The sequence below is a fragment of the Carcharodon carcharias genome, chromosome 7 (genome assembly GCF_017639515.1).
Source record: "Carcharodon carcharias isolate sCarCar2 chromosome 7, sCarCar2.pri, whole genome shotgun sequence".
In the NCBI taxonomy this organism is placed as follows: Eukaryota; Metazoa; Chordata; class Chondrichthyes; order Lamniformes; family Lamnidae; genus Carcharodon; species Carcharodon carcharias.
The window spans coordinates 49,829,807-50,406,522 of NC_054473.1; the positions used below are offsets into that span (position 1 = coordinate 49,829,807).

Below are 576,716 nucleotides of genomic sequence, written 5' to 3' on the forward strand. Positions count from 1 at the left end.
TTCACTCTGGCAGCGTGAGTGCAATGTCAGACCCTGATGACAGGCCTCTAGGTATTCAACCTCGAGCGCACTCCAGCTGAGGGGACTAAGAGTTCATTCTTCCTCCAGATCATTATGTAGTAATGTGTGCTCAGGGTATTTCCTGATCACCCAGCAATGTCCAGAGCCCTAATGCTGTTGAGGACTTCCTAGCAGTGATACTTTCTTCTGACTGTGTGCCAATGGCATTGCTCAGAAAGGCCGGCAGTGCCTTAACTCTCTCTCTCCCTCTTTCTCTCTTGTGATTGCAGGAGAAAAAGTGTGCACAATGTCAAGGAGGGGACTTTGACAGGAGGACAAGAGACAAGGAACATTGTCACTGCCATAGTGAAAAGAAAGGTTGGAGAAGGAGAGATGGAGATGGTGAAAAAAGATTGCAATTTGACAGCATGCCAAAGGCTCAGCTGGAACCACCATGATGAGGACGATCTCTACATGCCACAAGCAGAGACAACTGGGTAGACTGCCTCCATTTCATCCAAGACCTCAAGGGGAGAAATGCATAGAAGCAGCTGATTGCAGAGGCTACCAAGTTGGGCAGAGTGATTCACTGGAGCTTCCTTCGCTTGTAAATGTTGTTACAGACAGGGAAGTGGGAGAACTGAAACCCTCATTCGTTTCCCTTACTATCTGTAATCAGTATGTTTTGGTAAGGAAAGTGTGTACATTTCTCAACCTCTGATCTGTGATCAATTTTTTAAATAACCAGCAGCAAGATGTTGTGGGTTTAAATAAAGAGGATTATTTATTCACACCTTCACCCTGACAGTCTAAATCTATGTCAGTCAGTCAGCATTCGCTCACAAGCTCAAGAAAAAATAGTTAGAGAGGATTGTGCACACTTACAACTTGTAAACAAAAGAACAGGTCATAGTTCACATGTTTGGCTCATCTTATGAAAATGCAGTTGTTGTGGGCCCATTGAAGAAGGTGTTTTCACCCCTAAAGGGTTAGTCTAGGCAGATTCAAATACCTGGGGTTGTATGTCAGAGTTGTTGTAGGATTCCCTCAAAGAGATGGATTTTTCCAGTAAGTCTCATAGTTTTCTTACCAGGAGGTCAAGTTTCCATACCGGTGAACTCGGAATATGAACCAGACTAAGAAACTTTTAAGATTTAAATGTCTCCAGGATTAAAAAGGTGTGGGTCTATTGCTTTTTTTTTGCTGCTGATGCCCTGCAGCTGGAGTTCTGGTAGGCTGATTAGTTTTTCCCTGGCTTTTGGAATAATAGCTTTGTTATCTGAAGGCACAAATGTTTCTTTTGTCCACCCAGAATGGTTTAAAGCTAGCAGCCATTGCTATACAAGGGAGAATCGATGGGGATTCTGGTCACACTTACTTATGAAAAACTGGCCTCTGCAGCTTTCTGCTGTTGAGTATCAAACTCAGATCGAGGGAATCTCAGGACCTATAGATTTTGAGTTTTGGGTGAGCCCAAGAACAGTGGCAGGTTTAATCCCACAGATGGGTTTTGTCTTGGTCTGTGCATTCAAGAGTGAGGCGGCTCCCATCCAAGGTTATTCAATCAGGAACTTTCCATGGACTTGAGGCAGAAATTTCAAAAGTCATCTGACCTTCAGTAGCCATCTTAGCAGTCTTGTTAGTATCCATTTTTAAATAAAAGACAGTTCCAGAAATTATTTACTGAATGCAGTCCGTGTTTAAAGTTATGAACAGGACATGTTTTCACTGGGCATGATAATGTGCATTTGTAACCTTTGGAAGACACTATAAACATTGACACACGATGTCAGCTATGTGAGCTTACATTCTTTAATGACAAAACTGGAAAAGGGGGAAGAGGCAGTGAAAGGAATCAAAGGCCTTTGAAGGAGGATAGTGAGACCACTGGACATACCGCAGTATTTATTGCCAGTAAGAATGGATCCTTCCAAGGTTGCATCTTCAATGGAAGTATTCTTATAGGCAGCTGAAAGTGACTTCCAGAGCACGCCTGTATCAGATGGTTTCCCATGTTGATGGCACCTTGATGAGAATCTTGAGTCTGGCCCCAGCCACCTTCCCATCTAACTACCATACCTCTGTGCTCTGCATCTTCCTCCTCTCCCTCCTCTTCCACCTCATGGTCCTCCTCTTTCTCTGATAAGCTTGTTATTCCAGGGCCTCACCCTCTTCAATGTTCACACCTCTCTGGAGGGCCCTGTCATGGAGAGCGCAGCAGACTACCACAACGCACAAGATCCTTGCAGGAGGGTAATGCAGGGCTTCGTCCAACCGGTCCAGGCACCAGAACTATTTCTTCAGAAGCCTGATCACCTGCTCAGTGAAGGTACTTGTGAGAAGATGGCTTCAGCCATTGTGCCTCTATGGCTCCATCTTGGGGTCACATAAAGGGGTGAGCAGCTATCTCTTCAAATGAGATCCCTTTCCCTCTAGAATCCACCCATGGTTTGTGGGGCGGAGGGTGGGAGGATGGTGGTGTGTAGAATGAAGAGCTGCTGTAGCCTGGACTGCTGAAGGAGTCATGGCAGCTGCCAGAAAAGTGAGTTCACACATACAGGAAGCTCTTGATGTGGCTGCAGAGGGAGTGGAAGCTCTTCCTGTTGATGAACCTGGTTGGCTGGACACTGGGCTCTGTGATGGCCACATGGATGTAATCGATGATGCCCTGTACCTGCAGGGATCCAGTAATGGAAACAAAACCCATTGTCCTTTGTGCCTGCGAGGCCCCAGCTGTTTGAAACTGTATGTATTGCCCAGCTCTCACAAATAGGGATCAGTAGCCAGCAAGATGCAGTGATGTGCTACCACTTTAGAGGCAGCACCAAGGTCTACTACTAATCCTTAGGAGCCAGTGGGCATGATGTTCAAGGCCACAGTGACTTTAATGACTACTGGCAGGGCATAGTGAGGTGCGCTGCGAAGTGTGAGGTCTTCCATGGTGATTACACAAAGTCTCTGTGACCATCAGCCTGCTGTCCTCTCCTCTGTGGTGCTGGTTCTCTGACCTATCCATCTGCAGCAATTCATCCTTGTCCCTCTCTCTAGCCCTCCACATGCCCAGTGTTTGGCCTCTGCTCCTGAGGCTTTGATTCTCATCACCGCTGGCCCCAATATCTGAGAACCATAATCCCATCACCAGCTATTGTCTTACTGGAATAAGCTATACAAATCTCTGGAACCATAAGCCCTCATCTTACACCCCCACAATGCCAGAAGGATGACCACCTGCACTATCTGAGCGTGTACAGACCATTCTCCCCTCAACTTGTCCACACCCAATAGCTGAATGTCCTTCTCAAACATACATCAGTTTATGGTCCTACTTAATATGATGGCATGGCCATGATTGGATCCCTGCTCTGTAGCTGCCTCCATGTACCTGGTCTGTCCCTGACCCGGGGTGCAACCTGTGCATCCCAACCAAAGTTCTAAACTGCCCTTTAATGAGCTGACAATGAGATTGTTAACAGCACTAATTGACCTCATTCCAAATTGGGCAGATTCCCAGAACTCACCTACCCCCATCCAAAGGAAAGCCATTGGCAGCAGAAACATTGACGTAAAACTGCTATGCCAGTCAGCAGCACTGCTTTTAGTGCATCTTGCTTCCATTCCCCACCCTCAGCAGGACTTAAACATCCCTCCCCGCCAACAACTTCAAGGCTTTGGCTGTAAGTGTCAAGTAACATTCGTGTCATTCAAGTGCTAAACAATGAATGTCTCCTTCAAAAGAATCTAATTAGCTCCCCTTGACATTCAATGGGATTGCCATCATTAAATCTGCTCACCACTACTTCCTTAGGGGTAATCAAGGGTGGGCATTAAATGTTCGCCTAGTTTTGCTCTATTACATCAATGCTTGATGTAATACTTCTGCTGAGTAACCTCATAATCACGCTTTTGGTCTTTTTAGGACTTTTGTTTGCTTGTAGCTTATATGATTACTTCTGAAATATGGGCAGCTATTTAGAATGTAAGGCTCCAAGTTGGAAGTGAAAGCCTGAAAAAAAAACATTGTTGTCCCTGATGAACTTTTGGAAGTATTTATAGCTTAAAGCTCTCAAGAGACTGTAGAAGAAAAAAATGAGTGCCAGATCTCTTTAAATAGTCTTGTAAATTGATGCCTCCCAACGTATACTGTCCATGGTAAAGGAGGTAGCAGAGGCAGCTTTAACTGAGATAAGAATGGGGTAAGGCGAGGTGGGGTATTGACAATGTCAATTTATCCTATTTGAATATCCTAATTAACAGCCCCATTTCCAATGAAAACACTGGCTGCCGATATAAAAGTGTACTGAGAAACTGGAACAGGGGCCTCCTGCACTAATTCACTGGATTTTCTTTGTTTCTGATTTTCATCTGGCTACTGGTCCATTGACATGAGCAAGTGGGGAGGTAGAGAGTGACAAGCAATCCCAATGAGTTTTAGCAGGGGCATCACAGCTGAGCCCAATTCTGTCCTTACCTAATAACCATAGACATGCATTTCTAGCAAATAAGAATCTCAACTACAGCTGACTTTTTCCTTCCATGCCCCAGTTGACATCCCAATGGAGATCAGATAATTCAGCACACATCAGGGATCAAACATTGTATTGCTCTGTGTGCCTTAGTTTCATACTAGAAAGTGAATAAACATTTTTAAACAATAAAAATGACATAAACACTTCATTCAAAATCATTCACAGAGCCTAATAGGTAGCAGCTACCATTCAGTATTTATTATATTTTATTTTAATACTCATGAAGGAGTATTCTGAAAATCAACCAGATTTCTTACCCTATATCTGATATTTGTTATGTTTTCTCACTGCTGATATTCTTACCATAACCTTTACTGCCATTTTTGAATGAAAAAACCTGCAACTTTTTAAAAATAAGTTTTGCCACCAATAAGTTTATCCTCATAAAATATTAGCCTTGTAAAGGAATGGTAACATGGAGCATTTTTGATATTATCCCTGGGCATCACACTGGCCTCTTACCTTTTGGTCTCTTATTTGAATCAAGCCCAGACCAATAAGGTATAACTTTCCCTTGGTATGTTAGTTGTCTGGTCCAATTGAAATTAATTTTATCAGCCTCAACTGTGTTTCCAGAAGTAATTGGCCCAAAACACAGAACCTGCTACAATCATACTTAAAATGACCAAATGATGAATGCTTTGGAAAATAGAAAATATCAAAGTGATCTTGTGTGGATCTTCTGAAATTGGGACTTGTTTGAGTGGATTTGATGGAGTTTTGTTCTGTTTGTAACTAGGACCTGGGATTATTTTTTACTGATACTAGGTGATTGAAACCTGAAAAAGTCCCACTTCTGAAACTAATATTCTTCATCAGCTGAGCCCCAAATTTACTGGATGCCAAAAAATTATAGAGCATAAGTGTTTCCAAAGAAGAACAGTTGACCTGCTTGAGAAGCTGGATCTACTTAGTTATATTAAACATACTGATTTTTGTAATATTTTGATGACTTTGCCAGCTAATTTAATACCAATATTGGTGAACTAAGAATAGTTTGCATCATCAATAAAAACAATATGCAGAGCAATGAAAATTTGAACAATCCAAATTGAGTTTTTGCACTGCACCAGAATAACTTCACAAATACAACCTCCTAGAAATAGGTAAAGATTAGAAAAGACTTACTTGTGGGCAAATGCAGAAAATAGTTTGGTGACCTGGTCCCATCACTGATGTGCCATCCACTCCAGATGGACAGATCAAATAATGCAGACTAGAATGGCAGTTCTATTACTCACAAAAGTCACTTCTCATAGCTGCTTCTGTCAGACATATGTCAAACGGGAGCTCTGTAATTATCTTTCCCTGCACCGCAAGTGAGAACTAATCAGTGACTACATATGTGTCACAACTTGAAGACTGGTGTGACAGAAAGCCAAGGACCAGGACAGAGACTGCAACCAGGAGACAGGCTGTCCACAGATTAGGTGCCTATTCTTTTGAGTAATACCGTGAAAATTTATTTCAAATGTCAACATGATGGTTGATCACTGGTCTATAAAGGAATGGTTATAATGCAAGACAGGGTGAATAAATTATTTTTGAGTTCTGAACAAGAGCGTCATTTGAAACATTAATCCATCTTTCCCTTTCAGAAGCTGGCTGACCAGAATATGCAAGATTTTCTGTTTTAATTTCAGATTTCTAGCATTTTTTTTATTAATTATCTCGACCAATGGATTGCCTTGGTGGTAAGGACAAGAATCAAGACTGCTGCTTTTAAAAGGCAAAATATCACAATTTCATTCTATTTAGAAAATTAAGTATTAGTCAATGACTGTAATAAAATCAATCAGATGTAAAGCTTTAAAATATGTCACATTTCTGAATGTTCTAAAGTTATACTTGTATTCAAGATAAATTCACAATCAAAATTGGCTAAACAATCTGAAGCTGTAATCAATTAAATATGGGGTTGGTTAGCTCAGTTGGCTAGACCACTAGAGCATGATACAAAATGACACTGATGGTGTGAGTTCAATTTCTGTGTTGACTGTGCTAGTTCACTGAGGTCTGCCTCCTTGCCTTGCCCCATGCTTGCGAAGTGGTGCCCCTCAAACTATAAATTAAAAAATCATCTCTCTCTATGAGAGAAAGGTGCCTATGGTCCTTTGTGGATTTCAGCTAATTACCATCCCTAACCAATGAAACTCATCATTCAAATACATTTTAAGGTATTTGATAATATAAGTCAAAGAAGTTATTAACACTTACATTTTCAGGATCTCTTTTCTCAGTAGCAGCTTCCATAAGTGGATCTTTGCTTGTATTAATGCAGAAACTGTATCATTTCTATACATTGCCCCCTCAGGAATGTACCTGAGAACCTAACAGCTTCCCCAACTGCAGTAATCAGGGAGGACTGACAGGGGATTCGTGGTAGTAGGGGACAGCATAGTGAGGGAGATAGACACAGTTGTCTGCAGCATAGAGCAAGAGTCCAGAAGGTTATGTTGCCTGTGCAGTGCTACGGTTTGCGACATCTGCTCTGGGCTGGAGAGAAACTTGCAGTGGGAGCGGGAAGATTCAGTGGCCATGGTCCACATAGGTACCAAAGACATAGATAGGATAACATTTCCCTTATTGCTATCCTTCACTCTAGCTGTGTCCTCTCTCTTTAGTTTATCACATCTTCCCTTACCCCCACTATTTAGTTTAAATCTCTCTCTACTGTCCTAAATGTACTCATCAGAACACTGGTCCCAGCACGGTTGAGGTGAAGACCATCCCAATGTACAACTCCAACTTTCCCCAACTTTCTTATTCAGGAATTAAAACCCACTTCTCCAACACCAATATCTGAGGCATGCGTTTAACTCTCTAATTTTATTTACTTTACCCAATTTGCCTGTGGCTCAGATAATGACTCAGAAATTATTACCTTTGATTTTTAACTTAGCCCCTAGCTGCTCATACTCTCTAAGCAGAACCTCCTCCCTAGTCCTATATATGTCTTTGGTACCTATGTGGACCATGGCCACTGGATCTTCCCGCTCCCACTGCAAGTTTCTCCAGCCCAGAGCAGATGTCGCAAACCATAGCACTGCACAGGCAACACAACCTTCTGGACTCTTGCTCTCTGCTGAAGACAACTGTGTCTATCTCCCTCACTATGCTGTCCCCAACTACCACGAATCCCCTGTCAGTCCTCCCTGCTTGAGTGGCTTTCTGTGCTATGGTGCTATGGTCAATTTGTTCATCCACCCTGCAGTCCCCACTCTCGGTCATACAGGTTGAAAGCATCTTGAACTTGGTGGAAAATTACAAGGGCTGAGGCTCCTCCACTTCTACCTTCTTAATCCCCTTACCTGCCTCACTTGCAGTCACACCCTCCAGTCCCTTACCACTGACCGAAGGAGAAGACCCTATCTAAAAAGTGTGACCACCTTCTGTAACAAATATCCAGGTAACCTTCCCCTTCCCTGATGTGTTGCAGTGTCTGCAGCTCAGCCTCCAGCTCAATGATTCTGAGCCAAAGCTCCTCAAACTGCAGAAACTTACTGCAAACACATTTGTCCTGGATCACCCTGGCTTCCAGGAGCTACCATATCCTGCAGTTGCAGCACATCACCTGCCCTGCTATCCTTATTGTATCCTAATTAAGTAACTAATTTATTATTTTCTTAACTAATTTTGAATTAAAATAATGCCCCCTCTTACCCCACTTACTGTACTAATTTAAACCATGAAATTGAACCTGTGTAGTGAATAATGTCAATTTAGACATATTAGACAAGGTATAGTTCACTGCTTCAGTGTCTTCATTGACCAGTTGAACAAACCAGCCCTTAATTTCACATGATCCTTTTCTAATTAACTCAATGAGGCCATCTGCTATTTAGATCACAGATATCATTTCAATGTTACAGTTAAAAGAGACAAACAATTCAGACTCTATCATACAAACCTTTAGATATGATTTTGTGGAGCATTTTTATGTACAAATTCACAGCTGAAGAAGTAAGTAAGCAAAGGGACTAATTTTGTCAATGGCTTAAAATGGGTGATCCAAATTAGAAAGAAAAACTGAGCAAGTTGTTAAATGGGTAACTGATCCAAAAGTGCCTGGATTATAACATCTCCGAAAGTTAAAACTAACCTCAAAGTGTCAGTCTCAATTCTAGTGATATGCAATATACTCATTCCATCATGAATAATATCTCCGCTATGAAACAAATCTCAATATATATTCAGATTCAGATAAAATACATAGTGAACCAATGAATTCTTGAAGGAAATGGAAGGTGAATAATTGTTGACAAATCCCATGGTTTGTAGGTTCTCCTAGCCTCATCTCCAACATCAAAACACCCAAAGGCACAACATTGTTTTACAATATCTTTTTATCATGTAAGTTTGTGCATGTCAACAGTGCTAAAATTGCAATACATTCATCAGTCATAACTGCGGTGACCTCTGCATATTTCATGTGAATTATTATTTCAGTTTACAATATGAATTACAATAACTGCTTCCAGCCAATACTGACAGTGAAGTGCCTGTCTGACAGGAAGGTACAAGCCTGATGCAATGTTAGCATTCTGGAAATTATTATAGTGTTCAGAAAATGACCTTATAAATCATCATTATTATACTACTCAGAGTATGCGACATTCAGAACCATAAGTATAAACTTTCGCTCTTCCATACTCTGGTTAAAAAATATATTTATAGTGCTTTGTTAGTGATGGAATTATTGTGCTTCACATTTTTACATTTTGCATATAATGTTATAAATTCACGTACATTGTAAGACGCAGCTCTGCATTTCAAAGCTATTAAACAACAAGCCATAAGAAAAGCTATTATTTATAAAACTCAAGAGATCAGATAAACTTAGCTTCATCTATTTTCACATGTCCTTTGGTATTAAAGTGAAGGAGATCTCAGAATAGGTTTATTTGTGCACTGTGTGATTTACAGATGATTGTTCATTGCATTACTGCCATTCTGCTTTCTTAAAGCATGCAGAAGCAATACATATCTTGTTCTGGACATTTCTCACGTAATACTAGAAATTACTTTACTATAGATGTATTTCCCTAGAGATCTTCAACTGTGACATGACATAAAACTTAAAGCCTTTTTTCCAGCTGGAAAAAAAGGAGGAAGTAACATTATTTTCTTTACAGCTCTGACAGATGTCAGCACTGTATGTAGTAAAGCTGCTGAATTCAGGCCAAACTTCAAGGTTACCTTGGACAGCGGGAAAATTCCATTTGAAGGTGCTCAGTGTGCCCAATTCCTGGGAAGTTTGTCGAACACATGATTAAGGTTAATTTATTGATCTTCAGGAAGAGTTTCTTATTTATTCATCAAAGCTACAATGTTCTGAAGAAAATAAATTACATAAAGCTGAACAGATTCATTAATAGTAACAACACTTGTCATTAGAGATAACAGAATTTATGAAGAAGTCATAACCAACCATGACAGAAAGCAAAGAAAAAAGGGACTATAGAAGAAAAACTTGTGGATTTGAAATTTGAAATCCTCTATCTAGTTGAAAAAGTCAATTCTGTTACACATACAAAATATTGTTCTTTTTAACACTTTTTAATATATCCTCTTTCTATCAGTATGATCTAACTTCTACATGCTCTGTAGTCACTGTCAACTAAGCCAAACGTAACAAAATTGAAAGCCTATGTAAATTCTAGGAAAGTGACTGAGTCTATTCAGTTGACGAGGAACAAGTTGAATTGAGCCTTGAGGCTGGTTTCCATGCCTTGTATTAGCAGCAGGCCGAGGAAAGGACAAGGCAAGATTTACCACTCCATTTAAATTCTGTAAACTGACTGAACCTGTCAGAAGAATGCAGGAAGGACTGCAGTACTAAGATCATAACTTACCACAGATTCTGGACTTGCCCTACCTCTAGCCATTGTGGTCTGGGACCCTGGAGGCTACAAAGCCATGACCAAGCAGAGTCCTACAATGTTGCTGAACTTGAACCCATGTCTACTTGGCTGACTTCATACCATCTGCAGGCTTGCCCACCTCTCATTCTTAGCAGCAAGCTAGCCCATCATCAGCTCTGGCATAACACAACATGCCTATCAAAAGGTTATGGACCACAAACTTGTAGGTCATTTGAAAAACAAAGCAACCGAATGCACAGATGTATTGTGCATTCCCTTCCTGCAAGCTCACTGCCCAATGCAAAGTTCCACAACAATCCAAAATGTCCTACAAGTTTGTTGTCCACAAGATATGCGATTAAGGTTGTGTAATTTCAATCCAAGCTTTCTTCTTCACTATCGACCATGTGGCCAATTTTTGTATCATCTGCAAACTTCTTAATCATGCCCCTACTTTTCATTTACTGTGGACTGTAAGGGACCTGATACTGAGCATTGTGGAATTCCAAACTAAACAACCTTCCAGTCACAAAAACATCTGTTGACCATTACCCTTTTGTAGTAATTATGGTTTTATTTAGAGTGTACTGTACCTTTAAGAATAATACTTGGTAAGGAAGATCACAGGATCTGTAGTAACCAGTAGGAGAGTAGCGCGGGCTACCTCAGCAGAGAGTCTAGAGATAGAGGTGGAGTTCAAAGCACAGGTGTAGTTGCTGATGAGTATATTGTAAATAAAAATAATGGGCAGAATTTTGCCCTTGGCAGGTGGGCTTGGCAGGGGCGGACGGGGGCGGTCGGGAAGCCAATTGCCACCTGTGGTCGGAACCACGCAGCGATTTCACACTGGTGGGCCAATTAAGACTCACCCAGTGTGAAACATGAGCAGCAGCGCTGAGTGCTGCCTGTACGGGAGGTGGGAGAAGTGTGAGCCAGCTGAGTGCTGCATAATCTCCCTAGGCACAGAGCTGTCTCAGGGAGGTGAAGAGATATAAAATAAATAAATAAAATAAAAATGTAATCAAACATGTCCTCTCACGTGACTCTGTCACATGAGCAGGGACATATTATTAATGAAAAATTAAAGTTTTTATTTTATTTTTATTTGCTTTTGTAAACCTCATCCCGCCCATGGATGAGGTTTTCAAAAAAATGCAAAGGCTGCTTGGCCTTTTCGCCTGCCCGCCAACCGTTAAGTTGGACGGGCAGTGGAAAATTTAATTTAATTGATAATTTAATGGCCTTAACAGGCCTTTTAGTTGTGGTAGATACACTGCCGGCTCCAGCATGCGCCCGCTGACTGAACTATCATGCAGCTGCACATTGACATTGGCAAGCTCAACCAATGTCATCGCGCGTTATTCCATGTTGGAGCATGTCGGGCGTGCACCCGCCTGCTGAGCAAAAAATTCAGCCCAATGTTTCCATCCAAGAAGTGCCTGCAGATCAACTCTAGCAACAATAGTAGCAAGTTGGCCACCCTTACAACAAACTGGTGACGGGGATAAAACAGGATGGGATAAAACAGAGGAATCAAGTTAAAAAGAAACCGGCACTGTACATCGCTTAGTGATTGTAAGTAGCAAGTTCCGTTAGAATCAAAGAAGTAATCACCTCTCAAAATGCCACAGTTTGGGAGAATTGATCCTTTTGAAGCAGGCACAGACGATTGGTCTCATTTTTCAAGTGAACAAGATTACGAGGGAAGAGAAGAGGTGAGTGATCCTCTTAAGCTCTTGTAGGAGCAAAGCCTACGGTTTGATTTGAAGTTTGACGGCACCCAGTGCCCCAGATACGAAAAATTTCAATGAATTGATGGACCTCGTGAAGGGTCACTTTCAACCCAAGCCCTCAGTCACGACACTCAAGGTTTAATTCGTGAAATCGAGCCCGGATGAGACAACTGCATGCTACATGGCAAATTTTAAGCAGCTAACGGAACATTGTGAGTTCAGTATGACTTTAAGTGCCATAGTCAGAGATCATTTGGTGTGTGGTGTGAAAGAAGACACTATTCAGAAAATACTTATTGTCCGAAGTGAATCTGGATTTCAGCAAGGTCCTAAAGATAGCACTGGCCATGGAAAATGCCTTAAAAGATTCAAAACCAATACAGAGTGCACACAACGGCAGTATCCTCCACATCAGGTGAAAAGTGTGCGAAAAAGCAAGGCTCTGCTGAGAAACATGAAACAGCCCCCACTAGCCAAAGGATAAAGAAAAATAACTTAGCAGCGAAATAGAAAACTAATTTTAATAGAGGTGGAAACAGTCTTAGCGATTTGCAGTTTAAAAAAATTGAATTCTACTATTGTCACTGAAATGGACATATGATGAGGCAGTGCATGGAAAGATTCAAGCAGACTTGTAAACAAAAGAAGAAGCCCAATGAAATCTACAATGTAGTAGAGACTGAAACAACAAATTCAGACATTTATTCATTGGGCCAAATTTTCTGGTTGGCGGGGGGGCGGAGCAGGAACAAGTGTGGACTCGATCACCGCTCGCGATCTGGTCCGCACTGCCATTTTATGCAGGCGGGCCAATTAAGACCTCAGTGGGAAATCGAACATCAGCTAGTGTCCCGGGGCACAGTGGTTAGGGTATTTCAAAGTCACTGGAGGAGCTGGCAGGGACAGAGAGTGCCCATGGTGCCAGCAGTTGGAGGACTGCAGAGGACCAGGCACATGCTCAGTCAGTGCCTCTGGAGTTGTCTGCGATGCAGCAAGGACAGGAAATGCGGCCGGGTGTGCAGGAGCATCTGGGGGAGATATATGAGGCTATGCTTAGCTTGGTGTCCGTGGTGGAGGAGCCCACGCAGTTGATCACCGAAGAAATGAGCAAGATGTCCGAGCGCCATGCGTCCTCCAGAATGGCAACTCTCATGTAGAGGCTCCTCCAGGAGACCCATTTAGGGCTTCCTGGGGATGCGCTCGGACCAGCAAGCCCTCACATTGGCATTGACCTCAGCTGGTCATTGCCAGTGTGGAAGATGGTCTGGGCATCAAGATTCCCAGTTCGGTGCCCATCCATCCGAGGTAAGCAGGGAGGTCCGAAGTGACCTCACATCAGCGCAGCAGCTGCCTGTCATCTCTGTGGGTACCTCTCAGGGCGCTCTGGATGGAGGTGGCAGTTCCTCCGCCCCTCTCCCAGTGACCATAGCTTTCAGTGAGGCTGCCACGACTCGGGAGATGCCAGCTGTGGAACAGGCAGCTCCCTCCCAGGCGGGGCCAGCACAGGCTCCACAGGCCAGAGGATGACTGCCAAGGTCATCGAGGCCAACAGGACAGCAGAGTCAGCAGGCTGTCTCAGATGCCACTCCCAGCGAGGGGGCAGCACCAAGACGTAGCTCCCGGAAATGAAAACATAAAGGCACCTTGGTAACACCATGGGTTTTTCACTGGTGCTTTTGTGTTGGCCCGAGATGAGGCCCTTATGGTTTGTTCTGATTTGTAATACCATTGTCTATTTTTTCTCATAGGTTTGTTTGCTTTACATATCAAATTCAGGTATGTCACCATGGCTGAGGGTGCCTCTTTTCTTCTGCATGTGGGTGAGTTCCAAAAATGTAATGAGTGCTTTGTGGGACATTGAGCTTTATTAACAAGGACCTTAGTTACTTTTCCTAACCTGGCAGAGTTTGCATGTAGGTGTTGAGTATGGAGCCTACCGCCCAGGCTTGTCCTAGAGGTCCATCCGTGGTGTTCTAGCTGAAGGTTCGTTGGACTAAAGCCTCCTGGGTGTCCCTGCCTCCCTGCAGTATGCTCAGGTCAGTGTCTGCCCCCTCACATTTCCCTGTGCATTCCCATCCTCGGAATCATCGCATGCAGCCACAACCACTGCATCGACGTCTTCATCATCCACAGTGTCCCCCCTTTCCAGCGCAAGATTGTGGAGAGTGCAGCATGCAACGACTATCAGCGATGCACGATCTGGGGGGTACTGGAGTGGGCCCCTGAATGCTCCAGGCATCGGAAGCCCATCATGAGAAGACCGAAGGTTCTCTCTACCACAGCCCTTGTGGAGGCGTGGCTCCTATTGGCTCAGCTTCTGTTCTTGGATGGCGGAGAGGCGTCATGAGTCACCTTTTGAGGGGATTGACCTTGTCACCCGTCAGCCATCCATCCAGCCGGGCTGGAGCACTGAAGAGGTCCGGCACCTCGCAGTGTCTGAGGACGTAGGCATCGTGGGAGCTGCCTGGGTACCTTGCACAGACTTGTAAAATCAGTATCCTGTGATCACACACTATCTGCACGTTCATGGAGTGAAAGCCCTTCCTGCTGGGCTCACCTGCTGCTGCCTTGATGGCCACATGTGTGCAGTCTATTGCACCCTGGGTGCGGGGGAAGCCAGCCATCGCCGCAAAGCCTCTGGCTCACTGTATCTGGTTTATCTGATCCCAACGGTAGTGGGTGAAGTTCAATGCACGGCTGAACAGAACATCTGTAACTTGCTTGACACAAGTGTGGACAACTAACTGGGAGACACCGCAAAGATCACCAACCAAGCCCTGGAAGGAGCCAGAGGCATAGAAGTTAAGGGTAGCTGTGACCTTTAAAGCCAATGGCATGGGGTGTCCACCCACACAGTTAGCGGAGATCTCAGGCCCAATCATCTGACAGATATAGTTGACTGTCTGACTGAAGGAGCCTCATTCGGCACTGCACCTCAGATATATTGAGGTAGCTGCTTCGCCGCCTGTATACCCTGGCAGCAGAATAGTGGCATCTTCTGTGGCCCCTTGCACCTTGGACAACCTCTTGGCCCTGCACCCCTTGTGCCTGCGCCTGCCCTCCCAAAGGTGGCTCCCCTGGAGGCTGAATGTTCACTCCTGGCCTCCTCCCCCTTCTAGCCCTCCCTTCCATCTCAGAGCCCTCCATTCCCAGGCTAAGGGAAGGCTTCCTGAAACTTGCAGGCCCAGAAAAGATTACTCACTGCAGTGTGCTGACCTGAAGGTTAAGAGTCCAGACAAAGCAGCTGGTGTGCATTTTGAAGTACTGCAGATCACACAGGCAAGTTTCAATAACTTTGAAAAATAAATACTTGACAGTGCACACTCGCGACCCCAGTGAGCCCTTTTATCCCGCCTGTGGATGAGGTTTATACAAATGTGTCATACCCACCTGCCCATTGTGCCCATGTGCGGACCTAAAGATTGCAAGGGCACCGAAAAATCGGCGCCAATTGGTAAGTCAAGGGCCTTAAATGGCCCATTAATTAATGGTGGGCGTGCATTGGACTTCATCATGCGCCTGCCCAACAAAATATCGCAATGGCGCACAGTGACATCGGGACGCTCGCCCGACTTCACCGTGCATCATTTTATGCGCGGATTTGCCCCCACATGCCAACGGGAAAATTCTGCCCATTGTTTAATCTGAAAGTTGGAAAGACAGAACCAATATTTGTCACAGTGAAGATAAATGGCAAACCTGTTAGAATGGAAGTGGACACGGGAGCTTCCACTACAGTAATTGGGAAACATACCTTTAGATAGCTGAATCATGGTGAACATCAATTAAGTTTAGAAGAAACAGCTGCCAGACTCAAAACATATACAGGTGAAGACATTCAAGTAAAAGGCATAAGCATTATGTCCATTATGGAAGCCAAATGGCAAAGTTACCCTTGATGGTGGTAGCAGGTGAGTGGCCAAGCCTCCTGGGGTGAAATTGGTTAAAGGAGGTTAAGTTAGAATGGGCTGAAATTTCCCAGTTGAAAGCAAGTGGGCTACCAGAGCTACTTCGAAAGTACGCCACCATCTTCAGGGGTGAACATGGGAAAATCCAAGACCTGCAGGCCAAGATTCATGTGGATCTGGAAGCAACCCCTTGCTTCATGAAGGCCAAACGCACTGGGAGAAAAAGTTGACACTGAACTGAACAGACTAGAGAAACTGGGCATTATACAACCTGTTCAGTTCTCAGAATGAGCAGCACCCATAGTCCCTGTCCTTGAACCCGACCAAAGTGTCCGAATTTATGGAGGCTACAAACTGATGGTTAATGGAGTAGCTAAGCTAGACAGGCACCCCATTCCAAAAATCAAAAGTCTGTATGCCAAGCTGGCAGGAGGAACAATGTACACAAAGCATGATGAGTCATGTTTATCAACAACTAGAATTAGATAATGCCTCACGAGAATTTGTCACAATTAATACCCACAAAGGGCTGTGCCAATATATACGATTGCCTTTTGATGTTTCTTCAGCTTGCACCATTTTTCAGAGAACAAAGGAAAGCTTATTGCAGGGATTGCCCCAGGTTGTAGTCTATTTATACGATGTATTGATGACAGGATTCACTGAAAAAGAGCATTTGGCTAACTTTGAAGTCTTAAAACGTTTCTTGCAAGCTGCAGTGTGTTTAAAAATAGAAAAGTGCATGCTCCAAGTGAGGGAGGTAATCCATTTGGGCCACTGGGTAGACTCACAGGGCCTCCACCCAGTTGAGGAGAAAGTGAGAACTATAAGAGAGGCACCTGCGCCAAAGAACACCTCAGTGCTCAAATCTTTCCTCAGAATGATCAACTATTATGGGTGTTTCTTGCCCAATTTGTCTACATTGCTGGCCCTCCTGCATTCTCTACTCAAAAAGAACCAATGTTGGTCTTGGGAGGTGCCTCAGAACGAAGCTTTCAAAAAGGTAAAACAATTGTTGCACTCATCCAATCTATTAGTGCATTATGACCAGACAAAAGAATTGGTGCTGAAATGTGATGTGTTTCCCTGCGGAGTGGGGGCAGTGCTCTCTCATTAGATGGATGATGGCACGGAATGACCAATAGGTTATATATCAAGAATGCTCACCACAGCAGTGTCAAGAAATTTCACCAGTACATACACGGCCAACATTTTTCAATTGTTTCAGACCACAACCCATTGCTAGGATTGTTTAGTGAGGGCAAGGCTATACCACCCATAGCCTCAGCAAGAATATAATGAATATAATGGTCTTTAATTCTGGCAGCATACAAATACGCTTTGATACGTAGGCTTGGCAATCAAACCGCAAATGCCGGTGCCCTTAGTCATTTGCCTTTACAAGAAAATGATGAGCACATCCCAGTTCCACAGAACTTGTTTTACTGTTAGATTTCTTAAATTCCTCACTGGTGTGTGCTTGACAAATCAGAAACCAGACAAGTCGGGACCCAGTCCCATCTCAAGTATGTCATGGTTGGTCACAGGAGCCTGTATCTGATTAAATGAAACTGTACTTCAATAGAAGACATGGAATTCCAAGCCAGGATGGCATCTTATTGTGGGGAGCACACGTGATAGTTCCTCCAAAGAGAAGGGAGCCACTTTTAATTGAGCTATACAGTACTAATCTAAGAATTTCCCGAATGAAGACCATAGCATGCAGCTATCTATGGTGGTATGCGATGGATGGCAACATAGAGATTTTAATAAAACACAGTGTGCAATGTCAGCAGCTGCAAAAGTTGCCAGTGACAGTTCCATTACACCCATGGGAGTGGCCAGTTAGACCCTGGGTGCGGTTACACATTGACTACATTGGACCTTTCCTGGGAACAATGTTTCTGCTCATTGTCTATGCCCATTCAAAATGGTTGGACATATATGAGGTAAAGTCACCAATATTGGACATTACAATTGAGAAACTATGTCAAAGTTTTGCAATTCAAAGACTACCAGAAGTTGTAGTTTCTGATAACAGCATGGTATTTACGAGTGCTGCGTTTCAATGTTTTATCAGCCTCAACGATGTCACTCATGTAAAAACTGCACCATACCGACCTTCCTCAAATGGACTGGCCGAAAGGATGGTTCAAACGTTCAAGACAGGCATGACAAAGCTAACTGGCAAATCCTTAGCAACCAAGCTAGCATGCTTTCTTTTTCATTACAGGACTACCCCTCATACAATAACAGGTGTCACACCTGCGGAGTTTTGTTGAAACATTGTCTCAGGATTAGACTGAGCTTAATAATGCCAAATTTAGAGGGGAAGGTGGAAAGAAGTCAGGGAAGCCAGAAAATTAGACATGACAGGCACAGTTGCGAGAGGAAATTTACTGTGGGAGAGCCAGTATACGTGATGAACTTCAAAGAAGGACCAAAGTGATTACCAGGTGAAATAGGTGCAGTGACTGGACCCCTATCTTACTACATGGAGGTGGAAGGCCGGATCATCCAGAAACATGTGGACCATTTAAGGAAGAGAGAGACAAATCATCTAGAATTGTTTCCATTGGTAATCATGACTAGGTCTGCGTTTCCTGTTGAGAATACTCAACCAAGGACAGACATGCCTGATGTTCCTGTAAGAGTTGAGGACACAGAAATACAAGTGCCCACCGAAGCACCTGATGTTCAGGCAACTCCAGAAAAGGAGGTTCCTGACAAAGAATCCCAAGTTGTGGAGCTGCAACGTCCCACACGTACCAGGAAACCACCTGAAAAACTGATCTTGTAAATTCCTTACGTAGTGTAAATATTATGTTATCTTGAAAAATTTGTACTTGTAATTAGGTGTATAGGCGAGTTAAAGGGAGGGTAATGTGGGTTTTATTTAGTGCGTAATGTACCTTTAAGAAAAATAACTGTTAAGGAACATCACATGATCTGTAGTAGCCAATAGGAGAGTAGCGCAGGCTACCTCAGCAGTCAGTGTAGAGATAGAGTTGGAACTGAAAGCGCACATGTAGTTGCTGCTGAGTATATTGTAAATAAACTAATGTTTCAGCCCAAGAAGTGTCTGCAGCTCAACTCTATCAACAATAGTAGCAACATGGCCATGCTTGCAACACCTTTGTTTCCTCCTGTAGTATAAGGGTCTGGTACATAAAGAGTTAATGTGAGACTGCGTACAATACCACCCACACAGTGATGTGAGGGAATACATGACCCGCACCTAGGGGTCAGTCAGTCAGTTGGACAGAGCCATGTATAGAAGCATGTGGACACCTCCTAGCTTGGACTTTTACTATACCTATGTATATAGTTTCTAGTCATTAATAAATACTTACTGTTGAACTATCTAAGACTACAAATACCTTAATAAGGCGTACCAAACTACGCCCAACACCTTACCATATCTCCCACTGAGCTAATTTTGAATTCAACTTGCCACTTGCTTTTGGACTCCTTGTTCTTACCTTTTTTGACCAGTCTGCCATATGAGACCTTCCTAAATGCCTTGCTAAATTCCATGTAGAAAGAGATAAATAAAGATACAAAAGGATCTTCAAATACATTTTATTTTGGGAATGATCAGGATGGAGTCGTTCTTAAACTTAAAGTGGCAGCTTTACAAATTGTAAGGTAGGTAACCATAAATCATGTAGAACAGTGGATATCTAAAATAATCCACCAAGCAATGTTGCACCTTGAGCTGAATGGATGAGTAATTAAGAAGGTGATTGCTTTATAAATTCTACTGCAGCAAAGTCATTTATTATGTTTCTACATTTTGCATTTGTGTATAAATATGATAAAGACTGTTGGTTTTAATTTGAAAAATATTCATGTTTTTGATCTGCCACAGGTGCACATTTTCCATTGCAGGTACACTCAACTAATCATATGAGAAGAAGTTAGTGAATTATTCCAGCTGTGATTACATTGGAAAAAATTCAAATAATATAATAAATCACACTAATTCACGGGTTACAGTTTGCATCTTCTATGAACAGAAGTAGAATAAATGTTCGAGAAGCAGTGTGGGCTAAACCACTGACCATTCATCATAGAGTCCATACTGATACTGATAGATTCTGACTTGTAAAATCTTGTTCTCAGTACATAGAAGATCATAGTGAAAAGCTATTCTGAATTTGCTAATTGTTTTGTTGCTGCAGTGATGGCTTTGACCTGTATGGTTACAGCAATTTGAAGTTAAAACAATATGAAATGGAAGTATATGATTAGATCAATATTTTGTATTCACATAATCATGGGATGGAATTTAATGGAGCGTCCTGGACTAGGCATGACAGTGAGGGGGATGGGTGGGGAAGAAGGGAGTCAGGCTGAAGTACCCACAACTGATTCCCAACGTCGGAAAAACTGTCTCTAATTTAGTGGTGTGGGGGGTTGGGCCTGACATGGGAATCCTATTCCATCCTAGGTGGCAGGGATGCCAATTAGGCTCATTAAGGAGCCACTTGAGAGCAATTATCCCAGAGGTTCCTGGAATTTAATGGTGACTCATGGGTTGCTGTAACTCGTACGAGTTGTCCTGTGCCTCTCAAAGGCTGCCAGTGGCCCACTGGGGAGGGTCACTTGTTCGCAGGCACTCCATAACTGGCATCAGGAAGGGGGGGTGGCCAGTAAAAGCCAGCCCCTTGCTCTTGCATTCGACCCCCCCATCCCCAGCGACCCCTCCCGATGAAATCCATCCGCCATACTCACCACAATCTACCAGTGAACCATGATCTTGTAAATAATTTCAACATTTTCTGCATCTGACTGCATCCACAAAACCAGCTAATTCAAATCAGCCGCAACATTTAAAAATTTACATCTCAAGGACAATCAAAAGATAGTTAACTGTATATTCTTTTAACTTTTGTTAAAAATTGGACTCTAACTTTCCTTATTTCTGATACCTGTGTGTGTGATGTCGTGTTTTATGTTTTTTCTCAGGTTTAGTAATTAATAAATTTGCTCTTTAACTTAAAAAGTCTTGTTTGATTGGCTCCTTATTGCTCATAGTTTAAATAGTTAAATACATTCTGATTTGGAAAAGGTATATCCTCGTGAAAAAGAAACTTAAACCTTTGTTGTGACCAACTGAGGAGGTTGAATAGAGGGGAGATAGTTCACTCCTTGTCTTCTGGTCATATCAGGAGCTTATACAGAGGGATTTTCTGATAAACTTACAGACTAGAAACACGAGGCAGAATTTTTCGCTGAGCGGGCGGGCGTACGCACAACCCGCTTGAGCATGAAATCGCCCAAGATGACATCAGGCGAGCATCACAATGTCATTGGGCACTCGCTCCATATTTCGGTTGGTGGGCACTGCTAAACTCGAAAGCGTGCCCGCCAACAATTAAGAGGGCAATTCAACCCATTAAAGGCACAATTAATGGAGATTTTTTGTTGCCCGGCCAACATTACAATTGGTGGGTGGGTGAATCGGCCAGGCGGCCTTTGCATTTTTCAGCAAACCTCATCCACGGGCGGGATGAGGTTTCCGTGATAACTTAAAATTAAAATAAATTTCTGTGGGCAGTATTATCATTACCTACATTTTCAGGTGACTGATTATGAAGCTTGGACAATTTGTTTCTGATTTCTGTGACCTTTATGTTAGGTTGTTCAGGCCTTCAGCTTCCTGAGGTAGCTCTCTGCCTTCAGGGAGCTACTTGTGTGCATCAAACTCCATAACTAAAATAAGAACTCTCCCCTAGAGGGTCCCCGCGCTCCTAACTTATTGGTTTACACAGATCATGTGATCTTACAACAAAGGATTATTCTTAAAGCTACAGTCCTAATGTTTTTCAAAACTATAATTACTACATTCTTCCACCTTTAACTTTTCTGTACAATTTGTATTTACAAGAATATTTATCTCACGACATTACAATATTTACACAGGTCATGAAACTACAAGTTCAGTCTTTCAGGTAGTTTCCTGATCCGTGTAGAACATTGTAGCTCCATGACTTCCGATTCTTTGACAGGAACCACATTCTCTGGAACCGCATTAATATCAGGTACCTCATCAGGCAGTTTGGTGTTGCCCACTCCGACAGAGATATCTTTGGCTGAGTAACTTCAACAGGAACCACGGATTCAGCAATGGTTACAGGTGGAACATCCTTTTTATGGGGTATCTCTCTTCTTCTTAAATGATCCACATGCTTAAGGGTGATCTGGCCCTCCACTTCCATGTGGTACGACTATGGTCAGGTCACAGGGCTTACTTTACACTTTGGTCCTCCACCGAAATTCCTTACATATACTGCTTCTCCAACAGTAAATTGTCACTCATGACTATGTAAATTATGAGCTGCGTTTCGGTCCCCTCGACTTTTCTCCACCATCCCCTCCAAATTTGGAAGTATCAGGCTTAGTCTTGTTCAAATGCGGTGCCTCATCAATAATTCTGCAGATGTTGCACCTGTTGTAGTATGGGAGGTTGTTCTGTTGTGAAATAGGAAATGAACAAGTTTAGTTTCCAACGATTCACCTTTTAACTTTTTCATTCCCGTCTTAAATGTTTGTATTACTCTTTCCGTGAATCCGTGAGATGACGGATATATATACGGTGCAGTCTTCATGTGTTTGACACCATGTTTGCTGATGAATTTTTGAAATTCAGCACTAGTAAACACAGTACCATTATCTGAGACGATTACTTCTGGCAATTCATGGATGGCAAAGCTTTGACTTAGTTTTTCTATTGTAGCGCCTGACATTGGCGACTTAACCTCATAAACGTCTAACCACTTGGAATGAGCATCTATAATCAATAGAAACATGGTTCCAAGGAAAGGACTGACGTAATCTATGTGCAATCTCACCCAGGATCTACCAAGCCACTCTCATGGGTGTAATGGGGCTGTCACCAGCAACTTTTGTAGCTGTTGGCATTGCACACAGTGTTTTACCACCTTCTCAATATCTCCATCCATTCCTGGCCACCAAAGATAACTTTGCGCTATCATCTTCATTTGTAAGATTTCCAGATGGGCACTGTGTAGCACTACTAAGTGTGGTTCCCTTCTTTGTGAAGGAACTACTATTCATTCCCCCCATAACAGAATACCATTTTGACTGCTCATTTCATGTCTTCCATAAAAATTGCTTTAATTCATCAGAGACTGATTCCTGGGACCATTCGTGTAATATTTGTTCTCTCACTCGAGAAAGGACCGGATCACGATTCGTCCAGTTTCTTATCTGCCTGACATAGACTAGTGAGGAATCCAGGAAATTCATCACTAATATGAGCTCTTGGGGAATTGGGACACGATCACTGGTCTCTTGCAAAGGAAAGCAACTTAGGGCATCGGCATTGGCTATATGAATCCCTGGTCTATGTACAAAGGTGTATTCGTATGCTGCTAAAATTAGGGCCCATCTTTGAATTTGTGCAGAAGCTATGGGAGGGATAGTCTTTTCCTCGCTAAACAGACCCAAAAGTGGTTTGTCGTCTGATACTATCGTGAAATGTCATCCATGCACATTTTGATGAAATTTTTTTACACCAAAAAAATTCGACAGACCTTTCTTTTCGATCTGACAATATCCTTTTTCAGTCGTGGTAAGTGTCCTGGATACATAGCCTAGCGGCCTCTCTGTACCATTGTCCATCCTGTGAGATAGTACTGTTCTCACTCCATAGGGAGAACATTGCAGGTTAGCACCAATTCCTTTGTCAGGTTGTAGTGCACTAACAAATTTGCAGAGTGGAAGAGCTGTTTTACATAAAGTCATAAAGGCTTTTTCTTGGGGTGACTTCCAAACCCAATGCTGGATTTTCTTTAGCAGTGAATGTAGGTAAACCGTTGATAAATTTGGTAGAAGTCGGCCATAATAATTTACCATCCCTAAAAATGATTTAAGTTCAAAACGTTCTTAGGTGCAGGTGCCTCTCTGATCGCTTTAACCTTCTCTCCAACAGGGTGTGACCCTTGGGCTTCTACCCGGTAGCCCAAATAAATGACTTAATTTGCCTGAGAAGTGTATTTTTCCTTCTTTACATGCACTCTTGCTTTTAAAAATCACTTCAGAACTTCATCTAGATTATCCAAGTGTTCCTTTTCTGTGAATCCAGATATTAGTACATCGTTCAGATGGACCACAACTTGAAGTAGTCCTTGTAGCAAGTTCTCCATTGTCCTCTGAAAAATGGCACAGGCTGAAGAAACACCGAAGGGCAGGCATGTGTATTGATATAACCCTTTGTGGGTGTTGGTGGTCACAAATTCTCAGGAGGCATCATCCAGTTCCAGTTGCTGATATGCTTGACTCATGTCAAGCTTTGTATACATTGTCCCTACTGCTAGTTTGGCGTAGCGGTCTTCAATCTTGGGAATAGGGTAGCTATCCAGTTTGGCTACTTAGTTGGCCATTAGTTTATAGCCCTACAGATCTGGATAGTCGGATCCAGTTTTAAGACAGGGACTATGGGTGCTGCCCACGCTGAGAACTGAACCACTTTTATAACACCTAGCCAGTTCAACTCAGCACCAACCTTCTCTCTCAGGGCTTATGGCACCGGTGTTGTTTTCAAGAAGTGGGGAGTTGCTTCTGGGTCCACATAAATCTTGGCCTGTAGGCCATGGATTTTTCCCTATTCATCCTTGAAGACAGTGTCATTTTTTTTAGCAGCTCTGGTAACCCTCCTGCTCACGACTGGAAGATTCCAGACCAGTTTAATTTAATCTCTTTAAACCAATCACGACCTTGAAGGCTTGGTCCTTCATCTTCTACGACCATTACTGGTAGTTCTGCTCTTTGGTGTCTATAATAAACAGGTACTCTGGTGACAAAACAAAAACAGAATTACCTGGAAAAACTCAGTAGGTCTGGCAGCATCGGCGGAGAAGAAAAAAGTTGACATTTCGAGTCCTCATGACCCTTCAACAGAACTGAGCAATATTAGGAGAGGGGTGAAATATAAGCTGGTTTAAGGTTGGAGGGGGGGTGGCAGGAGAGAACTGGGAGGGTGGTGGTGTGGTCGTAGGGACAAGCAAGCAGTGATAGGAGCAGATAATCAAAAGATGTCACAGACAAAAGAACAAGAGGTGTTGAAGGTGGTGATATTATCTAAATGAATGTGCTAATTAAGAATGGATGGCAGGACACACAAGGTACAGCTTTAGTGGGGGTGGGGTGGAATAAGACTAACCGGGCATAAAAGGTATAGATTTAAAAATAATGGAAATAGGTGGGAAAAGAAAAATCTATATAAATTGTTGGAAAAAACAAAAGGGAGGGGGAAGAAACGGAAAGGGGGTGGGGATGGAAGAGGGAGTTCAAGTTCTAAAGTTGTTGAATTCAATATTCAGTCCGGAAGGCTGTAAAGTGCCTAGTCGGAAGATGAGGTGCTGATCCTCCAGTTTGCGTTGGGCTTCACTGGAACAATGCAGCAAGCCAAGGACAAACATGTGGGCAAGGGAGCAGGGTGGAATGTTCAAATGGCAAGCAACAGGGAGGTTTGGGTCTTTCTTGCGGACAGACCGCAGGTGTTCTGCAAAGCGGTCACCCAGTTTGCGTTTGGTCTCTCCAATGTAGAGGAGACCGCATTGGGATCAATGAATGCATTAGACTAAGTTGGGGGAAATGTAAGTGAAAGGCTGCTTCACTTGAAAGGAGTGTTTGGGCCCTTGGACGGTGAGGAGAGAGAAAGTGAAGGGGCAGGTGTTGCATCTTTTGCGTTTGCATGGGAGGTGCCGTAGGTGGGGGTTGAGGTGTAGGGGGTGATGGAGGAGTGGATCAGGGTGTCCCGGAGGGAATGATCCCTACAGTATGCCGCCAGGGGGGATGAAGGGAAGATGTGTTTGGTGGTGGCGTCATACTGGAGTTGGCAGAGGATGATCCTTTGAATGTGGAGGCTGGTGGGGTGATAAGTGATGACAAGGGGGACCCTATCATGTTTCTGAGAGGGAGGAGAAGGCGTGAGGGCGGATGCACGGGAGATGGGCTGGACACGGTTGAGGGCCCTGTCAACGACCGTGGGTGGAAAACCTCAGTTAAGGAAGAAGGAGGACATGTCAGAGGAACTGTTTTTGAAGGTAGCATCATCAGAACAGATGCGATGGAGGCGAAGGAACTGAGAGAATGGGATGGAGTCCTTACAGGAAGCGGGGTGTGAGGAGCTGTAGTCGAGGTAGCTGTGGGAGTTGGTAGGCTTGTAATAGATATTGGTGGACAGTCTATCACCAGAAATTGAGGCAGAGAGTTCAAGGAAGGGAAGGGAAGTATCAGAGATGGACCATGTGAAAATGATGGAGGGGTGGAGATTGGAAGCAAAATTAATAAATTTTTCCAGGTCCAGACGAGAAAATGAAGCAGCACCGAAGTAATCATCGATGTACAGGAGGAAGAGTTGTGGGACGGGGCCGAGTAGGACTGGAACAAAGAATGTTCCACATACCCCATAAAGAGACAGGCATAGCTGGGGCCCATGCGGGTACCCATAGCCACACCTTTTATTTGGAGGAAGTGAGAGCAGTTGAAGGAGAAATTGTTCAGTGTGAGAACAAATTCAGCCAGATGGAGGAGAGTAGTGGTGGATGGGGATTGTTCAGGCCTCTGTTCGAAGAAGAAGCTAAGGGCCCTCAGACCATCCTGGTGGGGGATGGAGGTGTAGAGGGATTGGATGTCCATGGTGAAGGGGAGGTGGTTGGGATCAGGGAACTGGAAATTGTCGATGTGACGTAAGGTGTCAGAGGAATCACGGATGTAGGTGGGAAGGGACTGGACAAGGAGAGAGAGAAGGGAGTCAAGATAACGAGAAATGAGTTCCGTGGGGCAGGAATAGGCTGACACGATCGGTCTGCCGGGACAGTCCTGTTTGTGGATTTTGGGTAGGAGGGCTGTCTGAGGTTGGGCGACTATCAGGTTGGAAGATGTGGGAGGAAGATCTCCAGAGAACATGAGGTCAGTGACAGTCCTGGAAACAATGGCTTGATGTTCAGTGGTGGGGTCATGGTCCAGGGAGAGGTAGGATGAAGTGTCTGGGAGTTGACGCTCAGCCTCTGCGAGTAGAGGTCAGTGCGCCAGACAACAACTGCACCACCCTTGTCAGCGGGTTTGATGACAATATTGGGGTTGGACCTGAGAGAATGGAGTGCAGTAAGTTCAGAGAGAGACAGATTAGAATGGGTGAGAGGAGCAGAGAAATTGAGACGACTAATGTCACGCCGACAGTTCTCAATGAAAAGATCAAGAGAAGGTTAGAATCCAGAGGGAGGAGTCCAGGTGGAGGGAGAATATTGGAGCTGGGTAAAAGGATCCGTTGAACAGGGAGAGGACTCCTGCCCAAAGAAGTGAGCACGGAGACGAAGACACTCCTCTCACTTCCTCCAAATAACAGGTGTGGCTATGGGTACCCACATGGGCCCCAGCTATGCCTGTCTCTTTATGGGGTATGTGGAACATTCCTTGTTCCAGTCCTACTCCGGCCCCGTCCCACAACTCTTCCTCCTGTACATCGATGATTACTTCGGTGCTGCTTCATGCTCTCATCGAGACCTGGAAAAATTTTATTAATTTTGCTTCCAATCTCCACCCCTCCATCATTTTCACATGGTCCATCTCTGATACTTCCCTTCCTTTCCTTGAACTCTCTGTCTCAATTTCTGGTGATAGACCGTCCACCAATATCCATTACAAGCCTACTGACTCCCACAGCTATCTCGACTACAGCTCCTCACACCCCGCTTCCTGTAAGGACTCCATCCCATTCTCTCAGTTCCTTCGCCTCCGTCGCATCTGTTCTGGTGATGCTACCTGCAAAAACAGTTCCTCTGACACGTCCTCCTTCTTCCTTAACCGAAGTTTTCCACCCACGGTCGTTGACAGGGCCCTCAACCGTGTCTGGCCCATCTCCCACGCATCCACCCTCACGCCTTCTCCTCCCTCTCAGAAACATGATAGGGTCCCCCTTGTCCTCACTTATCACCCCACCAGCTTCTGCATTCAAAGGATCATCCTCCGCCATTTCCGCCAACTCCAGCATGATGCCACCACCAAACACATCTTCCCTTCACCCCCCCTGGTGTCATTCCATAGGGATCGTTCCCTCTGGGACACCCTGGTCCACTCCTCCATCACCCCCTACTCCTCAACCCCCACCTATGGCACCTCCCCCAAAAAAAATGCAAAAGATGTAACACCTGCCCCTTCACTTCCTCTCTCCTCACCGTCCAAGGGCCCAAACACTCCTTTCAATTGAAGCAGCATTTCACTTGTATTTCCCCAACTTAGTCTACTGCATTCATTGCTCCCAATGCGGTCTCCTCTACATTGGGGAGACCAAACGCGAACTGGGCGACCACTTTGCAGAACACCTGCGGTCTGTCCGCAAGAAAGACCCAAACCTCCCTGTTGCTTGCCATTTGAACACTCAATTCTGCTCCCTTGCCCACATGTTTGTCCTTGGCTTGCTGCATTGTTCCAGTGAAGCTCAACGCAAACTGGAGGAACAGCACCTCATCTTCCAACTAGGCACTTTACAGCCTTCCAGACTGAATATTGAGTTCAACAACTTTAGATCTTGAACTCCCTCTTCCATCCCCACCCCCTTTCCGTTTCTTCCCCCTCCCTTTTGTTTTTTCCAACAATTTATATAGATTTTTCTTTTCCCACCTATTTCCATTATTTTTAAATCTATACCTTTTATGCCCGGTTAGTCTTATTCCACCCCACCCCCACTAGAGCTGTACCTTGAGTGTCCTGCCATCCATTCTTAATTAGCACATTCATTTAGATAATATCACCACCTTCAACACCTCTTGTTCTTTTGTCTGTGACACCTTTTGATTATCTGCTCCTATCAGTTTGTTTGTCCCTACAAACACACCACCCCCCCCCATTTCTCTCCTGCCACCCTCCCCCCCCCAACCTTAAACCAGCTTATATTTCACTCCTCTCCTAATATTACTCAGTTCTGTTGAAGGATCATGAGGACTCAAAACGTCAACTTTTTTCTTCTCCGCCGATGCTGCCAGACCTACTGAGTTTTTCCAGGTAATTCTGTTTCAGTTTTGGATTTCCAGCATCCGCAGTTTTTTCTTTTTGTCTGGGTACTCTGGTGATATGTTTTACCTGGATTTCTTCGCCTTTGCATGTTTTCAACTTAGCAGACGTTTGTTACAAATTTAATTGTTGAGCACCTTTATTTAAATATGGGAAAGTGTGTTCTCCTACTACAGTGGTAGAAGCAATGTCTACTTCCATTTTTAACGTGACAGTAATTGGCTCCATCTTCCCAACTTTCATGTTGAATAAGGAATAAATGTCAGAATTGGTTGTTTCTGGCTCTTCCACACTACATACTTCATTGGACTTCATTTGTTGCCTGGAAACTTGTTTTAATCTCGCTTTGCAATGTTTCAATATGTGCCCACTTTTGCGACAAAAATGAGATGCCACTTTTTAAAATTGCCTATTGTTAGAAATATGATTCTTTCCATGTCAATAAAAATTAGTTTTCGAATTTGCTGCTAAACTGTTTCCTCTAAATTTTCAGTTGGCGGGGGCTGTTTCCCGCTTCACGGTGGAATCCTGGTTTTTCACACTACTTTCAGCTGACCATTCCCACCCAACTAGGAAAACGGCACCATTTTGCGCACCCTGAATCGCTTGTGAATCCCTTACAGCGCTTTCCATCACAAGCGCTATTTCTAAAGCTTTCTTAAAATCAAGATCCACTTCAATCAGCAATCTTTGCTAAATAGCATCCTCTTGCACCCCACAGACCAAACGATCCCTGAGAATATCATTCAGGGTTTCATCGAAATCACAATATACCTTGTACTGTTTTAATTTCACCATGTAGGTAGCAATGGTCTCCCCCAGGGCTCTGTTCCGTGAATTGAACCTGAACCTTTGAATTGTTGCTGAGGGCTTGGGTTGAAAATGTTGCTTAATGAGGTCTACTAATTCACTTTAGGTCTTTGAATCTGAGGCACTGGGGGCCATCAAGCTTCGAATTAAATTGTAGGTTTTTCTCCCACAAATACTCAGGAGGATTTTCCTCCCCTTTGATTTCATTGGCTTGAAAGCATAACGCAAGACATTCTATATATTGAGACCAGTCGTCTGAGGCTGGTCAATGAGATCGATTCTGCCAAACTATGGCATCTCAAATGTGTATATCTTCTTTTTATGTTAATTATCTTAGACACTCACAATCGCTGGGCGAGGGACAGCACCGGATCTTATTTATCCTCGTCGCCAGCTTGTTATAGAGTTGATTCCAGGAAACTTTTCTTGGTGGAAACATTGAACTTTATTTACAAGACAGCAGCAGCAAACTACATGTGTTCATCAAACTCTATAACTAAAGAAGAACTCTCCTCTGGAGGTTCCCCACACTGCTAACCCATTGGTTTACACAGATCATATGATCTTACAACACAGGATTATTTTTAAAGCTGCAGTCCTAACATTTTTCAAAACTATAATTGCTACAAATGGATTTGCAACCTCTGTCCCCTTTTCCTGATTATAACTAGTCTCCAACATATTTTTAGAATTACCAGCTCTCTAGAGCTTAAGAAAAATAATTTGAACTTGAACTCAAGTTATGCCCAGTGGATCAACCCTGAGGATTGCTTGAGTCTGCTGGTGTTGTTGAGGAAGGAAGTTTAAGTGCTGCTGACACATAGAACTCTCAAAGGTTTGTGCAGTAACCGGAAGATTTGACCCCGGAAGCACTGCCTCGGGGTCGGGTGAACATGGCGGCGCCCAGGAGGAGTTGAGTTTCAGTCACTCGGTTCAGCTGAGCGGAGATTTTGAAGAGACTGAGCCTGTAGTGATGGATGGCAGAGAGTTCCTAGCCTCTCTTGTGGTGAGTGCTTCTACACCGGAATTACTTCGTCAGTTTAAACACTTTTCTGCAGGAAGGGAGAGTATCAGGCGGTGTTTGATTTTACACGTTCAGTACAGACGAAATAGAAAAATAAAATAGAATTAATAATAAGGAGCGTTTTAATGATTTTTGTTCGGAGGTTTTAACTGGTAACTTGCATTTTAATCCGTTATTAAAAATTAATAATTACGACGACATTTTTACAGTAAAACCTCTCCTTGGCAACCAATGAATGAACAGCTGCGGTAAAGATCTGTCACGCATTGTATCAATCACCTTTTCCATTGGTTTAAGTGTGCTTTAAAAAATTGTGAACACTTTCCATTATGCTTGGGGCCGTGACTGGTAAATTGGGGTTTTTGCTTTGTTAATCTGGCTAATGGCACGAATTAAATGTTAATTAAATATTTGATTAAACTAAAAGTTTCTTACATTTACAATGATAACAGCATTTCAAAAGTACTTGATTGACTGTAAAGTGCCTTGGGATGTCCTGAGGTTATGAAAGGTGCTATGTTTGCAAGCCTGCCTTTCTTTTGAAAAGAAAACATATGCTAGCGATTTCAAATGAAAACTGAGTTCAAATAGTTAACGGTTTAATTAAGTAAAATAGATCAGATTAGGTTGATTGAAGGGATGACTGTCTTTGATTCTGCAGTATTGTGGGCGAAAGGGGCAATTTTATTTATTCTTTTTATTGTTGTCCATCCCTAAGTACCCTTGAGCTAAGTGACTTGCAAGGCCATTTTGGAGGGCAGTTAAGAGTCAGCCACATTGCTGTGGGTCTAGAGTTACATGTCGGCCAGACCAGTTAAGGATGGCAGATTTCCCTCCCTGAAGGACATTAATGGATCAGATGGGTTTTTGATGACAATCGTTGGTAATTTCATGGTCACCATTACTGAGTACTGAGACTAGCTTTCAATTTCAAACTTTATTAATTGAATTTAAATTCCACAGCTCTTGTGATGGAATTTGAACCTGTGCCCCCAGCAGATTAGCCTGCATCTAGATTACTTGTCCAGTGATGTTATCACAATGCCACCATCTATCCTCGCTAATATGACCAAGAAACTATCAAAAGACAGGGACCTAGAATTTCCATGTAGTGAGATGCTTTTACGCTGATAGAAAAAGATTTCAGCCTGACAGTGGCCTGGAGAGATATTTGCATGTGGGTATTCTGTCATCTTATTTGCTTATCAAATGGAGGAGCTATTGCTGTAAATCATGTTTTAAAAAAGGTGTAGAAATGAAAATACAACCTTTAAAAAGACAGTTCTGGCTGCAGTGCAGCAATACACCAGGAGACACATAGAAGATAGATGCAAAATACCTCATCACATTTAAAAAAAAAAACTTGGGTATGCTCTTGAAGTGCAGTTATCCACAGGGCTATGGACCAAATGCTGGAAAGTGGGATTCGATTGGCTGGCTCTTTTTTGACTCAGACCCAATGGGCTAAATGGCTGCTTTCTGTGCTGCATTTTTTTTAATGTTTCTATGGTAACTAATGCTTAACAGTGCACTCTAGATAAAGCTCCCACTCCACATCCTGTATGGCTTGCCTCACATCAACTGCACCTATAATTCTGAAAACTGCTTCCTTCGCTTGTACAAGCTGAGAGCATTGCATCTCTTTCTTCAGCTCTCCCATGCCTGTGAACCTTCTGCTCAACCTTGTTGCAGAGGAAGTTGTTGTGCAATTCCCATTGGTGACAAATGCTGGAAGGGGCATTTCATGCTTTATAAGGGGAAAACCTACTCTTGCCTTGGGAAATAGCAAGAAAGGGGGGCATATTTCCAGTACCAGGTTCATGACTGGTAGTTCTGCAACGTACCACACAGCCAAAAGCTTACACCCTCTTCCCTTTCCTTAATTCCCAGGAAGTAATGCTCTCCCAATCTTTGTTTTAAACTCCAACCTTGCAGGTCCATCACAGTCCTCCTTTGATTTGTAAGTTGTGTGAAGGGCTGGAAGCTAACCAATGTAACTCCTCTGCTCAAGAATAGATTGAAGAATAAATTGTAATGATAAACCAATTAATTTCACATCAATTGTAGACAAACACTTGGAATCTATAATTTGAGAGAAGATTCGTGATCTTTTGGAAATACCTAAATTAATCAGTTATAGCCAGTGTGGATTATTAACAGCAAATTGTGTTTAGGAAATTTAATAGAGTTTTTGAAGACACACCAATTGAATAAATAAGGCAAATGCAGTATATAAAGTATAAACGTGGAATTTTGAATGTGATTCGTTGAGGTGTTGCACAGGATGCTAGTTAGAATCATATGACATGAGAGAAAATTTCACAGTGTAGATAGATTGACTGAGGGATAGAAAATCAAGCATTAGGTTTATTGGGTGCTGTTCATATTGAAAATGGTTTACCCCAGGAGTCTCAGTTGAATCCATTTCTGTTTTTGACATCTATCATTCAGACTTGTGCACAGTAGCATGTCTTTGAAGTTTTGTGACATTAAAATTGACTGTAGAGGACTTAAGTAGGATGTAGACAAATTTAGTGGAAAGGGCAAACAGGGTGGCAGTTGTCATTTAAGTTGGAGAAGTGTGAAGCTATAAATGTTGCGAAGAAAGAACAGAATATAGGAGTAGACACGCCATGGAAAGATGCTGAAAGATTTGGATTAACAGGAAGTCTTTGTTGCTCAACATGTAATTTTCTGCAAGTATGAGTGCAGATAAAGCCATTTTTAAAAAAGCCTGCAGCATTTTGATTTTTGTAATAGAAACATGGAGTACAAGCGTATTAAAGTAATGCTAAAGTTGGACAAGATGATGAATAGGCCATAGATAGGGTACTGTGTAGTTTTGCGTGCCCCACCGTAAGAAAGAACATTCAAGCCATGGAGGATATGATTTACCAGGTTGGTGCCAGCCATGGGAAGCTATAGTTAGGAGGAGAGATTTGAACTATTTGCACTATTTCCATTGGAAGTTAAGGGGAGATTTAATTAATGGTAGATGGAGTTAAGGTATGTGATCCTGAAGAGTTGAGCAGTCTCTGGTCTGAATGGCTCACTCCTGTTCCGCTGAAGGGAGCAGAAGGATATTTGCTCTGCTTCAAAAATCACTCTTTTAAAGCTGGAACTTTAGGTTTGAAGATTCTTGATTTTTGGAGCCTCTAAATCTAAATATCTTGCAATTGTCATTCAGCTAGAGCAAGTCAATGGAAGGTGGATAAGAGATGACACTAATAAAGATTCAGAATAAATGGATATTGAAAATGTTTTTTAAATTTCTTTTGACAGGATATGGACATTGCTAGCTAGTCCAGTATTTATTGCCTATTTCTAATTTCCCATGAGAAGGTGGTAGTGAGCTGCCTTCTTGAACTGCTGTAGTCCATGTGATATAGATACACTACAGTGCTGTTAGGATTTTTGATATGGAATGGTGATATATTTCCAAGTCTGGATGGTGAGTGGCTTGGAGAAGAACTTGCAGGTGCTGGTGTTCTCATGCATCTGCTACCATTGTCCTTCTAGGTGGTAGTGGCCGTGGGTTTGGAAGATGCTGTTGAAGGAGCCTTGGTGAGTTGCTGCAGTGCATCTTGTAGATGGTGCACAGTGCTGCCACTGTGCGTGGGTGGTGGGGGGAATGAATGTTGAATGTTGACAGGGGTGCCAATCAAGCGGGCTGCTTTGTCCTGGACAATGTTGAGCTTCTTGAGCTGCACTCATCCAGGCAAGTGGGGAGTATTCCACTGCACTCCGGACCTGTGCCTTGTAGATGTTGGACAGGCTTTGAGGAGTCAGGAGGTGAGTTACTTGCTGCAGAATTCCCAGCCTCTGACCTGCTCTTGTAGCCACAGTATTTATATCAGAAGGGTGCAATATACTGGAGGGAGTTGAAGTCATCCAAATCTGGTGTGCCAGCTAGCAAGACAGGGGGATTTTACTGAGAAATACCATGATGTAAAAGAATAACACATTTTTGATGACTAGTTTTGGCCTTGCCTTAATTATTCTCTGTAGCATGTACATTTTTCATTCATGAATGTGCCTGAACATGGATGTACTACCAACATCTTGATTATACCAAGTGCAACCCATGGTTGTATGAATAAAACTTCCTTGTGACGCGAACTGGATATAGTGTTTTTGCACTCATTCCATGACTGCCCCTCCATCTTTTTGAATCACAGAATCACAGTGCAGAAGAGGCCCTTTGGCCCATCGAGTCTGCACTGACACTTGAGAAACACCTGACTTATCTACCTAATCCCTTTTACGAGCACTTGGCCCATAGCCTTGAATGTTATGATGTGCCAAGTGCTCATCCAGGTACTTTTTAAAGGATGTGAGGCAACCTGCCTTCACCACCCTCCCAGGAAGGTGGGCAGAAAAGATATTTGATTGGATGAGGCCAGGTGCAAATGCAGCAAGCGAATGTACAAAGCAGCAGTTATTTTTGGACTTATTTACTTCATTTAGTTCAATTTGTTTCGTGTGATAATACCAGATAATGAACAACAGTTCCCTACATCAAGGTGTCATCTTACTTAAATAAAATTGTTTGTAAATGTTGTTCAACGTCCTAACCTCTATGTCAGGATGACAATGTCCTCTAGTAGCTTGTCTGTTTTCAATCTGACTCATTGTTTATTTCTGTCCTTTTGCTCTTTCCTTTAAGTGGGAGATGTAATATCTCAGACAACCTGTGCTGAGTGCCTGGGATCAGAGATCTTTCAACACGATAGGCACAAGGGTTTATTAATTACCAAGACTGGTTAACAAATCCCTTAATCTCTTCAACGTTTGGGGAAACAACTTCAGTGTGCGGCTCATTTAACCACCTTTTCATCTCTGCTTAAAAAAACTGATGAAAGTATCCAACATTTACGTATATCTTTTTTCCAAATCTTTTCTGTTTAAAGTGATCAAAGTTCCCAAACTTCAGATACTCAGGGCTGTAAAGCATTGATTTCACTGGGTTTCTTGATGTTATAAACAGTGAAAAAGAGATGGTAACATATCATAATGTGTGTCTGCTTTTTGATGTTGTGATGTCCACATTGATTCTATTACAATCATTAACTATTCAATGCTTCTTGATCAAAATGAGGATCTATGGTTAATTACATCTTTGAGACCAATTCTTTACATGCTGTAATTTGATACTGAGCAGGATTTAGATCTTGGTGGCAGCAACACTGTGGTGATTTTTATACACTGCCCTTTCAGCAGATTGACAACCTCAGAAATGGCATAGAAAAATCATGAAAGCTCTGTGGTTTCAAAGTCTTGCTCATACAGCAGCCAACTGAGTATTTACCAAGTTTTGAGGCTGTAGTTTGCACAATTTAACAGAAGTTTGTATAGTACCATAAGTAATATTATAAAGGTTTTTGTAGCATACAATAAATTTTGGAAGTAGTCTTTGTGTAAACTTTTGTTTGATGCTTGTTGCTTTAGGCTGGTGGCATAGCAGGGATGTGTGTGGATTTGACACTCTTCCCACTGGACACCATGAAAACCAGACTACAGAGTCCTCAGGGGTTCTACAATGCTGGAGGGTTTCGTGGGATTTATGCTGGTGTTCCATCTACCGCCTTAGGATCTTTTCCCAATGGTAAATTCTTGTTTACGTAACTCTAGCTTTCATCGGATGTTCTTTGAAAAAATATAGAATATTGAAATGTTTGTAGTATGGTTAATGAGTATTTAAAGCGCTTTTTTGAAATTACTGAATATGTATTATCTTTTTATTGTGTTTGTGGACTGACCAATTTTCTGAGGGTCCCAGTTTGAAGACAGTTAAGATAAGACCACTGTACTGTTCATTTGCCACATTCTCCCCTTTCCCTTGCCTACCAAACAGACCCTCCTGCCTTAGCCCTTAGCATGCATTTCTCTGCAGCTTCACTCTTCCTATTACACTCATGGTCTCTTTGAGCTCATCTTGTCCATGGGACCCACAGCATGCACACACTACTCTATTCCCGCTAAACTACTTTGACCACCCAGCTTCCGTTCCTAGAGCCCACACTAGTTGATACTCTGGTACTGTCACCCTCCCTTTCACATCTGCTATCACCTTCCCTGCTCATCAAAAACCTATTCTTAATCCATCTGTCCTTTCAAGCCACCAACCATCATGAACCATCCCTTCCTGCCCAAAGATGCCCCGCCTCCCACATATGTGTTCTCTCCCTTTATCTTGCAACTCCATGTTCCTGTCTTGCCATGGCACTAAAATGGTCTTCCTCAAAGTCATAAATTACATCTTCTCTGACTGTTACCATGGTGCACTTCATTTTCTCATGAAGAGATTTTCTGATGAAGAGTCATAAGGATGCAAAACGTTAACTGTCTTCTTCTCTGTTGATGCTGTCAGACCCGCTGAGTTTTTCCAGCTATTTTTGTTTTTGTTTCATTTTCTCATTCCTCTGGCATAGAGGTAGATGATCAGCCTTTATGTAATTGAATGGCAGAGCAGGCTTGATGGGCCAAATGGCCTGCTCCTCCTAAGCTTCTATCTTCTCAATTGTTAAGCCTGCTCTTGTTATCAATGTGAAGGATGGTGGTGCAAGGTGTCTTTCCATATTTGGTCAGATGCTGTGCTGCATTCTTTCTAACCTATGCCAGCAATGTGTACTAATACTGAACGCCACTCTGCATTAAACTACTGTGATGCTTTTTCGCCCTAAATACAGCGAGATACTTTGATCCAGTTGATCACAACTCTATGCAACCTAGGTTTTCAAATTGAAAAATTACATGCTAATTCATTACTCTTCTGGCTTTATGTTCTGCTTTATGTCTGAATATCCTGAGATCACTGCTTTATTTCAGTGCAATGTATCTGCTGTTTTCTATGTAACTTATAGCCAGCCATTGTGCTATAGTTAAACCATGATCTTTAAATATTGCAATTTTAATACCAACTTTCCTTTATATAGGGCTTTTACCAAGATAAAACTTCCCAGGGAGTTGCACAAAAGAGTTATTTAACAAAATTCGACACCTAGCCTCATGAGCTATTAAGGCAGATGAATAAAAGCGGATAGTTAAAGAATGAGGTTTTAAGGAGCATTTTATTGGAGGAGAGAAAGATAGAGAGGCAGAGGGGCTTAGGAACGGAAGTCCAGAGCTTGGGATCAAGGCAGCTGAAGGCACGGCTGCCAATGGTGGAGCAATTTTGCAAGAAGGGATACACAAGATTTTGAGGCTCAACGTGATTTGTTAGCCTCTGAAAGATGATTTCCAAAATGTGACTTAAATGCAGAAACATTACTGTTTGCACTGTGCCATTTTAGAATGATGCATGTAGTGGCTTCCATTGTTTGACAGGGGGAGTATTTCATCTTTGCTCTATCTAAGGGTAGCATTAATATAGAGTGCATTTTGTATCAAGGAGAGACAGCTGAAGGGAGGTAGTGCTGAGAATGTAGAGATGCATATTGGCACCTTTTAGAATCAGACTTCCCAAAGCTAAATGCAAGCATTTATAAGTTCCTTTAATGTTTTTTGTTTCTTCCAAGGTTGTTGTTGTAATTAAACATGATCACATTGAATGATGGAGCAGGCTTAAAGGGCCGAATGGCCTACTCCTGCTCCTAGTTTCTATTTAAGTTATTGTCAGCATTTTTGCCATTTTGGGCAAGAAAACCTTTTTTTATCCACAGTCGATTTCCAACAGATGCTTTTTTAAAATTTTGAACTCAGGTATTTTCTCTACCTAGGGCAGTATTGTTAAATCTTTAGTGTAACCCCTTGTAATTTTAAACATGAAGCTTTGATGACAAAATATAAAAACAGAAATCCATAAGGGTAGAAAGAAGGAGGTTCTAAGCAGACTTTATAGTGGCGAGGATAAAGAGGCACAAGTGGTTAAATGTTCTGCTGATGTTGGTCATCTTGACGTGGAATAAGCATAAAGCAATTTATAACCACACTGCTTCAGTAGACTTGTAACTCAAATTCGTCAACTTAGTCCTTTCAGAACATTGATAAATACTGGCCAAATCACCTAATTTTAGTGCTCAAAAACTGATGTGTATTTCTACTTTTTAAATATGTTGCTGTTTGTTTTCAATAATTCTCTTCACTTCAGCTGTTCACAGAACTTTTGGAAGAAATGCCACAAATTGAGTGTTCTCAGCCAGGTGCTAGAAGTCCTTATGCTTAAAATTGAACCTGTTGTGCATAGCTCATCGACATCATAACCTGAAATTTAATCATTATTAATGTATGAAATTTGTGGTCGCTAAAAGATTTGGAACTAACCACTTTTTTTTTTCATTCATTCATTCATGGGTTGTGGGCGAGGCCAGCATGTATTGCCCATCCCTAATTGCCATTGAGAAGGTGGTGATGAGCTGCCTTCTTGAACCGCTGGAGTCCATGTGGTGAAGGTACACTCACAGTGCTGTTAGGGAGGGAGTTCCAGAATTTTGACCCAGTGACAGTGAAGGAACAGTGATATATTTCCAAGTCAGGATGGCGAGTGGCTTGAAGGAGAACTTCCAGGTGCTGGTGTTCCCATCTGTCTGCTGCCCTTGTCCTTCTAGATGGTAGAGGCCATGGGCTTAGAAGATGCTGTCTAAGGAACCTTGGTGAATTCTTGCAGTGCATCTTGTAGATGGTACATGCTGCTACGACTGTACGTCAGTGGTGGTGGGAATGAATGTTTGTGGATGGGGTGCCGATGAAGCAGATTACTTTGTCCTGGATGGTGTCAAGATTCTTGAATGTTGTTGGAGCTGCACTTATCTAGGCAAGTGGAGAGTATTCCATCTCACTCCTGACTTGTGCCTTGTAGATGATGGACAGGCTTTGGGGAGTCAGGAGGTGAATTACTTGCTGTAGAATTCCTAGCCTCTGACCTGTTCTTGTAGCCACAGTATTTATATGGCTAGTTCAGTTCTGTTTCTGGTCAATGGTAATCCCCAGGATGTTGATAGTGGGGGATTCTTTGATGGTAATGCCATTGAATGTCAAGGGTCGATGGTTAGATTATACCTTGTTGGAGATGGTCATTACCTGGCACTTGTGTGGTGCGAATGTTACTTGCCACTTGTCAGACCAGGCCTGGATATTGTCCGGGTCTGGCTGCGTTTGTACATGGATTACTGCTTCAGTATCCAAGGAGTTACAAATAGTGCTGAACATTGTGCTGTCATCAGAGAACATCCTTACTTCTGACTTTATCATGGAAGTAAGGTCATTGATGATGCAGCCAAAGATGTTTGGGCCGTGGACACTACCCTAAAGAGCTATCATTGCCCTATCACTGGTTAGCAATCACAGCACACAGCAATGAAGTTTAACATAAAATGTTCACTGGAACATAATTTGTCAGCCACTTTGAAATGTCTCATGTTCATTAGCTAACCGTTTGGGGAAACAATTAGATTTTCATCCCTGAAACAAAGGCAAGTTTTATGCTCCACTGTAGTGATCAGCATGGCTTAATAAACTGTAAAGGTCATTAGTTCCAGTCAACTTCTTAAATTAAAACCAAGTCATGGACAATTTTTTTTCACTTATGACCAGCTTTAAATTCAAAAATCTTTGGACCAACATGTTAGCTAATACTTAAATGAACAGATTGATGCACATTAATCATTTGAAAGGCAATTGATTACTGAACCTGCAACTGATGCAGTGCGCTGACCAAATCCAGTTTAAAATAAAAGCTGTACTTTGATGAAGGGAGGAAGTGGTGCAGTGGTATCGTCACTGGACTAGTATTCCAGATACCCAGGGGACCTGGGTTAGTATCCCGCCATGGCCGATGGTGAAATTTGAATTCAATAAAAAAATCTGATGAAACCATTGTCGATTGTTGTAAAAAACTCACCTGTTCACTACTGTCCTCTAGGGAAGGAAATCTGAAGTCCTTACCTGGTCATGTGATTCCAGACACACAGCAATGTGGTTGACTTTTAAATGCCCTTTGAAATGGCCTAGCAAGCTATTCAGTTCTCAAGGACAATTAGAGATAGGCAATTAATGCTGGCCCAGCCAGCGACGCCCATACTGTATGAACAAATAAAAAAAAAATCAGTAAGTGATGCATGACTTTATAGTGATTCCAAACTGACCCCTCCATATTTGCTGATTGCATTACTGTTGATGTGCACAATCGTAGAGGGCAGGAGAAAGAGATATAATACCCCCATTTTTACTTTTTTTCTAAGTTCAATATAAATTGGTGCAATTGTGAAAATTCCTTGTTCAAAACTACTAATGAAAGAGATTTCCCAGTTTAGAAATTCATCCTGTTAGGAGGAAAATTGTGGACCATGTCTTTAAACTGCATGAGTGAACGTCTTCTGGTCTTGCTTGTGGTTGCTTGGAGGAAATACTATGAAATAGAGTTTCTGCTCACTTGTGGTGGTTATTCGCCCAAAATTGGCCAAACCGGCACAAAAGTTTGAAGAACTCCAAGCTGGATCATCATGTCCAATTCTGGGCATCACGCTTTAGGAAAGATATGAATGCTTTGTCAATGCTGCCTAAGGGATTTATGAAAGGTGTTCCAGGAATTAGAGATTATAGTTACCTGTAATGTCCCTTTTTTTCTGTTGCACATGACCTATTAATTTAAGTGCGTGGGATCTTTTATATTTTTATATGCATGGACTCAAAGGAAGAGACTTGAAGTTGACCTTAACAAGAACTTCTGGGTTGCTGCATGGCTTATAGGGAGTACCGGTTACCTGGATAGACTGGAGAAGTTGGGGGGTGTTCTCTTTAGAGCAGAGAAGGATTTGATAGAGCTGTTGAAAAGAGAGAAGATAAAGATAAGCTGCTCCCAATAGCTGAAGGATGGATAACCAGAGGGTACAGACTTAAGGTAATTTGCAAAAGAACCAGGGTGACATGAGGAAAAACTTCTTTATGCAACAAGTGATTGGGATTTGGAATACATTGCCTCAGGAGGGTGGCAGATACAGATTTCAATCGTGGTTTTCAAAAGGGAATAGGATAAATATTTGAAGAAGAAAAAAATCCAGGGATTTGGCAAAAGAACCAGCAAATGGGACTAACCAGATTTCTGCTGTAGACTCGATGGACCAAATGGCCCTCTGTGCTGTACTATTCTATGGTTCAATAAGTTACATCCAGTGCAAATCAAGTTTGTGTGATCTTTTAAGCTGGTATAAAAACTGTTACACTGAAAGTTAATCCCCAAAAGATGCCCCCACCACCCAGATCAAAGTAAGCACTATGGCGAGTTTGTACGAATTGTGCCTGATTGCAGGCCTTCAAGGAGGCTGTAAAAAATTGTTTTTTTAGTTGCCTGGACACTATGGCACTTTTAAAAAATGCTTTTAAATGTTAAATATTTAGTAAAACTCTTAAAAAGTCACATCCAGAAATGAAAATGTCAGTATTTTGGCCAGCTGATCAGAGCTGATAAGCTACAGATATCTCTTCTAGAGAGCAAAGTGGAGGGCAGCAGAAAGCAGGGGGGGGGGGGTCAACCTAGGCATAGTTGGATGATGAACGTCACAGAGCGGTGGCAGAAGAGCTACAGTGGATGTGAGAGGATGGCGCAAAACAAACAAGCATGACATACCATGACATCAGATCTTCTAGTAGGAGTAGCTACAGGCTGCAGCAGTAAAACTTGACTACACATATAGTTTTTAAAGTCATTTCTAGATATTTAAATTCTGGTAACTTACAGGTGATGGACAAACACTGATTAAAAATGCTTATTTTTTTGTGATAAACTGTTTTCAACTGTTTTTTTTATTCATTCATGGGATGTGGACTTTGCTGGCTAAGCCAACATTTATTGCCCACTCCTAACTGCCCTTGAGAAGGTGGTGATGAGCTGCCTTCTTGAACTGCTGCTGTCCATGTGGTATAAGCACACCCACAGTGCTGTTGGGGAGGGAGTTCCAGGATTTTGACTAAGTGACAGTGAAGGAACGGCAATATATTTCCAAATCAGGATGGTGAGCACTTGGGAGGGAACTTCCAGGTGGTGGTGTTCTCATGTGTCTGCTGTCCTTGTCCTTCTAGCTGGCAGCTGTCATGGGTTTGGAAGGTGCTGTCTAAGGAGCCTTGCTGGGTTCCTGTATTAATGAAAACTGTCATTCTTAAATGTATCAAGGACTTCTTTTTAATACAAGAAGAAAAAGCGATTGTGTATTAAAATGTTGCCTGATTGCATCGGTTCATGAAAGATTTTACGTCTTGAGATTAAGCAAGAGAATTTGAGTAGAAATTTTGAACTACAATTTGATAGCTGGTACAATTTATGCTTAGATTGCCGATTGTGCCCAAAGCAGAAACTCTACCCTTGCATTTTGAAACAAAAAATGTTGTAATAGGCTTAGGGAGGTAATGGCACCACCTACGAAATGATCAGGATTCTTTGCGTTTGTTTTGAAGAGGTAACTGTGCTATCCTTTGAAGGCAATGTTAGTTATTGTGAGAGCAGTATGTATTGGATTCAATGGAGTGGAGATTTTGCTGTTTTACATTAATTCCCCTGTACTTAAGATCACACTCATGACTGACTTAAAAAAAAACTTAATATATAATATAAATATCTCATGTGGTTATAGGAAATTGTAGCCCTTCATTGCTTTGCATTAAAAGATGTGTACATTTTAATGTGAGCTACATTCACAAACAGATTTTTAATCTTAAAAAGACTTTTTGATTCAATTTGAGAGAACTCTAATTCTCAGCAGGTACTTTTACTAATAACCTGAAAATGGGTAAAAGATGCTGTAAATCTGAAACAAAAAGAGAAAATGCTGTCAAAACTCAGCAGGCCGAGTAGCATCTGTGGAGAGAAAAACAGAGTTAACGTTTTGAGTCCGTATGGCCCTTCTTCAGACTCTGAAAATGGGCTTGAAAACTAGATACAATTGAAATGATAATAAGATTTTATCGCAAATTTGCTTAAACAATTGATTAGTGCAGTGGTACAGGTATTTGGAATCATTTAGCAAATGACCTTATTACAATTTACATATTTTTCCCTTTTTTATTTGTAGGCGAGAAACTATTCTCTGACATTGCCATTTAAGGATTAGTTAATAGAATGTTTTTTAAAAATTCGCATGTGCTGAAGTTTAGTGCAAGTGCTTTGATCATCAGCTGTTCACTTTAAAATCTAGAGAACATGACTGTGTTTTCAAACTGCTTTTCAACTCTCAAAATCCCTGATTCCTCATTCACACGCCGTTAGAATATGAATATGTTATAAAATGCACACTTGCACTCTCTCTTATGCTCTTTGCCTCCCCCACCAACCCCTTTTCCCCCCCACCACTCTGCCACCATGCTGCTAATTGTCTTTTCTAAAATATATTTTGAAGGAATGAAGAGCTTTCATTTATATAGCATTGTTTATTTCTAAAGTGCCTCAGAACTTCTGAAATTTAGTCACCATTGTAATATATGGAAAACCAATTTATGCACAAGCCCCACAAACAGCAATGAGATAAATGACCACTAATCTGTTTTGAGGTGTTGGCTGAAGGATGAATGTTGACCAGGACACTAGGACAGCTCCCCTTTATTTTGATTAGTATCATGGGATTCTTTACATTCATCAAAGAGAACACCTGGACCTAAGTTTCAAGACTCATCTGCTAATACAGCACTCCTTCAGTACTGCAATGAAGTGTAAACCAAGGAATGGACTTGTGCTCACAAGCTTTTGCCTGAGAAGTAAAAGTGTTTCAGAAAGCAAGCTTGCATAAAGAAAATGTATGGTTGAGGCGATAACCTTTTAAAAAGGCATGTTCATTCCACATATCATTTATACATAAACTTGTAGGGAATCCCAGTTGGACAAATTGCTGAAAATGTCTTGGTATAAATTTCATTTCTATGATTCCATTCCATGTAGCTGTATTTCAAATTACTAACTAGAAATACATTTCAATTGATGGTATATAGTTGCTTCTGTGAAACAGTAGTGCCTAATACAGTGCTGTGATCAGAAACCTGTTATGTCGTGGCAGATGATGTGTGCCAGGTGGACCAAATCCACAAGGGAAACTTGGTCACGCTATTGTAATGGTTTTGCAATTTGTATTTATTACAAGATGTGTGTACTGAATTCAGAAGTAATGAGTCCACTGAGACCTTTAGAGATTTTAAGAATTAAATGAAAATATTTACTAACAAAATAAAAGATTTCAAGTACATACAAAAGACTACAATTACTTAATACTATAACAAATCCTAAAATTCTTAATTAACCTGACTGTCAGTTACACACCCCCTTTAAGGCAACAGTCCAAAATAGATTTTAGATTAAAAGATAAACCCAGCAAGTTAACACAGTATCCAACTTTAGTTACTGGATACAGCAGACTTATGCACAAATGGCTGAAGGGTTCTTAGAAGCTGTTTCACACACTCCTGTTAGATCCTACATGGGTCCCAACATAGCCTTTCATTTTCCCTTATATATGTTTCTCCCTGTTTAATTTGTAAATTACATTGTTCTATAAGTCTTTGAAACCGTACCTTTCACATAATATAAAAACTTTCATGTTGCCAATACTGTCAGTAATCTTTGGGAAAAATAACCACACTCCTTAGCCTTGCTTATCTGGCTAATTGTAAACATACTAACATCCCTTTGAAATCCAGACAATCCCTTCACTTATCTAAAAATGCACATTCCTTCACACCTTACATGCTAAGACAGCATCGATGTTTACTTATTAGCATTTCAAGTACATTTCTACACCTAGCTTCTTTTGATAATTTCAAGCTTGCAGTTTACCTGACTCCAAATGTAATTAAATCACACAGACAGAACCATCTGCACTCACACCCATAAACCTACCTTGCAATAAACCAGAAAAACATAATGAAAATGATTATACTTTTGTAACAGACCACTTTAAGCACCAGTGGGCCCTTGGCTTGATGGAAAATTTCTGAATGGCTCAACCTGCGGTTGTAATATAATCCATTAGAGGTACAATTATGGCTTGTAATGATGCAGCTGTGGTATTTTGTACTGTTTACCTATTGTACATCGCCTGTATTAGGGCTTTTCTTTTATCCATACCAATGTACCTGGCTGAGATCTAGCTGAATTAGTGCTCCTTGCTTCATGTATTTTTCAAGGCACATATATTAGTTAACCCTGCTCAGTTTTTAACTCTGTGATACGGCAAGAGGAAAGAAAATGTCGGAATTGATGAGCATCCTATGTTTTCTTAAATTCATATAATTCTACTTGGAATAACACTTGATTCATTTTTCATAGATATAAATGCTTTCTGTAATTTCATGCTTTGTCTTCTCTTGGATTCAATGTGATTTCTTGCCAGCTTGTTTAAAAAGTGAAGATTACATCTTTAAAATATGTTGCACAGTATGCTTGGCTGTTTGTATTTTTGCTGTTGTCTTGATTGCAAACAAAATTCTGTCAGAAACAAATTTAACATGACTACCTTATTGTCATCTGCCTTTGAACTCTTCCCTACTCCCCCCTCCCCACCCAACCATACCTTCATGTTAGCCTTTAAGAAAGTACATCTTTATAAAAGGTGATTGAACCCGGGTAATTGAAAATCAAAATACTACAAATTAAAGAACAAAATATACCATTGTCCATTAAATAAAGTCACAACTTGGCAAATATTAAACTGCTGTTTCTCAAAGTAATGTGTATGATTTGGTTGTCTTGAATTATAAAATGATCATAAAGATTTGGGTACTTGTTTGTCTATTCATTTGCCACATGGGCATGTGAAGGTTTGATTCGGTCTTTATGTAGGAACCTTACTCTGTCAGCATTTGTATTTCCAAGTTTAGCTTCTAACTGACCATATTTTGTTGGGGACCTGTAACTGGTGATTAATCAAAGAGATGCTTTCACAGAAGAGTCATACTGGACTCGAAGCGTTAACCCTGTTACTCCCTCCACAGATGCTACCAGACCGGCTGAGCTTTTTCAGTACTTTCTGTTTCTTATTAAAGAGACAGTTTCATTCTGCAAACACTTGCTTTCTATTGCTCAACTCTCGTGTGTGATTGGCAGTGGCTCTGCTTTCTCTTGCTAGTCTTCATTCTAATTTGTATGGGGCACAACCCCACATTTAAGGTAAAACAAGTACACCATTGTGTCATGAATGGTTAGTCACCATTTCTTCGTTTTCACTGGGTCAGTATCCTGAGAATTCCTATCTAACACTAAGCTCAGCACCATCATCACAAAGAATGCTATGGTTCAAGGAAAAGTCAACCACCATCATCAATGTTTGCTCCTGTTTCAGCTAAATAAAATAAATGACAACCATTTGCTGACTCATTCCTCAGGGCAATGCCTTGAGCAATCAGGGTCAAGCTGCCTGGCTTAACTTTCAAACAATGCTGGGCAGTTAACTGTTAGCCACCATCAATGGTGCATTCTCAATGGCAATGCCACTTGCCAACCAATCAGCACTCTCTTCACAGACAGTATAAATTGTTGTTTTCCCCCTTATATTGATATCCTTTTGTGTGCTCTGATGAGTGCAAGACGAAAAGCTAGACATGTCTTTATTTTCAGTGACACTCAGGAAACTTTGTTTTACTATCACTATGTGATGATGTAAATGTGCAAAGCCAGTATGCCAAAATATGTGAAGTGGTTATACTAAAATGAACAGGTCAGAACTAATATTAAGAGTGGAACTTTGCGCTATATTTCTTAAAGTAAGCTAGTCTTGTATCCCCAAGAGGTGAAACTTCCACATAGAGAGCTATAGTTGTTCAAAATTTAAATCCATTTGACTCTTGATAAATAAATATTCTGAGTAACTGGAGTTAGTGACCAAATGTTTTGCAAATTCTTTTTGGAGCAATTTACTAACACTTAACTTTTAGACTGACTAGATTTTTTTTTCTTTTGTGCTTGATTAATTTCAGCTGCTCTTTTCTTTGTTACCTATGAGTATACGAAATCTGTGCTGGACTCCTGTGTGTCTACAAAAAAGGCTCCGCTTGTTCACATGGTTGCTGCTTCTCTTGGAGAGATGGTGAGTGACTAATCTTACACTTGATCTGAAAGTTTGAAATTAGCAAGTGTAAAGACAGATTTGCTGTTTTTGATATTTTTTTACCACAATAGCATAGCATAGTAAAATGTCCCATGGTGCTTCACGTGAGTGTAGTTGAACAAATTTTTATTAAACCTTGGTCAGGGCACACTGGATTACAATGAAGAGTACTGTTCTTCATGATATAAAAAGGATATAGTTGCACTTGAAGGTGCAAAAAAAGAGCCAGAATGAGCTAACTAGGACAAGTGACCAAAAGCTTGACCAAAGTGGTAGATTTTAAGGAGCATCATAAAGAGGAGAGGGAAGTAGTGAGGCAGAAAGATTCAAGGAGGAAATTCTAGAACTGAGGTCTCAGGCAACTGGAGGCACGATCAAAATTGGGGATGTGCAAGAGGTCAGAATTGGAGAAATGCAGAGATCTGAGTTTTGCAGGGCTGGAGGAAGTTCCAGAAGTGGGAAGGGATGAAGCCTTGGAATAATTTGAAAAACAAGAACATTAAAATCATTTTGTTGCCAGACTAGGTGCCGATATAGGTCAATGAGTACAGTGGTGGACTTGCTGCAAATTAGAATATGCACAAAAATATTTTGTTTGAGTTCAGGTTTATGGAGGATGGAAGATGAGAGGCTGGCCAGGAGAGCATTTGAACAGTCAAGCCTAGCAGTAACAAAGGCTTGGATCTTTACACATTTCTTGTTAGAATTTTTTGTTGTGCTTTTGGATCAATTTTTCATGAGAGCACCTATAAAAACTTATTTTTTAACTATACAAACTGACCGCTTATGGCATAATTATCTTTGTTCAACAAATCACTTAAAATCCTTTTTAAGCATTATTAATCTGCTGTTTTTCTCAGTAACTGAAATTTCTAATGTTCAAAATAAAATTTATACAAAATAAAAATTCAAAAATTTACACTTCACACTATAATTAAATTTATTCATTAAACATTCTTTTGTGCCTCTTTTAAGTGCTTATTAGTTTTAACTCAAAGTCCTCAGTTTCTGAGTTTGATATTTTTGCCTTGAGCTATAATGCTGTGCGCCGAATTTAGATTGTGCAGTCTGAGCATGGGCAGAATACCTAATTTACCAGACAGCATAGCAGATTAAATCAGCTGTACTCATGGATTTTTTTCACTTAGATTTCAGCACTTTTCAAATGTTTTTTCTGAATTTTTGAAGAGAGGCAAGAGCCATATGGCATCTCTGGCATTTTAACTGCTTTGCTAATTGTGAAGCGTTTATCACTTTTGGACCCAGGCCACAGTACACAAAATTAAGTGACATTTTCTCCCCTTTTTTCAAAGAAGATTGTTTTGCATTTGTCATGAAATGTGATGCCTGACATGTGTTGACAGACTGTTTTTTAATATACTGGGCCTCCTGTGGTGTTGCTCAGGATGAGCTGCAAGGTGACATTATAGAGTGTAATATTCAACATATCAGTTGATTAATTTGAGTGGTGGCTGAACAAAGTCAAAGTCTGCTTTGTGGGTTTTTTTTTGCACTGGGGTTTCATGGATTGAATAATGCGGTGTGATTCATTTTTTCGTGAAACTTTTGTGTTCTTTGCATTAATTAAAGCAGAACTCTGCTATTTTTTGATTTTTTTCTCCTTATTTTCAAATTCTGCCTAGGGCATTTCTTGCATTGATCTTAAAAATATGTAGTTCAAATATTTTGGCATGCTTGACCATTTTTGAGTAAATATTATTACACCCAAATTGATTCTGGCTCCTTTCTCATAGGAGGACACTAGCAGTAGAGTACAAAACACCTAGATCCATATATAAATACTGCTTCATTAGTGCATATATCAGTTTGGTAGATCAGTGTATACAATGCAGTTTTTGGTCCTCTCAATGTCAAAACACAAGGGAAAATTTGAAATATGTAGAATTACTGAACTTTATTTGATTCGTGATGCATTCAATAAATATCTTAAAACAACTCAGTTTGTGTTTATTTTGATACAAAGGCATGTGGACCTCCAAAGGTTTATTATATTATGCTTCTGTATTTCTTAAATACAGTAGTTTTATAGATCTTATTCTGGTATAACTTCATTTGTATTCCATGTATGTATTCCTGGAGAGCTCATTTGTCAAGTTGAAGTGAATCGCTTGCTTGCATTTATAAACCTTTTCTCCCTGAGGACAGACTAGAAAATACAGTGTGACATGACAAGGCAAAGCAATTGGCAGGCATTTAACTTGGCATGTCAACTCATCCACAAATTTTGGGATGCCAAAAGCCAGTTGAAACAAAGTACATTGCATTTATAACAAAAGACAATGGCTGCCTGATTCCATTGTTTTTCCCTTTTCTTGTAAAGCAATGCTTAGATAATTTTGCAGGGCTATAAAGGAAGTTGACATTCAGGAACAATCTATTCCTTGCTAAGTGGAAAAACTACTCAAAATTTATATTTAAGTTTCATATCTTGTTCCATTAGGATTCTGTGGCAATAGAGAATGGAATACTGGAAGAGCATTTCAGCATATAAACTTAACATATAAGTGCAAACGAGAAAGTGCCTAGTTAACCCTTTTATTTCTTTATTTTAAGAAGCAGTGAAGAGTATTGAGCAGATACTTAGCACAGTGCTTAACCTACTGAAACTATTGCCACAATAATTTGACTGCCAAGCTGGAAACTATCACTTTTCTGTCCGTCCACCCCCCGCCCACCCTCGTGCAACCCTTCACAGAACTATTTGGACCATACTTTAGGACCAGGAAGTCTGAAAGTCTGGAGTTCCCTCCCTAAAGCTTGCGGTGCTTCTCATGTGCTCGTTCCCTTTCGTCAGCTTCCTGTCATGCTCTCCCAATCTTATACCCTCGAGCTTGATCCCTTTGAAATCCTGCCTAAAACCTACCTCTTTCTTCAAACTTTTAATCTCCCTTCCTGATAATTTCTTCTTTGACTTGTATCAACTTTTGGAAGATAACACTCCTCATAATGTTTTTCTATATTAAAGGTGCTACATAAATGCAAGTTGTTGTTTGCAGAGCTAGTTTTAAGGTAAACTCTCAACAGTACTTTCTGTCAGCATAGTTTTTGGATGGTAGTGAGTAGCTGTGAGCTCATAGGAATTTCAAAGGAGTTTGTGTTTACTTATTGCTTTTCAAAACAAATTTTTTTACCGAGGACTGTAAAACACAAGAATTAAAGCCATTAAATCATCAACAGTGAAGGCTGTCTCTCCCATTCTTATGGACAGTGCTTTTGATGCTAAGAAATTTAATCTTCACCGAAATGTTAAGCATGACTTCTAGTGAAGTTGTATTCTGAGCCCTTATCTGGTACTAGGATTCTTTCTGAAGATATAACAGTTTCATGCTTCTGCTGGATAAATTGACCATTCGAAATGCATTCTAAAGGTATTGCCTCAAATATGTTTGTTTGGGCTCTGTCATCTCATACGGAAGTTTCCACCTTATTGAACTGAAATTCTATCTGTTATGCAGAATGGAATACATCGTTTCATACAAAGGAAAAGCTACAAAATTAAAACAAACTGGAAGTGTGCAGCACGTCGGTCAGCATCTGTGAAGACAAAAGACAGTTTATGACATTTTGGATATAGAATCAAAGAAACTTAGAACAGAGAAAGGAGCTAGTCAGCCTGTTGTACTTGTGCTGGTTCTTTTGAAAGAGCAGTTGTACTTGGTCCCACACTCCTATTTTTTTTTATCAGTAACCCTGTAAACTCATTCTCAAGCACCTATCCCATTCCCTTTTAAAATTATTATGGAATTGGCTTCCACCACCTATTTCAGGTGAAGTGTTCCAAGTCCCAACAATTCTGAATGATAACATTTCTCCTCATCTCCCCATCAAATCATTTATCAATGACTTTAAATCTCTGACATCAGGTCATTGACTCACTCGCTGAAGAAATAGCTTTTTTCTCCCTATTTACTCTATCAAATCCTGTAATTTTGAAAACCTCTTATCTAAGGCGGAGATGAGGAGGAGAAATTTTTTTTGGGTTGTGACTCTGTGGAACTTTCTTCCCCAGAGAGTGGTAGAAGCAGGGTCATCAAATATTCTTCAGGCCGTGGTAGATAGATTTCTGACTGACAAGGGAGTCAAGGCTATCAGAGGTAGGCAGGACAGTGGCTTTGTGGCCACAATCAGATCAGCCATGATCTTGTTGCTCGTGGGTCTGAATGCCTTACTCCTGCTCCTAATTTATATGTTTGTATAGTCACCTCTTAACCTTCTTTGTTCTGAAGAGAACAGTTCTGGCTTTCCAACCTCTCCTCATATCTGAAATCTCTAATTTCATCGTAAACCTTTGTAACCTTTCTAAGGCCTTTATATCTTTCTGCACTAACAGCCTACACATTACCCTTCAATTTTTATAAAATATCTAGATTTATGAACCCAACGTTGATACCTGGAGGACACCACTGCGCACCACCACCCAATCTGAACAACATCCATCCATCACCACCTGTTTCTCCCTTGCACTGAATCAATTCTGTATCCATACCGTCTCTTTCTCCTTAATTCCATGGGTTTCCATCATCTTAACAAGCTTTCTGAGTAGAAGTTTATCCATATATACAAGCTACTGTTCTACCTTGATCAAGCTTCTCTGTTACCTCAATCAAGTTAGTTAGACATACTTTGCCTTTAACAAATCCATGCATTTCCTCTTGGGTCCTTGATAAGTCTATTTATTTTTCCTGAGCTAACCTCTTTCACTTCATATATTTATTAAATGTTTTAGGGGTTCAATTTAATGTTGCCTGTTAATCTTCTCTTGAAATCTCCCCTTGCCTTCAATGTTAACTTTTTCAATTATCTCCTGTACTTTCCATAATCTTCTAGTTACTAACTGAATCTTGCTTCTGACATTTGTTACGAACCTCCATTTTCTGTTTTGTTTTTTTCCTTTTGACGTCCAGGGTGCATTAGCCTTGGATGTGCTACATTTCCCTTTCAAAGGATATGCCTAGTTTGTATCTGAGCTATCTCTTCCCTGAATGCGCTCCATTGTTCTGTTATTGCTTTGCACTGCAGTTACCTTTGCCAATCTATCTTCCCTGGGTCCCTTCTTAATCACTGAAATTCGTTCATCACCAGATGAGCATTTTTACTTTGATATTTCCTAATTACACTAAACTGTATTATATTGTGATCACTGTTAGCTAGATGATCTACTGTAACACACTCCACTTGCCCTACTTCATTTTTCAGAAGTAGATCCAACATGTCTTTCTTCCTAGTTGGATTGGAGATGTTGATTAAGAAGGGTTCCCTGTACATATCAAAAAATCCTCTCTCTTTCTACTCTTAACACTGTTTTTCCCAGACTATTTTGGGCTAATTGAAGTCTCCTAATATTATTAGACTTTTGAAATATTAAATGATTTTGAAATTTGCCAACAGATTTTCTCAATTATTTCCTCCTCACGGTTTAGAGCACTATTTAAAATAAAAACTCAGAGCAATGTATGGCTCTCCCTCCATTTCTTAACTCAAACTAAATGGATTCCTCTAGAAACGCTTCGTATATACTTTCAGTATTAGTCTGTACTGCCACACCTCCTCCATCTCTCTTTTCTTTTCTATCACTCCTGAATACTTAGTAGCCAGGAAAATTAAGAATCCAATCTTGGCCTTGTTTGAGCCATGTGCCTCACAATGCAACCACATCACATTATAGGCATTGACATACATACAATTTCATACCTCCTTCATCGCTTTGCTAGTTTCCTCAATCTGGTGCCTGCGATCTTTGGAATATTTCTAATTTTACTCTTGTTTATAATCTCCCTTCTTGAGAACTCATTGCTGCTCCTTTCTGCTGCTTTTTTCTAGTTCCCTTCCCCCTGCCAAATTTATTTAAAACCCCCCCAACAGCACTAGTTACTTTCTGAGAAAATTGGTCCAGGTTCTGTTCAGGTTAACCCTCTCCATCTTGTACAGTTTCTCCCTCTTTCTGAAATACTCCCTCCTGTACCATTTCCCCAGCCACATACGTATCTTTCGGACTGTTTCTGTATTAACTAGCATGTGGCATTGGCACTAAGCCTGAGATTGCTACTTTTTCACAGCCTGTTTTGATATTTTTCCTAACTCCTTGGGCAGGATATTGAGGTTGGTCAGCGAAGGGCGGGGCCTCCTGACATCACCCTGCCCCATTTCAATTTTCAGGTTGGCGGGGACGCTGACAAATCAGCTATGCGCCCGCCAACCTGTTAATGGCCTATTGAGGCCATTTAGAAACTAATTGAACTAGTTAAACGACCTGCTTGTCCAAACTTAAGGTTGGTGGGCAAGCCGGGAGCCCAGGCGGGCTTCAGAAAAAGCATGAAACGCGTGGGATGAGGTTTCATGTAGGTTTTTAAAAATTTAATAAAAGTTTAATTAAAAATGAAGGACATGTCATGAGGTGACATGTCAGGGAAATTTTATTTTTCTACATTTACCATTTTTAAATTTGGCGCCAATCTTCCTGAGGCAGCACTTAGCCTCAGGGAGATGAGTGCGCTCTTCCGCGTGCGTGCCCTGCCCACACAGGGAGTGCATAGTGCTTCCTGGAGGGCATCACGCTGGGCGGGCCTTAATTGGCCCGCTCATGTAAAATGGCGGCGCACCCCCGGTCAGGGGCACCGATCAGAGGCGCGTCCACTCCTGAGCATTCCTGCCGATGGGGGGACAAGCGTGCCCTTACAATTCTGCCAGAAGGCTTTCAGCACTTATGTTCTATCTTTGTTCTGGTCCTAACATGGCCTGTGACTGCTGGCTGTTCCGCTACCCCATGTGGACTGTCCTGCACCGGCACAGTCCTTTTTATGTATCCTTTATCAGAATAATGAAATGTACACACCTGAAACACCATAACTTGCCCTTTCTGTTCACTGATGCTGACTTTCCCCCTTGTGTTTTGTCAGTATTTTCTGTGCTTTCTTGCACATTGTTTGATGCCATTTTCATAATCCCCACTGCAGCAATACTTCTAAGTGTGCTACTTGTGGCAGTAAACAATAATGGCTGTAGATATTTGTTTTGTGTCTTTATTTAACCAAAAATCTTCTTGGATTAATAAGGTGCTATTTTTCAGAGCTGAATAACAATTCTCAAAGGTATGCACATACATAAAACATCTAATTGCCAGTTATGGTGATTAACAATGTTGTAATTGAGCAATTTATTCATGGGTTCATGTGGCTGTAATTCCACCTATAACTTAGGTCGAAGCTTTTGGTTTTTTGTGGAAGACAGAAAAATTGGGTTTGACTTTTTTCAATTCTGTTCCTCCTATGGTTTGTAATTTTAAGAAACTAAAACTGATGGGACTAAATCTGGTTAGTTTTATTATTACAAGATTTTCAAATTTTTTATTTTATTTATTGTTTCAAATCTTGAATGTGAGGAAGCTTCATTTCACATTGGAAACTGACTGAGGAGACAAAGTGTTTATGTGTTGAATAGTGACAGAATACTTGGTCTTCTCAATCAGTTCTTTCATCCATGGATTAGGTGGAAAGTGTTACTTCTTTCCGCATTCAGCCAGGACAAATGCAATCAGTTGATCCACTTAATAAAACACAGTTGTCTGGTTCTGTTCTACTCTGAATGTAAAAGTTTAATTCTCCCTTGCTGCCTCCTCTCTGTCCTTTGATATGGTTCCACTGGCAGTCAGGGCTTCACCAACCAAATATTGTTCAAGCACAAACTAAATGCTGTACTGAGACATATTGACATCTAGGTACTTTGGAGTGGAAGAAATGAGATGAACCAACACATTAGCAGCACACAAATATGAATAGGACTGGTTTTCCTATGTTTCAAGGGTCAGAGCTTGGGTGCCATGTAATGAAAGGGCCACAGGTGTAACATCTCTGACTTAACACATGACACCATGTCTTTGTAAGTAAATTTTAATGTACCCATCAATTAAATTGTGAACTCAATTTAAAATGGATTGAAGTTATGAGAATTTATGACTTTACCACAGCTATCAATGCACATGGTATAGTTCCTGTTTAAGCTGCCATAACATGTGTGCTCAGTCAGTTACAGGTGTTGTGTTAAGTACCCTTTATCCCTCAGATGTTGAGAGTTTTGGGCTGAAGCAATGATGCCGACTAAAAATATACGGCCAGTCTCAAAGAACATCATTTAAAATCCATGCATATGAAATACTGAAATGCATGCAAGAACTCATCTGATCTGGAGTTTTTATAGGGTGTAGTCACCTTAGATTATATAATGTAATTTTGTTGGATTGTATGATGCAAAACATTAAATTGAGGGAGGGGAATATCCAGTTTCAGTATGTGGACTTAGCTGGTCAATTTTTAAATAATCACTATTAAATTTTTAAGTTTGGTGAAAAAAATGAATGCAATGATAACCAATTGTAATTCTTTAGATGGGGGTCAGTGGAAAAGATGACTCTCATCAACATACTCTGCCTGAGGAGGATTGTACAAGCAAAATAGCATTTCTTTACTTCAGCGTTTCTTTTTTTACCATTTGTGGGTTCTGGAACTGGTGATGAGGATTCCAGAGTGTTTTTAAGGTATATTTATAGGGAAGCCTTATCATTCAGTGATCTGCACCTTGAGGATACTGTTTCATTACAGTATTGCTTAGTATAATTTCTTATCGATTGTGTTTTTTGGTCAGATGTAGAAAGCCATGAGGTTTTGGAACATTGAACACCAAAATTCTCTATTTAAATAGAATTATTTTGAGAACATTTAATTGCTATTTTACCTTGATTGAAACATTGTTCATTTTGTTAGCCGGTAAAATAAATATTAATTAGTATGGTTCAATTGGCTTCTTATGCAAGCTAAAACTTTCCTTTGTTATGTGGCACTGACTTGTTAACTTTTTCACTTTAAAAATAACATTTTCTTTGTTTTCCTGCTTGGGATGACAAATTAAGAACAGAAATGTAAGGAATGTAATGTTAACATTGACACTTCATGCTAAAAATTACTGATAGTTTATGTGTTGAAATAATAATATGGTCAATTAATATAATACAAAAACAAAAATACCTGGAAAAACTCAGCAGGCCTGGCAGCATCTGCGGAAAGGAATGCAGTTAACGTTTCGAGTCCAAATGACCCTTCAACAGTTGAAGGGTCATTTGGACTCGAAACGTTTACTGTGTTCCTCTCCGCAGATGCTGCCAGGCCTGTTGAGTTTTTCCAGGTATTTTTGTTTTTGTTTTGGATTTCCAGCATTCGCAGTTTTTTGCTTTTAATTAATATAATGTTGTGTATTCAAACATATCGCCTCCCAAGTTCAGCACCACATGCTTTGACAAAAGCAGGATTTCACATTGTGCTGCAGCCCCTTTTAGGTAAGTGCAGACAGCTTATTGCTGGATCCATCATGTGACACTCTTCAAATCAAGCATTCTTTTAAATAATCTTTAATCTGCGACAAAGGTGCGTACATCGTTATTAGATCTTATAAGGTGTATGGTTTACAGCACTTACTGAAAACCAACCCAAAATGCCACTAGAATATTCTGTGAATCAGCTGCTGGCTTTTGAGGAATGAAATTGGAAATTGAATCTATGTTGGTAACTTGTTCTATGAAGAAATGGTTAACCCTGTTGACAATAACAAAACAACTTAACTTTTTTTGTAAATATCATTGAGTGAAATTTTCTGTTGAAATTCATCTATTTGCAAAAAGCATCTGGAGCAAAAACTACACAGTGAAAGCTACTATAAAGACAAATGGTGCAAATAACACGACAAAACAACCTGCAGAAACAGTTGGGATTCTCCAGGTTGAGTGTGCAGAAAGAACTAAGTCTTTGTTTATGTCAAATATCTGGTGTTGAGTATATATATCTGTTGTTCATTGGATTTTATTTGTCTGATCACCATTATAAATCCAGCTATTCCTGATTGAACAAGGGTTTCAAATGGCGATGTGGGCGTGGGAAAGTTGAAGTTCTTGCTGATTTCAGGATTGCTGGCTCTGGTGAGGAGCCCATGGTCCAGCCTATGTCAGAAGCCAGAGTAACAGACATAGCTTCAGATTTCCACAATAATCTGTGCATGCCCGACATCCTGAAGATGCAGTCGGTTTCAAAGCGGGAATAATGGCGAATGCTGACAGTTCACGTTAAACACCCCACCACCACCACCCTGCCATGTGTCCATTTTAAAATGTTAAAGTATCTGGTTTGCAAACTGGGGGAAAGAGATTGATTGTCTATAATAAAAACAGAAAATGCTGGAAAAGCTCAGCAGGTCTGGCAGCATCTGTGGAGAGAGAAACAGAGTTAACGTTTCGAGTCCATATGACTCTTTTTCAGAGCAGTAGCCCTTCTTCAAGGTAGGCATTCCTGGAAGAGAAGTGGCAGTGAATTAAACATTAAACATTGAAGAAGAGTCATATGGTCATCTCCCTCCACAGATGCTGGCAGACCTGCTGAATTTTTCTAGCATTTTCTGTTTTTATTTCAGATTTCCAGCATCCGCAGTATTAATTATCGATAATCCTGCTCGTTATGTATTCTCTTGAAAGGAAGACTGTCAAATGTCTCAAGTTTAACACATATGACATGAAAGGCTTCCTCACGCATTGAGGCATTCCCAATGCTGTTTATCCTCAGTTCAACATTGTTATTCAATGTCCAACTTTTAATTTCAATTCAGTGATTGATTTTCTGACTCTTTACTGGCTGAAACTATTATCTTGTATTCCTAACAGTAACTGCCCTTCAAAAAGTACAGCAGTTGTAGAAAGTTTTTGGGCTGTCCTGAGGTCATAAAAGGCACTATATAGATGCCGGACTTTCGAATTGACGTTCATGTGTCACACAAGAAAGTCCACAATGGTCTCATTTCTCCATAAATCTTGATTATTGGATTGCTTGAGAAATATATTGTGAAAAATATACTAAATTATGAGAGAATTTTTTTAATAACAGTTGTATGAGCCACTCTCCTTCGCATTGAGATGACAGATTCCAACAGTGTTGATGAGCTGGAATGCACAATACTTAATGTCTAATTTAAAAATGCTACTCATTTTATGAAACTCAAGACTAGTAAAAAAAAAGGTACGATTTATTTCCTCCTGATTTGAGCCTTTGAATGGAGTGTAGAAATCCAGAATTATGCTATCTTCTGATGTTAAGGCTCTAGTGAAATGAACTTAGGAAGCCTCTATCCATTATCATTGGGTATGACTATATTATGGCATTGCCCGTAATTTGTAACAATTTCCATGAGTTCTATTATCTGAATGAGACCATGAAGATAAAGGGCATTGAAAACAGTGGTGCTGTATAGGTGCAGTGAAGGACCCTGTTCTGAGACAGGACTTTATGCTTGTTTGGACCATGTAGTGCAACCTTAACACTGTCTCTGACCTGCAAGGCCCAACGAAAAATGCCACTTACCTCCATCATTCTCCATGCAAAATACAATTTTCTCAAATTCTGTAGCATCCTGTTTACTTTGGCGGAAAAGTGAGCAGAGGGATTGTTTTATTTCTCCCTTACTTTTTTCCCATCCACTTCAAAAATAGCTTTACTCCTTGTAACCAACTTTACCTAGCAAGTGAGGGAAAGCAGGATTGATTGTTTTCCCTCTCTCTTGGGTTTCACCTGATATTGGTACTTTTCAACTCCTGAAGTGAAAACAGTTTGTTGTGGATGAGAAAGTGGTGTCTGTTTCACCTTTTTCGGTAAAATGCTGTTGCAACATATCCCACCTGGCAGCCAGGCTGGAGGGTGACTCGTGCCATCAGACATGACTGACTGAATCAAGATTTTAGCTGTTCTGAGCTTTGAACCTGTAGCAGCTGGCTTCTTAAATATTGGATAAACTGGCTGAGCGAGCACAACTAGGTTTTATTGGTGAAACAAGAGATCAGTGAGATTCATTATATTGAAGTGCAGGTCTGGATGTTTTATTAATTAATTTGACAGTGTTCAATCAAAGTTACTGCCTATTTTACTGTGTACAGTTTTGTCTCCATATTTTAAAAAGGCTATACCTGCAGTGAAGGCAGTACAATGAAGGTTCACTCGATTTGTCCCTGGCACAAGACAGTTGTCTGTCCTATGAGGAGAGGTTGAGTAAATTGGGCCTATATTCTCTTGAGCTTAGAAACATGAGAGGTGATCTCATTGAATTTGAAGGAGATTGACAGGGTAGACGCTGTGAGGTCTCTGCTGGCTGGGGAATCTAGTACATGGGGGCATAGTCTCAGGATAAGAGGTCGATCATTGAGATGAGGAGAAAATTCTTCACTCAAAAGGTTTTGGAACTTTGGAACTACCCCAGTGGTTTGTGAAAGCTCCATCATTGACTGTATTTAAGGCTGGATTAGACAGATTTTTGGGGCCTCGGGGAATCGAGGGATATATGGAGCAGGCAAGAAAGTGCCATTGAAACCCAAGATCAGCCATGATCATATTGAATAGTGGAGCAGGCTTGACATGCCGTATGGTCCTTTCCTGCTCCCATCTTTTGTGTTCTTGTGTGTTTTCATGCACAATGGCAGATTTTACAGTTTTTGTTTATTTTGTTACACTGAGTGAGCACTTAATTTAATTCCATTTAGTTCACCTCCAATAAGTCATATATACCTTGCCCTTGAAGTTGGCCATTGCTTAAATTTGGCAGCTTGCAATCTAAGCTGGGGGCAGGGGCTTTGGTTGGTATGTGAGAGTGACTGCATTTGTTGCCCATTCCTAATTGCCCTTGAGAAAGTGCTGATTGAGTCGCTGCCTTGAACTACTGCAGTCAGTGTGGTATTAGTAGCAGTTTTGTACAACTGAATGGCTTGTTAGGGCATTTCAGAGGACCATTAACCTGTGGGTCTGGAGACCAGGTAAGAAGGGCAGATTTCCTTCCCTAAAGGATGTTGGTAAACCAGATGGCTTTATACGACAATCGAGGATAGCTTCGTGGCATTATTACTGAGACTAGTTTTCAATTCCAGATGTACTAATTGAATTTAAATTCCACCCGCTGCTGTAATGGGATTTGAACTCGTGTCAGCAGAGCATGAGCTTAGGCCTTTGGATTACTAGTCCAGTGATATTACCACTATGCCACCGTCTTTCCAATCATCTCAGTTCCAGGACATTTCTGCATGGGTCCCTCAGTTTAGTGTCCTAGGCCCAATCATCTCCAGCTGCTTCATCAATGAATTTCCATCATAAGGTCAGAATTGGGATGTTCACTGACGATTGCACAAAGTTCAGTACCATTCGCAAACCCTCAAATACTGAAGAAGTCCGTGCTAATATGCAGCAAGACCTGGGCAATACTCAGACTTGGGTTGATAAATGGCAAGTAACATTTGCGCCATGTAAGCGGCAGGCAATGACCATTTCTAACAAGGAAGAATCTAACCATTGACCAGAAACTGAAATGGAGTAGCCATATATGGCTACAAGATCAGTTTAGCGGCTGGGAATTTAGCAGCAAGTAACTCACCTCCTGACTCCCCCCCCCCCCCCCCCCTCCAAGACACACACACACACACACACACACACACACACACACAAAGCCTGTCCACCATCTACAAGGCACAAGTTTGGAGTGTGATGGAATACGTTCCACTTGCCTAGATGAATGTGGCTCCAACAGCATTAAAGAGGTTTGACACCATCCAGGGCAAAGCAGCCAGCTTGTTTGGCACCCTGGCCACCACCTTAAGCATTCGTTATTTCCACCAGAAACACACACTGGCAGCAGTGTGTACCATCTACAAGATTCACTGCAGAAACTCACCAAGGCTCCTTCGACAGCACCTCCCAAACCCATGAAGGACAAGGGCAGCAGATGCGTCGGAACTCCACCACCCACAAGTTTCCCTGTAAGCCACACACCTTCCTGACTTGGAACTATATCACTGTTCTTCCACTGCCACTGGGTCAGAATCCTGGAACACTCTTCCCAGCAGTGATGTGAGTGTACCTGCATCAGACAGATTGCAGCGGTTCAAGAAGGCAGCTCACCATCACATTCTCAAAGGCAGTTAGGAATGGGCAATAAATGGTGGACTTACCAGCGACACTCACATTTTGTGAAAGACCAAAAAATTGTTCATGCACTGCCGGAACCACTAACTTTGAAAAGTCCCATAGTGGTGAAAAGAAATATTTTTTACTTAAAATTCTATATCCTGTAACCTTGCAACTTGTGCCATTTCTCTTTTTCATCTGCCTTTGCAAAATGACATTATTCAGAAGACGAACTGTTTTCATCCATTTTAAAACACTGATTGCTTTCTTCAATGTTTCTGCAAAATGACAACTATGTCCTTTGAATTGTAGCTGTAGTTGTGCTTGGTCACCCTGAAACACCAGCCTGATTTAGCTTAACCTAATGGTTGCCCAGGAAATGAGAATGCTGCCATAAAGACCCGCTGCAAAATGCAACCGAGTTTTGTGGTCATAACAAACCAATCTCTAATTAAACCTGGAGTTGAAATTGCCTGTAAATAAGGATAAATGGAGTCTGGAACCCTCCAACACAGCAAGCAAATTCATCATACAATTAGGGGCTGAAACCTGAAAATTAGGACCTGTCAGCAACCCACACATGAGCTGCATCAAAACAACACAAGCAACAAATAAAACTGGTTTGGTTATACCTAAAAAGAAATGACATTGGGACATACTGATAACTCAGACAACTGGCAATTATCTGTTTAGCCTACTATCATAAACTATGGTAGAATATTAGCTTTAATCATCTAACTAGTAAAAATGAGGTACATTAAGTAAAAAAAATCAGAATTTTTTAATGTGCACATACAATTTCATGAAAAGTTCCAAGATTATTGATGCTCTGAAATGTTTTTCACTGGTCATTTTGAGTATTTAAATGTGATTTCACTTATGAAAAATTATTTTCACGGCCTATTTTAATGCTATAGCTATGCATTTATAATAATTGTGTTTAAATATATTAATGGTGTTTATTTCAAAACATGATAGTATAAATATGTCATAGAAGGTTTTGCAAGGTAACATTATTCACTTCCAGCCTGAAGGGGTCAGTCTTGCCACAGCAAATCGTCTTTGACTTCTGATGTGTCCTTTTCACTTTATGCTGAACTGGATAACCAGATTGTTCTTCATAAAGTTATTACTGTTTTAACTGCATGTGATCCAGAAGCATAAAAAGGCTTAAAAGATTTTCCTTGAGTTTTCTGTTTAGCAGCTGAAGTGCATGTTATTATTTAGATACTTTGGATTAAGCTGGTTTTCTATGTGCAGTGAGGCTGACTTTAATTAATTCTAGACTTAATGTCTGTAACCTTAATGATCTTTAGGTTTTTTGATCAATTAATTCTATAAACTATATTTGAATTATGAAATTAGTTTTCTTCCCTGTCAGAAATTCACCACCATTGTCAAATTGGAAGGTTCTAAATGAGTTGAGAGAACCTTTTTAACACTAGACTGCATCCAGGTGCAGGTACTTCATCCCAAGGATGTTCGACACAGTAAGCTAGGTGGTTCCTCCAGATGGGCCTATTTAAGAGACTGGCACATTAACAGCGATTTGTCATTGACTTAAGGAGACTGTGGATATTGCGATTGTGCAAGCCACTATTTGCATGGTTCCCAGTGCTTGCCTTTTAATCAGGATTCTAAATTAAATGCACTCAAGTAGCAGTCCCCTGCAGGTTCCCTTGTTTTTTTATTTGTGAACTGAGCATTAACATTGGATCTCCAATGATGAACTTGGGATGGCACCATCTTTTTGGCAGTTTCTCAATAAATTGGAATGCCAGAGTAGCTCTGGCAAGGAGATTGATTAAGATGTCAACCTGTTCCTTTGGGTGTGTCCAGCCCACTTGCATTATATTATGTAAGGTGATTATTTTGGTGTACGTTAGAGGTTTCCCTACAGATGTTTTCAATAACCTAATAAAATTGGCATGTATTGTTGCCCAGTAATCTCTTGGATAATGGTACAGGGTTGAAGGGCCAGCATGTGTTCCTGATGTGTATCCTAATCCACAGACCCTCTGGGCCCCATGGAGAACCTGATATGTGCAGCCAGTTCACAGCACATGGAAGCAAAGTATAAGTAGATGGCACATCTTTAGTATTTGATGTTTATTTCCTCTTCACAGGAAAAACCAGTGCCCTCTTGTGTCTTGTCACTGGCCTCCTCTGAGCTGGCAATTGCCTCAGGGTTATATTTCAGTAGAACTGAAGGAAAGCCAATTTTTTAGTGTAGTCAGGTGTCCATTAAATATCTTGACCTCAAAACACTGGAGTGCCTGTGCAAGATCTTCCAAATCGGTGGCAAGTAAGGCAGTCCACCAGCAGCGTCTTCTCGCAAGCCAACCTTCCCAGCATTGAGGTGCTGATCATTCAAAAACCAGGTCTGCTGGGCAGGACATGTTGTTCGTATGCCTGACACCAGACCCCCAAAGCAACTGCTCTACTGGGAACTTGGTCACGGCTGGAGACTCCCAGGAGGATTGTGAAATTGCTTCAGGGATGCCCTTGAAGCATCCCTGAAGAAGGCAAACATCCCCACTGACTCATGGGAGCCCCTAGCTTGTGGCTGGCCAAATGGAGAAGGCTCATTCAGGAGGGCACAGAACACATCAAGAAACTTCATTGAGAATTCACAGAGGTAAAGTTGAGGCATCGGAAGGAGCTCACAAACCTTCAAACAACTCATTTACTCAACCGTCCAAGCACCACCTGCCCTGCATGTGGCAGAGTCTGCAGATCGTGCATTGGACTTATCAGTCATCTCAGAACCCATCGAACCAGAGTAGAGATCCTCGAACGCAGGGGACTGCCTAAGAAGAAGAAATGTTTTGAGCCGTATATGCACTGGAATTGCAGGAAGGTTATCTCTGATACCAGATAATTTATGTCATTGATGTGTATCAGGGGACCATGAAGTAGGACTTTTTTCATTTGCTTCTTTATTTTTAATGCATGGGGCTAATTTAAATTAAAAAACACTGTTTTGCAGTTTGCACCAGTTAAGAGGCAAGAGAAGGTAAAACTGAAAAGGATAGATCCATGATAGAGTGGAGATGGGAGTAGTGAAATGAGAAAGGGATGATGGTGGAAAGCAAAATGAGGCAGTAACGGGATAAGTAAAGAAATAAAACATCTGTCCAGAGGAATTGAGAAAGGCAACAGCAAAATCATTACCAGCACTTGCTGTCCGGGGAAAAAATTGGGAACAATAGTTACGATCTGAAATTACTGAACTCAGTGTTGAGTCTGAAAGATTGCAAACCACATAGGTGAAGGAAGAGGCACTGTTCCTTGAGCTTCCATTGAACTTCATTGGAACAATGTAGAAGGCCAAGGACAATGGAGTCAGTGTGAGAGTGAGATGGAGATTTAAAATGGTAAGCTACTGGTAAGCTTGTGGCCACATTTGTAGACTGATGAGGCATGTTCAGCAAAACAATCATCCAAACTGCATTTGGTCTCCCCATTGCAGAAAAGACTATCATGAGCAGCGCATACAGCATATTAATTTGAAACAAGCACAGGTAAATTCTTGTTTTACCTGGAAGGAGTATTTGGGACCTTGAATGATAGAAGAAAGGAGGTAAAGGTGCAGTTATTTGATCTCCTGTGCTTGCCTGGGATGGTAAGCGGGTGTTGGGCTTAATGGGGACTTTGGGGAGACCAAACACAGAATGGATGATCACTTTGCTGAACATCCCTCTTCAGTCTGCATGCATGACACAGCTTACAGTAGCTTTCGTTTTAATTCTCCACCTCACTCACATATAGACCTCATTGTCCTTGGCCTCCTACACTGTTGTAGTGCAGCTCAATTGAAGCTCAAGAAGACAGCATCACATCTTTCAATGATGTGCTTTATAGTCTTTTGGACTCAATATTGAGTTCAATAGTTTCACACGGTAACCACTGCTCCCATTTTTTCTCCCAGTGCTGGTAATGGTTCTGCTGTTGCTTTTCATGCCATCTCTAGACACATCCTTTGTTTCTTCACTTACCTCACCATTGCTTCTTTTTGCCTTACAGCATTATGATGCAGAGGGAATGGTTGCTTCAGAATACTGAAAAGGGTGGGTGAAGACTGAATTGAGTTCCGCTTTGACCTCCAGAGGTCAATATTCTTGCAAATCTGCATGTCTTCATGGTTTCATAGTGTGATAGCACAGAGTGAGGCCAGTGGGCCCATCATGCCTGTGCTGGCTCTTTGGCAGAGCTATCCAAATAGTGTCTCTCACTTTGTCCAAAGTTACTATTGAATCTGCTTCCACCAACCTTTTGAGACAGTGAATTCCAGGTCATAACTTAGAGTTTTTTAAAAAGACATTTCCTCATGTTGCCTGATTCTTTAGCCAATTATGTTAAATCTGTGTCCTCCGGTTCGTAACCCTGTCATTTATTCTACCAAAGCAGTTCATGGTTTTGAACACTCTATCATATCTCCCCCTAACATTCTCTGCTGTAAGGAGAACAACCCCAGATTCTCCAATCTCTCCACATAAAATGCCTGATCCCTGATACCATTGAGTAAATCTATTTTAGAATAGCCTTGACTCCCTTCCTAAAGTCTGATGAATATGCTACTCCAGCTGAGGCTTAACCAATGTTTTATAAAGATTTAATACAACTTCATTGTTTTTATGCTTTGTAACTCTATTAATAATTAAGCCAAGGATCCCATATGCTCTTTTTTATGACTTCTCAACTTGTTGCCTTCAAGTTTGGTGTATGTACATCCTAGGACTCTCTGTTCCTGCGTCCCATTTTGTTTATATTGTCTCATTATTATTCTTAGCAAAATGTATAACTTCACATTTTTCTGTATTAAATTTCATCTGTCATATATCTATTCATTTCATAAGTCTGTCTATGTCCTCTTGAAATCTGCTACTATCCTCCTCACTGTTTACTATATTTCAACATTGTGTTATCTGCAAACTTTGAAATTATACTCAAGTCCAGGTCATTTAACATAGCTTAAAGAACAGGGGTCCTAATGATCTTTGTGGAACACCATTGTACGTTTCCCTTCAGCCTGAAAAGCAATTGTTCACCACCCTTTCCTGTTTTCTATTCCTCAGTCAATTTTGTATCCGTGCTTTTTGTATCCCAACAGTTCTGAAGAAGAGTCATATTGGACTTGAAATGTTAACCCTGTTTCTCTCTCGACAGATGCTGCTAGACCTGCTGAGTTTTTCAGCACTTTTTGTTTTTATTTCAGGTCTTCAACACCTGTAGTATTTGGCTTTTATTGCATCCATAGTGCTATGGCTTTAATTTTGCTAACAAGTTTAATTGATAATTTAAAATGCATTTTGCAAGTGCCTACACACATCAACTGCACTACCCTCATCAATCATTCGAGCACCATCCCCATATATAAGGGGCATAAGGAAGCTTGTAGCTAATTACATTGTGTGGGCAGGGGTGAGGAATTGTGACTTTTTTGTGATGTGGACAGTGGCCTCAGGACTGGATTTTCTACCAATTCTTCTGAACTCTGGAAACAGATAAAGAATGGCTACTTTGAGCTAACATTGAGTCAAAAACTTTCACAAGAAGGATAACAGATCTGGATTGCCAAGGAAATGAGCTTAGAGATAGCACGCTGGGGTGACACTGATAAATGCCCCTTTTAGCCGGTGGTGTTTTGTTCTTGTTATTGAAAGTTGAGGAATTATGGGGAATCACCAACCAGCACATGTTTCTGGCTTTGTTTTTGTAGTTAAAAGTTGAGTTATTGAAGGCTCTTTTCAGATATTTCTTTAAGGTGATCTTAAGAACTAGAGCAGGCCATTCAGTTTCTTGAGGCTGTTATGCCATTCAGTTGAATTGTGACTAATCTGTATTTTAACTCCATTTGTGCTCCTTTGTTTCATAATCTTTAATGCCCTAGCCTAACACAAATCTATCCATCTCCGTTTTGAAATTTTCTATTGATCCAACCTCAGGAAGCTTCTTTCTTCAAGGGATATGGGGTTTGGGAGGAGAGGGGGTGGGATGAGGAGCGCAGGGAACAGTGGTGGGATGGAGGGAGCAGAGAAAGAGTTCCAGATTTCAATAAAGTGCATTCTGATATCCCCTCTAAATGACCGAACTAATTTTAAGGTTATACCCTCTTGTTCTAGACTCACTTGCCAGTAGAAATCCTTTTGCTCGCTCTCTCCCCTATCAAACCCCTCAATAATTTTAAATACCTCTATTAGATCACAAGAAGTTATACCTAAGATCCACTTGGTTTTGAACTTCAGTTCTAAGTGACTGGCCAAGTCATTCCATTCCAACTGCAGTGTTGATACTAACTTGGCACAGTTTATTGAATGAATTAATTGTACAAAGATACCTTTAACCACAATAAAAGTGTTTTAAAACTGTGAAACTCATTGTCTCAGGCATCTGACACAAAGACTTCATCAATTCATTCTGAGTCACTTTGGCTCTGGCATTATTAGAAGGATCCCACTTTGGATCAGATGTGGCAATTTAGCTTTCACAATAATCCTCCACATGAAACCATATTCGTCTCCATCTATTGAACTGATTATTCTGCATTTTTTACTTGATCTTATGACATTTGGTGCACCGGTAGCATCCCATGATTTGATGATGAAACCACACAAAACATTGAGCGGGGCAGCATGCACATTTCCACGCTTTGTGATGGCTTTTCCTCCGTCAATCATTCGTCTATTTCATTTGGAACATGACGCTTGAATGGCTTGTTGAAGCATACATCCAAAGGTTGAACTACGGATGTTAGACTCCCCGGTATAACTGCAATGTGGGCGTTCTTTCTTTGTAGACATCTCTTGATGTCATTGGTTGTTTGAGATCTGAACATGCCCTATGCTAATAAGCTGCATTCTTTACGTAGGCCATTGGGACATCTAATCCACACATTATTAATCCATAACTTCACTTTACCCTCATCCATCCAACCGTTGTCATGGACATGCACAGAAACTCCTGCAGGCATCTTGATGTTCGCCATGGTTTTACTTTTGAATATTACCATATGCTTTAATTTTGTTTCGTTGGCCATGCTGGCTAGTCCCACTGTGAATATTGTCTTTTCATGTCCTGATATTTCCACTAGGTCTGTCTTGGAACCTTTCCAGTCCACGCTTGACTGCTGGGCATATCAAAATTCACGGGTGCTTCATCTATGTTGGCGATGTGACTTAATGGGTACTTGTGTTTTTGCCGCTCTCTAATGATTAATCACTGGAAACTCTTAACTTTGGCATCAAGGTCTTTTGGTAGTCCCTGATCAATCTTGGTCTTCTGCCACAACACAAGCCCGTTTCATTCCAGAAAGCAGCTATACCAACATGCTGTTGGTCTGAAGTCTTTGCTGAATTTGGGGTTTGGTTTGGCTTCTTAAGTACTGGTGATGATGTAACCATTCTGATGATTTTCTGATGAGGACCCATGCATGCTTCTCAAGATCAGGTCATGGCCTGCCTCTGTTCTTCCATTCTCCCAGCAGTGTTTCACCAGCACTGAATTTCCTTGCTGCAGCACAGTTATTTGATGAGCTAGCAATTATTACAATTTTGAATATGAAAGCAGCATTTCATTCATTTTGCTGGTGGGTCCATTTCTGTTTGCCATTCACCATGCCATACATGGTCTGCTCTGTGTGAGTATGTCTTAAGCTCCCGTGCATCTTCTTCACTACAGAGCCCGTATCGCCTGCTTGATCCCATGCTCCAGCTTATACTATAAGATAAGTAAAACATGCATTTCTGGGGTGAAAAATTGAAGCCGTCTACTAATGTGAGTATAACATTTCATAGCTGAAAGTGGGGGTGTCGACTTATACGTGGAGTGTGTGCAAAAGCATGATATTTTGGTGCTGTAAAAATGGGGTCATCTTATACACCAGGCCAACTTATATGCCATAAGCTATTGCAATATAAAATGTCCAGTGTTGCATCAGGTTCTTTGTTTAAACCATGGGGCGAAAGCCCCCCCATAAAGTTATCTGCTACATTCATGGCCTGCTATAGCCTTTGCATGTACAGCATGTTCAGAACTACTTTCCATATTTCTTTCGATTTCCCACGGCTCGTTCCATAACTCCCTCAAATATCAGCTTTGATCTTCAAGCCTACTTACAAAGACTCCATTGTTTGTATGTAATTGCCTGTTACCAGCCAGTTGTGCCCAAGGCTGTTCACAATAGTTATCCAGTATGTCATGAAGCTATTAATGTATATAATATTATTGGAAAATATTTTTCTTTCAAAATAGAGGTTTAGTCTGTGGGTGTGTCTTAATTGGGTTATAGCCAGCTAGTCCGGGTGCTTTGATGTGTACTAGCTTTGAGATGTAAGAGAGTTGGATTGCATTTGCATTTTTTTGAACTGAGCATTCAAGAAGTAGGGTGAAATCTGCCACCTAGCTAGCAGAGACCAAACAATATGTTTATGTTACTAATAAAATTGGTACTACGAAAGGGGTTTTATTGTTAGAAGAGGTAGAGTTCCAGGGGGCTCGTGATACAATGAGAATTTACATTCGATGAGCTGTGTTGAGTATAACAGACAGCAGCTTTGTGTGTGCAGGGCAGAGACAATGTAAGATCAAAGCAGCTGTAAGCCTTCAACTGTCTCCACAGGAACTAAAGTGAAAGGAACCTCATTTTGAATTTGTAGGGTGAAAATGCTTTGCCTGGTGTCTGCTGAAAGTCTATGGGTTGCTGTTGCCTTAATGCAGATTACTTTGGGAATTTGTTAAAGTTATGATAGTAATTTGTAGCCATGTGTTTATATTTAACTTGTGTAAATGAATAGGTGTCTCATGTATATTGATATAAAACCTCTCGAGAACTGGTGGTCTGATTCCTGAATTTAGAGCTGCGTCCCAAACATACAAAAATAAAAATCTAGTTTATGACAGTTGTTTAAAGTTTCCCTCTGGGATTTTTAAATAACTCAGTTTTACCAACTGCATTGGCCATAACAGGATCAGACTTCTGAAACATAGTGTTTCACTAAGGGCTACATGCGCTTTCCAGCAAGCATCTTAAAGTTTGCAGCACTCAGTAGTTTTTACTTTATTTTGAAAAAAAAAATCTCTTGGCCTTACGAAGCATGTCAGTCAAAAATCTGGTCTACTTACAGCAAAAGGCCAAGACTCCATTAATTATATTTTTGTCCACTAGCTGTTAGTGATTTCCGTACAAGGACTCCTTTATTTCTCTCCCACCTACATTTCCTACCTTCTCACTATCTAGAAAATATTCTGACCTATCTTGGACCTAACATGGGTGCCTTCATACTTTCCCACATTAAACTCCATCTGCTAAAGATTTGCATTCTCACTTAAATCTATCAATGTCCCTTTGCAATTTTCTGCTCCCATCTACACTATTTACTGTGCCACTTAATGTTGTCAGCAAACTTGGATATGTGGTGCACTTTCCCTTCATTCAAGTCATTTATAAATGTAGTGAAAAGCTGAAATCCTAGTATAGATCCTGGCAGGGGGTGGGGGGGGCACCACTAGTCACATCCTGCCAGTAGGGGTACATACCCGGTGCATCTGCTTTTTGTCTCCTCCCTCCAAATCTATTTCCTGTCCAAGCCATCAGATTGCCTCCAATGTCATATAGTCTCTTTTTTAATTAACCATTTCTTTGTGGAACTTTGTTGAATGCCTTTTGGGAGCTCAAAGAATAACATCCATAGACACTCCCTTCGCTAACATGTCAGTTACTTCCTTTGAAAAAAAGTTCAACTAGGTTTATTAGAATGACTTAACTATTACAAAACCATGCTGGTGCTCTTTGATCAGCTGATATTTTCCCAAATTCTTAGTCACTCTGTGCTTAATAACAGATTCTAGTAATTTTCAACAACTGTTGGTAGACTAATAGTGTTTCACTAAGGCTTTCCAGCAAGCATCTTAGAGTTTGCAGCACTCAGTAGTTTTTACTTTGCAAAAAAATCTCTTGGACTTACGAAGCATGCCAGTCAAAAATTCTTAATTAATCTCCCTTACCCTTCTTAAATAATGGAGTGACTTCAACAGTTTTTCAATTTAAGAGAACAATTCCTGAACCAAGTATGTAAGATTATGGGGAGAATTTTCTCCCCACTGGACGGGCACGGGTGGGGGCGTAGCTGATTGCCGCCATTTTGTGTGGGCAGGCAATGAAGGCCCGCCCAGTGTGACACGCACCCGGAAGCGCTCAGCACTACCTGTGCAGGCGGGGAGAGGAGGGAGATTCAGGGCCTGCGCTCTTTCGCGCAAGAGAGTGCAGAAATCTCTCTGAGGCACGGAACTGCCTCGGGGAGATTAAAAGTAACAAAAGTGTAAAAAATAAAAAAATAAAATTGTTCAGACATGTCCCCTCATGTGACATTGTCACATGAGTTGGGACATATTTATGAATTTACATGAAACCTTTTATTTAATTAATAAGCCCTTCATGAAACCTCATCCCGCCCATGGATGAGGTTCCATGAAAAATATGAAGGCCGCCTGGGCTCTTTGCCTCCCCTTAAGTTTGGGCGGGCAGCCTTGACAAGTACCTCAATTACTTGATTAATGGCCTTAATAGGCCTTTGCCAGTTCGGCGGGCGCGCAGCCAACTCCAGTGTGCGCCCACCGAACTGAAGATTGGAATGATGCGTGGTGACGTCAGGATGCATGCCCAATGTCATCACGCGTCATTTTACACGTCAGTGTGCGGGGCCCGCCCCTGCATGCCGATCGGAAGATTCAGGCCTATGACTAATGTATCAGCAATTTACTCACCTACGTTTTTTAAAACTCTGAGATAGAAAACATTGGGTTATAGTGATTTATTTTTATCTTCAATCTGATTAGTTTCCCCATCACCATTTTTTAACCTTTATTGAATCTAGTTAGTTCCTCCCCAGGTTTATTTTTCATTTCCCTAGTATCTTAGTTACATCTTGGGTACCTCATCATCCACAGTTATGACCGATGCAAAGAAACTGTGAAATGAGTCCATCATTTTCTGATTTCCAATTACAGTATCACTTGTGCCTGTCATTGCCCACATTACTCTAAGCTGCTCTCGTTCTTTTAATATATTTGTTAAAAAAACCCTTCATTTGTTGTCCTTGATGTCCCTCACAAGCTTTTTCCCGTAATACCTTTTTGCAGCTCTTACCACTGCCTTTGTAACCCTTTGTCCTTTATATCTCACCCAGTCAATAGGATTTCTACTGTTCTTTGCCTTTGTATGCACCCTTTATCTTTTAAGTTTTATACTTTCTCTCACTTTCCCTTGTTGACCACAGTTGTTTAATCACAGAGTTCTTGCCTTTAATGGGTATGTACAGGTCTTATATTCTTCCAAACATTTGACTGAATGTCTCACACTGTACACCTGTAGTTTAATGCATGAATATTTCTGCCCAATCAATTGTGATCAACTTCTGCCTCATTCTTCCAAAATCAGCCTTGACTAAATTTAAAATCTTCGCATCTCGCCCTTCTCCCCATCAAGCCTGATACCAAATTCTGTCACATTGTGGTCAGCATTAGCCAAATGTTCCCTTAGCGCTAGATTATTGATTCACTCAAGCTCATTACTCATTCAATAAACCAGAGATGGCCTGTTCTCTTGATGATTCAAGAGCATAATGTTGCAGAAAAATTGTTCTGAATACACTACACCCAAGAAATTCAATGCCTCTGGGACTTGGGAGGTTCTGCTTTCCCCAGTCTGTGTGAAAATTCATGTCTCCCTTATATACAATCTATTTTTGCAACAAGCTTCTTTGATATGATATCCGTGGTGATGTTGCTACTTTATCACTGCTATTTTGAGGTCTATAAACTCCCATCAAAGTTTTGCATGATATTCTATTCTATGCATATTGTTTCTCCTGCCTGCTCACCTTTGCTAATTGGCACCTTAATGGTAAATACAAGTACATGCATCATGCAGATTTCCCAATGCTCATTGAGGAAGTTTCTTTATGGAAATTAACAGTACAAAAGGTTATGATTGTAGCAACCATAAGAGAGAGAAATTTAGAGATGACCTCAGACACTTCCAGTTGAGCAGAAAGGCTCTGAAAGAGAGCCTAAAGGTCAGAGAAACGCAAGTAGATCTGAAGGAAGGTTCAAAGGTTGGGTCAGATATGGTTGAAATGTGCCATTTATGTACAAGTTTCCTTGAGAGGGGAAGAAAGGTTTGAACGACATCAATTCCAAATAATAGCTACAGATGTGAATGCTGGATCTACCTAGTCGAAGCAGATGACCTGAAAGGTAATGGATACCACATCAGTGGATGGAGCTTCAGAGCTTTGGTTGTCCAGGAGACTGATAACAGCCACCAGTGGGAACTGAGACAACCTACTATACTGTGCCGACCTAGATGAGCAATGTTATTGTCAATCCAAGAATCGATGCTAGCAATGCATTTTGTTAGCAGTAAGCTGAATGGACTAGATTGTTTATATATTTAGTATACTTTTTTGTCAAAGTTGTTAACTTGTCAGTTTTACAAGTAATATAATCTTAAATTAACCATCTAAGCTTCATGTCAACCTTGGACATTGAGTTTCCTGTTAACTCGTAGTGAGTAAAACCCAGCTGATAAATAACTGATACACTTGAACTGCCTTTGTAATCTTAAGCTTATTAATTCCATCAGTTAATTATGCCTGCTTAAGTACTTTATAGTGTTTCGTATTAAATGCTAGTGATTGTTATTATAAATATTAATGAAGAAATATTAGTTCATGATTTAATTGACTTTGATTTGGCAAGAAGAGATTAATTCTGACTCTGATGCCCTGGTCCTCTGAAAAGAGATTGACTGTATAAGGGTTAATTTAAAAGTTGGGTTAAAAACATTTGGATGGGTTAATTTAAGTGAGCCACAAAAATTTAGCAGCAAATAATTCTTTAGATGGGGATTTTAAGTCTCCAGATACTGCTTGGAAGAGTAGTTAAGGATACATCTAGTGCCAATTTTTAAAAGACAAAATATATCTTATAGAAATTATGGATTTACCAACCACTACTGTCTTACAACACTATACTTGGCTTTCATGCTTGATACTCTTTAGACATTAATGATGAATTTAGAGCTACACTGTACACTTGGAGGTTTCCAAAAACTTGTTTTTGGAATTGTCATCATAGCCTTTTTCTCCCAGTGTACTTAGGGAGAGCAGACTTAATACTAGGAAAAGGCCGGCTTTAATTTGATTGATTTTGTACACAAATAAACGATTCAGCTTCTGAGAAATGTCTTTTTAAAATTTTTGTTCCATTTTTTCTCTCCTTACTATCAACATATTTTTTCCCTCCTTACTATGAACATATTTTTTCCATTCATTAACACAGACTGTGTACCTTGCTGTCACTCATTGAGGCAATGACTTTGCTTCAGGTCTGCTAACTTCTAATTAGATAATTTATGATAATTTGGGTAGAGTTTATGTTTTTGCATTGTGCACTGATAGTTGTAATTGTATACTATCACTACTTTAATGAAAACTAAAATGTTTCAATTCTCAATAGCCTAAGATGAACAATCTTCTGCATTTTGGATCTATTATCAATGATGACACTCAGATGCATTACATACAGATTCAAGATGTACTAAACATCTGAACTTTTGACTTAATCCCAGCCTTGCAGCTGTTGCAGATTGTGGTAAAGGCTTCTCTTCAGTTTCTCTCAATGGTTATTCTTGTGTTGCACTAGGATCGCAGTTTTGTTCTTCGGATGCTTGGACACCAAGTAAATTCTGAATGCAAAACATGGAATCTTTTAACTTTACACTGAATTAAAACCAGTTTTCTGAGCTGAAGAAAAGCAATGTGGAGAGAAAGGAGTTGTCATGTTCCCATATGTTTGGAGGGGTATTTTGTCAAGATGAAAAGATGTCTGCACCTGAAATTGAACACTTCCACTTTTGTCAACATCAGGCGCTACAAGGCAGTTACGCCTATTTCATGGTCCCTTATTATTCCCCAGTAATTGTGAATATATATTAGTTATAGTTTAAGTTATTAATTTTTTACTTTTCTGGCCATATAAAGAGAGTAGTATCATGGGACATGTCCACAATTAATTCAATAAGCGAGGTACCGCAGATAAGGTTAACCCTTAATCTCACTGTCGTGCAACTCTTCAAGTGAAAATCATTGAAATATTTGAAGTTGTACACCACCTCTTTAACAAGAAACCCAGTGGTCCAGTCATGCCACCATGGCTTTTTCTGTGGTATCTTTGAAACAGGTGTCCATCCATAGTGTATATAATACCACATAATGAGAACCCTGGTAACCCTGGTTATCATTCTCTGCAATTTAGACCAGTAGGACGATGTCTCTGGAGATTTGCTCCTGTGGCAGGGATTTCTATCCACCTCCGATCCAATTTCCCACTCTGTCCTTCCTCATTCTGTCTTTCTAGTCTTCATTCTTTGACATGATTCATGCTTCATGCACCACAATCCCACTGAACTGTCTCCTCTGGTTCTTGCACTCTGATAGTGATATTTTTGTTAGGTTCGAAGCCAAACGATCCGCCATTTGACTTGGTGGCTTGAGTACAACAGTAGAATATGGGACATGGAAAATGTTGTTAGGGAGCAAGATTTGAAGTATCTATTGTCATTACAACGAGTTGAAAGCAGGGCAGGCCTTAGAGAAAACAATATATTTTGCAGCAAATAATGTATTTACTCAGCAAAGTAAACATTCACAGAGTCAATTTAAAAATAAGTCATAGGAAGCACAACCTGTGACCAAACCTGCAGCAACTTTTTTCCTGCAGGATGGAGTGAGTGGAAAATAATTACAGAACCAATGAATTATTTCTGCATCAAAACTCATTGAATGAAGAATTATTACTTCCAAGTTATGTTTGTAGAAGTCAATCGGAGTCATTTATAGCAGCGTGGTCTCCAATGCGTGAATGATGGGGTGTAGTGCCAATCTTCTCCATTCTGACTGGGAATAGGGGTGTCACTATATGCAGCTGGCAACACTTGCCTATTGTGGTTTTCACAGAATTTTGAAGCGGTTAGGTTCACCCACACGATGTGTGGCGGTTTCATTATGTTGAAGGATAATGACTTGACAAATAGATTAGCTTTTATAATGCATGATGCATTGATTCATTTCTATAATGTTGCACTGAACACTCCAAATGTAAGAGTTCTGTTTACCATAATGCAGTGTTGCCCCCACAAAATCCTTTAATATTTTGAATTAAATGTGTAAATTCATATGGCCATTTGCCCAGATATCTGAATTGAGCAGTCAAAGACATTTACAATAATTTTCATTTCAAAAATTCAAATGATTTGTTTTGTGTCCTCACTGTTTTTCCTCCACTCTGGAGGGTTTGTTGCTTCATGTGCTTTAGTAAATTGTAACTGATTGACAGTATCACATAGGCAGAACAGTATAATTAAAACATCTATGACTTTTGCTAAATTGATCAATTGCCACCATGTTACATAGAAATAAAATAAAATAATTGCAGTATAATTTTTACAGCTAATGAAATATGCAGCTAATTACTATATTCCTCAAAGACACAAAACTGGTTTGCATTTTAAATTGCTATTTGGGAACAAAGTGAGTGATCTGATGTTCATACCAAGTTGGTGCTTGCAGAGGTTAGTGTTCATCGATGGATATGCAGTTTGTACCATTCTGAATTAAGTATGAATAGTTGATTGAGGAATAAAAGTTTTGCTGATCTGCTTGAGCTTCAGTACCCCATGTTTCAATCAGTACTTTGAGGATAGAAACCAGAGGCTAATTGGACCAGAATGAAACATAATTGATTCCTTATTTTGAAGCTATAAATTCTGCCTTTTTTTTTAGATTTTCATTATACGCACTCACCTGTTACACTTAACTAAGGCTGCCTATTCTGTTTCCCTGCAACACCAAGGTTTACCTGCCATTCCATTTTGTGATACTGTTCTTTCCCCTACAAATCATTCAAAATGCACCCTGCAAAAGTTCTGCCTAACTTCAATTTCAAATGTTGAAAATAAGGTTTTAAATGAATATAAAGAATAAATGTGGCATTCATTTTAACAATTCAAAATTTGATTTAGTTGATTTTTTAAAGGAAACAAGGGCTGCAATCGTCCTTGGCCGCTGGCATCGGGCGTGTTCGGTGGCGTGAGCGGACAATATAGCAGAAAGGCCAAAAATCAGTTTCACGACGTCATGAAACCAGTTTGCAATCGTCTGCTCAACCCGTCGATGATGGCCGCATTTCTTGTCATTGGACGTTGGGAACCTCATTGTAATACATATTATAAGACTAGCCTGCCAGACTCATCTCCCGCTGCTGGATCGTCCGCCCACCACACCGACATGTTTCACAACAGCATATAAAAGGAGTGCACTTAGATGGCTGCACTTTGAGGGGAACTCTGAGGCGAGTGCAGAGTAACATAGTTTGACACACCCACTACTGCACTTAGTGCAAACCTGGGATGATTCCGCCCAAGGTTTCTTGGAGAGAAATAAAAAGTTGAATGCAAAGGGGCCTCTGGTCTTGGGATGTTTGAGTAAAAATGAAAGGCTAATGAATAGAAGGTTTTGGAAGAGATGAATAATTGATTGTGGGTTGAGGAGTGTACATTGTAAATGTAACCTGTAGTGTGGAGCCTCATGTACGGTAATGAAAGAAACTGACCTGCATTGTACTTAATGTATTGTCTGTCATAACACCGTAGGAGATCCATTAATGTATATCTTGTTTTAGAGTATGTTTTATTTGCATATTTTCTTTTAACAGTCTGCAATTTCATTTTTGCTTAAATTTTGAGCAGCAAAATTGTAATTTTTACAAGACAGCATTGCAGAGTTAGGCACAGAAGGGAGGGGTGTGGTCAGTGTTTCGGAAATTGTTTTATTTTATAGCTGGTAAATACTCCTCAGAACAGTGTCATCATTTATTTTCAGACTTGACAATGCAGAATGGAGCTGAGTGACATTACATGTTGCTGCACTTCAAATGAAGTGGGAAAGGGCGCATGTAAAATTTTTTGGAGGACAGCTAGGCAAAGAGTGCGATGGTTCACATCTTTTTACTGTTGAATTATTAATCTCTTTTTCTAGAGAGGTTGGGCTTGGATTCAACCTTAGCAGTTAATTGCAGATTTTTTGAGAGGAGCAGAGCCACAGGCTTGAAGGCAAATTTTTGGACAACTAGGAGTCCGAATTTTAACTATAGGTTTGGAGTTAAAGTTGTTATAATGAGTCAACCAGCAGGGATTGAGGCAATAAGCCTGAAGTAGTTTCTTTTTAAAGAAGGCCAGGAGAGAGTAGAAACAAGGGGAATTGGGAATTCAACGGAACCACTGGTCAGGTGGAATTGGGGTTGGTGATCTGGTGGTGGGAGCATGACAAAGGCCTGGGAGAACTGAAGGATAAAATTAGTACATGAGAAACAAGGAAGTTTAAAAAGCAATTTTACCCGAGGTGCAACTGGTCGTTGAACTTGTTTGAACCAGCCATAGCGCCTCAAGTTCATTTTGACAAGCAACCATTTGTACATGGAATAATCAATTTAGAAGTTTACTTTTTTAAATTGAAAGGAGCCATTTAAAGTTGAATTCAGGAAACACTTCTCTACATCTTTTTCTGAAGGCTGTGGATGTTGAATCAATTAAAAAATTCAAGCCTGAGATGTCTAGATTGTTGTTAGGCAAAGGTATCAGGATATGGAGTAATGGTAGATAAATGAACTTGAGGTATAGTTTGACTATGATTTTACAGAATACAACAACTTATTCCTTTGACTTTAAAAAAAGAGAAATTAATTTGTGGGCAAAAACTGTGTGTGGTCTGAAGATTTTTAATCGCCTATAGACAATATTTTCTCTTTTGTAATGTTTACCCCACTCTCAGGAAGATATTGAAAATTCCTGTGTGGCTTTGACATCTTTAACTTGTGTAGGTTTTTTCACCGCTGCACAGAAGCTTTTAAATCAATGTTACAATTTAAATGTTCTGTACTTTCGATATGTTTGCACCATCTTAATTCAGTAAATATTTACTGCGCTTTAAATAGCTGCTCAACACAAAGTGAGTACAGGTGACATATAGTGATCAGCTGCTGCTCATATTCCTGGTAATCATTGCAGCTCTCAAACATACGATTTGAGATTTGAAGTGGACAAAGTAATTTTAACGAGTCAAAATATAGTTTACTTCAATTATACTTTCATTATTTTAAATAAAGCATATCAATCTTAAAGGCAACATTGAGGCCAAATGATGAGCTCTAATAACTTCTTTACAAGTCACCCTGAATCATTACTGTTCCACTGCTATAGCTAAAATCAAGTCAATTGTGAACACATTTACTAATAGATTTCACTTGTCATATCCTTGGTGAATCTAAAAAGATAATTTCGAGAACACCCAGAATTCTTAAGGTTAAGAATAACTTATGACATATTTTAGGATAGGGAAAAATTATTTTTAGAGAAATGTATTCATCACATTCTTGCTTCTGCGAAGGTTCTGGAACAGAATTCGTATCCAAATCAGGATTGCTTAATGCTATGCCTCTTCCATTTAGGAAATAGAGAATTAACAAAGCAGGACTGAAAGAAAGCTGGAAAAGAAATGGATGTAAAATGAAACATCACAGTCCCTGTAGAATAATAAACTCCAGATTATGCTTAATAGAATTTTAAAGCTTTTCATAAATGGCAAATATTGTAAGTATTTGAATTGCCCAAATTCTCTTGTGGAGTTTAGGTATCATACAAAGTTGTTCTTCAATGCAGACCATGTAGGCTTGGTTCCACTCTAAAAAAGATCAAAGTTAATTCCAAAAAAACTGCAGAATGCTGTGGAAATCAGGAAGGCCTGCTGATCACTTTGTGCCTCATTGGATAGTGAAATTGTTGCACTGTGGAAGACAGGAGTCCCTGCTGGCTCCTTTGTACTCCTCAGTTGGAGAGGTTGCTTTTCATCACTGACTTTTTAACAGTTCACCTTGTCACCATATTAATAAGAGATAAAAAGCCAGTGTGAGGACATGCAGTGACATGAAATGTGAAGTGCTATAAATATTTATGCATACTTCAAAAGTTGACAATTCTTGTTTTCTTGGCATATTGAGGTCATAAGTTATTCTTAACCTTAAGAATTCTGGGTGTTCTCGAAATTATCTTTTTAGATTCACCAAGGATATGACAAGTGAAATCTATTAGTAAACGTGTTCACAATTGACTTGATTTTAGCTATAGCAGTGGAGCAGTAATGATTCAGGGTGACTTGTAAAGAAGTTATTAAAGCTCACTAGCAACTAAAATTTACATCATTTAGCTTCCATGTTGTCTTTAAGATTGATATGCTTTATTTAAAATAATGAAAGTATAATTGAAGTAAACTATATTTTGACTAGTTAAAATTACTTTGTCCACTTCAAATCTCAAAACGTGCATTTGAGAGCTGCAATGATTACCAGGACTATGATCAAAGTGCAGTGTGAATAGGTTAGGAACTTCGGCTGGTCTCTTGACAGGCAAGAAGATTGATGGGAATGTAATGTAATTTGTTGGTATGAATGCTAAAGTATCCCTTTATTATTTTAAACGTGTTTTTCATAATAGATGCAGTGCACAGAAAATTAATCTTTGATTCTAAGAAATTTCAAAAAACATGAAGCCAGGAATTTGAATCACTGTTTTTCTTACTTGGGTTTTGGAAAGTGTCAATAGAGTGCCCACTAAGTGTGGTACATAGGGAGCCATTGACTATTTATTGTCTATAGAATTGGACATATTTTCTTTTAGAAAGGATTTGATAGTTAAAATTTTGAGGAAAACATTAGAGAGATGAAGTCCTAGACGTATACATAGGAGACCCTGTTTATACACAATGGTATCAAACTAGAATAATGTTTAATTCCTCAGTATAAGCACAAATGAGATTACAGGATGATTTGATAGACATAAAATTATGAAGGGTTGGCACAGAGTGCATAGAAACAGACTGTTTGAAGTGGTAAAGGAGTTTCGAACAGACAGTAGGAGAAAATCTAAACATAGACGGTTGAGAGACTAAAATGCTATACCAACGTTACTGATTACAGCAGAATCAGTATTAATGTTTAAGAATATGTTCAGTTAATGGTTGAAGGAAAATGTCTAAAGGGATATGGGAACAGAGCAGGTACATGGGCTACTTTTCATGTGAAAAATAAATACCAACACAGTCTGATTGGACTGAACACCCTGTTTCCATATTGTAATTTCAATGTTAAATAATAAAATAATGAATTGACTAGTCTTTTTATTGTGCTTTTCATTGTTGTTTTCTATCATTTTACCATTCTTTCTTGTCCTTCTATTTATACTTAATTCAATCTTCATCCATTCCCTCACAGGCTTAGTTATTTTAATTATATTATCTGTAGATTATGTGTGGCGTGTTTTCCCAGCAGCCTTGAAGGCAAATACTAATTTTTTTTTAAGAAAAATTTACATTTATATAGAACCTTTCATAACCAAAGTATACCCTAAAGCACTTTTCAGCCCTTTGAATAATTTTGAAGTATCATCACTGTTGTTATAAATGAAAACATGGCAGCAAAATTGCATGCAGCAGGACCCCATAAACAGCAAAGTAATAATGACCCAATAATCTGTTACATTGTGAGATAAATATTGTCTAGGATTGCTGTTCTTTGAAATAGTAACTCTGCTGCCATGTCTTCATTCTCAGTAAGTTCCCTTATCATCTCTTTGTTCATTGACCTACATTGGCTCCTGGTCAAGCAATGTCTTGATTTTAATATTCTCATCTTGTTTTCAAATCCCTTGTGGCCTTGCCCTGCCCCCCCAACCCCCATCTGTATAATCTCAACTACAGAGCCTCTGAGATGTCTGCGCTTCTCTAATTCCAGCCTCTTGATCATTCCAAATTATAATTGCTCCACTATTGGTGGCCATGCCTTCAGTTGCCTAGGCCCTAAGCTCTGGAATTCTCTTCCTATACCCCTCCGTTCCTCTACTTCGTTTTCCTCCCATAAGACAATTTTTAAAACATACCTTCTTTGACCAAGCTTTTGGTCATCTGACCGAATATCTCCTTAGTGGCTCGGTGTCACACTTTGTTTTATAATGCTTCTGTGAAGGTTTCGGGATGTTTCATTACGTCAGAGGTGTTATATAAATATAAGTTGTGGTTATTGTTGGAAAATGACACCTCTGTGCGACATTTCCTCTGTATGACACTGAAATGTTAAGCTGGATTATATGCTCCAGTCTTTGCAGTGGGATCTGAACACACAACCTTCTGACTGAGGCGAGAGTGCTACCACTGAACCATGGCTGACAGCAGTAAAGATTAGTGTAACTCGTTTCAAAGTTCATTGGGAGAATTGATGGAGAGCATCCAGTAGTAGAAACAGACCAGTCCGTTAGTAAATGATTTTTATAGCAGGTCTTGTAGAAAATTGACTTGTGTTATGTAATGACTTGCTACTTGGTTATAGTCTTCAACTTCTGTAAAACTTAGTTATCAATACCTAAGCTTTTTATTTGAGGCTTTTTTGATTTGAGGTGGAACAGAAGTAATAAGCCAAGCAATGCAAATGAATGCATTCTTATTTTGTGTGAAGACTGGATTAAATTTGCAGATATGAATGAAACTCTTTTATAAGCGTTTTGCATTCTTGTCTATAGCTCATTTATTTTTATGTGGAAGTCTCTCATTTCTGTGTAATCATATCTGTCCCACTCACTTTTGGCTTTTGGCATGTGTACCTGGCCTCACATTCAAAAGTTTGGATATCCTTGAATTCTTGAATTACTATATTTTAAACAGATCAAGATTCGCTGCCTTATGTCATGCTAATGGAGCAAGTTTTCTTATTGTGTCAATATAATGACGCTTGGGTCATTGACCGTATAATGAATTCTGCATTTGTGTGATGTAGTTCAAAAATGAGAGGACCTGCTTTCTTTTAATGACAGCAAACTGAAAGAATTTGTTCTCTGCAAGTTGCATGTTTTGTTAGACACGTGATCACGTTGTGCAGAGTCACATCCGTTCTCTGACCCAGTTCTATATGTGTTTGATGTGTCATTTTGATTATTTACAGGTTGCATGTCTGATAAGGGTTCCTTCGGAAGTTGTGAAACAACGAGCCCAAGCTTACCCCTCACTGGGCACTTATAAGGTGTTCGTTGACACTATAAGGCATGAGGTAAGCTTAATTCTATAATGAAATAAGTGATTATTGCCCTTGATGAAGTGGCTATGTTGTTGATGGTATATTTATTAAAATTGAAAAATAAACCAGCCTGCATCTTTCTGGTTATGGCATGAGGGAAAGATAGAGAAAGACAAAATGCCACGAGCTGCATTTTCACCCTGCTTAATTTCCCATTGTTGGCTCCTGACTGTTGTTTGAGCCCTTCCTGCCTCTGCTCAGCACTGATGCAATGAAGCACGTGCTGTTGTCACACTGTGATCCGGAAGAGCCCAGGAGAGCCTGATACATGCAGCTAATAAATGACAGTTTTATCTCAGAGCTGTGCCCACAGCAAAGCCAGTCCAGCCATTACATAAGCCCATTCATTAGCTCTCCTCTACACTTATCAAGGTTCTCATTAGGAAACCTGTGTCCTGTAGACATTTCCCCGCCTTACCCTAATCATTTTGCGGTTTAGCCCGTCAATGATTTTTAAAAAACTTTCAAGGATCACAGTCACAGATTTGTGCTTTCTCCTAGTATTTTTCACCACTTTTAGTCTACTTAGTGCCCACAGTTGAGCCTGTTTTTGATGTGAATTTCCTACTTTTGCTCAGTATTCCGTCAGTGATGGGAAGGTTTCGTGTGGCTGATGTCTTGAGGTACTCAGGGACACTTTTCCTTCTCCAGTTGTGGGTCACTTTTCCCTTTGAAAAGAAAATAGGAAGTGTGAAGGCACTTTAATAACAATTTCACCACCAGCATATTTTTATGTAGTGTTTTTATCACAATAAAACGGCCCACTAAATGTCTACTTGCCATCATATGGAATGCAGCCCAAGGCCCTGAAAACACTTCTTAATGGGGATGTGAACAGATGGGGGAAATGAGTGCATCTATCTTGTGTCAATCTTAGATTGCTTTCTTTGATGCCTGAGTTTCTGTGCAGGGAAGAAGTAGTTTAAGAGAGGACATATGTGAAGGCTCTTGTGGTTCCTAGGAGAGATTTCAGGAAGGTAGTACATAGTATTGATGATATGGAGGACAAGATGGGAGAGCCTACCTACTTCCCCTTGACATTCAATGGCATTTCCCTTGCTGAATCCCCCACTATTAACATCCTCGGGGTTACCATTGAGCAGAAACTGAACTGGACTAGCGATATATAAATACTGTGGCTACAACAGCAGGTCAGAGGTGGGAATTCTACAGTGGGTGGCTCAGCTTCTAAATCCCAAAAGCCTGTCCACCAACTACAAGGCACAATTCAGGAGTGTGATGAAATACTCTCCAATTGCCTGAATGAGTACAGCTCCAACAACACTCAAGAAGCTTGACACCATCCAGGACAAAGCAGCCTGCTTGATTGACACCCCATCAACTACCTTAAACATTCACTCCCTTCACCACTGGCGCACAGTGGCAGCAGTATGTACCATCTACAAGATGCACTGTAGCAACCTAAGGCTTCTTTGACCGCACCTCCCAAACCTCCAACCTCTATCACCCAGAAGGATAAGGACAGCAAGTAGATGAGAACATCAGCACCTGCAAGTTCTCTTCCTAAGTCACACATCGTCCTGACTCAGAAATATATCGCCATTTCTTCATCAAACTCCTGAAACGCTCTACCTAACAGCATTGTGGGAATGCCTTCACCACATGGACTGCGCCAGTTCAAGAAGGTGGCTAACGACCATCACCTCCAGGGCAATTAGTGATGAACATTAACTGCCGGCCTTGCCAGTGGTGCCCGCACCCCGTGAACAAAACAGAAAATTGACCATTTTTTTCTGATTTATCTCCTTATACCTGGCTAACTTGGGGAAGCCAATACCAATTATTGCACTGAGCACCTTTATGGACATTGCTGGAGTTGGTATTCACTGCCATGGTTGTCTTCTTTTATTGGCATGCCAATGCCAAAAGTTAGCTGCTCCTTCACTGGATTTCTGACAAGATAACTTCAATTGAAAAGTCTGCAAATTCGAGGGCCCTAAAGAGACATTGCAGTGATTAAAATTTTTACTGGCCTGCATTTTTGTCCTCTCCCCCACTTCTTGCTGCGAGCAATAAGCTTCCTATAGAAGGAACAGGTAGCACTTAAATCCCTCTTCAAATATTTAATAAAGGTCCTTGAAGGGACATTTGGGTGGAGTCATGGCAGCACAGTGAGTAAAATCCAACCCTGTTCTTCTGCTGGCGACCACTGGTTATTTGCTGGTTTGTATTCTGAATATTATTTTCTTTTTTCTTAACTCAGATGTATCAAAAATGAGCCGCGTAAAGTATTTATTCATAACAACCATCTTGTGTGATATCAATAGAATTGAAGAAAAATAACTTGTCGTGGCATTGAAAGGAGCAGTGTCAGAACATGTTTTTATATTCCATTTGCCGTGGTAGTATGTATTACCAAAGACCAAGTCCTGTTTATTCTGCAAAAACTCTCATTTCTGTTGTGAATTTTGAGAGAGTAGGGAAACCTGCCAGCTGTTCACATTGGGAAGTACGTGAAATATTGATGAAAATTGTAAGGCTGGGGTAGATAGGGAGTATATGATGAATGAAAAGAAATTTGTATGAGAGAGAGAGAAAGGTAGTTTTCTGGGAAAGAGAATGAGCCAGTCTTTTGAGTGGTTTCCAGTTTTGTGTGCATTAAGAATCATATTCGTTCCAGCGACGGTAGGCAACCTTCACAGACCCCTAAAATTAACCTGATTGGCAAATCTACATGTGCATTATAAATTTGTCCGAGCTGTTGCTATTTTGTTTCTGTCAACTTGTATAAAATAAAAGTCAAAAATTTTTTAGTGCAAGTTGTAATGTGGCAAATGGTGCATTTATTTAATCTATGCACGCATCAGTCATCAAATTTGCTTCAGTGCAATCAAATGATTATAATTAAAATTTGAGGGATGGGCCTCCTCTTTTTTGGCACTTACTTTGATCTATATCTGTCTGGGTCTTTTGCCTCATAGATCATATTGACAAATTTGCTAATTGGACTGAATTTTGTGTACAGATGACTCTAATTATCAAATAGACTTGACATGATGATCATTATTGTCTGTACAGCATAGCACCATCTGGATGTGTAAATGAAGAATATTAGAGTCTAGACAGAAATGCATCTTCTGTGTTGAATTTTGCAGTGTTGGAAATTGTCTGAGAGTTTGTCAGATGATATTATGTTTTTAACTAGTGGCTTTGGTTTTGAAAGACCAGTTTACAGTAAACCCAGATAGTTGCATTTGGTTTAGTTTAATCAGCCTTATACCCTATGAATACAAGTCCATAGCTGAAAAGTTATACTGTATCACGAATTAGAAAGCTCACTGTTAAGCCACAAGAAAGATGTAGAAAGTGTAATTATCATACTAATGTACTGGGTCAACAATTATTCTAAGGTTAAAGTAATGTTGAGTATTTTCAGCCTTTTCTGTTTTTATTTAGGAAATATGTTTGTTCCATACTTTCAGAATCATTTGTGTCCATTTCACTTAGACACTGAACCTTCACCAATTGCGGGCAAGATTCTAATTGCCAGAGTACTGTTATCTGGTTGGCCAGTAACTGTGAAAACATTGCTCACATACATAATATTTCTCCCAAGAGTGGGTATTTATCAATCCAAGTCTCCCGAGGATTGTGCATTCATGTTGCAGGGTATCCTTACAGATTTATCACTTCAGAAAATTAAATATTGAGCCCTTCTGCTGACCTTTTCTTTAAAAATAAGTTCTCAAATACATAATCATCCTTACCACATCAAACATTGCCAATCCTATCTCACCAATTCATTACAAGTAGTTTATATTTTTATACTGATGAGGTAAGATTACAGTACATTTTGAAGCCAAGAAATTAGAATAAAAGTATCCATGGAAATTGTCAGGAAGATATAATAATGTTATTGGAATTTATTGTAAAATAGTGGTACCTGTGCCTCTATATGTGTGTGTGTGTGTGTGTGTGTGTGTGTGTGTGTGTGTGTAAGACTTAATCGGATTAAAGGCAGCTGGTCTGAAGGCATTGATGTAAACATGGGGAAAGTTTAGGATGTAAGGAGTTAAAGGACGTTTACATTTTTAAATAAACCAGACTAGATTGTTTTCAAAAGATGGAGTGAAATATTACACCAAGCCAGGTGGAGTTCAGAAACAGTGTGTTCATTTTTCCCAAATATTACTGGTAAAACTTAGTACTATTGAGAGATTTTTATTATCAGAAAGGTAAAGTCCAAAGACTTAGTGAAACAATGGGAATTTGCACTCAAAGGGGAAAATATTTATAAAGAAGCAAAGGCTGCGTGTAAGGGTAGGCATTTTATGATCTAACAAGTGTGAATAGCCTTCAGCATCTATGCCTCAAGCTGCTGTATTCAAAGAACTGAAGTTAGGAAAATTCACTTTGAATTCGACTGGTTCAGGGTATTGTGTGTCACCTTGCCTGGGTCTTTTAAAGCCTGTGTCTTACTGTTGCCGTAACGAAAGTGTAACCGGGAGTCAGATTAAGTAAGGGATTTAGAAGTTATTATAGTAGTAATTTGTAGACATATGTATATGCTTAAAAATCATTTTTCTTGTTACTAAATGTTTAATCTGGTTTTGTAAAAACCTATAAGACTTGGTGGTCTTATAACTACTGAATTCAAGGCATGCATCTCAAAATTTATACAAATAGCAAAACAAGTTGTGGCAGTTGTTTCAAGTTTCTCTTTGGGATTTGAGCAGCTCAGCATTCACCATCGGCTGTGCCATGAGAAAATAAATTTATGAAGAACCACCAAACCATTTTCCGTGGTACTTATTTCAGTGAGAATGATTGAACAATTTTTTAGATTGATAGCCAACGTAAGGTTCTTTCAGTTAAACCACAGTTTCATAGAATACTCCTGCTCACTGTTACTGCTTTTGTCATGTTTGAGTGGCTGAATTCTGCTACCTAAGTGGACAAATTAATATGTTCAAACCCAATTAACTATTTTTGGAGGTTAATTTTCCATAACATCATTGTTCCATAATACCATCCATATCATTGAGGACTTCATTGAATTCATTTTCAGAGAAAATGCTGTGGAAATCCTTTGGAATTATTTGCTCTACTTTGTCTCTTAATTGTTAGGACATCTTTGTTACTGCAGCCGTGTTTCAGGAATGGGGCTTGCTTCTTGTGCTCCTCTGATCTCATTAGTTCAATTTACTAGCAATAGTTACTCTGTAGTTTTTAAAAAATCGTCCTAATTCCTGCTGCAGTGCAAGTCTACCTGGCCTTCAGTACCTTGCCCTGTTCTTCATATGGGTCCAGATAGTGTGTGTCAGCAAAATACTTGAATCTGGGATTGTATCAAGACTAAACTCAATCCAACCTTACCTAATGCCCAAGTTTATTTTCAACAGTTACCGGAGGCAAAGTTCATGGATCTATTCTTGCCTTTGTTCTATCTGAAGGTTTCGAAGCAAATTGCAGCACCTATGCCACCATCTTGTTAATTCAGTGCAGAGTGAGAATTGAATCTGGGACCTCTGATCTTTATGGGTCAGTTGTGCATTGCTTTCACCAACTGAGCAATTGGAAAATGAGCAGAGAGTTTCATATATTTTTGCTCGCACCTTACATTGGTACCTGATACAGGGAAGGAAATTGATGACATGTGTTTACAATAAAGCTTGAAACGTTGCAGAACTTACAATGTTTAGGGCCCTTCACCATCTTGCTCCAGAGTCCATTACATCAGTTTTGTGTATTGTAACCAAGATCTCTGCTCCAATACTGTATTGATATCTGCATTTATCCTGATCCAGGGTGATCTTGTTTTATAAGTTTACTGTATTGCTTCCCTTGATCTGGAGCAGTCAAGATGTTGAGGATTGAATAGCACTGGCCTTGCTAAAACCCAGGTATAATCCTGCAAAGGTCCCATGTGAGGGGAAAATATTGCCAGTCTCTAATTTTATAGCCTATTTCTATTACTGTTGAGAATGAATTTAACAGTTTGTTGCATTAATGTTCCCAAGTAATTTTATCTGAATAATTATTGTTGTCTTCTCTCCTTCTTCCAGGGCATCCTAGGACTCTACAGGGGCTATGGAAGTACAGTGAAACGAGAGGTCAGAAATCCCATACACGTCTTACCTGTATCTATATTCTATATATGTGTGTGTATATATATATATATATATATAAAATATTTTTTTTGAAGTTTGACGCAACTGATTTTTCTTACTTAGAGTTCCATAGAGCAATTGTAGTAGTGATAAAATGACTGTGTCCAACATTTAAAAATACATTTCTCCCATTTATTCCTGCCCCTTCTTTCCACTCCTCCCCTCCAAATTGGAAAAACCCATCTGTGTGACTTTACAATGGTAGAAATTAGCAGCTAGCAATCTCTCTTTATGGAATATGCGTGACGGATGTTTGCTTGTATTGTTGATGAACGTGCGCTTGCATTCTCATTGTATTTGATAACTTAGTTTTGAAAAGAAACAGCTCTGTGGCTGAATGAGTCAGGTCAGTGAAGATTGTATTTTCTGGCCTTGTAGAATTTAAAAGATGATGGGATCATTTAAAGTCCATGATATTTACTGCGTACAGCATTATATTTCATAAACTTAATTTATTGCTAACTTTTTATAGAGAGGGCCACAAAGAAATGAGAGGATGAGATTTAGATTTTTTTTGCAGTCAGTATTTTTGAAAATAAGTACGTAAAACATGGTAGATATGATGATCAGGATAAAATTAATTTTGCCAGTGGTTGAACACGTCACTGTCTCGCGATATTAGCAAAAGTGGATCTCTGCGGAGTGCAGTAGGTCCCAAGGATTGCCATCAATCCAGTTGGTTCTTTCAAAATATTCAAAGAGCTATTATTTTCCTGTTGGGTGTTTTTAAATAGACTGATATTATTTATCACAATGCTCAGCGGCTGACAAACTCTGAAATAAAACAGACATTGCTGGAAATACTCAGCAGGTCAGGCAACACCTGTAGAGAGGAATGGAGTTAACATTTCAAGTTAATAATCTTTCATCAGAACAGGACTGACCAACTCTGCCTGGGTGTTATTTTGGTTGATACCAGGGTATGGCAGTTTGGTTCCTTGACCTTGTGGAAAAGCTTTTCTGCGATATATTTTGTATAATGATTTTCACAACCTCAATGAACATCCAGTGACATGCTTTTGAATCGTAATGTAGGCAAATGTGACACCCACCTTATGCAGAGTAGGATCCCAAAAAATACCAATAAGATTAATGGCCAGATATTTTACAATGTAAAATGGCAAAATAATCACTTGGAACACAGCAAGGAATAAGTACTTTACATTCCAAGCACTCATCTCCAGGGTTATATTCCTCTTTAAGTACAATAGTTCTTTGATAATGTGCCATGGTTGTGGCTAAATTTGAAGACAGTTTAAAATAATTTGATATTAGAGTAATTTATAGATAGTAGACAACTATTTTGGTTTGTGCCTATGGGATTTTCTGATCTTCTCACAATATCCTAACTAAAAAAAATCATTTGAATTAGATATTAAGTATGACAGTTTATCTTTCTACTGTATGTTTCAATATCTATTCACCTTTATTTTCACTCCCTCCGAGAACCTCATTAATTGACCATATAAAGTTAGTGGAAAATTGCATAGACAAGTAACATCTGGCTTATAATCACTATCTGGAGCCTACATTAGTCTTATGAGTAGAAGGAAATGACTTCTACACAAGTATGAATGTTACGCTATTGCGATACAAGTAATTTGCATAAAGTTACAGATGTGTGATTTCTTCATCAGAATTTAAGGCAGTACAATTATTCAGGCCGTTTGGTAACATTTTTACTCTGTTTACTTAATTTCAAAATAAATTGAAATACTTTAAGCATTTCTGAAATTAATTGTAGACAGGTGTTCTGTAGTTAAAAATGTTATTGACATTGATGAATGTTGTAGTAGTCACTGTATATGACGCGGCAGGTGTGAGCAGGTTGGTAAAGTATATTCAATATTTTCTCAAACAGCATATTACTTAGTGAGTCCTAATTGATGGTCAGTCCCTGTAGCAATTCTGTTCCATTGCTCCATTAATATTATGTTTTATCCATTTTTGAGGAACCCTGTGACTCTCGCACCCTAAAATCCTTTGTGCATTTCTTTAAGTTAAAGGTTGCCAAGCTACAATCTTGTATATGTTATTCAAGCTGTTGGTAACAAATTTTGATGAATGCTTTTGCATGTCTCGTGAGGCATGTATAAGCACAATATGGAATTTGAGTGTTGAGATACATGCATTTGAATCCATAGCAACTGATGTAACCATGCAGCTTTTAACTTCATAAAACAAAATAGTAGAAAATAGAGTAATGAGAGACCGAGTTTTTTGATATGTCCGTGTAGCATCCAAAGCCCTAGAAAAATCTACAACAGTTTCAAATGTTTAGTTTTTTTAAAATCTAGAATTGGCCCTGACCACTGCAGGATTAATGACACATGACTGCCCTAGACAAATAGTTATCTTTGTTGTACGATGGCTTTGAGTGGTTTCCTACTCCCTGGATTTTAAAGTTAGCTCACTGCACTGTAGAATCAGACCTTACTCTGTGAATGAAATGCAGTGGCTCAAAATTGGACACAACTTTTACGTATATGTGGAGGCATTGTAGAAAGATTTACTTTATGTGGATGGCTCCTGTGCATATGCTGTACATACCAGGTTGTAGCAAGTAAAAAACTTATCTGGAGGTTCTCCAGCTATTCGATCCTCTTCACACTGGTGGTCATCTGGTGGAACAGTTACAGAACAAGTCCATTCAGGGTGAAGTTTATAACCGCTGTCACAACTTGATGATATTATTGGATCCAGAGTGTTACGTTTGAATGAGCTTTGGATGGGTGGGTTAACTGCCTGTCCAGAAATAGCCATTAAAATCAGAAATGGTAGCATATGGGGGCTCTTTGGTCAATAAGCAGCCTAGACCATTTTAACTCCCCACCTGCCCTGGATCTGCTGGGATGATCAGGTTAAAATACCCTCCTATCACATGCCTGTTGGCAGTCTTAACAGAGAATTCTGGTACATAACATAAATAGCAACAGGAGTAGACCATTCATCCCCTCAAGCCTGCTCTGCCATTCAATAAGTTCATGGCTGATGAACTTGTGTTTCGATTTCCACATTGCCATCTAATCCCGATAACCTTTGATTCCCTTGCCTAACAAGAATCTATCTACTTCTGCCTTAAAAATATTCAATGACCCTGCTTCCACCACCTCCTGAGGCAGTGTTCCAAATATGCACAACCGTCAGGAAAAATTTCTCCTCACCCCTGTCCTAAAAGGACGACCCCTAATTTTAAAACAGTGCCCCCTAGTTCTCGATTCACCCACAAGAGGAAACATCCTTTCGATGTCCACCTTCGATGTCCACCTTTGCATTTTGGAAGGTCTAATACAGGCAGGAATTATACAGTAAACGGCAGAACTCTAAGTGCATTGACGGGCATAGGGATCTGGGTTTACAGGTCCACAGGTCACTGAAAGTGGCAATGCAGGTGGATAAGGTAGTCAGGAAAGCATATGGCATGCTTGCCTTCATTGGCAAGGGTATTCAGTATAAAAGCTGGGAAGTCATGGTGTAGCTGTATAGAGCCTTGGTTAGGCTACAGTTGGAATATTGCGTGCAATTCTGGTCGCTACATTACCAGAAGGATATTGAGACATTGGAGAGGGTGCAGAGGAGGTTTACCAGGTTGCTGCTTGGTCTGGAGGTTATTAGCTATGAGGAGAGGTTGGAGAAACTCGGATTGTTCTCACCAGAGCGATGGAGATTGAGGGACGCTTGATGGAAGTTTACAAAATTATGAGTGGCATGGACAGAGTAGATAGTCAGAAGCTTTTTCCCAGGGTGGAAGAGTCAATTACTAGGGGACATAGATTTAAGGTGAGAGGAGAAAACTATAGAGATGTGCGGGGCAAGTTTTTTATGCAGAGGGTAGTGAGTGTCTGGAATTCGCTGCCAGAGGAGGTGGTGGAAGCAGATACGGTAGTGGTGTTTAAGAGGCAGCTTGACAAATACATGAATAGGATGGGAATAGAGGGATACAGACCCCGGAAGTGCAAAATGTTTTAGTTGATGGGCAATATGATTGGAGCAGGCTTGGAGGGCCAAAGGGCCTGTTCCTGTGCTGTACTTTTCTTTGTTCTTTGTCAAGGCCCTTCAAACAAACCACCCCTCACTCTTCCAAACTCCAGTGGAAATAAGCCCAGGCAATGGCGTAGTGGTATTGTTGCTGGACTAATAATTGAGAGACCCAGGGTAATGCTCTGGGGATCCGGGTTCAAATGCTGCCACGCCAGATGAGTTCAATAAAAATCTGAATGACCATGAAACCATTGTCGATTGTTGTAAAAACCCATCGGGTTCATTACTGTCCTTAAGGAACCTGCTGTTCTCCAGACCACATGTAGGCCAGACTGCCCTCTGAACAAGGGCAGTTTGGGATGGGCAATAAATGTTTGCCTAGCCAGCGATGCCCACATAATGAATTAAAAAAAACCTTTCCTCATAAGACAACCCACTCATTCCAGGTATCAATCTAGTAAACCTCCTTTGAACTGTCTCCTTTGCATTTACAGCCTTCCTTAAATAAGGAGACAAAAGCTGCTACATTATTTGAGGTGCGATCTTACCAATGCCCTGTATAACTGAAGCACAACGTCCTTACTTTTATGTTCAGTCCTTCTCTTAATAAAGCTTAGCACTCCATTAGCCTTCTTAATTACTTGCTGTACCTGCATACTAACTTTTTGTGACTCATGTACCAGAACACCTGGATCCCTCTGCACCTCAGAATTATGCAGCCGTTCTCCACTTAAGTAATACTCTGCTTTTTTGTTCTTCCTGCTAAAGTGAACAACTTCACATCTTCCCACATTAAACTCCATTTGCCAGATCTTTGCCCACTCACTCAGTCTATCTGCAACCTCCTCATGTCCTCTTCGCAACATACTTTCCTACCCATCTTTGTGTCATCTACAAATTTAGCTACCATGTCTTCACTCCCCTCATCTAAGTCCCTGGTGTAAATTGTAAAAAGTTGAGGCCCCAGCACAGACCCCTGTGGGACTTCACTCGTTACATCCTGCCAATCAGAAAAAGACCAATTTATGCATAGTCTCTGCTTTCTGCCAGTCAGCCAACCTTCTATCCATGTTGATATGTTATCCCCTACACCATGTGCTTTTATTTTCCGTAATAACCCTTGATGTGGCACCTTTTCAAATGCCTTCTGGAAATAGAGTACTGTTAGGTTTGCTTAAGAATTGGCCATTTGTGTCGTTGTGGAAACTTCTCTGTTGGTGAGAAAGACACTGTACCAAGAACTAGATTCTGCTTTTAGATATAGGAATTTCATATGAGCCTTTCAATTGTCAACATCACCATTGCCTTCCAGTCCCCACAGCTTCAAATTTAGCACTTCATCTTTTTTTTAAATTATTTCATGACCTCACCCCTCCCTACCTTTGTAAATTCCTTCAGGTTAACAACCATGCACCCATACCCCTCTGAACTCTCGGTTCATCAGATCTCCTCTGTATTATATTTCCCTTCGCACCATCATTGCTGGTTGTGCCTTCAGATGTCTAGGCCCAATGATCTAGAATTTCTAACCATTGCTTTTCCACTTCCGTCTCCCTTTAGACTCTTAAAACTAACCTCCCACCCCTCCTAATATCACCTTTTTATTTATTATAATTAGCAAAGCGCTTTGAGATGCTCCTCTACATTTGGAGGCTTTGTATAAGTACAAAATATTTCTCCCCAATGGTGTTTTTATTCTCCTTGGAACAGCTTGTAGAGAAAGTCAGGATCATCAGCATTTAAGATGTCTTTATGCTTATTAAGTACACTTTTGAAGGCGTTTCCATGTTTTCTGTGAGAAAGTGACTTGCCTCCCTTCATGTGGATTTGGCTATGTTTGTGTGATGGTCAAGTGGCTGAACCATGATTCTAGCCTGTGCTAGAATTCTTTGAGATTCACTTTTCTTTATCAGAAAACAAGTTTGAATGGCACATGAAGGTTTGTTGCTCTGCTTTGCTGGAAACCAGTTCAATTTGAGTTGAGCTGCAGATTTCACTGGTCAGGATCCATTTGGGTGGGAACCTTAATGCAAATTAGCCAGTAATTTAAATTGAGGCTCAAACTGAGGGTATGTTGAATAATAAATAATTCAAAGGAAGCCAATTTGAATTAACTGTGCACTATCATTAGGGTTATGCATGCCCCTAATAGTAAATGAACGAATTTTATGTTGACATTGGAAAAATTAAAGGAGTTTCAAATACGACGATTGGTTACTTCTGGAACAATGCAAAGGACAATTCATGAAAGGTAAAAGGTTCCTTGATCTCAATAATTTCTATTACAATTACATGCAAAAACAATTACTGTGGGAAAGGTGGTGAAATACGAACAATATCTTCTTGAACAAAAACAGAATTACCTGGAAATGCTGCCAGACCTGCTGAGTTTTTCCAGGTAATTCTGTTTTTGTTTTGGATTTCCAGCATCCGCAGTTTTTTTGTTTTTATCTCTGTTGTTAATATCTTCTTGAATGTTTACTGCATGCTTGTTCACCCAGAGCTCTGTTTTTTGAGTTTAGATTCAGTGGTGAAAGGCATTTTTATTCGTCACTCCTCAGCCAGTGGCACATATAAACCTAACGAGTACCCTTTGATTGTCTCTTATAGTATTTAGGTTTATTTAGAAGATATAATATGCTGTGGCATATAGTTATTTTCAAAGCAAAAATGAATTTCATTTTTATCCTCTAATACCTAGCAGAAAGTCACATCAGCTTTTCTTTCCCCCAGCATATAAAAAGTAAAATCCTATCTAGTACTTATTTTCTGCCTCACTGAACAAGTGTTATTTAGCCTACCTCCATCTGGAAGCAGGAAAAGGGTAACAAGCTTTTTTTCTGATTTCTCTAAGGGGCTCTGAATAAATGAATAAATTTAGAGCCCAGTGAATACAGATTTTGCATACTAACAATTAGATAAAACACACAGCTACAAATGGATGCTATTCTCTTTAGAATTTGTTTTGACATATGTCACGTAGGTAATTAATTTTCAGTCTGCTATCTTCGTGTGAGATGTGACCCTGTCTAGATAACTTTGTTTACGGAAGATGGCAGAACTCCAGTGGCAATTTAATTGGGGTCTTTTCCATCATGTATATTCATTAACCAACCTTCAAAACTGTTTTCTGAAGAAATATTGCTTTTTTGTGTGTGCTTGTCGTATTGCGTAGTGGGACAAATTACTGACTAATGAAATGCTATTTCCTTTTAAAATTTAAAGAAATCACAAGTGACCTAGCATTTAGCATAAAACCTCACAAAGCTTCTTGCTGAGCAGTTATTAATATCCTCTCCCTTATCAGTAAAATTATTATGCTAGAACATTGAGAATTGAAATTTGCATTTTATGTACTGCCCTCACCAAATATCTAAATGTTCCAGTTGTCATGAGGACAGCCGAAAGATTTTCTAGTAACAAGTATTTTCATATATGGGTGCAGGATTAAAGATTGTGAAATGAATTAAAAATGGAGCTAAGGCTGAGGGACAATATTCTGTTGATCACTTAACAAGCAAGCAGCACTGCCATAAGCTGAGACATTTCTTTCACATGTTAGATTATTTGCTTTTAAACAGCGGTTAAGTCAATTGCACCACTGTTTACTTCAGCAAATGATTAGAATATTCATGCATTTGACCACCAGGCAGCTTCGTATTCCATGTTGTATGAGAAATCTGAGTTTAGAATCTTTTACCATTATCCATAAATCTCACAAGGTATTCTTCCTGAATGCCTGGAGTGCATGCATTTCTGACTTAGCAAGGTGTTTCTGATTTTTACAGTGGCTCTGCATTGAGGTCTCAGAACATTTGTTCCTGCTCTTGAGCAGCACCCTCACTGTGTCCCTGACTCAGACACAAGCAATGCTTCTTTGTGTGCTTCCTGGAACATTAACCAACGAGCAAAAAGAAAAGACGTTTGACCAATGAAGAGAAAACCACTGACAGATGTTTGTGACAGAAACTACAATGTAATGTGTAACAATCTGGGAATATTGCTCACATGTGCAGCACAGAAAGGTTGTGAACAGAGAAAACTCGAGCAAGGGAGCAAATGAAAGGATCAAAAGCAGAGGACTGTAGCGGAGACGCTGTTTCAGTCGGAGCTGCTTTAAAAAAACAGGCAGGTTGTGGAATCCCATGACAGGCATCCCTAAAATGGTAGGGTGAGGGAGAATTAAAAGAAGAGAAAATAAGAGAAACTGGAAAACTGCCGCTGTCTTAACAGTGTCTTTTGCGAGTATAATTGTGTGGGTTTTTTTGTGCAAATAGGATTTTTTTAAGAACATGAAGTTGTTTTGTGAGCATTTTGACTGGCTCGTGTCATTTATTTATTTAACCTCTGAAAAATATCATGGGTTAATAAAAAATGTATAGCAGTTCCAAGATTCAACTTTTAAAAGTTTAAAATTGAGAGTTTCTAAATTATCAAGTCAAAATTTGCTGAAAAAAATTAATTATCAAAGTGACTCAAGTGTCAGTGGTGTTGTGTGTCACAAATAGGCAACTAATCAGTATGTTAGTATCCTTCCAACATGTCTACACACAAGTTCCAAAATTTAAATTATATTTGTTATAGCTGTCAGTATTTTTATTTTAGTCCATTAAAAGCAATTACTTGTTGCACAGAACTACACAGAAGGTCTAAAAGGTATTCCTTAAAATGGGTTTTGTGAATAGTCAGAGTGGAGTCAGAAATGACAGGACTGCACTCACTAAAACTGTAAGCTGTGGGTCTCCATTTTTCTCTGTATTGCGCCACACCCTCCCCCGACCCCAACCTCCCCACCCCCAACCACCGCTAGAAAGTGACTAAGTTAGGCAAGTGCAAGTTTATTCAGAACTAAGTGCAAAACGATTAAATGGATAATGATTTTGACAAGCAATTTATTCACTTTACTGTTCAAATCTTTTATCTGTTTTAACTACTGTATCACTTAAATCAGTAAACCCAGACTTTTATTCATTTAAGTTTTCTATTGTTTAGCAATAATTAATTTAACAGGCAAATTATCATTAATATGAGAATGGAATTTGTTCATGACGATTTTATTAGTTAAGTCTCTTGAGTTTTCAATCTTAGAACTTCTGTAAATTTCTCATTAACCCCTGATAATTTTCAGTAGTTAAATACATGTCTGAAGGTTAAATTTGCCTTTTTTCCAAATTTAGATAGCACTATACTTTCAAAAGACAGTACAACTTTACTTGATTGGAACTTCACTTATGATTTCAAGAGATAAGGGCCCATAACTTCCAAGCTCTAGGGTGTCGTACGAAGGGGGTGCCCCAAAGATGCACTGGGGGACCCCCCCCCCCCCCCGAAGTTCACAGGTAAGGATTGCAAGGTAATTGCCCAGGCAGTCCAATCTTCCTTTGGGCAATTGCCCTACACTGGGAACCATCTGAAAGTACAATATAAATTGCAAACTTCAGATGGTTCTGACTGCCTTACCTTAATGGCTACCCAGAAAAAGTTAGAAGAATTAAAACCACTTCTTTCTTCTGGGTAACTATGGTACTGACTCTCCATGGGACACCCACCCGCCGCCACCGCCACTTAACCCCCCCCCACCACGACTCCCCCGGTCCTCCAATCCTACCTACCTACTTTACAAACTTACCTTCTCCCTGGCTTCTCAAAGTGGCTGGACCTTTAGACTTACCTGCTTTACGGCAGTTAGTGCTGTTAAAAAAAAGGGGTGTGTCTTCTGTACCACTGACTCTCCTGCCCTCGACACAAGGCCTTTGGAACACTGCTCTAAGTGTTCTTGCCCTGACTCTGATTGCCACTGCACAGAAGTTACAGGCCAGAGCCTTATTCACATCAGTTATGCCTCTCGGCATGACTTACTTCATGATATAATCTCAACTTTGCTCATACACAAGCAAAATACCTGCAGATACAGGAAATGGCAGTTTGGCAGTTTGATGAAAGGCCATCGACCTGAAACATTAACTCTGTTTCTCTCTCCACAGATGCTACCTGACCTGCTGACTATTTCCAGCAATTTCTGTTTTCATCTCACCTTTGCTCTTCCTTGACTTCAATTAGTTTTCACTACAAGACACAAATTGGAATTAATGTTTGCAAAGCATGTGTTGCTCTATCAGTTGAGGTAGCCAACACTCAACTCCCTGTTTGAATCTCTCCAGCTAGGTTTGTGCCCTGACCATAGCACTAACCCAAATCTCAAGTGGTGTACATTGTGGTACAGTAGCTCTCCTCAACCTCTCTGCAGTTTTTTGATGTAACTGACCAAGTTCAGCTCAGATGTACTGCACCGGTTTGGTTCCACTCTAGCTGGTCCAATTGTATCCAGAGCATGTTCATCAATGGCTTCATCAAACCGTCCACACAGCATCCCTTCTGGAATTTCTTATAGCTACTCTTGTCCTTTCCTCTACATGCTGCCCCCGGGTGACATCCGTCCACAGACACAACACCTCTCCTTGACCCCTTGACTGTCTCTGTGGTCACAAATTTCTTGTCCGAAATCTAATCTTGAATAAGCCACAGTATCTTCCAGTTGGAAAGACCAAAGCTACAAACTCCCTTCCCTCACCACCTATTCCATCTCCCACCTTGCCCATGGTTGACAGTTAATACTGCAGCTAACTAGCAGAGAAAGTAATGTTAGCTGAACAAGTTGTATTTGTATGCTAGTATTCCATAGCGTATTTCAAGGCTCAAGTTTATAGCTTTTTTCTCATTAAAATGGTTAAATAAAGCAAAAAAAAATTTTACATTTTAAAAAAATATAATCAGAAACCTATGATAGCTGCAGGATATTTGTCAATGATATTTAAATAAATTATATAATAAAACCTAAAGAAGTTTTCAAATAAATTGTCATTTTTATGAAAGACTGAATTCACAGAAGGAAATTCATATTTATCTGCTGAAATTATAGATTCAAGAAATAAACTTCTGAAAAATCTCCAGCTGGTAGAAGGTTTAACTATGAAATGTTGAATATATAACTTTCAAAAGTTAATCATTCAACCAAAACTCACCAAGCTTTTATTACAACCTGAGAAATTCAGTCCTCTTGGATTCAGGTGAAAGAAACAAGTTGGCTTGTGGCCCAAAGACAATGAATCCTTAAAAACTCTGGTACACCTTATTTTTTATTCCAAGTTTATTTGTTTTTTCTGCGCTGTCTCCATTTTCTTGTATTGATTTCTTCTGTGTTTTTCCCCACATCCATTGGAGCTACCTTAGGAACATTATGTGCTCTGGCGCACTCACTGTGTGATACTGTTAAAGTCAAAATAAGTGCCAAAATCACGCTGCACCAATGTAATTTAAAAAATGTGACTTTACAAAAACAGAAGTATTCAGCAGGACTTTATAATGTGATTCTTTGTGTTTTTTAAAGAAAACTAACATTTTGAATAACATACTTCATTATTGACAATGTATAGATTCTTCCGTCCTTTTCGAATAAAATATAAAGGAATTTGAGTTCTTCTCTGTGTGCGTGCACACGCAATGGCAATTATGTAAGACTGTTGTCCAATATGTATATCATTTAACCTTTTCATTTTCATTACGTGTAGAAGCTATAATGTGATAGCACTATGCCCTTTGCCACTATTCACCAATAAAATAACTTACAGCTTAGTTTTAATCATCTCTCAAATATATGGGAAATTGTAACCTTCAAAATCGTTTCTCGTAGGAAAAAACAGATCTTGCATTAGTATAGGACTATAGTACATGCTTGGTTGGTCCCAAAGTATTCAGTGAATTATTTGTAAATTGAAGCCAGTTATATAGTTGCACGTACCCCACAAACAGCAAATAAGATGAATGACAAGCTAATTTCTTTATTTATTCTTTAAGAAACAAGATAGGGTTTTGCAGGAAAATCCTGGCAAGTGTTTTAAATACCAGAGCATAACACTAATTTGAATAATAAAGCTGTTTCTCAAATGCAGTTGTGTTGGTTGAAAGATTTGAACACTCCTCTGTAAGCTACGTGAACTCTTCTGAAACTCCTCTGGAAGACCCGAGATCAAACATTAGGAAGGAACAATGTGCACCAGTTTACATGAAAAGATTAATCTTGGTGATTCAGGCTAAACATTGGCAATGTGTAAGAAATTGGCTGAATTGTAGAAAACAGAGAAATTAATTCTGGGTGGTGGAAGGGAGTAGTGGTGGTGGTGTCAGATTTTGGTGAGGGTTCCCCACAGATTACTGTTGAGACCACTACTCTTTTTGATTTTGATGTGTGACTTGTATTGTGAAACTAATTGCAAATTGACCATGTTTGAGCATGAGATACCAAACTAGGTGGATTTGGAGAAAGCGGTTCAGAAATTACAAAGTCAGCTGGACAAACTATATAAATAGGAAGAACAATACTGAAGTGAAATTTAATGCAAAGAACTTGAAATGTTACGCTTATGAAACTAATGATGTTGAAGCAGTTATGGGCAATGTTGACAAATGCATTAATCACATTGGATTGGCAGTCAACAGGCCCAACCAGTGCAAAACAGCAAGGTCTATGAATGCTGAAGCAGTAGAGTGCAATTGAGTGGAAGCCTGACTACTGTGTCTAGTTGAGATATAAAGTAGACATTCAGGTGCTGGAGATAGTGAAGAGAAGTGCAGCAAAGCTGATCCCTAATGCAGGAAGCCTAGTTATGATCATTCCCCATTGTGCCCAAATTTGGATCTCCACCCAAGTGTCTATATTTGTGTTTAAAGGAAAGCGAATCCCACAAGCTAGTGGGCTACATAAAAACTTGACACAAATTTACAAGATTATTATGAATGAATGCAAATTGCATTGGTTTTCCTGAAGTGAAGTTGTGGTTCAAGTTTTTGCCCAAATGTCAATTGCATAACCACAGACTTAAAATCTTCTATAAACAGGCACAGTTGGGCTGGGTAATAGAACTTAATTGTTTTCTTCCTCCATTAAAAAAGAATCACGTATTTGAGTCGTAACCTGGTGCAGTTTTATTAATGCAACTGAAAGTGAGTTCATCACAAAGAATAAGCATTTTTAACGTATCTACGCCACCTGTGAATGACTTAAAATAAAAACTGCACTGACCCATTTACTAGTTTCATTGTACACTTGTTAATTTCTCAGTAAATTCAATCCTTTTTAAGATTTAAAAACCCCTTAGAACGTGCCTTTGAAAAGAGTTCAAATAGCTACAAACACGCAATCAGCAGAAACTTTATTTGCACCTTGTTTCGATTATGGGGCGTGGGCAGGGCCAGCTTTCAACATGATGTCTTTTTCAACCAGTTTTAAAGATTACGGAAACTTAACTCGTACTCAGTGTAACTTGTGTTTAGTGTTTTGCAATCTATTATGCTGGTTTGGCTGATTTCAGGTGGATTGTGCTGATGAAACCTGGACAAACCAGTAGAAATTCTAGGCCCTAGTTCATGCAGAAATAAAAAATCATATCCAATATAGATCAATGGATTTTATGACCCAGTAAAATAATGCTGATCTTTGTTTACATTATTGTATTTCTTATGGATTTTCACTAAATATATATATCTGAGGGCTTACGGATATCAAACAAAATGCTTCAGTTCCATACAAATGTGAATTACTGCTGAAGCAGTCAGCTGTCACACTGTTAGATACTTGATAGATTTCATGATTATAGCCATAATTTTGCAATACTGTACAAGACAAGTTAATAATGGTAATGAGCCTTTTAGTTAATTTCTCAAGAGATTTGTCTTATCGATTTTCAGATTGTCAACTTGGTCTTAGAAAATTAGATAATTGCTGAAAAAGAGACATGTCAAAGCTTTTTGTCTTGCACTCATCAGGACACTTCGCAAGAATGCCAATCTAAGGGGAAAACAATTTATACTGTATGTGAAGAGAATGATGATTGGTTGGCAAGTGGACGCTGATAGAGGTGTTGCCATAGAGAATGCACCAATGATTATGACTGACAGTTAACCACCAAGCATTGTTTGAAATTTAAACCAGGCAACTTGACTATGATTGGTCAAGGCATTCCCCTGAAGAATGAGTCAACAAATGGCTGTCACTTATTTTGTTAGCTGAAACAGGCACAATGTGTTTACATGTTAGATTAAGTTATTGTCTCAATCCTTAATGTTTCATTCTTTAACAAAACAAACAGCTTTAGAAAAAGCAGTAGGTGACTGTAAATAGACAGCGGAGTGGCAGTTTGTGGAGTAATACCTTGCAGAGACCTAGAAATTTCAAAAAGTGGTCCAATTCATGTACGCCTGCAGTTGTGCTTTCTCTGGGAGCTAAATTGGACCGTTTTAATCCTGTTTTATCCTTGCACAGCTGAACATGGTGTTAAACAGAATGAAAGGTGCCCCCTCGCCCCTCACGAGTGCTGGCTAAAGGGCTTATCAACTGCTTGCAAATTAGTTGCTGGATTATTTCTTCAGGCTGCTGGTGCAATTGTATGCATTTTTCAAGGTTTTCTAAACTTGGCTGAAGTTTGAATATGTGACAGGGAATAGTCTGGATGGTCTTGGAGTATTTTTCATCTTAAAATGCTGTGCTGAATGAAGGTGCATCCAGGCATGTGTGGCCGGGTAGTGCTTCCTCTGGGAACTGTACATGACTGGAAGAACGATAAGAGGCCACGCAGAACAGGGCAAGCTATGAGAAAGTGATGGAAGAGAAAAGGAGGCTACATTGTAAACAGCCCCTTTCTACGCCGACTCTATATAAGATTATTCATGAGGGATGCCAATAACCTCAAGTGCACTTCCTCATTCACCAATAGTCGGACATTCCTCCCCTTGACTTTATCACTGGCCATCACCTTGATCTCTTTCTGACAACATCAAAATAAAAACCACCAGGAAATATAAATTCAAATCCAATTTTATAAATTCACTCATTAGTTCCTTAAATTATCTAAACACCTTTGTGCATTCCATAAGACCATAAGACATAGGGGCAGAAATTAGGCCATTCGGCCCATTGAGTCTGCTCCGCCATTCAATCATGACTGATAAGTTTCTCAACCCCATTCTCCCGCCTTCTCCCCATAACGTTTGATCCTTTACCAATCAAGAACCTATCTATCTCGGTCTTAAATACACTCATTGACCTGGCTCCACAGCCTTCTGTGACAGTAAATTCCATAGATTCACCACTCTCTGGCTAAAGAAGTTTCTCCTCATCTCTGTTCTAAAAGGTCTTCCCTTTACTCTAAGGCTGTACCCTCGGGTCCTAGTCCCTCCTACTAATGGAAACATCTTCCCCACGTCCACTCTATCCAGGCCTTTCAGTATTCTGTAAGTTTCAACCAGATCCTTCTAAACTCCATCGAGTATAGACCCAGAGTCCTCAAACGTTCCTCATATGTTAAGCCTTTCATTCCTGGGATCATTCTCACGAACCTCCTCTGGACCCTCTCCAGGGCCAGCACATCCTTCCTGAGATACGGGGCCCAAAATTGCTCACAATATTCTAAATGTGGTCTGACCAGAGCTTTATAAAGCCTCAGCAGTACATCCCTGCTTTTATATTCTAGTCCTCTCGAAATAAATGCCAACATTGCATTTGCCTTCTTAACTATCACGTCAACCTGCAAGTTAACCTTAAGAGAATCCTGGACTAGGACTCCCAAGTCCCTTTGCACTCCAGATTTCTGAATTCTCTCCCCATTTAGAAAATAGTCTATGACTCTATTCTTCCTACCAAAGTGCATGACCTCACACTTCCCCACGTTGTATTCCATCTGCCACTACTTTGCCCATTCTCCTAACCTGTCCAAATCATTCTGCAGCCTCTCCGCCTCCTCAATACTACCTGTCCCTCCACCTATCTTTGTATCATCTGCAAACTTAGCCAGGATGCCCTCGGTTCCTTCATCTAGATCATTAATGTATAAAGTGAAAAGTTGTGGTCCCAACACTAACCCCTGCGGAACTCCAGTAGTCACTGGCTGCCATCCTGAGAAGGACCCCCTTATCCTCACTCTCTGCCTCCTGCCAGACAGCCAATCTTCTATCCATGCTAATACCTTGCCTCTAACACCATGGGCTCTTATCTTACTGAGCAGCCTCCTGTGCGGCACCTTGTCAAAGGCCTTCTGGAAGTCCAAGTAGATAACAGCCATTGGCTCTCCTTTGTCTAACCTTCTCATTACCTCCTCAAAGAATTCTAACAGATTTGTCAGGCATGACCTCCCCTTGATGAAACCATGCCGACTTTGCCCAATTTTACCAAGCACTTCCAAGTATTCTGAAATCTCATCCTTAATAATGGACTCTAAAATCTTACCAACGACCGAGGTCAGGCTAATTGGCCTGTAATTTCCCATCTTTTGCCTCACTCCCTTCTTAAACAGGGGGGTTATATTAGCGATTCCTTTAGCAGCTATTTCTGTGTGTCTTTGCCTTTCCATGTTAACTGACATTAATGATGTTTTGTCCTCAGATTCTGTCCCTCTGTCTTCAATCTGTTGTCATTACCCCTCTCAGCAAAAAAAAACCATTGCCCTTGCAAACCACCACCCCATCTCTATCCTTTCTTTTCTCTCCAAGGCATTTGAATGTGTTATAGCCTGCAAATTTGTACTCATAATTCCCAGAACTCCATGTTTGAATTCCTCCAATCAGGTTTCCGCCCTGTCACAGTACCAAAACAGCTCTTATCAAGGTCACAAAATGACATCCTGTGTGATTCTGACAAAGGTAAACTATCCCTCCATGTCCTTCTCAACCTGTCTGCAACCTTTGTCACAGTTGATCGCACCATCCTCTTACATTGTTTATTCACTGCCATCCAACTTGATGAGGCTGCACTTGCTTGGTTCCATTTGTAGCAGAGAATTGTCATCAATGGCTTCTCTTCCCAAATCTGTACTCCTACACCTGGTGACCCCAGATCTAGCCTTGGCCCCTTCCTATTTCTCATCTCTGTGCTACCTAATGGCCCAGATGTTACAGTCTCTGGATCATCGGAGACTGGATGTACAATCCAAGATGCATATCGGGACCCTGCAGAAGTCCCAACGCGCTAACTCCGTCAGAATTTCCTGGGAAGTTTGGACTTCTGATGGGCAATTCCCCTGCTCTCCAGGCCCCTCCAATTCAGAGTTAGAGTTGGAGACTTTGGACAATTCCGACTTAGTTACCTGAAAATTCCTCGTCTAACTCCTGGGTAACTATACAACTGATGCCCTAATCAACACTCACTCATACCCCTAACTCTCCTCTCGACCCCCCGCCTCAACTGACAATCACACACCCGCCCCCCCACCCCCGCCCCCCCCCCCCCCCCCCCCCCCCCCCCCACCTCCAACACGACCTGTCTATCTCTTCCAACCTGACCTGGCCTGACAACTCCTCCCGACCGACCCACCCTGCCTGCTGCCACCCTGCCAATTTCTGTCACCCACCTTGCCATTCACTCATTCATCCACTCACCCAATCACTAACATTCGTCCACCATCTATTCACTAACAATTGGACTGGACATTTAAATTTACTATATGGCAGCTAGTGCCATAAGAAGTGGGTGTGCCTTCTGTGCTGATTCTCGTCGCTGCTCTCTTGCGTGGATTCCTACTCTGAGGGAGTTGTTCTGGCTGCTGCATCAGAAGTCGGGGCATTTTAAATGTAACCAGGTAAGTATGTAGTTTTCTGCCTGATCAGCATTGGATGCAGCAGTTCCAACACTGCTCGGAAAATTTGGGTCAATGTTATTTTCCAAGACTCTGATGACACCCAACTCTACCTCACCATTCACCTCTAGCTCACCATTGTTTCTCTCAACCCCTCCAATATCTTGAAATTATCAGACTGCTTGTCCAACATCCAGTACTGGATAAGCAGAAATTTCCTTCAATTAAATATTGCAAAAACTTGAAGCCGTCACTGTTTTCGGTACCCACCACAAACTCCATTCCGGAGCCACTGACTCCATCCCTCTCCCTGGCAACACCCTGGTGCTGAACCAGACTGTTTGCAGCCTCGGTGTCATATTTGACCCCAACATGAGCTTTCGGCCATATAGCTGCACAGTCACCAGGACTGCTTATTCTATCACCATAACATCACCTGATTCAGCTGTTGCTGAAACCTTTATCCATGCCTTTGTTACCACCTGACTTAACTATTCCAACACACTACTGGCTGATCTCCCACATTCTACCATAAATTTGAGGTCATCAAAAAGTCTGCCCATTTCCCATTGCATCCCAATCCTGTTCACCCATTACCCATGTGCTTACTGATCTACACTGGTTCCTGGTTAAGCAATGCCTCAATTTTAAAATTCTCACTCTTATTTTCAAATCCTTCCATGACGTGACACCTTCATATCTCTATAATCACCTCGAGCCTTACAACCCTCCAATATCTGTGCACCTCTAATTCTGGCTTCCTAAGCATCCCTAATTTTAATTGCTCCACCGTTAGTGACCGTATCTTCAACGGACTAGACCTTAAGCTCTGGAATTCCCTCCCTAAGCCTCTCTGTCTCTTTACCTTGCTTTCCTCTTACCTTTTTAATCTGGCTTTTGGTCATTTGTGCTAATGTCATGTTTTGTTGTAAAATGCCTCTCTAAAGCACCCCAAGACATTTTATTACATTTAAGACTATATATAAATACAAGTTATAGGTGCCCCTACGAGATGCCTCCCCAGTGGCTGTACCACGGATCGTGGAAGGCTGCTGACCTTCAATTGAAGAAACTGTTGCCCATGGAGGATGGCCTTGAATGGCCCTGGGCCTAGAGAACCCACCCTCAGACTGAATCATTCTGGCCTTGGCTGGAGCAGTCGGGACTGACTGGCCACAGCAAGGGCACTGGCAGATTGGAAGGGATCAAGCTGATAGAGAATGGCAGGTTTGCATTCCATGGAGCCTCTGTCGCTCTTCCACGATGGCACCTCAGCAATCCTGATGGTCTTTGAAGAAGATTGTTGTGACACCCTGAAAGCTTTTGAACAGTGACACCCAGAGCCATGGCACCAGCAGTCTGAGCTTGCAAGGCCTTTGATGGAAGCTGTGACACCAGGCACTACAACACAGTGGGATCCACGGGTGTGTCGATGGATTTGACCACCTGCTTCATATTTCCAAGCTCTGAGAAAACCCATGTGCTAAATTTGAGCTGGATACCTCCTAACATACGCAGTTTGTCCATTTTTACGTCTTTAGGCCAGGAACCGGCCCTGCACGCATGCACAGAAGAAAATGAAGCAAAGAAGTGAAACGGCATGAAAGTGGAGACAAGGTGACCTGAGCCGGAGCGCCATTAGACAGAAGGTATCCCAGAGAGCAGGACACAGAGGGGTACAGGGAGAAGGTCCCAAATCAAGAAGAAGGTCCTAAACCATAGACTGGGACATATTGAGGCCCTAGAAGGTGGCCTTAGGTAAGGAACAAAGATAGGGATCAGAAAGAAGTCCCAGGTAAGGGTCAGGACAGTGATCAGAAATGGAGAGAAAGGAGCAGAGAAATAGGCTCAGAGTTAAAGAGAGAGCTGTGGCAAACAGACTTGAAGTGAAGCAGGCTTGAGAGAAGCCCTGAAGATCAGAGGAGGCAGCCAAAGGTTGGTGACTCCTTATTGCGGACCTTTTGGAGCAGTGATGTCTTGATTGGCACAGCCGAAGATCTGAAATTGTGCTTGGAAGGTGAAGCTCGAATGTACTCTGAGATCCAGGGGAAAGGAATCTTGGAAAGTGAGATTGTAATCCTGGAGGTGGATCCGTGTCGAAACCGCCAGAGTGGGAGCGACGTTTGGCGAGAATTCCCAGATAAGTTCTTCAATGTTTGGAAACCTTTGTGAGAAAGACAGAGTTTCAGTGAGACTGGTTGGCTCATGATCTGATGAGTGTCTGGGTGGGTTGTTGAGAGATCCATAGAATCTGCTTTGGTCATATTGGTCATTTGCTTTGGAGTGTGGTTTGTCTGACCACAGTTCGCCAGTTGGTTCACATGTACTGCATATTTACCCTGAATATTAGAGTATAAGTTAGATATTTCAGATTATGTTGCCTTCATGAATTTGTGTGTGTCTGTAAAGATGTAGCTGTTCGAATCATTTCCTTGTGTTTGTGTTGAGGTCTTTCTTACCCTCTGGTGTAATATAGTTTATTTTTCTTGTTTCATAAATGTTTTATTCTTTGTGTTAAAAGTTCATCAGGCGCCTGTGAATTTGTTCAATAACTTAACTCCATGGTTCCTGCAAAAAAAAAAATTACAGTTAGGATCTTTCAAGCCAGCTTTCACTATGGAACCTGACTTGTCCAGTAGTAACATCAGCTGAGATCGTAACAAACCTGCTTGCCCCACCCTTTCGGGCAATGGCTTCCAGATCATCACAACATGGAGTAAAAAAGAGTTCTCTTCGTCTCTCCACACCTGGCTTTTTGATCATTATTTTAAATCTGTTTACTGGTTACTGGCCCACCTTCCAGTGGAAACAGATTTTTCCCCATTTACTCTTTTAAAAGCACATAATTTGAACATCTCCATTCTTAACGTTCTCTCCAAGAAAAACAGCCTCAGCATCTCTGCTCATTCCAGATAACTGAAATCCCTTATTTCTATTGTAAATCAGCAGTGTGGGTGCAATGAAGGGTTGGACAAAGTTACATGATTTCATTTTTAACCAGCTTCCATCTTTTAATTTAGTTACACACTTCGCTTCGTTTTTGGTCTTATTTGGATTTCTATTTCTAACTTGCTGACAAGTAGGTATTCCAGTGGCAGGAGGTTTCTGGCAGTATCCTCATTGTAACCAACGTCTAACACTGCACCACTGTAGGTAATGTTATGGATTTCACATGTGCCTTTTCATTTTCTGCTTTTAGATTCTTCCTCTTTCATTGGGCTGGATTCAAGTCTGATGACAGAAAGCCATGTAATTGCATTAAGTATCTTATGTAGGTTTGGCCAGTAGACAAGTAATAAGAATGAGATCACTTATTTGTTTGAAATAAATTCCTGCCATATAAGCTGTTACCTGGAAAGCAAAGCTTATATTCAATATTTTACTCTCAATCATTTTTATTCTTCAGCCCTAATCTAGTGGCACAAAAATATTTCCAGACTATCTTAACAAATGCTCTGGTGTATTTTATGTTCTGTTTTCCTTTACAGTCAACTTTCGTTATTCATTGAAATGTGTGGCTAGTTTTCACACTTTTTCTTTAAAATCAGTCTTGAAGAATCTATTGTGATTTCTCATGAACTGCATGAAGTTTTATCTTGTCTCAGGAGGCAGTTTTTCATTGCAGCACTCATGCAATTCTTTTAATCTGAAGCATCAAAATGCTACAATAATAGTATCCTGCCAGTGGTTGTGAACAGTCGTGTCTTAACAAAAAGGGGCACTATATTAGATTCAACACAATGTCCTGAACCGCATCAATTCATTTGTTGTTCTCTGCAAACTATTATCATGACTGGAAATTAAACATAAAAAATCAGAAAGTGGCAACTTTCCACTGATGGTTCACTGAGCTTATCCAGTGAGTAACTGAGCCATGTAGATAAGGTAAGTGCCGTGTCAATTGCTGGCCTGTGCACAGCTGGCTGAACTCTACTGAGGTGGTGTTGACCCCCATTTTGCCCAGAGTGCCCCTCAGAGAGGACAATATCAGTCAGTGTTTCTGGTGCTATTATCCTGCAAACACTAGTTTAAAGTGCTTGTGCGGCACATCAAGCGAAGGCTCAATAGGACTTGGCATTGATGCCTCAGTGGTTGAATAGCCTGCTGACACTGGCTGTAAATAATTACTGGCTGGAAGGGGCAATGCCAGGTTCCTAAAGAACCATGCACTGGACAGAATCCATAACATTAGGAGAAGAGGAGACAAATTGGATGGGGGTTAGAAATGAAGCCGTCTTGTTCCTTGATTACGTGACTTCACTTTTCCATGTTGTGCACCCAAGCAATTCGACCTGTAAACTTGAGTGAAAATGTTTCTGCCTGAAATAGTGTCAAGTTAACTTGTAGACTTGTTTCTGTTGTTGGTCCAGCATTTTCTAAGCATTGATTGTACAAACTTCCAAATACTGTTTTATGTTGTACCAATAAAAGAACACTGACAGATCAGTGAGTGCAAGTTAACCCAAATTTCTAATGTCCAAGTCCCCAAGGGAAAGCTGGCCAAGAAAATTATAGAAAAGCGATGCACCGTTCAAAGTGTCTCTTGATTTGAAGTTTCAGTTGGCATTTCCTGGGCTGAAGCACTTCAGCTGACAGCAAGAAAATCAATGCAACTGGCATTACCATAGCTCAGCAATATCTGTTCTATAACCATAGTATCTTGCGTCTGTGTAATGCCTTTAATGTAAAAGAAAATCCTAAGGCATTTATTTTACAGTTAAAACATATGGTAAACAGACAGCTCTTAGTCTGGCATTCCAGAGGTAAGTTTTTCTTCCTCTTGGGGTGGGAAAACACTAAAACATAATTCAACTTTTGCTAAATGTTGAAACAGATGAAATGCATAAACTATTGCAAAAAGACGGCAACACTGTTTTCGATGTTTTAGAAGCTTCGCATCAATGGGAATAATTCGCAATTCCTCTTTCTCTTCTCAAAGTATCTTGTTAAAATGGAAACTTAAACATGTGAAGCTGTTTGGATGAATCCCCAAGGCTGGGAGGACTATTATGTGGTAATGTCTGTGAAAACACAGTTTCAAGCCAACCCTGTATATAAGTAATCTAAATAAGCTTCTTATCGTCATATGGTTGTAAGATTTAGAGTTCAGAAGTCACAGATTAACCAAAATAGGCGTTTGACATTTCATAAATGATGTCATTAAGTTAATTAAGAAGCAACAGTTCAGATATGATACACAATCTAAATAGGCAGAAAATACATACAACTCATAACAGGTGAGAACAATTTACTGGCCCCGGGTCAGACAAATAGATGGGGAAAGTGGGGGATGCCGATCTCCATGGCTGACGGTGGCAGTCTACTTGGAATGGTTTACTGATCTTGGATTGGACAAAAGGATGGATGAAGCTGATCTCTATGGCTGAAAATGGCAGTTTTTTCTGTTTTCTTTAGTTTTCTTGAGATATACAAAGTGTCAGCCTGAAGCCAGCATGAATCACTTGAAAAGCTCTCCACTGTCCAAAGTGTTGTTGAGCTTATCAAAGTATTAGGCAGGAGCCCAGCATTGGTCCACCTCGAGAAGCCCTCTTCCAAAGTGATTTTTCCCTCTCGAGAGTCTGGTATTATACCTTATTTCTGGGAGGCTTATGCCAGCCATTTATTCAGTTGTCTGTTGGCAAGGGACACGCATTCAAGGTAATACTTCCTGCTTCTGTTGGAAGCCCATGAAGTCATCTTGTTGCTCATCATTTGCTAGGATGCCCTGTTTAACCTTCTGACAGTTGGTTTACATATGAGCCATGAGGTTCCCTCCAGTCACAACCCCCCATCTCCCCCCCGCTTCCCCCGCTTCAGAATTAGCAATGTCTTGTTTTAGAGCTTATATTAGAGACATGTCCTTGGTAGAGATAAATGCCTTCGCTGTCTTGTGTTTGTCAGCCCAGGAAGCTGCAATGGGAGCTTTCATTGTAAAAGAGATAGATATTCCCATAATATTCAATAATTTTTTTTAGGATTTTATAAAGTTATTATATGGTGATTTCTTACATGGCCTACCAAATATTTGAGGGTATTGGCTAAGAGCAAAAAATCTGTTATCTTTCTGCAGTTTTAAGGGAAAATTGCAGATTTTTTCCTCTCTTTCATGGCTAGTTAATTATTGAGAGCTGACTGGCTTTTGTGATGCACTTAAAGGGTGGAGTAAAGGAAATTACCTCCAGATTATTTGTATGATTAACTCTTAATCTGGTTGATTCCTCCTTGAAATCCTACCAGTTTGCCACCATCATCATAACCAGATGGTCAATGAATTTGTGGCATTTCTAAAACATGTTTTACAGACATCGATAAATGATTGCTTTGAATTAGGGCAAGGCCACTAGGTTACATCAGTGTTCCACCACAGATCCTTAGGTCTGATGGCTACGAGTATTTTTTAAGACTCTTCTAATACAATGGTTAAACAAATGTTAGCATCCAATCCCAGATTGGCAGTTTATAGTTTTGTAAAGCAGGATGATGTTGTACAGACTTGTATCGATGTCCAAGCAGGTGTCCAAGTTACAACGGCCTTCACATTCTTTGATCATCTTGACAAATGATTTTCTGTCTGACTGGAGAGCACATCTGGGAGGCAGATGTCTGCCAAATTTATGGTCCTCTCAATGGTCGAATGGCACATCAACAGGCTGGAATTGAAGGCAATTTGTACAGTTTATAACATTTCCTGCCTCAGATCAAGGATCAATCTATCCATCTGTGAACAAAGCCACAGTGGTGAAGTACATAAATAACAAAGCATGTCCTGGGCCCACTGCAGCTCACACAATATCTCCAAAAAGGCCGACACCTGGCAAAAAATCAGACCATCATAAGAGGAATCTTAATGAGCAGGAAGAGCCTTTAAGACAGCAAGGGCTGCAGACTTGTGGGCTCCCACAGAGACAAGGGGCTACTCAGATAAGTGAGAGTGAGTGTCAGAGGTCAGGTTGGAGTTGGGGAGGGGCGACAGAGGAGGAGAAGTGTCCACTACTAGATCCCTGATCTCCATTGCTACACTTTGGAGGAATTATCACTGTTCCTCTGGGCCTCTGCCACCTGGGGATGAGGTGGTCAGCAAGGGAGTGAGATTACAGTTGGGGCAAGGAGGACACAGGAGATCTTATTACTTATTTTCCCATCATTATTCTGCTGCTCCTCCTGATTTCAGTTCGGATAGTGGAGAAAAATCCAACCCCGGTGCTTTTGAAATTCATACACGATGAATATATATTTGGGTGAAATAATGGAAGCTAGCCTGTGGAACTTTAATCCCATATGAACCACAACCTTTAGGAGAAGGGAGAAATGGAGTAACAGCAACAAGAAAAAACCTTCAAAGATTCCCGATGCAAAATATGAAATAAGAGCAGAAGTAGGCCATTCGGCCCATCGAACCTGCTCCGTCATTCAATAAGGTCATGGCTGATCTGTTTGTATTACTAATTCCACATTATCATCTACCCCTGATAACTTTTGATTCCCTTGCCCAACAAGAATCTATCTACTTCCATCTTAAAGATATTCAATGACCCCGCCTCCACAGCCTTCTGAGGCAGAGAGTTCCAAAGTTGCACAACCCTCTGAGAAAAAATATTTCTCTTCACCTCTGTCCTAAAAGGGCGACCTCTAATTTTAAAGTAGTGCCCCCTAGTTCTGGACTTGTCTACAAGAGGAAACATCCTTTCCATGTCCACCTTGTCAATACCTTACATACTTCAATCAAGTCACCCCTCACTCTTCTAAACTCCAGTGGAAACAAGCCCAGTCTGTCTAACCTTTCCTCATAAGACAACCCACTCGTTCTAGGTATCAATCTAGTAAACAATCTATAAAATGCAGTTTGTAAAAATACAGTTCCTTTGGATGGTTATGTTTGGAAAGTGATGTATTTTATTTTACACTTGTGTATCAGTCAATTGGAATGATCAGCCAACAAGATAGGATGTGTGTGGAGGAGAGGAACATTTTTGAAGCTTGAAGATCTGTTATAATATAATGATGAATAAAAAATTTAGAATTTACCACTATTAAAATATACATGGGCACCAAATGAACCACTCTGGTCTCACTAATACTTTGGAATTCAAAAGCTAGAAAAGAAATGCCTACAAAATTGGACACACCAAATTCTCATTTAGGCGAATGTTAATTGAAAACCTAATGTTTAAGTTATAGCAGATCTTAATATATTGATGATAAACATTTTAAAAATAAAACATAAAGAATATTTAGTACTTAAGATAGCAATAGTTTCCAAGTTACTGAATTTATTTTGGTCATTATTTTGTGGTGAAGACATTGGATTAAAACAGACAAATATTCAGGAAGCAAGTTTAAAAGCACATTACTTTTCCCCTAAATTAACTAAGGAATCCATGTGAAAGATTTTCCCCAGACCTAACTGAATCAGTATCTTGGTATTGTACCCTTCACTGAAGTGCAAAATTTGTAGTCACTAAATATATTGGTAATCAATCTGTTGAAGATAAACAACATATTGTAAACTTGCAGAAGGAATTAATGAAGACAGTTATTTTCTTGTTCCTTTTTTCAATACATGCCTTCAACTATGCATAATTTATAGAGCTCAACACTTTTCACTTTCAACATGTGAAATGAAGTAGATTCAGCTGCTTAATTAACTTGCTTCCATGTTGAAACAAATATATGTTAACCTTGATTCTCTATGGAAATGCTAACGTTTAATGCTTTACCTATTCAGTCCCTTGACTAATTTCTTATTTTTATCTGTTCTGAGCACATTTGCTAAGGCAACACGATGCAAACTTAATTTGGAAAGTCAACAACATTGCAAATCAAAATCAAATCTCAATTCAAATAGCTGTTTAAAAAGTATCATAAAATTAGAATCTGATGGAAATCCTAAATGAAACTAACCAGATTTTGATGAGAATATTAAGTTTCAAAATAAAAATTCATAAGTTATGTAAGAGACAATATGCCTCATTTACAGTAACCGTATTAACTACATCAGAATTAACTAATTCATAACTTAATGCCATACTTTTATTGAATGACTCAAACTTACGTTATGTGAGGTTTTTTTTAGAAAAGCTTAAATCTTTCGATGTATTTTTGAGGCCTAATGTGTCACATACTTTTAAGCAGTCGAACAATCATTTAAGCCTGTTGATTTTTAGAATGTTTACATCAGTCTAGGATTTCTCCCCTTTCACTTTGAGTGTGACAAAGTTATAACCAAAACAAGAGAGTCCATCAAATGATTGAGCCCTACAACATCTTTACACAGTGGCCTAAGTACCCTGCAGTATAAGTTGCAGATCCTATGTGACACTCACTGTTGGGACTATCTTTTCACTGTACTAGTATCCTTGACACACTACTAGCCCATAAGTTCAGTTTAGGAGTGGAAAGAAAATCACACTGTTAGGGTTACCAACTCTGGTTGGATGTTTTTCATCGCATGACCTCCCACCACCCCCAGATTTCTATCATTGGTCCATCTGCACCAACTTCACATGCCAAATGGAAAGCAAATAGCCCCCATTACCTGATTGGAAGATTTTTGACTGTCGACCAAACAGCCGTTTTTCCCATCTCCAATATTTTTATAACTAATTAACAAAAGTATTCATACAGGGGTAGACCAGGAAATTACAGGCCAGTCAGCCTAACTGGGGAAGTTACTAGAAAGAATTCTGAGGGACAGAATATATCCGCACTTGGAGGGACATGGATTAATCAGGGATAGTCGGCATGGATTTGTTAATGGAAGGTCATGTTTGAAATATTTGATCAAATTTTTTGAGGAGTGTTGATGAGGGTAATGCATTTGATGTGGTCTACATGGCTTTTGATAAGGTCCCTCATGGCAGACTGGTCAAGAATGTAAAAATCCATGGGATCCAAGGCAAAGCGACACGTTGGATCCAAAATTGACTGAGAGGCAGGAAGCAGAGGATGATGGTAGAGGGATGTTCCTGTGACTGGAAGTCTGTTTCTAGTGGGACAGGGCTCAGTGCTGGGGCCCTTGTTGTTTGTAATGTACATTAATGATTTGGACTTAAATGTAGAGGGTATGATCAAGACGTTTGTGGATGTCACGACAATTGGTAGGATGGTAAATTGTGGGGAGGATAGCTGTAAACTGCAGGAGGCTATCAATGGGCTGGTCAGGTAGGCAGAGCAGTGGCAAATGGAATTCAACTCAGAAAAATATGAGATAATGCACTTGGAGAGGGCTAACAAGGCAAGGGGTTACACTATGAATGGTAGGACCCTGGAGAGCACTGAAGATTAGAGGGACCTTGGTGTGCATAGGTAGATAAGGTGGTTAAGAAGGCATATGGGATACTTGCCTTTATTAGCCAAGGCATAGAATACAAGAGCAGGGAGGTTATGCTGGAACTGTAAAAAAATGCTGGATAGGCCACAACTGGAGTACTGCGTGCAGTTCTGGTCACTACATTATAAGAATAAGTGATTGCATTGGAGAGGGTGCAGAGGAGATTTACCAGGATGCTGCCTGGGCTGGAGGGTCTGAGGTATGATGAAAGATTAGATTGGCTGGGATTGTTTTCTTTGGAGCAACAAAGGTTGAGAGGGGACCTGATAGATGTGTATAAGATTATGAGGGGCATTGATAGGGTGGATAGGAAGGCAATTTTTCCATTATTAGAGGGGTCAATAACCAGTGGGCATAGATTTAAGGTAAGAGATAGAAGGCTAAGGGGGGAGTAGAGAAGAAATTTTTTCACCCAGAGGGTGCTGGGAGTCCGGAACTCTGTGCCTGAAAGGGTGGTTGAGTTAGAAACTCTGGTAACATTTAATTATTTAGATATTCACTTGTGTTGCCATAGCCTCCAGGGCTATGGGCCAAGTGCGATTGGTGTAGTCAGAACTTTGTTGATTGGCACAGGCACGATGGGCCGAATGGCCCCCTGTGCTGTAAATGTCTTTGAGTCTATGAACTTTGAAAGAAACATATATCTTTCTTTAATGTTTCAGTGATTTTTCTCTTTGGTTGCCGGTACCATTATCCAGGAGATTCATCTTTCAATTCTGGAATCTTGGATAATGCTGGAGGGGTTTGCAAATTTAATGTTTTTTTTCATTCATTCATGGGATGTGGGTGTTGCTGGCTGGACCAGCATTTATGGTCCATCCCTAATTGCCCTTGAGAAGGTGATGGTGAGCCACCTCCTAAACCACTGCAGTCCCTGTGGTGTAGGCACACCACAGTGCTGTTAGGGAGGGAGTTCCAGGATTTTGACCCAGCGACAATGAAGGAACAGCGATATATTTCCAAGTCAGGATGGAATGTGGCTTGGAGGGGAACTTCCAGATGATGATTGTCCCATGTATCTACTGCCCTTGTCCTTCTAGATGGTAGTGGTCATGGGTTTGGAAGGTGCTGCCTAAGTAGCCTTGGTGAGTTTCTGCAGTGCATCTTGTAGATGGTACACACTGCTGTCACTGTGCACCGGTGGTGAAGGGGGTGAATATTTGGGTGGGGATGGGGTGCCAATCAAGTGGACTACTTTCTGGATAGTATCAAGCTTCTTGAGTGTTTTTGGAACTGCATTCATGCAGGCAAGTGGCGGGTATACTTGTGCCTTGTAGATGGTAGATAGGCTTTGGAGAGTCAGGAGGTGAGTTACTCATTGCAGGATTCCCACCTCTGACCTGTTCTTGTCATCACAGTATTTATGTGGCTGGTCCAGTTCAGTTTCTGGTCAATGGTAACCCCCTAGGCTGTTGATAGTGGGTGATTCATTGATGGTAATGCCATTGAATGTCAAGGTGATGGTTAGATTCTCACTTGTTGAACGTGGTCATTGCCTGGCACTTGTGTGGTGCATATGTCACTTCTCACCTTTAGCCCAAACCTGAATATTGTCCAGGTCCTGCTGCATTTGGACATGAACTGTTTCAGTATCTGAGGAGTCACAAATTGTATTGAACATAGTGCAATCATCAGCGAACATCCCCACTTCTGACCTTATGATGGAAGGAAGGTCATTGATGAAGCAGCTGAAGGGCCTAGGACACTACCCAAGGAACTCCTGCAGTAATGTCCTGGAATAAGATGACTGACCACCAACAGCCACAACCGTCCTCCTTCGTGCCAGGCATGACTCCAACCAGTGGAGAGTTTTCCCCCGATTATCATTGACTCCAGACCCAAGACTGTAATGGGGTAAGGAGCTGAGTAACCCTGGAAGAACCCAAACGGAACATCAGGAAGCTGGTTATTGCTATGCAAGTGATGTTTGATAGCACTGTTAATGACCCCTTCCATCACTTCACTGATGATCGAGAGTAGACTGATGGGGCAGTAATTGGCCGGTTTGGATTTGTCTTGCTTTTGTGTACAGGACATACCTGGACAATTTTCCACATTGCTGGGGAGGTGTCAGTGTTGTAGCTATACTGGAATGCCTTGGCTAGGGCTACAGCAAGTTCTGGAGCACAAGTCTTCAGTACTATTGCCAGAATATTGTTGGGGCCCATAGCCTTTGCAGTATCCAGTGCCTTCAGCCATTTCTTGATATCACATAGAGTGAATCAAATTGTCTCAAGATTGTCATCTGTGATGCTGGCTACCTCCAGAGGAGGCCGAGATGGATCCTCCAGTAAGCATTTCTGACTGAAGATTGTTGCAAATGCTCCAGCTTTATCTCTTGAACTGATGTGCTGGGCATCATTGAGGATAGGGGTATTTGTAGAGCCGCCTCCTCCAGTGAGTTGTTGAATGGTCTACCACCATTCACAACTGGATGTGGCAGGAGCTTAGATCTGATTGTTGGGTATAGGATCGCTGAGCTCTATCACTTGCTGCTTACGCTGCTTGGCACACAAGTGGTCCAGTGTTGTAGCTTCACCAGGTTGACACCTCATTTTTAGGTAAGCCTGGTGCTGCTCCCGGCATGTCCTCCTGCACTCTTTATTGAACCAGGGTTGACCCCCTGGCTTTGGTAATGCTTGAGTGGGGGATATGCTGGGCCATTAGGTTACAGATTGTGGTTGAGTACAATTCTGCTGCTGCTGATGGCCCACAGCGCCTCATGGATGCCCAGTCTTGAGTTGCTAGATCTGTTCAAAATCTATCCAATTTAGCATGGTGGTAGTGCCACACAACATGATGGAGGGTATTCTCAATGTGAAAATGGGACTTCGTCTCGACAAAGACTGTGCAGTGATCACTCCTAATGACACTATCATGAACAGATGCATCTGCTGCAGACAAATTGGTGAGGATGAGGTCAAGTATTTTTCTCCCTCCTGTTGGTTCCCTCACCACCTGCCGCAGACCCAATCTAGCAGCTATGTCCTTAAGGATTCAGCTAGCTTGATCAGTAGTGATGTTACCAAGCTGCTCTTGATGATGGACATTGAAGTCCCCCACACAGAGTACATTCTGCGTCCTTGCCACCCTCGGCGCTTTCTCCAAGTGATGTTCATCACTGATTCATCAGCTGAGGGAAGGCGGTATGTGGTAATCAACAGGAGGTTTCCTTGCCCATGTTTGATGCCATGAGACTTCATGGGAGCCCTTTTGAGGACTCCCAGGGCCACTCCCTCCTGATTGTATACCACTGTGCCACTACCTCTATTGAGTCTGTCCCGCTGGTGGGGCGGGACGTACCGAGGAATGGCAACTATGACGTCTGGGACTTTATCTGTAAGGCATGATTCTGGATTCTAGTTCAGTAACAATACCACTTTGCCACAGCTTCCCCTTATTATTTAATATGAACTGGAAGGCACTGGCAGAAATGTAGCAAACCTGAAGTGAGACCAGGTTGACATTTTTGCCTCTAAAGTAATTAATATGTGGAATAGACTCTAAACAAAATCAGGTAGTGCTATTAACTCAGTTTAACTCCTTCCAAGAGAAACTATTAAAGCCAGATACATATGTTGGAGAATCGATCTGTAAGCTTGCAGACAATACAACACCCTGAGAGTGTTGGGACTGAGGAAGATGATAACCTATTGCAAGCAAATCACAGCACGTTGAGGGAATGGGTTTGTGTTTGGCGACTGTTGCTTAACTTAATGCGGTGCAGTGTTGTCCATGTGAGCAGATCTACTAAGTATACATCCACCCAATAAACACAGTGTTTCCCAAACTAAGTTCCAGTGTGACCCCATTTTAACACATGAAAATTAACATGATTTCAGATGCCAAAAAAGCACCATAGTAACATTCAGTATATAATTATTTTGGTTTGTGTATTGTAGATCAACGTATAATACATCATACCATTAAAGTAGTAAAAAATGTTATTATTTTATGCCCTCACCAGCTCATTACTTCATCTGAGCCACTCCAGCTCATGGACCTTGGCCAGGAAGCAACAAATACTCTTGGTGTTCGGATTTGCAATCAACATTACTGTTCTATAGCAAAATCACACTAAGATTCCCTAAAGGCCATCTTGACATCATTAATTTTAACGTTAGACGAGCCAAATAAGCTTTTAATTTTCTACTGAGGATTTCAAATGACACAAAATAACATTTATAGTCTTCGAGGCTGCAATTTCACTATGGATTCTGCTATGCACAATGCAACTTCAAAATAAAATTGATTTAATTCACAAGCTAAGTAACTTACTTAAATGGGAGCCGTGCTCCTCCCAAGCCATGGAAAAGTGGAGTGCTTCTGAACAGGCATAGACATAACATGCAACAGCTTCTGGCCACTGAGGTTTCAGCCAAGTTCTCCATATTCCCCACTGATAGAAGACTCAGTGAAGCACCTCTCCCTACACGCACACAGAGTAATCAGCTTTCCTTGACTCAGGAGTGATATGATTAAGATTTCTAAAGTAACAAAGAGGCCAGGTTGTGTTTATACTGACAAAAACATTTATCTTGATTATTTAGTGAGGACTGGGGGGTGGGGAGGACAGTGTCATACTCACAAGTTGATTAAAGATAAAACTATGCTGGATGTCTGGCAGTTGTTCGTGTCCTGGAGACTAGCAGACCTGTGCAACATGCTGCTGGTGTGTGGTGAACGATAATTCACTGCATAGCTTCAAGGAAGAGCTGGACCTGTTTTTGACTGGGGCGGAGATCACATTGGGCATAAGATGGATTTCGTGTAAGGGGCAATGTGGTCTCCTGGACTAGTTTTAATCACCTAAAGGAGTCAGAGAGGAATTTTCCAAAGTTTACCTTCTAATTATCAATTCTTTTAATCTGTGTTTCACCCCTCCCAGATGATTACATGGCCTCTAAGTGAGTGGCGTGTGTCTGCATTGTGACACATTAGGCATCACATTGTATGGTGCAGGCTAGATTTGGCCAGCTAAACTTTTCCTGTCTGATATTTTCATTTGTCTATATGACATGAAAGCAAACCTTAGTTGGTGAATTCATATATGCGATGGAGAGAAATATTGAAGCTGCCAGTGTATATAAAATGGGAGGGAAGATCTGAAAATTCATGGTTTAAAAAAAAATTCAGATGAAGGTGAAAACATGTTTTGTTGACAACAAATCACACATTTCCACATCTTTAAAATGTGCACAACCTATATTAAACAGTAGGCGAAAGTGTGTTTTGGGCAGAAGAAACAAATTTTTGTCTCCATTCGTTTCAAGTTGTAAATTAATTCTGAAATTTGAATATTTATTACACTTGATGTGCTTTGCATTGCAAGACTCTGATTCAGATTTCTTAGGACCAAGTGATGGGTTTTGAAATTACGCTGAAGGACACTGGTGTTTCCATAAGTATTGCTATTGTTTAAAATCGTACTTTCTGTTGTTCCAATAGAGATGTTAACCCATTTGACTGTATGTGATAATCCCTCAGCATAATTTGAATATCATGGCTTTTACTGAAAAGAGATAATCTTTAAGATAGCAAAAATCAGGATGTGTTGAGTGTTTGTGGCACACATCATTCTTTTGAAAACTAGTGTGGTTAAGATATTTCACAGAGCACAATTAAGATTATTTTATATTATATCTTATTTTTTATAACGTGATGCGCAGTCTCAGAGATGTGCCTAACATAGTAAATGATAATGAATGTTCTAGAAAGTGGTCCGCCATTGATCATTAAGTAGCTTATTCAGAAGGTTGTGATTTATTTCTGATCATTTTTGATTTTAATGTTAACTTTATATTTTACAAAAGCTGTAAGTTATTAACATTCCAGCTAATTCTCTTTGTAACTTCCATGCTGCAGATTCCCCATGTTAATTCAAGTGTTCTTTGCCGCTGTGCTGGAAGTAGAATTCATGCAGTTTCTGGCTGGAAGCAGGGTTCTGAGCTATTGACATTATTCTGAATTTCACACACTAGCAAACCCCTGCTGTAAGCATGCTTCTCATTTCCCTTACGAATGTTAGTGAATCAAGGTTCAGGCACAGTGCAGTGCGTTATTTCCTGTGGGTATGCTGGTTTTAGAATGCTGATGGGTCCCTACCTCTAATGTAGTTTCAATAAATGGTATTGGATTTGTGAAGGTCAAAACTAGCTGCTTGTCCTTTTGATTAATTGTGCGCTCTGTTTTGGAGCAGTAACTTACTGCTAGCACTAATGGCAGATGATGGGATACTCTACCCAGGTCATTTGTGCTGTTGTGTTTTTCAATTTCCAGAAGTAAGATTTTGCCTTGACTGCTGTTGCATAACAAGCAGGCATAACAACAACTTGCATTTGTAAAGCTCCAGTAGCATGTAAAATATCCCCAAGGAGCGTCATTGGACCAAATAAAAATCCTCACTTTTAACATTTTTTTAGGGTTTCAAGGAAGTTTCCATTTTTTATTGCATTTTAAGAATTTTTCACCCAATTGACGTCTCCACCAGAGTCTCCTGCAGCATAATGCAAAGAGGCATCAGACACCACCTCAGCCCCCACAACCCAACATGACTTTTAACAGGCACAAAAGCAAAATACTATGGATGATGGAATAAAAACAGAAAACGCTGGAAACACTGAGCTGATCAAGCAGCATCTATGAAGCGGGAAGCAGAGTTAATGGGTTGGATTTTAATAAGGTGGCAGAGGTGGGTTAGAAGGCAGGTGAGCCAGCATATTCCTGCTGCAGCGCAGTGTGCTGGATGCCCAACAGATGGATTGAGGGTGCAGAGGATACCCTGCAGTTCCCTGCATTGTTGTAGCCTGCTGCATTCTTCACAAAACAGCCACCCAGAGAGGAGTGGAACTGGAGGAGGTCCATGGGGAAGAACGCGACATCTCGCTTGTGTGGCATGAAATGGCATCCACTGGAAAATACTTTAAATTTGGAAACTGTTTGAAAGCGCTTCCATGGAGAATTCCTTAAACCATCACCCTCTGTCTGCTGTGTACCAATCGTGCCATCGCTGACCACCTGCATTGCTTTCACCCTTGCAAAGCACCCTTGAACCCTCAAGTTCCATCTCCAGTGCCAATATTGCTAGGCTGGCATATTGCATTTTTCCAGCGCTTACATTGCCTTCATGACAACTATACATTGCTTTGCTCCCTTCATTCGGATGATGGTTGGTAATGGGTAATGATCTCTTCATTGTAGCTAATCATTGCCTATCTTGGGGCCCTCCTGCTCAGACATGTGCCATTTTTGTGAGACCATACTGTGGTCGTTGACCTTCCTGGCATCCTTCAATCACGCCTCCTTTGTTCTCCTGGCAGGTTTGCAGCTGCTCTCTGGGAACAAAGTTTCCCTTCTGACTTGGACTGCCACTATCATGACTTCCAGGGAGCATTAGAGAATCATGAATGACTGCCATGTCCCTTCTCTAGTGTACTGTACCCTCAGTGCTGCTTCTCTCTGCTTAGATGCACTTTGACGACAGGTGAACACCTTTTAATGGCCCAACCACTTTCAGGTCCCTCATGCTACTTACATGCATTGCCCTTCAAGGGACAGGTATTGCAGGGACAACCCAATAGTTAGTTGTCTTCCACAAAACGCTGACGATCGGCACACCCCAACCTCCAGCAGAGGGACCTGGAAATGGTCTTGACCTTGGCTTGCCACCGAGAGCATTAAAATCCGGCCCAAAGTGTCAGGTGAATGGCCTTTCATCAGAACTGTAACACATTAGAAATGTGACAGGTAGAAACATAGTACATAAGCAGGGTGAAGGGTGGACTGAAGAGCTAACGGGAAGGTTCGTGATAGAGTGGAAGGTAGGCGATATTAAATTACAAAAATTGATGGGTGCAAGGCAAAGGGGGTGGTAATGGGAGAAGTAAAGAAACAAAATTTGGATCTAGAGGATATGTAAATGGAGACTGCAGAATCATCACCTACAGCTACGGTCTGAAAAAATGGGAACAGAGGTTATAATCTGAAATGAGTCCAGAAGTCTACTGAGTGCTGAAGATACTAAAGCAATCCATACCCACTTGCAACAAGAACTGGACAATATTCAGGCTTGAACTGATAAGTGGTAACATTCGTGCCACATAAGCACTAGGAAATTACCCTCTCCAACAAGAGAGAATTAACCACCTCTGTTTGACAGTCAACTGCATTACCATTGCTGATTCCCACACCATCAACATCCTGGGGGGGTTACCATTGACTAGAAACTGAACTGGCCAGCCATTTAAGTACTGTGGCTACAAGAGCAGGCTGGGAACTCTATGGCACGTAACTCTCTTTCTGACTTCTCAAAGCCTGACCACCATCTATCTACAAGAAATGAGCCAGGAGTTTGATGGAATATTCTCCACTTGCCTGGATGAGTACAACTCCAATAAATCTCAAGAAGCAGGATAAAGCAGCCAGCTTGATCAGACACCAGCATAAACATTCACTCTCTCAACACCAACACATAGTGGCAGCAGTGTGCACCATATATAAGATGCACTTCAGAAATTTGCCAGCGCTCCTTTGACAGCACCTTTCAAACCTGGGACCTCTACTACCTGGAAGGACAAGGGCAGCAGACACATGGGAACACCCCCACTTGCAAGTTCCCCTCCAAATTACACACCATGCTGACTTGGAAATATATCAGTGTTCCTTTGCTGTCGCTAGTCTAAAATCCTGGAACTCCCTCCTTTAACAGCACTGTGTACCTACACCATGTGGACTGCAATGGTTCAAGAAAGTGGCTCACCACCGCCACCTCAAGGGCAATCAGGGATGGGCAATAAATGCTGGCCTTGCTCACATCCCATGAGGAAATAAAAAAAGAAATAGGTTGGTCTTTTCTATTGTTGTTACATCTTGTGAATAAATTCATTGATGTGTTATCCTACATATAGAGAGAACACGCTTCCATTTATGTAGCACCTTTCACATCCTCAACACCCTGAACAATTCACAGCCAATGAAATACTTTTGAAGTGCAGACCTTGTTGTATTGTAAGCAATTGTGGCATCCAATTTGTGCACAGGAAGACGCTATAAACATCATAGCCCAGCAAATCTGTTTTTAGTGATGTTGGCTAAGAGGGCAATGTTGGACAAGAGATGAGAAGATCTTTGACTAATGCCATGAGATCTTTTGTGCCCACCTGAATACTTAGACAGAGCCTCGGTTTAATGTTTCATCCAAAAGTAGATCTGCTGACAATACAGCACATCTTCAGTACTGCAGTGAACTGAAGACTAGATTATGTGCCCAAGTCTTTGCGTTGAGGCTTGAACAAATATATTTCTGGGAGGACCATAGCCACTGAGTCAAGGGTAACATGACTGCACTTCATAGTAATTTGCTGGCTGCAATGTGCTTTGGGAGTGTCCTGAGGATGTGGAAGAACCATCTAAATATTAGTTTATTTCTGAAGAAAGGTCATTGACCCAAAGCGTTAACTATTTCTCTGGAGATGCTGCCTGACATGCTGAGTATTTCCAGCATTTTCTGTTTTTATTTCAGATTTCCAGCATTATTTTGCTCTTGCAAATGTTAGTTTACTCTTTCTTTCAGGAAAAGGACAGTTCTTCTGAGCAGGAAGAAATTCAATTTTGTTTCAAATCTATAAAATGGTTAATCAGTCATTGAAAATTTAACACCAATGTTAATAACTGGAAAAAAAATCCTTCTTAAAAGGTCATACACTCAAGTCACTGAGCAGCTTGTCTGTCCCTCAATCTCTCTACACGGACTCATTTATTTTATAAGCCATTCAAGCATTTGCAAAGGTTTCCATCAAAGCTGACTTCCCTTCATCAGATTCTGCATTTCATTCTTAGTCCACAAATAGATTTCCCAATAACACTGGCATTGCTGAAAAAAGAAACATGCTATCAGCATGACCAAATGACTATTTGTAACACTGGCATTGCTTGTTTTCTTTTATTTCCTCCTCGTGTTCCAAATTAGATATTTTCTTGATTGAATTTGATAAAATAGTTTACAAAAACAGTGTAAGTATCTTTATATGCAAGCTGGGGCACTTATGAATCCAAAATACAGCCAGCGTAAAATACATCTCATTTTAAAATAAGAAGGAACAGTCTCAATCTTGAAGTATTGTAGGGAAAATTACAAATAGGTTACCATCCTAACTTTGATATATACATAAAAAATGCGTGTGAATTGGTCAAGGCCGAGAGTCCATAGAAGGGATGCTGAGGCATGGTGCCATGTTCTTCAACTGTGCCTGTTTAGCTGTTGACTTACAATCTGTTTTCCATTGTTGAAGAATGAATCTTCGCAATTTAAAAAAAAGTGTACTTTGTTCATTTTCAAAATGATACTTGCCACTTCTCTGGAAAAAGATGAGTTTATATGACACTCCTACAGATGTAAATTAATGAATCCCTTTCCACCTCATATCTCCAATTTTCAAAGCATCTATCCTGCAGAATGTTTTTCACAAACTTTATTGATTTAAACTGTATCAGTTGACGCATTCCCTGTTCAGCATTTCCACAAATACCCTTGCACCTGTTGAAGCATAATACATTTCATATCTGTATACCTCAAAGCACATTTCAGTTGACAACAAAGGATACAATATCAATTGATAGATACTGGATTTTTAAAATAATACTATGCTTTTCATAAGGGATTCAGTGGTGATTATAATTAACGGGATGAGCTATTAAATAACTAACCACCTACTGGCATATTTCCAAAGTAAATAAAAAAGCTGCTCTGAAAATAGTGAAAAAGCAATAGTTGAAAATGTGTTCTTGAACGGTCATACATTCAAGCATTTCAGATGCTGTAACTCAAGGGGCAGCATTTATATAACTTACATAGACAAGGGCTCATAGATCTTAAGGCCCAGGACATTAGCCTTTTTTCATTTGGTTGTTCTCGAGCTGTCCCATTCAGGTTTGTGGTTGGAATTTGTGTACTTGGTTATTATTGCCACTGTTTTCCTGCCAGTCTGCATTATGTCAGAAGGCAAGTGCTTTACAACCTATTAGTAGACCATGGGTTGTTAGCTGATGGAGAAGGTGTTTTCTTGAATTTGATACATTGTCCTTGGAGAGGTGTAAAACATGTGAACTTGTAAATTGTTATAGATGCAGTAAACTAATTATCAGATTTATTTCTTTTGGAAATTACTTTACAAATCCCTGTGGGATTCTGTAAAAGTTTCAAGAAAAGGTTTTCTCTTTACCTTTTGAACTTGTGCTAAGTATTTTGAGACTGTGGAAGCCTTTTACCATTTTTTCCCAAAAGTTAGCTTTTCCTTTGGCGACTGACTTCATTCACAGACTTGCAGTTATGTTTCTGTTGATCCACCGACAAGCCCTGGTTAGAATGATGCTAAGTTTTAGGATATTGTAACATAAGTGCAGTGACTCAGAACACTGCAGATTTATTTTGTTCTGATTCATTACTTAGTGCTAGACTTGTATAAAATTATCGTCGTAAATAGACAAAAGTTTTTCTTTTAGTTGAACTTCGTGAACTTACCAATTGGATACATTCCATAAGTTTCAGTCATGAGCCGGATTGAAAACTTTGTATTAAAAAGCAGTTGATTACACAGTATACCACTAGAGGGCAGGATGGATCCATGGCTGATGTAACAACCTTCATTTTTATTTTGTAAGATATATACAGCACCGTATGGAAAGCACATCTGTTGAATTTGTGTCGCATGCTTTATGAAGTCTGCCTGAACAAAGGCAGATTCATGTAAAGCATCATGGCAAACAACGAGGCTGTTGGAAATCTTGTATTGGCTGCAGCTGGTTGCTGTGCCTCTGCTCCATGTTGATGCACAGAGGGGAAAATGATAAGGCTGTCCTATTTTTTCAAGGGAAAAGGGATCCTTTTTTTTGGTAACTAGATTCTGTTGAACAATTGTGACAAACCTATTTGGCAGTTAGTTCTTTAGCAGCTGGCAGCACTCATTTAAAGTCTGAAAATTCAATTTTTCAGCAAATTCCACAAGATACTCGTAACTGTAACATGTTGGGAATATGACAGCATCACTATCATGCTGCAGCTGCTTTTTTGGGGATGTGATGCTTGCCAGGAATTGTCCATACAAGCTTTTGCATTGGTTGAGGATTTGCTGTGTTTAAGTAAACAAAATTTTTCTAGAAACTGGTCATTTATTTTTTAAAATGTTTCAAATGCAGAGGATGTGTGCAAATAAGTGGATGTTTGATTTTGCCCAGTTAACATAATGCATTCCTCGGTAACCTTCCAGAACATGAGGTTCTTAGGAGACACCTGCAGCTGAATTCATTATTTTCTTTGGTAATTAAATAAGCTGGAAGAAAAAAATCTCCACATATAGTGAGGTTCTGTGAAAAATGGTTATGTCCTTTTCCTCCTGCAATGGATTAGCTAACGAAAAAGATGCAATAAATTGTGTCATTTTGGAGTTGGATTTGAAAGTTTTCCCAGACACTCTGCCTTTGCCTTTCTCACCAAGGATTCACTTCTGCAGTGCATGTGTTACTCATATTCCCTGTTTGTAGCTTTGCACACAGCTTTTGCAGGGCTCCCTCGGGCATACTTCTGGGCTGAACTCATTAGCTCCTTGCCATGAAAAGAATTGTGTGCCTCTAAGAAAGCTCTTTTCACAGTTTTGTGAGATAAAAATGATTTATATGTATAGGTGGTTCAATTTATGGTGTAAGAAAATGCTGCCTGCACTGGTATCTCAGGATAAGCACTCAGTACTTTAGATCAGCCTATATGTGGAGTGTAGTTTATCTGCCTTCCCATTTAGAAGGTGACAGATTTCAGTCCTGGAACTGTCACTCGCTCAAGCTACTGTTGAATAAATTCTCCAACTTCTTCTAATTGATAAAACCTGGATTGCAAGACCACTTAGTGATCAGGACAGCCTTCACTGCAATGCTTTGATTAGAATCACAGTGAGGCAACAGTGCCCCATGGCAGCTCTGCAGGGTCACACAGTGTTGTTGCACTATGTATAGAAAAGCCACTCTTTAAAATATAATTTTTATTTTAAGCGTGGAGTTGCTTGAATAACTCATGAGTGACAAGTCAGTTTGAGGAATGGAATCAAACTAGTTGAAGAGCGAGTCATTTTGTCTACAACTGAAGGAAATGAAAAATCAGTTTTTACTTCTATTTGCAATTCAGTGATACCTGTTGGAGTGTTTTTGTGTCTGTGTCAATGTCAAAGTTGGTGAGAAGATTAGACTCACTCCTGCATCCCCACCCCATGATGGAATATCCTGTTGGCTCTCACTTTCTGGGCTCACCCATCTATAACTATCACATGGGTGGATTGATAATGTTTGTGGTACAATACCTCAATATTGATCACCAGTTTTGGGGAAAGAAGAGCGGGTTAGATCATGGAATCATACAGCACAGTAAGAGGCCATTCAGCCCAAAGTGCCTGTGCCAGCTCTTTGGAAGAACTATCCAATTAGCCCCACTTACTTCATTTGCAAACAGAAAACAATCTTTTTAGACTTGCTGTATATTTGAACTTTTCTTTTCCATATACTTTATCTCCTTTTTGATTTTCAGGGGATTTTACCCTTTAGAATTTTTTTTGCACCCAACTTTTTATTTCTCTCCTGTGTTTTAACAGGCCAGTCGTCTCTTGTGATCAAGAGGATGAGATTTATGACCTGCTCCCAGGTCTCCACAGACTGTCCCTGAGCCAGGTGCCAGGTGACACATGCAAATGACTTAATGATGACTCTCTTTCTTTCTCCCTCTTTTGAGGAGTTGGACTATTGTAGCATTACTGTTATGGCCAGAAATTCCATGCCTAGGTTTGCTCCTGGGGTATAGTGTTACCTATTTTTAAAAAACGTGTTTTTTTGTTAATGGCAAGTGAGTAGGAACTGTGGAGGAGCAAGGGAATTTTGGGTGGCCAGGTACATAATTCACTAAAATATAGTGCACAAGTACACAAAGTGATCAAAAGGCTAACAAAATGTTAGTCTTGATCTCAAGCGGATGGAACATGAAGGCGAGGTAGATGTGCTTGTTATATCGAGCTATGGCTAGACCCCACCCAGAGTACTGCATTCAATTTTGTGCATTGCGCCTCAGGATATATTGGCCTAGATGGGGGTACACTGCATTTTTACCAGGGCTTAGAGGGCTAAATTGGATAGGACCCATAAACTCGGGTTGTATTCCCTTGAGCTAAGATAGTTGAGAGGTAATCTAATTGAGGTCTTCAAAATTGTCAAGGAATTCAATAGGATAGTTAGAATATATTTCCTCTGGCAGGAGCTACAAAAACAAGGGGCCATTTATGGGTCACGTCAGAAATCACTTCTTCACATAAATGGTAGTAGAAACCTGGAGTTCTCTTCTGGATGCTGGGCCAATAGAAATCTTAAAGACTGAGATGGGCAGATTTTTATTAAGCGGCTGTATCAAGGGATTTGGCTCATAGATCGGCCATAGATTCTTTTGTCCATTGTTTTGTTTCTTGCTGTTGTTATTACTGGAGGTTGTACCATTGAATGGATAGGATGGGTATGGATGGACATGGTGGTCTTTCCATCCTGTACGTATGCAGGCATATGCGAAGATACCAGTGTGACCGAGTAGATCTGGGAGCAATGCTTTGCTTGGTACATGAGAAGAAATCAGTGAAGAAAAGACTGGTGAAGGATATGGGACAAAATCATTTGGGGAATGGAAAATGACAATTAAAAAAAAATTCTTTCATGGGCTGGGGGCTAGGCCAGCATTTTTATTGCCAGTTCCTAAATGAAAATCGGAAATCGAAAATAGCAGTTGCTAAATTCAGCAGAGACTAGATGAATAATCTGATGCTAATTGTCATGGCCTCTTTTTTTTTCCTTTAAAAGTTATGACAGTTTAGAATGGTCCATTTTCCAATAGCCAGATACCACAGCTGCTAACAATGTGACATAACTAATGTAACAAAATTGCATGGTTTTTCAAAATGTAATATTTAAAAGCTAAGCTGTATAATTGAGCCTAACGTGGAGGGTTTCAAAAAGTCATCCAGTGTACTTTCATTAGATAATGGGTCTATTTATTCAAACAAGTCCATACTTTGGTATAATTATTTGAGTATGACAAATTACCAAGATAACATTTTCTACTTATAGTAATCCTTTTAACTCAGCTTCAGTCAGAACTGTTGCTGCATTCTAGAGTGACAGCACTTCACTGTGATAATCAGTTTATTCTATTGACCATTTTTGTGATTTTCAAGTTCAAAGGGAAATGTAGGTACGGATGACATCAGATTCTTCGACTAACCCATTAATCACTCCGATGTTTTGAACCACTTTGAGACACTTTGATCTGAAGAAGATGGATCATACTCAGCAGTACTGTCAGATTATTTAGCATTTTCAATGTCGTAGATGTGTACTGCAAGTTTTAATACAGCAAGTTGCCTTAAAACTTCATTTTTATAGTCTTTCCCCCCACTACCAAAGTTCATTTCTCAGACCATCTTCAGGTAGGTCCAGGGTAAAGGGGTAATAGAGGAGGCTGGGACCAGGGATTTTAATTACCTCCAGAAGTGTTCTATAATCAGCCAAAGAGGGATGATATGCTTGTCACAGATCAGATGAGCTGTGCCTTTCTTTCAAGTGGTAATTTTTTTCTAATTAAGATTCTATACAAGTGATTTTTGTTTTAATCTGCCTTTGATTTAAGAACACATTGATGAAAAAGTAGGCTGCCATAACTTAGACTTACTTATGCCTGTTTCATCCGCATGATATTTTAATGTAGCGAGTTGCTGGTAGTGCAAGGTGGAAATGACTGCCATCGACAGGCACAAGTTCTAAACAAGGAAATATAAGTAACAATGGATGAATTTAAAGTCAAAATCAAGTAAGGAAAGGTAAATAACTAGAGAGAGAAAGAGACTAGATTGGAAAGGAATAAAGAGACAAAAAGTGAAACATTTTTTCATTTCTTTTTCGAATCTCCAACAACAATTAAGACCTGAAGGAATTACTTAAAAGACTTGAAATACTTAATTCCAGTGCCGGAGAGATTGACTGACAGTAATTCAATTTACCAAATAATTAGACTTGAAATGACCTGAGTTAACTTTCTGTGGTGAGTTTACTTTGTACATACTGTGCAAGTCCAAGAAATTTACTCTGCACTATTCATGTGAATGGAGACAGTAAGATGCCATTTTCAAAAAGCTAATAGGATGATACATTTTCAATAGTAACTTTTTGATTTCCACATTTATTCGCGTATCTGCTGCTTTGGCATTTGCACTTCATTAATGGCAAATGCTGTTTGCTTCACTGCTGTTTTGACAATATTTGAGCCTTTAAATCTCACATTTCACATTATGGTTGAGAATATTACTAAAATGATTAAACCATTGAAAACTAGCATCAGATGTGTGCAAAGCATGATTTGACTGAGTTGTTTCTTCATGGTGTTTTTTGAAATTTAAGTAATCCTGGATTTGTAAAGCATGTGTTAGAATATGAAAAATTAGTAATTTGTGTGTTGGTGCCCCAGTACAGTTTGTTCAAGTCTTTGTGTTTCCAGCAGATAGTAGGGTAAAATCGAGAGGCCTTTAAACTTGGCATAGCTACTTATCCTGTTTTTATTTCAACTATAATATAAGGTAGAACTGAGGGGTTTTGCTGTAGTAAAGTAATGCATTTTGCCTGTACATCATCTAATCATTTAAATTATTTATTGGTTGTTAATGTAACGTGCAGTAAATGTTTTGATGTATTCTACCATTAGTACACAGTGATTTTTTTATATTTATAAGATTCTAATAGAAACATAATTTTTCATTGAAATTGCACATGAACATGGGCTGGGATTTTCTGGTCCGGCCCAAATTCCCGCCTGGAGTCGACGGACCTTTGGTTGGTCGATCAAATTTTCCATGACGATTCCCGCTGTAGGCAGGACCTGAAAATCCCAATCGTGGTATAGAATCCATCTGGCTAATTATGCCACTGACAGTGAACCTTGATACTTGCTCTTTTTTTTTCATACGTATTCTTCACATACATGCACCTTTACTGATTCTCATTGAATAAATAGCTAGATTTATGGCACAGTGATGGGGAATGTTTCCCTTAGTTGCATTCAACAGTAATTCCTTCCCTTATATTAAACAATTCAAACTTTGGCTCTGCTTTCATAATGAGTTAAATAAGTTCAACTGATTTCATGCCAAAGCCTTTGAAAAGTATGTTTGAACACACTCCAATTTTGTTATCGTTATTGGTTGCATATTGTGCAATTCTGAATGTTCATTCAAACTTAACATCACGCGTAGCATGCAGTGAACAAATGCTAAAAGGTTGGGTGGGAAAGTGTATTCAAACTGCATTATCAATACAGAGTTTAGTAGCATTATATTGGGATTTGCAAAATATGCACTTATTTAATGCTTCAGTTGTATTCAGGCAGGCCTCAGACTAGCTTAACAGACTTGTTTGGATCAGGATTGAGTTAGAGCAGGTGACCAGTCAACCGACATTATGCATACCTCAGTATTTTCGAGAATTACAGATGGATGTAGGGCAAAGGTCCCTTTACTGTCAATGAATCTTCAGCCTCAGTAGAAATGCACAGAATTTACCCCTCCCTATGAAAGCCATCATTTTGGCCTATGAATGAGATTACCGTTTTAGTGCTGAATCCTAGTTCAGTTTTCTATTGTGGGCCTATGTCTGATAGTAATTAGATTGAGAGTTTCCAAGCTTACTTCCTATGTGACTCTTAGAACAATGGGCAGTGTAGAATTGTCACGTTAGTCTGGGCGGAATTTAAGCGTAAATCCTAAAAGCGAAAGGACATTGTGTTACCCAGTGTCTAAGTTTTTGTTTGCACAGTAAACTACCAGTGGTAGGGAGGTTGTTTGATGCCAAACACCTTAATCAGCAACTCAGTATTGTAGATAGATGGATAGATGGTCAGGTTGGTACTGTGGAACGGTGAGATCAAGTGACTTCTTCAAGTAAAACCTATGAGTGAGCTTGTAATGCCTCAATGATTATTTTCAATTTCAATTTTTTTGTCAATAAATGCAGGTCTTGTATGTGCTTTTCAATTTATCTGATACCATATGTATTTATCCTCCTTTTACTCTTATTTTCAATATTTACCATGATGCATTGCTGTTTGTTTGCAAGATTATTAAAAATTGTACAGTTAAAACTTCCAGATTTGTTTCACTTGTGAGCAAGAACTCTTTAATTCATGTGGCATGAATCCAGGAATGCATTACTGCCAGTGCAATTTCTTGTATGATCTTAAGTATTAATGTATATGTTTGATTTTCTGCTGATTACCCAGCCTCCCCATGCTTGTCTTTTCTAAGAACTTGACATCCGCTTTCAAAAGATGTGCATCTGTGAAGAATTTAAATCCTGTGGATTAATTTATTAGAGGTACCAGGATCTGCAGGCTTTTATTTTGCTTAACTTTGTGTACAGCTGAGCATCGTGTTTGAGCCATCGTGCATGCCAACAGTGTCACCAGTTTTTCATTTAAGTGACAGTTGGGGCTGCATTTTATTGCCAATTCAAGCAGGTGCAAGAATATGTACTCCAGCTTTGGAAAGAGTTCTGAAAGTGTTGTGCAATCCCAAACTCTCTGATGTCTGTACTCGTTGCTGTTTGTAAATGATGTTTCTGTTCTTCGATTTGCTCAATTTAAAAGTAAAAGAAAGAAGTTTTGAAAAAGCTGTGGGAAGATTAGTATGGTGATTTATTTCGGAATTTCCAGTTGCATTATATTTAGCTGATTTTTCACTTTGTAAATCTCAGTACTGGTTTTGGTGTCCAATTTAATCTCAATTGAGAATTTTCAAACTAATTTAATTGTTTTAATTTGTTTTTTTGAAGTGGATTATGTTACGCAAGCAGCTTTTATTTTGCTAGTGCAGGCTGACGGTGCAGCTTTCAGTATTGGCTTTCCCCATTCAAAATTCCGTATCAACATCCTGGGCTTATCATTGACCAGAAACTGAACTGGACCAACTGCAAATGCACTGTGGCTAAAAGAGCAGGCCAGAGGCTGAGAGTTCTGCGCAGAGTAATTCTCTTCCTGACTCCTCAAAGCCTGCCCTCCATCTACAAGACACAAATCAGGAGTGATGAAATACTCTCCACTTGCCTGGATAAGTGCAGCTCCAACATCACTCCAGAAGCTCGACACCATCCAAGACAAGGCAGCCCACTTGATTGGCATCCCCTCCACCACTTTGAACATTCACTCCCTCTACCACCAATGCACAGTGGCAACAGTGCATACCATCTTTTTTTTCATTCATTCACGGGATATGGGCTTCATTGGCTGGGCCAGCATTTGTTGTCCATCCCTAGCTGCCCTTGAGAAGGTGGTGGTGAGCTGCCTTCTTGAAGCGTTGCAGTCCATGTGGTGTAGGTATACCCACAGTGCTGTAAGGAAGGGAGTTCCAGGATTTTGCCCCAGTGACAGTGAAGGAACAGGGCTATATTTCCAAGTCAGGATGGTGAGTTACTTGGAGGGGAACCTTCAGGTGGCGGTGTTCCCCTCTGTTTACTACCCTTGTCCTTCTAGGTGGTAGTGGTTGTGGGTTTGGAAGGTGCTGTCTAAGGAGCCTTGGTGAATTCCTGCAGTGCACCTTGTAGATGTTACACACTGCTGCTACTGTGCATTGGTGTTGGAGGGAGTGAATGTTTGTGGATGTGGTGTCAATCAAGCGAGCTGCTTTGTCCTGGATGGTGTCCAGCTTCTTGAGTGTTGTAGGAGCTGCACTCATCCAGGCAAGTGGGGAGTATTCCATCACACTCCTGACTTGTGCCTTGTAGATGGTGGACAGGCTTTGGGAAGTCAGGAGGTGCATTACTTGCACAATTCCTAGCCTCTGACCTGCTCTTGTAGCCACAGTATTTATGTGGCTTGTCCGGTTCAGTTTCTGGTCAATGGCAGCCCCCAGGATGTTGATAGTGGGGAGTTCAGTGATAGTAATGCCATTGAACATCAAGGGGCGATGGTTGAATTCTCTCTTGTTGGAGATGGTCATTGCCTGACAGTTGGGTGGCGTGAATGTTACTTGCCACTTGTCACCCCAAACCTGCATATTATCCAGGCCTTGCTGCATTTGCACATAGACTGCTTCGGTATCCGAGGAGTTGTGCATAGGTGCTGAACATTGTGCAATCATTAGCGAACATCCTCACTTCCGACCTTATGATGGAAGGAAGGTCTACAAGAAGCACTGCAGCAATTTACCAAGGTGTCTTCGACAGCACCCTCCAAACCTGCAACTTCTACCTCCTAGAAGGACAAGTGCAGCAGATGCATGGGAACACCACCACCTGCAAGCTCCCCTCTAAGACACACACCATCCTGACTTGGAAATATATCACCGTTCCTTCACTGTTGCTGGATCAAAATCCTGGAACTCCCTAAAGAGCACCTTGGTGTTCCTGCAACACGGACTGCAGTGGCTCAAGAAGGCAGCAGCGCCTTCTCAAGTGCAGGTAGGAATGGGCAATGAACACTGTGATGTCCACAACCCATGAACGAATAAATGAAAAAAGATCATTTTGTAAAATAAAGGCCAGGCGATTGTGTAATTCTTTTTGGTTTAGTTAATTAAAAGTTTTGAAACAAGTTTCAAGTGTGGAAGCTAAGCTAATGAATTTGATATGTACTGTATGTTGTGGAGTTAGGATTGGGGAAAGGAGAATATAGTATTAAAGATATAATGGAAATTACTTTTCACTGTGCTTCCTGGTGCAGCAACTCAATTTTTTTTTATAAATTTGAAATTTAGTATAACTGGCACTGGCAGTTAGTTATGGGCATTAAAACTTGAGCACAATTTCAATGTTGGTAAGTCCACGACAGCCTACCTTGCAATCAGCTATGTATAGAACACTGTACAATCATTTCAGTTTGGTCATTTACACTTGCAAGTAGCACTGATATGCAGTAATGTTAGCATGGGGAAGGCATGGGATGAGAAGACCATTTGACCCATCAAGTCCCCTTATTCAGCAGTGCAACTTGCTACTTAGTCTCCTGTGGCAAAGTTCTGCACAAATAACCGATTCCCAAAGGACGAAAGTTTCACAATGTTCATCAATTTACACATTCATATGATTGAGCTATATCTGGCTGCTCCCACCAGATGATGCTTTCTCTCCCAACTGCAGCAGAATAAGAACCACTGTATTTTGGAGCATTTCATCATGTCTGACCATAATCATTCTTACATTTTAAAGCTTTCCCCAAATTGGCGTTCATCCAGCTCCTTTAAAGGCGTCACTTTAATAAAAAAACATTGATTCTGCCCTCACACACCAAATCCAGTGGGCCCTTAAATTTAATACCTTTAATCATTTTGAAAGACCTGGATGATTCCTAACTCCCTGTGCCTCATCTCAAATGTAGACCCTCAACTCTGAGATACATGTGTCTGAATCCTGCCCAAAGTTTCAAAGTTTTTTTGAAGGTGTGTTGCCCAAAGTTGCACACAGCATTCCAAAGGCAGCCACCGTGAAATATACAAGTTTAGAATAGTTTGTTTTAACAGTCACTCGAATACCTCTGTAGGTACACCCAACAATCAATACATCTACTGATTAGCTTTGTTGATATAACTTTCCAATTCAAGGATTAGTCAGTAATTTTCCTTCCTCACTCTGACATTCTGTAACCAGAGAGCACCATATGGATTATTATTTGAATTTCACCTGATTTTGCCCCTTTGATTTATTCTTGTTATATTAGTCAATTTTGTTTGGATAAAAATTGGTTTAGGTGGGCCATGGATTCCTAGGAATATTAATAGTGTTGCCAGTTTAGAGTGGAGGCACTTTTATGCCCACCACATAAAAATAAAACCTTTTCACCACATGATCTTTCATTTGTTCTTGTCTGGTATACATTCACTTACATTTGTCTACATTGAGATCCAGCTGCTGTTCCTATGCTTGGTGCATCTCAAACTGAGGCTTGCCCCAGTAAGGTGCTGCCATAGCCAAAAATTAAATCAAGACTGGAACAGTCATGGGGATACCGCAGGAGTTGAGGTAGAAGATCAGCCATGATCTTATTGAATGATGGAGGGAATTTGCGGGACCGAATGGCCTGCCTCAGCTTCTATTTCATATGTTGTTATGGAAAAGGAACCCCAACCATGGATTGGGAGAACAATGTTTCCACTCAGTTTTTAAAAATGGTGCTGCTCTGTGGCAGATTTTGTTCTGTGTTAGCAATCTGCTAATTATTACATCATATTTGTTTCCAAAAGACATATTGAACATCGCATCATGTAATAAAAGGTGAATAGAAATACAGAAGTGAAGGGAAACAGCAAGGGAGAAGTAGAAATGGAGGGGGAATGAAGGGTATCAGCAGGTGAGAAGTAAGAGAGAGAAGGACAAAGGTGGAAAGCAATATGATGAAGAAACAGAAGTTCAAGAGGTGTAAGAAAAATGAATTTTAAGAACTGATACCAAACTGAGGTGGTGAAGAAAAAAAGACAAATGAAGTGGAGGAGAATGAAAGATACCGGCACAAAATTACTGCTAGCAGTATCTTATCTGGAAGCAGGTGAGCCAAAATAAATTGAAGTATTGAGGCCTGCTTGAATTTTTTTCCCTGAAAGCCACTGTCTTTGCCAAGTTAGTTAATTTGAAGTCTACTTGATGCTACTCATACACATGATATCGTCAACAGATTTTATGATGTGGCAAGAAATGGCCTCCTTAAAATTTCCTGACAATATAAACTGGAAGGGACTTTGACAGGCACCCACAGAGCTCTGCCAGTCACTGCTTTTTTTCCTATTTGGAAAGCCCATATCCACTCCACAATAATAGAGATAAAAACAAAAAACTGCGGATGCTGGAAATCCAAAACAAAAACAGAATTACCTGGAAAAACCCAGCAGGTCTGGCAGCATCGGTGGAGAAGAAAAGAGTTGACATTTTGAGTCCTCATGACCCTTCAACAGAACTAGGTGAATAAGGGTCATGAGGATTCAAAACGTCAACTTTTTTCTTCTCCGCCGATGCTGCCAGACCTGCTGAGTTTTTCCAGGTAATTCTGTTTTTGTTTTCCATATCCACTCCAGCTGGTCAACTTTCTACTCATTCATTAGTTAATGAGATATCAATACTGTATGTTATAGGAATTGAAATCTCACATTGTAGCTGAGGGTGTTCAAGATTTTTTTTTTGTGTAATGGGTCTATGCAGTGGAATCTGGGAGTATAAGGTTTAACCAATTAAAATATAAAATTGTAGAATATCTTGTTCTGATTTGAGATTTATTCTCCAGGGAGCTACCAATGCTAAGGACAATCCTTTTCAAGCCTCCAGCTCCTCAATATTCATGCCAACAAATAAGGTTAAGAGAAAATACAATGGAGTTGCCAGGGTATACGGGAGATGGTGGCATAGTGGTATTGTCACTAGATTGGTAATGCAGAGATGGTGGAATTTGAAATCAGTTAAAATCTGGAATTAAAAGTCTCGTTGATTGATTCACTAAAGTCCTTTAGGGACATTAGGAAATCTTCCATCCTTACCTAGTCTGGCCTATGTGTGACTCCAGACCCACAGCAGTACGGTTGACTCTTACATGCATTACGAGGGCAATTAGGGATGGGCAATAAATGCTAGCCTAGTCAGCGACACCCACATCCCAAGAACAAATAAATAAAAATGGCCACAACTGGAACACTGTTTTGCTCAAATCACATTTTTATTTTTTGCAACAAATCATTGCTAATTGACTCAATTGGATTATTGGATATAATTAGCTCAAAATGATTGCATCACCATGTTGTGGTGTTAGTATGAATGTGGGAGTATTACTTGTACATGTATTTAGTTGTGAAGATTAATTCACTAAATTTAAGAACAGTTGCCAAGTCACGGATAATTAGCCTAAGAGAGCATTTTTAGTTTATTGACAATTTTACATTTGAGTGTTAGTGTACATTTCCAGGGATTGTACATGGGACTCTTCTTGGCCTGCCTGTTTCAAGACCACAGTGCATTTACCAGCCGAGCCATTTGGAGAACTAGCTTGGCCTTTATAGTACCTGCCGCTTTGTGTACATGTGCCATAAAAATGAGCTAGAATCAAAAAGCATTGCCAAAATTGAAAGGTTGCGATAAATGAACTACTGTTCACATAACTACTGAAATTAAGATTAGATTTTTTGGCCAGAAGCCTTTGACAGCTCTGACTGGAAATAACTTGTTTTGCATTTATCAGTCTACAACAGTTAAACAGGGTCTGTTGCAAGCTTGTGCATTATAAATTTAATTGGGTGGGGGGAAGTAAAACTGCCCCATTTTGGAATGTAAAAAAATAACTTTTCATGATTCAAAGCCAAGGTCTCTTTTAACCATTGTAGAGTGAGCAGACTGATAAATAAAATATGACAAGTTGTTAACAATCAGAGCTGACAAAGGTTTCTGGCCAAAAAGTCTACGGTAATCTTAATTTCAGTAAGTAGTTATCTGAACAGTTGATAGGTAAATTTGAAATTGTTCACAATTCAAAGTTGTTCACATTTTTTGTCTTGACAGACAGAAAAAGTTTGGGAGTGTTAAACGTCCTTTTCTCATAGAAGTTTCCTTTTAATAGTTAAGATTGTGAATGTACCTTTCGGTTTCAGTAGAGGAACGTGTTTTTCATTACCTCCTATCTATAAGGTTCAGTCTGCAACGTTTCAATGTTGACGACTTGATAGGAAAAAATATATATAATGGGAAACAGTGAAATATTCCTTTCATTCTAAAGATGAGGAAAATCTGATGAACTCACAAGTGAATTATGATTCTGGCATTCTCCCTTGCAAGACCAATCCGAGCATTCCACTATCTACATTGTACATATACAACAGATGTGGGGATAATTTTCCTTAGAATTATTAGAAATGTGGGTAAACTACTGCTTCATCTATTGTGATTACCTCTTCTGTTTGTCACAAGTATTATTCCAATCAGATAGGTTATGGAACTGTGGTAAGTACCTATAAACAAAGAGAAAGATTGATTAAGGCTTAGATTTTGTAGTTGTAATGAAAGCGTAACTGTGGGTGTATGCAGTTACATGCCAAATCCATATGTTGCTATCAATGATTCCATGCTCCTCCGCAGTATGTGCTGTTGAGTCCTTGCAGATGGAAATATGAGAAATAACTTTATTTGGTGTGAACTTCCATTTTTTACCATTAGTCCTACTGTAACAACTCTTGGAAAAGTTGTACCTTGCTGAATGACATGTAACTCAGTTTTTAAATGAAGTACCAATTTGTAACTACTGCTGCACAACTACTCTGCTGAAAAAGTCTAATTTTATATTTGTGGGATGTCAGATATTTCCATGTTTAAAAAAATATCCATGGGTGTATACAAAAAAAATGAGTTTATGAAATTTTAGGCTCTACCTTAACCCCCATGTGTATGCCCTAATCTTTATTTCATGCTTTGTAAAATGATTAAAAAGTGAAGGATAATCAGTGGGTTTTACTTCCTGGTTTGATATCTGTGAGAATTCTTCAATGTGATTGGTTGCTTGGTTGATGGCGTTACCGTTGGATGCTGGAGACCCCCTGTAGCTGATGCAGGAATTAAATTAACATCAGGAAAAGTATAATCCACACCACAGAGATTGCCCTATCTTTAAGGAGCATTCTTCGAGGTCACCAGTAAGTGCCAACACTTTGTTACTGACTCAAAATCCAGACACTGTTACCAAGTTTTTAGTTACCATTCCTGCTACAACTTGCTGCTTCAATCCGTATAGTCATTCATTTGTGTGATATAATCATAGTCGTTCATTATAAGGTAAATTGATGGGAGATGGATTGGAAATGGTGCTGAGATGTGGGAACCAATAACTAAATTGAGTGTTTATTGTGCAAGTGATGTTCCTTTATGATTAAACAGATTACACAAGAAAACAGTCAATTAAAGAAAAAATGGAAGAAATTTCATTGATGTAGGGAAACCTTTCACAATTTAGGATGCCTTAAAGGCTTTACAACCAATTAAGTACTTTTGTTTAAATGTACTCACTGGTGTAATGTAGCAAGCACTGCAACATTCCATAAACAGCACTGAGATAATGACCAGATAACCTGTTTTAGTGATGTTGGTCAAAGTTGAGATGTTACAAGGAAACTTGGGGATTCCCAAATGTGTTGCAGTTATTGTATGGTTTCATCTCTGTCCCCTTTGTTCCAGGCTTGGGGCTTCATTCTTTAATTCCAAGGTTAGAATAAGTATCCCAGTAACATTGTCATTAGCATACTTGTGCATTTCTTCACTGAGTGGTGGAACATGAATCCATGCCTAAAATTTCCCTTTATAGTAAGGGAGCATATGTTTCAGAAAAGCCTTGCCCTGAAATTGGTTGTTTAGTTTAGAACATGACAGAACAGAGCGTTTAAGTGCTTCCAGTAGTGGCTGAGGAGAAATAAAACATTATTGGCATATGATATGTATAATATGACAAACTATTCTTAACTACATAGATATTCAGTGGTTTAACTAGCAAAAAAACCAATGCAATTTTTAATATATTTACAACGGTTGAGTTAAAAATATCAAATATTCTTAATCCAATTATTCATTTATTCTTCCTGTGAAATATAAATGGAATTACACAATTTGGTGGACAGTAAAATGACTAGTGAAAGGTGGAAGCTCCATGAATATCCCCATCCCCAATGATGGCAGAACTCACCAATTTGAGAGCAAGATTTCTCTGAAAGTTATGGTCCCTCACTACAAAAATAGGTTGCAGTGGTGCCTAACCTTTCAAGTTCATAAGTTATGCTATTAATGTCAGTTAGTGCTGATGGTTTGTTAGCAAAACACCTCATTATTTATTTTGCACAATTTTTGTGAAGAAATTGTATTTAAATTATTCCTTTTTTTATTCATTCACGGGATGTGGGCTTCGCTGGCTGGGCCAGCATTTATTGACCATCCCTAGTTGCCCTTGAGACGGTGATGGTGAGCTGCCTTCTTGAACCACTGCAGTCCATGTGGTGTAGGTGCACCCACAGTGCTGTAAGGAAGCGAGTTCCAGGATTTTGACCCAGCAACAGTGAAGTAACAGCAATACGTTTTCAAGTCAGGATGGTGAGTGACTTGGAGGGGAACTTCCAGGTGGTGGTATTCCCATCTATCTACCAACCAATCATGCCCTCCATGATGCTAGTAGTCATAGATTTGGAAGGTGCTGTCGAAGGAGCCTTGGTAAATTCCTGCAGTGCATCTTGTAGATAGTACACACTGCTGCTACTGTGCATGAATGTTTGTGGATGTGGTGCCAATCAAGCAGGATGCTTTGTCCTGGACGGTGTCAAACTCCTTAAGTGTTGTGAGAGCTGCAATCATCGAGGCAAGTGGAGAGTATTCCATCACATTCCTGACTTGTGCCTTGTAGTTGGTGGATAGGCTTTGGGGAGTCAGTTGGTGAGTTACTCGTCGCACGATTCCTAGCCTCTGACCTGCTGTTGTAGCCACAGTATTCATATGGCTAGTCCAGTTCAGTTTCTGGTCAATGGTAACCCCTCAGGATGTTGATAGTGGGGGATTCTGTGATAGTAATGCCATTGAACATCAAGGGGCGATGGTTGGAATCTCTCTTGTTGGAGACGGCCAGTGCTCGGCATTTGTGTGGCGCAGATGTTGCTGACCACTTGTCAGCCCAAGCCTGTATACTGTCCAGGTCTTACTGCATTTGGACATGGACTGCTTCAGCATCTGAGGAGTTGTGAAAGGTGATGAACATTGCACAATCATCAGCAAACATCCTCACTTCTGACCTTATGATTGGAAGGAAGGTCATTGATGAAGAAGTTGAAGACGGTTGGGCCAAGGACGCTACCCTGAGGAACTCCTGCAGTGATGTCCTGGAGCTGAGATGACTGACCTCCAACAACTACAACTATCTTCCACGTTAGTATGATTTTAGAATTTATGTTAGATAAGACTGCAAAATATCTGGGGTGAGTTATGGGTGTGTCTTTATAGGTAGTCCTAAGAAATCAATGTCTAAACTAATTAAGGACTCCATTCTGCATGCAAAAGACAAAACCAAAGTGTTTACAACATCTTCAGCTTGAAATGCTGAGTGGGTGATGCATCTTGAATCTCCTCTTGTGGTCCCCACCATCTCAAATGCCATTCTTTAGCTAATTTGATTCCTTCTACGTGACATCAAGAAATGGCTGTAAAAACTGGATACAGCAAAGATTATCGGCCCTTGCAATATCCTGGCTGTATTGTTGAAGACTTGTGCTCCAAAAGTAGCTGTGCCTTTAGCCAATATGTTCCAGTACAGCTGCAATACTCTCACCAACGTGATAAAGTGGAAAATTGCCCAAGTCAAATCCAGTTAATTACCGCCCCATCAACCTATTGTTAACCATCAGTCAAGTGAGGAAAGCTGTTGTCGACAGCGCAGTTTCTCAGTAATAACCTCCTCACTGATGCTCAGTTTGATTTCCACCAACACTGCAGTTCCAGGCCTCATTGCAGTCTTGGTCCAAATGTGGACAGCAGAGCTGAATCCCAGAGATGAGATAAGAACCTTTGGCATCAAGCAACCTTAGTAAAAATAACGCCAATTGAAATCAGGTGGTAGCTCTCCACTGGCAAGGGTTATGCCTAACACAAAGGAATATGTGGTTGTTGGAGGCTAAACATATTAGCCCCAGGTCAGATGTGGGGATGTTTACTAATGTTTGCATGATGTGCAGTTCCATTTGGAATTTCTCAGATAATTAAACAATCCATTTCCAGAAAAAGCAAGAGCTGGACAGCATTCAGGCTTGGGCTGATAGGTGGTAAACAACATCTGTGCCACTTAAGTGCCAATAATGACCATCTCCAACACCTCCCTTAACATTCAATGATATTAGCATTGCAGAATCCTCAACATCAACATCCTGGGGATAACCATTGACCAGAAGTTTAATTAGGACCAGCCACCTAAATATTGTGGTGGCTTTAACTGGTCAGAGGCTGTCCTCCAAAAGAGTGGCTCACCACCTGGATGCCCCAAAGCCTTCCCACCATCCACAAGACACAAGTCAGGAGTGTGACGGAATACCCTCCACTTGCCTGGATGAGTGCAGCTCCAGCAACACTTGAGAAACTCAATACCATCCAGAACAAAGCATCCAGCATGGATGGCACCCTATCCACCACTTTAACATTCACTCTTTCCACCGCCAGTGTACTGAGTCTGCAGTGTACACCATTTACAAGATGCACTGCAGCAACTCCCCAAAGCTCCTTTGACAACATCTTCCAAACCCACAACCTCTACAACTTAGAAAGACAAGGGCACTAGATGCATGGAAACACCATCACCTGCAAATTCCCACCCACACCATACACCATCCTACACCATATGGACTGCATTGGTTCAAGAAGGCAGCTCATCACCACCTTCTCTTGAACAATTAAGGGTGGGCAACAAATGTTAGCCTTGGTAGTGACATTCACATGTTATGAAAAAAAAGCTTACACACCTGTGGTGCTTTTTATCTCCGAATTTCAAAATAATGTATTATTTTCTATGTAAAAGCCAAATTGTGTCTTGTAGCAAGTAGCACTGTGCGTGAATAACCTGGCCTGTATTTTAAGTATTAATGCTTTAAACATAGCAACAGTCTTCTGCTCACAGAACTTCTGAATAGCAAAAAAAAATGACTTTTAAATACCTTATTGATTTCATTCTTTATTCTTCCTACATGACTTATATCAGTTAGACTTAGTTGTCATAGAGAGGCAAGTCCATGTTAGCAGCAGAATTAATATATTTGCCATTATATGTTGCAACATTGCTGCCCTTATAATATTTCCTCTAAATTACAGTGAGGAATGTAATGGGAGATCCAACATTATTCAGCACACTCGGTGGATAATCTGGCAAACCTCGGGGTGAGTCAGAGAGGGCACCTATTTCTTTTCGCTTTCTAGTCTGTACAGCATAATCTCTCATTTTCAATCCTATGTTCAGTGTCACTGAAGCGCATCATCATTCTATTTAATTCACAGCCCTCCCCATTAAGTGCAGCTGCATTAAGCAAGTATTTTGGTAATTTTGGTAAATTTAAAATACCCTATTTGGGCACATTCCTTGATCTTTGCCAAGGCACGGATCAAATTGATTGCTGCTGCATGTAGGTAAGTGGTCAAGATTCTGACCAGTGTATCTTGATAGATCGCAGCTTTACATTCTTTGGAGTCTTGCCAAAAATTCCAAATGGGTTCGATGAAAACAGTCTTCACTGGTTTGATATGATAAAATCGGAATAGCAGAACAGGTAAAGCCTTTCATAGTCGAGATTGGAAAGCTATTCCCACTTGTTTTCATAAGGGAAAAACCTGAGGAGAAGCATTGGGAAACAGCGGTTTGGAGTTGAATTGTTTTGTCAAATATTCATCTCCCAAATTTGAGGTTTGCTTAAGGTTTGCTAGAGATCGCTTTGTGTGAGTAGAAATTAAAAAGGTACCTACTTTCTATTTAGACCAAGAATCCCAAAGAGGCTACATGGGAATGGTGATGAGAAAGGGTTTGAATTGAAAAGCGATTCAACTAATGCCCCCACTGGGTATCACTGTCACCAATGTTCATGCCACTGTCTCCATTGATTGTTACTACCCATGTTGAGCTTGAGTCACAACTTCTAAGCAAGTGCAATAGGAAAACAATTATATTTCTTTCATGGGTAATGCAGAAAGCAGCATGTACCTACAGGGAATTCTCTAGGTCTGAACAGCTATTTTAGGAAAATTTATGTATGTTTAAATTTATTTATTATATTGCTGGATGAATCAACTTTGTGCTGTGATCAAGGCATATCAATCCTGAGTTTTAGATGTTCTTTCTCTTATTGAAGATATATTGGGCACATATAGCTGAAAATATAGAGAGCTTATGAAACCCTCGAACTGGACCTTATAACTACCAACTAGGCAACATTACTCATAGGTTTAGATTTACATCCCTGGCCAACTATACTCCTTGTGAGCTTTAGGAAGCTTTCTTGAAATACAAACAGATTTCACATACTAATGCTGTGCAACTTGGCTTATTCCACAGGAGAAAACCCTTCCCAAAAGGAAAGAGCGTAGAACTCATGTCAAGACAGAGTTGCTGTCAGTGACTCTTAGCAAAATTCATAAAGAAAGTTACAACCAATCCCTCAGGATCCCTACCATCTGAAGCCTCTTAACCTGGCCTTCATGCTCTGTATCATCACAAGGCTGTACAGAGGAATAATGTAAAGATTTCATAAATCAAGCGAGATTATCATGAATGTATGAGTGAGATAAATCATTCAAATGTCTTTTATAGGCAATATGCTTGGAAGTTGCTTGATCTATCTAATCTAAACAACAGGTACTTTTGCATTGCTTTCAAGTAGGCATTCCAGGTGGTTGACACATGGTTCCAGGATTGACTATTGGTTGATGACCCACTGTCTGAACCCTAATAAAATGTCACTCAATGGCCCCATATCTGGACAAGTCGCCTCAACCTATACCTTACTTTTCTTTAACTTCAAAAGCTTCCTCTGAACCTCTCTCTCTTTAACTATGCCTCAGCTGAAGTTGGCTGGTTGTTACACAGCCCTCTCATTCTTTAGTCCTGTCCTGCATCTGCTCTGTAGCCAGGCGTATCATTATGAAAGTGAAATCTGTGACATTTGATCAAAAAGCATAGAACAACCAGTTTGCTGACTTGGAATGGAGAATGTATCCTGTCAGTCGATTCACATAGATATTGACATGGACCAAAGAGAGGACCAATAGTTAGTGTTTTTTTTCCGTTAGCAGGATGCTTGTCCCAATTTTTGCTATCATACCAGACTATCATTACAAAAAAGAATCAAGCAACAATAATCTGAAATAATAACTCACCCAGTGACATCCACGCATCTGAACACACAAGGGAGAAAAACCCCTATGTCATAAATCTTATTATCTAATATATTGGTAATAGAGTACTGGAATTTCAATTTCATTTTTCAGCTCACTCTCGTCTTACCATTTGAATGTGTGACAGATGCAATTAACTGTATCACCAGAGTACATATTGCAGATCCTACACTGACACTTTATACAAATAACTTTTCTAGTGAATTATTACCTCAGTTTGAGATGTTTATTCAGAGTGTGAGGAAATAAATGCCTTTCAGAAGAAGAAAGCAATTCAAAAGCAATTATGCCACAATTATGACACAAAATGATTAGCTTGTAACAAAGTCAAGATATCTTATTTCTGAGATGAAGTCAGTATTAATGCAATTACTGCAATTGTTAGGAAATTTGAAATTCACTCACAGGCCTGTTTATGCCCTTGTAATTTTTTTAAAAAATGCAGCATTAGATAGTGTAAGGTGCAGGGAGTTTAAATATTGAGCATATCTATTTTTTGTCATTGTGCAATAAATAACAAATAATGCTGATAAATGTACAGTTCAACAGTAAATATTGTGTCTGTAAACTAAGTTTGATCTAAATGCTGGAACATTTCTGTTTATCATGGTAAAATAATCAAGCTTAAAATATGATTGGGGGAGCTAGGAACGAATTAGAAACTTTGAAATAAAAGCAGGAAATGCTGGAAATAAGCAGCATCTCTGTCACCATCAGTAAGAAGTGAAGAAACAGGCCAGTAGTCGGGTGGACCTCTTGTCAAAACTGATCACTCATAGAAAAGTGAGCCCTTCACTGGAACTGAACAGAACAAAAAAGGTGTGTGTGCGTGGGGGAGGTGCAGTGGGAAGGAGAAAAGAAAGGAATTCCTGAGTTGAATGTCCAAACAGGTTTTATTGAAAAGCTGAAAAAAGTTGGAGATACAGAGATCATCTTAAAGTAATCAAAGCAACATTTACACATCATCTTTAGTATTACAATGAAGTGGTTTCTGCTTCACCACAAGCGATGTCAGATTCCATCAAACTCTAACCCAGAAGTGGAACCCTGCACCTGCTGATGATTTGAGACCCTGCTGAAGATCATAGACCACAATGCAAACTTCTACAGTTTAGGTTCAGAAGTGCTAAGTAGAGGAGGGGCACAGCAGGCACATTTTGGCAAGGTAGGAAAACATAGACATTGAAGGAAAAAGCTTGATAGGATTGACTGTCCTTCCTGTGATAATGCAATAAATCTTTTTGATAAATTTTACCAGCCGCTGTGTGCACCTACATTGTAACGTTATCATGCACACATCATGACACAATAACTTCAACTGCCTTGATAACCTATTAAACCCAGAAAATAACATCGGGTTTTGGAGGAGGTAGCTCAATTGGCTTGTCAACACAAAATGAGTCCACAGCAATTAGATTTTCATTTGCTTCCTATTTCTGAATTCAGCACAAAAGGCATAAAAGAAGAATGGGCATGAAAATAGCTAAGATTGACAGTGAAGAGACAAGGGAAGAAAAATGTTGTGAAGGAGACAAGATTCTGAGATGTGTCTGGAAACTTGGTCAAAGTAATTGGTTCTGCCAGTGATGGTGGGGTGAAGAGATGGGACAGTGCTCTGCATGCCAGTCAGAAATAGTTTTCCGAAGAGGATATAGGGCTGGAGGAAATTGCAGACATGGGGCGAAATTATTACCGCCTTATTTTTTGCATCAGTGGTCCTGACCATTTCCAGGTTCTGACCTTGATTTGAGGCCAGCCTGCCTGCGTGACCTTACTGGAGGTGGCCAACTAAGAGATTGTCTCTGGGAATCCTTCTAATTATGGATGGCAGGTAGACTGTGTAGGCAGGAGGGCGAGTGGAAGTGCCATTGCTCTGGATAAGATGGTGGTGTCAGGAGAACCTGAAGATGGAGGCACCTCTGCATACTGAAAAAGCATTTATAATAAACTGTGGCCACAGCTGCCTGGCCATCATTTTGGAGTGCTCTCTGGCACCTGTGGCACAGGGGATGGGGGATGAATTAGAGGAGGCCTTGCTGGTCTCTCTGGCTAGGAGGCTGCTTCAGTCACCTGGTGGGCTTTGGCTTCAGTGCGGGCACCCCACCCCCTCCCCATTGTTACCAATTTCCTCTCAAGTGGGCATTTAATTGAGGCTGATTAGCTACTGCCGGTGCCCGGCAGGTAACCAATGCTAGTCTCATCCTGCCTCCTACAAGATCATTCGGAAGCAGGAAAGTATTGGGGCGGCTTCCCAACTTGAGATTTTCTTAAACCTCCTCACCTCACGTGGCTGATAAGATTTCACCCATAGTGTATAGTGAGACCACAGAGGAATTTATAGACGGGACTTAAAATTTAATGTGTTAGGGTCGGGGAACCATAATAATATATATTTGAATTAGAATAGGTACATGCTGTGTCTGTGAGTGAGTTCGGAGGTCAAGAAAGAAGCTGGTTCAGGGAGATTTTGTCAAAGTCTACGATATATCAAGTGGTATAAATAGGTGAACCCAGATTATTACTTAATAATGTGCCAAGGAAGTAGAGACACAGTAGACGTATTGAACATTGTGAAGCAAATTTAAAATAGCTATTAGGAGAAAGCTCTTTGCTCAAAGGGCGAAAAATGTTTGCAATAATACAAGTGTGGTAATAAAGGAGGGAAAGTTGGGGGTTTTCAAAATCCAATTAGTTGCCAAGGTAGAACAATTAGTATAATACAACAGGGATGTCTGCACCTTAATTTTTGGTGGGACACGTGCCATAGAACTCTGCAAACCATCCACAGGCAAACTGGTGCATAAATCCTAGATTCGCTCATGGGAGTAGATCTTCCCAAATTCAAATGGGTAATCCCAGCAAAATATGAATGAAAACTGTCACAAGAAATCCAAATGCCCAAAAAGTCATTGTGAACCAAACTACCACGGTAGCAATGGCCCAGGAGGCTTGACAATCTGCTACCAGAAGCTAGAACCCTGACACTGGAAGTATAACTTTGACTGTCCATATGACCTTTCTCCTACTATGATATTTTCTTAAGTTGTTATATTTATAACAATTACATGCACAGTGGAGTGTAAACATAAAACAACTTGGTAGTGAATTTTTTTTCTGGTCTGTGTCTTGTGCAAATATTAAAAAAACAGGAAAAATACAAGAAAAATAATCAAGAGTTGCTTGTAATTTATTTTAAACGGGTTAGTTTTTCCATAGAAGATTGTTTGCAGGTGGAATTAGAATACATGCATGGTGGGAGGTAAATTTATTGCATGAATAGGGTGAATCAGAGTTTATGCAAGCACATCATCCCCATTAGACAAGTCAAAATCATTATTCATACTGAGAAACACAAGATTTCCAAAGGAAATTGAAAAAAAAAGGTTGGATCATCTGTCGTTTCCTAATTTTATTGCAGACGGAACAAAATACATGGCATAGGAACTGGTTGATGTCACAGCCATTCTGTAAGCGAGTAAAATGGGTGTCTAATTGTCCAATGTGGTGTACTGCGCAGTGACATAAATCCCTCACTTGGAAGAGTATCTCCTGCTATAGTAGTATGAGCTCCTACATGAGTATCCAGAGTCCGCACTTGAAACAAGCATTAGGGCCTTGTCATCTGCAAATAAGGGGCTACATGCCTGTTTAAACCCCTTTTCCTGGAAATTGGGCTGTCCTGAACACAGCCAACATCGGTAATACGAGGAAGCAACCCAATTTTGGGTAAGCCGCGGGCTGCTGGCTTCTGACACGCGCTCCTAATACAATTCCTACTACAGGCCCAAAAAACAGCCTTAAAAAAAAACTACCATCTTGATTTTTTTTCCTGTTTCTTTGTGTTTCCTTTTTATTCTTGCTTGTGTACCATTTTAGCAGTGTTCTTGATATTTACAGCTCATGTTCCATTTGGTGCAACCTTTCCTCAGCAACTGGCTCCTTTATAACTCTCAAGCTATCTGTCTAACTGTCCCACCCTACCTAAAACCAGCTATTGATTTTAAAAGTGTAAACACCTTCGCAACTTATAATTGCGTATTTGATTTTTGGCAAGAGTGCTCGTCAAACTGTCAATGTTGCTACTAAGCCTTTATTGCAGACAATTCAGCTTTTCCAGTCTGACACTCTGCATTTCTGCAAGCATTGCTTGTACTGGATTAACAGACTTTGGAAGACAGCAAAACTTTTAAATGAAGAATCTGAGGAAGACAGCTGTTGAACAGATGGGGACTTGCTGACATAACAGGATCCTGACTTGGCATCACTACACACTCCACTATTTCAAACCATAACCAATAGGAAAGCAATCTGTTTTTAACTAGCCCGCTGCTGTAGGTGGTGCCATTTACGCTGAGAAAACCTGACTTCTGGCACTTTTCTTTGGAAAGGCTCCTTATGATGGCTAATGCCCCTTTGAATGTTGGCTTTGGTAGTTGTGAGGTCCTTTGCTTCAATGTTGTACTCCACAAGCTGTGGCCACAATGTAGGGCTTTTATAATTAAATAAAATAAAATAAGAGAGAGAGGGACAAAATATTAAACAATGAATTCTACTACAGCTAAGTTACTATGGGCAGGATTTTCTGTACCCGCCCACCGCTGGGATCTTCCGATCCAGCTGCAAGTCAATGGACCTCTGGCTGGGGCGTGGCGGGTCCCGCCTGCGACTGGGCCGGAAAGTCCCGGCCAATGTATCTAAAGATATTTTCAGCTAGGGTCAGATGTCACTGTTGTGTTCCCATTTTAGTAAGTGTTCTATTATGCAAATTTTCACCCTTGTAGCACACTAGGGCAGAGAAATAAAATTGAAGTATGTTGCAAGGACTACTCCAGAGTAGTAGCCTTGCACAATCCAGGTATTTTGGGATGGTGGTGGTAGAGGAAAATGAGAGAGAGGGAGAATCATGCATTGATTTAAAATTGGGGTGTGTGAAAATTAGCATTATCCTGTGGAAAGAAGGAAATAAAGGTAGAAGCTCAAAAGTACAAAAAAAAATTCCTCACTGGATTGAGAAAATTTCACGATCTCTTTCAGATCCTCAAATCACTATCATTGGGCTGCATTTAAGCTTAGAACTTGAGCCCAAGCAGGAGCTGAAGTTTTTTAAAAATTTGCTCATGGGATGTGGGCGTCTCTGGCTAGGCCGGTATTTATTGCCCTTCCTAATTGCCCTTGAGAATTGAGTGCCTTTCAGAGTCAACCACTTCGTTGTGGGTCTGGAGTCACATGTAGGCCAGACCAGGTAAGGATGACAGATTTCCTTCCTCAAAGCACGTTAGTGAGCCAGATGGGTTTTTACAGCAATTGGCAATGGTTTCATGGTCATCATCCAGATTTTTACTAAATTCAAATTTCATCATTTGCCGTGATGGGATTCGAACCAGAGTCTCCAGAGCATCACCCTGGATTACTAGTCTAGTGACAATACCATTATGCCACCACCTCCCAAATAATGTTGTAACTTAATGGATTAAACAGAATGAAAGTCAGAAAGAAATGGACTTGCCATGTGTGGATTTTAATCTCTCCATTGTTGGCAGCCATGCCTTTGGCTGCCTAGGCCTTAAGCTCTGGAATTCCTTCCCTGAACCCCACTACCTCTCTCTCTCCTCTATGATCTCCCCATAAGACCAATTTCTTTGACCAAACTTTAGTTGTCTGGCCAAATATCTCCTTATATGGCTTGGTGTACACTTTGGTTGATGTTTTGCTCCAATAAAAGTGCTACAAATACAAGCTGTTGTGCATAAAGAAAAAATAACTTTGCGCCTTTGAGAAGTTGAATTATCACTTCCACAGCTGGAATAATATACTTAAAAAAAATACACATTTATGTGGAAAGGGTGAGTACATCAATGCGCAAATATTTTGCCCAGCTATTCTGTACTAACAGCTTAAATACTCATCAAAAATAAATCCCCATTTAGCCTGAAGAAGAGCCATAGGGACTCAAAACGTTAACTCTGTTTTTCTCTCCACAGATGCTGTTAGGCCTGCTGAGTTTTTCCAGCATTTTCTGTATTTCTTTCAGAGTTCCAGCATCTGCAGTATTTTGCTTTTATCCTAATTTAGTCTGTTTGATTTGCACATTGTCTGATAATACTGTGTTTAGCTTTTGTAGGCTGGGATTTTCTGGCCCTGTTGTGGCGGGACATGCCATGGGAGATTTGGCGGCCCAGCCAAAAGTCCGTAGACTTTCAGCAGGACCGGCCAACCCAGCAGTGGGCGGGGCTGGAAAATCCCACCCTTGGACTCTCAGTTTGGTGACTACTTTGTTTCTGGAAGCCTCACTCCAACTTCAACAACTCAGTGCATGAGGAAACAAAAACGTGCACGCACACAAACACACACACACCTCATTTTATTCATTCCCTGTTTATTCCCTCCTGTCTCCTCCAGAAGACAGCGACTTCCTGCTAGGTATAATTTCACAGTTACCCTTCTTAATTTCTTCATGATCACTGGCTGGCTGCCTCATCAAAATCTTAACCAATACTGATTAGCCTGAGAAATTAGTCTGTTTTGTTGCTCCTTATCATAACTTACTTAGCTGTACCTTTGCACACTGTGAAAAATGGGAGAAGAAATCACAGGGAGGAATCAGTGTGCTGCCTTGGTGTAACCAAGCCCATTGTTGCTTTTTCCAGCTAATTATTTTTGAATACTGGAAGTTTCTTAGCCTCCCAACTATATTACTCTCTTTCATTGGTGACTGTGGTGCTGCTGCTGGCCTGCTGCTGCTTTTGCTACAACACATTTCAATCACTGCTCCAATGCTGCTGGTGAGCCCAGAATCCTATAAAGATATGTTAGCTTTTTTAACTCCTTGGCATTGCAACAGAAGATGTGTCAGAACATAAATGAGCTACCTGAGCAATCATGGAGATGTTGGTGAGTCACCCAGTTTGCTTTGTAGCCTCTACTCTGAATCTTTTTCCCTCCATGGCAACTATATTTCCACTATTGTATTATATTTTTACTGTGTACTGCTTAATATCAGCTAATTCACTTTATCACATCAGCCTTCTAGAACTTTCCATATTCCCCATATGCAGTCTAAATGACCTTTGCTGGATTAACTCCAAAATTTCCATAAGGGCATTAGAAGCAATAATGCAAGGAATCTCCACCAATTACCCAGCACTGTCAAAGCTGAACAAGTTATTTCTGAGCCACCAACCCCTCATAAGAAAGTAGTGCAGTCACCATAGTACCTGTGCAGAGGAAGAAAAGGAGTGATTTTCAAAAATATATCAAACGCGTAAATGGGTTGTATAAAGTCATTTCTGTTTGGGGAAAGCATGAGCTTTTTTGTCGATATGTGTATATTACATTGTTATATAGAATGTACAGCACAGAAGCTATTTGGTCCAACTGGTCCATGGTGGAAGAAATATTTTCTCTAAGTCTACCCTATCAAATCTGTTCATAATCTTAAAAACCTCAACACTTTTTTTGAGAAGTTCCAGTCTGTTCAATATTTTCTGATAGTTATACACTTAGCTTTGGTAATCATGTTCACCTCCGCCAGTGACTGTATATTCTTTTTATAACATGAAGACCAGACTGTTTACCACACTCTCAAAGTGTGGTCTAACCAAGTCCTTATATCATTTGAACCTGAGATCGTTTTAAGGGCTTTCCTGCTTTGCAGCATGAGAGAAGGCATCTTTTTTACCTGTGTCCACAAACCAATCCTTTGGATGTATTCTCCAAATAACCTGAGGTAGCGTTAGTATCTTGTAATCTTCCTGTTTGAGTCAGCAGTTCAAAGTCTAGTTGCAGTGTTGGGTAGGACCATGGCCCTGATTTTTGGGGAGAGACGCGAAGGTTGTGGGGCAGGGCGGAAAGTACAGGGAACACATCGAGGTCGATGATTCAGAGGCCCTGCTGAATTTAATGAGATGTCTCATTATAATTTATTCCTTTATTTCTTTCCAGCAACTGGGCAAATTGATTGGCAGGCTGGCTGTCAGGCACAAAAGCTAGTCCTTCACCAAGTTCTGGCTGATGCATGGTGTAATGACACCCATTCTTGCCAACAATTTAATTTCATGATCATTTAGATCAATTTAGGATTGATTCCCAGGTTCATTGATTTTTTTTTGTGCTTTCTCAGTCTGCATTTTATCTTGTGAAGTATGGGAAATGTTGTGGAGTTCAGGTTGTGACTTACATTAAAAAAAATACCTTACTTCATGTTCAAAGGGCCAAATGTTGCACTATCACACACATACAGCTTTACAACAGGCATGTGTTTTCCCTTGTTCCGACTGCATTTGATTTAGGATTAGTTAGAAGCAGAAAACCTTTTGGTTCTGAAATAGACAGTGGATAATCTGTTGGCAAGAGGTCTAGGTCAGTGATGATCCGGCATTGAATAAATCTGTCACTGATATTTATACCATATGTGATCTGATTTTTGTCAATCCCCAGTAAAATTTAATCTGATCAAAGGTGTCTCTGTAATTAAATTCATATTGCTGCTCTGAGAAAGTTCCAACTCTACAGCTATTTTAAATTAATAAAGCCCTTGACTAAATATTGCCAAATGTAAGGTGATCTTGGGACCTTAATTCAGGATTAGAAACCCTGCAGTGGAGCCTGACAGCTGCCCCACACTGGCTTTACATGTTTGAATGGCTTGTCTAAATCTGCAGAGTTTGCAATCTAAATTTGTAGCTAAGGGTTTGAAATATGCAGTGTGGTTCTGAAAATGGTGAAATATATTTGTAATATTTATTCACACAGTGACCTGCATATACTTCAAAATTCAAGCACATGGACCAGTTGAACTTCATAGTAAGGGAATAAGGTGACAACTAGTGCGAGCACAAGAGCTTTCAAATAATGAATATTTGAACAAACCAAATAGTGTGGTAAAGTTATTGTTTTTTAAGAGTTATTTTGTGCGATCAAAACTGAGCTCAGAGTATTTCAATAATTTATCTTTTCCATCTGGAATCTAAAGTTTTACCTTCTCTCTATTTTTTGATTTTTAAAAAAAATGTTTCCTTGTATTTTTTTTTTGTTTTTCCTTCCTCTTGTATTTCCTTATTTTTTTCATGAAAATTTCTCAATCAGGTAACTTACACTTTTATTGTGTGATATTCTTATAAGGATTATACCATGATATGTTTCCTCATGGAAAGGTTCTTAGAAAACTGGAATCTGCTCCCAAAAAAGCTATTGTGGCTAAGTCATCTGAAAATTTTAAAATGGAAGTTGATAGATTGTTGTTAGGTGAGAGAATTACAAGATAAGGAGCCATGGTGGGTAAATGGAGCTAGGATACAGATTAGCCATGATGTAATTGAATGGTAGGGTAGACTCATGTGGCTGAATGGCCTACTTACTGTCCCTATGTTGCTATCCCAAATCTCACCCACTACTAGAATTTACTTGGAATCTGCTCCTTATTTCTCCATTTGATAATGCATTCTGTTTCTCATGATGTTTTGTCTTGTATCTAAATTGAGAGTTTTCATGTTTATCATGTTCTTTTGATTCCTTAATAAAGGAAAGAAAAAATAGAACTTGCATTTTTATTGCACATTTTACAGCCTTGGTCCCAAAGCGCTTCATAGTTACTAGCCTAATGTAGGGAACCTGTTGTAATGACCTTTGTGTCTTCTCAATCTGCCATTTTATTTCTTCAATTTGAGCTACCCAATCCACGGAGCTCACCGTCTTAAAATCCTCAGATCTAAATGTACTTACAGTCAAAGTAAAAGGCTAGCCAGTTTTGGGTCATCTACTGGTTCATTCGTTGGTTTTCAAGGTTCTAGCTTCAGCTACTTTAAGTACAAAAACTAATCTAGAAAAAAATAATGTTACCATGTATCGGTGTACTTTTATGCATAGAATGAAAATACAAGATTCATTAAGTGCTGTCTGGTGTGCAAGTGTTTGTCTGCACCTCCTTTCAGAAATGTCTGCAGAATTGCTCTAAAGGCCAAACTTTGTCAGTTCAATCAAATAGTCTCTGGAAAGGTTAGATTTGTTTTACACATCATAACAATTTTTGAAAATTAGGAATAATTTTTTTGCCACATTGCTGAACCTTTGGTTGATGTTGGAAGCCTATAACCTCAAGCATATATTGTTGTGCTTCATGTTTTACTGTTAGCAAGAAAAAAATCATATTGGTGCTGGGACAGGCAGAGTTCATGCAGGATGGAGGAAGTTATGTTTGAACTTCTGCAGTAGACTTGAGCGAGACTTGACAATGAATTTGAAATGTTTTGGAAAAATTTCCTTCATGCATTAGATGAAGCAAAAATTATCAATACATGGACATGAAATGCATAGGTCTGTGGCTACATTTGTAATAATTTCATAATTTGCTCCTCAATAAAAGGTATAATTCTATCAGCATGGGATTTTATTTGAGAACTATAAAGGGTGTTAAATTTATTTAGCCTTTTTTATGATCAGCGTTTAAATCTTGTTCAATGTAATATGAAATAAAATAACATTCTGTTTGCTTACAAAGAGATGTCTGCACTTGGAGCATTTAAAGTGTGCTGGTTCTCCTATGTTGTACTGTACATAAGCAGAACGTTTGATGAGATTGTGCATCATTGATTCTACTCCATGCAGGGGTTATATGTTTCCTCAATGCTAATCAAGAAAACTTCTTTGAAACGTTGTATGTCGGAAAACATTAAATGCTGCAAGGTTTTCTTAACTGCTTCAGTTTTATAATATGTTTACCTGAAGCTTGCTACATTTTTTTGTTTATTTGATTATGCACTGATCGTATTGTTAAATATATATTTTAATAAAGCAAAGATTACTAATATAAATGAGATGTTGCTGATGCATTATGATGTACTTATCTGGTTGAGGCTTCTATTGTCAGTGCTGCTGTGCAAAAAACACATTTATGGTATGAATATGATGTGTCCGATGTTTTTGACTATCAGTCGTTTAATATTCTTTATCTGGCAACTCTTTAACTCAAACCATAGCATAATAGCCCATTTTTCACTGAATTGAACAATGCCGGGGTATTAAATTGCCATGAATTGTTCTTTTTGAAAGGCATGTTAACTACATTTTAAAATCTACTTCCGTAACAATTGCTGTTGGTGAACATTTAAAAGTCTTTCATTAAAATTACTCTCATTGAAATGATGAAAAATCAATAAATATCCAGACAGCTCTGAGATGGCAGGTTGCACAATGTTCAATGTATTCGGATGTCCGCAAAAGGAATTTGAAATGCATTCTTTATCTCTTGAAAGCCTTTCTAAACCAATTTATCTATAACAAAATGAATGACATGATAGAGATTCTTTTTGTTATTAAATTACTGCACAGCTAACTTAATATTTAAATGCCTGCCAACATATTTTATATGGATTAAGGAGGCTATTTTCACTTGTGTGCAAAATTGAAGAAGCAGGCCAGGAGGGGCTTTCAGATCTGATATTGCCAATGGCTTGGCAATAAATATTTCTCCAATTTTCCTAGCCAGTGGTAGATTTAAATTAACTATAACTTAATGCTGCTTCCCTCTATTAAAAGCTTATCTATTTTCACCTCAAGGCAGGAATAAATGGCTTAGGCCAGTTATTCCTGGTGCCTCTCTTAGCCTCATCCAAATTCTGCTCCTGACCACACATGACTCCTATGCAAGTGCATATTGTCCCTTCTTGTGAAATAAGTGTATTCAATGTTTTTTGAGCCTCAGATGTTGTTCCCCTGATGTCTGCAGAACCCATTCCACCCACTGTCCCCCTAGCCAGTGATTATGCACAGTCACATGAAGAACATCTCTGCCCTAATTCCACCCCATGCATGATCCCAGCATGGCGGAGAAAGTTACAATTGCTATGTGTTGACCCATAATACCTGTTCCTAAGTCACTGCATATGAAGTTATGAAACATTCGAGCAGAAAGTCAATTAACACCATTCCTTAGATCCCCAGGTTCTATCTGCAACTGCACTGGATAGTGAACACTGAGCCTGTAAGATTGTAAGAATGAGTTTAACCCTCAAATTTCTATCGCGGGGCCATTGGTTTCCACACCACAAGCCATGGGCCCTCCTCCCCTGCCCAAACACTGCCAATTAAAAGTTTTATGTTTCCCTGATGGTTCCTGTAACTACTACTTTATTTAAAAACAGCTTGTCACAGCTTGTGAAGTGACTTTCCACCTATTGAAATTCCTCTTGAAACGGGGATGTGATCGAAGAACTGGCAGTGAATTGGTTCCCAATTTTACATATAGATCCCCAATCAATGACTGATGACATTTGTATATTCATATGAACATATGAATTAGAAGCAGGAATAGGCCACTTGGCCCCTTGGGCCTGCTCCACCATTCAATAAGATCACAGCTGATCTGATTGTAACCTCAGCCCCACGTTCCCGCCTACCCCCAATAACCTTTCACCCCCTTTCATCCAGCTCTGTCTTAAAAATATTCAAATATTCTGCTTCCACCACCTTTTGAGGCAGAGAGCCCCGAAAACTCACAACCCTGTGAGAGAAAAAAATTCTCATCTCTGTCGTAAATGAGCGACCCCTTATTTTTAAACAGTGATCCCTAGTTCTAGATTCTTTCAAAAGAGGACACGTCCTCTCCACATCCATCCAGTCAAGACCCCTCAGGATCTAAAAGGTTTCAATCAAGTTGCCTCTTACTCTTCTAAACTCCAGTGGATATTCAAATATAATCTTCTCTGAACGAAAAGCAAAATATTACGGAAGCTGGAAATCTGAAATACAACCATAAAATGCTGGAAATGCTCAGGAGGTCAGGCAACATCTGTGGGGAGAGAAACAGAGTCAATGGTCAAGCCAATGATCTTTCATCAGAACTGGGCAAATAGGTTAGAGATGTAATAGGTTTTGAGCAAGGGGTGGGTGAGACAAGGCAAAGCCTGCGAGAGGTTGGAAGACAGGAGAGAATGAGTGACAAGAGTTGGTCTTACAGGGCCAAAGGGAAAGGTGATGGAGCAAGAAAAGACACAAAGAATAAAAGTTTTGTCTCAAGTGGGTGTGCTGTTGTCTGAAAAATAAGAGAAAAACTTGAAACATGCAAAGCAAAAGAAACAAAATGGAGGGACAGAGTTTATGGCCTGAAATTGTTGAAGTCATTGTTGTGTCCAGAAGGCTATACGGTGCCTAATTGAAATAAGAGGTGCTCTTCCTCTAACTTATCTTGAGAACGATGCAGTAGGCCATCAACAGAGATGTCAACGTGAGACCAAGGTGGAGAATTAAATCTCCTGAGATGTCTTCTTTTCTCAACTGAGGATTTCCCACCACACCATGGTTAAAAGGGCCTTTGACTGTGTCCATCACATTTCTGACACTTCTGCTGTCACCTCTTCCACTCCCTCCCAGAACCATGATAGGATTCCCCTTGTCCTCAGCCTCCACCCCACCAGCCTCCATATTAGATAGATCATTTTCTGCCATTTCCGCTAGCTCCAGTGTGATGCCACCACCGAACACATCTTTTTCACCCCTCCCCTTCAGTATTCTGAAGGAACCATTCCCATAGTCCCTGGTCCATTCCTTAGTCACCCTCAATACCCCAATCACTTCACACAGAACCTTTCCATGCAAACACAGGAGATGTAATACCTGCCCTTTTATCTTCTGTCTCCTCACCATCCAAGGCCCCAAGTGCTCCTTCCAGGTGAAGCATCGATTTACGTGCGCTTCTTTCAATCTATACTGTATTCGTTGCTCACAATGTGGTCTTCTCTACATTGGGGAGACTAAATGCAGATTGGGTGACTGCTTTCCTTTGTTCCGTCCGCAAGCATGACCCGAACTTTCAGTGGCCTGACATTTTAATTCTCCGCCTTGCGCTCATGCTGGCATCTTGGCCCTTCGCCTGCTGCATTATTTCAATGAAGCTCGACGTAAACTTGGGGAACAGCACCTTGTCTTCCAATTAGGCACACTACAGCCTTTCAGACTTAACAGAATTCAACAATTTCAGAAACTCTGCCCCTCCATTTTGTTTTCCTGTTTTTGCATGAACACACAAGTTGTAGACACACCTTTTGTTTCTTCTTTTGGTTTTTTCTGTTTCTTCGTTTCTTTTCTTGGCCCATCACCATGCCCTTTGGTCATGTAAGACTAACATCAGTAATTCAATCTTTCCAGTCTTCCGCCCTATCATTGGCCTCCCTTTGTCCTTGTCCCACCCACCCCTTGCTCAAAACCTGTTACATTTCTAGCTTCTCCCGGTTCTGATGAAAGGTCAGCAACCTGAAAGTTAACTCTGTTTTTCCCTCCGCAGGTGCTGCCTGACCTCATGAGTATTTCCAGCATTTTCTGCTTTTATTTAATCTTCTCAATGACCTGTTTAAGTTTTTAAAATTCCTGCTGAGGCACCTGCACATTAATAGTCTAGTGTCCCTGCCTAAAGGGTATGCTCCAGTGTATGGATGTAACAGTACAGAAATTCCTTATTGCAAACCAGTTGAGGAACAAACCAGTTATGTAGGATTTTATAAGCACAGTTACTTTGAAATAACATACTGTCCTGAGGTGTTTAGATTTTTTTTCTGTTATATAATTGATGTAGTTTTCTGAAACTTGCACAGCTCTGATACATTTTATTGCCATTTACATCCTATTCTCCTCAAATACCACCCATGCATTGGGTCCAAAACTAACCTTTATAGACGACCTTATCATGTCATGGAAACATTTCAAGGCAGTTCACCTCCAATTCATTATTTTTAGATGCAATCACTTTTATGTAGGTTAGTACAATATCCAATTTGCACCCAGCAATGTCCTACAATTATTTCAGATGAATGGCTTTTTTTGGTGGCGTTGGTTGCTTAGCTAGAGATTCAGATGAACCTTATTTAAATGGTGTTTTGAAATCAACAACATCCATTTGAAGAGGCTGTGAGAGATGACACCTCCAACAATGCAGGACTCCCTCATATTGCAGCCTGGATTACATGCTCAGGACCTGAATCTATAATTTGGTAATTTATAGGCAAGAGTGCTTCCAACTGAGCCAAACTGGAACTTTGCCACTAACTTTGCTTCTCTTGATGTGGAGCCTGTGCAAGCTTTAGAGAGGAAATCAGTTTTGAGGAAAATTCTATGACCTGCGTTCCCATTTTTGCAATAATATCACAGGAATTCACAGACCAAGAATTATCTTGGCATTAGCTGACAGGAATTAACTATTTCACCAAAAAACAAGATTCTGTTTTACTAAATTATAACACTACTTTAGAGAAAAGTATAACCAGACTTGTTTCCACTTAAAAAGCTAACTTATCGCCAGGTGGGAGTGTTTCTTTGTCAGCTGTTTTCAGAGTTCCACAATAGCGTTTTACTGGATAAAATCCAATATTAGTGTAAAACTTTGGATAACCACCTGGTTTTAAGTGGTACCATTATTACCTATTTATCGCGTTGCAGCATATAAAGAATTTTCCAAGAACCATGAGCAGTGACACCTAACAAAAACACCAAGTGCCACAGGGAATGACAATATAGTTGTGAGGTGTTAATGTTAACACTTGTGTTATTTTATTCTGTACAGCATTTATTACACTAAAGTTAGGAAAAGTCACACTTTTCTTTCAATATTTAAAACCCATTTTTAGAAAGAGAAGCTGCTGTTTTTGCTTATAGTTCTGTCAATGCTTCTGTTATTTTATGCAGATCGTAAAATAAAGGTTTGGTTTCAATTTAATCTACTAAATCTGGCAGTGATAGCTTGAGGTTCTGAGCAATCTGGTTCAGCTTGATATACTGGTCAGGGAAGGGGATGGAGTTAGTGGCAAAGTTATGCAGGTTGTGGTGGAGGCGATGGCTGCAGGAAGTTACATGGAAGCAGGAGTAAAGGTGACCATGGCTGATTAATGACCTAACTCCATATAACTACCTTTTTCCCCTATCACTTAATATCTTTGGCTACCAAAAATCTGTCAGTCTCAGTTTTAAAATTGACAATTGATCTATCATTAATTGTGGTTTGCAGAAGAGATTTCCAAACTTCTACCATTTGTGTGAAGAAGTATTTCTTAATTTCACTCCTGAAATGTCAGGCTCTAACGTTTAGACTTTGACCCCAATTCCAGACTCCCCAGCTAATGGAAACAGTTTCTATCTACCCTACCCGTTCCCGTGAATATCTTGACAATTCTGAACCTTCAAAAGTCCAGGAATACTACCTAAGTTTATTTAACCTTTCCTCCAGTCCAAGTACCATCCTAGTAAATCTACATCGCACCCCCTCCAAGGCCAGTATACTTTCCTAAGGTGCGTGCCCAGATCTGCTCACAGTACTCCAATTGGTCTAACTGGGCTTTTTATAACTGGAGCATAATTTCTACCCCCATGTATTCTTGTCCTCTAGCTATAAAGGCCACTATTACATTAGCCTTTTGGATTATTTTCTGCTGCTGTTCATGATGGTTTAATGATGTATGTAGGCTGCAGCCCCAGGTCTCTTTGGACTTCCACTGTTTCTAGTTTTTCACCATTTAGAAATTAGCATGTTCTATCCTTCATGGTCCAAAATAGATGATGTCATATTTGACTCTATCGAAAGCCATTTGCCACATTTTTGCCCATTCATTTAACCTATCAATACCTCTGTAATTTTATGCTTCTATCGACGTTGCTTACAATAGTGCTACTGGACCTCACAGTTGCCTTTGATAATGTGGCACACTGGACTGCTCTTAACCTGTTCAGATGCTTCCAACCTGGGTCAAGACATGAAACAGTCACAACAGACAATTTGGGAGTTCACCTTGGGCAAGGAAGAAGCGCATGGAGAAGACTGGCCAACAGACTACCATAGGGCTCAGTGCTAGCCCCAATCCTGTTCAACATATGTACAAATGATTTGCCAACAACCACATCCTGCAAGCTCATCTATGTTGATGACATCTGTTGTGCCACCCAAACTCCATCCTTCTGCACTCTGGACCAGGTCCTTAACAAAGGCATTGCAAAGTTGATGGACTACTGCAACACATAGCATCTCCTGTTAACCCCCTCTAAAACTGTGACCATTGTATTCCACGTCCACAATGCTAGTGCCAAAAAATAATTACAATCTACATACATGGCCAGAGATGAAAGCATGATCGCAACTCAACATATTTGGCACTGTCTCTAGATAGGACTTTGTCCTTCTGGGAGCATTTGAAGAAAACAGCTGCAAAGGTGAAAACCAGAAATGACCTATTAACCCAACCCGCTGGATCTACATGGGGTGCTGCTGCCACAATATTCTGGACCTCAACACACGTACTCCACAGCAGAGTACTGTGCACCTATCTGAAAAAGGTCATCACAAAAATATCTTGTTGACTAGCGTGACCACGGATCATAGCCCCAAATTACTTACGGACATAGTGAACTTTTAAGTAAGCCGTGTTTTTACACAAAAGGACATACAAACAAAAGCTGGCTAAGACTGTATAGTAACCACTTGCTGGAAAATTGCTATGTGGATTACACTTGACGAACTAGTCCAGAGAACGGAATGTCGCATCTAAAATGGTGTCAAGGCCTACTTCATACAGAGACATTTCAAAGGAAAAGATGCAGTGCAAAAACTGAACTGATAACTCCTGTGGTTGCGGAGATGATGATAACAGAAACCATCTCTTGAGAGTCCCAGACTCTGGACATGATGAGAGTTGAAAAGAAAGCAGATCTTGGTGAAAAACATGTTTGGTTTTTATTTTCTTTCCAGGAATACACAAGAAAAGGGGTTAAAAAGCCAACTGCAGCCCTAGTGTTCTGTGCTAGATTTGGTGTTCCAGGCCTGGTATGTGAGGGTGTGTTGTGAAGGTCACAGCTGAAGAACATCAACTAGGCATTCCTGCACTTGCAGGTAAAAAAGTCCTCTCTTTCATATTGCTGGAAGCAAGTCACAAGTCAACAAAGCCACAGTTGGAAAGGAAACAGGACAACTCCTTTCAGCTAACCTGCAGAACCAAGAATCTCCAAACCAACTGCTCAACTGCCCAAAATCAGCTCTACTGGAATCATCCAACTTAATGGCCGCAACATTTTGTCATCTACACCTCATGGATCAGCCAAAGACTGATTCATGTGCCTTTTTAACTTTTATTTCTGGACTCACTTCTTATTTCTAATCTGTGTGTATGTGTGTTGCGTTTCTTTTTTGTTCTTGCGCATTTTAGGAACTATTAAAGTCTCTCTTTTAACTCAAGAAAACATGGTTAAATCAGCTCCTTTTAAAACATAAATACATTTGGACTGGGAAAACGTATCCATGAGGAAAGGGATCCTTTTTAAATTAACCTTGTTGTGACCAACCAAGGGGGTTGAATAAAGAAAGGGAGCCAGTTCATTCCTCCTTGCCTGGGAAATCAATTTATGGTATCTTGTCCAGGATCATAACAAATTGGGGAAACTTCGCCGGGGCCCGGCATTAACATTGACACTTAATTGAATGCAACAATGCGCATCATAACTGGAACTCTCTGCTCAACACCCCTCCCCTCGCTTCCTAGCCCTGCAAACATCACTCCGCCACGCATCCACTGACTGACGAAAACCCACAAGTTGGTTGAACCATCCATGCTGCACCTCATTTTCCACTCCATGATGTCCTGTTCAACCCACCTATTGCCCACCTTCCATCTTGGCACCCCATATGGAACACCCTTCCTGAGCAAGATCTACCAGTAGACATCCCTTGGATCAAGAAATTGGAGACACAGGAAGTCACCAACAGGTTCCTTGTGACAAACCCCATCTGCCAGTTGGCATGTTTTGAAATGCCAGGGCAACCGTGTTCCTTGCTGAATAGATTCAGGACAGACCAGGGCCCCTGTGCAGCCAACCTGCACCGATGGGCCCTAAGTACAAACCCCTTATGCACTTGTGGAAAGACACAAACAATGCTTCATATTACTGAGGATTGTGTCCTTTACAGATTAAGTGACCGGACTAATCTCCATAAACTCAGCAAATGAGGAGGCTATCGCTTAGCTTCAGGGATTTGCATTGACAAAATAAATAAAATAATAATACTGCTCATCTTTTATTTCATTGACAAGTTTGGATATGTGGTTTTCTATCCCATCATCCAAGGGTATTGTATTGTATTGAATACAGTGAATAGTTGAGGCCCCAACCCCAGATCCTTGCGGATCACTGCTTGTCACATCCCGCCAGTTAGAGTATTACTACTCTGTCTCCTGCCACTCAATCAGTTTTGGAACCAGATCTATAATTTCCCTTCAATTCCGTGAATTTTAACTTTTGCCAGCAGTGTCTAACGAGGGACTTTACCAAACGCTTTCTGGAAATCCATATAAATAACATCCATCGAGATTCCTCATGCAATACTTCAGTCATTTCTCCAAAAAATTCAATTAGATTTGTCAGACATGACCTACCCTTTACAAGTCAATACTTTCTTTGATCACAACACAGAAACAGCCCGAATTAAAGTCACAAATGACATCCTTTGTGACTCTCTGCACTATCCCTCCTTGTCTTTGACATTCATTCTGCAACCTACAACACTGCTGGAAATGCCATTGTGCTCCAATGCCTTATCTCTGTTGTTCTCGCCTGGTTCCAGTGTAGCTATCTGATCATAGGTAAAGCATCAATGATGAAGAGCAGTGAGGTTCATAAAGCTAAAGGAGGGAGGGTAAGTTTAAAGGATCACATCCAAGGTACAGCTGTAGAGTAGCAAGGTGATTGCAAAATTCACAAGTCTGAGGTCCTTATCCAATCTATCCAAAGAAGGAAATTGAAAAATTACTGAAAGAATAAATTTGCACTTAAAAAGTGTCTTTTATGACGTCTGGTGCTTTGCTGCTAATGAAGTACTTCTGAAGTGTAGTCACTGTAATGTGAGAAGCATAGCAGTCAATTTGCACACAGCAAGGTCCTACAAACAGCAATCTAATAACGACCAGATAATCTGTTTTAGATATTGGTTGAGGAATAAATATTGGCCAGGACAAGGGGGGACAGTGGAAATTCCACTGCTCTTCTTTAAAACAGTGCCATAGGATCTTTTACATCCACATTCGAGGGCAAACAAGAACTTTATTTAACATCTCATCTGAAAGTTGGTGTTCCTGACAATGCAGCATTCCCCCGGTAATACATCGAAGGATGGGGAAAAAAGCAGCCAGCTGCCGGGGGAGATGTTATGTGAAGCAAGGTGGGAGCTGGAGCAAAATAGAGCTAGTCATAATGGTGGTACAGAAACTGAACCAGAAAAATTGTCTTTTTAAATCTGGTAGTGAAAATGAAGCAGTTAGGAAGTGGTGGCAGCATGGAGTTTGCAGTAAAGCCCAGAAAATGGGTAAAGAATAAAATTCAGCTTAGGAGAGACAGACATCTGCTGAGGACCCTGCGTAGGAGCAAAGTAGATCTGAGGAGCATGCTTTTTATTTGTTCTTGGGATGTGGGCATCATTGGCAAGGCCAGCAATTACTGCCTAATCCCTAATTTCCCTTGAAGTTGGATGTGAGCCACCTTCTTGAATACCTTCCATCTGGTGTAGATACACCCATAGTACTGTAAGGGAGGGAGTTCCAGGATTTTGACCCCGTGAGAATGAAGGAATAGTAACACAGCTCCAAGCCAGGATGTTGTGTGACTTCTCAGGGTGCTTGCAGGTGGTGATGGTCCCATGTGTCTGCTGCCCTTGCACTTCTAGGTGGTAGAGATCTCGGGTTTGAAAGGTGCTGTCGAAGTAGCCTTGGCACATTGCTGCACTGCATCTTATAGATGTTGCACATTGCTGCCAGTGGTGGATGGGGTGAATGTTTTAGGTGGATGGAGTGCCACTCAATGGGGAGACAGACTTTTGCTGAGGACCCCTCACAGGATTTTGTCCTGGACTTTGTCGAGCTTCATGATTGTTGCTAGAGCTGCACTTATCCAGGCAAGTGGAGAGTGTTCCATCTTGACTTGTGCCTTGTAGATGGTGGTAGTGCATTTTAGATCAGTGAACTGCAAGATCTTTAAACAATCCAATCCTTTCATAATTGAATTCACAATTTCAGATAGGGATAAGAATTGCCAAAACTGGGCATCTTATAATTCTTTTCTGTAATTTTCTGCAGCACTCCACCACCCTGCCTCTGATGTTGTTGAGGGATATGCAAGGTATGTGATCTAATGAACAGTAGCCAGCCCTATTCCATTGCCCAGAAGCAAGCCACCTTGACCTGAGGCAAATGAACAACTTCCATTACTTTCAAGCATCATTATTAGGGCCTGTGAATGTTGGAGACCAAATGCCACCCATTATTTCTAACTGATATGATTAAGGAATATATTAAGAGTTACAGAAGTTACTTGTTCATTCAGATTGTTCAATGCCCTGTTCTTAGGTGCTTGTTCCCCTCCAACTTGACATTTTTACGAATATATGTTAAAGGGCCACTGTGTCTTGTAAAATGCTCATTCAGGCCTGTAACTGCCTTTGACAAAGTGCTCAGTGAGACTCGAATTCAGTCCTTTTATAATCTAGTTTCCAAGTTGAGACAAGTCTGCCATAGAATAGTTATACAATTGGATATAAAAACATGTCTGGTTCTCGTCTCATTTTCCCTTTCCTGAAAGTTTTGCCTTCTTAGTACTCACTTTCTTTTAGTGTTCTCTGCTCTAACCTGAAAAGAATATTCCTCACAACTAGGGCTTTTAAATGTTTTACTATGACTTATAAGTCATGAAAAATTACAACTTTCAAACAAAGTTGAATGTTTACTTTGTAACTTACAGGTCATAATAACAAGAAGTTCTTTCATAAACAATTTAAAATTATTGTAAACACACCTGCAAATGTGGTCAAGGAAACAATGAGATCTTTCCACAAAACTCAAGTTGTGGAGTTTATTGGCAAGAGCCAATTGGACAACGTACATCAGAAAAAATGTAGACACAGGTATCATGTTCACACAGACAGGTTCTGACTAATGTTTTGTATTGTGATGAGTACCGTCTTTGTACACATTTAGACAGAGACCAGGTGATGGAACCCAGGCCCTTTATGTGAGTGGAATGGGTGAAGATGACCCATTTCTACCACTAGCTCTCAATGGGGCAACTTCACTTGTATTTTTTTTTTGCAAACACAAATGGTGCAATCTGTTTCAGATTGTGGTTGTGCAAAGAAAATCTTAATAGAATGAAATACTGTTTGGAATGAAAGCCCCTAGGAATGCAGAAAGTGGTGCAGGGGATTTGGTCATGAGTTTGTATTGTCTAATGTCAATAGTGGCATCAGCTACAATCTTACTTTCCAGATCATGAGAAAATCTATGAAACATAGTGGTTTCTGCATTGGTATAGTTTTGTGTATGTATACTTCAGGACTTAATAAGGCTCAGCACTTTTTACATTAATCTTACAGCAGTACAAGAGCCAGCCTGCCTGCCAAGCAGGTTTGGGAAGGCAGTGTCCTAGGTATCATGGTGATTCACTTACCATCCGAACCTTGTTATTTTGGTTGGGCTTTTGGTTTGTCAGCCAAGGTGCCTTCCTATTTTAGGTGGGAGCAAATTTGTAACATGCTAAAACATACGTATGAATCTGAGGCAATCTTGTCATTGCAACTGAGAAACATGCATGCTCCATTCATTGGTATTTGATATTGAGTGCATTAATCGATGACCCTTCAAGGATTATCCTACAGATTTCTCCTGAAAAAATGGATTTTAGTCTTTTAATTTTTATGGTGCCATCAATGCTCCTGTTGGCCCAACAAAATGCCTCAGGTCTCAGTACTGAATGCTCCTTTAACTTTCTGAACCCTGTTTCCTGGTAGTGTCTGCGGCTTGAGGAGCTTTGGCTCGGAGTCATTGAGCTGGAGGCCGAGCTGCAGACACTGCAATGCATCAAGGAGGGGGAAAGTTATCTGGATACCTTGTAAAAGGAGTCAGTCATACCCCTTAGGCAGGGTCTTCTGATTTGGTCAGTGGTTAGGGACAGGAGGGTGTGACTGCGAGTGAGGCAGGTATGGGGACCCAGAAGGTAGAAGCGGAGGAGCCTCATCCTTTGCAATTGTCCAATAGGTTCATGATTCTTCCAGCCTGTATGGATGAAAAGTGGTGACAGCAGGGTGAACGAGCAAACTGACCATGGCACCATAGTACAAGAAGCCATTCAAGTGGGGGAGCTAATAGGAATGTAGTGGTTGTAGGGGATAGCATAGTCGGGGGATTGACACAGATCTCTGCACAGCCGAGAGCGAGAGTTCAGATGACTGTGTTGCCTGCCCTGTGTCGGGGTTCAGGACATTTGCTCTGAGCTGGTGTGGGGGGGGGCGGAATAATGCAGTGGTTGTGGTTCACCTAGGTACTAATGACATAGGTAGAACTAAGAAAGAGGTTCTGCACAGTCAACATGAGAAGCCAGACAATAAATTAAAAAAGCAGAACCTCAAAGGTAATAATCTCTGGATTACTACCTGAGCCACAAGAAACTGGCGTAGGGTAAATCAGATTAGAAAGTTAAATACATGGCTCAAAGATTGGTGTGGGAGAAATGGGTTTTGATTCATGGGCACTGGTACCAGTACTAGGGAAAGTGTGAGCTATACCGTTGGGATGGTCACCTGAACAGTGCTAGGACGAGAGTTCTGGTGGGTCATATAACTAAGGTGGTAGAGAGGGCTTTAAACGAAATAATGGGGGTGAAGGATCAAGTTTGGAAAGATGTGATAAATTGAATAGAGAAGACAAGGCAAGAGAGGGAAAAGAGTAGGTCTAAGACTAGTATTTTAAACTTAAATAAGAGCAACTATGTGGGCGTGAAAACTGAGCTAGCTGAAGTGAACTGGAATACTAGGGGATAGATCAATAGAGAAGCCTTGGCAGATATTTAAGGGGATTTTTTAGAATGAGTATATTCCTACTGCAGAAAAATTCTAAAGAGAGGACCCACTATCTGTGGATCACTAAAGAAGTCAGGGAAAGCATCAAAATTAAGGAAAAAGCATATAACTGCAGAAGGGTGAGTGGCAGGTCAGATTATTGGTCAGAATATAAAGAAAAGCAGAAAACGATTAAAAGGTTTGTTGTGAGAAAGAAATTAGAGTATGAGAGAAAGTTAGCTAGAAATGTAAAACAGGTAGCAAGAGTTTCTACAGGTATTTAAACAGAAAAAGAGTAGATAAAGTAAGTGTTGGTCCTCTAGAGAGTGAGAATGGGGAGGTAATAATAAAGAAATGGCAGATAAAATGAACAAATATTTTGCTCCTGTCTTCACTGTAGAGGATATAAAAAATACATTCAAGTAATAGCTGTAAATCAGGAAGTGGAAGGGAGAGAGGAACTGGTGAAATTACAATCACTAGGGAAGTGGTACTGAGCAAACTGATGGAGCTGTGGGCTGACAAGTCTCTGGGTCCTGATGGACTTCATCCTGGGGTCTTAACAAAAATAGCTAATGAGGTAGTAGATGCATTGGTGCTAAATTTCCAAAATTCCTTAGATTCTGGAAAAGTTCCATCAGACTGGGAAGTAGCAAATATAACCCTTCTATTCAAGAAGGGAGGGAGGCAGAAAACAGCAAACTATAGTCAAGTTAGCTTGACATCTTTCATGGGGAAGGTGTTAGAATTGATCAATAAAGAGGTTATAGCTGGGCACTTAGTAAAATGCAAGGTAATCAGGAAGAGTCAGCATGGTTCTGTGGAAGGGAAATCATGTTTAACTAATTAAAGTTTTTTGAAGGTGCAACATGTGCTGTGGATAAAGGGGAGCCTGTAGACATGCTATACTTGGATTTCCAGAAGGCATTTGATAAGGTGCCAGATCAAAGGTTATTGCAGAAAATGTAAGCTCATGGTGTAAGGGATAACATATTAGCCTGGACAGAGGATTGACCGACTGGCAGAAAACAAAGTTGTGTAAGTGGGCCTTTTTCTGATTGGCAGGATGTGATGAGTGGAGTCCCACAAGTGTCTTTGCTGGGGCCTCAAGTTTTTACAATTTATATCAGTGACTTAGATGAGGGGAGCAAAGACATGGTAGCTCAAATTTGCCGATGACACAAAGATGGGTAGGAAAGCATGTTGTGAAGAAGACGTGAGGAGTTTGCAGACAAAGAACAAAGAAGAGTACAGCACAGGAACAGGCCCTTTGGCCCTCCAAGCCTGCGCCGATCATATTGCCCGTCAACTAAAACATTTTGCACTTCCGGTGTCCGTATCCCTCTATTCCCATCCTATTCATGTATTTGTCAAGCTGCCTCTTAAACACCACTATCGTACTTGCTTCCACCACCTCCTCTTACAGCGAGTTCCAGACACTCACTACCCTCTGCATAAAAAAACTTGCCCCACACATCTCCTCTATAGTTTTCTCCTCTCACCTTAAATCTATGTCCCCTAATAATTGACTCTTCCACCCTGGGAAAAAGCTTCTGACTATCTACTCTGTCCATGCCACTCATAATTTTGTAGATGGATATAGATAAATTGTGTGAGTGGGTGAAAATCTGGCAGGTGGAATATAATGTGGAAAAATGTGAAGTTATTCAGTTTGGCAGGAGGAATAAAAAAACAGAGCATTACTTAAATGGAGGGCAACTGCAGAATTCCGAGGTGCAGAGGGATCTAGGTGTTCTCGTGCATGAGTCACAAAAGTTAGTAAACAGGTACAACATCTAGTCAAGAAGGCTAAGTGAATGCTATCCTTTATTACGAGAGGAATTGAACATAAAAGTAAGGATAAAAACAAAAAACTGCGGGTGCTGGAAATCTGAAACAAAAACAAGAATTGCTGGAAAAACTCAGCATGTCTGACAGCATCTGTGGAAAGGAAGACAGAGTTAACATTTCGAGTCCGTATGACTCTTCATCAGAATCAGTTCTGATGAAGAGTCATACAGACTCAAAACATTAACTCTGTCTTCCTTTCCATGAAAGTAAGGATGTTATGCATCAGTTATACAAGGCATTTGTGAGACCGCATCTTGAATACTGTGTGCAGTTTTGGCCTCCTTATTTAAAGAAGGATGTAAATGCATTGGAGGTGGTTCAGAGGAGGTTTACTAGATTGATACCTGGGTTGAGCACGTTGTCTTATGAGGATAGGTTAGGGAGGCTGGGCTTGTTTCCACTGGAATTTAGAAGAGTAAGGGGTGACTTCAGTGAAGTATATAGGATCCTGAGTAGTATTGACAGGGTGGACATCGAAAGGATGTTTCCTCTTGTGGTTATGTCCAGAACTAGGGGGCACTGTTTTAAAATTAGTGGTCACCCTTCTAGGACAGAGATGAGGAGAAATTTTTTCTGAGGGCTGTGCAACTTTGGAACTTCCTGTCTTAGATGGCATTGGAAGCAGGGTCACTGAATATTTTTAAACCAAAGGTACGTAGATTCTTGTTAGGCAAGGGAATCAAAGATTATCGGGGGTAGATGGGAATGTAGAACTCAACACAAACAGACCAGCCATGATCTTACTGAATGGCAGAGCAGGCTTGAGGAGCTGAATGGCCTACTTTTGCTCCCATTTCATATGTTCATAGAGGAAAGGTACGAGTAAATAGTCATTTGGTAGTATAGAACTTGAGTATTGCTGAAAAAAGAGACACATCTAAGCTTTTTGTCTTGCACTCGTTAGGACACTCGTAAGAATACCAATATAAGGGGGTAAACAACAATTTATATTGTATGTGAAGAGTGTGCTGATTGGTTGACAAGTGGTGTTGCCATGGAGAATGCACCACTGATGATGACTGGCAGTTAACTACCAAGCATTGTTTAAAATTTAAACCGGGCAGCTTGACCCTGATTGGTCAAGGCATTGCCCTGAGGAATGAGTCAGCAAATGGCTATCACTTATTTTGTTTAGCTGAAACAGCACAATGTGTGTACATGAACAGGGCCCTGCGTATTAATATATGCAGCTTCCAGTACGCGCAAATGTGCCACATTGTCAGTCAAACTTGTATTCTTAAATTGGTTGTCAGCATAATTTTTAGCACAGTGATGATTATTTAGCAAATCTTGTCGTATCCTGGAATCACATCTAATGTTGGACACTGTGTTTTAAGTTTTGTGAGCATGTGCTGTCTGGGTAAGGTCTGTACCCTGCCTGTTGCAAACAGCAGCTGGGACATGCTGTTTGATATGAACCACCATTCTCTGGGACATATGGCCTACATACCTAGCATCACACTGGCACTGAAGTTCATATACCACATTACTCATTTGTGTGATAGGCAGAATGTCTTTTTGACTTGATGGCAATATCCTGTTAGTGGTAAATACCATCCATGTTGCTACTGCATAGCAGCAGCATGAAACACCTAGCTTGAAACAACAGGCGAAGGTAAGGTGGAGGTAAGTTACTGCACAAATTCATAGGGGTCTGCTAATGAACTTTTAACAGACAGAATAAAATATTTATTAAACAAGAAAAGTTGACACCAGACAAAAAGGTTAAAAAGATCTCAACACAAACACAAGAAAATGATTCAAATATTCACTATTCCTTCACCTCAGCTATATCTTTACAGACACATACAAATTCGGGAAGATAACATAATTTGCAATATCTATCTTATACTCTAATATTCAGGGTAAGTACATGGTGCATTTGAATTAACAGGCAAACTGTGGTTGGGCACCCCAACCCCAAAACAAGTGACAGATGTCACCAAAACAGATTCCATGGATTTTTCATCAACCTACTCAGACGCTTGTCATGCCATGAGTTGACCAGTCTCACTGAAACTCTGTTTTTCTCATGAGGGTGCCCGGTCTCCACATTTGAAGAATTTGCCAGGGAATTCTCTCCCACAAATCACTCTCACGCAGAAGGCTTCAACCAGGATTCACCTCCAGCATTTCAATCTTGCCTTCTGAGATTCTTTTCCCCTGGATTTCCACATACGTTCAAGCTTCACCTTCCAAGCACACTTTCAGATCTTCGGCCATGCCAAGCAGAACACCGCTGCTCCACAGGGGCACCTTTGCTCTTGCAGCCCGCAGCATAGAGTCACCAACCTTTTGCTGCCCTCTTGGATCTTCAGGGCTTCCTTCGAGCCCACTTTGCTTCATTTCAGCTCCCTGCAGCTCTCTGTCTTTAATTCAGAGTCAATTACTCTGCTCCTTTCTCTCAACTTTACTGACAGGATCTGTTTCTTTGTCCTTCTCCCTTACCTGGGACCTTCTGGGACCTATTTCTGCCCCATTCCCTAGTTTGGAATCATCTTCTTTGTTTGGGACCTTCTCCCTGTTCCCCTCCCCATGTTTTGCTCCTAGGGACACCTTCTCTGCAATGGCATGCCTCTTCAAGTCACCTGACCTGCAGTTTTGTGCTGTTTCACTTCTCTTCTGCACATGTATGAAGGGCTGGTTCCTGGTCTAAAGACAGTGAAATCAATAAACTGCGTATCTTTGGCCATTTCTTAGCTGGCACACGCGCAGAAGACCCAAGGCCTGCTGGGAACTGAAGTTCCCGAACTCTGAGCTCCCAATTTAAATTTAAAGTAAGTTCTTTTTTCCTTTTTTTGTTTTATCACAATTGGATGAATCAGATTGGCAAAGTTAGCCTGGATGATGAGTTCATAGAGTATTTTCTGTTTCTTCGAGCAACACGTTTTAACACTAACCAGAGAGCAGGCTATATTAGATTTGGTATGCAATGAGACAGGATTAACTAATGACCTCATAGCAAAGGCTAAGAAGCAGTGATAATGAAATGATTGAGTTTCACATTCAATTTGAGGGAGGGAAGAATGGACCTAAAGACCTGTGTTTTAAACTTAAATAAGGGCAGTTATGAGGGCATGAGCTCACATCTGGCCAAAGTGAAATGGGAAATTAGCTTAAGGGACAGGTCAGTGAGGGATGGCGTGGCAGACATTTAAGGAGATGTTTCAATATACTCAGAAAATATACACTCCAGTGAGAAAGAAAATCTCTTAGGGAAGGACACACTATCCGTGACTAACTAAAGAAGTTAAGGATAGTATCAAACTGAAAGAAAAAACATATAATTCAGCAAAGATGGGTGGCAGGTGAGAAGATTGGACAGAATAAAAAGAACAGCAAAAAATAACTAAAAGGTTAATAAGGAGGGAGAAATTAGAGTACAAGAGAAAACTAGCTAGAAAAATAAAAACAGATAATAAGAGTTTCCAAAGGTATTTAAAAAGAAAGAGTAAGTAAAGTGAGCATTAGAGAGTCTGAGGAATTAATAATGGAAAACAAGGAAATGGCAGATTCATTGAACAGAAATTTTGCTCCTGTCCTTACTGTAGAGGTTACAGAAACATCCCAAAAGTAATTGTGGATCAGGACGTGAAAATGAAGGGGGAGCTTAAAAGAACTGCAATCACCAGGCAAGATGTGATAGATGCAGTGCCACATGGATCAGTGCTGGGGCCTCAACTTTTTACAATTTATATCAATGATTTGGGTGAAGGGACCAAATGTGTGGTTGTTAAATTTGCCGATGTCACAAAGATAGGCAGGAAAGTAAGTTGTGAAGAGGACATAAGGAGTCTGCAGAGGGACACAGGTCAAGTGGGTGGACAAAAATTTGGCGGATGGCGTACAATGTGGGAAAATGTGAACCTCTCCACTTTGGCAGGAAGAATAGAAAAGCAGAATATTATTTAAATAGAGAGAGATTGCAGGAACAGAGGGATTTAGGTGCCTTGGTACATGAATCACAAAAGGTTAGTCTGCAGGTACAGCAAGTGATTAGGAAGGCAAGTGGAATGTTGTCATTCATTGCGAGGGGAATGGAATATAAAAGTGGGATGTTTTGCGACAGTTGTACAGGGCATTGGTAAGACCATATCTGCAGTACTGTATATAGTTTTGGTCTCCGTATTTGAGAAAGGGTTTACATGTGTTAGAAGCAATTCAGAGAAGGTTCACTTGACTGATACCTGGGATGGAGGGTGGTGGGGGGGTGGTGTTGGTGGTTATCTGAGAAAAATTTGGACGGGCTGGGCCTGTATCCATTGGGATTTAGAAGAAGGAGTGGTCATCTTATTGAAATATGTAAGATCCTGAGGGGACTTGTGTTAGGAGATAGAGAGAGTTTAAGTAAGTTATATTTGTAATTGTGAGTGCTAGGAATGAGTTTTAGTTTTAAGTTTAATATATATTTATGTATTTGTGTGTTAAGAAAGTGGGGAACTTGAGTTTTAGTTTCACTTTAAGAGATACCTGCAATTTAATGAGGCCTTATGACTCTTGAAGGGGAGTTAAAACAGACACAAGGTAGAAAAAACTGGGCTGTTGCCTAGCAATAGGAGGCCTACACAGGGACAGAGAAACCAAAAGCAGTTTGAGTTCAGTTGGTCATTCTGCTGTAAGATGAAGGAGCAGTTTAAGTCTCTCTCTAGCTGAAATACTAGCTGACGGCTGAGGAAATAAGTCTAAGAATCTTAGATGAATTGCTCTAAAGCTAAAGTAACAGTAAATGTCAAATGAGTTCTGGATCTCAAGGGAGATAGCAAGTTGTCCACAGTCTGCTGGGAGAAGGAAGTGCAGGGAGCAGGTCCTAAAGGAAAAAAGAGAGAGGCCCCAAGAAGCTCTTTAAGTTTAGTCAAAGGACAAGGACAAGAATTTGGAACAAGATCCTGTTCAGTGGAAGTGAAAGTAAGGGACAGAGAGGAAGGCTCCAAGCTTAAAGGGAGAAAGCTGCAGGAAGCAGACTTAAAGCAAAATAGGCTTGCGAGAAACCAGAAGATCCAAGGGGACAATCAGAGGTCTGTACTCTTTACTTTGGGCATGTGAAGCAGTGGTGTTCTGTTGGCATGGCTGAGCATATGAGAAAGAGTATGTGGAAGAAAGCTTGAATGCACATGGTGATCCAGGGAACAAGAACATCAGAAGGAGAGTTCAAAACCCTGGAGGGTGGACCCTTGTGGAAAGTGCCTAAGAGAAAGTGTCATTTGGGAGAAGATTCCAAAGTGGGTTCTTCAAGCATGGAGATTAGAAACCCACATGTGAAAGATGGAGTTCAGTGAGACTGGTTGGCTCACGACATGACAAACGTCTGTGGGGAGTTGATGAGAGATCCAAAGCATCTGTTTGGGATGGCATTTGTCACTTGGTTCTAGAGTGTGGTGTGCCTGACCACAGATCGCCTATTGGTTTACATGGACTGTGTACTTACTGTGAACATTACGGTATGAGATAGCTTGTATGTATGCGTGTGTGTGTATACATATTCTGTAAAGGTATAGTTGTCGGTGAAGGAATATTGTAATGTCATTCATCTTTTCTTGTTTAATAAATGTTTTATTCTTTTGTTAAATGTTGATCAGCTGACTCCTGTGACTCTGTTCAGTAGCTGCCCCCCCACATTTCTAAACAAAAAAATAAAAGTTAGGATCTATCAAGCCGGGTTCTACCCTGGCATCTGACTTGTACTGCAGTACCATTAGCTGGGAACATGAAACTTGACAGAGTGGATGCTGACAGAATGTTTCCCCTGTGGAAGAGACTAGAACCAGGGACACAGTTCAAAAGTAAGGGGTCTCCCATTTAAGTCGGAGATGAGAAGAAGTTTTCTCTCTGCGGGTCGTGAGTCTTTGGAACTCTCTTCCCCGGAGAGTGGTAGAGGCAGGGTCATTAAATATTTTTAAGGCAGAGGTAGATAGATTCTTGACTAACAAGGGAGTCAAAGGGTATCGGGGGGTAGGCAGAATGTGGAGTTGAGGCCACAATCAGATCAACTATGATTTTATTCAGTGGTGGAGCAGGCTCGAGGGACCGAATGGCCTACTTCTTATTTGTACGTGTGTATGGCACAAATGTATCATTGGCTTCAGCCAAGTCTTTGATATTTTTCTCACTACTTTGCAATGCTCTTTTCCCTGCACTGTCAGACAAAAAACTGAAACCCACGGGATTACTTTTGTTGAATATCTTATGATATCTTCATTTCCATTCTTGCGCATCACAGTTGATTTCTATCAGAGGTACACTTCAACTAGTCATCCTGTTTTGGTGAATACCTGTGTAGAGTCAGCGGACCAGGGAGCTGAAGAAATGCAGAAACATAATACCCCAGTGCAAATCCGTATCTAAATACGATTGAATAAATATTAGGTGTGCTGATCAAGCCAAATGTTGTTTTGTTGATTCAAATGAGTAAATCTAATTATCATTTGATTTGCAGCAATGATCACCACAAATCACTGTTGTCATAAAGAATCCAGATGAAGATCAAATATGACTTGATGGATGAGCTTTTGAAAACAATATATTTAAAGTTCAGAATAAGCCTTGGTCCAATCATATAATTTCACAAATCAAAGATTCCAGAAAATCAAATTTGCAACATTTTACTTTATTCGCAGAAAACCTGATTTGATTATATTAGTCTGTGCACATATTTCTCACTTCATAACTTGAATTGTTGAAAATCCAGAGAATTATTTTTGCAGATGTTGTGTGAAAGAACATAGGGCTGTATATTCTGCAAAACTGTAGAGGGCTAAACAAACTTTTATTGCTTAAAGGTCACTTTCCCACTGATTAGTTGATATAAGAAGTGCAGGCATTACTTCCACTAAATTCCAGTATGTAGTCAGATCAAAATCATTTAGTTTGCACCAGCTTTGAGGATTTGTGTCTGGATCAGGTTGGAGTCAGCTCACTTAAAAATAGTTAACATTGTCCACTGGAATCTGTTTGAAGCTATTCCAATTTGCCAGGCATGGTTTGGAACATGAACTAACAGGTCCAAGGCTAGAACAGGGATGCAAAATTACTGATGCAAGAAACTGCACATTGTTACACATTCAGATAAACATTTTCACCTCATACTGTTGGACCCTTTCTTCACCTGGGTAGCATATTTGAAAACAGTAGCTCATGATTTTATCTTCTATTTCAACAGGCTAGGGGTGCTGACAGCATCTTGGTTTTAACACTGAAGTCCTGCTAGGGGCCAGCTAGACCTCCTCATAGAATTCTGTCACATAGGTGTAGTGTAACTGCTTTATTATGCTTCAAAATTATGTAGCAGCAGACTTGAAGTTTTACTTCAGTGCAGTGTGAATTCTGCTGGAGTACAATTCCGAGCTAGTCAGCTTTTCTTCTGGTCCCAAATGCAATGTGGTGATGAAGTTGAACCCATACAGCTCAGCGAACTCCTTACCTTCCCTGGATGTGAAGTTGTCACATGTTAATCTTTCAGGAATCCCTTGCTCAGCAAACACAACTCATTCTGCTGAGATGATGGTTCTGGCTCTCAAGTCTTTTATCTTCCAGATCAAAGGAAACTTTTAAAAGGAAAGAAGTCTGCGACTATGAGATACCATTCTTGATTGTATGTGAATAAATCAGCTCCCACATTATGCCATGGTCTGGGTGATACTTTAGTAGCTATCATTTCCACTTTCTACTGTATGTTTCTGTACTTCTGTCATACATTGCATGTAGATGACATATTTTCAATGTCTTTGTAGATGCCTATCCAGTACACAGCTGATCTGGACCTAAGCTTACACTTCTCCATTCAAGTGGCCTTCATGTATCTTCTGAAGAAGTTCTTCCTGCATTATTTTGGGTATGACTGTTCTGGATCTGGCTAGCAGAGCACCAGCTTCCAGTGAAATGTCATCTCTTGTTAGACACTACTGCTGTATTGCTGGCTGTGTTTGCTGTATTTTATCAGGCCATCTCTTGATCAGTTGCTGAGAGAGCATCTGGTAGCTCCTCACCTTTGCTGGCCTCATCTCTAATTGGCCTCAGTTTCGGTGGCGTTACATTCACTAGATGATGAATCTTCATACTTACATCTCATGTTTCTCTGGTGACAACTGAGATAGGTTATCTGCCAGCACCATTTCTCTTCCTGGCTTGTATTTCAGAGTGAAATCATAACTCTCAAGCCTTGAGTAACCTCTGTAGTCTTGCTGGTGCTTTACACAGTTTCTTCTTGTAGATTTGCCTCAGTGGACAATGATTACCCTCCACTATCAACTTTCCCCCATAGAGATATGTGTGGAACTTCTCACATCCATACATGACTGCCAAAAGCTCTCTTTGGCATTTCTGATCTCAGCTGAGGTTAGAGCTTTGGATGAGAATGTTATTGGCTTTCCCTCTTGTATCAGGGCTACTCCCAGTCCTTTTGCAGAAGCATCTACTTGCAGAGTGGCAAGTTTCTTTCTTTTGCAGCATTTCAGACTTGTCTCCTGGCATATTATCTTTTTGAGTATGTTGAAACCCCAGTCATGTGACTCTAACCACTGATTCTCTACATCTTCTTTCATCAGCTCCCACAGCTTTGCTGTGTGCTCTGACATATGCAGTACAAAGGTCCAGTATTGGATCAAGCCAAGGAAACTTCTCAACGCTCTCATCTCTTGGGACTTCCATCCCAGAAATACCCATGATTCTTTCAGGGCTCAGCTTGATTCCAACAGGTATGTACACCATTCCAAAGAACTGGCATTTTGTATTTTTCACAATGCATTTGCCTGTGTTTAATGAGATCCCAGCTTTCCTAGTTCTCTCCATGGCTTCATATAGATGGTAGTCATGATCTTTCTCGTCTATACCATATATCTGAATATCATTTACTATGTTGACTGCCCCCTTTGCGTCCACTGTATACCTCGTCTACTTTCTGCTGGAACACATCCTGGCTCACTTTAAGGTCAAAAGGTAGACACAAGAATTTGTACCGTCCAAAGGACATGTTGAATGTTGTCAACAGTAAACATTCTGCATGTAGTTTCACATTCCAGTAGCCATTTCTGACATTCACCTTGCTGAAAACTTTTGGAGCTTTCTTTCAAACTTTCCTTTTAGTTCTATTGGCACTTTATGTGGGGGAACCTGAGTGGGGAGTCACAAGAGAGGGAAACAAAGAAAGGAATGAAAGGCAGAAAAATAGAAAGCAAAAGTGGAAGGCAGAGGAAACAAGGGCTAGCAGCAAATAGGGCTATAATACAAAAAAAAGTGTAAAAATGTTAAAAATACAAGTCTAAAGGCACTGTATCTGAATGCATGGAGCATTCGCAATAAGATAGATGAATTAACAGTGATGTGATTGTGATTATGGAGACATGGCTGCAGGGTGACCAAGGCTGGGAACTGAATTTCCAAGGGTACTCGATATTTAGGACAGACAGGCAAAAAGGAAAAGTGGTGGCGTAGCGTTGTTAGTTAAGGATGAAATCAATGCACCACATGGTTTACTGAGATAATCTACAGCTCTTCACAACTGTTCAACCTCAGGATAGCAGGACCATCTGTTTCAGTGATGTAGAACACACAGTTAACATCTTTTCCTTGATGTGTCCCTCTGATTTGGGTTGTTCCTGGCTGTCAAACCTCAGTTCTCCCATAAGCTGTTAGTATGATGTACCTTGGTTTCAGAACATTTTTCTTTGGATAACCATTTTCTTCCAAAGTTTCAAGAAAGATCTTCTGGTAAGTTCTGAGCACGGTGATACTACTCTGTGCTCCAGTATCAATCTTCACCTTCAGATTTATTCTTGTGGGCTTTTCTGACACCCACTTCCTAATCTGAATGTTGGTTATGTGAATTGCTTTTCTTTGGGAATTGTCACATCCAGCCATTTCATGCAGTAGAATGGTTCTGATGCCTATCGTGTTCTCAAATTCACCTTCATCTGCCAGAGTGTGGATGTTTTGGTTTCTTTCCCAGTCCATTTACCCTGTTGCTCTGGCTCTGGTGCCTTGCCTACTGCCTTGTACTTTTGTTCAGCGCACCTTTGCCTAATGATTGGCCTTTCCACAAGCTCTGCAGATCAATCCATATACAGGACATTACCTTCTGTAAGTGAATTCATCATGGAGTGTTGTCCACATCTTTCTCTCAGTTTGGTGTACATTCTTTTGTTGCTGCTGCACTGCATTAACCCTGCTGCCTTTCTTTTGGCTTAATTGAAGGCTAGCCATTTGGGTAGTCGGTGTCTTCATCTGTCTGCTGGTGGCTTTGTGTGTTCTGGCAGTGTCTGCAGCCTGCAATATTGTGAGTTCCTACTCCTAATTAGAGCTTTCTGTGCTTCAGGGTGTGCAGAACCCCAAATTAGTTGATCCATCAGCCTTTCGTCTGTGTTCTTAAACTTACATTTTCTAGCTGCATTTTTAAATCTTGTTACAAAGTTATCAATAGGCTTACCTAATTCCTTTCTGAGGCCATGAAATTCGTACCGATAGATCCAATGATTCTATTTTGGCTGGAGATGGGTGCTGAATCTTTCAAAAATTATGTCTTGGTTTTTGCTGTCCCCTTCACCAGGCTCCAAACTGTTAAATAAATTTCATCCTATATCTCCTGCCCACAGAAGGATATAACCGACCCTTATTAGTGCCTTTTAGGAAACTACCGAATGTCTAGCTGCACTTTTGTTTAAACTTCGCAAATGCCTCTACAACATCATCAGCTTCCCAATTCAATATGGGCTGTAGTTTTGCAATCTTTGCTGTGCCGATCAACCTTTTTTTCATTTTTGCATGATTCACTCAAATTTTCTTCTGGCACTAATGTGGATTGATTTTCCAAATCAGCACTAAATTAATTTAAAAAGCTGTAGGTTTACTCACAGGCACATGCTGCCACTATGTTATGTGTTCTTGTTGCCTTTTGGATCCCTGACATTGGTAATAATCACACTTGAAGATGAGTGCTCTTTATGTTTAGTATTTGCCATGCTGCCTCGTCAAAAGAAGGACCAGTTTGGACTGGTTCTGTTACACATCACATAAGCTTCTAGGGAAGCCATAAAATGTGGCCCCCTGGAACACTTAGACATAACAATTAGTTGCTAGCTAATTAGTTGCTAGCTCTTTACAAATATTTGCAAAAGCATTATAACAAAATATGACACCGAGCTGCATAAGGAGATATTAGGGTAGATTACTGAAAGCTTGGTCGAAGACGTAAGTTTTAAGGAATGGCTTAAAGAAGGAAGGAGAAGTGAAGAGGTTTAGGGAGGGAATTCCAGAGCTCAGGACCATTGGAAACTGAAAGCACTGCCACCAATGATGGGACGATTAAAATCTGGGATGCTCAAGAGACCAGGATTAGATGGGTGCAAATATCTCAGCGGATTGTGGATCTGGAGGAGATTAAAGATAGGGAAAGGTAAGACCATGAAGGGATTTGAAAATAAGAATGAGAATTTTAAAACCGAGCATTGTTTAACTAGGAGCCAGTGTAGGTCAGCAAACACAATGATGGGTGAATGATTTTTGGTGCGGGTTAGGCTATGGGCAACAGACGTTTGGATGATCTCAAGTGTACAGAGGGTGGAGTGTGGGAGACTAGCTAGGGTTAGAATAGTCAAGTCTGGAGATAACAAGGGCATGGATGATTCAACAACACAAGAGTTGAGGCAGAGAGGAGATGGGCGATGCTACAGTGATGGAAATAGGCAGTCCTAGTGATGGCGCAGATACGTGGTTGGAAGTTGCAAACAGTCTGCTTCAGCCAGTTTCCAGGGAGAGAGGTGAAATCAGTGGCTAGGGAGTAGACTTTGGGGTGGGGGCCAAAAACAATGGCTTCAGTTTTCCTAACATTTATTTGGACGAAATTTCTGACAAGCATCTGACAACTGAGAGTGGAGAGGTCGAGAGAGAGGTGATGCTGAAGTAGAACCAAGTGTCAACATAACATTTCGTGTTTTCAGATATGTCGCCAAGGTGGAACATATAGATGAGAAGTAGGAGGGGGCCCAAGGAAATATCCTTGGGAGACTCCAGGCACAACTGTGTGATAATGGGAAGAAGGAATAAATCAGAAGTAGTGTATATACCACTGCAACTAGGAGTAAAAAGGGAATAGCAAATCAGGCACGAAATTAAACAGACAGCTCAATTCTTCTGTCACACAGAAGCAGAGCGATCGAAAGGAAGAACCTTCAAGCACTCATCTCTAGCTGGGAAGTGGGGAAATATAGTTTGTGGGGATGGCATTTTATTTCATAATGAAACACGAATATGATAATTAGTTGACTTCAATAATAAGGCACAAATTCAGTTCAATGTATAAACTTAATTTATTTCACGTGAGGCCCATTTTTGGATTGTTGAATTCACCAGGAAAACTGAGGTATGTTTAAACAAAATCACTTGGTGACGGTTGTTAGACTGCTACCTCTGGTAGTAAACCTGGATATGGACTTGGAGGAACTTCAGGTCCATCTCTTAACTAGGCTTTGCCTTTCTTATGACTTATTCTCCTTTGCCCCTCCCCTCACTCCCATCAGCATCTCTATCTTTTCATCTTTAATTATCTGCTCAATCCTTTTATCTTTTCCTTCCCACATACTGCAGTCTCACTCATCTTACCCCTAATCCTTCAGTCATTTTCCCTACCTCCCACCAGCCCCCTCATTCCCCCTTGCTCCCTCCCCAAAAGAACACAGTGAGAAGGCTGTCTTACCCTCAAATAGTTTTCCTCCTCCCCTTTCCACCTTATGTGTTTTCCCAGAGGCTTTGTTTGCTTACAAAACTCAATTTGCCTTTTAAAAGCAGGGATCAAATTTTCTTTCCTTCTGTCTCATAGGTGTGGGAAATTAAAATCTCTATCTTGTAGGTTAAAGTAATTAGCATTGACCTTTTCTAACTCAATAAATCTCAAAAATAAGGCAAAAATCCAATTCAATGCATGAACTTAATTGTTAATGTGAAATACATAGTGTTGTATTTTGGTTAAATCTTTAATTTGGTCATTTAAAAATGTCACTTACTTAAAATTATTTCTCAAAAAGCATGTTGAGAGGCTTATGAGAATGCAGTGGTTGGATTGTGCCATCATTGCGATGTGTGTAAACTTACACATGTATGGCCATCCCCTTGGGGTAGATTATATTATCACATACTGATGTTATTTATAATTATTTTCTGCGGTCTGATGCTGGCCATGGGAAAACATAATCCAAAGAGAAGTTAGTCAATACCTAAACACCGAGATGTTATTTTCCCAAGGCAATTGCTAAATACTTATATTCATATTGAGAAAATAAATTGTATTATTCCTTCAAAATTACAAAGCCGCTACTGTAAAAAGAAACTGCTTTGAGTCATAGGTACCTTACATATCTTTAAGCTTTTGTCACAAAAGCCTATTTAAAATACTAAAGTGTAACAATCAAGTGAGGTGCCTCTTTTGTGTTTCCTTTACTTAGTAATACTGCAGGAGTACAGAGTTTCAAATGTTTAACAGCAAAACCACAACGTGAAGATAATTTAACATTTGTTGAGAATTATTTCTCATGGTAAGGATTATTGTCTTGGAATGGAGCCATAATACTAGGCCAAGTACCCATTCCTCATCCTAATTTGTGTGAAATATAATTGCCCTTCGCTAATACCCATTTTGTCCACCAGACCGTTTTGATGAAATCTTATAGAGCTCTGTGCTGTTGCTTTGACATGCTCAGTGACAACTTTAATTCATTTTCTGTAAACACAACATATGTGGTTCACAGGGTGGGAGGGAAAGGTTTACAACTGACAGGTGGAATTGTTCGACAAGTGCATTCCCAATGTTAAGATGTTCAGTGGGATCATTTTTCGCGATGTTTGCAATTATCAACAGCAGTTGTAACATCTGAAAATTTTCCACTGTTCATAAATGCAGTTGCCATTTGTGCCATTCCTAGCTAATCAAAGATTATTCTGCAAATTGAATCAAAATACCTATATTTTGCTTGTTTATTGTAGGATGTTATATAGGGAAGAGAGAGCATTTGCAGATCACAAAGCCTCTACCATTTTCAATTAAATATAATCCACAACCATGGGCTGGTAATTATATAAGGTAGGTTTTTCTTGTTGTGGAATGTCTAGCAAATGCAAGCTTTAACTTTGTGGGTTAAAAGTTAACAAAAAATTTTTACTTAAGAACTGGAAGAAAGTTATATCATGGTCATTGATATTGACATCATCATAAGTTAATAAAAGCCCACTTTTTCTAAGGAAACAAAATTTAGAAGACTTGCATGTTCCAATTGAAAATATATATATTGTTGTTTGTGTGGCACAGCTTTTGCAGACACTTAATCACCCTGGTATATGGTTTCCACAGATTGAATGAGTATTCAGCTGAAGCTTAAACACGCAGTGTTGGGGCTACTCACTTGAGACCATCAGAGCTTAATCTAATCTTCTCATTATCCAGCACCCACACATGCATTCCCAGCACAGGCCATCAGTTTAGTTGTGGCTGCAATAGATTTTGTTTTATTTTCTCTCCCTTATCCAGGAACATTTTAGTACCTACCTCTACCAGCTCTGTTCAGACTGGCTAACTCATTACGGGCAGCCTGGCGCCATCCTGGTCAGTCTGGCAGACTTGTGCCAAATCAAAATCAAACAAAGATCTAACTCCTGCAACTCCAAACCCAAATTCGGCTAGGGCTGTCAGAGGAATAACAATCTGCAACCGACACAATGCCAAATTAAATAGTTACTTTGCAGAGGATGGTTGAAATGACAAGAAGCAACTCTTGCTCAGTCATTTTGAACTTTTCTAAGTTCATACGTAGTACAATCCTTTCGAGGCAAAGTGAAGCACAGAAGCATGACTTAAATTATTACAGTATAAAGAAACGATTGTGGACAACTGCAGTCACGCTGCAGAAAGTTTCCAAAATTCAGCCTGATATCTATCTTAAATCAAAAGTGCTGTATTGATGTTCAGGAAACTATAGTTTTGATGGACAGTGTTATTATACTGTGAATTGATGAAATTAGCAATGTTCATTTCTAAAGTGATCTAACAGATGGTGGAAATTTTCTACATTTTGTTAATTTTGTCTTGGAAATGTCAGGAGTTTCTGTTCATATAGTTATGGTATTTGTTCATTTGTTAGATATTGTAGTAAATAATTAACTGCTCTTGAACTAAAATTACCAAACAACTCAAAAGACAATCTAAATAAAATATTCAGGAATCGAAACAGTTAAAAAAAATTGGATTGTGACTTTTATGGAAATGCTAAAGTTTCTATTTTTCTGTTGCTCCGTTCTTTGTCTGGCTTCAGCACCTTGTCTGGATTCGCCTCTATACCTGTTGCAGCATATTCCCATTAGTTCTGCAGCAATAATTGGCATTAGGGAAGATTGGGGAGCACTGTGGTCGAACTTATGATGGTCGGGGCCAAATGCTCTATTCCAGGAAATTTGGTGCCAAAATAATCCACATTCAAGTCTTTCTTCGTACAAATGTTACAAAGGCCCAAATTTTGCTCTGATGGGTGAAGGAACTTCTTTCGTTATTCACCGCATGTACAGTTGCCTGGAGACTTTCATGGCCTTGTCAGCAACTTTGTCCAGTAATCAGGCATCTTAACCAGTGTGGTACTGTCTACAGGGGATCTGTGGCATCTTTGAACACGTCAAGCAGTAGGGAGGCTCTTCAACCAATCAGATTGAAGAATCCTCACTGGATCATGCCGACTGCAAAGCAGGAAGGAAAACAGGAAATATAAATTACATTTAAATCATTATATAGGAAGTGAAAAATAAAGATTGGGACACACACATGGAATTAGGGAGAGGAATGAAAGAGAAGAATTTAATTTTTATATTAAAAAATCTACACTGCTAATTTTCTTAGGGAATGACACTCCATGTTTGTAAAATTATTTTTCAGGGCCAGAGATGATATTTAGCAGTTATTATCACTTACATAGAAACTAGGAGCAGGAGTAAGCCATTCGGCCCTTCGAGCCTGCTCCACCATTCATTATGATCATGGCTGATCATCCAACTCAATAGCGTACTCCCGCTTTCTCCCCATACCCTTTGATCCCTTTCAACCCAACAGCTCTATCTAACTCCTTCTTGAAAACATAGAATGTTTTGGTCTCAACTACTTTCTGTAATAACAAATTCCACAGGCTCACCACTCTCTGGGTGAAAAAATTTCTCCTCATCTCAGTCCTAAGTGGTCTACCCCATATCTTCAGACTGTGACCCCTGGTTCTGGACTCCCCTACCATCGGGAACATCCTTCCTGCATCTATCCTGTCTAGTCCTAAGAGATTTTTATAGGTTTTATTGAGGTCCCCTCTCATTCTTCTGAACTCCAGCGAACATAATCCTAATTGCCTCTCCTCATATGTAAGTCCCGCCATCCCAGGAATCACTCGGGTAATCCTTTGCTGCACTCCCTCTATAGCAAGTACATCCTTCCTCAGATAAGGAGACCAAAACTGCACACAATATTCCAGATGTAGTCTCACCAAGGCCCTGTACAATTGCAGCAAGACATCCCTATTCCTGTACTCGAATTCTCTGGCTATGAAGGGCAACATACCATTTGCCTTCTTTACCGCCTGCTGCACCTGCATGCTTACCTTCAGCGACTGGTGTACAAGGACACCCAGGTCTTGTTTCACATTCCCCTCTCTCAATTTATAGCCATTCAGATAATAATCTGCCTTCCTGTTTTTGCTACCAAAATGGATACTTACAAATGATACTTATTAGGCTGTTGAAAAACTCAGTTATTCCTGATCACATTAGCCCTTGCATTTTCATACATTTTTAGTTTGAAACCAGTGGGTAAGTGTCTTTTGTGGCTCTGTGGTAGCACTTGCCTCAAATCCTATATCTCCCCAAAAACGTTGTTGAGGTTGGGTCAACTGAAAATTTCAAAACTGCGGTTGATAGATTTGTATTAGGCAAGGGTGTTAGTGGTTATGGAACTAAGGCGAGGGGCAGGTGGGGGTTGGTGGCGGCGGCTTGTAGTGGATAGATCGAGTTAAGATACAGAATCAGTCATTATCTAATTGAGTGGTGGAACAGGCTCGACAAGCTGACTGGCCTACTCCTGTTCCTAAATAACCAGATTATGACTTTGGATATATTATAAAATCTGCTGAATAGATCATAATTTTAAATATGTTTTCATAATCTCTAAATATGGAAGCGTGAATGACATGCACAGGCCCACTATAATGTCTTCAACATCAAATTGGAAATGATTTATTGCCTGTGCAACAAGTATTCAGTAATATGTCAAAAGTGTAATTTAAGTATGTGTCTGCAGTCAATGTTAATTATGCCAGTACATTAAGGGATCTATGCATTCCATTGAATTCCTTCATATTTACTGATAAATTACCTATTCTGTACCCTGTAATGTCATCTAGAAAATTGTTTTTGGCTTATTGCTTTTTAAATTAGTTTAGAAAAAAACTCATAATACATCAGAGATCCACTAACATGGTGATATTTCTTTTATTTTACATAACACTATATATGTGTCTGTGTGTGTGTGTGTATATATGTCTCACACATTTTGTACTCTAAATATTGCTAGTGCATCTATCTCCCTACCGGACCATCCTTCTTCCACTGAATTCTGTCACTCTGCTTCTAAACCCTTCTATTTTGCTATGTTTCTCCTTCCTTTTAAAAGGCTCCTCAAAACCTACTTTGTGACAATGGCTTCAGTCACCTCCCCTAATTATTTTGTCTGGCCTTAGTAAGTAAGGTACCTTGGGATTTTTACTATCTTAAAAGTGCAATTGTAAAGACAAAGCTGTTGTATAAATGATGTTTTAAATGTTTTGATTATTTACGCCTTGGGCACTTGACATACAGTTTGATTTTGCTTCATCTCTTGTGCTGTCCAAGTGTCTGTTGCAGTATTCTGTCTATGCCAAGTGTAGTTTCACTAGGGATTACAGCAAGTTTTAAAGCACTTAAAGCTTACATTAGTGAGTGGCAATAGCTTTGTAGAGTTTTAAAAGCCTATGCTTAACATAAAAGCTTTTATTTGAAGATTGCATGTTTAAAGCACTCCAAAAAAATGCAGTAAAGATAATGGCTGACTTGTTCCTACTGCCATCTCTAATTTACTTGCATTGTTTGAAACACTTATCAGAAGATCACTCCCCACTACGAAATTGTTAAAATGCTTTATGTTTGTGAAGGGCAAATGCAGCCTTTCTCCAGATGCCAGTAGCTATTGGTGGGCATTCTAATCCACAGGTAGTTCTTGATCTTTTGTTGAAAAGTGCCAGTCAGTTTTTTGCTTTAGAGATTGTGTGGTGGAATGTAATCTGAGCCCGTTTTCAGACCCAGACTCAGCAGATAGAGAGGCCTGAAATTAGGCTTCGGACGTCACAGTTTTGGATGAGCCTCCAGTACCTATTGCCAGCAGTGACACTTGGGAATGTTACCAGGGTGGGGTTGGGGTGGAGGAGTAAGGAGGGGACAGCCCAAGTTGGTGGTAGAGGCAGAAACTTTAAACTCTTTTAAAAAGTACCTGGATCTGCACTTAAAGTGCTGTAAACTGCAGGGCTATGGGCCAGGTGCAGGAAGGTGGGATTAGAAAGGGCACCTGGGTGTCCTCGGGTTGGCATGGACAAGATGGGTTGAATGGCCTCCTTCTATGCTGTAACTTTTCTATGGTTCTATGGGAGGGAATGATGACTGGGAGAGAGACCTGGTTATGGCTGTTGGAAGCATGCCTGTCCCTTGGCTTCACATTAAAGTGGACAAAAACATGTTTATGGGCCGCATGCACATCTAGGAAACACATCGGAACATGCCCAGTTTCTGCGAAGAGTCCTTTAATAGACATTTGGCTCCTCATTAACACATTCAAGGTGCTTAGCTCCTGTTTTAGGTGGCTGCCTGGGGAAGATATTAGAACTTCCTGTTTGTCAAATGCTGTTAAATTATAATTCCATTATTATAGAACAACATAGGATGTACAGCACAGAAACTGGCCATTTGTCTCAAGTGGTCTACGCTGGTGCTTATGAGACTCTTGCCATCCCTGTTTACTTCGCCATATCAGCATAGCCTTCTAATCCTTAACTGCATCTCTGCTATAAATATCAATTACTCCATGTGGTAGCAGGTTCCCCATTTTAACTGATCTCTGGATAAAGAATTTACTCTTGAATTGCCTATTATATTCATTAGTGACTATCTTATATTTATGGCCTCTCGTTTCAGACTCCGTGCAAGTAGAAATGTTTCCTAATTGTCTACTGTATCAAATTCTTTCATGATCTTAAAGACTTCAATACTGTCCTTTCTGGAAAAAAGAACTGCAGTCTGTTCGGTCTTTCTTGATTTAAGTATTAACTTCTTAGCTTTGGTATCATGCTTGTAAATCTTTTTTGCACCTTCTCCAGTGTATCTCATTCCTATAATATGGTGACCAGAACTGTGCACAGTACTGTAAGTATGGTCTAACCAAAGCTCTATATAATATAACTTCTCTGTTTTTCTACTCTTACCCTCTAGAAATGAACTTCTGTGCTTGTCTGCTCTTTTTAATGTCATTGTTAACCTTGCTACTATTAGTGATTTATGTATCTGTTCCATGGATTCCTCTGCTCCATCACCCCATTTAGATTCTTATTTTCCATGTTATCGACATGTTCTTCCTACAAAAATGCATGACTTTACACTTAGCACAGATATCTCAGAGGGTTTTGGGGCTGGAGGTGATTACAGAGATAGGGAGGGACAAGACCATGGAGGGATTTAAAAAGAAGGATGAGAATCTTGACCATTGTAAGTCAGAGAGTCCGGAAGTGATAGGTGAATGGGACTTGCTACGAGTTAAAGCAGAGGTTTGGATTACCTGAAGCTTACGAAAGGTAGAATGTGGAAGACCAGCTAAAAGTGTGTTGAAATAGTTGAGTCTAGAGGCAGCTAAAGCATGGATGAGGATTTCAGATGAGCTGAGACAGGCCAAGTCAGGCGATGTTACAGAGGTGGAAATAGGCGGTCTTAGTGAAGTCACAAATCTGAGGTTGGAAGCTCATCTCCGCAGAGATTGCGAACAGGCTGGCGGGCAACAACTTCCAGATTTCCATGTTTAACTACGCATGTGCAGTTCCATCTGACTTCCATGTGGATAACAGCGAGCGCTGTTAGCCTCACTATTATTTTTATGTCAAAATCAGCCTATTAATATTTACAGAAATTGGAATTGTACATTGCCATTGAAATTGCTTGCATTTGTTTGCTTAACGGTTGTTGAGTTTGGGGGTAGGTTTCAAATTTGAAAGCCATTATGCAAATCATATCCTGTCATGTAGAAAACCTTAATCATACAGCCTCCAAACGTTAGTTGATACTTCATTAATATGTTGCCCAAAAGACTACATAGAGTATACTTTTTCTGAACTTCAGAAACAGGGGATATGATCAGTGGGGAGAAAGCTTCTTTCTTCCCTCAGTTTTCTCAGGAGGAGATTCAGTTACTGGATACATGTGATAAAATGCTTAGCGAGCAAGAATACAGGGTTGGAACTAATTCTTGTTTTAAAAAAAATGTCATGTGTTCAACAACTGTTTCCTGCCTTCCCAATGTTCAACCAGTCCTACATGTAGCAGGTGTTACATGTATTTGACACTGCCCAACTCATTCAAGAAAGAGAAAATGCTCCCTGTTTAGGTAATTTTCCATGAGCAAGGCTTGAGTATTCACACTGTTGCACATGCTTATCTATTAAGGGCTCACTGATCTTTGGTTATTGTTAAACTAAAAGCACTTTGAGCGATCGTACCATTATGTTCATTTCAATCAGAATGTTTCAAAATTAACTTGTTGCATGCTGCATACTTTACATTTCCTCATTTTAAGAATGTTGGGGGAAAAATCATTTGTGCAAGTGGGCTTGTATCAAAATAAGCAAAGTAGCAGTTCCATTGACATTACGGATTGTGGAATTTGACAGAAATACTTCAAGTGTATGTTAATTTTCACAGTTCCATTACAAAGTTTAGGTTTTAGCATTGTAAGAACTGCACCCTTGTGCTGTGATTAATACTCTGTCTAAACCAGACACTCCGTGGAAGAAAATTGTATGATGATTGACTCTGTACAACCTTTGTGTACTTCCTAGTGGTCAGCTCAGGAGCAGTAATGCCAAGGCCTGTGATCTATTTCCCCACTGAGAAATTACACAATAAGAAGATGGTGTCTGGTGAGGGCTAATTTGTTCCCATAATGAAAGGCATCAAGTAAATGGGATCATGTGACTAAGCTTGTAGCTGGAAGAAAGAAACTGCAATTTTGTATGCTCAAGCAGTCAATCTACTTTTAAGTCATGCTGTTGAAATCATAAAAATAACATTAAACTAACACTAGCAAGTCTGAATGCAGATGTTTGTTCTGCTTTTCAATTCAGTGCCAACTGCTGAAGTAGTCAGTTAAATAGTGTCTTTTGGATAAAAATAACAAAATAATTCACTCAATTTGATCCATGTTTTCTGCATGAGCTCTGAAAATTGTTCGTCCTTCAAAATAAAATTAGATTTACTGTAAGCACAAAGGAGTATGCCAAGAAACTAAATAGCTAATGTGATTAAATATGCTGATGGAGGTATTTACTGAATAAGTGGTATATTCACGTTATTTTAATAAAAAATGCAGTAAATCTTTTCAGCATTTATGAAATTTAGATTAGACAGCCAGGTTGTTTGTGTGTCAGTACAAAAGGAATCCATCAAATTTGTGCTGGAAATGAGCTCTCAAATAATTTCACATGGAATATTGGATCTCCCTCAAAGAAAATGTATGTTTCTAACAAAATTTTGTCACGGCCCATATGGTTTGTATTGGGTTGTCTATATATACCACTTTAAGAAACGTAGGTTGAATGTTTGGTTTTTAAACAGGTGAATAGTTTAAATTTCATGGTGTTACCTCTATTTACACTCCCTTGCCCCTTCCCAACCTGCTGCCCCCAGCATGGCCTCTTCTCACACATCCTGATTCTGAGGGGTCCCATTGACTTGTTGCTCCCTCTTCTGACTCTATACATCATTGCTTCTCCTTGCACTTTCAAGTATTACTTCATCCCTGCTCCTCATTGCTGCCTCTTTCTGCACTCCCACAACTGCCTCTTCCCCATCTGTGCATGGCTGCCTCCTTTTGTACTTTCCAGGGGTGTGGCTTGCCAATCTATTTGCAGCTACGTCTTCCTGCACTCACCATTTCTTATCTGTTTATAGCTGTCTTTTGCTATAGTTTTCACCTCTGCCTTTAAACTCAGCTGTCTTTGCGTGTACTTGCCTCGCTGTCTCCTCTTGTTCGATACATTGCGGCTTCTTTATGCTCTACATTACTCTTTTTCACGTTCCTCCAGTGTTCCCATTCCAGGCTTTTATTTTCATCTGCTTCCTTTCCCACTCTTGCCTCTTTAATTACTTCCTAACATTGAGTCATTACTGCATAGATGGAGACCATTTGACCCATTAAATCCATGCTGACTCTCTGTAGAGCAATCTTCTCTACATCGGATTTCATCTGCCACACATCAGCATTAACATAACTACATCCGACTGAAGTCTATTTCCTCCTCATACCTCTCCCCACCAACACTCCACAGTTCCAAGCTTAGTGTCATCTGCAAACCCCAAAACCATGCCCTGTATACTCAAATCCAGGTCGTCATCATACATCAAGAAAAGCAGTTTGCTTTTTCCTTTTCGCCTCTTAATGTTTTAAAGGGAATGTGTATTTTGGGGAAAGGAAGAAACTGTAAAAATATGAAGTTTTATATGGGAAAATAGAAGAACAATAAGTGAAACTGATTGAAGATTACAGAATTCCAGGGGAATATGCATCTTATCCTTTGTTAGCATTAATGATCCTACACCTCACCTATGTTTGATTTCCAAATAGCCAAGAGGTGTCTACTCCATACCTGTCAAAATACCTATGTTAGATATAGAAGCAATGCTTCCATTTGCTGGGGACACAAAAACTAGCAACCATAAATAGAAGTAAAAACAAAAAAACTGCGGATGCTGGAAATCCAAAACAAAAACAGAATTACCTGGAAAAACTCAGCAGTAAAAAAAAAATAAAAAAAAACCCCACTAGAGCTATACCTTGAGTGCCCTACCATCCATTCTTAATTAGCACATTCGTTTAGATAATATCACCAACTTTAACTTTAACACCTATGTGTTCTATTGTACTATTGTCGTTGACATCTTTTGATGATCTGCTTCTATCACTGCTTGTTTGTCCCTACAACCACACCACCCCCCCTCCACCTCTCTCTCTCTCTATCTCTCCGCCCCCCACACACACACCTTAAACCAGCTTATATTTCAACTCTTTCTTGGACTCGAACTCAAGTTCTGTCGAAGGGTCACGAGGACTCGAAACGTCAACTCTTTTCTTCTCCGCCGATGCTGCCAGACCTGCTGAGTTTTTCCAGGTAATTCTGTTTTTGTTTTTAACCATAAATAGAAGATGGTCACCAATAAATAGAGAATTCAGGAGAAACCTGTTCATTCAAAGTGTGGTAAGAATATGGAACTTGCTATCACAGAGAGTAGTTGAGGTGAATAGCATAGATGAACTTAAGGGGAAGCTTGACGAGCACACTGAGGAGAAACAAATAGAAGGATATGCTGATAGGGTTAAAGAAGATGTGCAGGAGGAGGGAGGTTCATGTGGAGTATAAACACCAGCATAGCTCAGTTGGGCTGAATTGTCTATTCTGTGCTGCAGATTCTATGTCGTTCTACATAGAATTTGCAGTCGCAATGACAGCAAAACTGGCAGCATTCGCCACCATTACTGTAAAATTTACAGCAACTTCTGGTGTTTGCACATGTGCAGTTAAGCATGGAAATCTGCAAGTTGCTGCACCCTCCTACTCCGCAGGGTACACTGATACAGTTGTCACAGATGAAATCATGAAAAATTACCGATTTTCCCTGAACTTCAACTATTTGCATTGTTACGACCCACATAGAGACCGATAACTTTTTAAAAGCTATTTGAATTCCCAATGACCAACTTAAGGGAATTGCAAAACAAGATTTCAAGTCTTAAGACTTCTACTGTTACAAACAAGCTAAAATCAACATCAATTAAGCATTACTTAGTCGACCACTTATACTGTAAGACACAGGAAAGATAAAACAAAAACAGAATTACCTGGAAAAACTCAGCAGGTCTGGCAGCATCGGCGGAGAAGAAAAGAGTTGACGTTTTGAGTCCTCATGACCCTTCAACAGAACTGATTTTTCTTTACAAGGAGAGGGGTGAAATATAAGCTGGTTTAAGGTGGGGCGGGGGGTGGAGAGAAATGGAAGGGGGGTGTTGTTGTAGAGACAAGCAAGCAGTGATAGGAGCAGATCATCAAAAGATGTCACAGACAAAAGAACAAAAGAACACAGAGGTGTTGAAGTTAGTGATATTATCTAAACAAAAGTGCTAATTAAGAATGGATGGTAGGGCACTCAAGGTCTAGCTCTAGTTGGGGAGCATAAAAGATTTAAAAATAATGGAAATAGGTGGGAAAAGAAAAATCTATATAAATTATTGGAAAAAACAAAAGGAAGGGGGAAGAAACAGAAAGGGGGTGGGGATGGAGGAGGGAGCTCAAGACCTAAAGTTATTGAATTCAATATTCAGTCCGGAAGGCTGTAAAGTGCCTAGTCGGAAGATGAGGTGCTGTTCCTCCAGTTTGCGTTGGGCTTCACTGGAACAGTGCAGCAGGCCAAGGACAGACATGTGGGCAAGAGAGCAGGGTGGAGTGTTAAAATGGCAAGCGACAGGGAGGTTTGGGTCATTCTTGTGGACAGACCACAGGTGTTCTGCAAAGCGGTCGCCCAGTTTACGTTTGGTCTCTCCAATGTAGAGGAGACCACATTGGGAGCAACAGTAGACTAAGTTGAGGGAAATGCAAGTGAAATGCTGCTTCACTTGAAAGGAGTGTTTGGGCCCTTGGACAGTGAGGAGAGAGGAAGTGAAGGGGCAGGTGTTACATCTTTTGCGTGGGCATAGGGAGGTGCCATAGGTGGGGGTTGAGGAGTAGGGGGTGATGGAGGAGTGGACCAGGGTGTCCCGGAGGGAACAATCCCTACGGAATGCCGACGGGGAGATGAAGGGAAGATGTGTTTGGTAGTGGCATCATGCTGGAGTTGGCGGAAATGGCGGAGGATGATCCTTTGAATGCGGAGGCTGGTGGGGTGATGTGAGGACAAGGGGGACCCTATCATGTTTCTGGGAGGGAGGAGAAGGCGTGAGGGTGGATGCGCGGGAGATGGGCCGGACACGGTTGAGGGCCCTGTCAACGACCATGGGTGGAAAACCTCGGTTAAGGAAGAAGGAGGACATCATCGGAACAGATGCGACGGAGGCAAAGGAACTGAGAGAATGGGATGGAGTCCTTACAGGAAGCGGGGTGTGAGGAGCTGTAGTCGAGGTAGCTGTGGGAGTCGGTAGGCTTATAATGGATATTGGTGGACAGTCTATCACCAGAGATTGAGACAGCGAGGTCAAGGAAGGGAAGGGAAGTGTCAGAGATGGACCACGTGAAAATGATGGTGGGGTGGAGATTGGAAGCAAAATTAATAAATTTTTTCAAGTACCAACGAGAGCATGAAGCAGCACCAAAGTAATCATCGATGTACCAGAGAATGAATTGTGGGAGGGGGCCGGAGTAGGACTGGAACAAGGAATGTTCCACATACCCCATAAAGAGACAGGCATAGCTGGGGCCCATGTGGGTATCCATAGCCACACCTTTTATTTGGAGGAAGTGAGAGGAGTTGAAGGGGAAATTGTTCAGTGTGAGAACAAGTTCAGCCAGACGGAGAAGAGTAGTGGTGGATGGGGATTGTTCGGGCCTCTGTTCGAGGAAGAAGCTAAGGGCCCTCAGACCATCCTGGTGGGGGATGGAGGTGTAGAGGGATTGGACGTCCATGGTGAAGAGGAAGCGGTTGGGGCCAGGGAACTGGAAATTGTTGATGTGACGTAAGGTGTCAGAGGAATCACGGATGTTGGTGGGAAGGGACTGGACAAGGGGAGAGAGTAGGGAGTCAAGATAACGAGAAATGAGTTCCGTGGGGCAGGAGCAAGCTGACACGATCAGTCTACCGGGACAGTTCTGCTTGTGGATTTTGGGTAGGAGGTAGAAGCGGGCCGTCCAAGGTTGGGCGACTATCAGGTTGGAAACTGTGGGAGGAAGATCCCCAGAGGAGATGAGGTCAGTGACAGTCCTGGAAACAATGGCTTGATGTTCAGTGGTGGGGTCATGATCCAGGGAGAGGTAGGAGGAAGTGTCTGCGAGTTGACGCTCAACCTCTGCGAGGTAGAGGTCAGTGCGCCAGACAACAACAGCACCACCCTTGTCAGCGGGTTTGATGACAGTGTCAGGGTTGGACCTGAGAGAACGGAGTGCAGTAAGTTCAGAGAGAGAGAGATTAGAATGGGTGAGAGGAGCAGAGAAATTGAGACGACTAATGTTGCGTCGACAGTTCTCAATAAAAAGATCAAGAGAAGGTAAGAATCCAGAGGGAGGGGTCCAGTTGTAGGGAGAATATTGGAGTTGGGTAAAAGGATCTGTTGAATGGGGAGAGGACTCCTGCCCAAAGAAATGAGCCCGGAGACGAAGACGGCAGAAGAAGAGTTCATCATCATGCTGAGCCCGAAATTCATTGAGATGAGGGCGTAAGGATATGAAACTAAGTCCTTTGCTAAGCACTGAACGATCAGCGTCAGAGATGGGAAGGTCAGGGGGTATAGTGAATACACGGCTGGGGCTGAGATTGGAAGATGGGGTGGGATGGAGGGACAGGCAGGGATGGAGGGACAGGCAGGGGTGGAGGGTCCTAGATCGGTGTTGGTGTCGATGAGTTGTTGGAGCTTGCGTTCCTTAGCACTTGAGAGAAAGAGAAAAAGTTTCTTGTTGAGGCGTCGGATGAGACGAAGAATAAAATGAAACTGGGGGCACGCGCAGCTTTGAGAAAGGGTACGGCGGTGCTGCTGGAGGGAGAGGTCGAGTGTGTTCGTATGGCGGTGCATGGCACTGAGTGTGGATCTCAGAATGTGACAGGAACAGCAGTCCGAGAAACGTTTTATGTCCTGGAGATACCTGTAATCCTGGGTGGGTTTGAAACATGAGGGGTGGAATTTTAGTTGAAATCCACTTGGGGAAAGTCAGAGACAGAGACAGTCACTGAGAAAGGAGATATGGCTGTGAAAGCGGGTTTTAGTAAACATCTTGTCAAACACCAGGAGAGAAATGGAAAGCAATGAAGGTGAACAAGCAAAAGAGAGATACAGAAATCTTGTCGCAGAGACGAACAGAACTTCTGTTCTGTTGAAGGGTCATGAGGACTCAAAACGTGAACTTTTTTTTCTCCGCCGATACTGCCAGACCTGCTGAGTTTTTCCAGGTAATTCTGTTTTTGTTTTGGATTTCCAGCATCCGCAATTTTTTGTTTTTATCACAGGAAAGATAAACTTTATCAAATGCCTTGGTGCAACTGATAACCCCATGCTACGCATATACATTACAATACGCTTTCCATGAATTGCAGTCTTTATAAGCAACAGCCCACAGTCACTCCTAGCTTCCAATGGGTTCACGTTTCCCTGTTTCAGTGAATCATAACACCCCGTGACCGTTGAAGCCCTCTCCCTCAGCCTCCTGAAAATTCCTGAACTGATTCCGCCAGTAAGGCCCACTCTGGTGATTCCACCTCCCGGCCTTGCCAGGGCCAATCTTCCAATATCCTTAAATCGCTGTGGATTCCTTCTCTTTGACCAGTGGGCAAGTTTTCCTCAGCATTCTTTCTGGTAGCTAACAGCGAAACAGATTTTTCCCTCTGCGTACCAGACGGCTGCTGTTCTGTCTCATGCTCTCTCTGTTTCTGTTCAAAGTCTCTGAGACAGGAAGACTGCAATAAAAAGAATATCTGCTTCTGCCTTTGTTTTCAGGTGTTAAACCTGGCATGTACATTTCAATAGCACATGACCTTGGTCCCTGGTATCCATGGTAACCAAGCAACACAGGTTTGTTGGGCAGAGTTCGTAGCAGACTACATGAATCTCTTCATCATTCCACTTTACCTCAAAGAGACGGTTTAAAACATAATCATTTCATAAAACTTTACATTTGTAACAGCATACTATCCTTTCTGTAAAAACTATTGAAGTTGTTAAGCCTTGTTCCACAAGGAGAAACTAAATTTTTAACCGTGTACTAAGTTATATTTTCTGCTGAACAACCTCTCTGATTCTGAAAACAAAGTTTAAAAGTGTCGAGTCTCAGTGTCTCAGAAGGACGCTTAAAAACGACAGAATTTTCTTCAAGCTGACTAGCTGATCATCCTGCCCAGTTGCTGAACACCACTGTGGGTGCCAATTTGAAACTGACATCAGAAATGTGGAAACCTATGCTCTAGACCCTGCTAAATCTTTGCAAGTAGGCTGCTGACCACAAAATCCAGGCCAATGGCATACGTTGTGCAATCTACTCTCAAACATTCAAGCCAAAACTTTTAATGTTGCTTTTTTTTTTAGAAATTCTGTTTAAATGGAATATAAATATGCACCTTGACAATGAGGATAAGATGATTATTTTAATATGTTTAATGACACTTTAATATGTTTAATAACACTTTAATAAATAAAATGTTTTTAGTACAATTTTGTAAATGTGATTTGTTTCATTGTTATGTTGTTAACTATTTTTCCTTTACGTCATCTCGCCTGAGGCTTAGGAGACAAACAGTGACCAGTTCCAAATAAAAACAAGTGGTGTTGGAAATACTTGGCAGAATCTGTTGAGAAAGAAACAGTTAATGTTTCAAGTCAAATGTGACTTCTTCAGAACTGGGTTTTGAAACATTAACTCTGTTTCTCTCTCCACAGATGCTGCTAGACCTGCTGAGTATTTCCGGCACTTTTTGTTTTTCTTTCAGATTTCCGGCATTTGCAGTATGTATTTTGCTTTTATTTTAGTAACCTATCCCAAAATTGTTCCCAATAAACCACATTAGAATGGAATTACGCAATCAGTTGCCAGGCTCCTCCTCTCCCAATTAAGGAAGAGCCTGAACCTAATTCAGTTCCAATTCTCTCCTGACAGATTGACTAAAATTAGAACTTTTCACCTGCAAAAATTACAAAGTGAAGGAACAGTGTTCAAATTTCTAACAGAAGGTCATTGACCTGAAACTTTAGCTTTCTTTCTCTCTCTCTCAATAGATGCTGCCTGACCTGTTGAACATTTCTAGCAATGTTTTTCTTTCAGATTTCCAGCATCTGGAGTATTTTGCTCTTGTATTAGTGTTCAAAGTGTACCTGTTACAGAATGCAAAACCTGAGACTGTGTGCTAATGTCTAAGGTGTCCTTTGGATCTTCTATTTTTCTGTGCAGTTTCTTTCATATTTACGTGACAATGAGCAATATACCCCATTTGTCTTTGCTGGTTCCCACAAGTAAAAAGCTGCAAGGCAGGAAATCAATTCAAATCAAACTATCGGTTAAACAACATTTTTTTTTGTACCAATTTAGATCTGAGTCCAAGAACGTACCTAGAAAATTGGTGTAGACAGGTTTCTTAACTAAGTTGAAATGACCTATTTACCACCGACAATCAAAGCTCTTTCAAGGTGACCTAGCACTTGCTTTCAGAAATGCATCCTTGTTTAACTTAAATGAATAGAAAAAAGTCTTATCTATGTAGAGTTCAATCGTACAACATATCCCAAGCACACTTGAATTGCAAGCATTTGGCAAAGGAGACCAAGGCTGACCTTTCTTGTGAAACTTCAAGATGCCTCTGGAGAGAATGCTTTCTGTCAAAGATGACAAACATCCTCAGAGATTTCATTTTGTCAGCCCTGTGTACAGCAATGGCATTGATTTCTTCTCACTACCATTTCCTGTCTGTGCTGATAATAAATGTGTTGGCAGGTGTCTGTCAAGCACACTTTTGCTAGAATACTGAAGCAGATTCCTCTCATTTATTAGTCATGACAGCAGGGTTGAGAACAATTTTAGTTAGGTTAAGGGAAACCTGCTTCAAAAAGCTTTAAGCTGGAGGAAACGGTAACAGAACTACTTAAATTTAGTTGCACGTTTGTAGCTTGTAATTAAACCATGGGAGATCAGTGTTACCTCATTGTTACTGCATTAACTATAGAAATCATAGTATTGAACAGATTATTTTCCGGTAGTTTCACGGCACACAGGATCAATATTTTGCATGACTGATAGAGGTATCGGATAATAATTGGCAGTAAGTTGCGAGTAATTCAATCAAGGGATTAAGATGACATAAATACTCAGGTGGTTTGTGAATGGTCACAGGCCCCTGAGATTGAATTGAAGCTTTAACTGCACTGGTAGCTGTTTTCTATTGTATGTAATGGAAGTGTTTCTTAAATGGCATTTTTTCTACTGACCGTAATGCAAAGTTGGCGAAAAGATACTTAATGTGACTGTTAATGTTAAATTATGATATTATGCAATATGCATGGTAATGAGTTTTTCTTTGAGCATTGAATTAGCAGAGAATACAATTTTAGTGTTTTTTATGAAGTGATAATTCACATATGAAATAACACATAATGATGGGCAACATGTGATTAGCTTCAAGAAGAATTGAATGTCTCAATGGGTAAATGCATTGTCTCATGTTTCACCTCAAAAACTATGTTCTGATTCAGCTAGAAATAATGGAGGAAAATCCCCCATTCTAGTAGTTGCATTATTCCAATGCAAAAGATTAGAGTTTGTAGTGAGTGTCAATCCACTGCATAAAAATCATATTGTTCAATGTGTTTGTAACTGCGTGCATACAATATTAACAATATTATACTTGTCTGCACTTCTATTGCTATGTCAATGTTTATAATGGCAACCACCTATGTAAACTTGTGCAGTAACTACACCTGCCTGCCAGTGGTGGCATTATAGCACCTGATTCTTAGCCTGTAGCGCAGAGAAGTTCCAAATCAAAGTATTATGCTAAAATATGTGGATTTTTTAACATTGAAATGGGCTCTGAATTATGTTTGCTTACCCTGACCTCTAATTGTTTCACCTCATTGCCATACTGGATCTTCCCTCCATTTTTGCAATGTCACAGGAGATTAGTTGGTGTGAGCAATACTGTCTGTTTCAATTTGAAATAAGCATCCTGAAAGGTTTATATAGCCAAACCTTATGGCTCTGTTTTTCAAATGATTTAACAAAGATGTTGGCCATCAATAAGGCACAAGTCAGGAGTGTGATGAAATACTCTCCACTTGCCTGGATGAGTGCAGCTCCAACAATGCTCAGGAAGCTAAACACTATCCAGAACAGAGCAGCCGCTTGATCAGAACCCCATCCACTACCTTAAAGATTCACCCCCTCTGCCACTGGTGCACAGTAGCAGCAGTGTGTGAGGGACTAAGACCTCCCAATGTGTATTTTTATAAAATATAGATGTGCACATCACTATTTCTAAAATAATTTTAAAACTGAATTTTAAAAAAATTTAAAATAGCTGAAACTGTGTCTGCCTGTGATCCCTGAACAAAAGAAGCCATTTAGCACTTTTAGAAAAACTCATATCTCATTATTTCTGAGGAGCCATTAATGACCCCCTGTGAACTGTACAACTGTACTTAAAGGCCATCTGTATTTAATAGCGCAGGCCGGCCAGAAGGAGCTGGATCATCTGCTAAGATAAAAGCCCCCAACCTTCCTTTAAATTCCTAATGGCTGAGGCATTTAGCAGTTGTTGGTATCCAGACGATGGGTACACATCCTTTGTCAAAGATGGTGGAAAGGTAGGAATCATGTGACATGGGTCTCTGGCTTGTGGAACAAGTGATATTGCCTCACTGAACAGAAAAGCTTAGTCTGCTGTTTCCCATCTGGTTAGCAGCCTTACAGAAAAGGTGCACCACCTGGGTTGAACACCTGGCCCCATCTGCTCTGCCTCTGCTGGATATTCCATACCATCACCTACAAAACTGATTCCTTCTGAGTGATTATATCATCATGTGAAGTCAACATCACTGGGAAAGTGAATTATACAACATTGGTTTTCCACCCGCCGTCCTCCGTGAAGTAATACCTCATTGGACTTTTATTCTGGATTCTGGAACCCACATGAAACAATATTTATTTTCTTTATTCTCTGTACTGTAAAACCTTCTCCCTATCCCTCTTTTTACCATATGAATGTGAAGGGGTGATGTTGCGATCATCCTTTCCGCGTTTTGTGTGTGCGAATAAACTAACCCTTTGAGTTCATCCTGTCTCAAGTTTGCTGAATAGAAATAGAAAATTGGATCACACCAATACCAAGGGGTTGAGAAATACACCACTGCTTATAAAGAGGGAAACAACCAAAACATCTTTCTGTTTATGGACTGATGGTGAGAGGAGAAATTAGGGCTGCTTCGATTAACCCCCCCTCCTGTCTGTAACAAGTGTGTACCATGAACGTGATGCACAGCAGCTCTTTTGACAGCACCTTCCAAACCTATTACCTCTACCACCTGGAAGAACAAGAGCAGCAGACATTCATGAAAATTTTAAAAATATTGTTCTGAACTTGCTGATCTCTTTGCTTTTCACTTTCAGATTCCCTTTTCTCTGGTCCAGTTTCCCACGTGGGAGCTTCTGAAGGTAGGTTAAGATCTTTGTATTGTAAATCACTAAGTTTCACTAAGGGAAGCAAAGCTTATCGTTGGTAGAGGGGAATGTGGAATTCGAAGCACATACAGATCAGCCATGCTCTTATTGAATGACGGAGCAGGCTCAAGGGGCCGAATGATCTATTTCTGCTCCTATTTGGTATTTTTCAGCACTGGTTTGATGTCCTGATTTGTGTAGTCAGTGGCAAGATGCAGTCATCATCGCTTTTGGTTTCTACCATAAACTCTCTTGTCAGTGATCCTGTCCTTCGGTTACTCTGCTTGGACACATTCCTGGAGGTTTTCATCACATAATCTCCAATTGCCGTGCCCTCGCTGTCCCTCATTGGTCACCCAACATCTCCCATCATGATGATGCACTACCTTCCGACGCTAATCAGGAAGAAAACAGCCTCTTTCTTACCCATTTGAATGATTTCCTCCTGCTGTCAACATCATTTTTCCCCTCATGTCAGATATTTTAAAACTAACAAAGTGCTAAACAATTGTTTTTAATGTCCCAATGCAGTTTCCCATAGGTTGCTTGCAACAATGTCATGGATATTAGTCTGATTACTGAAGACTGCAGCGCATTCCTGGAGGGTTGACGATCCTATTCCATGCCCCTCTCTGGCCACTCTGATCCTGATTGAAGAACTTTGCTGACCATCACTGTCCCCCCCCTTCAACATCCTGTGATTGCTTCTGCTTTTCCCACCCCAAGCACCACTGAAACCTTTGTCCATTTTTTAGTCATCTGTAGACTGGATTTCTCCAGTGTTCTTTTTCCTGGCCTCGCAACCTCCACCCTCCATAATCTCTAAGTTGTCCAAAACCTGACTGCTCCATCTAAGTCCCTTTTACCCATCATATTTTCCTCACTGACTACATTGGCTCCCTGTTCCCCTAACAAATTAAATGTAAAATCTGCATCTTTATCTTCAAGTCTTTCCTAGCTTTGCAACTTCTGCCAGCTTAGTTTAAAGACCACTATTTAGGCCACTGTAGAACTGGAAAAACCTAGTCTGAGCTTGTATAACTTTGCAGAAGTGTTCTGACACAGGCACAGGATCCATCATTGCATATGTAAGTTAATTCGATGATGATTTCAAGCAGCTGACAGGAAGGCTTAAATGCAGTGAGGATGTCACTTGAGGACATCACAGGACCTTCCATGCAAAATGTGTATACATAAAATATGTCCATTTTACGTCCATAAAATGTATGAAAAAGAATTTCTATCCCAGCGTATTCAAATAACTTACGCTGAATGTAGCCCATACCAAATGTAGGACATCATATCAGGTCCACTATGTCAATTGAGTTTGATTACACTGCCACAAGTTCTAGAAATTCTTGTCTAAACTGATCTGCTGCTCCACCTCCCTCTCTTCCATTACAGCCACTGTTCAAATTTCCCTCTTTAAACAAGCTTTTAATCATCTTCACCACTCTGGCCTCCATAATATCTCCTCCTCAGCTCTGTGTCAATTCTTGTTTGATTGCTGTTCTGTGATGCACAATGCGACATTTTTAACATTAAAGGTGCCATGTAAATGCAAGTTGCCGTAATGGGCATCACCACTTTCTCAAAGTCAACTGGGGATGAACAGAAAATCTGGCCTTGCCAACATTTCCCAAATCCTGGGAACAAATTAAAAAGAATTGTAATGCATTTAATAATGTACTAGCAGAGACTCACAAAACATTTGTGGTGAAATTAGGATATTTACTGTCATCAGTACTTCTTTTAATCTTATCTCTTACCATTTCCATCCTCTCATCCCATAACCATCCGATAACTTGCATCTTGCATCCTTCTTATATCATCCCCTATCTTGCATGCCTGTCCCCTCCACCCCCCCACCCCCCACTGCCTCCTCTTCCAACCCATCCCCCCTCCCCCCCACCCCACTCAGTGCTATGCCACTGCACCAGCTTCCCCACTGCCAGGCTGTTTCCACTCTGCACGCACCCCCCCCCCCCCCCTCGCTACCAGCAATTGTTCACAGTTGCATCTGCCTCGTGTGCTCCCCATGACACATCAGAGCATCTATGCCTCAGTACAGCAGCCACTAACTAAAGCTTACAGAAAAGTAAGGTCCTTTTTATGAGGGGAGATTTCAAAGAGCTTGTGGGCAGACATAGCTTCAAGCTCTGTTCCTTGCACTTTCTGATCTTTCGGAAGTTGGGATGTTTTCAAACTGCAGGAGGGTTAGGGCTAGGAGGTGCTGAGGAGGAGGAAAGCAGGTGGGGAGAATGGAAAATGAAATGGGAGAGTCACCTTGGGTGGACTCTGGTCTTCGTAGTGACAAGGCTTTGTTCGTGGCCGAGTGTTCAGTCAGCCAGATAAACAAAATTATTTGAAACAAATGAAAACATAAAAACTGGGCTGCTTAGCAGTGCCTGAATTTAGCTGCTCTGTGACCCTTGAATTAATACAGGAGGTGACTGATGAGCTCCAGTTCTCCGCACGCCCCATTTGTCTGTGTGTTGGACTCTGCCCACCAAATCAACCCACTGACCGAACAGAAAAGTGCAAACAAACGAAAAACTGCCTATTATTAGGGAAAATAAGGAGTAATTTTTATATTTAAAAAACTGCATGAAAGAAATTTTTTTAGAAATTATTTGGCTATAAGGGACAAGATTTCAAGAATGGAACTCATTAAATAACTTGTTGTACTGCAGGCAGCAACTCAAAAAAAAAATCTCAGGTTTTATGAAAGCAGAGTACTGCAAGCGTACCCATGTTTCATGTTCTTGTTACTTGTAACAACAGAGGTTTATTGGATGTTATTCTTGTGGATATTACAGTGGCAATCGTAGAATAATTGTTGTTTGGGTGATACAAAAGATATTGAATGCTCGAAGGGATTTGGGAGTATACTGAAGCTTCCATGGATTTAGATTTGATCCTCTCCACTTTAAATGCTCACAAAATAGGATTAACAGGCTTTAGTCATGTTGCCTGCTATCCGAAATTTAAACCTCCTTTCTTTAAATGGAACACATCCAGATTTCTATGTATAAAAATATAAACAAAAGTCAAAAATTAAGCAAAAATAGTGATTGTGGAGGAGTTAAGTGAAAGACTATCCAGGAAACTTAACAGGGACCTGCCTGTGTGGGTTTCCAGGCTCAACAGTGATGGATTTATTTGAAATTAGTTATTCATAAGGGAAGAACAGGAGACGGGAATGGTTCTCTGTGACGGAGGCTTTGAAGTGGAAAACAAAGTCCTCTATTCAATCTGCGGCTTAATAGAGCACATGTGACATAGGCTCGGCACTCCAGCCTGTTTCACAAGTAACATTTGGCCCATCATCTTTAGGAGACTACATATGATGGTGGGAGAGGGCAGCACCCTTTTTAAAAAAAATCTAATTACTTCATGCTGTTCTCACATTTGTGGGCCTCAGTGTAAACACACTGCTTATTTCTGGCACAAAACTAGTGTGATGGTGCAACAAGTCTTGCTAATGATGTTATGATAGCTTATGGCATTTTAACCAAACATCCTGTGCGTGGGGAACCTCAAAAACATATTTTTTTTTTTGTAAAGTGCATCCTTAATGTGTACCTGAGGCCTGCCGTTATTGTAGGTTTTGACATGGGAGTAGAAGTGGTTGAGGGGAGCCCATAGGTCAGTGACACTACAATAGGCTCACTGACCTGGCCAAGTGCAGAGAAAATTCAGTCACCTTCAGCCGCTAGCAGAAACAAGTCAATATGGCCATCCTGCTTTTTATATTGGTACTGATGGCAGTGGTGCTGGCAAAAACTCCAGTGAAAATCATTCCTCTTGATGGTGCACAGCTTTTCCATGGGACAGTGGCATCATCTCATTTACTCTGCTGTTGCATTGATGGTGGCAGGTCAGCAATGTATTGTAACGTAATCACACACAATTAGCAACACTGACGCAGCTCTATTTTATAGACACTGTCACTATCTGATTGTATGAAACGGCAGACTGGAAATCATCAGTGTATAATTTAGTTTTTGTTTTTCCATGTCCACAGACGACACTGCAGAGTTAGTTTGGCACAAGAGCTCTTGCAGCCATGTGTGATCAATTTTATTGTGAAGGGATTTCTCTTTAGGAAACAATAGAACTGCAAATCCTATCAGAGAGAGAGAAGAATGGATTGGTGCATACCGGTGATATAGTTTCTTTCTCGGTTATTACTCTTCTCCTTTCAGATATGGAGAGGAAATTTCTCTTTCGCTCTGCCATGTAGATAAATGTAAATTGAATTTAATGCACAAATTTAACAGGCTTGTTTTATAGGGCTAAAGGCCAACTGATTCTGCCACATAAATATATTTAAGGACACATCTCAACATTTCTATATGTAATCATAACAAAGTATCAAAGGGAGCACATTAATGGGGTGTCCAGTCACACATTTCCTTGAAAGTAACTAAGTAAATATCTCCTGGGATTTCTAATATTAAAATGTCAAGTGTTAGCTGTCACAATTTCATGTCATGCCTGTAGCTGGTGTATTAACAGGATTTTCCATTTTAACATGAGGAATAAGGTATCCTTGTTTCTTGTCACCCCTGGTGGCCATCTTTATGTGGCTGCTGAACATATAGCAATAGCTCAGGCCTTACCCCTTCTCTTGCCTCTTCTCCTCCGTTGCCTACCCCATTGCTGGCTGTCTCAGTAAGTCACTTTGATCTTTGCTGTCAAGTGAGTCCTTTAGTTTCAGCATTTATATGAGCGCTTCTTCCCTTTCACCTGCTGTCCCCGACCTTCCTCCACTCACCACAGCACCGCTTTCACCTCGTCTGCCATCTCTACTTCCTGGACCTCCCATCACCCAAGCTTAACAAACAGCCACTCCCTGTCTGCATCATGACCTAAACAAGTCACTGCTCCATCCAATGTCCACTCTAACCCTACCCCCCTCACCAATGACCATGATCCACTCCAACTCCTCAGAAACATTTCTATTCAGACAAACGCCACTTCATCTTGACCTTGTCTTCCATTGCCTCATAAATGTACTATGATCATCATCATAGGAACCTCTCATTATGTAAAATATACTTTCATAAGCAGTAGCATGACTGTATGGCAAAATTAACTTTTTAATGATGTCCACTGTTCCAACATTAAATTAGCACCATAATATTTTGAAAAGTGGTCTGCCTAATGCAAAACAGTTACAATTGGAAAATCTCACTGGTTGGCCACAGCTTTTTGTTAAGTTTGACCCTTGTTTTAATGCAAATGTATTCCGAAGCTATTTGCCTGTGTTAAAATACTTTTCAGTTCCTTGAGAAGTTGGATGTGTCACATTATGAAAAGCACAGAAATAGCCACACACTTTGTGAGAGAAGTTCTCATCATCTCAGTAAACCCATGGGTTTTCAAATGGTCTGGTATATAACAAATAATGTTATTTTCTTTTTTTCAACTGCAGGCCGTGTGGTCATGGAAGCAAAATCATGCGGTTGATTCTTGGCAGGCTGCAGTCTGTGGAGCATTTGCAGGTGCAGAGGATTAAATACTATACTGGGAGGGCTAAGAGAGGGAAACTTGCCAAAAAATCAAGTTAACAGAAACATTCTTCTTAAATTTCAGCAGTAATTTGCAAATAACGTTCAGAAATGGGCAGGTCCAGAGAACAGAAAAGGTTGAAGAGAAAGGTGTTCGTATGAAGGACAAGCAATTTGTTCTTGACAAATTTGAGGTGTGGGAAAATAGAAGCTGTCAATCTGGCCTCTGCATTTGTTAAAGGAATATTTACAGATCTCTCAGTGAAGAGGGGCCTGTCCTGAATCCTCAGCTGTGCAGCTGTCTGTTCCAAACTGTTCTTCAGGGGTTTAAAGTCATATCAACAAGGACCCATGATTAACAGTTCATGTGACAAGTTTGACAGAAGAGCAGATTAATTAGAGTGAGGAGCAGGGAGGTGCTGCTGCATTAGCCTCAAGGGCTGACGACATGCCACTTGTTGCACTTCTGAGGCTACAGGGCACAAACACCTGGGCTGTCCTCTGGAAAAATACGAAAAAAGGAAGAATTGTTTGGGACTGTGCTACTGTTGGATCTCTAGCAAAGCGTTTTTCTCGAGCTACAATTCTTCTACTGACGTATTTTCATGATTTGTTTATTTCTTTTTTAAAAAAGGCTTTTTCTTTTGCACAACAAGTATCTACTAGTCTGTTCAATGTAATTTGGTATTATAAGCCACACTGAGCAAATCCTTTGCACGTGAGTAAATGTAGGTATGGTCGACACCACTGCCAATGTAGCTCCTGTACACGTTTGTTGCTTGACAGAGGCAGTTTTTACTAGCCCTATTCACAGCTGCCAATTACCCAATCGCCATTTAATTGATGTTCCAACCTTTAAAGTTGAGTGAAGAAAAGAAACATCATAACATGCAAGCTCTTCACACTCACTCACCTGACATTTTACCATATCCCTCAATTCCTCCTTTTTCCAGTAACACAGGAACCAATTGTTAACATGACTGCACTAGGTATTTTATTTAAAACGCTATTATTACTTATGTTTAGAAGAAAAGTTTCATGTGACTTCAATTCCCATTACTAGCTTAGTACTTTTATAAATTTATTTCTCTGAGTATTTGAAACCCTTCACCATAGTGAAAAACTTGCTTGTGTCAACTTTATCAGTCCCCTTAATAGTCCTGAAACTTCAACTTCGAGCATTTGGAAGCTTTCTCTTGTCCAAAGTGAAGCTCAATTTCTTTTATTTTCCTCAAAGTGAGGGGCTGTTTGTTTCTAATCAAATAAATCAAATTCGGGGGTGGGGGGGGGGGGGGGTTTGCATGGGATTCTGAGGTCGTCTTACTGCTATTTTGTGCATTCCATTTGACAAATGTGTTTTTCTATGAAAACAGTAATCACTGGTTTTGATAATAAATTCCAAATATACCATGTCATGAGAGGTACTCACCTCAAAGCTGTACATCCTAATTTGAATGCATAACCTTGAGATCTGGAATAAGGTGCAGTGCAATTGGATCATGAGGAGGCAGTTGCTTGGAAATAAATTTATAGGGATTATTTACCGTATGAGGAACTCATTATTTTCAGAAATGTCAATGTTTTGAATTTGTGAAAGTATTTTGCTTTGATCATCTTTTATTATCCTCCACTGCAGTGACTGATCTTACCTCAGCCATGAAATAACTGACTAAATCCCAGTATTGACGTCAGAAATAAACTTATTTTTCGCACTTGATGGTGTCCTTGATGAGTAATTCAGCTACTGGCCTGAACTCAAAGATGTTTGATTTAAAATTAATAATTTATATCCAGTATCAAGCATCTGCTAATCCAGAATATTGTCTAACACTCAGCATTGAGCTGCTTTTAGTGCACATTAACAAACAGGCATGTTTGTTTCCTGTCAAATCTCATTATTTGACAAGTCTGGATAATAAAGGTTGCTTCGCCACTTAGCAAGTGATTTTAACTGTTGACTTTTTCCTCATTAGAAAATATTAACTTCTAAATACCAATTCACACTTAGCAAAATGACTGCTGTAATTACTACATTGTTAGCCTAAACATAAATAAACCTTTTGTAACAAGACTACAGATCACAAATTATCCAGTTCCGAAGGGGCTGACCACTCTTGAGTTTGACACCCCAAGTGTTCCATTCCACCATTTAAAATAAGATGCAGAAACTCTAATTTCTCCTTTGTTTAGTAGGTGGTTTTTCCTTTGGGTGGTGGAACAGCTGGCATTTCAGAAAAAAATTAATGGATATCCCTCGTTGCTGTCAGTTGTTGTAGCTTGCCGCGTGAATGATCAGTAACGGCAGTCAGTGCTGGTCCAAGGAGCTGAGAGTGTGCAGTTGCTCAACAGCTTCTAACTGGGAAAACATAATAGTGTGGCTCGAGACTTGCACTAGTTAATGACATCTGCTGCGGTTGCCTATTCATTGCCAAATCGAGGCGATTTACAGAATGTAACTTTGCAGAGTAACTTTAAGTTGACAAAAACGACTAGCTCTACCACAACAGACTTCCTTGTTGGAGTATTCTGGAAGGGAAAATGTCAGGACAGTATTTTACAAATACAATACACCAGCTGTAAAACTAATCTACAGAACAGTTAGTTAAATTTGTCTGTTTGTTCGACGTGCACTTTTTAAGTGAATACTAAATCAATAAAGTTGTGAACTGTCAAAATCTGTAAACTGGCTTGGCAATAGTACACTCACCAATACTAAGCCCAATTGCATCATAATTGCAAATAATGTGATTATCTTGCAAACATCTGATTCTTATAAAGTACTGTAACAGATAATAGTCCTAACATTCTTTAATGTAACTTAGTTATTTAATAGAGACTGGATGTAATCTTGTTAAATGAATGGCATAGCAAACTGTACAAGAAGCAATTAGAATGTTTTCTAGCAATTGCTGTGGATTTTGTCAGCAAAGTTGCCCAGCAATATTATTAGCCAATGTTGAAATTTTTCCATACATTATAGATGCCCTAATTCAGTGCCAATCCAGGTACTGGAATGACTTGGAGCTCATGAAGTTTAATAAATACTGTTAAATTTGACATAATGGCTGGAATTTTCACTAGTGCTTGTTAGAAAATAAGTTTTAATTTTCTGTTCATTTTTGACCTTGTGAAACTGCAAACAGTCCTTGGGTTAGTTGAGTCAATAGGAGGTGGATTAGTTCTGTTGCTGGTGCAGAATGGCTTTGTGTTCAACAGAAACTTCAGGTTGAATTTGCACTCTGACAAATGTTACCAAATGAATTATTCAAATGAAGGAAACACTGGTGATATGTGTTTCCTGAATATGTCAGTGTTTTCTTTCCCGCTGTTTTTCCTTCTGTTCTTTTTGTTAGTTTTTGTCCTTTTTGCCTTATTATTTATTTATTTTTTGAGACACTAAAGGAGCAAAAGATCAATCAGACATGCCATATTTTTATGGAGTAAAGTTTTGAGCATGCCATCTATCTGCTTTCAAGCTGAGTAACAGCTATGATGTTTCATCTACATCAGTGAATGATTACATGGAGTTATACATGTTGGGAATTGGTAGCTTATGATAGTAAACCCATCACATGGTGTCTGCTGAATAATCCACAAGTGCCATGAGTGCATTGTGGTGGACCAGAGGTGAATGGTTTATTCTCTGTCACCCAGTTGGCCCTCATATTAGTCTCTTTATACAGCATAACTCACTTAATTCTTTTTTTAAGCAATATCAATTAGCAACATGGATTTACTAAGGTTACAGGTGAGACGTATGCTGGTATTATACAGATCAATCCGAGTTCTCACAAGAGATTTCACAATGGGATTTTTAAAAATAAGTTATAAGAGAGCGACTTTCTTTATCTGTCATTTGTAGTAAAATCATAAATATAAGTATGAAGAATACATTTTTTTAATTCATTCTTGGGATGTGGGTGTCACTGGTGAGACCAACATTTATTGCTCATCCCTAATTTCCTTTGAGAAGGTGGTGGTGAGCTGCCTTATTGAACCGTTGCAGTCCATATGCTATAGGTACACCCACAATGCTGTTAGGAAGGGAGTTCCAGGATTTTAGCCTAGCCACAGTGAAGGAACAGTGATATGGTTCCAAGTCAGGATGGTGTGTGGCTTGGAGGGGAACTTCCAGGTGGTGGTGTTCCCATGCACCTGCTGTCCTTGTCCTTCTAGATGTTAGAGGTCGTGGGTTTGGAAGATGTTGTCTAAGGAGCCTTGGTGAGTTCCTGCAGATGGTACACACTGCTGCCACTGTTCATCGGTGCTGGAGGGAGTGAATGTTTGTAGATGTGGTGCCAATCATGCGGATTGGCGGTCCTGGATGGTGTCCAGCTTCTTGAGTATTGTTGGAGCTGCACTCATCCAGCAAGTGGGGAGTATTGTATCATACTTCTGACTTGTGCTTTGTAGATTAGGATTTGTGGAGTTAGGAGATGAGTTACTTGCCACAGAATTCTTAGCCTCTGACTTGCTCTTATAGCCACAATATTTATATGGCTAGTCCAGTTCAGTTTCAATGGTAGCCCCCCCCAGGATGTTGGTGGCGGGGGATTCAGTGATGGTAATGCCATTGAATGTCAAAGGGCGATGGTTAGATTATCTCTTGTTGGAGATGGTCATTGCTTGGCACTTGTGTGGCGTGAATGTTACTTGCATCTTGTCAGCCGAAGCCTGGACATTGTCCAGGTCTTGCTGCATTTGGGCATGGACTACTTCAGTATCTGAGGAGTTGCGAATGGTGCAATCTTCAGAGAACATCTCCACTTCTGACCTTATGATGGAAGGAAGGTCATTGATGAAACAGCTGAAGATGGTTGGGTCGATGACACTACCCTGAGGAACTCCTGAAGTGATGTCCTGGTACTGAGATGACTGACCTCCAACAACCACAGCCATCTTCCTTTGTGCCAGGTTTGACTCCAACCAGTGGAGAGTTTTCCCCCTGCTTCCCATTGACTCCAGTTTTGCCACACTTGGACAAATGCTGCCTTGATATAATTTACGATTTCACTCCCAGTAATAAACAGAGGAAGCCAGTTGCTTCTTCCAGCTGGTGAATTAGATAGAGAACTAAATCTCTCCATTTTTGCAAAATGTTTATGTACGAATGTGCAGGGCAGAAAATGACTACTGCAGCCATCGGTCCCAAGGTTAAAAGACAAACTATACTGCACTCTATGCTTTATACTACAAATTTCTTCCAGTTTTCTCCTCCTGTGCCATACTATTTAATGATTCCCCCAAAACCTTTCCAATTCTTCTTAAATTTGCAGGTGCCATCCATTGGCAATGTCCCCCCTGGCAATGTCTCCACTTGGAATCTATTTTATATATTCATCAGCTTCTGTGTGAAGAAGTTGAAACTAAACTGTCTGCTCAGCTATTCTTTTCTAACATTGAGACCATTCACCCAATTACAAAAGATTGATTTGGAATTTTAGCTATAGAATAGTTAGTTTTTAACAGCAACATTTTCAAGATTTTTGTTGGATTTTCGCTAATGACTCTGACCTTGTGAAATGGAAAGCTCAACTGAGCCATAATTTGTTTGGCAGCAAAAGACTGTGCCTGATTTCACCTAAAGACAATAATAGGTTAAAAGCAGATGAACATAGGAACTAGGAGCAGGAGTAGGTCATTTGGCCCTTGGAGTCTGCTCCGCCATTCAATATGATAATGGCTGATCATCTATCCGAATGCCATACTCCCGCTCTTTCTCCATACCGCTTGATGCTTTTAGAGTCTAGAAATCCAACTATTTTGTATTAATTATATTCAGTGATGGCCTCCATAGCCTTCTGTGATAGAGAATTCTACAGTTCACCACCTTCTGAGTGAAGATGTTTCTCCTCATCTCAGTCCTAAATGGCCAACCCCATATCCTGAGACTGTGACCTCTTGTTCTACACCCCCCAGCCAGAGGAAACATCATCCTTGCATCCAGTCTGTCCAACCCCATCAGAATTTTATATGTTTCAATGAGATCCCCTCTCACTCTTCTAAACTCCAGTGAATACAGGCCTAGTCGACCTAATGTCTCCATACGACAGTCCTGCCACTCCAGGTATCAGTCTGGTGAACCTTCGTGCATTTCCTCTATGGCAAGTATATCCTTTCTTAGGTAAGGAGACCAAAACTGGCTCACAATAATCCAATTGATTATAGCATTGCTTAAGAAAAGAATGGAGAGATATAGATTTTGATATAGATAAATCATGAGAAATGGTCTGATTAGATCCTGCTGCAGGATCTGGTTCAATGTCCTTGTTCCATGATCTGATGTTCATATTGCTTACAAAACTTCATATTGAACTAGTATTGGACTAGATGGCTTCATTGATTATTGCTTTCTTTTTATTTTTGTTTTGCATAATCTATTTAATTTAGTAAAGCTGTATCTCTTTATTTTATCTTGCTGCTTCTCCATCATAACTTGAAGTTCCCCCTGGGCTACATTAATCAGCTAAACTTGAATTTTGCCTGGTCTGTAGGGCACAATCATTCTGATTAAGTTTTAACTCCATAGAAAACACACACTGTTTTGAATTTGTTTCTAGAGATCAGTTGTCAGACAAAGGGGAACCAGTGTTCAAATACTGAAGGGCTCAATAGGTGCAGTTTTGGAGCACTGGACCCTCATTTTGAAAGCAGAAGTTCCCACTCTCAATTGACATAGCTTCTCCATTGAAACAAGTTTGTCAGTTTCAACCAGGTCATTTGAGCGTAGGGATGTAAATTGGCTGGATGGAAGTCACTTTCAGTAATTCAGTTCCTTACATATGTGTGTATGTATATACATGTGTATGTATATACGTGTGTATGTATATACGTGTGTATGTGTGTGTATATACGTGTGTATGTGTGTATGTATATACGTGTGTATGTATATACGTGTGTATGTGTGTATGTATATACGTGTGTATGTATATACGTGTGTATGTGTGTGTGTATATACGTGTGTATGTGTGTGTGTATATACGTGTGTATGTGTGTGTGTATATACGTGTGTATGTGTGTGTGTATATACGTGTGTATGTGTGTGTGTATATACGTGTGTGTATACGTGTGTATGTGCGTGTGTGTATATACGTGTGTATGTGTGTGTGTGTGTATATACGTGTGTGTGTATATACGTGCGTATGTGTGTGTGTACATACGTGTGTATGTAGATCTACGTGCATATGTGTGTATGTATATCTACGTGCATAGGTGTATGTGTATACATGCATACGTGTGTATGTCTGCATGTACATATATGTATGTACGTGTGAGTGTATATATATGAATGTATGTACGTGTGTGTATATATGTATGTATGTACGCATGCATGTGTGTACATATGTATGTACGCGTGTGCGTATGTATGTATGTACGCGTGTGCGTATGTATGTATGTACGCGTGTGCGTATGTATGTATGTACGCGTGTGCGTATGTATGTATGTACGCGTGTGCGTATGTATGTATGTACGCGTGTGCGTATGTATGTATGTACGCGTGTGCGTATGTATGTATGTACGCGTGTGCGTATGTATGTATGTACGCGTGTGCGTATGTATGTACGCGTGTGCGTATGTATGTACGCGTGTGCGTATGTATGTACGCGTGTGCGTATGTATGTACGCGTGTGCGTATGTATGTACGCGTGTGCGTATGTATGTACGCGTGTGCGTATGTATGTATGTACGCGTGTGCGTATGTATGTATGTACGCGTGTGCGTATGTATGTATGTACGCGTGTGCGTATGTATGTATGTACGCGTGTGCGTATGTATGTATGTACGCGTGTGCGTATGTATGTATGTACGCGTGTGCGTATGTATGTATGTACGCGTGTGCGTATGTATGTATGTACGCACGCGTGTGCGTATGTATGTATGTACGTACGCGTGTGCGTATGTATGTATGTACGTACGCGTGTGCGTATGTATGTATGTACGTACGCGTGTGCGTATGTCTATGTATGTACGCGTGTGCGTATGTATGTATGTATGTACGCGTGTGTGTATGTATGTATGTATGTACGCGTGTGCGTATGTATGTATGTATGTACGCGTGTGCGTATGTATGTATGTATGTACGCGTGTGCGTATGTATGTATGTATGTACGCGTGTGCGTATGTATGTATGTACGCGTGTGCGGATGTATGTATGTACGCGTGTGCGTATATATGTATGTATGTACACGTGTGTGTATATATATGTATGTACGTGTGTGTATATATGTGTGTATGTGTATGTATGTACGTGTGTGCATATGTATCTATATGTATGTATGTACGAGTGTGTATATGTATATATGTACGTGTGTGCGTATGTATGTATGTATATGTATGTATGTACGTGTGTGCATATGTATGTATATGTATGTATGTTCATGTGTGCATATGTATATATATGTATGTATGTACGTGTGTGCGTATATATATATGAATGTAAGTGTGTGTGTATGTATATGTATGTATGTACGTGGGTGCGTATGTATGGATATGTATGTATGTACGTGGGTGCGTATGTATGGATATGTATGTATGTACGTGTGTGTGTATGTATATATATATGTATGTACGTGTGTGCGTATGTATGGATATATATGTATGTACGTGTGTGCGTATGTATGGATATGTATGTGTGTACGTGTGTGCGTATGTATACATATGTATGTATGTACGTGTGTGCGTATGTATACATATGTATGTATGTACGTGTGTATGTATACATATGTATGTATGTACTTGTGTGTATGTATACATATGTATGTATGTACTTGTGTGTATGTATACATATGTATGTATGTGTGTGTAGTATACATATGTATGTATGTACATGTATGTATGTACATGTATGTATACATATGTATGTACGTACGTGTGTGTATGTATACATATGTATGTACGTGTGTATGTATACATATGGTACGTGTGTATATATACATATGTATGTACGTGTGTGCATGTATACATATGTATGTATGTACGTGTGTGTATGTATACATATGTATGTATGTACGTACGTGTGTATGTATACATATGTATGTATGTACGTGTGTGTATGTATACATATGTATGTATGTACGTGTGTGTATGTATACATATGTATGTATGTACGTATGTGTATGTATACATATGTATGTATGTACGTGTGTATGTATACATATGTATGTATGTACGTGTGTGTGTATACATATGTATGTATGTACGTGTGTGTGTATAGATATGTATGTATGTACCTGTGTGTATACATATGTATGTACGTGTGTGTATACATATGTATGTATGTACATGTGTATGTATGTATATGTATGTATGTACGTGTGTATGTATACATATGTATGTACGTGTGTGTATACATATGTATGTATGTACATGTGTATGTATGTATATGTATGTATGTACGTGTGTATGTATACGTATGTATGTACGTGTGTATGTATACGTATGTATGTACGTGTGTATGTATACATATGTATGTATGTACGTGTGTATGTATACATGTATGTACGTGTGTATGTATACATGTATGTATGTACGTGTGTATGTATACATGTATGTATGTACGTGTGTATGTATACATATGTATGTATGTACGTGTGTATGTATACATATGTATGTATGTACGTGTGTGTGTATACATATGTATGTATGTACGTGTGTGTGTATACATATGTATGTATGTACCTGTGTGTATACATATGTATGTACGTGTGTGTATACATATGTATGTATGTACATGTGTATGTATGTATATGTATGTATGTACGTGTGTATGTATACATATGTATGTACGTGTGTATGTATACATATGTATGTATGTACGTGTGTATGTATACATGTATGTATGTACGTGTGTATGTATACATGTATGTATGTACGTGTATGTATACATATGTATGTATGTACGTGTATGTATACATATGTATGTATGTACGTGTGTATGTATACATATGTATGTATGTATGTGTGTATGTATACATATGTATGTATGTACGTGTGTATGTATACATATGTATGTATGTACGTGTGTATGTATACATATGTATGTATGTACGTGTGTATGTATACATATGTATGTATGTACGTGTGTATGTATACATATGTATGTATGTACGTGTGTATGTATACATATGTATGTATGTACGTGTGTATGTATACATATGTATGTATGTACGTGTGTATGTATACATATGTATGTATGTACGTGTGTATGTATACATATGTATGTACGTGTGTATGTATACATATGTATGTATGTACGTGTGTATGTATACATATGTATGTATGTACGTGTGTATGTATACATATGTATGTATGTACGTGTGTATGTATACATATGTATGTATGTACGTGTGTATGTATACATATGTATGTATGTACGTGTGTATGTATACATATGTATGTATGTACGTGTATGTATACATATGTATGTATGTACGTGTGTATGTATACATATGTATGTATGTACGTGTGTATGTATACATATGTATGTATGTACGTGTGTATGTATACATATGTATGTATGTACGTGTGTATGTATACATATGTATGTATGTACGTGTGTATGTATACATATGTATGTATGTACGTGTGTATGTATACATATGTATGTATGTACGTGTGTATGTATACATATGTATGTATGTACGTGTGTATGTATACATATGTATGTATGTACGTGTGTATGTATACATATGTATGTATGTACGTGTGTATGTATACATATGTATGTACGTACGTGTGTATGTATACATATGTATGTACGTCCGTGTGTATGTATACATATGTATGTACGTCCGTGTGTATGTATACGTGTGTGTACGTCCGTGTGTATGTATACGTGTGTGTACGTCCGTGTGTATGTATACCTATGTATGTACGTCCGTGTGTATGTATACCTATGTATGTACGTCCGTGTGTATGTATACCTATGTATGTACGTACGTGTGTATGTATACCTATGTATGTACGTACGTGTATGTATACCTATGTATGTACGTACGTGTATGTATACCTATGTATGTACGTACGTATGTATACCTATGTATGTACGTACGTGTGTGTATGTATACCAATGTATGTACGTACGTGTGTGTATGTATACCTATGTATGTACGTACGTGTGTGTATGTATACCTATGTATGTACGTACGTGTGTGTATGTATACCTATGTATGTACGTACGTGTGTGTATGTATACCTATGTATGTACGTACGTGTGTGTATGTATACCTATGTATGTACGTACGTGTGTGTATGTATACCTATGTATGTACGTACGTGTGTGTATGTATACCTATGTATGTACGTACGTGTGTGTATGTATACCTATGTATGTACGTACGTGTGTATGTATACCTATGTATGTACGTACGTGTGTATGTATACCTATGTATGTACGTACGTGTGTATGTATACCTATGTATGTACGTACGTGTGTATGTATACCTATGTATGTACGTACGTGTGTATGTATACGTATGTATGTACGTACGTGTGTATGTATACGTATGTATGTACGTACGTGTATATGTATACGTATGTATGTAAGAGTGTATGTATACATATGTATGTATGTACATGTGTGTATGTATAAGTATGTATGTACGTGTGTGTATGTATAAGTATGTATGTACGTGTGTGTATGTATAAGTATGTATGTACGTGTGTGTATGTATAAGTATGTATGTACGTGTGTGTATGTATAAGTATGTATGTACGTGTGTGTATGTATAAGTATGTATGTACGTGTGTGTATGTATAAGTATGTATGTACGTGTGTGTATGTATAAGTATGTATGTACGTGTGTGTATGTATAAGTATGTATGTACGTGTGTGTATGTATATGTATGTACGTGTGTGTATGTATATGTATGTACGTGTGTGTATGTATATGTATGTACGTGTGTGTATGTATATGTATGTATGTACGTGTGTGTATGTATATGTATGTATGTACGTGTGTGTATATGTATATGTATGTATGTACGTGTGTGTATGTATATGTATGTACGTGTGTGTATGTATATGTATGTACGTGTGTGTATGTATATGTATGTACGTGTGTGTATGTATATGTATGAATGTACGTGTGTATGTATGTATATGTATTTGTGTACGTAGTGTGTATGTATATGTGTGTGTGTATGTATATGTATGTGTGTACGTGTGCGTGTATGCATATGTATGTCTGTTCGTGTGCGTGTATGTATGTCTATGTGTGCGTGTATGTATATGTATGTCTGTACGTGTGCGTGTATGTATATGTATGTCTGTACGTGTGCGTGTATGTATATGTATGTGTGTACGTGTGTGTATGTATATGTATGTGTGTACTTGTGTGTATGTATATGTATGTGTACGTGTGTGTATGGATATGTATGTGTACGTGTGTGTATGGATATGTATGTGTACGTGTGTGTATGTATATGTATGTGTACGTGTGTGTATGTATATGTATGTGTACGTGTGTGTATGTATATGTATGTGTACGTGTGTGTGTATGTATATGTATGTGTACGTGTGTGTGTATGTATATGTATGTGTACGTGTGTGTATGTATATGTATGTGTACGTGTGTGTATGTATATGTATGTGTGTACGTGTGTGTGTATGTATGTATATGTATGTGTGTACGTGTATGTATGTGTGTACGTGTGTGTATGTACGTGTATGTATGTGTGTACGTGTGTGTATGTATGTATATGTATGTGTGTACGTGTGTGTATGTATAGATATGTATGTGTGTACGTGTGTGTGTATTTTTGTGTGTATATACGTGTGTGTGTATACGTCTGTGTATACGTGTGTACGTGTGCATACGTCTGTGTTTGTGTGTACGTGTGTACACGTCTGTGTGTACACGTCTGTGTTTACGTGTGTACACATCTGTGTGTACACGTCTGTGTGTACACGTCTGTGTGTACGTGTGTACACGTCTGTGTATGTGTACATGTCTGTGTGTACATGTCTCTGTATACGTGTGTATATGTGTGTACGTATGTGTGTATGTGTGTGTACATGTGTATGTATGTATATGTGTGTACATGTGTGTGTATGTATGTATATGTGTGTACCTGTGTGTGTATGTATGTATATGTATGTGTGTACCTGTGTGTATGTATGTATATATATTTGTGTACCTGTGTGTATATATTATATGTATGTGTGTACATGTGTGTATGTATGTATATGTATGTTTACATGTGTGTGTATGTATGTATATGTATGTGTTTACATGTGTGTGTATGTGTGCATATGTATGTATGTACATGTGTATGTATATGTCTGTGTACCTGTTTGTGTATGTATGTATAGGTATGTGTGTACCTGTGTGTGTATGTATGTATATGTGTGTACGTCTGTATGTATGTACATGTATGTGTTTATATCTGTGTGTATGTATATGTATGTGTGTACATATGTATGTATGTGTGTACATATGTATGTATGTGTGTATGTATGTATATGTATGTGTGTATATGTATGTATGTGTATGTATATGTATGTGTATGTATATGTATGTGTGTGTATGTATATGTATGTGTGTATATGTGTGTGTATGTATATGTATGTGTGTGTATGTGTGTGTATGTATATGTATGTGTGTATATGTATGTATGTGTGTATGTATATGTATGTGTATGTATATGTATGTGTATGTATATGTATGTGTTCATATGTATGTATGTGTATGTGTGTATTTATGTGTGTATGTATGTATATGTATGTGTGTATATGTGTATGTGTGTATATGTGTATGTGTGTATATTTGTATGTGTGTATATGTGTATGTATGTATATGTATATGTGTACATATGTATGTGTGTACATATGTATGTATGTGTGTACATATGTATGTATGTGTGTACATATGTATGTATGTGTGTACATATGTATGTATGTGTGTACATATGTATGTATGTGTGTACATATGTATGTATGTGTGTACATATGTATGTATGTGTGTACATATGTATGTATGTGTGTACATATGTATGTATGTGTGTACATATGTATGTATGTGTGTACATATGTATGTATGTGTGTACATATGTATGTATGTGTGTACATATGTATGTATGTGTGTACATATGTATGTATGTGTGTACATATGTATGTATGTGTGTACATATGTAAGTATGTGTGTACATATGTAAGTATGTGTGTACATATGTAAGTATGTGTGTACATATGTAAGTATGTGTGTACATATGTATGTGTATGTATATGTATATGTATGTGTATGTATGTATAGGTATGTGTATGTATGTATAGGTATGTGTATGTATGTATATGTGTATGTGCGTACGTATGTGTATGTATATGTATGTGTGTACGTGTGTGTGTATGTGTAGATATGTATGTGTGTACGTGTGTGTGTATGTATAGATATGTATGTGTGTGTATACGTCTGTGTGTATACATGTGTGTATACGTCTGTGTGTATATGTGTGTGTATAAGAGTGTACGTGTGTATACGTCTGTGTATACGAGTGTACGTATGTATACGTTTGTATGTACGTGTGTATACGTGTGTACGTGTGTATGCATCTGTGTATACGTGTGTATACGTCTGTGTATTCCTGTGTACGTGTGTATACATCTGTGTATACGTGTGTACGTGTGTATACGTCTGTGTGTACATGTGTATACGTGTGTATACGTCTGTGTATACGTGTGTACACATCTGTATACGTGTGTACATATGTGTGTACACGTCTGTGTATACATGTGTACACATCTGTGTATACGTGTGTACTTGTGTATATGTGTGTGTATGTATGTGTGTGTGTATGTCTGTGTATGTATATGTATGTGTGTATATGTGTGTACGTATGTGTGTGTATGTATATGTATTTGTGTACCTGTGTGTATGTATATGTATGTGTTTACTTGTGTATGTATGTATATGTATGTGTGTACGTGTGTGTATGTATGTATATGTATGTGTGTACGTGTGTGTATGTATGTATTTGTATGTGTGTACGTGTGTGTATGTATGTATATGTATGTGTGTACGTGTGTGTATGTATGTATATGTATGTGTGTATGTATGTATATGTATGTGTGTACGTGTGTGTATGTATGTATATGTATGTGTGTGCGTATGTGTATGTATGTATATGTGTGTGCGTATGTGTATGTATGTATATGTATGTGTGTACGTATGTATGTATATGTATGTGTGTACGTATGTATGTATATGTATGTGTGTACGTATGTATATGTATGTGTTTACGTATGTATATGTATGTGTGTACGTATGTATATGTATGTGTGTACGTGTGTATGTATGTATATGTATGTGTGTACGTGTGTATGTATGTATATGTATGTGTGTACGTGTGTATGTATGTATATGTATGTGTGTACGTGTGTGTATGCATACGTATGTGTGTACGTGTGTGTATGCATACGTATGTGTGTGTGTATGTGTGTACGTGTGTGTTTTTGTATGTGTACGTGTGTATGTATGTATACGTGTGTGTGTGTGTGTGAGTGTGTATGTGTGTACATGTGTGTATACGTGTGTGTGTATACGTCTGTATATGTGTGTATGTGTGTATACATCTGTGTATACGTGTGTATACATCTGTGTATACGTGTGTGCATGTGTATACGTCTGTGTGTATGTGTATATACATGTGTATACGTCTGTGTATACGGGTGTATACGTCTGTGTAAATGTGTGTATACGTCTATGTATATGTCTGTGTATACGTGTGTATATGTGTATATATGTGTGTGTATGTATGTGTGTGCATATGTGTGTTTGTATGTGTGTGTACGTATGTGTGTATGTACGTGTGTGTATACGTACATATGTGTGTGTACGTATGTGTATGCATATATATGTGTGTATGTATATATGTGTATGTATATATGTGTATGCATATATATGTGTGTATGTATATATGTGTGTACATATGTGTGTATGTATATATACGTATGTATATATGTGTGTACATATGTGTGTATGTATATATATATGTGTGTACATATGTGTGTATGTATATATATACGTGTGTACATATGTGTGTGTATGTATATATGTGTGCACATGTGTGTATGTATATATGTGTGTGCACATGTCTATGTATATATGTGTGTGTACATATGTGTGTATGTATGTATGTGTGTACACATGTGTATGTATATATGTGTGTGTACATGTGTGTGTATATATGTGTGTTTACATATGTGTGTGTATATAAATATGTGTGTACATATGTGTGTATATACATGTTTGTACATATGTGTGTATGTATATATATGTGTGTATGTATGTTTCGCAATCTGGCATGAACTCCTGGATGTAATTATGAAATGGGTTTTGTCAAATTGATTAAAGATTAATTTTTGTTTTCTGGTTTCAGGTGCACTTGCAGCTGTAGTCACCACCCCTCTCGATGTAGCAAAGACGAGAATCATGCTGGCAAAGGTAAGATAGGGAATAATACTGCAGGAAAGCCAAAAGGTGGTGTTGCAAATTACTTGTGATGGTTCTTTTTTCATTCTTTCATGGGATGTGGGCGTCACTAGCTAGGCCAGCATTTGTTGCCCCATCCCTAATTGCTTTCAAGAGGATGGTGGTGAGCTGCAGTCTTGAACTGCTGCAGCCCATGTGGTTTAGGTACACACAAAATGCTGTTAAGAGTGAGTGCCAAGATTTTGACCTAGTGACAGTAAAGGAACTATGATATGGTTCCAAGTCAGGATGGTGAATGACTTGGAGGGGAAATTGCAGGTAGTGGTGTTCTCATGTATCTGCTGCCCTTGTCCTTCTAGGTGGTCGAGGTTGTGGCTTTGGAAGGTGCTGTTGAAGGACCCTTGGTGAGTTGCTGCAGTGCATCTTGCAGATGGTACACACTGCTGCCATTGTGCATCAGTGTTGGAGGGAGTGAATGATGAAGGTGGTGGATTGGGTGCCAATCAAGTGGGCTGCTTTGTCCTGGATGGTGCTGAGTTTCTTGAGTGTTGTTGGAGCTGTACTCATCTAGGCAAGTGGAGAGTATTCTGTCACATTCCTGACTTGTGCCTTGTAGATGGTAGACAGGCTTTGGGGAATCAGGAGGTGAGGTACCCTCTGCAGAATCCCCACCCCCTGACCTGCTTTTGTAGCCACAATGTTTATAAGGATAGTCCAGTTCAGTTTCTGGTCAATGGTAACCACCAGGATGTTGACAGTGGGGATTCAGTGATGGTAATGCTTTTGACTGTCAAGAGGCAATGGTTAGATTCTCCCTTGTTGGAGATGGTCATTGCCCTGCACTTGTGTGGCATGGATGTTACTTACCACTTAGTAGCTCAAGCCTGAATGTTGTCCAGGTCTTGCTACACAGGGACACGGACAGCTCCAGTATCTGAGGAGTCATGAATGGTACTGAATATTGTGCAATCATCAGTGAACATTTCCACTCCTGACCTTATGATGGAGAGAAGTTCATTGAAACAGGTGAAGATGGTTGGACCTAGGACACTACCCTAAAGAACTCCTGCAGTGATGTCATGAGATAATTAACCTCCAACAACCACAACCATCTTCCATTGTGCTAGGTATGATTTTAACCAGTGGAGTGTTTTCCCCCCAATTCCCATTGACTCCAGTTTTGCTTGGGCTCCTTGATGGATGATGCCACACTCGGTCAAATGTTACCTTAATGTCAAAGGCAGTCACTTTCACCTCATCTCTTGAGTTAAGCTCTTTTGTCCATATTTTCACCAAGGCTGTAATGAGGTCAGGAGCTGAGTGATCATGGGGGGACCCAAACTGAGTATCAGTGAGCAGGTTATTGCTGAATAAGTGCTGCTTAATAACACTGTCAAAGCCACTTTCCGTCACTTTGCAGATGATCGAAAGTAGACTGATGGAGCAGTAATTAACCAGGATGGATTTGTCCTGTTTTTTGTAGACAGGCATACCTGGGCAATTTTCCACATTGCCCGATAGATGCCAGCGTTGTTGCTGTACTGGTACATCTCGGCTAGGGGCGTGCCTATTTCTGCAGCTGAAGTTTTCTGTGCTACAGATGGTTCAACACCTTTTAAAGCTTTAGTCTTCCTGAATTAAAACATATTTCCTATTAATCTTGTGAAATAAGATCCTGAACCCTAATGAATGAACAATGTAGGCCAAACCCTTAGACACAATTGTAGTATTGTGATAAGTTTAGATAACTCTTTCAACTGTTCTGTAGCTTCTGGGATGCTGAATTTGCAATAGTGTGGGGTAAATTATTTTTAATGGAGGAAAGCAAAGGTATCGTTTAATTTTGTTTCAAAACTGTATCTTTGTAAATATAAAGCATCTAATTAATTATTTAATTTTGTTTCAAAACTGTATCTTTGTAAATATAAAGCATCTAATTAATTATTTATGAAGACATTAGTCTATTAGGTTCATAGATTCACAAAGTACCTTTTGATAGGAAGAGTATCCTGTAGCAGATTACTGACAGAGGAACAATTCACTCAGAGTTTAAATAAGGTACAAGTATTGTGGCATGAAGAAGGAAGCTATTGAGATAACTGATTTACTGCTTGTGTTCCTTGAAATCTGATCTGCACTATTCTTTGATACAGACAGGTACCACCACTGCCAGTGGAAAGGTGTTACCAGTCTTAAGCAACATCTGGAAGATGCAAGGAATTTCTGGGTAAGGCTTTACTTTCTTTTCACCTTAAGGAACCACATCAGAGCTAGCTAACATGATAATTCTTTAGTGAAACTAATCCCCCAGTATTAAGCAAACCTGCCTGGGGGAAAAGGGCAGTTCAGGTCAACCATTTTACACAGCACCTAATTTTTATGCTCCGTTGAAGTCCATCGAGTGGAGAATCGGCTGAGTTGTGAAACACGCCCAATCCAAGCCCATACCATTCCCATGTGCTCCCTCCAAGGCCAATATATCCTTCCTAAGATATGGTGTAGTCTAACCAGGACTTTGAATTGCAGAAGCATGACTTTTACTCCCTTGTATGTTCGTAGAGGACTAGAATACGAATTTGGAGCAGGAATGGTGCTCCACCATTCAATAGGATCATGACTGATCTGATTTTGTCCATTCACTAAAATTGTCAATATTGCTTTGTAATTTTACACTTCCATCTAGACCACTTACAATGTGCCTATCTTTGTGTCATCAGCAAATTTGGATCTGTGGCTTTCTATCCCATCAATTTGTTAATAAGTATGGTAAATAGCTGAGAGCCCAACACAGATCCTTGCAGGACACCACTAGTCAACATAACTAGTCACATCTTGCCAATTAAAGTACTTGTTCATTACCTCAACTCTCTTCCTACCACTTAGTAAACTTCCTAATCAGGTCAATAATTTGCGTTCAATTCCATGAGCTTCAACTTTAGCTCGCAGTCCCTTATGAGAGATTTCAGTACCTACTTTCTGGAAGTCCATATAAATAACATTCACAGACTTTCCCCTGTCTACTCCTTTCATCACATTTTCAAAAAAAATCAATCGGGACCATTAGGTATGATGCACTCTTTACAAATTCATGCTAGCCCTCTCCAATCTTCTGAAAGTTTTCAAGGTGTTAAGTCACTCTATCCTTAATTATTGAGTTGAATGATTTCCCTGGTAACAAATATTAGGTTAACTGGTCTATATTTCCCTCTCTCCCCTATCTTAAACAACAGAGTGAGGTCATGTGACTTCAGGATGATGTCCCTTGAATGGAAAATTGAAATTGAGTTGACACTCTGTGATGAACTTCATGTTCTAATATCCATGGCAAGCAAATCTATAGTTGTATAGGATTTTATTAAAGGCTGAAATTCTTCCCATTCGGCTCCAAATAGTGCTGCATGCCAGTGGCCTAGTATGTAGTGTGCATCTTAGCTGGGTAAGCAATTTGAAGCTTACTGGTGTGTATCTGCTGTGAGGGGGTGGGGTGTCAGGGGGGCAGGGAGAGTGGGTTTTGGTGGGTGGTTGGGTGGTCCGTGAAACTTAAGTCTACCAGTCTACTTCTTAGATCTCTGGACTTGGGTGAGTGTGGTTTGCCTCAATGGGGAGAGTGTGTGCATGCTATGTTAGGAAAGCACAAACTCTACCTGTCTGGATTTCTTAATAGTTTGGTTTGGAGACTCCAAACACAACGTTGTATTTCAATGTGTGTTGCACACCCAGCTGATTTTAGATATTTAAATTAGAGTCACCATTGAATCCTACATTGGGATGCAATTTATGATATCAATATTTGTTATTGAAACAGCCTTGTTGGGAATTAGAATTGCAGTTTTGTCATAGTGCGGCTTAAATTAAGTTACCACAGTTAAGCATTGGTTTTATGCAACACTTCTGTGAATTAATGTGGGAATGAGAATGGATGCTTTTTCCAATATCTGCTCAGAGCTCCTTTGCTAAGTGATCATCTTTTGCAATATAAATTCCCAAACCTACTCTATAAAAGCAGGAGCCCAATAACTCTGTATATTATTTAAGTGATTGAATTCTTTGAAAAAATAAATGTTAACTGATTTATAGTCAACTTTCAGTGTTCCATGGAAAAGTAGGACACGGGGAGTTGACTGTAATTTTTTTAACATGTGTTTTACAGAGTAATCAATCATAACAAGATCATCAACTTGGATTTATATAGTGCCTTTATTGTAGAAAAATTAACAAAAGCACTTTGCGGAGACATCAACAGGTAAAAATAGAGGCCAAGATAAAAGCGGAGATGGCCGGAGGAGTAAACAAAAGTTTGACCAAGGAGACAGTTTTAAGATGGATCTTAAAGGAGCTGAGGGAGGAGGAGGAAAGTTAGATTGGTTTAGACTCTCTTTTGCAAAGTAATTTTTGTTGGCAGCAAATACACTGGGATTGAAACTAACTTAGATTGGTGGTGGACAGTTGGTTGAAGGTGGATTAACAGTCCATCTCACATTGCACCTGACTTCCTTTTTCATGGGAACATTAGTACAATATATAACAGATCAATATTTTTCCTGCTTATATGTACAAGAAAACACAGCTCTTTCTTTTTTTTAATCCTCTCTGAATATTATCTTCTTTCTAACATCCATAAAAGACTTAGAAACAGTTACAAATAATTGCAAAACCCCTGTACTGTTGAAACCTTGGATCTGACAAATACGAACACAAGTCCATTGAGGTCAAGCGCACATGTATGTGACTTGCATGGACAAAATTGTATGCAAGTTTTTTGTTCTCTTTTTATTAAACCCTAACTGTTATGCAAGTTAGACGTGTGCATTGTGCAGGATGTGTGCAATATTTTGTCATACTTACATACAAATAGAAACATATCATCCTTTTGATTTCCTTTCCCAGCTACGACATCTTCCTGGTTTCCCTCCTGACATTCTTTTATTAAATTGGAAGTAATGTAAAAAAGGTTTTGATGCCAGTAGAAAAACTGCACAATTGTTAAAAACAACTGTGAGAGCTATATTGCTCCAGTTAATTTGCAGAAATAATTGTATCTCTGAAGATTGTTAGTGAATTCAGCATTATCCAGATTTAGATGCAATATGCACCTTTGAAAAAAGAAAACAAAGAAAGACTTGCATTTATAAATTACTTTTCGCAACCACCAGACGTCTTAAAGTGCTTTACAGCTACATAAGTACCTTTTGAAGTGTGGTCACTGTTGTAGGAAATGCAGAAGCTAGTTTGTGCTCAGCAAGCTTGCGTAAACAGCAGTGTGATAATAGCCAGATCATTTTTTTTTGTGTGATATTTTTTGAGGGATAAATATTGGCCGCGTTACTGGGAATAACTCCCCTGCTCTTCGAAATAATGTCATGGGACCTTTTGCATCCATCATCACAAGCAGACAGGGCCTCGGTTTAACGTCCCATCTGAAGAATGGCACTTCTGACAGGGCAATGCTCCCTCAGTCCTGCACTGGAGTATCAGCCTTGATCGCTGTGCTCAAGCCCTGGAATGGGACTTAAACCTGAAACTTTGTGATTCAGAGGCAAGTGTGTTACCAACTCAGCCGTGGCTTTATGATAAGTCACTATCCTTGTAATTAATTATAAGTGAATCACTGACACCTTCAGATGTTTTATACAATGCATGGATGTTTTCATGTTGCACAACATGAAAATACCCAAGCACAATTTGTTGGGAATGGTGTAGTATGTTGAGACCATTTAAGGCAACAGCAATTGTAACCTATTTATCTTTTCTATTGTCAATTGGCATTTTTACATCCATAAAACCTCATTGTCTCCAACAATGTCCTTGTCTCACAGATAAGTACTCCCAGCTAACCACCCCCTATACAAACACACAGATGAAATACGGAAATGGACATTAGTTTGGTCACTGCAGAAATAGAGGGGTAGTTGTCTATTTTACCACAGACACCTGGGCAAGGGGCCAAAATATTAAAGGGAAATGAAAGTCTCGGAAATGAACATCCAAGCTTTTTGACTTCATGGGCCATTTAGGTTCATATCATGGAGTCTCGTGGGCCACATATAAATAAAACAGCAGGAAAAGACTAACTTTCTTTTTCAATTTGCTGTTTGTTCAGTGGTAGGTTCTCTGTTTTATGACTTGGTGCTACTTTATGAAAGTGATCCTAGAGCCAATCGGGCACAAGTAATATGAGACTTTCCAGTTCAACAGCTGTGTCATTTCAAATGTGATGAATGTACAAGATGTAAGATTTTGATTATATTGTACAGGTATTTTTTTAATACACAGTAAGGGCACTACTTTGAACAGATACTACTCCCTCTTGATGTTCTTTCCCCTTCAAGTATTTGTCATGACAGTTCATTGGGCCAGATTCAAAAATCCATCACCAAGGCTCGGAAGAGCTTTGTGGTTTGCATCACTTAATGTCACCCAGATGGAAAACAAAATGAGAAAAGATTAATTCCTGCAGCAGAAGTTTACTAAGAATTGATTTTTATGATTGTGCAAGTGTAACTCCGGCTACTTTTAACAGTCCATATGTCTCTTCTACAGATGCTGTAGAAGAGTCTTACAGACTTGAAATGTTATCTCTGTCTCTCTCTCCACAGATGCTGTCAGAACTGCTGAGTTTTTCCAGCACTTTTTGTTTCAGATTTCCAGCATCTGCAGTGTTTTGCCTTTACTTTTAACAGTGTTGTTTATTTCAGCTGTTACTCTTTCTCGTCAGCTGTGGTGTCACTAAATCTCAAAGAAAAATGTTGAATTTCATGTCATCAACAGATAGCCAAAATGCACCTTGAAATTACATTGTTACAATCTTGGTAAATAGCCTCTCAGACAGAGTGACCTTATTTGCAGTGAGACAGCAAGGAGGAATTGAATTGTTGTTTTGGGAGGGCAGAAGAGCAATTGGGAGTCTCGACAAAACTCTGTTAATTCTCTGGAGATATTTTATGGGAAAAGAAAATGGTATCATGTATAGGTGACCTCTGTGGCTCTGTTGGTAGCACTTTCATCTCTGTGACAAAAAGTTGTGGGTTCAAGTCACACTCCAGGACTCCAGCACGAAAACTTAGGCTGACACTCCAATGCAGTACTGAGAGAGTTGGAGGTGCCACCTTTCAGATGAGAAGTTAAACTGAGGCTCTGTCTATCTCCTCAGGTGGATGTATAAGATACCATGGCATTATTTCAGAGAAGAGCAAGGGAGTTATCCTGGTGCCTTGGCCAATATTTATCCCGCAATTAATAACAAAAAAAAATCTGGTCGTTATCAGTTTTCTGTTTATGGGAACTTGTTGTGTGGAAATTAGTGGCTGTGATTTTGATATTACAATAGTATCTATACCTCAAACTTACCTCATTGGCAAGTGCTTTGGGATGTCTTGAGGTTGTCATAGTCTTTTTTTTCAAAATGGAGTATAGTGTTTTGTTCTCTTAACTATCTGTGACATGGTAAGAGATAACAACTACATTATTAAACTGACTTTTAGCACTAATCAACTCCACTGATTTCTAGTCTCCGCCTAAATATGCAAATAATGTAGAATTTGAATGAAAGGATAATAGTAATTCTGAAGTTACTCTGATACAAATGTAGAATAATCTATTAAATCAATATAAATCCATGCCGCTAATAACATACTGAGAGTAACATTGCCTGTCTACTATTTTAAAGCAGCATGCCCTGTGATCCAAAACCACCCAGAAATTCTGTTGCGTTGTTATAATAATTTTGCATGCACAAGTCTCTCCTGTCATAAGTACTCAGAAAATCTTAGCCCACAAAAGACAAGAGATCCATCTAGTCTGCCTTTCTGATGCCCTGGCAGTTGTAATTGATGATAGGTTACTCTTCAAAATGCTGGCGCTGTTTAATCTTAAATCCAAGCTCCTTGCACATAACATCTCCTTTGGTTTGTTATTTTAAAAACTGACTCTCTCAGTAATTAATGCTTTCCTATATTCGGCTTGGATATATCCCTTTTCAGCAGTTCTAGGTATTCATTGGAAGATACCAATAGTGGAGATAAAGTGGAGGGTGATTTGCAGACAGTTCAGAGAGATATGTGAGAACAATATCCCGAGAAATACAAGAATAATGTGTGTGTGTGTGTGTGTGTGTTCAAAATATGGAATGGCTTATGGTGGTGACATGTCACAGTTCACTCGAAATCTGAATTGCTGTGGCAACATGCACTTTTACAAGCATGTTGTAGTCTGGAGCGATGGATAGTGATAGTAGAGGCTCCTATGTTCTTTCTGTCACTTGGGGAAAAATTTTCCTCCTATTGGGGGGGAGGTGCAGGAGTGGGCGCAGGCAGGCACACCTCCGATTGGAGGCGCGCCGCCATTTTACGTGGGTGATCCAATTAAGGCCAGCCCGGCGTGACGTCAGCCAGGTAGCACTATGTGCAAGCAGTGGGGGGGATTTCCCTCAGCCGGGAGTGTGCTCCTTCGCGCATGCACATGAAAGAGTGCACTGATCCCCCTGAGACTAAGTGCTGCCTCAGGGAGATCGGCTCCAAATTAAAAAATGTTAAACAAATGATAAAATTTCCCTGACATGTCCCTTCATGTGACACTGTCATATGAGTTGGGACATGTCCATCACTTTTACTGAAACCTTTATTAAATATTTAAAAACCCTCATGAAACCTCATCCCACCCGTGGATGAGGTTTCATGCTTTTTCTGAAGCCCGCCAGGGCTCCCGGCCTGCCCACCAACCTTAAGGTTGGGCGGGCAGGTCCATTAATGATAATTATTTTTTCGATGGCCTCAATTGGCCGTTGACAGGTCAGCAGGCTCACAGCTGATTTGGCTGCGCCCCCGCCGACCTGAAATTGGAAATGACACGGGGTGACATCAGGAGTTCCGCCCAACGTCATCCCGTGCCATTTTATGTGTCGGTGAGCGGGGCCCCACCCTCGCTCGCCAACCAGAAGATCCTCCCCTTGGCTCACCAGGAATTTCTCCTAGCCTGCCAGCACCATGTTGGAATGATTCGCAGGTAGATACTCAACCTGTTTGGCTGTGTTTATGAACACAATTTCCCTGGCCATCAAGTCCTGAGTGGGACTCAAACCCAGGGCTTTGACTCAGAGGCAGGGCTGCTACCAACTCCATTTTGAAATGTTTATAGAATGTTAAAAATTACTTCCTAAATTAGTACCTTTCTAGTCCAAGAATTTTGTTTCATTTAGCTACTTGGAAATGAAATGGAGCTGATGTGAGAGCAGGAGAACATTTGGGAAATAATGACAACAGCATCGTTAGGCTGAATGTAAGAATGGAATAGGTTAACAAAGAGTCAAAGGTAAGGACTGGAGAAAAGCAAAGTTCAGCAATATAATAAAGGGATCTGGCTAATGTAATCGGCAAAAATATTATACAAAATATCAATTGATCATCATTAGAAAATCTTCAAATGTGAGATGGATAGACTGCAAAACAAAAATATTCATATCGGGTGAAAAGAATAAAGTTATTTGGATTAATTAAAGCAAAATTGCACCTTAAAAGAGAGGTATAATTTAAATACAGCTAGCAACAATGAGGAATATAGAATGTTGTAGTGCTTAGGAGATTAAAAACCTGTGGAGACTGAAAACATTTTGCAATAAGAACAGAAAATGCTGAAAAAACTCAGCAGATCAGGCAGCATCTGGGGAGAGAGAAGCAAGAGTTAGTGTTTCAGGCCGATGACTGATTATCGGTGATTGTAAATGAGGTTGGAACTGATAAACGTATCTGTTCTAGAAGAAAACATGAAGCAATGATCATTAGATAACTGTTGACAGAGAAATGGTCCTGAAAAGAATGCAGAATGTGAGATGGTTAAGTCACTGGATCCTGATATCATGCAGCCTAGACTTTTGAAAGAAGTCAGGAGATGGCAGAGGCTTTGACCATTACATTTCAGAGCTAAAAATATTATTAAAACTTGGAATTGTTCCTTTTAATTGGAAGGCAACTAGTATAACATTGTTGTGCAAGAAGGAAGAGAAAGATAAACTGGGTAACTATAGTAACATTGACTAGTTTGCCTAATGTTGGTCAGCCAACTCCAGAATCTCTGGAATTTAGAAGAATGATGGGTGATCTCATTGAAACCTATAAGAGTCTGAAGAGGCTTGACAGGTTAGACACTGAGAGGTTGTTTTTGCTGGCTGGGGAATCCTGAACACGGGGGCACAGCCTCAGAATAAGGGGTCAGTTGTTTAGGAAGATGAGGAAAAATCTCTTCATTCAGAGGCTTGGGAATCTTTTAAATTCTGTATCCCAAAGTTTGTAGCTGCTCCATCGTTGAGTATATTCAAGACTAGATAGATAGATTTTTAGATCTCTCAAGAAATCAATGGAAATGGGGAGTGGTCAGGAAAGTAGAGCTGAGGCAGAAGACCAGTTATGAACATACTGAATGGTAGAGCAAGCGTGATGCGCCTTTTGGTCTATTTCTGCTCCTATTTCTTATGTCCTTATGTTCATAATAAATGTAAAATGACTGAACATTTAGAAATACATGGGTTAATAAAAGGTAATTCATGCAGATTTGTTAAGGGCAAGCCACATTTGGCAAATGTAAGTTTTTTTGAAGAGGTAGCAGATTTTGGATGGATTAAGGAAATGCAGTAGATTCAGTGTATGAGGATTTTCAAAGCACATTTGACAAGGTGTCTTACAAGAGTCTTGTTTGAAAAATTGAAGCAAATGATATTAGAAGGAATGTAACAGCATGAATAAAAAGTTTGTTAACAGAAAGGAAGCAAAGAGTTAGGACAAATGGGCATTCAGATTAGAGAAAGTTTGGAAATGATGTGCCCCAGGAATCTATGATTTGGATAAAAGCAAAATACTGCAGATGCTGGAAATTTAAAACAAAAACAGAAAATGCTGGAAAAAGTCAGCAGGCCAACAGCATCAGTGGAGAGAAAAATAGAGTTAACTTTTCGACTATTCTTCTGAGCTAAAGAGAAGTAAAAATGTAATGAAATTTATACTGTTTAAGGGGGGTGGAGCAGGTGAAGCTGGATAGAAGGCCAGCGATAGGTGGGGGCAGAGGAGAGATTGATAAAGATGGCATGAGCAAAAGGACAAAGGGATTGTTAATGGTCGTGGTAAGGGCTAAAGGAGGTGCTGATGGTGGCATTAAGGTAAGAAAGCAGAATGTGATAATAGCAGGACAAAGGTAAGCACTCTGGAAAGAACAACATGGACAAGTGACAGATGGCTCTTGTGGGGTTGGGGTGGGGGGAGGGGATGATGGTGGGAAAAAAGATCAAAAATAGGATAAAAGGTGGGGAATAAAACAATGAATAAATGAATAAAAATGAAAATAAATCAAATAAAAATAAGTACGTAAAAAATAAAAATTTAAAAATAATAACGAATATTGAAAAAAGGGGGTAAAAAAAGGGGTGAGGATTGAGGAGAAAGTTCATGGCCTGAAGCTGTTGAACTCAATGTTAAGTCCAGAAGGCTGTAAAGTGCCTAATCGGAAGATGAGGCGCTGTTCCTCCAGTTTGCGTTGGGCTTCACTGGAACAATGCAGCAGGCCAAGGACGGACATGTGGGCAAGAGAGCAGGGTGGTGTTGAAATGGCAAGTGACAGGAAGGTCTGGACCAAAGGTGTTCGGCAAAGCAGTCACCCAGTCTGCATTTGGTCTCTCCAGTGTCGAGGAGATAGCATTAGGAGCAGTGAATGCAGTCAACCAAATTGAAGGAGGTGCAAGTGAATTGCAGCTTCACTTGAACGGAGTATTTGGACTCTTGGATGGTAAGGAGGGAGGAGGCAAGGGGGCAGGTGTTGCACCTTCTGCGGCTGCTTGGGAAGGTGCCGTGGGAGGGGGATGAGGTATTGGGGGTGATGGAAGAGTAGACCAGGTGTCTCGAGGGAACGATCCCTATGGATTGCTGATGGGGGTGTGAGGGGAAGATGTGTTTGGTGATGGCATCATGCCGGAATTGGCAGAAATGACAGAGGATGATCCTTTGAATGTGGAGGCTGGTGGGGTGAAAAGTGAGGACAAGGGGGGCCCTATCGTGGCGCGGGAGATGGATCGGATACAGTTGAGGGCCCTGTCAACCACAGTGGGTGGGAAACCTCGGTTAAGGGAGAAGGAAGACATGTCAGAAGCGCCATTTTGGAAAGTGGCATCATCGGAACAGATGTGATGGAGCTGAAGGAACTGAGAGAATGGGATGGAGTCCTTACAGGAAGCGGGGTGTGAGGAGCTGTAGTCAAGGTAGCTGTGGGAGTTGGTGGGCTTGTAATGAATATTGGTAAACAGTCTATCACCAGAAACTGAGACAGAGAGGTCAAGGAAGGGAAGGGAAGTGTCAGAGATGGACCATGTGAAGGTGATGGAGGGGTGGAAATTGGAAGCAAAATTTATCAATTTTTCAAGGTCCAAACGAGAGCATGAAGCAGCACTGAAACAGTCATCGATGTACTGAAGAAAGAGTTGTGGGAGGGGGCCTGAGTAGGACTAGAACAAGGAATGTTCCACATACCCCATAATGAGACAGGCATAGCTGGGGCCCATGTGGGTACCCATAGCCACACCTTTTATTTGGAGGAAGTGAGACAGGTTTAAGGAGAAATTGTTCAGTGAGAGAACAAGTTCAGCCAGATGGAGGAGAGTAGTGGTGGATGGGGTTTGTTCGGACCTCTGTTCAAGGAAGAAGCGGAGAGCCCTCAAACCATCCTGGGGGGTTTGGAGGTGTAGAAGGATTGGACGTCCATGGTGAAGAGGAAGCGGTTAGGGCCAGGGAACTGGAAATTGTTGATATGACAACGGGCATCCGAGGAATCACGGATGCAGGTGGGAAGGGACTGGACAAGGGGATAGAGAACAGAGTCAAGAAATGAGTTCCATGGGAAAGGAACAGGCTGACACGATCAGTTTACCGGGACAGTCCTGTTTGTGGATTTTGGGGAGGAGGTAGAAGCAGGCTGTCCAGGGTTGGGAGACTGAGGTTAGAAGCTGTGGATGGAAGACCTCCAGAGGAGATGAGGTCAGTAACAGTCCTGGAAACAATGGCTTGATGTTCGGTGGTGGGGTCATGGTCCAGGGGGAGGTCGGAGGAAGTGTCTGAGAGTTGGCACTCAGCTTCTGCGAGGTAGAGGTTAGTATGTCAGACAACAACAGCACCACCCTTAATGACAAAGTCAGGGTTGGACCTTAGAGAACGGAGTGCAGCAAGTTCAGAAGGAGACAGGTTAGAGTGGGTGAGAGGAGCAGAGAAATTGAAATGGCCAATGTCACACCGACAGTTCTCAATGAAAAGCACATTCTGATTTCTTATCTTAATGCCATTATTAGCACCTCCTTTAGCCCTTACCACTACCATTAACACCCCCTTTGTCCTTTTGCTCATGACATCTTCGTCAATCTCTCCTTTGTCCCCATCTATCGCTGGCCTTCTATTCAGCTTCATCTGCTCCACTCCCTTAAACAGTATAAATTTCATCACATTTTTACTTCTCTTTAGCTCTGAAAAGAGTCATCTATGATTTGGACTTGGGCATAAGGGAACACAGTGCCAAAAATTGCTGATATCACAAAGATGGAAAATTAGCAAATGTTAAGGAGGACTGTAAAAAGCCAGGAAAGTGGATAAAGTGAAGTGAGTAACCTTGTAGCAGATGTAATTCGATGGAACCATGCAGCGCAGAAGGAGGCAGTTCAACCTATCATTTCTGAGTTAGCTCTTTGGAAGGGCTCTGCAACTAGTTGCACTCTTTCCCGATAGCCCCATAAAACATCCTGTTTCAATTATATATCCAACTCCCTTTTGAAAGTTATTATTAAATCTGCTTCCACCATCTTTTCAGGCAGTACATTCCAGATCATCACAACTCGCTGTGCTTAAAGACAATTCTCTTCAATATTCACCTGCCAATTTTGTCAATGATCTTAAATTTGAGTTCTCTCACTCCCAGCCCTCCTGCTGGTGAATATGTGTGAGGTAGTACATTTTGGTAGGATAAACCAAGAACGGAGGTATATGCTAAATGAAAAAATACTAAGTGTGTGGCTGAACAGACATCTTGGGGTTTCAGCACATGTTTCTTTGAATGTGCAAGTGCAGGTAGATAAAGTCAAAAAATAAACTGCATTTTCAGCTTCATAGAAAATGGCTTGAATACAGAGTAAAGAAGTAATGATAAAGTTGTATAAAACTTTAGTTAGGACACAGAGTAATCTGTACAGTTTTATCACCACATTTTAAAAAGGATATTAAAGCCGAAGAGAGCATGCAACATAAAATCATGAGGATCATGTCAGGATTATGAATCGGTAGTTAAAAGGAGAGGCTTGAGATATATAAGTATAATTTAATTAAATATAACATTTCCACTGGAGTAGAGCTTTGCCAAGGAGATTAAAGAATTTTTAAAAACATGAAGTGTTTTAATGGAGTGAATAGGAAAAGACTGTATCCTCAGGTTAGGGAATCATTAACAATTGTTCATTATGTTGTCACTACGAGAGCAAAAAGAAGGGTTGCAAGAAATATATTTACAAAAATGATTGTTGGTATTTGCAGGGAGTGGTTGAGGCAGAGACCATTGCATCTTTTAAGAGAAGATTGAATATCTGAAGTGGAGGAAGATACAGGGCTGAGGAGAGCATGAGACATTGGGATTAGTTTTGAACTGCTCTATCAAGGAGCTGGCAAAGATACAATGGGATAAATGGTCTCTATCTGTACTGTAAACTTCTGTGGTTCTGATTTTCTTTTATTGCACCTATTTTTGATTTAGTCACACATTATGGTATGCCATGTAAATGTGCAGGAAGAACTTAATATTCTGAAGTGCTTTGCAACAAAGCTTGGAATATTCTGAAGAAAATTATGTGTAACATTTGCAATTTTAACAGATTTAACTGTCAGTCTGTTTGACAGTATGGCCAGTACACGCCTAGTACAAATCGCCGTGCTTTAAAGTTATAATTACAGTAATGAGCTGAATCACTGTCCAGTAAAACCATAAACTGTTTCCATCTGTCAGCTGTAAGTCAGTTCTAGAAAACCAAAATAACCTGGAAAACAAGCAACCAAGCTATTAAATTATGTAAGTTTAGAAATAGTGTTTCAGGAATACTTACTAGATAGAGCTGATCCATAAAGGATTTTATGTTTTCTTTAATTTTGTGCTTGTGTGTATTTGTCTAAATATTAGTTTTAGCTCAAGTTTTGCATCTGCCATAAAATATTGGGATTCATCCTCAGACATGAGCACGTGATGTAGCCTTTCAACACAGTTTGGTATAGAAGGCATCAAAGATCCCACAACACTATTCAAAGAAGAGTAGGTGAAGTCACCAGGTGTCATGACCAACAGATATCCCTCAACCAACAGAACTAAACATAGAGCAACTGAGCATTTATCTGATTGTTCTTTGTGGGATCACATTGTCTGTGCAGCTAACCTGATAACACCCCAACCACAACCTTAAACATTAACTTGCTTTACCGCCAGTGCACATTAGCAGCGGTGTGCACTGCAACAACTGCCAAGGCTCCCTTAATAACACGTTCCAAACGCACAACCTCTACCACGTAGAAAGAACAAGATTAGCAAGTACAAGGGATCACAACCTCCAAGTCACACACCATTCTGACTTGGAAGTGCATCATTGTTCTTTTGCCATCGGTGGGTCAAAATCCTGGTACTTCCTACCTAATAGTACTGTGGGAGTCTCTTGACAACATGGACTGCAGCAGTTCAAGGTGGCTGACCATCACCTTCTCAAGGGCAATTGGGGATGGTCAGTAATTGGTGTCCTTGCCAGAGATGCCCACTTCCTGTGTATCAATAAGTGAAACGTTTTGCACTACGGACTTGACTTGAATCTGTTGAGGACTTGGCTGAAACTAACTAGCCTTGTTTTGTGTTGGAACCTTACAACCAGATGAGATAGGATCAGCCCAAATTTCCTCAGGGCAAGTGATGTATTTTATCTGTGATTCTAATGGGTGACAAGTGGGAGCATAAAAATATTACGGTAATGTCTGGTAATGTAAGCTCTCTGGCCCTGAGATGCAAGCCAGTGAATTTCATAACCGGAAGACTTTCACCATAAGAGGAGGCAGGAATGGCAGAATTACATATTCCCCCTTTCATTTGTTCTTCAGATATAGGCGTTGCTGGCACGGCCAACATCTGTTGCCCACTCCCAGCTGCCCTTGAGGTAGTGGTGGAGGTGATGATAATTTAGAGGATTGAGAGTGTACTGAAACTGCAAGAATGAAGTACACTTTATGGTCAGCTGAATTTGAGAATGTAAGACGCTTTGAACACGTTCTTCTGGTTCATCCAGTGTCTGTGTTTGAACTTAGTTACCAAAGTTTATACCTTTGGTTACCATTGCCACTTACCTGCACCAGCAATGTTGAGTTCTTGAGTTTTGTACTTCCATGCCCCAATGACACATGATTTTTTGCTTTAGAAACCAGATTGGCTATTACTGTGGAGGAAGGATTTTTACTGAAAAAGACCATATTCTCCACAGTTCTCTACATTCTTCATTTGTAATTAGGTTTTGAGATGGGGATTTTTCAGGTGATTTTTATACAGCCTGTAACAATTTAACTTGCCAGTTTTGGATTAAAAATATTATTCAACCTCCCTTGATGGAAAGTCAGTAGAGCTAGTCCCAGTGGAGCACTACAACAACAACTTGCATTTATATGACACCGTTAACATAGTGAAAGGTCTGAAGGCACATTATCAAATAAAATTTGACACAAGCCACATAGGATACTAGGACAGGTGACCAAAAGCTTAGCCAGAGAGAGTTTTAAGGAGAGTCTTAAAGAAAAGAGGTTGAGAGACAGAATGGTTCAAGGAGGGAATTGGGACCTTGGTAGCTGATAGCATTGCTGCCAGTGGTGGAGCGATAAAGTTGGGAGATGGGCAAGAGACCAGAGTTCGAGGAGCACAGAGATATTGGGCTGTTCTATGATTGGAGGAGATTAGAGAGATAGGGAGGGATGAGGCCATTCAGAATTTAAATACAGTGGTGAGAATTTTAAAATTGAAGCTTTGTAGGCTGGGATCTAGTACAGGTCACCAAACACAGGGCTGAAGGGTGAAGATGACTTAGTGTGAGTTAAGATACAGGCAACAGAATTTTAAATAAACTCAAGTTTATGGAGGGAGGCTGACCAGGATAGTATTGGGCTAGTCAAGTCTAGAGGTAACAAAGACATGGATGAAGATTCCAGCAACAGATGAGCTGAGACAGATGCAGAGTCAGGTAATGTTACAGAGGTGGTAAAAGGCAATCTTAACAATGGCACGGATATGTATTCAGAAGTTCATCTCGTGGTCAGACGCAACACCAAATTTGCCAGGGAGAGGGGTGGAGTCATTGGCCAGAGGATGGAGTTTGTGGCGGGGACCAAAGAAAATGGTTTCAGCCTTTCAGTGTTTAGTTGTTGCAAATCTGCTCACTCAACACTAAATGCTGAACAAACAGCTTGATGATTTGGAGCCACTGGAGGGGTCCGAGAGAGGTGATGGTGAGGTAGGGCTGGTTATCGTCAGTGAATATGTGGGATCTAATGTGATTTTTGATGATGGTGTCAAGAGGTAGCATGTCAAAACAAAATAGGAGAGGGTTAAGGATAGGGGTAGCGGGGAGGGAGTGGGAACAGAAGTAATTGCAGGTGACTCTGGCTAAGACTGGATAAATAAGAATGGAACCATGCAAGGGTAGTCCCAACTGGATAAAGTTATACTGAGCAGAAGGTTGTAGGTTTGATTCCTGTTTCTGTGCTGCATTGTCTGATCTCAGCCTGAACAACTGAGTTAAAATAAAAATCGAACATGCTGGAAACATTCAGCTCAACCTGCATCAATGGAGAGAACAGGCCTGTTGATATTCCAGTTACTCATCTCTCCTTAAAGGCTAACTTGCCCAAGTGTTTTCAGCATTTTTTGCTTTTGTTTGATTTCCAGAATCTGAAGGTTTTTCTTCAACAATAATGTGCTTCAATTTGCTGTGACACCCTGGCAAAAGGATAAGGAAATAATCAATGGGGCTCCTCCTTCTGATTACCATCCAGTGACTCCTGCTGGAATAATGCATCTAGATGAGGGCAGAATCAGATTCTCTTATGATATCCTCCTCCGCATAGGGCTTGGGCTGCCAAGAGCCATGGAATGAGACATTAGTACATCAATGCCTCAAGAAAGGAGAATTAAAAAAAAAACGCAAGTCAAATATCTAGATTTTAGTATAAGATTAAATGAACAATATAAGGGACAATAACTTTCTGTTCAATTATTTGATGAAGTGTCACAGAATAGACTTGTCAGCAAAGTCCGTGGAATAAAAGGGACAATGGCAGCAAGGACAGGAAATGGAGAGTGATGGTGAATATCTGGAGAGAGAGAAGAGGTCTTGTTTCTGGACATTGGCAGGAGATGGCCACCCAATCAAACAGAGCAGGCCTGGCTCGAGGTAGCAGAAGTAATGAGCATTCCAAAGTGTCATTTGGGGGACTTGAGTGCAGTGCTAAAAGAGCTTTAATGAACTTCACTCTGGTAATGAGAGTGCCACACTAAACCCAGATAACAGGCCTCCAGGCTTGCAGTCACTAACATTTACACCTGCTGAGGAGCCTGAGGGTGCATGGTACTCCAGAACACGGGAGAAATATGTTCCCAAAGTACTTACTGACCCCTCAAAAAGGCTCAGAGCCTTAGCATTGTTAAGAATCTGGCAGCACTGATGAATGCAGCTTTATATTTAAAAGCATCACCGGCATTGTTGAGAGCGGCCAACATGGTGTTATCTCTCACTCTCATGCTCTCTCTTTCTCACACACACACACACACACACACACACACACACACAGAGACATTCTTGCAGGAGAAGGAGTTGCAGAATTCACAGGAGGGGACATGCACAGAAGGAGTGTCCCAGTTCACCATGCTCACAGCTATGGAGGACGGTGCAGTGGAAATCACCAGGGTTGCTCCATGTGACCAAGTGGGCAATGAAGAGATGGGAATTTCTGGAGGAGAGGATGAAAAGATACTGAATTCTGTATATAAAGAGGATAGAGTGTATTCCACCCCATCCAACAGCCTCAGCTCTGGAGTGAGTTCTGCTGTCACAGACTAGTTGTCATGATTTCCCCCTCCTGTTTCCCAGGGATGGGTGGAGGGGAAGCATTACCAGTGGGGGTGTCTCAGGAATCCAAACCAGCAGAGTCAGCACCATCACATTGATGGACTTACTGGCATCAGTAGGCCCTCACGTGCAGTGAGAGAGGCTGAGGTTGCTATAGGCGGTTCCCCTCAGAGGATGGAGGATAGGCACAGCCATGCTCAGATGGAGGGCCTTGGAAGTCCGAAGCAAGGAGGTTCTGCTTTGACCTGCAGCGTGTGACCTGTACCCATATGTCAGAGTTCCCTGCGGCAGTACAGGGTCATGGGCTGAGAATGGAGGAGTCTATAAACCTCATGTGCACCTCATGGCTTTAAATGTATGAGCTTCTCCATTGAATGAGTTGCCAACCTCATGGAGAGCCATAAGCAGAAGCAGTCAGTGTAGATGCAGAAGAAGCATATTGACATGCAACGCTCTCGAGCATCAGTGGCAGTGAAGCATGGAGTGGATATTTGTTGTGACCCAGCTGGTGGTCTTCTCTGGTGATCCAGAGCCCCATCCAAAGGCTGAGGAAATCACCGAAGAGGTCCACTATCATTATCATCGGCCTCCTTTGCCCCTCTGATTGAGGGGCTATCTGTGCAGCAGTGTCCTGTAACGGAGCACAGCTCCTGCATTGATGCTTTTGCAGCAGCCTCTGGAGATGCCCCCACCGGCACCTCCACAATGAGGTCGACCACCATGTATGTCTTGGCCACAAGCAGAGGCAAGCAAGCGGCTGCCTCCACCTCCTTGGAAACCACAAGGGGGAGCACTGCATTGAAGTAACTCAGAGCAGAGGCCACTACATCAGTCAGCACCGAGTGCTTCACTGGGGTTTATTTCACTTGTAAATGTGCACTTTGCGATTTATTGCAAACACTGCAAATATTGAGCCATGATCCCAGACCTGTGAGCTTCTGTTCTTTAATGGCAAAACTGGAAAAGAGGGAAGAAGTGGTGAAAGGAAGCAGTAGCCTTTGAATAAGGATACTGAGACCATTGGACAGATGTGTATTGATGATAAGAGTGGATCTGTACAAGTTTGTGTCTTCAATGGATGTGTTCTCAGAGGCAGATCAAATGAGTTCCAGAGCGTACAGCCCTGCTGCGTGAGAAGTGTTCAGGTGAAGCTTAGGCTTTCAGACCATCCTGATGAGAGCTTTAACTCCTGATCAGGCCACAGCCACCTCCCTGTAACACGGTTACTCCTCTTTCTCCTCTAATGATCTGTGTTGATCTAGCACCTCACCCTCTTCAAGGTCCACTCCTGTCTGGAGGACCATGTTATGGAGAGTGCAGCAGACCACCACAGAGACAGAGACCCTTGAGGGTGTGTCCTGCAGGATACCACTTAACCAGTCAAGGAAGTGGAACCACATTTCTGAAACCCAATGGCTAGCCCAATGATTGTCCAACTGACCAGGTGGCATCGGTTCCTCTGTCTCCAGGTCACGTAAATGGGTGAATAGCTATCTCTCCAAGGGATGAAAACAGAAATTGCTGGTAATGCTCGACGGGTCAGACAACATCTGTGGAGAGAAACAGACTTAACATTTAGGGTTAAAAACAAAAAACTGTGGATGCTGGAAATCCAAAACAAAAACAGAATTAGCTGGAAAAACTCAGCAGGTCTGGCAGCATCGGCGGAGAAGAACAAAGTTGACGTTTCGAGTCCTCAAGACCCTTCAACAGAACTGAGTAAAAAAAGGAGAGGGAATATAAGCTGGTTTAAGGTGGGGGTGGGGGAGAGAAGAGGGGGGGAGTGGTTGTAGGGACAATCAAGCAGTGATAGGAGCAGATAATCAAAAGGTGTCACAGACAAAAGAACAACGAGGTGTTGAAGGTGGTGATGTTATCTAAAAGAATGTGCTAATTAAGAATGGATGGCAGGACACACAAGGTACAGCTCTAGTGGGGTTGGGGTGAAATAAGACTAACAGGGCATAACAGGTATAGATTTAAAAATAATGGAAATAGGTGGGAAAAGAAAAATCTTGATGAATTATTGGAAAAATAAAATGGAGGGGGAAGAAACGGAAAGGGGGTGGGGATGGAGGAGGGAGTTCAAGATCTAAAGTTGTTGAATTCAATATTCAGTCCGGAAGGCTGTAAAGTGCCTAGTCGGAAGATGAGGTGTCGTTCCTCCAGTTTGCGTTGAGTTTCACTGGAACAATGCAGCAAGCCAAGGACAGACATGTGGGCAAGAGAGCAGGGTGGAATGTTAAAATGGCAAGTGACATGGAGGTTTGGATCCTCCATGTCAACAGACTGCAGGTGTTCTGCAAAGCGATCGCCCAGTTTGCGTTTGGTCTCTCCAATGTAGAGGAGACTAAATTGGGAGCAACAAATGCAGTAGACTAAGTTGGGGGAAATGCAAGTGAAATGCTGCTTCACTTGAAAGGAGTGTTTGGGCCCTTGGACGGTGAGGAGAGAGTAAGTGAAGGGGCAGGTATTGTATCTTTTGCGTATGCATGGGGAGGTGCCGTAGGTGGGGGTTGAGGAGTAGGGGGTGATGGAGGAGTGGACCAGGGTGTCCTGGGGGGAACGATCCCTATAGAATGCCGCCAAGGGGGGGTGGGGGGAGGTGTGAAGGGAAGATGTGTTTGGTGGTGGCATCATGCTGGAGTTGGCGGAAATGGCAGAGGATGATCCTTTGAATGCGGAGGCTGGTGGGGTGATAATTGAGGACAAGGGGGACCCTATCATGTTTCTGGGAGGGGGGGGAAGGCGTGAGGGCGGTTGGACGGGAGATGGGCCGGACACGGTTGAGGGCCCTGTCAACGACCGTGGGTGGAAAACCTCGGTTAAGGAAGAAGAAGGACGTGTCAGAGGAACTGTTTTTGAAGGTAGCATCATCAGAACAGATGCGACGGAGGCGAAGGAACTGAGAGAATGGGATGGAGTCCTTACAGGAAGCGGGGTGTGAGGAGCTGCCGTCGAGGTAGCTGTGGGAGTCGGTAGGCTTGTGATGGATATTGGTGGACAGTCTATCACCAGAAATTGAGACAGAGAGGTCAAGGAAGGGAAGGGAAGTGTCAGAGATGGACCATGTGAAAATGATGGTGGGGTGGAGATTGGAAGCAAAATTTTTCCAGGTCCCGACGAGAGCATGAAGCAGCACCGAAGTAATCATCGATGTATCGGAGAAAGAGTTGTGGGAGGGGGCCGGAGTAGGACTAGAACGAGGAATGTTCCACATACCCCATGTTTGAACAATTTCTCCTTTAACTCCTCTCACTTCCTCTAAATAAAAGGTGTGGCTATGGGTACCCACATGGGCCCCAGCTATGCCTGTCTCTTTATAGGGTATGTGGAACATTCCTTGTTCCAGTCCTACTCCGGCCCCCTCCTACAACTCTTTCTCTGGTACACCGATGATTACTTCGGTGCTGCTTCATGCTCTCGTTGGGACCTGGAAAAATTTATTAATTTTGTTTCCAATCTCCACTCCTCCATCGTTTTTACATGGTTCATCTCTGACACTTCCCTTCCCTTCCTTGACCTCTCTGTCTCAATTTCTGGTGATAGATTGTCCATCAATATCCATTACAAGCCTACCGACTCCCACAGCTACCTCGACTACAGCTCCTCACACCCCGCTTCCTGTAAGGACTCCATCCCATTCTCTCAGTTCCTTTGCCTCCGTCGCATCTGTTCTGATGATGCTACATTCAAAAACAGTTCCTCTGACATGTCCTCCTCCTTCCTTAACCGAGGTTTTCTACCCACGGTCGTTAACAGGGCCCTCAACCGTGTCCGGCCCATCTTCCGCGTATCCGCCCTCACGCCTTCTCCTCCCTCCCAGAAACATGATAGGGTCCCCCTTGTCCTTACTTATCACCCCACCAGCCTCCGCATTCAAAGGATCATCCTCTGCCATTTCTGCCAACACCAGCATGATGCCACCACCAAACACATCTTCCCTTCATCCCCGAACACATCTTCCCTTCACCACCAGCACCCCCCACCCCCCCCCCACCTGGTGGCATTCCGTAGGGATCGCTCCCTCCGGGACACCCTGGTCCACTCCTCCATCACCCCCTACTCTTCAACCCGCACCTACGGCACCTCCCCATGCATACGCAAAAGATGCAACACCTGCCCCTTCACTTCCTCTCTCCTCACCATCCAAGGGCCCAAACACTCCTTTCAAGTGAAGCAGCATTTCATTTGCATTTCCCCCAACTCAGTCTACTGCATTTGTTGCTCCCAATGCGGTCTCCTCTACATTGGAGAGACAAAACGCAAACTGGGTGACCACTTTGCAGAACACCTGCAGTCTGTCCGCAAGAATGACCAAACCTCCATGTTGCTTGCCATTTTAACATTCCACCCTGTTCTCTTGCCCACATGTCTGTCCTTGGCTTGCTGCATTGTTCCAGTGAAACCCAACGCAAACTGGAGGAACAGCACCTCATCTTCCGACTCGGCACTTTACAGCCTTCCAGACTGAGTATTGAGTTCAACAATTTTAGATCTTGAACTCCCTCCTCCATCCCCAACCCTTTCCGTTTCTTCTCCCTCCCTTTTGTTTTTTCCAATAATTTATATAGATTTTTCTTTTCCCACCTATTTCCATTATTTTTAAATCTATACCTGTTTGCCCTGTTAGTCTTATTTCACCCCACCCCCACTAGAGCTGTACCTTGTGTGTCCTGCCATCCATTAATTAGCACATTCTTTTAGATAATATCACCACCTTCAACACCTCTTGTTCTTTTGTCTGTGACATCTTTTGATTATCTGCTCCTATCACTGCTTGCTTGTCCCTACAACCACCACAGCCCCCCCACAACTCTCTCCCCCCCACCCCCCACCTTAAACCAGCTTATATTCCCTCTCCTTTTTTTACTCAGTTCTGTTGAAGGATCATGAGGACTCGAAACGTCAACTTTGTTCATCTCCGCCGATGCTGCCAGACCTGCTGAGTTTTTCCAGGTATTTTTGTTTTTGTTTAACATTTAGAGTTGTGTTTTCATTTCAGATTTCCAGCATCTGTAGTAACTATAGTTGTCCCGAATCCATCCATGCATTTTGTATGGTGGCATAAATAGCTGTGGCACCCTGGACTGGTGGAAGTTGAAGGCATCATGGTATCTGCCAGGATAGCGAGTTCACACACGGTTAAAAGCTTTTGTGGTTGCAGGCCAGTTGAATGTTGAGGGAGTGTTGATGATTTGCTGCTCACTCTGCGCTTTAATGGTCACATGGAAATGATGCCCCGTACCTGTGGGAATCCAGTGATGGAGGCGATACCGACTGCGTTTTGTGTCTGTGAGTCTGAAATTATGCCCACTAGTCTGAAATTGAATGAACCATCCAGCTCTTGCAAGCAGGGCATCAGTGATCTGCAAGATGCAATGTGCTGCTGCTCAAGAGCACCAAAGTCCACTGCTGGTCCTTGGAAGGAGCCAGAATTGAAAACGTTCAAGGCCACGGTGACTTTAATGACTACTGGCAGGGCAAGGCGATCAGTGCTGCGAGGTCTGAGGTCTTTGTCAACACGGATATACATTTATGACCAGCAGCCTAGATAGGCGCAGCCTCCTATAAAACTGGTTCTCTGACATGTCCAGGTTACTGCTCCTTCAGCAGTACACTTGACCCTCAGACTATGGCCTGCATTGCCTTCCTGCCCACACCGCCAACCCCCACCTCATTCCTCTCCTCTGCTCTCATACCCAGAGCTCTGCATGTGCCCCTGAGGATGTTGCTCCTTAAAGCTATTTGCCCCGATCTCTTGAGAAATTTTATTAATGTCCAGCTGTTGCCTTGCTTGTGGTCAGCTGCACTCACAATGCTCAGTGGACTCTTCTCTGGTCTCACGATCTCCGGAGGATTATTATACCCTCCGCTACACAAACACAATCAGATTACTTGCTCCGTTAACACGGCTCACCCGTTAGTACCAGTGACCCAGTGGTTGAATGCCCCTCTCATGGGCTGACCTATTTGAGTGGCATGGCCATGATTGTGTCTCCCCTCCACATTGCCACCTGCTCCTGATACATTGTGCATCCGCAGCGCCTCCCACAAAAATTCCAAACTGATCTTTGATGAACTGACAACAAGCTCATTAATGAGATCAATTGGCCAATTATGTGAATTGAGTGGGTTACGAGGTCCCACTTTCCCCATTCCTGAGCAAATTTGCTGGCAGAACAACAATGACCAGCAATGCTAATTTTCACGCTCACCTGTTTCCATACTTACCTCTGTATGGTTGATGGAGGGGGTGTTAAATCCTATTGAGCTATAAGGTAGTGACTTTTACATTTTAATCCTTACAGGACACAAACAGGGGCTATGCCAATGTACTTTCCTAGTTTGCATGTTATGTGCTACCCCAAATCCTGTGCAAATTCAAAATTGGCTGAAAAACAGGAAGTAGAGAGTAATGGCCAATGGATATTATTTGGGCTGGAGGAAGGTTTGTAGTGGAATTCCCCAGGGGTCGGTATTGGGACTCTTGCTTTTCCTGATATATATTAATGACCTAGATATTGGTGCACCGGGACAATTTTAAAGTTTGCGGATGATACAAAATTTGGAAGCATTGAGGAGGACAGTGAAGAACTTTAAAAAGACATAGACAAGTTGGTGAAGTGGGTAGATAGATGGCCGACGAAGTTCAATGAAGTGTGAGGTGATTCATTTTGGTAGAAGATGGAGAGACAATACAAAATAAGGGGTACAATTCTTAAGCATGTGCAGGAGCAGAGATACCTGGGTATATAGGTGCATAGGTCATTGAAAGCGACAGGACAGGTGGAGAGACCAGTTAATAAAACATACAGTATTCTGGGCTTTATTAATAGGGGCATGGAGTACAAGAGAAGGGAGGTTATGCTGAGCTTATATAAGATACTAGTTAGACCCCAGCTGGAATATTGTGTACAGTTCTGGGTACCACACTATAGGAAGGGTGTGATCGCATTGGGGAGAGTACAGAAGAAGTTTACAAGAATGGTTCCAGGGATGAGAAACTTGAGTTAGGAAGATAGCTTTCACCTCTCCAAGCTAAGAGGAGATTTGATAGAAGTATTCAAAATCATAAGGGGGCTGGATCAAGAACGAGAGGGCACAGAGTTAAAGTGATTTTCAAAAGAAGCAGATGTGACATGACAACTTTTTCACGAGTGGTTCGGGTCTGAAATGCAGTATTCGGAAGTGTGGTGGAGGCACGTTCAATCGAGGCATTCAGGAGGGCAAGAGATGATTATTTGAATAGAAACAATGCAAGGGTATTGGGAAAAAGCATGATGCTTATTTGGAGAGCCGATGCAGACATGATGACCCGTAACAATTCTGTGAATGTGAAATTCTAAAGAATTGAAAAAAACTGCTAAAATTCCTCCCTTTTTTTAAGCCAGTATCAGTGCAGAACTTGGGCCCGATGAGGTGTAGGATTTCACTAGATGCCTCTACTGGTTGAAGTAACTGAAGTGTGAAGTGTTCTGGCATTGTACAAGTTAGTCAGATGGAGTTTTGGATAAAACTCTATAAAGTGTAAATGATTGTAATTGCTTCTCTCTGGGTACATAGCTTACCTTTGGATCTTTAGAAGATTTCCTGTAACAGACAAAGGGCAGCAGCCTACTTTTCTGCAGTGCTATTCACCAGCATTCCTTTATTGATATTTACTTGAGAGTGCCTATTAACATTTACATACACCAGAATATTAAGCATTTGAATGGTTTGTATTTATTAGTTAAAAATCCTTTGAATGTGGTGAGTTATAATAGTGATGTGTTCTAAATGCTTTATAACCACAGATGATTTACTTTGTAATGAATGCTAGCATTGGAATGAGTCCAGACAAATTTCAGAATTTCAAACTGGTTTACTATTTATTTATTCGATTAGTGGATCTCCCATTGCTTTGCCCACAAAAAGAAAGAAAAATAGAGAATTTCCCTCAGTGCGCATTAGATGCAATTAGGATGAGGTATAAGAAGTGTGCAAAGTACATTGCTTCCTGAGAATTTTATTACATTTGCTAACACGAAGGGAACAATCTTCTCCCCGTTGGCTGAGGGGGTGCAGGTGCCCGCCCAGCATGATGTCCGCCAGGAAGCGCTGTGTGCTCATTTCCTAAGCCAGGAGTGCACTCTTCCGCGCACGCATCTCCCTGAGGCTAAGTGCTGCCAAATTTCCCTGACATGTTCCCTCATGTGACATTCACAGCAGTTGGGACATGTCCATCACTTTTATTCAATTTTTAAAAACACTCATGAAAGCTTATCCCACCCGTGGATGAGGTTTCATGCTTTTTCTGAAGCCCACCAGGGCTCCCAACCTGCCCGCCAACCTTAAGGTTGGACGGGCAGATCCATTAATTATTTCAATTAGTTTTTAAATGGCCTCAATTGGCCGTTGACAGGTCAGTGGGCGCACAGCTGATTCGGCTGCGCCCCCACCGACCTGAAAATTGAAATGACGTGGGGAGTTCCGCCCGACTTCATCCCACGTCATTTAATGCACCGGCAAGCAGGCCCTGACCTCAATATCCTGGGTCCAAGAATCTGTGAGCTAACATCGATCAGCTTTCATGGCAAAAACTAAACTCAATCTGCTGAGTGCAATAAATTACTTTCTTCTATATCAATAGGAAACTCAAGTTTCAATACAAGTCCGATGTGTGGACAATGGTATTGGATTCATGGACTCACTTCAATCATAAAAGTACCTGTATATTTAAAGCATCCATTTCATTTTCACACTCATATTTAGGAATGCAGTAAAGCACTTCATCCGTTTTCTGCCGTGCTGGTGGAATAGTTCAAAGGTAAATTTATTTTGCAGGAGAGGTTTTTAAAAATATATTGAAATGCATTGGTTCTAACAGTTGTGTAATGTTTAAAAATATGAAGTGAAGGTTACTGAACTGACTTTAAAAAAAAGTCAGACCAGACCCACTAAGAGTTTAAGATTTGGGCCAATGCAGGTTCTGAGACCCATGGGTTGTCCTTTCCCAACAATAAAGTTGTAGATGAACACTTGGGGTTGCTACAGCTTTTGGAAAATTTTCTGAACTAGCCTGATTTATTCAAAATCTGCAGTAATCAGGCCAGAGCAGGTAATGTGGTAGTAGGGGGTTGAAGAAATATTGAGGGGATCAGTAAAGGCCAAAGCGCTTCAAGGGGTCAAGAGGGAGTTAGCTGGAAACCACTTTGGGTTAACAACTTGATACTTATTTTTATCTGTTTATCTGTAAGAGGCAAGAAGAGGTTTTAAATCAGCATGACAAGTATGTTGTGCATCCATAACCAAGTAGGTAAAGGCCCCAAGTGCAAGCTGGACAAAAAGCAGCTTTTGCAGTGGACGAGGAGCATTGAAATCTTATTAAAAATCTGGAAAGTAGGTGTTATAATTTGTGGACATAATTAGCAGCAGCCTCTGGATTTCTCAAGCTACACTGAATTTATAATCAAATGTGGGCTTTGGGGAGCATGGTGGCTGTTCCTTGGTCATCAAAATGTATTTTCCATGTGCAATTTTCTCAGCTGCTTCTATTTCTATAGTGTCTATAAGGGGGAGTGACCTTCCAGTACTTAGCTTAGGATATTTGGCTGTGCAAAACTTTAGTCTGCCTCAATTATGGCCTCACCTACCCTACTATATAGGTGCAGGAACCCTGGATGATTTTCCCTGTTCCAGTTGAGATCAGTATTGTTAATTGCTTAGAACACAGGAGGCCTGTTCAATGATTGGTAATCAGCTTTTATTTTTTGTGGGGGGTTCCCTATAGCAGCCCACAAATTACCGGATGCTTAATTCAACTTACCACAAACTAGGGAGCAAACTTTAAATTATGTTGTTGGCCTAGAAATTCAGGTATGCCTTTTTTAACAACCCTGGTTTGGCAAAGGTGGCACGAGTAATGGTATAATTTGTATATTATAGCTTTAATAATATTTCTCCATATTAAAAGCTTAATGTTTTTCCCAGCTTATTTTCAGGAATTGTCCCCAGAGTAACATGGATCAGTCTTGGTGGTTTTCTTTTTCTAGGAACATATGATAAAGTACACAAGGTACTTCTACAAAAAAGCTCAAGAAATGAGATGTAATAACATTGAACTGCAATGAATACAAAATTTTGTATTATAAATGATTTTTATTAGACACTTCAATACCTTTGTTAGACACGTCTATATTTTACATTTCTGTAACAATGTATATTTTTACCAAATTGTATAAATAAATATGTGCAGAAAAGTAACACTTTCTTTCTCTGTTTGCCTCCTTTTGAGCAGCTTTGCCGTGTCCTTTCTGGTAATATATAAAATGTGAATATTAACCATGGAGAGTCTTTTTTTCCCCCCTAGTGTGGTTTGAGGCATGGAAATGCTTACTGGAAGAATGACATTCTGTCAATTATAGGATTTTAAACCTGAAAGCTCCACTCCAAGATCTTATTGTTTCCAATTTTAGCAGGTGATTAGTAAAATCATTAAAGGAACAAAAAGTTGCAAATATAAACTACTGTGAACAATATTTGGTTAACCCCAATGCTATTTTCCTAATAATGCAATCCACGAGTTTCCCATACTAAAAGCTAACAAGAACTCTCTTCCAAGTGATCTGGACAAGCAGTATATAATTAATGAAATTTTTAATTTCTCCAGTGTCTTATTGGCTGATAATAGCAGAATTAATGCTATAACTCACTGACCACTAAAGCTTTTGAGTGGCTTTACTTATTTCTACAGCGTACTTTCTATACCAAACTACAGAGGAAAGAAGCACTGGAGAAATGTAATTAAAGAATGAACTGTGTTTATAAATGAAATATACCCTTGTCAAATAATTTATGCAATTTCCTAGAAATTCTGTAGTAATGCAATTGCCCAATTTCTATTTTTAATTCTGCCCTGTACATATATACTAGCTGTGCGTTCAGTGGAAGGGGAAGTGGGTTTTATACAAGCAGTTATTTTCACTATGACCCCTTGTAATAAGGCACCAGAAGGTTTTGCAAAATTTAACAGCAACCAACATAACCAGGAGAAAGTTTCAAAAATTCTAAAAAAAAATCATGTTATTCATGCACTAAATAGGTTTAAAATATTTTCTGTATAAGATACATATATGGAAACTCTTATGTACAAACATATAAAAACATTCCTTTCTCTCTGTACATTATGCCCTGCATTTACATGCTTCAAATGCAAGTCAATTGTTGAGCTACTAATACTTCCCATGGAAGCTTAAAAAATATATACAGTTAAAGAACGCTCGAATAGGATTGTTCCCACACAAGCTCTGTCCTGCCATGTCTCTTCATCTTGTTGGAGAGAGGTATGCTAAGAGGTGAGGTAGTAACAAAAAACAGTTTTCAGTGCACAGGCATAAGTTTGCATTCTTCTGCAATTTTTGTTTTTCAGACGCAGTCACAAGATTGTGATAACTGTCCATTAAGTAATAATGTCTGTTTAATGTCAACTTCAGTGTCACTGTGCAATACAGTCTGAGGTTTGTCACACAAAGATACTGATTGGTGATTTGAGGTCTCCAACAGTTGAGGTTGTACAGGATTGAGACATTCCTGACATAACAGCACAGGTTGAGAAGACAAACCTGAAAAATGTTTTTAAAAAAAAGTTGGTTAGGAATTGTAAGTATTTTCAAAATAAACCACATGTATAACTTAGTGCTTGTATCCCTTAAAGGTCCAACTTTGGCTTAGCTTTTTCAGTTACTGCAAAATAAACTTTTAATTGGAATTCACAGAGAACAGCCACTTTTTTTATACTTCAAAAGGCCAAACATTACCTTTGTCAGCAAACTTTACAGGTGTTAAGTTTTGTGGCTGTGATGTCATCCTGTCATGATTGCTAGGATATACAAGCTCTTGCCTCTCCTTCAGGCTACTGGAAGTTCTGTTGCATGGATAATTATTCAGAATGTCTTCATCGATTCTATTCTGTTCTGCACCATGATCCACACTTCTATATGGATTTGAACATTCAAATCCCTTGGAGTAAATGTTGGCATTATCAAACGGATCCGGAACATCAAAAGAACCTATTAACATGGAGAAATTCTCAGTCACTGAACAACACAAAAATGTTGCAAGAGCTTGGTATTTGTGCAAATATCCATTAGAAAGTACTTTTATCATTTAACCTCAAAAATGATCCAGTGTGCTGGTAAAGACTCATTTGCACAGTTGGAACTTTGACCACAGCCAGAAGTGTAGAAAATTTTATTAGAAGTGCTGTTGTAACAGTTAGTGCAATGAACTCTTACAAAACAGGTACATTATTTTTTCATGGCACTTGGTGCAAAACTAGTGAAGTGTTCAAAGAGTAATCATGCATGCTTTTCCCACATGCACCAAAATTAAAATTACTTGACCGGTACTTGGAGCATCCTCCCTTCCCATACTCCTATTAGTGTTATAATCCCTCTCCAACTCCACTGGATAGTGGTTTCATTCTATGCAGTAGTACTGAACATAAAACCTTAACAGGGATTGGTGGATTGAATCTTGCATAAAACAGAATACTCCAAAATAAGAATATGACCTTTACCTGATAGATTACCTATTATTCTCAACATATTGAGAGGAGCTCAGCCCGGTAGCGAGTAGGGAATGCTCTTTTGGACTTAAAAGAATCTGATTCTAATCAGCAAATGTTGATACTCCAGTTTAGCATACAGTAATATTCATGAAGGAATGAAGATTGCTGCAGGTTAGCACAGAACGCCAATCTCGCTTGCAAACAGCTTTAGCCAACCGATTGAAGATACATAGAGCTCATTATCCTTATGGGAAGATAGTCTAATTCACCTAAAAGGTCAGAGCACTGCAACATCCAAAGTACAAACTATAGTGTTGATGACATTGAGAATAGACCCTCAGTTCTCTCAAAGAATGGATTCAAAGTGCAGTGTTTTGATTCCTAACCCCATCTCCCAATCAATTTGGTAAATTGGGCTCAAATTTGCAATAAAGGACACAAGAAAAAACAAATAGGACTCATACTTCTTTGAAGTATGTTGTCACACCTGTCAAATTTTAGCTCCCAATGATCATTCCTGTTTAATAAAATTGATTCAAACTAATTGAAATATGAACATTCTCAGAATACAGCTTTTTTTTTTATTCATGTGCCATGCAAATATTCCATATGCACTTTGGGCAGCATCTCTAAAGGTACTTGCCTGTCTCTACTTAATCACAAATGTACTTGTAAATTAAAGCCTAAAATGTTAAGTCTTCAAAAAGTAGCTTCTACACATTTGCAAAGCAGAGATTATAAATTGGAACAAAACATGAATATTTTATAATTAGATGGATTTCTGTTTGCAAATGTCACATACCTATTTTCTCCAAGCTCAGCCTTCCTTCTGCTGCATGGTTACATCCATCTTTAACGTTACATCCAACACAATACTTTGACTGTCTACAGGGAATATTACGAGATGCCACATCGACGCAGCTTCCAGCATCGGACCGACACATACCTATTAAACAGAGCTCCACAATCAGATTTGGGCTGCCCCATAAATTACACACACTTAAAAATCCAGGTACTCCAGTATATGGTCACAGCTTATAAACAATTGTTAGATGTGATATGATCTTCCTAATTCTTTAAACATAGTTCAACCTCCAACTAATAGTTATCAAGACCTCACATACACAGGACAAATTGAATGGGATACCGTTCTTTTACTGAGGACCCATGATGTCTATATTTAGTCTCCTATCCTGCTAAATATGTGAACTCATTCTATCACAATTCTTGTTTGTGACATTGAAGATAGAAAGTAAAAGTAAAACTGCAAGGCAGTCAGTCCTCTGTGCACTTAAAATTTAAAGGATAGCTTGATGGTTTCCCTAGAATCAAGAAAAAACACAAGCATCACCCAACACCAGGTTCTGAAGCATTATAACTAATGGCTAGGAGTTCATGTGCAGCGCCACCTGTCAACATGATACTTTGATGTACAAGTTCAGCACCTGGTTTCTCTAAAGCTACACTCCTGTAATGCTCAGAGGATGTGGAATGATGAACAATTTTAAAATATTCCTTTGTTCAACCTCTGCATTCATATTTGTACAGAAAAAGATGCAACTTATGAACATGTTACAGCCAGTTTGGGTCCAAAGCTCTCCTAATAGTAGTTAGATCAACACTATAAAAGCCTCCAGCTAAAGTTAAGCTTACCTCAGATGTGAAACTATTGCTACTTGTAACTTTAATACCACAAAAGTACAAAAGATTACGCCTATTGTTGTCCAGAGCTTTGCTTGCTGGTGCCACATTTCCAGCCTTAAAAGTATCTTACAATGTTGCTACTACAGCTAAATACTAGCAAATACTAAATAGAACAAAAATTCAAAAGCATTAGTATCCTAGCAGTAAATATCTCTGAGGCAGTGAAAAGGCATAAAGTTCTGTCAATATTCACTCACTATTCTTCACTTTTTTGAAAATCAGCATTGACTAAGGAAGTGGATGCTGGCAAAATTTCATTAGGAGCAGAAATCGCAGAGGTAATGGATGAGGTGAAAATTGATAGGATAGATGTACAGGAAAGGCTGGCCATGCTTAGAGTAGATAAGCCTACTAGTCTGGATGGCTTGCATCCTAGGTTGCTAAAGAAAGTGGGAGTGGAGAAAGCAGAAAGGCTTGCCATTAGCTTCCAATCCTCCTTAGGTACCGGGAGGTGCCGGAGGATTGGACAGTAACAAATGTGACACCCTTTTTCAAGAAAGGATGCAAGGATATTCCTGGAACTGGAAGCCAGTCAGTTTAACATCAGTGGTAGTAAGGGGGGGCGGGGAGGGAAGAACAGGCATTTGGAGAGGTTCAAGTTCTCATATTCCTAAATTTGTCTATATGCCTCAGGAACCAACTCGTATGCACTCAAAATAGCCTTTTTTTGATCATAGTTCCCAGACATTTCTGACAGTGAAGCATAAACCTCATGTGCTCTACCCACCAACCTGGATTGTAACAACAATCTCCAGTTTTCCTGTGGCCATTTCATCTGTTTAGCTATCTTCTCAAATGAAATAAAGAATACTTCAACATCCCTTTCCTCAAACTTTGGAAGAGCAAATTCAAATGTAAACATCACCCCACTGGGTTTTAGGTTAAAATTTTTTTTATCATCAGAACTTTCCTCAGAATCTAAGATCTCTTTTTTAACTTCAAGCCTCTTAAGCTGGTATTCCCTTTCTCATTCCTGCTCTCATGCCTGGAATTCCAGTTCCAGCCATCTTTCTTGCTCCTGCCTTTCCGCTTACTCCTTTTGAAATGCCCTTTCTCTTTCATTTGCCTCTAATTCAAGTTTTTTCAGTTTGTTTGCTTGTTCAAGTTAAAGCTTTTTCATTTGTAACTGAAGTCTCACTACTTCCAGCTGTGACTCATTAGTGTCAGGTATCACTTCAAACGTTAAATACCGTGCTATCATTTCAACTATGTCTGTTGTTTTTTCCCCTAATGGTAACCTTAACTACAACTTATCTACCAACTCTGTTAACTTACCCTTAGATACTTTTAGTAACCCAGAGTTATATCTTCTACTTCTAAAATGTTTTAGCCATGGATACAGCCATTTTTGCAGTCTCAGCACTTTACAAATCCCTCACACCAACTCCTGAATTCAAAGTGCTTCCCGTACTCATAACCTTAAGATTCACCAACTCCAAACCAATCAAGGCATTTCAAATATATCCTGGACGATCCCCCAATTTTGTTATGCTAGGCGAATGGTATATGCTAAGCTCCTCAAATCCCAGAGGGAAACTTGAAGCAACTGCCACAACTATTTGCAATTTGTATTTATGTCAAGTGTCATGAAGCTGTTAATGTATATAATTTTTTTTTTTAAATAGAGGTTTTGTCTGTGTATGTCTTAATTGAATTAAAGCCAGCTAGTCTGGGTGCTTTGATGTATAGTAGTTTTGAGGTGTAAGAGAGGTAGAGTGCATTTGCATTTTGTTGAATAGAGCATTCAAGAAGGGGAGTGAAATCTGGCAACTAGATAGCAGAGACCAAGCAATGTTTTTATTACTAATAAAACTATGAAAGGGGTTTTATTGTTAGAAGAGGTGGAGTTCAAATGGGTTGGTGATACAATGAGAATTTACATTCAATGAAATGCGCTGGGTATAACAGATAGCAGTTTTGCGTGTGTACAGAGCAGAACATGTGACAGCAAAGCCTGTAAAGCTACCACTGTGTCTGCAAAGGAACCAAAGTGAAAGGAACTTCATTTTGAATTTGTATGGTGAAAATGCTTTACCTGGTACCTGCTTAAAGTCTATGGGTTGCTGTTAACTTAATGGAGATTAGTTTGCGAATTTGTTAAAAGTTATGACAGTAGTAATTTGTAGCCATGTGTATATATTTAACTTGTGTAAATTAATAAATGTCTCCTGTAGTTTGATATAAAAACTTCTCGAGAACTGGTCTGATTCCTCAATTTAGAGTTGCATCTCAAGCATATAAAATAAAAAATATAGGTTATGACAGTTGTTCAAAGTTTCCTTCAGGTTTTTAAATAACTCAGCTTTACCAACTCATGTGTCATAACACGAGATGCAGGCTTTGAATTCAGTAAAAAGGCCACTGAAGCTTAGAGGTTTTTTTACAAAACTAAATTAAACATTTATTAATAAAAGGAATGATTTTAAGCCTTTACATGCATCTATAAATTACTGCTATAATAACTCCAAAATCCCATAATTAAGGTAACAGTAAAACACAGATTTAAACAGACTCAAGCAAAACACACACCCTGGACAGTCAAATTCAAAGTGAGGTTTTTCCTCAGCTTCAGTTCCTTGTAGACAGCAACTTGAGGCTTTTCACACTTGTGTTGGGTGTAAAAATCTTAAATCTGTTGAAGGGTCATGAGGACTCGAAACATCAACTCTTTTCTTCTCCGTTGATGCTGCCAGACCTGCTGAGTTTTTCCAGGTGATTCTGTTTTTGTTTTGGATTTCCAGCATCTGCAGTTTTTTTTTATAAAAATGCCTTCCCTTGCACACAGCCTTCTCTCCTTTATACCTATTTTCCCCTTTGAATGCAAATTCCTATTGTTTCACTATGTCTTTGGATTTTACCTCTCTAATAATAAAAATCTATCATAGTACCAATTTTATCAGCAATCTTTGGGAAAAGTAAACACACTTTAACTTCTTCTGGCTAGGTGAAACATTTCACCCCTCTTAAATTCAAGCTACTCTGGTTCATTTAAAAATGCAAGTGTTCCCTTTACGCCTCACATTCTAAAACTTCACCCATGTTTACCTATTTATCATTTCAAACCTAGCTTCTCTTCTTACATCAAAGTCTTCAGACCAGCTATTTTTAATTCAAGTAAGTCACACAGACACCCCATTATTACTCTACTTTACAATAAGTTCCAAATAACATTATGAAAATTATTATACCTTCTGGACACAAAGCAAATGGAATTTTGGGCTCCATAAAGAGGTATTAAATGCATAAGCAGGAAAATCCTGTTCTGATTACCAGACTGCAGGAAGGAAGTAAGGATCCTTGAGACAGCATAAAGGAGATTTCCAGAGAAGAGGGATTTTAGCTACAAAGTTAATGTGGCGAAGCTAGCATCAGTCTCCTTGGATAAAAGGAGATTGAGGAGAGTTTTGATAGAGCTGTATAAGGTTATGCTGTGGTGCGAGTTGAACCTGTGTCCTCTGGGCCTCTGGATTACAAAGTCAAGTGACATTACCACTACGGCATCGTCTCCCCAGAACACGCTGCCTACGCAGAGACAACAAATGATTTCAAAAGGAAATTGGATAGGCATTTGAGGGAAATAAACTTACAAGGCTACAGGCATAGACCAGGGGAATGGAGCTGGTTGGATTGCTCTAAGAGCTAACGTGGGCTCCACTGGCTAAATGGCCTCCTTAGTGCTGTGATGATTATGACTCTTTCTCCCAGTTTTAAACATAATATGCATTGGGCTGAATGCAACTTTACCTAGTAGCTCTCTCCATAGATGCTACCAGACCTATTGAGTATTTCCAGAATCTTCCATTTTTATTTCAGATTCCAGCATCCGCAGTATTTTACATCAGAATAAAAACTGCTTTATCATGAAAACCTAGCATGCTAAGTTAATTCTCTTGTGTAGATGACTATCATTTTAAGAAAAATAGTAGATAGGAACAGGAAGTTTTGTCTTTAAAATCTGCCTATTTGCTATTGCTGAAAAAAATTGACTACAATTTAAAAAAATGATTAAAAAGAAAATCAACCTGACCATTGCTCTCCATACGTCCATTAGGAAGCGTCACTGCTAGTTGCAAGTTGCTACTATCGTCCATCTTGACACATGTTTCCTGACGCTCAGACAATGTTCCTTGTGAAGAGAGGTAACTTTGTACATCAGGTGGTACAATGGTCTCATCTATAAATACACACACAGACACATGCCAAGGTAAACACAAGTGTGAGGCAAGCAGGTTACATTTTCCTTTTTACATTAGAATTACAATTGAGGATTGGCACAGACTCTCCCTAAGTCCAAATACGACTCAACCCACACAATGTGAAAAGCTCTTTTGACTGATTTTAATTTGATAACTACATATTAGATGAAAGCCCTTCTTTGACATACAAATTGGCCAGCTTAATTCTTTGATCTTCAGAAAAATCTTGACATCATGCCAAAATTTCTCAAAGTTTTATAACTTTAAATTGCTTATAAGCCATGGAATAAAGTATATGGCACTGTACTGCTTGGACTAATGATTCAAACAATATAAATTAAAAATCTTACCAGAGCAGTTTGAGATTTAAATGCAGTTTTAAAAATATCTAGGGGAAAAAAAAAATTCAAAAAAGGCAGACAAGTGACCAGGACCTGATGACCTGCATCCCAGGGTTTTAAAGGAAGTGGTTGCAGCTATGGTGGAGGCATTGGTCGAAATATTCCACTGGATTCCAGGAGGGTCCCAGCGGTTTGCAAAACCGCTAATGTGACACCCCTGTTCAAGCAGGGAGAGAGACTAAGCAGGGAACTATTGGTCAGTCAGCCTAACATCTGTCAATGGGAAAATGCTACAATCCGTTATTAAGGAAGAAACAGAAGGACATTTAGAAAAGCTTAATGCAATCAAACAGTCAACAAGGTTTTTGTGAAAGGGAGATCACATTCAACAAATTTGCTAGAGTTCTTCAGAGGATATAACAAGCAGAGTTGATAAAGGGGAACTGGTAGATGTAGTGTACTTGGATTTCCAGAAGGCATTCTATAAGGTGCCACATAAAAGGTTATTGCACAAGACAGGAGTTCACAGTTTTGGGGGTAATGTATTAGCATGGATTGAGGATTGGTCAACACACAGAAGACAGAGTCGGGATTAATGGGTCTTTTTCAAGTTGGAACAAAGTAACTAATGGAATGCCGCAAGGATCAGTTCTATGGCCTCAATTATTTACTATCTATATTAATGACTTGGAGGAGGGGGCAGAGTGTAATGTATTCAAATTTACTGACAATACAAAAATTGGTGGAAGGGCATGTTGTGATGAGGACATAAGGAATCTGCAAGGGGATATAGGTAGGTTGAATGAATGGGCGAAAAATTTGGCCCATGGAGTTTAATGTAGGAAAGTGTGAGATCATGCACTTTGGTAGGAAGAATTAAAAGGCACACTATTATTAAATGGAGACACACTCCAAAAAAGTGCAGCAGAGAGAGATCTGGGTGTTCTTGTACATGAAGCACAAGAAGATAGCATGCGGGTGCAGCATTAGTCATTAGTAAGTAATTAAGGCAGCAAATGGAATTTTGACCTGTATTGCTGGGGGTTGGAGCTTAAAAATAGGTCGAGTCTTGTTACAACTGTACAGGGTGTTACTGAGGCCTGGAGTAGAGTCATAGAGATCTACAGCACAGAAAAAGGCACTTCAGCCCATTGAGTCTGCACCGGTCAAACAAGTACCTAACTATTCTAATCCCATTTTCCAACACTAGAAACCTTGAAACCTAATGGAATGTTTCCCAAAAATCTACATTAACTAAATCTACTGCATTTTCTTTATTTATTCCATGTGTCATTTCTGCATTTTTTAAAAAAAATTATTAAACATGACTTGCCTTTAATCTATCTGTGTTGGCTGTCATTGATTAGTCCACACATTTTTACATGCTGGCTAGAAGTCGCCCCAGTAAATTAACAGTCACCTGGTTTATCTTTTCCTCCGTTCTTGAACGAACTTGTTGTATAGCCTATTTTCCAAACTAACAACATACTTTGCATATATAAAGGTAATTTTAAAATTGTGACCAGAATCTGTGATATTTCATCTCTGATTGTATTTAACAATCTAGGGTATACACCATCACGATCCAATGATATAGCAGTTTGGAATTACCCTCAATTTTTCAAAAACAATTTCTCCTCTACAATTACCTCCTCAAATATTCCAGGTCTCAGACATACTTTAGTACTGTGTACTGTTTTGGTCCCTGTATTTAAGGATATATTGGCATTGAGGCAGTTCAAAAGGGATTCACTAGGTTGATTCCTGGGATGAAGGGGTTTACTTATCAAGAACGGCTAAAAAGGTTAGGCCTTTATTCATTGGAGTTAAGAAGAATGAGGGGTGATCTTATTGTAACGTACAAGATTCTGAGGGGGCTTGACAAGGTTGATGTTGAGATGTTTCCACTAGTGGGGGAATCTCGAACTAGGGGACATAGTTACAGAATAAGGGGACACTCATTTAAAGCTGAGATGTGAAAGAATTTCTTCTTTTAGAGGGTAGTGAGTGTCTGGAATTCTCTACCACAGAGTTGTGGAGGCTAGATCACTAAAAGTATCTAAAGAGGAGGTGGATAGATTTTTGAAATATCAGGGAGTTGAGGGCCATGAGGAGTTGGCACGAAAGAGGAGTTGAGGCCTGGAGCTGATCAGCCATGATCTTATTGCAGGCTTGAGGGGCTGAATGGTCTACTCCTGCTCCTATTTCTTATGTTCTAAGTGACCCAATAGTAACTTCAGTTCTACACCATCATGGTTAACTGTTCTCTGAAGTGACTAGCCAGGCACCCAATTCAAAAAATAAAATGGCATTCCACTCGGTAATAATGCTGGTCTTATCAGTAACACCCACACCTCCAGAATGAATATACAAAATGGGGGAAAATTGCAAAATTGTATACAATTAAGAAAAACTGCAAAGGGATCAAGGTAGCAAAAGAAGGGATGTGATGAAGTAGCCAAATAAGGTACAAAGCTGTTTTGGTAAAGAACACAATAAAAACTGTTGCAGCAAATGACATTAGTCAAACCATCATTTTGAATATTATGCAAAGTTCTGGTGAGCCAATGCTGGGAAGGATACAAGTGATTCAGAGAAACAAGTAATGATGATTCCCGATATTAAGAATTTGAACAAAGGATATTTATTTTCTAAAGAAAGTTGTGACCTAATTTTCAACATTAAGAGGCAACTAAAGTTTTATAAGACTGTAGTGAAGGATTCTTTAGAACAGAGGTGGCTGAGAGGAGACCTAATTGAAGTGCGTAGCATTCCAAAAGGAACATATAAAGACCATGTTGACCTTGGTTGAGAAATTCATAACCAGGGGGCATAGGTTTAGGGTAAGTAGGACATTTAGAGGGAATTCAAGAAATATTTTCATCCAGAGGGTGGTGGGAATCTGGAGCTCATTGCCTGAAAGTGTGGTAGAGGCAGAAAATCTCAATTAAAGAGTACTTGGATATTCAATTGGAGTGCCATAATTATGGACCAAGAGCTTGAAAGTAGGATTAGGCTGAATGCCTACTTGTCAGCTGGCACGGACATGGGCTGAATGGCCTCCTTGTGTGCTGATTCAAAAACGAAAATTAAAAATTAGCAAGTATTAAACTACCATTGCAAAATTAACATGTTTGTAGCTGCTGTTTCTTCTCATCCTCAATTATATACAGCTGTTTTACTCATGAAATGTTTACAGCACCTCCTAAAATTAGAGAACAGGTAGTATAGGCACCATTTTGTGCAGTTGCATCAAACTGTTTCAGCTGCAACATTCACTACATCTTTAATGTAGTGCAATGCACAACACTTTGTATGGTTTGGTTTAAGGGTATTTGAATGAAGGAGGAAGACTACTTTATTTATATTACACCTGTCACAACCTCAGGTTCCCTCAAAGTGCTTTATAATCAAGTATATATTTTTGACATGCAGTCACCGTTATAATGTAGGAAACAATAACCAATTTGTGCACAGGCTCCCACATCAATGCAATAATTACCAGATAATCTGTGTTAATTATGGGATAAATATTGGCCAGGACACCAGAGCTAACTTCCCTGCTCTTTTTTGAAATAGTGTCATGGGAGCTTTTTACATCTACCTTAGAAACCAGATAGAGCCTCAGGTTAACGTCTCATCTGAAAGACAGCACCTCTGACAGTGCAGCACTCCCCCAGTACTGCACTAGAGTGTCAGCCTAAATGTTTGTGCTCAAGTCGCTGGAGCAGGGCTTGAACCTGACACCTTCTGACTCAGTTACCAACCGAGCCACAGCTGACACTTGGAGAAGAAATAGAATTTTTACTAGTCAATAATGTTACTTATTAGCTCAATTGCTAGCTGAAAAAGACAGCTCAAGTTGATTCAAAGATAACTACATATATTTATGGAGTGTATAGATGAAAGGATGGTATGAATGTAGGTTGATGGCAATTGATCTATTAAAATGAACAGCGTTTTGCTGTTTCCATGAAAAAAAGATGCTTGTGAACAGAGTCTAATAACAATAACATGCCAGGCCAAAATACTAAATACCAAAATTACTTATCAACATTTTAGGTACAAGGTAATTTTACCAATCTATGCAAAATTCATTGACTAAGGAGAGAAGCAGCATTTTCCAGCGACATAAAACAGCAATATCAAATAACTTGGCAAGAGGATCAGAAAGGAAATGTCAGAGAACTATATAACAGTTCATCAGTTCTGTTGAAGGGTCATGAGGACTCGAAACGTCAACTCTTTTCTTCTCCGCCGATGCTGCCAGACCTGCTGAGTTTTTCCAGTTAATTCTGTTTTTGTTTTATATAACACTTGGGTTCAGGTGGCAGTGGCAAAAGAATTACTGATATGTGACTCTACATAATGACTGCACTTCAAAGTATTTGTTGCAAGGTAAGCAAGTTAGGATCTTTGAGACACCTAATAAGACATCATATAACAAGTTCTTAATTTCCCCACCTGTATTGGTAACACTATATTCTTCACTCTTCTTCCTGGTCTGGTAGATGATGCATACCCATACTAGTGAAGTTATTACAATACTGCACACTACAGCAATGATGACAATGCCAACAGTCATAGTCCCATCCTTTTTGCTTTGCCCCACAACACAACTTGATGATGGTAAGATGCTGAGGTGGCTATGAGCTCGCTCAGTGCCAAGTGTATTAGACATCTCACACGTGTATTTACCCCCATCATTCAACACCACATTTCGTATGATAAGCAGCTGGTTTCCAGGTGTGAAGTGATGCCTCTTTGTGACCACAAGAGGTTCATCACCTTTCAACCAAGTTATCCTTGGAGATGGGCTTCCTGATGCCATGCACTGCAGAGCTATAGTTTCACCAATCACCACAGTTTGGTCTTCAAGGGGGTAAGCCAATGATGGAGTTTCTAGGAATACAAAATGAACAAGTTAATGGTTGAAATTCTCTCACCTTTAATTTTACCAAGATATTTTAATCTATGAAAAGTTAGTGGGAGTGGGAATAACATTGTGTAATGCATCAAATTATCTGCCTGGTACATAAATGCAATCCAGTTGCCATTATAGCCTCAATTTACTGCTTTATGCAGCACTTTTGGGTATATAGAATTGGGGGTAGGATGGGGAGAGAAGTCTGGATGGTCACTGCTAGTTAAAATGTACTGAGTTTTTTGTTATCTGAAAAAATATGAATCTGAATGGCATGTTTTGCAGAAATACCTGACACTAACGTTATATCGATAACTTCACATTTCCTGTTCCTTTAGTTTGCAAACTGACTTGTGTTTTCGCTTAAGTGTCACACATTGTAAAATGAGTAAATCTGGGCTGATAACAAGAAAAATTAAGTTAATTATCTTTTGTGTTGTGTTAATGTTATTTTCTAAAGCTGGTTAAATATAATAACCTTAAACGACGGTGAAACTTCTCAAAAGAATAGCGTACATATACAATTTATGCAGCTGTGCACATATAATACATTTCCTTCTTTTGGCATTAAACGTATGATCATTTCAGTGGCAAGTTACTAACGGAGAGATAGTTATTTCCTCAAGGGAAACAATAATCACTAGGCTTCCTTCATGCCACCACCTCTGTACATTGTAGGTTCCTGAGCCAGTTGTGCTTGAGAGGAATTTTAATCAATTTACCTTTGACATAATGGGGGCATGGCTCAACTTTTCAGAATGTTTCCCCAGAATATTACATGGATTGAATCCAAGATAGATGCCACACAATTTGTACAAACAACATGGGCTGTAGGAATTCATTTAGATTAAATGGTAAGGCAACATTGGGAATACTACCTGCAATTTTCAGCTACCAAATTACAACAAATGGCACCAATGCACTGAAACCTAAGCATGGTAAGTGCTTAGCAATGATTTGTGTGCACTTCTAAAGATTAAAATCAAATCTCCAATCAGAGAGAGCATGTTTATTACAAATTTAGGCTCTTTTGTGGCTCCAATAATGATTTTTGTAGCCAAGAAACCCAAGATACTGATAAATGAAATTAACATTCATCGAAGCTGTCCATTGCTCCTGATCAATAACTTATCCCCAACACCCCCGATCCCCTCCAGCTTTTGTAAACACAGATATTGCAGCCACAGGTGCAAGGGGGGTGGTCAAAGAAATATCAACCTTTTCAAAAAGGAGTGTGTCTCAAAGCACTGAAATATAAGAAATGTTTTAAGGGGAAAAAGAGATTTGTTACAGAAAATTGACAGGTGTTTAAGATACCAACAAGGAACTTTATTTCAGTTGTGGGTGCCTTTTAAATAAGAGGAAGGACTCGATATCTATTATATGATGGAGATCAAAGAAACCTTAAAAGAAGAATGTCCCAGTGATTGTGTCAACTTGGTTTACTCCTTCATGGAATAAAAACAAATCTTGTTGATGCAATCTGAATAGGAGTGGTAATGGTATTGGGAATAGAGAAATTGAAGGAAAAAAAAAGGAGTACAGACCAAGTCAATATAATTGAAGCTCATAATCAAAGAGTCTTGTTACCAGTGCATTACAAAACTCTAAATTATGGAAAGGAAAACAGGAGAGGAAACGATGCAGTCAAATTAGGAAGATTAGTAAGAATTATAAAAATATTCAGCGAGATTTTAATTATCCACTTATCAATTAGTACAGAGAGGGAGCAAATGGAGAAAAGGGAATAGAATTCCTAAAATTTTATAACACTACAAGAGCAAAGGCTTTTATCGATCTGGTTATGAGTAACTAAATAGACCCAGTAAATTAAACTTGGAGTGGGATTGAATCATTTGGATAGAGTGGATTTCTTGAAATGTGTACAGGAGAACCTTTTAGGTCAATATGAAGAAGGTCCAACAAGGGACGGCGCAGTGCTGGACCTAATTCTGGGGAATGAAGCCAGACAGGATTGCCTCAGATCCTTTAAAAAGTATCTGGATGAGCACTTGGCACGTCATAACATTCAAGGCTATGGGCCAAGTACTGGTAAATGGGATTAGGTAGGTAGGTCAGATGTTTCTCACATGTCAATGCAGACTCAATGGGCCGAAGGGCCTCTTCTGCACTGTGATTCTGTGACAGGTGGCTGAGGTGGTGGTGGTGGTGGAGCATTTTAGTGATAGCGGCCACAACATGGTACAATTTAAGCTTGTTATGGACAAAGAAATAGACAAGTTGCAAAAAAATGTTTTGGATTGGGGGAGAGCAGATTTTAGTAAAATAAGGCAGGATGGGAACAGCTACTTGTGGGGAAATCTACAGAAGAGCAGTGGGGGTGTTCAAAAAGGAAATGGGGAGAGTATAAGCTTAACATGTTCCTTCTAGGGTGATACGAAGGAGTAACAAGCCCAGGTGACCATGGATGACCAGAGATATTCAGGATATGATGAGAAGGAAAAGAGAGGCTTTTAGCAGGTACAAGGGGAGCAAATCAGCGGAGGCATTAGTGGAGTACAGAAAGTACAGGATGGAGCTTAAAAAAGCAATTCGGAGAGCAAAGATGGGATATGAGAAAGCTCTGACTGATAAAAGTAGGGAAAATCTCAAGATATTCTATAAGTATATCAATGGGAACAGGATAACCAGGGAAAGAATAGGGCCCATTAGGGACCAAGGGGACAATCTATGGGTGGAGCCAGAGGACATCGGTAGAGTTTTGAACGAATACTTCACATCTGTCTTCATCCAAGAGAATGAGGATGAAGGTATGGAACTCGGGGAGAGAGACTGCGAAGTTCTTGAGCAAATTGATATAGGGAGTGACAAGATATTGGAGTTGTTGGCAGGTTTAAAAGTGGACAAATCTCCAGGTCCAGATGATTTGAGTCCCAGATTGCTGAGGGAGGCAAGGGAGAAGGAGATCGCAGGGGCTCTGACCCAAATTTTTAATTCCTCTCTGGCCATGGGGGAGGTGCCAGAGGACTGGAGAACAGCTAATGTGGTTCCACTATTCAAGAAGGGTTGCAGAGATAAGCCAGGGAACTACAGACCAGTGACTCTCATGTCAGTGATAGGGAAACAATTGGAGAAAATTCTGAAGGAGAGAATCTATCTCCACTTGGAGAGGCAAGGTTTGATCAGAGATAGGCATGACCTCCCTCTGACAAAGCCATGTTGACTAACAAATTTGATTGAAGTTTTTGAGGAGGTGACCAGATATGTAGATGAGGGCAGTGCAGTTGATGTAGTTTATATGGATTTCAGCAAAACCTTTGACAAGATCCCACATGGGAGACTTATAAAGAAGGCAAATGCACATGGGATACAGGGTAATTTCATGAGGTGGATTCAAAATTTGCTTAATTATAAGAGACAGAGGGTGATGACAGAAGGCTGCTTTAGTAACTGGAAGCCCGTGTCCAGTGGTGTACCACAGGGATCTGTGCTGGGTCCCCTATTATTTGTCATTTCTTTAAACGACATAGATGACTATGTGGGGGGTAGGATTAGTAAGTTTGCAGATGACACAAAGATTGGCCGGGTGGTTAAGAGTGAAGTTGAGTGTCTTGGGCTACAGGAAGATATAGACAGGATGGTCAAATGGGGAGATAAGTGGCAGATGGAATTTAACCCTGAAAAGTGTTAAGTGATACACTTTGGAAGGAGTAATTTGACAAGGAAGTATTCAATGAACGGCATGATATTAGGAAATTCTGAGGAACAAAGGGACCTTGGCGTGCGTGTCCATAGATGTCTGAAGGCGGAGAGGCATGTTAGTGGGGTGGTGAAAAAGACATATGGGACACTTGCCTTTATCAATTGAGGCACAGATTACAAAAGTAGGGAGGTCATGTTGGAGTTGTATAGAACCTTGGTGAGGCCACAGCTGAAGTACTGTGTGCAATTCTGGTTGCCACATTATAAGGAGGATGTGATTGCACTGGAGGGGGTGCAGAGGAGATTCACCAGGATGTTGCCTGGGATGAAACATTTAAGTTATGAAGAGAGGTTGGATAGATTTGGGTTGTTTTCATTGGAGCAGAGAAGACTGAGGGGCAACCTGATCGAGGTGTACAAGATTATGAGGGGCATGGACAGGGTGGATAGGGAGCAGCTGTTCCCCATAGTTGAAGGGTCAGTCACAAGGGGACACAAGTTCAAGGTGAAGGGCAGGAGGTATGGGGTGGGGAGATAAGGAAAAATTTTACCCAGATGGTGGTGATGGTCTGGAATGTGCTGCCTGGGAGGGTTGCCTCACATCCTTAAAAAGTACCTGGATGAGCACTTGGCACGTTATAACATTCAAAGCTATGGGACAAGTGCTGGTAAATGAGATTAGGTAGGTAAGTGGGTGTTTCTCACATGTCAGTGCAAACTTGATGGGCTGAAGGGCCTCTTCTGCACTCTGTGATTGTGAATTTCTCCTTCAACTCCACTCACTTCTCCCAAATAAAAAGGTTGTGCTATGTGTACCCACGAGTCCTAGCCATGCCTGCCTTTTTGTGGGATATTTCCTACTCATCTTTTCCCCCCCCCCCCAATAAATCGATGACTATATTGGCAGTTTCCTGCTCTTGCCCTGAACTGGAAAACTTCACACTCTTCACAATTTCTCTCAAGTTTACAATGTCCTTCTATAATTAGGGGAATAGATAGTGTCCTCTGCAGCCAAGAATGAGAATCCTGAAGTGTGCATTGCCTACCGAGTGCCAAGGTAAAGGATAACTTAGTGGTTAGAGAAACTTGGGAAGAGAGAGGAGTAAATCCAGTTGTCATGGTTCATGTTGAAACTAACAATGTGGGTAGAAACAGGGAGGCAGTCCTGCTGAAATAATATCAGGAGTTAAATTAAAAAGCAAAACCTCAAGGGTAATGCCACATGCCACTTGGCATAGATCAGGAGAATTAACATGTGGCTAAAGGATTGGTGCGGGAAAAGAATGATTTATTTTCATTGGACACTAGCACCAGTTCTGGGACAGGAAAGAGCTGTTCTGATAGGATGGGCACCAACTGAAATTGGATGAGACCCTTATCCTAGTGGAAAGGATAACCAGGGAGGTGGCAAAGGCTTTAAAATAGTAAGATGGGAGGGGAGATAATATGCAGCCTAAATGTAAACATAAGAGGGCAGGAGAGCAGAAGTATAAATTAAGGGTGGACATTGATGGTAAGGGAATAGAACATTAGAGAACAGAAGTCTAAAAAGATAGTTAGACAAAGCATGAATAAATCCCATTAATAAAGAGAGTTGAAATACCTGCAATACAATGCACAATGTCCATAATAAAATGGGAGCTGGAGACAATGTGTTGGGAGGAACCAGACATAGTAGGGATTATTGAAACATGGCTACAAAGAAATCAGGGCTGGGAATTACACATTGCAATATTTAGAAAAGATAGATTGGGTAGAAGAGAGAGGTGGAGTAGCTGTACTTATTCAGGATAACAAGAGCAGTAGAAAAAAAAGACAACAATCAGCAAGGCAAAATAGGATCCATATGGACAATGACAAGATAATAAAGGCTCAATCACACTAACAGTTGTAATCTATAGAGCCTCTAACAGTGGAAGGGAGGTGGAAGAAAAAATATGCAGACAAATTAGAGAATCGAATAAAAAAATATAGAATACTCGGAGGGGAAAGGGGCATCAAGTATCTTGATATTAATTGGGCATAAGTAATAAGTATAGGGAATGAAATTCCTAGAATACATACAGGACTCCTTTCTAACCCAATATGTAAAAAGCCCAACAAGAGAAGATTTCCTATTGGATCTATTACTCGGGAATGAACCAGAACAGGTAAGTAAAATGGGAATATTGAGGCAATAGTGACTATAATATAATATGCTTTAAGATGATGCTAGAGAAGGGCATAAGTATGACAAAAACCAAGCTGATAGATTGGAGAAAAGCTAATTTTGAGGGGGTGAGAAAAGAAGTTGGGAAAATAAAATGGGCAACAATATCAGCAAACAACAACATAGAACAATAATAGGAAACATTTAAAATGGTGCTGAGTGCAGGAAAAATTTATTTCTTCCTTTTTAGCAGAACGTAAGACATAAGGGTACAACGGAGGGTTAGGAAAGAGGCATTCATGAAGTACATATGCAGCAGAGGAATGCATGATGAAAGAATATGGAGATTAGAAAAGAACTAAAAAATGAGGAGCTAGAAAATTAAATCAAGGAACATAAAACAGTAAAATATTTTAAAGGCACATCAATAAAATAAGGAAGGCTGTGATGGGAATAGGACTATTAAGGGCTAGACAGGGTAATACCATAGGTAACAATAGAGAAATGGCAGAAATATTAATAATTTGTTTGGTATTTACCAGGTAGATGGAACAGTTAGACATGATATTGAGTGATGAAATGAACATTGAGATAACTGCACTTAAGATTTAAAAAGTGTATGTATTGTATATTGAATAAATGAAACAAACTCAAAGATAAGGTCCCTGGTCTGGATGGATTGCATGTACATATTTTAAAAGAATTTAGGCAAGAGATAGCAGAGCCATTATTATACATATACTCAATAGAAAAAAGTGTAGTGGCAGTAATCTGGAGAATAATTAATGCAATTTCTATATTTAAGGGGGGTGGGGGCTGCAGAACAACAGACCAGTCAGCTTACTATTGGTGGTAGGAAAATAATGGAATCCCTACCAAATGAGAAAATAGCACATCTGGAAACAAAAAATGTAATAATGCATAGTCAACATGGATTTCAAAAGGGAAAATCTTGCTTCACCAACCTTAATTGATTTTTTGAGGAAATAAGAGTAGACAATAGTAATGCAGTAAATGTAATTTATCTGGATTTTCAAAGGGTCTTCGATATGATGCCCCATAATACACAAATGAAGGTGGTCAGAGAATGAATGTGGAGTCAGATGATAAGTGGCAGAATGCATTGCTAGCTGATTAAGACAGAAAGCAGAAAATAAAGTAAAGGGTAGTTATTCAAAGTGGCAGCTGTTCCACAAGGATCAATGCTGGGACCACCACTGTTTACAATTTACATTAACGATTTGGATTTGGAACTAATAACACAATTTGCAGATAACACCAAATTTAGGAGGTGGGATAGTCAATACTGAGGCAGACTGCAACAAATTGCAGAACATGAATAAACTTGCAGAATGGACAGATAATTGGCAAATGAAGTTCAACACAGATAAATGTGTGGTAGTATATTTTGGTAGGAAGAATAGGGACATCACTTATTTCTTGGAAGGTACAAGTCTAGGTGGGATAGAGGAACAAAAAGAGATCTTAAGAGTACAAATACATCATTCACTAAATGTTGCACATGTTAGTAAGGCCATTAAAAAACACTGAGTACTAAGCTTTATTTTTAAAGGGATTGAAAACTAGGGAAATTATGCTAAACCTGAATTGAACCTTAGTTAAACTCCACAGAGTACTGTGTGCAGTTCTGGTCACTTAATTATAAAAAGGATATAGAGGCACTGCAGAAGGTGCAGAAAAAATTGACAAGACTGGTATCAGAAAAGCATGGGTATGCAAATCAGGAAAGGATTGACAGGGTGGCCTTTTCTCTTTAAAAAAAGACGGGTGGCTAAAAGGTCTTTAAAATTATGAAAGGTTTTGATGGAGTGGATAGAGAGAATGTTTCCACCTGTGGGGAAGAGCAAGTGGTAATCAATAACAGGTAGTTGCTAAGAAATCCCTCATGGAATTCAGAAGAAACTTGAACTATTTCTGGACTGGTCAAGGCCTCTGTGCATCCACCCAATATCAGTATGGTTACCAATCCAGGCTGCAGCTGCAGTGCAGTCTAAACAATGACTCACATTTCAGGAGTGTACGCTGACTAAATTTGAAGATGGTCTTAAAGAACTCCATCTGGCCACTGACAAGACTATTGCTGGTCTCTGTAACTATGCACATGCTAAATAAATAAACTTATCCAAAGAGTGGTAAGAATGTGGAACTTGCTACCACAGGGAGTGGTTGAAGTGAACAGTATAGATGCATTTGAGAAGTTAGACAAGCATGAGAAAGAAGGGGATAGAGGGTTATGATGATAGATATAGAAGAAGAAAGATAGGAGGAAGCTCAAGTGGAGCATAAATGCCAGCTGGGGTTGATTGGGCTGAATGACCCATTTCTGCGTTGTATATCAGATGTAATCTGATTCTCCTTTTCCTTGATTTCTCTTGTTTCCATGTCTGGGGATAGGCTATCATATTCACTTTAAGCACGCTAACTCCCTTAGCTACCTTGACTACACTTCCTCACACTGAACTTCCTTCAAGTACTCTGTTCCATTCGCCCAGTTTCTCAGTCATGTCAGTTCAAACAATGCAACCTTCCAATGCTAACACTTCTGACATTTTTTTTCCTAAACGGAAGGATTCTCTTCACTCTAACTCACCCCCTGCCACCAATTGAGGGCCAAACAGTTGAGGGTCCTCAACTTTATCCATTCTATTTCACACACTTGTGCTCTCATCCCTTTCCCTCTCTCCCACAACCAGAACAAGGTTCCCCTTGACCTCACGTTCCACCCTACCAGCCTCCGTATTCAATGGATAATGCTCCACCATTTCCGTCTTCTCCAGGGTGATGCCACCATCAAATGCATCTTCCACTCCACTCCCCTTTCAGCACCCCAAAGGCACTGTTGTCTCCGAGACACCCTGGTACACTCCTCAGACATCCCAAAACTTTCTCAACACTTCCTCCATTTACTACAGTATCTTTCCTTGCAAGCATTGGAGATGCAACACCAGACCTTTTACCTCCTCCCTTCTCATTGTTCAAGATCACAAAGTGAAACAATGATTTATTAAGTTTAGTGTGTTACGTTCACTGCTCATGATGTGGTCTCCTCTACACTGGGAGACCAAATGCAGACTGGATAATCATTTTGCAGAACACTTCTGTTCTTTGCGGAACACCTGTGTTCAGTCCTTAAATGTGACCCCGAGCTTCCAGTCACCTGTCATTTTAATTCTCCACCTTGTGACACTGACCTTTCAGTCCTTGACCTGCTACAATGTTCCAATGAAGCTCAATGCAAGCTCAAGGAACAGCACTTCATGTTTGGACTGGACACTTTACAACTTTCTGGGCTCAAAATTGCATTCAGCAATTTTAGATCATAACCTCCGCACCAATTTGGTTTATGTTTCTTTTCCGGCTCGGTTTTCCCTCTCGTTTTCCTCTTATTTCCTTTACTTTGGGTTAGAAAGGCAACTATCCTGCCATTCACACCTACTGTAGACACATCTTTTGTTTCTTTACTTGTCCCATTACTACTCCCTTTGGCCTTGCACCATGAACACTACTGTCATTTAACCTTTCCTGCCTTCCACCTTATCATAAAATTTCCCATTTGTTGTTCTACACAACCTCCCCACTTTTCAAAATCTATATTTCTAACTTTTACCAGTTCTGATGAAAGGTCACAGCCTTGAAATGTCAACTTTTTCTCTTCCCAGATGCTGCCTGACCTGAGAATTTCCACTACCTTCTGTTTTTCAGGTTTCCAGCACCTGCAGTATTTTGCTTTTGTGAAGTTGCAGAATTCACTTCCAGGTTTAATCATTGAGATCAACACTATGTCAACATTCAAGATTAGGTTAAGTGGATAAAGCAAAAGGGGGACAAATGGGTATGAGAACAGGGTGGATAAACATGATTGAAACTATTTATTCAAATGGAGTGCATACATCAACAAGGACTGACTGAGTGAAATGGCCTGTTTTGTACTGTAACTTATATAGATTGCTATGATTCTGGTATGCCAAACCAAGCATCATGTTTTCACATAGAGAAGCAAATATAAACGCCAAAACGAGGGATTGGGTTTTGTTCAATGAAAATATTTCAAGAGCCTTGAAGGAGAGGAGAAATTTTGAGGAGTTATAATAGGCAGACCATAAAGTTATTATTGTCTCTAAAGAAACCCAGCTACCACAGTTTAAACATTTATAATCAATATGTGAAAGGAGATTTGTTAAAGAATGGACAGAATATGAAAGAGTCATTGCAGAACATAGGCAAGATGCCAGTATAAATGATGTTATTGGAACAATTCAGAGAAATGGTAGGTCTTCCTGGGAAGGGAAGTAATTCACTAAACGAAAAATCTCACAAACCAAAGTAGTATCTTAATTTTGTTTCTTTTATAAATATTGGGTGTGAGAGAAAACTTTAAAAAGGAAACAATTTGTTTGCTTATGCCTCATGTTTCTCATAACCCAAATCTGTATTGGTTCACACAAAGATTATATTAACAAGTTATAGTGATACGGGATTGAGAGCAGTGAAATGATCTTACTTAGCCAATCCACAAATTTTCCCCTAATAAGTGAGGCTAAATATTTGAGCTCATTTATGAACAATTTTACTCTGCAATGAATTAGTGATTTTGGATACAGAATTTTTAATAAGGGGCAATTCTAAATAAAAGATCTATATATAAATACTGAATCCACCTACCCAACACCATGAGGGAAGCATTGGCTGAAATGGCCCCAGCAATATTTTGAGCTGTGCAAGTGTAAACTCCCAGGTCTTCAATTTTTACATCCACGATAAAGAAAACATCATCTTCAGGCATCACATGCATCCGTCTTTCTCGAGCTGCAGGAAAATCTGTGCCTCCATCCTTCTGCCATGCAATCTGTGGAGTTGGGTGACCCGTGGCAGCACATTCAAGACGAGCATTGGCTCCAGTTCGGATTGTTATATCTCTTGGAGTCTTAACAAATGACGGTAACACTGTAAACATAAAATGTTTAACTCAAACTCAATGAAATTTTTTTCCTCAAATGTACAATTTAGCTTGTTAGTTAAATGAGTTGAGGATGAATGGTCTTTTCTGATCATTTCTGATTCAATTTACTTCCTTAAAACCCAGGAGAAAATTAAAAAGTGAAAATCTGATAGCTCCATCATCATTGAATGAACAAATATTACAAAATGTCACTAAGTTTGGAATTTTATTGGGATGTTAGTGGAGCATTTGCACTGAAAGTTCCCCAACAATATGTCTTGTCAGCTGTATGCAAGTTATAAAACCACCAGGAACTGCTAAGACAGATGGTCTGAAAGACCAGAGATCTATTTTAGGAACAGTGGAACAAGCACCCCACAATATGATAGACAAATTAACAGCCAAACCTGAGCTTAAAAGGACCAACAGTTCAAGGAATCAACAGACTTAAAAAAAAATACAGGAATATAAAAAGATGTACATTTTTGAACATTTTAAAATCAAGCTATAGTATTTGCACAAACAGCCAAGTTTACTCATTTGTAAGCTAAAAACATGGATGTAGGTGTAACACTAGCCCCTACTGTTGTCCTGTTTTCCTCACATCCACATAACCATTAAGAGTTCAAAACAATAGCTTCTGCCAGATTTCCAAAGGATTTTCACTCATACTTAAGGTAGCTACATCTTATTGGGAATAGTATATTTGATTTCCTCTTCATTGCTCTAGGAATGACCACAACGTTCTAAAAATATCCTGGAAAATCTTTGAATGGATCCTCCACTGGCATGGTTAATTGACTCAGGATATGTGTTATAGTCCATTCAGACTAAATTTTGATGCAAGAATGGTGGTGCCCTTCATTATTCCCCAACCTTTAGGAAATCAGCATTACACACTACCAAAAGAACTGTTATACTATCTATCCAAAAGCAACTTATTGATCCTGCACCAGAGCCTGAAATCATTTTCCTTCCAAGTTCTGCAAAGGTCCCAACAAATGTAACACCACTATTCAAGAAAAGGAGGGAGACAGAAAGCAGGAAACTATAGGTCAGTTAGCCTAACATCAGTCATTGGGAAAATGCTAGAATCCATTACTAAGGAGGTAGATTGCAGGACATTTAGAAAATCATATCAGGCAGAATCAACATGGTTTTGCGGGAGGGAAATTGTGTTGAACAAATTTATTGGAGCTCTTTGGGGATGTAACAAGCAGGGTGGATAAAGAGGAACCAGTAGAGGTAGCGTATTTGGACATCCAAAAGAGATTCGCTAAGGTAGCACATAAAAGATTACAACACAAAAGAGCTCATGGTGTTGGGGGGATATCTTAGTTAACCAATCCTCTATCCATGCTGACAGCACACAGGGGGGTCAAGATAACTGGGTCATTTTCAAGTGGAGTGCCACAGGGATCAGTGCTGCAGCCTCAATTATTTACATCTATATTAATGACTTGGATGAAGGGACCGAATATATAGTAACCAAATTTGTTGACAATGCAAAGATAGGTAGGAAAGCAATTTGGGAGGATACAAATGTCTGCAAAGGAATACAGATAGGTTAAGCAAGCGAGCAAACATTTGGCAGATGGAGTATAATGCGGGAAAATGTGAGGTTATCCAATTTGGCAGGAAGAATAGAAAAGCAGAATCTTATTTAAATGAAGTGAGAAAGCAGGATGCTGCAGTACAAAGGGATCTAGGTGTCCTTGTACATGAATCACAAAAAAGTCAGCATACAGCTATAGCAAGTAATCAGGAAAGCAAATGGAATGTTGGCCTCTATTGCAAAGGGGTGTGGTTTTGCTACAGCTGTACAAGGCACTGATGAGATTACACCTCTAGTAGTGTGTACAGTTTTGATCTCCACACTTAAGAATATAGTTGCATTGGAAGCAGTTCAGAGAAGATTCACCAGGCTGATTCCTGGGATGAAGAGATTGTCTTATGAGGAAAGGTTGAGCATGCTGAGCCTATACTCACTGGAATTAAGAATGAGATGTGATCCTAATGAAACATAAGATTATGAGGGGGCTTGACAGGGTAGATACTGAGAGGATGTTTCCCCTTATGGGAGAGGGTAGAACTGGGGCCAAGTTTCAAAATAAAGAGTCTTCCATTTCAGACTGAGATGAGGAGGAATTTCTTTTCAGTTGTTGGTCTTTGAAATTCTCTACCCTGGAGAGCAGTGGAAGCTGGGTCACTAAATATATTCAAAGCTGAGTTAGACAGGTTTTTGATCTACAAGAAGTTAAAGGGTTATGGGGGTGGTACGCAGGAAAGTAGAGTTGAGGCCACAATTGGGTCATCCATGATCTTTTTGAATGGCAAAGTAAGCTCGAGAAACTGAATGGCCTACTCCTGCTCCTATTTCTTGTGATCTTGTATTACAGAAGACAGCCAGCTACTCATTCCTTGTGCCTGTGCCAGCTTGTCATGTTCCAAGTGTAGTCTACTTGCCCTTGGTTCACTCCTCTTTTGTAATTCCTCATTCTTATGGCTGGTTTGAGGTATCAATAATTAGCATTAGTGAGAGATAAAAGTGGCTCAAGTAAAATTCTTTGAAGCAGGTTCTGCTTCCAGGGCTGTCATCTCAGACCGTGTCCACTCCACTAGCAGAGGTGCTATTAATATAACAGACTCAGTTTCAAGAATCTTGTAAACATTTTTGAACCAATGATTGAGAAGGTAAGTAAAAAAAGTGTGAAGGCTGGAAACCATGGCAACCACAAACGGTGTAAAAACTCAGGATCATTCTGTAGCAAGATTAAATTGCAATATGAAAACAAGCAACTATAAAGGGTTAAGCCAGTTAGTCTCCCGAATTTGCAAGTGTCACCATCTTGGACTTGCATTTTTAGCAACAATTAAATTAAAAATTAGGAAATTTACACACCATCAGGTGCTTTTCCTCCTTATACTCACCATTGACTGTAAGCTTGGCTCTATTGGAGTAGGTTGAGCCAAAGTTGTTAGTTATAATACATTGATATCTTCCTTCATCTGTAAATTTCACTTTTCTTAAATGAAGAATGGTAGTGTATTCCATTACTTCACCATCCTTTGCCCGAACATGTGCAAAGTTTTCAATCTCAGCCTCGTGAAGAATCTCATGATCTTTCTTCCAGGCAAATATCATTGGAAAGTTGCTACTACTTGCTGCAGAACAAGTGAAACGTATGTCTTTGCCAAGCATAGCCATAGTTGTCTCAGGCTGAAGTATTATCTGAGGCTTTGGAAAGTCATCTGCATATTTAAACAGGATACATGTGTGAAGAGCAGTTTGTAATTTACACAAACAGTGTATATTGCTTTGGATGGGCAAGAGGCTACTGGAGCAATTAAAAAACTGATATAACCAATACATAATGAAGTGAATTACATAGGGAATAACCAAGGTGAACGGTAGTCTAGGATTCCAGATTTAATGTTTTACACGGGAAGAGATTCATGTTAAGCCAAAAGAATCCATAATGAAAATTTTCAAAAAAAAGTTATCATAGTGGGACATTTTAGCATTTTTTACCCCAATTCAAGACTTCTCAAACAAAAACAATTGCTTTTCAGTTTTCCAAAATGCTGGAATTAGCTAAGAGAATAAAGGACACTAGCTACTGACACTCAACTAACTGTAAACAAGGTGTTTAGAATTTAAAAAATTATGGGTGAAGTTAATATTGCAGCTGCAAAACCTGCAACGAACAGTTGGTCTCAATTCATAATTGTTTCTACTATTCCCAAGTCACATGTGTCCTAAGTCAGTTAATATCATAATGAGTATTTCTTCAACCATAAGCCATACTTTTCACACGGCATAAAACGAAAAGTGTAGATACTTTGGCATAGTGCAATAAACCAACAACTTGCACCCAACAACAGCCAGAGTTAGACTTCTGCCTGCTACTCCTACATAGCAAATTTCCCATGTCAGCTATATCACAGGTGTACTAATTACAGACAAGCAGTTTTCTGCTAATAAGGTCCTCGCATAAGTTACACCTACCATTATCAAATATTTTCCTGCAGCCAATTCTATAATATCATTGAAGAGCTTATGTCAGGTCATTCTCGGAAAAAAATTGTATTCCAATTCACGTCAGGCAAATTAAATAGAGATTCATGTAGCGCAATTTAATATTGGAATAGCAATTGAACAGTACCAAATTCTGCAAGCAGGCTTTTTATTTGTTCATGGGATGTGGGTGTTGTTGGCTAGGCCAACATTTATTGCCCATCCCTAAATTGCCCTTGTTCAGAGGGCATTTAAGAGTGGGTCTGGAGTCACATGTAGGCCAGACCAGGTGACGATAGCAGATTTCCTTCCCTAAAGGGCATTAGTGAACCAGGTATGTTTTGACGACAATCGACAATGGTTTCATGGTCATCACTAGACTTTCAATTCCAGATATTTATTGAGTTCAAATTCCACCATCTGCTGTGGTGGGATTCGAACCGGAGTCCCCAGAGCATTAACCTGGGTCTTGGATTACCAGTCCAGTGACAATACCACTATGCCATCGCTAAAGAAACCAACTAAAACAGTCACAGGCATACGGCTCAATGTCAGCTTCTAAAATTAGTCTAATCATTAACATAATGACTACAGTTCCAGCAGAAAGATGCCCCACAAATATTCAAAGCTTTCTATCACTTAAAAACTTACCACAAACAAAACTTTCTGCAGGCACAATGAAGATACTTTTGCCTTTCAGTGATTCTGGATGAGCACATGTAGCAACTACACTGGATTGGAAGTCTCGTCCTATGAGCCACTGTGGCAGCCATTTTAACTGGCAGTCACATAAAAAGCTATCACTGTTCATAGATCTGCAGAAACACGTCATACATTAGTCTGGTTGAACAATATATAACCATGTAATAAAATTCCAAAAATAAAACCAGCATAAAGGTTATGATTAATGGAGCAACCTTAATGTATTTGCTTGGTGTTATGACCGATGCAGTTGGTAAAGTGGAGTTGTTTAAAAATCCCAGAGGGAAACTTTAAACAACTGTCATAAACTATAATTTTAAGTGTTGTGTTTGAGATGTGGCTCTAAATTCAGGAATCAGATCATCAGTTCTTGAGGTTTTACGTTAGAAAAAGTGAAACATTTTATTAATTTACACAGGTTAAAATATATATACATATGACTACAAATTACTATCATAACTTCCCAAACTAATCTCCATTAAGGCAACAGCAACCCATAGACTTAACCAAACACCAGGCAGAGCATCTGCACCTTACAAATTCAAAATGAGGTTCACAATCTCAGTGCAGAAGAGGCCCTTGGGCCCATCAAGTCTGCACCAACACGTGAGAAACACCTGACCTACCTACCTAATCCCATTTACCAGCACTTGACATGCCAAGTGCTCATCCAGGTACTTTCTAAAAGATATGAGGCAACCCACCTCCACCACCCTCCCAGGCAGTGCATTCCAGACTGTCACCACCCTCTGGGTAAAATTTTTCCTCACATCCCCCCTAAACCTCCTGTCCTTCACCTTGAACTTGTGTCCCTTCGTGACTGACCCTTCAACTAAGGAGACCAGCAGCTCCCTTTCCACCCTGTCCATGCCCCTCATAATCTTATACACCTCGATCAGGTCACCCCTCAGTCTTCTCTGCTCCAAGTCTATCTAACCTCCCTTCATAACTTAAATGTTTCATCCCAGGCAACATCCTGGTGAATCTCATCTGCACACCCTCCAGTGCAATCACATCCTTCCTATAACGTGGCAACCAGAACGGCGCATAATACTCCAGCTATGGCCTCACCAAGGTCCAACATGACCTCCCTGCTTTTGTAATCTATAACTCGATTGATAAAGGCATGTGTTCCATGTGCCTTTTTCACCACCCCACTAACATGCTTCTCCGCCTTCAGACATCTATGGACACACACGCCAAGGTCCCTTTGTTCCTCAGAACTTCCTAGTGTCATGCTGTTCATTGAATACTTCCTTGTCAAATTACTCCTTCCAAAGTGTATCACCTCACACTTTTCAGGGTTAAATTCCATCTGCCACTTATCTACCCATTTGACCACCCTGTCTATATCTTCCTGTAGCCCAAGACACTCAACCTCACTCTTAACCACTCGGCCAATCTTTGTGTCATCTGTAAACTTACTAATCCTTACACACCACCACCACCACCACCCCTACCACCACCCCTACCACCACCACCACCACCACCTACCACCCCTACCACCCCTACCACCACCACCACTAGTCATCTATGTCGTTTAAAGAAATGACAAATAATAGGGGACCCAACACAGATCCCTGTGGTACACCACTGGACACAGGCTTCCAGTTACTAAAGCAGCCTTCTGTCATCACCCTCTGTCTCTTATAATTAAGCAAATTTTGAATCCACCTCATGAAATTACCCTGTATCTCATGTGCATTTGCCTTCTTTATAAGTTTCCCCTGTGGGATCTTGTCAAAGGCTTTGCTGAAATCCATATAAACTACATCAACTGCACTGCCCTCATCTACACACCTGGTCATCTCCTCAAAAATTTCAATCAAATTTGTTAGGCATGACCTCCCTCTGACAAAGCCATGCTGACTATCCCTGATCAATCCTTGCCTTTCCAAGTGGAGATAGATTCTCTCCTTCAGAAATTTCTCCAATAGTTTCCCTACCACTGATGTGAAAGTCACTGGTCTGTAGTTCCCTAGCTCATCTCTGCAACCCTTCACGAATAGCGGAACCACATTAGCTGTTCACCAGTCATCTGGCACCTCCCCCATGGCCAGAGAGGAATTAAAAATTTGGGTCAGAGCCCCTGCGATCCCCTCCCTCAGCAGTCTGGGACACAAATCCTCTGGACCTGGAAATTTGTCCACTTTTAAGCCTGCCAACACCTCCAATACCTTGTCACAACCTATATTAATTTGCTCAAGAACCTCGCAGTCTCTCCCCCCATTCTCTTGGATGAAGACGGATGTGAAGTATTCGTTCAACACTCTACCGATGTCCTCCGGCTCCACCCACAGATTGGTCCCTAATGGGCCTTACTCTTTCCCTGGTTATCCTCTTCCCATTGATATACTTATAGAATATCTTGGAATTTTCCCTACTTTTACCAGCCAGAGCTTTCTCATATCCCCTCTTTGCTCTCCGAATTGCTTTAAGATCCACCCTGCACTTTCTGTACTCCACTAATGCCTCCGCTGATTTGCTCCCCTTGTACCTGCTAAAAGCCTCGCTTTTCCTTCTCATCGTACTTAAAAAACACATTCTATAATGCTGTCCGAATGCACTGGTTCACAGAATACACCAGGTTTGGCAAATATGCAAATAATTGAGCATGAAACTGAAAAAAATATTCAATTCAGTAAACTACACAATTTTGACTGCAATTTGCATCTGGATTGCCAACTGCACCAAAATAACTTCAACCACAAACGTCACTATTTCAAAACATAATTACTTTGTGCCCACTGGATTACTTCAGTTAAAACACAACTTAGTACGATGGACTTTTGTTTACTTACAGTTCTTTCAGGCTCTTCATTTTGGTAAACGCTTCTCCCTGGATAGACCTGATCATATTATTTGCCAAGTTTCTATAAAAGGACAAATTGTAATGTGGTGCACTCCTTCAAAAAGGCCATTAAAAGACAATCAAAATTCAAAATCCCCCCGCCCCCCACCGAGGTATAATAGCTAATTTATCTATAAAATAGTATCTGCAACCTAATCTAACATATATAGTCTACTACTCTGTGTACCATCTTGACATCTACTTTTTATATTTGAGCTGAACAGACATTTAACAATTTATACAGGCCTTTCAACAATTTAGAGTTGACCTATAGCTGGAGTCATTTAAGTTCACCATATCGAGCACTCAACAAAAAAATATAAATACCATTTAAAAATATCAAAACCCTTCTGGAACATAATTCCACCCAACGTTGATGTCCTAAAGTAATAAGTAAGCCTAATGGGAAAAGCGCTGTTTTCTGTTTTAAAAAAAACAAGTGTATTAATTCCAAATTAGTTTAGACAAGGTCTACAAATGCCAAGAGTCTCTCAACCATTTACTTAAGTACCTCTGCCTAAGTTAATATAAAGAAAATTTAATAAGCAAGCTGAATTATCTTTAAAAAAAAAAATCAATGCAGAACCCATTTAACTACGGACAACCAAAATGTCAACCTTGACTCAGTGATAGCACTTTTGCCTCAGAGTCAGAAGGTTGTGGGTTGATGGCCCATTCCAGAGACTTGAGCACTAAATCTAAGCTGACACTCTGGTGCAATACCCAAGGGAGTGCTAAAATATTGGTGCTGCCATCTTTCAGATGAGACATTAAAGTCTCCAGAGAGGGCATATAAAAAAATCCCATGGCACTATTTGAGAAAGCATGGGAGTTCTCACAGTGTAACATCACTAAAGACGGATTATTTATTCATCCCTTTCAGCAGCCTTGCTGTGAATAAATTGGCTTGTCAGCTAGGCTTCAAGTGTCTATTTACCCAGGAGTGACAGTTTTTTTCCTGTCTAACATTTCCTGGGGGATCTATTCAGGTAAGTGAGTCAGAACCAACCAAAGTCTCCGACTCTAACTGAAAGCTGGAGACTTTTTCGGAGGATTCCACTGCAGAGGAATTGCGCAATCGAAGGTTGAAACATCCTGGGTAAATCTTGTGGAGTCCTTGCATTTGGAATTCCGAGGTGTCCCCCACCACAACTCCAGGGTGCCTCGAGTACAATCCTCCAGATTTTCACAAGGTAAATCTCCACAGTAACAGTTCTAGTTTATCTTCTATTCAAGACAGCAATAGCAAGCAGTCTGGCAAGTTCAGGAGTCAGTGGTAATCAGGAAAATATCTCATTTTGGAATTAATCTTTTTCATCTCAGTAAAAATTATGAAATTGGTTAGCAAGAAAAGAGATATTAATGGGGGGAAAGGAGGTGTGTATTAAATTTAAAGTTATCTGGAGCCTCAGGTTTTCCTTTAATGCCTTAAGGGCAAAATAAAAATAGAGACAAAGTTTAGACTATATCGAGAAGGAAGCAGATGGCCACTGCAAATGCAACTTCTTCTCAGTTTACAAAGAAGCTATTAAATTGCTAGCAGTCTACTAAAGCAGCCACTCTTGGCAGACTGCTAACTCAGTGTATTGTGGGATACTCACAGGTGTTCAAGGGCCTCCAGTCCTGCAAATGCTTTTTTGGCTATGGATTTGATCTTGTTTCCAAACAGTGTTCTGCAGTTTCCAAACACATACAGGAGATAAATGGAAAAAAAGTAGGCACAATTAGTTCAGCAAAATCAGATAAAGAAACTATATGAAGGGCAGGAAATTTGAACTGCTCCCAGGTTAAAATGTAAATTTAGAACTGGGTTCTGCTGCTTCGTTAAAAAAGTCTTGAGAATTCATGAATTGCAAGAGGACAAAACCATGTGGCTCACATTAAATTAGATCCTAAGTACCAAAAAATATCAGCTTGCTAAAATAAAAAAATCTGTCCAATAATCAGCAGCAAATAATGAGTAAGATTGACTGTGCTGACAGCTGCAGCCTCCAGCATTACACTGGACAGAATGCTTATAATAGTTCCAAAACCCTCCAGCCAAATCCACTTGCTTTTACTTTACTTCCTGCCCTTGCATGCCTTTCTGAAACACTCTAAAAACACTAACCTCATAAGCTAACTACATCCTGCAAACTGTCAAAACAAAGTTAGACTTTGCCTTTGAACTGTTTTAGACTGTGTGACTATGCTAACATGCTTAGTTCACATGCATTAAATTCACAATTCAGTGAAAGGTTTTCCCTTCCAGAAATTTAGTGAATAGTTTCACAAACTCCCTTTGTTAGCTCAGGTAATTTTGTTCAGTGTGGAGTTGAGTCACACAGACCAGAAAAATACTTGAGTTGGCTGATTCAGATAAGATCACGTGATGAACAACATATAACTTTTAAGTTGAATTTTTATTATATACATTTTTAAATGAGGTTTTACAACTCCTGAAATTAAAGGGATGGGTTAAAAAAGGGATTAGAAGTTTATTAATTTTGGGAACAAAAAGTGGGAAAAAACTGGGCTATTGCCTAGTAACAGTGGTCAAGCGACACAGACACAGACAGAAGTGTTCAATGTGTGTCAGGGAGTGAAGACAGGGATTTTCAGCTGAGATAAATACTACAAGGCAACTGCAAGGCTGAGTTTAGGGAGCTTATGTGTTTGCTCTGCAATTGAAGCAATAGAGAGTTTAGAGTGCAGTTTTGGGTGTCTAAGGGAGAAATACAAGTTGGGTGAGAAGCGTCAAGGTGAATGCTCAAAGAATCCAACAAAAGAAAATCATTTGCACATGTGGCAGTCCAACCAAGGAACCTTTGTGTCAAGCTAGTGGTAACATTTCAATGGTTTGTGTGTCTGTAAAGATAATGCTGGGTAAGGGAATACCGGGAAATTGAATCATGTATTTGCATCGAGATCTTCCCAACTTTTTTGTCTGGTGTAATAGAGTTCTTTTTTCTTGTTTTAATAAATATTTTATTGTTTAATAAAAGTTCATTAGCAGACTCCTGTGAATAAGTTCAGTAACTTTCCTCCAAGGTTTCTGAAAAGAACGTTAGAATCTATCAAGCTAGGTTACACTCTGGGATCTGACTTGTCCAGTATTATCAGCTGGGATCGTAACACATCGGGCAGAATTTTCTGCCTGTCAGGTGGGCGGGCGGGCCCGACCCAATCTCCGGCAGGCGCGGAGCTGACCCCCGCCAGCGAATCAGGCCGCACTGCCATTTTACGTGAGCGGGCCATTTAAGGCCCGCCCAGCAAGACATCCGGCAGGAAACGCTATGCGGGCGGAGGGGGAATCCCTGAAATCGAGAGTGCGCTCTTTCGCGCATGCGCACAAAAGAGCGCTTGTCTCCCTGAGGCTAAGCAGCCTCAGGGAGATTGCCTGGACTTTGAAAAATATTAATAGAAAAAAAATTCCCTTACATGTCCCCCTCATGTGACAATGTCAGATGAGTTGGGACATGTTCATAATTTACAGAATAACTTTATTAAATTTTTTAAAACCCTGTATGAAACCTCATCCTGCCACTGGATGAGGTTTCATGTGTTCTCTATTTGCCGCTGGGGCTTCTAGCCTGCCCACCAACCTTAAGGTTGGACAGGCAGGTCCTTTAATTGTTTAAATGATCCTGTCAATGGCCTCAATTGGCCACTGACAGGTCGGCGGGCCCACATATGATTTTGCTGTGCCCCCGCCTTCCTGAAAATTTAAATGGGGCGGGTTGATGTCGGGGGTTCCGCCCGACATCATCCCACATCATTTTATGCGTCGGCGAGCGGGCCCCACCCCCTGCTCACCAATGGCAAAATTCTGCCCATGGTAAAAGTTTTGCTAGCAGAGCACCCTTGGCCAGTGAAGGGAAGGGAAGATTTCTTTGCAAGATCCACAAGTTTACCCATTCCAGAATGCTATCTATTGAACCCTGCCGAAAAATGTATGCATGTGAATTGTTGAGGGTTTCTTAAATTTGTTTATAGGATGTGGGTGGCACAGCCAGCATTTATTACACATCCCAAAGGGCCCTTGAGGTGATGGTGGACTTACTTCTTGAAATGCTTTAGTCCACATGGTATAGGTACACCTGCAATGCTGTTCCAGGATTTTGACCCAGCAACAGTAATTATGATGCATTTCCAAGTCAGGGTGGTGGTGCAACTTGAGGGAAACTTGCAGTTGGCGTTACTTTTTCCCTTGTTCTTCTAGGTGGTAGAGGTCACAGGTTTGGAAAGTGCTGTCGTAACAGTCTTCTTGAGTTGCTGCAATACATCTTTTAGACTGAACATATTGCTGCCACCGGTGCACTAGTAGTGGAGGGAGTGTATGTTTAAGGTGGATGGAGTAAAAGTCAAGTTGGCAGCTTTGTCTTGGATGATGTTGAGCTTCTTGAATGTTGTTGGAGCTGCATTCATCCAAGCAAGTGGGGCATGCACCATCACACTCCTCACTTGGGCCTTGTAGATGATAGATAAGCTTTGGGGAGCCAGGTGGTGAGTTACTTGTTGCAAAATTCCCAGTCTCTGGCCTGCTCTTAAAGCCACAGTATTTATATGCCTGGTCCAGTTAAGTTACTGGTCAATGGTAACCCTCAGGACTTTGATGGTGAGGGATTCAACAATGGTAATGCTCTTAAATCTCAAAGGGAAGTGATTACACTCTTCCTTGTTGAAGATGGTCATTGCCTGGCCCTTACGTGGCACAAATGTTACTTGCCACTTTTCAGCCCAAGCCCGAAAGTTGTTCAGGTCTTGCTGCATGTGGGCACAGATTACCTTATGATCCAAGGGGTTGCAAATGGAACTGAATGCTGCAATGATCAGCAAACTTCACAACTTCTAACCTTAAGATGAAGGGGAAGGCCACAGAAAGTAGTTGAAAGATGGTTGGGCCTAGAACACTGCTCCAAGGAACTCCTGCAGTGATGTCTTGGTGCCAAGTTGATAGCTTCTAACAGCTACAGCCATCTTCTGTTTTGCTAGGTATGATGCCAGTCAGCAAATTACATTAAGCTTTAGCTTGCCAATACTGACACGTGGAAAACTTGTGAAAAAAATTCATTTGGGCAAGTGCTATCCATAGAGCTGCATCCCTTCATGTGTCACTATCTTTGTTGCAGAGGAGAGATGAGGCAAATCTTTCAGAAATTAACTTGTACCAGAGGTATCCAAGCACACATATTTAATGCCATACACTACCATCTTTAAGAGAGTAAAATTCTACTCATTTTGTAACTCACCTATAAGCATAACACCTTAAGCAATGCAAAACAATAACCAAACAAATTCACATTTATAAACTTCATTAGGATGTATACAAATATTTAATAATCCTTCCATTAATCTGTAGAGACAATGGCGTAGTGGTAATGTCACTAGACTAGTCATCAGCTGCCATGGCCCCAAAGTCTGGAATTCCCTGTCTAAACTTTTCTGCTTCTATTCCTCTCTTTTCTCCTTTAAGATGCTTATTAAAACCTACCTCTTTGGCCTAACTGCTCTATTATCTCATACGGCTTGGTGTCAAATCTTATTTGATAATGCTCCGGTGTAGCACCTGAGGACATTTTGCCATGTTTAAAAGGTGCTATATAAACACAAGTTGTTGTAATTGTACAGGTACTTGGTTTGTTATACTGTAGGCAAAAATGCTAATCCATTGTAACAACATCTTAATCTCTATGATAGTTATATATAATTTGCACCACACTTAGGTTTTAACACGCCAAATTATGTGTCCCCTCTTAGCTCATCAACCACATAGCCTCCCAGCAGCCTTGATTGTATTACCAAGACTTGTACAATGATAAATATAGTGTGCATAGCTGTACAAAAAAATTTAAAGGTTCTATGTAAAATAACTATATTTTAAAGTGAACACTGATTAAGACTCCAATATAAAGGCAAAAATAAAACTCAAGCTCAGTATAACTAAAGCAGACTCTCAAGTCTATGTTCCTTACCTCCTCAGATCATTTAGAAAGGCTTTCCCCACAGTTAACAGTAGAATAATTAAAATAAGTGTGCGTAAAATATTGGTTCTTTAAAGCGATGTGCCTTGAATATCTGGGGGTTTACTTAATTTCCGGGGTTCTAAGACTTAGAAAGTATTCATATAACTATAATACTCAAGCATAGCATGTCACATCTTCTGAACTGAACAGCTAATTAGAAGCCATTGCATCTTATCACTTTCTTGAACCCTGCATAAAGATGAACCTAATTCCCAAAGTTCCTATTCAAAGCTCAAGCACAAGAACAATGGCTGTAAAACAATAACCTTTTTATGCATGCAGTTTGGCTGACTTCAAAAGATGAGATACTCACAGCTTGCTCAGACTATCCAAGCCAGCAAAGGCCCCATTTGTATCTTCTATTATTCCCGAGATTTCATTATTGTCCAGTTCCCTGTAGGGAAGAAAAATAAGTAAGTGCAATCAATTTTCCAGTCTCACTCATTTACATTACGAAAGGTAAAGAGAAGGGGGAGGAAAGTAATGCTGTGGTTCACTACATTGCACACAAAAAAACTCTTATGAAGTTATTCAATACCAATGTAACATCTTCATAACAGAGACCTTTTAAAACCGTCGATCATTCTTATTCCCTAGAAACCACCACTGTTCTTTAGATCTGATGTTTTCTGTAAGCAGCTATTATCTTGGGGTTAAATAGAATTTTTGAGTTTCTACAGGATATATTTTTAAAATGTTATTGTAATAACTGCTTTTATTGACTGTTTCACTTCATTTCATACTTCAAACAAAAACAAAGAGGACTCAATGATTTGAAAATCACAGGAAACTAAAATGGTGAGGAAAACACCAAGAAGTTTGCTGGAAAGGTAATGGTATAGCTCTAATGCTTCTACTACTATAACAACATTGCTTTATAAATATAAATACGAAGAGTGACAATCTGCAGTTTTCTTAGTTATTCCTGGTTCAGCCTCTTACTTTCAGTCGCTCCTATGGTAAATGCAGACTGAAGGCAATACCTGAAGTACTACCATTTTGAAGGCTAATGCATCTACAAAATGTTTTTCTGTACCATGGAATATAAGCAACAAAGATGTAGTTATTTTAGTTTTTCTATTGCCCTCTGATGCATTATCTTTAGGTTAGCCAAAAAGACCAGAACGGGGAGAGAGAAATTATTTTGTGTCTCATCCACTTGGGCAACAATTTCTGGCATCCACATATGCACAATAATATCTGGAAACCCTGAAGTTGCTATCTAATTTACCCTCCACCTCCACAAGCTCCGCTACAGTGGTACCTTGCATGTATTTCAAAGTTGAAATTATCAGCAAGGGTGTGAAGTTGCGGTATTTACTCATGAGACTCCACGGTATTTACTCATGAGACTCCACTAAATATGCCGGAGAAAAAAAAATTAGGACCTGTCTATTCAAGTGGGATTTTGTTTTTAAAACAGTCTGATCAGTTTTAATTGCTGCCAAGTAACTTCTGGCTTTAAAAATTAACTTTTACAAATGTAGAGTCTCATCCCTTCAGATTTTAATTATTGTTGGAGATTCAAAAAATATACTTTGCTCTGTCTCATTCCCATCTTTCTTTCCTTATTTCTCTTTATTGTACATGACTTTGTATTCAAGCAGTATTCTAACTTACACTCCATGGTTTAGATTCAGGGCACAGAATTTTCATTTGGCTGCAGAGCTGGGGCTGGAGGCAGCCAACTTAAGTGCCTGCACTCCAATTAGATTAAAAAACCTCCCCACTTTCTTGGCTGCCTCCTCAAACATTGCTTCCAAGGTCCTGCTGCCAGCATCTCTGGGTTCCTGACTCAGGACCATAGAACAAAAACCAGTCCAGTGTCTCAGGAAGGAATCTTCAATCTGATTGGTTGAACACATATGCTGTTGCATACCCTGGTCACATTAGTTACCAAATCCCCTGTAAAAAGGGGTGTGTTGTTACAAATAACCAATGACAGTTAATTGCTACTCAAAAGCTCTCTGTGGAGAGCTGCAAGCATAATGAATGGCGAGTACTATTCATTAGTCATCAATATCTCCTGTCCCGCCACATAGATCTGTTAGTGAAAACTATCAATGCCATCAATTTATGCCACCATTTAAAAGGCTCTCAAAGCTACATTTCCAGTTAACAACCTTGCTCCAGGTTAATTATATGGATTTGAAACAGGATATGTAGTCTTGAAATCATCTGAACAGAATAACGTATCATGTTAACACACCAAAATATAGAGACAAGACTTATAAAGTTAGTTCAATGTATCTATATTTTGAGAGCTTGAAGAACACAAAGTGGTGTCCCTCATTAAATAGTATAGAAAATTTGTTCCACAGGATGCATCTTGGATTCCAAGTAACAATATATCATCTCATACCTTTAAAAGGTGCAAAATTACTTCCTAAAGACAAGAATAAGAGCCAATAATAATCATGGCTAGGCTGTTACGGTATAGAATTAAGGGTGGCTAAGCTGTCCCTTTTGCCTTTTTATTTTCTTCTTTACAGTCACTTGGGAAGGAAACTTTTTACTTTCAATGTTGGCTACTCCGATGGGCAATTTCTCTTGTAGTTTTTAAGTATTGTTGGTGTTTCTAAAATCATGATTCCATTTCTTCAACTTCCCACCAGAACAGGGATTTCTTTTCACAAAGGAACACCCATTCTGATAATTCAGAGGAAGATGTAAAATTGTGCACATCTTTGGAGGAAAATCAATCTCAGAACCAATCTGAAGTGGTTCAATTTCCAAATTCAAATGAATCAGTGGAAATGCATTAATTCCACTGAAACCTGCCCCAGGCTGGAAGTTGTATGCTTTCTCAGAAAAATTTTCCAAGCACTTGACATGAAATAGTACGCATTTGTGTATTACGTAACAATCTTGCCACAAGCAACCAATTTCGGAGAATTTTCCCTTTACATACAAGGTTCTTTACTCATGGTGGAATCTCCCCCATTTCAGTGGTACACATAGGGCAGGATTTTGCCCTTGGTGGGAGTGCTCGGCGGGGGGGGGGGCGGTGTCGTGCATGGTGACCACCGCCCGCCATCGGCTCTGCTCTGCAATTTCACACGGGCGGGCTAATTAAGGCATGTGCGTGAGAACGCATTTCAATCTCCGAGGCAGCTCCTTGCCTCAGGGAGATTGAAGCGCTTTTTTAAAAAATTAATAAAGACAGTAGAAATTTAATAAAACATATCCCTTCGTGGGACCGTCACATGAGATGGGTCACATTTTTAATTCCAAGATAAAGTTTTTATTTACTTTAGGAAACCTCATCCTGCTCATGGATAAGGTTTCCTAAAAAATGTAAAGGCTGCTTGGCCTTTTCAACTGCTCGCCAACTGTAATTTTGAACTTATTTGGCTTAATGGCCCTTTTAATTATCGGCGGGCGCGTAGCCGACTCCGGCACACCCCCACCTAATGGAATATTGCATGTCATTTTACACAGGTGTGTCAGGTGATCCCTCACACACCAAGCGTAAAATTCTTCCCATAATTACTTTTAAAAGGGTTTCAAAGATCAAGATTTCCAAGTCCATACTCTCTAACTTTTCTTTGGGATCGGAAGGTTTCAAGAATCTACCTTGGTCTAAGAGAAAGAATAAGGTTTCTCGAATTTTATAGTCCATGAAGAAAGCAGAAAGCATACAATGGCAGATATTCTATATTTTTTCCTTCACTTGTATAATTGACTGACCCACTTCTGTCAACACAGAATAATACAATACAGCAGAAGTACATACAAGATTTATTTTCATGATAGGCAAATTTGAATGATGCTGAATTTAAAGAAAATTGTGAAAAGGGCAAAAATAATATCTAACAGGATATTCCACAGTACTTGGTAACATTGCACAGGAACAGTATAGTACTATCCACTGAAGATTTCAAACTCCTTTTTAAAAAGGCATTTCCAGCAAGCTTTTGTTTCTTTTGTGGGATTTGAGGTTATTATTCTTCCCTATACAAGTTATAAATATAAAAACTACTGCCATTAAGTACCAATAGAAGGAAAATTTATTAGCAAATGGGACAACTATCACTGTCAAATTAGGCATGCTACTTTGTAATTAATCCTTTGAGGAATGCAGTGTTTCTCTATTTTTGCCAAATAAGTTTCATTTTGACTGAAATAATTCCCCAAATAGCCTGCAACATCAAAATACCCCGCTAAGTGCTAGTGTAGAAAGGTGAGTAGTAATTGGCCTTTCACCAGTATTGGTTTATAGCAACAGGAAAACAAAGTCAAAAATCATTGCTACCAGTGGCCTTTGGAAACAGAAAAACTTAGGTACCATTTAAATTATGATTTTAGAATTGAACACAGTTTATAGTTGCTGTAGGAACTGAGTTATCCATCCACTTGCTCCTTTAGTAATAAATCTGATAGGATGGTGAGGAGAGATTTCACAGACTTAAGAAACACCTTTTATTCCAAGGGTATGATAATAGATCCAGGAATTTTTTTTTTTTTACTGTCAAGCACATGCCTGTAGAACCCAATTTGAAGTTAAGATGTCAAAGGAACACAGGAAATTGATTTTTTTTCAGTGCAAGTGTGTGCATTAGACTGCCAGAATGCAAAATTATGACAGATATTATGAAAAGAGAAGGACTGGACAATCTCCAATAAGATGATTCAGGGCTGCTAATTCAGGAATCAGTAGGAAACCTGGTAAGAGGTTTGGAAGACTAAGCAAGATGGTCCAATAGTCTTGTGTCCAAAACATTACTATGTTACTATTTTTTCTCCCAATCATTCGGTGAAGTTTCAACACTAAAAGTTACATAAATATTTTGTTGGTATTGAAAACAAAAAATTGATAGCTTAAAAATTCTGAACTCTGCTACAAATCTGAAGTAATCTTGCTTAAATATATGAAGTAATAGCGTAAAGCAAAAGTTGTTCCAATTTTTAATATTAGGCATTCAAAAATCTACTGGGTCAATGCATGTGGTCAGGAAAATGATCTGTTCAGTTTGTGTATCAAATTCATGCAAGATGGAACCAACAAGGACACCTCAATTTCATATAAGATTCTCATTTAAAACTAGAAAAAAAAATATTCAATATGAAGGAGTCTGAAAGTAACATATTTAACTTTAAATTTAGTTTTACAGCATTACATACAACTACTTACTACAGTGACTACACTACTTTACAGTCAATGGAGTAATTGAGAAATGGTCATGAAAAGTGCTATATAAATGCACGTCCTTATTTTCTTTTTAAAATACAGAATTTGATTCTCGGCTTGACCAGCCCCCTTTTCTTGAGATGAAAGTATGTACAAGTAGAATAGTGTGGCATTCTATCCTGGCTATTTATTCTCTAAATATATGGTTTTAAATTGACTATGACATTGTATTCTATATAATGTCAATGCCCTGCTCATTGCGTGTTTTCTTTTAAATGAAAAGAATGAAGGAGGGTGAAGTAAAAGAAAAAAAATGTTCAAGCAAACTAGAAAAACCTTTGATTTGAGGTCTTTTTGTATTTACTTCCTTTCTCTCACAGGCTTCACTGGCAATTTCCTATTCTTTCTGGCTGGCTAGGCCTGAATGCCTGCTGGCTTGTTAATCATTGCTGTGTGAAGGCCTCGAGGCTTGACCTCCATTTGAATAGCTATGCATTTCAGCAGTTTCACACCCACTGAAGGCTCGTCAATCCTCAGCAACAATGGAACCATAATTAAAGCGTGCTCGTTTCTCTTTCACCAGGTGCAGGACCCAATGGGCCTCTGCTTTATTTAATTAGAATTCTCTGCATTGGAGTAGAAAACATCGGCATTCAGTCTTAGCTGGTCATTCAAAATACAAACATAAACCTCTCTGAAAGCTAAACATGTTTCAGGAAAGGCCAAGTAAAGTTCTGTCTGACATCTTCTTCAAGCAGTTCAAGGTAATAGAATCTTTTGCTTCCAGCTTCATGTGTAGATGAGAAGAGGTGGTGCCTGTATGGGTCCTTTCTAAATTCCTTTCCAATGACAAACTCATGACTAAAGACAAGATTTGGCAGCTGCCGAGAACTACAACTAAAGCAGGTCTTTAAAATGTCAGATTAGCTTTTAAGATACCAACAATTAAACCATTCCCACCCCCAGAAAAAAATAAAAATAAACACTTATTTATTCTTTAAATTTAATGATGAGCTGCCAATTTTTAGTCATTAGATGTTTCAAGCATACTTTGGGAATAATGAATACCATATTTACCATGCATACCATTGGTTTCCAGCTGTAAAGTAGTATTGTATAAAATTTTCCATTTCATTTAATGATCTTTGCATTTTCACAACGAAGGAGAGGAACACTTACGTCTCTGGTATTTTCTCTTGTATTTTGCTGTTTACTGAATTTCAGCAAAAAATAAATCAAAAATTTTCCAAATCATGGAGGCTATCCAAAACTAATTGTAAAGCACCACATTCATAAGTTGAGACATTCCCACTCTGAAAATCAGTTTTGAAGTTGACAAAGTAACAAGCACTGGCAGTCAAGGATAAATAATAAACGAAATGCCAACTTATATGTATAAATGAATGCACCTTCATAGTAAGTCATAAATGCAAGTTTTAGTAAATACTGGCATTTCAAAAAGTCCAATTCCTCCCAGTGACATGATGTATTTGCACAACATTTATTAAATTTGTTTGCATCTTTATCCATTCCCTCTTCTAAATAAATTGTATTTTAAGATTTCAGGATTAGCACAGTGCATTGGGAAATAATATTTACACAAGACACTGAACTAGCTTAAAATATAGCGAACCTATTCTTAAAGTGAACATGGTTTGAAAGCACATCTTTGTTCCTGTTCTCAAAAAGGCACTCCTGAAGAACAAAGTGCAAAGGAAATATATCAGATCAGCACATATGATTCAAAAGCAAGATACACAGTCATAGCAGTGTGGAATCTCATCTTATACACCAGATACACTCTACAGGTCAATCTCACATTAGCAAAGACTACTGGTACAGACCAATAGTGGTCACTTAGAAAAAGATATGTAAAACATGCAGTTTTGGGATGAACACATTTTATCAAAAAACTTATAGTTTTGAGTTGGAAAGCAATAAAAATTGCTCAGTTGATCTTTCTGATCAGGAGTCAAATTCAAAAATCAGAAATCAAATACTTGTAGAAGTTCAGGCTCATAATTAAGATTTTAAGAAGATGCTTTTCAGACGGTATTTAACAAGTTTCTTTTGAACCAAAATCATAATTGAAAAACACTGTTTACTTCTTTAAAAGCAAAATACTGCGGATGCTGGAATCTACAACAAAAAAAACCTGGAAAAACTCAGCAGGTCTGACAGCTTTTACTTTACAGCCTTCCGGATTAAATATTGAGTTCAACTTTAGATCATGAATTCTCTCCTCCTTCCTCACCCCCTTTCCTCACCCACTTTTTCCAATAATTTATATATATTTTTGTTTTCCCACTTATTTCCATCCATTGTTTTATCTCTACCTTTTAGCCTATTTCGATTCCACCTCCCCCCCACCCACACACACACACACCAGGGCTATCTGTCCTTTCTCATCCTGCTTTCCACCCTTAATGTCCCCATTAGCACATTTCTTAGCTAATATCACGACCATCAACACCTCTTTGTCTTTTTGTCTATGACATCTTTTAGCTATCTCCACCTATCACTGGCCCTCTATCCAGCTCTACCTGTGTCCCCACCACGCCCCCCCCCCCCCCCCCCCCCCCCCAAAACCAGCTTATATTTCATCTCTTTTCTATTTTTCCTTAGTTCTGATGAAGAGCCATTCGGACTCGAAATGTTAACCATTTACTTCTTGTTTTTCCCCAGTTAAAATCACAATGATGGCTTCCCATTATAGTAATAAGGAGCTATAGTGTAAGAATCTATGTAACACGGAAGATGCATGAACGTTTGTATTCAGGAATCTAATTCACTGGGATAAACACTAATTTATGATATCCTCATTATTACTTAACCCCAGAAAATACTTGCATTTATATTGCACCTTTTGTGACCTCAGGATGGCCAAATCACTTTTCAGCAATGAAGTACTTTCAAACTGAGTAGTCTGCCTAAGGGTGGGTTCTTTGCTCATTTCTCCATACCTTGCAGTCTTGCACTTTCCTCTTCAGTTGCTCATAGGAGCCTCCCATTTTCAATTTCAAGTTGTCTAACATCATCATTCGCTTTCTCCTCCTTGGTCTACATTCTTGTAATCTTCCTTCAACCACCTCCTTCAGCAAGTTCTAATGCCACAGAATATGACCAATCCAACCTTATTGCCTTTTCTTCATGATATTCATTAACGATCTTTCCTTCCTGACTATCCTGAGAACTTCATTGCTTTTGTGTTCTTTCCAACTGACCCACTCCAACCTTCTCCAGAACTACATTTCACAACTTTCTAGTCTTTAGGATGTCTGCTTTCCTCAAGAACCAGATTTTAGCTCTGTACCAAAAGACACTCGATCACCGTCTTGATAGTTATTTTCTAAAGATCTATACTTACTTCTATGCTGAGCAATTCTTTATGTTTGGAGAACACATTTTTTGCCATTGCTATTCTAGTTCTGATTTATGGCAGTAATAATCTTCTGACACGATTCTTCCCAGGTGCTTATATCGTGAAACCTGTTCCAGCTGTTGACTATTTATCTTAACCTCTGCTTTCACACGATTATTTCTTCCAATCTTCATACTTTATCATTTTTACATTAATTATCATTCCATAAACGTTCATCATTTCATTCACTTTATTCAACAGAATATGCTCTGCTGTGCAACTAGGACCTGCTCATCTGCAAATCTCAATACCATCACCAATTGAGCTATTTTGATACCTTCCTATACTTCATCTGGTGGTTATTTTATCATGGGTTCAGCATAGCTATCAAGGAACAATGGTGATAGCAAACAGCCTTCTCTCATCTCTTGCCAAGTTCAGTTTCGCCAAGTACTGTCCTGATGGTAGCAGTCTGTCTCACATACAGAGCTTCAATCATTGTTATCTCTCCAACCAACTCTGATCACCTGCAGCACTTTCAGCAGCTTTTGCCCATCCCAGTTGAAAGCTCTCTCATAATTCACAAGTGTGTCACTGTTATAATGTAGGAAACATAGAAACCAACTTGTGCAAAGTCCTACGAACAGCAAATGGCGACCAGATAATTTTAGATTTTAGCTGAGGGATAAATATTGGCTGACACAGCAACAGGAATCCACTGCTCTACTTTGAATATTGTCTTTAGACCTTTTACATCCTTTGAAGGGAAGATAGAACCTCAGTTTAATGTCACATCCGGCACTGCAATACTCCCTCAGTACTGTGCTGGAGTGCCAGTCTGGATTATGTGGTCAGGTTTCTGGAGTGAAACTTGAACTCTCAACCTTTTGACTCAGAGGTAAGAGTGCTATCACTGAGCCAAAACTGACACCCAAATGAAACTAATTCTAAAGGTAATTGCTGCTAACCCTCAATTTGCCACTTATTCAGATTTTTAAAAAATCTTTGAAGCCCTATTACTAATCCTTTCCACCATCATTTCTTTTACCACGCTTAGCTTTAATGTAAATATAAAACATTTAGAATTACTTTGTATTACTCTTTCAATTAAGAAACTATTATCTCTTCCATTTCTACATCATAAAACTGATCTATTCTACACCAGGAAGGAATAGGTGCCAGACAGTGGCTTTCATTGCCTACTTATGAGAAATGTAAGTGCACTATTTTCAAGACAGGGAGGATCGAAGAAAGCTAAAAGCCAAGGAAAGCTTTACAATGCTCAAAAAAGACAGGTCCGACTTTCCTGCAAATAATTTTTCTAGTACAGGTACAGTATCTCAAAACTGGGAACCTCAAGACCAAGTCAATGCCAGATTTCGGATCTTGCCAGTTTTTGCAGGGAAATAAATCGGAACCTTAATTCAATTAATATGAGACACATGAAAATTAGTGACTAGGTTTATTTGTTTGAAAAAGAATGCATAACAGTGAAGAAATAACATTGAAAAATAATTAAACAAGGTAAGGCTGACTTGTAGGCTGTGCTGGGATTCAAAGTATGGACGTGTTACTGAAGCTACCAGAAAATCACAGCTTCCTGTATGTGTGGAAACACAACCTCAGTTAAAAGGCAAAACAAAAACAGAATTACCTGGAAAAACTCAGCAGGTCTGGCAGCATCGGCGGAGAAGAAAAGAGTTGACGTTTCGAGTCCTCATGACCCTTCGACAGAACTTGAGTTCGAGTCCAGGAAAGAGCTGAAATATAAGTTGGTTTAAGGTGTGTGTGTGGGGGGCGGAGAGATAGAGAGACAGAGAGGTGGAGGGGGGGGTGTGGTTGTAGGGACAAACAAGCAGTGATAGAAGCAGATCATCAAAAGATGTCAACGACAATAGTACAATAGAACACATAGGTGTTAAAGTTAAAGTTGGTGATATTATCTAAACAAATGTGCTAATTAAGAATGGATGGTAGGGCACTCAAGGTATAGCTCTAGTGGGGTTTTTTTTATAATGGAAATAGGTGGGAAAAGGAAAATCTTTATAATTTATTGGAAAAAAAAAGGGAAGGGGGAAACAGAAAGGGGGTGGGGATGGGGGAGGGAGCTCACGACCTAAAGTTGTTGAATTCGATATTCAGTCCGGAAGGCTGTAAAGTGCCTGGTCGGAAGATGAGGTGCTGTTCCTCCAGTTTGCGTTGGGCTTCACTGGAACAATGCAGCAAGCCAAGGACAGACATGTGGGCAAGAGAGCAGGGTGGAGTGTTAAAATGGCAAGCGACAGGGAGGTTTGGGTCATTCTTGCGGACAGACCGCAGGTGTTCTGCAAAGCGGTCGCCCAGTTTACGTTTGGTCTAGCCAATGTAGAGGAGACCACATTGGGAGCAACGAATGCAGTAGACTAAGTTGGGGGAAATGCAAGTGAAATGCTGCTTCACTTGAAAGGAGTGTTTGGGTCCTTGGACGGTGAGGAGAGAGGAAGTGAAGGGGCAGGTGTTGCATCTTTTGCGTGGGCATGGGGTTGTGCCATAGGAGGGGGTTGAGGAGTAGGGGGTGATGGAGGAGTGGACCAGGGTGTCCCGGAGGGAGCGATCCCTACGGAATGCCGATAAGGGGGGTGAAGGGAAGATGTGTTTGGTGGTGGCATCATGCTGGAGTTGGCGGAAATGGCGGAGGATGATCCTTTGAATGCGGAGGCTGGTGGGGTGATAAGTGAGGACAAGGGGGACCCTATCATGTTTCTGGGAGGGAGGAGAAGGCGTGAGGGCGGATGCGCGGGAGATAGGCCGGACACGGTTGAGGGCCCTGTCAACGACCGTGGGTGGAAAACCTCGGTTAAGGAAGAAGGAGGACATGTCAGAGGAACTGATTTTGAATGTAGCATCATCGGAACAGATGCGACGGAGGCGAAGGAACTGAGAGAATGGGATGGAGTCCTTACAGGAAGCGGGGTGTGAGGAGCTGTAGTCGAGATAGCTGTGGGAGTCGGTGGGTTTGTAATGGATATTGGTGGACAGTCTATCACCAGAGATTGAGACAGAGGGGTCAAGGAAGGGAAGGGAAGTGTCAGAGATGGACCACGTGAAAATGATGGAGGGGTGGAGATTGGAAGCAAAACTAATAAATTTTTCCAAGTCCTGACGAGAGCATGAAGCGGCACCGAAGTAATCATCGATGTACCGGAGAAAGAGTTGTGGAAGGGGGCCAGAGTAGGACTGCAACAAGGAATGTTCCACATACCCCATAAAGAGACAGGCATAGCTGGGGCCCATGCGGGTACCCATAGCCACACCTTTTATTTAGAGGAAGTGAGAGGAGTTGAAGGAGAAATTGTTCAGCGTGAGAACAAGTTCAGCCAGACGGAGGAGAGTAGTGGTGGATGGGGATTGTTCGGGCCTCTGTTTGAGGAAGAAGCTAAGGGCCCTCAGAGGGAGTAGAGGGATTGGACGTCCATGGTGAAGAGGAAGCGGTAGGGGCCAGGGAACTGGAGAGACCAAACGTAAACTGGGCGACCGCTTTGCAGAACACCTGCGGTTTGTCCGCAAGAATGACCCAAACCTCCCTGTCGCTTGCCATTTTAACACTCCACCCTGCTCTCTTGCCCACATGTCTGTCCTTGGCTTGCTGCATTGTTCCAGTGAAGCCCAACGCAAACTGGAGGAACAACACCTCATCTTCCGACTAGGGACTTTACAGCCTTCCGGACTGAATATTGAATTCAACAACTTTAGGTCGTGAGCTCCCTCCCCCATCCCCACCCCCTTTCTGTTTCCCCCTTCCTTTTTTTTTTCCAATAAATTATAAAGATTTTCCTTTTCCCACCTATTTCCATTATTAAAAAAAACCCCACTAGAGCTATACCTTGAGTGCCCTACCATCCATTCTTAATTAGCACATTTGTTTAGATAATATCACCAACTTTAACTTTAACACCTATGTGTTCTATTGTACTATTGTCGTTGACATCTTTTGATGATCTGCTTCTATCACTGCTTGTTTGTCCCTACAACCACACCCCCCCTCCACCTCTCTGTCTCTCTATCTCTCCGCCCCCCACACACACACCTTAAACCAACTTATATTTCAGCTCTTTCCTGGACTCGAACTCAAGTTCTGTCGAAGGGTCATGAGGACTCGAAACGTCAACTCTTTTCTTCTCCGCCGATGCTGCCAGACCTGCTGAGTTTTTCCAGGTAATTCTGTTTTTGTTTTGGATTTCCAGCATCCGCAGTTTTTTTGTTTTTATCTCAGTTAAAAGGCAGTTCAGATCAGGTGGGGTCAAGGGTCGCTCAGGCCACTCTAAGCATGGGATGAAACTAGCACGTGGAGCAATAACTAGTCCAGCGTGCCCCTGTGCCATTGTATCACTTAGCCAAATTGTCCCAGTGAGTTACTTTACTCATGTAATAACAATTAAAGTCAATACATGGCAGCTTATAAAAATGTCCAGTTTTCAGGTAGTCAGGTTGGTGACACTGTACCTGTATTATTATTAAAATTTAAACCAGAAATGTGAAACTAAGAGTGCTGACCGCATATGTAGAAATAGACTGGTCACTGTATACTGGCACGCTATACACAAGCTGACTAAATGTTAGCTGCCCAATTATGAAGATGAAAAAATACCTTTTAAGTTTTGTTTCTCCAGACACATTTCAAAGAAATAACTCACACTTCAAATTCAACATTTAAGATCCCAAACATAGAAAAGCATGAGATCCTTTCAATTTTTGTATGGTCTGCAAAATTCGGGGCATAACTGCACACGATCAGATTTACGCAGTCTCTAATAAAAATCCCCAAAAAGTGGATTGAATGGTTTTACATTAATCTGTGGCAACAGACTACAAAAATCACAAAAATATCTAACAGCCTTGTTTCACAAATAACCTTAAACTATGCAACATAAAAACTTATATTTGTGTAGCACCTTTCACAATCTCAGCATGTCTCAGTATGTCATAGTTATTCCAGGGTAGTCACTGTTACTTGCAGGAAACATGGCAGCTAATTTGTGTATAGCAAGATCCCACAACCAGTAAGTGAGGTTATTGATTTGGTTTTGGTGGTAATGGGGGAGGGAGGAATATTGACCAGGTCACAAAGAAAAATCCCCATCTTCAAGGAAGCGCAAAGGAATTGTTTATATACACAAACTGAGCATGAATCAGACTGCTTATTACTTTATTGGACCAACTTCTAGTAATGAGACACTCCAGTGGAATGCTGTGAAGGACCACAAAAACTAATAGGTGTTTACAAAGCTATTGTATAGGGCTACCGCATTTTGAGAGATAAATAATTAAAATAACAATCTTAATTTGTTAACTGTGCAAGATTTGCTGAATCATAAAGGTAATTACAGAAAAACATAGTCATAGTGGTGTATGATGCAAATTATTACCATTGATCATCTACATTGAAACCAACTTGTTCAGGTCTCACTATATAGCAGATTTCAATACTTACAATACTCGCAGGGTTCGAAGTCCTTTAAAGACGCCATCAGCAATATGACTTATTGTATTGTGACTTAAGCGAAGAATCTGGAGCCCACTCAGCCCTGTTAGGCTTCCCTCATCCAATCTGATCAGGTTATTGTGAGAAAGATTCCTGAAAGATGATGAAAACCATGGGTCTTAGCTGTTTTTGGTATTCAGAAGCAACTTTCCCTAGGCACAAATGTGTGCTCATTGATCCTTAACTACACCTCTCATCACAACAATCTTTACTTTTCCCTTTGCTGACATCTTGCTGCAGTACAATTCCCAGGTGTTCTGTCCCTCTGATGAATCACTCAAATGACCAATATTTATATGAGCTATGGTAGTGATAATCTAGCGAACTTTTGAATCATGAAGTGGGGTCAGTCCACAAAGCCCAATCCTGCCCTCATTTATGCATATCCAGTGAAAGTTACTGTACAGTGATTAGCAACAACATCTCCCAACCTCATCACTCCTGGCTGAGATCAGCTAATACAGACAAACAAAGGACTGAACTTGGGACACTCTCACCACGGTCTCTATAGCTGTTATTCACTGCCTTAACTAGTTGAACCACCAGGATAGTAATAAAAATACTAGGTTAATTGAATAGGGTTGAAAGTGCCCCAACTATAACAAACTGACCATCCTAAGTCAGAGGGAATTTCTTTTAAAAAGTGAAAAATGCTTTCATCATTCATGTCCTATGCAATCCAGATAAAGAAAACAGAAACCAACTATGCAGGAGGGAAAGCAAACAGCTACGTACACTGCACTTGAGTGTAAGTCATCCATGCAGATCTACCGCCTACATGTCAAACTTTACTGGATTTCAAATCAAGTCTAACGCAGGTCTGACCAAGTGAAAGCTCAGTCTACTTTTGTTTGTTTAGAAACAGCTGGATTTGTCCTAATTTGTATACAACCCAACATTCTTTCAGTAAACTAAACATTATATTTGGTGAGGCAGTTTCATGATATTTTTAAAATAGGTTACCATAAAAACCCAGCTGCAAATTTTCTGAAGTTGACATTTGGAAAAAGCTACTATGTGCATCAAAACATATTTCTATTGTGAGCAAGATTTTTTTTTAAAAATACCATATTTGTAGTCATGGATTTACATTATGTAACTGATAGCGATTTAAAGAGTTATATTTAGCGTAATGTCATGAAACTGCCCTCAACTATGTGGCAAATCTCAAAAAATGCTTTCCATCTCAGCCTAAAAACCACAATTGAGCATCAGTCATCCATCAAAAAGCATTAACCGGAGACAAAAACGTTAATTTACATCAAGCAGTTCAAAGAGTAAAATAGATATTTTAGGTATTAGATTCATTTGAAGAAAAACTACAAACATTAACAGGTTTCCCTTTCAAATTCAAAATTTATCTTATTTGTTACTAGAAGCAACTCAGAAGTTTTTTTTCTAACTAGAATGCAGTTTTATTCTATAAACTGAGGGAAAACGTGAATTATATACATAGTCTGCTCATCAGCTTACAACCCAAAGTTACATTTTGGCTCATTTCTAAAATTTAACTCTTAAACTCAAAGTTTAAAAAATTATAATTTGCAGGTATATTTCTACCAGTGGAAGGTCAAAGCAGGGAAAGCTACCTAAAGATAATCTCGCACCCAATAGCAAATAAAGAAACAGACACCAATCTGGTCACAGTTATAAGTTTTACTCTTATCAAAGTAAAAGAGAAATCACTTCATAGCAACCTGATTTGTATAATAACTGCTGTAACTGTCTTAAATTCAAAACTATGTTAATTACACAATTTCAGTTATTCCATTTATTTCATACAATGAAAATCCAAGCAAAGCTAATTTAACAGGTTTCACTAGAGGCTAAAATATTGAACACATCTTTTCATAATCCTTGCACTCGCAATCAATTATTCTGTAGCCTACTGAATAATATCCCAAAATTTATAAAAGTTTTCCTCTTTATTGTATATCACCCTTGATGTCTTTCACCTCCACCGAGTTGTCCTTCGGGCAAAAGAATGAAATGGTATACTCATGCTTTGCAAATTTCTCTGTACCACTACCCCATAATACAAGAAAACATGTCCTCTGTGGAAAGTGATATACAAAGAACAGGAAGCAGTCAAATCTGCTCTGTGATGAAAACAGACTTCAATGGTCAACTGGAATTCAATTCTGTTTCATCTCTCTAGTGCAAGAAAATCCAGGATCCCAAAGGTGACATTTTACAAATACTTACAATAATTTCAGCCCTTTTAAACTAAATTAGGTAACAAACAGGCAAGTATTAAATGTGCTGAGTAAGAGAAATAAAAATAACATCATTTCACATTTGAATCAGAAACTCTTTGCAACAGAAATAAAAGTACTGAGACTTATGTTTTTATTTGGTATGCATATAATTGAGTCAACTACGTCCAAAAAAGGTTTTCATATTCCTCACAATAGATAACGTTTGCAGCGTTATAGCTTTTGTTACCACAACTTTAAAATGATCTGAAAATAAACAAGAATGATATACTGTGGGTAAATTTCATAAATGCTATTTTGGGGAAAAACATACTGCTGAGATTTCCCCCCAATAAAAACATATACTCGATGGCACTTACAGTTCTGCTAGCTTCTGGCAGAAGCCCCAGGCATCAGGATTTATCCGAGAGATGGTATTGTAGCTCAGGAAAAGCTGCTGTAGGGCGGACAGCCCGTAAAGCCAGCCACTAGTCACTTCATTCAAGATATTACTGTCCAAATGCCTAGAAAATGTAAAGATTCGAGTAATCCTACCTTCATACAAGAAATGGCAACACAAGCATCTTAAAACAAATGAATTTGTTATTTTCTTTCTATTGGAGCACATTGCAACACTGCATTTATTAAAAAAAAGGTCAAATATCTATTATGACATTTGAAGTTGGCATTTATTAAAACTGATTACAATTCAAATTTTCAAACAAAAATTACCACCAGAGATGTGACCAAAAACACTAGGTGGCAAAAGCTATAAAATCATGTAGGAAAACCCACTGCCCATCACCTGCCACACAAAACAGTTCATAATCAGCTGCCCTGGCTGGCTGGAGGTATTCCTCAATAACTGATGAGTGGTTTATTAAAGGGCTTTGATTCCGCAGGGGTGCTTTCAATGTAAAGTAATTAGATTTAAGAAAAAAAATGTATTTATGTTATATATTTTTATGTTATATATAAATATATATATAACTTGTGAATATGAAGATGTTTTGTAGCATTATTTATGTATTGTGCAATGTGTAAACCAGATAAATAAAGATGCACTTCGCTTAATATAAGTGCAAATACCAAATTCAGACAGCGGCCCAGTTTGCACTGCTGCAACCCAGGAAGGAAACTTAATGGAGTTGTCAAATGCAGCTTTTCATACCATTACGACATCGAACCACATGATTTTACAGAGGAAATTCAAAAGTTCATGGCACATTGCAGTGTCCAGATTCACTCCAGCATAAGAAAAAAAATACATACTGGACAAAAGTTGAAAAAGCACATACCCATCAGAGCTACAACCTACAGTACCTCAGATTGAATACCAAATCCAAGAGTAGGTTCAATACCAAGATCAATAGATTCCTACATATTAAAAACATCAGGGAATACAGAGATAATACAGGAAAATTATGTTGAAGTAGATGATGAGCCATGATCTCATTGAATGGCAGAGCAGGCTCGAAGGGCTGAATGGCCTACTCCTGCTCTTATTTCTTATGTTCTTTTGTTCTTATGTTCTATTCATCCATTCATATATAGGTGTGCATAGGGAAAGTGGAAGACAGATAGAGAATGACTACAATAAGGAAAATAAACTTGTAGGGGTACAGGGAACGAGGGTGGATTGGGACTGACTAGATTGCTCTACAGAGAGCCAGCTTGCCGAGTGACTTCCTTCTGTGACACAATGATTCTATAACAGTGCAGCGTCCTGCTACATATTGTATTCCTGCAACATATGGTCTTGTATAGTCTTAATATCTGTGATTCCATGCCCTAAACATGACTTACAAAACTTGCATCCTGGCAAGGCCCCAGAAGGCTCCATCCATGAGTTTGCTGATGTTATTCCTCTGCAGCTTAAGCACTTCCAAGCTGTCTAATCCCTGAAATGTTAGCCCATCAATGAGACGTATTCTGTTTCGGTTCAGCTCCCTGAAACATAAAACACACAAAAGCCCATCCTTAAACCTGCTTCCACTTGCCATTGCTGTCTCTCTTCTGTTGAAAAAAAAACATTCAGCTCCCAAGGTAACTGATCAAAATTTTCAAAATAGTGGCACTATCTTTTCATTACTGACATATGGAGAAAGAGTTCAATATCAAACCTCTCAGACTCAAAAGAACAAATATTCCTTGTTTTCACCTGTGTAATTTATTGCAACGCTCAAATGTCTTGCAACTTGATTCCTAAGATATCATTTTCAAGATACAAAACTCACCAACAAGGAAAGATGCAAATATAATGGTCATACAATGAGACCGTCAAATGTTCAGATTCAGTCCAAAATGCACAAGAGACCCGAGGTTTGTCTTTGCTTTACCGTACACTGCAACTAGGCCACCGTCAGTCCCACTTTCCATCTGGTTGCTACAAATTTCACAAGACTTATAAAGCAGTCAATCAAGGTCACGAAGTGATCTTTATTGACAACACTAATTCCAGAAGTAACAGGTTGAATTGTCTAAAAAAAAAAGCTATTCAGGTCTTGCGTTTTGTGAAGAAAAATGTGATCTCACAAATCAAAATTGATATTATTTACAAACAAATTTCATTTGCAATCCCATTTGTCTTCTCATTGCTAACAGCAAGAGAACATTGCCATGACGATCAATTTAGGACACCTGCCCCAACTGAATTCCGAACAACAGAAAATCCTTAATGTCTTGCTCTAGATTTGTCTAGCTTTGCTTTGGAGAATAGAAGTTAGTTCTGGAGCACTGTTCTGGAGAGATGGAAAGAGAATATAAGTACGGGGGTCAGTGTGAAGATCAGATAGCATCATAATGTGGTCAGATATAATTTCCTACCAAAAGTGGTATTTGGGAGTTGTTATATAGTAAATTAAGCCAATAATTACACCTCATGTTTTTGAGATAGCCTTATATTCAAATACGTAACCCACTTCCTTTGCAAATGAGTAACTACATTAACAATTTTTATTTTAAATGACAATGGACATTAGTACCATATGCCACTCTAATAAACCAATGATTTAAAAAAGGACTAATTCAAAACCACCAGACTAGATGATAAGCCAAACAAGGTGGCAATCAGTTTTAAACGTACTTCACTCAAGTCAGGGATCCACTGATGCAACCAGGAATCAGGCCAAATTAGGATTCAGTAAAGATCTGTCTTTATCAAATGTGTGCAACAAATAAACTGAATAGTAAAACAATTCCATGCATTTGGAAATATATTCCATGTGCAGAGATACCACCCAACTGGAATTACTTTGCCATGCAGCCCAATAGTTGGAGGAAATAAATGAAATTTTTAGGAGTTACCAATAACACTAAGCAGCAACTGTAACTACTGAAGTTCAGATCCAATTTCTGAAATTTCTACAAAATTAACAAAACAAGATATTTGCACTACAGAGGTGCCAACACAACAAGCTGAGCATTAGCATGCACCCAGTCACTAAGCATCCAGTTCCACTTTGCAGTAATGCTGTAGGGAATATCACCAATGTGCTGGAACATAACTGCCAAATTAAATTATGACTTAACACTAAATATATAGAAAAAAAACTCAGACTCTAGAGACTGTAAGCTGTATAGGAAATTGTTAATTAAAAGATTTATTTCATTTATGAAGGAGACCTATATCACTCACTTGCAAGTTCCAGACACTATATATGGAATGCAAATTGAATTTAACCAAATTCTGTACAATATCTTTAGCATACTATTTACTTAGCCAGTGATTTGAAAGAGTGAAAAATTAATCTAAAACTACTTACAATGCAGTAAATATAATAAACCCAGGATATTAAGAATTATGAAAAGATGATCAGGATTTCTACTCACAGATGCAACAAACGTGGTAACTTGAAGATCTTGACAGGCAAATGTGAAATTCGGTTTTTGCTTAGTCGAAGAATTTGTAAGGTACTTGACAAATTATCAAACGTGCCAGGCTCCAAAATGCTTATTCGATTGTTGCCCAGATATCTAAGAATGTAGATTTATAGATTTATAACTGGAATTATTACCAGGTTCAACAGAAACTAAAACATTAAAACATAATGAAAAAAAGCTTCCAATATGAGAACATTAATTTATGATGTATCCAAAGTAACATACTATTCATCATTTATGCAATTTTAACCTTAAAAATCCAAATAAGAGTGAGATTTATGAGTAGTCAAAGCTGCATGCAATACATACAATGTATTCATCAAGCATGTAGCTTAGTAACTTTTTGTTACAACATAAGAACTGGTGAGATATTAACTTCAATGAAAGGGATTTTCAGATTAGATTACCAACATTTATCTCTGGACAATTGCTTTTGTTTTTTACTCATAGAACCGTACGTGTGTGTGGCACAAGAGGGCATTTGACACAGCATAGCAGAAACACAAGAAATAGGAGCAGCAGTAGGCCATTCAGCACCCTCAAGCTCTGTTATTCAGTAAGATCATGACTAGTCTTCCATCTTAGCAGCAACTTCCTGCGCTTTCCTTATATCCCTTGATATCCAAAAACTTGCATGTCTGTCTATCTTGAATATGCCAATAATTTAACACCCACAGCTCTCTGCAGTACAGTATTCAAAAGATTCACAACTCTGAATGAAGACATTTCTCCTGATCTCATTTCTAAATAGCTGATCCCATGTTCTGAGTCTACATCCAATAGTTCTAGGCTTTCAGGCCAGGGGAATCACCCTCCTAGCATTTACTTAATCAAATCCCTTAAGAATTTTGTGCGTTTCAATGGGATCACTTCTCACTCTTCCAAACTCTTGGGAATATAGGCCTAGTCTAGTCAATCTCTCCTCAAAAGGACAATCCCCCTCAAAGAAATCAGTTTAGTGAACCATCATTGCACTCTCTGCAAGAGAAGTATGTCCTTCCTTAGATAGGGATACCAGAACTACACAGTACTCCAGATGTAGCCTCGCTAAGGTCTAATACAATTGCAGCAAAACTTCTTTACTCTTATACGTAATCACTTTGTGATAAAGGTCAACATACCATTTGCTTTCCTAATTGCTTGCCGTGTCTGAATGTTAGATTTGTGAATAAAGACACCCAGATCCCACTAAATTTCAACATTTCCCAGTCTCTCACCATGTAAAAAAAATATTCTGTTTCTATATTTTCCTATCGAAATAGATAACTTCACATTTCTCCACATTATATTCCATCTGCCATGTCCTTGACCAATCATTTAACTTGTTTAAATTCTTTCGTAGCCTCCTCACAGCTTACAGTTCCCACATAACTTTGTAACAGCAGCAAACCTGGATACATTACACTTGATCCTCACATCCAAGTCACTGATATAGACTGTAAAGAGTTGGGGCCATTACTCCTGTGTAGCAGCAATTGCAGTCAGATTTCCGTTCTGCTCCTATTTACTTGCACTGAAATGCAGCCACACCTTTCGACTCAGGTCGGATGAGAAAGGTGCGGTGCAGCAGGTTCCTGAGACCTTTAATTGAGTGCAGAAGAATTGGGGAGGGGGGGGGGGTCATCCCTCCTTTTTTAAGGCACAAGCTGCCATAACACAGGTTTAAAGGTCCAGCCACTTTGAAAAGCCAAGGAGAAATTGTGTAGGATGGGACAGTTAGTGGTAGGGGGTAGTTGCGTGGCCAGTGGGGTAGGGGAATTAGTCACGTGGTGGGGTCTAGTCCCATTGTGATAGGAAGGGGGGGCAGCAAGGAGGGCAGTCAGGGTGATTGGGGCTAGCCGAGAGTTGGGGATGGTAGTTGGAGGGGCGGGGTCATGTGCGAGGTCAGGAGAGGAGCGGGGGCAGTCAGTACTAGGGTTACCCAGGAGTTAGAAGTGGTTCTAGTTCTTTTAAACTTTTCTGATAACTATTCTTCTAAGACAGCCCAAATCATTCCAACACTGCGACTTAAATTGGTGTATTGAATAGCTCCCAGTGTAGGGCAGTTGCCCAATGGAAATTTGAACTTCCCGGGCAATTGCCGTGCAATCTCCTTACACTGGGGTTGGGAGGGGTGGTGGGATTCCTTTAGCGAATCTTTGGGGTACAACGCCCCAGAGATCAGACGTTACGGGCCCTGATGTCCAAGCACTGATCCATGTAGTACCTCACTCGTTACAGCATGCCAACCTAAAAATGACCTGTTCATTCCTGTCTTCTGTCCATTAACCACATCCTTAATCCATGCTAATGTATTTCTCACAATCCCACGTGTAGTAACCCCGTGCAACTTCAAATGCTTGTTGACAAAGCAAATGCACTAAATCCACTGGCTCGCCATTATCCAACCCTAGTTGTTACAACCTCAAAAAATTAACAGCTTTGTCAAACAATTTCCCTTTCATGCATCCGTGTTGACTTTGACCAATAATCAAGTTCTTAATATTTTCCTTCCTACTGACCTCAGGCCAACTGGCCTATAATTCCTCTTCCTCTTTTCTTGAATAGCAGGTTATGTTTGCTGCCTTACAATCCAAGGGGACCATTCTCGAATCTAGAGAATTTTGGAAATTCAATACCAATCCAGCCACCATCTCAATAATCACTTCCTAAAACCCAAGGGTAAGAGATATGTCAGCTTTCAGCCCCATTAATCGCTCCTGCATTATTTCTTCGCTAATAGCTCATGTCTCTAGCTAGTCTATTCTCATTTTTTTTAAGATTCATTCACGGAATGTGGGCTTCACTGGCTGGGCCAACATTTATTGCCCATCCCTAGTTGCCTTGAGAAGGTGGTGGTGAGCTGCCTTCTTGAACCGCTGCAGTCCATGTGGTGCAGGTACACCCACAATGCTATTAGGAAGGGAGTTCCAGGATTTTGACTCAACAAGAGTGAAGGAACGGCGATATATTTCCAAGTCAGGATGGTGAGTGACTTGGAAGGGAACCTCCAGGTGGTGGTGTTCCCATCTATCTGCTGCCCTTGTCCTTCTAGATAGTAGTGGTTAAGGGTTTGGAAGGTACTGTTTAAGGAGCATTGGTGAATTCCTGCAGTGCATCTTGTAGATGGTACACACTGCTGCTACTCTGCGTCGGTGGTGGAGGGAGTGAACGTTTGTGGATGTGGTGCCAATCAAGCAGACTGCTTCATTCTGGACAGTGTTCAGCTTCTTGAGTGCTGTAGAAGATACACTCATTCAGGCAAGTGGGGAGTATTCCATCACATTCTTGACTTGTGCTTTTTAGATGGTGGACAGGCTTTGGGGAGTCAGGAGACAAGTTACTCGTTGTATGATTCCTAGCATCTGACCTGCTCTTGCAGCAACAGTATTTATATGGCTAGTCCAGTTCAGCTTCTGGTCAATGGTAACCTCCAAGATGTTGATAGTGGGGGATTCAGTGATGGTAATGCCATTGTACATCAAGGGGCAATGGTTGGATTCTCTCTTGTTGGAGATGGTCATTGCCTGACACTTATGTGGCATGAATGTTACTTGCCACTTGTCAGCCCGAGCCTGGATATTGTCCTGGTCTTGCTGCATTTGGACATGGACTGTTTCAGTATCTGAGTTGTCGCAAATGGTGATGAGCATTGTGGAATCAGCGAACATCCCCACTTCTGACTTATGATGGAAGAAAGGTCATTGATGAAGCAGCTGAAGATGGTTGGGCCGAGGACACTACCCTGAGGAACTCCTGCAGTGATGTCCTGGAGCTGAGATAATGGACCTCCAAAAACCACAACCATCTTCCTTTGTGCTAGGTATGACTCCAACCAGTGGAGAGTTTTCCCCCCAATTCCCATTGACTTTTGCTCGGGCTCCTTGATGCCACACTCGGTCAAATGCTGCCTTGATGTCAAGGGCAGTCACTCTCACCTCACCTTGGTTCAGCTCTTTTGTCCATGTTTGAACCAAGACTGTAATGAGGTCAGGAGCTGAGTGGCCCTGGCAGAACCCAAACTGGGCATCAGTGAGCAGCTAATTGTTAAGCAAGTGCCACTTGATAGCACTGTTGATGGCCCCTTCCATTAATGCTAATCGAGAGTTAACTGATGGGACAGTAATTGGCTGGGTTGGATTTGTCCTGCTTTTTGTGTACAGAGACATACCTGGGCAATTTTCCACATTGCCAGGTAGATGCCAGTGTTGTAACTGTACTGCAACAGCTTGGCTGGAGGCAAGTTCTGGAGCGCAAGTCTTCAATACTATTGCTGGAATGTTGTCAGGGGCCCATAGCCTTTGCAGTATCCAGTGCCTTCAGCCATTTCTTTGATATCACATGGAGTGAATTGAATTGGCTGAAGGCTGGCATCTGTGATGCTTGGGACCTCCGGAGGAGGCAGAGATGGATCATCTACTCAGTACTTCTGGCAGAAAATTGTTGCAAATACTTCAGCCTTAACTTTTGCACTGCTGTGCTGAGCTCCTCCATCATTGAGGGTGGGGATATTTGTGCAGCCATTTATTCCAGTGAGTTGTTTAATTGTCCGCCACTATTCATGACTGCATGTGGCAGTACTTCAGAGCTTAGGTCTGACCTCTTGGTTGTGGGATTGCTTAGCTCTGTCTTTCGCTTGTTGCTTATGCTGTTTGGCATACAAGTAGTCCTTTTTGTAGCTTCACCAGGTTGGCACCTCATTTTTAGGTATGCCTGGTGCTGCTCTTGGCATGCCCGCCTGCATTCTTCATTGAACCAGGGTTGATCCCATGGCTTGATGGTAATGGTGGAGTGGGTGATATTATTGGTCTTTTTCCGAATTTTAAAATCTTCCCAAATCTTAGACATACTATTTTTGGCAACATTATAAGCCTCTTCCTTTAATACTATCTCTCTAGCCACATTTGGGCGACTGGGACTTTTTTTGCCATGAACGATGAACTTTAAAAAGATGATTACATTTTTAAAAGTCCCTTTAACTTAATGTAAAATAAAGGATTCTGGAAAGGAATGCATAATTAGAATTCCTGGTAAATACCTCAATTTGGAGAAGTGTCCATGCTTCAGTTTGACATGGGGATGGGAGAGAAACTCAAATAAAAAAGATGTCGGGTGGTAGTTTTTGGCATCTTCTCGTAATATTGCACAAAACAAGGAAAAGCTGCTGTTGAGATACAGGAAGAAAGGCTGCTGCTGTGAAAAAGCAGAGGGGAACTGTTGTGTTAAAGGCCAAGCAGAATGCTTTTATGGGTTCAGCTTCTGTTCAAAAGAAAGGGAACAGAACAGATGGGGCTCTTGAAGATTTAAGTAACAGGGAGCGGTCAAGGTGTGCCATGCTGATAATAAATTGGATCCTGAAAACTTGGGGCTGAATGAACAATTGTGAAAAGACAATGGAAGTTTTGACCTGTAATGGTGGGGAGAGGAGAATGTCCACTACAGAGCTTGGAATGACTTTAAGACTATTCCTTACAATTTGTCAGAAGCCGGCATAAAGTAAAAGAGTTTTGTAAGACATATTACATTGTGTTAATTACTTAATGTAAAACTTACCTTTTCCTTTAGTTTGATATATCACTTGCCTGTTAAGTTAAGGTGTGATCTATGTTGATTTTAGTTTCTTTGTTATAGGGAAAGTCTTAAAGTGGAATCTTGACCATTGATTATTTCTGTTGGTTGTTTGGGAGATTCACCACTTTTTAAAAGTTATCAGTCTCCATGGGGATCATAACAGTATTCCTTAAAGGAACATATTATTATTGAAATTATGAAATATTTCTTTAAATGTTTGCCATTACCTATCTACTGTCGCATCTTTTTGTATAGTTTCCCAACCTACCATAATCATACCTACAGAGTTCGTTTTCAGATTTAAGACACTAGTTTCCTATTTAGCTCACTCTCAAATTCAATACAAAATTATATTATGGTCACTCTCCCCCAAAAGTTCCTTCACTACAAGGTTAAATTAACCTCATCTCATTGCAAAAAACCAGGTCCAAAAAAGCCTGTTCCCCAATTGGCTAGTTGACATACTGACTTAGAAAGCCAACTTAAATGCATTCCTTGAACTTGTCCCCTACACTATTACTGCAAATTTAGTTTGCCCAGTCTATAGGATTTAAGTCCCCAATGATTATTACATTATTTCTTTCTACATGCTCATTTCCTGATTTATACTCTGCCTGACGTTACAACTACTGCCAGAGAGCCAATAAACTCTCCCACTATTGTTTTCTGTCCCTTTTGTTTTCAGCTTCATCCAAACTGATTCTACATCTTGATTTTACATGCTAAGATCCTCTCTCCCTTCCTGTCTTTATCCCATTCCTTATCATAAGGCCAACCAATCCTCCTATTCCATTTTTCCCATCTCTTCTAAATATCAAATATCCTGGAATATTTAATTCCTAACCTTAGTCACTATGCAACCACTCGGTCATGACTACTAGATCAAATCCATTAATTTCTATCTGTGCTATTAATTCATTTATTTTGTTGCAAATGCTTCATGCAAGTACCATGCTTTAGCTTTTTTTTTCTATTTTTCCCTGGTTTCACCCTAGTCAGTAATGCCCCATTATCTTTTGCCAATCTGTTCAACTCTGCTGATTTTTACTTAAATCATGACTCTTTGGCCTCGACAATTCTTATTGCTTTTGAATTCAGCTTTCCTGAATCCTTTCATGCCTCCCCCTCACCCTTCATTAGTAAAACATTAACCACCACCCCAGTTATTTGATTCATCAGGGCACTGGTCCTATCCTATGGCCCCTCTAATTTTTGTTGTGTGCAACTTATTCATTTAAGCGTGAGGGCCTTTTAAATTATTTTACATGGCAACTTCAAAGTCGCAGCCTGGTCCCCAACCAGTTTAAATGGAACCCATCCAATGGGCTAGCTCCCATTTCCCCAGTGCTGGTGCCCCACAAATCGAAATTCCTGCCTCCCAAACCACTCTTTCCATCATGCGTTTAATGTTCTAATCAGTTTCTATGCCAATTTGCATATGGCACAGTGAACAATCCAGAGATTATGATGTGCTGGTTCTTTACTAGAAAGAGAAATTTGGAACTGCCACATGATACGATATCCTTGTATTTTCCCCTTCAAATATTCATCAACACTGAATCTGAAATACTTTAAAACTAATTCCAATTCAGAATAGCTTCATTAACCCTACTATGCTAAATCAAACATCATTTAACACCAAATTGTTGGCCATTCCCTGATTATATCCAGTGTGAACTGCTCTCCCTTTTTTGATAATTTTCAAAACACATCTTTTATTCTTCTTCCTGATTTGGACGATCCATTTGAAAATTGGAAGCATCGCTCTATTTTTTACAAAAAAGGGTTTTAATCAGGTTCTTAATTAGATGGAAGAGAACTCTTTGTCTAGTGAACATTACTAGTCAATGTCACTTTGATATCCCACTCCAGCAAATTAGAATTGTGCTCTTTTGACCAGTAGCCCAATTTCTCACACTAAGCATTACAACCCTCAGAACTGAGGATTCATTGGATACTAAGTGCGTTGCTAACATCCAAATATCAAGCCTCACTTGACAAATAGGGGGATTTGGAGAATGAAGTCTATCGCCTTCACCTGGATATTACAGCAAACACCTTTGATTTTAGAGGAAATGGTGAAAAGTTGAAAACTTTTAGTATTAAGCCCAACTCCAACCACCCACCCCCTCTTCTGGGAGGTGATTTTAATAGAAGCAGATCAGGTGATCAATGCAATCTCAAGCAATAGTTAGTCACTGGAAACCTCCATTTTATTATTAACTACACTTCCCAGGGTGCTGGAAATCTGGCAGGTATAAGGGAAGACAGGCCAGATCCATAAGATACCCACAAATACAGCAGTGCTTGTGGGCCAGAATGAACAGAAGTGATTCCTCAAAACCTAACAGGCTTCTTCACACAACCCACATCACATATGCCCATTTCACCCAGCCCGCTACAATCTATTCCTCATTCCTCTCCACAGCCTTGTGTCTTAGATTTTTCAGCTCGACAGGTAACCAGCCTGTCAACTGTTGCAGGCTGGCTGTCAGACAGGGAACCTGCAGGAAAAAATTTAGAAAACATTCTGCTATCAGCATTATGCCTGCAAAATCCTTACTTCTGGGTTTCCCAGCCAGCATTTCTACCACTCAACACGCCTGCCCTCTCTATGATCTCAAGTAAATATTAACACGTTATTACAGGATGTAAATGCCACTAGACTATTGTCTTGCCTCCTGAAGCAAAATCTTATTCTTCTTCCAGAAGGTTAGAGTAATATCTTTGCCCCAAAATCACAAGTGAACCATGTTTTATTCCCACTGCATTCTGCACTCATAAGGTATTAAGCAGAAAGATTAGTGTGGTCAATGGAGCCCCAACCAGAATTGCCTAACATCAAGAGAGAACAAAAGTTATTAGAATTTGAAATTTTTTTTTTTTGCTAATATCCTGAAGCAAAGAAATTTTAAACTGAAATGCATTCAGAAAAGTATTTAGTTTTTCGTGGGCTTAGGGAAGAAAATATAGCAAAGCATACAGAACTGAAGAATTTGAAGCAAAAAACAAAAATTGCTGGAAAAACTCAGCAGGTCTGACAGCATCTGTGGAGAGAAAGACAGTTAACGTTTCGAGTCCATATGACTCTTCTTCAGAGCTAAAGAGCCTATTTCTATTATTATTTAAGTTTATTCCATTCATTGTTTTATCCCCATCTTTTAGCCTAATTCGAACCCTTCCCCCCACCCCAACTAGGGCCATCTGTCACTTGCTCATCCTGCTTTCTTCTCTTAATGTCACAATTAGCACCTCCTTTAGCCGGTATCACCACCATCCAACACCTCTTTAACCTTTTGTTCATGACATTTTTCGCAATCTCTCCTTTGCCTCCACCTATCGCTGGCCTTCTATCCAACTTCACCTGTCGCACCCCCTTTAAACAGTAATTATTTCACCACATTTTTAATTCTTTACTCCTGAAGGAGAGAGTCACACAGACTCGAAACATTAACTCTATCTTTCGCTCCACAGATGCTGTCAGTCCTGCTGAGTTTTTCCAGCAATTTTTGTTTCAGATTTCCAGCATCTGCTGTATTTTGCTTTTATCTAAAGAATCTGATGAACTGGTTTGATAGCTTTCTAACACTAGATTTTAAAAAAGAAAGGTAGCCTTTCAAACAATCAACCTTTGCTTGTAAACATATTAAACAAACTTATTATGTCCCTTGCAATCAAAGGAGGCCTCATCCCAAGCTAATGCGGTCTGCAAAAGCCAAGGGCCTAACTTCATAAAAGCAAAAAAACTGCGGATGCTAGAAATCCGAAACAAAAATACCTGGAAAAACTCAGCAGGTCTGACAGCATCTGTGAAGAGGAATACAGTTAATGATTCGAGTCCAAATGACTCTTCATCAGAACTGAACTTGGTCTAACTTCATATTTTGTTGCCTTATTTGGAAAATGCAACCTTGTATTTGAGCGGCTTTGAAGAACTCAGCAAGGCAATGTAATTCAAGTTTCCCTCTTGTTTGCACAGGAAACAAAACTTAAGAGTATGTTTATAAATTAGGAATTTTGGTAAGCAATGAAAAAAAGGTGCTTTTTTTCTACTTACAAAGATCTCTTTACGCCACCCACAAGAGTAACAAAAGCAGAAATTCTAACTCAAACTGCTTAAAAATAACAAAAGCATCAACTGCTCTCGGGGAATTTTACAATAGAGCAATTGCTTTATCACTTTTTTAAAAAGTTACAAAGCAAGATAGTGCAGATGCTTCAAATCTGAAACATAAACAGATCATACTGAAAACAGTGAATAAAGAAGCTTCTGTGGAAAGGGAAAAGGTAAAAACAAAAAACTGCAGATGCTGGAAATCCAAAACAAAAACAGAATTACCTGGCAAAACTCAGCAGGTCTGGCAGCATCGGCGGCGAAGAAAAGAGTTGACGTTTCGAATCCTCACGACCCTTCAACAGTTCTGTTGAAGGGTCATGAGGACTCGAAACGTCAACTCTTTCCTTCTCTGCCAAGGGAAAAGGTAAACCTTCCTCTCTCCACAGATGCTCTGACCTGCTGTTTCCAGCATTGTTTTTTAAAAAAAACTTAATAACATTTGACTTTACAACCACATGATCATACCAATTACTTTTTTAAAACAATTTATTTTAAGCTGGAACACATGAAAAAAGATCAAAATTGTGCACCACTGATGGCACGTTGGACAGAGGTTGCATTTTTCCACATTATACAGGAATGATGGTTAGAAGCACATAAAACTGATGATGCTATCCTGGTGCATTTCTTTGATTGGCATACACTTAAAGAGCAGCTGCAGAAGGCTCACATATATGTCACTACTCAATTTTACATGATTACTGTAGGTGAAAGACCAAAAGAGGGCATAGTATGAAGGGTAACACCTCAGCAATTTCTCTCTTCTATAAGACCCAGTGGATAACCCCATTCATGGTGTGGTACTCAACCTCGCATGTTATGAAGGACCATGATCTATGCCATTTACTGATTTCAGCTGAGGCAGTGATTTGTTTTTGTCCCTGCACTAAGAAAAAACAGTGGTCCTGGTTGCAATGCAGTGGCCTTTTCAAGAAAACAAGATGTGTAAGTCAAATGAGGAAGCCAAAATGTTGACAACATTCTCCATCCACTCCTAGCTCATTTCTTTTCTCAGCTCTAACTTGACAACCTTTCATAATTTTCTCACCATTTTCCCTGACCTTCACCAGTTCATATTCTCCATAAGCCATCCCCTGTTCCCTTAACACCTTCCCAACTCAACTCCTAATTACTCAATTGTCTTTTTTCATCCAAATACTCCATACATAATTAACTATTCCTTTTGTTCGGATTGTGTTTCATGTCTCCCCCTCCCCCCTCTTCAAAATAGCATAATCATCCCATTTCTTAAAAAATTCTACTCAAATCAGTCCAGGCTCTCTAATTACTGATCCATCTCATATTCTCTCTAAGATTCTGGAACATATCACGCAATGTTCCATCTAATTTCCCTTGGCCGCACAATGTCTGTTTGACCCCTGCATGTCTGCATTCCCAATGTCTACGCTGCTGCAACTTAGAGAACTTTGGAATCATGGTCATCAACCCCCAACACTTGCTATTTAAATCTTTTCAATCTACAACACGAAGGTCCCCCTGGTCAAAAGCAGCAACATAGTCCATGTTACTGTAACACAAATGCATTATCCTCTATGGCTTCTGACTCCATAAACTACACCATCTTCTCCAATGCTCTTTTTAAAAAAATGGTCTACATCCACAGAATGGACTTCACCTAGTTCCATCCCCAACTACATCTCCTGCAACAGCTGCCCTTCCAACGTACATCTTCCTTATCATCCCCATTTACATGCGACTCTTCAAATGTTACATGTAAGCGTGTGTCTGACTTTATATGCACCTCTACCTAGTAAACTTTACCATATAAGCTAGGCTACTTCAGAGTCAACCACCTAGCAGACATGAGTAACATGTAGGCTAGAATCAGTAGGGGTGCCTAGTTCCTTCCCTGAATTACATTAGTGAACAATTAGGGTATGTATGACAAGATGGCAGTTTACATAGCCAATAATACCAGGTGACAGCTAATAAATTACCAGATTTATTGAATTCTATTTCAAATTTTGCCTGATGGAATTTGAATTCTTGACTTCCCAGTTGTTAACTCAGTCTCAGTAAATACACCACTATGCACTATAATTGTCACTTGTACTGTCCAACTGATTTGTGGCTTGATATCAACAATCAGCCATAAATTTCTTCACCTCAACAGTGGAAACCCCAAACTGTTTCCATTGATTTCCTGCCTGTAACTCAATCTCAGTTCTAGTTCTCACCATAAATAGAGATATATGAGCTAAGCACAACTCATCTTCATTTTAGAACCTTCGAACAGCTTTAAGTTGGGGGCCAAAGAATCAACTATTTTACAGAAGCCAGAAAATTTCCACATTCAAATTACGTATGCCTACTTATCCCAATAAATATTTTTCCAAAGAAAAGCAGAATCACAACGTTTACTTCTACAGATCTGAACAGTTTTTAAATGGCGTCTTTATAATCCAGGATTGCTTCCCAAAACAATTCTTGCAACACCAGGTGCCATTTTCTCACTGTTTCTTGCCCCATTCTCCAGTTTTTGCCACACATTTCCTCTCTTTGGACTTTTTACGTTATACCCTTTTTAATCCCTGCTAATCCCTATCCCATGATCATTATTCTCCCTCACATTTCTTTCCCACCACTATCAATATTTCATGTCCCACCTGCTGCAACTTGGGCACCCTCCAATGTACCTACCACGAGCTGCTCCATTCTCATTACCCAGGATATATTCTGTACCTCAAACCTCAGAAGCCAACTTCACCAATGTCCACCACATTCTTATTTCCACACCACAGTGCCTCCAGAATCCCCTCAGATTACTCATTATCCAAGTTCTTCCAATCCATGACTTTGTCACAGATAAATCAACTGACAGTGCAAGCCTGTCTGAACTTTATTTTACAATGATTCCTTATCCCCCACCCCACATTCCACCATCCCCTTTAGATCACACCCTTTCCCTTTGTTCATCTGGGACAGAATCCTTGCTCCTGCGCTTTTAAATTTCTGTACTCCAAAGTCTCCCCCATGTCTCTTGTAATAATCTCATTTCTACACAGATCTTATCCTCAGCAACTTCAACCTACATCTAATACATCATTTACAGTCTTGACACTTTAAATAACAGAGATGCTGACAAGCACTTGTGTTTGTGCTTGGCCCCAAATGAAGTAGTTCAAAGATATTCCTGCAGCTTGAAATAGGAAAAAAAGTGTTCAAAACAAAATTTTTAAAAAGACACACTTTTAAGATGCATGTTTTACCCAAGGATACTTCAGCAGCAGTGTTATAAGTAGCACAAGTGTTTCTGGCAAATGGGACCTCAATGTTCACCATTAAGGCTCACAAATAATAAAGGTCACTTAGTCAAAAGGATTGACAAAGAAAGCTGCCAAGAAAAGAAACGTTGTTGGCCAGGGGGAAAGAGAGCAGAAGCAGCTTTACAATATATATTCAACTCAAATTTCCTCACTAATCCAATGGCAGACTGGAAAGGGGGGGGGGGGGGGGAAGACATTGAAAAAGGACAAAAGAAAACAAATTAATGGCACTAATGCCTTTGTGATTCAAAAAACAAAGACTCTTTGCACTTGCCGTCACCCTCCCCCACCCCCCCCCCAATTGTCGCTCATTATTCTAACAGTCATAGAACATAGTACTCACAGGTCTTTAATTTTGAGTTGGCGTGGAAAGCAATTGTTTCGGATTTCAGTTATTTCATTATACGTTAGGTCCAGTGTTTCTAGGGACTCATAAAACCTCAAATGATTTGCCTCAATACTGCGGATCTTGTTGTGGTGCCTGTTAAAAATTTTAAAAAGTCACATATGAAATAAAACTTCAGGAAAATGGGAACAGTCTATCTTCTTCACAACAAGACGTGCTGAAACTTGCATTTTGCAAACTAGCATCACAAGTCAATTAATCTTTCTGTGCAAAGATACAAGTTATATCTTTAGTCAATCAATACATTTGTTAAATGTAGATATACCAACAATGCTTCTCATTATTTTGATGAGGCCAATTAAACAGTATTTTTTTTAATTCAGTTACAGAATGTGCGCTTCACTAGCTATGTCAGCATTTATTACCCATCCTTAATTGCCCTTGAGAAGGTGGTGGTGGTGAGCTGCCTTCTTGAATCCCTGCCGTCTCTGTGGTGTATGTAGGTATACCCACTGTGCTATTAGGGAAGGAGTTCTAGCATTTTGACCCAGCGACAGTGAAGGAACAGTGATATAGTTCCAAGTCAGGATGGTGAGTGACTTGGAGGGGAACTTGCAGGTGGTGGTGTTCCCATGCATCTACTGCCCTTGCCCTTCTAGATGGTAGTGATCATGGGTTTGGAAGGTGCAACCTAAGGAGCCTTGGTGAGTTTCTGCAGTGCATTTTGTAGATGGTGTACACTGCTGCCACTGTTCATCAGTGATTAGAGGGAGTGAATGTTTGTGGAAGGGGTGCCAATCAAGTGGGCTGCTGTGCCCTGGATGGTTTCAAGCTTGAATGTTGTTGGAGCTGCATTTATCCAGGCAAGTTAAGAATATTCCACCACACTCCTGACTTGTGCTTTGTAGATGGTGGACAGGCTTTGGGGAGTCAGGAGATGGTTTACTCACCACAGGATTCTTAGCCTCTGACCGGCTTTTGTAGTCACAGTAGACCAGTTCAGTTTCTGGTCAATGGAAACTCCCAGGATGTTGATGGTGGGGGATTCAGTGATGGCAATGTCATTGAATGTCAAGGGGTGATGGTTAGTTTCTCTCTTGTTGGAGAGGGTCATTGCCTGGCACTTATGTGGCACAAATGTTACTTGCCACTTTTCAGACCAAGCCTGGATATAGTCCAGGTCTTGCTGCATTTGGACATGGACTGCTTCAGCATCCGAGTAGCTGCGAATGGTGTTGAACATTGTGCAATCATCAGCGAACAACCCCGCTTCTGACCTTGTGATGGAAGGTCATTGATGAAGCAGCCAAAGATGGTTGGGCTTAGGACACTATCCGGAGAAACTCCTGCAGTGATGTCCTGGAACTGAGATGATTGACCTCCAACAACCACAACCATCTATTTTCCTTTGTACTAGGTATGACTCCAACCAGCGGAGTGTTTTCCCCAATTCCTATTGGCTCCAGTTTTGCTATGGATCTTTGATGCCACACTCAGTCAGATGCTGCCTTGATGTCAAGGGCAGTCACACTCAGCCCACCTTGGGAGTTCAGTTCTTTTGTCCATGTTTGAACCAAGGCTGTAAAGTTAGGAACTGGATAAACTAATTGCCATGTACCATTACTATATATCAAATTCAGGACAAAACAGCATGGAAATCAGATGCACGTGTCTGGGACAAAACCTATTCGGATCTTATAGCCTCATTTGAAGTATATCAGTGCAAACACACAAATCATATTTTGGAACATTCCATAATAAACACATGAATTGGCCACTGATGCTGATGAATTGCAAATATTCCATCATGGAATGCCTTGCCCAAATAGCTGAATGGAAGTGCTATTATACAAGAATGAAATCAAGGTTCGAAACAAAATCCAACAGATGGAAAATGTTGCCAGTTTTTTTATAACTTAGAGAGCACATTTTCATTTTAACCTTCTAATCATCATACAAAGGATGTATTTTGGTCATCAAAAAGATATTTGTCTCAATTCTGAAAGGATATTTATCTCAGTTCAATCCTTTAGATAAGCTATTCGCAACAATTTAAACAAAATATATAACACCCACAAACATTTGTTTGTTACTATTATCATGAAGTAATCTGTAAAGTTATAGTTGCTTGCACACTTCATTACAGTTACAAGGAGACAAGTTCAGTTTACACTTCAGATGCACATTACTCAGGGACATAATTCTATATAAAATTCTGGCTTATTGCAATCATTTGGGGAAAAACCCACTTTCACACCCTACTCTGCCACCACATACTCAATGAACTTTTATTGTTGAAAGGATGACAAAGTGCAATAGTTAGGGTGATGTTTTGGTGGTTGCCAGGTGGTTTGTGTCATTTCAGCTGTTAGTTTTCCACATAGCAGCTGTGTTTTCAAGTCAGTGTAGTATTTCATGCCAACACCAAACATCCCTCAACGATGCCCCATGCCAGTTTTAAATGTTTTTTTTAAGAAAAGAGCAAATACGTACCAATTCAGAGTTGCCAAATGCTTGCATTCTTGTTTTTTAGAGAATGATTTCCATTACCCATGAAGGATTTTCAGAAGACATGAGAGCTTCAGAATTAGATGAGAAAACAGAGGCTGAACAAATGAATACATTACTGTACTCAGTAGGTCTGATCGCCGATGACATTATTGCGAGTCAAGGAATAAATGAATCTTCAGATAAATTTGAAGAGGTTCAGAAATCCTTCAAAGCATACTTTAATTTAAAGTAGTAGTAAAATTTTAGAGCACAAAGTTCGACAAGCAAGTCCAACAGCTTGGAGAACCCATCGGCTCTTTCGTAAATGAATTACACAGATTGACTGAAGGCTGTGGCTATAGTGACCTTAATTTAGAGCTTATACAATGTTGTATAGTCCAACTGGTAGATGATGGTCTTTTGGACATACTATAGGCAAAAGAAGATCCAACTCTTGAAAAGGCAATCCAAATAGGCAGTCTGAAATTCACTGACACCGGTCCATTTTACAAGGCGAAGTTAAGTCATGGAGCAACCCCAGCTGTCTAGCTCAAAACAACAAAAGGTTAGGAAGACTCCAGACCAAGACCGACAATACTCAACCAGACCCAAATGATGGAGGGAGACCATATCAGTGCTGTAGAGCCAAAAGACCTCACAGGCAAGAGCAATGTCCTGCAATCTCTGCACAGTGTTTCAACTGCAACAGCCTGGGACACTTTGGAAAGCTGAGCAAGTCTAAGTCAGAGGCATGTGGAGGATCCAAAAACAATCCACAACATTGAGGTACCATACCAGGAAGAAGTCCAACTATGCTTCTTGGGTGAGACCAAGGATCCTGGCTCTCCTTTTGGAATGCTGACATCTCTGTAAATGGTCATCTCACCAATTGCAAGTTAGACACAGGAGCCAGTGTTATGGTCCTTTTAAATAAAGGAACCATGGCTGAAAGACCTCTGACTATGAACGACAGACATTATGGCCCTGGGGAATCCGGCTTCCAATTATAGGCATGGTCTCAAAACCACTCTGGCATGGTGACAAGCAAATATTCAAAATTTTGTACATTGTTTGAAACCAATCCTTTTTTCTCTTAAACAAGAGAAAAGTGTTGCCTGTGTTGCCCTTAACCTTCTCAAAATGGCAGAAGACGTCGAAATAACCTCTGTCGTCAACTACATGGGACTACAAGTTTGCAAGAGGTCCACTAGTGGAGAGACTCACGACTGGGACTTCAGCTCTGAATTGTCTTCACTCTTTGCAGAGCCATTTTGTCCAATTCCCTTGCAGAATCTCCTCTTTGGTCAGACTAGCCAAACCTACAGATAAATAACACCATAACTAAAACAGAAAACACACAAGAATGACCAGCAACAGAACGATGAGACCCAACCTCAGGCTCAGTGGTTGATGTCACACAGCCCAGGAACACCATGGCAATGAGACTACAACTTGCAGCAGAAGCACACAACAGCAAGACAATGCTGAAGCAGGAGAGCAGCAACCATCAACTAACCAGAGCACACCTCGGTGAGGCACAAGGGTGCACAAAAGAACAGGGTGTGGCGATGAAAACCAAACAGCAGGATTAGCTCATGGATGAGGAACATTCAACTCTTAGAAAAATCATGGCGGACTCCACAGAAAAAGAAAAAAACCAATGTTCATACAATGAAGGAACGGAGTGAATACTCCCTCTGGGTGGAATGGGATAAGCCCATGGTGTCTGAGCAAAGCAAATGGGCTGTTGATAAGGTAAAGTTGAACTCCCAAAAATGCAAAACACAAATCAGATGGAGACAACCAAATGCTGGAAACACACAGTACTAGGATTTCAACTCCAAGCCAACAATGCTTGCCCAAAGCAATTATGCCTACCACTCCTTCAAGCATGACCTGAATGAGATCTGGAGAAGCTGTCAAGCTTCCAGTCTATCTGAATGTATAAAATCACAGGATTGGGTGGAAGGGGTAGTACAAAGATTGTACTGTAAATATGTTGGCTAAAGATTTGGAGGCGTAATATAAGGGTGTTCAGCATAGCATGGGTTAATGCAGGACTCGAGAACAGCACCACCCACGTATGATGTAGAGACACATGACAGTAGACCACTGTAGAGAGACTGGAGTTGTCAGCAAGAAGTTAACTCCTAGTTTGGGCTATACTTTTTACATGAGTGTATAGTTATGTGTTACCAAGAAACACTATTGTTCAACCTTACAAGCCTCAACCTCTTCATGAGGTCTACTGAACAAATCCTTACAAGAGGAAGTACTTTTAAGTGTAGCCACAGTTGTAATTTATGAAATGTGACAGCCAATGGTGCACAGCAAGCTACTTCAAACTTGGAGGATAAATACTGGCTAGGTCACTGGTGAGATTCCCGTTTACCTTTGAAATAGTGCCATGGAAATTGTTACACCCACCTAAGAGAACACACTACCTCCAACATCTGATTCAAAAGACTGAATCTCAGATAATGCAGAGCTCCCTCAGTCCTGGAGTGTCAGTCTAGATTTCTGTGCTCAAATCTCTTGGCATAGAATCTAAGCCACAAATTTCTAACCCAGAGGCAACCCAGTGCTACCACTGAACCATGGTTGACACTCTGAAAATGAATAGTGATATATTTGAAAAAGACTTTGCTGCGCATATCACTATAGTTGTTTCTGCTTTCAGCTGGCTGCACTCCGCAACCCCCATTTAGCTCCAGCATGTGCTGGTGCGGACAGAATCAATACGCAGTTGCGAGAGAACTTAAATTTGCGACATTGCAGTGAAAGTAGAACTGACAAAGTACATCTGGCAAAAGACCAGTTCACACATGCCCAGGGTCACATTGCTTTTAAACCATAATGACTCAGCTTGAATAGTTTCTGTTTCAGATAAAACTGAGTCAAATTTCCTACCTCTTTTTTCCCCCAAATGCAGAATAAGCAATCCCTTACCATTTACAAGGACCAGTAGTCGATCAGTAGCTGCACTCATCAGAATATGAATTTGCAGACATAAATATGGTATGCAAGTAATAAATTGCACAATAAACTGCCAAGGATACTGGCCAGGATATCTAGAGAACTTCCTATGCCTTTTAATAACTCCAAGAGATCCTATACACATGCTGAAAACAATAAGGCTTTGGCTTAATTTCTCATCAAAAAATATGACAGAAGATGTAGATAAGGCAAGCATTTCATCACTGCACTGAAGAATCAGCCTAGATTATGCGCTCAAGTCTATGGTCCCCACAACCTTCTGAGTCTGGCAAGAGTGCAATTTAGCTAAAGTGGAACTTTGTTGTATCTGAACTACTTGAAGCTGCCAACACTAAAGTCCATTAACATTATTAACTGGACCTTACAAAAAAAATGGTTTCACTTCCCCAAAAAGTTACCAAAAATGATCATACTCTCTTGTTTAAGTAATTTCATAAATAATTTCTATACCTCATTTTAAGGTGAAAGCTATAAAGATGATAGATTAAGTTACTTAAATTACAGTGGACCCTTTAAAACAGCATACTTTTGTAGCTTAAGTCATGGCATGTTCATGTCCACTGCGCACACCTTGCAAATACCATGTGTCACATACATGAGGTCAGTGAGTTTCAGCTTTCACAAAAAACAAATTGAATTGCAGAATGTGATCCCAAAATGCTAATAAAAATCCTTACACCCCAATGTAATAAAAAATAATTAAAGTTTTTCCATCATTTTAGAGCAATAGCCTTGGTCACTGGCCTTTAGCTTAAGGGCTACTTCAGCTGTATGTTTTTTTTTTGTTGCCAGCTTGTGTCAGCTTCAGAGTTTTGTAGGTTTGCATATATAACTGTAATGGCTGAGGATATCTTTCCTCAAGCTTAAAAACCAACTTGGTCTTCGAACTTGGTTGCTAATTTTAAAAAAGCCTAGTTTTTTAGCCTCACTATGCTTATGTAGCAGCCAACTTGCTATTCCTTCTCACACCTGAACAAAGAAATGGAAAATGTTGCAACTGGAGGGCTAAATTAACTAAAACATTGGAAACCTAGGACCAAGAGGATGCCATTCTGCTCATAATTTTGTTAGCCATGGCAATGTCACATTTTTAAAATACCAATCCCTTGCCTTTTCTTCATCCTTCCTTATTCTCAGTCATTTCAACTGATATATTCCAGATGCTCATAGCCTTGTGTGATGAACCTTCATAAACAGCATAACTCATCCACCTGGCCTCTGGTTACACCTTCCTGACACTATATTTCCACATAACTAACCCACTCCAGATTTGAGACCTAATAAATTTCCCAATAGCCAACATGAGAATGGAGTCCTAAAACATGAGCAAAGGAGTCTGCTGCTTTGTAAAATAGAACTGATAATGGCCCAGAAATACATACACAAGATTCTTTCCCTATTCAGTGAATTATCAACTGGGTACAGGCACAGAGCCAGGGGGTTTTAAAAAAAGAAAGCCCCTGTGATGGTTTAATAGGCAGGAAGACGGAGGAAGGAGAAAGACAGCCGAGCAGTTTTAGCATGGGTAATAAATAGAAAGAAATCTTACAGGCCGGAAGAATGAATGAATTTTTGGCTCTGTTGTTAAAGATACAGCATGCAGACATTGTCACAATGAAGTAATGCCTTAACTGTAGCACTCTATTAAAACAGTAATAACAAGTGAAGAGGGCACTCAGTAGAGGGCATATCTCTGCCACGCTGTGTTAACTCAACATTACTACAATATGTAGCTCTTCCTTGAGGCTTTTCCTTACCTGGTTGATGTTCTGTAACTACAAAACTAAAAAAAAAAATTTTTTTTAAGAGCTTCCAATTCGTTGAGGCAGCTTCAGGCCAATCTACAACCAATGACCTGCTCCGAAAGCTCTGCTCACATTTTGACAGTGGTGACAATTTACATCATAGCAACTGAGACAACCTACAACATTCCACATAAAATAACTCTCAACATGCTAAAAAAAAGCAAATTTGCCACATCTCCTAATGTTAACGGATCCTTTAAAAAAATTACAGAATCTGGATCTGCATCTTTGCCAAAATCTAATCAGTTTTTCCTTGGACCATACCCTGTGTACCAAGTTTTGTTGAAATCCATCTATTAGTCTTGGGATATACTGTTTACAAACAGACCAACAAACAGGGGCAAAAGCATTACTTCCACCTACCTTCAGTGGCAGAGATAAAATGTGCAACCACATTAAAATTTAAAACTGTGGAACACCAAGCAATTGTTTTTTTTCCTTTATCAAAAGGTAGTTCTTTCATATGGCCATGAGTTTAAATAGCCTTTATTAAAGAAGACTTCAATAAGATCCATAATACATTTTAGTGAAAGCCAAGAATTCTGCCAGAAGATGATTACTGAGGAACGGAGATCTGACAAACAAATTTGAAGCCTGCAAACAAAATTAACATTGAAACAGGAAGCTTTCAAATTTACTGTCTTGTGCAAATTGATAGTATAAGTTTATTCCATATGATTTGACCCTAAAATGTTGGCTTTGAAGTTGCAAATGTGATCTGATTCCACTCTACCCAAGATTGCAGCCCAGCATTCATTTATTTTGATCGTCAAGCACACTTCAGTTATGGTTAGCAACTCTTGCAAACTACTTCATAATCAGAAGATAATAGATTCGTTACACAAACTGTTCATCCAGTTGAGTATCCTATTACTTTCATTATTCTTCATTTTAAAATTCTCCATCCAAAAGAAAAAAAATCTTCACCTCCCTGGAAACAAAATTAATAACAAAAGCAAGAGGAAACAACACTGAATAAGTATCTATCCAGCTAATTAATTATCAGATGCTCATTTCTAATATTTTCTTCTTCTCAAAGATTTTTTACCTCTAATGGAAACATCCTAAAACAGTCTCGGATTAGATCCCTCAATCTTGCAATCAATGTATAATTAAGCTTTTATTTTTTGAACACTGCAGAGATGAAATTTAGAACCACATTTGAAAAAGGAAATGTGTGCATCTACAAACCAAAAAAAAACACCAAAGGAAAATACTATATATGATTTTGGCTTTTTTCTCTTTTCCGCTATCAAAAATAATACAGGCAGAACATTTGTGATTTTTCTCTCCACAGATGCTACCCAACCTGATTTTTTTTTCCCCCCAGCATTTTGTTTTTATTTCATGTTTCCAGCATACACAGTTTGGTTTTGGCATATCAAGCTACTTGAATAACTATCTTGAATTGATTAGCAACACGGCATTCTTTAATGATGTCCGTTAGTGGGTTGCAAGGCCGTCATACAAAGAGAAGTATTCCGTTTGCCATATGATTCACCTTTACAAGTTGAAACTATTAATGGCTGTTCAACCTAAAAGGTTTAAGGTAAAACAGTCAGATTATAATAATTAGAATACAAGTGTATACACTTCATTATGTTCATGAAAGTACTTACCTTTTTTAAAGTCTAGGTTTGCAAGTTTAAAAACAATTACCTTCATCCCATAAACAAGGATGTCTGCAAGTAGTAAAAATGCAACTCTCCCAATTTAAAATTAGTACAGAAACGTCTGTATAACTTACGCTGACATCTTTAACTAATACCTGCTTGCTAACGTGTATATTGGACCTCAATTTTGATGTACGTTAAATGGAGGTAAACTGACCTGTTAGTAAGATTACAAGAAGCAAAACGCTCTCAGTTGGATAGTGAACATCTCAAAATATGGAGTTTCAGGTTAATACAGATCTGCAATTCTGTTTTAATATCCAATTTCATAACTGCTTGTCAAAATGAGTGAGGCAATGTTCCAGAGTGAGTGGTTCTGCAATTTTTTCTCCCTCCATCAGTGAACACCTGGCTTTCATTCTGCATCACCTTTTCCCTTTCTCTGCCCAGATGCCATGTACATTTTATACTATGATAGATTTATATTTGCTAATCTCTTTTAAGCAACTACACCAATTAAATTTGATATATTTCCTTGACTCTCAAGATTTTGGTTTGCACTTCAAAACAGTTGAAAAAGATACATGCAAAGAATATATCACATCACTGAAGGCCATGTGAAATACAGTCTAGCTGGAGGAAGCCAATATCAGAAGGGTAAGTTGGATGAGTAGAACCCCAAGATTCCAGCATTGTAGCACTGTCTAATCCTTAAGAAATTATGCTGACTTCTTGTGATGACTCCCTCTTGCGAGTCATCCCAATTCCCACAAGCGCCAATGGTGTTTCGGAAGTGATAATCTTGCAACTTTGCAATTTTAAAATTCTTTTTTATTCATTCATGGGATGTGGGTGTCACTGGCTAGGCCAGCATTAATTGCCCATCCCTAATGGCCCTTGAGAAGGTGGTGAGCTGCCTTCTTGAACCGCTGCAATCCCTATGGTGTTGGTACACCCACAGTGCTCTTAGGGAGGGAGTTCCAGGTTTTTGGCTAAGCTGCAGTGAAGGAACGGCAATACTGTTCCAAATCAGGATGGTGAGTGGCTTGGAGGGGAGCACCAGCATCTGGAAGTTCCCATGTGTCTGCTGCCCTTATCCTTCCAGCTGGTAGTGGTCATGGATTTGGAAGGTGCTATCTAAGGAGCCATGGTGAGTCCCTGCAGTGCATCTTGCAGATGGTACACATTGCTGCCACTGTGCATTGGTGGTGAGGAAATAAATATTTGCCAATGGGGTACTCAAACAGGCTTTGTTCTGGATGGGGTCAAGCTCAAGTTGTTGGAGCTGCACTCATCCAGGCAAACTTAAAACCAAATCCGAAACCTACTTTCTTCAATACTTGCACAGCCTACAGAACAAACAGAACCTATGAATGGATGATTCTATTAATATTTACTGAACAAATTAAAACACCTGGGTTTCAACTTTTTAATATTTGTTCAAGGATGAATCCGAAAAACCTTCAAATCTTGTTGAATAATATAAACAGAAATCATGTACTGTACCAAATAGGAGGGTTTTAATGCCAAATAGAAGGACTTATTACCAAAAGGAAGAGTTATGAATTATCAAAATTATTAAATGTTTCAAGCAAACAAAAACTATCAAGTCTTTAATCAAAACACAAATCAAGTCTTTTGTTAAAAACACCTATCCTGGTTACATAAATTTTTTAATGAACATATTAATAAGAAGTTAATTCTCAAAAATACTAAGAGAAAAAGAAAATAATTTTAGTTATAATTTTTCTTAAAGCATACGTGAAAAGCTTTAGAGCTATGCATGTTAATCACAGTTGTGCTCTTCAACCTCAAGATGTGCCCTGTTCTAATGTCAATGAGTTCACAAATTTGAGCAGAAAGATCTCAAATCTGCAAGACAAATAGACTTATTAGGTATATCAAGGCATAGCATTTTTAATAAACAGTTATTACAAGAAGCACAGCTGAAGGATGCTGTTCAACTTTCTTACATTATCCATCCAAAAAATCTCACCCATTGCTCTTAAAATGCATTGTGAATAAATCTAAAGGTTCTTTACTATTCAGAAGACCGCAAGTATTGATCACTTTTTGTATTGGGCATTTCGAAGACTGGTTTCAAATCATATTTACAAATGTTTTAGCCTTCTTGTTCCATGAAGGATTCTTGCTTTTACCTTTGTTACATTAAAGCTCATGCAGTACATGCTCAAACATTACTCCCTTTTTCACTACAGACATCGTTATTCTGCTAAGTCCGTTTTTATTCTTTAAAGGAATGCGAGAATCACTAGCAAGGCTAGCATCCCTAATTGCCCTTGAGTAGGTGGTGGTGAGTACTACATTTCATCTAATATCCTCTTTCTGAAAATAGAAACCAACTCTCCCAATGATTAATTTTGTCAGGGCAGGGGCATGTGTGCCACAGAGCAGAAATGTCTCAGCTAAAATCATTGGTCTGTATTTGCTAGGGCAGTGCAGGAAAATAAATGCTTCAGCGTGCAAAACTAGGGTTCCAATCCCAAATACTCTCCAACAAACACACCGATGAATGTGCACATATGGACACTGGGTGAGGACAGTTGGGGATGGGCAATAAAGGCTGGCCTTGCCAGCCATGTCCACATGCCAGGAGTTAAATAAAAGAAAGCAAATGTCCACCCTCAAACAAAGGAAAACAAAACTAATGCTCAGATGCCCTCACTGAGTGGAAGGACCACTTTGGAAGTCTTCAACATTTTATCACAACCTCTCTTAAAAGGGATTTCTACCTTCAAATATTTGGGCCCATTCCACCAGTGTGTGAAGGATACGATATAAATAACTATGTAGATTAAAAAGCATTAGTATAACAGTCTGTAGGATGATACCGAGTCCAGGACTGAAAAATCAGTCTCAGCCCTAGACCCAGTATCATCCTACACGTCTAGCAGTGTAAATGCTGTCCACCTGCACTCTATTGTTATTCCTGTGAAATTTCACACTAGCTGTAGTCTCAACTTCTGCTTTCTGTCTGCATTCAATACAGCAACACCAAATAAAATGCTACAAATAATTAAAGCCAGCTGTACATTTGCCTAACACTATTGTGTGAGGAGGTCTGCCCCATCACCCACTCCACCTTCCACCTCAGGATTCTGGAAACTACCTCCAATAAACTCAAATTCATCTTCAGACTCCAGATGCAATTTTATATTTTTTAAAAAGATGGAAAAGGATAATAGACTCGTATACTATTCTGAAGCCAATGTTTTTTTAAAAAAGCCAAGGTAGGAAGCTTTTCTTAATACTACCTTAGCCTCACTTAAAATTGCTTTTCTCCATCAGACATCTCTTTCAAAAGCACTGAGAGTTCAATTATAGCTCTTGTAATAATCTTTCAGATACTAAGGTAGGTTCTTACCATTTGATGAATTCTGCCTCTTCTCATCTCCCCTACCCCACACTGAAAGGCACCAAATAACAGACTTAACAGTAAAGTGCTGCACAAAGGAAATTGAGGAATACTGATAATGTGTCATTTCAAACTCTTCCTCATGCCAACAGGACTACCACCAGCTGGAAATGAAGGTTCCAAAGCACACATCATCAGAACACCTCACAGCTTTTTAGCAGTGCAAGTGGAACCAATCTTACACAATTAGCTGGAAAAAAAAATCAGTAATTTCATGATTGATTAACCTGTGTCAAATTTATGCAGAATACATGACTGTATCCAGCTGTGAATTGGTGTGATGAACCAAACAGATTGCAACCAATAATTTCACACGTGCTGAAAAAATCTTCCTAAATTCACAGCAATATGTGAAACATTTTTCTGTGATGGTGCACGGCCTGAGATGATCAATTCTTTCCCAACATCAAATGTCAGTGAAAATGGAGGTTGATTTTTTAAAAATTAATACTACTATGAAATTGCAGCAAAAGCAATGGTGAATGCTCAGCAAGGATGGATAATGGAAAAAAAACAAACTGGTCATTTGGAGCTTCTCCTTCCCACTCTACATCACCCCAGATCTCTGATTCTCTTCCTTAACAGTTACTTACGGATTTGTACTCAATCCCCAGGATAGCATCTATATATTTGCAACTATTGAAGCACTTAAAAGGTGCCAATATTGAATCAATTGATTTTCACAGCCTTGTTGCTTTCAGTGGATCGCTGACCAGGAGCCAAAGATTATACTGAGAAGGATGAGAGAGGTTTTTGAATCTATGTATTAGCTCAATAGGCTGGATGCAGAAAAACTACTTCCATGCATAGCTGCAAGGTAGAAAGAGTGGGAGCATGTTCATGTCACATGCAAACACCATCATTGACCGTTAGGGTCAAATTGCTTTTTTCTTTGTCTTGTGCATGGAATATAAAACTGGCCATGCAAGCCAAGTCAATGAAAGTGCTACACCATTGTAACCGTTTACTCTTCCTTGCTACAGCTGAGCAGAGATGGTGGCATATTGGTAATATCTCTGGACTTGCAATCTAGAGGACCAGGCTAATGCTCTGGGGTGGAATGGGTTCAAATCCCACCATAGCAGCTGGTGGAATTTAAATACAAATTAATTTTTTAAAAATCTGGAATTGAAGGCTACTAAATCTGGTTCCTTTAAGGACAGAAATCTGCTGTCCTCACCTGGTCTGGCCTACATGTGATTCCAGACCTACAGCAATGTGATTGACTCTTAACTGCTCACAAAGAAATTAGGGATGGGCGACAATCGCTGGCCTGGCCTTGTCAGCTGTAAGAATCAAAAAAGGGACAGAGCAGCAGACAAAGGAAACAGCACTAAGGTTGAAACTGAACGAGAGGCTGAGGAAGCAGTTCAGTGTCCCTTGTGGGGGAGGGGAGTAGTGGAGGCAGAAGTGGCACAGGCATGCCTATGCCCATATTACACTAAGGTTGCTGACATGACCATGGGCACTTTGCTCAAGTCCTCACATCCCATAGAACTTCACCTATCAAACTATGGCCTCCTTCCCAATCTGTATCGACAGACTAGTCTCCCACCACTACAAAAACTGAAGTGGAAAAAGCACAGTGGACTGATTCTGACCCATCAGCAAGGCATCAAGAAGCACTAGTAGGGGGCAGGAGCGGGAAGATGCACTATACCACCACCACCCCCCCAACCCTCCCCCCCCATCCTCCAACCCAGTCCCTTGTGAGCGAAGGTCTATGTTGGCACCTGTGTGATGAGTACCTAAGGGTTCCCCACCTGTGAATGAGGAAGATGCAGCAGCACTGCAGATATCTGCAACATTGGGGTCCAGGTGACATTCTTCTGTGGCAGGCTGGATGTAATTAGGCAAAAGCTGAACAACCTATCAGGAGCTCAACTAACTGCTATTGAGCCCACAGCCATCCTGCTGCTGATATCCTTGCTACCATACTGCAGCAAAAGTCGTTGTATAACCACAGTCACCCAATTTATTAGCTTGGGCAAAGCAGTCTGTGCAGATACCCTAGCAATTAATGGCATAACTCGCTTAATTATTTCCTGGAACATTTAAATATTAAAAGGCAGTCACCAATCTCCTATTAGGAATAACGTCATATACTACAAGGCAAAACCCAGTCCCTACTGCTAGTCATTCATCACCACATTTTCACTGTCACCTAAAGAAAACCAGCAACTCCTTTTTGAAGCCATCAATCTCTTCATAATTGGTCAAGAAATTGATAGTGTGCTTCAGTTTCTCATACTCTCCAAGATGCAATGCTTCATCTATCATGTCAGCAAAGAGTCAAGAAACTTGTCCAAGGCAGGTTCAAAGGAGCAGTGGCAGGGCTTCAAATTGCAATCTTCTAGCCAGAAATACCATTATTGCCAGAAAAAGTTAGGTTTTCTTAAATTTTAAGACACAATTTCAAAACAGGTTTCATTTCAATAAGACAGTGAAACGGATTGAAAATTAGCATTTTTCAGAGGGTAAAAACCCTAACAATAATTTATCATGAACATTTACAGCCGGAAAATAGCATTTTAAGTACAAGATGAAATTTCAAACTATTCAAACCTTTTCACCTAGTCAAAATAGAATGTAAACTTTTTAACTGCTTCAACTGAGCATTCCCTCCTAAATGCAGCAACAGCCACAGAGTAATTCTAAGGCCATCCAAAGGAATTATAATTCTTAACTTGCACAATTTTGTTTTCTCTGTTTGTACTAAAGCATGCAAAGAATGTTATTTAACTGTGTGGCAGTCTTCAGCACATTTAATCTTTAAAGTCAACCTGAGAGCTAATGTAACCAACTGCATTGAATCGAGTACATGCGACATCTGCATCAGTTTAATTATAGCCTAATTAGAATAGTTAGTTATTTTTAAAAAATGGAATAAGCTTATCTTAGATTGCTTTAAAGAGCAGAGTTTTGGGTTTCACTAACTGTTACACAGTAGCTATCATTTGAGCATTTTCACAATCTAAAGTCATATGATTTGAATCATTGTCAGAGATACCCAAAGTTGAAATACTGAAAAGCACATCTTCCCAAATATTATACATGCAACTCAGATGTTAGAACTTTGATGTGTTTAAGGTTTCCTATGGCTAGTGAGAGCATGTTCCACATGGTAGGATACTAAGCTACAAAGAGGATGGTGTCAGTTTCACAATAGGTTTTTTAGTGTCAATTTCAGTCAGGCAGTAAGGATGCTACAGATAACCTCAGCAATCAAACCAAAGAGGGAGAAAAAAGAAAAGTAAATATAGTGTTCCCACTCCTGGTTACTATTCAGCAATTTCTCCTACTAAAAGCAAAAGGTAGGCATTAGACAACAAAGGAAATAAGCTGACCTACCATCCTGGCTCAAGAAATGTTACCATGCATTAGCATGAAGTTGATAAGTTTAAAAAAATAGTGCTTCCATGAATGCAATTTTAAATTCACAAATTTTCACCTGATTTTAACTACATACTGCTAGGAAGTAATTCGATCAGATAAGTACTAACAGTGATTTTGGAATGGCACATATATCTTGAGCTATCTTTCCCCAGATACATCCATTTAATGTTAAAATTTTATTTCGATAAATTTATACACCGATTTTTAATCTGAAGACTAGTTTAATTTAATTTTGGATTGCCAAAGTTCAAAGCTTGGGAGCCATTATTTTAAACCAGTGAGTTAAATCAGCCAGTAAATTATGGCATTTCACTCAAAAGATGCTAACAGGTAGACATAAGTATTGGCAAAACCGATACCTGTAAACCTACTCCTTTACAGTGCTAATCAATTTTTAGGAAAGAAGGAACTTGCATTAATGTAGCACATTGTTCTCTCAGGTGTCCTGATGCTCTTTATAATTCAACTAATCCATTTTGAAACTGTAATCACTATCTTGTGGGAGCTAATTTGCACATAGCAAAATCCTACAAACAGCATGAAATGAATGGCCAGTTAGCCCATTTCTTGGTTGAGGGATGAATATTGGCTTCTTCAGCAACGTACTGAATATGCCAAAATCCCAGATTAGAGTTTGAATACACAACTGAGTTAGAGTGCTCACAATTGTGCAAAACATACAAGCAAAAGTATTGTAAACTCATTAAGAAGTTGATGAGCTTGTCTTCAACAGCTATGATAAATATTCATCTAGCACAATGTTCAGAAAAGCAGCAATGTTATTCAATTCAAACAGTAAGTGTACGCTTTTGGTTACAAGCTGAATTTACAGAAAAAGAAACACGAGTTAAAAATAGAACAATAAATAGTTTGGAAGTCTGAGTCCTTAATTAGCTAGGCTAAATGAAGTGGCAAAGATTTGTAAAAATGTGAAATCCGTCTCCAATCTGCCATAAGCATACCTACTTCCAGTTTAACTGCAACAAGTTTAAGGTCAATTACCTTGCACTGGAGAGGTGGGTCAGCGATTATACTATTTAAATGAGGCTCCATGCCTTAAATTTAAATGGCTACCAAAATCTAAGAGTTGTAGGCAGTATTTCTCAGGACTCAGGAAATATTGCAGTAAAAAGTGAGGCAGAACATAAGAGCTAGGAGCAGGAGTAGGCAATCCAGCCCCTTGAGCCTGCCCCGCCATTCATTACGATCATAGCTGATCTCATTTCGGCCTCAACTCTAATTTCCCACCCTCTCCCCGTAACCTTTCAACCCATTACTAATTAAAAATCTGTATCTCCTCAAATTTATTCAGCATCCCAGCATCCACTGCACTCTGAGGTAGTGAATTCCACAGATTCACGACCCTTTGAGAAAAGTAATTCCTCCTCTGATTTAAATCTACCACCCCTTAGCCTAAAGTTATGGCCTCTCATTCTAGGATGCCCCAGAAGGGGAAACATCCGCTCCACATTTCCTTTGTCTATACCCTTTAGCATCTTATATACCTCAATTAGATCTCCTCTCATCCTTCTAAACCCTAGCGAGTATAGGCATAAACTACTCAATATCTCCTCTTAAGACAAGACCTGCATCTCTGGAATCAATCTAGTGAACCTCCTCTGAACCACCTCCAGTGCAACTACATCTTTCCTCAAGTAAGGCAACAAAAACTGTGCACAGTACTCCAGGTGCAGTCTCACCAATGCCTTGTACAGTTGCAACAACACTTCCCTATTTTTATACTCTATTCCTTTAGCAATAAATGCCAAAATTCCATTTGCCTTTATTATTACCTGCTGTACCTGCGTACTAGCTTTCAGCGATTCATGCATGAGGACACCCAGATCTCTCTGCACTGAAGCATTCTAAAGTTTCTCTCCATTTAAATAATAAGTTGCCTTTTTATTCTTCTGACCAAAATGGATAACCTCACACTTGGCCACGTTAAACTCCATCTGCCAAATTTTGGCCCAGTCACCTAACCTGTCCATATCCACTTGTAAATTTTTTACTTCTTCGTTGCAAATTACTTTTGGTGTCATCTGAAAATTTAGCTATAGTACCTTCTATCCTGAATCCAAGTCATTAATATAGATTGTAAATAGTTGGGACCCAAAGACCAGACCCTGTGGCACCCCACTTGTTACAGCTTGCCATCCAGGAAAAGACCCATTTATCCTGACTCTTTGCATTCTGTTGGTTATCCAATCCTCTATTCAAGCTAACATATTACCCCTAACTCCATGTGATCTTATCTTGTATATTAATCTTTTGCATGGCACCTTATCAAAGGCCTTCTGGAAGATGTATTACATCCACAGGATCCCCATTATCCACTTCGCTTGTCACATCTTCAAAGAACTCTAGCAAATTAGTCAAACATGATTTACTCTTCATAAAACCATGCTGACTCTGATGGATTGCATTTTGACTTTCCAAATGCCCCATTACTACTTCCTTAAGAATGGATTCCAACAATTTCCCAATGACAGACGTTAAACTAACTGGCTTATAGTTTCCTACTTTCTGCCTCCCACTCTTTTTGAATAAGGGCGTTACATTAGCATTTTTCCAATCCACTGGAACCTTTCCAGAATCCAGGGAATTTTGGAATATTATAGCCAATGCATCCATTATCTCCATTGCCACTTCCTTTAAGACCCTGGGATGTAGGCCATCAGGTCCTAGGGACTTGAGACCCTTTAATCCCAATAGTTTGCTCAGTACTTTTTCTCTAGTGATGGTGATTGTTCTTCCTTCTCTACATCCTCTGCACTACCTGTTACTATTGGGGTGGTACTAGTGTCATCCACTGTGAAAACTGAGGCAAAATATTGATTAAGTGTCACTGCCATTTCTGCATTCCCACTATTAACTCCCCAGTCTTGTCCTCCAAGAGACCAACATTCACTTTAGCTACTCTCTTTCCTTTTATATACTTGTAGAAGCTTTTGCTTTCAGCTTATACATTTTGCGCTAGTTTTCTTTGATAATTTACCTTTGCTCTTTTTATTTTTTTTTAGTAACCCTTTGTTGATCTTTAAAAGTTTCCCAATCTTCCAGCATGCCACTGATCTTTGCAATTTGGTATGCCTTAGTTTTTGCTTTTGTTATCTTTAACTTCCTTGCTTAGCCATGAATGCTTTTGCCCCCTCATACCACCTTTCTTCCTCATTGGGATATATTTCACTTGGGAGGAATTGAATATCTCCTTAAACATCTGCCACTGTTCATCAACAGTCCTACCTTGTAGTCTTCCTGCCCAGTCCACTGGGGCCAAATCTACCCTTATACCTATGTAATTACCTTTAACGCCAAAACACTAGTATTGGACTCAAGTTTCTCGCTCTCAAACTGAACTTGAAATTCTAGCATGCTATGATCACTCTTCCCTAGAGGATTCTTTACTATGAGATTAATTAATCCCATCTCATTACACAAAACAAAATCCAGAATAGCTTGCTCCCTGGTTGGTTCCACAGCATATTGCTCCAAGAAGCAATCTCTAATACACTCTATGAACTCTCCCTCAAAGCTACCCTTGCCAATTTGATTAGTCCTGTCTACATGCATTTTAAAATCACCCATGATTATTGCCATGCCTTTCTTACATGCTCCCAGTATTCCTGGTTTATATTGTGCTTTACTGCTGAACTACTGTTTGGGGACCTATAGATTACTCCCACCAGGGACTTCTTTCCCTTGCTATTTCTTATTTCTACCCAGATTGACTCTATGTTTTGCTCTCCAGTGCCTATATCATTCCTCACTTAGCACTGATCTCTTCCTTTACTAACAAAGCTACATCACCTCCTTTTCTTTCCTGCCTATCCTTCCGAAACACTGAGTACCCTTTGATATTCAACTTCCAAACCTGTTCTCCCTGAAACCACGTCTCAGTAATCGCCACCAAATCATACCTATTTATCTTTATTTGCACTGTTAACTCATTAGTTTTATTCCAAATGCTAGGTGCATTCAGATACAAAGCCTTTAAATTTGCCCTATTGTCAATTTTCCCTACTCTTATATGATTCTTTGCTGCAATATGGCGTTCACATACATTGTCCCTTCCTTTCACTCGTTCGTTTCACTTCATTCGTTAAGTGCTTGTCCAGCACTATTTTGGGACAGGAGCAGCAGAAGTACTTCCCCCCAGGCTCCTCAAGCAGAACTACTGCAGTCTACCTTTCCACACAATATCATGGTGCTCTGAGCATATCAACCCCCGAGCTTCTGCTGCCTTGAAAAACAGGCTTTCCCACTCAGTAGGCATCCAAACTCTCAATCTAGTCAGCTTCTAGATGGAAGTAGTAAAAAATTCTAATGAAGTCTTCTGTTAAATTCATCAAAATTTTCTTATCCTTGTCCCATCAACTGACACATACGTCTGCTCTATCCCTGTAACTGTCAAGGCTTATGTTTCCTGCCTAATAAAGTGCACCAAGACTACCACTGATGGTGATTAATGAATAGCGGTTGTAGCAAAGACAACTTGGACCATTTCTCCCCATATGGCTGAAAGAGAAAGTATATTATGGAAGCAACACATTACACCTGAACATTAAAGATGCACCACAGGCAGCAAGATTAATTGAGATTTTTTTTTTAAACCTGCATCTGTACAGGGCCTTTCACAAATATTTTAACCTACTCCACATGAGTAAAGATTGTGCGGTAATAGGGGAATTAGTCGAGTTGACTGAAAGCACAGAATTTAAAATGGCTTTTAATAAAATTAGGTGTGGGGTGTGAGGTGGGGTAGGGGGAGGGGAGAGACAAGGGAACAGGAGTTGCAACAGGCTGGATGTGTATCTGCCACCTCCAAAATCAAGGCTTAAATTCAGCCCAGACTGCAGAGGTCAAATTCCCTTGGCTGTAAGAGCCCAATTTTAAATGGATTGGGCAGTCTCAATATATTTTTAGTACAGTCACCAGCTCAAAATTGGTCCCAACGTAGCACTAATTAAAAACCTCAATGCTCAAAGAATGGCTGGAAAGAAATGGAAAAAAATGTTACATTACAGCAGATCATATTCTTGCGAGTGGGATGGAGGTAAATTGTGGGAATGAGTGTAAAAGAATTACAATGACTCTGGACATTGTTTACCTGACAGGATATCTGAAGCCGAGTAGATGGTTGAAATGTTAAAAATACCATTTCCCTACCCAAAACATCTATAACCTAGAGGACAAAAAATTTAAAATCCTCATGGAAAGAGGTGTGGGGAGGAAGCTCCAGTGAGTAAATCTATATAGCTGAAAGCTCTTCAGAGAAAAGCGAATACATATCATTCTGCGATCAGTCACCAAAAGGTTAAACAAAAGGCAGGGCTCTTGGCAGTTTTGGCTTCAGAAACTAGAAACTATGCCAAAATAAATCTGATTTGAAAATTACATCAGCAGCATTTTTATCAATAGGCTTGTTGTGCCAAACCGTCTTTGCTGCCTTGATTTAATTAAACTTTTCAAAAGTAAATACAGGTGAGCAGAGATTAGCACACCTACATAGGTGTTAGTTTAACTGAAGTCCACAGCTTAATGCAAATATGAAGTAAGCTTGGCCAATGCTTGTCTACACCCCAAACTGCTCAAGAGCTGTTAGATACAGCTAGAAGTTCTCTGTCTAATGTATACACTGTGTACACCAGCACAGAATGCTGACAGATTTGGCTATCATTTCTTTTGCAACAGGCGCTCTCTCAAATTTTTAAAATTGATTTGTAACTAGCATGCTCAAGCACTATGATGAAAGAGATAACAAACTTGTGACAATAAGTATTTCACCAAATTCAAACAGCAATCAAATCCAAAGCTAACCATTAAAATAACCACAAATTACAAAATACAACAATATAACAATTCAACCACCCTGCCGATCTGATACAAAAACAGAGAACAGGAAGTGCATTTTTCAGATATTGCAGCCACACTAAAACTAATACTCCAGGCACACTTCAAGTAAGTGGACTACACTTAATGACTCAACCACCTCACCAAGTCGACCACTTTCGATCAGTCCCTTAAGTGGTAGCTTAATGAGTTTTTACTACAAGGATGCCTGTCAAAACAGCTTAATATGTAACATGCACACATAGATTGGCATAGAACCACAGAAGAAAATCAGGTCATGTACATCAGACCATGTATAAATGCAATAATCAGTATAAAATAAAGCATTTGCAAAATATCCTTAAAATAATCAAAGAACATTTGACTTCGCTTCCTGATGAGAAAAGGTTTTCCATGTGCCATGATTCTGATAAAATAAAAGCCATTTATTTCAATTTCTAAAGTTGACATTGCCATTTAAAGTGTAGCAATACAATGAATAATTGAAAACTTCAGTAATGTTCCAGCATAACCATCTCTGTTTCATAGGAGGTTATAAATTAACTTAGAAACAGGACCTCAAAACACACTGAGCACTGATGAACTGCAGAAATAACTCACAAGTAGAGAAATACAAGGCGGGCTGAAGCGGATCCTATCTCAGGAATTGCAGTCAACTCATTATGGTCAAGTCGTCTGTAAGAGAAAGTAAACAAAACCCATGATGTTGCTCCCTCTTTATGCCTTTCACTCTACAAGTAATACCTCAAAATTAAGCCATGTAATATACAGCCCTACTTAACTGCTGTCCCATAACATTCCTTCTCCAATTTCCTCCTCTTCACTTTCAAGAATGCATTACTTAGAATATCAGTAAATTCAGAAATGTAATTTTTTCCACTTTATTATTTTATTAAACCAAAAAAAATGCTGATAATGGGGTGCTGGTAGTGTTGGAGGGGAGGGGAGGGGTGGAAAAGGAGAACAATGGGAAAATGTGTTAGGGTTTTGCTGGCAGATGAGAAGTGGCAAAGTGCTTTGGAGGTGAAAGCAAATCAATTGAAAAAAGGAAAGGAAACTCATTTCAGCATTTAAAAGAATGTCAAGATTTTACACCTTTACTCATTTCAGTTATACAAAAATATTAGTGCATGAGGAATGCTTGGACCTGCTGTGCTAGGGCCGATGTCCACAAGTGAATATGCCCAGGTAATTCCACGTGTGACAAAAATTACTAAGACACAAGAATAAGATCAAGGGGTAAAAATTAACAATCTAACTTAAAAATCACACTAAAATCATTCGTCAAATGAATAAAATTAACATATCAGCCTCTCACCCTATCGGAAGCATACCAGCCCCACAGCAATAGCTGAATATTGAGAAAGGTTAAGTGAAAAGCCAATAATCCCAAATATTCCTTTTTTTCAATTCTTTTATTTCCCCCTCTACCCAAAATAAAATTAAACTTGGGTATGGAGACTGTTATCTGGCAAGGAGAATGGAGTTCCATGAAGGTTGATTTTCTCTCATTTTGGCTGATTTGCAAACCAAGTTCCCAACTCCAGACATATTTCTAGTTCTCTTGCTTAACTGAAAAAAGGAGTTGATAAGTTAACTGGAAACTAATCTCTAAACAGGTATTTTTTTTAAAAAAAACTTGAAATTATTTCAGTAGTGTGCAAGTAATTACATGTATGGAGCTACTAAGATTAATAATAATCATGTACAGCAATAAAAACTCTTCCATTTAGAATCAAATCACCCCTTTTAAACAGCAGACATAGGGATGTAAACAAAGCAAAACTATTGAAGGTTAAATTTTCAATGTATGGCCCCATGGAAATTTCCAGAATATCTAAATGTTACTTTCACAATAAACAAGTCTAACAATTCAGCTTTAGAAATATAATTAAGATTTTAAGTTTGATACATACACTTCACGAAGGTTGGGTAGTTCTGTGAAAACAGAGGGGTCAATTGATGCCAGTCTGTTGTAGCTCAGGTTTCTGCAAGAAAAGCAGGTGTAAATCGGATTTTGCTCAGCAGAATTCAGCTAATTTTGTCAATTTTATTTCAATGGCATTATAAACTACTGTCATTCAAGCAAACTGCAAACCCAACTGTACTAGTTGTCTGGATAGAAAGCGAATAGCTGTGACATGTCTGATAGTTTTCTTTAAAGGAAATTATTGGTGCAGATTTTGATTGTTATTGCTTTCACCAGTAGGTTACAAATGATCAGCACACAAAAGCAAATTTTACTTTAGCAATCTTTTTCGGCCAGAACAGTTACATCTCCATTTTTATCATTACAAACAAAAGCTTAAGCTCAAAGCAGCAACATGTTATATAGTGCCCCAAAGCACTTCATAGAACATAACTATATGCAAATGGCCAGAGTCAAAACACAGATTGTGGAAGGATAGACGAAAGGATTATAGGTGGACTCTGAAGAGGGCCTTAAGGAGAACAAGATGGAGCACAATCAGAATTACAGAATTGTTACAGTGCAGAAGGAGGCCATTCAGCCGATCAGCAGAGCAATTTATGGAGGGGGTTTCTAAAATATGGGAACATGACAGCTAAAAGGCATAGTTACCAATGGTGTGGTGAAACAAGTGTGTAAATGCACAAAAAGTCATAGTTAGAGGACAGTGTTCAAAGGAGTGGGGGGGGTTAAAGTGGGAGAATGGGAAATGTTGCTGTAGGAAGTTACAGAGACGGAGTAATTTAAATAGAAGGATAGCAATCACATTTGAGGCAATGGGGGAACCAGGCTCAAATCTAAGTCAGCAAAGGACAACAGCAGCAGGTTATTTTCACATTATACCTTTGGCACAGTAAAACATCCCAAACCACTTCATAGGAGTGTACTCAGACAAAAACTGACACCAACCCAAAGGTGGCATTAGGATTGGTAGCTTGGTCAAAGAGACACAGAGTTTTGCTGCTGTGGAAGAGATAAAAATCTAATGAGAGACTAAAACACAAGTTGCAGGAAAGGTTTGAAGAGGAGCACTAAACAAACTCAACAAAAATCTCAAATGTAGACAAATATTTGTTAATGTTTGTCTAGCGCCCCTTCAGGAACAAAAACAACCTAGAAGTCTACCAAATAGTGATTGCACAAATATATCCTGCTGACCTGTGGGGAAAAAAGTGGTCTTCACTCCAATAATAGTGTAGCCGAAATGCAACATTCTAAAGTACAGAGTTATTCAACCTTTACGTCTACTTATCCTGCCTCTTTTCTCTCTCCTTTTAATCTTTGTAGTGTTCCACACTACAGGTCTTGACCATTAAAATACAACATTGAATGGCCAGCTGGTAATAATATAACAGACCTAAGGCAACAACAATGAGATTCACCATCTTACACAAATTTGTAGCTAAATGATGAAACTTCCTTGAGTCCTTTCACCTGAATTTCTTATTGAACAATGCTTAGCAATTTAGAAATGTTGTTTAGAATCATAGAAACGTACTGCCCAGGAGGTGGCCTTGCAGCCAATCACACCTGTTCTGGTTCTTTGAAAGAGGTGCTGTCCTTGGTCCTCCAACCTTACTTTTTTGTCCACAAGTTGCTCAAGTACATGTCCAATCTATTTTAAAAGTATGAAATTAACTTCCAACATCTTCTCCAGTAAAAAGGGGGTGGGGGGGCCGGCGATGGTGTAGTGGTATTGTCGCTGGACTAGTAATCCAAAGACCCAGGGTAATGCTCCGAGGGGCCTGGGTTCAAATCCCACCAAAGCAGGTTTTTCAATAATAATCTGGAATCAAAAGTCTAATGATGACCATGAAACCAGTGTTGATTGTTGTGAAAACCCATCTGCAGTCCTTACCTGGTGTGGTCTGCATGTGACTCCAGACTCACAGCAATGTGGCTGACTCTTAAATGCCCTCTGAAATGGTCTAGCAAGCCATTTGGTTGTATCAAACCGCTCTAAACTCTCAACCTAGGCACCGATACTGTCATGGACAGATGCATCTGTGGCAGGCATACTGGTGATGATGAGGTCAAGGCAAACTCAGCCCTGTTGACCATGCAAAGTTCTCCTTACTAACATCTGGGGACTAGTGCCAAAATTGGGAGAGCTGTGTCTCAGACTAGTCAAGCAACAACCTGACATAGTCAACCTCACAGAATCATATCTTACAGATAACATCCCAGCCACCACCATTCACCATTCCTGGGTATTTCCTGTCCCACCAGTAGGATAGACCCAGCAGAGGTGGTGATACAGTGGTATACAATCAGGAGGGAGTTGCCTTGGGAGTCCTCAACATCAATTCTGGGCCCCATGAAGTCACTTGGCATCAGGTCAAACGTGGGCAAGGAAACCTCTTGCTGATTACCACGTACTGCCCTCCCTCAGTTAATGAATCAATGCTCCTCCATGTTGAACACCACTTGGAGGAAGCACTGAGGGTGGCAGGGGCGCAGAATGTATTCTGGGTGGGGGAGTTCAATGTCCATCACTAAGAGTGGCTCAGAACCACCACTACTGACCGAGCCCTAAAGGACACAGCTGCTAGACTGGGTCTGCAACAGGTGGTGAGGGGGCCAACAAGAGGGAAAAACATACTTGACCTCATCCTCACTAACCTGCCTGCCACCGATGCATCTGTCCATGACAATACCAATAGGAGTAACCACCACACACTGTCGTTGTGGAGATGAAGTCCCGCCTTCACATTGAGGGTATCCTCCATCGTGTCGTGTGGCACTGCCACTGTGTTAAATGGGATAGATTTCAAACAGATCTAGCAACTCAAGACTGGGCATCCATGAGGCGCTGTGGACCATCAGCGCAGCAAAATTGTACATGGACACAATCTAACCTAATGGCCCAGCATTTCCCCTACTCTACATTATCAAGCCAGGGGATCAACCCTGGTTTAAAGAAGAATGCAGGAGGGCATGCCAGAAGCAGCACCAGACATAACTAAAAACGAGGTGTTAACCTGGTGAAGTTACAACACAGGACTACTTGTGTGCCAAACAGCAAGTGATAGACAGAGCTAAGTGATCCCACAACCAACAGGTCAGGTCTAAGCTCCGCAGTTCTGCCATATCCAGTCATGAATGGTGGTGGACAATTAAACAATTCACTGGAGGTGGCGGCTCCACAAATATCCCCATTCTCAATGATGGAAGAGCCCAGCACACCAGTGCAAAAGATAAGGCGGAAGCATTTGCTACAATCTTCAGCCAGAAGTACCGAGCAGATGATCCATCTCAGCCTCTTCCAGAGGTCCCCAGCAACACAGGTGCCAATCTTCAGCCAATTCAATTCACTCCACGTGATATGAAGTAATGGCTGAAAGCACTGGATAGTAAAAAGGCTATGGGCACTGACAATATTCCAGCAACAGTACTGAAGAGTTGTGCTCCAGAACTTCCCAAGCCCCAGGGCAAGCTGTTCCAGTGCAGCTACAACACTGCCATCTACCCAGCTGTGGGGAAAATTGCCCGAGTATGTCCGGTACACAAAAAGCAGGACAAATCCAACCCGGCCAATTACCGCCCCATCAGTCTACTCTCGATCATCAGTATAGTAATGGAAGGGGTCAACAACAGTGCTTTCAAGAGGCACTTGCTTAGCAATAACCTGCTCACTGATGTCCAGTTTGGGTTCCACCAGTGCCACTCAGCTCCTGACCTCATTGTAGCCTTGGTTCAAACATGGACAAAAGAGCGAACTCCCGAAGTGAGGCGAGTGCGACAGCCCTTGGAAATCAAAGCCGCATTTGACCGGGCGTGGCAACAAGGTGCCCTAGCAAAACTGGAGTCAATGGGAATCAGGGGGAAAACTCTCTGCTGGTTGGAGTCATACTTAGCACAAAGGGAGATGGTTGTGGTTGTTGGATGTTCACACCATGACTCCTCAGATGCTGAAGCAGTTCATGTCCAAATGCAGCAAGACTTGGACAATATCCAAGCTTGGGCTGACAAGTTGCAAGTAACATTCGCGCCACCACTGAAACACAGTAGCAGCAGTGTGCACCATCTACAAGATGCACGGCAGGAATTCACCATGGCTCCTTAGACAGCATCTTCCAAACCCACAACCACTGCCACCTAAAAGGACAAGTGCAGCAGATACATGGGGACACCACCACCTGTAAGTTCCCCTCCAAGTCACTCACCATCCTGACTTGGAAATATATCGCTGTTCCTTCACAGTCGCTGGGTCAAATTCCTGGAACTCCCTGCCCAACAACACTGTAGATGTACCTACACCACATGGACTACAGCAGTTCAAGAAGGCAGCTCACCACCATCTTCTCAAGGGCAACTAGGGATAGGCAATAAATGCTGGCCTAACCAGCGAAGTCCACATTCCATAAATGAATTTTAAAAATCCCACCTCCAAGTGAGAAAAATTATTTTGCCAATGATTTTAAATCTATGGCTTTTGGTTATTAACCCTCTTGGCAAAGGGAATCATTTTGCTATCTACTCTATCAAAATCTCTCTTATATCACCGCTTAGCCTTCTCTGCTCGAAGAAAAGTTTTAAATTTCCAGCCTGTTCTTATAAGGAAGTTCCTCAGCCCTGGCAACATCCTGGTAAACCTCCTCTGCACCCTTAAAGTGTGCTGCTCAGGTCTAACTAGCGATTTATGAAGTTCTCACATCATCCCTTTGCTTTTGTAGTCCATTCCTCTACTTATGAGCCCAAGTAACCCATCTGCTTTTTAACCACTTATCAGCTTGCCCTGCCATCTTTAGTGATTTGTGTATGTGGACATAATGGTCTCACTGCTAATTTACATTTTGCCAAAATCATGAAATGTGAAATTACTGTCTTTCCATATTAGCCCTCCCAGTGCATCACTGCACAGTTATCTCCACTGAACTCCATCTGCCACGTTTTTGGCCATTTCAGCATCCTATTTCTATGTCACTCTGTAGCCCATAGCTTTCATCACTATCTACTCTGTTAAGTTTCGCACCATCTGTGAACTTTAACATGAGACTAAGGGGTCGGGTTTTCAGAGTCATGAAGACTCCACAGACGGGCAGGATCCAGAAGTACCGCCCATGCTTCTGATAGATCCCATTTGCTCCGGTAGGGAAGCGGATCATGATTCACACAGGCAGGAAACCCAAACTCAACTGGGTCATTTGAACTCAGTGTCGAGTTCAAACAGACCTCATTTTCACTGTAGCAAGGGCCTTAATCCACAGTGAGATCAAGAATTAATGGAGGAGATGTAAATATTTATGAAGGGTGAGTAAGGTCTGCAGAAATGACAAACTATGAAGTTATTTAAATCTATTCATGATGAAGACTGAGTTGGCATAAGGATAAAGGGTAGTGGTGGAGGCTGTCATGTGTTGGTGTGGAGGGTATGAGGGATCACAGGGTGGATGGGGGGGCACGAGTTGGCTTGGATGGGACATGGGGAGTCAGTGGGGGGGTGATGTGGGGGAAAGAGGGGCTAATGTGGTGTTAAGGGTGAGGGCTAGAAGGCCCAATATTTAACAGAATAATTGGGACAAAGTCCCAGAGAACCAAAGGAGGCTTTTTAAACCTTCTGCATTGGCAGTGGCCATTGGTTGCTTCTGATGTGCGTCCAGGGTGTAGGCCTGACTCCATCTTGCACCAGCCAAGCCCCCACATCCCACAAGTGAAAATCACATTATCCAGGGCACTCTCTCTTCCCCACCCCCCACCTCGAGGCTGGTGCACTAGGCTGGGAAATTTCCTGACTCGAGCTACCCACCTCGGGAGCAAAAAGAAAAAGCCCTGGGCTGAATTTAAGTAAAAATTATGTACTCAAAAATGATTCATGGGGAACACCATTGCTAACCACATCAAATCTGAGAAACCACCTGCACCCACTGCTTCCTGAGCCAATTATCTATTTATACTGCCACTTTTCCTTCAATTCCATGGGCTTCCATTTCCTTAACAAGTCTCCTATATGGTAATTTATCAGATGCCTCCTGAAAGCTCATGTGTTTGTGTATATATAATGTACACAACACATACTGCCCTACCTTGAATTATTTGAGGCAACAGAGACAATCAAATTAGTCAGGCACAATTTTACAAAATTGATGCTAACTCTCCTGAATTAACCTATGGTTTCCCAAATGAAAGTTTGTTTTGTTCCTGAGAATGAGTTCCTTAACTTTCCCATCACTGATAATATGTTGACTGATCTGTGGTTTCTTGGTCTATTCCCCCGCCCCCCCACCCCCGTTTGTTTCACATAAAAAGCACACCAATTCACTCTGCATAACATCCAAAACTGATTAGCTGCACAATATGAATAAGGTTAAAGTTGTAATTTCAAAGCAACAATTTCACGTTTGTCTACAGCTGATACATGAATTGTGAAGAATTAGGTCCAATCACAATTCGGGGCAAAATTTCCACCCATAAACTGGATGGTCTGGATTTAAAACAGGATATCTTAAAGCATGCACTGTAAATCTACAGGAAACCAAAATGTGATACATGGGCCAGGCGAGCTTCATTCAGCTAAAAAAATCTACGCTGAAGCTCTCTACTTCCCAATCTGAAATGAATTGTTAGAGGCCTGGCCAATAAAATTCAGAATCAGTTACTAGATTTCAATCTTGTACGGCCTGTTTCACTCCTCTATCAGATTAAAGGATTAACTGTTCCCTTTTCTTTCTAATTACCTCAAGGACGACAGTGTCTCACAGTGCAGGTACAGGTGCAGTGATAAAGTTCTTACTCTATCTGAACAAGGAGAAAGAAAAGATAAGGCAGCCAGAGCTTTTAACCAGATCAAAGAGTGTAACAATGAAAAGATTAACTTTTGCTCAAGATAGCCTTGACATAAAGCCAACTACATTAGCAAACCTATGGCATACTGCTGCCATAGATATGTAATGCAGAAAACAGTTGCACTAATCCCTCTGATTTTCAGCAATCAGGGATCCAAATAATTTCTTGACACGTCATTGAAGGCACATTTTGGAAGGCTACCAATTAGCAATACATGCCAATTCTCGAGGCTCAAATATTAATTTGTTAGCAATGTCGCTAATTTTTCGGATACATTTATGGCACAGGGTGGGAACTGGAGTGGTAGTTGAAGGAGCGGAGTTTGTCAACAGAGCCATCATCCTTTTACACCAAAAGGTCAGACTTCTTTCTCAACACTACAGTGAACAATATGAATAATGTGCAAGTAGTAACACTGACAGAGCTGGAATGGTTACTAAATGTCAGTCATGTAATTTATGTACTACCTATTTTTAAAATACTTAAAATGTAATGCAAAGTTAATGAGGCACAATTATTTCTGTAAATGCCTTATTCTTCTTCTAAATTAAATTATGCACAAAAGCCCCATCAACAAATACTCTTTGAAATCCACATGGTACTTTAAAAATTTATGAGTTTATTCATTTACTGCTAATGCACCCTCTGGAAGCTTGAATATGAAGTATAAAGTATGCTTCAAGTTCACAACTTTATCCGCTTTAGAAATGCGTACTCTATGAGCTTTCATCACACACAATCTGCAGTTTTGTCAATATGAACCAGACAACAGCAATAACCCGCCTGCAATAAAACACCTTTACAGAATAAAAGTAAACACAGAAGCCTGGCCAAAAAACTCTCCCATAGTGTCAAGAGTACAGCAATAAACAAGTAAGAACAAGAGTGCACAAAGCGCTGTGTAAGCTTTGGGAACCCAGCTCAGGAAAAATATATTTAGCCTTGGAGTGTGTACAGTGCAGATTCACCATAAGGATAGGTTAAATTGCAGAAACTTGGAATGTATTCCCTTGAGTTTAGAAGGTTGAGGGGTGATGTAATCAAGGCATTTAAAATGATAAAGGGTCTTTTTTGCCTCTCCCAGGAGATTAGGTTTTGATTGAGTGAATAAAGAAAAATTGTTTTCACTGGCAGAGGGGTCTGTAATTAGATGAGACAGATTTAAGATAATGGTCAAAAGAGCTAGAGATGAGAATTCTTTGTACACGGTGAGCTGTGATCTGAAATGATAGGGTATTGGCAGCAGATTCAATATTAACTTTCAAAATGGAATTGTATACTTGAAATGAAAAAAAAAATGCAAGGCCATGGGGAAAGGGCGGGGGAATAGGACTAACTGGATAGTTCTTTCATAGAGGCGGCACAGGCATGATGGGCCAAATGCCCTCCCTCCTTTATACTACGTGATTCAATGATTACAAGACTGAAATCAACATCAACATTGTTAGGCAAGGAAGTCAAGAGATATAGAGAAAAAGTACAGATCAGCCATGATCTAACAGTGAAACAGGGCTCCAGGAGCTGAATGGCCTATTCTTGTTCCTATATTGTCATACTAAAAAGTAGCCATTCTACAGATTTCAAATCAAGTGAGCATTTGTGCACTACTCTAACTCTAGGTTTGTGGTTGTTGGAGGCCATTCCAGGATCTGCTGCCAAAGACTCTATGAGGTTTTAGAAAAGGTCACAGAACCACTGATATCATGTTTGCAGTCAGACAGCTCCAGGAGAAATGCCAAGAACAGAACATGGGCCTGTACACATTTGTTGACCTGACCGAGGCCTTTGACACAGTCAGCCGTGAGGGCCTTTGGAAAGAGAGAGAGAGAAATTTTGTTGCCGAGAAATTCTAATAGAGTGAAGCAAGGTTGCATGGTAGCACCAACCCTTTTCAGCACATTTTTCTCTGCTATGCTCTGACAGCTGCCATGATGGTGATCCCATCATTAAAATCAGATATTGCATGGAAGCTGGTCAATATGATACGACTCCAGATGAAGGCTGAGGATTCCATACTTCATTTCCTGTTTGCTGATGACTGCACTTGCTGCTGTATCAGAGCTGGACATGCAATGTAAATGGATTTGCTCTCCAATGCGTATGACAACTCCAGCCTTACAATCGGCACAAATAAATTTCAAGCAATGTACCAGCTTGCTCCAGGGAAGCCCCACCTTGAGCCCAAGGTTTCTGTCCATGACCAGAACCTGTCAGCGGTAGATAAAATTCACTGATCTCAGCAGCACACTCTCTTGAGCAGTCTATATCAGTGACGTGACACATGCAAGAATTGCCAAAGCAAGTGTAGCCTTTGGTAGACTTTAATCATCAGTCTGGGAATGAAGAGAATCAAGTCTGCCTACCAAACTGAAAATTGACACTGCAACAGTCCTGCCCACTCTATGCATGAGAGACTTGGACTGTGTCCCAGCATCATGCTAAGAGCTCAACCCTGAGCTTTCACTTGAGCTGCCTTCAGAAACTTCTGAAGATCAGATAGCAGGACAAAATGCCAGACAGAGGTGCTCACCTGAGCTGGCATGCCAAGCATCCACACCATATTGAGACAGAAACAATTGAGTTGGGCTGATCATATAACAAGGATATCTGACACACTTACCAAGGTGAATATTCTATGGACAGCTCAAGTCTGGGGTGTAATCTCATGACAAACACTACAAGGAACTCCAAAGGCTTTGCTTCAGAGTTTTGATATCAACTCAGAGTCCTGGGAGAGGCTCACTCAGGGTCGCTCACCTGGCGCAACCAAATAAAAAATGGTGCAGCCTCCTTCGTAAGCAAGTGCATATCAGAGGCAGAGAGAAAATGCAAGAGAAAGAAATCCTGAACCAGCAGCTCATCCAAAATTCGATCATCTGTAGTATTCTGTCAGCATGCAACAGAACCTCCTGGGAGCAAATCAGCCTTAACAGTCACCTACATACTCACAAGAACCCTACCAAATACCCCAGATGATGAACATGGTCATCTTCTCCTCGAAGGATGAACAACATATTAAAGTGGCCATTCTACAGATTTCTAATTGAGTGATTGAGTATTTGTGCAATGCTCCATGACTCTGTGCATGTAGTTGTTGCAGGTCATTCACCGCAGCCCCAGAACAATGCTGCAAAGCTCCCCTTCAAGTCACAACATTCAGACTTGAAAACATAATTGCTGTTCCTTTGTCACTGGATCAAATCCTGAAAATTCCTACCTAAAAGCAAAACAGGAGTACCTTCGCCACATGGGCTATAGTAGCTTAAGACGAAGGCTCACCAGCACCTTACCAAAGGCAGTTAGGGATGGGACACATCTTTTCATGAATTATTTTAAAAAACTCTATTGTGGAGGGCATCACAGTTAAGTGTAACCATGGCCTCATTAGTTGCTGTAAATACTAACTTGTGACTAATGCTTGCATCTTTCTGCAAGGACCAGGACTACAGCTAGCTTTGTTTTTAGGCCCGGAGGGGCTAAAATTTGATCATTCCATCTCCACTACTAGCACACTTGATGTTATCATCACAAACCTAGAGGCTTCTTGATTTGTATGGCTCAGCACTGTGTAACGCGATGCATTTTAAGTTGAATCTGCAGCAGAAAACAGGCCATTTGGCGCAACTGGCCATTTATGCTCCACACACACCTGTCAACACTAAATCTAACCTCATCAGAATACTTCTCTATTGTTTCCTTTCATTTATCCAAAAAAATTAAGCACTGCTTCTAAAAAGTCTAGAATTCTTTTTCTGACACAGAAAACATGCTATAAATTAGTTATGAAATCTAAACAAATAAAGTTTGTATTTTGCAGATTGGGTTCTCTTTATGTGACTTTAAGGGGCTGAATTCACTGGGTACAGCAAAGGCCTGGTGCTCAGCTCTCCATGTGTGGCTTACTTACCTACCATATATGAAGTGAACGGAATAATGGGACATCCACTACTTGCCTGAATACAGACAGTTACAACACTCAGTCAAGGAGGTCGACATCACCCAGGATGGACTATATCACATGATTAGTACCCATTACAAGGTTTAACATCCATACCCTCCATCTCTGTTGTAGTATGCCCAATCTAGAGGATGTACATCAGTTCAATGTTCCTTCCAATAGTACCTGCTTCCCCGCAACCTCTACCATCTTAAAGTCACACATCTTTGTTCTTTGGTGAGCAGTTGAAGAGGGAAAAGGTCCACAAACAGCTTCTCAGGGCAACTAGAAATGGGGAATAAATGTGGCCTTGCCAAGGTTACCCACGTCCCGAAAACAAAAATCTAAATAAGTCCGAAATGAGTAGACTAAGATATTCCAAGTAGCAGAGTAACATGGAAATAGTTTAGAGGGAATTCTTATCCCTACTCTGACAATGCTAACAGGCCAGCATAAAAGGCAATACACAAAGAGCAACTAAATCACAAAGATAACCCATGCTATATTCAAAACCAAAGTAATTGCATACTCCTATCAGTCTGAGGTAATTTTTTGCTCAAAAATAATGATTAAACTAGCAATTTGCATTAAGCAACTTAAATAAAAGAGCAAAGGAGGCATAGTTGCAGTTTCAATTCGAATTAACATGATTCAAATTTAGCAAATTCAGTTAGATAGGGTAAACTACAGTGCATTGAAACACATTACAGCCATAACTTGAGAACTTTGGCACACGTCACCTCTCTGCAACATGTAAACTAGAAAGTTTCAAACTAACCAACAAAGAGCCAAAATATTCCAGCAGCTAGACAAACCTAGTTTTACTTACCATGAAAATAAAGCAACCTTTCAAAATTGGTGCGAGTAGGCACTCTGAAGTGGAAAAATCAAATGTTCATAAATAATTGTTAAGCTATTGAAAAATGTTATCTGCATAAGGCCAACTTCAGGTTCATGGAAAAATATGGCTGTAAATTAATTTGTACAGAAAGTCTAATCTAAACACAGGCATTCATTTTGACCCTCTTTAGATGAATTTATTAATTACCATCTTGAATCACAGGTAGACACACCTTACCAAAGTGTATACTGAGGTGTATGCTTGAACAAAGAACAAAGAAGTTACTGTACAAGGTTTAAGACGCTCAAATTCTTAGTACAATGCGCAGAATACATTTGCAACCCTACAGCACAGAACTATCATTGTTAAATGTAAATAACTAAATATTTCATTTTCATACTATCCTCTTAAACACAGGATTACTGGCCTGAAAGTTAGATAACTGATTGATCAGACAAACCAACTGTCCAGCAAATCCACAACCTCCCCATCGCCCTCAGAAAACAACTAAAAATGTATCTAAAATAAAAACAGAAAATGTGGAAAAGCTCAACAAGTCAGGTAGTATCTGTGGAGAGAGAAACAGAGTTAACATCGAGTCCGATTGACTCTTCTTCATAAGACAACGGTCCTATTTTGCCTTAGTATTGGAACATCACATTTGTCTTATATCTAACACCCACCACCCCCCCCAAACACACACCCCCACACACTGCCACTACTACCCCCCCACTAACCACCCCCCCCACAGACACACACACACCTACAACACACACACACACACACACCTACAACACACACACACCTACAACACACACCTACAACACACACACACACACACACACACCTACAACACACACACACACACACACACCTACAACACACACACACACACACACACACCTACAACACACACACACACACACACACACCTACAACACACACACACACACACACCTACAACACACACACACACACACACACACCTACAACACACACACACACACACACACCTACAACACACACACACACACACCTACAACACACACACACACACACCTACAACACACACACACACACACCTACAACACACACACACACACACCTACAACACACACACACACACACCTACAACACACACACCTACACCTACAACACACACACCTACACCTACAACACACACACCCACACCTACAACACACACACACACACCTACACCTACAACACACACACACACACCTACACCTACAACACACACACACACACCTACACCTACAACACACACACACACACCTACACCTACAACACACACACACACACCTACACCTACAACACACACACACACACCTACACCTACAACACACACACACACACCTACACCTACAACACACACACACACACCTACACCTACAACACACACACACACACCTACACCTACAACACACACACACACACCTACACCTACAACACACACACACACACCTACACCTACAACACACACACACACACCTACACCTACAACACACACACACACACCTACACCTACAACACACACACACACACCTACACCTACAACACACACACACACACCTACACCTACAACACACACACACACACCTACACCTACAACACACACACACACACCTACACCTACAACACACACACACACACCTACACCTACAACACACACACACACACCTACACCTACAACACACACACACACACCTACACCTACAACACACACACACACACCTACACCTACAACACACACACACACACCTACACCTACAACACACACACACACACCTACACCTACAACACACACACACACACCTACACCTACAACACACACACACACACCTACACCTACAACACACACACACACACCTACACCTACAACACACACACACACACCTACACCTACAACACACACACACACACCTACACCTACAACACACACACACACACCTACACCTACAACACACACACACACACCTACACCTACAACACACACACACACACCTACACCTACAACACACACACACACACCTACACCTACAACACACACACACACACCTACACCTACAACACACACACACACACCTACAACACACACACACACACCTACAACACACACACACACACCTACAACACACACACACACACCTACAACACACACACACACACCTACAACACACACACACACACCTACAACACACACACACACACCTACAACACACACACACACACCTACAACACACACACACACACCTACAACACACACACACACACACCTACAACACACACACACACACACCTACAACACACACACACACACACCTACAACACACACACACACACCTACACACACACACACACACCTACACACACACACACACACCTACACACACACCTACACCTACACCTACACACACACACACACACACACCTACAACACACACACACACACACCTACAACACACACACACACACCTACAACACACACACACACACACACCTACAACACACACACACACACACCTACAACACACACACACACACCTACAACACACACACACACACAACACACACACACACAACACACCTAACACACACACACACACACACACCTAACACACACACACACACCTACAACACACACACACACACACACCTACAACACACACACACACACACACCTACAACACACACACACACACACACCTACAACACACACACACACACACACCTACAACACACACACACACACCTACAACACACACACACACACACCTACAACACACACACACACACACACCTACACACCTAACACACACACACACACACACACCTACAACACACACACACACACACACACACACAACTACAACACACCCACACACACACACACACAACTACAACACACACACACCCACACACACAACTACAACACACACACACCCACACACACACACACAACTACAACACACACCCACACACACACACACAACTACAACACACACCCACACACACACACACAACTACAACACACACCCACACACACACACACACACACACACAACTACAACACACCCACACACACACACACAACTACAACACACCCACACACACACACACAACTACAACACACCCACACACAACTACAACACACACACACACACACACAACTACAACACACACACACACACACACAACTACAACACACACACACACACACACAACTACAACACACACACACACACACACAACTACAACACACACACACACACACACAACTACAACACACACACACACACACACACACACACAACTACAACACACACACACACACACACAACTACAACACACACACACACACACACAACTACAACACACACACACACACACAACTACAACACACACACACACACAACTACAACACACACACACACACACAACTACAACACACACACACACACACACACACACAACTACAACACACACACACACACACAACTACAACACACACACACACACACACAACTACAACACACACACACACACACAACTACAACACACACACACACACACAACTACAACACACACACACACACACACACACAACTACAACACACACACACACACACACACACACACACACAACTACAACACACACACACACACACACAACTACAACACACACACACACACACACAACTACAACACACACACACACACACACAACTACAACACACACACACACACACACAACTACAACACACACACACACACACACACACACACACACACACACACACACACACACACACACACACACACACACACAACTACAACACACACACACACACACACACAACTACAACACACACACACACACACACAACTACAACACACACACACACACACACAACTACAACACACACACACACACACAACTACAACACACACACACACACACACACAACTACAACACACACACACACAACTACAACACACACACCCACACACACAACTACAACACACACACCCACACACACAACTACAACACACCCGCACACACCCACACACACAACTACAACACACCCACACACACCCACACACACAACTACAACACACCCACACACACAACTACCACACACCCACACACACAACTACAACACACCCACACACACCCACACACACAACTACAACACACCCACACACACCCACACACACAACTACAACACACCCACACACACCCACACACACAACTACAACACACCCACACACACCCACACACACAACTACAACACACCCACACACACCCACACACACAACTACAACACACCCGCACACACCCACACACACAACTACAACACACCCGCACACACCCACACACACAACTACAACACACCCGCACACACCCACACACACAACTACAACACACCCGCACACACCCACACACACAACTACAACACACCCGCACACACCCACACACACAACTACAACACACCCGCACACACCCACACACACAACTACAACACACCCGCACACACCCACACACACAACTACAACACACCCGCACACACCCACACACACAACTACAACACACCCGCACACACCCACACACACAACTACAACACACCCGCACACACCCACACACACAACTACAACACACCCGCACACACCCACACACACAACTACAACACACCCGCACACACCCACACACACAACTACAACACACCCGCACACACGCAACACACAACTACAACACCCGCACACCCGCAACACACCCGCACCACACTCACACACCCGCAACACACCCGCAACACACCCGCAACACACCCGCACACAAGTACAACACCCGCAACACACCCGCACACAAGTACAACACCCACACACCCACACACAAGTACAACACCCACACACCCACACACAAGTACAACACCCACACACCCACACACAAGTACAACACCCACACACCCACACACAAGTACCACACCCACACACCCACACACAAGTACCACACCACACCCACACACAAGTACCACACCCACACACAAGTACCACACCCACACACAAGTACCACACCCACACCCCCACACACAAGTACCACACCCCCACACACAAGTACCACACCCCCACACACAAGTACCACACCCCCACACACAAGTACCACACCCCCACACACAAGTACCACACCCCCACACACAAGTACCACACCCCCACACACAAGTACCACACCCACACCCCCACACACAAGTACCACACCCACACCCCCACACACAAGTACCACACCCACACCCCCACACACAAGTACCACACCCACACCCCCACACACAAGTACCACACCCACACCCAACTACCACACCCAACTACCACACCCACACCCAACTACCACACCCAACTACCACACCCACACCCAACTACCACACCCAACTACCACACCCACACCCAACTACCACACCCAACTACCACACCCAACTACCACACCCAACTACCACACCCACACCCAACTACCACACCCAACTACCACACCCAACTACCACACCCAACTACCACACCCAACTACCACACCCAACTACCACACCCACACCCAACTACCACACCCAACTACCACACCCACACCCAACTACCACACCCAACTACCACACCCACACCCAACTACCACACCCAACTACCACACCCACACCCAACTACCACACCCAACTACCACACCCACACCCAACTACCACACCCAACTACCACACCCACACCCAACTACCACACCCAACTACCACACCCACACCCAACTACCACACCCAACTACCACACCCACACCCAACTACCACACCCAACTACCACACCCACACCCAACTACCACACCCAACTACCACACCCACACCCAACTACCACACCCAACTACCACACCCACACCCAACTACCACACCCAACTACCACACCCACACCCAACTACCACACCCAACTACCACACCCAACTACCACACCCACACCCAACTACCACACCCACACCCAACTACCACACCCAACTACCACACCCACACACCCACCTACCACACCCAACTACCACACCCACACACCCACACCCAACTACCACACCCACACACCCACACCCAACTACCACACCCACACACCCACACCCAACTACCACACCCACACACCCACACCCAACTACCACACCCACACACCCAACTACCACACCCACACACCCAACTACCACACCCACACACCCAACTACAACACCCACACACCCAACTACAACACCCACACACCCAACTACAACACCCACACACCCAACTACAACACCCACACACCCAACTACAACACCCACACACCCAACTACAACACCCACACACCCAACTACAACACCCACACACCCAACTACAACACCCACACACCCAACTACAACACCCACACACCCAACTACAACACCCACACACCCAACTACAACACCCACACACCCAACTACAACACCCACACACCCAACTACAACACCCACACACCCAACTACAACACCCACACACCCAACTACAACACCCACACACCCAACTACAACACCCACACACCCAACTACAACACCCACACACCCAACTACAACACCCACACACCCAACTACAACACCCACACACCCAACTACAACACCCACACACCCAACTACAACACCCACACACACACACAACACCCACACACACAACACCCACACCCACACACAACACCCACAACACCCACACACACAACACCCACACACACAACACCCACACACACAACACCCACACACACAACACCCACACACACAACACCCACACACACAACACCCACACACACAACACCCACACACAACTACACACACTAGTAGTAGTGCGTAGTAGTAGTGTGGTAGTGTTTGTGTACTGTGTGTGTAGTAGTGCACACACACTACACACACTTCACCCCACCCCACACTACTCCGCACACTACTACTACACACACACTATCTTACACAAAACAACAGTTATTGACCTGGACTCTAAAACTCAGAATCAAATCCTACTATTAAGTTGCATAGTATCTACACTACAAGAACAGGTCATTCAGCCCAATAAGACTACGATGGCATCTGTGCTCCAAAAAACTTTAGCGTAACTTTAACCTATCAATATATCATATAATGATCAACATAGGAGAGGCCAATCAGCCCAACATATCTGTGCCAGCTCTCAGAGCTATCCACTTATTCCCTTTCTCCTTTTTTCCCTATGGTCCTGCAAATATTCCCCCTTCAACTATTTATCCAAATCCCTTTTGCAAGTTATTATTGAATGTGTTTCCACCATCCATTTAGGCAGGACATTCCACATCAATAGGAATTCACACATCAGAAGAATGCAATTTCTGGTTCTATTGCCAATTACCTTAAATCTGTATCCTTTGATTATCAACTCTTGTGCCACCTAAAATAATGGGCCTGAACTTCCATGGAGTGGAAGAGTCAGATTGCCACTCCACTTCTAGTTTCTTACCTGGAAATCCAGTCACTCCTTTCTTGCCTGACCTTCTGACACAGGCCAGACAAGAACTGTCTAATGCAGCATGTTCCTGAGGCCTTGTATCAAGGGCTGGAGAGTCAGAGGTAAGGATGTAATGACCCCTTTTTTTATATATATATAAAAATAACTGCCATAAAGCAGATAAGTTTAAAGAGACACCAGGGAGAAGGTAAGTTTGTAAATTAAGTGGGTAGGATTTGGGAGAGGTTGGGTCAGTCGAATTTTTTGGGTGGGCGGGGTGGCTGGTGGTGGGTCAGTTCTATAGTTCCCCAGGACTTGCAAGCGGTTTTAATTCTAACTTTTCCTGAGTAACGATTCTGGTAAGATATTCAGAGCCAACTGAAGTTTTCAATTTATATCTTAACTTCAGATGGTTCCCATTGCAGGTGCAATTGCCCAACGAAATCTGAACTTCCCAGGCAACTGCAGTCGAATCCTTCCCTGGGCCGTTGGGGGGGGGGGGGGGGGGGGGGCAGGGAGTTCTCAGCGCATCTTTGAGGTAGCCCCTGATGCGACAGTCCAGAGCTCTAAATTTACAGGCTAATTTCAAGACCATTAACAGTTTTCAACGCCTGGATCAAACTCAACTTCCCCTACCAAACCCAACTTGGAGCCTGGACTGTTTTGTTGCTCACTCACCTGCAGGAGCTGCTGCATGCTCTTTGAATCTCATTTCACCTAATTTTGACAGTAAATATTTCTTTGTTTTCGTCTCAACCACTCCACATGGTAGAGGAGGGGGTTCACTTTCATACTGCTCAGAATAGAATTTCTTGTTGGATTTATTAGTGGCTATCATATTTCTGGAGACTAGTTTTGAACTGTTTCACAAGTGGAAACACCCCCTCTACTTTAAAAGCTTATCAAACATTTTTGCAATTTTAAAGTTCTCCATTAAGTCAACTCTCTGCATTTTCTCCTTGTTCAGTCTTTGCTGATGGTTGTAAAATTAAGTCTGAGTCAACTAAGTGAATGCCAGTTTGTAGTTATGTTAACTCTGATAACTGATTTATGAAGAGTTTCAAAAAATAATTTTAGGTCTTAAATATTTCGGTTCTGTAAAATTTTATCTAGCTCATGTACTTAAGTATTGACTCTCAGTTCTGGCTTACATCCCTATAATTCTTATCTCACATTTTCTCCTCCAGGTAAAATGAACCCTTGTGCTCTATTCACACTTATTTGAGACTCGGTATGGCTTTGTAGAACCGATTTCCCCAAAATTAAACTCCAATGGACTGAAGACTGTACTTACAACAATTAAACATTATGACTTTATAAAGGATACAACTTCATCTCAGCTGTAGAATATTTGATACATTATATAGTAAGACAGTTCAACAAAATATTGTTTTTATATGATCTCTGGAAACAGAGGTAATGTTCTCCACATTTGCTCGTTTTACAAGAGTTTTTTAACATCACTTTGGGATAAAAATGAAATTACAAGGCCTCTCCCAAAGCAGATAATGAAATGTGCACTCAATGCACCATTTTCACCAGCTTTTAAGATTATATCTTAAATACAAAATGAAAAATACATAATTCAAATCAGAGCTTATAAATTACCTTATCTTTCCACAATGCTGTACTTTCCCTTTTGTCAGTAGGCTCCAAAGAACTGATCCCATATTATGTATGCAATGGTTTTATAAACTTATAGTCTGAATAGCCTCAAAAGTTTCATCTTAGCTCAGCTAATAACAATCCTGCCTCAACAGGTTATATCATTCTAATATATTAGAACAATCCTGTTCAATAACAGTTTAATATAAACTCTCATACGTTTTGGTAGGAATTTTAATTATGTAGACATACGGAAGAAGCAAAGCCTCAGAATATCAGAGCAGACTGTACCGCATAAAGAAAATTAGCACAAACTGGATTGACTTGCCAACTGATTTATTAATTTTGCTAAGGTTCTCACTCCATCAGCAAGATCTTGTAGGTACAAAAGATCTTCAAGTGAGGCAATTATACATTCCTCCAAAATATATACTTTGTTAAAAATCATAAAGTGCAGATACGCTTAAGTGGAGAGGAATTCTGATTTGATTTTCAAATTCCCAAACAGCTTTTCAGTCTTGTGTTTAATCAGTGGTACTTTGGAACTAACAGTCTAAGCTTCAGAAACATTTTTTTGGTGCAATATAATAGGCACCTCTTTCTTGGTCGAACTGATTGCTGTACTGCCCAGTCAGTATCTGTTTTCAACACCTAGATCTTAGGGTCAGCACTTGTAAAGAAAAGGTACAGGGTTGAATGGTAAAGGCCAAGCCCCACCTGTGTGAGTGTCAACTCCTCAGATCCAGTGACTTCACTGTGCAAGACAATATCCCAGAACAGGGCCTTTGCTTCCATTGGATTTTGATCAGTGTTAGCACCAATCTAACAAAAGCTGTCGAGGTTAGTGAACTCCCTCATTATACTTTCATCTATATTCAGTGACAAATATCCCTTTAATAGCTCATAACCAAGGACCTCAAAGATCCCCAAATTTCACGTGGAGTGAATTAGCATTTATCTTTTCTCGCCTGCATAAAGAGGTGAATAAGAAATGGTGGTTTAAAAAGTGACATGTTTAGGAAAAATGCCAATAAGAGTTTCTTACAAAAATATAAATTAGAAATTTTATCATGAAAAGCAAAAGAAATAGACTGAAAGTAAGTCAGAAACATGCAGAAAAATGGAAGTAATAAAATTGCTTTCCATCAATATATAAGGGTTTCAATAGTATTTGTAGGTGAACTTGTAAGGCATTAAAATGGTCTATAAAAATCAATACACTTGCATACATTTTAGAATAAATTATAATTAAGTTCTCTTTAAACATCATTAGTTTAGCACCTTTATAAACATTCACTAAAAAGAATACAGTCTTCCAAAAAAGATCTTTACCAGGTTGAACTTTATGAACTTACCGTTAGAGATGGGAATGCTTTCTGCTGCATGAATCATGTTAAGTGCAAAACATATCTTACTTGCACCACCTTTACTGACCCATCATAGGCTTATCACTAAGGTGACCAACAATGAAAGCATTTTTATTCCCCAGTCAGAGGATAAATGCTCACCACGAAAGAACTTTGGAGGTCTAATAATCTAGGACTGAGCAATGTTTTAACAGAAGCCCCCAAATCAAAATCTTTAGTTTTGATTTTCATTAATTAATCATTTCCTTTTTAAACAACCAAGAAGTTCCATCAACGTACTTGATTATGTAGTTTAGCTTAAAAACTAGGAAGCAGTAAATATTTTTTCAAAAAGATCTCAACTGGAAAATTTTGCAGCAACGCTGTAATAGATTAGCATAACCCAATAAGTGACATTAAAGAATGCTGATGAATAAGAAATTTGACATACATTTTTGGAGTGTGACTATCATTGGCAAGCCTAGCATTTACTGACATTGAGAAAATGGTAATGAACTGGTTTCTTAAACCCCTGCAGTCCATATGGTGTAGAAACACCAATAGTGCTGTTGCAGGATTTTGACCCAGCAACAATGAACAAGATGGCAAGAGGCTTGGAGGGGAAATTGAGGTGGCGGTGTTCCCATGTGCCTTCTCTGCTCGTTGCTCTAGGTGGTAGAATTCTCAGATTTCAAAGGTGCTGTACACAGAGCCGCTGACAAGTTAATGCAGTGCATCTTGTAGACTGTACACACTGCTGCCACTATGCGTCGGTGATGGAATGAGTAAATGTTTCACGTGGTGGATGGTGGATTTTGGGGCTGCATTCATCCAGGCAAAAGGAGAGTATTCCATCACACTCCTGACTTGTGCCTTGCAGATGCTGGACAGGCTTTGGAGAAATCAGGAGGAGAGTTACTCACTGCAGAGTTCTCAGCCTTTGGTCTGCTTTTGTATGGCTGGTCCAGTTTCTGGCCAGGATGTTGATACTGGGGCATTCAACAATGGCAGATAACTTACAATGCAAGATCAAAATTTCAGACGGAGTTCCAATGAAGAGACATATTGGGCTCAAACATTAACTCTGCTTCTCTCTCCACAGATGCTGCCAGACCTGAGTTCTTCCTGTATTTCGTTTTTATTTCAGATCTCCTGTATCCACAGTATTTTGCCTTAATGTCAAAACTTCATCCTGTTCAGAACTGCTATATTCAATGGCACCAACAATAGCTGGTAAAATCTTATTAATTTCATTAGGAGCGAGGAGAGACAATTGCACTAGGCGAGTGTTTTAAAATAAATCTCATGCAAAGCAGAACTTCAACAGAGCTGAAAATGAGGCATAAAATTAATATAGGCCAGCCAACACATTAAAAATGTTTTAAAATTAAGTCTGAGTCAACTAAGTGAATGCCAGTCTGTAGTTACGTTAACTCTGATAACTGATTTATGAACAGTTTCAAAAAATAATTTTAGGTCTTAAATATTTCGGTTCTGTAAAATTTTATCTAGCTCATGTACTTAAGTATTGACTAAAAGCAAGTTTAACAATTTACTATGGAACCCAAAGAAAATGAATGGATATTACATTTTTAAAAGGGTCTGCATTAAATGATTAAGTGCTTTTAACACATTACTTTTAAAATACTGGATCATCAAATCATGGAGCTTACATCAAACCGAAGCAGGAAAGTGAATTAAATGATTTCCAGAAAATCGAAGAGGCAGTGAATCTTGGTTTGTAACAAGCTTTAAAATACAAGGGGGCAGCAGGTGAATTTGCCCTCGAAAAAAAATCAACGATAGAGGTGACAAATGGAAGAAAAGTCACCCCCATACATGGAAGTGACAAAAACTCAGATGAGGTGCTCTCCCAATCATAGACAGTTTCTCTCCCATGCACATCTCACTAGTGAGCCTATCAGCAGCAGGGAAAGCAATTGGCGGCACATCAGTCAGGTGGGAAATACTGCAGGAGTCAGCAGTAGTGGGAGGGAGAAACTGCAGATGTCAGCGGTGGTGAGACACACACTATGGGGTTCCACCTCTTTTAAAAGCTGATGTTATGTTACATTAGTTCATTGAATTGACATCCTTTTTAAAAATAAGTCCTAACCACTTTAGTTATTTGTTGCGTGATTGTGCACGAGATTGTAATTAATGACGGTCTTGGTGCCAACCTGTTTTGCAACAGAGTTGACTAGCTTTCTCAAAAAAAATTAGACTCGGTATCTCTGAAGAGTCTTTTTATAATCCTTGCTGTCGTAATACAGTAAAAAGGGTAGTGACTGCCTGTTGAAACCTTGTGTGTGATGAAAATACATTAGCTGTAACCTCACCAGTCCATGAAGGCATGTTTAGGGTGATGGATGGCTGTGTGTGCAGAAGTGTGTCAGTAATTTTGAAAAAAAAACTTTTGTTGGTAGCTTATATCTGTTGCTTTCTTGTGCTAATTTAAATACTGTGTATAGGAAATCAATGCTTTCCTCGAGTGTTGTGACTAAGTTTAATGAAGGGGTGATGATTATGAGGATATTGATGAATTCTTTTAATTCTGCCTCTGCGTAGGTCAAAATATCTCATAGGTCATCCAAATACGTGTAGTAACAGAGGGAGCTTGGGACAATTTTTAACTACATTCTCTTTTCACTCTGCCATGGATATGTTTGCATAGACAGGGGCAAATTTCTTACCAATAGCTGTGCCTTTGATTTTAAGGTAAAATTCATTATTTAATTCAAAGTCATTTTCTGTTAAACCCAGTGAAAACGGACAACAGCTTCATCTGGTCAGTCAGGCTGGAGAAATTTAAGATATTACATCCACCAGCCTCTGTCTGTCTTTATATTTGTGTACAAACATTCAATGTCCATTGTGAAATGTATGGCATTGTTTTTCTTTTTGGTTGGCGGTGGGGGTTGTTATGGTTAGAGAGTTAACCACCTCTATAAAGTGTTATGTACCTTTCATGTAGTTAGGGTGCTTCTGTGCTAAGGGGTTCCAATCTATGTCTTCTTAAAGCACAGATGGCCATGCTAGAAAGGGGGGGGGGGGGGGGGGGGGGGGTGGGGGTGGGAGAGAATCATTGAAATGTGAATTATATACCGAGTTAATTGTTATCTGATGATTAGCTTGGTGCTGCAGAATTGATTTGTATGCATTCCCCTTAAGTTGCACAGTTGAAAGTTTGAACGTCAGTATCCTGACATGTTTGTCAGCATTCACTTCAAACAGATGTATGAGAGGGAAGAAACTTGGACATTGTCAGAATAAAACTGAAAAATGCTGGACAGCATGTTCATTTCTTGCAACTCATTTTTAAAAAGAGCTGAAAACGAGAGGCTCATTCCCAATGCCTTACCTTATGCCAAGTAATTAGAATTTAGATTTTGGGAAAAGTATGGGAGATTTATAATAAATAAACAGAAACATCTTATTTATAGATCCAAATTAAAAGATTTTGACACACCACCCCTTTTGGTCTTTGTAATCGTAAGGAAAAAGCAATACAAATACAGAAGGTAATGTTATTAGGTGATGCAGTCCTAAAGTAAAAGAATTAGAGAGAATGAAAAGGAGCTCCTGAAAAGTAGCCCTCAAGAAAAATATTTTGATCCCTAGTAGAACTAATAAATCATGGTTGGGGTCCTTGAAATTGTGAAATTTACTGAAAACAATGCAGAATTACTAGAACTTCTATTGTGTCCGAGTCTAAAGACTCACAAAAGCACCGATTTAAATAAAAGTATATCTTGAAAATGTATGGCAGTTGAAATTTAAACAATACTTTTCTTTGAAAAGCCGACTGAAACAATTTTTAACTTTCAAGTGTTAAAAGATTCTATAGTTACAAAGCTACTTTACATCGGGTCTGCAACAACCACAGTTTGGTTTTTACCCAAGTCCTGTTGTTACGGCCCTCCAATGCTAAAAGCCATTTTATGGGGATGAGAAAGAGGTAGGTACAGGCTAGTTAATAAATCACAAGTTATGTTGTTAGTGGTTATTATTGCATTAAGCTACAATAATAACTGAGTATTATCTAACTGCAATAAACTACGAACCAAAATATTTTGTGCAACTCATTTCTCTGTTTCAGACATGCTAACTTGTCAATGGCAGCGCAAAGTGAATTCTAGTCAGCTACCTGGGAAAAAAAGATGAAGGATTCCATCCTAGTGAGACTGATTTATTTTTATTAAAAGTTAAAGGATGCAATTTTCTAAAATATATTGAGTTCTGTTGGTAGACGCCTGCTATCATCAAATAAAATGACCTGAAGTGCACACACCAGACAAAGGAAGTGTTCATTCACAGAGAATTATTGATCCTTTTGTATGAAATCCAATTCAATACATCAGGAAGTACAATACCAAACACAAGCTGTAGCTAACTTGAAAAAAAAAGAGTTCATGGGATGTCAGTATCACTGGCAAACTCAGCATTTATTGTCCATCCTCAAGAATATGATGGTGAGCCAACTTCTCGAGCTGCCGTAGTCCATGCGCTGTAGCAAGAAGCAACACCGGACTTTTGAATCCATAATATACATTTTACATTTGGTACACTGGAGCAACAATACTTGAGAACCATTGGCCTTCCAAACTTTATGGCTTATGCTAACTTATCATACGTAGTCACAACCAAAGATATTCAGAAAGGTTCGCATTTACTAAGATTCCCATAGGAAAGACTGAAAACCCTCAAGGTTTGAGCAAGAAATTACATTGCTTAATTGCTAGTGAAATAATGGATATGTAACAAGAACGTATATTATAGATACATGTTTACTTTCCTGTTTAGTTTCTTATTTGATGATAGCAGGCAACTACCAAAGGACTCAAAATATTTTAGAAAATTGCATCCTTAAGCAATCTCACTTTGATCACAACATAGAAGTTCAGAGTTTGACAAGTGAAGAGAACCGAACAAAATTTCAAGAAAACAGGCAAATGAGTGGAATGGGTAGACGGGGAAAATGCAATTTATGTGAGTAGGTAAAGGTACGTTGATTGGAAAACAAGCAATGGGAATATATTCAATAGTGAAGGTATTAAAGGACATGGATGAACAGACACATTTAAATAAATAATTCTCTCATTACCCTGGCTCAGCAAATCCTCCAGCCCCACTTCAACAACTTATGAATTTGGATTTCCCCAGCCTGACGATGGATCTCACTCATAACCTTATATAGTGACTCCAAAATCAGAAATATTCCAAGCTCCTGGTGGCCCCCTGCTCCTTGAACTGGCTACTAGCAGATCCTCCTGCTTTCTTAAAGCTGCTCTGGACAGAGACTGTGAAATTGTGGCAGCTTTCCACCTTGTAAACCAATGGTTTGTGCCATAATGGTCAACTGTATTAAGCATCACCTAGTATGGCAGTCTCACATTTGCTGCAGAGGGGAACAACAGGCGAAGAAGGTGTGCGATTCACTAACCTTTCTGGGCTCTCTTCTCAGCCAGCTGAGCTTTTTACTTCTGCCCGCCTCCTCCAATGCCCTTCCCACAATCAGCCTCCAAAGGTCATGGCTGTAAGTGACCATCTCCACATTGTCAATGCCAATATCCACCATCATCATATCTTGCTTGCAGGTGCCCTGATACCTCAAAGGTTGTGACCACGTGGCCATTTTCACCATACAGGTCATGAGGTATATAGTCATTATCTATCTGATGAACATGGCTGAGCCAACACAGACATTGTCGGCTTAGCATGCTTCAGGATCTCCAAGTGGGAGACCGTGTCCTGCCAAGGGATGCCGAGGATGCTCTTGAGAGCGAAGGTGGAAACCGCTAAGCCTTTTCTCCTGCCTAGTATACGTTGTCCAAGTCACACCACTGTAAAAGAGTGCACTGAGGACACAGTCTTGGTAGATTCCCAACCTGATGTTCTCAGTAAAGTTGCTGTTATTCCACACACTCTTACTCAGAGTGGGCCTAACAGCTGCAGCTTCTGCAAGGTACACTGATTTCAGCAACAACCGACAGATTGTTGGTGATTGTGGAGCCTAAAAATATGAAGCTAACAACAACCTGCAGCGTCACAGTGTTAATGTGGTAGATGGCAGCATCCTAGACCATGACATTTGTCGTCCTGATGCTAATGGTCAAACACAAACTCTTTACAAGTGTGAGTGTTTGCTCTTTTTCCACTGCAGGTGTGCCTCAGTACGGAATGCGACTGAAGCAACTCTCTGATGAGGACTTGGTGCACCTTTGTCTAGGATCTCAGGTGAGCAAGGCTGAACAGCTTTCCATCAGTTCTGGTAGACATCCTCTGTAGAAGACCTAAAGGAGAAGAGTATGCCAAAGAGAGTCGGTGCCAAAGCACAACCCCATTTGACTCCACTGCAGATCTCAAAGTGTTTCAATATTGCACCGTCTTAGCTGGCTTTACCCATCATGTCATGAAAAGCGATCACATTGAGCAGCTTTGGCAGGCAGCCAATTTTCTCCAGCAGCTTAAATAGACCACCTCCATTCACATAGTTGGATGCCTTGGTGAGATCAATAAAAGCAATATTTAGTGGTCTCCTTTGCTCAGGGTATTTCTCTTGCAGCTGCTGGACTAAAGACAATATAGGTACACCAAAACAAAATAAACTTAACTACCACAGTCCATCTCCATTGCAACATGACACACATGGCCTGTTCCCAAATAGACATGCAAATTAATTATCTTTAATGTTAAACCTGTCCTTTGATCTGAAAATATATGGACACTTTAAAACCTTCTTTGGTTACCAGGTACCTTCAAATCTTTCTTTTCTGGGGAAATTGCATGAATAATTTAAACCCCCCGGTCTGTCTTTCTTATGGATAGGAGGATGAAGGAAAACAAAAAAGCTGAAAAGGGGGATAGCACAAGCAAAAGAACACACATTGAGAGCTTACAATTTGATCAGAAATCCTACTAGTATATATCTTTCAGAGATATAACAAAAATCAATTACTAGTAACGATCTAATGTGATGATTGGTTTGTGTGTCACATTGATCCTGCCTTCCAAGAGAGGAGATCATAAACATGTGGGAGTAGGTGGGGCTTTCTATGCTTCAACTGACTTCCATCCTTGCTTGGGGCCTGATTGCTAAGCAATCAATGGCCTTTTCAAGCTCAAATGATGAGGATTCTTTATCCAACACAACCATGACAAGAAGCTGCAGGAGAGTGTCAAATTGCAGTTTGGGAGATGTCTGTCAAGGGCATATAGCTCACAGCAGTGTTCAACACAGCGACATCTGTTTACTTCTGTCTGTGAATACTTCACCATCTACCAATTTCAGGTGGTCAACTTGGGTATTGGTTGAACCAAGCACCCTCTTGGTCCCATCATACCTGGCATGTAGATTTCCACTGTCACACGTAGTTTGAATTTCCTGACATAGCTACTGGGTCAATCTATCACCTTTGGCCAACTCATGAAATGTGCATAGAATTACATCAAGTTGACTTTCAGGTCCGGGACACTGATTTTTTTAAGGTCTGTGTTCCCTGTACACGAGTCAACAAGAGGGAAAGAGTGACATCATCTGTGGACCAGCATGTGCCACTACGATCAGTGGCTATAGCAGCTTGGCAACAAACGCAAACACCAAGAAAAACCCACAGCTACACTTGATAACCATTTTATATGCAGCACTTGTGGCAGAACCTGCCTCTCACATATAGATCTCTTCAGCCAACATCAGAAGTGCACCATATGAAGCTGCCCCCGTCCCAATGGATTTGATTTGCTGCATGTCCATCATTGTACGTAGATGGAAGAATGCTAACACATCAAAAAATATCTCAAACTATATAGTTAAAAACTATACAGGTGGATCTCAAAAAGCGCACCGCCAATCTGAACTCTAACGAATAACAATAAAGTCAGCTTCAACATGCTTGTCATTTTAAAATGAGTGGTCTGAGATAAATGTGGGACACATTTTCAAATGTGACGGATACTCTGGAAAATCTTGAAAAATTACTTCATAGGTCACAGAAGCAAAGAAATATATTTTCCATGAACAATAAAACTGAGAACTTTCTAGATAGTCTCAAACGGCTCTAAAATTGGAATAATTCAAATGTGTTTACATGCTTAAGTGAAATTCCTGACCTAAGCATTCAAAACAAAAATAATTGACTCTTGTATTTAAGGATAAGCCCAGCAAATTTCACCTGTGTTGGGGAAGCTTTTAGAAATGATAATTTGAGATAAAATTGTCACTTGGCTAAATGCAGATTAATTAAAGAAATCTGGTACTAATTTATTAAAAAGAGAGAGAGGAAAGAGAGAGAGAGAGAGAGAGAGAGAGAAAAAAAAAGAGGAGGGGGGAGAGAGTTGGTGAACCGAGAGTTCTGGGAAGAGGGGAGAAGGGTGCTCCTTTGCTTTTTCTATCTTTTTCATCCTATAGGAACTGGTTCTTGCTCTACTACTAGCTGTTTGGTGGGTATCTGGTAGGTGGTCAAGGTCTATTCTGTTCCTAAGGTTTAAAATAGTACAAGAATTTGTGATAAGATTAGTAAATAATAAATATATAAAAGAAAATAATTGAATAAAATAATTAATTAAAACACACAAGTGTGACAGGACAGGTGATTGTCAGGGCTGCAGCACGTAGGAACTCCTGGATACCAGTGCTATCCATGGAAGCATGTCTGCAGTAAGTGTCTGCAACTTGAGGAGCTTTGGCTCAGTCACTGAGCTGGAGGCTGAGCTGCCAACACCGCGACATATTAGTGAGGAGGAAAGTTATCTGGACTCTTTGTACCAGAAGGCGATCACACCTGTTAGGACAGGATCTACTGATTTGGAAGGTGGTTAGGGACAGGAGGGTGTGAGTGTAGCTGAGGGACCCCAGAGAGAAAGAAAGCAGGAACGTCAGCCTCTGCAATTGTTCAAAAGGTTTGAGGTTCTTTCAGCTTGTTTGGATGAAAGTGGGGGCTGCAGGATGGATAGGCTGACTGACCATGGCACTGTGTTACATAAAGCCACTCAAGTGGGAGGAGCACAAAGGAATGTAGTGGTAGTATGGGACCGTATAGTGTGGGGGATTGACACTGTTCTCTGTACCAAGGAGCAAGAGTCCAGACACCTATACTAGCTGCCTGTTACCAGGATTCAGGGCATTTGCTCAGGGCTGGAGAGGAATTTGTAGTAGGAGGGGGTGGATCCAGTGGTCACGGTCCATGTTGGTACCAATGATAGGCAGGGTGAGCAAGGAGTTTCTGCACAGTATGAGGAGCTAGGCACTAAATTAAAAACCAGAACCTCAAAGATAATTTCTGGATTATTACCTGAGCCACATGCAAATTGGCATAGGACAAATAAGATTAGAGCAATGAATGCATGGTTCAGACTAGTATGGGAAAAGTGGGTTCTGGTTCTTGAGGCACCAGCACCAGTATTGGGGAAAATGGGATCTTTACCATTGGGACGGTCTACACCTGCAGTGTGCTGGGGCTGGTGTCCTTGCAAGCCACATCACTAGGGAAGTAAAGGGGGTTTAAAACTGAATAGTGGGGGCAAGGGATCAAATTTGGGAAAATGTGGGAAGCCAAAGGATAGAGACAAAGCAAGAGTGAAAGATACTAATATGGGAAATGATAGACTGTGACAGGAAGGGACAGAGAGTACAAATCTAAGAGTAAATCAGCAGATAAGGCCAGATGCTACAAAAATAATAAAAGGACAAAACTAAAGGCACTGTATTTAAACATACATAGCATTCAAAATAAAACAGATGAACTGATAGCGCAAATAGAAATAAGTACAATCTGATAGCCGTTACAGAGACAAGGCTACAGGATGACATATATTGGGACCTGAATATTGAAGGGTATGAGACATTCAGGAAGGACAGGAAGTCAGGAAAAAGTGGAGGGTGGCTCAGTTAATTAATGGTGGTATGAGCACATGAGAGGGATAACCTAAGTTCAGGAAGCCAGGATGCAGAAGCAGTTTGGGTTGGGATAAGAAATGACAAAGGCAAGAAATTATTTGTGGGAGGGTGTACAGGCCCCTAATTGTAACTACATAATAGGAAAGAGTATAAAAGAAGAGATAATGGGAGCTTGTCAGAAAGGTACAGCAATAATCAAGGGGAATTTTAATTTACATATGGGCTGGAAAAATCAGATGAGCAAAGGTAGCTTGGGGGTGGTGGGGGGGGTTCAAGAATGTTTTCAGAATAGTTTCTTAGAACAGCATGTTCTGGAGCCAGAAGACAAGCTATAGTAGACCTGGTATTGAGCAACGAGATAGGATTAATTGATAACCGCAGTGAAGACACTCCCAGGCAGTAGCAATCAGAATATGATTGAATTTTACATTCATTTTGTGGGAGGATTGAGTGCATCCAAGACTAACATTTTAAAAACTTAAATAAGGGCAATTATGGGGCATGAAAGCAGAGCTAGCTAAAAAGTGAACTGGCAAATGAGATTACAAGATAGGTCAATAGAGGTTCTGTGGCAGACATTTAAAGAGATATTTTAGGGTACACCAAATAGATCCATTCCAATGAGAAAGAAAAATTACAAGGGGAGGACCCACCATCTGTGGTTAACTAAAAAAAGTTTAAGACAGAATCAGACTAAAAAAGGCATATAATTGCGCAAAGACGGGTGGCAGGTCAGAAGATCGGAAATATAAAAAACACCAAAGACTGACAAAAAGACTAATAAGGAGGAAAAATTAAAGTACGAGAGAAAGCTAGCTAGTAATATAAAGACAGATAGTAAGAGTTTCTATAGATGTTTAAATAAGAAAAGTTAAAAAAAAGTGAGCACTGAGCCTATAGAGTGTGCTTCTGGGGAATTGATAATGGAAAGTAGGGAGATAGCAGAGGAATTGAACAGGTGCTTTGCTTTGGTCTTCACTATAGAGGACCAAAGTAACATCCCAGAAATAGTTGTAAAACAAGATATGGAAGGGAGGGAGGAACTCAGGAAAATTACAAATCACCAGGGAAGTGGTACTGAGCAAATTGTTGGGGCTACAGACTGACAAATCCCTGAGTCCAGATAGACTTCACCCTAAGGTCTTGAAAGAAGTGGCTAATGAGATAGTTGATGCACTGGTTTTAATTTTCCAAAATTCCCTAGATTTGGGGAAGGTTCTATTAGATTGGAAAATAGTAAATGTAACTCCTTTATTCAAAAAAGGGAGACAGACAAAGCAGTAAACCACGAGCCAGTTAGCCTAACATCTGTCATAGGGAAAATGTTAGAAGCTATTATTAAAGATGTTATAGCAGGGCACTTAGAAAATTTAAGGCAATCAGGCAGAGTCAACGTGGTTTTGTAAAAGGAAAATCATGTTTAACCAACTTATTAGAGTTCTCTGAGGAATCAGATATGTTGTGGATAAAGGGGAACCAGTGGACATACTGTGCTTAGATTTGCAGGAGGCATTTGATAAGGTGCCACATTATTGCAGAAAATAAAAGCTCATGGTATAGGGGGTAGCATATTGCCATGGATGGAAGATTGGCTAGCTAACAGGAAGCAGAGTTGCCATAAATGCGTCTTCTTCTGGTTGACAAGTGGTGTACCACAGGGATCAGTGCTAGGACCTCAATTTTTTACAATTTATATAAATGGCTTGGATGAAGGGACTGAAGGACTGGTTGCTAAATTTGCTGACGACACAAAGATAAAACCATAGAAAAAGTTACAGCACAGAAAGAGGCCATTTAGTCCCATCATGTCTATGCCAGTCAGAAAAAGATGAAAAATAAACTAGCCGCTCATTTTAATCCCACTTTCCAGCACCTGGTCCATAGCCTTGTAGGTTACGGCACTTCAGGTGCAGATCCAAGTACCTTTTAAATGAGTTGAGCATCTCAGCCTCAATCGCCATATTTGGGCAGTGAATTCCAGAAGCCCACCCCCTCTAGTCGAAAAATCTTTTCCTCATGACCCCTCTAATCCTTCCACCAATCACCTTAAATCTATGCCCCCTCAGTAATTGTCCCCCTCAGCTAGGAGGAACGAGTCTTTCCTGTCTACCCTATCTAGGCCACACAATTTTGTACACCTCAATTAAGTCATCCCTCAACCTCCTCTGTTCTAAGGAAAATAACCCAAGACAATCCAATTTTTCCTCAGAGCTGCAATTTCTAAGCCCTGGCAACTTTCTTGTAAAGGAGGAGGTGACTATAAAGGGAGATAGGTTAAGTGAGTGGGCAAAGATCTGGTAAATGGAGTAAAATGTGGGCAAATGTGAAATTGTCCATTTTGGCAGGAAGAATAAAAAAGATTATCTAAATGGTGAGAGATTGCAGAGCTCAGATTTAGAGGGACCTGGGTGTCCTAATGCATGAATCACAAAAAGGCTAGTGTGCAGTTACAGCAAATAATTAGGAAAGCTAATAGAATGTTATTGCTTATTGTGAGGGGAATTAATTACAAAAGTAGGGAGGTTATGCTTCATTTGTACAATGCACTGGTGAGATCATATCTGGAGTACTGTGTACAGTACTGGTCTCCTTATTTAAGGAAAGATGTAAATCTGTTATAAGCAGTTCAGAGAAGGTTTACTGGACTAATACCAGGAATGGTCAGGTTGTCTTATGAGAAAAGGTTGGACAGATTAGGCATGTATCCACTGGAGTTTAGAACAACAAGAGGCAACTTAATTGAAACTTTTAAGATCATGAGAGGTCTTGACAGGGTGGGTGTGAAGACGATGTTTCCTCTGGTAGCAAAATCTAGACCTAGGAGTCACTGTTTAAAAATAAGGGGTCACTCTTTAAGAGAGATGAGGAGAAATTTTCTCTGAGGGTTGTGAGTCTTTGGAATTCTTTTCCTCAAAAGGCAGAAGAAGCAGCGTATTTGAATATTTTTAAGGCAGAGCTACATAAATTCTTGATTAACAAGTGGATAAATAGTAATGAACAGTTATTTTTCAACTGGAGGAAGGTTAGGAACTTTGCAATGTAAAGTATTTCAGCCTAGAGGGTATAATGTTTTAAGGTTTTTCTTCAGCTGCTAAAGGTCCTAGAGAACCTACAGCTTTTACAATAGCTTTAATGGGAAAATGCAAATTGCTTAAAGTCGTCTCACTTAAAGTCGCAATTTTTAAGAACGCAACTACAACTTTAAGCAAAGACATCCATTTAAACTTCAAAAAGGACAGAAAGGCTGGTGGAATTGGCAGACAAGTGGCAGATGAAATTTCATGCAGAGAAGTGTTAAGTGATTCATTCTGGTAAAAAGACCAAGAGACAATATAAAGTAAAGGGTGCAATTCGAAAGGGGGCGCAGGAGCAGAGGGACCTGAAAGTGTATGTGCACTGATCATTGAAGGTGGCAGGGCAGGTTGACAGCATGGTTAGAAATGCATACAGGGTCCTGGGCTTTATGAATAGGATTATAGAGCACAAAAGCAGGGAAGTTATGATAAACCTGTACAAAATAAGAGCACAAGGTGTAGGGGGTAACATATTAGCTAGCCAATCCTTGACCCATGCTAACAGGAAAGAGAGAGTAGGGAAAATGGGTCACTTTCGGGTTGTCAAGCTGTAACTAATGGAGTGCCACGGAATCAGTGCTGGGACCTCAATTATTTAAAATCTATATCAACGACTTCGATGAAGGAACTGAATGTATGGCTACTAAATTTGCTCATGACACAAGGATAAGTAGGAGAGTAAATTGTGCAGAGCACATAGGAGCCTGCAAAAGAATATAGGCAGGTTAAGCAAGTGGGCAAAAAGTTCTGCAGGTGAAGAATGATGTGGGAAAATGTGAACTTGTCCTCTTGGCAGGAAGAATACAAAAGCAGCATATTATCTAAATGGGGAGAGATTGTAGAACTCTATGGTACAGAGGGATTTGGGTGTCCTAGTACTTGAACCACAAAGTTAGTATCCAAGTCCAGCAAGCGATAAGGAAGTCAAATGGGACATTATTGTTTATCGCAAGGGGAATGGAATATATAAGTAGGGGAGTTATGCCACAGTTGTACAGGGCTCTGGTGAGACCGCATCTGGACCACCGTGCACAGTTTTGGTCTCTTTACCTAAGGACATAATTACATTAGAAATAGTTCAGAGAAGGTTCACTCGACTGAATCTGGGGTTATCTTATGAGGAAAGGTTGGGTCTGTATTCATTGGTGTTTAGAAGAATGAATGAGAGGTGATCTTATTGAAACATAAAATATCCTGTGGAGAACTGACAGGGTGGATGCTGAGAGGATGTTTCCCTTTATGGGAGAGACTAGAACTGCAGGACACAGTTTAAAAAATAAGGGGTCTTCCATTTAAGGCAGAGATGAGAAGAATTTTTCTTCTCCTAGAGTCATTAGTCAGAGAGCAGCAGAGGCGGGGTCATTAAATATTTTTAAGGCAGAGTTAGATTGACTCCCTTGTCAATCAGGAATCTAAGGGTATAGAGGATAGACGGGAAAGTCGAGTTGAGGCTACAATCAAACCAGCCATGACCTTATCAAATGGCAGAGCAGGCTCAAAGGGCCGAACAGCCTTCTCCTGCTCCAAATTGTACGTTCATATGTAACATTGGTTAGGCATCAACTGCAGTAGTGTGCTTCAGTAGAGTGAGATTAATGAGAGAGGTGTTGAAAATCATGAGGGTTCTGGACAGAGCAGCAAGGGAGAAAATGTTCCCCTTTGTAGTAGAAGGATTGAGAACCAGAGGGCACCAATTTAAAATGACTGGCAAAAGAAGCAACGGCAACATGAGGAAAACTTTAACACAGGAAATGGAATGCACTGTCTGAAAGTGTAGTGGAGACAAATTAAATTGGAGACCTTCAAACAATAATAGGATAATTTTCTGAAGGGAAAATATTCGAGGGTTCTGGAGAAAAAGGAGAGAGAGAGAGATAGAGTGGGACTAGCTCAGCTGCTCCTGCAGACAGCTAACACAGACATGACGGGCTGAATGGCTTCTTTCTGTGCTCTATGAAGCGAATGCTAGTTTATAGTGGCTGAATTCAATAATCCCATGTTTACTTTCCCATTTGAACTGAACTATACCTGGAAAAGGCATACATTAACAAAAACGAGGACTCTTTTTCCAGTTAGAACCATTATTCGAATGCTGTTCCCCTCCCCCAATATTTTGACACATTTGCAAAATGCCTCCAAGTTAGTGACCCAGAACCACAGCTTCTCCTGCACTAAGCTGCTTCCAACTCATGTCAAGCTTAGTCTCTGCCCCCAATTTCCACAAAACCACAATAGTCAGCAAGCTCTTCACACTTCCCAACTGTAAACCCGTCAAAAGTAATTACTCAGTTACAATATAGATAGGGCCAGAACACAAACATTATAAAAAGCCCCAGTCTGAAACAAGAGACTGGCCTCTTGGCAAAACTGTAATGAAAAGCCTACTGAAATCAGATATTATCTTACATCCAGAAAATTGCCCCACTGGCTGCCTGATCCAAGGCAGGACGTGCTATTAAACCAATTATATTTTGCTCCTTCCCTAGAAAGAAGGTGTACAGAACTTAAATTTCAACTTTAAAAAGTTTTCTGATCCACATCACACCTTAGTATTGTTATGTATATCTGTGAACCAGGTAGTTCCATTTCACAAAACAGCAGTTTCTGTAGTCACAAGAAAGTTATCACTGATTTTTGTCCCACAATTTTTGGCATTTATTTCAACAGAATATTACTGCAACCATTGTATTTGCTACTTGCAAACATACACAAGACTTTACTGTATATTTGTATATAATGCACAAGTCCTGCTGTCACAAATTGGCAAAGTTATATCAACATTTCATGCTGAAACAGCCTTGACAAATGAGAATTCTGAATGTAAATAGCAGCTGCCAGTCTTATCACCATTCTAAGTGCCTTTCATGTAGCTGTCTCCTCATTCGGCAGATACTTTTCCCCTAATTTTGCAGACAAAATCAGCTTCTTGATTTGGTTTTCACACCCAATAAACAGGTCACGTGGCACCCCTCTGGTTGCTTGCAGGGCTCATTCCTATCATTTGGACCAGCCACATTTGGTTTCTCCGGTGGCATAAGTATTAGCCCATCACTTCACTCCTTGCATCTGCCTTGCCACATAGCAACTCAAGACAGTTGATCCACACCATTAGTTAACCCAGTCTTTCTCTATGTGCTTTCCTCCCAACAAGCTCTTTGTAGTTGATAAGCCATGGCCATGTATCTTGAACGCATGGGAATATTTATAATTAAACTGATCATAAATTAACTATTTGAATGTTAAGTGCCTTCAGAAGTTATTATCCAAAAAAGCCTTTGTTTTTCCAAACTTGCCATTACAATTGACAAATGCATATTTTGAAACATAAACCAATGGTTAAAAACAAAGGCTAAATTAAATTGTCCAATGTTAGTTTCCAAGTCTCCATATACTGTAGAAGCTTCCAGTGCCCACCATTTTAGGATGTATCCTCACATCAGAGACCACAGATACAACTTTTCTACACAGGGTGTCGAGGTCTGTACCATCATACAGCAAAAATTTAAGAGATAAGTAGTATTAAAATGTTGAGACAATACTTGATTTTGCAAGAATACTGCATATAGCATTTTAGTACAGTTTTGAAATAATAAAAACACTGGAATTCTTTTCAACAGGAATGCAACAACCTCGCATAAGAACTAATTTTATCACATCAAAATAAGATAACGATCAAACCAATTTCAATTACTATAATTTGTTTTTCCCCCTCACCACTACCATCAACACAGCTTAAGAGTATGCAGCAGAGAGGGAATGGGTGACCACAAAGTAATCAGAAAAGAACAGATAGGTAATGCAGGAATCCAGAGTGCATCCCACTCTCCTACCAGCATTCAAGTGCAGTCGGAGCCACGTCTATGGCGACACAGGTGGCTTGGCAGTAGAGGTGAGCACAGGAGGTACTGAACAGGCAATAGGTGTGTCTCTGTGGTGTGCGTACAGCTAGCAGTCGCAGTTGTACACATTGGTATGATCAACATAGGTAGAAAGAGGGACATGGTCCTGCAGGGAGCTAGGTAGGAAATTAGCCAGCTGGACCTTAAAAGTAGTAATCTCCAGACTGCTCTCAGTATGACATGAGAAGGATGAAGCAGATGAATGCATGGCTGGAAAGATGGTGCCTGAGGGAGGGTTTTAGATTCTTGGGACATGGGGGCTGGCTCTGGGGGAGATGGGACCTGTACAGGCCCAACAGATTGTACCTGAATAGAGCTGGGACTAAGTTCCTTTTGGGGTGTTTTGCTAATGCTGTTGAGATAGTTTAAAACTAACTTGGCAGGGGTGTGAGAACCAAAGGATACTATCAGAGAGGTATGCCAATGTGGATAGAATACTGGGAGAGATCGATAGCACTAAAATAAGGAATAGTAAGTTAATAGGTGGGGTCAGTGTAAGGGAGAAAGTAATAAAGTCTAGATCAGGGTTACTATGCACATTATGTGAATGCATGGAGTGTGGTAAACAAGACTGGCGAATCACAGGCACAGATTGCCATGTGGAAACAATGTTGGGGCTAATACAGAGACCTGACTCAAATAAAGACAAGACTGGGTGTTAAATATTCCTGAATGCAAGCCATTCAGGAAAGATAGGAAAGAAAGAAAATGGGGAGTTATAGCAGTATTGATTAAGGACAACATTGCAGAGCAAAAGGAAGAAAATGTCCCAGAGGGATCAAGGACAGAATCTATTTGGCTATAGCAAAGAAACCAAAAAAAGGTGCAATTACATTGTTCAGGAAAATTACAGAGATGCAAAAATTACAGGGTAGTTATAATGGGGGCTTTACTTATCCAAATGTAGACTGATGTAGTAGTGTAAAAGGCAGTGACAGGCAAGAGTATCTAGAGTCTGCTCAGGAAAGTTTTCCAGTACAGTATTTCCAGCCCAATGAGAAACGAGTTACTGCTTAAACTGGTTCTTGGAAATAAGGTGGACCAAGTGAATCAAGTGTCAATAGGAAAATATTTAGGGGACAGTGATCATTGTATCATAAGGTTTAGTCTTAGTATTGCGATAAATTTTTATGATCTGTGAGGTAAAGTCCAAAGACATTGTGAAACAATGGGAATTTGCATTGAAAGGGGAAAATATATATAAAGGAGAGAAGGCTTTGTGTAAAGGCAAGCATTTTAAGATCAAACAATTGTGAAACGCCTTCAGCATCTAAGCCTCAAGCTGCTGTCTACAAAGAACTGGAGTTAAGGAAACTCACTGAATTGGATTGTTTAGGGTATCATGTTTCTTTGCCTGGGTCTTTTCAAATCTGTGTGTTTTACTGTTGCCTTAATGGAGGTGCAACTGGGAGTCAGGTTTATTAGGGGATTCAGAAGTTTATTATAGTAGTAATTTCTAGACATATGTAAGTGCTTAAACTCATTTCTCTTACTAAACGTTTAATCTAGTTTTGTAAAAGCCTATATGGCTCAGTGGTCTTATTATTACTGAATTCAAAGCCCACATGTCGAAACATAAAAATTGCAGAGTTGTGGCAGCTGCCTCAAGTTTCACTCTGGGATTTGAACAACTCAGCATTTACCATTGGCTGTGCCATAAGAAAAAAAGTGCGCTTCTGACAAATGTAATTGGGAACCAGGCTGAATATACAAGGTTCAGAGAGGAGGTGAAAAAGCATGTAAGAGAAGCCAAGAGGGAATAAGAAGAGACTGGCAGCCAACATAAAAGGGAATCCCAAAGACTTCTATAGGCATACAAATAGTAAAATTGTAGTAAAAAGGAGGAATAGGGCCAATCAGGGTGGATTTACACATGAGGCAGAGGGCAAAGTTGAGGTATTAAATGAATAATTTGCATCTGTATTTAATAAGGAAGATGAAGCTACCCAGGCCATGGTGAAAGTGGGGGGAGGGTGTAATTCAGACCCTAGCAGGATATAAAATTGATAAGGAAATGGTATTGGATAAGTAGTCTAAGTTTAAGACACAGGAACAGTTGAGATACACCCAAGGTCATGGAGGGGAGAGAAAGTAGAAATTGCAGAGGCACTGGCCATAATCGTTGTTTTCCTTAGACTTGGGGATGCTGCCACAGGACTGGAGAGTTGCAAACTTTACACCCTTGTTCAAAAAAGGGTGTAAAAATAAGCCCAGCAACTATAGGCAGTGTTGGGTAGCAACATAAAGCTGACATGCTCTGCACAGCCAGTCACCTTACAAGGATGGACAGCACAAACGTCAATCTGTTCCCTTTCTCATGTATTCTGCTATCCAGAGGTTTCACCTTGTCCTTGAAAAAGGTTTTCCATCCCCTCAGTGCAATGCACAAGAATCTGCTCCACAAAACAGAATCACAGCTTTTAACGACAATTACAAAAAGGTGCAATTTTGCAGCTGCCACTCTTAAACACAGCAGCACAAACTTGTTCTTCACTATCTTACCAGCAATACCCCTAGAGAAAGGAAGAGCTGCTGTGCTGTACATATCAAGAGATCGGTTTGATCTACCTTAAAACTATGCTTAAACTCCATCAGGAGCAAGAATTATCTTTTATCAGCCATTCGTAACATTTAGATGCACTGTATCACTGCAAAAATTTTTCACTTTGATAGTAATACTTATTCCACCTCTTTAGAATTAATTTCTTCCACGCCAAATTACTGGGAAATATGATTGGCTTCTCAGCAACTGTACAACAAACTTAGCATATACTATTAAACCAGCACTTATGTCTAGCCCCTTTGCATGTACCAGGTAGCTGGGCTGCCATACTTTCAATTGCCATCTCTGTACAAAGCTTATGCTCCAATATGGTCTCTATTTTTGAACAACGAAACCAAATTGGAAAGTAGACAGAATTGTTAGCTTTGTACAAATGGCTGAACAGTAAATTCTAAGCAAAAGTGATTCATTTCAAATATCGTCAAATCCTGGAACTTGAGACCTAAGTCAGTGACAACAGGCAGAAATTTTACATAAGTTTACATCTGTGCATAGTAGAAACTGATTACATAAAAACAGAATCGGATTCTGTACTACCAGATTTGCAGAGGCAAATGACATACGTCCAGGCTTTTTTTGGGCTCCTCATGCACCAATCTCTGCATTAGGCAAGGAATATAACAAGATGGTAATTAGTTGTGGAAGTACTTTAATCTACACACAATTGTTTAGTATTTGGTGACCCCCTTTTTACTTACAATCTAGCACCAACTATTTTGTTTCACCCGTGTTAAAATAGTATCATTGAACTCACTTTACACATAGAAGTACAAAGTTCAATCTGATACTCTGTTTTCTCACTCCTGATGCTGGCAAGAATCAGAGCTAACTGGTTCTCACAGGCACTCAGCCATAAAAATATGGCAGCTAGCCTCCCTGCTTGAGCTTGCACAACCTAGCTGAACAAAGAGGACTGGCCTCCTAATACATCAGCATATGTTTCCACTCTCTCATTCCGGATGATATATGGTTTCAAATTTCTTCAAGCAAAAACAGCTTTAAGCATGCTCTAAAAAGGTGTTAAAACATTGAGGTTAAAATCTGAAAAAGCTGATTTTAAATTAATTAAGGGGTGTGTCCTATACCTAAATGCCCCCTTCCACTCAACTGTAAAACTTAGAACATATTTAAATAGGATATTTTTAAATACCTATTCCTCCAAGAAATGTCACCATAATTGTACGAATAGTTTAACCCATTATGCATAATGATTTTAAAATCATTAAGTAACTTTATATTTGTTTTTCCATCTGCCATGTTTACAACATCCCATTTCCTTTTCAGTTCACTATAGGCATTCAGAAATGTTAAGTATTATTTAGCAAAATATACGACTTTTACGAAAGGTCTCACAGAAGGTAGTCCCACAAAAGATCTATTTTAAAATATGTGATTGCTTAAGAATTCAAAAACAAGGGTCATTACAACTGTGCACACTGTTCACGTTCTAAATTAGTCACTCAATGTGGTGACAAAAAATTTCACTGATTTATTTTAATGGTTCAACCTTCAATTTTATGCAATATTTTCTATAGAATTCAACTTGTTGTTCAATTGACCTTCCTGCTCCCTAATCCTAAAAAAAGTTCCACAATTGATTAAGCCAACATATCCTTAGTTTCATTTCAGAAGTTTATTTTATTTAACAGCCTCCCACGTCTTGATAATGATGGAGTCCAAAAGGAATAGCCCAGGGTTCTTCAGCTATGTTCTAATTCACAAATGGATTGGACTTTTCAAATAAGCATCATTATCCATGAACACCTTTCAATTTTAAAAAACCCTCACTTAAGTGTGGTGCTACAATGCAGAGCTTGCTACTACACTCCATGGAGGTCCTGATTTCAGCCTTGCTACTGTACTGAATATACCAAACACTTCTCATTTAAAGGAGGTGGGAAACTTAACATTATTCCCAGAAAACATCTTTTCCTTTGGCCAGATCAAAGTGCACTTGTAGAGGCCACAAAAACTGCCAGCTCTCCCGCCACCAAAAAGACGATCCAGGACAAAGCAGCCTCATCAGCATCCCATCCACCAGCATACACTCACTCACTCCCTCCACCACTGATGCATAGTGGCAGTGTCTACCATATTAAAGATGCACTGCAGCAACTCACCAAGGCTCCTTCAACAGCATCTTCTAAATCTGAAATCTATACCACCTAAAAGGATAAGGGCAGCAGATTCACAGGAACACCAGCACCTGCAAGCTCCCTTCCAAGCCACACACCAACCTAACTTGGAACTATATCACTGTTCCTTCACTGTCACAATCAAAAACCTGGAACTCCCAACAGCATTGTAGTTGTACCTACACCACATGGACTGCAGTTGTTCAAGGCAGCACTCATTACCACCTTCAAGGGCAATTAGGGATGAGCAACAAATGCTAGCCTTGCCTGCAATATTCACATACCATGTTTTTTTTTAAATCACCAAGACAAAAAGTATATTGATTATTAATATATTTGAGCTCCAAAAGATGCCCCTTTAAAATTCCAAGCATTTCACTGGTGACCAATGATGCTGTGAGCTACAAACAAACATAGACAAACTAGCTTGATTTGAACAGCTCTCTCTACAGACTGCTGACAAGTCAAACAGACAGAGTCTATTTTGGCTGCTTCACAGTACAAACAAATGCAGGATATATTGTAATTGGGGAGCCATTTTCTGAGATACTAAAACAGTCAACTAATCAGAACATGTGAACAGTCTTCATTACACAGTCACTACAGTCACTCTCCTGGCCACAGAAGATTACAGCTCCTTTGGCTCACCATTCATTTATTCAGCAGAATTCAAGCCAGCTTCTACCACAACTATTTTAGAACAGCACACCTAACACTCATCACTTCCCAGGACCAAAAAAAAAACTTAAGTCAAAGCAATGGCTCAGTGATAATGCTCAAGTCTCTAGATGGCCCTGCCGATTCTGAGCTCAGAATTCAAGCTCCATTCTGTTTGTGCTTACATTTCTAAACTTGCCCTGTTCAAATTTGTTGTGGAAAGAGTCACTTTTTGTTACATTGTCTAATTGGTGCGTAAATCCTAAAAATAGAACACCAGAGCTGTTAGTTTCTGCAGTTTGAGATACTTGCAAATATGAATACGGATTTAAACATTGTCTGTTCCACAGCGTCTCAAGCTGCAAAGTCAAAAATTATAGACATTCTTGTCCTTTGCTGTCTGCATGTCAAAAAAAAATCCTCCAATCCCACTGAAATTTGATGTACAATGCCCTTGATTTTGGATAATAAAAAGATCTGGAACGATGATGACCACATCTAAGCACTTATGTCCCAATTCACCAGCATCTGGAGTGATGCAAAGCCTTCCACTGTTCCTTAATCCACAATTATTCCCCAGTCCATCATTGAGTAGTACAGCTGTCACTAAGGGAACAATGGGGTCAATCAAGTTTTTATATTTTTAAGTTCTTAGCTTTTTGTGGTTTGGTGTTTTTTGTACTTCTTACTGATAAGTAAAAGATTTTACAGAAGCAAAAATAAATGCACAAGCCACAAAACTGTAGTGTTCTTTTGAAATTATCTAAGAGTATAAAAATGCAGTTTTCTTCCCATAGTGGTCTTGATTTTCATTCTAGTTATAATATTTTAGCATAAAATATTTACTGTCCACAAAAGTGCAGAAAATAGGGTTAGAAAATAGTATGCATCTTCATTCAACTACACTTCATTCAATAATTCAGGTGATATTGGGAGGCTCAATTTTCCAGATCTTGCCCTTAATTTGTTCAGCAGGCTTTTAAAACAAAACTCCAAATGCAAAGAATTCACAGATGAATTGTTAATCAAATCCACATTCTTAAATCTCAGTCGGTGCATTGTTTCCCATCTGTACTGCACCAATTTTAAACTCTCAAGAAAACTGTTTTCAATTGTATTTTACATTCTTGTAAAGTCACTTCAACTTCTGCCCCCACCACACATTCCTTCCCCCACCAACACAAACAAAAAGTCACGTGTTTTTTTTAAATTACAGCACAACAAAGGCATTACAGCAGTAACCTTCAAATCAGAATAAGCAGCATCATTTCTGATCAGCTCAATTCAAAACCAAATAGATAGAACACATCTTGCAGCAGTTTAGCAGAGATAAGCTATTCGGGAATAGAATACTGAACTGCACAAATTTGTACTGTAAACTTTTGCAAGACCTCAAAATTGTAAAATTTTTAGACACAGATCTAGTGATAGGTAAACTAGCAAGTGTTGAAATATACACCATTAATTGCATGCTGTATTTTATTTTAAAAGGCTTACTGACAAACTTCAAAGCAATCAGCTCCTGAGTCAAACCCCCAAGAGTGTTTAATCACAATGGCAATATGTTTCTACACAGAACTTCTTGGGACTTGCATGAACCTTTGCCACGGATTACCTGGGCGAATGTGCTTTTTAAAATATATATATATGTTCTTAGCAAGAATGACACTTTTGATCCAGGAATCCTTTTTGAATAAAGACCAGGAAACACTATTGAGAAAGTAATTTAAAACATGTTTAAAAAGATAAATGTAACTATAACGCCACAGGAGAAAAAAAATTAAATATATCCAATTTATTAGCAAATAATTTGTATTCTCAGAAAAGACCAGTAATTACTGAAGAAATGTTATTTAAAACTGGACTTCAAATCAATCAGAAAGGTTTTACTGCATTTTCCCCTTTGTAATTATTTCTTTGCATTCTATTCAATATTTAATTTCTATATTATCTGCATGTTTCAAAATAAACAATGCAGCTGCAAGTGCCATCATACAGTTTACTTAAATTATAGAGTCTACAATTTACCAGACTATAACATTTTTATAAACTATTTCACTACAGTTTGGAATATACTTTCAAATGAAAGCACATACAATCCCACAAGGACACTGGCTATTGCTTCCTATCACACCATATCATCAACAAACCAATTTCCTGAAGAGGAAGCCCTTGTTTCCCTGTTTACAAACATTAGAAGCAAAGGGCAAATTAGCCCTGAAAGTAGCGATGATTTACACAGACAAAATGTTATAAAATTAGCATAGCAATTTTTTGTATTCCTTCACCGAGAAGGATGCGTCATAACATAAGAGAGAGAGCAAAAAGCACTGCTTTATCACTGGGTGGGGGGAGGAATCAAGAATTAAATAGGGAGTGGTTACCATAAAGCTAAACGTGATTACAATTTTTTTTAATTTAATGACAAAATATAGGTATTTGATCACAACTCCCCACATACTTTTCAATTGCAACTCCTGTTCCCCAATACTGCACAAAACAGTCAAAACATGTTTCAAAAGGTGGGAGGTAAGGAAAATCAGGAGGGGGAGGGGGGATTGGAAGTAACAAGCATCAGCCACATCACCCTAAAGCAGCTAAAAACATCCAAACAGATGTACTAAGAATTCAGGACTAGCTGCCTTCACCATCCCTATTTCAAGGAATAGTTCAGAATAGAGATATGTTTTTTTAAATCTTGAATGCAAATCACTGCAAAACTTAAAAATCTTATTCTCCATGGCAGGAAGGAATGTTTTATGAAGCAATTAAGAGGCAAGTTCAGTGTACACATGCACACTACCTGAGAAAACTAGGAAAGGCTGACCAAAAGCTTCACAAAAGCAGATTGTAGCCCTAAAAAAAAACTGACAGCTCAGAAACAGCCTTGTATAATAATAAATATTTATTAGATAATTACACACAATGTTGAGCAATAAATTAGCTGCTGGCCAAATGTAGCTAATTGGGAATCCAAAAATGGCTAATTGAGTTCTTGATCAGTAAATTGTTAAACATCACTGGGAGTGTGGAAATACTCACATAGCATGAGTCCTTTCACTTTCTTGTGCATTTGTTAGTGAAATGATTAAGATAAAAACCTGTGAAAGTGTTCTGGAATCCTGAATATGCTTTAATTCCTTGGTTATCAGTGGAAATTGGTAACATGAATGAAAATGCCAGGCTCCAACATGATGGAAACATTAGCAACATTGTATGCAAAGGGTATTTGGCATTGTGGTCACTTCAAAAATCAGAATAACTACTCCAAGCCAACAGAAGAAGGCAAGGCCATCCAATAAGTTCCAACAGGACATATCATGGCAAATGGCAAGCAGCAAGCACCATCCAACTATATTCTGGATGGAGACCCAGGGTGGCTCTGGCACATCTTATGCAATATTCTCAGCAATATCTTTGGTAAAGCCAGAGTATTACTCAACTGCTGGACAAAACAGATGTTACGCTAAGATGCACTGATCATGTCTGACAAATTCATGCCAAATCTCAAACTTTGGACAAAGTGAAAATGAGTGCAAAGTTTTGCACTGAATTTTGGCAAATGTTTGTGTAAATATATAATACAAGTAAACATTCTCCATGTGATTAAAGGCTTTTCTAATAAAATTAGTATGTGGCCAAAAACGGTCTGGCCATAGCCACAGCTGTGGCTAGTCAGCAGTTTCTATCTAGCAACACCACTTCAAGATGCAAAGGTCAAATTGAAAGTACAGTGTAGCTTTGGCAGACCAGAACTTAACCTCTAGTTATGACGATGCATTTATAAATAGAGGTGAGATTGCTGAAGGCAACATTTATTTTCTAGACTGATTGGGGGGCGGGGAGGAGGGGGAAGAATGCTTCCATTCCCAAAAAAATCTATATCTCTTTATTGCAATGTTGGAGCCTTTCAAAGCAAAAAAACTGTTTCTTCTGGAAGAATTAAAACATTTAGAAAGATAACTGCAGGGACTTCATCACTTTATTATCAAACCATTGTATTGATGACTGCTATTTTTAGCAAATTTATTTTTACTCATTCGTGGGATGTGGGCATTGCTGGCTATGCCAGCATTTAGTGCCCAGCTCTAATTGCCTTTGTTCAGAGGGCAATTAAGAGTCAACCACATTGCTGTAGGTCCGGAGTCACTTGTAGGTCAGGCCAGGTAAGTTCAGCAGATTTCCTTCCTAGATGTATTTTTACAACAATTGGCAATAGTTTCATGTTTATCATAAGACTATTAATTCCAGATTTTTATTGAATTAAAATTACACCATCTGCCATGGCGGGATTCAAACCCAGGTCTCCAGAGCATTACCCTGAGTCTCTGGAATACCACTCCATTGAAAATACCACTACGCCACAGCCTCCCCCTAGAAATATTATTTCTAGTCTGCATAGCTCTTTGAAACTGGTCAAACATTTTATTCTGTTAATAAAAAAAATACTTTTGTTTTGTAATTGCATAAAAATATGGATTTCCAGGAATAGGTATGAGAATCTGAATTTTGTGCCTTCAGTGTAGTTGACCAACTGTATTCAATTTGGGTGAAAATCTATTATAACCGTTCTGATTATCAATGTGACTCCTCATTATTTAGCAGAAATTGAGAGCTTCTTCCCAGGTTATGCAACAGTAACAAAAGGGATCTCCATCAAATATGCATAAACAAACTGAAAACAGTCAAGTTACCCTGAATAACACTTTCACTGTCAAAACTTAAATATGGGAATCACATGTAATCTGTTTAAGTAAAGCTTCTGAGCACTTCTCTCCCAATTCTTTCAAACTTTTGGCAATTCCAGTACATTAACTGGCTTTATTGACAAATAATTGATTTCATAAAGGAGCATCTATCCTCCATCTATCAAAGAACAGTCACAACCAGACTTGAACCTTCTTACAAGGCAACTAGTCAGGCAAGTCCCAGAAAGCTCCTTGGAGGAAACCTTATCCAAACTGATTAAAACTTCACAGTTTCAAGTTTTTAGGTAACCAACAGTAAGCAAAAAGCTGGTTCTAGAATTTTCACTTCCTCCATTTAACTGATGTGTAATCAAATTGGTTGTCAGAATCAATTTCTAAGAGCAAGGGGTAAAAAATGTTGTGAAACATCAACATGCACTGGTCGAAAAAATTAATATGATCACAAACAACTAGAAGCAATTTATAATCAAGACAGTGATTTAACAACTTACTCCTTCATAAGAACACAAGGATTTTGTACACCTTTAGTGACTTATTTTACTTTTTAAAAATCAACTTATACTTGGAAACACACACACACACGCTCGCTGCACCAAGTGACATCTCAGAAATGATAGATTAGGCTCCTAGAAAAGAACGCTCCTAGAAAAGAACCTTATCACACTGCTGACAATATAAACACTTGAGAAACTAGCATCTTTCAAAGAAAACTGATAAAATCCTGCCACATACTACTGCAGGAAATGGGCTGATGCCCAAAGATGTTTATACAAAATATAAATAATTGCGAAAAAAAAGAGACATGCTGTTGAAGCTTTTAGCCCTGCATTCAGAATGCACCAGTCATTGGGACGTACAGTCTACATACCTGGCACCATACAAACACTGAAATTCATATACAATATTACTCATTTATATGATAGGGGCTTGTAAAAATTCAAAATGTAGTGTCCAACATTAGGTGTGATTCCACAATAGGACTGCACTTGTTGAACAATCCTGATTGAACAATCCTGATTGACTATTTTAATTGGTTAGTAAAGTCAGTTGGGCTCGCAGCATGGCTCACTCAGTTGTGCCAGAAGTTACATATATTCAACACAGGGCTCCATCCTTTGTGAACAGAAAGAGCAAATCCATTCACTGCACCTTTTTCAACCAAACAAAAGCTTGGGGGACAGTCATTCCCTGGTTCATTGGTCAAGGCACTGCCATGGGAAATCAGAGTCAACCTGCCTGGTTTGTATTTAAACAAAAGCTTTACAGTTAACTGTTCCCTGATGCATTCTCCATGGATGCATCTCTACCAGAGTCCATCTTTCCCAATCATCACTCCCTTCTTATGCAGTATAAATTGTTGCTTCCTGGTGTGTGCAAGAGAAAAAGCTTCGTCAGCATGTCTCTTTTTTTCAGCAAAAACCAAGCGACTATATGAAAGAAATAACCTACAGCATAATAATTATAAAGTTTATACTTAGTGCTGCAATCCAAGTTAGAAACAAATGTCTCAAAATGTCATGATCAAGCACATTATAAAGGGATTTGAAATAGTATCCACTCACAGTGACCTTATGGGGGCAGCTTATCATATGGAGTTAAGAATCAAGTGTCATAACTATATAGAAGTCATAGCTGTATATTGTCATTAATGTAAAACACTTCAGTCTCAAACAGACTAGTCTTAAAAATGTCACTCCTTGCTCTAACGATGAAGGAATCACTCTTCCAAAACAGAGTAAGATGTAATAGGAATTTTCATTGGGACCATTAGTTTCCAATTTATATCTGTGAAATGGTTCAGTATTGTCTTCAACTTTGACTAATATCAATGGAATTCTGGGGGGGGGCGGGGAACTCAAAAATTGCAGCATGACATGGACAAAATGAGAGCAGCAAAAAAGAAAAGCAAGTGAATCTTGATATAGACAAGTGCAATACTACTAACTGGAAGAAAACAAAATGGGTAGTACATGTAGTCCATACATAGCTAAAGATGGAGATATACAAGTCAAAGCACACTCAACACCAAAAAGCCAAACCAATAAAGATTAGCAATCAAAAAGCAATAGAATACTACACATAGCCAAAACACAAATACAAATCAGAGACAGTCAATTAAGCATTCTCACAAACACTGATGAAGGCAAAGTACTGCTTGCAGCTAAACAAAATAGATACTACAGTAAGATAGGTTGTGCTGTGTGTCTGATAAATCCATATCAGAATTCAAACTTATAGTGAAAGAGAAAGACTGAAAAGTTTTGCACTGAACGGTGGTAATTATTTAAGTAAACATTCACAAGGTACATTTACCTGAATTGTCTGCAAGACATTTTCTAAATAATAGTGCATACGGCTAAAACAGTTTTTTGTAGCCGTGCCTGTGGTAAATCAGCAACTTCAATTTGACAACACAGAAGATTCTGAAATCTCAGCTGGCCACTGTATGCATAGACAAATAAATCGTATAATCCAGCACCAAGGTAGCATCAAAAGCAGTCAGCTGACATACACGTCAGTAGCTATCTGCATCATTACATAGCCTGAACAAATTGTGTTGAGGTGAGGTGATGCCGCTAAAAACATTCAGCCCACAGCAACTCCAGCAAAGGAGACAACTGGCAAAAATGCAGGTACAGTTTTTATTAATTAATTAATTAATGGGATGTGGCCGTCACTGGCTAGGCCAGCTTTTATTGCCCATCCCTAACTGCCCTTGAGAAGGGGAGATGCCTCTTGAGCCATTGCAGTCCATGTGGTGTAGGTACATCCAGTGTTGTTAGGGACAGAGTTCCAGGATTTTGATCCAGTGACAGTGAGGTCACTAACTGGACAGTGATTTTTTAAGATCCCCTGCAGTTTATTGCACAGCCAACCACCAGTAGTATTCCTTCAACACAAGCATTTAGGATTAAACATGCACAACCAGCATATTTAAATTCAGGGTATATAAAAAGCAATCACACCAGAAAGTGACGTTGAACAAGCACACCACTATCAAATCAACAACTGAATAAAATAATTCATTTCTACTACACTTTATACCCTTTCCTCCATTTACAACTGATGTTCTTGCACAGAGAAAATTGCACTGCCAGAGATTCTCAAATAAAAATAGAAAATGTTGGAAATACTCAGCAAGTCTGGTAGCATCCGTGCAGACCTGGATCAAAGGAAACATATGAAATCTCTCTTTCTCTCTTTATAAATGCTGCCAGGCCTGTCTATTTCCAAAATTTTTGTTTCATTTTAGATTTCCAGCATGTGCAGATTCTCAAAGAGCCCCATGAATCCATTGGTAGGCAATGGCAGTTAACCAACTGTCACAGCAGATCTCTGTGGAGCAGGTGGCACACATCAAGTCATAACTTCCAGAAAATGGGAGTGTGCTTTTGCCTGCTCTTTCACCAGAGGGAGACATCCAACCAATGCTCTGTGTTGTGAATCACATGCCACTTAAACTTGCTGGTCCCAGGCCTACCACTACACTGAGGAAAAAGTCATCTGTGCCTCATTCACTTAAGATTTATTAAGATCACTGAATAATGCTAGGATAAATTATTTTGTTTGATTTGACTATGTAGTTGAGATAAGCTACACATTCCTTATTAATTATCAAGGCCTCACCAAGCAAAAAAATCCCATGGTGCTATTTGAAGAACAGGGAGATCTCCTGTTGTACTGACCAATATTTATCTCTCAACCAAGTACTCAATAAAGTATGATGTAATTGAAATTTCTGTGGGAACATAATCAGAAGGTGCAGCCAGAAATTACACCCATTCATCTATCCATTTTAACATTATTAATTTACACCTAAATTTTCTTACAATCATATGCATTCAGGGAAAGGTAAAAATTGTTAAACTAGAAGAAACAGAAAACAGTGCAGGTGCCACTGAGAATCTAAAACAAAATCACAATCACACACCAGAAAAAATGACCTTGTTTCATGCTGCACCTTAAGTTCTGGGTGTAATTTTACACTTATTTTGAACCAGCATACCAGCTGACCTTTATGTATATGGTTCTTTGGCCTTGGGATGGAAACATTTGAATGAGGCAAGAACAATTTATATAGTGCAAGAACATGCATAAGTGAATTACGCCTGAAATTCCTCCGTATTTTGGACCGTAAATCATCATTCATGCCAATTACCCTGGATTTTTGACCTGACTGTAAAGAAAATTTCAAGTTGGAATTTATCTCAGGCTGTTTGTGGAAGTTTGCTGTGTGTGCATTCTCGCTATCACATTTCCCCACTTTACAATAGTGACAACATTTTAGAGGTACTAACTGATAGTGAAATTCCGATGTCCTGCAATCATGAATGGCATTGCTACACAGATTTCTTTGTTCTTTGGCAAGAAGAACTTTGTATCCACTTACCTCTGCTAATATTCATTAATACATTTTAGGAAGGATGGGAATCCTCAAAGCAATGCCAAAACAAAGCAATTTTTTTCAAAACATCTGCATTACAATGGCTCGGAATTTGTGATTGCAATGACGGCAAAACTGTTAGTACTTACTGTCACTACAGTATAAAACCAACAGGAGCTTCCGCCATCTGCCTGTGCATAGTTGCATGCTGAAATCCAGAAGCTGCTGTTAATACTACCTGCTGTAAAAATCAATGAAAATATTAAACCTTGTACAATGTTTAATCTTTTAACAGTGTGCCAAGCCATAATTAGCAACAACAACCTCTCTAGTCCTGAAAATCTAATTTTATAAGTGTGGCATCTCACCTCCTCTGAATAACAAAAAATCATGCAGTTCTTCAAGAATAAAAATTAATCCTAATTTTAAACTTCCAAGCTTCTCCCTTAATCCCATGTGCATATCCCAATCTTGGTTTCCCTTTCTGTACAATGATTAAAATGCAAATTATATTCCACTTTTACTTCCTGTTTTGCTGTCTGGGAATTCTTCAGTCTCACTGACTGATCAGCCTGCTTGCCCTATTGCTGGATGCAGAAGATCCCCTAGAAATGACACCAGACTCAGAATTAGAAAGAGAAAATCTACACTAGAAATGCTTTTTTTTTTATAAAGGGCAGCTTCCCCTCCACCCACCCCCTCAATTGAGGTCAGCAGCTAAATTCAGATCAATGCTTTTTCATTGATCACTTCATCAAAAATCAGGAGTATCATTCCACTTTATGGTTTAAACTGTACACATTAATTCTGCACCATAACTGCACCTTGGGTAATAACCCATGCAAATTCAGAGTCCATTCCAGCTAATTTCTGGGCATCAGTGTCATTAGAGTACTCCGTAAATAATCCAGTGCTTGTTACAACAACAAGTTTACTTTTACTAATCAATACCTGCTCATTTTCAGTCAGTACACGTACATAGCAAGATAGATTAATCTCACTTCATTTCAACTCAACTTCAATAAATCTTGTTGAATGATAGATCCCAAGTCACATTTCCCATATTGTTTAGACAATTTAACTCCCAAGTGCAAAACTTAATATAAATTATGCCAAGATTCTACCATAGCTAAATAGTCAATAATTGCAAAATGCAATTTTCTGCATTCTATTCTTCTAAGATGTCTTCAGAATCCAGCAGAAATAACCATATCCAAAGGAATAACTTTCACCAGTTTAAACTGGGTGGTAATGCATAGTCCTCCCTCCTACCTTCAGTCAGGTGCTCATTAATTTTGAATAACAGTTGACACACACAGGAAAATATGGAAGTACAAGAAATTATTTAAAAAATCTCAAATCTCACATTTCAACAGCTTTATATGACACAAGGAAAAGTAGGATATTTGCATCAGGCTGGTGTAAAAACCGGACAAACAAAATCCCTTTCAGTGCCGAGCAGAGACTTGGAGCAGTCCTCAATAGATAGTGAAATATTGTCAAAAACAAATGCCCTTTAAACAAAATGAAACATGTTGGCATAATGGCAAGAATGGTCTTACCAAAAACCCTCTCTATTACCAAGAAGCAGTTAGATGTAATGATCTGGAATGCACTGCCTGAAAGAATGGTGGATATAGATTCAACAGTATGGTTCAAAAGGGAATTAGATATAAATGTTTGAAAAGGAAAGATCTGCAGGATACGAGGAAAGGGCAAGGGAGTGGGGCTAGCTGAATGGTTCTTACAAAGAGCTGGCGCAGACATGATGGGTTGAATGCCTCTATTGTATCATTCCCTTTAACAAATGTCATCAATACCCCCTCCTCGATGTCCCACAGATAAAACAATTTAAAAATATGAACCTTTACATTTAACAGGATTAGATATATCAGCCAATTTTACACTAGTCTTAAGTAAATTTCAAAGGGATTGGTGTCTACAAGGCAGCTCCCAGCCTTAATGTTAAGTCTGGCTCCCCAATTCCAAATAGAATTTGATCTAATCAAGAGACCACAGAACTTGATCTACTCAAGAGGCAGAATAAAAGTTACTACTGGTACTAAAAAAAATGGAAGACTCATCATTTCATGCACTTGATGTCAGCACATTAACTCCCAAATAATGGTGTGGATAACCAGCAACTCAAACTAGTCTGAAATTTTTGTTCATCTGTATGGTCTAATTTAGTACCTGTCATGGGGCTAGTCCTTTGGATTCAGCCACCATGAAACTGTCACATGTTTTACAGCAGCAGAAAGAATTTCAATCCATCACTCTGAGCTGGATTCTAACCTAGACACCAATCCTAAAAGGATTTTGTGCCAACTCTCAAAGTCTAAAAACTTGAATATTAAATATCAAAAATACTCTAAAACTTTGCTCACGTAACATAATTGAAACACTTAACTGCAATCTGCCTGTTCATCAAGGTTGACAGCTCAATCCACCCCATCCTAACCTCAATATACGAAAGACTATTTGACTTGGGGGAAGGATGGGGGCAGAGGTGGGGCAGGTTGGTAGAGTATGGAGAAACATATTTGGAACTAACGACTGAATTAATTACACAGAAAAGAACATAAGATTAACTAATTAATTCTATGCAGTTGCTCACTGGTAGGCAAATAAGCAATACAAATCTAAAACTGACAAGGTCATATACTCACAACTGTAACTGTTCAAGTTATAAAGAAAATGCATGCAATATATGTGAACAATTAAAATGTACTTGTTTATGACAGCTGCAACTATCACTATTCCACTCCAAAAGACTTCAAGCTCAAATTTCCAAATTTGATTAAAATTAAAACTGAATATAACTCATCCTACAAAAGAATTACAAAAGGTAAATATGCACAAAACACTGGAGTTCAAGTTCTCCATTCAGAAACTGTAATTCAATTTGACTTTAAGAGTTCATGAGCGAGAGCGAAAAGAGAAAAAAGACAACCTGCAAAACACAAGATGAATACATGAAAAACAAAGAATGTTCCCTTTATCCTTACTCTTATTCATAATTCCCACCCAACTCCATGTACTCTTGCTAATGCATCATTTGCATAGAACCTTTTCAAATGTTTTCTGGAAGTTTCTATAGACAGCATCCATTGATGTAAACAAAATTATTTTAAAGAGGAAGTGAACCACTGGGGAAGCAGAACCTTGCAGTTTGCAATTAAATTCTGATCAACTTCACCCTTGTTCACTTAACAATGCAAGACTTTCAGCTGTGAGTGCACAGAGCTCCACCTTAGCAACAGAATAACTGTTTATGACATACAGCAGTGCATTCCTGATATTATAAACAGCGAGAGATCCACTAGTTACAAAAGAAATCAGCCTTGGCACCCTTCTTGCATCCCCAAGTCAATAATCAAGACCTTAATCCCTGTACTTCCTGCAGCCCATTGATTAAGCCACTACAAACTTGACTTTTTTTTAAATTGCTATAACTATTAACAAAACAGGTCTTAAGAAAAATAGCATTTATATGTTTCCCAAACATACCTGGTTAATTCTAGTTTTATGGAAACCTAGCCAGAGTACCATTTGTGATATTTGTTGAGGTATTTTATATACTCAATCTGCTACTGACAGAATTTATTAAATAAATAAATGTTACAAATTAGGGGAAAAGTAACATTTAGAAGTTTTATATTTAATACAAAATATGCTATTCATAGAATCATTATACCATAGAAGGCTGCTATTGAGTCCATGTTGGCTCTCCCAAGGGGCAATTCATGTACTGCTACTGCCCCACCCTCTCCGCAGATCTCTGCACATCCCTCCTTTTCAGATAATTAATAAGTTTAGAAAATATAAAAAAATTAATAGCACAGAAAAGGGCCACTCTGCCCATCATATTTGCACCACCTGAAAAACGAGCCACCCAGCCTAATCCCATTTTACAGCACTTGGTCCATAGCCCTGGAGGTTATAGGATTTCAGGTGCACATCCAGACACCTTTTAAATATGAGTTGAGGGCTTCTGCCTCTACTACCCATTCAGGCAGTGAGTTCCAGATCCCTTACCACCCTCTGGGTGAAAAAGATTTTTCTCATCTACCCTCTAGTTCTTCTACCAATCACTTTAAATCTATACCCCTGGTCACTGACATCCCTGCTCAGGAAAATAAGTCCTTCCCAACCACTCTATCCAGGCCCCTCACAATCTTGTACACCTAAATCAAATCTCTCAACAGCCCCCTCTGTTCCAAGGAAAACAATACCAGCCTAAAAATCTTTCCCGATAGCTGTAATTTTCCAGTCCTGGCAACATGCCCATAAAGGAAGCCAGTGGTATTATCACTGGACGGGTATTCCAGAGACCCAGGGCAATGCTCAGGTTCGAATCGCACCACAGGAGACAGAGAAATTTGAATTCAATAAAAATCTGTAATTAAAAGTCTGATGACCATGAAACCATTGCCGATTGTCATAAAAACCCCTCTGATTCAACAATGTCCTTTAGGAAGGAAATCTGCCATCCTTACCTGGTCTGGCCTTTGTGTGACTCCAGACCCACAGCACTATGGTTGACTCTTAAATGCCCTCTGAACAAGGGCAATTAAGGATGGCAATAAATGGTGGCCTAGCCAGCGACACCCACATCCCATGAATGAATAAAAAAACTCTGCACCCTCTCTAAACATTCTGAAACTTCAAATATTTAACTCATGTAAATTGAACTTGAAATGAGACATATTCTAAAGAAAGCTCTTTTATACGAAAATAAAGTATTTTTAAGTGAAACATAATTATGTCAAATATGTTTAAATCATGAAAACAAAGGGTTTTAAAACCAGCAATAAAAACATTCCCTTGACTGTTACTACTTACAAAACAAAACTAAACTAAGGAGACAAAAGCATCAACTTTCAATTGAGCTATTCCCAAAATATTTACTTTAAAATTCTGAAGCAGAATGCACAGGGATGTAAATGACTTAATTCATAGCACCACCCAACTCTACCCATTAAAACAGACAGAATTTTAATGCTGAAACCGTACCATTTTTCTCAAAGAAAAATTATGGGGAAAAGCAAATGTCATAATCCAATTCCTCTAAGTCAGTCTCCATTGACTTTAAGCAACTGCTTTAAGCTGGAAGGTATTATTTGTTCAAGTATTTTTGAAAAGTGTCAAAGTTTTCTTTAGCAAAAAGGACATGTACAACTTGAAGGAATTAGCCAAAACCGCTGATCAGGCTTGGAAATCACTACTTCTTGATTTCTTTATAAAATAGTCAGTTTCTTTTCTCATGCAAAAATCAGGGACCCACAAAGGCACATTTAGTAACTTGCTCTTTTATATTCACAATGTGATTAGACAGCAATTGCAATGGCAAATTTACAGCATTAAATCACTATGGCATAAATCCTCCTGAGAACATTTCTCTACAGATCACTCCTCCTTGTTAAACCTGCACCCAGTGTTTGCAAAACGATCATAAAATAGCTTTTGAAGTGAGGCTTCTCCACATTTTCTCAACAACATTGCACTGAATGCAAATTGAGAAGAGAGAAACATAGAAGTTCAGGGATAAAAAAAAACTGCAGATGCTGGAAATCCAAAACAAAAACAGAAATACCTGGAAAAACTCAACTCTGTTGAAGGGTCATGAGGACTCGAAACGTCAACTGTACTCTTCTCCAGCGATGCTGCCAGACCTGCTGAGTTTTTCCAGGTATTTCTGTTTTTGTATAGAAGTTCAGGGGCTCTCTCATGATCATTATTTTAAAATCAGTCTTAATTGACCAAAATGCAAGCAAATGTGACATTATAACAATTGCCTCCTAGCAACCTTCATTTTAAGTACTGAAAATTTAAAAATTAGACACAAGCTTGCTCTAACAATAAGGCAGGGAGGAAAGAAACACTTTTTAAACAGAGGCTGTGTGGATTCAGCAAACTAAAAGTGGTAGAGAAACTGCATGCTTAATTCCAACCATAATTTAGACAGGATATTGGATTATATTCTACAGGTAAAACAAAATTCACTCCTGGTATTGTTAGTGTGAAAATTGTTTCTAGCTGAATTACAGAAGTAAATTAAATGAAATTGTGTCAGATCAGTGACTAAATATAATATTTTAGACCTTAAGGCTAGAAGAAGATATGGCCAATTTGCATGATCAAATCACAGGACTGGCCATGGAGATCACAATTTCCTTCCTGCGTTACTTTCTAAAAAGAAACTTGCATCCAAAATGTTTGTCAAATTTCAGTGCCTATGAAGAAAATTTAAACTGCAAGCTGCCAGAAGAGAAATCACAATCCCCAGGCTAATATTTAGTTATGTAGTGTTTGTCCTGATTATACTCAACTTTCAAAGTGCATGCTTTTATATGTATACACCAACCATAATGTTTGCCTGTAACAATACAATTAAGTGTGTAAGAATACATCTGAAATTTATATGGTCCTATGCAACTGAAGTTATAATTTTTATTATATTGGGGCAGAAATTATATACTGTGCTGAAAGCATTAAACATTTACCTGTACTTATTTTCTCAACAAATTGCAAGTCCCTTTATTGCAACAAATGGTCAGTGCTACCTGGAGCAATGTTCCAAAAACACTAGTTATCCTTCTGTATATCTAAACCATGTGGCCATTATCCAAGAGCAAGGCAGGATAGCTGGCTCAGGTTGTCTGACTGTGAATGCATCACAGCAAATCATGCTGCCACCCATTATCCATAAGCACTTCCAGCATGGGTTACTGACCAAGAAACAGCAGTGGGGATTCTAACCAATGTCCCCCTCCCCAAAGTACAAACATACAACTTAGGAGGAGGGAGCTATTTGGCCCCCGGAGCTTGCTCTGCCATTTGATAAGATCATGGTTGATCTGATCATGACCTCAACTCCACCTCCTTGTCCACCCATATAACCTTAGATTTTTGATTGACAAGGGAGTCCAACTAAACCTTAAAGATATTCAATAACCCATCTCCACTGCTGTCTGGGGAAGAGTGTTCTACAGATTCATGATCCTCAAAAAATTTCTCATCTCCATCTTAAATGGGAGACCCCTTATTTTTAGACTGTGTCCCCTAGTTCTAGTCTCTCTCACAAGGGGAGACATCAACATCCACCCTGTCAAGTCCCTTCTGGATCCTATTTGTTTCAATAAGATCACCTCTCACTATTCTGAACTCCAATGGATACAGGCCCAGCCTTCCCTCATAAGATAACCCCTTCAGCCAGGAATGAGTGAACTTTCTCCGAACTGCTTCTAATTCAACTGTATCCTAAGTAAGGAGGCAAAACTGTGGACAGTACTCCAGATGTGGTCTCACCAGAGCCCTGTACAACTGCAACAAAACTTCCTTATTTTTATATTTTATTCCCTTGCAATAAGTGACAATCTTCCATTTGCCTTCCTCATCATTTGCTGTACCTGCATACTAACTGAGATTCCATAGGAAAGTAGAGGTCAATTATAACACCCTATTGTTATCCATCTGAGATCAGCTAACTTAACATAGAATGGGGAATTGAACCTATTATCACTTTCCTACTTGTTACAGCTTATAATGTTACTGAATAAACTTGCTAAGCCTTTAGAAGAGCAAAGAATTTGTTTTTAACATTTGCCCACGAAGCATAAAAGTTATTAATCCTGTCAACTTTCTGGGCAAAGACAATGAGAAGCATTTGTAACTTTTGAACTGAAACATTTGTAAACAAACTGCTTTGCCAATATCCCAGTATTGTAAACGTATGTAGCGAGAGTAATCATAGCAATGCCTTAGCTATATAGTCAGCTACAACGTATATTCAAAAATGAATATCTAACGAACGAAGTTGACACAACTGAGAGACCAATAGGCAATAGAATATTTTCTAACAATACATCAGACGGGTCTATGGGAATACAAGGTAAACATACAGATTTAACTGACCTCAGCTTCAATTTTTCCCCTAAGACTAGCACATTCAACTGAGCGACATAGCTACAATAGAACTTACAAACTAAAGTTGCATCGGGCATTAGGACCATTTGGACACTGAATTCTAAGCAGGCATGCTGCCAATCAGCATCGCCGGGCAACAGCCAAGTGAATGAGAACCACGTCGCAATGGCAATGAACCGAACAGTCTCTGGAAAAACAACATCGCCATCCAACAGAAGTGAGCCGCCTAATTACCTAGTTATGGGATTAGCACTCCAAAGACTTAGCCCTGCATAGCCTGGAAGAACCAAACTAGAAGAAATTGCAAACGAAGATGCTACAAAAGTCGAGTTTAACAAATCCATCCCATCAACGGCAAAATAACTTTCAACAGTTATCTACGGCACTTCAAACAGGGTGTTAATTCCGAAAACAAAGTGGCAATATATTATGCCGTCTCCATTTCTGCAAGTGGATGACAATGGCTTTTCTTTGAAACTTACTGTAACACTAAATCAACTGACTCGATAACGCACCCACAAAATTCACTTAATTAAACCAACTGGCATACCTTAGAATTTCAGGAAAATTAACTGAATTTAAGTATGGGATTTTCTTCGATCACCTATTTTAGTCTGAAGTAATGCGGTGGAAACTGAAGTTCCTTTAATAGCAACCTCTCCCCCCCAGCTTCTTTTCGTCCACATTTTGTTTCACAACAGTCTGTCTTCATATTCGAAACTCAAAACAAATCAAGCAATTGCTGATAAACCGCAATATTGCTGTTCTGAATTTTTTAGGTACTATTAAATAGCAACTTGTCTCGGTTGCAGGATTTCAGACTGGACATTATTCGTTCATTTTGTCAACGTATGCAGAGTGTTTTCGAAGGGAAAAACATTTCGCTACAAATCCCATTGCCAATCTCTTACTTATTTTTCCAACATGCAAAACAATTCAAAGACCAGCGCAATCCATGCTAATTGTTGAAGTCCAGTCCGTTACAAGTCAAAGACACCATGGCACATTCCTGAAATCGTATTGAAACTCACCTATAAGGGGATTATAATCCTCAAGTAGTTAAGGCGTACAAAAATTGCAATATGTTTTAGTTTTCATACATTCGTTTTTAAAAACGGTAAAGCGACTAAACTCGTCTATGCTCGATGTATTTTTGAAGCAGTGCTAAAAGCCATGAAGTTTGCACCTTCAGGCGTGTGTAACTAGGCGGTAAAGTAGTGGATTGTGCCCCCTGTCCAAACCCTGACAGCTCCTTTTGGCAGATGATTGGAGGTCTCGGGTGTACTTACAAGTAGACGACCCAGGCAGGCAGCTGACGGGGAATGTGAGTCCAGGCCTGTTTGCTGCAATCCAGCTGCTCCCCGCTACAAGTACAGCCCGGGATGCACTGCATGGCCCCGGGGGTGACCGGATGGGAGCCAGCTCCACGTCCTGGTCCTGTGCACGAAGCCGGTCTGGGGTCCGAAAGCGCCAACAGCAACGGGAGGAGGAGGAGGGGGGACGCCGACAGCCCGAGCGTCGCCATTTTGCCTCGCACCGAGGGAGCGCCGCTCCACAAACACAAACACAAACCAAGCGGCAGCTCCAGCCCACACCAACCGACTGAACCTGGCTAACTCTCTCACTCGTTCGAATTCAAGAGAAAGCCGAGGTCAGCAGGCCTGCAACTCACGGTCACGGCCACCGCCGCTCTCCGCTACCAGCTTTCCTCAAGGAGCTACTCGCCCTTAGGGAAGCGGCCGTTAATATTAAACCACTCGCGCTTCCCAGCCGCGACCCACGTTGGATGCAGCAGGCGTTCCTCCCGTCTTTCCCATTGGCTCAGTCTCCAGATCACGTGAACAAACATTCCGCCTAACCTCCTTTCTGTTGGATAATTGGAACATCAATCACAAATAGGGGGCAGGGGCGGGCCCAAATAGATCTCGCCCCTCCCCCCAGGCCCGGGTGTGAAAAGTCCCCGCACTTCTCTCACCCGGTCACCGCGTTTAAAGGGCAATGCCCAGCGGGAGCCTCCTGTTGTCTAACTGCATACATCAGACAGAGAGAGAGAGGGAGAGAGAGAGAGGGAGTGAGCCATTTTAAGGCTGTAATGTAACTTATTATTTACATTTTTAAATTTTTTTTCCTAAAACTAATTCCTAGTTTGTTGACACCCAGGAGAGTGACAAATTGGCTGCAAACAGCTTACCTGGCTATAAAAGCCAACAGGTGCAAAATATGTAAAGCGTTCAGCAAATTATAATGTATTTTTATTAGCTTTAAAAAGCGGAGTAAATCCAATTGCTGACATTTGAAATAGCACCAAAAATAATCTGCCAATTTAACTTAATTTAGCGACCAGCTGAAATACAATACGTGGAGAAGTTTTAATAAATTGATGATTCTAAAGCGTAGTGAGTATAAAGTTTTTGGCGGTGTCTTCATCAAACAAAATCCCCAAGTAAATCTTGAAATACAGCAGGCTCTAAGCGGCATCTCTCGCTGCAAGGAGTAATTAACAACGATTCGCCAGAGAATCAAGTAACTTCATTCAAATCATTGTTAAATAAGTTTATTTCCCAGACATTAATTCCTGTCAAGTACTTCTGCTAAAAAAAATGAACGTAGTTAGTTATAACATCGGGATAGTTTGAATATTCTGCAAACTTTGCGACCTTTTTGGAAAGATAAAAGTTGATGAAAGGTTAGGTTGGCTTTAACTGCTGATTTTGTTCTTTTCTGAAATATATATCTTTCTCTAATAGTGTAACCTCACGATAGAGAAACTAACAGCACATTTTCTTACTTAGCAATCTAAACACAGACGGTCCGTCCAAATCAGGGAACCGCACTTCTGTTGAGCAAAATGTTACTTTTTTTTACTCCAACAACCACAATTTTTTATCGAGAGATTATAAACTTAGCTTATTAATATATATAGAATTTGCGAGTTGAACTATTAAGCTACAATACGCTAAAGCACAATACCATTGTATTTTAGGGTCAATTAATTTTTGTCCTTAATGAAATGAAATCCGTTTGACAGTCATTAAAACAGATGGTTAAACGATATACCCTGATCATTAGCAATGCGAAAGATGGTATTCAGATTTTAAATTAATTGCCGAGTCAAATGTATATTTTTTTTATTAAGGCTTATGTCTAATCTGTTCATTGTACCAAATGCGGAAAATAACCTCCTCTCTCCTTTCCCCATTAAAATCGTATCTCACAGCGTTTGAGCGCTTTTAAGAATTTTTACTGTAATATTTGCCGATCTGAAACAAATGTGTATAGCTTTCCAGAAACCGACCTAATTATTCAAATCACTTGGTCTCAGATGCCGAATATCATCTCCAGTATATGGCACCGGTTCTCTTGAGTGGCATCCCCAAAAGATCTACCACTGAATTTGTTTCCTCGCTATAGCGAATTAAGGTTACATTAATCGTCAAAAAACTAATATTAAATATCGTAAAAGTGCAACAGCAGGACAAGTTTTCAAAGAGAGTTGAGTGCACATGGTTTATAAAAAAACATCGGCGCAAGGTCCAAAAGCGCGGCCAAAGCCGATAGAGCACTGTGCGGATTTATGGACAAGTTATTCATTTTAAATAAATTAACAATCATTTTAAAATGAGTTCAGAATGCAATTGCAACCGTAATATGAAAAAAACTAATATACCTGTATCCCACTTACATGGACTTTCGCCTTAACATCAATTGTGTCTACTCTGGCTTCTTTGCCCCTGTCCCGCGTTCTTTTCCCTTTCGAAAATCCATTAAGTGGGTCAATAGCGGTGGTTGTTAGCATGGTACAAGAAGGAACTACCTTTTACTAATCACCATGTGAATTCCATTTCCAATGTCAGTATTGACAGTAATACTGATATTTATACTCTGTGTTTGACGTGCAACATAGATTAATTTTCAAAATATTTTGATGATATGCTATGGAAACATGTCATTCGCTCTGCAAAGAAGAGTAATACAATGGACGTTAAGAAATTTTTAGTCCTTGTAGGCAGATAAAAGACACCTCTCGTGATCTGATAACTCAAACTGCCTATTTCCTTGTGAAAACCTTATTATTTCACGATTAATGCTGAAACACTCAATCTCCATATAAGGACGCATTTATACTACAACTACAGTGAAACTGAAGTGGTTGGGTTCAAACTGGGGGAGAACCCTTGCTCGATTCGCACCTGGCTGAAATTGCAACCGTTCTGTATTGAGGAGAGCTGTGTGCGTGCCTGGGTCAATCATGGATAGATTTTTTTGTAAAAGTTTGAAATGTTATATGTTTAGAAAGCAAGGAAGGGAGATTCCCCTCTCTAAACATTTAAGTTGGTGCCAGGTAAATTTACAATGTATCTGCAGGAATCTCGGGTACTTTACAAACCAAGTTTGACACCCTCACTGGATTTACTCTCTCCTGTCGTGTCAGATTGTAGCCGATTGAGAGTACCTTCCAGGAAGTTTCCCGCTGTGTCACTCCAGAGTGAGGTCGAGGAAGTTTTAGTAGGTTAGTGTCAGCGCAAAGTCGAAATCACTAAATTGGTAGTGAATGCATAATTTAATGGCCATTACAAAACTGAAGTTAAAATTATTTTTAGATATACATTTTGCGTATTAATAGAACAATTTAACAATATTTCAATTTTGATTTGTGAATGATGAAGACCTTCATTACCTATTAGTGATTGCCACTTATGAGAGTTATGGGCTTCACCATTCATTAAACAATTATGGCATTCCACAATTACCACTGTATGGTTTATATTAATAAAGAAGTCGCCCACAGTGTACTGATGGTACATTCCAGCAAACTTTGTTAGACTGCTTATTATTTCTGACATTTTGGTTACGTGAAGAGTGGATTCTTGGTAATTCAGAATATTTATATTGTATATTTAAAGTATGTTTATTCAATGATACCAATAATAGCAACTATATGGTATGCATTTTAATTCATTCACAGCATGCATAACCAGCATTTATTGCCCATCCCTAATTGCACTTGAGAAGGTGGTGGTGAGTCGCATTCTTGAACCATTGCAGTCCATGTGGTGAAGATACTTCAGTTCCAGAATTTTGACCCAGCAACAATAAAGAAACGGGACTATATTTCCAAGTCACAATGGTGTGTGACTTGGAGGGGAACTTGGAATCAGGGAAGCCTGAATATGGTCCAGGCCTTGCTGCATCCGGGCACGGACCACTTCATTATGTTAGGGAACTATCATATTTTTCCTAATGTTACGGTGAGATACTTTGAAGCAGGTTTTTGTTTGTGTGTGTCTATGGTTCTGGGTGTGTGACTAATTTAATTAAAATGAAGGTAATTAGACTGCAAGGTTTAAATTATCAAAGAAGTTAGGTGTAAAACAGGCATTTGGAATGGAGATGAGTAAGCTAGGATGAGGTCTCAGTGGAGACATTGTGAATGAAATTTACATTTTTAAATAAGTGTTTGATTTTCAAAGGGACATGGAAAATGTTTATAACTGGCAAGGTAAATAAGGTAAGGTTATTACACTGATTTTCCCAAAAGTGCTAGCCATAATGATGACATGAAAGATTATTATATTCTGGGAAAAGTAACTTCTAAAAACAAGTGAAAACAATGGGATATACAGCTCAAAAGGAATAAACTATATTCAAAGAAGGATGGAAGGTCATGTGATGTGTGGCCGTGTGAGATCTTGAAAGATGCACTGTGTGAAACAGACTGGGGGGGAGGGGGGGAGGGGTGGTGGTGGAGCCTGTAGCCTCCCTGAAGAAGCTTGCTGTGCCTGGAACCAAAGTTCTGTTAAAGCCTTTGGAATTCCATTATCCAGTGGATGCTTGTGGTAATATTGTTGGATGATTTTATAACTTCAGAATCTATTTGGACTGTTGCCTTAAAGGGGGTGTGTAGTTGAGATTCTGGTTAAGTAGAAATTTTGGGAGCTGTTTTAACTGTGCAACTGTAATCCTGTGTGTGTGTTTAAGTTTTTTCTTCTTTTGTTAATAAATGTTTTAATTTCATCCTCAAAATTTCTAAAGGTCGTAGTGGACTCATTACTTCTGACTTCAATGCACAAGCCTTTTCATAATAAATACAAATTGCAGAATCGTTGTGATAGAGTGGCCAAGTTTCCCTTGTGGATTTGGTCAGCCTGGCAAATACCATCTACCATTTCATAAAAGTTATCTGATATGATATTCATAATGGAGGAGTTCTGATTTTTCAGCTGAGGGAGGGCTGTAGGTGTTAATCAGCAGAAGGTTTCCTTACCCATGTTTGACTGATGCCATGTGACATCATTGTGTCTGGAGTCAATGTTGAAGATTCCTGGATCCCATTGTGCTGCCACCTCTTTTGGGTCTATCCTGTTGGTGGGATGGAACATATTCAAAGTTGGTGATGGAGGAGCCTGGCCTAAGGCTGAAAGATAGGAATCTGTAAGTATGACTATGTTAGGCTGCTGCCTGACTCATCTGTGGGACGGCTCTGCCAATTTTGGCACAGGTCCCCAAAGGATAGTGAGGAGGACTTTGCACGGTCAACTGGGCAAGGTGTGCCTCTGACATGTCAGAATCCCATGTCTAGGCTGATGTCAGGTGGTCCAATTTTATTCTTCTTATACCATTTTATTATTGCTTGTTACAATTGAGTGGGCTGTTAGGCCACTTCAAAGAGCAGTTAAAAGTCAACCACATTACTGTGGATCTGGAGTAATTTCTAGGCAAGACCAACTAAGGATACCAAATTTTCTTCACTGAGGACATTAGTGAACTAGTTAGGTTTTCGCAACAGTCATGGTTACCTCTACTGATACTAAGACCATAAGATGTAGAAGCAGAAGTAGGCCATTCAGCCCATCGAGTCTGCTCCGCTGTTCAGTGAGATCATGGCTGATCTGATAATCCTCAACTCCACTTTCCTGCCTTTCCCCTGTAACCCTTGATTCCCTTACTGATTAAAACTCTGTCTATCTCAGCCTTGAATATACTTAGCAACCCAGCCTCTACAGCCCTCTGCGGTAAAGAATTCCACAGATTCACTACCCTCTGAGAGAAGAAATTCCTCCTCGTCTCTGTGTTAAATGGGTGACCCTTTACTCTGAGATTATGCCCTCTGGTCCTAGACTCTCCCATAAGGTGAAACAACCTCTCAGCATCAACCCTGTCAAGCGTCCTAAGAATCTTATATGTAGCAATAAGGTCACCTCTCATTCTTCTAAATTCCAATGAGTACAGGCCCAACATACTCAACCTGTCCTCATATCAAACTCCCTCCATACACAGGGCAACCTAGTGAACCTTCTTTGGACTGCCTCCAATGCCAGTATATATTTTCATGGATAAGGGGACAAAACTGTTCACAGTATTCTAGGTGTGGCCTTGTAGAGTTTTAGCAAGACTTCCCTATTCTTATACTCCATGCCCTTTGACATAAAGGCCAACATTCTATTCACCTTCCCTATTACCTTCTGAACTTCTATGCTAGCCTTTTGTAATTCATGCACGAGGACCCCCAAATCCCTCTGTGCTGCAGCTTTTTGCAATCTTTCTCAATTTATATAATATTCAGCTCCTCTATCTTCTTGCCAAAGTACATAATCTCATATTTTCCCACATTATATTCCATCTGCTAAGTTTTTGCCCACTCACTTAACCTGTCTACATCACTCTATGGACCCTGTGTCATTCTCACCTCTTGCCTTCCCACCTACTTTTGTGTCATCCGCAAACTTGGCGATAGTACATTTATTTCACTCATCCAAATCATTAATATATATTGTAAATAATTGTGGTTCCAAGGCTGATCCCCATGGTACACCACTACTTACAGGTTGCAATCCTGAAAGTGCCCCCTTCTGTCTTCTATTAGTTAGCCAATCCTCTATCCATGCTAATATACCACCCCCAACACCATAGGTTTTTACCTTATTAAGCAGCCTTATGTGCGGTATCTTATCGAACGCCTTTTGGAAATCCAAATACATTACATTTATAGGTTCCCCTTTATCTATTCTGCTTGTTACTTCCTCAAAGGATTCTAATAAATTTGTCATTTCCCCTGCATGAAGCTATGCTGACTCTGCTTGATTATATTATGCATTTCTAAATGCTCTGCTATTACATCCTTTATAATAGACTCTAACATTATCCCAATGATGGATGTTAAGCCAACTGATCTGTAGTTACCTGTTTTTTGTCTCCCTCCCTTTTTAAATATAGCAGTTACATGGCAGTTTTCCAATCCTCTGGCACTTTTCCAGAGTCCAAGGATTCTTGGAAGATTACTACCAGTGCATCCACTATCCCTGTAGCTACTTCCTTTAATATTCTAGGATGCAACTCATCAGGTCCAGGGGACTTAACGGCCTTTAGCCCCATCAGTTTCTCAAGTACTTTTTCTCTAGTAATAGTTATTGTATTTATTTCCCCCTCCCGTTTTGTCCTTTGATTATATAGTATTTTTGGAATGCTATTAGTGTCTTCTACCATGAAAAGTTATTCAACTCCTCTGCCATTTCCTGGTTCTTCATTATTATTTCCCCAGCCTCATTCTGTAAGTGGCCTATGTTAACTTTGGCCTCTCTCTTTCTTTTTATATATTTAAAGAAGCTCTTACTGCCCATTTTTATATTACTTGCTAGTTTGCCCTCAAAATTTATTCTCTCCACCTTTATTATTTGTTTGACCATCTTTTGCTGGTTTTTAAAACTTTCCCAATCCTCTGGGTTACCACTAATCTTTGTCACATCGTATGTTTTTTCTTTCAATTTAAAACTACGCTTTACTTCCTTGGTTAACCATGGTTGCTTTATCCCCTTCCTCACTGGGATATTCCTTTGCTGTGAGTCATAAACTATTTTCTTAAATGTCTGCCATTGTTCATCAACCATCATTTCTGCTAAACTCCTTTCCCAGTCCACTCCAGCCACCTATGCCCTCATTCCTTTGTAATTACCCTTATTTAAGTTTAGCATAGTTGTTTCTGACCCAAGTTTCTCACCCTCAAACTGAATGCTAAATTCTACCATGTTATGGTCACTGTTTCTTAGGGGATCTTTTACTCTGAGATCATTTATTAAGCCTGTCTCAGATCCAAATAGCCTGATCCCTGATTGGATCCACAACATATTGTTCCAGGAAACTGTCCTGAATACACTCTATGAATTCTTGCTCATGTCTACCTCTGCCAATTTGATTTTCCCAATCTGCATGAAGTTTAATGTCACCCATAATTAATGTACTGCCTTTTTTACATGCCTTCATTAACTCCTGGTTTATTCTCTGTCTTGCAACATTGCTACTGTTAGGGGGCCTATAGGCTACTCCCACCAGTGTCTTCTTCCCCTTGTTATTTCTTACCTCCAACCATATGGATTCTACATCTTCCGATCCAAGGTCATTTCTTGCTATCATACTTATTCTATCTTGTATTACCAAAGCTACCCCACCATCCTTTCTTTCCTGCCTGTCCTTTTCAAAAGTCACATACCCCTGAATATTTAGTTCCCAGCTTTGATCTCCTTGTAACCATGTCTCGTAATGGCTACAAGATCATACTCATTAACTTCTATTTGTGCCATTCTTTTTTTTATTCATTCATGGGATGTGGGCTTTGCTGGCTGGGCCAGCATTTATTGCCAATCCTTAGTTGCCCTTGAGAAGGTGGTGGTGAGCTGCCTTCTTGAACTGCTGCAGTCCATGTGCTGTTCATTTATTTTGTTCCAAATACTACGTGCATTTAAGAAAATAGCCATCAATTTTGCCTTTATACCATTTTCCCCCTTTTACCCTATTTGCTGCATTTTTTTTATGTTTCTACACTCTGTCCCTTCCTGTCACACTCATCATTACCTAAATAGCTATTCTGCAATGCTGCCATATCGTTTTGCTTTGTAAGCCTACGTTTCCCCTCTCCAGAACCCTCCCCACCCCCCATTTGCTTAAAGCCCTCTTTGTAGTCCTAGTTATTCAATTTGCCAGGACATTGGCCCTAGCATGGTTCAAGTGAAGCTTGTCCCACTGGACTAGCTCCCTTCTACCTCAGTACTGGTGCCAGTGCCCCATGAACTGAAACCTATTCCTCCCACACCAATCTTTGTGCCATGCATTTAACTCCTTGACTTTATTTACCCTATGCCAGTTTGCCCATGGCTCAGGTAGTAATCCCGAGATTATTACCATGGATGCTCTGCCTTCTAATTTAGCTCCTAACTGTTCAAATTCTTTCAGCAGAAACTCCCTTCTAATCCTATCAATTGGTACCAATGTGGGTGATGACAACTGACCTTTTCGCCTGTCTGCCAACCTTAAGATTGGATGGGCAGCGTTTAGAATAACTTTAATTTGATCCTTAATAGACCGTTAACGTATTGGCGGGTGCGCAGCCTACTCTGGTGCACGCCCACCGAACGAAACAACGCTACTGAGCATGATGACGTCGGGACGCACACATGACATCATCGTGCATCATTTTACTCATTGGCGTATCGGGCCTGCCTCCGCATGCCAACTGGAAAATTCTGCCCCAGTGTCTGAAACTGAATTTTAGTAAAGAAAGTTAATATTTAGGAAATGTTTGATTTGGATTTTTTGCTAAGATGCAAGAAACATTGAAATGGAGAAAGCTTATAGACCGAATAAACATGTTCTTAACAAAGAGAAATAGATATATATTCAATAGTAAAAACTGAGATTAAACCTAAAATCTATGGTAGCAGAAGATGTGAAAGTCACCTTTGCCACTAAAGAGGAGAATGTGAAAAAGTGTGAATTTATCAAAGCCCAAGTGTCCATGATGATACAACACTTTTGACCTGGGAAACATCTGATTTTGATCTCCATCTGGTACAGCTGGATATGATGGAATGTGAAACTAGATGTCTTTCAATTGATTAATTGTGCATCCTGCCTTGATTAAAATTTGTTATGCATCTGTACAAAATGATGCCAGCAAAAAATATTAGTCTCTACCAGGCGTCACATAAAATTGCAGGCCCTCTTCTTCAGAATGACTGGGAAATTCCAACTAAACCTATTAATTTTGACATTTCAAACAGTGGCTCCATTTGAATTTATATTGTTCATTTAAAAAATATTTGAAGAGTTATAATTTTTACAGACAGGAACAATGTGTGTAGCAAAAGCACTTCTCAGGTCAGAAGTCATACTGAATTCTTTGTGCCCAAGAATTGCAGAGATTGACTGAAATCATCATAAATAATACAATGATAAACATCTGGACTTTTTGATTCACCTACTTCAAAATGAAATAAAGCCTTAATTTTAATAATTTCTTTTAAACATTATTGTCATAGTTTATACTAATTTTCACAAGTGTCAACTTTGTTCCATTTGTAGCATTCTTGCTTTTGAGCCAGGAGGTTGTGTGTTCAAGCCCAAGATGAACATATAATCTAGGTTGTCACTTCAGTGCAGTACTAAGGGGGTTCTGAATTATTAGAGATGCCATCATTTTGGTTGCCATGTTCAGCGAAGACCCTGTCTACCTATTGGGAATCCAGAAATTGAAAAAAACTGTCAAACTGCTATTTTATGAAGGTTAACCTGCTGTTTTGACTTGCCCCATGTTTAAACGATTAATATTTACAAGGTATTTCCTTACATATCTGAAGATATGTGCTGGAAGAGAAAAAAAGGGGGCAGAAAGAAAATCAAAAGAGGAATCATAAGGAAAAACACAATACTTAGCAACAAGGTAAAGGAAAGGAAACAAAATTGATCCAAGGAGAAGTTCCAAAGCAAGGAAAAAAAACAGTAAAAGTATGTTAAAAATGTTTTCTCAAGTGTACGTACTTTTGTTTTATATTCCCTTGGTGGTTTTCTTGTGTATATATGCTTTGAATGTATATGCTTTAAGGGCTTACTTGTTTCTGTTCTTTTATTGGTGCATTCTCATATGTGGGATTTTACAGGAAGGTAATAATAATAAGAAAATAATAATAATTTATACAAAAAAAATTATAATCTAGCATTACAAGTTTTTTTAAACTTCAAAAATGGATTAGTTGATGTTTCATTTGTTGCACTATAAGGTGCCAGTGGTTCTAATTGTCTGACAGTGAATATGATTTTTCAGCTGTCAGTGTACCTTATAGATTTTATTGGCGTACAGATGTACCTTTCTTAGCATTTGCTATTGGTATAATTCATATCGAAGTCCATTACAGTTTGTTTGGGGGTTGTTTTCTGTGTTCCCTTTTATTATTAGGTGAATTTGCAGCAATGTTCAATTTTGTTTAGACTTGTATTTATGTTCACTGTTGTAAAGTTAGTCTCTAGTTGTTCTGGCTGTAAAGGGAACATAGTATAGCTGGAATAGAAGCAGTGCTGGCTTGGGAAAAAGGGGAGTAATGAGGATAGTACGGTGCAGCTAGTGTCAGAAATTGAAAGAACAATGATTTGCAGATTATTACTGATAGTTATAGTTTGTAATTGTTTAAATCATTTAACTATGGATTATTTTAGTCAAAATTTCCTTAATATTTAATTTATTACTGCCTTTTATTACTTAAGCTTTTGCTTCATTAACTTCAAATAGTGGACTGGAAAGCGGGGTTATGCCATTACTACATTGCTGTTAAGTTTATTGTTAAAGCAACCTTCATCATGAAACAATGCAAAATACTGTACAAATTATTCTTGCTTTTTTACAATTGCTACTTAAAGAAAACCTTCTTTATATTCTCAGGATGCAGGTATTGCTAGCAAGTTTAGCATTTATTGCCTATCACTAGTTGCCCTTGAGAAGTTGGTGGTGGGCCTACTTGAATTTCTGTAGTTCAGTTGGTGAAGGTGCTCCCACAATGTTGTTGGATAGATAATTGCAGGATTTTGACCCAATGACATGAAGGAAAATCAATAAATATCCAAGTCAGGATGGTATGAGGAGAATATGTATATATATGAGAGATAATGGACTGATGTCGTGAAACAGGTGATGGGTGTTATGTGTATATCTACAATTAAAATGGATAATACCCTTAAAAAGTTTGGTGAAGTTTTGGATAAGTTAAAGTGTAAAATTGCAAAACATTCTGGCTTTGGAATTATTGAAAATAATTTATTTTGTCATTTGTAATCTTATTTAATATAACATCACAATATTTAACAGTCATAGTAAATTGTAATACTGCCCTTTTGATATCTTTAGATAAGCAGGTTAGGACATAATCAGCATAACAACCACATAGCCTTTACTAGATCTAGCAACAGAAAACTTGTCAAAATTAAACCCGGTGTGGTGGATTATTAGGGCCTCCCAGGACCATTACTACAACCAACTGCACATATACACTGTACTCCATGATCTGAGCTGTACATGGCTTTTTAAAATGTATTTGTGCTTTTTTGGAAAGCATTAAATTAATCAACTGAAGATTCAATAGAACGGGCATTAATCATTGTAAATTTCAAGGCATAGTATCTCAAATAAAACTGTCGAGGAAATATTTTCACTAACCTTCAACAATTAGTAATTTTACAGCAAGTAAATATAACAACTAAAAGAACAACTTGCCATAGATCTTTTACTTCAAAAGTTATGTACTACTTACATGTTTTGTATAATCAATGCACTAAGTAAAGCAATATATAGGATAATTTTAATGACGTGCAAAGTAGAGGAAGTTTTTTTATTTGTTGAATCTGGAATTCATGCTAGTTCACAGCACCCTAGGCCAGGTCCAGATTCAACTTTTTTGTACAGCTCATTGCAACTCATTACTGTATTAGTGGTATAATGGTTTTTTGATAACACATAATTCATTCCAAATGGACATCCAAAGCTGAAATTGGTGTCTTAAAGGCACTCACATGTGTTCCCATTTTAAAGGTTTAAAGGTTGATTTTACTTCTGCATGTTGGTCTGCCTATTGAAAAAAAGAACTCCTGTTTCCATAATACATTAAGAGGAGATGCGATAACAAATCCTTACTACACCACTCAATTCAAAGTGTTTGCATAATTTTAGAGACCAAAAACAGTGGTAGTTGTCCTTAGGACACCATCCCACTGCTTACACTGGGATGGAGTTACAGGTCTTCCCCATTCTGTTTTATCAGTGTTGGGGAAGGTGTTGTATGGGGTGGGGGAGTGTCTCAGTGGGAGGCCACCTACTTAGCAGGGGATAAACAGGCATTGTGCCAGTACATGACCTCCCCATAAACAGCAAGTCAGAAATTATTGGAAGCAGCAGAGAATCAATTCAACTAGTCAAATTGATCAAGTTCCAGAAGGTTCACAACTCTGCTTACCTACTTGTGAAATCTATATCATTAATGAAGTGCTTAGAGGGCTGTTAACTCTTTCATTATTTTTGTTCCAATTTTTCCCGTCACAAAAGCACTGACTTTTACTGGGGCATGGTATTATATTGTTCAAGCAAGACCAAGATGGTTCACTGGGACATGGTACTATGGAGACGATCTGGTAAGTGTGGACATGCATGCATATGCAAACATACACATTCCAGCAGGAATCACTAGACAGTGATCAGAAGAAAACTCCCTAACTTGACAGCACTGCATTTTTCTGGTTCTGATCAGCTAACTCAACACTGAACTAACTGAAAATCAAATCAAACTTCTGGCCTGAATATTTTAAGCTTATGTTGAGCAATGGCTTTATTTATTAGGCCATTGGTAGAGCTAATTCTTTTTAAGATGTTAGAGCAGGTGTGTTGAGTATTTTTTAATCTCTATCACTTACATAGAATTTCAGTTATGTGGGAGCCAATGAGTTATGTTGCTGAGACCAAAATGCTGATTTCTAAGGTAGTCCATTATTCTAAAACACATTTTGTTCTGGTGCACTGCAACACACTTAGCCAGGGAATAGATTCTAAATGCATGGATAACATAGGTGAAGTTGATTATTTATCTCAAATTGTGTTAGAAGACATACACAACCAAAGAACCTCCAGAAAAAACTAATAATTAAAAAAAAATTCTCCCACAGAATAATAAATATATACATAGCCTCTTATTTAATGTAATAGCTTCTTTAAAACATAACTAAATAAATACCGTGTCAAGAATTGACTGAAGATCCTCTAGGGAAGAGTGATCATAGCATGCTAGAATTTCAAGTTCAGTTTGAGAGCGAGAAACGTGAGTCCCATACAAGTGTTCTGGAGTTAAACAAAGGTAACTACGTAGGTATGAGGGCAGATTTGGCCCTAGTGGACTGGGCAGGAAGACTACAAGATGGGACCGTTGATGAGCAGTAGCAGATATTTAAGGAGATATTCAATTCCTCCCAAGTAAAATATATCCCAATGAGGAAGGAAGATAGTAAGGGGGGAAAAAGGCATCCATGGCTAAGCAAGGAAGTTAAAGATAACTTAAAGGCAAAAACTAAGGCATAACAAATTGCAAAGGTCAGTGGCAGGCTGGAAGATTGGAAAACTTTTAAAGATCAACAAAGGGTTACTAAAAAAAAAGAAAGGAGCAAAGGTAAATTATGAAAGAAAACTAGCGCAAAATGTAAAAGCTGATTGCAAAAGCTTCTACAAGTAAATAAAAGGAAAGAGAGTAGCTAAAGTGAATGTTGGTCTCTTGGAGGACAAGATTGGGGAGTTAGTCGTGGGGAGCGCAGAAATGGCAGAGATGCTTAATCAATATTTTGCCTCAGTTTTCACAGTGGAAGACACTAGAACCACCCAAATAGTGACAGGTAGTGCAGAGGATATAGAGAAGGAGGAACTTAGAACAATCACCTTCACTAGAGTAAAAGTACTGAGCAAACTATTGGGATTAAAAGGTGACAAGTCCCCAGGACCTGATGGCCTACATCCCAGGGTCTTAAAAGAAGTGTCAGCGGAGATAGTGGAAGCATTGGCTATAATATTCCAAAATTCCCTGGATTCTGGAAAGGTTCCAGTGGATTGGAAAATTGCTAATATAACGCCATTATTCAAAAAGAGTGGGAGGCAGAAAGTAGGAAACTATAGACCAGTTAGTTTAACGCCTGTTGTTGGGAAATTGTTGGAATCCATTATTAAGGAAGTTGTAATGAGGCATTTGGAAAGTCAAAATGCAATCCATCAGAGTCAGCATGGTTTATTAAGAGTAAATCGTGTTTGACTAATTTGCTAGAGTTCTTTGAAGATGTAACAATCAAAATGGACCCAGTAGATGTAATATATCTGGACTTCCAGAAGGCCTTTGATAAGGTGCTGCACAAAAGATTAATGTACAAGATAAGAACACACGGAGTTAGGGGTAATATATTAGCTTGGATAGAGGATTGAGTAATCAACGAAAGCAGAGAGTGGGAATAAAAGGGTCTTTTCCTGGATGGAAAGCTGTAACGAGTGGGGTGCCAGAGGGTTCGGTCCTTGGGCTCCAACAATTTACAATCTATATTAATGACTTGGATTCAGGGATAGAAGGTACTATAGCTAAATTTGCAGATGACACCAAAATAGGTGGGAAAGTAAGATGCAATGAAGAAATAAGAAATTTAAAAATGGATATGGACAGGTCAGGTGAATGGGTCAAAATTTGGCAGATGGAGTTTAACGTGGATGAGTGTGAGATTATCCATTTTGGTCAGAAGAATAAAAAGGCGACTTTTATTTAAATGGAGAGAAACTTCAGAATGCTTCAGTGCAGAGAGATCTGGGTGTCCTCGTGCATGAATCGCTGAAAGCTAATATGCAGGTACAGCAGGTAATAATGAAGACAAATGGAATTTTGGCATTTATTGCTAAAGGAATAGAATATAAAAATAGGGAAGTGTGGTTGCAACTGTATAAGACATTGGTAAGACCGCACCTGGAGTACTGTGCACAGTTTTGGTCCACTTACTTGAAGAAGGATGTAGTTGCACTGGAGGCGGTTCAGAGGAGGTTCACTAGATTGATTCCAGAGATGTGGGGCTTGTCTTATGAGGAGAGATTGAGCAGTTTAGGCCTATACTCACTAGCGTTTAGAAGGATGAGTGGAGATTAATTGAGGTATATAAGATGCTAAAGGGGATAGACAAAGTAGACATGGAGCAGATGTTTCCCCTTCTGGGGCATTCTAGAATGCGAGGCCATAATTTTAGGCTAATGGGTAGATTTAAATCAGAGATGAGGAGGAATTACTTTTCTTAAAGAGTTGTGAATCTGTGGAAGTCATGACGTCAGAGTGCAGTGGATGCCGGGACGCTGAATAAATTTGAGGAGGAGGTAGACAGATCTTTAATTAGTAATGGGTTGAAAGGTTATGGGGAGAAGGCGGGAAATTAGAGTTGAGGCCATGATCGTATTGAATAGCGGGGCAGGCTTGAGGGGCTGAATTGCCTACTCCTGCTCCTAGTTGTTATGTTCTTATGTTCTTAAGATTATGATTATGTACTCTGTGGGCAGGGGCGGGTGTGGCGGACAGGAAGCTGACTGCTGCATGTGATTGGCACTGCACTACAAATTCACGTTGGTGGGCCAATTAAGGCCCGCCCTGTGTGAAACACGAGCAGCATCGCTGAGCACTGCCTATGTGGGAGGGGGAAGTGTGAGCCGGCTGAGCCAGTTAATTTTGAACTTCATGCATGCGCGCAAGTGAGCACTGCATAATCTTCCTAAGGCACGGAGCTGCCCGTGGACGAGGTTTGCAAAAAAATGCAAATGCCGCTTGGCCTTTTCGCTTGCCCGCCAACCATTAGGTTGGATGGGCAGCGAACTTTCTGTTAATTGATAACTTAATGGCCTTAACAGGCCTTTTTATTGTTGGTGGGCGCACTGCCAGCTCCGGATTGTGCCCACTGACCGAAGTATCACGCGACTGCGCATTGACGTCAGCACGCTTGGGTGATGTCAACACACATCATTTCACGCTCGAGTGAGTCAGGCATGTGCCCACTCACCAAACGAAAATTTCTGCCCTGTGAATCATGTTGGCTCTTGTGAAGCAGGAATATTTATAATTTTTGATTGATATTTTGCTAAATGATATGGGGCCAATGGTGTATTCACACAGATTTATCTTCTAGGATTTTTTTTGAGTTGTTAGAACCACATCTAAATAAAAGGAATACTTAAGTTAAATAAATTATTATTTAATTTGCTCCCTGTTTTAAACATAACTGAAGATAAAAGATAATCCATAAGAAATTTAAAGAAGCACTTTTATGAAAGTAGTGCACACCTGATGAACGGTTTCAGGTTTCAATTATTATTATTTGTGGAAAATGCATGAGATATATCGAGTCAATTCCAACATTATATGTATTAATATTTCATTGCTGAAGTGGGAGGGGCAATAGGCTCGGAATGTGCTATATTTTTCAAATGGTGGCATTGAAGTATTTTTGGGCATAAGAATGACTGCGGTAAATTAGGGTTAATTTCCCTTTTTTTTAGCATCCTTTGTGCACCATTCATGGGATACAAAAGCAAAGAGAAAGGGGTAAAGTTCTGCAATACCAGATCTCCACCATATAGCATAAAGCTAGAAAAAATGTCGACATAGAAAGCTCCTGCCAGGAACAGGTGGGAGGTTGCAAATGATCATGGAAAGCAATATAAAGTAACATTGATGTCATTTTCCTTTGTTAAAGCAGGATAAATATCATTTTCATTTACTGCCCATATAAGCAATATTCATAATTACTAGGCTGTGAAATTAGTCAAAAAGATTTCCAAATGAAATGGTAATATAGTGGCACTGTTGCTAGATTAATAGTTCAGAGGTCTAGTTGAATGCATTATGAGTTCAAATCCCACGTGCTAGAACTTAAATCCAATTAATTAATAAATCTGAAATAAAAAACTACACTCAGAATGGTGGCAGCCTTCCATCTTGAGAGAGGGTGGTTTGAGCTGTGATGGTCTACTCTTTGTTGAGCGTTGCATGGTATGGCTCAGGAGCCCCATTCTGGCATGGCAGTCTCTGCTGCAAAGACAGTGGGCTGAGAAGGTGCATGATTCAGTGCCCCTGTTTTCTCTGGGCCCTCTCCTTGGCCAGTCTACTCTCAATCATCAGCAAAGTGATGGAAGGTGTCATTGTCAGCTATGAAGTGAAAATTACTCAGCAATAACCTACTTACTGATGCAGACATTTTATATAAAGATGAAGAATGCGAAATATTAGATACAATAAGCACCATGAGAGAGGAAGCTCCATGACTGGAGGGACTGGCATCCTTGAAGGTGGATAAGTCACCGGATGGATTGTACCTCAGGTTGTTAAAGGAAGCCAGGGGGGAAATAACGGATGTTCTGATGATCATTTTTCCAATCCTCACTAGATACAGGCAAGGTATCAGAGGATTGGAGGTCTGTAAACGTTGTACCAATATTTAAAAAGTGTGCAAGGGATAGGCCAGAAAAATTATAGGCTGGTCAGTTTGACTTCAGTGATGGACAAATTATTGGAATCAATTCTGAAGGACAGGACTGTCACTTAGAAAGGCACAGATTGATCATGGATAGTCAGCATGGTTTTTTTTAGGGGAAGATCATGTCTTACTCTTTTAATAGAACTTTTTGAGGTAATAACAAGGAGGATTGATGAGGGTAGTGTAGTGGATGTTGTCTACTTGGATGTTAGTAAGGCATTTGACAAGCTCCCACATGGCAGACTGGTTAGAAAAGTGAAATCCCATGGGATACAGAGGAAGGTGATGAGTTGGATCCAAAATTGGCTCAGTGACAGGAAACAAAAGGTAATGGTCAAGGGATGGTTTTGCGAGTAGAAAGCAGTTTCCAGTGGATTTCCACAGGGCTCAGTGTCATATATATTAATGATTTGGACATAAATGTGGGAGGCCTGATTGGGAAATTTGCAGATGACACAAAATTGGCTGTGTAGTTGCGATTGAAGAGAATAGCTGTTATCTCCAGAATTGTATCAATGGTTTGGCTGAGTGGGTGGAAATGTGGCAAATGGAATTCAATCTGGAAAAGTGTGAGTAATGCATTTGGGGACGGTAAACAAAGCAAGGGAATGCTCAATAAACGGGAAGATATTGAAAGGGGTTGAGGAAGTGAGAGACCTTGGAGTGCATGTCCACAGGCCCCTGAAGGTGGCAGGGCAGGTGGATAAGGCAGTGAAGAAAATATATGGAATGCTTTCCTTTATTGGACGAGGTATTGAATACAAAAGGAAGGATATAATGCTGGAACTATATAAAATGCTGGTTAGGCCACAGCTGGAATTTTGTGCACAGTTCTGGTCAGCACATTACAGGAAGGCATAATTGTTCTGGAGAGAGTACAAAGGAGATTTACAAGAATGTTGCCAGGGCTGGAAAATTCCAATTATGAGGAGAGATTAGATAGGCTACGATTGTTTTCCTTAGAACAGAGGAGACTGAGGGGTGACCTAATTGAGGTGTACAAAATTATGAGAGGCCTAGATAGGGTATACAGGAAAGATCTCTTTCCCCTAGCTGAGGGATTAATAACCAGGGGGCATAGATTTAAGGTGATTGGTAGTAGGATTAGAAGGAACAGGAGGAAAACCTTTTACACCTCTGGAATTCACTACCTAAATTGGTGGTTGAGGCTGCAATGCTCAACTCATTTAAAAGGTAGCTAGATATGCACCTGAAGTGCTGTAACCTGCAAGGCTTCGAACCAGGTGCTGGAAAGTGGGATTAAAAATGAGTGGCTAGCTTCTTTTTTCTCTTCTTATGGCCAGTAAAGACACGATAGGCTGAATGGCCTCTTTCTGCACTGTAACCTTTCTATGATTCTATGGTTCTATTGTAAGCAAACTTCAGCTACTTTTGCTAGACCTGTGCTGCTCTGTGTGGGACCAAGGAGGTTGCTAGGGCTTCATTCAGTTATTGTTTGGAGTTTGGTCTATTCCCCTTTGCACAAAGGGTCACCTTTGGAATATCACTGAACATGCAATACCTGGAGGAATTAGGTGAGAATGGGAGAACATTTGGATGGTAGAGAAGGAAGGCTATGATGCAGGAAGGGACTTCCTACTTATTATTACCTTTCAAGCTGCTTTTATTGGCCACAGCAAAACTATTTTGACTTGACGAAGGAGCAATGCATCTGGAGAATCATAATCAGAGAGGGGGTGACAGAGCTATCCAACAGGCTCTAAGACGCTTGCAATTTAAAGTTATGACAACCACAGCTTTCTGACTACACTAAAGGTCATAAAAATTCTGAACCTTTTTGCCTTGAGCTGATTCAAGACTGTTGAGCAGGGACTCCAGTAATATCAATTATATCTGTACTGTACTGATGCATAAAGATCAAAAGACTTAATGGAGGAAGTGGATTCTGCACTTCAGTGCTCAGCTAATAGTAGGTGGAAGGTGTGGTTGATATTCAAGCCAAAATAATAGAAGCTGCTTTGAGCCAGAGGGTGACAATGATGTTCTTAGTTAACAGTGTAAAGAACCAGCAACTCTGCCAGATGCTTATCTTCTGAGGAAGGTGGATAGATTCTGCTGGAGCTATGGATACTTGTAATGTTGCAGAGCACTGTTCTGGCCCCTATCCAGAAGAAAGATATTACTAATGAGCCTGAAAACTATTGAGAAATCTCAATAATATTAGAGGCTCTTAAAGTGGTTTCTCATGTTGTCACAACATGCATATCAGATGTTCTAGTGGATAACGCAGAAATAAAAAAGGAGCAGGCAGCGTTTTGCCTCTGATGAGGAATGCATCTAACAGGTTGTAACTTTTACCTAACCCCTTACATGAGCACCTGGATCAAATAGTTTGTGATGACTTAGCCAATTGGACAACTATAGACTTGCACATCTAAAAGTAGGCTTGTTTATAAAGTGGCCAAGCAAGATGAAGGCTTTTTATGAAGAACCTCCCTTTGTGCTGAGAGCAGATGCCTAATAGTCAATGAGAAAACTATTAGACTTGGGAACACAGCTGCTGGAAGGTGATACTTGGAAACTGAGTGTAAGAACATACACTCATATGTCCATGGTTCTGTGCCTTACCATGATTGAGTTACAGAGAAGCAAACAGCTGCAGTTGAAGCTCTGCAATTTTAGCTGTTGCAAACACCGTTTAACTGGATATGCTATGTGTTCATGTTTTGCTTTGGAGAATGGTGACAATGCACTCACACATTTTAAAGTGACCTGTGTTGCTCATCACTCCATTATGACAAGCTGCTGATACCAACTCTACCCCTAGTAAGTGCTCCAACCCACCTTTGTTAGTTGTGTACTAGCCAGTAAATATCCCTAACCTGATCAATACATTAATTTACTCTGCTCTTTTAATCATTTGCTTTATTTTTGTTTTTTACTTGGAAAATTGATTGTAGAATTTGTCTCAATTTGGCTCTAAAATGTGATGGAAGTCAATTTTAAATAAATGAATCTTTGATAATGATCATAATAATCCTTTGGGGGAAAGGAAAGGAGGTAAGCGGGACTTCTTGAAATTTGAAGAAGTTCCAATATGACAAGTCTGAAGATGAAACTCAACCAAGTTTAGTAGACTTGGTAATTCAATATTGGAACCAGAAGGCTCCTTGTTGCTTATCTTCACACCCTCACATTGGCAATAATATCCCTTCAGTGCTTAAATAATCAAAATTGTACGCTGTATTAAGATGCAGTTTAAACAACAGTACTGCCTCTTATGATCTGTCCTTTATTCTTCTGCTAATATAAGGCAGCATCTTATTTGTTTTTCCTGCAAGTACAACAATTTCCTTTTAGATCTCAAGGATCAGTTGCCATTTCTTTCATAACTTTAATAAGTTGATGCTTGCAATTTCAGATCAGCTCTTTCTTATTTGGGAAAGATCAAATTGCATTTCAACTTTTTATAATTACAAAATTGCCTGTGGCATTGCCTATTGCCAGTTATTGTGTATAATAATAATATTACAAAATGGGGGTGGAGTGAACGACTTCAAAACTGGTTTCAGAGTCACCTAGTACCAAAGGCTGCACCAGTTGACAGTAAACGAGAATGGAAAATACTGATATAACAATTGACTATAGTATACACTGACAGAAGTAAAGTCAGTGGACAGGAAGCGTATGTCCTGCAAAACATTTGTAATAATAGGAAAAAATGAATGAATGAATTATATGTGTTTTCAGATTGTTCTGTTCTTATTTCAAGCACAAATACGGCCTGTTGGTGCCCTGGGTGATCCTCCCAGCACAAAAAGTCTGAAGGTTCTCCAAACATAGTTTGAATCTACCCAGGTTCCCCAGCTCCATTTTGTTTTTTGTCAAAATGTTTTTGTATAGGTTGAAGCATCTTTCTATGTTAAAAAATTGCAGCCTAATAAAATAACAACATTGTAATCATGGCAATATTTTACTAAATAATAAATACAATCTGATTGCATGTAAAATTCAATTATTTTAACCTGAAAAACACATAATTCTCTTTATGAATCAAATAATGTGACTGTATCTAATAGACTTTTGTCAGCCCAGGCAATCTGGTATGGAATCTCAGTTACCTTTCTAGTGTAACCTACTGTTTTTCTGTTGTGTAAGTCAAAAGGGTCCTGGGTTTTCATTCATTGATCTTATTTAAACACTGATCAGCAATAATTACTTTCCCTTCCATGTTGTGGGGGCAAGTAGAAACAGTTTATGCTTTTGCTATAATGCTTGGCTAACATTCAAAGATTAGAAGACTTACCACTCTCCACTTCAGAGAATTTGATTAGAGTGAATGCAGCTGCATCTTATTTTAGTAACATTTTGAGTGTCTTTATTAGGATGTTGTTTTTGTGATTCAAATTGGAATGAAGTTATGGTTGTCTTTTAAAACACTTTTTTACATAAGTAACTGCTGTGAGAAGAGCACCAAGAAGCAAGAGCTTTTCTCAGTATTGGATTATATTTACACCTTCAGTCAAAACATCATGATGCACTGGAGGCAGATGAAAGCAGAGCTGACAGTTTGTGAAAGGTACAAAGTGGAGATTGTATAATTTAGTAAACTGATGTCTTGCATCATTCTGAATTTTGATCACTCATCCAAATTTACCCAATTATACGTCATAAAAAAAAATCAGTGTCTTCAGATGTACAGCAAGAAAACCATAAATATGGAAAACATTATCATCCTTGTTTTGTTGGGTTGTCGCTACCCATGGTGGGTACTGCATAGACACCATTAGGCAGTCTTGTAGAAGTTACCAAGAAGTCTTTATTAACATTGCTGAACTGTGTACATATTTACAACAGAAGGTACAGGTATGGAGAGGACTCCATGGCATGTCCTTACATTTTGTTACCTAGCTCTACACACTGACCTGAGCTCTAGGTCAAGTGCCTTCTTACATCACTGGTAAGCGGTACTGTACTCAGTCCCAGGTTAACTCTTAAATGTACCTGATCCTTCTACTACACCTCCCCCCAAGTCTTTATCCTCTGGATATAAACTGACAGTAGCTACCTACAGTTTGATTCAAGTTTTGTGTAGTCATAAGGATTGTGTACTTAACTTCAGTGTAGCAGCTAAAACTACACTAACTTTAAACGACTTCATGATCAACATTACTAGCATTACTAACAGAGTTCATACTACCCCATTTCCCCCCTTCAAGTCCTTGGCACCAGAAGTTCAGGCAGTCTAGAGGGTCTTGTACTTTTGCCACATCTTATTTGCCATCCAGTCAGGAGAGTGGTAGGATCTGGGGGCTGTTGATCGTGGTGGTGAATTGTTGGTTGGAGCCCAGTGCGTATATGACGCCATGCACTTTTTCCATTGGTGAGTGTTGCACCACACTTGGTCGGTTTGCTTGCTGCGGCGATGGTTGGTACTGTGAGTGGTAGTCATTTCTTTCTGGGAGGATGGGTGTGGTATCTGTCTGGCTATTGGTTATGTCCCTTCTTCTTCTTCTTCTTCTTCCGCCTTTTCCAGCATATGGAAGTCTTCTGGGGTTGAGGGGGGCCATCCTGTGGATGGAAGAAGAGTGTAGAGGCCACTCACTTTTTGCTGAGTAGTGATGCTACCTGTTTCCTGTAAACTCTGTGGTTTCAGCACATTGGCTGGGACCGTGTGGAGGTCATCATCTCAACCAGGTGCACCAAGGTCGCTTGTGGAGACATAGGTTTTGCTGGAAGTTGTTCTGGCTCTGGCATTACCTGTACTGGGGGTGCTGTGGTAACCTTCTGCATTGTGGGTTGGTCTGGCCCTTGGTTCGATTCGAGGACAGGAAAAGGAGAAGAACAGACCTGCTCGGTGAACAAGGAAGAGAGGTTACAAACAAAGTCAACATTTGAATGTGGTTTTGTGGTTCAGCCTTCAGGGGGATGCCATTCTTGCTGGATTATTACTGAGGGCTGGTTTCTGCCCATGAAGTGTTTTCTCCAGTGGTCAGTTCTTCCTTGGCGGAGTATAATTCCTCTATGCAACCTTTCAAGGGAACACTCTGATTGCTCTTCTGCTAATTGGTTTTGTAAGAGCTCACACTCTTTAATGAGAACTTGAACCTTCGCTTGCCATTCTATGTTCTTGATCTTCAGCTGTTTGTAGACATCTTTGGGAATGTAATGTTGTTCCAATGTTCCTTGCAGATGTACAACCGTTTCTTGCAGCATTGCAGTCTCATTGTTGTATCTCTCGGCTTCCTCCTGGAATAGTGAGCATTCCTGAGTCTTCTTTGAAAACTGGATCGTGGGTTCATTCAGAGTGGCAGGAAATTCATTTTGTCTCACTTCATAATGTTCCTGAAGGACAAACTTAGACCTGAGGGCCCTTGTAGCATATAGTGGTCCTTCAACAGGTTTTCCACGACATTGCAGAACTCAAGTACTTGGTCTTGAGTCTTCTTATAATTTAGCAGAGTCTCAATGAGCCTGTTCCACTGTTCTGCCATTCTCTTGCTCAAGGTGTTCTGTATTTTATTGTGTTGCCGTAGGGTAATGGGCTATGTTTGAATCTACCTTTGGAGGACAAGTAGCTGCTGTTTCAAAAGTTTATTTTCTTGTTCCATTCTTGCCTTCTCAAGCTATGTATCAGTGAGTATGTTTGCTACTGCTGACAGCTCCAGCACAGCTTTCTCTGAAGTAGCCTTCAAGATCTTTGCCAACTCCTTGTGTTTTTCGACGGATACGTATCATTTTGTCAAAGAGTCTTTCAAGACAACACATATGGTGAGCATCTTTCTTGTCTACTGCTGTGCCTGGCTGTACTTCACATTGAGATCTCCCAGCTTGGCTTTGAAATAAAGGTTTTCGGCTTGTATCTGTGCTTTTTCTTGTTCTGCCTGGTGCATGGCTTTTTCCTTGTCATCCACTACCAGCCATTGGTATGGGTTAGGAAACATGTCTCATTCATCAAGAAAGGAATCATCTGGGTCTTCTGGTGCAAGGTCCCCATAAAGATAACTCGGCTGGGGTTCTGGCCAGTGGTGTGCCTCTTTGGTGTCCTTGTGTGGCTTTTTCAGGTTTCATATTTTGCCTTTCCTTCATTTTGCTGGGGGTTCTTTGTGGCTCTTTTCAAGCTTTGCACTCTCCTCGGCTTGAAGGTTAAAATATCCATCAAAAGCTCTTACAGTTGCCTGAGACTAGTGTTGGATTTATCAATGTTCTGCACCTGGACAACGGGATTCGCAAGATCATCAAACCACCAGGATCTTTAGGTCAGTGAGCAGGGGGCGGGGCCCACTCGCCGACACGTAAAATGACGCAGGATGAGGTTGGCGGAACTCCCACGTCACCCCGCCTCATTTCAATTTTCAGGTCGGCGGGGGAGCAGCCAAATCAGCTGTGCACCCACTGACCTGTCAGTGGCCAATTCAGGCTGTTTAAAAAGTAATTGAAATAATTAATGGACCTGCCCATCCAAACTTAAGGTTGACTGGCAGGCCGGGAGCCCTGGCAGGCTTCAGAAAAAGCATGAAACTTCATCCACGGGCGGGATGAGGTTTCATGAGGGTTTTTAAAAAATTAATAAATGTTTGATTAAAAGCGATGGATATGTCCCAACTCATGTGACAGTGTCACATGAGGGAACATGTCAGGGAAATTTTATTTTTGCCCCTTCACCATTTTTAAATTTGGTACCAATATCCCTGAGGCAGCACTTAGCCTCAAGGAGATGAGTGCGTTCCTTTGCGTGCATGCGCGAAAGCATGTACTCTTGGCTGAGGGATTCCCCCCCGCCCGCACAGGGAACACATAGCACTTCCTGGTGGACATCATGCTGGGCGGGCCTTAATTGGCCGATCCATGTAAAATGACGGTGTGCCCCTGATTGGAGCCACCAATCGCAAGCACACCCACACGCGCCCACTCCTGAACTTCACCCCTGACGGGGGGAAAATCTGATGTTGCTCTGATTTTTTGCTGATGCCTGATGCAGTCAGGTAATGTGAAAAATTGCTTCTAAAGGATGCCAAATGTCCTGTTGGGTTGGTGTAGAGGAATTGTAATGTATGTTTAAAATAATTTAAAGTGAGGGTGTCCCTTTAAGAGATCAAAGGATTTCAAAATGGCGACACTGGTATTGCCTAGTAGAAGATGTTCACGCGCGCACTTCGGACTTTTGGTGCAACTTTTAAAATGGTGGCAATGGGCCAGGAGGAGGAAGAAACTGCAAAGCAGCCATGGGTTGGGTCGTGACTGTGGGCCAATAGAATGGTGTTGGCCTGCCATGGGTCGGGTCCAGGTCAGGAGGGCAGAATCTCACCAACTGGGAGACCGAAAATTATGAGACTCTCAGGCTTTCATTTAAATGGGGGTTTCTGCGTGTTCAATTTTTTTCTTTTCCTTTTGTTGCGCTGTGGACTCAGGAGGGCCCATGCAGCGGGCCCTAAGTCAGAGGTCAGGCTAGCGATCAATGTGCAACTGGGTTTTCTGCCTGACTGATTTTTAAAAGAAATATTCTACTGGGCTAGCTCCCTGGAACGTTAAACAGGTTGTATCTCACCCTGCAGGCTGTTGGCTGCTAGCTCTGCTTTGTTGAATCTGCATCCATAGAGACTTTAACTTAGGTTAACTTCTGCCATTTTTTCTGCTGCTGGGATCTTCTGTCTCTGGAGCTTTTCAGGTGAGTTCTCTCAGCTTCATGCTTCTTGAATGAGGCTTTATCAGAACAGAAATTCATTGCTGGTGTCCTTTATTGATTTCTTCAGTCTTTTTACAGATGATATGGATTTTGATCTCCAGTTGCCACCATGCTTTCTTGGGTTGTTGCTACCTGTGGTGGGTACTGCTTAGACACCATTAAGCAGTCTTGTAGAAGTTACCAAGAAGTCATTATAAAAATTAATGAACTTTGTACATATCTACAGCAGAAGGTACGGGTATGGAGAGGACTCCATGGCATGTCCTTACATGTTCGTACCTAGCTCTACACTGCCAAATTAAGCTCTAGATCAGGTGCCTTCTTACATCACCGGTGGGCGGTACTGTACTCAGTCCCAGGTTAATCCTTGATATACTAGACTCCTCTACTAGAATTCTGTTAAACAGTCAATTTTGGCTTCAGCTTTTTGTGTGAAGGAGAAATGTTGGGTATGGGATGAGGAATGCTTTTATTGCAGCTATCTGTGGAACCTTACCTTAATAATTTTAACTAGGCATCACTGAGGTACAAAAATCTATGTCCAAGGATTTATCCATAACATTGATCAAATTTTGGGGCACAAAGGGGATCAGGTGATATAGAGATAGGGTGAGAAAGTGGAAATGATGAAAAAGGTAGGAGTAATGGCCCAAGGTACAATTGAAAGGTTTCAGCAGGTACTAAAGGTGGGGTGAGAAATAGCAAGGATTTAGGGATGCTATTTTAGATAGTGGGAGAACCTACTAATTGCTCTGCTAATGATGTTTGAGTGAGGGGATGGGGTATTCACATCTCAGCAACAGAACTACAATCCTGAGAGCATAGCACCAGTTACAGCGAACCTACACAACATAAAACCAACTTGCATCTCTTCAAGTTGGTAGAATGCACCAACTTCATCATCCCACTCTTCTTGCTGTTCTTGCACTGCTTGGCCGGGTTTTACTTTTTGGGTATCTAAAAGGCACAAGGGTAATGTTGTGATGTGGGGGATAGGGATGGGGCATTGGGGAAAGTAAGAGCTGCTTGCTTACACCATTTGCAGCTTGTAAATTAGAGGGCAGTGTAGAATGAAAGGTTCAGGCAGGAAAATTGCTGTTGACCACACTGGAAGGATATGGCCTCTTGCTGATAGCCCTTTTCCACTCTACCTCCTCCCTCTTCCAGCAACTTGCCCTGCTCTGTGATCTCTTGTCATTCTCTAACTTGCAAGCATTCCACAAGGAATTAACTTGGAGCTTTAGGTTTGTAAGTAATCAAAATCTCCTTAAGCACTCGCTGCACCATTCCCTGTTCATGACTTGTACAAAAAGCACCAAATACTTGTAAAATTGAAACAACAACCAGAAGAAATCAACTAGCAACTAGCCTATAAGTAATTGATGAACCTCTAAATAGAGTTGGTTGGTAGTTGGGAGTAGAAGTGGGAAAGTGCCCTTCCTACTATTAAGAGACAATGGTTGCTGAAACATTGAGTTTCAAAATGGCAGCCTAGTATCAAATCACTGTGGCATGCTGCTTGATGTCATGATCTGCCTACTCTGCGTACTTCTGGCCAGTGTTGATGGCACATGCACTGAAGCTTCCATCAATATGCTGCCTGGTGTGACTCACACCAGAAGTATGCGTTCTTGCCTTGAAAAACATTTTGGACCTCAAATAGTACCCAATGCATCCAAGCTACAGATACCTAAACAACCATAGTACCATAGAAAAGTTACCATAAGGAAAGAGGCCATTCAGCCCATCATGTCTGTGCTGGCCAGGAAAAGATGAAAAAGAACAACCCGATCATTTTAATCTCACTTTCCAACACCTGGTCCGTAGACTTGCAGGTTACAGCACTTCAGATGCATATCCAGGTATCTTTTAAATGAGTCGAGCATTTCAGCCTCAATCACCAACTTAGGCAGTGAATTCCAGATGCCCACCACCCTCTGGGTGAAAACATTTTTCCTCATGTCCCCTATAACCCTTCTACCAATCACCTTAAATCTATGCCCCCTGGTAATTGACCCCTCAGCTAAGGGCAAAAGTCTTTACTATCTAGGCCCCTCATAATTTTGTACACTTCAATTAGGTCACAACTTAGTCCTCTCTGTTCTAATGAAAACCACACTAGCCTATCCAATCTTTCCTCATAACTACAATTTTCAAGCCCTGGCAACATTCTTGTAAATCTTCTCTGTGCTCTGTCGAGAAAAATTATGTCCTTCCTGTAATGTGCTGACCAGAGCTGTACACAAAATTCCAGCTGTGGCCTGACCAGCATTTTATACAGTTCCAGCATTATATACCTGCTTTTGTATTCAATACCTTGTCCAATAAAGGAAAGCATTCCATATGCTTTCTTTACCAACTTATCCACCTGTTCTGCCACCTTAAGGGACCTGTAGACATGCACTTTAACGTCTACCACTTCCACAAGCCCTGTCAATATCCTCCCATTTATTGAGTATTCCCTTGCTTTGTTTGCCCTTCCAAAGTACATTACCTCACACTTTTCTGGATTGAATCCCATTTGCCACTTTCCTGCTCACTCAAACAAACCATTGATATCATTCTGGAGACAACAGCTATCCTCTTCACTATCAACTATATGGGAAATTGTTGTGTCATCTGCAAATTTTCCAATCATTCCTCTCACAGTTATGTCCAAATCATTAATATATACAATAAACAACAAAGCCCCAATGCTGAGCCCTGTGGAATACCACTGGAAGCTGTTTTCCACTCGCAAAAACATCCATTGACCATCCATTGCCATCTTCCACTGTATCCTATGGGATCTCACTTTTTTGAGCAGTCTGGCATGTGGGACCATGTCAAATTCCTCACTAAAATCCAAGTAAACATCCACTGCACTACCCTCATCAATCCTACTTGTTACTTCCTCAAAAAATTCTATTAAGTGAGCAAGACATGATCTTTCCCTAACAAAACCATGCTGATTGTTCCTGATCAACCTTTGCCTTTCTAAGTGACAGTTTATCCTGTCTCTCAGAATTGATGTCAATAACTTGCCCACTACTTAAGTCAGACTGACTGGTCTATGATTTTCTGGTCTATTCCTTGCACACTTTTTAAATAATGGTGCAACATTTGTAGGCCTCTAATCCTTTGGCACCTCTCCTGTATCTAGTGAGGATTGGAAAATTACCCCCAGAGCATCCGTTATTTCCTCTTGGCTTCCTTTAACAGCCTGGGATTCAATCTATCTGGCCCTGGTGATTTATCCACCTTCAAGGATGTTAGTCGCTCCAGTACTTCCTCTCTCATTATGCTTATGTATCTCATTAACTAGAACGTCTGTATCATCCCGCTCCTTAGTGAAGATGGAGACAAAGTATTCATCGAGAACCCTGCCCACATCTTCTGCATCAACCCACAAGTTATGATGTACATCTCTGAGAGGCCCTACCATTTCCTTTGTTATTCCCTTTCTCTTAATGTATTAGTAAAACATCTTGGGTGTTCTTTAATTTTACCTGCCAATATTTTTTCGTATCCTCTCTTTGTGCTTTCCTAATTTCCTTTTATACTTCACCACCATACTTTCCATATTCGTCTAGGCTTTCCAAAGCATTGTCTTTTGTGATTGTCATAATCTTTCTTTTTCTGCTTTATCTTGGCCTGTGTGCTTCTGGATAACCAGGGGGCTCTAGATTTGGCAGTACCACCCTTTTTTCTTTGTGGGGACATGTCTACACTGTGCCCGTAGAATCTTGCCTTTGAATGCCTCCCACTGATTTGACACTGTTTCCCTTCTAATAGCTGTATCCAATCACTCTCGCCAGCTCACCTCTGAGCTTCGTAAAATTTGTCTTCCTCCAATTTAGAACTTTCACTCCTGTGCTATCTTTGTCCTTTTCCATAATGATGCTAAATATAACTATTATTGTCACTATCTCCAAAATGGCTTCATCCATTTGCCCAGCTTCATTTCCAAGACTCAATCTTGAATTGTGCCCCCTCTCACTGGGCTTGTTACATGTTGGCTAAAAAAGTTCTCTTGAATGCAGTTCAAGAATTTTGTTCATATTCTAATTGATATTAATGTAGCTGAAGTCCCCAATTATTACAGTCCTATTGTTTTTGTACTCAGAAACCTGCCTATATTTTTGGTCTCCTAACTCTTTTCTACTAATTGGGGGTCTATAGTACACTCCTAGCAGTGTGGCTGCCCCTTTTTTATTTCTGAGCTCAACCCACATGGCCTCATTTGATGCCTCATTTAGTGTATAATCCCTCCTCAAAGCTGTAATTGATTTTTTAACCAGTATTGCTACACCCCCATCTTTTTTTACCCCTCTTGATATCCTGCTTGAAAACTCTATATCCAAGGATGTTGAGCTGCCATTTTTACCTCTCTTTAAGCCAAGTTTCTGTTATAGTAACAATATCATGTGGCCATTTGTCCATGTGTGTCCTCAACTCATTGGCTTTATTTGTTATACTCCTTGCTTTTAAAACTGCCAAATTCCTGCGCTGTACATTTTTAAACCTATGCTCCTTCTATCTTTCAGAGACACTCACTTTGCCCTCAGGTTCCCATCCCCCTATCAATCTAGTTTAAACAACACCCACCCTCCCCTGAGAGCACTAACAAAACTCACTGTGAGGGTACTCATCCTAGTCCTGTTCAGGGGTAGACCAATCCGACTTGTACAGGTCCCACCGTTCCCAGAACTGGTTCCAATGCCCCAGAAATCTGATGCCTACCCTTCTACACCAGCTTACCAGCCACATGTTCAATCGCTCAATTCTCCTATTTCTATACCCACTTGCATGTGGGGCTGGGAATAATCCTGAGCTTACTGCTTTAGAGGTCCTACTTTTGAATCTCCTTCCTAGCTCCCTAAAGTCTGCTTTCAGGACCTCATCCCCTTTCCTACCTAACTCATTCGTACCAACGTGGACCACAACCTCTGGTTGATCACCCCCTCCCAGAAGAATGTTCCGTAGCTGATCCATGACATCCTTGACCCTGGCACCAGGTAGGCAACATACCATCCTGGAGTCATGTCTATGGCCACAGAAATGCCTGTTGGTTCCCCTAACTAATGAATTCCCTATCACTACAGCTCTTCCTTTCTTCTTCCTGCCCTCCAGTACAGCTGAGCCACTCGTGGTGCCACAAACCTGGCTCTGACTGCACTCCTCTGAGGAACTAGCACTCTCACCAGCTTCCAAAATGGAAAACCGATTTGTGAGCAGGACCCCAGGGGATTCCTGCACTACCTGTCTAGTTTCTTCGACTGCTTGGTGGTCACCCATTCCCTTTCTACCTCCAGGCTCCTAAGCTGCAGTGTGAGCTCAAGGTTCTGGTGACACATCCTGCACATGTTGTCATCTAGGACATTGGGAACATCCACAATTTCCCAGATTTTACAGGGCATGCATTCCACATGACCGAGCTAGCCTGCCATGGCTTCACTTTGCTTCTTTTACGTTTACTATATTTTACTTTGGTTTACTTCTATTAACTTTATATTACTTGGCCCTACTTAATAAACCTTACGAAAAGTACAGTTCCTACGTCATTTTAAACTTTAGGAATAGAATAAACCTTAAACACTCAGTAGAGACACACCAGATACTCACAAACAGCTTGCTTCTTCTCCAACCAATCAAATTGCTTCTTTCCTGTGATGTCACAATTTGATTTTCTCCTTTAACTCCTGACTTGTGCCTTTTCGTTGGTGGACAGGCTTTGGGAAGCCTTTGATCTGCTCTTGTAGTCACAGTATTAATATGGTTGATCCAGTTAAGTGTCTGGTCAATGGCTTCGATTTTGTATTTACTGAGCAATGACAAATCAGAACTTTGTAACCATTTGGAACCCTAAAATAAAGTAGAAATTGAATTAATAAAATTGCTCAAGTGTTTCTGGCCATTTATTTCTGTTTCCTCACTACCCAAACTGTTGAAAATAAGTCTGGTAGAATAACAGGTTTGTTACATCTTTCAACTCTCCCTCAATCCTGTGTTAAAGAACATTGAAATCATTAAGTCAACTTTATATTAATGACATACTGACAATGCAGAGTCAGAAGCTGATATAAAACTACACTGCAACAAATTGTCAACTGTGATTAACACTGATAATTAATTTATTTTCCAGGAATCAATCAAAAACTCAGCCCCACTGTCTCAAGCCAAAACTCTTACAAATTTCTTTTCATTTTTTTCACCTGAGCTAAGTATCCCTCTCTTCAATCACCTTCATTCCAGAACATCTCTGAGTCACTATAAGCGTCATAAGACTTACTAGCATCTAGTATATATCCATCACACACAGTCATCATATTCCAGCTCATAAATTATTAATAGATGAGGAGACCATTCAACCCATCTTAAGTCATTCTTCCAGAATAAAGAAAACATGTTCTTGCCTGCATCATATCATTTATAGCGTGAATGAATTTAAGTTCCATAGTTCCAGTCACCCACCCATAAGATCATTCAAAGTGTTGATTATCTTTGGAATGAAGAAGAGCTTCCTGACATCTGTCCTAAATTTTCTCCTCATCAGTTTCAGGTTTGAATCTTGAAGTGTTACTTTGCAATGATCTGCTCCATTTTGTTCCTGTATAATTGCATAAAGTGCTTTGCACTCACTTCCTTTCATGTGGCCCTGTCATTGGAGCACGGAGTCTTCAGCTCCCAAGACCCTTTGGTCTGCTGCAGGGAGGCTGCTTCCAATAAATTGACGGTGTTTGCATTGGACAGGGGGCCACTCCACCAATAGGAAAGTTATGGCAATGCAGCAAATCTTCCCCTAATTGGACTCTTAACCAGCCTTATTGTCTGCCCACCTTTGTGGAGCAGGCAGCTGAACCCACCCATAGGAGAGTTCTCCAGCAGCGTGAATGCATCAGGGAGCCATCCTGAAACAGTTACCCACCCCTTTCTCTCTCCACAGATACTGCCTGACCTGCTGAATATTTCCAGAAGTCTCTGTTTTTATTACCATACCTTGCACTTAACTATATCGCCGGACACTGATTTGGCCAGTTGCAGATTTTATTGAACTCTTTTCATGGGTCCCTTGATGCCCTCTCCATCTTGATTTTCTGTTTATCAATGTGAGTTTAATTTAAAACATTTGAAACATTCACAAATAGGATCCAATATGCATGCAAACCCAGCCATCTGTATAGGATTACATTCTCAGGCTTTTTACTCTTTGTTTTCTTTATCACGTTTTCCATTTGTAGGCATCAGGGTAGTGGTTCTCAAACTGGGTCCGTGAACCCCTAGAGATATGAAACAGTCCAGGAAGCCTGCAAAATAATGCGAATGCGAGCTGTTGCTGCGATCTTCCAATTTGGCATGCACTGTTGTCTGTTCCAGTGACTGGTGATGTCCCAATTGCAGAAATGCCACACACCAGGAAATGTGTTAGCAATATCCCAGAACAGACAGGCCAGTAAATAACAGAGGGTGAGGAAACATCCCTGATACCTTCAAATGCAGTGTTGTGAGTAGGCAGGCTGTGGATGGTCACATCTGAAACTTGCAACAGGAGTCATTGAGCCTAATCTCACTCTAGGGAACAACAAGGAGGTGCTGGTGAAGTACTCAACAGGCATGTTGCTGAACCTGTAGGGTTACCTTTCAGCTGAGGGGAAAATAAAAGATTTCCCATGACCAAGCACATCAATGTTCGCTTTATCGAATAGACCTAACAACTTTCATGCAAGTTCCTTTAACAGGACTCTGATATGTCTCTGTTTCAGAAATGTATGTATGCAAAGAGTTGATTGGTGGAGGCATGATTACAAATCCATTTGAAAAGGGGACCCTCAACCAAAACCATTTGAGACCCACTGCATTAGATTAGACAAGAACTAATTTGAATTTACTCCACCCAGCTTACATGAGGTGGCAGTGGCCACAAAATGGTGTTATGTCATTTTCTGCCATCTCCATGCAGGCTCTTTGGCTGTTGTTTTATTGGGTAGGGGCCTGAAATGGGAAGCCAGAGTGTCCACCTGTTTCAGACAGGAAACTACTTGTAATATGCAATCATGGTCTCATGGATCCAATTGCAATTTTGTGATACAAATGGGCACAATGTATGCCATGTATGCTCTGCCCATTTGTACCAGGTAGCAAACAACCTAACTAGGTGGACCCAAATATCATTGGAGGCCACTCGTACAGTAGGTGCCACATAATCAAAGTCTCTGCCTTTCATCTGGCTTATATACGCGGAGAATCATGGAATAAGACACTCCAATTGGATTCACTGTTTTAATTTATATTATGTGAGATTACAGAGGCCTGTAAACTCTTTAATTAAACCTGGTGTTAGAATTAAAATGCCATCATATCTGAGCTTGCCCTTGATGAGAACAGTCCAAAGTTCCTCCCTCTGCCCTGCTCTCGAAGTTGTGTGGTTGCTATAAACAATAAGTTGCTTATTCCACATCAAAAAACCATAGTCCAACATTGGCAGATTGGGAAATTGAGAGTTATGTGCTATATGGAAAATGGCAGTATTCCTTGATGGCAAAAACTTGTACTGATTGACCTGCTGAATAGCATGGCTGTTTAGAGTTGTCCATACACACTCTTGTCTGTGACAGAAAAGGCTTGTTTAGCACACACAGCTGTTAGAATGGAAAGGGGTGCAGGTGGTTGGTTAAGTTCAAAAAATGTGCACAACAGTTCCTTACTGTACAATCAGTGTAATCATAATGGTGAAAAGATGCATTGAAAATAATGAGTGGAATCATCCCGGATTTGCACTAAGTGCAGTAGTGGGCTGCAATGGTGGATTTTCATGCCATATAGTCTGCTTCCTGCCTCATTAATTATGCAGCCACATGCTGCCTCATTGGCGGGCGACCTCTGAATCGCCCGCCGCATTGTTATCCCACCATTTCCTCACTCCGGGTGCCATATCTAAACTTTAGTCGCGCACACAGTTCTCAATGCTTGCAACCTAGGACTGCTCCAGTGAAGATATAGCCCTGAAAGTGAAGAAGAGTTCAGTGACCCATCACTGGATTGCCTTTTGGAGGCCCGCCGTGATGTCCTCCACCCCACTCTGGCCGCAGGGGGTCCAGCAATCTCACCACTCAGGCTTAGGAGGTGGTGGCATTGTTGGTCAGTACCAATGCTGCACAGGAGATGTTGGCCATCCAGTGCAGAAAGACCATGAGTGATCTCATCCATGCCACCAGGGTAAAGCAACCATCTCATCACTCTAAACTCACACACTCACAAGGTCATCACACTTTCACTGGTATCTCACCCACTGCCAGCTCTAAGGGCATCAACACTCATTCTCTCAAACACACCTTCACATCTCTGTCTGGCCTCAACTCTTCTGGAGACTGCCTCCTCAGCTCTCACCCTCTTGAGGCTACTTTCACAGATCAACGTGTGCCCCCTTAGATACCTTTCCCAGTACAGCCCTCGCCCAGCAGCCTCTTCTTTTGCCTGAGGCTACTTCTCCCACTTCGCCAAGTAAGCCCTAGCTTTACAGCTGTTGAAAAGCAACCTTTTGGTTGGTCTGGCAGGTAGAGACCTGCCCGTGAGCCCCCCTAAAAGTGATGTTGCGCTGTCTGTGAAGCCTGGCACTGATGACTGCGAGTGCTTCCCGAAGCAAGGTAGGCAAACAAACCTTGAAGTCCTGAGTGAAGTGCAGTTCACCAGGTGCACATCGCTTATGTACAATTGTGAAACATGTCGGTGCGTAATCGCGCCGATGTGCCTGGATGATCCAGCATGAGGGGATGATTCTGGTGAGTAGGGCCTATAATGAAACACTAAAGTATTGAAATTAGGCTCCCGACATGAGGTGGCAGGAAACGTAGTCCACCATTGATGGGTGGAGTGTACGATCGCAAACTGGTTTCACAACGGTGTGAAATCAATTTTTGGCTTTTTTGCCATTCTGTCTGCTCACACCCACCATGACGCCCACCGGCAATGGGACCGGACAATTCTGCACAATATCATAATTTTATACCTACATTTATAAAATTGTATGAACACAAATTACAAATTCTAAACTAGAATTGAAAAGACCCACTGTTGCTAGAAATCTGCAAGCTAACTTTTAACTAAGTGTCTACTGTTCCCAGGATGTCTCCTCTGCCCTAGGTCCTGAACTGCCATTGATTACACCAAAGCATCACAGCCTTGGTGCCAAGTTCCTTTCAATGTGATTCTCCTCAATAGGAGGCCCAGACACAAACTGTTGAAAGAAGTTCTTTTCCCTTTTCTGTTTTGTCAATTGTGAATGAAGTTGGGCAGTGTTGTGTTTCTTATTTTTTTCTTCTGGTTTCTTAAAGAATATGAGTAAATAAAAAAAGACTTGTATTAATAAAACATAGCTGTATGAATAGTCTTGTATCCAGCTTCATGAATACATTGAATACCGATCAGCTCCTTTTCTTAACTTATAAAGGTCTCAATGTGACAATGATGAATTATCCATGTACTGAATATACCATCTGAAAACAAATAAAAAGTGCCAGTTGCTTAAAAGAAAATGATCTCAATTTTTTTTACCATCTGGTATTTCATTAAATATGCATTTTTCACAATACTGTTTCTCAATTATAACATATAATAAACACTTCTTTTAAACTGAAACCTGCACCACTTAAGAAATATAAAATGCTTGATCAATGACTTGATGAATACACTATATCTTAATTACATTCAGGAGAGCAAATTACAATGTCATTTACTTACAGTGTCACAAAGTCGCTGTGTTGGAGACAATATTGGTATTCTGCAAGTGCACTTCATGTGATTATTTGGTCTTATAAATAAAATATAATGGAACAATAAAGTCTATCAATAAAATGTTTCACAAAGATTGTCATTATACAGGGATTAAACACTGGCAAAATGGCAGAGACACAGAAATTCTTCTACATCCAAGGTAGGACAAGCCATATTTCAAATACTTATAAGCCAGATCCAGAGATAATGTGAAATAAATGCTCTAAAAAAATTTTGGTGAGTTTTATTTTCATTTAAAGAACTTAATTTTAAGTTCATCTTACAGGCAATTTAAATTGTTGGAATTCAGTCTCTTCTAGTCCATCTTGTTAATTATGTTTTAAGTGTTGTATGTTCTTTCATTTAATAATAATGGACTCATTTGCATGACTACCATAATCACATGTTGAACAACCTGTTTCAATGTAAAGTAAAAATATCCCATTCCCAAACACCATATGGGCCTCAAACTCATTCATATCTGTTAGCGAAGCCTCTAATTTTCTCACTTGTCTTATATACTTTGTTGCACTTCCATGCTACTTTATGCGGCTCTTTTTCATTTCTAACCTGCTGCCAGGCTGCTCTTCCTTCTCACCCACCACCTCAATGACTTTCTCCTACCTGTCAATTTTATGAGGTCTTCTAATTTCTCTTTCTTTGATGTCCAGACATTTTGCTAACTTTCATCTCAGTCTGCTGGTTTGACGGCCACAGGAGGTATGAAGTGCAGACAAAATGGCACTGGGCCTTGTACTTACATCACCTGACCCTGATTTACATTTGTTATTGAGGCCTCCAACAGTGAAGATAATTTCCCCTATCTGATCATTGCAATAGCTCACAAATGAAATGGCTCTGGTTGGTTCAAAGCTATTCCCAACACAGCCCATAACATTGCAGTTCCTGTGCTTGACAACAAATTACATAAATTTGAAAAGCTTACTGTGAAAATAAATAGCAACAGGATATGTTATGTACTGTAACACTGAAATAATCACATTAAGTACATAATGCCATACAAAAGATAAATTCATATTGTTTCCTTGAAGTAGAGCTGCAGACAGAAATGGAAATTATCCGTAATGAAAAATAGACTTGCAACAGAGACCAGAAAAAGCATTGTTATTCAAAGAGTAAGAGGAGTGGAATAATTTATCAAGTGTTATCAAACAGAAAGATTGGGTGAATCCAGTTAGATATGAAAATGGGCCAGTTTATGAATAAGGGTGAGCTTTGGTCGCTGAAGGTCTTTTTTCATTCATGACCTTTCTTATGATGAAATTGACAGAAGAAAAGAAGACTCATCTGAAGTTCTTGCTGTGATTCACTGCTCAGCCTATAGAGAGGAAGGCCTCCATTGCAAATCAACTTGCACTGAATTTGTACCCAGAGAGCTTAATGCTGTCATCAAATGACATTCTAAACAATCCCAAACATACACCTGTTAAAGCCTAATCTCATCAAGCGCTGTTCTTCTGAACCTCAGTATTTTAGGCTGTAAAGGAAAGACAGCTATTGAATAGAGTTCTTTGAAGAAGATTGACTTGCACATGAAAATAACTACCCAACAGGTGTATGTGTCAGCAGGATTTGTGTTAATAAGATTAGTTGCTGTTGTTTTTAAACAGAAATACAGCACATTTTCCAGAGCCAGTAGTATTCAGCTATAAATGCCAATAGTCTTTTACAGGTATTTCACCTGAGAACCGAAGGTTTAAAAAGCAGTTTCCATTGTCGACTCCTTCATCACAAGCTGTAACTGATGACTGAACTGAACACAGCTGTCAAAATGTTGTTAGACATGTCTTTGAAACTGATATGATATCGCCTGCCTCAACATTTCACACTGTGTCCTCCACACAGCAAGTTTCATCAAAGATGTAATGGAAATTTAACATCATTAACTAATGCCTTCCCTTGTATAGTATGATTAGTGAATGCTGGCTCACAACTGTGCCCTGTATTAATACTCCTCAGCAAAGATTTTTGTTTTTTTAAATTCATTCACAGTATGTGGGCATTGCTGACTAGGCCAACATTTATTGCCTATCCCTAATTGCACTTGAGGAGGTCATGGTGAGCTGCCTTCTTGAACCGCTGCAGCCCACGTGGTGTGGGTACACCCACAGTGCTGTTAGGGAGGGGATTCCAGGATGTTGACCCAGCGACAGTGAAGGAACAGTGATATATTTCCAAGTCAGGATAGTGAGTGGCTTGGAGGGGAACTTCCAGGTGGTGATGCTCCCAATGTGTCTGCTGCCCTTGTCCTTCTAAATGGAAGTGGTTGTGGGTTTGGAAGGTGCTGTCTAAGGAGCCTTGGTGAGCTCCTGCAGCACATCTTGCAGTTGGCACACACTGCTGCTACTGTGTGTTGCTGGTGGAGGGAGTGAATGTTTGTAGATGTGGTGCCAATCGAGTGGGTTGCTTTGTCTGGACAGTGTCCAGCTTCTTGAGTGTTGTTGGAGCTGCTCTCATAAAGGCAAGTGAAGAGTATTCCATCACACTCCTGACCTGTGCCTTGTCGATGATGGACAGGCTTTGGGGATTCAGGAGGTGAGTTACTCACCGTAATGATTCCTAGCCTTCTACCGGCTTTTGTAGCCACAGTAGTTATATGGTCCAGTTTAGTTTCTGGTCATTGGTAACCCCCAGGATGCTGATAGTGGGGAATTCAGCGATGGTAATGCCATTAAATGTCAGAGGGTGAGGTTTAGATTCCCTCTTGTTGGAGATGGTAATTGTCTGGCACTTGTGTGGCATGAATGTTACTTGCCACTTGTCAGCCCAAGCCTGGATATTGGCCAGGTCTTGCTATATTTGGACATGGACTGCTTCAGTATCTGAGGAGTCACGAATGGTTTTCAACATTCTGCAATCATCATCAAATATCCTCACTTCTGACCTTATGATGGAAGGAAGGTTGTTGATGAAGCAGCTTAAGATGGTTGGGCCTAGGACACTACCCTGAGGAACTCCTGCAGTGATGTCCTGGAACTGAGATGATTGACCTCCAACAAGGATTCAAAGGAGCAAAATCCAGACCATAGTGCAAAAAGTGTTTTGTTTAAGCTGTTGCAGGATCTAACTAATTATTAAGACCATCTTTGAATGGTTTATCAAGAACAATTACTAAGCTGCAAACAGAGAAATAATGGCCCAAATCTCCCAATCAGTGTCAGAACCACTGAAAGCTGATCAGATAGAAAACTACCCACTTAGCTGTATACTTTTAAAAGGGCTAGACTTCTGATGCACAATGTGTACACCTCCTGCAGCACAGGAATCCACAGAGTGAAGAGAATCAGCACAGAAGACATGCCCCCTTTTTACTGCACTCGCTGTCATAAGGTAAATTTAAAGGTCCAGTGTGAATGTTAGTGAATGAGTGATGGATAAATGTTAATTAATGGGTGATTGGATGAATGAGTGTACGTGTAGGGTGGCAGGTTAGGTCAGTGGGTGAGGTAATTGGGTAAGCGGTTAGGGTGGGTGGGGTAAGGGTGGGTAAGTGCGTAGGGAGGCAGGTGGGTGAGGTGGTAGGTGGGTAGAGTGGTAGGATGGCAGGTGAGTAGGATGGCAGTGAGTAGGGTGGCAGGTGGGTAGGGTGGCAGTGTGGCAGGTAGGTAGCAGGTGGGTGACGCAGTAGCATGGCAAAAGGGTGGTAGGTGGATAGGGTGGCGGCTGGGTGAGGTGGTAGGGATAGGCTACAAGGTGGGTAGGTTAAGGAGGTAGGTGAGTGAGAGGGTATGTGTGTTGGGGGTAGTCAGTTTGTGTCAGGAGGGGTTATCAGGTTGGTGGGTAGTCAAGTTGGGTTGGGGGTTAGTTGGGTGGTGGGGGCTAGTCAGGTCAATTGGAAAGGGTAGCCAGGTTGGATTGGGGAGAGGTCGGGGAGTTATTTGGGAATTCAGGGTGTTAGTCAGGTGTTGGGGATGCAGTTGGTGGCAGGGGTGCATGGGGGTTCAGTATGGGTGATTAAGGTGTCAGTTGTATAGTTACCAGGAGCTAGACCAGGATTTTTCAATCTCCTGGTTAACTATCCAGGTAAGTAAGTCAGAGCTGTCTGAAACCTCCACCTCTAACTCAGGGTCGAAAACTTTTTTGAAGGGTCCTGGGGAGCAGGGGAATTGCCTATCAAAATTTCACGGGCAATTCCAATGTATGTCAGTTCGTTGGTACTTCTAAGGGCGTGCATCTGGGGTCGTATGTCTGGTCTCTGGCAATCTGGAGACCGGAAGATCTGGGTCAAAGTTGCTTTGAAATAGAAATCAGTAATACAATTAAAATTTAAAATTCCCCAAATAGGGAATTCCTCTGATTTTATAGGCATCCCAACATGAAAGTGCAACTCTAACAATCAGCAGGTAAGCTGATCTTGAGGCTCTGCAATTGTCTCTTTCTCATTGCCCACTGAAAGGTGTACAACAGTGCAGCAGTTGAGTATTCTGGTGACTCCTCCTGCCTTAAGCAAATACATTACTCCCATATCACTTCTCAGACAGAGTAACTGAGACTGAAAATTCACTTGTAGGGAATCTCAGGGACTGTGCTGCAAGGTTACTGATGTTCACATTCACTACAATTTTGCCCCCATGTTTTCTCATCCTTCTCATGAAGGCACCAACTTATACTTGGGTACAGTCTGCAAGAGGTGGCAGCCTTTTGATGCTTTGAGTAATTCGCCATTCATCATCAAATGTGAGCTCTGCCTTTTTGACCATGGATTGCATCACAGCTGAGCCTCTGCTTGAAGGACACACATGTGCCGTCTCCAGTCGCATGAACATTACTTTGTGGTTGGGTTTTCTTCTCTTTCCTGTCCAGGACTTAGTTGCCTCTGTTAGGATCAGGTTACTGAATATGTGCCAAATGTCAAACCTGGGACTTTCTGCTCTGACTGAGTCAATGTCATGCCATGCAACACATTTATTCACAACAATCTCAAGAGATTCTCGGATACTTATTGAAAAACTTGAGAAGAAACTACCAGAAAGGAAACATTTTTAGTTAATTTTTTTGAAAAAAAAATTTCATATGACCGTGACATATGAACCTGCATCTACTGATAGATTACAAATTTTAAATACTTACAAGGTAACTCATGAATTTGGGAATCAGGTACTTTTAATTATTGGGAAGATTTTATGTGACATGTGGAACACATAGGAGGGGAGGGGAATTAGAAGGAATGTGAAGCATATATAGCATATCTTGGCTACAGATACTGGAGTAGGTAAAAATACAGGCAGACTGGCAGACATGAGACAGTGTATCCAGCAAGAAAAATAAAAAGGGAAAATAAATATTTTACCATAAGCCACAGCATTCTGTCATGTGTTCTGATTTGTAGCATGCATTCTGTAATTTAAATAGTTTACTGAAGTTACCTTGGAAAAATTAGACAAATTGTGTTTTTGTCACATAGTACCAAACAGGAACTAACAGAGTGTTCGATGAGATAACAGAGCAAAGCTGGCAAGGTGGCAGCCAAGTGGGTTTCAGGGAGAGATACAGGACCAATAGAATACCAGGAAACTACCTAAAGTGAGGACAGAGGTAGTCAGAATGACATTTGGTACTGAGTTGGACAGGCACCAAAACACAAGTGTAGTTTGAAGAAAGCACCAGGAAGATGCTGCTTAAGCTCGGAGTAGGAATCAGGTGACTCCCAGTATCAGTAAGGCTGCCAGGTTAGCTTTCAATCGGGTTAAACCAGCTAGACAAAGAGTAACTAAGGAACAGGCTTAGTGAAAGCTGCTGACAGCCAGAAAAAACAAAGTTGGTATGGAAATAAGACTTATTGGAACAAGGATAATTGATGATACTTTAGATTAATCCTCTAGAAGGCCCAAGTGGAAATGATAACGTATAGCTTTTATGTAGGCTGATACTAGTGGACAGAACAAAAGTAACTCAACAACCTATGACTAACTTCTTGAGGGAAGACCTGCTTAAAATTTTCAGATGGCAAAGGAATAATCTGGAAAACTTTTGAAACTTTCATACCTTGTGTAATTTTACATAAGTAAGAGCAGCTGACTTCACTATCATCTTCAAGTATGTTTATCCCATTAGTTTGATTGTGCATATGCAGACATTGCAATTAAAATAAATTCACTTGATCAAATGCTGTGCTAAAAGTTAGTGTTCTGTTTCAGAATGAATACAATACTATTATCTAAAAGGGAAAAATCGAGAGAAGGGAAGGATATATTTGCTATAAACAATCAAAAATTGCAGCAAGAATTTTGGTGATAGCAGAATGGACTAGAAATACTGAAATCAAATGCAGAGAGAAGAATAATGTGTGAAGAAAGGAGAGTTATGCTGACAGAGGAAGTGTTTAGAATTGTGACCAGGAAAAGGAAGAATTCAGCGGCAGCAGTTTGAAGGACCCATCAGGGCTACGAAAGATGAGGAATGAGAACTATGCCATCTTGGAGTACTGAAAAGCACTTGCAGGATTATGTAATTAGAAAAGATCATGGGGGTAGAAAGGATGAGGTGGTGAAGGTGAGGGTGATAATCATGAAGTCAGCTGCCTGGGATACATAAAGTTAGTGGAGCTTGGTGATGATAGAGGTGATTGGGACATGGACCATGGTACAGGTGAAGAAGACATGGGTTGTTACATTCTGGATGACTTGTAATGTAGTAGTGGGGAGACTGACAAGGAAAGTCCAATCACAAGGTGACAAAATGTGGATTAGGATTTCAAGGCAGACCAGGGCAACTACAATAAAGTGCTGGAGCAAAACAGAAGCTAAGTAAAAAGACCAGAAGCAGCAGAGTTTGTATGATAAATCCTGTTTTAGATACATTAGATATTACTTTAACTTAGTTTTTAAAATGAACTAAACTTTGCTCTGAATAGTTTGAGTTTTTGGAGTCAGTGTAGTATATGTGATATTACTATGTCAGTAACTGTACGTAGTTTGCTCTGTTATACAGACTTCATAAAAACACTGTACAATCCAACTCAATGCAAGATTTAATTATCCTAAGTATTTATCAATTGTATATTAGTAAGTGGTAGCTTATCGGATTTGTTGCTGTCTCTTTGGTTTCTATAGAGATTCTAATCCACAATATACAAGGAGTAGTCAAAACGTACGTGCATCTTGATTGATTAAAACACATCACTAATGTTTAAAGCAGAGCAGTCATTGGGATGGCTAACGTTAATTAAATTTAATTAAAACATATGCTGACCAGGTGATCCAGGGTGCATCACGTGCCTTTTTCAAATGCATCCCGGCATCACTAACTACAGGGTAGCTTTTGCTCTCAACATACTGGTGAGGCTAATTGTACTTGCCATTATTTATGCCAAACTGATACAACAAATACAGTTGAGAAGCAGATGCACCATTAAACACGCATAGCCAAAAGTTGCTGTCTGAGTTGCAATGTCTGCCTCACCAATGAAATGAATGGAGTGAAGTTGGTGTATTTGTGCAGAATGATATGAACTAAACTCACAGTGTGATAATTGTTAATTACTATGAATCAACCTCTCTCATATTAAAAATTAACTATTACAATTGTGGAGTCTCATTCCTTCAGGTATGATTTGTAGATTTAAAAAATGCCAATTTTATTTTTGCTTACTTTTCCTCTCTGCTTCTTTTCACTCACTGTCTTGATCCAGTCTTTAGTTCCTGCTCTTTATTTCTCTTTTTTTCTTTTGGGATCAAACTCACCCATTCTAATTTACACTTCCTCCTCAATCCTTGCGCTGTTAATTTCACAATACAGTGGCTTGCCCTGTTCACTCAGGTCTCAGATGCTCTGTTTCCTTTGCTGCAATGTTACTGGTTCACACTTTTCCACACCGAAAACATAAAAACCTAAATGCAAGTCTAATTAATGGCACATGCCAGCCCTGCTACAGCAAAATCTGAGCATATATGCCACCTGGGTCAGTGACCTACATGCATCTTGGTGTATGAAAGTTTATCTGAAGCCCTAGGGAATCAATCTGGTGGCTGCCAGTTTGAGAAGTCAAGTAAGGCGGTTGTAATTTTTGGGGAGGGATGGGATCAAGTTAATAGTGGTTTCTAAGTATCTGCTATAGGCATCCCAGTTGTCCTTTTGCAGATTTCAGTGTGGTTTGGACTTTGAGTTTATGGATGGCAATTGAGGCTGATGTAAGTGAGGATTGAGCAATGTGGGAGTGGGGAAATTTGGGCAGTACTTGTTGGGAGCACATCAGCAATCGCCATTGCTTCGTGGGTCAAGAAGCAAAGCTCTGATGAGTGATTCTTTTTCTATCTGGTGCAATAGAATGTGCCAGGCTGTTTTGCATCATACACAAGTTTTAGGACATGCATGGAGGCCCAGTCTGACAGTTGTTTTACCCCAGTGTTGTTGAGGTAGCCCCACATGTGATGTTGGCTGTTGAAATTGTCAATATATATGATTGTATTACAGTGCTGAGCAACAGTTCATTTGATGGCTTATAAACATTTCTGATCGTCAGCTTACCTACTTTTATGGAGATGGAGTAGGGGTCATCTGATTTTAGATCTTCTGCATCTTTGATAAGCCTTTTCTTGATGTAAGTGGCTAGGCTGTATGTTTTGTTATCCCTGCTTGCAATGAGTTGGTACACAGGAATGTGGATTTGATGCCTGGAGTGGTCCATGAGCTGCTGTTTCTTGCAGGCTGACTGTGTCTACATTCCTGTCAGAGAGTTCTTTTGTGAGTAGCTCACATTTTACCAGGATAGGCCTCCAACATTGAGCTGATATATTCTTGTTGCCGGTCCTGTTTCTCAGCTTTGTTGTGTCTAAGAGAATCCATTCTGCAGGGATCTGCGCTGGGTCCCCTATTATTCATCATTTATATAACCGACATAGATGACTATTTGGGGGTAGGATTAGTAAGTTTGCGGATGACGCTAAGATTAGCTGGGCGGTTAACAGTGAGGTTGAATGTCTTGGGCTACAGGAAGATATAGACAGGATGGTCAATAGGCAGATAAGTGGCAGATGGAATTTAACCCTGAAAAGTGTGAGGCTATACATTTTGGTAGGAGAAATTTGACAAGGAAGTATTCAATGAATGGTATGACACTAGGAAATTCTGAGGAACAAAGGGATCTTGACGTGTGTGTCCATAGATCTCTAAAGGCGGAGGGCAATGTTAGTGGGATGGTGAAAAAGGCATATGGGACACTTGCCTTTATCAATCAAGACATAGATTACAAAGTAGGGAGGTCATGTTGGAGTTGTATAGGACCTTGCTGAGGCCACAGCTGGAGTACTGTGCGCAGTTCTGGTTGCCACATCAAAGGAAGGATGTGATTTCACTGGAGGGGGTGCAGAGGAGATTCACCAGGATGTTGCCTGGGATGAAACATTTAAGTTATGAAGAGAGGTTGGATAGACTTGGGTTGTTTTCGTTAGAGCAGAGAAGATTGAGGGGTGACCTGATCGAGGTGTACAAGATTATGAGGGGCATGGACAGGGTGGATAGGGAGCAGCTGTTCCCCTTAGTTGAAGGGTCAGTCACGAAGGGACACAACTTCAAAGGAGGTTTAGGGGGGATGTGAGGAAAAACTTTTTTACCCGGAGGGTGGTGACGGTCTGGAATGCGCTGCCTGGGAGGGTAGTGGAGGTGGGTTGCCTCACATCCTTTAAAAAGTACCTGGATGAGCACTTGGCACATCATAACATTCAAGGCTATGGGCCAAGTGCTGGTAAATGGGATTAGGTAGGTAGGTAGGTCAGGTGTTTCTCACATGTTGGTGCAGACTCGATGGGCCAAAGGGCCTCTTCTGCACTGTGTGATTCTGTGATCCTGTGATTCTGTGATTTTCCAGTGGGTTTTCCTGCTTGGACCAGGAGCCTGGTGGCCGGAACTCGGTCGCCTTCTTGACAATGTTAGTTCACAGGTTGGAAAACTCACTTTAACAGAGGGACCACATGAAGGTTGCTGTCTTACCCCCCTGCTGGACTTCAGAAAGTGAACGACTTCTGGAAGAATACAAGGAAAATGAAGACACCGATGAAGCAACAGCACTCCTTGAGCCTCTTGATGAAGGACAGCTCATAAGATGGTGGGAAACAGTGGAGAAGATTGACTTCATGCAATGAAGCTGAAGGACATGGAAACTCTTATGTTGCCTGGGAGCAGCTGAGCAACAACCACACCAGCGGCCCAGAATCAATGTTGATGCAGCCACTTAACAGCTCCCAATAAAATCAAAGGTACCAGCTAGCATTGAGGATAAGTGGATGTTAAAACAGCCTTGATGGAGTCTCTCAAGACTGCTACAAAGCAGACCAATTTATCAAGCCCTTCCAAATGAGAGGAAGTAGATAGCTCCCTGATGGCAAGAAGTTGGGCAAAGCAGCAGGAGTAGATGGGATTTACCCAGAATTCCTGAAGAACATCAGATCACATCATTCGAAATATTTGGCACTGATCCGAGATAGTGGCCATTGCTAAGCTAGGGAATCCACTTGATGACCCATGCACTGCTCTCAATATCATATACAGTCTGGAATGCCTCCGGCTAAACAGACAGTGTGCCACCATAGAAGCAGGGTTCACCTCCCCACAACAGCAGGTTTTCACACAGGCCACAACTGCTCTGAGCAGGTCCGGACACTCACACCACATATTGAGGCCAGTTCCCAGAAAGGTCTGCTGATGTATCCTGTGCTTATGACACAGTGTGGTGCACAGACATGCTGCTGAAACTCTCCAAAATCGTGTACTGTGTGAAAACCCTACAACTAATCAAATCCATGATCAGCAACTGACAACTCCATGTGCACCTTGGAGATCAAATCAGCCACCCGTGCATAGCCAACAATAGGCTCCCACAGGGATCAGTCCTTGCACCAGCTCTCTTCAACAAATATACCAGTGACTTCCCTCCCACAAAGTCATGATTCTTCTCATATGCTGTGCTTGGCCCTGGCTTTCCAAGCTAAAGAACTTCAGAATATTGAGAAAGCACTCACTGAAGATCTATGTTCTCTGGAAGCCTACTTCAGAAAATGGAGACTTCGACAAAACATTGCCAAGGCTGTCATTTGCCTGAACAACTCAAAGGCCTGGGAAGAACTTCATGTCCAGTTCTGTGGCCGAGCATTCACCCACGACCCATGCCAAAAAACCATGGTATCACTCTTGACCAAACATTAACTTATTTGTTACACCTCCAGAACACTGGAGCCAAGGTCAAGATGAGAGTGAATCTCACACAGAAACTGGCTCGTACCAGCTGGGCAGCAGAGCCAAGATGCTATGCTCTGCTTCACTCGCCCTGGCCTACCCAACAGCAGAGTACTGCTGCTCAACCTGATTCATGAGCCACCACACAAACATGGTTGTTATCTATCTCCAGGAAGTCATGAGTCATATTTCTGGGACCTTGAGACCAATGCAGCCTGAGTTGCTTCCTGTATTAGTACCTCCTGATGTCCGAAGGGAAAACACCCTCATCAACAAACAGTACTGGCTGACAGCTAAAAAAGCACTCCCATTGACACAGGACCTCAGAAAATCCCCACTCACTTGTCTGAAATCCCATGATCCCTACTGGAACACACTCCACCCCCTACAAACTGATGACAGCCCCACCTCAATGGCACACCTCCTGGTTGACTGCAAACATCAACCGCAAACTGGTAATTGACCCAAGCAATGAAGTCCCAGGTTTCAACTTTCCATGGAAATTCTGGACAGCCCTCAATCACTTTAAGACAGGCTGGGGAAGATTTGGCCACTTGCTGCACAAATGGAACACAAGGAGCAACTCAGATTGTGACTGTGGCTATTAAGTCGGACTATCGCCTATACACTGAACTCCTGTCCTGAGAGATCCATTCCTAGTGGCATTGCAACTATTCACACTGTGTTAACTGAAGCCATTGAATGGATTATTAACCTCCATATTGAACTATAACTGCTCCCCCAGCCATATGGAAGAAAAAAAAATATTGGTACATTGTGAATCAAGAAAGTTAGATTTCCAAATGTGTGCAGCCATTACAGTTTGGCTGCTAAGAAGTATTGAATAATGTCATCCAGGCATCAGGCTTTGTTCATAATCTTGAAGACCATTAGAAATTTATTTCACCTGAAAAGAAAAAAAAGTTAACTTACTTAGGTAAATAAGCTGCCAAAAAAATCAACTCATAAGAAAATAGAATTCAGCTACCTCAATATAATAGCAAAATGTTCAAAGGTGCAACTACTCAGGATCATACACTGTAGTGACAATTAATTGCTGCATTACATTGTCAAGAACTGTGTCACTCTTATAGAATTAGAGATAGTACTTCAGGAGCCATTAAAATTAATAGTTCACTCTGGAGTTCCGAGCCTTGACACATCGCTAACTTTGATAGATTATGAATATGTATATGTCTCAGCAGCAAATGAAAGACTTAATTCATAGTTGACTATAATAACTCTCTTCCTTTCCCACAGTAGAAAGATATTCCCTATTCAAACCAATCTTTCACTTTATTCACCAGTCACTCACTGTGCCAGCTATTTAACTGAGGGGAGAAAGTCTTTCTCTACAGCTGCCAACAGCTTGTGGTTCAATTTTTTCACTGAAAAAACTGATTCACGGAGTAAAAGAACAGGGTGGCACTACTGGCTCTGTTCATCCTCTCATTCATAAGAGGCAGAATAAATGAATTAAACATTTATTCTATCACAATATAAAAGCTACCAGCATAGTGTGACAAGTGATTTCAAAAATCCCTGCCATTATGTTGGTGAAGTGATCAGAGTCAATGGTACAATTGATTAGCACGCTACTTCACAGACTTCTAACAGACAAAACTGTATCAGTCCAAGTAGCAAGAGCAGTTACCATAATAAGAGAAAATGTACTTAGGTAATTGTGTAGCTTTTTTCGGATAGAACAACTCTAACAGCATACATCTCTGTTAAATACTATTGGTACAGCAATGACAAATATAGGGGCAAAACATTATAATTGATAACTTTGACTCTTGGAGTGGTTACTGAAATGAATGCCTTGGTAACTTTTGGGGTGAGAAGGAAAAGCTTTTTATCTAATGCAAGGGGAATAAGTTGCTGAGGAAAGCGATTGAAATATATCATTTGGAGTGAGGGTCACATATTATTGATCTGTTTCATGGTTTTTGATCATAAACTTAGCTGCTAATATATTCCTGATATTGATCATTCCGTGAATTGGAAAAATTGTTAGATTTCAGTCAAATTGGTGAAATCTTACTTAATTTGAACACAATAGTGACCAACAATTATTCAATTCTTTATGATTAAAATTTTCCTCAGTGACACTTTTAGTTTTTCTTCTTGATCATTCTGATTTATTTATTATTACCTGCTGTGAGGTGTCAGCTTGACTCATTAGTAGCAGTCTCATCCCTCAGTCACCACTTTGTGACTTCAAACTCTACTCCAGGTCTCGAGCACATAGCCTAGGCTAATTTCTTTGGTGTAGTATTCAGGAACTTAGGTTGCAAGATCTTCTGGATGAGAAGCTAAGCTGAGCTCTTGGCTGCTTAGGAGGAGGTAAAAATTATTTAAAACAGAGCAATGAGTTTTATTGGTTGACTCTGACCAACATTTTTGCCTTAACTAACTCCACCAAAGTCATTTATCTCATCTGCTGTCTGTGAGACCTTGGCATGCATAAATTAACTGCCGCATTTGCCTACATTACTTCAAAAACATTTAATTGTGCTGTCGGAGATCCTGAGGCATGAAAGGCAGTCTATAACTGTAAATCCTTCTTATCTGCTATTCTCTTTTTTGACACAATGAGGAGAACTTGTCTCCTGCCATGAGTGAATTTTACGCTTCGGGCAGGAAGGCGGGATGCAAATTGAAATATTCAATGCCCCGTGAAGGGCCATTTTACCAGGCCATTGGCATTTTGCTAATGGCCAAACAACCTGCACTGGGCAGCACGGGGGAAGATTTGTTTCTTCAAAGAGGGGGCTGTCGGCAGGGAAGTCAGCTCCCTTGGCCCCTGTGATCACCTCAGCGGGATTTCCCCTTTAGCAATATAACTTTTCATGTTTTTTAAAATCATCTTTGAGCCAGCTCCTCTAGGCTGCAGGTCCCTACCTGCCTCAGCAGTGGCCACCGTTCCAGGTGGCGCTGCTGAGGCTCATGAGCTGCCAGCCAGCCAAATTGGCCAGCAGCTCTCTGAGGTGGGCCTTCCTCCTAAGTGATGGGTGTAAGTTCAATTTCCAATCAGACGGTTGAATGGCTGGGGAGCAGCCAACATTGACAGGGATACATTCCCTGCTGACTTTCTTGGTGCCAGGGCAGAAAGCATGCCATCTAAAAAATCCTGTCCTCCTCCCAACAGGTTCCCCGTGACTAAATTGTAAGCTGTTTCTGGAAGAATGTTGATTAAGAGCTAAATTCTGCAGTAATTGTAGTGACTAATTTACCAAGCCTTCACTCATCATGTTCACTGAATCATGATTGCATTCACTGCAGATATTAAGAGTTCAGTTCTGGACATGAACCAAATGCTGGGGCGGAGCAAGTGATCATCAGGAGATGCTGTCCTATCATGATGAGATGTCTTGTGCATGAGTGATACCAATTTGTAATTTCACCAGCTGACATAACATACATTGAACTGTTTATAAAAGACTTTTTAAAGACAAGAAAAGAGAATCTCAAAAGATGACTTTCACAAGTCACCTGATGTCTGGTATTGCTAGTGACCAGCTTCTGGATGGTTTTGATGGTGACTTACAATGCAAGTTCTGCAATTTGAACTGAAACAGAGCAAAGTGCTTTAAAATGCAAGGCCACATTCCAAGATGAACCCTCAGGAAGTGTGAAAAGAGAGACAATTCCTATAATCCCAGACACTGATCGAAACTTATAATTGCCTAAGGAAGAGACATTAAAATGCAAAGCGCTAGATTTTGAAACAATGGCTGGTACAGACAGGCCCATCCAAAACCTCTTAGAAATACACAATGGGTGAAGTATTTCAAGGCGAGGCTACAGCCCCTGCAGAGAGAGATTGCAATTGACACGGATAATTTCAGAAAAGCTTTCAGCAGAGGAAACAGGTTGAAAAGCTACACTCTCTTCCCCTCTTTCTTTTGAAAAAGTTTGTTTCGCCCGGTCCAGAAGTCAACATTACCAGAAACCTACCAGTGAAGCAAGATCTTGTAATAAATGCAACACCTTCTACATCTGACTGCATTCAAGAAGTCAGCTAACCTAAACTGGCCGCATCATTTAAAAATCTACACATCAAGCACAATCAAAGAACACTCAACTGTATATTCTTTTACCTTTTTTTAGTGGACTCTAACTCCCCTTACCTTGGATACGTGTGTCTGTTCGTGTTCATGTGTATATGGGCCTGAACACTGCCTGAGGGCCGAATGCTTGATGTTGCATTTTTATTATTTTTTTCTTGAGTTTAGTGGTTAATAAATTTGCTGTTTCTTTAACTCAAGAAACCCTTGTGTGATTGGCTTCTTATTGATCACACCTTAAATAGTTAAAAACATTCTGAATTGGAAAAGGCATATCCTTGTGAAGCCTTTGTTGCGACCAACTGAGGAGGTTGAATACAGGGGAGCCAGTTTATCCAATCCACCTGGTCATAGCAATCCATAGTGCAGGGACATCAACAGACTTGATAACAATGGAGTGCCCAGATATTGGAAACAAATCATGTTGTGCAATATTTTAACATGAATTTCTGGCTGGACTTTATTAAAATAAATAGATTAATGACTTAAATAAGAAATTTCACATGAATGGGATATGACATTTACATACTAATATTGTAAAGTGTGATTCAACCCACATGTAAAACAAATAACCTCACTGATGAGTAGCTGTACCAAAATGTACATTTAATTACTTTTGCTTTGTCACAAAGCAGAAATTTTTAAAAGAGAGCTTTGTGTACTCTGAATTTTAATCTATCTTTCTTGATGACCCTGGCATGTTTCCAGACAGTGCCCATCCTTTGGTGCCATGCCAAAATGGCAAGGTTTGTTTCCTGATATTAAGGTTAATTGTAGCAATCTCACCTCCCCCCAGCTGAGCCCAGCACATAATCTAGATCGAATTTGTGAGTCATGTCCAGTCTGAGGAACTGTCCAGCATATATTAGAACAGACTTTTAATGAAAAAGCTCTCATTTTCCTCTCGTAAAGATGTTGTGGTATAATCCCTTGCATGAATCCAATGATTACAAGAGCAGGTCAGAGGCTGGGAATTCTGTGGCGAGTAACTCACCTCCTGACCCATGAAAGCCTGTTCACCATCTTAAGGCATAAGTTGGAAGTGTGATGGGATGCTCTCCATTTACCTGGATGAATGCAGCTCCAACAATACCCAATAAGTTCGATACCATCCAGTCAAAGCACTGCACCTTAAGCATTCACTTACTCCACTACCAGCACACTGCGGCTGCAGTGCATTTCATCTACAAGATGCACTGCCACAACTCAACAAGGCTCCTTCAAAACCACCTTCCAAACCCAGGATCTCTATTGCTAGAAGAACAAGGACAGCAGGCACATAGTAAAACTGTGAGTTCCCCTCTAAATCACTCACCAACCTGACATCAAAATATATTGCTGTTCTTTCACTGTCACTGGGTCAAAATCCTGGAACTCCTTCCCTAACAGCATTGTGTGTGTACCTACATCACATGGACTGCACAGGTCAAGAAGATAACTCATCACCACTTTCCCAAGAGCAATTAGGGTTGGGCAAAAATTGTTGGCCTTGCCATTTTTTAAATTCATTCATGGGATGTGGGTGTTGATAGCTAGGCCATCACTTATTGCCCATCCCTAAATACCCTTGAAAAGGTGGTGGTGAGCTGCCTTCTTGAACCACTGCAGTCCAAGTGGTGTAGGTACACCCATAGTGCTGTTAGGAAGGGAGTTCCAGGATGTCGATCCAGTGACAGTGAAGGAACGGCAATATATTTTCAAGGTAGTTGTGTTCCCATGCCCTGTTGCCCTTGTCCTTCTAGATGGCAGCGGTCGTGGGTTTGCGAGATGCTGTCTAAAGAGGCTTGGTGAGTTCCTGCAGTGCATCTTATAGGTGGTAAACATGGCTGCCACTGTGCGTCGGTGGTGGAGGGAGTGAATGTTTGTGGATGGGATACCAATCAATCGGGTGGCTTTGTCCTAGGTGGTGTCAAGCTTCTTGAATGTGGTTGCAGCTGCACCATCCAGGCAAGTGGACAGTATTCCATCACACTCTTGACTTGTGCCTTGTAGTTGGTGGACTGGCTTTAAGGACTCAGGAGGTGAGTTACTCACTGCAGGATTCCTAGCCTTTGACCTGCTTTTGTAGCCACTGTATTTAAATGGCTAGTCCTGTTCAGTTTCTGGTCAATGGTAACCTCCAGGATGTTGACAGTGGTGAATTCAGTGATGGTAATGACATTGAATGTCAAGAGGCGATGGTTAGATTCTCTCTTGTTGGAGATGGTCATTGCCTGGCATTTGTGTGGCGCAAATGTTACTTGCCACTTGTCAGCCTAAGCCTGGATATTGTCCATGCCTTGCTGCATTTGGACATGGACTGCTTCAGTATGTGAGGAGTCAAGAATGGTGCTGAACATTGTGCAATCATCAGCAAGCATCTCCATTCCTGACCGTATAATGGAAGGAAGGTCATTGATGAAGCAGCTGAAGATGGTTGGGCCGAGGTCACTACCCTGAGGAACTCCTGGAACTAAGATGATTTACCTTCAACAACCACAACCATCTTCCTCTGTGCTAGGTATGACTCCAAGATTCCCCTGATTCCCATTGACTTCCATTGATGCCCAAATCCTATGAATGGATAAAAAAAGTAGCTAAGCCATGTAATTATTCTTTTCTTGTGAGCTTGGACAATGAATGCTGTCAAATTATTTGACTATGGAGAACATTACAGCTGAGCTAAAGTCATCTTCAGCCGATGGTCATACACCGGCACATGCTGGTGAATAAGGACAACGCTGCCTATAGGACCCCCAACTGCTGTCTTGCCTGAGATCAACAAAGTCAACATGGAGTAAGGATCAAATCTAGGAACCTGTGTGGGTAATTAAGATGCTTCAAACTGGAAATTAATCTTGAGGTCCTCTCTGAGCCTTTTTCAAAGCTTCAATATCACCCAGTATATGAGGAATACAAAACTAGTCACTGTACTCTGAATGAGGCCAAATCAGGCCTTGCACAACTTCAGAAGAGTAAGTTTTGTTTTGTATTTAAATGCCCTGTGCATATACCCTGGCATTTTGTTTGCTTTAGCTTCGCAGCATTGGTCATGAACCTTTAGAAATCTACATATTTGGACATTTATGTCTCTTTCTTTCTCCACAGGCTCTAGCACTTTTCCCTGTAGAGTGTAATTATGTTCAGCATTTGAAATGCCCAAGTGCAAAATATTGCATCTTTCTAAATTAAACATCATTTCTACTCACAGGCCCAATCCCCCAATGCATAGACTCTGCTTGTGCAGCTGAATGTTCTCCGTAGTCTGTACCCTTGCACAAATCTTAGTATCATTTATAAACTGGTGGATCATTTAGACTCTTAATGAAAATAGTAAATAGCAACAGTCCTAACACTAATCCCTATAGGACATCACTGGTGACCAACCTCCAAGCAAATCCAAATTCACCTATGATCATTTATTGCCTACTGGTTTTTAGCCATTATGTTGCTACTTAGTCCAGAAGATTCAACATTCTAGAGAAGTCTTTTATAAGGAACATTATCAAAAGCTTTTTGAAAGTCTAGTTAGCAATATCTACAGTGTTTCTTTTATTAACTATCTTCAAAGAATATGATCAAATTCATAATACAGGGACTTCTTTTTCAGGTGAACCTGATATGACCCTCCCTGTCTAGATAATAATATAACGTATCCCCAATGATTCCCTCAAGCATCATCCCTATTCCTGATGTTGTAATAAACTTGAAGTACAGGACAGGTTTGTTAATTGAGACAGCTAATGTTATTTATAGAGCTCTTGTAGAAACTACATGCTTGAACCAGCTTGACGACCAGAAAGCTGTGCCCCTAAGATTACCCATGCTTAGGGCTCATTCCTCAGTACAATCACGTGACCCCTAAAAGCAATAGGAAAGATGTTACCCACAATCACTACAAATGTCATGCTAGTGAGTGGCTACTTGGGGCCAGAAGCCTGCAGACTGACAACCTATGTACACTGCACTGGAATCGGGAAGGTTTGAGACAATTCCTTTTTTAGGTTTGTAAGTATTTTTTACCCATTTTTCAACTTCATCTTTCTGTAAGAAAAAGAAGAAAAATAACCTCAGCTTTAGAATTTCTAGGCATCAGTACCATTCTCTAACTGGCTAGCAGGTTGTGTCATTCTGTTAATTGGGTTGGTTATATTCCTTTTGTTTCATTGTGCAATGAAAGTTTCATTTCGTTGATAGTATACTATCTAGCAGTAAAGCTTGAGAGTTAGCGAAAGTTACTGTTCAGGAATAATTGAGTTTGAATAACATAATGGGTGGAATTTTTGTCCTCTCAGAAGACTCTTAGGTATTGGGGCCGAATGCGGTCTTAACCCCTATGGTGTCCAGCCTTGTCCATCTGCACGATTTTCCCAGAGGGAGCCAAATAACAGGCCACCTCTGGGAGCCCTGTTCAATTAGGGCAGGTGGCTGGGGTGTAGAGGCAGCAGGACCAATCAGAGTACTCAATGCTACCAGCAGCCTCACCGGGAGATGTGGGTGCTGCCAATGCAGGCCGGAGCCTGTGAGCTCTGGAGACTTTGTAAATTTTCAAAAGTGAGTGTAGCCACATCTGCAGCCCTCTGCATAATGATAACCACAATTTGTTGTGTCCTTATATGTGCAGAGTGATGAGTAGGGTGGAATTTAAATGTGACTGAACAGGGCGAACAACATGAGTACGAGTCTTCTCTATTTCCAGCACAGGTTGAAACCATGAGAAACATTTCAAGTTCTTCTTCTCAAAGTGAGACAACATATGCAAGCAAACTACAGGAGGATATTTGTGTTGGAGCATCGTTTGGCGAAAATTCCCACAGTAGGTGTAACACAAGCATCAAGTACTAGCGGATTAGTGGTTCCGCTGAATTCTTTGATCAGTGTTTAAAATTCTGAATCCCCTGTTCATTAAGATTTTACTGATCTGCTAATAGTGGTTTTCTGCTGGTTTTTGGCATTGTTGGACAAAGAGCAGTATGAAAACTTGCAGTGTAGCTGCAAAAACTTCTCTGTAACCAATCAACAAAAGCTTTGTGAATAGAAGGCTAAATACTTAACATTGTGGTTTCTGTCTGCCGGCTTGTTGCCTTTGGCGATAGCACGTGTTAATTATGGTGAAGATACAAGTGGAAAGAAAATGCTGTTAAGTGTATTTATATAAAACTGAGAATCAACAAAAATTTTACATGCGTTCATATGCTTTTAAAAATGTTTAAAAAAAAGTGGATTAGTGATTGTCCTTTCTCTTCTGAAAGCCAAGTTTAAATCCAAACCCAAGTAATAGGATGAAAATCGCCTTTCTCTGTCAGATGAAAGGCCCTTATGCGAAATAAGTTGGCACAGTCTCAATGGTTACTAAAGAAAGATTTTATACTTATACAGCACCTTTCATGACCATAGGACATCCCAAGAGGCTTTACAGCTAATGAAGTGCTTTTGATGCATAGTTACTGTTGCAGTAGAGGGAAACACAGCAGCCAATTTGAGCACAGCCAGGTCCCACAAACAGCAAGAAGATGGACAATTGCATTGTCATTGCTGGTGTGATTTTAATACTCAAGCGTCATCTGTCTTCCACCTGATTTTGATGGAAAATAGAAACCAGTGAGTGAGATCACATTTTTGGACAGCAGGAGGTTTCCAAAGGAATGGATGACATGAAAACAGGGTTTTGGGTGGGCCTCGCAATCACCAGGGGGGTGGGGGCGTGGCAGGGGGTGGGAGAACAATTGGTGGGTGGGGAGTGTGGGGTAGCCTGGACACAGGGTGACCTAAAGTTTCTTTTAGGGCCTGTAGGAACACTCCAGATCCTCTGGAGCTTATGAGGAAAGTTCTAAACAAAAATATCTCCTTGGGCTTCTTTTAGCCCTGACTTCTCTTTCAACAAGGTGAACCTGCCTGAAAAAATATAACCACTTCCTCACTTAAGCTCAAGTCTAAAATAGTAGTCAGGCCCTGATGACATAATTAGATCCTGATCTGCGTATACAATAAGGATCCACCAGGTATCCTGCTTGTCCGTTGACAACTATAGCTTAATGCTGAAGCCTGTGGGATCAATGTGGCCTGTAGCTGAGTATCACGGGTGATTTTGACTGTTTGTCTGCCTTTCTCCTGCCCAAGAGCAAGGTGAAAATCACTCCTTTGGTGTTAAAAATAACAAATTGTAGTTGGTCCTTTGATTTTGAGTTTGTACGTTGCCAAGATTAAGACAATTTCTGAAAAATCTATGATGATTACATTACTGTTATATTTGTTTAACAAGTGCCTAGTAGAGTTACATATTCAACTGCTCATATTTAAATTAGGACTGCTTGATTTGCACTTTTGCCAGCACCGCTGAAGAATTATGTACTACTAACATGACCCATGTTAGAATGCCAACAATATTTATGTGGCTTGACAAAGACTTTAAGACAGGAAACTGTGCCATACCTACATCAAATACAATGAGGAATCATGATTCTGCATTAAGTTCCTCCTTTGTATAAACTGAAGAGAATGAACTTTATTTTTTCTTTCAAATTTATTTTTCATCCTTAAGCTCTCCTCTGTTCAGGAAGCTGACAAGCGTGGCCTCAGATTTCTCCTTGGCTAGTTTTAATGAAGGGACGCAATCTGAAACATCAATCTGTCTTTTCTCTTTTCAGATGATGACAGGACTGCTGTGTGTTTCCAGCATTTTCTGTTTTTTATTTGAGTTCTCCTTTACTGATGTCTATGTCAAATAGCAACAAAACTGTAAAGAAATTACAGCTGGTCAAGTCAGACTTAGCTATACTTTTGTCTTTCCCCAAAGTGGATATGCCACTGTACCTAAACTGCCTAGCCAAACATTGATTATACTTGCCCAAGTGAGGCAGGAGAATTTGATGAAATACAGCCTTGGGGCTCAAAGCTGTCACTTGCTTGGTGGAGATTGAGCACTAAGCCACTTGTGCCACAGTGGCACTCCCAAACAAGGCATCATGTTAGACATGCTTGCACTGCAAAATATGATGGCATGATCAAAAACTGAACTGCCATTTGCATTGGGTTAATTTTTTCCATCTCCCTGTTCTGTTACTAAATTCATGCTGAATGGGCACTACTTCCAGTGTGAAAATTTTGTGGTTCTGTGTTGTTATTCATGTGCAGCTTACATCCTTGCCATCAAATTCAAAGTTATTTCTATAATTGTAAATGTAGGACTGAAGCATTTTACATGTCTTTAGCTGAGAAACATTACTATGGTTAATGCATTTTATAATGCATTTTAGGACTCAGAGTGCAGAACAGTTTAGATTACATCTTAAATGCCAATAACTGGTAGGCAGATAAACATTTGAGGTCTGTATCTAATTAATCTATTAAAAGGCATAGCTGAATATTAATAAACCAAACTCTTTCAATGTTCCAGGTGTCCAGCAATGTAGATTGCACAGTTCAATGTTCTACCAAGCCTCAGGCTCGTTTAGGCCTGATGGAACCTAAGATAATAATGTTGCTGAGCAAAGGGCGAGAGGGAGGCCAAATATTTAAATGGACTATTTTGTATTGCAAAACAAACTTGTAAACTTTAAAAAAAACGCCGCCAAGGTGAATTGGGGTTTCCAATATGGTCAGAATTATGGCAGTCTATCAGTTTACAAACAGCCTTTGATTCAGTTTTAAAGCCTTCTATGTTGCATCTTTGATATTGTCTAACATCTTAACTGTCATGTTAGATTTCCCCATTTTGACTGCAACATTTTTTTTGGTTTTGCAAAACTTTTTTCCATAACGATTCACCCCTTGAAAGGAATCAATTTCTTGATGGATGTTCAGGGCATTTGTTCAAATTTTCTAGTTGCCGTGTCTCCCCACAATGCACTTCTTGAATGATTCATTGTTAAAATAACTTGTAGCATGATATGCCCTTCAAGTTACAATAAAGGTCAAAAGTTAAGTTGAAAGAATGATTCAAAACAATTGTGCATTTATAGTGTAAGTGATTTACTTTCTTTTAGTGGCTATTTTTGGTGATATACAGTTCAAAATGTCTTATTTAAAAAAACTGAAGTTAGAAAAGATGTTGAGGTTATCTGAGGTTAAATGTAAGTCCTATTTTCTGATCTCATCAAAATTAGGGCTGTGATCAAGCTAGCAATGTGTTGGGGGGTGGTGGTGGGAAGGGGGGAGGGGCGGGGTGGGGGGTTTGGTGGTTAGGGCGCTGGTCTCTCTTCTTCATTTGGAAAACATCTGCAGGAAGCCTGTCCTGGAAGCTGGTTTGAGAAGTCTGACATTGGGACAAACAGTTGATCTTAAAGGCCTACTGCTTGCCTTTAACGAAATGTCTAGGAATACTGAAGCTTGGTGAAGGTGGATATAAAGCAGACAATCTTAGATGTGTGCCATGACAGTATCAAGACTATATTGGTGTCTTGAAGGTTGTGTCACATGAGCTGCAGGGAATGAGGGCGGCTCTCTTTGGAGCTGAAGATCAGCCAACTCTTAACCCAAGCTGCCTGGGAGGAGGTTGTGGAGTGAGGAAATGCAGTCTTCCAGGTTTACTGTACCTGAAAGCCGATGAGGAAGCTGTTTACTGGTATCAAAAGAAGTGTTGAATAGGTGTTGCGTGGATTCATACTATTTGTTATGATATGGCAGATGGTATTTGCCAGGCTGACCAAATCTACAAGGAAAACTTGGCCACACTATCACAATGGTTTTGCTATTTGTATTTATTATGGGAAGATTTATGCACTGAATTCAGAAGTAAAGAGCCCACTAGCATCTTTAGAGATTCTAAAAATTAAATCAAAACACTTATTAATAAAATAAAAGAATAAAACACACACACAAGATTACAATTACATGGTTACTTTATATTATAACAATTCCCCAAATTACTAGTTAACCAGACTCCCAACTACATACCCCCTTTAAGGCAACAGTCCAAAATAGATTTTAAATTTATAGCAACAATCTAGCAAGGTTACTACAAGTACCCACTCGACAGTAGTATTCCAAAGGCTTTTAACACAATTTTGGTTACTGGAACAGCAGACTTTTGCAAAGTGGCTAGATGCTTTTCCCTAAGTCTGTTTCACACGGTGTATCTTTCAGATCTTACATGGCCACCCGCACATAGCCTTCCATCCTTCTTTTAATATACTTCTTCCTCTTTAATCTGAAAATCCCATCATTCCTGCATGTCTTTGGAACTTACTTCTCCCATAATATAAAAATCTTTTATGTTGTCATTATGGCTAGTACTTTTGGGAAAAATCAATGTAATAATCTGTCTTATTTGTCTTGTTAGTTGTAAACATCTACCATGTCTCTTTGAAAACCAAACACCTTTCCACTTATCTTAAAATGCAAATTTCATTTACACCTTTTCTCCTGAGACTTTACCCTAGAGCACTCATTAGCATTTCACATACCCTTTTACACCTAGCTCTTTTGATTATTTCAACCTTGCAGCCTATCCATCTCTAATTTAATTAAATCAGCTACACAGACAGAACCATCCACACACACACACACACAAACATAAGCCTACTTCACAATACCCCACAATATGAAAAATATGATAGTTTTGTGACACTATTTCTTTACACAAGGCATATAAATGTTTATTAGCTACACCCTCAGGGAGATTACCTGCTACAGCAGCACACCACATTGACTCTATTATAAAACACTGTTGTTTCATTGCAGCAGTATAACACATTGCCACTGGGAACAATAATTCCATACACAGAACTTTGTGAGCCACAAGAATCACACCTTAAAAAATGAACTCATGGGTGTAGTTGAAGCCAGGGCTGGAAAAATTCAGAGGGCTAAAGCGCTTTTTCATCTACCATGCCACTTGCGGGCATCGTCACAAGTGTGTTCTTCCTATAGGTAGCCACAACGACTAGGAGAGAATCAGAACAGGAAGTGGGTCAGCTCTGTTGAAGCATCTGAAAATATATGAGGAGATGGACTCACTCTGTTTCGGGCATCCATACAATACATTAGCAAGGGCAAATTTGGAATTGTGTTGCCACCCAATAGGTAAACTAATTTGCTATGCCTCTTGATATTGCGATTTGAGATCTTGTTGGAGATGCTATAGCTGCTAATCAGCTGTGTATCATATAAAAGCCATATGATCTACTTGTCTTAGAAGTCATTATCTGGGATACATTATAAAATGTGCTCCTTTTTGTTTCCTGTAGATTCTTCCCAAGATGAAAAGACCAGAAGAAGTGGTGGTTCAGTTCCAATCATGAGCAGCATGTTACACCAAGCACTCAACTGACCCTAAGGGCAGAATGTTACGTCATGCTGGCGGGCATGTGCCCAACCCAATAGGGCGTCAAATTGCACCCGATGACATCAGGTGATCTTCCCAGCGTCATCGCGCACTCACACGATATTTTGCTCGGCGGGCGGATGCTGGAGCGGTGCCCACCATTAGTTAAGCAGCCACTAAAGGCCCTTAACAATCCAATTGACTGCGATTTTTCCTTGCCCGTGCGATTTCCAACACGTCGCACAGGCAAAACGGGCAGGTGGCCAGCTGACAATTTCACAAACCTCATCCAAGGGTTGAATAAAAAGGGTCAGCAGCATTGCTGGTGTGAGTAGTGAGGAGTTTTGGAGATAGTTGGCTGCTGGTTGCTTATTGGTACCTGGCAGCCTCATCTCTGTTCAGGACTTTATTCTTAGTATTTCCAGGCTTCATTTTAGGACTCAATGTTTTCTTCTGAATCCAGAGGATTCAGACTGTGTGGACCCTTCCAAATATCAGATAGCTTCCCTTACCCTGGTAATGGGGATTGTGCTCTCCACTGGAGGCACTTCCTCTGAGGAGGAAGAGAGGGGCAGAAGGGACAGGAGGCCAGGTGTCCCAATGCAGCTTCCTGGGGAGGGACCTGTGGGAGGAGAGGCACAAGGTGCGCAGGCCAGCAGGTAGTCCAAGGCAGAAGGGGTCGCAGAAGACACCACTATCCTGCTGCCAGGTTTACAAGCAATGATGCAGCTAGCTCAATATGTCCGAGGAGCAATGCCACCTCTCAAGGGAGAACGCGACCTCCATTTGCGAGATGATCGGGCCTGAGGCCCTATCCAACTGTGCAGGTGGAAACCCCATGCCAGTGGCTCTGAAGGCCACAGTATCCCTCAACTTCTATGCCTTGGGCTCTTTCCAGATCTCAGTGGGGGATCTATGTGGAGTCTCCCAATCAGCTGCCCACAGTTGTGTTAGGTTGGTGATAGAAGCTCTGTTCAGGTGGGTACTGACATTTATTCCTTACCATATGGAACAGGCCAGCCAGGCTAAGCGAGCCAGAGGCTTTGCAGTGATTGCTGTGTTCCCCTGCATCCAGGGTGCCATCGACTGCACATATGTGGCCATAAAGGTGCTAGTGGGTCAGCCAGGTGCCTTCGTCACTCCTTGAACGTGTACATAGTGTGTGACCACAGGATGCAGGTTCTTCAAGTCTGTGCAAGGTACCCTGGTAGCCCCCATGATGGTTACATCCTGAGACACTCCCATGTACCGAGGCTCTTCAGTGCTCCAGCCTGACTGGATGATAAAAGCAAAATATTGCAGATGCTGGAAATCTGAAACAAAAACAGAAAATGCTGGAAAAACCCAGCAGGTCTAGCAGCATCTGTAGAGAGAGAAACAGAGTTAACCTTTCGAGCCCATATGACCCTTCTTCAGAGCCCGACTGGATGGATGACAGCTGGGTGACAAGGGTTATCCGTTGAAAAGTTGGCTCATGAAGCCTCTCCACCACCCAGGAACAGAGGTAGAGCAGTGTTATAATACGAGTCATGCCTCCACAAGGGCAGTGGTAGAGAGGACCTTTGGTCTTCTGATGATGCACTTCCGATGCCTGGACCATTCATGGGGAGCACTACAATACCCCCAGAGCGGGTGTTATTGATGGTGGCTGCTTACAGTGCTCTTCACAGTCTGGCACTGTCAAGGGGGGGCCCACTGGAGGAAGAGGATCTTGAGGCAGCTCCACAGGCCACAGATGATGAATCCAGTAGTGAGTCTGAAGAGGAGCATGGTGAGGAGAATGCTGAGGGTGTGGAGCCAGACCGCAGTAACCTGCAGGGAGGCAGGGACATCAGGGATGCCTTGACCCAACGCTCCTTCAGCTAGGCTACCAATGATCAGCTTCCACCTCATGCTAGGGCTGCTGCCTCCATCCCAGATGTCTGAAAAGGCCCTTTCATTTGAACACAAAGAACACTTAATCCTGTGCCATAAAGTTCAGAGCCACCTATGTCCAGCATTACATACTGGCATTCCTTGCACCAATGAAATAAAAAGGTGAAGCCTACTCAGGCCATGATGACAAATGAACAATTTATGTTATTCTGACAGTTCAATAATCTTAACAGAAATGTTTCTGGTATTCAACATCAGACCAATATACATAAAGTAAACAAAAATGAGCATAAAATCACCGATGACGTGTCCCTCTTGTGCTCAAGGTGCCTTTAACTTACGTTTGTGAGTGTTATGTCAAGGTGTCCCTGCTCATTGGCACTGGCATTGGAGACAGCCTGCTGACTCTGCTGTCTTGTTGGCCTTGGTGACCTTGGCCAGTGGAGCCTGTGCTGGCCCCGCCTTGGAGGGAGTGGCCAGTGCCATGGCTGGCATCTCCCAGTCATTGCAGCCTCATCAGATGGCACGGTCACTGGTGGAGTGGTGGAGGAGCTGCTGCCATCATCTCGAGAGCCCAGAGAGGAGCCTCAAGAGATGACAGGCAGCTCATGTGCCAATGTGAGATTGCTCTGGACCTCCTTGCTCACCACTGATGAATGGGCACCTAGCTGGGATACTGGGTGCCTCATCCATCTCACACAATAACACTGACCACCTGAGGTCATTGCCTGGTGAAGGTTTGCAGGTCTGAGCGCAACACCAGGAACCCCTGATTCAGTCCCTGGAGCTGCCTCTCCATGAAAGTCCCCACTCTCTCAATGGAGGAGGCTTGTGCTTGACCTTGATAGTTAATGCAGTGCTCACGCTCCGCATGGACTCCTCCATAACGGAGAACATGGCACGCATACCCTCATGGATCTCTGCCAGATCCTCTCGCACATCCTGCTGGACATCCAGCATCTGCAGTCTAACGGATGCCTTTAGAGGCTCATCATCAGCCTTCAACTGAGCATCGTCCTGCTCCCGAGCATTCCTTCGACTGCCGGTATCCTGGGCACTCTTTGCCTCCTCCTGCACCTCAAGCGATTGTGAAGTGCCCTCAGCAATATGCATCAAGAAACTAGCCAAGGTGCTGGTGCCTGTTTCAGAGAGCGGGTGTGACACAGGTGCAAATGACGCCCGGTGGTTCTCCGGTGTCACGGGTGGCCTTTTGGGGTCCGGAGAGCAAACACCTGCCGGCGAACCTAAAAGGGAGAAGAAGGACATGTCATTAGTTAAAGTCATCACACTATCACTGTGTATGCCAGACACCCTGGTGAGACAATGGAGATCTGCATCATGGTGCCCTTGTCTTCCAATGACCAATGGGGGCTCCAGGTTTGAGACTCACATCAATGAAGAGGCTACACTAGGATAGTCGCACAAGCCAAAAGTCTCACCTCTGTGCTTTGCGTTCTTACCTTCATCTGGCACCCCCATCTCTCCATTCCTGGTTGCACGTGGGGCATGCCGGCTCTCGAGCTCCGGGGCACCTTGCTCGTATCTCGAGAGGATTAGGAGGTGAGCAGGGCCTCCGCCGGTCTGTGACCTTCCTGTATTATTGTGGGCCGTCTTCTCCTGAAATAACAGAGGACCACTGAACAGTCCACTCTGTACCTGCAGCGCCATTGCATCCTGGCCAACCCCAGCTGAGGAATACCTGGCAGGGCACATCCAAGTCGTGGTCCTCCAGCCACAAGGCACACAGTCCAAGCAGCCAGATCTCACCCCCTTTGCCAGCTCCGGCATCATTGACTGTTGGCACTCAGACTCTAACACCCCTGAGGCCCTCGGGGGGATGGACAGACCTCAACACACCTGCACACAGACCTACGCCAACATGGTACTCACATTTTTTGAGTGCAGCAGGCCATTGAAGTGCTTCCAGCACTGCACCCAGGAGTGCCACACCGTGTCACGGCTGCTGACCAGTGCTGCCACCTCCTCCTATGCCCTCTTGGTGAGGTGCGGTGGCCTCCTTCTCCTATCTCTAGGGACAAGGGTATCCCTCCTGGCTGCCACCTCCTCCAGGAGCACGGCGAGGCACTCATCTGAAAGGCAGGAGGCCGAATGCCCCACCCAACCTGCCTTCCAGTTACCCTGTCCAGCTTGAGTCCATAGCAAAGATTCAGGGGCATCCCCCGTGGTAGCCTTCCAGGGGCTGCTGGGGCTGCTTTTAAACTGGCTGCTGGGCCGCCATTGGACCTGGTGGCCAACAGGCCCCTGCCTCTGCTCCGTCCTCCCCAGTACCTTAATTAGCCTGCTAGTGTGAAAGCACAGTCGGGGCCCAATCATTGGCCGTGATCTGTTTCGTGGCCACTGCTGGGCCCGCACGCTGCGCCCACCTGACCACCAGAAAATCATGTCCTAAGTTCCAGCACAGGTCCTACATTCTAAGACCTGAGCTTGAGCAAGAGGTACTGAGTGAAGCATAAATTACATGAGGAGGAGTAAAAATCTGTGAGGAGAGGAAGCAGAAAGAACTGTTAAGGCCACAAGCCTGTGCTATATGGCAACATGTGCAAATGAATGGCATTCTCCATGAAGGAACCAAAGGCATTTCACCTTCTTTTGAGTCTGCTGCATCAACTAGTGAAAAATATACACTAGTGCACCTCTGACATCACCATGAACTTAGCACCGTAAAGGTGCAGTCCTCTGCAGAGGAGCCCCAAAGCACTGACGGAGCCAGCACAGAGCACAGCTTTTCATGAAAGTTGTGGCTGGTGCCACTGAGGCCACTGCCACACAGCTATAGTAGGCTCTGATTGCCAGAGAGACTGGGAGATTGTTTTTGAACAGTGACAGTGAGATATATCTACATTGGAGATATGCACTGTTTTCATTGCTGATTACAGGAGAATCGCTTAAGGAGGAAGACTCCTCAAGAATTCAGCATGAGTTCCCGCTCCAGCCGATCCCTTCAAGCAAGTGAGAAAGTGCTGGACTGTGAGTAGACTTTGGCATTCACTGAGTTACTGGTTGTGGGTCCAGCCATTGCAAGCACATGGTCTAACAGCTAATGGTAAAAGCCTGAAACTAATTCAGCACAGCTGTGGCAACCAATTCCATAAATGCTTAACAAAAACAAAAATACCTGGAAAAACTCAGCAAGTCTGGCAGCTTCTGCAGAGAGGAGCACAGTTAACGTTTCGAGTCTGAATGACCCTTCAACAGAACTAAGTAAAAACATAAGAGAGGTGAAATATAAGCTGGTTTAAGGGGGGAGGTGGGGGGGGTGGGACAAGTAGAGCTGGATAGATGGCCAGTGATAGGTGGAGATAACCAAAAGATGTCATAGACAAAAGGACAAAGATGTGTTGAAGGTGATGATATTATCTAAGGAATGTGCTAATTAAGAGTAGAAAGCAGGACAAGCAAGGTACAGACAGTCCTAGTGGGAGTGGGGTGGGGTGAAGGAATCAAAAAAGGCTAAAAGGTAGAGATAAAACAATGGATGGAAATACATTTAAAAATAATGGAAATAGGTGGGAAAAGAAAAATCTATATAAATTATTGGAAAAAAAGGGGAGGAATCGGAAAGTGGGTGGGGATGGAGGAGAGAGGTCATGATCTAAAATTGTTGAACTCAATATTCAGTCCGGAAGGCTGTAAAGTGCCTAGTTGGAAGATGAGGTGCTGTTCCTCCAGTTTGCGTTGAGCTTCACTGGAACAATGCAGCAAGCCAAGGACGGACATGTGGGCATGAGAGCAGGGTGTTGAAATAGCAAGCAACAGGGAGGTCTGGGTAATGCTTATGAACAGACCGAAGGTGTTCTGCAAAGCGGTCATGCAGTCTGGGTTTGGTCTCTCTAATGTAGCATTGGAGAGCAACGAATGCAGTAGACTAAACTGAGGGAAGTGAAAGTGAAATGCTGCTTCACTTGAAAGGAGTGGTTGGGCCCTTGGACGGTGAGGGGAGGGGAAGTAAAGGGGCAGGTGTTACACCTTCTGTGGTTGCATGGGAAGGTGCCATGGGAGGGGGTTGAGGTTTGGGGGTGATGGAGGAGTGGACCAGGGTGTCCCGGAGGGAACGATCCCACGGAATGCTGCCGGGGGGGTGAAGGCAAGATGTGTTTGGTGGTGGCATCATGCTGGAGTTGGCGGAAATGGCGGAGGATGATCGTTTGAATGTGGAGGCTGGTGGGGTGATAAGTGAGGACAAGAGGGACCCTATCATGTTTCTGGGAGGGAGAAGAAAGTGTGAGGGTGGATGCGCGGGAGATGGACCAGACACGGCTGAGGGCCCTGTCAACCACCGTGGGTGGAAATCCTCAGTTAAGGAAGAAGGAAGACATGTCAGAGGAGCTGTTTTTGAAAGTAGCATCATCAGAACAGATGCGACGGAGGCAAAGGAACTGAGAGAATGGGATGGAGTCCTTACAGAAAGCGGGGTGTGAGGAGCTGTAGTCAAGGTAGCTGTAGGAGTCGGTAGGCTTGTAATGGATATTGGTGGACAGTCTATCACCAGAAATTAAGACAGAGAGGTCAAGGAAGGGAAGGGAAGTGCCAGAGATGGACCATGTGAAAATGATGGAGGTATGGAAATTGGAAGCAAAATTAATACATTTTTTCCAGGTCCAGATGAGAGCATGATCCAGCACCAAAGTAATCATCGATGAACCGGGGAAAGAGTTGGGGGAGGGGGCCGGAGTAGGACTGGAACAAGGAATGTTCCACATACCCCATAAAGAGACAGGCATAGCTGGGGCCCAATCGGGTACCCATAGCCACACCTTTTATTTGGAGGAAGTGAGACGAGTTTAAGGAGAAATTGTTCAGTGTGAGAACAAGTTCAGCCAGACGGAGAAGAGTAGTGGTGGATGGGGATTGTTCAGGCCTCTGTTCGAGGAAGAAGCAGAGAGCCATCAGACCATCCCGGTGTGGGATGGAGGTGTAGAGAGATTGGACGTCCATGGTGAAGAGGAGGTGGTTGGGGCCAGGGAACTGGAAATTGTTGATATGATGTAGGGTGTCAGAGGAATCACAGATGTAGTTGGGAAGGGACTGGACAAGGGGAGAGACAATGGAGTCAAGATGGCAAGAAATGAGTTCCGTGGGGCAGGCACAGGCTGACATGATCGGTCTACCGGGACAGTCCTGTTTGTGGATTTTGGGTAGGAGGTAGAAGCGGGCCATCCGAGGTTGGGAGACTATCAGGTTGGAAGCTATGGAAGGAAGGTCTCCAGAGGAAATGAGGTCAGTAACAGTCCTGGAAACAATGGCTTGATGTTCAGTGGTGGGGTCTTGGTCCAGGGGGAGGTAGGAGGAAGTGTCTGAGAGTTGACACTCAGCCTCTGTGAGGTAGAGGTCAGTGTGCCAGACAACAACAGCACCACCCTTGTCAGTGGGTTTGATGACAATGTCAGGGTTGGACCTGAGAGAACGGAATGCAGCAAGTTCAGAGAGAGTTAGAGTGGGTGAGAGGAGCAGAGAAATTGAGACGACTAATGTCACGCCGACATTAGTTCTCAATGAAAAGTCAAGAGAAGGTAAGAATCCAGAGGGAGGGGTCCAGGTGGAGAGAGAATATTGGAGGTGGGTAAAAGGATCCGTTGAACGGAGAGAGGACTCCTGTACAAAGAAGTGAGCACGGAGACGAAGACGGCGGAAGAAGAAATCATCATCGTGCCGAGCCCGAAATTCATTGAGATGAGGGCGTAAGGGTATGAAACTAAGTCCTTTGCTGAGCACTGAACGTTCAGCGTCGGAGAGGGAAAGGTCAGGGGGTATGGTGAATATACAGCTGGGGCTGGGATTGGATGCTCTCTCTCACTCAGCAAACATTTCTTCGCAGTACAAGTTTGAGTACTGGGATGAACACTTTGTAAATGTCTATGAGAGGGAAGCACAGATGTGCAGATGAGTGCACTTATTGCAATGTAAAAGATAAAATAAATCTATATCTTTATACTCATCTTCTGTTTGGGCACTGTTTGATTTTTGTCATGCCAAAGTTTTAAGAACTGACACAGGGTAGGAGGTGGAAAGTACAGGTTAAGTAATGGGAATGTGTGTCATATTTATAAGGATTACAATTTGATTGCTTTCATACTACAAGTGGAGAGTGCCAGAAGCTGTCCATACTGAAAGTGATTGTTGATCAGTGTGCGTCATTTCATTTTCCCTGTCTGCACATCAGCACTTCTATATGAATTTCCTCCTCGTCTCCCTGGCAGCTTGTGAAGTCCCAGTCCACATCTTCAACTTACATCCCAGGCATCATTCTCGTAAATCTTTTCTGTACTCTCTCTAAGGCCTTAACATCCATCCTAATGTGTGGTGCCCAGAACTGGACACAAGATTCCAGCTGAGGTCTAGCCAGTCTTTTATATAGTTCAATATAACTTCCTTGCTTATGTTCTCTACTCCTGTTTATAAAGACAAGGATCTGACATGCCTTCTTAACTGCCTTCTCAACTTGGCCTGACACCATCGAAGTCTTATGTACATACATGTGCAGGTCTCTGATCCTGCATGCCCCTTTAAAATTGCACCATTAAGTTTATATAGTCTCTCTCTTCATTCTTCCTACCTAAAGGAATACTTCTCAGCATTACATTTAACCTGCCTATTCCTGTCTGCCTATTTCATGAGCCTGTCTATGTCCTCTTGAAGTCTGTTACTTTCCTTCTCACTGCTGACTACATTTCTGAGTTTTGGTTCATCTGCAAACCTTGTATACTCAAGTACAGGTCATTAATATGCATTAAAAAAAGCAGTGCTCCCAATACCAATTACTATATGTCATCTTCACACACCTCTCTAGTTCTTTTTTATTCATCTTTGGGAAGTGTCACTGGCAGAATTTATTGTCCATCCCTAATTACCCTTGAGAAGGTGGTGGTGAGCTGTCCCCTTGAACCACTGCAGTCCATGTGGTGTAGGTACACCCATAGTGCTGTTAGGGAGGAAGTTCCAGGATTTTGACCCAAGTTGAAAAACAACAGTTCCCCATTACTCACTACTTCCTGTCCCTTAACTAATTATGTATCCACTTAACTATTGCCTGTTTAATCCATGGGTTTGAATTTTGCGAATGTCTATTGTGTAGTTCATCAAATGCTTTTTGAAGATCCACATACACATCAACTACACTACCTTCATCCAATCTCTCTGTTATGTCATCAAAGTACTCAGTCAAGTTAGTAAAATACAATTTGCCTTTTACAAGTTCATGTTGGCTTTCATTTATTAACTCATATACTTTCAAGTCCTAGCTAATTTTGTCCTGGATTAATGCGTCTAAGTTTCCACATCACTGATGTTAAGCTAATTGGTTGAGTTTAAGTGATAAGGGTTTACATAGAGTAAATAAAAATAAACTGTTTCCAATAGCTGAAGTGTTGAGAACAAACGAGTAAAGATTTAAGGTGATTCACAAAACAACTGGAGGTCACATGAAGAATATGCAGTGAATGGTTAGGATTTGAAATGAATGGTCAGAAAGGGTAGTGAATATAGATTGTATGGCAGCCCTCGAAAGGGAATTGGATAAAGAACTAAAGGAAAAAAAATGTTGGGAATGTGGAAAGAGCGAGGGCATGGAAATAACTTGGGACTTGATGGACTGATTGGCCTCTTTCTGTGCTGATTCTGTGATTCTACAGTTGTTGGGTTTGTCCAGCTCCCTCTTTTTTTTCAATAGGGGTGTAACATTCCCAACCCTTCAGTGCTTTGGCACCATTCCCATATCTATGGAAAATTGTGATCAGAGCCTTCACAATTTCTATTGTCATTTTCCTCACCAACCTAAGATGCATTCCACCTTTGAATGCTATCAGCCTTTTATGTAACTCCTCTTTATCTCTTTTTATTCTTTCCAATTTCCCTATGACCTCCTCCTTTGAAAATATGATATTGGCAGAATCATCTTTTTAGTAAAGGCAGATGCAAAGTACAAGTTAAGTATCTCAGCCATATCCTCTTCCTCCATAAGAATGTTTCCTTTTTGATTCCTAATTGACCCCATAGCCTTAGCATCCTTCCTCTCTTGGTGGTCACACATTCAGAAAACCAACGCACTGGAATTTCCTAAACCCCTCTGCCTTTTCACCTCCCTCAACCTTTTTAAAACCTTCCTTTAGAGCTACCTTTTTGACAAGGTTTTATTCACCCTTCCTGATCTTTCTATTTTTGGCTCAGCATCCTTTTCATCATGCCTCTTTGGGACATTAGGTATGTTAAAGAGGTTACGCAAATATAAGTTGTTGTTACGCATGTGTGTTTAATATGCCACTTCAAACCCATTATGTACTGCCTTTGACAATAACTGGCAAAAATCAACGCAGCTTTGTCCATTTTCTGGAAGGCCATGGAAAGTCTACAGCCACAGACCCCAACAACATTGTTGGCGGTGGTCCCTCGGAATTGAGGATGATGTCCGTCAGGCTTGGTGAGACTTCAGATGACTGAGGAGCCCAATTCTGGATCCACATGTTCTTCTGCAGTGGGGGCACATTGTTGCGCAGGGGAGGGGAAATCGCAGCCCTGGGTTGGTTCCTTATCCTTCCTCTGCCGCTGCTGTACCACCTCGCTGTCGAGTTGCTGAGCCTCGAACTGGCTTGTGCCTTAAGTACCAGGTGGTGCCATGCCGAGTGATCGGTAGCATGCTCCTCCCAGTCAATAGTTTTAATGCCTCTGTATTTTAGGGTGACCTTGAGCGTATCCTTATACCTTTTTCTTTGGCCACCCTTTAAGCATTAGCCAATGGAGAGCTGTGAGAGAAGAGAACCTGCTGAGGGAGGTGGTTTTTGGGCATCCAGATGCAATGGCCCATCCATCGGAGTTGGTTCCGCAGGAGCAGGACTTCAATGCTGGTAGATGTAGCTTCATGGAGGATGCTCACGTTAGTCCGGAGGTCCTCCCATTTGATTCCCAGGATTTGACGCAAGGATCGCTGATGGAAGATCTCAAGGATCTTACTTTGGCATCCATGTTTTGCTGCAGTAGAAGAGGGTGGTCAACACAATGGCCTTATAAACCAGAATCTTTGTTGACCCGCAAATGTCCCTGTTGTCAAAGTCACATTGGCGCAGTTTGAAGAAGCAGCGCTGGCACAGTTGACTCGGTGTTGGACTTCCTCATCGATGATAGTCCCTTGGGACAGATGGCTGCCGAGATAAGGGAAGTTCTGCACATACTCCAGAGCCACCCCATCTATGTGGATGGCGCAGGGGATGTTGGTGAAGGACCTTCGTCTTGGCAATGTTTAAGGACAGGCAAAGCCTCTTACACGAGGCATTGAAGAGGTCAAACGTCCTTCACATGCCCTGTACAGAGCGAGCCATCATGCAGCAGTCATCCACAAACTGAAGGTCGTGGTGTCCATGGTGGTGAGTTTTGTTTTTGCCCAGAAGCGGCCAAGGTGGAAGAGCTTCCCATCCAGATGATACTGAATGCTGACACCAGGTGGCAGTTCATCTCCGATGAGGTGGGCAATGACCATCAGGTAAATGGTGATCAAGGTGGGGGAAATCCCACAACCTTGTTTGACCCCGGTCTGGAAGTGAAAGGTGTCAGTTTCAGATCATCCACTCAGGACGGTGGTGTCCATGTTGCCATGCAAGAGTCTCAGGATGGTGACAAACTTCAACAGGTAACCAAAGCCTTGGAGGACGATCCATGGAGTTTCACGATTTAAAGAATCAAACGCCTTGGTCAGGTTGATGAATGCGAGGAACAATTCTTGATTTTTTTTCCCAGCATTTTTCCTGGATCTGTCTAGCCACAAAGACCATGTCTGCACACTGAGGAATGGGCAATAAATGCTGGCCTAGCCAGCAATGACCACATCCCATGAATGAATAAAAAAAGTCTCTCATACATACGAAGATATGAATTAGGAGAAGAGTAGGCCACTCGGCCCCTTGAGACTGCTTCGCCATTCAACAAGATCATGGCTGATCTGATTGTAACCTCCACATGGCAGGATGGGCTGGCACCATATAGAAAATGAAAATACATCAGAACCCTCTCTTATCTGCACAAGAGCAGTAACCCAAGAGCATTCCAAGTAGTGGAAAAGAGCCCCTGTGCACCAATATCTGACCACTTATTTCTACTCCTGTGAAGACTCAAACCCTGAAGCATGTAAAACTGCTTTACAAAGATACACAATTATATTGTTGATATACTCTCCTAAAAACATTTAAGAAACTATGTTACAACTATACCAATATGCAAACCAATCTACAATCTTTCTCTGAAAAGAAATATGCTTTTATACATATAAATTGGTCTTCCCACACCCACACTACAACTACTATCCTGCCAAACAGGCACACCCTGTGGGAAACAGACCTTTCAAACTTCAAATGTTTCTGGAAGCATTCACTGTTTTTGAGAAAATACTTAACCTTCCTCTGTCCATATCACAATAAAAGGAGACCAGCCTACTCATTTCAACTGGATTGCAATTTATATTCTATTTCTTCTCAAACTCTTTCCAGTGGTTTGATCTTGCCTGAAGAGAATCACAGGATTGATCCATATCTATTGCAGGTGTAGCACAATGCTACATCAATCGCTGGACTATTGCGTCTTTCACTAGCATTCAATTTTTAAAAATGCATTACACAGAATTACTCATAAATTCTTTTTACTTGATTTTGCAAGAATATTGTATTTTGACTGGGTGTTAGATATATAATAATTCTATTATTCCATAAATAACATTATTTGATTTGAAGTGAGAAACCCTCCTTACTTATTTAACTACAGGATGGATCATTAAGGGATATGGAGTTTATATGAAGTTAGGTGGCAAATCAATAATAATCGTATGGTATGGCAGAACAGGCTTGAAGTGTAAATGGCCCACTCCTGTTCCTCTGCTTCTATGTTCCTATGCCAAAGATTTATTTTAGTGATAGCATTCCTGCCTCTGGGTCAGAAGGTGCAAGGTTCAAGCTCCACTCCAGGCAGCCCTGCTGCAAATAGGGGGGGCATAATTTTTCCATGCCCGCATGAGCGGACAATATGGCGAGAAGGCCAAAACTTGGTTTCATGCTGTTGTGAAACCATTTTGCAAGTGTCCACTCTGCCAGTCATTGGCGGGCCGTGTTTCCTGCCGTCGGATATCAGGAACCTCGTTGTAATACATCTGCATATCATTATAAGCCCAGCCCGCTGGAATCATCCCCCCACACTCGATCATCCGAGTACATTGGCATGATTGTACACTAATATGTTTCACAACAACATATATAAGGTGTGCTCTTGGCGAGCTGCACTTCGAGGGGAACTCGGAGATGAGTGCAAAGTAACATTGAGCAGCGCTCGGCAGGTACATCTGTTGAACCTCAAGGTTGAGGCGCCGTGCATTCAGGCAAGTCGCATTTTTCTGGCTGGCTGACAGTTCTGGGGAAAGGGCTGCACTGTGGTTGAGATGATTTGGCGGGGGGGTGGAGGGGGTTGTCAAGAGCTGTAGTGCAGTTGAGGCGAATTGTTGGGGGCAAGGGCTGCCCTGCGGTTGAAGGTAGTGCTCAAGCAGGTGCAGAGTGGGGCTGGAGGGAAACGGCCACACATTAGGGAAACCTTGTATAAAGTTATCATTTCTCCGCAACTGAGACAGCTCAGACGAAGCCACATTGACCTGCTTGGAGTTGGGCCTCTAACTTATCTGCCCACTCAAGAAATGCAGAGACATGAAAGTGCCACCAAGTGCTCCTGAAATTTTCACCCCTCGGGCACAGACTGCAAACTAGTGAGCGTTTTAGTGGTCTGTAGAACAGTTGGATGACTGGGCAAGTTGTGCAATCTCCTAAAGCTGGCCATGGAGCTGTCACTGGTGGAGGTGCTCACAGACCTTGCAATGTCATCATCCCAGCTTAGACCGGGTTCAAGCTAATAGAGCAGTCTTGCAGTGCGGGTTAGGAGAATGCCTGTGCCTGAGTTGAGAGCACAGCATGCAGTCTAATGGGCAAAGCTGCTGTTAATTGGGCAGGGGGAGTGGGGCGGAGGTGGATGGGGCCTTGGCAGCCATGCAGTGCACTAAATTCTGGCCCTCCAAGTGGTGGCCCGCACTCTCCAGGATGTGTTAAGGGGCCTTCTGACTTAACCAAGAGAAGTTCATAGAACACCCAAGCTAACCCACACGTCTCTCTTTCATCATGTAGGATGAGTATATCAGGAGCATGGAGCCTGGTGACCTAGCTGTATGCCTTCTGGTATACAGAGTGGAGGTGAAGGAGAAGAGAGCGATGAAGGCACCTGGAAGGGCAGAGGGAGTAGCAGCACCGTCAGGAAGAAGGGGCGGCTGGGCCTCCTGCACATGCTGCTGAAGAGCCACAACGAGCCACCACTGGTCAGTGTCTGGCTAGACCCAGGGTTTATAGACACTGCCTTAATTCCTGCAGATCACAGAATCACAGTGACTGAGAACCAGTGTTGCTGAAGACTGCACATATCTAGGGAACTGGTCAGTCAGATCTGCCAGCTGCTGCAGGATTTGGCACCATGGGGACATGAAGGGCATCCACTGCCAGTGGCTGTGAAAGTGACCATGGTGCCCAATTTTTACACCAGTGGCTCCTTTCAGAGCTCCACAGGTGACCTCTGTGGGATATCACAATTCTCCACACACAAATGCATCCATGTGGTCATGGATGCCCTCTTCACGAAGAGACACAACTTTGTGCATTTTGCCCGGGACCAGGAAAGCCTGGATGAAAGAGCGCTGGGATTTGTCCAGACCTCAAGTTTCCCACAGGTGCAGGGTACTATTGACTGCACTCACGTGGTACTCAGATCTCCATCGCAACAAATGGTCAACTATGTCAACCGTAAGGGATTCCATTTGCTGAATATTCAGCTGGTGTGCGACCACCAACAGAGAGAGGAGATGGCTGAGGAGGAGATGGAGGAGCTGGATGTCTCCTCTGATGAGGAGGATATCAATGGGGATGAGGGTGAGGAGGCCCTCAAAGATGACATTGAGAGGGATGAAGTCATTGCACTGGCCAGATGAGGCAGGTGTGCTCAGGAGGGCCTCGTAGTTGCTAGATTTGTGAAGGATGATGACGAAATGCAGTGAGGAGACATCATAGATTATCATATCGCAACTGTGAATGTTTGACTCCAGCCTAACTGATGGTAGCGTACATACTCTCTGTGATAAGGCTCCTGTCATGGAGACATAGTAGAGGCCCCCATAGTCACTCAATTCCAGCCTTACCCTGGTGGAACAGAGGAGATCATTTGTCCTTTTTTGGCTCTGGGTGGCTGTCTTTTTTTATAGGGCGTTGGCCCTGACCACCACTGCCATCTCTTCCTATGCTGGATTGGTAATATTGCTGTCCCTCCTGCAGTCAGAGTGGACATCACGGTAGGCGTCCATTGGATCCAAAAGGCACTCGATGGATGCGTCATTAAACCGGGAAACTACAGTCTTCTTGTCTGTCGGGGCCATGTCTTCTTTGCATGGGCTGGAAGCACTGAGAAATGTGTGAATGGCTGCATATTAAATATGGTGCCCGACATGATGAAGTGGCAAGGTAATGGCGTGGCAGGTGAATGAGAGTCTGGCTGCCATGGAAATGGCATGGTTCCCGGGAATGCATAATTATGAGGTGGGATGGGAATGATACAGTGTGATAAGTTGCCATTGTGGCCTGCAGGTAAAACGTCCTTTTTCCCATCCGCTACTGCACTAAGTGAAATCTGGGATGATTCAGCCCAGAAACTAGAATATGGGGCAGAATCTTCTTGTGGCATTGGGGGCACCTGTCAGCTGGAGAGCTGGTGAGAGATGCATGCTCCCTCTTTTTGGGAAGGCCCGCTGGACCATAAGCCAATCAGAAATCCCGCTTTTTTCTTCATGGGGGCCTTTCTATAACGAGTGGTATTGCTCGTTAAATTAACAAGTGGGCTGTTGAGTTGAGTGGTCAGGTGATGCCCGAGGATGCTTTTCCTTTGAGTTTTCATCCTTACAAATAGGCAGAGGTGCCTGAAACAAGGTGCCATGTGGGACACCAGGATCTCCACTGACACTAACCCAGTGGTTCAAGTTCAAGTTCAAGGGCGTTTCCACCCTGGCAGCTGGAGGAAGAGAAGGAGAAGCAGCAACAAGAGATCAGAGCATCTTGAGCTACAACTGCAGAGAGAGCCAATAGGAGGAGGCATCTGCACTCTCCCAAATTCATGACGAACTGGCTGCAGTTCTCTGAGGGGCATGTAGAAGTAGATTTGTCTTCTCTTGGGAGCTATGGCTGAGCTGTGTTGCCTTTACCCAAAGCCTGTAACCAACTGAGACTGCTAGCACAGCACTGCCTCTTGCAGTCAAATTATTTGCCTCCAGATCCTTCAAAGCTGCCACTGGGGATATCAAATTAACATAAGCCAGTCTGCAGTTTATACTGATGTTAAGCAAGTGGCTGATGCCATGGTTGCTGGAACAAACACTTTCATCACTTTCCCCATGGGCAACTGGAAGCAGCAGGATAGGGCTTTGGGGACAGATTACTGGATTCCTCCATGTTAAGGGTGCTTTGGCAGCATTCATGTAAGCCTATATACTCCTTTGCACAACTGCTCTGCTTTCATGAACTACAAGAGCTTCCTGTCCATTATTAGCTTTTTCCCAGTGGTCAAAGTGCATTACAATCTGATCCATGGCTCAAATAGTGTCCTCATGAAGGGACAATTCAGATTCCAACCCTGACATTGTCATCAAACCCGCTGACAAGGGTGATGCTGTTGTTGTCTGGCGCACTGACCTCTACCTCGCGGAGGCTGAGCGTCAACTCGCAGACACTTCCTCCTACCTCTCCCTGGACTATGACCCCACCACTGAACATCAAGCCATTGTTTCCAGGACTTTCACTGACCTCATCTCCTCTGGGGATCTTCCTCCCACAGCTTCCAACCTGACAGTCGCCCAACCTCGGACGGCCCGCTTCTATCTCCTACCCAAAATCCACAAACAGAACTGCCCCGGTAGACCAATCATCTCAGCTTGCTCCTGCCCCACAGAACTCATTTCTCGTTATCTTGACTCCCTTCTCTCTCCCCTTGTCCAGTCCCTTCCCACCTACATCCGTGATTCCTCTGACACCTTACGTCACATCAACAATTTCCAGTTCCCTGGCCCCAACCGCTTCCTCTTCACCATGGACGTCCAATCCCTCTACACCTCCATCCCCCACCAGGATGGTCTGAGGGCCCTTAGCTTCTTCCTCGAACAGAGGCCCGAACAATCCCCATCCACCACTACTCTTCTCCGTCTGGCTGAACTTGTTCTCAAACTGAACAATTTCTCCTTCAACTCCTCTCACTTCCTCCAAATAAAAGGTGTGGCTATGGGTACCCGATTGGGCCCCAGCTATGCCTGTCTCTTTATGGGGTATGTGGAACATTCCTTGTTCCAGTCCTACTCCGGCCCCCTTCCACAACTCTTTCTCCGGTACATCGATGATTACTTCGGTGCCGCTTCATGCTCTCATTGGGACTTGGAAAAATTTATTAATTTTGCTTCCAATCTCCACCCCTCCATCATTTTCACGTGGTCCATCTCTGACACTTCCCTTCCCTTCCTTGACCTCTCTGTCTCAATCTCTGGTGATAGACTGTCCACCAATATCCATTACAAACCCACCGACTCCCACAGCTATCTCGACTACAGCTCCTCACACCCCGCTTCCTGTAAGGACTCCATCCCATTCTCTCAGTTCCTTCGCCTCCGTCGCATCTGTTCCGATGATGCCACCTTCAAAAACATTTCCTCTGACATGTCCTCCTTCCTTATCCGAGGTTTTCCACCCACGGTCGTTGACAGGGCCCTCAACCGTGTCCGGCCCATCTCCTGCGCATCCGCCCTCATGCCTTCTCCTCCCTCCCAGAAACATGATAGGGTTCCCCTTGTCCTCACTTATCACCCCACCAGCCTCCGCATTCAAAGGATCATCCTCCGCCATTTCCGCCAACTCCAGCATGATGCCACCACCAAACACATCTTCCCTTCACCCCCCCTATCAGCATTCCATAGGGATCGCTCCCTCCAGGACACCCTGGTCCACTCCTCCATCACCCCCTACTCCTCAACCCCCTCCTATGGCACCACCCCATGCCCATTCAAAACATGCAACACCTGCCCCTTCACTTCCTCTCTCCTCACCGTCCAAGGGTCCAAACACTCCTTTCAAGTGAAGCAGCATTTCACTTGCATTTCCCCCAACTTAGTCTACTGTATTCGTTGCTCCCAATGTGGTCTGCTCTACACTGGAGAGACCAAACGTAAACTTGGCGACCGCTTTGCAGAACACCTGTGGTCCGTCCGCAAGAATGACCCAAACCTCCCTGTCGCTTGCCATTTTAACACTCCACCCTGCTCTCTTGCCCACATGTCTGTCCTTGGCTTGCTGCATTGTTCCAGTGAAGCCCAACGCAAACTGGAGGAACAACACCTCATCTTCCAACTAGGCACTTTACAGCCTTCCGGACTGAATATTGAATTCAACAACTTTAGGTCGTGAGCTCCCTCCCCCATCCCCACCCCCTTTCTGTTTCCCCCTTCCTTTTTTTCCAATAAATTATATAGATTTTTCTTTTCCCACCTATTTCCATTATTTTTAAATATCTTAAAATCTTTTATGCTCTCCCCACCCCCACTAGAGCTATACCTTGAGCGCCCTACCATCCATTCTTAATTAGCACATTCGTTTAGATAATATCACCAACTTTAACACCTATGTGTTCTTTTGTTCTATTGTTGTTGACATCTTTTCATGATCTGCTTCTATCACTGCTTGTTTGTCCCTACAGCCACACAGCCCCCTCCACTTCTCTCTCTCTCTCTCTCCGCCCCCCCCACACACCTTAAACCAGCTTATATTTCAACTCTTTCTTGGACTCGAACTCAAGTTCTGTCGAAGGGTCATGAGGACGCGAAACGTCAACTCTTTTCTTCTCCGCCGATGCTGTCAGACCTGCCGAGTTTTTCCAGGTAATTTTGTTTTTGAATTCAGATGCCTGGGTAGTTCATCAACAAAACCTAATAAAGATTCTTTAATGATTTTTTTAAAATGGCTTTCTGTCCGCTCAAAATTTTGCTCTGCACTGAGGACAAAGATAGAGACCACTGGATAAAGATAGTCAACATTATAGGGAAGATAGCACTGATGACAGAGAATGCGAGAAAGCATCAGGAGTCCAAAATTTAACTGTAGCCAGGGGTCTTCTACAGCAGCTGATTGAATAGTGTTTTAATTGAATAATCACTCATCCCCACATTATCAGACACACCAGCATCTCTCCCTAAACCTTCCTCTCCTAAGTAAACAACATAATACAAAGATCATCATTAACACTAATATTGGAGGTTCAACAGCTACTACAGGAACATTCTCTGCATATGGAGATTAAAAAAGGATTATCTTTTTACTGGCTTGCAAAAATTACCATCCTGGTGTGAGCCCTGACTGTTCATCTTGATCGCTTTTGTATCTACTCTAATGTTTGTACAAGTTGCTCCCCAAGAGGTTGCAATATACAGATGTGCCTCAGACAAGTGTTTGTGAGATGCCTGTGGTCAGTGACCTACAACAGCTATGTCCTGAGGGAGCTGAGCAGCAGCAACTCAGCTGCTGTTGTGGAAGTCTGACCTGGTAGCTTCCCTGGTAGGAGTTAGTTCAACTGAGGGTTCAGACCTTCGACAGCACCGTCCAAACCTGTTACCTCAACCACTTTGAAGGACAAGGGGCAACAGATGCATGGGAGCACCACCTCTTGTAACTTCTCCACCAAGCCACACACCATCCTGACTTGGAAATATATCACTGTTCCTTCACTCTAGCTGGGTCAAAATCCTGGAAATTCCTTCCTAACAGCACTGTGGGTGTATCTATACCACCTGGATTGCAGCGGTTCAAGAAGGCAGCTCACCACCACCTTCTCAAGGACAACTAGGGATGGGAAATAAATGCTGGCCCTGCCAGCAATGCCCACACCCTGTGAAAGAATAAAAAAAGACCTGCTGTCATCCTGACAAATTTCAACATATTCTATTCCCATCGCATTACTGCCCACACTATTGAGTTATGACTCAACAGTCTCACTGATCTGTGGGAGAATGGATGTAGGAACAGGGAGCAGACTGAGAACCCTAAACATTTGAACTCCCAGCTTCCCCAGGAAGGGGGAGATAGTTGAATCCAGAACTAGCATGGCTGCAGTATGAGAATCTCCAAAACTCCTACCAGGAAGGCTAAGTTGCAGGCTCCACTGAGGTGACCATATGCTCAAAGATTGGAAAATGTCAATGACATATGCCTGGGCCATGTTACTGGCATGTCAATTGTAATATTAAGATTAAGGATACACAGGTGGAGGGCACTTACCTCTATTTCTCTCTCTATAGATGCTGACAAATTTGTTGAGTATTTCCAGCAATTTTTATTTTGATTTCAGATTTCCAGCATTTTCAGTGTTTTGCTTTTGAAAGCATTATGTTTGGTTGAAGAGAAAGCTCAAATGCTACCAAAGCCAGAAGCAACATCAGCAACAGTAACCAGCTGATCCCACACTTCTTTGTAATGTCCTCATCCAGCATTTGGAACAAATTCAGATCGTTTGGTGATTGAATTTTTTGAATATTCTTGATTTGATTTTTGTTTTACAGAGTCGAGTCTGATTTCCCTTATTACATTTCCATTTCCCAAAATACTAGCATTGTTTCAAAAAATAGCGACTATAATTAGTGACATCTGCTGTGCATTTTGTTATGATCCAATATGCATCAGCAGAATGGAAAATTGAGCTTTAGGCCTCAACTAAACAATAAAATAAGAATGTGCTTTAGATCAGCGAGTTAACAAGAAGCCAGCTTCAAGTGCAGGCCGTTTGTATTTTTGCCAAACTACTTACTACAATGTTCATAGCCTTTCTTTGTATGTAGGGCACAACATCATTAGTCAGTATCTTTCTTACTTGCAAGGCAAAAAACAGATAGCAGTAAACAACCTGGTAAGAAATAGATCAATAAGCTCCAAAATCAAATCTGGTTTCCAAGCATGTTCATTGGTACACTTGTCATTTTCACATCGTCATTTTTGAAATTGCCTGAACTGATGATTGAGCATCTCGTAACCTATAAGCATTCATCTTCCTAATATTTCCTGTGACTACCTCATCAGTAGGTGTTTTGTTGGCTTCTTTCTAGTTCTGATAAGCCCTTCTTCGCATGCAGCTTTTTCTGCACTTATTTTTATTCACTCATTGCGTAAGGGCATCGCTGGCTGGGCCAGCATTTATTGCCCATCCCTAATTGCCCTTGAGAAGACACTGGTGAGCTGCCTTCTTGAACTGCTGCAGCCATGTGGTGTAGGTACACTCATAGTGCAGTTAGGGAGGGAGTTGCAGGATTTTGACCCAGCGACAGTGAAGGAATGATGATATATTTCCAAGTCAGGATGGTGAGTGACTTAGAGGGGAACTCCCAGGTAGTGGTGTTCCCATGTATCCGCTGCCCTTGTCCTTCTAGATGGTAATGGTCGTGGGGTTGGAAGGTGCTGCCTAAGGAGCCTTGGTGAATTCCTGCAGTGCATCTTGTAGATGGTACACACTGCTGCCACTGTACTTCGGTGGTGGAGGGAGTGAATGTTTGTAGATGGGGTGCCAATCAAGTGGGCTGCTTTGTCCTGGATGGTGTCAAGCTTCTTGAGTGTTGTTGGAGCTGCACTCATTCAGGCAAGTGGGGAATATTCCATCACAATCCTGACTAGTGCCTTGTAGATGGTGAACAGGCTTTGAGGAGTCAAGAGGTGAGTTACTCATAGCCAGATTCCTAGCCTCTGACCTGTTTTTGTAGCACAGTACTTATATGGCTAGTCCACTTCAGTTTCTGGTCAATGGTAACTCCCAGGATTGACAGTGGAGGATTCAGCAATGGTGATGCCATTGATTGTCAAGGAGTGATAGTTAGATTCTCTCTTGTTGGAGATGGCTGGCACTTGTGTAGTGCAAATGTTACTTGCCAATTGTCAGCCCAAGCCTGGATATTGTCCAGGTCTTGCTGCATTTGAACATGGACTGCTTCAGTATCTGAGAAGTCACGAATGGTGCTAAACATTATGCAATTATCAGCAAACATCCCCACTTCTGATCTTATGATGGAAGGAAGATCACTGATGAAGCAGCTGAAGATGTTGGGGCCAAGGAAACTACCCTGAGAAACTCCTGTGGTGATGTCCTGGAGCTGAGATGACTGACCCCCAAAAACCACAACCATCTTCCTTTGTGCAGGTATGACTCCAAACAGTGGAGTATTTTCCCCTGATTGCTACTGTGCCAGTTTTGGCAGTGTTCCCTAATGCCACTTGGTCAAATGCTGCCTTGATGTCAAGGGCAGACACTCTCACCTCACCTCGGGAGTTCAGCCCTTTTGTCCATGTTTGAACCAAGGCTTTGATGAGGTCAGGAGCTGTGTGACCCTGGCGGAACCCAAAATGAGCATCAGTGAGCAGGTTATTTCTAAACAAGTGCCGCTTGATAGCACTGTTGGTGGCCCCTTCCATCACTTTACTGACGGTTGAGAGTAGGCTGATGGGGCGGTAATTGACCTGTTGGATTTGTCCTGTTTTTTGTGTTCAGGGCATAGCTGGGCAATTTTCCACATTGCCAAGTAGATGCCAGTGTTGTAGCTGTACTGCAACAGCTTGGCTAGGGGTGCAGCAAATTCTGGAGCACAAGTCTTCAGTATTATTACCTGAAGATACTTGGCTTAAACCCAATAGGGGTAACTCATTCCTAAGATATACTTTAGGCCTAACAATAAATTCACACAACATACTGATTATATATCAAAACCTTTGGCTGCTTGGTTATGCAATCTGTTAATTCACCAATGTGGTGCATCACGGCACTGCAGAACTGGGATTCTGTCCCCTACAAAGAGGGATACTGATCTCAGCATGGTCATCTTAGATACTGGGAGAATTTAGCTGAGGTAGGAGAGAAATATCTAATATGAAGATGTTGTTGAAGTTGTTGTGTGAATTTTCACAAGAACAGGCTTAGCAGAGCTTTTGGAGCAGTTTATCCATTCAGCAGTGGGTGATTGGATTGTGTAGGTGGGGAGAACTGATGTCAGAGAGAAAAATAGCTTACAAAGTGGGGGCGAAAATATTTTAAAAAATTTATAGTAATGGTGTATATAGCCAGGGTAAACAAGTTTCATTTCTCAGGAGGAAGCTAGACTCTATGACTAACTAACTTCTATTAAAAGCAACTGATGTTTTCAGCAAAAAAACTTACTTTTAAGCCAAAGCTACTGCCATCAAGATTTTACCCTTCTGCTTGTGTTTGTCCAAAATATCTTTATTTTGTAGCCATTTTGTAGCCAAAATGTTACCTATGGTATGTAGCTGAGCAATATATTGATTTGACTTCTGTAAAAAAATGTTCACATTACCCAGCACTTCCAAAATACTGCTGCAATAATTTTTTAATTCAATCATGAGATGAGGGCTTTGCTGCCTAGGCCATCATTTATTGTCCATCCCTAGTTGCCCTTGAGAAGGTGGTGGTGAGCTGCCTTCTTGGACTGCTACAGTCCAGGTGGTGTAGGTACACCCAAAGTGCTATTAGGAAAAGAGTTCCAGCATTTTGATCCAGCGACAGTGAAGGAACGGCTATACATTTCCAAGTCAGGATGATGAGTGGCTTGGAGGGGAACGTCCAGGTGGTGGTGGTCCCATGTATCTGATTTCCTTGTCCTTCTAGATGGTAGTGGTTGTGGGTTTGGAAGGTCCTGTCTAAGGAGCCTTGGTGAGTTCCTGCAGTGCATCTTGTAGATGGTACACACTGCTGCTACTGTGCGTCAGTGGTGGAGGGAGTGAATGTTTGTGGATGTGGTACCAGTCAAGTGGGCTGCTTTGTCCTGGATGGTGTCAAGCTGCTTGAGTGTTGTGAGAGCTGCACTCATCCAGGCAAGTGGGGAATATTCCATCACCCTCCTGACCTGTGCCTTATAGATGGCGGACAGACTTTGGGGATCAGGAGATGAGATACTCAGGGCAGGATTCCTAGCCTCTGACCTGCTCTTGCAGCCACATTATTTATATGGCTAGTCCAGTTCAGTTTCTGGTCAATGGTAACCCCCAGAATGTTGATAGCGGGGGATTCAGCAATGGTAATGCCATTGACTGTCAAGGGATGATTGTTAGGTTCTCTCTTGCTGGAGATGGTCATTGCCTGGCACTTGTGTGGCACGAATGTTACTTGCCACTTGTCAGCCCAAGCCTGGATATTGTCCATGTCTTGCTACATTTGGACATGGGCTGCTTCAGTATCTGAGGAGTTGCAAATGATACTGAACATTGTGCAATCATCAGCGAAGAACCCCACTTCTGACCAAATGATGGAAGATCATTGATGAAGCAGCTGAAGATGGTTGGGCTGAGGACATTATCCTGGGGAACTCCCACAGTGATGTCCTGGAACTGAGATGACTGACCTCCAACAATCACAACCATCTTCTTTTGAGTTAGGTATGACTCCAACCAGTGAAGAGTTTTCCCCTTGAATTCCATTGACTCCAGTTTTGCTAGGACTCCTTGATGCCACACTTGATCAAATGCTGCCTTGAAGTAAAGGGCAGACACTCTCACCTCACCTCTGGAGTTCAGCTCTTTTGTCCATCAAGGCTGCAATGAGGTCAGAAGCTGAATGCCTCTGGCGGAAACCAAACTGAGTGTCAGTGAGCAGGTTATTGCTAAGCCTGATAGCACTGATGATGACCCCTTCCATCACTTTACCGATGATCGAGAGTAGACTGATGGGCAATTTTTCACATAGCCAGGTAGATGCCAGTGTTGTAGCTGTACTGGACAGCTTGCCTAGGCGTGTGGCAAGTTCTGGAGGACTAGTCTTCAGTACTATTGCCGGAATATTGTCAGGGCCCATAGCCTTTGCTGTATCCAGTGCCTTCAGCCGTTTCTTGATATGACATGGAGTGAATAAAATTGGCTGAAGACTGGCACCTGTGATGCTGGGGAACTCCAGGGAAGGTCAAGATGCAAATTGATTTGTGCAGAAATATGGCCACAGGTGTAATGCTGGTCCCGAACTATAATCTGAATGTATGAATTATTTTGATACATACTATAGACACCACACATTAATGCACATGGTCTGAGATACTGCCATGCATTTATTGCAAATATTCCGATAGTTCCTGTCTATCCATGCAGGCTGAGGATCAAAATTGAAGCCTTGCAGAATATTCTTACACCACTGATACTGCCAGAAGGATTAGCATATTCGTTTTGCCTTGTTCCCTTTGTGGAAGCAATAAAGTGTAATACAAGCAGACATCAAAAATTGTTGGTACACAAATTGACGGTTACATTTCTTATATTTTCCTATATTACAACAGTAATTAAAGTAGTTAATCAGCTTTAATGCACTTTGGGACATCCTGAGGTTGGGAAAGAAAGTATAAATGAAAGTCTTGTTTTCTTTCCTTTGATTCTTGTTTAGTGTCTGTTTCTCTCTCATTTTCTCACATGCCTCAGTATATTTCACAAGGTTAGGAGCTGTATGTAAAAGTGTATGTGGTTTGCCAATAAACTGGGTAATCCCTCATTTTGGCCATACACTCGCAAAACTCTCACCACAGTTTTTATGACAGTGACACTGGCACAATAACTATGCAGGTGTGGAGCACTATCAGAGTTTACATTGATCCATATTGCTCACCTCTAGACACAGGATGGGAATGAAATAAGATGCTGCTACCCTGCTCTTATTTGTTTTAGTTATGTGTGTTACTGGGTTCTGAGATCTGAGGTATTTTGACCACTGTATGCCTTAGGTCTTGACCAGAATAAGTTGTACCATCTATCCTGGCTCTGGGTTTTACTGCATCTCTATGTCTTGTCTTGTTAAAGAGATACAAAAACTCAAATTCTAACTTTTATACAAAGCCTAATTATATCACAGTTTTAAACTTCTTGGATACATTTTGTGTCACTACTTCAGTAACACTGTTGCAAAACTCCCTCCAGGTGCTCTGACAAACTTTCAAACAGCTCATGTGAGACATTAAAATTAAAAGCTATTCATAACACTCGCTCTCAGGCTTAACTTTGATAAAAACGACATTCATGTGCCCTTCTAACTTGTTACATCATTCTCTTCAGTAGACAAACACCCTCTGCCCTTTCCCAGATGCCAATTTTACCCTGAAGTTTAGCTGGGCTTGGTGGTAGAACTGCCACCTGAGCCAGAAGATTGTGGATTCAAACTCTGCTCCAAGAAGCCCTACAATAGGATGGTGCAGGCTATCTAGAGGGAGGCGGTTTTTTCTTCTTTTATACGGTAATACCAAAAAGCACATTAAATATCAATATCCAAGTCAGAAATGCAGATCAAAGCTTCCGGTGTTACAGCATAGATATTTTACAGGAGGCCTGGGAATTTCCTCAATGTAGTGTTTATTGATGTGCAGTGCAACCTCTGTGCCTCATTAACTGCCACACTGCTCGAGGTCCTCAAGAGGAGTGCACTTCTTTGAGTGTAATTAAATTATGTATCTTCATACTGATTTTTAAGTGTTCCTAAAATATCTTTTGACTAATAGGGCAGGGAAAAGGCTAATTCTCAGTTATTTTTCTATCTTTCTGTGCAATTCCTAAGCTAATTCATGCACCATTTATAAAACTTATTTTTCAAATATATGTCCTAAATGTAATAGGCTTCAATATCAGCTAGATTCATTGTTAAACAGTATACTCAGCAACATCATTTATATGATGAGCACATATGTTCCAATTTTGCACCATGAAACAATAATTGTAGGAATAATACATCCAGTGACATTGGAAACCATGTAACTTTTGTCAATGTAATGTATTTAAATGATTAATTCTGAAGTAGCAAGGAACCACAACGATGAAATAGATCTGTAGCATCAGAGAACACTCAGATATAATTGCAGTTACAATAGATATATGAGTGGCTTTTGACAGGTTGAATTAGGTTCAAAGGCCAAGGTTATGAGCAGAATCATCTCAGATTTGCACAAAGTGCGGTAGTGGGCAGGAGCAAGGACGTGTTACCCGCTGGCCGACTGGTGGCTTTTCACACTGTATTGTCCCATTCCTGGCACTTCTCACCTCATTAACAATGCGTTCCCTGAAAACATGCCGGATCACTGGCGGGCGGTTTCTGTTTAACCCGCCCTGTCGTCATCCCCTTCAGTAATCCAGGCGCCATATTTAAAGGGCAACCCTGCACAAAGCTACCAGTCTCTAAGGCATCGAAAGCTGTTGCAAACTCATGGCTGCCAAAGGGAGGAAACATGCTGCCCCCAAATTGGGTGCCTACTGGACACAGTGGAGGCCCACCATGAATTCCTCTGTCCTTGCTCTGGGCGAAGACCAGCAAGCACAGACACCAATCCAGCATGGGAGATGGTGGCAGCGATGGTCAGTACAAATGCCCTGCACAAGAGGACAGTCACCCTGTGCTGAAAGAGGATGAATGAACTTCACCATTCTGCTAGGGTAAGTCACTCTTAGCACTCTTCATTCACACAATCATAAACCCCTCACACATCCACAGGGATCTCACTCACTGCCATTTCAAGGGATATCACCATTCACTCTCTCTCACTCACCTTCAACTGCCCCGTGGAGCACGTCCTCATTCTGTCCTGGCATCAGTCACCACCCACACATGCCAAGCGTCCTTCTCATCTGGCCAGGCAGGTATCCTGCTTACACTCTCTCCATCTTTCTTCATGCTGGACAAGCTGGCACACAACAAAAGGGAGACATCACAGACTGGTGGAGGAATGCCTGACATCAGGGTTCTCACAGACTTTGAAAATAGGTCATCCAGCTGGCCAGCTATGAGCTGGACTGGCCCTGTGCTGACAGTGAGGTCAGCGGTTCTCAACCAAGTGAGGACCCAGCAGTGCAACATCCATCAGACAACCATGCTGTGAGTGATGTGTCCTGTTCCACGGTCCCCTGCCCTGCACAAATGATCTCTCCTTGCTTTCAAAGGCATATCTGGGAAGCAGCCGAGGGGGTCCATGACCCAGGTTCTTGACTCAAGCCCGAAGATACCTCGGAAGGAGAATCTGATGGCACCCTAATAGAAGACCCATCACAGTGCTCACCCACACCCTCCACCAGTGCAGAGACACACACCTTGGTGGGATTAAGCTTTAGAGCAGCCTCGAGCTCACAATCTGGTGAGCACATTGCACTGCCTGATCTGCAGCAGGTGGAGGCAGGGACTTCCCAGGTTTGTGGCACTCAGACAACTGCTCGAGGCCAGAAATTTGCTGAGTTCAAGTCAGGTGACGAGCCTCTGGACTCGGTCATGTCTCAATTGCTGGAGCTGCAAAGGCAAGCTAGGGAACATCAGGAACATCAGGATGTCCGCTGCACTCCTCAGATTGCAAGGCATGATGGAGGAGTCCATCCGCCTTCAGTCTAAGGTGGTAGCGCTGGCATGCAGACACTAGTAGGATGGCAGGTGTCATGGAGACCTTGGTCCAGGAGATCGATCCTGCACTGCTGCCCAGGTTGAACTCCATCGCTGATGCAATAGTTGGCCTCCAACAATGTGCATGTAAGAGAAGTGAGGGCCAGCTCGATCTCACTCCAGCTACCCCTTCTCCTCAAGGAATCAGCCAGGGGCCCTTGGGCTCCCATAGGAAGGAGGATCAGCAGGTGCACACTTCGGGACCATCCATCCAGGTGAACCTGGGAGTGTCTGGCCCATCTAATCCCCTCTTCCTGTGACCCCAGCAGCTCCAGCTCCATAGGCCGAGGAGGGTGCCACTGCCACACAGCAGGACGCCGAAAGCAGGCCAGGGTCCTCCAGGTCTTGGCCCTCCAGAGGATGCCCATGAAGGTCATCACAGACAGTGTCTAGCAGTCAGCAGGCTGCCTCCACCTCCGCTGTGGATGCCCGGGGAACACCAAGATGTAGCAGCAGGGTTAGGAAGGTTAAGAAGATGTAATTGCACAACCTGGGCGTAGGTGTTAATCACTTGTACACATTGTTCACTATTGTAAATAATTTCCCTGCCTATGGCTCCTTGTTCTGATGAGCAGTGCTCGTGTCACTCAGATGTGAAACCTTGGTCCCTGCACAAGATAAAGGCAGGTGTCTCAGTCCAGGGCCTCTTCCTGTGCAGTGTGTAACCTTCAGACCAAAATTCTGGTCTGGCCTCACACTCACTGGACACATTAGTGATGCCTGCACCTCGATGGTGCTTGTCATTGCTGCCGGAATGTCGTGCGCAAGTGTCACAGATTTCCATCATTCTCTCTGTGTGCTCCCAGAACCTTTGATGGGGCTGATCCCTATCTCATCAGCATCTGTGTCTGGTGACACTGTGCTCCTGAAGGGGTCAGGTGCTGAAGGCTGACAAAGGATCAGATGCATTTAAAGTTTCATGGCTGCATCTCCATGATATGACTCTGATCACAAAGCACAAGTGATCTGCCCTCAGCCAGACAGGAGTCAGACATTCACAGAGGCTATGTGAAGATCTGTGGAGTGTCCTCACCACATGTCATCATCATCCTCCTGGAACCTAGTGACTATTAGGGCCTCCAATGTGTCTCCATGACATGAGCCTGAGCACTGAGGGTATGTGCGCTGCCATCAGCTGCACAGGAGTCAAATGTTCACAGATGAAAGGTGAGGATGTCAGAACTGTCTTCATTGCATTTCGTCATCATCCTCCACGAATCTTGCAACTATAAGGGCCTCCAGAGAACGGCTGCATTGTCTGGCCAGTGTAATGGCTTCATCACCGGCTTCTTCGCCTTCGAGGACCTCATCACTGTCTTCCCCTTCGACATCCCCATCATCGGAGGATACGTGCCGCTCCTCCATCTCCCCCCTTTTAAGTGCCAGAGTGTGAAGAGCGAAGCAAGCGACGATGATCCACAACACCCTTGGCGGACTGTATTGCAGTGCTCCACTGGACCTGTTGAGGCACCAGAACCTCATTTTCAAAATGCCTATTGTTTACTCCACTAAAGTCCAGGTCGCAGCATGAGCCTGGTTGTACTGTCGTTCTGCTGCAGTCTGAGGTCGCCGCACGGGCGTCATCAGCCATGTCCTCTGTGGGTAGCCCATGCCCCCGAAGAGCCAACTCTGTAGTCTCTCTGGACCCTGGAAGATGTGAGAGATCTGAGACCTACTAAGGATGTAGGAGTTGTGGGCGCTCCATGGGATTCATGTGCAGACCTGCAGGATGTGTTTGTGGTGGTTGCAGACCAGCTGAACGTTCAGCAAGTGGAAGCCTTTGTGGTTGACGTAGTTGATTACTTGTTGCAATGGAATCTGAGCGCCACATGAGTGCAGTTGATCACACTTTGCGCCTGTGAAAACCAAAGACCTACGCAGATCTCAGCGCTCTTGCTTCCTGGCTTTCCTGATCCTGAGGGAAATGCACAAAGCCCTGTGCCTTCACGAAGATGTTGCCAGTGACCTCCTGGATACCCTTGTGTGTGGAGGCTTGTGATATCCCACACAGGTCACCTGTGGAGCCCTGGAATGAGCCACTGCTAAAAATTGAGTATGTGGTCACTTTCACAGCCACTGGCACTGGATGCCCTCCATGTCCCCGTGGTGCTAAATCCTGCAGTGTTCGGTGACACTAGTTCTCAGTCATCTGCAGGAATAACAGCCTGTGTCTATAGACCCTGAGTGTAGCGAGGTGCCTATGAGTGACGGCTCACTGTGGGTCTTCAGCTATGTTCGCAGCAGGCCCTGCCTCCCCTTCATCTTGAGGGTGGTGCTCTTCCTTTTGCCGAGCCAGGTGTCTCCGACACTCTCTTTTTCTTCTTCTCTGCTCTCTGTAAGCCATGAGGCACACCGCTAAATCACCAGGCTCCATGATCCTGATGTTCTTCTCTTGCAGGATCAAACAGCGAGATGCATGGGTTAGTATTAGTGTGCTAAGAACCTGCCTTGGTTAAGTCTGAAGGCCCCTTCACACACACACACGGGAGAGTGCTGGTCACCACTTGAATGGTCAGTGTGCAGTGTGCTCATTGGCAGTCTGAAACCCCACCCACCTCCGTCCCGCTCCATTTGACCAATTGGCTGTGCAGCTTTGGCCATTGGACTGCATGCTGTGCTCTCAGATCAGGCACAGGCATTCTCCTAACCCGCATTGAAAGGCTGCACTGTTAGCTTGAACGATAATGGATACTGGCTCCCTTTCACAAGGGAATTGTACAACTTGCCCAGTCGGCCAATTGCTCTGCTGCCCCCTAAAACACACCTTAATTTGCAGTGAGTGGTGAAAAGTTCTAGAGTATTTGGTGGCACTTTCATGCTTTTGCATTGCTTGAGTGGGCAGAAAAGGTTCAGAGGGCCGACTCCAAGCATGTCAATGGAGCTGCAGCTGAACAGCCTCAGCTGCCGAAGAATGCTCACTTTTGACAAGCTTCTCCAAGTTTGTGGCCACTTCCCTCCCCCCTCCCCTCATCCACCCTGCACGTGCTTGAATATTTCCTTCAGTCTGTTTGTGTTGCCTTGCCCCACCTCCCCCACCCCACCTGGTCTGACCCACACTGGAGCTCTTGCCCCAGCACCGCACTGAAAGCCAGCCAAGAAACAGCAACTTGCCAGTACCCCTCCGCCCCCAAATGTGCGGCACCTCTTCCTTGGTCGCAAGTACTGCACAAGGTTGTGTGCCTTCGCCTCCAAGTGGCCCTCAAAGTTCAGTTTGCCAGGTGCATGCAGTTTAAAGGGAGTCATGAAGCACGCCGTTCTGATCTCACGCAAAGGTGGGCGGTAAATTTGAAGTGGGGATACGATTCTGGTGAGCAGGGCTGATAATTAGATACAAATGTATTAAAACATTTAGTCACATGTTGAAAGAATGATAGGCTGGAATTTTCCGGCCTCGTTGACATCTGAAGTCATGGTGGCTGGGGAGGAACAATATGGTGAGAAGGCCAAAAATCAGATTTATGCCATTGTGAAACCACTTTGCGATTGTTTCCTCCTCCCGTCAATGGAGGGTCACGTTTCTTGCTGCCGCATGTCAGGAATGACGCGTGGTTATATTGATAAGACAGTACACGTGGGGCCAACATTTTCCTTTGGAGCAAGAAATCATCTGTATCAGAGCAAAGGTATTTTGCCCAAATTGTCCAAACCATTACCTAAAGAGATGCATCTGAGGTGATTGGTAAGCTGTATTGTCTAGAGACCACTTCCTAACATTCAAACCTATGAACTTTTTCCGAATATTGACAGGGCTTTTAGGATTTCTGCAAAGTAGATACTCGCAACTACATTTCATTGAGTGGTCCATACGTTTCATTAAAAATTACATTAATTTTTTAATTCATGGGATGTGGGCATCGCTGGTAAGACCAGTATTTATTGCCTATAGAGGAAAGAAAGACTTGCACTCATATAGAGCTTTGCATAGCAAGCTCCCACAAACAACATTGTGATAATGACTAAATACTTTGCTTCTCATGGTGTTAATTGAGGGATAAATATTGGCCAGGACACCAGGGATAACTTCTCCGCTCTTCTTCAAAACGGTACTATGGAATTTTTTAAATCAACAAGAGTGGGGTGACAGGGCCTCTGTTTTACATCTTATCCAAAGGACAGCAATCTCCGGCAGTGTAGCACTCCCTTCCTACTGCATGGAAGTGTCAGCCTAGACTTGTGTGCTCCTGTCCTGGAGGGGGTCTTGACCCTGGACAACCAGAGGTAAGTGTGCTACCAGCTGAGTCACAGCTAACACTAACTGACACTGTCCCTAATTGTCCACAGGAGGGTTAGCCATTGTGCAATGAAACCACCTGTCAACTGATACCATTGGATTATATGGCATATAAAACATATGGAACATATGACATATAAAACAAAAATTTAATAGACTTCTGTTCCCAAGGCTAGAGGGGTCTGATTTTTTTGGGAGAAGGAAGAGAATGCCAATTTTGGAAAAGCAAATGGAAGGCAAATGGGATGTTGGCCTTTATTGTAAGGGGCTGGAGTATCAAAGTAGGGAATCTTGTTGCAGCTGTCCAAGGCATTGGTGAGGTCAGACCTGGAGTACTGCACACAGTTTTGGTCCCCTTATTTAAGGAAGGATATACTTGCATTGGAGGCAGTTCAGAGAATGTTCACAAGGTTGATTACTGAGGTGAAGTGGTTGCCTTGTGGGAAAAGGTTGAGCAGGTTGGGCCCATACTCATTGAAGTTTAGAAGAATGAGAGGTGATCTTATTGAAACATATAAGATTCTGAAGGGCCTTGACAGGGTGGATATTAAGAGTATGCTTTCCCTTTTGGGGGAGTCTAGAACTAGGAGGGAACAGACAAAATAAGTAGTCTCCCATTTAAGATGGAGCTAAGGAGGAATTTTTTTCAGAGGGTTGTTAACTTTTGGAATTCTGTGCCCCATAGAACACTGAAGGCTGGGCCATTGAATACATTCAAGGCTGAGTTAGATTTTTGATCTACAAGAGAGGCAAAGGTTATGGGGGGGTGGTGTGGTGGGGGTGGCGGGGGGTTGGTGGCTGGCAGGGAAGTGGAGTTGAAACCACAATCAGGTCAGCCATGATTACATTGAATGGCAGAGCAGGCTTGAGGGGTCCAATGGCCTGCTCCTATTTCTTCTGTTTTAGTAAAAACTACTAGTGCAAATGAAATACTTCCTTTTTTTCTATCTCACACTGATAAGCTTGGTTGTTACTGTCAGACTAGTGAGAGAAGAACAAGTTTCTGCTGCTGAGCACATAAAAAGCTTTTCTTTTGAGGTGGCTTTGCACCAGTTCAATTCAAATGAAAATTTAGCCTTAGAGTCCATTGCTACAATTTAGACATATTGTTAATGCTTATTAGTTTTCATATACAATGGAACAGAAATGACGGAATCAATTATAGTCTTCAAACATCATTTTAACGTAATTAAGATAGGCTTAAACTCAACTATCAGGCAAGTAAAACCAAACTTACACCAACTCAGTTGGAACTGGGGCAACATCTGACCCCAAAGTCTGTTTAAGGTAAGACAACTGGAGAACATCAAAATATTTGGGAAAAAGTAACATAGGGCAACAAGGGATTGCAAGTGATAATGGCCAGGGGTTATTTCTTTCAGTATCTAAGTCAGCCACACTGCCAAATGGCAATAAAACATTATGTATCCCTTATAGTGGAACCTCTGTTAGTAATTTAGTCAAGATGTTAATTGTCACATTTAGGTTTGTTGCAGCAAATAATTGCACACAGCAGGGGAAAATTTATATTGATCTCTGCAAACATGTAGCCAAACGTAGCTTGAAGTCTCCCTGGAAAACTACGGAAAACACAATTTTTCATGTTGAAAAGTAAGTCCTATGTGTGTATTTGCCACAATTGTATTAATAGAAGGAAAGCTGAAGTTCTGCAGGTATACTTGTAAGTATTAACATACATTTTATTGCTCTCTTTAATAGACTGTTTCACATTAGGTGAACTTCCTTTAGTTCAATTGAATGATGCTGCTGTAATATTAACAAAAGCCAGTTTTTAGGCCATCCATAGACTGATTCATTAAAATCACTGGCCACCTTCATAGTGTGATTCCACTTGATAGTTAATTTGTGGTGCTAGTCACCCTGCATATGTAAATGTAGGGCAGAATTTTATAGCCCCTCCTGCTGGCAGGATTTTCCAGTCCTGCCGAAGTCATTGGACTTTTAAATAGTTTGCTGCATTTTCCGGCCCTGCCCTTGCCGCGATGGGGCCGTAAAACTCCGCCTGTAATCTTTTACTTGACAAATAGTTTATTTAAATCAATAATTAAATAGTTAACACACTCAAACAGTTAAGCCTTCAAAAATTAACATGGATTTCATCAGACTGGCAAGTGCAATTTCTATTTGATAAAATGCAGACAAGGAACCAAAATATATGCAGCTTAGAGCATTTATCGGCACCCGTAATGAGATTCCAATGCGCAAACACAATGTCTGAAAAAAAGGAAAATGGAAAACTGTCATTTATTTTGTTTTTTCCAAATTGTATCGCTATGAAAAATGAACATTGCTTAAAAGTGCCTTACCATTACATATTTATTGACAATTTTCTTTCCTGTACTGGGTCTTCCTCCTAGGTCTTACCAGGAACCTCACCCATGTGGCTATTATTTGTTTATGAGCCCAATAGTATGTCAACAGGTTTTTTTGATGATGGATGCAGCATTGTCAAGCTACACATTGCACTGCTACCAGGTGTCACTAGATAGTGATTAAGAATGGGATCCTTAGCTGATTAATGTTCCCCTGGCTAATGGACATTGAAATCAATCATGATGCTCTGTATGAATGCATCTTGACTCATTGATTTTACTGACTGAGTCTTTGGGGGACCATTATCCTTTTTATTTCACTGGCCAGTTCTGATGGAACCTCTGAAAATTTATGTACTGCCTTATCTTTATCGTGATGGTGTCTTTGAACACATTTATTTTCTTGTTTATTACTAAAAATTTTTACACTTTGCTATAAAGATACATATTTTTAAAAAGAGATGAGAAATACATGAAGCTAGTAGCATGAACAGAAATCTGGCAAATTTGCTAAAACCTAAATAAAGGTTTGTGTTGATCAAAAGGTTAATCCAATGTCAGAATTGTGAGTTTAATCTAAATTGTCAGGAAGCCTGCATTTTTGTTAGAAGTTGCAATTTTAAAGAGTTGTATGATAAGTTTGAATGGTAAAACTTTCTAAAAACTTAAAAACACATTGAATGTTAATGCCTTACGTATTGTTTGAAGACTGTGCCTCAGCATATGTTCTAAGATCACTCAACAGCCACAATGCTGTGAATATTTCTGGAGCTTATTTAAGGTCTTTTTCTGGAATCTTTATAATAGTGATTTGTTGCAGCACAGTGTGACTAATTCTGTCAAACTAGTTTTCGATTTACAAGTGGACTCCTTGATTCATTAGCATTTACTTTAAACCACCTGGTTGGGACAAACAGAATCTGCGTTCTTTTCGTATGTCATAGCTGTCAAGAGGGAGATAAATCTGGCAAAAATATGACAGTGAAGCCTAGCTTGCGGATGCTCTATTTAGCACGACTACAAGAATGTAATCATTTCCAAATCACTTCCAGAGCTTAAAATTTCTAGCATGTTGGAACAATACAGATGTTCCCCATTTATTTCAGTTTATTAAGATGCGGAACCAAATTCTGCAAGATAACAAAAGAAGGGTTCTTAATCAGAAAGTGTTTACAAGTATTTTCCACAGATAGGGTTAATTAGAGATTTGCTGTGGTCATTCTCATGTTTTTACAATCTGTGCTCAGTTTAAAAGAATGATGTGGGTAATGCCCATGATGGCTGGCAGATGCATTCTTTCATCTGCATGTTATTCAGAGGAAATGCCAAACTAATTGAGAGCTTTAAGAAAATATCGCATTGCAGTTTACATGCAGCAAAGTAGAGGACTTAGAACACAGATGTATACATTATTTAATGGTGAACTTGCATATGCAGCCTTCTTGGTCAACATTGTAAAAACTGGTAGCTTTCCAGGCTATGTAACAATTAGTTAAGAATGTGGACAGAGTGACAATTGGCAGCAAATGCACAGATTGTAATGAGTGGGAAAACTGCCTAGTTTTAAATGAATACAACTACAAAGTAAAAGGAAGAAAGTGCTGGAAATACATGTCCTTTATTGCTCGATTCTCCTTTGCTCAGGATCAATAACACAGAAACTATAGAATTCTAACAAGATAATATTCAATAGTGCTCATTCCTATACTTCTGTTTCTGTAAACTAGAGATGTTTAAAATACTCCCTCTGCTGCCAATTTCATAATGGCCATTTTCACTATTTCCTGGTTGAACTGCATTGATTGACGTAACTGACCTATTGGAGACCTCATGTATACAGCCTGCCAGATAAGAAAGGCTTGGACAATAAATACAATAAATAAATAAATACATTCTCTAACCGATTAACAGGGCTCTTGATTATCTCGGCATTAACGCAGTATGGGTGAAGAGAGGCTTACTAATCATTCTTTTAATCAAAAGGTTCTGATCTCTGCTGTTCCAGATTATATGCAACACTTCAGAATACATGAAGGCTCTACTCTGAACACATTATTCTGTCTTTTTTTTATTGATGCTGACAGGCGCCTTGTAAATTTACAACATTTACTGTTTTCTCTTTCAGATTTTCAAACTTTGAAGTTTTACTTTTTACTTAAAAATTTTAATTGCATTATAATGGTGAAATGGTACTTTTTAATATGTAGGCATCAGAATATACTTATACTCATTGATCAATTTACTAACATTTGCAAATTTGGGGTGATTTTATGTCCTAGAGTCACATCTGGTAGGAACTATGCTCAATCAGTAGGTAGTGAAGGAGCAACTCATCCAGCAGGACTATCTGGAGAAATATCACATCTTTCCCTCCATAGTTAAAAGTTTCCACTACTTCAGGACTATCCTGCCAAGTTAGGAGAATCTGAAACTTCTTTTTGCTGATGTGAAACTATCTCCACTAAATCCTTTCCACTGCTCCCTCCATCCTTATGTCCGATTATCTTCTATTGCTGCTCAGTGTGAAACATTGTGGAAAATTTACTATTGTATGTTCTATTCCAGAAAGCCAGACAATGAAGGACATAGCTGCATCCCAATCTTTATCCTTATAAACTTTTATTTACAGAGGTACACATTATAAGTATGTACCTCCTAACCCCACTATCAGAGTTTCAGTCTGTTCCCATATATAAGAGCATTATTTAAAGTCCACCAACTGAAGACAATCAAATATACAAATAATATACAATTAGCATGCTACATTAATGCAAACTGTTTTTGTTGCAGCAAGAAAGCTTGACATTTGAACAGTACAGACTACTAGCTATTCCTTATTCAGTACCATGTGATAGAACCAAATAGAGGGAAGAATATTTTGTATGTATAAAGAATAACAGGATGTAATACTTTGCAGATATTAGGTTTCCACACATTCTAATAGAGAACTAAACAGTTTACATGAAAAATTTAGCTTTGATTTAATTATAGTACAATGATAGCCATCGAATTTCCCAGTAATCAACTGCAAATTATTTCTCAATAAGCCCATAAAGATTATGTCACCATCATTAATCCTTCAACACATATCAACAACATGGAGAATGCTGACAGTTGGCATGCACACTGACACTCACTGTTGGCACCAATACTGGAATCAAAAAAGCCATAACTTTAACAATATATAGAATAACAAATAACAGATAGCCTAGGGTGAATTTCAAGTGATCTAATCCACCCTTGGGCTCCAGATGGCTGATATAAAGTGCTGAAGCTTTACTCTTGCAACTTATGACATCGTCTGCACCCCACAATTAGAATTCTGCCTCGTAATCACTCTGAGGTATTTGATACTCTACATAATTGATTATGCTTTACACTTAAAAGGATTTGACTTCCATAAATATAAATTTTGTACACATTTTTGTTTCACTGCAACTGGATAAAGCATATTGGGTATTGTTATTCTTACATGATCCAGTTGTAATTAAACAATTCATGCTTTTTTCAGGCATGACCTGTTAAACACTTTCTAATGACACTTTGCTGTTCACACAGCATTATTGGAAGGTGAGTAATAGTAATCAACAATATGCTTCATAGTGTACTATACTATAGCAAGATATGCTATAGAGGCTCTTGACCCACTCTTAGGTTTTCCATTTCTGAAATAGAAGTTCAATACTGTTCAGTGTCTTCTTCAAATAGTTCATAATACACTGACTGGAGAAGTTCAGGGGCTCTAACTCACTGTGATTCAGTGAGCTAGTTGCTGATACATCAATAAATCTAACAATAAAATATTGATTTAATATAGAAGAAGATCTTAAGGTTCTTCACAGAGACTTAAGGATAAAAGAACATTGAATCAAAGATTAAAAGATTAAGAGATGCAAGCAATATCTTGCCCAAAGAGTGGTTTTAAGAAAGGTGTTATAGCAGGGCTTCCCAAACTCCAATGGGTTTGCAAAACAAGAATTTGGTGTTGTGAGCTCTGGGGCAGCAACGGCTGCCATGGAGCTCAAACTGAATGCCAACAGCTGTGAGGCTCCTTTAAATCCTCATGTTTTATTTTATTGATGGGGCTTGTCCTAATAGATAGATCTTTAAGGTCTAATTGCTGTTGGGGAAAAAAAAAGCCTGTGAGAAGGTGTTTGTTTTTTTTTAAAATCCATGTAGTTTAAACAATTCCCAGCACAAGGAACTTCTCCCTGTCACCCTCACCCCCCCAGCCCAGGAACTAACCACTAAACACCCTCACTATCCCCCTGCTCATAGCACTCAGCAGCTGAAGAGACACTCGCCCACCCCTCCCCCACCATCCCCTCTGGGTCACACAAAGTCTCAGGCAGTAAAATGGGGTTACAATGGGAAGAAGTTTGGGAAGCACTGTCTTAAAGGAAGTGGAAAGGTGGAAGTGTTTAAGGAGGGAATCCCAAATCAAGGCATCTAGTGGGTGAAAGCACGAATGCCAACAATGAGGTGAAGGGAGTAAGAAAAATGGAAGAAAGAAGAAATAACTTAAATTTATGTAGTGCCTTTCAAGACTTCAGGCAGTCTCAAAGTGCTTCACAGCCACTGAAACATTCTTGAAGTGTAGTCACTGTCGTTGGGAAATCCAGCAGCCAATTTTGTTTTATTGATAAATATTGGCCAAAACAATGGGAGAACCCCACCTGCTCTGTTTGAAATAGTACATGGGATCTTTTACATCCAATTGAGTGGGCAAAATTTGGCTACATGGCGCTCATAGTTTTGGTGCTTTGGGTGCCATTTTGGTACCAAAATAGTGTCTATGCTATGCATGTAATCTTCTGGTGTGGCCTGTGCAGGCTGCACTTTTGGTGAGGCCATTAGCGCAGGTGTTAGAAGTGTGCTCTGGAAGTATGCAGAGTAGGCAGATGGTGACATCAGCCAGCAAGTAATATGATGCCAATGGTACCATGTTCAGCCATGCTGTTCCAGCTAATGCTTTCCCTTAAATGTGCCCTGCTGAACATGTATTCAGCAACAGGAAGGACCTCTGACCAGTACTCTTTAAGGGGATCTTCAACTGCTCTCGGGTTAGTTGCTCATCGATTACTGCTGGCTCTGAGTTTGTAGAAGTGTTCTGAGCTCTTTATTGCTATTTAAAATTGGTGAAGTTGACAGGATGATGCTACACATATAGGTGCAGGGAGTTCTAAACTACACACAATTGGCTTGGCGGGCCTGCATCCTTGCACAGCATATAAGTATGAAATTGGTGTGTGACCATGCTCAACACATCATACAGGTGAATGCTCGATATACTGGCAGCAATCATAATACCTTTATTCTGTGCCAGTCTGCTATACCAAAAGTATTTGAGCTGCCATGTCAAACCAGAGCATGTCTACAAGAGCTACCACTGACCATTTACCTCATGACCCTGGTACTTAACCTAACCACATTGGGTAGCATGCATATAATGAGAACAATGCTGCCAAACTAAATATCGTTGAGCAGATCATTTGCATGCTGAGGCAATGGTTCTGTTGCCTGGACTGAGTTGGAGGACCCCTGCCATATTCGTCAAAATGATTCTTCTTGGTCTGCTCTATCCTGCATAACCTCACCATAATGATGATACAGCTCTTATAGCCACCAGGGATACAGCAAGGAGTTGAGCAAGAGTAGGACATGAAAGCAGAGAAGGTGGAGAAGGGACAGGAACAGGAGGAAGAGGAGAGCAGGAGAAAGGAAAGGGGCAACCAATACATCCCTCTCTGGCCAGGAGGCCTGTGATCGGGTCATCTGACAATGCTAGCAGTGAACAGAACTCCAATTCCCCAATAAACAACAGTTGCACACATCACCTTCCCTTTGTCACTGACCATCATAGCGTTTCCTTGACCATAATGCTGAGATAAAAGTCACCAGAAATCAATCATTCTAAACCACCTTTACCAAACAAATCACTCAATATGCCATACAGAAGTTAATTAATCACCCTTGTGCATTCCCTTAGTGCCTGTTCTGCAGGTGCCCTTTCCTAGCCTAGTGTTCCTACTCAGTGTTATCCCAGTGGCTGCAACATAGCTGGTGGGATAGACTGCAGAGTGTAACGATCTCAGTGGAGAGCAGTACATTTTTTTTAGCTAGAAGAAATATGAAATCCTGGTTATTTACTAAAAGAATAAAGCCACAATATTCCATGGTTTAAAACAGAAGAAATTTTTACCATACAAGAATCATCAAAATAAACACTAAATACTATCCATCCTGTACTCTAACATCGAGAATTAACAGGCCAATTGCAATCATATAAAAACTAGAAATTGCACATTAAATGGCAGATACAACTAAGATAGATCTTACGAATTAGCTCGGCAGTCCACTCAGATTTTAATGATCACGCGCGGTTGAAAAACCCTTCAAACTATGTATTCCTCACAAAGAATTTCAGTTCTGATCCTTCTAGGAGCTAATCTAATCCCCAGCCAACATCAGTGCACAGCCAGCTTGAGTTCCACAGGCACAGTCTTCACCACAAATGGCACACGCCTGCAGAAACTGCTCGCCTTGGTCTGGATAGGATAGGCCCACCAATGTTATCTTCCAGTAACAGACACAGCTGCAGCAACTTATTCTCAGCTTCTGGACCTGGACACTACCTTCTTCTGTCTTCTTCAGCTTGTTTATGCTGCACCACTGGACTCATCAACTGCTACTGCCCAGCTTGGACTATCTGTGTCCTTTTATATCTTTTAAACAGGCTCAATTTGCCAGAAGTTTTGGTTTCCAAACTTCAGTTAGCTTTTGTTTCCTTAGAAGTTTGGAGGATCAGTATTCAATCTATGTTTACCTGTTCTGTTTCCCTTTCTGTTCCCTTTTCAGTTCAGTTTCTATTTTAGTTAGGGTCTGCCTCAAAAAAAATACAAATTTAATTTAAAGGCACAGATTCCCTCACAAGATGACCCTGCAGAATGCCCTCAGGTAACTCTGGCTCTAGAAGGTCTGGCTTCAGACTGTACCACCTTGGCATCTGGACTGGCTGGCTGACGGACCATAGCCAAAGGCAATGGTAGAATGACAGCAGTGGGAAGATAAATGCTGTTATCCAGAGACATGACAGCAAATCCCTGTTCCACAGAGCCACTGCCACACCCTTGTTGGTGGCACCTCAGTAATCCTAGTAATCTGTTGCAGGACAATTGCTGGATTGCAGTGAGATCTTGCAAATCCCTTTGAACACTGGAATCCATAGCCATGATGGCAACCACCTGAGACTGCATGCCAACAAGCTAAGATTGCATGATCTCAATCTGAGCTTCCACTGCAGCACTCAGTGCTTTTTGCTTGTGCTGCAATGAAATCTAAGAGATCAGCCATCAACCACTGGATCAGAGCTGAGTCTGCCAGTGTTCTCATGGAGTTGGTCACCATTTCCACACTGGAAAAGGTGAACTCCATGATCTGCATGAAGCCCTGTGCCAAGTTAGTCCTGGAATCCTCCATATTCCTTGTCAGTGACAGCAGGATTTCTGCCAGGTCTGCCAATGCACCAAACATTTCATTGTGCTTATCCATTAACATTTCTGTTCGTTGCCCCATCAAAGTCCTCTGCAGCAGAACTCATGCGTGACCTTGCCCTTTGCGGGGGTGGGGGCTGGTCCCTCTGCAATCTTTTCCCTGTGCTGCGACCGCAGGCCACTCATGCCTGAGTGACACACTATGTGCAGTTCCTGCCTCTATGCTATCCTCTAAAGTGCCAGCATCTAAGTTGATAGCTGTGACTGTGAGATTGAGTGATAGTGCTTTATCATCATTAGCCTCCTGCTCCTCTTGAACTTCAACCTCCCATGTCAGTGACTGATCACGTGGTAATTCTTGGGTACCTGAAAGGAGAAAAACACATTTATAGGGTAGTGGTGAAGGAATTAGGGAAGGGAAGTAAGAGGTACATGCTCAAACTATTTATAGCTTGTAAATCAGAAGAGATTGTGGGATGATGGGGAAGTGGGTTGTCATAATGTGGTTTAGGTAGGGACATGCCATCATCTTCTCTGGTTTTAACCTCTCCACTGGCCATGGCTTCGGTCATGGCTGCTCCAGCCACTATCTCTTCTACTGGGTTGAGGACTTGTAGTCCTGCCTGTCCCACCTCACCGATTAGGTATTGTCTGCATTTATTTGCCGCCTTGTCCAGCAGGAGAGAGGGAAATGTGTCAGTGAGTGTGGTGCAATGTGACTGGGTGATGTGCCTGTCATGGTTGAATAGCTGGTAGTGTATACAAGCTATGAGATGTTGGTGTGAAGCTTGCAGCAGTGCTAAACCTGTGAAGGTGAGGTAAAACCATGAATGTTTAGTATGAATCATGCTTGATAGACGATGTTGGTAGTGAAGGAATGATGGTGAATAGGAATGTATGTGAAGTTCATGGTTCATTTGTAAGGATATGGAATTTGAAGATGAGTTCACTGACCTTGACCCCTCATGTCAGGTCATTACATCCTGCACAGCAGTCAGATCCTTGGAGATAGACTGCTTGCACTGACAGCAATGGCCATCTGTTATTACTGCCTTCTCAGCGTCAACCCGGAGGGCTCCCTGGCTGCACCTCCACACCCACCCTTCCAACCCCCTGCTGATACATAGAGGACCTCTCTCCTCCTGTACCAAGGTCTCCGGTACTGCATCAGAGAAACATGGACCACACTTGTTACCCAGTGGAGCCGTTTTTATTCTTCTTCCTGCTCAGAACATATTTCCCTGCTGCAGCAAGGATGATTTTAAATAGTACAGGCTAGCTTTAAGTGGTGCTAACCTCACATCACCTTGAGCCCCTTGCTGAGACATACAGCCACCCAGCAGAGAGTACAGTGCTGGGGTGCACGTTACTCTCATTTAAATTTGCAGGCAGCACAAAGTTTGGGTGCATTTGCAACAAATGGGGTGCATAAAGCATTATGATTCCCCTGTTTGTTTTTGGGTCTTATTCAATTTTTCTCTCCTCATCTGAAAGACAGCACCTCTGACAGTGCAGTACATTCTCAATACTGCACTGAAGTGTCAGTTGGGATTGGGTGTTCAAACCCTAGAGTGGACTTGAACTCACGATCTTCAGACTTGCAAGTGAGATTGTTACCATTCTCAGAGAAAAGGCCAATACTTATGGAGAGTTAGATGGAGGATTGTACTGAAAATGGTCACAGGTAAGGGGAAGTGAGACCATGGAGCAATTCAAACACAAGGTTGATCATTTTAGACTGAAGATTCAGGAGCCAATGTAGGTCAACAAGGTGATGACAAAGCAAGATGGAATGTGTGATCTGAAGTTGATGGAGAGTAGAGGCTGGGAAGTTGATCAGTACATCTTTGGAATAATTGTAGTTTAATTTCCACAGGGGCTCTCCTGATGTCTATCAAAGCTTTGGTAGAACATCTGTTGGTACATCAGAGAAACAACATTTGCTTTGTTCCTCAAGGCTTCCAGGGACCTTCCACCCAGGTTAAGCAGACTATCAAGAAAATCGCTGTGGAAGTCCAAAGCCATTGAGTCTGGAAGTGCCAAAGGCAAAAATGAAAGTTTCAGTAACAGAAGGGCTGAGGATTGGGTGGAAATGGACCATAGCTTCAGTGGCCTCAGATTTGAGCTTATTCATGACTGAATATCAGGGAAGCAGTCTGACAACACAGAAATAGGGAGGGATCAAAGAGTTAGTTCGAGAGGCAGAGCCTGTTGTCATCAGTATATTTGCGAAAGCTGATCTCTTGCCCGTGGATGATTTTGTCAAGGGCAGCATGTCACTGAAGAAGGGGAGGATAGTGCAGTGTTGGAAGAGAAGCCAATGATCGTGATGCTCTGGCTTTGTTCAGATAGCTATCAATGTGCTGCATAATCAAATTTACATAATACATCTTACATTCCCAGGCATACTGTAACCTGATTCATCTAATTCTATAGGGCGTTTTGATAAGCAGGTCTGTAAAGCAATTTAGTGGGATGTTGTGACAAGATCCACATAAAAGAAAAGTTAAGCCCTTGCAATAATTCTTGAAAATCTGTGTATTAGTTCCATCAGTAGTTATTAAGGTTTTCAATTACTAAGGCAGCTTTGGAACATCACATTTCCGCTCCTAATGCCTTTTTGAGTCTGATATTATTTCATGTTGTAACTTGAATCTAGTGTTACATTAGCCTTATCGCATGAGATATTATCACATTATTGTGAGCGGTAGCCATTGTGTGATGAATTGCTATTCTCTCTTTGTGTACAAAGAAATCTTCTCACCTTTTATTGCTTTATCCTTTCAGTACACCCATTCACAAAGCTGCAACATACGTACAAGTTCCCAGATCTTCAGTTTCCATTACTTGTTCTTCATCCTTATTCTATGCCCATTCTAGGCTGGCCAAATACTGTGCTAATAGATTACACCACTGAGATTTGTTCTAGCAGCAAGTAATCCTTCAAAAATCTCTTTCATTCTACAGCCTATTTACGGCATGAATCTTCCTTTCTAGACATTGTGCTGGCTTGATTTCCAGTTTGAATTCATTTTGATACATGTTACTGTCAGGTTTCAGTATTTTGGGCTTGGAAGTTCTTTTTCAGAGTTGGTGAGTGCTAGTGTCATGTTATATGTAAACCACTTTTGACAGGAGAATATATTTAGGATGCCATTACATCCAACAGCACCAGCAAAGTTTGATGTTTTCTGACGAGCACACCATTTATAGAGCAATAGAATTGCATAGTAGTACAGCACAAAAAGAGGCCATTCAACCCATTGAGTCTGTGCAGAGTTTACTTTTTATCTTGTGTACCTGTTACTGTTGTACGATATCTTGGCCATTGGTTTCAACACACATAAAATCAGAGCAAGGTCATTTAGGAGAGAAGTTAGGAAACACTTCTTTATGCAAACGGTGATAAAAATGTCAAGCTCTTTCCAAGTAGATGGTAGCTCAATTAATAATTTTAAGTTGGAGATTGATAGGCTTTTTCTGCTGAAGTTATAAAAGGTATGGAGGCATGGCCGGTGGATGGAATTAAAATACATATCAGTCATGATCTTGCTGAATGGTGTAACAGGTTTGAGGGGCTGAAATGATTATTCCTGTTCCTGTGTCCCAAGCTGGGCACTTACTTTTTAGTTGCTGCAACACTTGGTGCACATGCCAAAACATATCAATTATTTTTAATAAATCAGACATTTTCTTAATTCCACCACATCAATTTTACATTAATACTTTAGCAATAGAGGTTAAATTAACTATGTCATTGTAAGGGATGAATAGCTCTTATGTTCACTGTGGTTTAGTACTGTAGCTTCAGATTTATACACTGATCACTTGATAAACAATAACTCAGCATCACTCATTTAATTCAACACGACCAAGTCATTGATAAGGTTTACATATTGGTGACTATTTTATTGTGACTTGGCTGTGTAGCAGTATGAACGGAAAGAGAGTGGATGGGCGGAAATGTCCCAGATTTGGACTAAGTACGGTAGCAGGCGGGTAAAATGGCAATTTACCCAGTAGCCGTGATGACTGGCTTTCACACTGTATCATCCCAAATCTGCCACATTACTTATGCATTCCCAGGAAACACACTGTTTCCATGGCAGACGGACTCTCATTCGCCCACTACGCCATCACCTTGCTGCTTCATGACACCGGGCACTATATTTAAAGTTCAGCCGCGAGCACATCTCAGTGTTTCCAGCCAACGACTGCTGCAGGGAAGATGTCCACAAAAGGCAGATAGACTGCAGCCCCCAGGTTTAGCCTTTTGGAAGCTGCATGGGCCTGCTGCGATGTCCTCTGGCTGCAGGATGGGCAGCGGCATGACCAACCAGGCTTGGGAGGCTGTGGCAGCGGTGGTCAGTGCCAAGGCCCTTCAAAAGAGGACAGCCACCCAGTGCCGCAAGAGGATGAATGATCTCCTCAGGATAAGTCACTCTTCTCACACTCTCAACTCACACACTCACAAATCCATCACACATTGACAGGGATCTCACTCACTGCCAGTTCAAGGGACATCACCGTTCACTCTCTCATCCACACCACCCACACATGCCAGGCAGACTTATCATCTGATAAAAGCAAAAAACTGCGGATGCTGGAAATCCAAAACAAAAATAAAAATACCTGGAAAAATTCAGTAGGTCTGGCAGCATCTGCGGAGAGGAGCACAGTTAACGTTTCAAGTCTGTATGATTCTTCAACAGAACTAAGTAAAAATAGAAAAGAGGTGAAATATAAGCTGGTTTAAGGGGGGCAGTGGGACAGGTAGAGCTGGATAAAGGGCCAGTGATAGGTGGAGATAGGCAAAAGATGTCATGACAAAAGGACAAAGAGGTGTTGAAGATGGTGATATTATCTAAGGAATGTGCTAATTAGGGGTAGAAAGCAGGACAAGCAAGGTACAGATAGCCCTAGTGGGAGTGGGGTGGGGTGAAGGGAAGGTATTGAAATAGGCTAAAAGGTAGAGATAAAACAATGGATGGAAATACATTTAAAAATAATGGAAATAGGTGGGAAAAGAAAAATCTATATAAATTATTGGAAAAAAGGGGGGGGGATCGGAAAGGGGTTGGGGATGGAGGAGAGAGTTCATGATCTAAAATTGTTGAACTCAATATTCAGTCTGGAAAGCTGTAAATTGCCTAGTTGGAAGATGAGGTGCTGTTCCTCCAGTTTGTGTTGAGCTTCACTGGAACATTGCAGCAGGCCAAGGATGACATGTGGGCATGAGAGCAGGGTGGAGTGTTGAAATGGCAAGCGACAGGGTGGTCTGGGTCATGCTTGTGGTCAGACAGAAGGTGTTCTGCAAAGCGGTCACCCAGTCTGCATTTAGTCTCTCCAATGTAGAGGAAACCATAAATGTAGACTTATCATCTGGCCTGGCAGGCATCCTGCTTACAATCTCTCAATCTCTATTCATGCAGACCAAGCTGGCACACAACAAGAGGGAGAGGTGGCAGACTGGTGGAAGAATGTCTGAAATCAAGGTCCTCACAGACTTTGAAAATAGAGCCATCCAGCTGGCTGGCAATGACGGGGACCAGTCCTGTGCTGACGGTGAGGTCGGCGCTGCTCTACCAAGTGAGGACCCAGCATTGCAACATCCATCAGACAACCATGCTGTGAGTGATGTATCCTGTTTCACAGGCCACTGCCGTACACTAATTATCTCTCCTTGCTTTCGCAGGCACATCTGGGAAACAGCCGATGGAGTCCACGACCCAGGGCCTCCAATCAAGCCCTGAAGGAACCACTGAAGAGGAATCTGAAGGCACCCTCCTTGAAGTCCCATCACAGTACAGAGACACAAACTTTGGTAGGATCAAGCTTCAGAATAGCCTCAGGATCACAACCTGGGTGAGCACATCGCGCTGTCTGATCTACAGCAGGCGGTGGCAGGGACTTCCCAGGTGTCTGGCACTCAGCGAACTGCTGGAGGCCAGAAATTTGCAAAGTCTGAGTCAGATGACGAGCCTCTGGATTCGGTCATGTCACAGTTGCTGGAGCTGCAAAGGCAATCTCGGGAACAACAGGAAGGGATGTCCGCTGCACTCCTCTGATTGCAAGGCACGATGGAGGAGACCTTCTGACTTCCATCTGAGGTGATGGTGCCGGCATGCCAATGCACCGAGGTTAACACTGGTAGGATGGTGGCCACCATGGAGACCTTGGTCCCAAATGTGGCTCTTGCACAGCTGCACGGGCTCAACTCCATCACTGATGCCATAGTTGATCTCCAACAGTGTGTGCATGATAAGGGTGCTGGGCAGTTTGATTTCACTCCAGTTACCCCTTCTCCTCAAGGAGTCAGCCAGGGGCCCTTGGGCATCCATAGGGAGGAGAATCAGCAGGTGTTCCCCCAGGTCCATCCACCCAGGTGACTCCAGGAGTGTCTGGCCCATCCAAATCTCCTCTTCCTGTGACCTCAGCAGCTCCAGCTCCACAGGCCGAGAAGGGTGCCACACAGCAGGACCCTGAAAGCAGGCCGAGACCCTCCAGGTCTCAGCCCTCCAGAGGACGCCCGCCAAAGTCATCACAGACAGTGCGTCACAGTCAGCAGGCTGCCTCCACCTCTGCTGTGGATGTCCGGGGAGCACCAGGACGTAGAAGCAGAGTTAGGAAAGTTAAGAAGATGTAGTTGCGCGGTCTGGGTATGGGTGTTAATCACTTGTACATAATGTTCACTATTGCCAATAAACTGTCAGGAATGTCTCCTTGCCTATGGCTCCTTGTTCTGATGATGAGTGTTTATGTAACTCAGATGTGAAACCTTTCTGCACAAGATAAAGGCAGGTATCTCAGTCCAGGGCCTCTTCCCTGTGCTTTGTGCAGCCTTCAGACCAAATTGATGGTCTGGCCTCACACTCCCTGGACACATTACTGATGCCTGCATTTCAATGGTTCTTGTCATTGCTGCCAGAATGTAGTGGGCAGGCATCACAGAGTTCCATCATTCTCTCTGTGTGCTCTCAGCATCTTTAAAGTGGGGCCGGCCCCCATCTTTTCTGCATCTGTGACCACTGATGCTGTGCTCCTGAAAGGCTCAGGTGCTGAAGGCAGATAAAGGATCAGATGTTTCTAAAGTTCCACGGCTGCATCTCCATGATATGACACTGATCACAAGATGCAAGTGAGCTGCCCTCAGCCAGACAGCATTCAGACATTCACAGAGGCTATGTGAATATCTATGGAATGTCCTCACTGCATCTCGTCATCATCTTCCTGCAATCGAATGACTATTAGTGCCTCCAGCGTCTCCATGACAGGATCCTTATCACAGAGGGTCTGTGCATTGTCATAAGCCAGACTGGAGTCAAACATTGAGAGATGCAATGTGAGGATCTATGGTGTCTCCTCACTGTATGTCATCATCATCCTCCACAAATCTAGCAGCTATGAGGGACACCCAAGTGCGCCTGCCTCATCTGACCATTGCAAAAACCTCATCCCCTTCGTCACCTTCGAGGACCTCCTCACCCTCATCCCCATTGGTATCTTTTACATCGGAGGAGACCTCCAGCTCCCCCATCTCCTCCTCAGCCAGTTCCTTCCCCCATTGTTGCGCCAGGTTGTAAAGAGTGCAGCAGATGATGACGATGCGTGACACCTTCTGCGGAGTGTATTGCGGGCTCCACCAGATTGGTCCAGGCTCTGGAACTCCATTTTTGCTCCATCAAGGTGCGAGTTGCAGCATGAGCCTCATTATACCTTCGCTCTGCTGCAGTCTGAGGCTGCTGCATGGGTGTCATCAGCCACTGCCTCTGCGGGTAGCCCTTCTCCCCTAGTAGTCATTCCTGCAGCTTCTGGGGATCCTAGAATATGCCAGGGATCTGTGACCTACAGAGAATGTCGTGTACAGACCTGCAGGATGCATTTCTGGTGGTGGCATGCCAGCTGCACATTCAGCGAATGGAATCCCTTGTGGTTGACTGTTGACCGCGTTTTATGACGGAGAGCTGAACGCCATGTGAGTGCAGTCGATGGCACCCTGCACCTGTGGGAAACCCGAGATCTGGGCAAATCCCAGCGTTCTCGCATCCTGTCTGTCTTGGCCCTGGGTGAAATGTACAAAGTTGTGTGCCCTCGTGAAGATGGCATCTGTGACCTCATGGATGCATTTTTGGGTGGAGGCTTGTTAAATCCCACAGAGGTCACCTGTGGACCCCTGGAAGGAGCCACTGGCATAAAAATTGAGCACCGCTGCCACTTTCATGGCCACTGGCAGTGGATGCCCTCCATGTCCCCGTGGTGACAAACCCTGCAGTAGCTGGCAGATGTGACTGACCAGTTCCCCAGACATGTGTAGTCTTTGGCGACACTGGTTCTTGGTCATCTGCAGGAATGAAAAGTGATGTCTATAGACCCTGGAGGTCGCTAAGCTCTGACTAGTGGCAGCTCTCTGTGGCTTTTCGGCGGCGTGTGTGGGTGTCCCAGCTGCCCCTTCTTCCTGAGGGTACTGTTCCTCCCTCAGTCACTATTACCTCAGTCATTCCCTTCTCCATTGTCTTCACTCTCTGTACGCCATGAGGCATACAGCTAGTTCATTAGGCTCCATGATCCTGTAGGCTGAAAGAGAGAGACGTATGGGTTAGCATGGGTGTACTAAGAACCTGTCCTAGTAAAGTGTGAACACCCCTTAACCCATGCCGGAGAGTGCTGGCCATCACTTGGATGGTGAGAGACTATTGCTTTGCATGGCTGCCCAAAATCCCACCCACCTCTGCTCCACTCCACTTGAGCAATTGGTAGCAGCTTTCCCCATTGGACCACATGCTGTACTCTCAGCTCAGGTACAGGCAATTTCCTGACCTGCACTGCAAGGCTGCACTGTTGGCTTGAACCATGGGGGAGGTTGGTCCAAACTGGGATGATGACATTGCAAGGGGCTGTGAGTGCCTCCACCAGTGATTGCTCCATGGCCAGATTTAGCAAGGAAATTGTACAACATGCGCCATAGTCCAACTATTCTACAGTCCACTAAAATGCAGTTTGTGCTCGAGGGGTGAAAAGCTCTGGAGCACTTGGTGGCACTTTGATGTCTCTGCATTGCTTTAGCGAGCAGAGAAGCTAGAGGCCTGACTCCAATCATATCAATATGGCTGCACCTGAACTGTCTCAGCTGCAGAGGAATGGTCATTTTAGAAATAGGCATCCCTCTTCCCTCACTCACCATACCTCCCCACTCTGAATGCTTGTGTGCTACATTCAATTGCAGGGCAGCCCTAGCCCGCCCCCCCACCAAGTCACCTCAACTGCAGGGCTGCCCTTGCCCCCACCTCAAATCACCTCAGCCCCAGTGCTGCCCTTGCCCCCCAAGTCATCTCAACATCAGGGCTGCCCTTGCACCCCCTCCCCCAACAAGACACCTCACTGACAGGCTGCGCTTGCCCCCTCACCCCGCAGCCGCCTCAAGCTTGAAGTCCAACAGGCGACCCTGGTGAGTGCTGCTCAATGTTACTGTGTACTCATCTCCAAGTTCCCGGCAAAGTGCAGCCTGCCAAGTGCACGCCTATTGTATTCTGTTGTAAAACACATTGGCATGCTTTCCTACCGACGTGGGCAGACGATCCAGTGGTGGGGGGACACAATTCCGACAGGCAGGCCTAATAATGATATGCAGTTGTATTACAATGATGTTCCTGACATCCGATGGTGGGAAACGCGGCCTGCCTTCAGCGGGCTGAGCGGACGATCGCAAACTGGTTTCATGCTGTTGTGGAACTGATTGCACCATATCGCCTGTTCATGCCACTGAACATGCCTGGCGCTGGCAGGCACGGAAAATCCTGGCCGATGTCTTTGGAGACATAAACTGCAGTGGGGCTGATATAAAAAGTTGGGAGCTGCTGATTTCTTTTCTGTATTTATAAATCCAAAAGAATCAAAATTCTGGACAGGGCATTTAATGCCTAATGTATCCAATGACATTGCAGTATGAACATTAGTTGCATAGGCAATGACATTTTTACAGCTTAATAGTGCAGCAGAAATCCAACTACTGATAGAATTTGAGTTCCCCAAATTCTCCTGACCGCTATTGAAAATTGCCTGATCAGATTAATGTCAAAATGTAGATACAAGAGAGTATAATTACCTCACATGCAACTTGCCAAAATTAATAATATCACTGATTAAAAAGCAAAAACTGAACTGCAGGCAACTGCAGGAAAAAACTGTGGCAACATATGTTTCCTCACTGCTGCAATAGAGAGTAAACCCCGTAACATGATCACATGCTAAAATTGACAGAAAGGTTTAGAATCAAATTGATAGTTACCAAAGATTTGTTGATATTTGTGAAAAATATTCTATGTCATATTTGTGTAGCATCAATTACTCACCACGTTTTGCTGACACATTCAATAGTTCATGTCAATACATTGCTGAAAAGATCAAGAAGATAAATGAACTTCCCAAAAACTGAACTGAAACCAGAGCAAAGACATTCTGTGACTTTACTGGTTTCCACAGGGAGTTGAGATCTAATACTGCATCCCAGTTTATGGCATGTGAACATTCCCTAAGTAGAACCATATTGGACATTCCTTGGAAACAAATTCGTGCCATTCTGGAAGATCACTTGCATCTTTTTCACAAGATGTTGTGCATTGGTCCCTAACTAAGCAGATATTACTTCTTCTGGAACATTTCCTCATTCGTCAAAATTTAAAGCCAGACTTTTATGTCTCCCAGCGGGCGCATGAACGTGAATGAACGTGAATGAACGTGAAATAGCGTGAGATGACATCGGCTGAGGGTCCTGATGTTGGCCCGCATGTGAATAATCTTCCGGTCGGTGGGCGTGCGTGGGTGTTGGAGCCACGCCCGCCAACAATTAAAGTGCCGCTTAAGACCATTAAAACGCTAATTGTACTTAATTTTACGTTGCCCGTGCAATTTTGCACTCGTCACATGGGCAAAATGGGCAGGCGGGCAGCCCACTTTTAACATAACCTCATCCAAGGGCGGGATAAAATGGGTCAGCACCATTGCCATTGTGAGGAGTGGGGAGTTTAGGAGATAGTTTGCTGCTGGTTGCTTATTTAAACTTGACAGCTTCATCTCTGTTCTGAACTTCATCTGGAGCATTTCCAGGCTTCATTTCAGTACTCATTGGTGTCTCCAAGGCTCCTGGAGGATTTTGACTGTGTGGACCCTTCCAGGCACCAGACAGCCTTTGGTTACCCTGGTAATGAGGATTATGGTCTCTGCTGGTGGAGGAAGAGAGGGGCAGAAGTGAGAGGTGACTAAGTGTCCCAGTGCAGCTTCCAGACCTGTGGGAAGAGAGGTGCAGGCATATGGGACGCAGGTAGTCCAAGGTTGGGGAGGTGGTGGCATAATGGTATTATCACTGGCCTGGTAATCCATAGACCCAGGGTAATGCTCTGGGGACCTGAGTTCAAATCCCACCATGGCAGATGGTGGAATTTGAATTCAATAAATATCTGGAATTAAAAGTTTAATGATGACCATGAAACCATTGTTTTTTGTCATAAAAACTTACCTGGTTCACTAATGCCCTTTAGGGAAGGAAATCTACCATCCTTACCTGGCCTGGCCTACATGTGACTCCAAACCCACAGCAATGTGGTTGACTCTTAAAAATTTCCGCTGAATGAGGACAATTAGGGACGGGCAATAAATGCTGGCCTAGCCAGCGATGCCCACATCCCATGAATGAATAAAAAAAAAGGCGGAAGGGGTCGCAGCTGCAGCTACCTCAACATGTCCGAGGTGCAATGCCAAAGGATGCTCCGCCTCTCCAGGGAGACTGTAACCTCCATTTGCCAGATGATTGGGTGTGTGGGTGGATACCCATGCCAGTGGCTCTTAACTTCCAAGCCTCCAGCTCTTTCTATGGGTCAGTGGGGGATCTTTGTGGAGTGCCCCAATCAGTTGTCCACAGTTGTGTCAAGCTGGTAACTGATGTTCTGTTATTCATTTCTGAACGGATGAGGCCAGTCATGCTGAGCAAACCAGAGGGTTTGCAGCAATTGCTGGGCTCCCCCACACCCAGGGTGCAATCAATTGCGCACATGTAGCCATCAAGTGGGTCAGCCAGGTGCCTTTGTCAACAGGAAGGGATTCCACTCCATGAACGTGCAGATAGTTTGTGACCACAAGATGCAGATTCTGCAAGTCTGTACACGGTACCTGGCAGCTCCCATGATGCTTACATCCTCAGAGACCCAGGTGCCAAGGCTGTTCACTGCTCCAGCCTGACTGGATGGATGGCTGCTGGGTGACAAGTGCTATCCGTTGAAAAGGTGGCTTATAATACCTCTCTGCTACTCAAGAACAGAGGCGGAGCAGCGTTACAATAGGAGTCTTACCTCCACAAGGGCGGTGATGGAGGGGACCATAGGTCTTCTGAAGATGCACTCCCGATGCCTGGACGTTCAGGGGGAGCACTTCCATATCCCCCAGAGTGGGTGTCACTGATAGTGGTTGCATGCTGTGCTCTCCACAACCTGGCACTGGCAAGGGGGGACCCACAAGGAGGAAGAATATCTTGAGGCAGCTCCACAGGCCACAGATAGTGCATCCAGTGGTGGATCAGAAGAGAAGCACGATGAGGACATGGAGGTAGACCTCTGGGACAGCAGGGATGCCTTGATCCAACGCTCCTTCAGTTAGGCTGCCAAAGACCTACTTCCATGTCATACCCCCAGGAGCTAATTGCAACTGGGCAATCTGGAAGTGCCTTAACAGACTTAGGACTGGTGTAGGTCATTCAAATGTGTCACTAAGCAAATGGGAATATACAACCAGCCCGACAACTTGTGAATGTGAAATTGAGCCAGAGACTATGCAACATCTCCTGCAATGCCTATCGCTAGAGAAACCCTGCACTGCAGATCTTGCCGAATTCAACAACATCGCGCAAAAATGTGTCCAGTTCTGGCTGGGCCATGTATAGATTGTCTGTGGACACAATAAAAAGAAGAATTTCATACCAGGGCTGCCGCCTCCATCCCCGATGTCTGAAATGACCCTTTGCTTTGAACCTAAAGTCCACTCTGTGCCCGTGCAATGAAGTTTATAGCCACCCATGCCCAGCATTAGACAGTGGCACACCCTGCACTTGCAAAACAAGTGAAGCATATTCAGGCCATTAAGACAAAAGCAACATTTATATCATGTTGGCACTCATATCAAACGAACAGAACAACTTATGGGCAGAATTTTTCTCTTGCTGGGCAGGCGCTGCCCGATCCGAGCGAAAGTAAAATAGTACGCGATGAAGCCGGGCGAGTGTCCCAACGTCATCACGCACTCCTGTGATATTTCGCACGCACGAGAGGCTGGCTGGCTGTAAATTAGCCAGCCAGCATTAACCTGACCGTGGGCGGCGGTCAGGTTTGTGACCGCTCCCGGGCCTGCCCATTTTACCTGCCCGACGAGGTAAAAATCCTGCCCATTGTGTTAATGGTCACAGCAGTAAACGGATTAACAAAACATGGCAGAACAGAAGCCTCCATCCCTAACATAAACAGGTGGAACCAAACTCAACATTTTGGTCACCCTTGAACTTCATTGGGAAAATACCTTGAGAGTAAAGGCACTTTAGTTAGCTTTGCTTCATTAACTAAAGACTGAATGAATGCACCAAAGATTTAATTTCACCAGAGTTTAACTTGCTACAATAAGTTAACTGAGAAATTATTCAAATTTTCTTTTCTAACAAATGGAAGCAAGCCTGTACATAAGTGATTCGTGATGTTTTGGTGGTAAAATGGAGAATATGGCAGCTAAAGGAAAGACTTGAAGGAGGAATTATTCAAAGAGAAGAAATAAAGTTTCTGCCATACTTCCAGCAAGAGGCATGGCAGCAGAGGGAGAGCCGCACTGAGAAAACTCTTGACCTTTGGGATTCACCAAGGGTACAGTAACATTATGTTATGTTACTGGAGTAGTTATGCAGAGAAGATCAGCTGATGTTTCCAGCTGCTGGTGAGGCTATTGTTCCAGTCTCCTGGACAGACTTTGAAGATTCTTGCCTGGCAACCTTCAGGCAGATGCCTCTGCTGGTTTTAAAGCATCCGCTGGGTCGCTATTGGACCCGGTGCCCAACAGATTCCCGCCCTCATCTGGCCCTTCCTGGCAATTGAGAGGGCATGTTTCAGGCTTAATTGCCCATCCAGCATGGAATCATTTTTGCGATGTGACCACGGCCCAGAGCAGATTCCACATCCTCTTCCATTCCCACTGACTTGGCATGCACGCCAAGCATGAAATTCAGGCCTAAGATAATGTAAGATCCAGCTGTGTTTTCCTCACCATTTCAAATGACAGATAATATGACCCCAGAAATCTGAAATGGCTGCTGCTCAAGGTTGTCTTTTCCTCCTGGGCTGCTTCAATGGGTCAGCATTATGTGGCCCAGCTGCTAACATTTATGCTCTTCTCGTGGTTCCTGTTATGCAACCAGTTGGACAAATACATATAGATTAAGTGTCTCTATTGTCCTAACAGCGTTTGGGTTTTCAGACCCTGCTTTCTTGTTTCCTTTCTCTTTTATATATTGGATGAGCAGTATGTAAAATAGACATGTGGGTCATGATAATTGAACTGGTGTCTAAGAATAAATGAGACATTTTAAAAATTCCACTGAGGGTTCTGAGAAACAGAAGTAAGATGATATAATTTATGGCTTCAACTTTCAACATTAACAACATGTTAGATCATATGTGATAGGTTAATCATTCTTAACTATGCATGTCTAATCATGCATGTTCATTTACCTCTTCCCTTTTTTAATACCACCCACAATATCTTGGGAGGCTTGTCTCTGTCAATACTTTCACTTCTACTAGGGCCACGAAGGCAATATAGTGTGATTTGCCTCCCATTTTCATTTCATATGGGGAAGTATCTGTTCTTTGTACTGCACTTCCATTGCTAGTATGCCTGAGATCAGGAACTTTTGGCTTAATGATAAGGTAAGACCATTTTTTTCCAGTTCATATTAAAGTAGCAGTATAAATGACTGATGTTTATCAGTATACATGCAACAGCCCGTGCAAAGATTTCAATCGTCATTTTAGAACACATGGTGTAGTGGTAAATGAAGAAGGAACACAGGGTACCTTTTTTCATAAATGGAATAAAAACAGTTAAGTTACAGGACCAATATATTGAGGGTCTTCCTAAATTCTCCTCACAGGTGCAATCACCAGGTAATATCAAATCTTTGGCCCTCTCTGAAGCTGTCTGTAAAAAGAAGGAACTCAATGCTTTTTTTTGGCTATTGAGGAGAATTTCTTCTTAGACTTCTAGTTTGAAGCTACTTATTTTTGTCGGTCCTCACATTGTTGACTGAATTTTTCGAGGCCTTTCTCACCCTCTTTACTCTAGACACAGTATTAATTTTATTGATATTCTTTCTGTGCCTTTTGCAATTTGAATGAGTACATTATGTAGTTTAGGCTTAAAAGATATGGAATTAGTATTTCATGTCCTTCTCCAGCAAGCTGTTTCATGAATTTCTGTGCCAGTTTCCTCAACATGTATAATTTTTTTCAAGGCAAAATGGTGTATTCCAGCAGATCTAACCGGAAGTGGTCCAGATCAAGAAAGCAGTTTAGCTTTCTGGCTCTATAATAAGAAACTGGACATTTGTGCAAGAACCAGAACAGGGAAAAGGATTGCTCAGGTGTCAGCTCATTGGAGGGAGAGGTCTTCCACTTGCTTTGCTGCAGAGGAGCCAAGTGAGGACCTCAATGGGCCAGGTTACAGGAGAAGGCTGATAAATGTACATAATCAAATGCTGAGAGCATTGGAAAGCCTGGCAAAAAGTCTGTGGACAATGTCAAGGAGCAGCGTCCAGCTCCAATTTGGCAGAGGGCTTTGTGCAGAAGCTTGAAGCCCATTCTTTTCAACATGGAGTAGGGGTCACCTCTGTCAGCACACCTGTGGACCCAGCATGATGCATTATGGCTGATGTTGCAATTTCCATTGCAGTCCAAACTAGTGCCCAGGAGAGGAGAATGCACATGATACTAATCACCGAGGCCTGTGCCTTTGGGGGGCCTGGGCTCAGGCAGCACTGCCCCCTCTCTCTCTCGAGTGGCTACTAATCCACCTCAGTGTGATTGCGGCAAGCGTATGGTGGCCACTCTGCCCTAGGACAATTCTGATAATTGGAGTGAGAGCCCGAATCCAAGCACATCTACAAGGCACAAGTCAGGAGTGTGATAGAGAACTCTCCACTTGCCTGGATGAGTGCAGCTACAATGACACTCAAGAAGCTTAACATCATCCTGCACATAGGAGACCCTTGATTAGCACCTAGTCTTTTAATTGTATATCAATTGCATTTAAGTATATGTTGATATATTGCATTATTTCTGGTTTCGCTATGAAGAAACACTTATTGAAACTGTGGTGTGGTTGAGTTAGGAGGTGTACGCTTGTAACGTTTCACTCTATAAATAAATGTATGACTGAGTAAAGATTGGCTCCCATATCGTCCTTCACCAACTGGTTTTCCGAAGTAGAGCATCATCCGCCACCTTAAACATTCACTTCCTTCAGTGGTGGACATTGGCAACAGTGTGTACAATCTGTAAGATGCAATGCAGCACTTTGCCAAACCTCTTTTGACAAAACTTTCCAAACCCACAACCTCTACCACCTAGAAAGACAAGGGAACAGCAGCATAGGAATACCACCACCTGCAAGTTCCTCTCCAAGCCACATGCCAGCCTGGCTTGGACCTATATTGCTGTTCCTTCACTGATGCTAGGTCAAAAACCTAAAGCTCCCAACTAGCAGCATTCTGGGTGTACCTATATCATTTGGAATGCAGTGGTTCAAGAAAGCTGCTCAACACCACCTTCTCCAGGGCAATTAGGGATGGCAACATGTGCTGTTCTTGTCAGTAATGCGTTCACTTTTTATAGTTTTACTGTAAGCAAACTAAAGATTGAGAGATGCACATAAAATGAGGGTAGAAACTGAAATATCATTAACAAACATTAAAAAAATCTTTTTATTATTTTAAAAAACTATGGAATTTTTATCATGGAATAGTGAAATATGACATGCTACAGCTATAAAATTTGCCCTTTCAGGATCAAAGAGGTTGTTCAGCAGTAATTATGACTTAGTATGCGGTTAAAGGGAAGTCTTGTAGAGCAGTGGTAGTGCCTTACCTCTGGGTCAGAAGTGCTTGGTTCAAGTCTCACTTTAGGACTTGACGGCCATGGTAGGTACATTCATAATGTGGCCAAGCAGGTTGATTATCAACCTGTAAACCCTTTCAAAATGCCTGATAGCAGACAGTAAAACTGCAGAAGGCAATGGCAAACTGCTGCAGTACTTTGCCAACCATAATCATGGATCAATCTAATGGAAGTCCGTGGTCACCAATGCCCACTTAGGGCAAAATACCTGTAGGAGGAGGAGGATACTATTAATACCCAGATACATTTCATTCAACAAGGCTTAATTTTTACAAACCTAAAGCAAAATACTGCTGATACTGGAAATCTGAAATAAAAACAGAAAATTCTAGAAAAACTCAGCAGGTCTGACAGCATCTGTGCAGAGAAACAGAATTAACATTTCGAGTCCGTATGATTCTTCTTCAGAGCTGCTCTGAAGGAGAGTTATATGGACTCGAAATGTTAACCTTGTTTCTCTCTCCACAGATGCTGTCAGATATGCTGAGTTTTTCCAGAATTTTCTGTTTTTATTAACTTTTACAAGGATTTTTCCAGTGTATCAGTTGACAAGTTCACGCCAATTCACTGATTTCTATTTCCATCCGCGAGTACTTGAACAGGGCATCTGGTGGAGGAATGGGGGATTGTTGACAGCAATTTCTGGATTTCCACATCTAACTTCACCTGCAGTGGACTCGAGAAGTTGTAATCAGCTTTGTAGAGTAATGACAGTGAACACTGACAACTTCACTGTCATTGCAAAATCTGGACCAAAATATTTCATAAAGCTGTGCAGTTTATTTCAACACAATCTAAAGGTAAAGAGAAAGTAAGAAATACTTGATTACAAAAAGGAAAACATTTACAGTACAGAAATGATAATTAGTGACTAGTTCTGTGCAAGTTTATTTAATTATGTTCACTGATACCAACAGCTCTATGTGATAATAATAGCAAAATAGGCTTTTGCAACAAGGGGTCAGTTAATTACCTGATTGAAGTAGATGTTTATAATTGTATTAAGCATCGTATTGGGTTACTTACCACTGTTCAGCATGGCTGTGGTCCTACATAGTGTTTAGAAATAGGAGCAAGAGTTGAGCTTGAGTCAGTTTAGGTGACTTTTGCATAGTCAAAACAGGAGTTAATTGTAGTAGCCCTTTTACAGTGTTAATTATTACTCAAGGGCAGGTACCAAACATTGAGTATCGCTGAACATTAATTTGCTTTAGTTGTAGTCTATTTTTAAAAAGTTATTTCATGGGATATGGGCATCACTCGTAAGGGCAGCATTTGTTGCCCATCCCTCATTGCCCTTGAGAGGGTGGTGGAGATCCAGTTTAGTTGTAGTTGGAAAAGTTAAATTAAAGATAGTATCAAACTTGAAGTAAAAGCATATAATTGTGCAAAGTAGGTGGCGGGTCAGAAGGTTAGATAGAATATAAAAAACAGCAAAGAATGACTGAAGGATTAATAAAGAGGGAAAAATTAGAGTACGAGAGAAAGTTAGCTAGAAATATAAAAACAGACAGTAAGTGGTTCTATAGATATTTAAAAAAGAAAAAAGTTTGCAAATTGAGCGTTGGTCTTATAGAATTTAAATCTGGGGAATTAATAATGAAAAATAAGGATTTAGCAGATGAATTGAATAGGTATTTTGCATCAGTATAGAGGACACAAGTAACACCCCATAAATAGCTGTAAATCAGGAATTGGAAGGGAGGAGAATATTACAATCATTAGGGAAATGGGACTTACAAAATTGTTGGAACTGTGGTTGACAAGTTCCTGGGTCCTGATGGATTTCATCCTCGGGTCTTAAAAGAAGTGACTAGTGAGATAGTTGATGCGTTGGTTTTAATTTTCCAAAATTCACCAGATTCTGGGAAGGTTCCATTAAATTGGAAAATAACTAATATAACTTCTATATTCAAAAAGGGAGGGAGACAGAAAGCAAGAAACTATAGGCCAGTTAGCTTAATATCTGTCGAAGGGAAGATGTTAAGAGCTATTACTAAAGACTTTACAACAGGGCACGAAGATAAATTCAAGGGAATAAAGCAGGGTCAACATGGCTTCGTCAAAGGGAAACCATGGCCAGAATTTCCTGGTCGGCGAGCGGAGGGCAGGGCCCGCTCACCGATTCATAAAATGATGCGGGATGACATCGGGCGGAACTCCCGACGTCACCCCGCCTCATTTAAATTTTCAGGTAGGTGGAGGCTCAGCAGAATCAACTGTGCGCCCGCTGACCTGTCAATGGCCAATTGAGCCCATTGACAGAGTCATTAAACTAATTAATGGACCTGCCCATCCAACCTTAAGGTTGGTGGGCAGGCCGGGAGCCCTGGCGGGCATTAGAAAAAGCATGAAACTTCATCCACAGGTGGGTCAAGGTTTCATGTAGATTTTTAAAAATGTAATAAAAGTGTCTTTGAAAGTGTTGGACATATCCCAACTCATGTGACAGTGTCACATGAGGGGACATGTCAGGGAAATTTTTCTTTTCTATTTTTAAGATTTTTTAATGTGGAGCCCATCTCCCTGAGACAGCACTTAGGCTCGGGGAGATGAGTGCGCTCTTTCATATGCATGTGCGAAAGAGCGTACTCTTGGCTTAGGGAATCTCCCCCCAAGCCCACACAGGGAGTGCATTCCTGGTGGACATAATGCTGGGCAGGCCTTAATTGGCCCGTCCACGTAAAATGGCGGCCCACCCTGGATGGGGGTGGGGGGGGGGGGCGCCAATTGGAGGCATGCCTCCACGCGCTCGCTCCTAAATTCCCCCCCTCATGGGGGGAAAATTCTACTCCATGTTTAACCAATTTATTGGAGTTCTTTGAAGAAGGATCAGGTACTGTGGATAAAGGGGAATCGGTGGATGTGCTATACTTAAATTTTCAGAAAGCATTTGATAAGATGCCTCATCAAAGGCTATTGCAGAAAATAGTAGCTTATCGTGTAAGGGGTAACATATTGGCATGGATAGAAGATTGGTTAGCTAACAGGAAACGGAGTAGGCATAAATGGCTCATTTTCTGGCTAGCAGGATGTGATGAGTGATGTGCCACAGGGATCAACTCTTTAGAATTTATATAAATGATTTGGATGACGGGACTGATGGTATTATTGCTAAATTTGCTGATGACACAAAGCTAGGTAGGAAAGTAAGTTGTGAAGAGGATGTAAGGAGCCTTCAAAAGGATATAGATAGATTAGGTGAGTGGGCAAAGACCTGCCAAATGGAGTACATTGTAGGAAAATGTGAGGTTGCCCATTTGGCAAGATGAATAAAAAAGGGATATTATCTAAATGGTGAAAGATTGCAGAGCTCTGAGATGCAGAGGGATCTAGGTATCTTTGTGCATGAATCACATATGGTTAGTATGCAGGTGCAGCAAGTAATTAGCAAAGCTAATAGAATTTTATTGTTTATTGCAAGGGGAATTGAATACAAGAGTAGGGAGGTTATACTTCAGTTATACAGGGCATTGGTGAGACCATACCTGGTATATTGTGTACAATATTGTTCTTCTTATTTAAGGAAATTTGCAAATGCATTAGAAGCAGTGCAGAGAAGGTTTATTCAATACCTGGAATGGCGAGTTATCTTATGAGGAAAGGCTAAGCAGACCAGGCTTGTATCCACTGGAGTTTCGAAGAGTAAGAGGTGACTTGATTGAAACATATAAGCTCCTGAGGGGACTTGACAGGGTGAATGTGAAATGGATATTTCCTCTTCTGGGCAAATCTAGAACTCGGAGACACTGCTTCAAAATGAGGAGTCACCCATTTAGAACAGAGATGAGGAAAATGTTGTGAGACTTTGGAATTCTCTTCCTCAAAATGTGGTTGAGATAGAGTCCTTGAATATCTTTAAGGCAGTGGTATAGATCCTTGAAAAGCAAGGGGATAAAAGGTTATCGGGAGTAGGTAGGAATATGAGGTTAAAGACAGATCAGCCATGATCTTATTGAATGGCTGAGCAGACTTGATGGGCTGAGTGGCCTACTCCTGCTCCTAATTTGTATGTTCGTAAGTTCATAGTTTTGGGAGGAAAAACAGGTTAGGAGGGAAAAAGACACGTTAACCAAGGCCCTAAACCATAGGACCCTGAAGAATTAAAGCAAGGGACATTGTCCTGGTCAACATGCATCCCTCAACCAATGATAACAAAAACAGATTAGCTGGTCATTTATCTCACTGCTGTTTGTAAGGAGTTGCGTGCAAATTGATTACTAGATTTCCCTTCATTGCAATAGACTGTACTTCAAAAGTGATTTGGGCATTCTGAGGTTGTGAAAGGAGCTATGTAAATACATATTCTGATTTGACATAAATATGTATTTCTTAATGGAGCTGTAACTTAAATCTAGTTAAGAGCTGGGTGAAAAATATGCCTTGCCTTGAAGGTCTTTGCGTAATATCCTGAAAAGCTATAGTGTCAGTGATTCAATAGAAACTTGCTGAGTGAGACAAGTTCAGATGATAAGTGCATTGAAGCAAAAGTGAACTTGTCTTTCTGATGGCCTTTTACCTTAGAAAATAAAAACAATCAATTTCAGATAATGAAAAACATCAGTACGACAGTGTTTTATTTTATGTTATGTGCCAGAAGTCCAGTCTCAGGTTATTGCAAATGTTGACTGCTATGGAGGGGAAAAGAAGGGATTCATATAAATGCCTTTGCTCAGGCTTAATAGAAGATATTAAGAGTGCAATAGCCTTGGCTTTCTTATTTCATGTCTCTCTGTTGTCTTATATGGGTGCAGAACATCTCTTGCGCTTGCTCAATATTATAGGGCTGGTCCAACATCAGTTTGCTAATTGTTGCTCTTTTACTTTCCTTCAATATTCGTCATTTCAGTAAATTTGATATAATTAAATACACTTTTATTGAAGATTAATTTTGGGTGTGGGAAGGCAGAACATTGCATACACAACAGAAAATAAGTAATTTTCTTGATTATATTCCTTGCAAACAAGCCAAGATATCTCAATAGATACCTTTGGCAGGATACTACATGAAGCAATAAATTATGTTGCTGCTTTTAAATGCTGGCTTTATCCCACAATTTTTAGGTTACTAAGGCAGATTGGCAAGTCAAGCACACCAGTATATCCTGTAGTCAGTTACAGAAGTATTCTACCCAATGATCCCAGTATAAATTTAGCCCAAGCAGAGATAGTAAGAACCAGTTCTTGTGCCAGTTCAGGATCTTTGTAAATACCTACAGGGTTTCAGTTACCAGTGACTATGAGGCAATGTCATTAAGTTGCTGCACTGCACTAGCTCCATTCAACGAGCCTTATCATATGGCTACAAGATGGATCAATATTGGAAATAGAAAAGTCAGGTTAGTGCCATGTACGTGTGTTAGACTTTTGCTGGTTGAGGTTCAGTTATATTTATCAAGCCTAATGCACAGAGACAACCACACAGCAAAGTTTGCAAGGCTATCCATGCAGAAGGTATAAAACTGTCAGCTCAAGTAGATTTGCTACAGGCTTCATAACCTGATGGGGTGGAGGCACACAGATTTGTATGTTAGAACATGGTGGAAGTCATGTAAAAATATCTATTCATTTGGCTGTACTATTTTCTGAATCTTGTTTTTTTAAGCCATTGTGCAAATATAATTTGCCTTAGATTTGTGGAGACATCAAAACAAATAAAAACTCTAATTTGTTCTTATTGTCTAAGACTGAGTTTCAAAAAGAAAAGCTAAAGGAATGCAACATAATTCAGGGGACACCTTGAGATTTGTTTCTGACTTTTTTGGGGACGAATATTGCATACAGAGGAAAGCTTGTGAAGCCCAACTCTTTGCTGCTGAGCTGAGCCATTGAATAATTACAATGGAACCTATGACAGTTCTCCACAATATACTATCTTTAGCAACTTTTAGATAATATTACATTAGACACTATATTTAGGATTACTTTCTGATTAAAAATTAAACCACCTGTACTACACTGTAATACATTCCATGGCTAATTTTATCATGGATAAAGCCTGTTTGGAATGCTGGACTTACCAACGAGCATGTGAACAAGCTCAAAAGCATTTAGAAACGAGAACTGAAACCGATCCTAGGTATAGCATACCAAAACTATTCTGACACAATCAAACAACTGAATATGTTTTCCTTTGCTGAAAGGTGGAAAAAGCTCTGGCTGGACTTCATTAGAAAACTCTTGAATCCCACCTCCTATTGCCACCATCTCTTGCCATAACCACACAAAAGTAAATGTGCGATGCAATTAAGAGAAAAGACACCATTTCATAAATATAGAGCGAATGGACTGAGACAGCCCAATCCCCTACTTAATAAAACTCATAAACAGTATGTAAATGATTGGGAATTTAATGAACTCAACCTGACAACATATGATCTATGAACTTCAATATAAAATGCAGAGTGCAGTAGAACTTACATTTTTATTCTGTAAATGAAAGGGACTTGCATTTTGCAACAAATTGTAATTATCTGCATGCTGAAATATTCATAATGGTGCAATTCTTTTATTATTTATACTTTATTTTTATTTTAATGATGATTATGATGACTAGTTTTATTTGTATCGTCATCAGAATTCGGCACCTGTCAACATGATGATTTTTCAATAATCCAATTATACTTCTAAACCAATTATCTGTATTGCTGCTGACGTAGGTCAAGGCTTTGGCACTTGGGCAAGGGCCCATATGTTTGTGTTCCTAGAGACTGATGTCACTGTTTCTGAAATGCTTCCCAGCTATCTTTGTTAGGCCTATGACTTAATGTGTGCAACTCACGAATGTAGTCAGCAAAACTCAATTAGCATTACAGATGGTCTGAAGTTACTTAATGAAAAATAAGAACACTCCCTTTGCCTGTAAATAACAGAAGTTGCACTGGGCAGAGGTGGGTGATCGGGATGGTAGGGTGGTCAAGGGAGGTAGGATGGTCAAAGGGTGGTAGGGTGGTCAGGGGTGACGGGTGGTCAGCGGAGATTGGGGATGAGGGGATAATTGGGTGGTCAGGGGGTGGGAGGTAGTCGGGGGGTGGGGGTGCAGTCGGGGTTCAGGAGAGGTGTAGTTATGGGATCCATTGGTGGGGTTGAAGGTATAGTTGGTGATTGGGTTTGTTGGGTGGTCAGGAGTGGGTTGGGGGGCATTTGGGTGGTCAGGGGGCTCAGGGATGCTGAGGGTGTGGGGAGGGATAGTTGGGTGGTCGGGTGGGTCAGGGGTGGGGAGGGTAGTCGGGGGCTTGTTGTTGTTGGGTGAGGGGTAGTCAGAGTTCGAGAGAGTGTAGGTGGGGAGTCCAGTGAGGGGTCGGGGTGGTGGTGAGCAGTATAGTTACCCAGGAGTCAGAACTGGTTTTAATGCTTCTAACTTTTCTTGGGTAACTATTTTTCTGAGGAGCCATCCAAAGTGTTGAATTATAATTGGAGTCTTGGAGGGTTCCAGATAGGGTAATTGCCCAGTGGAATTACCATGGTGTCTGAGGGATCCACCAGCACATCATCTGGGGTATCTCCAGGTTATGACGGCCGGAGAATGGAAGATCTGGCCATTGCTTATTACTGCTGCCTAGGCTAGTCGCTCAGCAAAGCACTTGGCTGCACCTAACTGTACAGTTGGGACCACCATGGTGGTCAGATTTCAGCTAGAGCTGGCCAGAATTGGAAAAAAAATGATAACTTAACCCACTATAAGGGATGGTGTAACATGCTTTGTTGTTTTGAATTTACAGAAAGCGTTATTGAAGCAAAAAAGGTCTGGAATTGTTACAATGTTAATTCACATGAATTCTGTAAAATAAACCAGAGGTAGAATTGTCATTGGCCCATGCGGGAGCAGGCATGGACCCAATCACTGTCCATGGTCGGGTCTCTGCTGCCATTTTATGCGGGCGGGCCAAATTCACGCCTGCCCAGCATGAAATGCAGCCCCTGAGGACAATGGGAGTGGGCGGGCGGCAGTGGGACTGCCATGACTACTGGATCCAATGGCAACCTGGCGGCCTGTTTAAAAGAGCTCCTGCAGTCTTGCAAAGGCTGTCAAACATGGCCAGCAGAAGGGCTCCTCAGAGCGCTGCTGGTGAGCAGGCCAGGCAGGAGGTTAGGGCAGGGGGGCACTGTGCCCCTCGTTTCTCAGACGATTGCCTTGCTGCTCACCTGGAGGAGGTGGCAACACAGCGGGAGGTCCTTGTTCCCAGGGACGGGAGGAGGAGGCCCCCCAACATGAGTAAATGTGCCTGGGAGGAGGTGGCGGAGGTGGTGAGCTCCTGCAACATGGTGCAACGCATCTGGGTCCTGTGCCGCAAGCCCTTCAACGACCTGTTGCACTTGGGAAGGGCGAGGTCAATGTTGGTATTGGTCACTTAACCCAGCAGGTAGGCTTTCCCCACTGGCCGTCCCCCCACCCATCCCCAGCTCTGTGTGTAGTGACTGCATTGAATCATTGACAGCATGTGTCCTTCGCTGGGTGGGCCAGCAGATATTGCACATGCTGAGGTCACCCTAAAAGGGTGGTGATAAGATGGGTTCTGCACCCAGAGCATGTGGTACACTGAGACCCACATTACTGTTTTGGGGGCAACTTGGAGGATCTACACCTAGGCGCAGTGCTCGAACTCCAGAACATTTCAAAGTCAGGGTGATGACATGCTGGGAGGGGAGCTTCCAGGTGGTGGGGCACCCATTCATCTGCTGCCCTTTATGTTCCACGTGCTTGCACCTACTTGCTTTGCGAGTTGGACTGTGTGGTGCCAAATGTGATGTAGGTTTCATTTGGCTAAGGTGGAGGGACAGGCCCAGCATCTTTGTGTGAGTGTTTGGCAGCAGCGGGGTGAGGAGACACTGGAGCCCTGCAATGTCCCACTCTGGTTGGGGTGGGCCATCCGCGAAGAGAGTCCAGGTACAAGTTGCAGGAATCAATGCTCTTTTCTCCTTTTCAAGAGAAGAATGTTCATAATGCCGCCGAGTGGTTGAAGACTGGCGGAGGGCTGGCACAGTTGACCATCATTACCAGGTTCAAGCAGGAGATCTTCAATCTGGAGAGGTGCCATGCGCCCAGGTCCACCAGTGTCAGTGAGGCTGGGGTGCCACAGACAGGTATATTTGCCCAGCATTGTTCTCCCAGCAGCCATGGCAGTGCTGAATGTTCAGTGATTGAAGTTTGCAACATGGCTTGACCATTGCTTATGGAAGGATGAGCGCATAGTGATCCGGGGGACAGAGATGCACATTGACATTGTCTTCACGTTAGCTAATCAAATGTCTTTGTTCTTCCTTTCAGCATCAGCAGATCAGGGCCGGGAAGAGGAGGCACAGGGATCCCCTCTCACACCTGAGGCCTCTGAAGTCTCTGACCCACCGGCTTCACACCATCTCTGCTAGGCAGGCACCAGTGCAAATACTAGCACCTCATCAGCTAGTGTCCCGGGCCTCAGCGGTGAGGCACTTCACAGTCGTTGGAGGAGCTGGCAGAGACAGAGAATGCCCATGGCACCAGCAGTCGGAGGACTGCAGGGGACCAGGCACATGCTCAGTCGATGGCTGATGATGTGCCTCTGGAGTCATCTGTGAGGCAGCAAATGCTGGAAGTCCAGCAGGTTGTGCGGGAGGATCTGGTGGAGATACATGAGGCTATGCTAGGCTTGGTCTCCGTGGTGGAGGAGTCCACAAGGACCATCGCCGATGCAATGAGCCACATGTCCGAGCGCCATGCTTCCTCCATGGAGAGAGTGGTGACTCTCGTGGAGAGGCTCCTCCAGGAGATCAATCAGGGCCTCCTGGGGATGCACTCAGACCAGCAAGCCTTCACATCAGCATTGACATTAGCTGGTCAGTGCCAGTGTGGGAGATGGAGTGGGCACCAAGTTTCCCAGCTCAATGCCCATCCATCTACGGTGAGCAGGGAGATCTGGAATAACCTCACGTCGGTGCAGCAGCTGCCTGTAGTCTCTGAGGGCTCCTCTCAGGGCGCTCTGGATGAGGGTGGCAGCTCCTCCGCCCATCTGCCAGTGACCATTGCATCCGGTGAGGCTGCGACAACTGGGGAGGTGCCAGCTGTGGAACTGGCCGCTCCCTCCCAGGCAGGGCCAGCACAGGCCCCACGGGCCAGAGGACGACCAACAAGGTCATCGAGGCCAACAGGACAGCAGAGTCAGCAGGATGTCTCAGATACTACTCCCAGCGAGGGGACAGCACCGAGATGTAATACCCGAAAATGTAAATTTAAGGCATCTTAGGCACACCACGGGTTTCACACTGGTGCTTTTGTGTTGCTCCGCAATGAGGTCATGATTAGCTGGTGTGCTGTTTAACACCTTTGTCATTTTGTTTCCTTAAGTTCATTTTGTCATATTATTACATTTAGACATGTGACCATGGCTGAGGGTGCCTTTTTCCCTCTGCAAGTGGATGGTTACCCATGATGTTATGAGTGTGTTGTGTCATATTGAGCTTCACTGACAAGATCCTTAGATAATGTTCCTATCCAGGTAGATTTAGCACGCAGGTATTGAGTATGGTGCCTGCAGCACAGCCTTTGGTTGGAGGTCCATCTGTGGTGTTCCACAGCTGAAGGTTCATTGGATTAAAGCCTCCCAGGAGTCCCTGCCTCCCTGGAGTATGCCGGGGCCAGCGTCTACCCCCTCAGCATTTCCCTGTGCGTGCTCATCCTCGGACTTACTGCTGGACTCATCATGTTCAACTGCAGCAACTGCATCTACATCTTCTTCATCTACAGCGTCTCTCCTTTCCAGCGCAAGATTGTGGAGAGCACAGCATCAGTGACACACGGCAGGGTACTGGAGTGTGCCCCCTGAATGGTCCAGGCATTGGAAGTGCATCTTGAGAAGACCGATGGTTCGCTCCACCACATTCCTTGTGGAGACGTGGCTCCTATTGTACCGCTGCTCAGCTTCTGTTCTTGGATGGCGGAGAGGCTTCATGAGCCACCTTCTGAGGGGATAGCCCTTGTCTCCCAGCAGCCATCCATCTAGCCAGGCTGGAGCACTGAAGAGCCCCGGCACCTGGGAGTGTCTGAGGATGTAGGTGTCATGGGAGCTGCCTGGGTACCTTGCACAGACTTGTAGAATCAGCATCCTGCGATCACACACTATCTGCACGTTCATGGAGTGGAAGCCCTTCCTGTTGACGAAGGCATCGGGTTCACCGGCTGGCACCTTGATGGCCACATGTGTGCAGTCTATAGCACCCTGGACACGGGGGAAGCCAGCAATGGCCACAAAGCCTCTGGCTGGCTGGCCTGGTCCCTAGTGGATAAAGGTAAATGCACCCCTGAATAAAGCGTCTGTCACCTGCTTGACATAAGTGTGGACAGCAGATTGGGTGACACTGTAATATTCACCTGGAGTCCTGGAGGGAGCCAGAGGCATAGAAGTTGAGGGCAGCTGTGACCTTTAGAGCCGCTGGCATGGGGTGTCCACCCACACAGTTCGCGGAGATCTCAGGGCCTATCATCTGACAGATGTGTTGACTGTCTCCCTTGAGAGATGGAGCCTCCTTTGGTACTGCACCTCAGACATAATGAGGTTGCTGCTTCGCTGCCTGTAAACCCTGGCAGCAGGATAATGGCATCTTCTGCGGCCCCTTCCGTCTTGGACTTCCTGTTGGCCCTGCACCCCTTGTGCCTGCACCTCTTCTCCCAAAGGTGGCTCCCCTGGAAGCTGAATGTGCACTCCTGGCCACCTCCCCTTTCTGGCTCTCCCTTCCTCCTCAGAGGAGATGCCTCCAGTGGAGAGCACAATTCCCATCCCCAGACTAAGGGAAGTCTTCCTGAAACCTGCAGGCCCCAAAAAAGATCTTCACTGTATAGTGCTGACATGAAGGTTGTGAGTCCTGCCCAAGCAGCTGGTATGAGTTTTGAAGTATTTCTGCTCACACAGGCAAGTATCAGTAACTTTCCAAATTAAATATCTGACTGAGCACATTCACAATCCCACTGACCCCTCTTATCCCGCCTGTGGATGAAGTTTATATAAATGTGTCCTACCCGCCTGCCTGTTGTGCCCATGCAATGACCTGAAGATTGCACGGGCCATGAAAAATCGTCATCAATTGGTGCCTCAAGGACCTTAAGTGGCCCTTTAATTAACGGTGTGCGCGCATCAGAATCATCGCGCGCCCATCCACTGAAATATCGCGAAGGTGCAAGGTGACGTCGGGACATCACCATGTGTCATTTCACATGTCGGTGTGCAGGGCCCGCCCCGGAATACCAACGAGAAAATTCTGCCCCAGCTTTCTGACTCTATATTGACCTCCTCTCACAAGTGTTCATCAGTTATTCATTTTGGATGATTGGAGAAATATATTTATGGGTACCTGTAAGTATCATAATATCCACTTCATTTAGCAAAGCTTCTCATTGTTACATCTGTCTGATTATGTTCCATTCTGGATTCTGAAAGGGTCCCATTGGATTGGAAACTAATGAATCTGACTCCTCTATTCAAGAAAGGAGGGAGACAGAAAGCTGGAAACTACAGGCCAGTTAGCTTAACATCTGTCATAGGGAAAATGCTGGAATCTATTTTTAAAGAGGTTATAGCAGGGCACTTAGAAAAGTCTCAGTGCAATGAAGCAGAGTCAACATGGTTTTGTGAAAGAGAAATTGTATTTGACTAATTTATTAGAGTTCTTTTGAGGAAGAAACAAGCAATGTGAATAAAGGGGAACCTGTGGATGTGGTGTACTTAGATTTCCAGAAGGCATTTGACAAGGTGCCACATGAAAGGTTACTACATAAATTAAAAGCTCATGGTGTAGGGGTAACATAGTAGTGTGGATAGTGGATTAGTTAACTAACAGGAAACAGAGAACAGACATAAATTTATCATTTTCGGGTTAGCAAAAGGCAACAATTTTGGTGCTTCAACTATTTACAATCTATATCAATGATTTGGGTGAAGGGACCGAATGTATAGTTGCTAAATTTGCTGATGACACAAAGATAGGTAGGAGAGTAAATTTGAAGAGGATGTAAGGTATCTGCAAATGGAAACAGATAGGTTAAGCGATTGGGCAAAAGTTTGACAAATGGAGTATAATGTGGGAAAATGGGAAATTGTCCACTTTGGCAGGAATGATAGAAAAGCAGCATATTATCTAAATGGAGAGAGATTGTAGAATTCTGAGGGACAGAGGGATCTGGGTGTCCTGGTACATGAATTACAAAAAGTTAGTATGTAGGTACAGCAAGTGATTTGCAAAGTAAATGGAGTGTTGTTGTTTATTGCAAGGGGAAAGGAATATAAAAGTAGGGATGTTTTGCTACATTTGTCCAGGGCATTGGTGAGACCACATCTGGAATACTGTGTACAGTTTGGTTTCATTATTTAAAAAAGAACATAATTGCATTATTAGCAGTTCAGAGAAGATTCAATTGACTGATTCCTGGGATGATGGGGTTAACTTATGAGGAAAGGTTGGACAGGTTGGACCTTTATCCATTGGAGTTTAGAAGAATGAGAGGTGATCTTATTGAAACATATAAGACCCTGAGGCGACTTGATAGGGTAGATACAGGGAGGGTGTTTCCTTTTGTGGGAGAGACTATTATTAGGGGACACAGCTTAAAAATAAGGGGTCCCCTATTTAAAATGGAGATGAGGAAAATATTTTTCTTTCAGAGGGTTGTGAGTCTTTGGAACTCTTTTCCCCAGCAAGTGGTAGAGGCAGGGTCATTAAATATTTTTAAGGCCAAGATAGATAGATTTTTGACTAACAAGGGAGTCAAAGGGTATTGGGGGTAAGCAGGAAAGTGACATTGAGGCTACAATCAGATCAGCCATGATCTTATTGAATGGCAGAGCAGGCTTGAGGGGCTGAATAGCTTACTCCTGCTCCTAATTTGTATGCTTGTATGCATTGCATCACTAGAGTTAGGGCAATACAGAAGCAATTCTTAATGTAACAGACACACGGATTGCTTACAGGAGTGACCAGCACCATAAACACAACAAAATATCTAAGGCCGATTTAGAATTTCTAGTAACTATCATAAACCACATTACCAATAAATTAAAAGAAAGAGTGGCCCAGATCTTCTGGTCCCTGGATCATCAGAGACTGGACGTAGCCCCCAAGATGTGCTTCTGAACCTCATGGAAGTCCCAATGCAATGACTCTGTGGGAATTGCCCAGGAAGTTAGAACTTCTGAAAGGCAATTCCCTTGCTCCTCAGGACCCTCCAAAAAGATCTCCAACTCTGAGTTAGAGTCAGAGACTTCAGACAGTTCTGACTTACTTACTTGGATAGTTACCCAGGGAATGTCAGACAGAAAAATCCTAGTCTAAGTCTTGGGTAACTATACAACTGATCCTTCTAACTCCCCTGCGACTCCCAGACTCCCCCTACCCGATCTCAGCACTTGACTCTCCTACACTCCATGACTCTCCCTATGACCCCTAACTCCCCCCCGAACCCCCAACTCCCTCCTGACCCAACCTGACTACCTCCCCCCACCCCATTACCCCTAACCTCCCCGACCCCCCCCCCAATTATATCTGACTAGCCCCCAACAGCTGACTCCCCCTGACACCCCCAACTCGACTTCACTAGCCCCCGCTACCTGATGTCCTTCCCTGGGCAGCCCCTGACCAGATCTAACTAGGCCCCATCACCTGGCTCCCTCCCAGGCCCCTTGATCCCATCCCCCTCCCCAAAGGAAGTTCCAACTCTGGAGTTTCCAATAGGGTTTTCAACTCAGATCGCAAGTTTTGGGACACTAGTATCTCAAGATGGTCATGGATCCAAATTTCAAGAAGCAGAATTTGCATTTTTTCTTATTCTATGGTGGAATGCAATGATTTAAATGTCTATTAGAGTAATACGTGTAGAACCAATCCTCTTTATTGCTGAGAGGCTGGTCTTCCACAACAATATCAACAGCAATAACTTGCATTTATATGGTGCATTTAATGTAGTAAAATATCCTAAGGCATTTCACAGGAGCATATCAAACAAAATTTCAGTGTGTTATATCCCCAGCTGAGGTTACCATGGACAAGCCTGATCCCAGGGTGGAACCCAGCTTGATAGATAATAACTTTTATTTGTTTGTTTAGATACGTGGAGAAGGGCTACTGAACATAGCCAGCTTATGAACTTTTAACAAAAACATGAAACATTTACTAAACAGGAAAAGTTGAACAATATTACAACGCTCCTTCACTCACAGCTATACCTTTACAGGTATATACAGGTTTGTAAGGATAACACAAGTCGCAAAAGTTTTCTTATACTCTAATGTTCACAGTAAGTACATTCCATGTAAACCAGTTAGCAAACTGTAGTCAGACACGCCACACTCAGAAACCAAGTGACAGATGCCACCCCAACCAGCTGCTACGGATCTCCCCTCAACTACCCCACACGTTTGTCACACTGTAAGCCTATCAGTCTCACTGAACTCTATCTTTCACATGAGGGTTTCCAATCTCCACTCTCCACGAACTCGCTTTGGAATCTTCTCCCAAACCAACGCTTTCTCTCAGATGCCTTCTGCAAGGGTCCACCTCCGGGGTTTCGACTCTCCTTCCAATATTCCTCTCCCCTTGGTCAGCACATGCATTCAAGCTTTCTTCCATGCACTCTCTCTAACCAGCTGTAACAGTACACCATTGCTTCACATGCTCATAGCAAAGAGTTACAAACCTTCAGTTGCCTCTTTGGACTTTCTGACTTCTCACAAGCCTTTATCTCTTTAAGATTGAAGCCTGGAGCCTTTCTCTCTACTCACTTTTAACGTCACTTAACAGAACCTTTTCCAGGTTTCTGTCCTTCCTTTGACAATAAGGTCTGCATGGGACTTTCTCCTGTTCCACTCCCCTGGATTTTTTGGGGACCATCTTCTTTAGCTTTGGACTTGCTATCTGTCTCTTTTACTCCAGTCTCTCTCTGGCAGCTACTTTTAACCAACTCTAGCTTGGAACTGGCTATCTGACCCTTCTAGGTTGCTTCTGCTTGGCAGCTGTCTTCAAAACCAACTGAATTCAAACAGCTTCCAAAATCAAACTGCTGTTTCTAGTTTCTTCTGTGTGTGTCTGTGAGGGGGATCTGCCTCTCTGGACCCCTGTTGCTCGGCCAGTTTCTCTACTCTCGTTTGTTTAACTTAGCTTCAACAGTCGTAAAATTCTCACTAGAAATGCAACACCTTTTAAAGTGAAACTAAAACTCAACTTGACCTTTTTTTAACACACAAATACATGAATACAAATCAATCTTAAACATTAAAGTTAAACTTCATTCCTAACCCCGACAAAATACAAGTTCAGATTACTTAAACTATCTCTATTTCCTAACAAGTGTCAGCCATGCATCAGTTGGTAGCACCCCTGTCTCTGTGTTGGGTTTAGGTCCCATGCTAGGTCTTGAATGCAAAAATCAAGGCTGATAGTCCAGTGAAGGAGTGTTGCTCTATCAGAGGTAGCATTTTATGAATCAGATATTAAACTGAGACCCCATCTGCTTGTTTAGTGCACTGTTTTGAAGAAAAGCAGGGGAGATATCTTGGTCAATATTTATCCTTCAATCAGTTCATAAAAGAAACCCAGCTTACTTGATCATTATTACATTGCTGTTTGTGGGAGCTTGCTGTGCGCATATTGGCTGCCACATTTCCTACATTATAACAGTGATTACACTTCATTGCCTGTAAAGTGCTTTGAGATGTCAGGTAGACATGAAAAGTGTTATATAAGTGTAAGTCTTTATTTAAAGAAAAATAATTTGACACTGAGCATGTAAAGAGATATTACAACAGATGAACAAACACTTGGCCAAAGAGGTAGGTTTTAAGGATTGTCTTATTAGGAACCCCCACTTACCTGATTCCTGAGTGGAGGCTGGGAATTACATGTCCCAGCATGCCTGTGGAGATTCCATGCATGCACAGATCAGGGGTGGACTGCACATGCGCAGTTCAGCATTGTGAGATCTTTGGGCTGGGGATAAGTGCCCAGGGCACCTGCATGGAAAAAATGGTGTGAAAACCCAATCACGGGAATTGGGTGCCATAACGAGAGGAGTCCCGGGCCAGGGAGAGGTCCCAGAGAGGAGGAGGGAATCCAGAGAGGAAATGCAGGGACAGGAAACAGGGAGAGGTCCCAGAGAGAGACTGGAGCAGGAGCCACCAGCAGGAGGCCACTGGGAGGAGGAGGAGACCACTGGGAGGAGATCACCATAGGAACCACCGAGCAGAGAACCAACTGGGGAGAGTAGCAAAGAAAGAGGCTCCAAGCAGGATAAGTGCTGTGGTTGACAGACCCCAAGTAATGAGAGTTCGAGGGAACCCTGAAGAGCTGAAAAAGCAGTGGAAGGTTGATGATTCTGTGCTGCAGGCCACTGGGGCTGTGGTGTTCTGCTCAGTGTGGCTGAAGAACTGAAGTTGTGCCTGTGAATTTGTGCTGGATTGCAGACTCAGGAACCCAGGGGAATGGAGCCTTAGGAGACAAGACTGAACCCCTAGGAGGTGAACAGTTGTTGAGGCAGTCTGATTCGGAGTGATCTCCGGTGGGAATTGAGGCTGATCTTGAAAGGGAAGAGTGAACACTTGCAGTCCCTCATAAGGGAGACAAAGTTTTAACAAGATATCTAACTCACGCTGACGTCTGGTGGGTTGACGCGAAATCCATAAGATCCGTCTTGGTTGCATCTCCTCTGTATTGTGTGGTGCAATGTGTTCGGCCACAGTTTGCCTGTTCATTCACATGTATGTCATGTTAATTCTGAATGTCAGATTATAAGATAGATATTGTAAATATTTTACTTTTCTGACTTTGTATAGTAAAGTTTATTTTGTTTGTTCAAACAGTGTGGAATGTGGCTTTGTTCTCTTAGTAAGTACCTGGAATCTCAAACTTTTTCTACTTTAAACAAAATGATACTGGTTCCTAACTGAATCGCACAAGAAATTTGAGGGGTCTGGTCTGGCATCATAACAATCTTAAAAGAGGAAAGAGATGTTGAGAAGTGGAGAGGTTTAAGGAGGGAATTCCAGAACCTCGGCTCCAGGTAGTTGAAGGCATGGTTGCCAGTAGTGGAACGATTAAAAGCAGGGGTGCCCAAAAATATAGAGCAGGAATTTCCCGTCAGCGAGCGGGAGATGGGGCCGCTCGCCAACACATAAAATGATGCATGGCGATGTCAGGCGGAACTCCCGATGTCACCCCGCCCCATTTAAATTTTCAGGTAGGCAGGGGCTCAGCAAAATCAGCTGTGCCCCCGCCGACCTGTCAATGGCCAACTGAGGCCATTGACAGAGTCCTTGAAGCAATTAATAGACTTGCCCGTCCAACCTTAAGGTTGGCGGGCAGGCTAGGAGCCCTGGCAGGCTTCAGAAAAAACATGAAACCTCATCCACAGGCGGGATGATGTTTCATGTAGGTTTTAAAAAATTTAATTAATGTTTTAAAAAAGTTATGGAAATGTCCCAGGTCATATGACATGAGGGGACATGTCAGGGAATATTTTTTTTCTATTTTTAATATTTTTTATTGTAGAGCTGATCTCCCTGAGGCAGCACTTAGCCTCAGGAAGATGAGTGCGTTCTTTCGTGCACATGTGCGAAAGAGCGCACTCTTGGGTTTAGGGAATCCCCCCCACCTGCACAGGCAGCACACAGCACTTCCTTGTGGACATAACATTGTGTGGGCCTTAATTGGCCCACTCACGTAAAACGGCGGCACGTCCCCGATTGGGGGCGCTGATCAGAGGTGCGCTTCTTGCACGCCCGCACTGCAACCTCCCCCTCAGGAAATTCCTGCCCATAGAATTGGAGGAGTGAAAAGATTCCATAAAGTTGTAGGGCTGGAGGAGGTTGTAGACATAGGGAGGGGTGAGGCCATGGAAGGATTTGAAAACAAGAGTAAGAATTTTTAAATTTCTGAACAGGGAGCACATTAGCTACATGACCTACATTAAGGTCAGCAAAGATACTGAGCAAAATGTCACATATCATGGGGCAAAAGAAAACAGAACTCAATCTCAGGTTTGTCATTTATTTTCAAATGACCAGCTAAGGACAGCATTGCTGAAACATTCCCATCGACCCATCTAGCTGCAGATGGTGTGTCAGTGGGAATGGGATAAAAGGAATTAGCATCTTCAAAATAACGTTTTTTTTCTAGCCTCATTGGTAATCATTGAAATGTGTGACTGGAATTCTACCCTGTTGAGGATTGGGCTCCAAAAGTGTATGACTTGATAAAGTTCTGATGGAAACATCCATCGGAGAAGAATTGAACAGAAAAGGAAAAAAAAAATGCCAAGTGTTGGTTTTCTTGGCCTGTTAATCCACTGCCTTTTAGACTGACTCTTTCCCTAGGGAACAATAAAGTGGGATCACCACGTCACTGTTCATTAAATCAATGTTTTATTGCACTTGCCCTTTACCTCCAGCTTCTTGATCACTAAGCAGAATTTTTGCAAAACAAAGTTGCATACAAGATGTTTCCACATTGCACAGCTTCCTAATAACCATTCTTCTTCGACAATGAAGGTTAAGTAGAGTTTATTATCGTATTACACTAATTTCTGAGTGTAGCATACTTTATGGTTCAAAACTAGCTAAATTCAGGGTTTCTTGATTATCCACCAATTTCTAATATCCATCAGGATCCATTATGGTGGATAATGAAAGTCCCACTGTACAGGTAGTCTTGAGTAAAATCTGCGTTAAAAGTAACCTTTTTTCCAATTTCTTCCACTCAGCGAGATTTTGCTGCAATATGAACTGGAATTGGAATAGGACTCATAAAGAACCAAACCATAATGAACAGCTATGTGCAGATTGGACAGACTGAGCTGCCACTAAAGGCCCAATCAGGCTAATGTATTCTGGTTGAAATATAGCTAGAGTCTGGGTATTAATAAAAAAATATTACACTTAGGGCTGAATTTTCCGGCTGGCTGGGGGGTGGGGGTGGAGCTGGAACAGGCACGGACCCGATTGCCGCTCATGATTGGGTCCGCGCCGCCATTTTACGCGGGTGGGACAATTAAGGCTCCCGAGGACAGCAGGTCTGCAATGACCGCCGGGTCCAATGGTGACCTGGTGGCCTGTTTTTAAAAGTTGCTGCAGCCTTTCCAAGGCTGTGAATTATGGCCAGTGGTAGGGCTTCCCAGAGCACTGCTGGTGAGTAGGCCAAGCAGGAGGGTAGGCCAGGGGGGCACAGTGCCCCTCGTTTTTCTCATGATTGCCTTGCTGCCCTCCTCGAGCAGGTGGCAGCATGGTGGGAGGCCTCGTACCTCAGGATGGGAGGAGGAGGCCCCCCCCACTTGACAAAACGTGCCTGGGAGGAGGTGGCGGGGGTGGTGAGCTCCTGCGATGCGGTGCGGCGCACCTGGATCCAGTGTCACAAGCATTTCAATGACTTGTTGTGCTCAGGAAAGGTGAGTACCATGTGGGCATTGATCACTTAACCCAGCAGGTAGGCTTTCCTCCCTGGTGCCCCCGCTCCTCCCCAAGTCTGAGTGTAGTGACTGCATTGAATCACTGACGGCATGTGTCCTTCGCTGGGTGGGCCAGCAGATATTGCCCATGCTGAGGTCACCCTGAGAGGGTGGTGAAGAGATGGGTTCTGCCCCTGCAGCAAGTGGCACACTGAGACCCACATTATTGTTTTGGGGGCAACCTGGAGGAGCTGCACCCTAGGCGCAGTGCTGGAACTCCAGGACATGTCAAAGTCAGGCTGATGACATGCTGGGAGGGGAGCTTCAAGGTGGCATGGCAACAAACCATCTGCTGCCCTCTGCGCTCCACGTGCTTGTGCCTCCTTGCTATGGAATGTTAGACCGTGTGGTGCCTAATGTGATATAGGCAGCATTTGACCAAAGGGTATGGGGGTGGGGACAGGCCTAGCATCTTTGTGTGAATGTTTAACAGCAGCTGGGTGAGGAGACACTGGAGCCCTGCAATGTCCCACTCTGGTTGGGGTGGGCTGTCTGCAAAGGGAGTCCAGGTACAAGTAGCATTAATCAATGCTCTTCTCTACTTTTCAGGAGAAGAATGCACATAATGCAGCCGAGTGGGTGAGGACTGGCAGCGGGGTCGCACAGTTAGTGATTGTCAGCCGTTTTGAGCAGGAGGCCCTAGATTTGGAGAGGCGCCATCAGCCCAGGTCCACTGGTGTTGGTGAGGCTGGGATGACACAGGCAGGTATGTTTTCCCAGCAGTGAGGTCACCATTGTTCTCCCAACAGCCAAGGCAGTGCTGAATGTTCAGTGTTTGAAGATTGCAACATGGCTCGACTATTGCTTAAGGAAGGATAAGCGCATAATGATCCAGGGGACAGGGATACACATTGACATTGTCTCCATGTTAACTGATTCAATGTCCTTGTACTTCCTTTCAGCATCAGCAGAGCAGGGCCGGGAGGAGGAGCAGCAGTGGTCCCTTCTCACCCCTGAGGCCCCTGAAGTCTCACCAGTGTCACGCCATTTCTGCCAGGCAGGCACCAGCGCAGATACTAGCACCTCGGCGGGAATTAGATCATCAGCTAGTGTCCCGGGGCACAGCGGTGAGGGCACTTCACAGTAGGTGCAGGAGCTGGCAGAGACAGGGAGTGCCCATGGCGCCAGCAGTCAGTGGACTGCAGGGGACCAGGATCATGCTCAGTCGGTGACTGATGATGTGCCTCTGGAGTCGTCCACGATGCAGTAGGTGCAGGAAATGCGGCCTGGTGTGCGGGACCATCTGGGGGAGATACATGAGGCTATGCATGGCTTGGTGTCCGTGGTGGAGGAGTCTACACAGATAATCGCTGAAGCAATGAGCCTCATGTCCGAGCACCATGCTTCCTCAGTGGAGAGAGTGGCGACTCTCATGGAGAGGCTCCTCCAGGAGACCAGTCAGGGTTTCCTGGGGATGCACTCAGACCAGAAAGCCTTCACATCAGCGTTGGCCTCAGCTGGTCAGTGCCAGTGTGGGAGATGGCCTGGGCACCAAGTTTCCCAGCTCGGTGCCCATCCATCCAAACACGCTGAGCAGGGAGGTCCGAAGCGACCTCATGTCGGTGCAGCAGCTGTCTGTCATCTCTGCGGGCTCCTCTCAGGGCGCTCCGGATGAGGGCGGCAGCTCCTCCGCCCCTCTGCCAGTGATTGTTGCATCCAGTGAGGGTGTGACGACTGGGGAGGTGCCAGCTGTGAAACAGGCAGCTCCCTCCCAGGCGGGGCTAGCACAGGCTCCACGGGCCAGAGGATGTCCGCCAAGGTCATTGAGGCCAATAGAACAGAAGAGTCAGCAGGATGTCTCAGATGCCACTCTCAGCGATGCGGCAGCACCAAGACGTAGCACCCGGAAATAAAAAAATAAGGCAACTTAGGCACACCACGGCTTTATCACTGGTGCTTTTGTGTTGGCCCGCAATGAGGTCTTTATGAGTTGGTGTGATTTTTAACACCTTTTACATTTTGTTTCATTAAGTTTCTTTGGTTGCAATAATAAATTCAGACATGTCACCATGGCTGAGGTTGCCTCTTTTGTTCTGCAGGTGGATGGTTTCCAATAATGTAATGTGCGCTTTGTGGGACATTCAGCTTTATTAACAAGGACCTTAGTTACTGTTCCTAACCAGGCAGATTTTGCACTTATGTCTCGAATATGGAGCATACAGCCCAGGCTTGTCCTGGAGGTCCATCTGTGGTGTGTTAGCTGAAGGTTCGTTGGATTAAAGCATCCCGGGTGTTCCTGCTTCCCTGGAGTAGGCCCGGGCCAGCGTCTACCACCTCAGCATTTCCCTGTGGGTGCTTATCCTCGGACACACTGCTGGACTCATCGTGTGTGGCCACAGCCACTGCGTTGACATCTTCATTGTCCACAGCGTCCCCCCTTTCCAGCTCAAGATTGTGGAGAGTGCAGCATGCAATGACTATCAGCGACACACGATCTGGGCAGTGAGCCCCATGAGCGGTCTGGGCATCAGAAGTGCATCTTGAGAAGACCAATGGCTCCTATTGTACCATTGCTGAGCTTCTGTTATTGGATGGCGGTGAGGAGTCATGAGCCACCTTCTGAGGGGATAGCCCTTGTCATCCAGCAGCCATCCATCCAGCCGAGCCAGAGCACTGAAGAACCACGGCACCTGGGAGTGTCTGAGGATGTAGGCATCTTGGGAGCTGCCTGGGTACCTTGCACCGACTTGCAGAATCTGCATCCTGTGATCACACACTATCTGCACGTTCATGGAGTGGAAGCCCTTCCTGTTGACGAAGGCACTGGACTCCCCTGCTGGCGTCTTGATGGCCACATGTGTGCAGTCGATTGCACCCTGGATGTGAGGGATAGATGCTGAAGGCAGCTGTGACCTTCAGAGCCACTGGCATGGGGTGTCCACCTACACAGTTAGCTGAGATCTTAGGGCCAATCATCAGACAGATATAGTTGACTGTCTCCCTTGACAGACAGAGCCTCCTTCGGCACAGCACCTCAGACATATTGAGGTCGCTGCTTCACTGCCTGTATACCCTGGTAGCAGAATAGTAGCATCTTCTGCAGCCCCTTCCGCCTTGGACTACCTCTTGGCCCTGCGCCCCTTGTGCCTGCACCTGTCTTCCCAAAAGTGGCTCCCCTGGAGGCTGAATGTGTACTTCTGGCCTCCTCCCCCTTCTAGCCCTCCCTTCCTCCTTAGAGGAAGTGCCTCCTGTAGAGAGCACAACTCCCATCCCCAGACTAAGGGAAGGCTTCCTGAAACATGCAGGCTCAAAAAAGATTCCTCTCTGCAGAGTGCTGACCTGAAGGTTGTGAGTCCAGACCAAGCAGCTGGTATGCATTTTGAAGTATTGCAGCTCACACAGGTAAGTACCTGTAACTTTGAAACGTCAATATTTGAATGCTCACACTCGCGACCCCACTGAGCCCACTTATCCCGCCTGTGGGTGAGTTTTAGACAAATGTCTCCTACCTGCCTGCCCATTGCGCCCATGCGCCGACCTGAAGATTGCACAGACACCGAGAAATCAGCGTCGATTGGTGAGTCAAGGGCCTTAAGTGGCCCGCTGATTAATGGCAGGCGTGCATTGGAGAGCTTCGCGCATCCGCCCAACGATATATCACAATAATGCGCAGCGAGTTCGGGTTGCTCACCCGTTATCACCACGTGTCATTTTACGCACGTGTATGCGGCACCACGCCAATGGGAAAATTCTGCCCTTAGTTACTTATTTTAAAAGGAAAACCTTTCTTCTGTCATTGTTTCAGTGTGCATTAATATGCACACCTTAGAGATTAATAAAGGAATATCTTAACATATGGGCAGCAAAACTTTTTTTGAGACGATACTGCTCAGAGCTGTTACTGTGCACACAGATGTTTAAGGTAAACACATTGATCATCTCCAGAACTTTAAATTTTGTTCTCCATATGCTTTTGGAAAACTTCCCGCAGAACAATTGTTCACAAACTGAGTGTAATTTTTAAAGTGGGGGTTTTAAAAGTAGGAAAGAGACAAATTACTGGAAACATATTGGCAAGTACTGTACATTCTTGTAACACTGCAGCTTCAAAGACTGCATTCAAGCTGTTAACTGTTTATGTTGCCAAATATTCACTTGTGCAATCTTTCTAAAACTTTATTTTAGGTTTTTACTATCGACAATTCCTATCAGGAAGGCAAGTTATGCCCCCGTCATATTGACAAACATGGGTCAAATCTACTCAGAATTCAATTCCTGTTTCCCACTACAATGTAAATTGGCTCCAGGTCAACAAAGTCCACGAGAAGAGAAGGACCCAGACTTGGAACTATTCAGATGGAGTCTAGCAAATATAAGAGGGCAGCTGGACTCCATTAACAAATGGCTGCCGTGATCTAATTGCTTCTGCCTTCCTGAGCTAGATTAATCTTGCAGTTATTACCCCAGCTTATTTGGTTCAAAGCCACCTTCTACATACGCACTGTATGAAAATGAGGACTCTACCATAATGACTGCTATTTGTATCGCAACACTCTGAAAAGAGAAAAAAGATGCAGGGACACAGTCAACCAAGAAAACATTAGATAGGGGTAGGCCCAGGAGTCTGCAGGATGGGATGCTAATCAGAGAGCGGTGGTAGATGGTTAGGAATTGGATATCATGGGGTGAGAGGGATTTGAATTGCAATCATGGGGGAGAGAGGGTTTTAATTGGACATTGTGGGAGGGGTTTAGCTTAACACGGAGAAGCTGGGAGCTGCTAGCCAATTATGGGGATTTGATCAGGTGGAGGTAAGTTTGTTGGACCCAGGAAACACTCCTGCTCCTCCTGATACACAATAAGTGTAATAAAGGCATCCAATCTCATGGATCGGTCATTCTCACTTCCTTTTGTCTGATGAAATTCCCCAGATATGGGCATACTAGCTTGCATGCATTACTAGTAAAAATGGTGTTAAAATGAAGGCATGCAGCCATCTTGGAAATTTTTAGAAACAAACTCACCTCCTAGCAAATGTGTTGGCTGGGCACTCACCCTCCCACCCCACCTCAACACCGCCCTTTCCCCCCCGCCGCCTCCATTAGAACCAGAAGTGGGCGGGTTGGGTTTGAGAATGTACCAATTTTTTTACATTCTCACTTGATCCCAACTCACCTCATTCTTTGGGAGTTAAGATTCTCTCAGCTGGGTTTCCCTCCTCTTGATGCCTGTGGATCTCCTAGAAAAAAATGTTTATGTAAACAAAGTTTAGCTGGTTACTAGGTGAGGTCAGCTAATTGCAAATATTGTGAAAGATGGTCAAATTTGGAGAGTGTACTCTATTCATATTATTTGCTGAAGAATTGTTGCTTCCTTTTACTTTTTGGTAATTTAAAAAAAATCTATTTGCAGCTTATAAACGAGCTCCTTCATTGCTGGCAGTATTGTGTAAATTTGCTTAAATGTTAATCCATGAACCTTTGGACAAAACAATGCTTCTCTTATGTATTCCCTGTACCTAAGCTAAAAGCACGAAGAATGGGAAAGTGAAGAAGGGCAGCAGAGTCAGCAGGCAGCTGAGGTTTCCCAGGAGGGCTTGTTGTCAGCTGCCAGACATCTCCTCATACAAGGTATAACTTGACCTGAATAAAGTCCATACCAACTGCAAAGCCAGTCCTAAAATCCTGATTTCCCTTTAGCAACTGTGGCAACTTATTCAATTGTTGACCAACTCTCCACCATGGCTTTCAATCCCATCTTTTGGAAAGCGTTTTCTCCATTTATAAGTCATGTCTCTGACTTGCTGCGAATCATTTTTCATGGATCCCATCTGCACTAAAAACACATTTGAAGGGAAACAAATCTGTGTGCCTCCTTTTTGTTTTGCTTTACTGTCATGCTTCCCCTTTGTGCTTACAATTGCATGCTCCGCCAATCCTAATGTCTACTTCTCCTCATGCTCGTTGTGTGACAGGAGGCTCTGAGGTTCCAGCAGGACCTTTGGAACTGAGGGGGCATTTCCTTTCCCTTTGTCATGGACAGCTTTTGACTTTAAGTAGTAGGTGTGTGAAGGCCATGTCCTTGCTATCTTATGGAATGCATGCAGTGTAGTGGGGGGGTCATTGGGACACAGTCAGGTGTGGGAACTGTTGTGAAACACCTTTAAGCTACTGTCCACTACCCTCCATCATGAGACAGGATGTGATGTATAACTCCATGTACTCTGTAGACAGAACAGAGCAGCAGTCCTGCAGGTAACATGTGTCCACATAGCCTCCCAGTTACCATTGTATGTATATAATCTCACCTTCAAATAAATAACTCACATTATTGTTCTACCATTCCTTGTATGATTGGTACATTTGCGCTAAACAGAAGAATGCAACGGGAACCTTGCTGATTTTAAAACTTATCTTCCCCTTCTTATTCCAGTACTGATGTTGATTGTAGTACCCTGGCTGCTGTTGCTTTTGACTTCTGGTAACTGAGCATAAACAGGATTCAAAACATGGCTACAGCTCTCAAAATCATGGAAAAGCAAGCAGCAGCATCTTTATTTTTAATGGAATTCTTAGTACCAATTTGATACAATTGAGTGGTTTGCTATTTCAGAGGCCAGTTAAGAGTCAACTACAATGGTGTAAGGCTGGAGTCATATGTAGGTGAGACCAGGAGCTGGATTTTCTCCAAGGAAGTGAGAGGCTCGATTCAGGAAATTTCCCAACTTGGCAGACCCATCTCCGTGAAAATGAGACCTGCATACACAATTTTTGATTGAGGGAAGTGGGGGTGGGACATGATTGAATCAGGTCTGCTGTCTCGGAAGGCAGTTGGGAAGCTGCCACGGAGGTAGGGGAGTGCTGCGGCAGGCTGGTTAGGAGACCTGCCTTGGTTCTTTGAGATTTTGGCCCAGCTTTATAAAATGCTGTTAGGCCCTCTAAACCTCATTGCTCATTGTTCCAGCTACACCCCAAAATCCACTCATACCCACATGCTGCCTCCATGACACCTCAGACCTCATGTACCACCTCCATAGCCACTCGCCCAGCATTTAATTTGGGTAGAACTCAGGAGCTGTGTGGTGGTGAAAAAAAATTCTAAGATAGCTCTCAATCATACATACTTGATCCTGGAAAAAGTCTCATTCATGAAACTCATTTAAAACCCCTCAAGTGGTCAATCTGTTATAAAAACGAGTAAACTTCTATTCAGTAACAACACCAAAGACAGTTATCCCTTAATAGCCTCTTAAAGCTATCAATATAAATGTGAACTCAGCTCCCCCTGCTGAGGTAAGTGGTTTTGGAGTTCAGCCATACATTCATAATGGGTTCAGCTATAATAACAGCCCTTGGAAAATGTTAACAATGAAGTCTATTCAAACTCTCAGCAACAGATGGTAATGTTTTTTTCTAAGCTACACCATATGTCTTGTCAACCAATGAAGTCCGGTAGCAGGTGTTTATTTTTTTTCACTCCGATTGCTGCAGCCTGTTTTTTTTTCATTTATAAAGGACTGGGGATTTAAATAACTTCAGATTATGACACTTAAACAGACCTTCCCTCCCCTCCTGGAGCATTTCTGCCTCCTTCATAAATGTCTGACTCCCACACCTTACCCCATTCCAGGGTTAATAGCCTTGGAACAGCGAAAATGGGGTCTTTTTGAATTCAGCACTAATTTCAGCACTGCTGTTTGGGTTTCCCGCCTGTGTAATTCACATCCCACCTCTTCATCCTGCTGGCAAAAGTAGCATTTGCTGGAAATGGGGGTGAGATTTCTGCATCTGGGTGCCATCCACCATTTTTAAACGCCTGCAGAGTTGGCCTGACTTTGTGGAAATACAGCCCCAAATTTTCTTCCCAAAGAACATAAAAGGATTTTGCAATCATCCAACAGCTTCATGACCAATTTTACTGAAACCAGCTTTTGATTAAAAGCAGCATTGGGCACATGGGAGTGAATATTGGGATCTAAGGCAGTGGTTATGTCCAGTTGTGATGTTTAAATCCAGGAACTCTCATCAGTATTTTTCGGACTTTTAGGTTTCAGGTGCAATTGAAAATGAGCAGGAGGTGCACTTAAGCTCAGCTGGCTGCACCTTACAGGTCTGAACACATCTATACAGGTTGACTTAAGCAAAGCCTGAATAAATAGACTTTGATTCAATTTGAAGTTGCAAGTTATTTTGCCTTTAATCCCTAGTGAAAGGCCTTGGTTCTATTATTAAAAAAGAGGGCACCTACATTTCTACTCACAATAATATGTTTCGGTATTAACCTATTGTTGTCAAGGGACTACCTCTTCTACCAAACTACTATTTAACAAGGAGACTTGAGGCCAATAAGTTAATGACATTTAACTTATGTAAAACATTTTGGCAGGGCAGCGTTGTCTTAAGCCAAAATGCACCATATGGCTTATATATGAATATGAAGCTGCAATTATATCACAGCCAGACAAATGTTAGGCAAAGTTTAATTTTAAGCAGTTTACACAGAAAGTGAAAAGTATTTGTTATTATATGTTTTATGCTTTAAATGTTTCTGTTGCTAATGGAAGTTGTAATGGATTAAATCCTATTTATGGCTGTGAAAGATAGGAAACAACTAAGGGGTTCACTTCAGCACAGTGACAGTCAACTATAATCTTTTAAAATGCCTCATCTGATGTCAATAAAATCTCAAATATAGCAAGGAGGTGGTTTACCATTGCCTGCTACTTGGTTGGTGGAATGTGTTCTACACTTCTGTGTATGTGCTAAAATAACAGAGGCACACAACACTTTGAACAGGTTTCTTAGAAACAGCTGTGATTTATTGAGGCCTCTAAATCTCATTTGCTCATTGCTAAAGCAATCCAGACCATGGTGTTCCTGCTGCCACTCTTCAAAGCCAGAAAGATGCTAAAGAATGCCCTTTATTATCTGTGGCCAAGTTTAGCAAAGTCTGTTTGAAATTCCACACAGTTAGGGACTATAATATTCATTAGCCTGTCAGGCAGTTCTAAATAATTCATACATCCTTCACTGCAAACCGAATCTGTAACGTTTTCTGTTGCTGCCTGTTTGACTAGAATGCCTTTTAGAACAGGAATGACAAATTTAGGCAAACTGTCTTTTTTTTTCCCAGTGCTTTTCCTCTTTTATGTTAAAAAGTGCATTGCCCTTGTGATTAAGAGCTGACGTGATTCAATTCTTCTGAGATGAAACCTCAAGCAGAGAATGCTTCCAAATATACTTTAGTAGAAACATGACAACTGGACAAACCTAGATAGAAAGTTACTATGAACATATTGGTCACTGTAATTCTCCCTGTGTCAATAAAGTTCAAAAGATAATTAGTGATTTGTGTTTGAAAAGAAGAAACTTTTCAGCCAGCCTTTCCTGGGCAAATAAGGGAAACAAATCGCACAGATGCTTGGCGAATAACCAAGTAACTTGTTTTGTTCCCATGGCGGCTGAGAGAATAAGGCTTTTTTTGTCTTTAAATCTCCCTGTGCCAAGTTCTTTTGGATACCTTAGTTAAAATAGACCTTTAAAATTTACAAACAAATGGGACTTTTATCTGTAGTGCCAGATTACCCTATATTTTACACTGACTACATGTGCAAACAAAGTTTTATGCTGTTACTTAACATTTAAAACAGCACAATTTATATGCTGTTGGCATGCCCGATAGTCATTGGGTGCACTGGAACTCACAATGCTGAAATTTGTACTTTATATGTAAAAATTTTGTTTTAAAAGTTTTTTTTGCTTATGATAATAATCCTGGAAAAGAATACGGCCATGGTCAAATGTTAGTGCCATATTTTTAAAAAGTGGCCATGAAATTCTGCTGCATAGCACTACTGGTGTCGGTAGTATAGAAGGACCAAAGTCTGCAGAAAGTGCACTCAGTTCTTCCGGTCATTCTGGTGCTGCCCATATGGTGTCCCATGCTGGGAAGTTAGGGGTAAGCCACCATCTTGAACTGCTATAGCCCATGTGATGTAGATATACACACAGTACTGTTAGGAAGGGAGTTCAAGGTTTTTGACCCAGCAACAGTGAAGGGACAGTGATATAGTTCCATGTCAGGATGGTGTGTAGCTTGGAGAGGATGTTGCAGTTGATGGCATCTGCTGGCAATGCCCTTGTATGTGCTCAAGTTATGGGTTCAGAAGATGCTGTCATTGGAGGCTTGGTGTGTTGCTGTATTGCGCCTTGTAAATATTACACACTGCTGTCACCATGCACAGGTGATGGAGGGAGTGAATATTTAAAGTAGTGGATGGGCTGCCGATCAAGCTGGTTGCTAATTGTCCTGGATGGTGTTGAGCTTCTTTAGTGTTGTTGGAGCTACACTCATCCAGACAAGTCACACATGGTCTCCTCTAGATTGGAGAGACCAAACTTAAACTGGGCAACCACTTTGCAGACCACCTGCGGTCTGTCTGCAAGAAAGACCCAAACCTCCCTGTCGCTTGCCATTTCAACACTCCACCCTGCTCTCTTGCCCACATGTCTGTCCTTGGCTTGCTGCATTGTTCCAGTGAAGCTCAACGCAAACTGGAGGAACAGCACCTCATCTTCTGACTAGGCACTTTACAGCCTTCCGGACTGAATATTGAATTCAACAACTTTAGATCTTGAACTCCCTCCTCCATCCCCACCCCCTTTCCGCTTCTCCCCCCTTCCTTTTGTTTTTTCCAATAATTTATATAGATTTTTCTTTTCCCACCTATTTCCATTATTTTTAAATCTTGTATGCCCAGCTAGTCTTTCCACCCCACCCCCACTAGAGCTGTACCTTGAGTGCCCTGCCATCCATTCTTAATTAGCACATTCATTTAGATAAGATCACCACCTTCAACACCTCTTTGTTCCTTTGTCTGTGACATCTTTTGATTATCTGCTCCTATCACTGCTTGCTTGTCCCTATAACCACACCCCCCCCCAACTTCTCTCCCCCCACACCCACCGCCCCCCCACCCCCCCACTTTAAACCAGCTTATATTTCACCCTTCTCCTAATATTCGCTCAGTTCTGTTGAAGGGTCATGAGGACTCGAAACGTCAACTCTTTTCTTCTCCGCCGATGCTGTCAGACCTGCTGAGTTTTTCCAGGTAATTCTGTTTTTGTTTAGTATTCAGTCACACTCCTGACTTGTGCCTTGTAAATAGTGGACAGGCTTTGGGGATTCGGATGATGAGTTAGTCACTGCAGAATTCCCAGCCTCTGACGTAGACAAGTTGGTGGAGTGGGCAGATAGGTGGCAGATGAAGTTCAGTGCTGAGCAGTGTGAGGTGATGCATTTTGGTAGGAAGAACATGGACAGACAATATAAAAATAAGGGGTGAAACTTTGAAGAGGGTGCAAGGGCAGAAAGACCTGGGTGTATATGTGCACAGATCATTGAAGGTGGGAGGACAGCTGAAGAGCGCAGTTAATAAAGCACATAGTATCCTGGGCTTTATTAATAGGGGCATAGAGTACAAGAACAAGGAGGTTATGCTGAATTTATATAAGACACTTGTTAGACCTCAGCTGGAGTATTTTGTAAGTTCTGGGTGCCACATTATAGGAAGGATGTGAACACATTGGAGAGAGTGCAGAAGAGGTTTACAAGAATGGTTCCAGGGATGAGAAACTTCAACTATGAAGATAGATTGGAGAGTTTGAGACTGTTCTCCATGGAGATAAGGATAGGAGGAGATTTGATAGAGATGTTCAAAATCATGAGAGGGCTGGACAAAGTAGATAGAGAGAAGCTGTTCCTGCTTGTAACAGGATCAATAATGAGAGGATACAGATTTAAAGTGATTTGTAAAAGAAGCAAATGTGGCTTGAGATAAACCTTTTTCATACAACGAGTGATTTGGGTCTGGAATTCACTGCCTGGAAGTGTGGTGGAGGTAGGTTCAATTGAGGCATGCAAGAGAGCATTAGATGATTATTTGAATAGAAACAATGTGCAGGGGTATGGGGAAAAGGCAGGGCAGTGGCCTTAAGTTGTAATGCTCATTTGGAGTGCTAGTGCAGACACGATGGGATGAATGGCCTCCTTCTGTGCCATTAAAATTCTGTGATTCTGTGAACTGACTCCAACCAATGAAGAGTTTTCCTCTTAATTCCCATTGACTTCAAGTTTGTCAGGGCTCCTTGATGCCATACTCAGTTAAATACTGTCTTGCTGTCAAGGGCAGTTACTCTCACCTCACCTCTGGAATTTAGCTCTTCTGTCCATGTTTCTGGTGCTGTAATGAGGTTTGGAGGTGAGTGGGTCCTAGCAGAACCCAAAAAGAGGTCAGTGAGTCAGTTATTGCTGTGTAAGTACCAGTTGATAGTATTGTTGACAACATCTTCCATCACCTTGCTGATGACTGAGTGTAGACTAATGGGCCGATAATTGGCTGCCTTGGTTTTGCCCTGTTTTGTGTGGGCAGAACATACCTGAGCAATTCTCCACATTATGTGGTCATGCCAGTGCTATAAATGTACTGAAAATATTTGGCGATAAGAGCAGCCCTGGTTCTAGAGCACAAGCCTTCAGTCCAAAGCCTCTATGTCGTCAGGACATAGAGCCATTTCTGTTTCAGAGCCATTTCTGTATCAAATGCCTTTCTTATTTAGCATTATGGTGGAGCCACACGATGGAATGTGTCCTCAATATGAAGATGGAACTTAGCAGTCACTTCTATCAAAACTTTAAGCACAGATGAATCAGCAACAGGTAGATTGGTGAGGGCGAGTTCAAGTAGATTTTCCCTGTTGGCTCTCTGACTGATCCCGTCTGGCAGATATGTCTTTCAGGTCAGCAGTGCTGGTACTGATCCATTCCGGATGATGGACCTTAAAGTCCCCCACCCAGAGTATATTCTGTGCCTCAATGCTTCTTCTAAGTGGTATTCAAAATGGAGGACCTGGAGCTGAGGGAGGGTGGTAGGTGGCAAGCAGGAAGATTGCTTGCCCATGTTTGTTCTGATGCCATGAGACTTCATGGGGTCTGGAGTCAATGTTGGGAATTCAAAAAGCCACCACCTCTTAACTGTCACCACCTCTGGTGGGTCTAACCTGCTGGTGGGACAAGGCATACCCAGGGATGGTAATGGAGGTGTCTAGTACTTGGAAGTAAGGTGTGATTTGGTGTATATGATTAAGTCAGTCTGTTGTTTGACTAGTCTGTGAGACAGCTCTCCCAATTTTGGCACAATCCCCTGATGTTAGTGTGGAGGACTTGGCAGTGTTGACTGGGAAGACTGTGCCTTTGTTGTTCCCGGGGCTGAATATTTCATTCAATTTTATTCTTCGACTTTTCAGCAATGCTTTGGTACAACTGATTGGTTTGCCATTTCCAAGGGAAGTTAAGAATCAACAACATTGCTCTGAGTCTAGAATCACACGTAAGCCAGACTGGGTCTCCACTTAAAGGCATTAGTGTGTAGGTCACCAGAGTGAGGATGGCACTGGCAATGATTGTAAAGATCACAGTTGCATTAAACTTCCATGTGGTCGGAGAGGGGATATAGTGAACACCTCCCAGAATACCATCCATCACTGCATCTGGGAGGTAACAGAGGCCTTTTATATGAAGAAAGGCAATTTCATCTGTTTTTTTCTCTAAGCAGAGACAACCAGGATGAGAGGACACATAGCGTGGCCAGGATGGCATGATTCCCAATGATGCATGCAGCCACCAACTGTACACACATGGCTCTCCAGGCACCACATGTCAATAGGGAGATGTGTAGGAACTGAAAGTCCATCACTCTATGATTGTTCAGTTTGTGAGTGACTATGCAGAAACCATCATGTTGGTGAATGCCCGTCATCCTGGCAGCAACCAAAATGTCTTCTTTTTCTTTCCATTGGCATGCCAATCTAATGCTTTGGCTGCCTGGATCAGTTGGGAGTCCCTACAATACTCACTGGAACATGTCTCCAGATTCGTGGTGCTCTGCAGCACCCTCCACAATGGTGTCATCATGAGGGTGCTGCCATTGACACCAGGCATATGGTGCTGCTTCAGAATGAGGAAGGGAAGCAGGAGGAGGAAGAGGAGGAGGCAGGGGGATGTAGCTCAGATCCCTCTTCACTCTGAACGTACCTGCTCAAAAACCACTTCCCTTAGGGGAATATCTTTCACCACCCTGGTTCCATTACTTCCACCTTACCATCCATATGAGGTACCCCATTTCAGAGTTCCATTGACCAAAATCCTGCAATTAAAACACCAACAGTAACTTTTCCATATCATATTTACCTAAAGCATGTGCACTTACGTAAACAAAAATGAATTACTCACCCACATTCTCTTCTTTGCCTGTCCTAATGCTCCCACATAGTGCTACCTCGGTATCTGCAGCATGACTGGTGGAAGACTGCTACTCTCAGTGGGGGAGACTGCAGATGACCTTCAAGAATGACCTTCAGCATCTCTTCATCAGTGCTGTCCCGTTGCCCTCGCTCTTGCTTCTGGGGCTGCTGTGGTTAGGTTGGCAGGAGTTCCTGGGTATTTGAAAGCATAAAATCAGAAGGGGAGGATTGGGATGAGGGAAATGGTGTGGGATGGAAACCGAGAGGTCCATGGTCACACCATCTGCGACTTGCTCATCACGCCAGTTAGCGGGGTGAAGGTGTGGTGGGAGATGAGAAGGGGGCATAAGGCAGGAACATGCTACTATCCTGAATGTTCTCAGCAATGCTAGATGCCAGGGGGTTCTATTGTGGCTGAACCTATGACGCACAGAGAGCTCAGATGATACAGGCATTCTTATGTGGGCTTTCTTCTACTTCTTTCTATTGTGGGCTACCTTGTCCTGCGACAGGGAGGGAAGAATGTCAGAGATTGTGTTGCACTGTGTCTGGGTAATATACCTGCCATAGCTGAATAGCTGGAGTTATATGGAGGCAGCAAGAGGTTGGCATGAGGCTGGCAACATTGGTAGGTGTGTGATGATGAGGTTGAGTATCTTAATGTTAGGCCTGAGTCCTGAATGCCAACAAGTGTAGATCGCTGGCTGGTGGTGGTATAGTGCATTGAGCAGAGTGCATGGTTAGTGGTGTGGGGTGGTGAGGGGTGGGGGACTGTGAGGTAGGAGATATCATGCGAAGATGCATTCAATGGCCTTTCCCATCCAGTTGAGGTCATTGAACTTGTTCTGGCATGGCTGCCATGTCCTCAGGGCCAGACTCCAGGAGTTGACTTCCCAGGCCACCTGTTCACATTCCCTTCGAAGGGCATTCCTTCAGAGCCTCCTGGTCCTGCATGGAAACATGGTCTCTTTCCTCCTGTTGACCTCATGACTAAGGCCTTCAGCACTGCATCCTCTCTCTGCCCTGAGTCTCCAGCTCTATTGTTTCCAAATGCAGACAATTGCAGTACTGGCAGTATCAGCTTCCTTTTACTCAGCACAGTTCTCCTTTAAGATGGGTTAATTGCCTTTAGGAGCTGGAGGCTAGCTGGAACACATGCAAGCCTCACATTTTGCTAGGTACCCCACTGAATGTTCAGCATTGGTGCAGATTGGCTACAATCATGGAAATGAGGAAGTTAGTGTATTAGCTCAACAAGACTGCACAAGGGCAAGTCACGAATCATGACAGCCGAATCCAAGAACAGGAGCAGGTGAATTTACAGCCCTTCCACTTTTTAACTGACAATCATCTTCCAGGTTAGAGATAGGATCCTTTCTAATATATAAATAAAGTATACATCAGTAAGAATATTGGCAGGAGGGTAACTGGAAATAACTCCATTTTTAACTCATGGAACATTTTTGCTGTTCTTTATTATCATAGCGAAGATAACAAGGATATGAAATACCATGTGGTGAGTTCGGCTCAATTTGCACCAATGTATCGGGATTTGTGCTCATCTCCGTGGAGCTGAATCTGCCAGAATTTTGTTTGTCTACTTGCATATATCACCATTAAAGGAGCCTTTAGTGAAAATCCTGTGTAATGTGCTGGCAGTTGGGGGGTGGAGGTTGGGGGGTGGGGGGGGGGGGGGTGTTGATGTTGGTTGGCGGGGGTACAGATGTTGGATTATAGGAAACTGTTTCCTCAACAGAGTTCACTATTGAGTATCTGCACTGAACAGCTCAAGTATGATTTTTATTCCACTTCAACTGAAAGGATTGGAGCAAACAGTTTGGGAATGCCCTGGGGTACAGGCTGCTATCTCTCAGGATTTCTGAATGTGAAAGCTGTGATGAAACCAGCCACCCTGCTGACCACTGCAGATCCAGATGCAGTAGAATGACAATGGCTGAAGGTGATCTTCCTGAAACTATCATTTCTCAAAAGCTGTCAGAGCCTCATACCAGTAGGATACAATCCCATGCTGCCCAGATACAGGCTCCAGAGATTCCTTCCTAGGGCCAAGCTTCCAATTAGAAGAGGGCCACCTCAGTTGACTAAGTCAATTAATCATCCCTTGCAATACAACTAATTGGGTTGCAGCTAGGAGAAGCACTAGAACAGAAAAAAGGCATATCTGGTCACACAAGAGAAAGAGTAGGCTGGCTTCTGTTCACTTTGAAATG

General features: G+C 41.1%; 2 protein-coding genes across 7 annotated transcripts; one reads left to right on the forward strand and one right to left on the reverse strand.

Annotated features, from left to right (window-relative positions):
- Window positions 1-30,759: 30,759 nt before the first annotated feature.
- slc25a26 (solute carrier family 25 member 26) lies at window positions 30,760-259,883 on the forward strand. 4 transcript variants are annotated; one of them, XM_041191564.1, is made up of 11 exons: window positions 30,760-30,891; window positions 36,358-36,514; window positions 47,797-47,906; window positions 84,020-84,124; window positions 90,178-90,225; window positions 208,501-208,545; window positions 213,992-214,061; window positions 230,442-230,506; window positions 232,648-232,721; window positions 258,393-258,447; window positions 259,611-259,883. In XM_041191564.1, exons 1-11 carry the CDS (start codon window positions 30,859-30,861, stop codon window positions 259,680-259,682), a joined length of 834 nt encoding a protein of 277 aa, XP_041047498.1. In that variant the 5' UTR covers window positions 30,760-30,858; the 3' UTR covers window positions 259,683-259,883. The 4 variants fall into 4 exon arrangements, with proteins under 4 accessions (XP_041047498.1, XP_041047501.1, XP_041047500.1 ...); XM_041191567.1 differs by lacking the exon at window positions 258,393-258,447; XM_041191566.1 differs by lacking the exon at window positions 258,393-258,447 and having other exon boundaries at window positions 30,776-30,891; window positions 259,673-259,883.
- Window positions 259,759-417,692, reverse strand: lrig1 (leucine-rich repeats and immunoglobulin-like domains 1). Of its 3 annotated transcripts, XM_041191561.1 has the most exons (19): window positions 417,187-417,691; window positions 354,598-354,669; window positions 353,282-353,356; window positions 331,089-331,226; window positions 317,741-317,884; window positions 315,716-315,859; window positions 314,290-314,433; window positions 311,664-311,807; window positions 298,015-298,095; window positions 293,298-293,369; window positions 291,647-291,718; window positions 288,795-288,958; window positions 287,057-287,377; window positions 283,849-284,130; window positions 272,894-273,331; window positions 267,920-268,066; window positions 262,991-263,134; window positions 261,437-261,688; window positions 259,759-261,241 (listed from the first exon to the last, which is right to left on the reverse strand). In XM_041191561.1, exons 1-19 carry the CDS (start codon window positions 417,420-417,422, stop codon window positions 261,045-261,047), a joined length of 3,267 nt encoding a protein of 1,088 aa, XP_041047495.1. In that variant the 5' UTR covers window positions 417,423-417,691; the 3' UTR covers window positions 259,759-261,044. The 3 variants fall into 3 exon arrangements, with proteins under 3 accessions (XP_041047495.1, XP_041047496.1, XP_041047497.1); XM_041191562.1 differs by lacking the exon at window positions 331,089-331,226 and having other exon boundaries at window positions 417,187-417,692; XM_041191563.1 differs by lacking the exons at window positions 353,282-353,356; window positions 354,598-354,669 and having other exon boundaries at window positions 417,187-417,692.
- Window positions 417,693-576,716: the final 159,024 nt, after the last annotated feature.

Coding starts and splice junctions, on each gene's coding strand:
- slc25a26 (XM_041191564.1), top strand. CDS start 30,859: ATGGATGGCAGAGAGTTCCTAGCCTCTCTTGTG. Junction 30,892..36,357: donor AGTTCCTAGCCTCTCTTGTG/GTGAGTGCTTCT, acceptor TTGTTGCTTTAG/GCTGGTGGCATAGCAGGGAT. Junction 36,515..47,796: donor CTTAGGATCTTTTCCCAATG/GTAAATTCTTGT, acceptor GATTAATTTCAG/CTGCTCTTTTCTTTGTTACC.
- lrig1 (XM_041191561.1), bottom strand. CDS start 417,422: ATGGCGACGCTCGGGCTGTCGGCGTCCCCCCTCCTCCTCCTCCCGTTG. Junction 288,959..291,646: donor ATGAAGAGCCTGAAAGAACT/GTAAGTAAACAA, acceptor GTGTTTCTGCAG/ATCTATGAACAGTGATAGCT. Junction 284,131..287,056: donor AGCCAAGCTTACAGTCAATG/GTGAGTATAAGG, acceptor TTATGTTTACAG/TGTTACCGTCATTTGTTAAG.